Here is a 533,883-nt window from a genome sequence, read left to right as displayed (position 1 = left end):
TTGAGGGAAGGTCTCCCATCCTTTGATTAAAAGGGCGCTGGTCTCTTAATGCGCACAGTGGGTAATCCCCCACGAATGCTGGAGAAATCAGCATTGTTTGATGAACTAGCTTCTTCAGGGTTTGGCAGGGGGTCCTTTGCTGATTTCTTCTTTCTCTGTGCTAAAAAGACGTTTGGAAAGGCTCTTGACATGTTTGTCTTGCCTCTCTCAATGAATCTCTCCTTATTGCCCTCACACTGTGAAATTGGAGAAATTCCAAGAGAAAAGCCCATGGGTGACCTCCCTGATTCCTTCTCTGCTGACAAGAAGATGAGCATCTGCAGAGGGGGAAGGAGAGAGCCAGAGATAAGGATTGTAAGAGACAGAGCTTTAGGAATTTGGGGAGAATTCTGGGGATGGTTGTAAAAGGTCATGACCTGGTAACTTCTGTCTGATTCTGGTTTTGTGTCTTTCCCATTGTTGGGCCCAAATGTTGAGATCCTAGAGTCACTTCTGGTTAATACATAGTCATTTGATAAAAATTTTTTGCTTATTGCTTAACCACTGGCCACCATTCTTGGCTTACTAGAAATATTTGAACCAAATCCCACCCTTTCTGCTCTCAAAAATGGCCACAGGCATTTGATAAAAGAGTGTTCCCTAAAGTATGCAGCATGTTACCATCTCCAGGAAAAACAAATAAACACTTGCGAAAAGCTCTGCCTATTCAATCCCTACTCTCCCTCACACGCAGCTTAGGGTTTCACAGAACACACTAACACATTAAGGCTCTGAGAAGTCCTGCAATCTTTTTCCTTTCATAGAATACATATTAAATAAAATTTGTTTTGGTAGATACTGCTTAAAGAATGCTCCCTGTCCTCTCCTCAACACCATTGCTCTATGTCGCGTTGCCTCAAAAACTCTTTCCAGAACCATCCTTCTGTTTTTGGTCTGGAATTTGTTTTTTCTATCTCAACCATCTTTCGTTGCAGACACCGTGTTCCAGATCTGGTTCATGCCCTGATTCCTTCCTTTATTATTTGATGCTTTGGCAAAGTCTGCTGCCCAGAGGGACTCTGGGTCACTTTCATCCAGGGAGATTGTCTTCATTCCTCTTTGCTACCCCTCTACCCCACGATTCCATTACCATCATTTTCATTTACTTTCTCAGTGGAAAAAGCAGTCTCGGTGTAGTGCCCCAGTAATTCCATGTCCACCTTCTAGCCTTATACCCACCATCTAGTCAGCTCTACCGCCATGTCACGGGCTAGAAGAGAGGGAGAGAGAGAAAGACACTCTCAAAACGATCAGAAGTGATATAAGGCACTTCTCCATTCCAGCTCCTAACCCCTACCTTTATTAGCTTCATCCCTTGCCCTGAACAATTCTCATCTTCTGGTCTTGATATTATCCTTGCAATCTTAAAACAACCCTTCTCCCTTCTTCCCCAGTCCATCTTGAGGTTGGCAGATTTCTAAGATGCCAATTAATGATTCCTGTCTCCTGGTATTCATGTCCTCTTGAGTGTGAGCTGAATGCAGTGACTAGATTCTAACCTACAGAATAGGGCAAAAGTGATAGAATGTCACTTCCATGATTAAGTTACAAAAGATTGTGACTTCCTTGTGTTAGCAGCCTCTCTCTGTTGCCCTTGTGGCTTGCACCCTGTGAAGAAGGAAACTGCCATATTGGAGAGGCCCACAGGATAAGGAACTGAGGGCAGCTTCTGGCCAACAGTCAGTAAGAACTGAGGCCCTCAGTCCGTCAGCCAGGGAGGAACTGCGTCCTGCCAACGACCATGTAAACTTGGAATCAAATCCTTGCTCAGGTGAGCCTTGAGATGACTATACCTCAGGGAAGACCCCGGCTGAGAGACCTTGAAGCCAAGGACCCAGCTAAGCCGTGCTCAGATTCCTGACCCACAGAAACTGTGAGATAATAAGAGTATGTTGTTTTAAGCTGCTAAGCTTTGTGGCAATTTGTTAGGCAGCAATGGATAACTAAGACAGTTCTTCAGGACCTAGAAATGAGGGGAGACAATCGTGTTAAGAGTTTACCCAGTACCTGGTGCATAGAAAGTGCCCTAGCCAAGTTAAATATAATCATCTTCATCATTACTGTTATTATCATCACTGCTGGGAAAGACCCAACATTCCCAACTGAAAGGTCTGCACTAGGAATTGGGTCCCAAGAACAGGTAAATGGTAGAGCCCCAGAGCCGCTATTAAGCATTAGAATAAGGAGGGATGGCACTCTTGATGGAACTGCCCACCTATGGGGTCGGGCTTCTTTGTTATAAGCCAAGGCTGGAAGATGAATCTGACTGGGCATTACGACAGATCAGGCCTATTTCCTGCGATCACACGAATATATGAGCAAATGAGTCTCTCTATGCTTTCCCTCCTCCAGTCCCAAGAACGGATGGCCAGTGCCTTATAGTTTGTCAGACAGGTTCCTCCTCTCCAAAAGCCTTTAAGGAGGCTCCTGTCATGAGAGCAGTGTCTCATTGTTGTTGTTTTGTTTATTTGTTTGGTGAGGAATTGAGTAGGAAAGAGCAAGATCCAAGAGGTGGCAGGAGGATGCAAGGAGGTAGTTACTTGACCTAAAATGTATGTGAAATAAAGAGCAAGTCCCTGGCATCGGAGCATTTGAGGAGTTCACCTGGGGTGATGTGGGGCATCCAGGAGAAAGTATAGGAGAATCTGCATATTTGAAGGGAGTAGATGAGAAAAGGAGAAAAACAAGATGCAAAGATGGAGTATTGCTGGGGACCATGTATCTTTGTCATGGTAATTGTGACATACTAGTGAAGGATTTATGTAGAAGTTATTTTTGCATGTTTGTGTTTATTATTATTATTAAATAATCATAATTTTCTTTTTTTTTTTTTTACTGTGATTCTGCTTCCATTCTGAACTACATACATCACCGCTCTGGGAGCATTATTCCCCTTTGATGCCTCAAAAATGACAAAGCATAACTAAAACCAATGACTTGGAATTTTACAAAGGTCTTATTGCTCTGGTTTGCCTGTTATTTATGCTGTGGTATGCCCTGTTTTCCCACAATCACTAGCAGCGAAATGTTTTTGAAAAGTAAAAATGAAAGTCGATGTGTGTTTGCTTCAGTGATGGTGAGGTAGCACAAACTGAGAGAAAGCATCCTGGTCTTCATCAGTCCTGAAGGGGCAGGGACCCCAAAAGAAGAGCAGTTGTAATGACAGGAGGAAAAAGCAGGCCAAATCTTCAGGGCTGGGGAAAAAGAAAAAGAATCCAATAAAGAGCCAGTCAAACACCAAAAAATCACCCTAAAGAGTCAGCATGAGGACACCTTTGGCCTTTGGCTGGGCTTCCTTAGGTCCTGCTGTGTCTTCTGGGTCTGCCTTCACACCCAGGCCAACTTTCCTGTCATCCACCTCTCCTGCCACTTACCCAGCAGTGAGTGTGAGTAACAGGCCAATAATACTGACTCCATTTAGAGACGGAGAAACTGGAAGAGAAAGATGATTCATCCAGTTCATGGAGACCACACGGAGCTGATGGGAAGATGGGTACTCTGGGAGAAATATGGACAGAGGCCCACCGTCTACAAAGAAACATTGTGGGACCAGTGGAAGCCAAACCAAAGTCCTCTGATCCCAATTCCCATCCCCTCCACAAGAGATCCACCTGGGAAATGAGGTCTTGCTTTTATACCAATTTATTTATTTATTATTATCATTCTCCAAAAGAGCCTGACTTGGCAGTAGGTAATAACATGTTTGGCAACCAAACAATCTTAAGACATAATCCCTCTTTCAACACTCTGTTCCTTTGAGCATGACTGACCCAAGGGCACTGTTCTGAACACTGAGTGCAGCTGAGTTCCAAGCACTGTTCTGCCTTCTACGTCAGAGGCCCCCGAAACCCACCCTTCTTTCAAACTGGCCTGTGTAATACCTAAATGCCTGGGAACGTAGCCCTCTGGACTCCAGTCTTTGTTTACTGGGCACATGGGCCAATCCCCTTCTCTTGAAAACAGGAAGAACATATTGCTCTGGATGAGGAGTAGATGGGGACTTGGGAAGAAAGTTAAGGGTGTGTAGATGCCGTTGCATAGGAGAGGCACGGGGCCAAGAGCAGAGGCAGGATGGCTGGGTTTCAGAAGGTCACTTTGGTTTAGGAAGTGAGGCTTTGTGGGAGGTGAGGAAGGTGAGCATGTGCGTAACGAGCGATGTCACCTGGATCTGATTTCATGGTAGTGATTTAATGAGTGGTTTTGGATTAGCCTTTCACACATTCAGGTTCACTGAGCACCGGCCACTTCCTCCTCCTCTCCCTGTTTTCTTTGCTTTTGAATCTTCTTCCCTACCCCTTTTTTCCCCCTCACTCCCTCAGGAAGATTTAGATGAAGGCATTCTTAGGTTGGCAGAGGACAAACAGCTTCTCAGAAAACGTGTGGCATTGTGAGGTAAGATGATATTGGACCAGCACGTAAGGTTCACACTCACCCTGGAATGAACCTAGCGAGTCTCTAGAACAGAGGACTCGGAGCAAGGCCAGAACTGGGTGAGGCCCATGAGGTACTCTCCTAGAGTGCGAGACTAATGGGGGTGCCAAAAAACTTAGGAATCATAATAAATCATTTTTTCAAACAATGTTTTAAAAAATTAAGTTGGATCATGGGCTGGCTGCCTGTTTCTGTAAACAAAAATTTTGGTTGGGAGATTGGGTCATGTCTGTGGACCAAACAAGAAGACAAATTCTGTTCTAGAGAGAGCTCAGCTTCCAACTTAATCCACAAATAAACCAGGAGAGATTTAATTGCTTTGTGGATCCTCAGAAAACTAAAAGGAGACCATACTTCTGTGGCCTCTTTGGATCAGAGCAGAAGCCTCGAGACAGGGCGGAATTTGATGGCCTGAGTTTACACCAGTTGACATGATGGTCAGTGACTTGTAAATATGATGTGGGTTCTGTGTCCCACCTCATGAAATTCTAAGATTGATCTTCTATTTCCTACCTCCCTAGTTTCTAATACTCTTGAAGAGCTTAAATGATAGCAAAATTATTGTTCCTCAAAGATTTGGTAGAACTCACTCATAAAACCATTGGGTCCAAGACCTTTTTTTCCTCACTTTTTTGTATCTTGTAATTTTTTAATTGAATTCCAGGTACTGTATGTAGGACAGTAGAGACTAGGATAAGGCGTATTTGTGTCATTCCTGGAAACGGGCACATCTCTTCCTATGCTCACCTATCAGTGTAGGAGGTTGAGTGAATCTAGTCAAGATTTGAGCTGAGTTTGGGTTTTGCTGTCCCTGTGGTTACCTTCAGTGCTACTGGTTTCAAATTCCTCTTGTGTTAACTGGTGCTTGGGGTGAGGGTTGCATTGCTGGAAATTTTCTTCTCAATGTTCCTCTCCCGCTCTCGAGTTCAGACCTTCACTGTGTGCCTGCAAGGGGGCTTCACACTCGCCATTCCCTCAGCTGTAGTCTGCTGTTGCTTGTTATCAGTGCTTGCTGGCTGGGTGGTGGGGTCAGGGGGTTCCCTGTTTTCCTGGCCCACCTCAGTCTTAGGTAGGCTCTGTGGTCCTGGATCTTTGGGGTGGGGGCTTTCTCGGTGGTCCTAAACTTTCTCTAGCACTAGTCTCCTCCAATGACCTGGCCTCAGGATGGTTTCCTGACCCTCCCTAGATGTAGAGGGTTTTTTCTTTTCTCTTACCCCAGACCCATGGGTTTTCACCTCTGCCCTGGAGGAAAGAGGGTTTGCTGTCCTTCTCTCCCCAACCTGCAGCTTAATGGAGTTCTGGTGGGGTTTTGACTTTCATGCAGCAAATTGGTAAAAGTCCATGAAGAATAGTCTAGAAGTGGGTGCAAACTCCTTGTGTCTACACTCTCAAGTTAGCCCACATTTGGTGTTTAACAATTCACTAAAAATTTCAGCTGAATTCTTCTTACCAGCTTGTATGACACTCCATATCTCTTCTTCCTGTCTCTATTCTCTGTGACTGACCACAGGTGAGCCAGGACTTATGTCCCAGCTTTCCTTGGAGGTTCATGTCTTTCCTTAGATTTCCGGATATTTGTTTTCCCTGTAACCTCTGCTCTCTGCTGGATTAAAAAAATATATGATTTTTCAGATTATCAGATGTTTTCTTGTTGTTAGAGTGAGATCAAAGCTCTTTCCAGCTTTCTATATCCTAGGCAGAAACAGAACATCCTTGGCACCATTTTTTTTTTTTTTCTGGGAAGATTAGCCCTAAGTTAACTGCTGCCAATCCTCCTTTTTTGCTGAGGAAGACTGGCCCTGAGCTAACATCCATTCCTATCTTCCTCTACTTTTTTTTTTATATGTGGGATGCCTACCACAGCATGGCATGCCAAGTGGTGCCATGTCTGCATCTGGGATCTGAACTGGTGAACCCCAGGCCGCCGAGCGGAACATGTGAACTTAACTGCTGTGCCACTGGGCTGGCCACCCGCACCATTTTTTTCAAATTGGTAAATTTTGGTCGCTTTTTCAAAATTGTCTAGGAATTAATTTAAGGTTATCTCTTTTTCTTGGATCAATTTTTATAATTTATAGTTTCCTAGAAAACATTCCATTTATGTACTTACCAATTATATATATGATATATATGGCCTAAATCACTGGACGCAGCTGAAGAACGGATCTCTGAGCTAGAGGCCATATCCATAGAATCCTCAAAAATAAAAAGGAGAACCAAAACTGAAAAAAATAATCACAGTAATATGTATCATGTATATATGATATAAGTGGTAAGTACATATATGTATGTATGTATGTATGTATGTATATGTATAAAACTCATAATTCTAAAATCTCCTCTGACTCTATAGGCATGTCACCTTTCCAGTTCTTAACGTTATTTGCGTCTTTCCTCTTCCTCCTTGATGAGACCAAAGTTATTTTTCTAGTTTTTTCAAGCTGCTTGTTCATAGATTGATCTTTTCCAAAAGTCAGCACATTTGGTTTTACTATTCAGGCCTTTTTCAAAAGGACTTTGTTTTGTTTTATGTTTTATATTTCATAGTTTTCTGCTTGCATCATTAGATCTTTAGTTTACTTTTAAAGTTTTCTTTGTTATTCTTTCAGTTGTATCTTCAGTAAATTAGGCCTCTACTGGTTTATTAGTTTTATGGTTTATGGCTTTTTTTTAATGTTTATTAGGTTTTTTTGGTTTATGGTTTATTAGGTCTTTTTGGTTTATGGTTTATTAGTTTTTATGGTTTATTAGTTTTATATTTCATAAATTTCTGCTTTTTATCTTTAAGTTCTTTAGTCTACTTTTAATGGTTGTTTTGTCATTCTTTTGTAGTATCTTCCATAGAATGCTAATTTAATTTATTGGCAATCAATTGTTTTCTAGTAAATATATTAAGGCTATACATTTTCTCCTGTGTGTCACTTTGGCCTAAGTCACACAAGATTTTATGTTCTATGCTCTTATTGTCATTCATTTCCAAAGAATAATTAATTGCACCCAATATAAAAATGAGCAAAATATGTAAACATATAAGTGATAGAAAAAGAAATGAAAATAGTCCTTAAATAATGAAAAGATGTTCAACCTTATTTATAATCAGAGAAACACTAAAACACCATTTCTCACCTATCAGATTGGTAAAAATTTCAAAGTTGACAGCACATTGTATTGATATCGAGGCTGTAGGATAAAGGTAGGTCCCTGCAGTGTTGTGAGATGTACCTCCAGGAGCCCAACCAAGTTCCCACAGTAAACACTGGGGAAAAATCCCCTCGTGCTTCCGGCAGGGGGAGGGGGAAAAGAACCGTTTTGAAATAGTCCAGAGCACTCTGTTCTTCTTAACAAAGTCTACCCTCAGGAGAAACTAGTCAATGGGAGCCTAGCCTGCTGGGCTTTTTCTGAGCCTACCCAATGTAGGAAAGTGGAAATACTCAACTTTAACTGACTCCGGCCTTTGATATGGGAGAAGGGAAATACCCAAATCCAGCCTTCTAGCCATCCTCTCCCAACCAATTGCAGGAGGAAAAGAGAGCTGAGAAACATTTGTGAAGCTAACAGCCCAGAAGCACAAGCTCACAAAAAGCCTGAGACCTAATCACTCTCATACTATAGGACTACAGGACACTTCTCCTCCCCCGACCTCACCACCATTACTAGAGGCCAATTTACTGCAGTTTCTTTTACCTGGTCCATCATACCCAGTTATCAAGAAAAAATTACAAGGAATAATAAAAGGCAAAAAACCTACCACTTGAAGCATCAAACTAGACATGGTAAGGATGTTGGAATTATCAGACCAGAATTTAAAACAACTATGATTAATATGCTCAGGGCTCTAATGGATAAAGTAGACAGCATGTAACAACAGCAGGCAATGTAAGCAGAGACACAGAAATCCTAAGGAAGAACCAAAAAGAAATGCTAGAGATAAAAAACACTGTAACGGATATGAAGAATGCCTTTGATGGTTTATTAGTGGACTGGACACAGGTGAAGAAAGGATCTCTGAGCTTGAGGACATATCAATAGAATCCTCAAAAATGAAAAAGAGAACGAAAACTGGGGGGGAAAAAAAAGACAGAATAGAACATCCAAGGACCGTGGGACAGCTACAAAAGGTGTAAAATATGTGTAATAGGACTACCTAAAGGAGAAGGACAGAAGGGAACAGAAGGAACATTTGGAATAACACGGACTGAGAACTTCCCCAAATTAGCATCAAACACCAAACCACAGATTCAGGAAGCTCAGAGAACACCAAGCAGGAAAATGCCAAAAAACTACACCTAGACATATTTTCAAACTACAGAAAAACCAAAGATGAAAAAAAAAAGAAGAAAACAAACCACGCTCCTTATCAGGTTGATTAAGTAAATTTAAAGTTCAGTATTTTCACTTAGTGGGAAAGACTCTAATGTAAAACAAAACCTACAAATAAATTCTAATAAACATTCAGTAGCCTTATTTTTAGTGAGAATATATTGTTTTAAAATTTTTATATGTATGCTGTATGATAAACCAAATAAGTTAATGTTAGTATGGACCAAAATTTTTAGCATAAGATGCAAATAAAAGTCAAAGAAGTGAAGTAAGATCTGCACAATCTTAAATTTTAGCTTAGAAAAGCAGTGTGTATTTATGGCTTATTTTGCTGTTTCTGATAATTGGCATATAATCCAGCACTGAAAAGACTTTTAGAAGCGATGACAACCCAGCTGAATGAGCATCCATAGCGCTCAGATTGTGGTCTCAACCTAGCATTTCCCACCAAAAAAAACCCAAGCATCTTTGTAAAAATGGCTGCTTCTAGGTCTCAGGCAGAAGACCTAGGAGACGTAGTCTTGAACCAGAAAGCAAGGAAGCTAACAAAAACTCCAGGATTCATGCCTAAGAGGTGCAAGAGCCCAAACAAAAGGGCCCCCACAAGCCCAGGGTTTCTCATCCTCAACACCATTGACATTTTGAGCTACATAATCCTTTGCAGGAGGGACTGTCCTGTGCATTGTGCCCTGTTTAGTACCAATCTTGTCCTCTACCAGCTAGATACCCAATCATAGCACCCCAAAATGTCTCCAGACATTAATAAATGTCTATGGGGATCAAATTTGCCCGTGGTTGAGAACCAGTATACTAGCCCCACATGGGACAATACGAGCACCAAAGTTTCAGAAACTGAAATGAATTGAAGCAAATAAGAAACATAAAAATTCATGGGTGTCTGGTGTTTCTTCAGCACTGAAAAGCAGTCCTCTCTGACTTCTGAATGCCCTTCCATCTATTCCCTCTCTTCCCTCCATTAGAAACTCTTCAAGTGGATGTAGGAGCCTCTAGAAATCTCTTTCTCTCTTTTGCACTTTGTTCTGGAAGAGTCCCTTGGTGCAATGTTCCAGCTCATTAATTTAATATTCATCTGTGCCTGTTTGTATATGCAAGCCAATTTTTAAGTAACAGTGACTAGATTTTCAGTAATCCAGAAGTCTGATTCTTTCTTCCACGTGGCTGCTGTTCTGTTTCTTGGCTGCAATAATCATCCCAGTGTATGAAGCTTCTGACTGCAGGAGCCAGCTTCCAGGGTGTGTACAGTAGAATCTTGCGGATGTGTAGGGAGATGATCTTGGTGTGGGAGGTTCCCCCTCTCCGGCATGCGGGGTGTAGGAACCTCTCATATCAGAAGCATTTCATTGTTTCCTTTTCTTGGTGCCTCTTCCCATCCCATCTCTTATTGCTGTCCTTGTAGAGCTACCATATTCTGCTCTCCTTTGTCCAGAGTCAGCACTTCTGAAAGGAGATCACCCATGTTCACTGTTTAAAGCAGTTACTGAGGCTTTAACGTGGGAGCAAACACCACTGTTGCCAGAACTTCAGCATACGAAGGACATGGGTGGATCATGACAGGCCCAGCAGTTCATAATGCAATCTTTTAATGGATTGGCCAGATAATTATTGGCAAGTCTTCTCCCAACATCGTACTACTGGTTAACTCTGAGCTTGACGTTCCTCTGGAAGACCAGTGTACAAAATATCTTCTCCTTTTGCACTAGCCTTCTGGCTTTTCTTCTGCTTTTATTGTTGTGTCCATCCAATTCTATCTTTGTTCTGTTTTCCAGGAAATCTTCATATTTTCTGATCTTTGATTGTACCTTTTCTTGTTTGGGATTTCAGTGGAATTTGGGGAGGGAGGAAAAGTAGACAGATGCACTCAGCCTGCCAACTTGATCCCCCAAATTTTTCTGAGTGTATGAGGACATGAGAGAGTGTTATTTACAAAATTAGGATCCCATTGTGTATGTAATTTTGTATTTTGCTTTTTTTCACTAGAACAACATGTATTTTTGAAAACGTTATATTTAATGATTGCATGTTTTGAATGAGCCTTCCTAGTTCATCATACTGGAGTATAATTACTAATTTTCTTTTATTTCTTCAGTACTAAATAATAAGGTCCTTGAGGACAGAGAAAAATGTAATAGATCCTTAAGACCAGTTGAAATGTCTGGCATGTAGTAGCCAGATTTAATCTGATTTAATCCGATTTTTTTTTTCAGTTGAATAGATGAGGACCAAGGCAGAATCTTGGGGTAGGGGGTGAGGCGGAAGCAGGGAGGGAGGTTGGTTTGGGGAGTAGAGAACACTAACTGTGTGCATTCCTGTCATTTGATTTGATTCCTTCTCTCCTAAATTTTTGCTGCTATAACAGAAGTTGACCCTTGGTTGGATTAGGAAATATGGAAGTCGCGATTTTCCTCCCTCTTCTTAAAGCCCTAGAAACAGAAAGCTATTTTTGGAACGCAGTGTTTCTTTCAGCACATTTCACAATGTGTTTAAAATATTTCAGCCGGGGTGTGTTTCTAAGTTACAGGTGTACTGAGAAGGATAAAGATGGTGTTGATCTACCCAAGTTGCTATTTACTGCCTCAGAAGGATGAGTCATTCTCCGTTTATGTTGAGGGACTGAAGTTATGTCTCCTCACAGCCAGGAGCGTAATCAAGTTGTGAAAATGCCAGGACAGTAACTGTAAACTATCATGGGACTGTGACATTCAGATTGTTAGAAACCTTCGTTTAAGCCCTATTGGGACGAATAGTTCACTACGCTTGAACAAGCGTTAGAAATCAAACCGAGACGGCAAAAGACATCATACTCACAGAGAAGATTTATCTTCAAACCCAGGATTATATTTTCATATTTTATAAATATAATTGAGAGCCTCAAAAGCAGGTGATTCCCATTTTCTATCCACAAAAACTGGAAAACAAATTGAGAATCTTATTTTTTCCTCTTTCCTTTTTTCAATGCATTTGTTTATTTAATGAGTCACCAGTGTCTAGCATGGAGGGAAATTGAATAATTCATTAAAAATATTCCTCTCTCTGAATGAGAATGTGAGATTTAGACACAAATTATTATATCTTCACATAGAGTGGTCTCACAGATCTTTTAAAAAAAACAATATGGACACAAATTTATTTATTCTGTGAAAGATGAGTGAAAGAAGAGTGGAGAGGACAACTTGCCACTGCTGTGTAGGAAGGAGTAGCAGCGAATACCTTGTTTAAATTGAAATACATATAGTTTTCCACACTTGGCATGGTCCAATGTGAAAAATACATCTAAAACAATTGTCATAATAATTTGAGTATCATCATTTAGATACAGTGTGCAAACCCACATGTAACTGGTTCTATATCATACGCTCTTCATCATACATACGGTGCCTCTCTTGACAGCTGAGTTTAAGGCTGGAAATTTTACTTGATTAATTTAAAATTGATAAAATGATTAATTGTGCTTCTAATGGATTTTTTTAAAATTGTGGACTCATGATATTTACTGCACACCCACCATTTACAAGTCTATCCGTCAGGATGGACTAGGCTTTGCTTTGTAGCAAACAACCCAGTTCTCGGTGACTTTAAATCCCAAAAGCTTATTTCTTGCTCAGTCACCATGTCCATCATGGGTCAGCTGGGGCTCTGCTCTAAGTTGACGTCATCCCAGCTGAGGGAGGAGCTATGCTCCAGAACATTAATAGTCACAATAGCCAAGAAAAAAGATGACACTGAAGGGTCTTGCATTGGTAATTAAAATTTTGGCCCAGAGGTGTCACACCCCACTTTTCTTACAACTCGTTGACAATAATTGGCCACCTGTCCCTATCTAACCACAGGGGACCAAGAAGTGCAAACCTACCAGAGACCCAGAAGACTCTATTGGCCAGAAATACTTGGTGAGCAGCATTAACTCTACCTCGCCAGGCATGCCCCAGGGTGCTGAGGAGACACAAAGAATAAGACATGGTCTTTGTCCTTAGGAAGCTTACTGTGAGACATGCAAATAAGCAACCACAGCACAAAGGAGAGTAAGTGCCAAACCGTGGTCTGAGCACTTGTCAGAGGAACACAGAGGCAAGAATGATGAATTTTAAATGGTAAGAGTACAGAAGCCTTTCCAGGGGAGAACACAGATGAGCTTTAAAAGCTTGAAGGGTTTCAAAACATTGAAGGCTATTTCAGGGAGAAAAGTCTTCCAACTAAGAGAAGTGCATGAAAGGGTTTGGCATGTCCAGGCAAAGATGGGTAGACCGATGGGACAGGAGAGGCAGTGGGTGAGAGGAGCAATGAAGTAAGAGATGGAAAAAGTCATTTGGGCACAGACCACGGAAGTTTCAAGGCCACATAAGGAAATAGTGTCTGTATATTGAGGTTGCTGCATTTTATCAAAACCACATCAGAGATGTTGTCTCAAATGAATTAATGTTGTTTCAAATGAATTACCAACTTGACATGTTTGTGATTCTTAGAAGGATATGTTCTCACACTAAGTAAAACAACAAGATCGTCAGAGCGGAGTGTCTGGTACATAATAGGTGATCAATAAATAAGAATGAATGAACAGGAAGAAAGTTGAGAAAGTCATTACATGTTAATCCTTTGACAATCTGTCAAATTACTGAAAAGAACTGCTGGGTGAAGCCTCAGCAAAACGTCACTCCATTCTACACGTTTAATGACCTTTCATTCCTCCTTTCTTCAGCCTAAGGTATGTTCACTTGTTTAACATTTCCTCTTAGGTTTGATCCTACAATTATTTAACCAAATTTGTTTTTCTTTGAAATTTTTTTAGGCCCTCTATGTGTCTCTAAAAGTCTCACAGCCTCAAATGCTGGACAGGACTTGCTAAATGAAGAGTTTGCCCTAGTACTCAATATTCTCTGAGATCTCCGGGAGAGATCCACACTGCCTGCGTGTAGAAGTTCTCATGCCGAATATGCAACCCTGTGGTGTCAGTGAAAGGGGCTCTGCCAAAAAATTTAAAAACCAAACAAAACCCTCAAGTCCTGCCATTGTTATCAAAGAATACAGAACTTTCCAGCAGCCAAGTGACATTGTCAGTCCCGGGCTAGGATTTCACACCTCATAGGAATAGGGTGATGGTTTGGGGTGGTCACAGCTGGAAGGTTGCTGTGTTTATACTAAAACTCTGCTCTGCTTCCTCACGCAGAAAGTGACAAGAGGACCTGTGAGAGTAAATTAAGCAAAACCGTGGAAAGCACGTGTGGCACTCAGAGATTTGTGATGGAAGAACGAGTGAGAAAAGGAATAGACAAAGAGCAGGGCAGCAGGAGGCAATATGGCAGACTGCCATGGGAGTCTCGGCGGGCGCTTCTCACATCGCAAGTCCACGTGAATCACCTGAGGATTCTGAGAATAAGCAGATTCTGATTCAGCAGGCCTGGGGTGGGGCTTGGAATTCTACAGCTTTAACAAGCTCCAGGTGATGCCAATGCTACTGGTCCCTGGGCCACACTTTAAGTAACAAGTAGTCCAGGTAACTGCTTTTCCTAGCCCCTTCTTTGTTAGAGCCCTAAGGGGCAGGTATTCACTCTCTCCTGTGCTCAGAGAGAGTGACCCCTCCCTAGCCCCATGGAGAGAGAATGTTAATCAGCCTGAGCCGATCACGGAAATTCTACTCCCTTTGCCAGTGATTGGCTTGGGCCTAAGTCATGTGACCAATCCAGGTCAATGAGATAAAAGGGAAGGCTAGTTGGCGCTTCTGGGAAGCATTTCCTTGCTTTAATAGTGGGGCTAAAGGTAGAGACTTGCCACTTCCTGGCTTCGGAGGTTGCCTCCTGAGGCTGTGATCCTTGGAGCTGCTGTATCCATCTCACAAATGTGAGGAGAGACCTCACTGGCCCCTGGGTCTTTTCCACCCACCTCTCTATGGGGTCCTCTCTATCTTCTTTGTAGGTACCACCTTCTCTAGTTGAGTCCTAAACACCGCAATCCCTCGGGGGTCTATTTTGGGCCCTCTTTTCTTCTCATCATGCATTCTCTAAATTAGACTTTTCAAACTGTGGGTAGCAACTCACTGTCAGGCCACTAAATCAGCATAGAAGGTTATGACCAGCACTGGAGAAAGAGCAAAGGTGGGGATTGTTTGGGGTAATTTGTTTCTGGTGTGTATGTGATGTAAAATACATTTCTTATGGTAAATCCTCACAAAAAAGTTTGAGAGCCACAGGTTTATGTAGTCTCATTTATTTCCATGACTCTCAAACCTCTGTCTCTACCTTTATCCCTACCTGCATATCCGTATCAGTTCCAGACCTGTATCTTCAGCTGCCTGCTCAACATGTGCACTCAGAAAGCTCAGAGAAATTCGCAAGCACAGCTCCACTCATCATCCTCCCTTTCAGGCCTGACCCCACTGCCCCCACCCACCCTCACCCCACTGTCTACTCCAGACTTGCTTTTCCTCCTGTTTTTTGCATTAGGAAAAGACACTACCATGTCCCCATCTAGGCAAACTAGAACCGTAGGAGTCAGTCTTGGCCCTTCACACCCAACGTTCTCTCCAAATTTTATTTCACCTTTATATGTTTTTCAAAAAGGTATCTTTGAAATATCTTTCACCCCTGTCCATTAGACGCTACCATCCCAATCCAAACCATTGTCATCTCGCTGCAGGACAAGAGCATTTTCTCCCTGACTTCCCTCTCCACGTCATCTGTTATCCCTTTCCAATTCATTTTTCACTCTACAGACAGAGAAGTCTACTAGCCATGTCATTTCCCCACTTAAATTGAAGGGGAAAGCCACAGTCAACAACTGGGCGTGGAAGGCGCTCCATAACTGGTCCCTGACCATCTGCTCTGCCTAGCCCTCATCACTTCCCACCTGGGGCCACTCTCTGCTTTTTCATACGTGCCATACTGTCTCATGTTTGGGCATCTTGGAGATGCTTTTCTCTCCTTATCTCTTAATGTATCGAACCATCCTTTACTAATTGAAATCTCAGAAGGCTGTTACCTCCTTAGAGAGGCCTCCCTTGGCTCCTGAATAAGATTAAGGCCTTCCAACATAACACACAGCACAATTGTAATTATTTTCTTGGCCGAAGGTCTGTATTCCCTATGAGACTATGAGCTCCATTAGGGTATCTGCCTTGCCTCTTCTGCCTTGGTACTACAGCGCCAAGCCCAGGGTCTGGTACACAGCAATGGCTCAATCATTCTCTGCAGAATAGATAAAAAATGAGGCCATGTTAAAGACATTTCTTTAAATAACTATGGTGGCCAATTGTGATGTTACATCTTTAAAAGAACACCTGATTGCCTGAAAGTGGAATGTTGCCATTTGAAATATTCTGGGAGGTTTGGGCCTGTTTAATATTCCAAAGAAGAACTGTCAACTCTGGCTGAACTTCACCTAACAGAAGCGTGTATGTTCACCAGGAGTCTGATTTTGCCACTCATCTGAGAGTAAGATGCTGGCTAATCAGATTCCTACAATGGTTCACTTCCAGTCTGACTTCTCTGTAGCTCTGTTAATCAGAACACACATTAAAAGATGTGACTTAGTGACATCTGAAGTAGCGTGATTCTCTCATACTTCTGCCAATTGTTATTTTTCTGTCTCTTCTGCTTCCCTGCCCGTGCCAGGGCTACAGACAGCCAGGAGCCAGCAAGGCCACTGACTCATGATAATAGAGAGGCCCCACCTATTTTATTTTTCATGCCCTTTAACACGTTACACCTCCATATGTCCCCAGGGGATACGACAATAATCCCCTTGGCCTTGGCCTCTCTTTGAAGTTGAAAATTAAAATGAGTTTTCTCCAGTTGCTTTTAAGTAACAGAGTTAAATATTACAGTGTGGTTGACCCCTGCCTCCCCACGTCTCCCCTTTGACGTGATCCTGACTTGTGCTGACCAGCCTGCTGATCAGACAAACGTGGGTGAGCTGCAGAAAGGTAGAGGGAAAGGGACGTGTTATACTTTAATGAAAAAGCAACTTCCTGTTCCCCAAAGAGTTATCTTAGGACAGGCCACGGAGGCTCATGGACCGGATCCTGTAGAAACTACAAAGGCCAAACCTCGCCCGGGATCCATCTTCTCTTCTGCACCAACCAGTGCAGTAGACAGTGGAAGTATAGACTCCTGCTGGGGCAGCTGAAGAGCCTAAACAATTGGTTCTCTTTCTTAGCTAAGCTAGGCTGGCAAGGTGTCAGCAGGGGCTGAAGTCTGGCATCCTCCTTCCGCTGCCCCCGTGAGCTGGGACTCTGTCAGCATCTCCATCACTTGGAGCCCCAGCACTGATCATCAGGGAGGAAGCACAGGCTGTTTTGCTGCTATTCCATGCCACTGGCCAGATGTGAAGGCAGAACAGGTGCTCATTCCCCCATTAGCCACAGGGAGGCCTCTGCTGATGGAGCAAGTTCAAGTTGCATTCAGATAAAGTCCCTGGCGCTATTTCCCTTGCCCTGTCCTTTCAGGTTTGGGGAGACAGAAAAGGCTGAGGCAGCTGCTATGTCTTCTTGGTCTTAGGGAATGACATCTGCTGTGGGTCATGGAGAAGCAGCAGGGAAGTCACTATGCTCTTAATGACCACTTTGCTTCTGGTACCATTCGCTTCACCTCCACTTAGTATTTCATGGATACCCTCCCAGTGATTCTCCCTCTCTTTAATTTGCTCTTACTCTTTCACTCTCATTTCTTTCCTCTCTCCTCCAGGTGAATTTTTTTGGGGTTGGGGTGGGGGGCGGTGAGAAAGATTGGCTCTGAGCTAACACCTGTTGCCAATCCTCCTCTTTTCACTTGAGGAAGATTGTCGCTGGGCCAGCATCTGTACCAGTCTTTCTCTATTTTGTATGTGGGATGCCACCATAGGATGGCTTGATGAGCAGTGTATAGGTCCCTGCCGAGGACTGGAATCTGTGAACCCCGGGCCGCCGAAGTGGTGTGCATGAACTTTACTACTACACCACCGGGCAGCCCCCAGGTGAATATTTTTTGGCGAGGTTGGCAGTCTTTCTATTTCTTCCCATGCTTCCTGTATGAGTGTAACGCTCTATACACCAAACTAAAGCAGGCTTGGCTTAGATTGGATCCCCTGGAAACAGACTCTGAGATGAAGGACTGCATGCAGGGTTATTGGGGGGTGCTCTAGGGGGCTCCCTGGTAAGGAAGTGAAGAAGGCTGCTTTGGGCAAGGGGACGAGATGACTCACAAAGGGGTTGCAACCCAGAGGCCTTAGCCAGTCCTGCAGGGAGCTCTGGAGCTGCTGGCCCTCCGGAGCTGTCCCAAAAGGAAGCTAGGGGTCCGGCCTCTGTTTCCCTGCTCAGCCAGTCATTGGCCATAGGCTGTCCCTTGAGAAGAGGCTTATTCTTGGATCAGCTGGTTCCCTTCAGGGGAGTGGAGATCCGGGGCTGGCTGCAGTGTGAGCCGCCCATGGGTGACGTTCCCAGCGCCTGGAGAGGGGTGCCTCAGCCCTCACCTCGGGGAGTTCCACTGCATCTGCTACAAGGCTGAGTCTGGTCTTCAATATACATATTGTTCTTTTCACAATGTCTAAAAAGTGCGTGATTCCACAAAATAGATATTCGGTTTCTCTTAAAATCAGAAGAATTAGGGGCTGGCCCCGTTTCCGAGTGGTTAAGTTCGCGCGCTCTGCTGCAGGCGGCCCAGTGTTTCGTTGGTTCGAATCCTGGGCGCGGACATGGCACTGCTCATCAGACCACGCTGAGGCAGCGTCCCACATGCCACAACTAGAAGAACCCACAACGAAGAATACACAACTATGTACCGGGGGGCTTTGGGGAGAAAAAGGAAAAAATAAAATCTTTAAAAAAAAAAAAAATCAGAAGAATTAATGGATCAGTCAGAGTCCAGTCAAGTAAAGAAAACCCACACAGGGCATTTCAGAGATTTAATAGAGGGGATTCATCAAACACGTCTTGAGGCCTAAAAGTAAAAACAGGGGACACTGAGCTAACCCATATGTAGTAAGTGCAGGAAGGAGCCTCCATGCTAGGTTGAGGAATGAAGGGGATGAATGCGTGATCAAGACCCAGACGCCCAAAGAAGGGGCGTCTGTGGAGCTGAGGCCTCTGAGGACGGGGAGCCACCTGGCAGCTGCTGGTGCTTCTGTGGGGGCACAGTCAAGCTGGTTCTGGGAATGGGAAGGCAAGCTGGAATCCGAAACCAGCTGTTGCTGCGGGGTGAAGGTAATTGCCACGGTGAGGCAGGTGGTTCCAGCAGACAAATAGGAGGGAGCAAGTCCCTTGTGCCCATCTCGTGCCTTCCAGGCTCCCTCTAGTGCCCCCTTCTGGCGGTACCTAAGAGGAAGGCGGTTGACAAAGGAGAGAGGCCCCAGCATCACTCCGCAGAATACAGGAAAGTAGATAATAGCTTAACAACCAGCAGACCTGGCAATTCTGCATCCACGGTCCTGCCTGGGAACAACTAAGGAGATGCACCTCTGCTACTTTTTCAAAAAGAGACAGGTGCGTTCCGTGCCCTCCATCCCTCCCCGGCCAGGGGCTCACTCACTCACCCTCCCAGCTGAGCCCTTTGTGGGCCTTGTTTGCTACTTGTATGAAAAAACTGTTTCCCCAAAATTATCCAAATCGTATTCTGAGAAGCATTCCCGGAATAAGCATGGGCATGGGGTTTGGGGCCCAACACTTTACTCACAGCTGGTACCACTTCACGATGCTGTTTCTCCTGGGACTAAATTCCTCCCGGGTCTTCTCGCCCAATCCACAGGCACGTACCCCCCCGCCCCCTGGCCCCTCTTGCTGAGAAAAGTCTGGGGCTTCCCATTCTTGATTTATCTGCAGCTTAGTTGCACCCCTCAGTGCGGGTTTTAACCTGTCACCTGAGCTCCTGTTTTGTTTTCCCATCGTTATCTTTCTCCTCGGGAGAGGAGGCTGGAAAGGCCAGGCCCTTTTCCACAGCATGCAGCCTAGCAAGTGCTGTCTGAAGGGAATCAAAATTCCCTTGAGACAGACCAGAGCCCTGAGTAGAACTATTTCCCCTTAGTACGGGTTTGTTTTTTTAGAGAATTGATGTAATCAGAGCTTGGCAAGAAAGTCACATTTTTCTGGTTTTCTAAGAAAGGCCACAAACGTTTTAGCGAATTAGTAGATAGCATTGAAGCCAACGATCGTTTTGGAAATTAAGATCCTGAGGCTTAGAGCATGGAAATAGGGGTTTTATGTCTTCAGGGCCTTCCAACTCTCAGAGCCTGGAGCTGGCCCTTTCAGGAGAAGGAGGCTGATGGAGCACCAGAAGAGCACAGTGTGGTTGGAGGGGCCTGTCTGGCTGACTCTCACTGCTAGTCGGCCACACTCAGGGTCCTGCGCCTAAAGGCTCAGAGTCCTGACCTATGACCTGAGGAGGACTGGATTCTGTGATTTCCTTTGTTTTCCCACAGTTTTAAGATATTTAAATTTGAAGTTTCCTGTCTCTCCTTACCACCTACTTAGGACCCAAGCAGAGGAGCAATTTCCTGGGATCAACAGCCCTCCAGACATCACTACCTTGTCACCGCTGCATGTGAATTGTCACACTCACCCCACCCCTAGCCTGGCTCTGCCCCACTGAAGCAAGAAGATGCGAGAGAGCTCCTGTCTGTGCTTTATATCAAGCACAGGATGAAGACATGTGGCGTGTCTTTGACCCAAGAAGTGACCACAGATGATAATGATTTTTTGGTACCTACTGTGTACCAGGCTGCGTGTATATGTTGTGTCTGAGGTTGTTCTCATTTTCAGATGGAAAACTGTGGCTCAGGACAGTGAAGTGACACAGGGCGAGGAAGGGACAAAATCGGATTTGGAATCCAGAGCACACAATAAGAAAATTGTTGATAAGTCTTTCATTCATTATGACTATATCAAGGAGAAAGTCTCACTCTGGCATTAATAGGTATTTTAAATTTTATTTTTATTTGTTTTGTTTTGTCTCTATATTTTGGCTTGAATATATTTTTAACACCTCTATGGCACTTGCTTCTCTCCACTCCCCCCTTCCTCCTCAGAAAGAGAGAGCAAATCTGTGACTTTGGCTAGCAAGACAATCAAGCTAGAAGTTAATAACATTGTTTTGCATTTGTTGTACCCATTTTCATAGTTACCCCCTATTTACGGCAAGTGACACTGACTTTCCATTTGGAGTTAGAGACATGAAGATTCCTTTTGAAATAAACTTAAGTTTAAAAAGAAAACTACCTCAAGTTAAAAAAATAATTCAATACCTAATAGCAGAGGTAGTATGTGGCTGTAGCAAATAGCATGAAGGGATGACTTTGTATAATGTGGGTCTCCGTGCCTCAGTTTCCCCAGGACAAGAATAGTACTTAGCTCCCAAGGTTGTTGTGAGGGTTAAATGTGCTACCCTGTGTCGAGGGCATAAAGTGGTAACTGGGACACAGTAAGCACTATACAAATGCTAGAGAGCGTTATTATTAAGCAAATGTGTGACGTTTAGAGAAGATGGTCATTTGGTTCTTGGTTCTTGTGTGTCACCTGAGGAAAGCAGGCTGGTAATGCAATGACAATGAGGGTCAATCTAACTTTTAAACATAGATTCATTGGTAAAAGCTATACCTAGTTTCACATTGGTCCGTAAAATTGCGGAGTTTGGGGGAAATCTTACTGTGATTTATGGTCATTAGCACGCATTTTTTTCATTTTTAATATTAGAATTGTGTTTATTACTCTATTGCTTTATTTTTAACACTCTTCCCCAGCCACCTCTCCTCCTCATACCCACGGGAAATTGAGAACAGTAGTCAAATTATGGAGACTGCTTGAATAATCATTTACCAAGTACAAAGCTTAGCAAGAAGTCCAGAGACTTTCAGAGCACATATTTTATTCACATGGGGCATAATTATGAGGAGGGAAAACTTTAATGACGTCTTCGAAAACACGCAAGTGTCTGTAAATACATAGTGAAATCTATGCGTAGAAGTGAACCTTTAAAAGAGCTTCTGGGACATATTTTAGTGTTATCACAGAGTTCCAGGAGGAATTAACTTTCAACAACCCGCCATGTCATTTTGGAGGGTGAAGGCTGGTATGGGATGTTGGCCTGGAGGCTGAAATGAAGCTTACCAGGGCTCTCGGGTGTGAGCTATTTGGTAGTCAAAGCAACAATTAAGTTCTCAACATAGAAAGTAAAGAGCATACTCCATGATATTTGAGGTATAAGGATCTGAAAGGACACAAAAGGAAAGGCATACAAAGACTGCTCAGGATTATTTTGAGGGCAGGTACCAAATCTTGCTTATCTGTAAACAGATCTCTGGCATCCATCAATATCTGATGCATCTGTACTGAAAGAAGAGACAAATGAATTCAGAATGTGAACAGGCATACAGATGAGTAGCATGTCCATCCTAGACCACGCCAGAGCATAAAGCCACTTGCACTCACAGTTGTGCCAGCCTCCATCCTGCTTCCTATCAGGAGATCTGGCCTTTTGTCGTGCACACCTTTCCACATATTTCTCGGGCTGCGCCTGGTGAGTGCTGCTCTGGAGGGAGAGTAAAGAACAGTGGTTAAGGGCCCAGCCTCGGGAGCCAAGCTGCCTAGTTCAGTTTCTGGCACTGCCACTTATTAGCTGTCTGATACTGAGCAAGTTATTTAACCTCCCGATGCCTCAGTTTGCCCATCTGTAAAATGGGATAATAGTGCATTATAGGGTGATTAGGAGGTTTGAATGTGTTAATAAAGACAAAGTGCTTAGAACAGTCTCTGACATATAGCAGGTGCTATGTAATGGACTGATCTCACTCTCTTCTGCAAATCTGTGCGAGCTGTCCTTTGCCTGCTCAGTGGTCCCCAGACTGTTCTTCCCTTCCGAAGGTCGCCATCTTCTACCCCCACATCATCTTCCTTTACGTTGATGCTGATATCTCTTCTACCTGGTCTCACCTTCATATTTCCCTACAGGCCTGAAGAACCAAGCCATCCATTACACTTGGAGATATGGGTGAGAGAGAATGCAGAGCATACCTTCTCTCTCTGGCACGCGCTCACACTCATTTTAGGGTTGATTCCTGAGCTGGCTCACTACTTGGTTCTGGCCTGTTCATGTGCCCAGAGATAGTTCTGCCCAACCACCCACTTGAAGCCTCCCCACAACTCAGAATCAGCTCCAGAGAAAAAGGACCATGTTTTTCTTCACCCTAGGCTAGGGTCCACCACTGGAGTGCTCGTGTCGTGCTCCTGGATTGGCTCCTCCTTAGGATGGCTGAGAGTTGAAGCATCTCTTCCCTTCAGGGCAAGTATTACCCTACCCACAGAGATGAGGGACAGCCCCCAAAGCCCAACAAGACAATTCCATTGGGGTCTGACGTAGAGGTTGTCTGGAAGTACAGTCATAATTGCATATGGCCCCCATCAGCCACACCATGCTCCATTGAGCTCCAATTCAGCCAGCTCCTCCTCACCAAGGTTTCCAAAAGTCTTGGGTCCAGCCTCACCCAGGGTTGCCCTGAGCTGAAAGAGCTCGGGATTCCAAGAGGCCCGAGTACTGTTCTAGGATTCAGAGTTCCCTGTTCTATCCAGGACTGTTTCAGCTATATGACAGTTTAGGAAGAATTTGAGCATCCCTCTGGGAACCTCACTCTATTTATAACACTGTTTCCACGGAAAAATGCGTTCCAAGTGACAATCGATTTAAAACAGAATGCTTAGAACACAGCCTTTTTGTTGCTGGAGGACTGCTGGTAATTGTTTCTTCACACGTAGAGATTAAGTTGAAGTCTTTTAAAAATGCATCTAGTATAAAGAACGGGAACAAGGAAAAAGCAGGTGGTGTTTCTTGCATTTTTGGGGTGAGTTTTAAAAAGTGATTGTTTTAAGAAACAAAGTTTATTTCAAAAGGTAACATTTACTGAGTATTTACTGTTTGCTGGCCCCTGTGTTAAAGGCTGTTTGGGGGCAATCTCATTTAACCCTCACAACAACCCTCTACACTAGTAAATAGAGAATCTGACCCCAGGTCTGATGCGTAGCTTCTGACACCTTTCAAGCCCTACCAGGCCTCTTGTCCTTCTGCCCCACAAGCTTATAAAAAAGCCCAGGTGTTCCCTCCTTTGGCACCGGTGGGAAGTTCAAACCATAGAAACCCCAGCTGGAAGGGGGCACCCCCATCCCAGCCCCTCACTACCATAAACCCCAAAGCCAGTCTCCTTTCCCTGAAACCCTGAGCCATCCTTGGACCTGCTTGGGAACCCACCTTGCTCTCTCCCAGAAAGCCTCATTCTATGAGTTATAAGCCTTTTCAAGCCTTCTTGGTGTCTGTGTGGCATCATCAGTCTTAACATTCAAACCAAATTTGCAGGCAGGAGTCCATCTTATCTCTGCGAGGTGGCCCCAACAGGTGGATACAGCATCCTCTATTTTACAGATGAGGAAACTGATGGCTCAGAGAGATTAGGTTGTGTGCCCAAGGTCATAGAGCTGGATAACAGTATCATCTTAGCCCCTCCGCTCTTTTTCTACTTCAGGTCACATGAGTTTCACCATTTGAAAATTAGTAAATTTGCAATGAGGGTTCACATGTATTTCACTCAATACTGTAAACTTCTAAAAAGAAAAGCCAATTAGTAGTTGTCTTTGACATTCCTCCCCACAATAACTAAGAGATTGCGTTTTAGACAATGGGGTCTCAACACCTGCCATCTGAATAGCTTAAGATGAGTGGGTGTTACAGAACGAGCAATTCCACCTTTGCCCTAGATACTGCACTACACATCATTACAAACAGGCCAAGACTCCAGCAATTACCATGGAAACTCTCTGGAATTCTTGTTCTCCGTCTTGTGCCATCTGTCTGACTAAAGGTGTAACAGAAAACAATGATCTGTAATTTCTCATAGGAAAATACCCCAAATTCACCAGGAAAGAATATTTTTTTAAGCCATCTGCTTTCCCTCTAAGCTTTTCAGTAACTTCTCAACAGCTAATAAATAGAATTGTATGAAGTTTTTCATGACTGATTCACCATACATGGCAACTGGTGCTAGAAACCCAGTTATTTGGAAGGTTAGGATTGAATGGAAAACTGTGAATTAAGTAAAATCAGCATGAATTACAGTACCCACAGTTGGAACAAGCATTAAAACTAGTCTCTTATTTCTGTCTGTGAACCGGAGGCAAGGCTTGCTGCCTTTAAATCTTGGCCCTGACATCATCTTTCTCAAAAGCCTTGGGCAAATAGATTTACAATTTGCCCATGAACAGAGCTAGCTAGATAATGGCTTCCATGTGGAACTGTCAGAAGATAAAGGAAACCATGAAGGAGTTTGAGGATGAAAGCTTTACGTAATTATGTGTCAAATATGGTCATTCCTCTGAGGAAATAGATCAAAGCTAGGAGGTGAAGTGGAGTTGGAAGGCACCTCATTCAGTTCACAGGTTTTCAATCTGTTTTGAGGAATCCCTGCATTCTCTCCAATTTCCTTCCACTGCTACCAGAGGTAAGAGGTGAGCATAGTCACCTCTGGACTCACCTACCCAATTTCCCCAGAGCACCTCTACCTTTATCTGATTTTCATCAGGATTCCCATAAAACTCATTTCAACAAAGGACTTCATGGCTTAAAAATAATTTGAGAAACCCCTGCTATAATCCAGCGCCTTCATTTTATAAATGAGATGAGAAGGTTAAGTGATTTACCAAGTCCTCAGAGATACCCGGAGATGTAGCTGGGACCAGAACAGTTCTGATTTCTCCTCCTTTTCTTCTCCAGTAGAAAACTGTCTCTTCCCTGAGGCCTCTAAAACCTTTTTGATGAGTCTAGGCCACGTAGTTCCCTGACGGCAATCTAGTCTCCTCTCAGGGGTCTTTTGGGCTGGAAATATAATGCTAGTGTACATCTGTCACTCAAAGATGGAGTTCTGGACTCTTCTTCCCAACCCTCATCCTGAACTTCATTCTTTTGTCTACTAACTTCTTCTCTGATTTTATTTTCATCTGGGCAATTGGGTTTGCTGCCTAGCATGGCTTTTTCCAACAACAACCTATTTGCTCTTCAGGTAAATAACTAACTAAATGTTTATTTCCTAAAAATTCCCAATGCACTATGACCTAGAAGGAATAAAGCCTGCAGAGGCATATCAGTGAGGTTCTGGGTCTTGATATCTCTAAGAAACGGTCCTGCATGTGACCCACTTCAAAGAAAATGCTATTTTTATTTGTAGAGTGGGAAAATCACAAACTTCTCTCTTTAGCATAAGTTAAATAACTAACATTATGACATTTCATCAAAGTCTCTTAGGAGAAAAATTATAATAATAAAAAAGACAAGTCAATGTTGTTTTTGTTAAATGGAACAGTCTCTAGATCATAGAATTGGAACTGGAAGGGACCATGGAGATCATTCCTCCTTCAGGAGAATCAATGGTTCCCAGTAGTGATCATTTTTACCATCTTCAATACTGCTGCCTTTTCTCGAGCACTTATTATGGACCAGGCAACTGAGCTAAGCTCTTTACAAGCTTTGTCATCTAATCTCCATAACCACCCTGGGATGATTATTTTCCTCATTCTTCAGATATGGAAAGCGAGGTTCAGAATAGTTGAATCAGGGCCACAGCCTTGCACTGTGCATCATTCACTTTGTCTTCAGTGTAAATTACACCTCCTGGAGCACCACGTGGTAGCCTTGGGTTAAATGACTCCCAGCTTCACAGAGCTGGTAACTGGCAGATTCAAGAATCACATCAGGACCGTCAGGATCCAAAGCCCATGTTCTAACCACTTATACAAGTGTCTGCTTCAGAAATCCATGTGTGTTCAGACTCTACAAGTCTTCTATTGATAATTATTATTACTATTGATAATGATGAGTCAAGAAGAAAGTAAATTGGCTGTTAAATATTGAGCATGACTCAAACACAAGACAAGTGCCCAAGGAGACTTTATTCATACTGGTTTTCCTCCTTTTGTTTTTCCCCATATGTTGAATAGTTTTTGTTTCATGTTATAATTTTTTTTTCTATTGAGGTAACATTGGTTTATACCATCGTGTAAATTTCAGATGTACGTCACTCTCTTTTGGCTTCTGTGTCGGTTGCATCTTGTTCACCACCAAAAGTCTACTTGCCATCCATCACCATATATATGTGCCCCTTTACCCCTTTCACCCTACCCCAATCCTCTTCTCCTCTGGTAACCACCAATCTGTTCTCTGTATCTATGTATTTCTTTGTTTGTCTTCCACATATGAGTGAAATCATATGGTATTTGTCTTTCTCTGTCTGACTTATTTCACTTAGCATAATACCCTCAAGGTTCATCCTTGTTGATGCAAATGGCACGATTTTGTCTTTTTTATGGCTGAGTGAGATATATATATATATATAAAACCACATCTTTCTTTTCCATTTATCCGTTGATAGGCACTTATGTTGCTTCTGAGTCTTGACTATTGTGAATAACGCTGTGATGAACGTAGGGGTGCATATATCTTTTCAAATTAGTGTTTTCATGTTCTTTGGATAAATACCTAGAAGTGGAATAGCTGGATAAGATGGTATTTCTCTGTTTGATTTTTTGAGAAATCTCCATACTGCTTTCCATAGTGGCTGCACAAGTTTGCATTCCCATCAGCAGTATATGAGGGTCCCTTTTCTCTACATCCTCTTCAACACTTGTTATTTCTTGTATTTTTTAATAGCCGTTCTGATGGGTGTGGTGATATCTCATTGTAGTTTTGATTTGCATTTCCCTAATAATTAGTGATGTTGAACATCTGTTTATGTGCCTGTTGGCCATCTGTAAATCATCTTTGAAAAAATGTCTCCTCATATCCTCTGCCCATTTTTTTATTGAGTTGTTTGTTTTTTTGTTGTTGAGTTGTATGAGTTCTTTATGTATTTTGGAAAGTTATTTTTTTATTTTTATTTTGAAAGAATTTCAAACTTAGAGAAAAGTTGCATTAAGGGTAAAGAACTCCCAAATACTTGTTACTCAGCTTCACCAATTATTAACATTTTGCTACATTTGCTTTAGCATTCTCTCCCTTTCTGGGTACTTGCTAGAAATGCAAATTCCTGGGCCCCACCCCAGAATTACTAAATCAGAAATTCTGGGGGTGGCACCCCACAATCTGTCTTAACAGCCTTCCAGGGGATTCTGAGGTTCGCCCACATTTGAGAGCTACTGTCCTTTGGAAGAAAACTTGGGAAATTATTCTAAGCACTTGCTGTTTTTCTCATAAAAGGAGAGAAGTTGGGAAAAGTTGGAAAGTGTAGCTTAGTTTTTCTAAGATTGACCACGACATGAAGAAGCATTGTTGAATTTTTCTCCACCCCACTGAATTGATTCTCATAAAGGGTCTCTACAGGCTAAGGTAAGTTCTGGGACTTAGTGTTCTAATTAAGAATCAAAAAGGACTTTCTGATTTATTGCCTGGAATGGATTCATTTCTGTGTACTTAACTCCCCTGAAACTGTTCTAACTTTATTGCTCACACTCACACAAAAAAATCTTACAGAAATACAAATATACGCGTTATAGAGAAGCTTAATGATTATATAGAAGACTATGTTCACCAAAGTGGCTTATTGTAATTTTCAGAGGATGAGAGTTTGAATGAATCTACCCCTTCTAAGAAGCAGTTTAAAAAGGTTGTTAAACATTGGAGTAACAAATGAAATCATCAACCATGTAAAATTTCATTAGTCTTTACAATCACAAAATCATATTTCTCCCTTTAAATAAGTAATTCAGAGTTTTACAACCTGCAAAGTGAAGATTCCCAGCTTCAAAGCGCCCCCGCGCGCGTGCACGTGTGTGTGTGTGCGTGTATTTGCAAGTGGAGCCTGACAGGTTGACATGGTTACAATAATTGTTTCTGTAGCCTGGGTCGGTTACCAGCCATCATAAAACAGGCTGATCATGATTGTGTATACAGAGCAAGAGATAAACTTCCAAAGAAGGAACACTGAAAAGCATTTCTTTGTGCTGTTAAAGTCTGAGTCCATCTCTGTGAAGCAGTCCTTTTACGGAGATTTCTTCTTAGCTAACATGACAACTAAGTCCCATTACAATAAATTGCTTAAATTTCAAAGCCTACATGATGATCCATTTATTTCAGAGAAGTCAATAAAGAAGAAGAGGAGGAGAGGAGGAATTGGGGGCAGTTTCTTAGACTGTTTTAAAATGGAATTTGACCCGTATTTAGAATTTGTATGGGGGGGCGGTGTTAAATGATCATTTCCCGGGACTTACAAGCTGTGGAATTTTCATAGTGTTTGTGTATGTTTATTCTGAAACTTAGAGACCCCCATTCACAACATCTCAGACAATAGAGATGGAAGAACAGATAAACAAAGGACATACCCTAATATATTGTGGGATTTTTTACTCCTTTCCTACAGGCAAGTCAATCTTTTGGAAAGTAACCATTCCAAGAATCTCCTTGTAATTTTGATGCTGTGCCTCCTCCTCCCAGCAATCTTAGCCATCAGTTGTGTTTATAAGTCTTCCGACCTCCTCTTCAGATGACCCCATTTGGCTCTCTCCCCTTAGGATTCTCTTTGACATTTGGCAACCCCTTTCTCTTTTCTCCTGACTTCAAGCCAAGATCCAGCATGTGAAATCCTGCCTCACGTATCACATTTCTGAGAAGCGATCAATGAAAATTTAACAGTATAACTTTTATGGCAATGTAACTGCAAGGGCTCTGAGCTTGGGATCCAGAAACCTGAATTTGGGTTTGGGTTTGGCTACTAACTAGTTTATAAGCTTGAGCTCATGCGAAAGCTCACTGTGCACAAGCAGAACGGCCTACAGCTAGGATTTACAACTCTGTACTGGGGGGCTTTGGGGACAAGAAGAAGAAGAAAAAAGATTGGCAACAGATGTTAGCTCAGGTGCCAGTCTTTACAAAAAAAAAAAGAAAGAAAGAAAGAAAGCTCATTGTCCTCATCTGAGAAATGAGGTGGTTGGAGTAGATGAACTAGAAAATGCCCTGCCCACTCAACTTCTATGATAACCTTTTCCCCCCTCCAGCTTTATTGAGATACAATTGACATACAGCACTGTGTAAGTTTAAGGTGTACAGTAAAATGACTTGACTTACCTACATTGTGAAATGATTTACCACAATAAGTTTAGTTAACATCCATCATTTCTTTAGATACAAAAAGAATAAAAGTGGTTTTTTCCTTATGATGAGAGCTCTTAGGATTTACCCTCATAACAACTTTCAAACATACCGTATAGCAGTGTTAACTATAGTCATCACGTTGTAAATTATTTCCTCAGTACTTACTTATCTTATAACTGGGAGTTTGTACCTTTCTACCAGCTTCATTCAATTCCCCCACCCTCCACCTCTGGTAACCACAAATCTGATCTCCTTTTCTATAGGTTTGATTTCTTTCTTTCTTTCTTTCTTTTTTTTGATATAAGTGAAATCATATGGTGTTTGTCCCTCTCTGACTTATTTCACTTAGCATAATGCCCTCAAGGTCCATCCATGTTGCAAACAGCAGGATTTCCTCCTTTTTATGGCTGACTAATATTCCATTGTATGTATGTGTGTGTATATATATAAAACTCACAATTTCTTTATTCTTTCATCCATCATTGGATACTTAGGTTGTTTCCATGTCTTGGCCATTGGATATAATGCTTAATGCTACTGTGAACATGGGTATGCAGATATTTCTTCCACATAGTGTTTTCATTTCCTTCTGATAGATTCCCAGAAGTGGAATTGCTGGATCACATGATAGTTCTATTTTTAATTTTTTGAGGAACCTCCATGCTGTTTTGCATGGTAGCTGCACCAATTTAGATTCCCACCAACAGTAATATAATATTGAATTTGTATCCTGCAACTTTACTAAATTCATTTTTTAGTTCTAATGGTTTTTGGTGGAGTCTCTAGGGTTTTATATATATAATATCATGTTTGTCTGTGAATATAGTCATGAGCTGCATAATTATATTTCGGTCAAGGACAGACTGCGTATATGATGGTGGTCCCTAAGATCAGTACCACATAGCCTAGGTGTGTAGCAGGCTGTACCAACTAGGTTTGTGTAAGAACACTCTATGATGTTCACACGATGACGAAATTGCCTAACAACACATTTCTCAGAACGGATCCCCATTGTTAAGCAATGCCTGCCTGTATATACTTCTCTATTACTTAAAGACAGTTTAGAAAGTAGGGCCAAGTGTCACAACCATTTTAGAGAGTGAGAAACTTGACACAGAAGAAATAACTAACTTTCTCAAGGATTAGTTTTCTGATAGTAGAATTGTGAAGGAAGGGATTTTTCATGGAGCTATCCTGGAGTTTCAGAAGAAGTCAAAGATTCTACAGCGGGCGTTGTAGAAACTACTTGGCTACACGCAGTCTTCTGGGGCGAATTGCAAAATGTACACTCTGAGTTAAGCTTTTAAAACTTCGAGTCCTTATTTAATAAGTTTCAAATGTTTGTTTGGTGTCATATGAGAGACATCCCTCGACGGATGTGGGGCTGGCTCACCTGCCTGCGAGCTCTCACAGCTGTGCGCACGCACCAGGCTGTGTGGTCTGGGGCATTTACTCCCTAAGCAGTGCATAGCAAGGCTAACTACTTCCTTCATGAAACAGATCATTCATTTAAAGAAAGTGGAAGTCCTCTTTTTCCTAACACTGGCAAAAAGTTGTGCAAACCCATTCTGCGAACAGAAGGTGTCACCAAAAAAGACAGCGTCAAAAGAAATGCTTCTAATAGAATACCAATCAATAAAACTGGCCTGCCCTTTTCCCCTAGACGCTGGTCTTTGCTAGGAGATGGGCGTTTCCAGGTTGGTTAATCAAGTAAACAACCCCATGCTACTGAGTTAACCAGTCAGTATTCTATGTCTATAGACAACAAACATCCTGGGTAAAATGCCCAGATCTAATGACTCATAGGCATTCAGATTATTGAATTATTACTGTTTGCAGAGATTTAAAGAATAATAGCTGCTCATTCCAACAGCTTTAGGGCTCTGTAACAAACCAGTGGGGGTGATTTTCACAATTGTACTCATTAGAGCTGATTCATTGCTCATCTGCCCCAGCAGTCTAGAGGCTATCTGTGGTAAATCACCAAGAAGCACCAAATAAACATATTTTCAAAATCAATGTTAACTTTGGGTTCTTTGAGTCCTTGTTTTTGGCCTAAGCAGAAGGGAGAAACCGTTGTGCAAAACTGTGTTTTGAAATGTTTCTTTTCTAATTGTGCCTTTATGCACACAGTTGGACAAAATGTCTGGTTCCCTTAAAGAAAAAACCAACAGCCATCACCCTTAGAGAAAGAACCAAAGACAGGAAAACAGCTTCTTTCATTTTTGTCTTTATTTCCTTCATTTAATGTTTAATGACTCATTGACCACATAATATACTGGATGCAAGAAAGTACAAAATGACATAAACATAGTTTCTGTTCTCAGAAAATACAAATTTGGCTGGGAAAGACAGATGGATAAATAAATAATCACTAAAATATATGACAGAGAAATTTATTTGAGGAAAAAATGATTCTGAGGAAATGAAGCCTTGATCCAAAGGAATGGGAACAGAGAGAGACAAGGGAGTCATCATAGCAGGGGGGCTGCTGGGATCCGCCAAGCAGAGACTGGGAAGAGGGGGCGGGAACAGAGAATATTCTCCTGGGAATGGCGATCCTATCTAGAGCCCCCAGGTTTTCTGTTTCCCACAGACTAGGAAGGATCTACAGGAGAAAGAAGAGACGAACCACTGCTAAGCCTGAGGGTCAATGTCATGTCCAAGCTGAGGGGAGAGAGAGAGAGAGAGAGAGTGAGAAAGGGAAGCCTTTGGTGAAAGGCCAAAACCCCAGTTGGGTAATAAAGAGGTTAGGAATTGGGAATGAGCTTCTAGAAATATTAAGAAGGAACTAAAATGCCTTCAACTCTTTTTTATCTTGATTTTTAATGATGACCTGGCATGGGAATGGCAGTTTTTGTCCTTTCATAATAGCAATTGGAAATGGAAGTTGGGTTATCATGTTTTTCAGGCTTACATTCAAATTCAAGATTCTGAGGGGACTTTTTCTATTAAAGATTCATTTCTAAGTTACTTCTTGTGGAGCCCACCAAAAGAGGACCCTGGATACACCATTTTAAGAACTCGGTTTAACCCTTAAGCTGAGAGCAGGTTTTATTTTGATAACGTGGCGTTAATAGTTTGACACTAATACACAATTCACTGTGACCATGTTTGGACATAAACATGTAGGACTTTTATGGTCCGACTGGAAGTTGCCATTGGGCTAAGCCCTTACCTGCCACTTAGCCAACGTATTGCCCTTTTACTCTGTCCTAAACATCTTGTCCTTTATTCTGTCGTTCCTTCTGGATCTGTTCTCTTCTTTTGCTCTACTCAACCACCTTTGTTTTTAGCCACATCCCCTAAAGTCATAGGGGGTTGGATTCCTGCCTTGCTGGAAGTCAAGGTCTAACTCTCATCAACTGGGTTTGGTGGTAGATAGAGTTGTTGGAGGGTGGGTAGTTGGAGGGGAAACATTATAGAGAGGGAAATGTCTAGATAGAGTTCTCAAGGCTGAGTCAGTCACTCTAGGCACCAGTCAGGTCTAGGAAAATAAGCCAGGCCTGTAACAGTCTGAAGGAACTGCCAGGCCCACTAGCAACACCCCTGAATGTGTCTTCTCCAGATTGGGCCTCACCCAAAGGGTACTGGGGACACTTCCTATGGCTCGTTTCTTAGTGCTGCCTCTGCTTATATGGGTTTGGGAGAGCAGCAGCAAGGCAGCCTGCAGACAGCGGTCCTCAACCCGACTGCACAGTAGAGTCTTAGAGAAGCTTTTGAAAGATGCTGATGCCCAGACACCACCTTCAGAGACTCTCAATGAATTGGTCCAGAGAAGAATTAAGAACTCATTTATGGGTATACTTTAAAAACACCCCAGGTGATTCAAATGTGCAAGTAAGGTTGAGAAGCCCTCCTCTGGGACACCAACACTACAAATTTACTTTAAAAGCCGTCCATGACAGAAAGGGTGGTCTATATCAGAGGTTACACACTGGTGGCCTGTGGTTAGAATTTGGACTGCAGATGTGGTTTTTCCGACCAGCACAATATTAAAACAAAAAACAAGTAAGCAAATGAACAGAAAACTCTGAATTTCAATGCCTTTTCAGGAGGCCTGACACTCACCAGACTTTTGGAATTTCCGTTACCCGAGTGACTTGTAGGTATTTGATTATGCAGCTCCTAGTCTGCTGAGACAAATGGACGCACAGTCAGCTGTTTTCCACTCATAATGAAGAACACTGGTGGTGATGGTAATGGAGGATGGTAAAGGGGTCATCAGAAGTGTGTAGATAATCTACCCCAAATTATGACTCCTTCCTCCCTGGAACTCCCAGTCCCTAGTGGAATAGCCCACACTATTTTTGTGGCTAGAATGGGGCTCCAGCTCCAACTACATAGCAGGGTAACCGCAAGGAAAAAAGAGTTCTCATAGGATGGGTCAATTTTAAGGACATTAACTGGACCACGGTGCTAGGAGATGATGAAGGGGAGGAGCAGAGTTCTGAGTCCACTCCAAGGAAGTCTCTCTTTGGACCCTTGGTTGATGAGTTGAGTCTGGGCAGGGCCTCCAAAAACGTTGCTGCAGGCTTCCACTAGCAGCATTTGTTGGCAATGGGGAATATTCCCCAAGGCCGGGGGCAGGGATATTGCTTACATGCAGCTAACAAGACAGCATGGATGGACTCAAATGCTTGTGGCTTTCCTGCCCACTGCAATATTTCTGAAGGTGTAGAAAATCTCTTTCTCGAAAACTACTAACACCTTTTATCTCAAGCTTTCAACACAAATAATGCTACTGATTCATTACTAGCCCATCATTTCTATCAGAGATGTTTGCTTTCATTTTCTTGAGACTAGAGATTCTGTCACACTCTTTTCAATCTGCTGCCCCTGCCCCCACACCACTCTCTCCAAATGCAGAGCAAGGCATATCAAAGGTGTCCATGCATGATTGACAGGTTGAGTTTATTTTCAGTTCCATTTTTTATACTTACAGGTTGGGCTATAAAAATCTCAAAATTCCATTACTACTTAGTGGTTAATGCTCAGAAGTAATAATAGCGTGGATTAGCTGTACATTTTCAGACTGCAAACGTCAGCCCAAGTTTGTGGTCAGAGCTTCTATTTCTGCTTCCTTGAAAGGGTGTTACAAGGGTCAGCTCAGTTCTTGTCCTAATCCTTTAAATCAATGTCCACCTGTGCACAGAGGAAAGGACACATGAAGCAGACAGACCTTCTGGATTCCAACATGGTGGGAAGGAAATGGCCTGGGTTCCCAGGCACGGTAACACCTCACTCTTCCTGAGGTCACTTATCCTGTACCCTCAACTGCTGGGAACATAGTAAGAATCAAGATGCACTGTTTTTTGTTTCCTTGTTTGTTTCTAAGACTAAAACACACAAGACTTTTACTACAAAATCTGTATATCAGGATCTTATTTTGGGTATGATTCCTATGGCTATTTCTGCCCGATCTTCTAGACCGGATGACCCAGGACCTATATGTGATCATGCCTCAAATATACACATTTCTACTCCAGCACCACCCATGCTTGGGGTTCCTTAATAGGACATAAGAAAGAAAAGTATCTTTATTTGAACATCACCACCTCACCATAGGCAAACGTAGTACTTCTACTAAATAACTACACATTTCAACTAAAATAAACATCATGAATGAAGGTCATTTGGGTTCTAATCTTTCCTCCTTCCCCTGGGATAGTGGGTAGTGGCGTAATTCTCAGTTTATGAGCAGTGAGGACAGAGCCACCATCTTTGAGTTTTGGGGCTTTCATATGTCCATATGTTCTCTTCATCATCGTGTAAGAGATCTACTGCCATAAAAATTATTTCGTAGACTTTGTATTACTGCTGCTGACATACCTGCTCCTCCCAGGGATAATCACATTGATCTCTTCTTTCTCCCTCCTCATGTCGTCTTCACAATCACCTTGCCACGCTGCCTTCATTATGGACCTCCAGGGTCTCTCTTTCTCTTTGGTCAGCTATTTATTAGTGGCAGACCTGGGTCATGTTAGACCCCTTCCTATCCATTTTATGCTAGGTCCATGACCTCCTTGGTCACATCTTTCTCTCAGGTGACACTTGTCATGCACTGGTTATTCCGGTTCTTTAGAAGGTCTGACTCTGGCAATGGACTCAGTCCTGCTGTCTCAGTTACGAGAAGTTCTATGGCCCAGTGTCATGGACAAGGAAAAATCAGCTCTCTAGCTAAACTTTGGTGAAGATTTTCTTCACCAAAATCGAATCCATAGAACTCTAGGAAATGGGATGTAAATATAAATTTACATTATAAATTTAAATAAGTTGTATATAAATTTATAACATGGATACAAATTTATATTACATTTTTTTGTAATATAAAACAAAAAATGATGCCCCACCTATCTATACAGAGGAATTTGAGGGGCTTAAACTCATTCATTGATTCACTTATTTACCACACATTTAATGAGAATGCTAGGGATCAGATAACCTTCCCAGATCCCCACAGATCCCTTGGTTCTGTGTGCCCAGACCCCGCTTCTGTGGGCTTCCCTGCCAGCTACTCACAGCTTTGCCCTTCCTCAAAGCTTTGACCGTGACTCCTGAAGTTGCCCGTTTAGGGAGTTGAAGTGCCTGGGAGTTTATGACCCGCCGTGCCCTCAGTGGCCCCTGCTACCCAATGACTGACCGTGCTGTGGGAGGGAACGTGCAAAGCTTGCCTCAAGAGGAAGCAAACTCCGAGGTGCAATTTATGCTCCAGTGCTCCCCACGGGATCCGGCAGAGCCCGGGACTTTCTCCTGACATTGCACCATTGCTTGACTTCTTCCCTGCCCCCCACTCCCTTAGCAATTTCTCCCAGGGACACATCCTTAATAAATCATGTGCTCTCACATTTCTGGTTCAGGGTCTGCTTCTAAGAAAACCCCGTCTAAGACAAGCACCTTCTGGGTGCCAGACACTGTGATTACGTGCGAACCGAACAGACCACAGTGAAGAAATGAACAAAATAAATAGGCTTTAAAATGGCATTAGCATCATGGTTCTCTAATGAAATATATGGTGTGTCAGTCAGGATCCTGAAAGGAAAGAGAGGGCATATTCAATCTGAGTAATTTAAGGACAGTTTTATAAAAGGACTGTTTATAAAGGTGTGGGCAGGGTATAGGGATATCACAAGGAACAGCACAATATCCCAGAGCTGTACCAAGAGGGTACCCTTATCCCTGCCAGAGACAGAAGGCCTCTTGACCAAAGCTGTGGCCTTGGTCAAGGGACAGAAGCAGTCCAAAGGGACCATGCCAGGAGCCCAGGGAGAAGGGCAGTGTGGTCTGGATGGGTTGACAAGCTTTTCAGCACTTATGGTGTGTAATTGTCAAAAATTACTTGACTCTAGGAAACCATATTTATGGACCAGCTAATGACAACTCATGGAACACTGTTGTTTTGTGGGACGCAGTTTGGGAAACACGATAGGGGAGCACTGTTTGAAGATAATCCCCTTAAGAAACACATCTGTTTATCTAGGGAATTTGCCTGTTTCAAATAACCCCTCCCGGCCCTTCCCTGCCCCCCACCTCTGTCCAAGTTATCAAAGTCATTAGGTCTATTCTCATGCAACAAAACCAGCGTCACATCTAATATGACCACTATATCGAGCTAGCATCCACCACCCTCATCCAGAAATCCAGAATTACCTGGTTTGAACCTCTCCAGGTACCAGACCCTCACTTCTGACCTTGTTGTGTGTGCTCTGGATTACAGACCCAGCTTGCCTATCCTCGCTGTGATCTTTGTTCCCATCTTGACTCTGGTTCCGATTCTCCTCCACTTATGCTCCTCTGGGCATTCCCTGCTTACCCTCCTTTTATCCTTTCATCTCCTCAGGGCTGGTCTGACATCAGCAGATAACTTTGTGGGAAGCCCCAGGTAGAACTAACCTAATAGAAAAGGCATTTTCTACGGCTCAGTCTACTCATAATATTTTCCAGGATATATTAAAAAACCGTTTTCTGTGAAACGGCGACCACGTGCAGTACCCTGCCCTCCCCACCACTAGAGGGCAGTGTTTCCAGCCCAGGGAGCAGAAGCCAGGCACCTGTGAGGAGGCAAAAATCAAAACGGCTGCTTCCAAAACTCCCAGCTCCCAGGATCAGCTGCCCATCCCAAGACGTCTTTTACGATTTCAGTTCTTTTAACACCTTCCTACCCCCTGGGGATGGATTACAGAGGCACTAAAAGATATGCGTGTATTCAGAGAGGAGATTATGTGTTTTGCAAAAGAGGGAACAGTTCAGGTGTTGGACTGGCGTCTATTTAATCTATTGCATAAAGCAGAGTTCTAATGAGCTATGTTACTTCGTTTCTGATTCCGCTGCAGATTAGGCAGAAGGATGGGTCAGCAGTGGCGTTGGAGACAGGCAGCAAGATGGTGAGGGAACTGGTAAAAATGGGAATAGAAATAAGACCTCAGAAAGCACTGCAGTCTGCGGGCAGTTCACATGCAGACCATCAGCTTTGTAGGGGAAAAAAGTAGAATCATAGCCAGATTTCAGCCACTTCCCACTTTATTGCTCTTATTCAGGAGCACAGAGTCGATTTTTACAGGGAAAAAATCTCAGTCCCAGAGAAAACAGTTAATGTAGTCATTGTACTCTGTTTAAGAAGGCAGCGAACACGTAATGCACTTTTTGAAAATGTTCATCTTCCCGGTTAAATAGTCATAGTTAACATTTGCTAAGGACAATGAGCTGAGCGCTGTCTACACACCTCACTATTCTCCTTAGATCGTCACAATAACTGTGCAAAGTAGCAACTATGGTTATCCTCACTTTACCAGAAAGGAAAGTGGGGTTTCGAGAACTTAAGTCGGAGGCCTGTCTGCCACAAAGCATGTGGCAGAATCAGGACGGGAACTAGCTTTGTCTGATCAGATCCCAAGCCTTTAATCACTGTTTTCTCTCTGCCAAACCTGACAAAGGTTTTAATGGGTCAGGAGTTAAACCATCAACTCTCTGGAGGGTTCCCTGCAGTCACAGACCGTGTCTGATAAACAGGGCAACACTGTCCTTAAACTGGCTAATTCCGAAAGGATGGTCCAACATAACAGAATAAATAGAACAATAACAAAAGGTTTTTAATCAAAAAGCATGCAATCCAATCATCCTAAAGGAATGAGAACTGATTCTATTCTGCTTTTAAGAAATCTCTGAGGGAGAAGAAATCCAGAAGCTCTAGCGGAGGTGACTCCGTGGTTTTCAATCCGTCAGGTCCAGTTTTTCCTTGCTGGTCCGCTGGCTTCGCCCCTGCATCCTGTGTGTCTCTGCCATCTCGAAAGTGTGGAGGCCGCCTCCTCCCCTGCACAAGAGGGCGCTGGGTTTCCTGGGACCGGACGCAACTAGCGCTGAGGGACCCGACGAAACACGACATGACCACTAGAGGGAAGCAGTGAGCTCCTTATGCTTCATTCTTCGTGAGATTCAAATTTGTGTTTGTTTATAATGTCATCATTTTAAAGATGCCTTTACCTAAAAGACGTACTTGATCGTGCATATGGTCCCAGAGAAGATGTGCTGTGCAAACCATGGGGCCACACTTCTGCTCAGCATTTTCATCTCCTCAGGGCTGGTCTGACATCAGCAGGTGGCTTTGCGGGAAGCCTCAGGTACAGCTGACCTGGTAGAAAAGGCATTTTCTACGGCTCAGTCTACCCATAATATTTTCCAGGATGTATTAAAGCCATTGAAATTTCCCCTGTTTCAAGAATTCATGTCGATCACAAACAGCTGCAAAATATCTGATTCATGTCATTTCTTTTTTGAGGAAGCTGGAGTTAAATACAGAATATAGAAAGGCAAGAGGAGGGCACAAGTCTCAAGTACCCTCTTTTGTACACGGGGCTAAGAACGCATTGCTTGAATGGATACACTTAGGTTTTCATACAAATAGTAGTGGAGAGGTTCAAGATGTTCTTCAATATGGAATAATAAACAGTATTTTAAAAAATGATGCCGAGGGCTATATTTATTGATATGGAAAGATAGTCACAGTAGATTGCATTTTCTAAACAGGTTCTAAAACAGTATGAGCCCATCTCTGTAATGTATATTTATATACATACATTGAAAAAAGTCTGAATGATATATTACCCCTGGATGGTAGAATTATGTGATATTTCTTTTATTTTTTCCTCCTGTTTTTAATCTGTATTTTCAAGTTTTTCTACTTGACCATATATTATAAGTATAATTTTTTTAAGTTTGCCAGAATATAACCTTTTATATCCTTTGCATTTACGAGTTTGTTTGGGGAGAGCCTTCCAATTGTTATACGCAGGATGTTCTCACAGTGGCCCATTTTTCGTCCACCTGTTCTTACCCGAGAGCCACAGGGCTGAAGCAAGCACCGGCCCAGTAGAATTGCTGCTTTCATGTGATGCTGTCCTTGTTGTCTCTTGCTTTCAGAATGAAATGCTGTGTCTCCAAACTGTGCATGCTCCAGGCTCTGGCTCCCCACCCACACCCAGTCATCTTACCCTCCCTGTCTTATTTACTCCCCAAGCTCCATCCTCAGACCAGACCTTCTCTTCCCTGACCCTCCCCTGCATGTGTGTAGCTCCAGGCTTTGCTCAGTTTACCCCACCACCTGGTCCACCTTCTCCTCTGGCCTCGGATGTCAAAATCATCTCCATCCTTCAGGGCCCATTTCAGATGCCTCTTCACTCAGAGCCTTTCCTGAAGCCCTGGGGTGGGGGCGGGAGGGGGGACGGGGGGGGGGGGGGTGCGTGGCAGGGAGCTCTCCAGGGTCTCAGGGAGGGAGCAGACAGTGCGCTTGTGGTCTCTGGCTTTTCCCAGGATGCTACTGAGTCCTCCTCACGAACAGTAACCACACCTGCAAACAACCCACCCCCACCCCACTGGTTCAGTGGGTGTTCATAAGGTCAAGTGACATATTTTGGCCAAAGGTACAAACAGCAAACCAAACTAACACGTTCCATTATAATCCAGAGATTGCTTAGGAGTGAGAATTTCAAAAGTGTGTCTGAGTATGCCTTTCCCTCTGGAGTGATAGGCAAGGTTTTCCTGGAAATGGCTCTTGGCTGCTGCTACTGCTGCTGGTGTAGGACAGCAGGAAAAGACGGACTGTCACATACATACCAGGAGGAGCACCAACGCCCTACAAGCCACTGTGGAAATGGGGCTGGTCTCGGGCCTGGCACACCTGCCCTGCACTGGCTCTGTGCTGTCCTGGCTGAGGGACATGGCTCCACGGGCAGCTGGAAGACAGCTCCTGCTAGCTTCCTGCACCTGCCCCACCCCAGCTGACGGGGAGAATTTCAAGTGGCCCTGGGGCCCTCCCATCCCTGTTTTCTGGCTCTGTCCCACAGCCAACCAGTGATACCGCCCTTTTCTCCCATTGTCCAAGCTCCTCCCAGCCCTCCTCTCCTGGGCCTCCTCTCAGCCAGGCAGTGGGGGGTCTCACTGGGACGTGAGCAGCCAGGAAGGGCATCACCAGCACCCTGGGTTTGAGGGAGGCGGGTCCTGATCCAAATGGACGCTGTTGCCGTGGTTCCTCAGACACTGCCCTGCTTTCCCTCTCCTTCCCACAGTGTTCATGCCATAACCCCTGCCTGGAACCTCTGCCTTGATTCCATTCCAACACCTCCCCATCTCCCAAGGCTGGCCAAGGCCTCTTCCCTCTTCTTGACAATTCCTGCCCTGAGAGCATCAATCCCCTGGTACTCAGCACTGCCTCTTGCTAGCGTTCATTTAGTCCAGGGCTCACCATGTGAGTACCGTGAGCCTACCAGGTCCCAGGCCTGGCTCGACCACTTGTTGGCTGTGTGACTCTGGCACCTTACTTACCACAGCTTCCCCAGTTTCCTCATCTGTAAAATGGGAATAATCGTCATACCTACCTCATAGGGTTGTCATAAGAATTAAATGACCTAGGCCATAATTCCTGCTACATAGTAAGAACTTCGTAAATGTTCACTTTTCTCTGGATAGCATGTATTTCTCAATCTAGTATATGTTTATTTAACTTTCTATAGTTTATGTCTTGTCTTCTTGATGATATTACAGGTCCTTTAAGTGTTATAACTGAGCTGTCTATCTACGTGCCTTTTTGTAGTCTTCATAGCACCTAGCCAGTAACCTACACACTGTAGATGCTTAATAATTACTTACTGTTTGACATAGAATACAGTAGGTGATAGTGGTGTCTTGTGGTCTGCGAGATAGACTATACCAAACGGGAAATCAGGGAGGTCAGTGTACCTAACTCTCAAAGGCATCCTGTTTCAGGCAGACCATGCTATAGTACAAACCACCCTAAAACACGGTGGCCCCAAACCAATGATGATTCATTGTTTCTCATGATGCTGTGGGTAGACTGGGGGTTCTGTTGGTCTACAGCATTCCAATGGAGGGTCAGTGGGGCTGGAAGGTCCAAGATGGCCTCACTCATGTCTAGCAGTTGGTGCTGGCTGTTGGCTGGGCATCTTGGTTCTTCTCAATTCAACTTCACATCCTCCAATAGGCTAGATCAAGCTCCCTCACAGCGTGGGTGGGGGGGGGGGTCTCAGGAATCTGAGAGTGTTACAGTGAAAGATATATTACCCTCAAGGACTAGGCTCTGGAACTTGCGGTGTCACTTTCACCATATTATTTATCAAAGTAAGTCACAAGCCCATCCCAGATCCAAGGAGTGGAGAAATAGTCTCCACCATTTGATGGTAGGAGTAGCAGAGTCATGTTGCAGAAGAGGTATAGACACAGGGAGGCCTGATCCATCGGGGGCCACTATTGTAACCATCTACCACACATCCTTAGTAAGAGGTTTGGTAAACTTATGAGATGACAGTCTCAACAACCTTTCTCCATTGTGCTTTATAGTTAACAAAAGTATTCACGGCATGTGCTATTTTGACCTTCATAACAACCCAAAATTCCTCTGAAGCAGGAAGAAGAGGCATCACCATCTTTACAACATAGAACAAAAAGCTGAAGTGACAGGGGCTCTCTCAACTCACACAGCCAATAAGTAACAGAATTGTACTAGTATGACAGTTTCCTTTGTTAGGAGTTATGAAATATTGGCCATACAGAAAGTGTGGAGAATAATACAAACACCCACTTGTGTAACTACCACCTAGCTTAACGACTAGAATGTTAGCAGCTCATTTGAAGCTCCTTGTGCGTCAGTGCCTAATCATATCCCCTCTGTTTCCATATAATCACTCCCTCTGGGGTAACAGCCATCTTGAATTTGGTGTTTATCATTTCCGTGCATAGTTTTTACACCTTATAAATATATATTTTTTCATAAATAATATGTATCATATTTCACTGGTTCTAAGGCATACATTTTTTCCCACATTTTAGTATCTGATTTAGATTTATCACATTTAGTATCTGATTTAGAAATCAGGATGCTCTTACGATTGATGACATCTTACAACAGCTGTCAGCCAGGTGGCAATTGTGCCATGGCTGTACTACCTGCATATCCTCCAACAGGAAAAAGTAGTAGGAACAAACTTGTACAAAACTATGGAGGCAAGAGTGGGGCGCTCTTTTTACCCTCGGGAGCCAAACGGTCATGAGGAGAGAGTTGAGGATGTGGTCAATCAGAAATGTTTAGCAATGTTCCAGGAGCAGGACTCTAAAGGAGGTTAGCTAGACCTAATTCCAAAAATCACTTAAGATCCCAATGCCAATGACTTACAGTTTTCTAATGGATTCTTTTCAGAAATGCTATGTCACCAATCCTCTAGTTGAATAGAGGATTTATTGTGTGGGAAAACACAGACATCAGTGACTTTGAGTCAAAAGGATTCAGCAGAGCCAGTCTTTAGATGTGGAAAAGTTTGGGGAACACTTGAACTGATTTATTTCACTTATATTTTCCTTTTAAGAGTCATATGTGGTTTAAAGAAAACTCTACCTAATCAAGTGTAAAGTATCAAATTATAAGTGAGAAGAAAGCATTTTGTCAGAGTTTAATTCTCAACATTTTTTCTCTTAATGGTGCACAAAATAATGGTGTATCTTGGGTCCAGCCCTATGACATAGTGGTTAAGTTCAGTGCCCTCTGCTTCAGTGGTCCAGGTTCACGGATTCAGATCCTGGGTGCGGACCTATATCACTTGTCAGCCATGCTGTGGCGGCAACCCATATGTAAAGTGGAAGAAGATTGGCACAGATGTTAGCTCAGAGCTAATCTTCCTCAAGCGAAAAAAAAAAAAGGAATAGTGGAACAGATGTTAGCTCAGGGCTAATCTTCCTCAGCAAAAGAAAAAAAAAATAATGGTGTATCTTATAAACTTTAGGTACAGGGTGTCAGGTTGTACCTGTATTTCTACAAACTATGCTTGTTTACTCAACATTATGTTGTTGAAATTTTTCAATTTGATAAATCTAGCCCCCAGTACATCCATCTTAACTACTATATAAAATTCCATTGTATAATTATAGCATGTTTCATGTATTCATTCTCCTCTTGATGGGCATTTAGATTGCTTCCAATTTTTTCTTTCAAAGAATGCAGTAATGAGATCTTGTACATATCTTCTTGTGAACAGAATTTCTGGATCACAGAGCACACACATCTTTGACTTTCCTAGACATTTCCAAATTGCTCTGCAAGTGTTTGTCTAATTGACGTTCCTCCTAGCCATGCAGGAGAGGGCCCAGTCCAAGAGTCCATTAACTGGATTCCTCAACTCCTCTCTGACTCCCTCCAACTCACTCTCCCTACATAGTCCAAGTGACCACTAAAACCCGCAGCAGATCAAATCTCAACTTGGCTTAAAACCCTCAGTGGATTTCCACTGGGCTTCCTGACAAGGCAGCATGGCTTACCTGGCCATGACTCAGGGTCGCAACAGAAGAGGCTGCAGACCTATCTCCTGCCAGGCCCACCTCCAGCATTACAATCCAGCAACTTCACAATTCTTTTGGTTTCTAGCATGAGACACGTTCTTTCTCTCACCCCTACCTCTGTACATGCCATTTTCTCTCTCTGGAATGCCCCTTCCATTAAAACCACCCCTGCCCCATCCAACACCCAACCTTCCTAACTAATTCTACTTATCCTTCATGTCTAAACGTAGCCATCTCTTTCTCCCTGAAGCCTTTTTTGACACCACCACCACCACAACCACCACCACAACCACCACTGGAGTAAGTGCCTCCCCAGGATACTCTGTAGCATATTTTACAGGAACTCCCCCATTGTAGCATTCTCACATCGTGCTGAAATGGCCTCTTTGCTTATTCAGATCTCCCCCTAGACTTTATGCTCCCCAAAATAGGGGTGGAGAGGTCAGTGTCTATGTTGTTCACTGCTGTCTTCTCACCAATAGATAGTTTAGATAGTGCTCAATAAATACTGTATTTGTTGAATGAATGAGGGAATGAATCCAGTCAGCACTTGAACCCAGGTCATTTGACACCTAGTTTCTTGCATTTTCTATGATGGGTTCCCATGCCATCCAAGACAATTCTTCCTAAATCAGCAAATTACCAGCAGAGGGCCAGGTGGACTGCACAAGGCATTTCCTCCATGGATTTCCCACCACAAGTGGGAAATAGAAGAAATTTGGAATTTGGGTGTCAAATTATAGAAATTCCTTTAGGTTCATTGCAACTGAAAGTCTTGGGTCTAGGCACAGCACAGTGTGTTTGCAGGACAAATCTGTACTGCGTAACGGGGGAGGGAAGGAAGGAGCGAGTGCAGACAGACCTGTTTGCAGGCACCCACAATGTACAGCTTGGGTAACGGAAGGCACATCTGGAGATGTTTGGGAAGCAATTAGCGATTCCATAAATAGGATGGAAACAAAATGGAAAAGGTTGAAGCTAACATTGAGAGATTAAAAACAGTTTGGGATTATTTTGAAAGAATGTGCTCTAGTTTTTTGATATGTTTTTTAAGACAAGAAATGAATTTGCCAGATCCTGACAGCCCTCTCCTGCAACTCAAGAACACACAAAAACATTTTGTTTTTAAAACATCTGTACCAACTCTGGGTTTGGGGCAGTACAACAAAATTCTGAATTTAGGAACCCAGTAACTTCCTTCTGGGTTAAACGGCATGGAGTGATAGCTCCTAAACCAGTGGTTTTTAAAGTCCAGGGTGCATCTGAATAACCAAAAGTCTTGTGAAAACACAAGTTGCTGGCCCCATCCTCAGAGTTTCTGACTCACTAGATCAAGGGGAGGCAGGAAATTTGCATTTCTAAAAGATTCCTAGAACCTGCGGAAAGAAATACAGTCATGCGCTATATAACAACATTTTGGTCAATGACGGGACTGCATATACGATGGTGGTAGGTGGTACATAAGATTAGTATATAGTATAAGATTACCATATAGCCTAGGTATGTAATAGGCTGTGTCATCTAGGTTTGTGTAAGAACACTGTGATGTTTGCACAATGACGACATTGCCTAACAACACATTTCTAAGAACACATCCCCATTATTAAGTGACATATGACTGTACTGATAAATGCTACAACCTGGATGAACTTAAAAAACATTATGCTAAGTGAAAGAAGCCAGACACAAAAGGTCACGTATTGTATGATTCCATTATATGAAATGTCCAGAATAGGCAAATCCATAGAGACGGAAAGCAGATTAGTGTGTGCCATGGGCTGGGGGGAAGGGAAGCAAGGAGGTGACTGCTTAATGGGTACAGGCTTTCCTTTCGGAGAGATGAAATGATCTGGAACTAGATAGAGGAAATAGTTGCACGACACTAAGAATGTCCTAGATGAGAATGAACTGTACACTTTAAAACGGTGAATTTGATGTTATGTGAATTTTGCCTCGATTAAAGAAAAAGTTCCTAGGTGATGCTAATACTGCTGGTCCGGGGACCACACTTTGAGAGCCACTGGCCTCAGATACAGGCACAGAGAAGGGAAGAGACTGAAGAAAGGCTTCCGAAGTGGATGGACGCTTCTATGTAATCTACCAAGTAGGTCTACGGCTGAGAACTCCGGAAGTCTGAAACAGGTCATTATATTGAAATCTTTGCTCTCCATTTGGGCTGAGACCCAACAACTGGCAGCCAATTCCACGTTCCAGACTGAAGCCTGGACCACCTAAGCAAAGGAGGCAGCTGAAAACCAGTTTTGCCCTTCTCAGCTGATCACTCACCTCTGGCTTATAAAGAAGGTTTTATAGGGTGAGGGGAAGCTGCCAAATGGAGAGAGAATTTCTTTGGACGTAGGCATTGGTGTTCTGTGCAACTGCATGCGCTGGGGAGGGGGTGAGAATTCTTCCCTTTCACTTCACATCTGCTCTGTCTCCAGATAGTTTGCCATCCTAGGGCCGCTAATCTTGTCAAAGAACTTGAGAAGGTAGAGACCATTTCATCCCAACTGCAATATGTAAGAAGAGGGTTGAAACCGGAGCCAGAAGAACTAGGTTTTGCTCTCAGTTCTGCCTCTGGTTAGTTGACTGCCTTGTCCAATTATTTACTTTTTCTGTGCTTATTTCCCCATCTGGAAAATGAGCATAAGAATAACCCCTTCACAGGGCTCTTGGGAGCACCAAACAAGATAACTTTTCCTTATCACTGTTATTATTTCCCACAGTTACAATGTCGCTCTGCTCTTGTCCTCATTGATGCAGTCCCTTTGTCTCACATCCTCTGAGTGATGCCTCTCCTCACGTGGAGGGCCAGTTCTTGATCTTTTATAGCTACACATGAAAGATGGCATTAATGTGTGCCACAACAAAATGTGTATTTGTGTATTCGAGAAAAATCAATGCTGCCTTAGAAGCCATAAATGGGAAGTATGGATACGTAGGTTGGTCACCGAGGGGACATGATAGTTTGTAGAACATGTAGATGCTGAACGTAGAGAGGAAAGAATGAAAGGACCAAGAGGCACCTAATATTCATGATATAATCAATATTCATGAAGCCTTAAATTGACCCCATATATCATGATTGTCATGATAGTTTCACGATTGTATACATTGGCCAAAATTCCCAAAACTGTCCACCGAAAAGGATGAATTTCATTGCATGTAAATTATACCTTAATTACAATATAAATACTTCTAAGCCCTTCCCCCAAATATTATAATTCATTTGTTCTGGTGTGGAGCCCAAAGATTGTTTTATAAAAGCTCCGCATGTGGAGAATATCTGCTGCTGCCCGAAATGGAGTAACAAGAAGGGGATCTTCCCTCCCACGTGAGACAACTCAAAAAACAGACAAAATATAGGAAACAGTTTTTAAGGCACTGGACATTCAGGCAACAAAGGACAGTGACCCCTGTAATTTAGGGGTGATAAATATGTTTATTATCTTGATTTCGGTGATGGTTCCATATATACATATATTAAAACATTAAACGGTTCACTTTTTATCTGAGTAGTTTATTGTGCATCAACTATACTTCAGCAACGTCTTTTGTTTGTTTGAAGTTCCCCAGGGTGATGTCAAGTTTATAGCCAGAGTTGAGAGCCATCAGCCCAAACATGTGCACTTACTTGGCCCTGGGATCTAATGACATCATGTGATTCTAATAATTTGAATTCAGTATAAGCTGATTGAAGGACATAAAGTATTAAAGTTTATTAGAAAAAGCACTTTGCTGAAATGGAGCTCATTTTGGATAATAAGTTTGCACGGGCAGGAATGATAGTTTTTGATAATGATTCTTTTGATAGCTCACTGTGAAGAAAGAGAAGCTAGAGCTTCATGAAGAATGTTGAAAGATTAGTACAAAACACGTCAATAACGACTCCTAGGCAATTTGGAATAGGTATTAAAAGCCTTAAAATTGTTCATAATATTTAACCCAGAATTTAAGCTAAGAAATTCCTGCAGCAAGGCTGTAATAGCAAAACATGGGAATGAACTCGGTGTCCAAAAAAAGAGAAGGAGTCGCATGAATTGTGGCATGCCAGGAAAAAGAATAGTATAGGTCCATTTCAAATAATGTCGTAGAATATCTGATGACAACAAAAAGTCTGTCTGATAGAATGCTTTTGGTCACAAGTAACAAAAGATTCAAAATAGCATAAACAACAAAGCTATTTATCTCATCATCTAACAAGATGCCCAGTTTGGGGATGGTTGCAAGGTTGGTTAATTCAGAAGCTTAACAGGGAGCAACAGTGCTGGTTCTGACGATCTTTCTTTAATTGGCTGATTCCCTCAGGCTGGCTCCCTCACTCGAGTTTGCAAAATGGCTGCCGTTGTTCCAGACACATCCTGGGTTTGAAAATGGAAAGTTTGTTTTTGCAAGTCGGTTTTCTTGTTTTTTAAGAGCAAAGAAACTTTTTCCAGAAGCTCCCTACAGGCTTCCGCCATGTCTCTTTGGCCAAAATAATGTCACACGCTTTTTCCCAAGCCAATCTCTGGCAAGATGAGTGGAATTATCAAGAATGGCCTAGACCAATTAAGTTTCATTCCCTCAGGTTGGAGAAGGTCCCAGCCTTCCCTCAGGCACATGGCTGTCCTATATCTGAACAAAATCAGGGTTGGTTGGCAAAGCAGAAAGGAGAGAAATGACTGCTGGCTAGGGTAACCTCAGGTAACACAAACAGCGACTGTGACATAATTCTATTTTTAGAAATAAAAATGAATATAGATAGGCCCAGAAAAAAAAGAATGCAATGCTCTACATTTTTAAATGTTATCTCCAGTTGGTGGGATTACAGAGAATATTTATTTTTCTTATTTCTGCTTCAAAAAAAATTTTTTGTAATTCATATGTAATACATTTGACCAAAAAAAAAGGCCCCAAGAAATATTATTTTAAAATAAAACATTTATAGCCCTCACTATGGCTTTTTGAAAAGCAAATAATAAGAGCCATTATGTAAGATCTAACCCAGGGCGTTCAGCTGAGGTTGGCATCTGTCTGACGCAGCCTCCATGACGTGGGCCTCTTGCACCACAGGAATATCACCAGGACCCAGAGGTGGTTTCTGGGAGATTTCAGCAACTCCCCCTGGGGGCCTAACCCTGCTGCTTGGAAGACTGTGCCCAGTCAGTTCTCTTCGCAAACCAGAGGGGAGGGCAGCACAAACCAGCATCTAAGTCAGTCCTCAGAGCCTGGGGACCAAGAAGGTACCATAGACCAGACTAAGGACCAGGGTTAGCAGAGAGCCTGCGCCACAAGCAGGGAGACAGGCATGGAGGAATGGAAATGGAAGGTGTGAAAAAGAAGACCAAGAGCAGTAAGGCCACTCTACGCCCCTAGACTGCATGTCCGGTAACTTGGCATATAAGCACATACATGCTGTGGCCAAGACAGACTGGAACTCTCTCCTGGTGTACTATTCTAAGTGTCACCTATAGTCACTTCTCAGTCCATACCTGGGATTCAGAGGGATGAAGGAGACCAAGAATGGCCAAAGTTGACCAAAACCAAGGAAAGACATTCAACAAACAGCCAAGATGTCTCACGACAATCTGCATTCAGTCACCAAAGCTCTGAGCTTCCCTCAAACCCAGCCAAACCTGGCCTTCCCCACACAGCCCGATCTCCACCTCCAGCCCAGTCTTGGGCACACAGAGCAGGCAGTGACCTTGGGGAGATGAGAGAGGCAGCCCAAGCAGACCAGCTTTAGAGTAACACGGACCTCCGTGCATATCTGACTCCACCAACTCCTAGTTGTGCAGATTTGGATGAGCTCCTTCACCTCCCTGTGCCTCAGTTTCTTCACCTGTAAGTTGGGGGGGGATAAGGCTGTTTAGGGCATTAAATGAGCTAGTTCATGCAAAGTGCAACAAACCTCAGCTCTGCGTAATCAGTGAAGAGGCTGGAAGAGCAGCAGTTCCCTGCACGTGCACCTCCAACAGCTGCCCAGGAAATCCTTCCCTCCTGCTCGCCTTGGACTCTGAGCACCGAAGTCAATCGAGCGCTCTGAGGCAGGAGTCTGGGGGATCAGATTCACGTTTCTGAGTGGAAGTTTCAAGGGAGGCAGATCACAGGGCCTTGCTCTTGCCAGAACACAGAATAATTCTTTGAAAATTATACCCAGCTACCTTCACCTGCTCACAGCTGGACTACCTGGAGTCAGGGAAGTGAGCTCCGACCCTGGAGAAGAACAAATTGTGCCTCAGGGGCCGAAGGGAGACAGTAAGTTGAAATCACTGATCCAGGCATCCATCTTGACGGATTGTGTGGGTGGCGGTGCATGGAAAGGAGTGGAGAAGGAAGAAAGAAAAAGCAGCCAGAGGCAGACAGTGGGGCGAATCCTCTGTCTAGGTATAGCTTCGACTTTGGTTTATCTTTTCTTCACCTCATGAGAGCTTGAGGTGAGGTGGAGAATAAACTCTCTATAATGAAAATTTCTGAACCATCGAAGTGCTTCATTAGTTCCACGCCAGACCTCCTATGCCTGCGCTGGACACACACGGATCTCTCCAGTGGGAAGATTATTCTTGATTGCTTGTCTGGACACTGAGTTCCGGTTCAATAACTATTGAAACTGTCCTGAAGGGAAAAAAAAAAAATGGGGAGTGTGAAAATGAGAACACTAAATGTTGTATTTATTTATCCACATTGCATGCACTGAAAGAAGATCTCTTACCAAGCTTGCCAGGCTGTAAAAATGCTCCATGATAAAGCATGGCCAATATGTCAGAGCCTTTGTACGCCCTTTTTTCAACGTAAAATGTTTTGGTGTGTTTTAGCATGTTATCTGAGAAAAATGATGCGTTTCTAAAAATGAGCTGTCTTTTTCAAGGTATTTTACAAGTTTTCTTTTTTTGGTGGGTGAGGGGAGGAAGATTGTTGTTGAGCTAAAATCTGTGCCGATCTTCCTCTATTTTTTATGTGGGATGCCACCACAGCATGGCTTGATGAGGAATGCTAGGTGCATGCCCGGGATCCAGGCCTGTGAAGCCCAGGCTGCCCAAGAGGAGCACGAGGACTTAACCGCTCCACCACCCGGTGGGCCCCACAAGTTTGCACTTGATAATAGTGCCTTTGAGATTTCAGAGATCATACAGCTAGCGAGCTCAACCATCCACCTACAGATGGGGAAACTGAGACTCAGGGAGGACTTACCCAGGGTCACAAAACTTGCTAGTGGCTGACTCAGGACTGAAACCCAGGGCTTTATGTAAATATTTATGGATTTAGGTATATATTTATTAGGTTTTAAATCGTAACTAATCTTTATTTTAGAGTAATACATGTCTATATTTTAAAGAGTCAAATAGCACTACCCAATTTATCATGGAAACAGCCTTCTCCTGACTGTAGCTTCTCAGAAGTAACCACTTCTGACCTGTGCCTCTGTGTTTTAAATACTCTGCTCATAGTGCATTTCTTTCTTTCTTTTTTTTTTTAAACACTGGCACCTGAGCTAACATCTGTTGCCAATCTTTTCGTTTTCTTCTTCACCCCAAAGCCCCCTGGTACTTAGTTGTGTATTTTTAGTTGTGGGTCCTTCTAGTTGTGCCATGTGGGATGCCACCTCAGCATGGCTTGATGAGCAGTGCTAGGTCAGCACCCAGGATCCGAACTGGCAAAATCCTGGGCCTCGGAAGCAGAGCCCATGAATTTAACCACTCGGCCACGGGGCCGACCCCAGTGAATTTCTTGATTTACCAACTTTAGGTATAATCTATTGATTTCCTAATTTGCAAGATGAAGATTTACCACTTCCCTGACTTCTGCTCCCCTGTCCCATCTATATTTGGCAGTTATTTTTAAGTTTCTGATTAAATCAACAATCAGCAAACAAATTATTACAACCATGTAAATATTCTTTGCTGCTGAGTCAAGTCATATATTATGATTTCATTTCCTTTCTTTTTCAGAATTTTCTTGTTCTGGAAGTTAAAGATTGCCCTATATTTTTTTATTTCCTTGGTTATCCAGATACTGTCATAAATTCTTTTCAAATTCACCAACAGAATGTACTCTCCCTCCAGCACCGTTTTCCACATATAGCAGCTTTCCTACGAGTTTAATATCATTCCTGGTTAGGTCTCCTGGAGCCTCACCCTCGTGCTCCAGGCTGGCCAGTTGCTCGCCAGGCTCTGCCCAGACATCAAAGTGGGGATGCTCTCCACAGGATGCCCTCCATCTTGGATTGGGTCCCCCTGTTTCCTAACTCCATGGATCTTCTTGGATGAATAACTCACTCATTTTGGTGGAGTACTTTCTGAGAAAGGGTGCATGGGATGTAAAAAATGTTGTGAAAATGGCTGTATTCTACCTTCATACTTAGCTGATGGTTTGTCTGGGTATAGACTTTTCCTTCAGAATTTTGTAGGCATCGCTCCTTTGACATCTAGCTGCCAATGTTGCATTTGGGAAGTCTGATACCACTCTGACTTCTATTTTTTTTTTATATAATCTATTTCTGGGATGTTCTCTTTATCCCTTTGCAGGGGAAGAATATTTTGAGCATCTACTGCATATTAAACATTGTATTTGAAGCTTTACCTGCACTTATTTTGCGTTGTCCTTACCAAAAACAAAAAACAGAAAAACAAACCTGATGTAGAAATTACTTTTTCTCTTTTCAAATACGGGAATTGAGACTCAGAGAAGATAAGTAATTTCCCCGACACCTGGGGGCCTGGCACTGTAGGTTATGCTGTAGTGACAGCCCCAAAATCTCACGGAAGTTTCTCGTGTGTGTCGCATGTCCTACGTGAGTTGTCTGTGGCTCTGCTTACCATAGGCACTGAGGGACCCTGGTTCTGGAGGTTCTAACTCAACATGCGCTTCCAGGATTAGAGCAGCAGGGGAAGGGGAACATGGCCAATATCATAATGGTTCTCACAGTTTCTGCCTGGAAGTAACGTGTTCCGTTGGCCTCTCACATGCTATACCTCCCTCTTAAAGGCAGTGGTCATATGTCTGTGAGGGAACGTCACTGTGACATTTTTCCAGAAATGTATGTTTTCCAAATCCCAAGTCCCAGTAAAATTCAGTCAAGCAATTGGGAAAGCAGGAAAAGATTATGATTCTCCTGCAAGAATTAAACCATAAAGATCAACAGAGAGCCGTTCCTGGTTTGAAGGACTCACTCTTGTCAAGTTGAAAGCAAGGCCAAGAAACACTGATGCGCAGGATCAAAGGTTGTGGCCGACATTCTCAGGAACCGGGACAGGAACACCCTAGATGCCAAAACCATCTAATTAGTCTGTCTTGCTAGCAGCTGTTGCCATGTTATAAGTGTGTGTTCACGGCCCTGCTGGGTGAGCCATTCTTGGAAATAAAATAAATATCAGTAAGCTTGTACACATAGTACACTTCATACAGATCCTGTGAGCGATGTTGTAAGAAATAAGTTTTGGAAACAAGATAAATCCTTACATTGGCAATGTCAACACATGCTTCTATTTAGTGCTATGAACTTGGCTAGGAGATCTGAATGTTACTTTATCTGAACACAACCCAGTAACATTCACTGGTGTTTTCCTGTGTTTGAATATTCTCACTAGGCTACAGTTCTTTCTAAATGCTTTGACTGAAGAAATGCAAGAAACAGATGATGTGAATATTGTTGTGATTTTCGACAGGATCAAAAATTGAACAAAAATCTGAACTAGCAAAAGCGATATCAATTTCAGCGGCACAATCAAAGCCATGGCAAGCAGACAAGAAAAATAAATATTTTTAAATTTCATCATTAAAAAAGAAATGAGCTGGGGCCAGCCCAGTGGCACAGCAGTTAAGTTCGCACGTTCCGATTCAGAGCCCCGGGGTTCACCACTTTGATCCCGGGTGTGGACCTACACACGGCTTGTCAGGCCATGCTGTGGTAGGCGTCCCATATATATATATATGTAAAAAAAAGGGACACGAGCTTATATGAAGCAATATATACTCTAACGCTCAACTGAAAGATGCTCTTGGATGCACTCCTGACAATTGAATAAACATCAAAGCAAAAAAGGAAATTGCTTAGGCAATTAATGCTTTGTGGGATCTAAGTTTTCTAAAATGTAATGGTAACATAGAAATATTTGTAGTATATTCAATTTTGATAACTTTTATTTGGTATTTATCTTGAGTTACTGTCCCCTTCTTTTAATATTTTCTATCAAATGTCTATATAAGGAAGAGATTATTTTTACATGTTATTGAAATATAAAATCTTGTCACATCAATTCATAATAATGACAAACCAGGCTTTCATTATTATATCATTTTTTACAGAAAACTTCTGACAGTATAACCCTATCACAGAAAAATGATTGTGTTCATTATTATGGTCACTCATTATTATTTAGATATTTGTAAATAAAATGTCATGAAAAATACAGAATAATTTATGGCTTCAGAATTCCTGGGAATTCTGATTTCTTATTCCCATATCCCAAAGACTAATGCCTCTTGGGAATTTAGAAACACTAAGCAATGGGAGATATAGAACTACCAAGTGCCTGAAATGACCATAGCCAGAAATATTTGGTGAGTAATATTAAGTACCCCCCAAATGGTAGAGCCAGAATCCAACTCTAACTTTCTTGTTCCAGAACTCATGTTCTGTCCTCTACCTGACACTTCCTCTATTGTCACTGACTGCATATTAGTATTCATTTGTTCATTCATCCATCCACCCATCCGTCCATCCATCCCACAAGCATTTACTGAACCCCGTGTGTGTGGGAATCATATTGGCCTAGCACAGAGATGTTCAATAGGTATTTGTTGACCACCTGACTACCATGCACTAAAAGGTACTCTACCGTGAAACAGTGGTCGTCCTAAAGGAATGAGACACGAGACAGTCCACTTTTTATTGGGCAGAAAAGGTAAATAAATTATAGAAAACAATGGGACTATTTGGATCTAGAGTATGGCAGATGGCTGCTGGAGTCATACCCAGTACTGTAAGTGTGTTCATGGGAGGAAGGGAGAAAAAGGGGAAAGTCCTGAAATGGAGACAATGGGCTTCTAAGAGAAAGATGAGAGGTTGCCAAGATACGTAGCACACTGAGTAGGAAAGTGGACTTTGATATCTGATAGTCCTATAAGATGTCCCATTCAAATCCTGATTTTCTGATCTTAGTCAAGTTGCTGAAGTGCTCTGGGCCTCGATTTTCTCATTTGTAAAATGAGAACAATAATATTTAATTTCAAAGCTGATTATATGAGTTAAGTATATTTATATTTACTTATAGTACATATCAAACTCTTAGCATAGTATCCATGACCTAGTAAAATTCTCAATAAGAGGTAGCTATTAATCATATTTTATCATTTTGCCTGATCCTCAATATTCTTGAGAATTTTCTAATACTTATGAGTAATGTGCCATACAGAGTTTTAGAAGTTTCTTCAATGAATCAAGAGTTCTTTCCTAAAGGGAAACCATTTAAAATATGGTCTGACTTTTGGGGGAAAAAAATAGCAGGAGCTCTCATATTTCGTTTTTCAGTCAGTGATGGGAAAGGTTTTTCTTAGCATGTTTGTCCTGAAACCATGGATACGGCATAAAAATAAAAGAACGTGTGGCTGCCCTGGGATTTGGGATGCACGTGGTAGTCAGAAAGCATAAATAAATGTATCTCATATGTTTCCAATATCTTTTCTTTCTAGATAAGATAAATGTGGAACCCATGCCTGCTCAAGCCTGTTGTGGGGTCATGGTGCGCCCTCTGGTGGTCCACCTTTTTCAATGGCTGCACCTGCCCAGATGAGCAAACTAAGGGACTAACTCCTGGTGAGTACTTCTCTCTTGAATTAAGAAGGAGGATCTACAATTTGGGGGCAGCTTTCTATTGTCAGGGTCAAAGGTGCTCCCATAATTTCCTAAGGGAAGATTGCTTTGCATGTGCACATTGAGGAGTTGCATGTGTTTTTTCAAGAACACACGCCATATGTATGTCACCTTGTGCCTGTCTTGATCCGTCTTGCCAGATGTGAGGCCAGTAAGTAAGAGGTGGTGCCATGATGAAAAATATCACAGTTGAAGTGGACCAGCTCTAAGCTGCAGGGGCCTTGTATACCATGTTAGGGAGTTGAGACTTATCACTTTAACTACACGATCCTTATAGCAATGGGGAGTTACTGAAGGGAGACACATGATAAGATTTATACTGCAGAAAGGTCGCTCTGGTGGAAGTGAGAAGAATGCATTGTAGTACACAAGATCTTGGAGGCAGGAGGACTGTCAGCAGACGATTGCTGAAGAGCAGGTGAAAGATGATGGTAGTCTGGACCAGGTGGTACAATAAGGCTGGAGAGAAGAGGGTGAATTATTGGAGATGTTCAGAAGTTATCATCATACAAGTCTTGGTTGGTTAATTAGAGGTGAAGAGTAGAGAAGAGTCAGGAGTAGAGAATGCTGCCCAGATTTTTGGCTTAGGCATCTGGGTAGATGGTGGTGGCATTCACTGAAATTGGAACTCTGGAGGAGGCATAGCTTTGAGGGAGTGACGTCCTCAGAGGAGTTCAGTTAGGGACATGTTCATTTAGAGGAACCTGTAGAATCTCCAAGTAGAGATGCCAGGTTCTCTGCTCATCTGACGCTCAAACCAAAGCTCTTTCTGCTGCACCATGGCTGTCTCATCCTCCCGGCATAGCTCAAACTTTAGATGGCGGAAAGAAGGTGCTGTCAGGGAGCTTTAGTCATATTAGCCCAAGTAGTTTGCCTGGAGTATCCCTAGGGGAACACAATTGTTCAGCCTACAGCAATTCCTGACAATAATATTAATATGTATATATGTAGAGAGAGAGAGAAAGTAAATTTGGTAAAATGTCAATTAGGAGAGGAATGACAGAGAGGGATGCAGGGAAGAAACTTCAATATTACAACATTCCCTTTTCCAAAAGCATCTACCACCATAGTGATATCGTAATTGATTCAGGCAAGGACCATCAATGGATGCTAAAACCAGTTTGTTTGTAAATGACCTATCTACATGGTCTAAAGGATCTCTCCATAGATAACAACAAAGGGAAAAAGTTACCTGTACAGTGAAGAAATTTAGGTGACATCATCAATGTCTACTCGTAGATTATTTATTAGTTATAAAAATGGAAAGATTCCCCTAAAGTGGAGAGATCACCTGGATACCACTTTAACCACATGATCAAAGTTACTATCACCAAGAATGGGACAAACTGACAGCAGGTGCCTCCTAATGTGATGTCCTGAGAAGGACACAGCATGTGCATAATTTTAATTTCCTCACAAGGAAACACCAGAAAAACTCAAATCGAAGGACACGATAGGAAACCACTGGCCTGTAGCCTTCATGAATATCAATATCGCAAAAGACGAAGGTCAAGGGACTACCCTGAAATAAAAGAGAGTAAAGAAACGTGACAACTAAGTACAAATATGCAATCTTGGATTGGGAAAATGTTATAAAGGACAATATTGGAAAGAATGGCAAAATGTGAATATGATTGAGTTCAGTAAGTTCAGTAAGAGTATTACCTGCATGTTAAATGTCCTAAATTTGGTCATTAGACTCTGCTCGTCTTCTTAGGAGACGCTTGTTCTTAGGAGAGACACGTTTAGGTGGGAAGTGTCGTGATGTCTACAACTACCTCCAATATTCCCTCTCTTAGTGCCTGCAGGCTACTATAACAGAATACCATAGCCCGGGTGACTTACAAACAACAGAAATTTATTTCTCATAGGTCTGGAGGTTGGAAGTCCAAGATCATTGCTCCAGCATGATTGGGTGAGGGCCCTCTTCCAGGTGGCAAACTTCTCTTTGAATGCTCACATCAGGGAAGGGTCAAGGGAGCTCTCTGGGGTCTCTTTTAGAAGGGCCCTACTCCTAATCATCAGGGATCTGCACTCATGACCTAATCACCTCCCAAAGGCCTCACCTCCTAGCACCATCACACTGTGGGTAAGGATTTCAACATAAGAATTTGGGGGGACGCAAACATTCAGCCTATAGCCACTCCTGACAATAATATCAATATGTATATATGTACATAGAGAGATAAAGTAAATATTGTTAAAATGTCAATAATTGGTGAATCTGGGTAAGAGAATACAGATCTTCGATGTGCTCTTTTTGCAATGTTTCTGGGTTGGTTTCTTTTTTCAAGATAAAAAGAAAAGAAATACATCTATCCAACCCATACACAGTAGGGGATTCTGAACACCGAAAAATCTAACCAACGTCTCTTTTTTTAAGGTCAAACATAATACTGTTGTCTTTCATAGCCACTAAATTCCATCTTGATGAAATATCAAAATAGGAAATGGGTGAAGAAGTAATTTCCTGCCCTGCCAGGCTCTTAAGAATGTACAGTATTTGCTGTCAATGTAGAACCTGCAGTGTTTAGAGAAGGATTTGTTTTCTTTTAAATTGTGGTACCTAAGCTGAAAGCGCCCAAGGTCCAAAGGGCAGTTGGAACATGCATTGCTGCCTGCAGGCATTCCTGTCCACCAGCCACGTGTCCAGTGGGTGTCCTCGGGAACCAGCCAGGCTGCGTGTTCACTGGCTGTTCCCGGTGGGGGTGGGGGTGGGAGTCCGGGGGCCATTTGGATGCTCCTATTCACAGGGCTCCCTCTGGATCTTGCTCGCTGCCCAGCTGAGCATGCGCAGGAAGTCAGGCAATCAGAGCGCTGAACTGGATCTTGGAAGCGTACAAGTCCGACTCTCGCCCCTTTTCCATCTGTAGCCTTAATCTCATCTACAACATCCTAACGAAGTGGTTAACCAACCTCTGGTGGAATGTAATCAGTGACTAAAACTCCTGGACAGCCCCTCCAGTTTTGAACAGCTAAACTCATTTGAACATCCTTTCTCTTAAGAACAGGTATCAGAACAAAATGTCCACCTCCGTTTTTCAAGGCGCCTAAAAATGAAAAAAATGTCAAAGCACGTTGACTAAAACGGTGGGACACTTCAAATATTTACAGTCAATAATTAAAATTATATATGACTATTTCAGATCCTTTAGCAAGGCAGCTCTGTGTAACATCATTCAAAATAACAGAAATTTACATTTGAGGGCTCTTCATCACCTCCTGAGATATGCCCATTTTATGGCTATATTTTTGAGAATACAACAAAAATAGAGAAAAATATATGTACACATATAGTATGCATATGTACATGTACAGATGGTGTGTTTGCACGTGCATAGATGGGGCCGTGGGAGGATAGATATCTCGGGTTGTTCTGAGGAGTGGCATTGGGCGGGGAGACTGGGACAGGAGAAAACGAGGAGGCCTTTTACTTTCCACCTTATATGTTTTGCTATTGTTTGAATAATTTTTTTTTTACAAAAGAATGTGCTATTTTTCTCTTTAAAACATTTCTCTCAAATTTTAAAAAACAGCAGACAAGAGAAATCATTTAAATTGAGCTGCAATCTGATTGCCTGGAGTTTCCATTTTATACTGCCCTTGTGGCGACTCAAAATAAGCCTGTTCCTTCTTGCACGTGGCAGCGAGTCAGTTATCTGATGCCACCCCTTGGGGCCCCCAGTTTTCTCTTCTCCAAGCTAAATGTTCCTGTTTCCTTCAGCTGTCACTCACTTGACAGGGTTTCAAGTCTCCTTGACATCCTGTCACCCTCCACTGAGCTGGAGCATATCAAGTGGGCTCAGAGAAAAATCCATTTGGAAGTTCCGATTGCAGTTGGTCATCTGTTGAAAATCAGCAAGTCCGTGGTTCCCTGGGTTGTGCACTAACTTGGCCTAATTCTGTGGGGTCTCAGGTGCTCTGTTAAGTGACCATATCAGTGATGGACAAAGGCAGGTCTGTAGGGCCCCATACAGTTCTTATCAGAAACCACCACAGGCTCTCCCAGCACTTCCAAAGCCTGGCTGACATATCAATGACAACGGCGGACAGGAACAGCAAGGGTGTCGCATGATATCCTAGTTGCGCTTGCCCAGAATAAAATCTCTGTCATAGCTTGAAGATGCTAGTTCTATGTTCACTCATCATGACAGTGACCACACCTTCTGTTTGCCCAGTTGAATCTTGGTTTAATGCCAATTTGCCCTTGCATAAATTTTAATAATGCCTCCTTTTAGTCTTAAACTTGTTGCAATTTGGATGATGAGCTATATGGTCACCCCACTTACATCATATATTTGATAATAATATTTCCTTCACACAGAAATTTTCTTAACATTAGAAAAGGAATTTATCCCTGGCTTCAGCTAAATCCAAAGCATTTCTGAACGTTTCAGATGCATAGACGCCAAGTTTCAAGAAGAGAGACAGCTGCTAAGATAGTTTTTCCTCTCTGAAGTTACATAACCATCTTTGAAATGGCGGTCCCCAAACTTCATACTGGGAAGCCAAGAACCAGATTCCTTGAGACAACTGATTTAACTTGTCCTAAGGTTAACAGAGAAGCCATGGTACATTTTATCTTTCCCCTCCTACTTAGCAATATGCATCCCCTTGAAACTCCATCCTCACCTCGCCCACCCAGGAAAATTTAGTCCTCCAGGAATCAGGAGAATTAACAATGGTATAGCCAAGAGGTGCACATTATGTCAGCATGTACCAAAGATGAGTACACATGACAAAAGTGGTCAAGAGTATTGACTCTGCCACTTACTTGGGCAGGTTTCTTAACCACTCTCTGCCTCAGTTTCCCCAGTTGTAAAATGAAGATGATGGTGGTACCTACCTTATACAGCTGACAGGAGGTTCAAATGAGTTATTATTTTAATACAGTACCTGGCATGTAACATGTGCTACTTAAGCATTTGGAAAATAAAAAGTAAATGAAGCAACTTGACCTTGATTCCATGGTTTCAAACTGGAGTGGTCAGAGGAAAAAATATAAACATGAGGTGTGTGAAAGGATCTGCCGGCGAATTTGAGAATTAAACTGGGCTCTGTTTAGGAAACATAACCGAAGAATAGAGTTTTATCAGCTGAAGCATCCCACCCATTGGAAACATGGAGGAAATTGTCCTTTCATAGGTTAGTGGTCTGGACACCTGCCTGCCTGCCATTTCCTCCTTGTCAATAAAGGCTAAAGTAGATCAACCTCATTAGTGCCAGGAGACACAAACAAATTAAATGGTTGCTACACCAAATCCTGTTCGAAGGTACAATGACTGAGGGGGAAACAACTGCCATTCCTAGTTATTGCCACTCCTTCTGTTTTCATGAAACCCCAAAGAGTTTTTTCGGGGCACAAAATTGGAGGGCATTTCTCTATGATTTTCACCTATAATCGATCATCAAGGTTTGTACATGAGCAAGGTTGGATATTTCAAGGAGCCAGAGTTCTCACTGTGCTCAACATATCAACAGCATACAAGGTACACTTGAACCGAGTTTTTTCTGAGTCTGAGTTCTTCTTCCATTCTCTTTGGCTTTCCATCACATCAGCTGGTGTTTCCCCCCTTGGCAGTGGGAGCCAGGCACTGCCAAAACCTTCCTCTCCAGATCTGCCTTTCCCATGCTCAGTAGTTAATTTGTCTTCCTTTCTCATCATACCTTCCTTGTATGTATTTGCTAATTCACAGATTTTCCTACAGTCATATGGCTGTTCTGGGAGGTTTCAAGGATATTATGAGTCAGTTTCATTAACTGAACTCTCAACGTTGAAGTAGTCGATCTTACTTCCCCTTTTCAGGTATATCTCTCATGTACTGCCTATGGTTTATTATAGATTTTCTTCTTATTTTTTTTAATACATTGTACTTTTGTGAACGAAAAATAAAAACAAGAAAAAAGAACTACTTTTGCCTTCGATTTAGAACCAGACTCTAATTTTTGTTCCAGACTGTCATGACCACAAGGAAATGAGGAATATCCTCTTATAAAATGTTTCCCCTCATGATTTCTTTCAGATGCTTCAAAATAGTCAGACGTTTTAAGTCTTTCTCTGACCAAAGTCTGGTTCAGGTTGTATATTTTCTCCATGCCTGAGGGTGGGGTGGGGTAGGAGGAACAAATAACATTAGGAATCTATTCTAACTGGGGTTGCCAGACTTGGCAAATAATATTTGAATTTCAGATAAAAATAAATATATTTTTAGTATAAGTCTGTCCCATTCAAATTGGCAGTATCTGTAATATATACTAACAAGTTATTTCTTGTTTGTCTGAAATTCTGGTTAACTGAATGTCCTGTGCTTTTTTTTTTTTTTTTTTTTTACTATCCTAACTCCAACCCGCCAGGTCAAAGGCACTTGTCAGTGGCCCCTTCAAGTGTATCCGGAGAGAGAACGCTCTCGTTAGGGTCTGGCAGTTGTGGAGGGTGAGGAGGAATACTTTCCGCACAGACTGATTTGTGATTTGTAAGCCTTGAGCCTTGAGCATTCCCCAGGGATGGAGCGACATCTGTTAGATCTCTATGATCTTCCAGCCGACTGTCCTATCAGCATCTGGGGATAGGGATCAAAGAGGGGGAAGCTGAAGGAAACCCTTCGCTGCCATGTGCTTTCAGAACAGGTCTGAGGTTTTAGAGCTAAAATATAGTATGTTGGGACAAAGAGTGTCAAACAGGAGATAAAATAGTGTATCTGGTAAATTGGAATTATGTACATATCCATTAGACATAAATGGACAATCTCCTCTCCACCTGTCATTTTACAGATGGGAAAACAGAGACCCAAAGCAGTTTCCTTTTCTCTCTCTCTCTCTTTTTTTTTTTTTTCCTGAGGAAGATCTGCTCTGAGCTAATATCCATTGCCAATCCTCCTCTTTTTGCTTAAGGAAGATTCGCCCTGAGCTAACATCTGTGCCAGTCTTCCTCTTTTTGTATGTGGGATGCCACCACAGCATGGCCGCTGACGAGTGGTGGAGGTCCACGCCTGGGAGCCAAAGCCAGGCTGCTGAAGTGGAGCACGCTGAACTTAACCACCAGGCCATGGGGCAGGCCCCTCAAAGAAGTTTCCTTTTTGGAATGAGATGGAAGGGGTGTGTGTCTGTGTGCATGCGTGGACGCATACGTGTGTGTGTGTGTGTGTAATAGTAGTGGTAGGGGGAGGAGGAGGGGAGGGAGAGGGAAGGGAGGGAGCGGAGAGCTGAGGCAAGAATACCTGAAGTCCAGATAACTTTCAGTTCCATCTCTCCTGCCGCAAGTTTGCATGTTTCTATAACTTTTAACACCCCTGTTTTGCCCTGGGGATGGACCCTCAATCAACGGACTCTCATTTCTAGTGGGACTGCCAATCCAGATGTCATATTCTTTGCTGGCAAAGCAGTAGGCAGGTGACCACTCTGAGATTTCAGTCTTCCTCTAAGTGAGCCTCTAGGACTGAAAATGCTCTAGTTCCTTTGTCCTGAGAGGAGAACCCTAAGGAGATCACCCGTTAGTTCCCATTGCCCAGACAGCTGGAGCAGCCGTGGGTCCTGGGCCTTCTGAGAATTAGTTCTTCAGATTTTCCCTCAATTCATTATGGTAAATCAATTGCATTGATGGTCCCAATTAGTGGCCTCCATACCCAAGCCCCTTGCAGGAGGCTAAGTCCTATGAAGCAGTGGAGTCTAGTTCTGGATCTGGAATGCCTTCTGATTGCTTTGGCCAGTGGAAGGCAGAGGAAGTGAGGGTGTGCCAGCTCAGAGCCTAGGCTTCAAGAGACCTGTGTGCTTCCCCTCTCCTGGAACCTTGACTCCACTATAGGAACAAGATTGGCTGCTGGAAGATGAGAAACCATTTGGAGGAGAGACCAGGGGCCTCAGCCAACTTGTAGAATTAGAACCCCCTACTGGACATGCAGCTGCCCTCAGATACATGGGGAAGACCGGCCTACATTACTGAGCTAAATAAATTGATTTTGTTAAGCCACTAAGTTTGAAGGGGTTTGCTATGCAGCAAGAGCTAACCAATACTGCTGTAAACTTCCACATCCTTCCAATAAATTCCTTTTCTTGTGAGCCAGAGTGAATTTCTGTGGCTGCAAACAAAGAACTCTAATGGACATTCTCCATTCTTTTACCAGAATAAGATCATACCACATATCCTCTTTTCTAATCTACCTTATTTCGCCTAGTAACTGATTTTGAACATCTTTTCTTAATAATAAATTGGGCACAGTAAGGAAGGAAAATCTACCAAATGCCACTTCTAAGCCTCAGCCTAAATCAGTTTCCATCGTGACATCATGGCCATTGGCCAAAATGCCATTCTTAGATAGGCCTACCATGATCTGTTCCATTCAGCAGCAAGTGCCTTTAGCCTATTTCTCAGCGAGATAATTGGGCAGCACGACGATTTTTCACAGCTTGATGACCAGGAGAAGGACAGAGTCGTGCCTCAGAGGTGCTGGAGAACATTGACATTTCCAGTCACTGTTTACCTCTTTGGAAAAAGAAGGCAGTAATTTCACTCAAAATGTTCTATTCTTTTCAAGTATATAAGACTGGATGGAGAAGACAGAAAAAGAGATAGATATTCCCTATAATGACTTTATTTTCTGAACAAAAACTGAGTCATTGAAGCTCTCCAGGCCTTTTCTTGCTGGTCATCCTATCTCCATCATCTTCTTGTTTTTTTGACCAAATGGTAGCTTTAACTCGAGTTATTATTTGTTTGGAAGAGTAGGACAAGCGGAAGGCACAATGCTTACCTAGTAATCCCAGTCTTTATGCTAATGGAAATACATTAACATTTTCCAAGGAAAGCAAGTGTTTGTCAAAAAGGATCCCCGTAACTCTGCAAATGTTTCTCTGGGAGGGAATTCTCTGAATGCTTTTCTACTTTGGTTCTTTCCAGCACGGTGCACACCTGGAAGTCTATTCTTGTCTTGATGACTTTGTCTTTGAATTTGATTTTCTGCTGCTAGTAATAATAGCTAGCATTTATAACACTTCCTATGGCATTTACCTCATTTAATCCTCACAAAACTCCGGGAGGTAAATATCATTATTCCCCTAAGGCCTAGAGAAGGTAGATAAATAGTGCAAGAGCCCATGGGTCATAGGTATCTGGGCTGGGATTTCAGCCCCCGTTTGTCAGACTCCCAAGTCAGAGGACTTGAACTTGATGTTATGCTGCCTCAATCACTATGGAGTTTTAAATAAGGACATAAAAAAACCATATTAAATCATCAAAGTATGGGTTACATACTTTGATGCCTGTTTAAGTGGGAAGCAGTAAGTAGTCTTAATGAGTTGCCTTCCAATCCTAAACGGGTATGATGTTGAAATCGTACCTGATCGTCCCTGTCTCTTTCTACCCTAAGCAATTTCCTCAGGCTTCCACACAAGCCTGAGGGGGCAGGAGAACACACTGTCTCTCTGAATGAGACCACAGGGGACCCTGGTACAGAACCTCATGTGGGAACTTAAGAAATGTCCACAATACTATTGCAGGCAATTTGCTTAGGTACTCGATGGTGAGGAAAAATACACAATATATAGAATAAACTCTCTCATTTTTGGAGTGGAATTGACCTTAACGGGTAAATGCTTATGGAAAACACAAGAGCACCTACAAGAAAAACCAGAACTAAGAATTATAGCACATTCTGTACATCAGTGCTGTCCAACAGAACTTTCTGTAATGATGGAAACGTATTGTATCTGTGCTGTTCATGATGATCGCCACTGACCTCATATGGCTATTGAGCACTTGTAATGTGGCTGATGTGATGGAGGGACTGGATTTTTATTTTAATCAATCTTAGTTAATTTTAATTAACTGACACTTAAATGGAAATAGCTACATGTGGCCAGTGGCTACCATATGGGACAGTACAGCTCCAGATGACCATGGGCATGTGGTCAATGAGATAGGTGAGGGTGGTTGGAGAAGGTTTCACCAAGATGTATTTTTGGCAGTTTCAGAGTAGAGTAGGGAAGAAAGAAAATGCAATTGAATGGAAATGGAAAAAACGAAAGGGAGAAAACAAAAGCTGTTTCCTAGTAGAACACCAGGGTTACAAATTCAAGCGCCTACCTCATGGACCATGAAAGTAACCTAACCAAGGGAAATAGGTTGGGACTAAGAAACAGTAGGATGCGGTGGGAACTATGGAGAATTAGAGACCCTACCCCCATCCTAAGCGGCAGTCACTAGTCAGCTCCAGCCAGGTATTGCCAAACAGAAATGCAGACCCAGTGTTAACTATCTTCTTAATTTTTGAGAAGTCAGAAATTCAGATTTTTAAGTTAAGTCATCTAATTTTAAACGTTGGCTGTGTAGTCTAAATGTAGTCAGTGTAGGCTAAATGTTTTTAGCAGAAGCTGTTGGTGCCCCACTCATGTCCTCTCAGCACTTGTCTCTGCGCGCCAGGCTGCCTGCTGTATACGGTTTTAACTCTCTCTGAAGACGTTGTGTACACAATTGGCTTTCTTGCAGGGCAGGCCCAGAATGCTGAAGAGGTAGTGGTCTTGGAAGCAGCTCTCTACCAATGACAGACGTGGAGGGAGTGCATAAATATCCCAATCTCCTCACCTCTCAGTTGGGATAGATCTGAGGCATTTCCTGTATTGTCTCCCAGAGTTCCCATGTGAGACCAAGCTCCAGCTGCCCACAGCAGAAACTGATGGAGACTGTACATTCCTTGGTTTCCATTCCTTCCTCCTCTCTCTTGCCCACTCCTCTATTATTTTTCCAGGGATCACTTTCAAATAAACAACTTGCACCAATCTGTAAACTATGGATACCAATCTGTATCACAGAACTGATTATGGAGGGACCTAAATAAAGACACCATTGTAACAAATTCAAAATCTCAGTGGTGAAGTCAATGAAGTTTTAATTTTCACTCCCGTTACAGCCAATGTGGGTCATGGTGGAGACTGTCCAATTATTCAGAGACCCAGGCTCCTTTGCTCATGTGGCTCTGCATCTTCTATAACTTTTCTTTTCTGCATTCAGCTACAGATGGAGAAAGAGAGAGAGCACTGGGAGAAGAATTTTCACTGGCAAGGCGCAGAAGTGCTGACGAGAACTTTTGCTCACATTCCATTGGCAGAACTCAGTCATGTGGTTCCTCCTACATGCAGGGGAAGCTGGGAAATCTAGTACAACCATGCAACAATTACAAAAGGAAATAGCAGTCTCTGCCACTGCAACTTATTTAGATTTTGCAGAACACTGTTCAGGTCAAAGAAACCATGTCTGTGGACCAAGGTCAGCAAAGTCGGCCACCAGTTTGGAATTTCTTGCCCACAGATTATTCCCTAAAATTTAAAAAAATTGCTAGAAAGTCACCCAACAAGTTCTTAACTTACACAGAAACAAATGTGGCACATTTTATCCAGTTGTATGATAAAATAAGTATATGGAAATCCAGTCAGTTCTTCATTGACTAATTTTATAATTCCAGGGAGAAAATTCTAATTTCATTTCTGAAACTTCTTACATAAACAGTGGTTCTCAACAAGATAGCTTTCTCTACTTCCTGCATTTTTTGTGAAGTGATTATCTATCTGTAAATAAAAGATCATTTAAACATAGTCTTACTCCCACTTCATCTTTGACCACTCTCCCCCTTGCTGTTTACACTCCAGTCATGCTGCTTGTTTCTCAAACTTGCCAGACTTTTTCCTACCTCCAAGTCTTTGCAGATGCTCTTCCCTAATCCAAGAGTGTGTTCCTCCTCTTTCCTCTTCTCCTTTCCTCATGCATTTTTTTTGCTAATGAAGATTTGCCCTGAACTAACATCTGTTGCCAATCCTCCTCTTTTTGCTTGAGGAAGATTCACCCTGAGCCAACGTCCATGCCAGTCTTCCTCCACTTTGCACATGGGTCACTGCCACAGCATGGCCAGTGACCAGCAGTGCAGGTCTGCACCCAGGAATTAAACCCAGGCCACCAAAGTGGAGTGCACTGAACTCAGCCACTAGGCCACTGGGGCTGGCTCCGTCCTTTCCTCATTCTTTACCTAGCTGGCCCCTCTGTATCAATCAAGTTGCAGTATAAATGTTCTTTCCTCAGAGAAGCTTTCACTGGCCACCCAAAATCAAGTCAATTTCCTCTGCCCACTGTTGTTCCTGCTCATTCCATTTGTGACAATTCGGAGCCATGTCTGCATATTTCACATATGTCTTCTCCAGAGACTGCTTACTTCAGCACCATACCCACAACACTTAGCACAGTGGCTGGCACATGGTTGGTGCTCAAAATAGATTCGTTGAATAGATAAATGAATACCGAGAAAAGTTCATTGCTTTAAAGAATTTTGTAAGGATACCTTTTATAATTAAAATAACATCTCCCAATCTGTTTTGAAAATTTAGTTTAACTTTATTGGGATTGAAGAAAGAAGAATATTTAGACAACAAATGCTACCTGAAACAATGAAATAAAATAAAAATTCTTTCTTTATCCCAGAAATACTTGAACCAGTCTCTTCTAAAACTAGCCTCAAGAAAACTCAGTGGGATCGTTGATGTCAACAGGAATGGAGGGATGAAAGCTCTTTGAAAAAGTGGAAGAGGCATTGCAATGTGAAGGGCTATTTCCTAAAAGCATAATTGGCCTAAATAATCCACCGAGTTGCTAGGGAGAAAAAAAAAAGTAGGAATTAACCTCGCTTCTTCCCTTTTCTTTACCCTGTGTGTTCCAATCCATCTGCCATCATCCTGAGTTGTACTCAAATGTAGCCCCTTCTCCCCGCAGAGATCATGGTCTGTATGGAAGTCAAGGAAGGGAATTATGTTAAAAGATGGTGGAGTTTCTTAGCAAGAGCGTTTTCTTCTCCATGCCTACACTAAATTTTGTCTTCCATTGTTCTAAAATGGCCCCAGGGGGAATAACACAGAGATTAGGAGTCAGCTAGTCAGACCACTCAATTCCAGGTCTAGCACTTGCCACTCATGATGTGGGGCAAGTCGCTTAATCGGGTATCCACCCTAATCCCTCTTGTGTAAAAGCAGGATATTGTCACTTCCTTCATAAGGTGGTGATAGCCGTGAGTGAGTATTGCAACATGTGGACACTTTAAAAAAAGAAAGAAAGAAAAAGAAAGGAAACCTTACCTTGAATCTACTATGAACTAGTTATATATTTAGGGATCTTAAACTCTCTGGGACTCACCTATTTTTTCTAAAAAATCAGATGAAGGGGTGCTGGATTGTAGGACTCCTATTGTGCTTTAGCGTTGTTGACATTCTACAGTTCACGGTAAGTGAGAAAAGATCTGGGGGTTCTGCTTTTGTCCAAGATTGTGTCACCCCAAGCCTCCAAATGCATAAAAAAGACTTCTATCTAAGAAGCACAGTAACTTGTTTAGTTAGGAAGGTGATTTTAGTTTCTGGTTTTGTTTGGGAGGGATTCGTTGCCAACTGGTGGGATTTGAAAGTGTTTTCCCAGTAGGAGGCAGATTCGGAAGTCTGGCCTGCTAAGACTCTTTTGGAAGCTGAAACTAATTAAAATATTTAGTTTAGCTCCCGTAGCTAAGACACAGCAGGGGAGAGAGGCCAGCATTCATTTTTATGAAGGTGTAATTATATATACTAGCCACTTGTGTGCCCCATTCAGCACCTGCCCCAGGGCCACCCCACCTGCTCAAACACCTGCCCAGTCTGTGAGTATTCAGTAGAACAGTACTTAATGCCTGACCTAAGGGCACCTTGGGTTCTCCACCCCCACCCAAGACAATAGAGCCTTATTCCACCTTTCATTACCTATAGACTCTCCTCTGAGTGAAGCACTTCCTAGTTTCACCTTCAACGACATCTGTAAAGCTGCGCAAAAGAGAAAGAGAGAAGAAAGAGAAAAGCTAAAAGATAAAGTAATTGAGCATCAATTCTTTGTGTGGTATCACAGGGGTTGAAAAAATACAAGAACACTGAAGAAGTGTAAAGTCACAATACAAGACAAAACTAATGTAAACCTTCACTGTTTTTGAATGGTGAAAACCAATGATGATTGAACTTTACCTGAAAACAAGTGTATCGGGATGAGGCTGGGAGAAGATCAGGAACTACGAACGCCCACTTTGTCCACACATGGGCAGATGCTTCACTTGCATTACCACATGACTCCTCCCTACCCTCCACCAGAGGTGTTTTTACGAGTGTTTTACCAATGAGGAAACTGGGACTCCAAGAAGGTCAGTGACTTAGGAAGTTCTTAGCGGCTCAGAACATAGACGTAGTGGTCACATGGACCTCCAAAGTTGGTGTCCCAGCTCCGCTAATGACCAGCTGCATGACTTTGGGCAAGTTACTTAATCTCACTAAACCTCTGTTTTGTCATCTGTAAAAGGGATGTGATAACAGTTAGTCAACTGTCTTTCTTGTGAAGATCCAGTGAGTTAACACATGTACGTGCCCTGAACACCACCTGTCACAGGAGACATGCTGACTCAAGGTTCTCCATCATCATCCTCAATGACCACACACGCCTGGTGGGTGGCAGAGCCAGGATGCCAACTTGGACTGTTTTGTTCCATTCATAAAGCTTCTGTATGTTCAGTTTTGTAGGGCAGGAAGACATTTCCTCTACCTGCTCTGGGTCCTTCTGTCCACACAACGAATCAAATTCACATGAGACAGAATAACAGGAGAAAATTAAACAACTCTTTATAACATGTATACATGGGAGAGACTCAGGCAAACTGAGCAACTTGCCCAAATGGTGGAAGTTCTCATCTTAAATACCACCCTCAGCTAAAGACAAAGGAGAATGTTGGGGGCGGGGGGAGTAAGTTATAGGAGATTACCAGAAAAAGCGCAGTAAACAAATGTAAGGTTATTATGCAGATTTAAGTCCTTGCCTTCTGTTTTGATAAGAGTTTCTAGAAATAAGGTCATCCCCCTTCTTCCTGGTACAGAGAGGGAGACACGTTTACAGATAAGAGATTTCCTTTACAAACGTAAATGTCTCTTACAAAGTGTAACTTCTGCTTTTGAGAGTTTCTCTCATATCTGCAGTTTTTAAAAGTAACTAGACCCAAATAATCCTCATGCCAAAGAGACATATCTTGGGGTGGCAAATTCCAGTCCCACACAGTTTTTAAAAACTAAGTTCAGATAAAATAATCAGAAGTAGAAGAGGATAGACAGGGAGAACAGGAAAACTGGAAAGAAATAGACCAGTCCTCTTACCTCCAGAACATACCCTATGTGGGTCCTTTGACTCCCATCCCAGGTTTTAGAGAAAAGTCTGTTTGATGAGCTAAGATGTATTTTGTTTTTATCAAGAGACTGTAAGCCTTCTAGAATTCCCAGGCTTGATGGTGAAGAGAAATTACAATGTACGTATTATACTGTTGCAAGTCTCCAAGACACTTCTCACACCCCTTCCCCTCTCTCTCCTTCTCCACCTCTTGACATTGGCCTCATTCTTCAAGGGTCAGTTCAAACACCACCACCTCTCCATGATACTGGTCTCCCCTTTCCCTGGATGCTGAAACATTTATTTTTAGTTACATTTAATTGATTTTGTATTTCATATGGACTAATCTCCCTCAAATAGACTGTGTACTTCCTTTGTCTACCCCATAGGGTTTGATACTAAGTTGAAAACCTACAAGGCTCTAAACAGAGATGCACTTTGTTGTAAATTCTTGTTGCGGGGGCTGGCCCTGTGGCCGAGTGATTAAGTTAGCGCGCTCCACTTCGGCGGTCCAGAGTTTCACCACTTCGGGTCCTGGGCGTGGACATGGCACTGCTCATCAAGCATGCTGAGGCAGCATCCCACATACCACAACTAGAAGGACCCACAACTAAAAATACGCAACTATGTACCAGGGAGCTTTGGGGAGAAAAAGGAAAAATAAAATCTGAAAAAAAAAATTCTTGTTGAGAAATAGACTGATTACAGCATGTGAAACACCCACTAGCAGTGAGGACCGAACTGTGAACTTGGCACAGAACTTTAAGACTTGATCCCCATCCTCAAGATACTTCATCCCTAAAGAGAACAAAACTCCCAGCATTTTATAACTGGGAGACACTGTGGCAAAGAGGTTAGCAACAAGGGTTCTAGAGCTACTTAATTTCCCTTGCTTTCCTTAACAGTAAAATGGACGTAATAGCAGTCCTTGCTCCATGGGGTCTTTGTTGGGTTTAAACAAGATAAAGCGAGTTAACCTCTGTGCAGAGTCTAGCATGTTCTGAGAGCTCAAAAATAGCTATAGGTAGGTTCAGGAATGAGAAAAGCAATTGTTCGAATGCCAGGGTAGAGCAACAAACATCTCATGCTCAAGAGGCTCCGTGGATATATTCCAGGGACAGCCCGAGCTGCCGTTAAATTATTTTTAAGGCTTTTTATGCTAAGTACATAGCTCACAGTAGGAACAGACACTTCTTCCCATGCCAAGTTTCTATGCAGCAGGGCAGGGGAGAGGGAAAAAGAGCTGAAGAACTGGAGGGAGCTCGCTTCTGGGCTTGGGACGTCCCAGATGGGAGGTGACTCTGGAACTCAAGGCCATTTATTGTCCTCTCCTACCTGCAGTACAGAGATGGGTAAATGGGAGACACATGAAGCGATGGAGTTCCAGATAGTGGACATGAAGGAGTTGTGTTGCTGTGTGCTCCATCATAAGGGGAATGGAGAGCTGAGTACACTGAGCTGCAGTGGAACTGTGTTTTACTTTTTCCAACAGTGGTCCCATTTCAACACAGGAAACGTTTCCCTTTTCTAAGACTGCTTTGAGGAAAACAAGCAGGCAGATTTGATATTACCGAGCCAGAATCATCTGGCCTCCGACGCATCTTGTGGAACAGCAGCCTGGTTCTGGTAGCAGTTGTGTCCAACGTTGACACAGAGGAGGGGAGAAACCAGCTCTTTGGGAAATGGCTTTGGTCCACATTATTGTGCTCTACTAAGGGGGCTCTGGGAGTCCTTCGAATAGGTATTGACTTGGCTTCTGGCAGTTGCTCGTCCTGTTGGAAATACTTACAAGCTCCCTCAGCAATTGCATTTAGCAAAGGGTGCCACAAATAGCTGAAAGGGGGTTCTGGTTTGAAGACCCTTGTTCCAAATTTAACCTGTGTTTTTGGTGAACTTGGGGGGTGGCGGGGTGGACACCTGCCAGGAGGGTCTCAGGTTGATCCTATTACTATGCATCCTGCAGCTGAGGAGGTTACAGTGCTCAGTTGCACGTGGTTGAACTACGGTTTTGAATGTGATCGTCCTCCTCCCCTGAATGAAGATGAAAGAGAACCGCCTGTGATGACAGATTCAACAGATGCGTGTGCTGAAATACCGAGAGGAAGCTTTGCAGGCTCAACAAGGATGAGCTGAAACTCTTTTAAGAAGGTGATAAGGTAGATGTCCTAATAACCACTACAGAGAGCATCTCCTGCTTGCTTCCTCTGTGCGCTGTGCTCCAGACCGTAGCTGCATTACCTCAGCATTCTGGCCGGCATCCTAGGACGTAGGGACTATGATCTTCCTTTTAGGTTGAGGCGCCCGAGGCATTGAGAGGCCAGGCGCCTGCCTAGAGTCACACAACCGGAAAGTGCAGGGGCAGGACTTGGGCACAACTGGGCCTGTTTCCAAAGTCTCCGCTCTTTCCTCCAGGCTGCCACGCCCAGTCAAGAATCTAGGCTTCATTGACACCAAGACACATTGAGCACCTACTGGGCGTAGAGCAGGACACAAAATCCCCAGTGGGGACAGAAAGGAGTATAAACCCAACTGAGCCTGCAAAATAGTTTTTAAAAAAACAAGGAACTGTTTGTGTGGTTACTAATTGGATGAGAATGAGGCCATCTCCCAAAGAAAATAGTAATCCTTCCTAGGGTGGAGACCACCTCTGCTTCCCACCCAGAGTGCTCCACTCAAAAGCCTATGCCTAGAAGGCACTGTGAACACCTCCTGATGCTGAAGGGAGGGGCAGGGTGTCAGGGAACCAGTCAGGTCTCGGGGCTGAAGGTCCTGACGTTAAGGTCCCAGCCCTACCCTGAACTAGCTCAGAACCCTGCACAGGTTACCTCACCTCTTTGAGACTCAATTTCCTAGTTTATAAAAAGGGAATAATAAAAATGAAAATGCAATGTATGCCCTGGCCTACTTCACAAGGTTCAGTGGAGATCAAATGAAGTAACTATATAAACATTTAATAAAACACTGTAAGACATTTCTTAACTGAGCTTGGTTCCTTGGAAGTGTTGCAGGAAATCAGGGAGGAGAGATCACTGAGGGCTGAGTGCTTGGAGGTGACCTCATAGATGAAGAGGACAAAGGAAGCTATAGAGTATTCTGGATTCAAAAGCCTTAAACGGGTCAGCTCTCATTTTATGGTAGATCGTAATCAGGTTTAATGCCAGGAGGGTGAAGGATGGGATCCAGAATTCTGTCCAGCTCTGAATTCAGTGTAAGTAGCCTCGTCACCTCTCCTCCCTGTGAGCTTTGCTGGCTTCCTCCTCTGCATGGCTCTCCGCACCTAAGGAGTGACATTTCCTGGAGGCAAGGTAGCATAGTGGTCAAGACCCAGGGTCTGGACTGGAGTTCTGATTACAACAGATTTCTTCACCACTCTAAACCTGTTTCCTCAGCAGAAAGGAAAAAAAAAAAAAGGAAAAGAAAGATGATACTAGTACCAACTTTATAAGGTTATTGTAAATATTTAAATAAAGTAATTCCTATGAAATACTCAGCCTAGTACATGGGAAATAAATATAGGTTATTGTTAATATTATTATTACATTTATAATTATAACTACTCTGTAGTTCCTGGTCTTCTTCTGCCAGCCTCATCCCCTAATACACTTGTTTTCAGTTAAATTTCAATATCCTTCAAAGAGATTTTGAGGCCTTGGGAAAGGTTAGTAAGATCGGTGAACCCAAAGTCACTCAAAAGTTCTAAGTCAAGAAGGCAGAAGCATCACATTCCCCAGGTCCAGGATTTTCCCCAATAATTTAAATTGAAAAACATAAATTAAGGCAGAGATAACCTGCCTCGAAAGATTATGAAGAAGTGACATCAAAGGAATTTTATATTCTATAGCCCCTGAGTTGAGAGCATTGGAAAGAGGAAATTTTCTTGTGAGGCAATCACTCATGTGCCTTAAATTTTCAGGCTTGTATAACCCCAAAGTCAGCCCCCTGGCACCCCTGGACAAAAGCACCCTGAATAATTATATGTCTTCTCAAGTTTCCTGATTCAACCTCTGCAGAACATGAATTCCTTCTGACAGAAAAGCTGAAGTGAAAGAAGAAGGAATTACAACAAAAAATGTCTATTTGTGTTATCTCTAACTTTCTTTAGGGTTTATAGGTTTGGGGAAGTTTTTCTTTTTTGGGTAGAGTGGAAGGAGGGAAGAAGAGAGGCTGAAAAGCATTTCTTAGATTTCCAGAAATAGTGATAGAGAATCCCCACCCTGGAGGCTTCGTTTCTTTCTAGAAAAACAACACTCCTGGTGTTTCCCAGGAGAACCCAGAGACAGACGTCAATTATTCCATCCTCCATTTTGCTGGTGGAGTCACTGGAGCTTAAAAAAAGAGGAAGTAAATTCATGCGCATATCCTCTAGCTACGGGTCAAATTTCCCTGAGGTCTATTGAAAATGACTGAACACCTGCCCTTCGGAGAAACTCTGGGCAGCCATTTTGTCTCAAGGAAGCTGCCCAGATCTAACGTGCTGGATGTCTTGGATGTGTATGGCATTTCCTTGAAATAAGCAAACCTTTCTGGAAAAGATCCATAGGTCAGAAGGAAGAGAAGTGCTCTGTGGTGAAGTAGAAACAGACATTGCCTTTCAGTCCTGGCAGATATTTGCCCTCAGGCTGCACAGTAAAGGCCTGGAAATCCCAGAATAGCAATTGGAAGTCCCACCTGGTATGTATTTGCCCGACCATTTTTATGGTAATATTGACACTTGTCCTTCTGTTTATGTAGATTAACCTTAAATAAACTTGTTCCCTTTTTGGGTGGCATTTCTGGTTTCATTTCTCTTGATTTTTCTTGCCTTTCCATTTCATAATCATTTCCATTCCGTCTATGGCACTTCAAGAAGAGAAAACCTTTAACTAAGGGATAATGCTATGATCGCCTTCAAGCCACACACACAGGTGTTAATCTTGGGTGGAAGGATGCCTGGCTCCCTGCTCAGACTGGTTATGTCTGAATTGACTTGTCAATCAGCATCTTTTCTGGTAAGGCTTGTAGCCCAGCATGGTAGTAAGAATCCCGCAGCAGGCCGAGATAACACTCTGAATCCTGTCATTACCACTGAATAGTGCATGATCTCAGACCAGTTACTCAGCTCCTCTAAACCTCAGCTTCCTGATCTCTAAAACTGAGACTACAATAGCATCCGCTCCACGGGGGTGTTATAAGGATTACATGATTTTACGAAGGTTCAGTAAACCCTAACTCCAGCTACAACATTTTATCGAGGTCTTGTTGAACTAGATGCCTGAGAGAGAGAAGATGAAATGGAAGTGCTTAACATTTTATGACAACTTTAATGTGATCTGCACTTTTCCCAAGGATTATAATGCTTTTGTGACTTCAGTTTCCCTAAGACAATCTACTTTGGAGAGAAGAAGGGCAAGATATTGTGCATCCTGAACTGCAATATCTTACTATTTGACCCCAAATCCTTGTCTGTCCTCCAATTTTAGTTACACCTTCTCTTCAACCTCTTTAGGGTCACCCCATGACCTGTGCTTTGGATCCCATACTCTCCCACCTTTTTTAGGAGGAAACTTTAGATGTATCCATTATCCCTTCTCTCCTCTCAGCTAGGTCTTTCCCATTAGTATTTAACTCCTTTTAGGCCCCTCCATATTAGAAAATAATCTCCCTGGGCCATATTCCCACTCCTGCTACTCTATTTCTCTCTTTCCCTTCAGAATCAACCTTTTAACAAATTGTATATTTATTGCTACCATTTTTCATACCTGATTCACTCCTTAGCCCATTATAACTGGTTTCTAGCCCAAACATTCCTCCAAGAGTCCTCACTAAGATCCCCAATGGTCTCCATGTTGTGAAATCCAGGACATTTTCAGTCTTCATCCCACTAACCACGCATGGGCATTGGACATGGTCTCTCTTGCTTGGACTTTCTTGGCTCTAGGACATCACCTCTTTGTGTTCCTTCCACCTCTCTGGCTTCTCCTACTTTGTCTCTGTTTTTGGCTCATTGTCCTTCACTTTTCATTAAATGTCAGATTTCCCCACGTCTCCATCCTAGACCCTCTTCTCGCTTTGTGCACTCTCTCAGGGAAACCATTATCAATTATGGTTTCGATTATCCTCTACATATCAGTGGGCACCAACTTATATCTCCGGCACAGACTGCTTCTCTGTGATCTGAGACCTACATGCCCAACTACCTATGACATCTCCATTTGGAAGGAGTTCCTCCTCAACACATCCAAGACCAAGTTCATGATCTATCCCAACAAATCTGCTCCTCTTACTTTGTCCCCTATCTCAGTGAATGGCACCATTTTCCATCCAGCTCGTATCATCCTTGATGCCTTCTTCTCCCTCACTTACCACACCTAATTTATCACAAAGGCCTACTATCTCTTTCACTTCCAAAATATCTCTGAAAACAATCCCAATTCCAGTATTTCCATAGCTATCACCCAAATCAATGCTGCTGTCACATTCTCTCTGTTTTACTGGAATTCTTCCCCATGCGCTCTGCTTTCCCAGCCCCATTTCTTTCACTACACTGCAGCCAATCCTGTCATGTCCTTCCATAGAACTTGTCACTGACCTCCTATTGATCATAGGAAAATAACCAAAGCCCTAATATGGTGTGGCAAAGACTGCCTGTCCACAATATCCATTTTCCCCTTCTTCCTGGCAACAATCTTATATTATCAGGGTAGCAATGTATCTCACATACACACACAAAAAGACATTTCCTAACCTCCCATACAGAGAGGTTTAACCTATAAGATGTAAGCAGAAATGGAGTGACTAGGAAAGTCTTTTTAACCTTGTCCTTTTAATTCTTCATGCCTGAAATGTGGATGTGATGACTGGAATGCCAGCAACCTTCTTGAGAACTTGAAGATGGAAGCTAGAACTAGAGATGGTAAGGTAGAAAGATGAAAGAAGCCTGCATCCTGATAACTCTGTGGAAACACCATATGAGACCTGACTGTCTACTTCTAGGCTTCTTGTATATGAGAGAACAAAACCCTTATTGGTTTAAACTCACTATCATTGGATTTCTGGCTCAAGGAGTTGAACTCAATCTCTGCTTGATACACACAGGATTTACAAGGCCCTACATGGCCTGGTCTCTGCTTGACCTCATCAGCTTCTTTTTGCCCCACTCTTACCCTTATGTTCTTCAGTACACACTGGCCTGAATTCAGTTGTTTAAATACACCATGTGGGCCTTCCTGCACGGGGCCTTTGTATACTGTTCTTTCTGTCTGTAGGACTTTCCTTCTTGACCCTTTATCCTCCCGCCTGACCTAATTTACCTCTTCTCCTCCTTCAGATCTCAGTTGCACCAGAACTTTCTTAGGGAAGTCCTCCCTGAACATCCCTCTTTCCCTCTTCACTCCCTCCCTCCACCAATCTAGAAGAGGTTCCTTGGTTATGTGCTGTCATAGAACTATATTCTTTTGCTTCAGAATACTTTTCTTAGATTTATTTATTATCCATTCATTTATGTAGTTATTTGATAAATATCTGTCTCCCCTGTTAGATTTAAACTTCATTAAAGCAAGGGCCATGTCTGTTTTTGTTCAACATTTTATTCCCAGCATCTGGCATAGTCCTTAGAGTGTGTGTGTGTGTGTGTTTGTGTGTTTGTGTTTGTGTGTATTTGGTGCCTAATAAATAATAAGGTGAGTGAAAGAACAAAGACCCCAAGTCCCTTTTTCATAATCTGTATCAGGCCCCCTCATTCCCTCTTGCCTCAACCACTCTCTTGCCCAAACTCTCAACCACCTTACACTAACATTTTCATAAGTTTTATGGCTTCAAAACACCTTTATACAAATTATCTCATCCTCAGTCTCTCCAACAGCTCTATAAGATACTTAAAAAGTGGCAAGTCTTTTTCCAAACAAGACTTTCAACATAAAGTCAATCCTTACTAATCCGTTTAAATGGTTACCTGAGTGTGTGACCTCATTCCCTTTCATTTAAATCTTAAGCCTCCACAGTAAATTGCAATTTTGAGAATTTTTCCACTGGTCTGTGGCCATCCAAAATAAATATTTAAACTAAAATAAAAAAACCAGCTAGGGAAGAATCTCTTAACATTACCTCCCAGTCCTTTCAACATTGTTTTCTGTATCCAATTCAATTCTCCTGGCCTGAGAGATCCCGGGTGATGCTGGTGCTGGTGCTCTGCTTCAGGCGTGCCTTGAGAACCACCGCTTTAGTGGCTCCTCAGGGAAGGAAGATGTGTTTCTTTAAAGGAGCCAGGAGTGGATAAAGCTGCTGCTCTGCATTTTTAACAACAGCCTACAGAGCATGCCAACTTGGGTATAATTTCTAGCTCGCCCAGGACAAAACAGTAGAGTTGTGATGATCCTGAGAACCACTGAGCCCTTGTATATCACGCAGTGGGTAAGGAGGAAGAGATGCCATCAAACCCCAGTGGGGAAGCCCTGAGTTGGTGGGTGGCTTGCCTGGACTCCTAAACCTACCTTTCTCCCCAGACTACGGGTCTTAGGAGAGCACAGCAGGATCTCTGTGTGCTGATGGGCAGCCTGTGCCTCAGTCTCCATTTCAGCAGCTCCCTAGCGCAGGCCAACAAGAACTGCTCCTCGAAACACAACTAGTGTGAAGGAAGCAGGATGGCGTCTCTGACTCCACTTTAACCCTACGCATAAAGTGGAATTGTTTCCTCTGTGATCCTAGCCATCCACCCTAGCCTGATACCCTTGACAATCTTAATATCTGCGCATTCTACAATTTTTCCCCACCAAGAGGCTCATGTTGTTTCACACTTTTAACCTCCATTTTCTTCCTAAAATGGTCTGGGGAAACTGGTTTGTTCCTAAAGTATGGTTGTGTCTACTTTCGTAATTGATTTTCAAAACTTGTTTTGGGTGTAAGGCCCGGACCAAAATAAAGACTAGTAAGGTTTAGCTGTTTCTTTCATTCATTCAACAAATCTTTGTTAAGTTCCAGGCTACGAAACCATATATCTGATAAGGGATTAATATCCAAATATACAAAGAACTCATACATCTCAACAACAAAAAAACTAACAACCCAATTAAAAGATGGGCAAAAGATCTGAACAGACATTTCTTCAAAGAAGATATGCAAATAGCCAACAGGCACACAAAAAGATGTTCAACATCATTAACTATCAGGGAAATGCAAATCAAAACTACAATGAGATATCACCTCACCCCTATCTGAGTGGCTACAATTAACAAGACAGGAACAATAAGTATTGGAGAGGATGTGGAGAGAAGGGAACTCTCATACATTGTTGGTGGGAATGCAAACTGATGCAGCCACTATGGAAAACAGTATGGAGATCCCTCAAAAAATTAAGAATAGAAATACCATATGATCCAGCTGTTCCACTGCTAGGTATTTATCCAAAGAACACGAAAACACGAATACATAAAGATACCTGCACCACTATGTTCATCACAGCATTATTCACCATAGCCAAGACTTGGAACCAACCTAGGTGCCCATCAAGGGACGAATGGATAAAGAAGATGTGGTATATATACACAATGGAATTCTACTCAGCCATAAGAAACGATGAAATCCAGCCATCATGACAACAAGGATGGACACTGAGGGTGTTATGCTAAGCAAAATAAGTCAGAGGGAGAAAGTCAAATACCATATGATCTCACTCATAGGTAGAAGATAAAAACAATGAGAAACAAACACATAGCAACAGAGATTGGATTGGTGGTTACCAGAGGGGAAGCGGGGAGGAGGGAAGGAAAAACGGGTGATTAGTCATGGTGTATGGTGATGGATTGTAGTTAGTCTTCAGGTGGTGAGCATGATGTAATCTACACAGAATTTGAAATATAATGATGTATACCTGAAATTTATATAATGTTATAAACCAATGTTACCGCAAAAAAAAGTTCCAAGCTATGGGAGGTTCCACGCTAGACAATAGACACACAAAGAAAGAAAAATGCCTCCAGTGCTCTTAAGAAACCTCTCTGCAGCCTCAGTTTCCTCACCTAAAAAATGAAGATGATAATAACTCTTATCTTACACAGTTGTTGTAGTGCTTAAATTAGATAATATACATTAAAATTTTAGTAGAGTGCCCAGTGCATTGTAAACATTCAATACAAGCTGGATGTTATTAAATTAGGTAGAAAAATAACACCAATGTTTCAACTGATAGATAAAAGTATATTATGTCGTTGTCATGGTTTGAATAAAAAAGTACTTAAAAAGGAAAGTGTAAGATTGTATTACATCTCCCATCGCCAACATTACCATTCTAATGTTTACTTATGTTATTACCCCTGACTTTTGCTTAAGGTGGCTTGCATATTGCCTATAAACCAGCATAAGTTGTATCTTTACAGCATTACTGTTGCTACATATGTGATTACTACTACTATCAAGTAATAATAACTACTGACATTTTTCTTTTAGGAAGATTAGCCCTGAGCTAACTGCTGCCAATCCTCCTTTTTTAGCTGAGGAAGACCGGCCCTGAGCTAACATCCATGCCCATCTTCCTCTACTTTATATGTGGGATGTCTACCACAGCATGGCTTTCGCCAAGCGGTGCCATGTCAGCACCTGGGAACCGAACCGGCAAACCCCGGGCTGCCGAAGCGGACTGTGTGAATTTAACTGCTGCACCACCAGGCTGGCCCCTACTAACACTTTTTGAACACTTACCATGTACCACGCACTATTCCTAAATGCTTTGCAAGTATGATCTCATTTAACCCTCAAGACCACATTAGGAAAGAGATAGTATTTTCCATTGCCCTTTTGCAGATGAGAAAAATGATACCCAGAGAATTTAATTAACACAAATACCTCACACATGGTATGGCTCTTACTAGACACATGTATAATACTCTTCAGATACGTGCATGCATGTGTGTCAGGAGGAAAATTATCAAGCACGTAAGTGTTCCAAGGCTCATAGTGAAGAAGACTCTGGTTCTATCTGCTTCATTTCTTCTCCTCCCCCCGCTGAGGTAGGTCCCAGCTTGCCAGATGGCCCAATATGTTGGGCTTTTGTACTACAAAATGGGTAAGACAGATGGGGTGAGAAAAGAATAAGAGAAACTTGAGTTAGAGTTGTGGAGGAGTTTGAAGAGTGTTGAGAAAAGAAACACGGGTGTTGCTACAGTGTATGTCTGAAATGGATGAGAGATAAAAGAGGAATTCTGAGAGGTATGCACTCTAATGTGTTCTCAAAAGACAGGTAAATATCTCGAGTTATTTTTGAATGATCTTTTTGGATGCCAGTCTGGGTTTCTTTGAGAGACCGCTTTGAAATTCGACGACGCGTATGAGCAGCTTTTAAACATTATCGGTGTATGTTTAGAACATTATAACTTTCTCAAAATTCTCCTGATTTTGTGTGTTTGTTTGCAATATAACACTGCTAGTGACAACAAGTTTTGAAAAACTTTGTTCTGCGGTAGTGTTTCTTGTATTTCTCATGGGTCAGAACACCTAGAAATTACAGTGCCCTTTGCAGAATGCTATGAAATATCGATATGTCTAATTCCCTCATAGAATGACTTTAACAAAGTAATCAGCTGGGCTGAAAATAGAGTAATGAAATTTGAGAACTGGAAAGTACCTTAAAGGGTTGGCAACTCTCAGGTTCGTAGAAAGGTTTACTTCTGGCAACAGAGAGTTTATTACATAAACTGTGTAGGTCTCTGCTCCTTCGCAGATAAGAGTAGATACGATATCCTTAACAAATCAAGTTGAGTTTTTCTGTTACTAGAAGTTTCCTACCAATTCATCCTTTTTTAAGTAGTAACTAACAAGTAATTCTGGGTCCACAAATATTAGAAAAACACCACAAGGAAATTTTTTAAATTGAGAAAAATTGATATTCATTAGCTATGAGTTCTCTGCAATTTGTGGATCCATTATTTCATATTGGTGGTAGAACATTTTGGTTCAGATCACTGAAAACTAGTGTTCTGTGGGAACAACTTATGAGAACCACTGAACTAAAAACAAAGATAGTTACAAAGAGATCAATTTGAGAGTTATGCCTTTCGAAGTCAGGAAATAATGTACCTAGAATGCTGTTTAATCATATACATGTTTTGAGAGTGGACATCTAACTGTGAAATGTAGTTAAGAAACAATATTTCCACTCTCAAGAATCCCTTTAATTATTTTCCCCACAGGAACCAGAATGTCTAATGACACTATCAACTGTCAATCAGAATACCTGATCCACACGATACACCAATATTTTTCCAATTAAAGGTTGATGTTTTGACTAGCTTATGGATTTAGATATTTAAATTAATATGGACTTAGATGAAGTTTTTGGAAAAAGTAGAATTAGACCAGGGGTTTCTGTCTCTGGCATTCTGCCAAACTGCATAGCCAGAAAACCCTTTTAATACAGACCAGATAGAAATCTCAGATAAACTACAAAAACGTTCTCTGAAATGGATAGTGCTTGCAAAAAAACTATGTAAATAAAAATAAACAAGGAAATTATCAGTGGTCCAAAATGAAGAGGAAATTGACAACTAGACTGACAAGCGGATAGACCAACACCATGGAAGCTTGGGAAAGAAGGGTCCTGGGAACTTAGGGTCTTACGTTTTCATGGCTTTGGACTCCTGCAAAGTGGGGAGTTGAAAATGAAATTCCTACGTAAAGCCAAGACCCCTGAGGGGCCACAACTCTGCCCACTGGTACGAGGCCACAACAACCAGGAAACTTCTTGGTTTCAGTCTAGGTATTGGCAGGAAAAAATATATCTCTATATATCTCCCCTAAGAATTTTTAATCACAGGAATGTCCTCACATGGAGTAGGCATGGGCTGCGATTTCGAATTTACATGACACACGACTCAGGGAGCCTTAAACTGAGAAATAAAGATCAAAGAGGTCTCTGGTGGGTCACAGTACTGTGTGCACGCGCAGATCTTCTCTAGAGGGACACAGAAGGTGAGACTCCCAGAGTTTCAGAAAATGCAATTGTCTGTTAGTGACTATAAAATAAATTTTTAAAATAATTAAGACTTAAAGGTAAGAAAAACATATGAAAAGAACAACTATGAAAAATGAACAAGCTGGATTGAAAATTGACCAAAAAAATTTCTAAAAACGTAAACGTAGTCAACGAAATTGAAAACTTAAGGGAACAACAATATAAGTAAAATGCAGAGGAGAAGAATATAACAAACTGGAACGAGGATCAGAAGAAATTACTTAGACTGTAGCACAGAGAAAGAGGTGAAAAGTATTAAAGTGAGGATAAGAAATAGTGTTTCCAGAATAAGAAGGTCTAATATACATCTAACAGGTGTTTCAGAGGGACTGAATAGGGAGTAAAGAGAAGCAATGGTCAAAGCAAGACACTTAGATACAACATAGTATAACTGTGGAATACGAAAGGCAAAAATAAAGAAACCAGAGATGCTCTATTAACTGAAGATGCCAAGAAATAATGACGAAATTCCATCACAGTAAGCACCCCTAGCATCCATTTTTCTTGATGCAAAAATACCAGTTTGCACCAAAATTAACCAGGCTTCCTTGGAGACATAGCTAATTCCAGATCTGTCCAATAAATATCCAAAATGAACCTGGAATATCTTGTCATACAGACCACAGGAACTGTCAGGTTACAATGACTTAAGAGCCAACCTGAATAAGCTACCATTGACCAAGATGGGACAATTTAAGCAAGAATAAGGATAATAACTAAAATGAGGTAAAATAAATTAAATGTGGTAAAATCCATTGCTTCATAACTAGTACTTCAATGATCACCTTGGAGGATGCCAGGGTATGATGATAGATATACAGATCAACCACGTTATTTTGAAAACCGGTAAAACAAAGAGAAAGAATCCATCATTTACCGTAACTTTCCTGTGTGAACTGAAACTCAGGGTAACCAAAAGTATTTACAAGAGAATTTATAGAAGAATTTAGCTGATAACTGAAAAAAGAGTAATAGCATTAGGATATCATTATTTTACACACTTTAAGGAAATAATGGATCTAGACAATGCTCACCCAAAACTGCTAATATCACAAAAAGAGAGACAACTAGACATTACGTACCTCCTCACAGAAACACACAACACCAACCATGGAGGGGTCTTGTAAAACAAAACAAAGCAAAACAAAACAAAATAAAACAAAAACATGATCTGATCAACCTCTAGATTAACTACCAACTTATAGGAAATAGAAGGGAGTAGGGAAACTTAATACCTTGTGAGTGCAATCAGCAAAATCCAGATTGTGGGAAATTCTACAAAACAAACAAACCATGTTCTTCAACAAAAAAGTTTCAAAAAAAGAAGAAAAAAGGAGGAATCCATAGATTAAAAGAAATTTATGAGACCTATGAACCAACTGCAAAGAATGCGTCTTACTTGGTTCCTGAATCGAAGTCTGAGAAACATATATAATACAGTCAGAAAAATGTGAACACGGACAGGATAGTTAATGATATCAAGGTATTATTACTAGCTTTAGGTATGTTAATTATCTTGGTTATGTTAAAATGTACACACACACACACACACACAAGGAATCGTTACAGTTTCCAGCAGAACACAGTTTGTTGCCTTTTTACTTAAGAAATCAAAGACACCTAGGAAATCCAGAACAAGGTAGTCAGAATTGATGGGTACTAATTTGGTGGAACAATGTATGATAACCAGTGAAAGTAGTTATTGCTTATGTTCAGGAACAGCAATGAAGAGCTGATTTCTATGCTACTTGGGAACATGATTACTGGGGGGAAATCTCCATTTAGAATAGGTCTCTCTCTTGAACATCAAAACACACTTCAAGTGGGTTTTAACAAAACTGTGCTTTTTAAAAATGATAGTACATGGGAAGAAAGTGAACCATTTGACATTCAACTTGATATCCTTTCAAATAATGCTCAGGAAAGCTATGAAGGCGTAATAATAAACCTCTGGATGAATCTTTCGCAGGAAAAAAAGAGTATAAATTATGTTTTCACACATTGAAGGAGATGTCCACTTTAGGTCCATTTTATTTCCAACATCGTATAAAGTACCAACTTTAAGAAACTAGAATGATTGAAAATATTACATTAGGGATATCACGATGGGAAAAAACCATTTAAAAAGTATTCACGTAAGTGCCTGCAAATTGCAGAAATTATGGGACTTAAAGGGTGGAATTCAGAGTTAGAAAAATATTGAGATTGACTCTTCAAATTATTTTGGGTTGATTTATTAACAGTCAGATGTTTAAGTTGTTTTCTTGATTTTTCCTTAAATGCTCATGTCTTATAAAGATCTCTTTTCTTTTGGAATTGAAGTGCTTTTTATAGTCATCAGAATGCACATACACATGATGTGCTATTGTTCAGAAATCAAAAAATAATCTTTAAAAAACAGATCTGTAATTACTCCTGGGTCAAAGAAGAAATCATAATGGAAATTAGAATTGCTTAGAATTAAACGTAGGCAATGAAATTAAAAGCTCAAGGGAATAGTACTACAACTAAATGCAGCTGAAAGGAACATGAAGTAATCCAAAGGAAAAGGGGACCACATAATCAAAAAGAGCACAAATTAGTAAAATTAAAAACAGAAATATTGCTGGAGTTTGAGAGAGCCAAATAAATGACTTTGCTGTTCTCTCACTAACTCTGAATCCATGAGACATCAACAACGAGTCATAGGTATGAAGATTGTGATAAACTTTATTGATGATAAACACTTGGAGGGTGTGACTTTGAGCAAGAGTCAAATGGGTCTACCAGTACTCCCTGCCCAGGCTCCATTTGTAGAACTTGGAACTACACACTAGAGAGAGTGAGATGCACTCACCCAGGACTGTTATCTTGCACTAGTCTGGAGAGTGGAAAGAGATCCAATTCCTAGTGCTTAGTATGTTTGCTGGTCTACACTCACCCAATCAAGAAATGAGAACCAATGCTATCACCCAACAACAGATACCGAAGTTCACCTTCATGCATAGGCGTAAGGAACTGGGTGGGGGGGAAAGAAGTCAGGATTATTTAGGGAAATCTGTTCATACATAAACCACAGGAGTGAGGAACAAGTATTTCCTCCTGTTAAACGTAATAGAGAGGATCAACCAAATCAAATATTTTAAGTTTAAGAAAGTAGACATATTTGGGGAAAAATTGAAAAAGTATGAAAAGGAGAGAGATGGAGCACAAATAAATATATTAAGATGAAACAGGGAATATAAACTAAGATAAAGCAGACATTAAAATAATAAAAGAATAACATGAAGTTTACACAAATAAATTTAAAAATTTAGACAAAATGCATAATTTCCCAGGAAAATATAATTTTGCATAACTGAGTCAGAAAGAAATAGAAAACCAAACAGACATAACCATTAAAGAAATTGAATCTATAATTACATTAAAAAATCTACCCCAACTTCCCAAAACAGAAGAGAAAGCAGAGGAGGAGAAAAAGGAGAGAGGAGGAGGCAAAGAACCATAGCCAGGTTAAAATTATTTTAGTGGTGAGTTTGACCAATTATTGGAACAGGTAAATCCAATCTTGTACACACGGTTCCAGACAATTGGGACCACCCAAATTTTTCTCAAGGATAGCTTATATTTCTTCTCTAAGGAGGAACAATTCCGTTTTCCTTTAATTTCTTGATTGTGCTTTGATAACTTTTACTTTCTTTTTGTAAAATATTCGAAGAGAGGAGAAGAGGCTGTAAAAATATTGTTCTTTCATTTAATGGAAAAGTGGCCATTGTGAAATGGGAGATTGAATACACATGTTATATATATATGGGAGTAGTCAATATTAATTTTAAAAAAGGTAGGAGTGGACCACTACACATCTATTAGAATGGCCAAAATCCAGAACACTGACAATACCAAATGTTGGTGAGGATGAGGAACACCAGGAATTGTCGTCCATTGCTGGTGGGAATACAAAATGGTACAGCCCCTTTGGAAGACAGCTTAGCAGTGTCTTACAAAAGTAAACATACTCTTACCTACAATCCAACAATTGTGCTCCTTTAAACTTAAAACTTATTTCTACACAAAAACCTACACAGAGATGTTTATAACAGCTTTATTCGTAATTGCCAAAATGTGGATGCAGCCAAGATATGCTTCAGTAGGAGAATGGATAAATAAACTGTGGTATATCCAGATAGTGGAATATTATTCAGCACTAAAAAAGAAATGAACTATTAAGCCATGAAAAGATATAGAGGAAACTTAAGTGCATATTAGTAAGTGAAAGAAGCCAATCTGAGAAGGCTACATATGGTATGATTCTAACTATATGGCAATCCAGAAAAGAGAAAACTATGGAGACAGTAAAAAGATCAGTAGTTGCCAGAGGCTGGGGGGAGGGAGAGATGAATTAGCAAAGCACAGAGGATATTTAGGGCCATAAAAATCTTTTTTTTTTTTTGAGGAAGATTAGCCCTGAGCTAACTACTGCCAATCCTCCTCTTTTTACTGAGGAAGACTGGCCCTGAGCTAACATCCATGCCGATCTTCCTCTACTTTATACATGGGACACCTACCACAGCATGGCTTTTGCCAAGCGGTACCATGTCCACCCACCCAGGATCCAAACCGGTGAAGCCCGGGCCGCCGAGAAGCGGAACACGCAAACTTAACAGCTGCGCCACTGGGCCGGCCCCCAAGGGCCATGAAAATCTTTGTGTGATACCATAATGATGGATACATGTCATTATACATTTGTGCAAACCCATAGAATGTACAACCTCAAGAGTAAACCCTAAGGCAAACTATGGACTTTGGGTGATAATGATGTCTCCATCCAGGTTCATCAGTTGTAAGAAATGTACCACTCTGGTGGGGGATGTTGATAAGGGAGGAGGCTGTGGATGTGTGGGGGCAGGGGGAGATATGGGAAATCTTTGTACCTTTCATTCAATTTTGCTGTAAACCTAAAAATGCTCTTAAAAAATAAAGTCTATTAAATTTTTTGAAAAGAGGAGACAATGCACCCATAATTAAGGTCAATTCATTTGAGTACCTGTTTGAGGCAAAGTTCGTGGGAGGAACGGGTGGAAATTCTATGTTACCCCGTCAACCAAGAAAAGCCAAGGAGTCCCATTCTAAGCTCACTGACATAAATGATCACATTTTTTTTCAAGAGGAGAAGATGACCCTTTATAGATGTTAAATCTGAATTGCCATCCTGCCCGCAGTTTCTTTTCCAGCCCGTATTGTCTTCTGCTTGGGAATTTTGCTGCTTGAGAAGTCCTAAAGATTCCTAAAACATTGTCCATGAGCAGCCTTACCCAGATCCATCCTATTTACTATTGGCCTGATTGTGGTGTCATTATGAATTCTCATCAGTGTCCCTTTCCTTTTAATTCCCCAAAGTCATGAACTATGGGATAAAGCGTGTGTAGCAAAAAGTCACTGATTAAGAACAGTGGTCTTGATCTCGCTCTTGGCCACCTGTTTATTTGCTTCCAGACAGCCTGTGACCCGTCACTGTGAGGGGGGCCACTTGCCTGGGTTGCCCGCTCTGGGCACCAGCAGAGATGGGCTTGCTATGTGACTCTGAAGACCTTATGTCTGTTTAATGGGATTTCTTTTCCTGCTTTCTGTCTAGAACTCATCTCTGCAAAGAGTTCCATTTTTTGGTTAAAGGCCTCCTCCCCTATTATATGTCATCATTCCTGGGCAGGGAGTAACACCATAAACCATACAACTGAGTGGCAGACTAGGATGAGCTTAATTTAAGATGGCACTTTGCAAGGGGTGGAGTTGGGGGGCTGAATGTCACCTGGGACCAGCCACCGCTTCCTTCCCCACAAGGTGCTCAAAGGAGATTGATACAAACAGTAGGCAGAGCAAGAAAAAGTGATGCTTTCGTTTAACTTCCTCAGTGACGACGTGCTGGGCTGGGCATCAGGGACGGCTTCATCTGAGACCCACCCAACATGTCTAAATATGAACATCAGAACCTATCATTCCAATTAAAAGCCGTACACCTCCAACGTCAGAGGAAAGGGAATTCAGGAACGCTTAGAGCTGGCTCCCTCTTCCTCACTCCACTCTTCTCCCCAGCCCTCTCAGGTCTGCCTGCTGCACAAGAGAGAGAACGTCTAAAGAGAGAAGAAAAGGCTGATGCTGTCCCAAGAAGCCCCATGTAATCTTACCATTCCACCTGGAAGGAAATTCGTAAAGAGAGACACACACCGTTCCGTGGACTGTCCTAGAAGCCCTCCAGGGTCCCCTAGAATTTCACCCCGCTGTTGTCGGGGATGCTGATCAAAGCAGGCTAGCACATCCTCTCTTCAGTGTAGAATAAAAGTGGGGAGAGAAGAAGGGAATAAAGATCTTCTTTTCCTAAAGGTCAGAATTTACCTCCTATGTCATTTACACATTAATATGAATTAATTATTTAGAGGAAGTTGGCAAATAAACATACACTAGGAAAGGGTGAGAGGAAAGAGCGCACCCAGGGTGAGGTGAAGGAACGTGTGGAGGTTCTGCTGTGCTGACCTGTGCGAAGTCCCAAAGCTGGTGGTTGGCAGAGGAGGGATTTCTATCAAGTCCCTTTAGATTTCAAAGATTATGCCCTTCCTACCACCCTGTATAGCAAAAAAATGTCTAAGGAAGGCTTGAATGCACCTCAGCTATCTAAAAAGTTATCACACTAGGAAGTACTTGAAAATAAATTCCTGTGTTTGGATCTAACTTAATTCTTTCAGGGTACCCATTCTTGAGAACTGCCAGAAGAGGATGAATACATCACTTTATTTGATTAAAATAAACATGTTAAAATAAACATGTCAGAAAAATTCTTGAAAGAGCTATTTTCTAATCCTTCACACCTATTTTCTCTTAAAACACAGGATTAAAAGAATGGAATGCGTTGTCACACATTACAGTTCAGCACAGCATATTTCAAATGCCTGTTCATGATACAAGTTGTTCTGTGTTGTCAGCTGACACCTCAAAGAGATCTCAAATGGCTACATTGAGTTCTGAAGAAGCTGATAACTCTTCAAGGAGTTTTGAGCCTCTCCACAAGGCAAGCCACTCATATTATTGAAAAAAAAGTTTCTAGCCAGCCCTGATGGCCTGGCGTTTAAAGTTTGGCATGCTCTGCTTCCACGGCTCTGTTCACGTGGAACCACACCTCTCATCTGTCAGAAGCCATGTTGTTGCCACGGCTCACATAGAAGAACTAGACGGACTTACAACTAGAGTATACAACTATGTGCTGGGGCTTTGGGGAGGGGAAAAATAGTTATATCATGTGATGCCAGCAGTGTGTAGAGAACAGTCAAACGGCATACCATGTCATTTATTTTCAAGAGAAAGAAGGACTGACATAGAGTTTATTATGGAAAGGAGCCACTGTGCTGTCCTATTGTCAACTGAGAAATATGTTTCTCAGAATCACCTCCCCTGTAATGACTCGGAGAGCTAGCCAAAAGTGACATTGTCCAAGATTTGGGAGGTGAAAATAAAGCAGCTGCCATTACTCTGAAAGTAGTTGTTGACTAGAGGTGACAAGCGACAGCTTGAAAAGGCCATTGTTAGAGGTCTGATTGCTTCCAAGAGAAGTTAGTACCATCCTACTCTGACGGGGACTCAGATTCCAAAATGTCATTTCAAAGATGGCATAGATTCTTCAAAATCACACTGGTGGAAGAGTCAGAAGCTTGTCCTGGTACAGTTAGTAATAGTGCACATTTATCGTTTGCTATGTGCCATCCTGCTCTGAGCTTCATATTAAATACCTCATTTAGTCTTCACAACAACCCTATGAGGTAGGCACCGTAATTGACCTCATTTTACGGATGAGAAAACAGAGGCACTGAGAAGTAAGCAACTTGCTCACGGTTGTACAGCCTGTCAGAGGAAGGCCCAGGCTGTTAAGTTTCACTGAAACTCCACATTTCTAGATATGTGATTGTGGTCCAGTCACTCCACACAGTGAATCTCATTTTCTTCACATGTTAAATGAGAGAATTGTACTGCATGGCCTTTAAGGTCCCTTCCAGGCCAGCTGTTCTATTATTCTACTTCCTTCCTATTAGAGAGTGACATTCTCCCCAGGAAGAATTTGATGCCATCCACTTAAAATTCCTTCATCAAAATCACCTCTTAGCTACCAGCCCAGGAAACTCGTTCCAGCTGATTTAATCTTGCCTTCACCTTTCCGTCTTTTCATACGGCATCAAAATGCAATGGAAGTCAATGAGAAAGAGTGATTCTATACACCAGTACTTTTTTTACGCAGATCTTCTCAGAAAATTATTTAAAGTGAGTGTCTGAATTTTCTTACAACCTTGGCATGCCTTTGCTCTTCCACATTCTGGAATATAACAAAATTCGTAGATTAACTCCATGTCCTGTCACTAAGTACCCATTGTGTGACTTGTTTTCAGAGATTCAATACCTCTAATATTCCTGATTTTCATTTTGATGCAAAGAAGGAGTTGTGAAACTGTGCTGAGAACGAGGAACAAAAGGAGAACAGCGGGCGTTCCGTATCACCCTTGGAAATACTAACAAGGCATACAACTTGGGAAATACTTGGCATCTTTCAAGTTCAGCAGGTTTCACAACACTTAAGTGGGCTCAAGGATGACAACTGCTTAGTGAACACTTTTCTATACACTTGTCAGTAAAGACCATCAGAAGCTATTTGCTTTCAGCTGGCAGGCTCAGCAATATGCCTTCACTGTCCTACCTCAAGGCTCTATCAACTTTCCAGTCCTCCGTCAAAATCTGGTCTGTTTGGGTTTAGATTGTCTCTGCATTCCACAGGACATGACACTGGTCCACCACGTTGATGATATCATGCTGTTTGGACCTGGAGAGTAGGAAGTAGCAATTACCCTAGACAACGTGGTATGACATGTTCAGGCCAGAGGGTGGGAAATAAATCAGACAAAAAATCAGGGGTCTGCCACCCAGGTGAAATTCCCAAGAGTCTGGACCATGTCGAGATATTATTCCCAAGGTAAAGGGCAAGTTGCTACATGTGGACCCTCCTACTACTAAGAAATAGGCATAATGGGCCTCTTTGAATTCTGGAGGCTACATATATCTTATTAGGGAGTGCTACTTTGACCCATTTACCAAATAACCCAAAGGTTGTCAGTTTTGGTGGATGTCTAGGCAGCCACACAAGCTACTCTGCCACTTGAGCCATATGGCCCAACAAATCCATTGGTGCTTGAAGCATCTGTGGCAAAAAGGGATGTTGTATGGAGCCTTTGGAAAGGCCCCTATACATGGATTACAGTGCATATCTTTAGAATATGGGAGTAAATCTGCACCATCCTCTTCAGGTAATTATTCTTTTTTATCGTTTTTTTCTTTTTGCTGGGAAAGATTTGTCCTGGGCTAACATCTGTTATCAATCTTCCTCTCTTGTTTTTACTCTCCAAAGCCCCAGTACATAGTTGTATATTCTAGTTTTAGGTCCTTTAGTTCTTCTATGTGAGCCACTGCCACAGCACAGCTACTAACAGACGAGTGGTGTGGTTCCATGCCCAGGAACCAAACCCAGGCCACCAAAGTGGAGCATGCCAAACTTCAACCACTAGGCCATCAGGGCTGGCTCAACTATTCTCTTTTTGAGAAATAGTTTCTATCTTGCAACTAAGTCCTAGTATAGACTGAACACTTGACCATGGGCCACCAAGTTGGCATGTGACCTGAGTTGCCTGTCACTAATTGGGTATTGCCTGACCCATGAGTCATAAAGTTGAGCATGCAGAGCAGTACTCCATCAAGTGAAAGTGACTCATGCGTGTCCTGAAGGCAGAAGCAAGTTGTCTAAACAAGCAGTTTAGAATGGCTCCTGCCCTTGCTATCTCCTTCTTTTACTGACCTGCATCCACATCCTCATGATCTATTCCTTAAGACCAGTTTATTTGGAAAGAATTATTTAGGCTTAGTTTCAAATTATCTTGCCCAATATTCTAGCATTATCTGAAAGTGGACAGCTAGCTGAGCACTACACCCCTATGCAAAGGCAGTCCTTAAGGACAGAGGTGACAAGAAATCCTCCCAGTGGCAGAACTTTAAGCAATGTGTTTAGTTTATCTTTTTCTGGAAGGAAAGATAATCAGGAGTATGAATCACCAATTCATGGACAGGAGCTAAACAGTTAGAAATTTGGAAGGAACACGGTTGGAAAATTGGTGACAAGGAGGTCTGAGGAAGGGTTATGTAGATAGATTTCTCCAAACGGGCACAGAGTATGAAGATACTTGTCTTCATATAACGTTCTTCATGTAAACGTTCACGAAAAAACAACCTCAGCAGAGGAAGATCTTAATAACCAAGTACACAAGGCAACCTATTCTGTGTATATCACCTTCTCCTCCAACAACTCCTGTCTGCTTAATGGGCTGATCAACAATGTGGCTTTGGTGGCAGGGAAGGTTATCCACGGGCTCAGCAACTTGACTTACATTCACTGAAGACAACATAGCTACAGCTGGGTACCAAATGTGCCAACAGCAGAAATCAACACTGAGCCCTGATTTGGTACCATTTCCCAGAGATCCAACAAGTTATCTATTGGTAGGTTGACCAAATGCCTTCCATCATAGCTATGGATTTACTATTCCTATTCACAATTCTGCCAAAAGCACTACTCTTGGAATTACAGAATGCCTCATCCACTGTCCTAGTACCCTACACAGGATTTTCTCTGACCATAGACCTCATTTTATAACAATTCAGCTGTGGTGATGGGCTTATGCTCATTTAATTCACTGATCTTACCAGGTTCCTGAAGCAGCTGGCCTGATAGAATGGTGGGCTGGCCTTTGAAGACTCTGTTATGGGGGTGACATCAGCAAGATGGCAGAGTAGGAGATCTTAGCTTTCCTCCACCCGCCCCCCGCCGCCACCCTCGCCAACACACATAACAGTTAGACAGCTATCCATTAATGAAAAAAGCTTTGGGAGAGCTGAGGAATCCAGTTAGGAAGCAGCAGCAACACAGTGAAGAAAAAAAAAGAGAGAGAAATAAAATAACCATATGAAAAGGATAATAAGAATAGTTATATTTTGCCTGTGTCACCCCATCCCCCAGGCCAGCACAGCTCAGTGCCAAGAGAGAACTCCCCAGACCATGAGTTTCTCATGTAAGGGAATTGAGAGTAGTGTGAGTAGCCAACTTCTTTGACAAGAGTGCCAAGAATACACAATGTGGAAAGGTAGTCTCTTTGACAAACGGTGTTGGGAAAACTGGATATTCACATGTAGAAGAATGAAATTAGACCCTTATCTCATACCATACACAAAAATCAAATCAAAATGGATTATAGGCTTAAAGATAAGACCCGAAAGCATAAAACTGCTAGAAGAATACATGGGGGAAAAGCTTCTTGACATTCTGGGCAACAATTTTTTGGATATGACCCCAAAAGCGTATGCAACAAAAACCAAATTAGACAAATGGGATTGCATCAAAGTAAAAAGCTTCTGCACAAGAAAGGAAGTAATTAACAGAGTGAAAAGACAATCTATGGAATGGTAGAAAATAATTGCAAACTATATGCTAATGAGGGGTTAATAACCAAAATATACAAGGAACACAAATAACTCAATAGCAAGAAAACAAATAACCCAACTAAAAAATGGGTAAAGAACCTAAGTAAACGTTCTCAAAAGAAGGCATACAAATGGCCAACTGGTGCGTGAAAAGGTGCTCAACTTCCTTAATCATCGGGGAAATGCAAATCAAAACCACAATGAGATACCACCTCATACCTGTCAAAATGGCTATTATCAGAAAGTCAAAAGATAACAAGTTTTGGCAGGGATGTGGAGAAAAGAGAACCCTTGTGCACTGTTGGTAGGGATGTAAATTGGCACAGTCATGGAAAATGGTATGGAGGTTCCTCAAAAAATTAAAAGTAGAACTATCTTATGATCCAGCAGCCCCACTTCTGGGTATACATCCAAAGGAAAGGAAGTCAGTATCTCAAAGAGATATCTGTACTTCCATGTTTGTTTAATCATTATTTACAATAGCCAAGATAGGGACATAACTCATATGTTCATTGACAGATGAATGGATAAAGAAAATGTTATAGATCGTGGAATATTATTCACCCTTTAAAAAGACGGGAATTCTGCCATTTGCAACAACAGGATGGATGGGTGAAATTGAAGGATGTTATGCTAAGTAAAACAAACCAGATGGAGAAACACAAATACTGCAGATCTCACTTATATGTGGAATCTAAAAATGTCAAACTCATAGGAAAAAAGAATAATGGTTACCAAAGGTTGTGGGGAGGAGATTATGGGGAGACATTGGTTGAGGGACACAAAGTTTCAGTTATGTAAGATAAACTAGTCTTGGAGATTTAATGTACAATGATGTGACTATAGTTAACAATATTGTATTGTATATTTGAAATTTGCTAAGAGAGTAGATCTCAAGTGTTCTCACCACACACTCAAAAATGGTAACTATGTAAGGTGACGGCTACGTTAATTAGCTTGATTGTGGTGAATTTTTCACAAAGTATACATATTTCAAATAATCAAGTTGTACACATTAAATATATACAGAAAAAAATAGATTCAGTTATAGTACTATCTATGTGGCAACACTTTTCAGAGGCAGGGTAATATCCACCAGGATGCAATATGTGTTTGAATTATCAACCAATGGATGGAAATGTTTCTCCCATAGCCAGGATTTATGTGTACTGGAATCAAGGGGTGGAAATGGGAGTGGCTTGTCCCTAGAGATCCGTTAGCAAAATGTTTGCTTTTTGGCCCCATAACTTTCAGCCCTGTTGGTTTAGAGGTCTTAAATCCCAAGAGAGAAATGCTTTCACTGTGAGACACAACAAAGGGTTTTTTTTTAATGTAATTTATTTTCATCATTGTTGGGAAACAGATCTGTTTCTCCATTGTTAAGGACTTTACATAAGAAGATCTTCAGTGAGCATTCTGGGGGTTTTGTTTTGTTTTGTTTTGGTGAGGAAGATTGGCCCTGAGCTAACATCCATTGCCAATCTTCCTCTTTTTGCTTGAGGAAGATTGTCCCTAAGCCAACATGTCTACCAATATTCTTCCATTTTGTATATGGGATGCTGCCAAGACATGGCTTGATGAGCAGCGTGCAGGTCTGCGGCTGGGATCCAAACCCGCAAACTCAGGGCCGCCAAAGTGGAGTGTACATAGTCAACCACTATGCCACCAGGCCAGCCCACAACAGTGGGTTTTTAACTAGAATCTGAGATGCTCTTCTGATCATTTTACACAACTCATGCCAAAGGACAAATACCTGTCTCCCCTCGCCCCCCCCCCCCCCCGCCAAAGTCTTGATTTTACTGGCTGGGGTGGTTGATCCTGATCACCAAGGAGAATTGGAGGCAGGGAAGAGCATGTCTGGATCACAGAGGATCCTCTAGGCTGCCTCTTAGCCATCCTGTGTCCTGTGACAAAAGTTAATGGAAAACTACAACATCTAATATAACCAGGATTGCTAACGGCTCAGACCTTTCTGGAATGAAGGCTTGGCTCACCCCATCATGCCAGATGATGACCTGCTTACTGAGGGAAGAGGAAGTATGGACTATGTCAGTGAAAGAGAGAAATAATAAATATCGACTATCACCACATGATCAGCTGTAGAAATGAGGAGGGTAGTACTTATGCCTGTTTCTTCCTTGCTTTGATATGAACATATTTGTAATATATATTAACCAGCAGATTTTTATTTTTCCCTCTCCAATTCTCCTACTGTCTAACTTAGGTTGTTTTAGTAGCAGTTGACTTTATATCTCAGTATTTAAATTAATCAGATGGAGTGTGACTCAGCTAGAAGAGGATTGAACATCATCCAGTGATGGACAAAAGTGACACACGAGCCTCTGTGCATCCTCTTTCAGCAAAAGGGTTTGCAGTTTTCCACTGTATGAGGGACAGCTGCATCATGTTATATGGAAGCATGATTTCACTGCTGTCTTTATTTGAAAATGTAGTTAAAAAAAAAAAGATGTGTATATGCATGCCAGGCTGATGAAGAGTGCATTGTGGTGGTTTGTGCTGGATCAGCTTGATTAAACTTGGAGCTACGTTTCCCAGAATAACATTTTGGGTATGGTTCCAGGTTATGGTTGGCCAAAAAAGGAACTTGTATGAAATTTAGGCAGCAGAAGTGAGGCAGTAGCCCTTAATCTCTAATGGTCATTTTGTTGTCCAGTATGATAACCGATGGGGGATGCAGAGGTGCCCAACAGTTTCCAGCTGGAACTCACTCTCTTTCGTTGCATGTCCAGTTCTCCTTCCCAACCTCTGGCCCTGCTGACCCACCTTCAGATGCTTGGCTGAGGACTCCCAGAGGTGGTGCAGCTTCCTATAGATCTCTCCACTCTCCCCCTTCAGTAGCTGAATGTACTTAGCTTTTCAAAATGACCAGATGTCAGTGCTTTTTCTGACCCTCCAACTTTTCACGGCTCCTCCAAGAGTGTAAGGTCTATTTTTCCACAATAAATCCTTTATTCTCTAACACTCACAATAACTTGGCTCCCCACCTCAACTCTGATACAAATGAAAAAGAAGCATCATGTGCAACTTCTGGAAAGTATTTGTAAAGGGAAGAGACTTTCCCTTCTTTATCTACTCCTTCTTCCTGCAGCCTAGATTACAGAGGTGATGGCTGGAGCTCTAGTAGCTTCTCTTGGACCAGTTACAATCTAAGAATGGAGAAATAGCAAGAGAAGGAAACTAAGTTGATGATTGTGGAGCCACCATCTCAATCTGCTTGCCTGTGGCCTTTGTTTACATGAAAAGAAATACATTTCTGTTCAGGATATTCTAATTTCAGGTTTTATATCAGTCATAGCCACTCTAATTTCAAATTATCTACCACTCATAGCTTAAACTTAAAAAGTCTACCTGAAATAGTACTTGATGATCTTCTTTATTCATTTTTATTTGCTGCATGGTGTTCCATCAGATTAATATACCATATTATATTTAACCATTTATCCCCGTAGATGGGCAGTGAGGTTTTCTCCAATGTTCTGATATTATAAAGAATGATGCAGCAAATATCTTTGGGAATGCACTTTTGCCCTTCCTTATTTACAAGTCTCTTTTTTCTACCAATCTACACAGCTCCTCAAGGAATTTTACTGTCCCCATCTTAGTACCCCTAGGTGCCTGGAACACTATAGCCCTTCAAGTATGTTTGGGCACAAATGGATAAATGAATACAATGGATAAATAAAAACAAACGGATAAAGTCTGCATGGCTCTAGTCACAGTGTTGCAATGCTCAACCAGTCATAGCCCTTCCCAACTGCTGGTCCTGCTGACCAAGTTCTTACCTAGGAAGCCACAACCTACAATCACCTCCAGCCCAGGAAATACTTACACAACCCCAAGAGGCAAGCTAATTTTTGTCTTAACATCAAGTCCATGCCTTTTATGCTTTTATCCATCCACCCATTTATTCATTCATTTCTTCAACAAACATTTATTGAGCCTCCCTATAATGTATCAGGGATAGTCTCTGATGCTGAGGATGCAATAATGAAAAAAATAATGGAAAAGTCCTTGCACTCAGAGAGGTCACAGCCTAGTGAGAAGATCATCAGGGAGGCTACTAAAATGCGGAGGGACAAATACTCTGATGGGATAAGGTTCAGGTTGTGGGTAGATAGGAGGCCCTTCAACACACTCAGGGCAAGGGAGAGGAGGATGTAGAATTCTTCAAGGGCTCAGCTCCCCAAAGTGGTGGAGGAAGATGGAGGGTATTCCCAGGAAAAGAGATAGCATGTCCCCCAATTGCCTGCACCTAGACTTTGCTTTCTTGAGTCGTGTTCCTGATCCATGGTAACTCAGAGACACACAAGGTGATGGTTCACACTCCCAACCTCACTTCCTGCTGTTTTTTACCTGTATTGTGTTCTTTACTCCCTCTTACTGCCCCATCCCTCTCCCTATGCTTCAAGTCACTTTGTCTCCTAACTTAGAGCCTGTGTTGGTTTCCTAGGGCTGCTGTAAAAAGTACCATGAACTAGGTGGCTTAAATGACAGAAATTTGTCGTCTCACAGTTCTGGAGACCAGAAGTCTGTGATCAAGGTGTCAGCAGGGTTCGTTCCTTCTGAGGGAGAACCTGTTCTCCGGCTTTCTTTGGCTGGTGGATGGCATTCTCTCTGTGTCTTCACATCGTCTTCTTTCTGTGCATCTCTGTGTCTAAATTTCCCCTCTTTATAGTGACATCGTCATATTGGTTTAGGGACCACCCTAAGGACCCCACCTTAACTTGATCGTCCGCAAAGACTCTATTTCCAAATAAGGTCACGTTGAGCGGTACCGGGTGTTAGGACTTCACCATCTTTTTAGGGGGACATAATTCAACCCTTAACCTAAGCTCTCGGCTCCTGTCTAATTGTTCTTGCTCTGCTCCCACCTCCTGCAATGTGACAATTAGGAAAGCCATCACTCAAAAGTCCTGATGTTCATGCTTAGGACTTTTTAAAAATTGCATCTCGTCATTAAGGTCCTCACATTGTTGCTGGTTTATTCTTAATGAAATTGACTGCCTCCTCTGCGGGCCTTAATTATAAGGCAGAGGAAATGAATAACAGAGAATCCAATCTGAGGAGGCAGGGAGGCCATCTCCATTTAACTTCTTGCAGATCCCCATCGTGTGCTTCAGTCTCATAAACCATGGAATCAAGCACATGAGGCCACCGGGTCAGGCCTTACTGCTCACTGCTGTCAGAAGGAACGTCTGGAGTAAATAATGATAGCTGGATCATGTGCACAGATGGCGCCGTGGTAAGCTGTGCAGGCTGGGTGCAATCTCAGCGTGGAGGTCTGCTACAGGCTGCCTGGGAGCAGGCCCACTTCAGTATCTGCTCAGAACTTTAGGCCTGAGAGCACAAGCAAGCTGCCCACTGCTTAAACAGAGCAGCAGGCTATTGCAGCTGGAAGGGATGTTAATAGACCTCTTCCAAAGGCTCTTAGCTTGCATGCGTGGATGAGTTTCTCAGGATCTATAGCAATGTAAATGCCCCACCCACATCCCCTCGGCCCATCCAGAGATTACCTTCAGCTTCAGGGAACAATTCCTGTAAATCTGGAAGCCTTATGCTCAAACATCTGTCTCTTCTGCCTGAGAGCTTTCTGTGGCTACAGGAGCACACTTGCCCATGGCCATAGCAGGGTGGGACCCCTGGAAAGTTCACACCACGGTTCTAAAGGATGTTCTGCACATTGTGATCGAGGACCTCCAGCAAAACGGAGCCTCTGTTACCCACCCACGGTGGTACCTGCTAATTAGCACGTCCTTTATTGGGTTTCCCCCTTCTCTGTTTTACTTCCTCATCCTGTTCCCTGGGATTGCCTCCCAAGTAAACTGCTCATACCCAAATCCTTATCTCAGGGTCTACTTTTGAGAGAACTCAAATTAAACCAGGGTTTATAAACCCCCAAAACTATGTGCAAAAGTATGCATGCCTGTGCATTTTTCTGGGAAAGGGTACATACCTTTCATCAGACCCTCAAAAGTTCTTACTCAAAACCCCAAAAAGGGTAAGAACCACTGCTCCTCATTTCATGGATAAGAAGAGTTATTTCTTTCAGGTCTAATCTAATCGCTTTCAGTCTGGGAAACCAAAGGCAATGGAATCAACATTTCACCTTGTTGACAGATCAGCGTGATGGGAACCAGGATGGCAAAGAAAACAGCAACCGCGTGTGGGAGTTCAGAACAGGAAAGATCTTTACATACAGCCTCAACTGCTGTTTCCAAGGTCGGTGATTGCCTAAGGCTAACCTGATGCGCGCATGTGTGTGTGTGTGTGTTTTATTTTATGTCCAAGGTAGAAGGGCCAATCACAAAAAGTCAAAAACTGTATGATTCCACTTATATATAGTACCTACAGTAGTCAAATTCAAATTCCTATACTAATGCCATCAATAATTAGATTAGAGAAACATATTTAGTCCAGATTTTGGTAATTCAGCAGAACTAACAAATTTGAAGAGACTATGATAACTTTTCAGAGTATATAAAGCAATATAATATTAAAGTTGCCTTTTACTTTTGGTTAAATATAAGGTATGATTACCCTGAATTAGCAAACAAAACTTTATTGTTATTGACATAATTTTGTACAAAATACTTTACAAATAGGCATTTTTCACATTGATATTTATAGAAATCAAAAAACAAGAGTGCGATAAATGTAGATCTGGACTTGTTGACTTTTTTTTACATTTACCAGTTTATTATAACGGATACAGAGGAACAGCCCGATGAAGAGGTACATAGGGTGAGGTCTGTAAGGGTCTGGAGCACTCCTATGGAACTGGACTGCACCCAGCCTTCCGGCACGTGGATGCCTTCGCCAACTTGGAAGCTCTCTGAACCCCGGCCTTTTGTGTTTTTATGGACACGATTGATTAAATCATTGGCCATTGGCAATTGATTCAACCTCTAGCCTCTCACCTCTCCCCAGAAGTCAGGGAGTAGGGCTGAAAGTTGTTTGTCTTTTTGCTACTGAACCCGACATCGACAATTCAGTTTTGGCTAAACAATAACTTCTATAACATTAATTTAATATTATAAATATGAAGTCGATTGGTTTCTTGTCTTGGTTTGCATTTAACATATATTTTTCCCCCTTTGTCCAGTGTGTGAGAGATACTAGCACAATGAGAATATACCTAGGTTTACTTGTAATTAAATAATATTATAATAGAAGTGCTTAAATGAAGCCTAGGGAGTCTATGAGACTTCGTTTTATTAGAAGGGCTTTGTACTTCACTCAGGCTAGAGAAATACTGTATTAGAGACTCAGTGGAAGGTGATATCAATGTAGTCTCGGTTATCAGCTTGGGAGACCATTCTCTGCGGGACTCTCATATTTCTTCACATCTTGTGAGCAGAGGCACTGACAGCCTTTGTTCTGCACAATATCTCCAAGGATGTTTGTATAGTGAACACTGTTGGCAAATAGAGCAATGTCTCTATGAAGCAAAGTGCAGATTTGCTCACAGCATTGGAAGATAGAGATGGTAAAAGGGAGATGTGCTTACTGTCCGTTATAAAAGATTCAGATTTTCTAAGCTCTGTGTTCCTCTCCTGTAGTGCAGCCTGCTGTGTATGCAGGTGTCACCTGGCCCTTTTCACATTACCCTGTAGGCATCAGGGTAATTGGGAATTGGCACAAAAACGCTGGTACTCTGGCTACTACTATTGCTGTCAGTAAAAAACTATCCTTTGTCTCTGATCTAGGAGTTTCATGTCTTCTGCCACATCCATGAAACTGTAGCTGGTTAAATTGTTGGCTTGCAAGTTGGGCAAAACCTCAGGCCCTTCAAGAGTTCCAGACAATCAGATACAATTAGCTTGTGTCTCTAATACAATCAGTTTGGCCCTATGGAGGAAATGGAGTTTGAGCAGGACCTGAAGGGTGAGTACGATTTAGCTAGGTGGATGTGAGACTGGCATTCCAGCTGAGTGAATGTCACAAAAATTTAGAATGGGAATTGGCTGTGGTCTGTGGTAAGGAGGTGAGTTGATTAGCCTGACTAGAATAGAAGGCTGTGGCTAAGAAGTACAGAAAATTAGATTAGAAAATTAATTTGGGGCTGTATTGTCATGTGTTTAAATGTTAGGTTAAAACAAATCCTATATGTAATAGAAAACTTTGAAAGTTTCTAGCTCTCTTTCCCCTAAGTCACTGATTTATCTATTTATTTACTTAAGTTCCAAGCAGGGAGATGACATATTGAATGTCAAATATGATGCTATAAAAGAGTACAGTAGGATGTAATAAAGGTCACAGATTTCTTATCCTGACTCTGCCACTTACCAGCTGTGAGACCTTGAATAAGTTGCTTCTCTGAGTCCAGTGTTTCCACCTGTAAAAGGAGGAATAATACTCACGTTAGCTTAGGGAGGAATTAGAAAGGTTGTAGATAATGTCTCTAAAATGCTAGTGCAGTGCTAGCACATAGGGGGTCAATAAATGTTGAAGATGTTCAACTAGCTATGTGCAGAACGCCGAAGCAGCGAGGGCGCAGGTCTCCTCTGTTGTGAAGCTATTACAGTTCTATAAGGATAAGATCATGAGGACCCCACCTAAGACAGTGATGGTGGTAACAGAAAAGACCCTGAATAAATGAAAAAGAACTTGGGGATCAATTGGACGTAATGAGAGCTAACATTTATTGAGTGCCTAGTACCTGCCAAGTGCTATTCAAAGCACTTCAACATAGGAACAGTTCTCCTAAAAATGCTAGAAGGAGATACTGTTATTGTCGCCATCTCACAGTTGAGAAAGCTGAAACTCACTGAGATGAAATAACTTGCCTGAAATCAAAAAACTAAGAAAAAGACAGCAGAGACTCAAACCCAGAAGGCACAGTACCAAGGCCTGTGGGCTGAACTATCATTCTACACTGTCCCTGGCCGTGAGAAGCAGCAAGGGGACAGTCAGGGAGGACTCTGCTCTGTAATCCCAGCATCCCTGCCACATCTGGTTCTGATTCTTGCTGTGTTTCTTCAAATGGTGTTTTTTGCCTTTTAGTAGGCCTTGTAATTTTTTCTTGATAGCCGGACAGGATGTACTGGGTAAAAGGAACTAACGTAAATAGGCCTTTAGTAACATGGTGGTAAGATGTTGAGGAATGGGAAGCATTCTATAATCCTATGATTAAGTCTCAGTCCTTTAGTATAGACTGGACTGCGAACTTCACAAGTGTTTTGCAGTTTTTTTTCTCTCCCCTTAGGTGGGACATGATGGCTAGAATGGGCTGGAGTTGGGTATTTCCCTTCTCCCAGGACAGTTAGGCTCTGATAACACCCCAGCAGGTTAGGCTCCAGTTAACTAGTTTGCCCTGAGGGCAGGCCTTGTTAAGAAGAGAGTGCTCTGGTGTATTTCAAAATGGTTCCTTTTTCTCTCCTGCTGGTGGGAGACAGAGGGGATTTTTCTGAAATTTACTATAGGAACCTGATTGAGGTCCTGGAGGTAAATCTCACAATGTTGCTGGGGCCCCAAGTGGGTTCCCCCAGAGTTTTTAACTCTCAGAGTTGTCTGCACTGAGTCTCCAGCAATTCATCGATTACAGTTCAGGTTTTCCTCCCCAGCAATGTGTCCTGTGAGGGCTTCTGTTCCTGAGTCTTGGCTCCCTCTATTCACCTGTCCCTCCGATCTTGGGGGCAGTGGTTTGCCTTGTGTTCCCCCTCTGTTATGGATCCAAGAAGAGTTGGTTTTTCAGTCTGTTAGCTTTTTACTTGTTGTTGGGTGGAGTGGTGATTTCCAAGCTCCTTACAAGCAGAACTAGAAATCAGAAGTCTTGCTTACCTGTCTGGGAACTGAGGGGGGAAGGAGGAGTGGAAGTTTACACTGAGAAATGGTGCTGTGTGTCCTGACACATTGAGGCTGTGGTGGGGGAACATAGAAGTGGAGGTGGCCTATAGTGCCCATGCGAGAGGTTGGGTCTCAAGGCAGAGATGTGAGAACCAGTTACCACACAGGAAATGCTTGAGCTCTTCCATCAATAGCATCCTCTTTAACGTCAAAGGAGCATGACCTTGCTCAGAGACTGCCTAGCATAGCTGACGTAGGAATTGGAGAAGAGATTGGAGAACACCTGGCACCTCTCAGACTGGGGTTGCAGGAGGTGGTGTTGCCAGCACATACTGTCTTCTCCGAAGGCCACTCAGGCCCCTCCTGCCACCACTGACTCTATATCTCAAGAGCAAGAAGGTAAGACCATGGTCTTTTCCCTTTAGCCCTTTAAGCCCCATCACTGCACTGTCTGCCATGTTGACTGCTCTTCGTTTCTCTATGATAGACATCATGGTATAATGAAAAAGCTCCAGAGTTGGAATTAGATGGATCTGGCTTGAAATTGCAAGTCTGTAACTCACTAGCTCAGACATTTTGTGTAAGTTAATTATAAGTCATTTAATCTTGGACATGACTTTTTTAAGCTGTAAAATGGGAATAATAATACCTTGCTCACAAGGTTGTGGTGAAATAACTATGAAAAGCCTTTAGTAAGTGTTGGTTCTCTGCCCCTAACTACTCTATCCTCTTCTTCACCCTCCCACCCCACCCCATTCCCCACCGCCGGGCTAATTTTAAGCCATGGCCACAAATTCATTGACACCCTTCCCATGGAAAGGTGGGGTCTATGTCCTCTCTCCTTGAAGCTGGGCAGGCTCATGACTACTTCAACCCATAGAAAAGGGTCAAAGTGTCATTATGTGACTTCTGTGGCTAGGTCATAAAAGACGACACAGCTTTTGCCTTATTCTCTAGAATACTTGCTCTCAGAGCCCTGAGCTGCCAGGTAAGGAGTCTGACTACACTGAAGCTGGCATGCTGGAAAGCCACATGTAGATGCTCTGGTGGACAGCCACAGCTGAGCCCAGCCTTGCAACCACTCCTATCTAAGTACCAGGCAAGTGGGAAACCTGAATTGGACCTTTGGAACCAGCCCAACTGCCAGCTAAATACTACTGAGTGACATCCATTGATGCTGCGTGGAACAGAAGAATTACCCAGCCAAGCCCAAATTTCCAACCCACAAAATTGTGAGACAGAATAAAATGGTCCTTTTAAGCCATTAAGTTTGGGGGTAGTTTATAACCCAGCAATAGTTAACTAGAACAAACTCTTTTATTTCAAACCCTCCAATCCCCCAGCCTCCTTACCTGAAACTGCCAACTCTGAGTATATTCTGATTTGAATCCCCTTCTTACTCACATCTCATTCTGTAACGTGTGATCTGGGGGCAATTCATTTTGTCTCCCTGTGCCTCCTTCTGTCCTTCCCTCAGTAAGAGTTTCCTGAGTGTTTCCACTGCGTTGGATTGGGCATGATCCCCTTCCTCTAGGTCATGGATCAGCAAATTTGTTGAAAAGACCGGTGAGTATACAATTTAGGCTTTGCAGGCAACTACCAAACTGCTGTTGAACCACAAAAGCAGCCACAGATGTAAACACAGATATGACTGTATTCCAATAAAACTTCACTTACAAAAGTAAGTGGCAGGTAGATTTGGTCCACAAGGCCATAGTTTGCTGACCCCTTCTCTAGGTGCTTAACACCTGGCTGGGAACATGTTATCTCTGCAGATGTCTTGCTGGACGACATGATGTACGTGCCAGCACTATCTAGAGGCCAGAGAAAGAACCTCCCGCCACCCCAGCTCAAATGGGACCTGGGATAAGCGGAGTCTTGGCTGACAGAAGGATGGATGTTCAGATGCAGAGATCAAGGCATGAAAGCATGTGGCCCAAAAGCACAAACAAGGATGTCAAAGAGGCTGATTGAGCAGGAGATGAGAATGGGCCTGGAAGCAAAATGAGAGATAAGGTAGGAATGCTCGAGGAACTCATTTTCTAAAATTGAAAGAATGCTTCTTCAGCTCACTCATTTTTCTCTCCAAGGAGTTGTAGGACAAATCAGATAAGGTAAATGGCTGTGAGCTCTGCAGATGCCTGCCAGGTGTTATTGAGGTTATCATCTTTCCTTTTCAGAAAAATAGCTCCTTAAAGTAGACGTCTTTGGAAGAGGGTATAAAACCTCTTCCCCTCCCTCCAACAGAGCTGGCATTCACTGGAGGGAACCAGAATAGCATGTAATGTTCTAACAGCTCTTCCAGCAGTGAGACTGAATACACATAAACTAGTCCAAATTTGTAACTGCTGCGAACATGAACAATGACACAATGTCGTTCTGCTATGAGGTTCATCTGGACAAATTATATGCAAAGAAGGGATATGCATACTCCATCACTTTCCTGATTTTTCCAACTTCGACATTATACCTTCATGACCAAAAGAATAACTCTGGCTTCACTTTTATTCTTCTTTATTTGGTAGCTTTGTTATAAAGATAGTGAATCCAGATTGAGATGGAAATGGAAAATGTAGAGGAGATACAATACAGGTTTTTCTGGCTATCTCAGCTTTGTATCTTTAATCAGCTCAGTTTATCTCAGTTAAAGGGGTTATTGGGAGGTGACATAGGGAAGTGAAGAGGGCAAGTTATCTTCTCAGAGCTGCAAAGCCAGGTGGTGGCATGAAGAGCCAATGAAGTGTGGGGTCAGCAGTAGCAATATTCCTCCATCCTAAGGTCGGGGGAACCCAAGAGCAAATGAGCTGTGCTTCTGACTCGGCTCCACCTACTGCCTATCATTACTCTTCTCCCTGCATCTTTTGCCTGGGGCCTTTGTCTTATAGTTTTCTTACTGTCTTCTTCCTCAGTGTCTTTTGGCTTATACTTCTGTTGCCAACTGCTGACTGTCTCTTTCTAGGTCTCTCATTAAATCTCCATATGAGAAAGGGTGTGATTAGGGCAGTCAGTCCTATTAAGAGTAGAACACATCTGTGGGAAGAACAATGAAGGACTACCAGACAGCCTGTAAGTGATAGCTTAGGGTCCATTACTCATCCTCGGTTCCATGAGGTGGGGCTGGGAGGTGGGGGTCAGGTGGTACAAAGCCTGATAACTCAGCTTTCCTCACAGACTCCTCTCCTGACCCGGTTCAACACACCCAAGCTCCAGTGTCAAGCCACGGCACCAAGAGGCAATGCTCCAGGACCTACCTACGTTGCTCCCACTCTCGTCCTGTGTCCATCAGTCTTCTGACTCTGAATCCTCTCTTAATTGTGATTCCACACCTGGCCACTCGTGTTTGTATCTGTGTTCTCTGGCTTTTGACTCTTCAATACCCTTCAAAAGCCTTGACTCAGCCTTATTCTGCCAACTCTCTCCATTTCACATTTCTTCTGAAATAAATCCAGAGCCAGTGGGTCCGTTGGCAGTGAAGGGTACAGGCTAAGCTGCTGTAACAAAAGACCCAAAAAGTATGGAGGCTTAAATAAATATGAGCTTACGTCTCCCATGTGACAGTCCAGAGGTATGTGGTCTATCATTACCGGCTATCATTAACACCTAGCTTCCTTCTCTGGGTCCAAGGTGGCTGCTCCCATTAATGCCTTTTGTCAGCTGGCAGAAAAGGGGGAAAGAGAAAAAAGAAAGCGCACACTCTTAGAAATTGCTCACATGAGTCGTGCTCCCATCCCACTGACAAAATCCTAGTCACATGGCCCCACCTTGCTTCTAAAGAGGCTGGGAAATATAGTCTCTCGATGGGCAATCGTGCCCCGCTAAAACCTGGAGTGGGAGTGGGTGCTTGAGTCATTGACAGGAATGAGGGAGAATGGATCCTGAAGGACCAGTGGGCCCGGCCACAGGGAACAGCTTTTGGCCCACGCTTGGGGGCAGATCCAGATTTTATGGGGCCTGAAGCTTATGCAACTCTTCGGGCCCTTTTTAAAATAAAACAAAGGAAACTGATAATCACAAAATTATGAATACAGGACCTTGGAAGAAGCCCAAGCTAGGGAGGGGCCAGAAGGCTTAAGCTTCATCAGTTTCGTGGTAAACCTGGCCCTGCTCAGGTCCATTAATACATGTCCCAATCAAGCTCTCCCCACTCCTACAAAGGGTGGTTTAGCCCATTTCTATAGGATGGATTTTGTACACTTTCAACACCTGTGCCAAAGAAGGTGGCAGCATTTTGCTAATTGATAAGAAAACAAAACAAAACGTCTTAAATTTGTTCTTCCTGATGCTTTCCCTGTAGTCGCTACCTATAAAATGCAGTATGCTGGTGGGCGGTCCCAGCAAGGGTTGAAAAATGCTCTGCCGCTAATGGTGTAACTGGGTTACAGTCGTAAAACCTGCTGCTGTGATTTCTCCTCGGGTGCAGTCTATCTCCTAGCCCCTGATTGGTGGAGAGACCTCCTTATTTATGGGCAATTATTCTGTGCGAACAGGATACCATAAGAAGCCCGTTTGGCAGCTACTCATGGAAACTCTTACTGTGGCTTCATTTTCATATCAGTAAGTACGCTGTAGGAGATGAAGAACAGACTGAGGACTATGGCATTATCCTGCACACAGTCGATCAAGACCAGGCTAATTAGATTTTCCAGGTGCTTGGATACTGTGGGACTGCATTTATTACATAGATAAACATTTCCAGCCATGAGGACGCAAGAATTGCTACAGAAGGCTGCAAAATAAGTCTTTAGAAAAGGCTTCGATCCTCTTGTTTTCACAGTCTCACTCTCTTTCTCTTTTAGGAAACATAATGAAACTTCAAGACAAGTGAAATGCTCGACTTGTGTATTATTAATGAGTTTCACAGGGTACAGCAGCAGTGTTCCCCAAAACATGAAAATATACATGCTGGAGGTTAGATGAAATCAAATATATAAATACTAGCACATTAGGGAAAATATTCAAGAACAGTTAGCTGTCAGGGATAATGATTGTTATTCATATCTGTATTCGTATCATCCCTCAACTACATTCTATCTTCCTGACTTTATGTCAGAGACTTTTTTTTTTAAAGATTTTATTTTTTCCTTTCTCTCCCCAAAGCCCCCCCGGTACATAGTTGTGTATTCTTCGTTGTAGGTTCTTCTAGTTGTGGCATGTGGGACGCTGCCTCAGCGTGGTCCGATGAGCAGTGCCATATCCGCGCCCAGGATTCGAACTAACGAAACACTGGGCCGCCTGCAGCGGAGCGCGCGAACCCAACCACTCGGCCACGGGGCCAGCCCCTGTCAGAGACTTTTTTTTTAAAATCGAGTTCTTCATTCATTAAAGCTACAGCTGCTTTTGGCTATTGAGAAGCCATGGGTCTAGTGGTAGGCGAAGGGCTCACACACAGGCAACCTACTCTTCAACAGCCTTAGCATAGCCTACCCACCACCCCCGAATACAAACACCGGTATCTGTGTATCTGAGAGCAGTGTGACTTTGTGACTTCTTCTCTGTGAATATGGGCATCTGGGTGTTTGCCTGGTCGGTTCACCAGCATTTCCTCTTACGTCTTGCGTGGCTTTTCCTCCAAGGTCCATCCTTAGTCCTTCCCCCCTTCTTTAATTTAACATTCCTATGTTGTTTTTTCATGCTTTATCTTCAACTCAAGACTCTTTTTCCTCCCTGAACTTTGAATAGATTCTATGGGATATCTCCACTTGGATGTAACACCAGCGCTGCAATCTCAAACATTTCCAAATAAGAACTCATTTTCCCCCCAACCAATCGGCCCTCGTCTCATACTCCATATCTCCATGAATGGCTTTGCCATCCCACCCGTCTGGGAGCCACACTTGCCTCCTCCCTCTCATTTCTCTCACTCTCCAAGCTCAGTCACCAGGCTGTGTTGATTCTACCTCACTAATTTATTTCACATCTGCCTACTGCGCATGCTCCCCTGTGGAACCTTCAGCCAGAGTCTCCCTGTCTCTTACCTAGATTACTGAGCAGCTTCTTGTCTCCCTGCTTCCCACTGCCAGGGTGATTTTTCTAAAGACACATATCAGTTATACTACTGCCTGGTCTAACATCCTTCACAAGTCCCCAAAATTTTTAGGCTAAAGCCAAAGGTCCTTAGCGTGGCATTCAAAGCTCTTCATCTTCTGTCGCTTGCTTACCTATTTGGCAAAATCAAGTTACATCAGAGCTCAGGAAAGTCAGTGCTTCTTTGTTCTCTGGAATTTTAGCACCCTACCCTCTTCCCTTGGAGGTTTCACCACCTGCAGGAAGCTTCCTTTCACCCACTGCCCTGGTTTGGTGTCTCTTCCCTGTGCTCTCATAACCCACTGTGTCTCCCTGGCCCATGGTTCCTGCCACACTGCATGGGTACTGCCCGTGCTTTTTTGAGTACCCTACGCTTAGACTAAGCCCTTGAAAGGACTCATTCTTATCAGAAATAGACACTGTGTCTTGTTCTCTGCGGTGTCCGCATCTTTGCATGGTATGACTCATAATAGGCACTCAAGAAATATCTACTAAATGAGTGAATTTGGTAGAAGAGAATCAAGTATTAGGTGGATGTTTGGACTCAACTGGAAATTTCTAGAAATTATGCATATAAAATTCACTGGGTGGATTCTACTCTACCGTCTAAGCTATCACTTTTCCCTACTTGCAGGTCCAAGTTACTTATCCCTTAAACAATAACTAAGTGTTTGATGAGCACCTACTGTGTGTCAGAAACTGCAAAGTGCACCAAGTATGTCTAGGATGTTGTCTGTGGCATTCTCTCTCCCTCAAGAATCCCACAGTGCGGGTTAGAGACATGGCTAATAACAATTACATTGCAATGAGACAATTACTATTAATATAATACAGTTGATATGGGAAGTCAAAGGAAGCAATGCTTTGTTTTTCAGAGAAGAAAATAAGGAAGAGGTTAATTTGAATCTTGAAGACTGAGTTGGTGTTTATCAGGATAATAAAGGGTTGGGCATGTGCCTGGGGAGTATGTTACAGAGGGAAAGATAGCCCCTAGGTTGAGTGTATGACTGAATCCAGGGGTGGGGGTTGGAGAGCTCAGCTGGACAAAATCATGAAGAGCAAGGCAGATCATGCCAGGAAGTTTAGACTTTGCCTTATTGAGGACAAGGAACCACTGAAAGGTTGTAAACAAGTTTAATCCAATGTGCATTACTGAGGGATCATTTGGGTGGCTATAGGGAAGGTTCCAGAAAAAGAAGAAAGAAGAGGCAGCAAGAACAGCTAGAGACCACTGTAGTATTCCAGGCTAGATTTCCACAATGGAGGCAGCATAACCTCGTGGTTATGCATGTAGACTCCTGCGTTCGAATCCCAGCACTGTTGACTACTAGCTCAGGCAAGTTACTCAGCTTCTCTGTGCTCATCTGAAAATGGTGTTTGTAATAATAACTGATGAGATAGCTGTGCAGGGTTAAATGGACATTTTTACAAAGTGCTTAGAACAGTGCCCACCTAAAAGTATTCTATGAGGGCCTGAACCAAAGAAGTGAACATATAACAGAGGAGAAAAGTCCAAGAATTACTTAGCAAGTAAAATCAAAAGCATTTGGAGTATGATAATATGTGGGGGTGAAGAACACGGATAAGTCAAGGATGATCCCCAGGTTTCGGGCCTGAGCAAGGAAGTGGGAGATGGTAACTTTCACAGGAGGAAAGGCAGGGATCTTTTCTTTTTTTGAAGATCAAGAGTTGTTAGTGCATTTGATTTTATAAATGTCAAGTCTGAGTTTCTTGCAGTCCATTCAGTAGGCTATTGGGAATACAGATCTGGGCTCAGCGGAGAGATCCCCAGGCTGAAGATGGAGATTTGGGATCTGTCAGCTTCCAGGTGGGGATTGAAGCCAGGAAACTGTGTGGCCAGATGGCCTAAGGAGACAGTGCAGACTGAGAAGGGAGTTGAGGGCAGAGCTGTGGGGGACACTGACACCAAAGCAGTAGCTGGAGGAAAAGGTCCTAGAGAAGGAGTCTGAGCAAGACAAAAGAGAGGAACAAGAAGAGACTCAGAGCGCGATAAATCAAAGAACGGATAAGGCCACCTGTTGCTTAGCAATAACACGAACAGTAGGTGCCTGATCACACACGGTACTAGAGCAGCGGCTCCAAATTCCAAATTTTGTGAAAATTCTTGTTTGTCTGTAGCCTGGTCTATTGAGTCCAGCCTCACATCTTTGAAGCTGCAGATTTGTACCAATTTACTTGGGTAGTTTGTATCCCAGAAGCAAAGCAAGACTGTGATATTGTTGCCGCAATCCTTTGATTTTCCCTTTCGGGAAGCAGGCTGTAGGTAATTCCATTTTCTAACAAACACTCGTTGTTTGCTAAATCAAGAGCTTAAACACCTACGAGGATTAAATCTTTGACAGAGCAATTATACAAGCGATGGGGAAGGGGCCGTGTGATTCTTTGGTTTGCCCTTTTGGTAGTTCAAGAATTCAGAATCAAATTCCCCGGGGTGACTCATTTGAACCAACATTTAGTCTGTCACCCGTGAAAAAAAATGATCAGTAGGTGATACTTGCTCATGAGGAAATCAGTGAACACTATCCAATAGAATTCTCATAATTGGAAATTGTCCTACTGAGGATCTAACAGAAGCCACAATAAAAAATCCTCCACATGGAAATGCATCTACTGAGAATTTTAAGATTCTTCTAAAGATTCGGGGTTAGAACATGCAGTGTCAGCCTGTGTGTGTCCTTTTGACTTTCGTTTACTCATCATATGCATATATCAAACTGCCACTTTTGCCAGGCACTGTGCAGAGTGCAGGGCACACGCTGTACTCAAGGCAGCTAGCCCCAAGCCTTCATGGAGCTCATGCTAATGCAAGGACAACTCAAAAAAATAAGCAGAAAAATAAAAATTGTTTTAATTTGTAATAAATGCTGTGATGGGCAGAAGGGGCTGAGCAGAAGGATTTCAGAGAGACTCTACTTTAGTTAGGATCCTTGACCTAGGGTCTCTCTTAGGAGGTGACATTCAAACTGAGCATAAAGACAAGACAGAGCTAACCCTGCAAAGAGTGAGGGGAAAGCATTCCAGAAAGCGGTAATAGCACATGCAAAATTCTGCTTGGCGATTCAAGCAAGAGACCGGCGTGGCTGTGTTTAGCAAACAGGATTGGTGGGTGAGAGCTTCGAGAAGGATCGTGGTAAAGATTTGAATGTTTCTCTGAATGCCTCGGGGAGGGTTTACACGGCTTAGTGTTTTAGGTAGTTTAGCTTCTTAATGTTTAAGAAGTTTCACCCAGGACTTGGGTAAAATGTTGCAGCCATCCATATCCCACAATGCAGCAGAGGCCATTAAAAGGGCCGAGAATCTTTCTTGGCATTTCCCACACTGGCAACAGGTGGTTATGAATCTAAATACCAGCGAAGGGCACTGAGCACTCCTTTGGAGCCCTGGAACGCTTCCTACCTTATGTTGGGGAGATGTTCACTCTGGCTCTTGACAGGTTTGGGTGGCAGGTTCTATGGCCCTGAAGGAAAGCTTCCCTGACCTCTCTTGTGAACTGGTGTTCAAGTCAGGATGGCTGCCCTCTATCAACCCACCTGAGAAAGGCTCACATTCAAAGGAAGCATCGAGGAACTGGGGTGGTGCTAGCAGTCCTATCGACAAGATTTTGAGAAAGTAAATGAATTTTAAAAGGGTGTAGGGTGCTCTGCCACTTGGTGACAAATATTTTTGTTGTTTTCAGCATACAGCTTAGCGGTTGGTAGGTACAAGCTGGCTGGCTGGCTGGCTGAGTGAGTGAATGAACTTGGCATGACTTGGGAGGCAGCCTGGTGTAAAAGAAGGCAGCTTGACTCTAGAGGCAGCCAGACCTTGCCACGCTGGGTTTTGGGGACCCTCTGCTTTTGCACCTGTAGTGTGGGGACGATGGTGCCTTTCTGGAAGGTTGGATGAAGACTGGAGATAATGTATTGAAGCATCTGGTGTACTAACTAGCATTGATAATTTGGTTGCTGTTTTTATTATCATCATCTCAGGCTCCTTACTTATTGCCTTTAGTTCTTATGCCTCTCCTAAATCACCCAATTGGGGTTTCGTCCTGCCCTCTCTGGTTGCCAGCTTATCTCCTGAGCTGGGTTGTTTCACTCATCTTTTGTCAATCCCTAGTTACCCTTCACCCCAGCCCACAAACCCACCCTCATCCTTAAGATCCTCCAACTTCACTGCCATTCTTCCAAATAAACCAGATTACTTGATAATTCCTTCTTGTCTAGATCCCTCTTTCCCTCTTTCCCCACCTTCTCATCCTTCAAGACTGGGTGACATCCCTGAGGCAGTAAGTTGGGGCCTAACATTTAAGTCTCAAATGAAAACAAGGAAGCAAACGCACGGCAGCCCCGTTCCTCGTCCTGTTTACCAAAGGTGCTACTGGAGACCTCCGGTGACCTAAGATATTTTCATGGTTAGTGACTCTCTGCATAGAATCATATTAGGTTTGGTTATTTTTCATATCCTTCCTCATAAAGCTGTGTTTCACAGCCCAGGGTTACAGGGGGAGAAAAATACCGCTTCTCTTCCCAGAAAGAGGGATTCCCGGTTTGCACTGGGGAAACATGACTCTGTGAGTCATACCCTTTGTTAATCTGAGACACATCAATAGTAAATCGTTGGGTGCACCTCACCTGCTCACAATAAACAACTGGGTGTGAAGCTTTAAGAGCCTAAGAAATGCACTTATAGTTGGTAAAAACTGAAGAGCTAGTCAAATAAGAAACCTCTTACATTGGATTATTAAGCTTATGAATGAAGCCAAAGAGAGGTGGTCCAGGAAAGGGGTCCACTAGACAGCAGTGTAACCAGAAAGCCATCTTTCCTCTTTATCTCAGCATCCCTGGCTCTACAAAAGTGGTTCTGTATGAGTTATCTCTTCGTGAAGAAAGATTTGTAACTCATCCAGTAAACAAATTCCTTTCATCTTTAAAATAGGAATGGGAACCATGCTAATAACAGAGAAATTAAGTGACAGTAAGTGTACTGAGTACTTAATAGAGACCTCAAGCCCTCTTGTCCCATTGGTCTTCTAGAACATTGGTGGCCAACCATTGACCCTGCAGACAGGAGATTTTAAGCCTCTTCTCCAAAGGGAATCTGGCCAGGCCAGGAGGAATGACTCTAAGATGCTGGCATCAAAGTGCCCCCAGAAAGCCTAGCCAGATCACCCTAGAGGGATGCTCAGAGTTACCAGTGCTACCCAGGCCCTCAGAGATTCCAGTCAGCATATTAGTACCCCCATTCTTCATCAGGATCAGACAACCAAGATCACCAGACAACTTAGGAAAGCTTCCAATGATCAAAAGGAACAAATGAAAACATAACTAGGAAGAAACAGGCTATTCAGGGAGAAGAAAACTTCATCTCCATAAACCACAATAAATATCCCCAGAGAGACAGAAGATACTGCATCCATAAAATCAGAACAGGATGCTATGATAAAGGAAAATTTATAAAACAAAAAGAGCTTTTGGAAAAAGAGCTTTTAATGGCAGAAACGAAAGTAATTCAAAAGAAGGAATAGAAGATAAAGTTGAGAGAATCTCCCAGACAATAGAGCCAAGTGACAAAGAAAGAAAAAGATAAGAAAATAGAAGAGCAGCCCAGAAAGTTCAACAATTACATGACAGGACTTTGTGAATGAGGGGATAGAAAAAACAGAGGGGATAAAATCATTGATGAAATAATTCAATAAAATTGTCCAGAACTGAAGGAGATGCTTTCTAGATTCAAAGGACTCACAGTGTAGTGAGCGAGAATAGACTCACACTGATGGACATCATTATAAGTTTCCAAAAACACTGGAGACAAACATAAGATCATAAAAGCATCCAGAGAGGGAAAAAATAGGTCACCCACAGAGGAGCAGCAGTAAGAATAGGTTTAGACTTCTCAACAGTAACCCTGGAACCAAGAAGGTATGGAGCCACACCTCCAAAATTCTGAAGAAAAATGATTCCACCCCAGAATTCCATACTCAGCCAAACTATCTTTGTGAGTGAGGGTAGAATAAGGATGTTTTCTGGAATGCACAGTCTTAAGAAATTTACCTCCCATGCACACCCCACCAAAAAAGGGGGTACACCAAGAACAAAGGAACAGAAAAGATGGGATACAGAAAACAGGAGGTCCAACAGCAAATGGGTGAAAACACCTCCTGGAGAGCGGCAGAGAGAGAGCTCAGGGTGACAGCTCTGCAGCAGAGAGGGCAACCAGTTCAGATGGAGCAATGTGACATGAAATGAGAGCTATCATCCTCACGATGCTTGCTGCCACTGTCCTCTCTCTAACTAAAGGCAACATGTCTGGGTGAAACTAACCTAGAGTCTTATCTGCACTTGGCCTGTCTCCCTTCCATGCCCTGCTCCCTGGATAAGCAGGGACACCTGTCACACTCCCGCAGATGTGTTCTGCTTTGCCCTGTTCCTTTTTTTTTCATTGTGGTGAAGTACACATAACATTAAATTTACCTATTATTAAAAATTTAACTATTTTAAGTGTACAGTTTAGTAATGTTAAGTCCATTTTCAGTTTTGTATGACCAATCTCCAGAACTCTTTTCATCTTACAAAATTGAAACTCTATACCCATTAAACAACTCCCTGTCCCCCCTTCCCTAGTCCCGGGAACTGTCCTTCCACTTTCTATCTCCATGAATTTGATTGCTCTACATACCTCATATAAGTAGAATTATACAATATTTGTCTTTTATGACTGGCTTATTTCACTTAGCGCAATGTCCTTAGGGTTCAACCATGTTGTAGCCTGTGTCAGAATTTCCTTCCTTTTTAAGGCTGAATAATATTCCACTGTATGTTCATACCATATTTTGTTTCTTCATTCATCCATCAATGGACACTTAGGTTGCTTCCAACTTTTGGCTGTTGTGAACAATGCTGCTGTGAATATGTGTACAATAGCTCTGTGAGACCCTGCTTTCAATTCTTTTGAGTATGTACCCAGAAGTGGAATTGCTGAATCATACGGTAATTCTATTTTTTCCAGCTTTATTGAGATATAATTGGCATATAACTTGGGTAAGTTTAAGGTGTACGATGTATTGATTTGTTACACTTATATGTTGCAAAATGATTAACACCATAGCGTTAGCTAACACCTATATCATGTCACATAATTATCATTTCTTTTTTGTGGTAAGAATCTCTAAGATCTACTCTCTTAGCAACTTTCAAGTATAAAATACAGTATTATTAACTGTCATCCTATGCTATACATTAGATGCCCAGAACTTATTCATCTTATAACTGGAAGTTGGCACCCTTTGACCAACATCTTCCGTTTTCTCTCACCCTTGTCCCAGCCCCTGGTTACCACCATTCTAGTCTACATTTCTAATGAGTTTGGCCTTTCTAGATTCCACATATAAGTGAGATCATACAGTATTCGTCTTTCTCTGGCGCATTTCACTTAGCACTCAAGGTCCATCCACGCACTCAATAATATTCCATTGTATATTTGGTCCACATCTACATTATCCATTCTTCTTTCAATGGGCTTTTAAGTTCTTTCCATATCTTGTTTATTGTAAATAATTCTGCAGCGAATATGGAAGTACAGATATCTATTTTCATTTCCTTTGGATATATACTCAGAAGTTGGATCACTGGATCATATGGTAGTTCTATTTTTAATTTTTTGAGGAGCCTCCACACTATTTTCCATAGTGGCTGCACAAGTTTACATTCCCACCAACAGTGCACAAGGCTTCCAGCTTCTCCACATCCTCATCAACACTTATTTTCTGGTTTTTTGATAGAAGCCATCCTAATGTATGTGAGGTGGCATCTTATCTTGGTTTGCCCTGTTCTTGAGAGCTGGGGGAATCCATGGTGAACTCAGGAGACACAGATTGGAGACCACACTCCCTTGACCACAATTCTGTTAGACATCTAGCGTCTAGGCCATTCTCCAATACTGCCAGATGCCCGCACCATGATCTGTATTGAGTTCACGCAAAATGTTGATTTGTCTAATGGGACTATGAGAATCCTAGATCTTACTCAATATCAAACTTTACCAATGATTCAAAGCATCTAGACAAGCAACAGGCACAAACAGAACATTCTTTTCCTGGAGGGTGAAAAACCACTAGCTTCCAAAAGCTGTCCTTTTCTCCTGCATTAGGACACGTTTTGGCATCAGATCAACAGATGAGTTTTGAACAATGGATGCAATTACTCTCAAAGGAAGTTATATCTCTTTTGGAGCCTCTTGGTTTTGTAATTCATTAATTATACGGATAGGAAGTGCTTACCTGACTACCATGCCCCCTCCCCATTCTCCAGCCAGCCATGCTCCTTAATCCATAAATTCTATGTTTCTTTACAATGACCAATCTAAACAGAGCGGATAATTTCTGTTGAAAACATTTTACAGGTAGAGTCTCCCCATATCTTTCTCCTCCTAAATACCATTGCCCGGATTACGGGGAGGTCTGGCTGAGGCACCCCCAGTAGGGAAGGGGTGAGTCACAGGCCTGTGTTAACCCTTTTTCTCCCACCTTATTCCCCAGGACTCAGATATGACCTTGCCTGCTGACTTGCCTAGAAAACACTCCCATACACCCCCAGGGAACGTGATGGCAGACTCTGGTTCCCGGACTCTTCAGCTTATCTTTTCCTGGGAGTCTTCATCTAATAGAGGTAAGATCGCCCTGTCTTTACACAGCTGGGTTTGTGCTTGCTACTCTGTGTTTTACAACTAAAACGTATTTTGTTCAGATACATACATATAAGTAGGGAATCTGTAAAGAACAGCAAGGGACTGATTAACCCAAAAGCAAGGTAAATGTTTACTTCAAAGTGGGAGGGAGGGGATGTGGTTAGGGATGGTTGCACACGAGGCTTCTAAAGTGCTGGCAATGATCTACTTCTTAAGGAAGATGTTGCATACATAGTTTTCAAACTGTGCAATTTTATACTCTTCTGGATGTATTATTCATTTTACAATAAAAAATAATTAAATAAATTTTAATATCCTGGAGATATCTTAGTAGCTAGAGACATACACCGGTGAATTAGTATGGAAGCAAGCCCATCTTTGTGACCTGCCTGTTCCGTGGTGTATTCCCAAAAGTCAGCATAGGATAGGGGGGTAAGAAAGAAAAAAAACCTAACCCAAGAAAAGGCAGGGCCCCTGGGATCCTGACAGGCTGCCCTACAACCACAGCTATGCTTCGTTGGACAAGTTGCTTACTCTCTCTGATCATCAGTTTGCTCATCTGTAGAATGGAATACTAACGCCTGCCCTCCCGGTGTTGTGGTGAGAAGCAAATGAAGTAAAATATGAGTGTGCTTTAGACTCAGAGTTTTGTTCTCTTATCCTGAGCACTCAGAATGTCCTGGGTCCTGTGGCAGGCGTTGGGGATACAATGGGGGATAAGGCTCGGGTGCTGCCATCATGGAACTTAGAGACTGGTGGGGCAGAGAGGCCGGGAAATGCAGGCTCTGCGGGTGCTACAATGGGGGAAAGCAGAGGGTACAATGGGAGCGCAGAGAATGGATCTCTACCTATTAATCGCAATTTGAAAATAAAACGGTACCCTATACTAAATATATGTAATATATATTATTTTTAAGGGAATTTTTATACATTAGGGTTTAAATAGAAGCTTCTTTATCTTGCAAAATATGGATAAAGGATCACCCTTGCCTCTCTCTCGCCTCCTACCTCCATACCTCCTGCTTACCCACCTCAATTACGATACTTTTCACGTTGTAGTACAATTGTTCATGTGTTTGTCCCTGTCACCAGATCATGGCCTCCTGAGGGCAGGGCTTGGTCTTATTCATCTTTATGTCAGAGACACTTGGCACATGCACTGCTGTTTCCCACGGACTGAGAATCAAGTCTCACCCTTCATCATGGCCTCTCCCTACCCGCAGCCCCTCTCTGCCTCTTTAGTCTCTTCTTGTACCACCCTCCCTTGCTCAGTGAAACTCCAGACACTCTGGCCCTCTTCCTGTTCCTCAGTCATGCACTTGGGGCCTCTGCACTTGCTGCTGACTCTCCCTGGAGTGCTCTTGTCTCAGTTTGTTCTTGTCACTCAGGTCTCAGCTTCCCTGCTGCCTCTTAAGAGAGGTATTCACAATCACTGTGTCTAATGCCACCCTCTCCTCTGACTTCTGGCCTGTCCCTCTGTCCTGTAACCTTCGTTTATTCCCTCCAAAGCACTTTCACTACCTGAAATTAGCTTATTTACTTGTTTGTTTGTTGTCTCCTCCATTAGAGTAGGGATCTTCTTTTTTTGTTTTTTCTGCTACATCTCCTTTAGCTAAAGTATTGCCTGGCATATAGTAGATACTCAATAGATTTTTTGAATAAGTGGATTAGTGTATGGGTACTCTATATTTCTATAACTGAGGTGAATAACTGCTTCCTGAAGAATTTTGCAATGAACAAAATGGACTCCAGATTAGTATACTAATCTGACACATTATACACATTCATCCAAAGAATGACTATACAGGGGCTGGCCCCGTGGCCGAGTGGTTAAGTTTGCGCGCTCCGCTGCAGGCGGCCCAGTGTTTCGTTGGTTCGAATCCTGGGCGCGGACATGGCACTGCTCATCAAACCACACTGAGGCAGCGTCCCACATGCCACAACTAGAAGGACCCACAACGAAGAATATACAACTACGTACCGGGGGGCTTTGGGGAGAAAAAGGAAAAAATAAAATCTTTTAAAAAAAACAAAGAATGAATATACAGAATATATAAAGAACTCTTGTGAATCAATAAAAAAAACCCCCAAACCAATATATAAATTGACAAAGGAAAAATTTTTAGAATTAACGGGTTTAGCAAGGTTGTGGGATTCAAGGTCAAAATACAAAAATTAATTGTATTTCTATATACTAGCAAGGAAAAATTGGAAAGCAACATTTTCAAAAGTACCACTTACAAGTTACACCAAAAAAAATACTTAGGTATAAATCTAACAAAATATGTACAGGATCTGTGGTGAAAACTGGAAAACACTGATGAAAGAAACAATGATCTAAATATATCAAGACACATACTATGTTCATTGTTAAAATGTCAGCTGTCTCCAAATTGATCTACAGACTTAACACAACACTAATAAAAATCTTAGCTGGATTCTTTTGTAGCTATCAACAAGCTGATTCTAAAACTTATATAGGAAGACAAAGGAATTAGAATAGTCAACATAATTTTGAAAAAGAGGAACAAATTTGAAGAGTCATGCCACCTGATTTCAAGAATTACTATAAAGCTCTAGTAATCAAAACAGTGTGATATTGGCAAAAGGATAGACATATAGGCCAATGAAACAGAACAGAAAGCCCAGACATTGACCCACATATATATGGTCAATTGATTTTTGACAAAGATGCGAAGACAATAAAGATAGTTTTTTCAACAAATAATGCTAGAAGAACTGGACATCCATGTGCAAAAAAAATGAACCTTGACCAATATCCTGTATTCTGTACAAAAATTAACTAAAAATGCATCATAGACCTAACCGTAAAACTTAAAAATATAAAACTTCTAGAAGACAATGTAGGAAAAAAATTCTTGTGGCCTGAGGTTAAGGAAAAATTTCTTAGCTATGTCACCAGAAACACGAACTGATGAAATTGGCTTCATCAAAATTAAAAACCTCTGCTCTGCAAATGACACTTCAGAGAGTGAAAAGACAAGCTACAGACAGGGAGAAAACATTTTCAAATCACATATCCAACAAAGGACTTATATCCATGATATATAAAGAGCTCACAAAACTCAATAAAAAGAGAACAAAACCCTATTTTTAAAAAGGCCAAAAGATTTGGACAGACACTTTATCAAAGAGGTTATATGGATGGAAAATAATCCCGTGAAAAGATGCATCTCACCATTATTCATTGGGGAAATGTAAATTAAAACTAAAATGAACTCCAACTTTATGTCTACTAGATTGTAAATGTAAGTTTGACAATTCCAAGTGGTATGGAAGATATGGAGAAACTGGAACTCTGGTGCCCGAATGGTAGAACTGTAAACTGGAACAATTTCTTTAGCACACAATTTGGCGCTATCAGTTAGGTTGAAGACTCACATACCCCATGATCAGTAATTCCTCTCTGAGATAGATTGAGAAAAACTCTTGAACGTGTTCACAAAGAAAGAAATATGTACAAGAATGTTAAGTACATGGAATGGTTTCCAAGGCCTTCCTGGGTTATAATCCTCACTCTGGCTCAAGTAAAATTCACCTATTTCTCTTATCTGTAGAATGGTTATTAGCTATTTTGTGTCAACATTTCTTGGTGTAGCTGTGGCAGGATTTCAGAGAAACCCACCAGAAACCAACTGGAATCTACACTGAACGGGCATTCAGGCCCAATGAGCCACCCCCTCTCCCCCTAGGATCACTGCATTCTTCAGGTGACCTTGATGTGTTCTCAACCAGTCTACCTAGGACCTCTGATGGCTATAATGCCCCCACAGGTGAACCATCTGATGTGTTTTGAACTCCTTCAGCATCTGAGCCTGGTTGATCCTTGAGGAGAAAGTACTCACCTTAACGTACCCTGGGTGCACATCTACCTTGATACCAACAGAAACATTCAGAAGGATATATACAGTGAAAAGTAAGTCTTTCTGGAAAACAATGGAGCAAAGATAGTCTCTTCAACAAATGGTGCTGGAACAACTGGACATCCACATGCAAAAAAGATGGATCCAGACACAGACATTACACCCTTCAGAAAAAGTGACTCAAAAATGCAACACAGACCCAAATGTAAAAACACAAAACTACAAACCTCCTGAAGATAACACAGGAGAAAATCTAGATGACCTGGGGTTTGGTGATGACTTTTTAGATGTGACACCAAAGGCACAGTCCATGAAAGGAAGAATTGATAAGATGGACTTCTTTAAAAGTAATATTTCTGCTCTGTGAAAGACAACGTCAAGAGAATAAAAAGATAATCTTCAGGCTAGGAGAAAATATTTGCCAAAGACACATCTGACAAAGGCTATTATCCACAATATACAAAGAACTCTTAAAATTAAACAATAAGAAAACAACCCAGAGATACAGAAAAATACAAAGAACAGATTGGTGGTTGCCAGATGTGGGGTGGGTAGGAGGTGGGCAAAATGAGTGAAGGTGGTCAAAAGGTATGAACTTTCAGTTATAAAATAAATAAGTCCTGGGGATGTCATGTAGAACATGGTCACTATGGTTAATGATACTGTATTGTATATTTGAAAGTTGATAGAGTAGATCTTCAAAGTTCTCTCATCACGAGAAAAGAAAAAAATTTTTATAACTGTTAACTAGACATTGTGGTGATCATTTTACAACGTATAAAATATCGAATCATTATATTGTACACCTGAAATTAATATAATGTTATATGTCAATTATAGCTCAATAAAAAAGAAAACAAATAACTGGGTTAAAAAATGGGCCAAAGACTTTAACAGATACCTCACGAAAAAAGATATATAGATGGTAAATAAGCATATGAAAAGATGCTCCACATCATATGTCATCAGGGAAATACAAATTAAAACAACAATGAGATACCATTACACACCGATTAAAGTGACCAAAGTCCAGAACACTGACAACACCAAGGGCTGACAAGGATGTGGAGAAACAGGAATTCTCATTCATTGTTGGTGGGAATGCAAAATGGTACAGCCACTTTGGGAGACAGTTTGGAGGTTTCTCGTACAGCTACACATATTCTTACTATATGATCCAGTAAATGCGATCCTTGGTATTTACCCAAAGCAAGTGAAAATATGTCCACAAAAAACCTGCACATGGATGTTTACAGCAGCTTTATTCATAATTGCCAAAACGTGGAAGCAACCAAGATGTCCTTCAGTAGGTGAATGGAGAAACAAACTGGGGTGCATCCAGACAATGGAATATTACTCAGTGCAAACAAAACAAATGAGCTATCAGCCATGAAAGGACATTGAAGAATCTTAAGTGCATATTACTAAGTGAAAGCAGTCAATCTGAAAAAGTCACATACTGAATGATTCCAACTATATGACATTCTAGAAAAGGCACAACTATAGAGACAATCAAAAGATCAGTGGTTGCCAGGGGTGGGGTGGGGGGAGGGATAAATAAGAGGAGCACAGAGGAATTTTAGGGCAGTGACACTACTCTGGATGACACTACAACGGTGGACATGTGTCATTATACATTTGTCCAACCCATAGAATGTACAACACCAAGAGTGAACCCAATGTCAACTGTGGACTCTGGGTGATAATGATGTGTCAATGTAGTTCATTAGTTGTGACAAATGCACCATTCTGTTGGGAGATATGGATAATGGAGGAGGCCGTGCGTGGGTGCAGGCAGGGCCTATGTGGAAAATATCTGTACCTTCCACTCAATTTTGCTGAAAACCTAAAACTGCTCTAAAACATAAAATCTGTTTTAAAAATGAAAAAAAAAAAGAACGTTAGCTACAGCATTATGTAGCAATGGGGGAAATATAGAAAAAATGTCCATCAACAGGAGAATAGATAAATTGTGGCTTATTCATTCAATGGCATACAGTATAGTAGTGGTTAGCAAACTATAGCCCATGGGTCAAGCCCAGCCCAAGCCCATTTGTGTAAATAAACCCTTGTTGAAACAGCCACCCTCATTCTTTGACATAACGTCTATGGCTGATTTCATGCTACAATAGCATCATTGAGCAGCTGCAACGGAGACTCTGTGGCCCACAAAACCTAAAATATTGACTGTCTGGCCTTTATAAGCAAAGTTTGCTGACACTTGCTATACAGCAATGCAAATAAATGAATCAGGGGTACATAGATGAGTCAGGGTTCAACCAGAGAAACAGAACCAGAGGAAGATATATAGTAAGAGGTTTATTGCAAGAAATTGGCTTATATGCTTGTGGGCCTAGCTAGGCAAGTCCAAAATCCCTAGGGCAGGTCATCAGGAAGGGCAGGCTGGAACTGTCAAGTATGAGCTGAAGCTGCTGTCCACACACGGAATTTCTTCTTCTTCAGAGAAGCCTCAGCTCCGCTCTTAATGCCTTTCAACTGATAGAATCGGGTCCATCCAAATTACCTAGGATAATCATCTTTACTTAAAGTCAACTGATTAGGGATTTTAATCACATCTACAAAATACCTTCAGAGCAACACCTAGATCAGTGTTTCATTAAATAACTGGGGACTGTAGCCTAGCCAAGTTGACACATAAAACTGATCATCGCATGTGTCTATAAAGACAAATCTTGTAAATATAATGCTAAACAACAACAACAACAAGTTGCAAAATGAGGGGCTGGCCCAGTGGCATAGTGGTTAAGTTCACACGCTCCACTCTGGCAGCCCACGGTTCATTGGTTCGCATCCCAAGACAGACCTACATACCCTCATCAAACCAGGCTGTGGCAGTGTCCCACATACAAAGTAGAGGAAGACTGGCACAGATGTTAGCACAGCTACAATCTTCGTCAAGCAAAAAAGAGGAAAATTGGCAACAGATGATATCTCAGGGCCAGTTGTCTTCACCAAAAAAAAAAAAGTTGCAAAATAATACGTGAGGTATGGGTAACCTTTATGTAAAGGCTTAAAACAAGCAAAACAATTTAACAAAGTTGATGGATACATGGATATATAAAACCATGTGGAAGAATGAAAAATGGCTACTTTTTGATACTGATTGCCACAGAGGAGGAAGGAAAGGAACGGGACTGGGGATGGGCAAAAATCTTATTAAGCTTGACCATGGTTTACTGCATGAAACAAACAATTTCAATTGTTTATTGTATTATTTTTAGTACTTGTATGTATGTTTGCAATCTTTCACAATAATTGTTTTTTTAATCATAACGATATAACCTAGAATAAATGGATGAATTCCTAGACTCATACAATCTCCCAAAACTGAATCAAGAAGAAATAGAGAATCTGAATAGACCAATCACAAGTACAGAGATTGAAACAGTAATAAAAAACCTCTCAAAAAACAAAAGTCCAAGATGAGATGGCTTCTCTTGAGAATTCGACCAAACATTCAAAGAAGATTTAATACCTATCCTTCTCAAACTATTCCAAAAAATTGAAGAAGATGGAATGCTTCCTAACACATCCTATGATGCCAACAGTACTCTGATACCAAAACCAGACAAGGACAACACGAAGAAGGAAAACTACAGGCCAATGTTGGTGATGAATTTAGATGCAAAAATCCTCAACAAAATTTTGGCAAACCAAATACAGCAATACATTAAAAGAATTGTACAACATAATCAAGTGGGATTCATTCCAGGGACACAGGGGTGGTTCAACACCTGCAAATCAATCAATGTGATACACCACATAAACAAAATGAGGAACAAAAACCACATGATCATCTCAATAGACGCAGAGAAAGCATTTGACAAGATCCAACACCCATTTAAGATAAAACTTTCAATAAAATGGGTATAGAAGGAAAGCACCTCAACATAATAAAGGCCATATATGACAAACCCATAGCAAATATCATACTCAATGGGGAAAAACTGAAAGTCATCCCTCTGAGAACAGGAACAAGACAAGAGTGCTGACTTTTGCCTCTCCTACTCAACATAGTACTTGAGGTATTAGCCAGAGAAATTAGGCAAGAAAAAGAAATAAAAAGAATACAAATTGGGAAGGAAGAACTGAAACTTTCACTATTTGCAGATGATATGATTCTATACATAGAAAACCTTAAAGGATCCACTGGAAAACTATTAGAAATAATCAACAATTACAGCAAAATTGCAGGGTACAAAATCAATTTTAAAAAATCAGTTGCATTTCTATACACTAACAATGAACTAGCAGAAAGAGAAACCAAGAATGTAATCCCATTTACAATTGCAACAAAAAGAATAAAATACCTAGGAATAAACTTAACCAAAGAGGTGAAAGACCTGTACACTGAAAACTACCAGACATTATTGAAAGAAATTGAAGAAGCTGTAAAGAAATGGAAAGATACTCCATGTTCACGGGTGAGAAGAATAAACATAGTTAAAATGTCCATACTACCTAGAGCAATTTACAGATTCAGTGCAATCCCAATAAGAATCCCAATGACATTCTTCACAGAAATAGAACAAAGAATCCAAAAATGTATATGGAACAATAAAAGACCCCAAATAGCCAAAGCAATCCTGATAAAAAAGAACAAAGCTGGAGGCATCACAATCCCTGACTTCAAAACATACTACAAAGCTATAGTAATCAAAACAGCATGGTACTGGCACACAAATAAAGAAACAGATCAAAGGATCAGAATTGAAACCCCAGAAATAAAACCACACATCTACGGACAGTTAATCTTTGACAAAGAACATACAATGGAGAAAGGAAAGTCTCTTCAAAAAATGGTGGTGGGAAAACTGGACAGCCACACGCAAAACAATGAAAGCAGATGATTATCTTGCACCATACACAAAAATTAACTCTAAATGGGTTAAAGATTTGAATGTAAGACCTGAAACCATAAAACTCCTAGAAGAAAATATAGGCAGTACACTCTTTGACATTGGTCTTAGCCACATCTTTTCTAATTCCATGTCCACTCAGGCAAGGGAAACAAAAGAAAGAGTTAACAAATGGGACTACATCAGACTAAAAAATCTTCTGCTAAGCAAAGGGAACCATGAACAAAATGGAAAAACAACCCACCAACTGGGAGAAAATATTTGCAAACCATTTATCAGACAAGGGGTTGATCTCCAAAATATATAAAGAACTCATACAGCTCAACAACAACAACAACAAAACAACCTAATCAAAAAATGGGCAAAGGATATGCACAGACATTTTTCCAAGGAAGATATACAGATGGCCAACAGACACATGAAACGATGCTCAACATCACTAATTATTAGGGAGATGCAAATCAACTACAATGAAGTATCACCTTACACCGATCAGAACAGCTATAATCACCAAGACAAAAAACAACAAATGTTGGAGAGGATGTGGAGAAAAGGGAACTCTCATACACCGCTGGTGGGAGTACAAACTGCTACAGCCACTATGGAAAACAGTATGAAGATTTCTCAAAAAATTAAAAATGGAGCTGGCCCCATGGCCAAGTGGTTAAGTTTGTGTGCCCTGCTTCGGTGGCCCAGGGTTTCACCAGTTCAGATCCTGGGTGCAGACCTAGCACTGCTCGTCAGGCCATGGTGGCATCCCACATAGCAGAGCCAGAAGTATCTACAACTAGAATATACAACTATGTACGGAGGGGGTTCAGGGAGAAGGAAAAAAAAAAAAAGATTGACAACAGATGATAGCTCAGGTTGCCAATCTTTAAAAAAAATAAAAAATAGAAATACCATACAATCCAGCTATCCCACTACTGGGTATTTATCCAAAGAACTTGAAATCAATGATCCAAAGAGACTTATGCACCGCTATGTTCATTGCAGCATTATTCACAACAGCCAAAATGTGAAAGCAACCCAAGTGCCCTTCTACAGATGAATGGATAAAGAAGATGCGGTGTATATATACAATGGAATACTACTCAGCCATAAAAAAAGACAAAATCATCCCATTTGCAACAATATGGATGGATGTTGAGGGTATGACGTTAAGTGAAATAAGCCAGACAGAGAAAGACAAACACCGAATGATTTCACTCATATGTGGAAGATAACAAATACATGGACAAAGAGAACAGATTAGTGGTTACCAGAGGGGAGGGGGGTTGGGAGGTGGGTGAAAGGGATAAAGGGGCACATATATATAGTGACAGACAAAAACTAAACTACTGGTGGTGAGCATGATGAAGTGTATTCAGAAATTGATAAATAATAATGTACGCCTGAAACTACACAACCTTATAAACCATTATAATCCCAGTAAAATTACTTGGTGTAAAAAAAAAAAAACTACTTAAAAAATTTTTTTAAAGTACTTAAAATTAAAAAAAAAAATCATAATGATTGCTCTCCTCTGGACAAGCCTGAAAAGCCCGTTCACACTGGGCAGTCAACTTTAAATCAAAACCACACTGGATAGCACCAGAGAGTAGAAGATTCTTTTTTTCCTAAATGCCAAACACCCCTTTGGTGACTGCTTCAGGGTTTTTTTCATGGATCAATGTGTCAGAGAATGAGCCTTACGTCCTGGGAGCCGAGCCTGGAAAATCACAGTGTTCATTGTACTCCAGCCTGTGCCCAGAGGAGAGCACGGAGCAAGGGGTGAGTCATTCTTACTGGTGCCCTGACCTTGGCTGACCTCCATAGTGTCGAGGTCTGTAGCCAAATGGAACTCCTGACTTAAGGAGTTAGAGATAAAGAGGCGGGTGGCCGGTCACATGACATGTGGCTGCTGATGGAATGAGACTTGTCAGCCCCCCCAGGGGGCTTTCACCAGGACCAGCCTATGCGTCCACCCACTAAGGATCAGGGAACTAAGAGTTCTTCCTGAAGAACGTCAGATGCCTTCTGATTTAAGAGGTGCTTATACCCAGATCCAGAGATTACAATGTGCCACATGCCTGCAGAAATTGATTGACATTTCATACAGCATGTTAACATAAGTTGTTTTGCAAAAATTAACTCCTTCTTTTACAATTATTAAGAATGCGTGAACTTTGTAAAAATTTGAAATATCAGAAAAGCTGGAGAAAAGAAAACAAAAGTCTCCCGAGAATCCCACTACCCAGTGTCATTGGTGGATACCTTCTAGTCTTTTTTTTTTCTTTTTTGGTGAGGAAGATCATCCCTGAGCTAATATCTATTGCCAATCTTCCTCTATTTTTTTTTTTCCTCCTGAAAGCCCAGGACATAGTTGTGTATCCTAGTTGTAGGTCATTCTAATTCTCCTGTGGGATGCTGCCACAGCATGGGTTGATGAACAGTGTGTAGGTCTGCGCCTAGGATCTGAACCAACGAACCCTGAGCTGCCGAAGCAGAGCATGTGAACTTAATCACTCAGCCACAGGGCCAGCCCCCATCTTATTTCTTTGTCATATATATATATATTTTTTTTCCTACAGTCAATTCATCCTTCCAACAGTGATTATTGAGCACCTACCATGTGCCAGGCTTTATCGTAGGTGTTAGAGATATCTAAATGAACAAAACAAAGTCCTTACCCTTATGGAGCTAAGAATGAGGAAGGGTAGACCAACCACAGAAAAGCAAATATATAAATACGCAAGACAAATTTAGATAATATGTGGTATAATGGAAAAATAATACCTAAAGATACTGAAGACTTATAACGTGCTATTCTAAGCTCTTTACTTCATATATATTAATACATTGAGTAAGGTTGGGGGGTGTGTGTGTGTGTGTTAGATGGAAGGTGGTTACCACAAATCTTTCAGTACCATGGTCAGGAAAAGTCTCATGGGGGAGATGACATAGGAATCAAGGTCTACATGGAGGGAAGAGGGAAGAAGACAGTCAGGGGAAGATTCAGGTTAAGAGCCTTCTTGGCAGAGAGAATAGCAAGTTTAAATTCCCTGAGCGTAAAGTATTTCAGTGTGTTGATAAAACAGAAAGAAAAAGACAAGTACGGCTGGAACTTTGGGGGACAAGGGGCAGAGTGGTCTGCAATGACACCAAAGAGGTATATTTTGTGATCAGATCCTGTAGGGCCTTCTAACACATTGGAAAGCCTTTGGAAGATCTTAAGCAGTGGAGTGACAAGATCTGATGTCCATTGTTTAAAAGATCACACTGCATAGTGTTTGGCAAATGGATTTTAAGGAGGCAAGAGCTGAAGCAAGGAGACCAGTTAAAAAGGTTCCTGTGGTCATCCGAGCAAGGGATGATGGCCCTGTGGGCCAGGGTGATGGCAGAATATATGAACAGAAGTGGAGAGAATTAGGATTTTATTGAAGTGATACTGTTTTTGTAGTTCTACGTATACCCTGCTTATTTTGCTTAATTTTATTTTTAAAAAGGATTTGAAAAATTCTTTTAAAACATAATTTAAAAATATATCAGCCACAATTCAGGATACCCAAATTGGAGAACAAGCAGGGAAGCCTAAGAATGATAAATCCTAAGAAGATGGAAGGGTGACCCCAGGACTGTCGTTCTCAGGGGCTCCAAGGAACCCTTGAGAGCAGCAGAACTAGGCCATTTTTTCCAGTGGTTTCATTCTCTCCCCATCCCAATACCTGCCTTCCCACTCTCATTTCTTTTCTTTTTCCTTTTTTTTTTTTTCGGCAAGGAAGATTGGTCCTGAGGTAGCATCTGTTGCCAATCTTCCTTTTTTTTCTTTTTCTCCCCAAAGCCCCAGTGCACAGTTATATATCCTAGTTGTAAGTCATTCTAGTTCTTCTATGTGGTACACCGCCACAGCGTGGCTTGATGAACAGTATGTAGGTCCATGCCCGGGGTCCAAACCAGCGAGCCCCATGCCACCGAAGCAAAGCGCACCAACTTAACCACTTGGCCACAGGGCGGGCCCCTCCACTCTCATTTGTGTGTGAGTAAAGGACTGAGGTTTTGTTGGAAGCTGTAACTCATGGAACAGTTGAGACTGTTAACTGACACATCTCCTGTACCTTTCATGCCAACATCCTATTTGAATTTGAAGCTCCGGGGCCCTCTTTTCTACAGCTCTGCCTACCCTTAAGTCCATGCAAAGCTGAAGGCAGCTGCAATTGGGGTTTTACCAAAGGCCATAGAGGCCACATTATTGATTGCTACACAGAAGCCATTCTCCAATACTTCCTCACCTGAGAGCCTGCCCCTTACTATGAAGAGTCACAATGCCAGGTATTTTTCCTAGCCTCTCTGGCAGCCAGATCACCAATGTCAGAGTATTTTCCTGGTCCTTAGATTTGCTCCCTAATGACCACAGGTTGGCTGCCTCTGTTTCATGACAGAGCTTCTTACAGTCTGGATTTTGCAGACTTTCTCTTCATGATACAACTTCACATGGTCTTCTGTTCCCTATATTTCCTATAAAATGGTAATCGTAAACCTCAACACATATAATCCTTACAACAACTCAGTGAGCCAGGGCTATTAATGTCCCTAATTTACAATGGAAGCACAAACTGTAAACTCAGTTTACCATCTGAGGCACAGAAAGATAGTATACTAGAGGTCGTGTACCAGAAAATATAGGAGCCAGAGTTTGAATCCAGGCAGGAGCTTCTAACATCTATGCTGCACACAAAGAAATATATCAGAAAGACATTTATGCGACTCCCTTTGGTTGGACATTCTCCAGGAGTAGATGACTGGTTGGCTTGTAAGCCCGCAAATCAATTAACTCAATTAACAACAGTTACTGAGCATCTACAGCATGTGCTGGGCTAAGCTGTGGGAGACCAAGATGGGCAGGATGATGCTGGAGATGATGATAGCTGCCACACTGAGAGCTTCCTGTCTCCCAGATCCGGCGCTAGGTGCTGTCATACAGTGGTGACCACCACAGTCAAAGGGAATTTCATTATGGAACTCAGTCTTGGGAAGGCTAAACAACAGTGTGTGACGTGCTATAATGGGGATTCTTCAGAGCTGTGTGGTGCAATCCAGCAGTCGTTAGTCACGTGTAGCTATTTAAATTGAAGTTAATTACAATTAAATAAAATGTAAAATTCAGTCCCTCAGTCACACTAGCCACTTTTCAAGTGCTCAATAGCCACAGCTGGCTGGTGGCTACCTTTGGATAGCACAGATCAAAGAATAGCGTCGTGGCACGAAGTTCTATCAGACAGCACCGGCTTAGAGTGTTGGAAAGCTCAGAGAAGAGACCCTCTGCCCCCCGATCTGGACCTGGAGGGGAGGAGGGGTGTCTGGAAAGGGATTGGAGCAAAGTAATATTTAAGGTGAGACTTGAAGAATGAGTGGTTTTAATCCTTACTGTATTCCTTTGAGATGTTTTCTATCCCTATTTAGTGAACGAAAAAATGGACTCAGGAAAATTAAAAAACTTGCCCAAAGTCACAAGAAAAATGTGAGAGGGTACATTTGATCCCAACTCCATCCACCTGCTGAAAACACTAATGCTTGAAACACTAATACTATAATGAAAGGAACCACCGGCAAAAGAGACCTCTTTTGGAAGACATGGGTGACAGATTCACAAATACTGATTGAACGCTTTGTGCTGTATTTCAAAGCGTTTGGTTCCACACTGATGTAGTATGGGCAGTTTCCACAAACGGGGACCTCTCGCCACACAGAGTTTGCCATCTCACTGCGAAATGGGGGCAGAACACATGAATGTATTCTAAACGCTACAGGAATCCCAAGAGATGGTGATGGCTTGCTGTGAAGGCTCCTCAGAAAGAGGAGGAGTTAAGTGGGTCTTGAAAGACGTGTAGGCTGTGACTATAAGCAGTATTGTAGGCTGGAGGAAAGGCTTGCAGGAAGTCTTTGTGGGGGGCATGCAAGGCCAATGCCAAGGTGACAGGTGATACCTCTATCAGGTTGGGGATTTATGAAGATGAGATGACTCATCTCTTCTGCAGGCGTGGACTTTCAATGCAAATTCTTCTTGAATGGCATTTATGAGTGCGTCTATAAAAGAGATCCTTTCAAGGGCAGGGCAAAGTCATTGCTGATTTCCCCCTGATCTCAGAGAATTACTCATTTAACAGCAGAGTTTGTCTCTTTGCAAAAGGAATGTCTTCAGGAACACCAAGAGAAGTTTCTGGGGCCACACTTCTTTGTTTTCACAGTGCACCATAGTGCTTCCCCTTTCTTCACACCTCTCTTCAAGTCCTCGAATGGAACCCAGCTCTAGAGAGCAAAGGATATTTAATCAGAGAGTGCAAACATTAGTTTTTGGGATTTTAAATCAATATACTGTACTACATTTTGTTTATCTACTCATCAGTTGATGGAGATTAGGTTGTTTTCACTTTTTGGCTATCGTGAATAATGCTACTATGAAAACATTTGTGTACAGATTTTCACGTGGATGTATGTTTTCATTCCTCCTGGGTGTATACCTAGCAGTGAAATTGCTGGGTCATAGGTAACTCTGTGTTTAATCTTTCGAGAAACTGTCAGTCTGTTTCCTTTTTATATTCCCAGCAGCAATGTATAAGGGTTCTAGTGTCTCCATATGCTCAGTAGCACCCATTCTTCTGTTTTTCTGACGCTAGCCATCCTAGAGGGTGTGAAGTGGTAGCTCATTGTGGTTTTGACTTATGTTTCCCTAATGGCTAATAATGCTGAGTATCCTTTCATGTGCTTATTGACCATCTGTATATCTTCTTTGGAGAAATATCTATTCAGATCCTTTGCCCTGTGCATGTGCTATGTTAACATTATAAAATGTTTGAAAGCATAGTAAGCAAATACCAAGTGTTGGAGATGGTAGTCTCTGGGTGAAGAAAATTAGGTGATTTCTTTTTTGCTTTTCTAAATTTTTCAAACATATGTAACTTTTTGTCATTGTCAAATATTAACATTTTCCCTCAATTATTTATCTTTTTCTGATTTAAAAAGGTGGCACAAGAAATTTTTTAGAAAGTAGACACAATACTAACCTGAAGGCAACAGCAGCCAACATTTTAGCAGATTTCCCTCCAGGACATTTTTCTAAACTTTCTATACTATTCTGAGGTTGTGGTATATGTGCAAGTTCAAATTGTGCCTTTTATTCTTATCATGATATCATAAATAAGCCCCTGTATATTAAGTAACCGTCTTTAACCATTTCTTCTGCAAGTCGCTAGAGGCAATGCTACTGTATCTCTTGGTGTGCAGAATGGTCATGAGAGAGGACTTCATTCTTACAGTCATTATTTTAAAATTAAGGAAAAAAAATTGTCACATACGTACACACACTGTCCCCAACCCATGGAAAGTGTAAGTAAACCCAGTAGAACTTGGAGAGGATGCAGCCAGGTCCTTTGCTGCCATCTTACTCTCTCTCTCTATTTCACGTAGTATGAAGAAGCTGGGCAACTCTCCAAACTTTTCTACTTATATCTTCATAGTATGGCTTTGCCTTTTGGTTGAAAGTATTTGTAAATTCCCACAGTCTCGCCAACTCCCATATTTTTCTTTAAAGGGCATTTGTGCTAGAAAAACTACATCCCTCTGCTTGCCCCATCCTCTTTCTCTTCCCCTCATTATAATCCTTTCTCCTGAGATCACCCGTGCCATCAGGACAAGCTGACTGCACATAGAGCTATGACTTATGTTTCTTTTCATCTTTTTTTTTCCTCCCAAAGGCTCCAGAGTTTCCAGTTGCAGCAACTTCAAAAGCTGATTGCACAGATTCCACTTTCTCTCGTGATAATGGAATCAATAGCACTCTCCTCACAGTAAGAGCTCCAGAAGAGACTTCTTTTTACACTTGCTTCAAGTGTTCAATTTTCTGTAACAATATAGGCTGTTGACTCTTTATGTTCCCATGTATGTCCACAAACACTTCCAAGACAGCAATGCCATCCAAAACTACACACATACAACAGGTAGCTTCCAATCCAAAACACCAGGAAAAACACCAGGATACAAGCACGGGAGAATAAATCTGACTACTGAAGATTCTCCCTCCTAAGTGTCCAATCATAGCTGTGCAAGAATAAACTTAAGAGGAATGATTTGCCTTTAATTCAGCACACTGAGGAGAGCATATAGTGCTCACTGACACCCATGCTCTCTCTTCTTCCTGGGCACAGCACTTAGACATATTTTTCCAGACTTCTTGCTGGTAGATGAGACCATAGACTGAGTTCTGGCAGTGGAATGGGGGTGAATGTGATGTTCGTCACTTCCATACCTGGCATCTTAAATCCTTTACTCTCTCTTCCAGTTCAGCAGGGATTTTGGAGGGCACTTATTGAAGATAATGGTGCCACAAGATGGAAGGACACAGGGTCCCTAAGTGACTGCATGAGGCCAACCCCACCACCAAACCATCCTGAACAGAGACACGAGCCAGAAATGAACCTTTATTGTATTAATCCACATTAATTGAGGATTGAAGGTTATATCTTACAGCAGCTTGCATACCCTGATTAATACATTTCCTTTTTCTGTCTCCCACTGCAGCAAAATATTCTAGGTTGCTGTGACAGCTTGCAGACAGTGTCTTTAAAAGGGCATCAGAATAAGAGCTCCATTACGCTAGCAAAGCATTCAAATTCAAATACCACCAAGAGGAGAGCCTTGCTAGTAAGGTTCTGCCTAAATGGTTGCAAGTCTAGGAAAGTCCCTAAGTTTTTTGAGAAATAAAAGCAAAAATCAACACTGTCTTCCCGGTGCTTTCACATAGTGACATGTCACAGAAGACTTGTGAAATCTTAATGCAGGCTTCATTGGTGACTAAAGTTAACATTCACTTCTCTTCAGCAAGTATTTATTGCGTCATTAGCATCATGCGTATCACCTCCCTTCAGAAGGCAAAGCTGGAAAACTGCAAGTCTTGGCCCTGGAAGCTGCCCCTCCAGACAAGGTAGGAGCTCGTCTCACTCACTGTAAGCGCTCAAGCCCTTCCCAAGGTGGCTTCAGGAAGGTTTCAGCTATGCTGATGTCTTGAGTGGCCAACTATTGCTTCTACTTAGGAAGCTCGGGTGTCTTTGTTGAATTCATTACTTTCCTTCTTTTTCAGCTTTCCCAGTAGACTCCGTTGTTTCTTGGTATCCTTTTATTGTGACCCGTTTGACATCAAACGTGTTCACTATTGATGAGAAATTTTTTTAATGTTTCAAAGAGGTAGAATACAGAGTATTTCACATATTAAAACAAAGAAGGTTTGGGCACGAGAAACCTGTGCTCAGTCATGAAGAATCCAGGGCCCATTCTGCAGATCACCTCCTGTTCGAGGATAAGAGGGCAACTCTGGGTTTTATTCCTGGTTCTACCTCTGGATTTTGTGACTTTAGGTAAATTGTTTCAACACCCTGTTCCAACAGATTTTGTGACGTTTGGAGGAACACTGCTGACTCATTTCTGCCTCCTTCCCCTATGTCAAGCTTTTAAACCAGCCTCTTCAACCAAATGGGGGTTTCTTTCTCTTTTATGAAGAGCTTGACTTTCAGGTTCGTTAAAACCCAAGTTCAGACTTGATATATAAAATGTGTTATAAATTTTACACGCCTTTAGGATGCTTTCTGAAACGCAGCTTGGTTCTCTATGCTATTCTGCCAGTTCTCTATTTCTTTTCCTTCTTTCTCCCCTCCATTCTGAAATTCTCACTTCTTGTTCACTCTTCAAATCAAACACTGTTACGTTCATGTTGTTTTTGTATCTTCCGGGAAAGGTGAAAGTTCACCTAGAAAAGGCATGCATGTGAGTCTGTTTGTGACAAGAAAAAGATAAGGAAGAGAAAAGGAGTAACTGAACTCAACAGAGAGCAGACTGTACAGGAAATCAGACTAGAAGTTTTAATGGTGTATGCATTATTTTTTTAAATGTGGAAACAACATAACATCAAAAAGTTTTTAAATCTTTGAATTCTCCCACCCTAGCACAAAACTTTAATTGTTCTCTTTCAAGTGTTATTCGTGTACATGTTTTTTCACATAATTATAATCTCAATGCATATAATTTTGTATTTTGGTGTAAATTTGTTAGGGAAACCTTTCTTAGCTCTTTTTCATATTTCGTAGATGAGTTACCAGGTATTTTGGAGAACTTTTTTAGGGTCAGACCTGTATGCCTGCTAACATTGGGCTTCCAGTTTTCATGTTGTTTCTGGCTGAAGAATAGAAACATCATCTAGTTTTGAGGACAGTTAGGATGATGCTAACTTCTGGGCAAAGAATAATGAGTTCAATAGGGCTTCTGGCTGGTAGAGTTGCATGTTTTCTAATTAAAACAAAAACTTGGGAAAAAAGTACTGAGGTATTGGGAATCACTTGAGAAGGGTTGAGATACACGGGCACCTCTTGTAAAGGGTTCTGGGGCCGTAATATTCAACCCCCTTGAAGCCTTTCCACTGAATGTGTTGCAGAAGGTGTGTAAGGATTGTAGACTGTTAGGCTTGTAAGTGACCTTTCAGAGCATCTCGTCCAACACTCTCAAGATACAGACAAGAATCTGAATCCAAGGAATCCAAAGCAAAGAGAGAAAGCAGACTTCACTGTCGCAGGGACATAGCTGGGATGAGAAAGCAGGAGGAGGAAACAGGTGATAGATATGATTAAGGAAGAAAAGATGCAGCAGGAAAAGAAAGCAAAGCTAGGGAAAAGAGAAGATGGCACAAAAGAGAAGGAAGGGAATTGGGGGTGAGGTACTCAAGCCTTTGCTAAACTTAAGAGCAAACTTGAACTTAGAGCACGTAGTGCCCCAGGGTAAACTGGTCCTCTGAGATTAGCATCTCAAGTTATATACGATAGCCAGCTAAGCATTCAGCTTTTCTTGTCTGCTTAGAAATGAAGTTTATAGAAAGAGAAGGTGATGTGATGAACGATGATCCTTCAGGAGTTATGAAGGATGCAGACCCTACTTTTCTACTGTGTGATGTCCATGGAGGCAATGCATGCGTTTCACGTGGATTCTTGGAGTTTTTCTAGTGGAAGAATAAATGGCAGATGAACTTCTAGAAGCTCCCGTAGCTGACCAACGCTCCACAAATTCCTTCAGGAAATCCCTTTCTGGATATTTATTGGACTTCAGTTTGCCCTTGAGATACCACTAAAGAAAAGTTAAATATGCAGTAGCGACATAGAGAATCTCCATCTCCCTCATTTTGTAGAAAGGTCCAGAAAGGATGTATAACTAGCCCAAAGTCCCATAGCTTAGAAGAATATATCTACTATGGAATAACAACCACCCCAAATCTAATCAGGTGAGGCGATCTCCCAAAATGGCTGCTATCAGGCCCTTTTCTTCCTGTATATACATGCTGCCCCTCAAATCAAAAGGTAGAGTCTATTTCCCCTCCTTTTGAATCTGGTTGGTCTTCTGACTTGCTTTAACCAATAGAATGAAGCAGAAGTAATGTTCTAGAACTTCCAAGCTCAGTCCTTAAGAGAACTGGCAGCTTCTAGTTCCTCCCTCCTGGAAGCCAGCTGCCATGTAAGAAGTCTGACCCCCCTGCTGAGAGGACCACATGCTGTGAGAAAGCCCAAGCTAGCCATGTGGACAGAGAGAGGTCATGTGGAGGCAGACTGAGATACCTGATGTGTGAGTAAAACCTCTCAGAACTTCCAGTTCAGCTGAGCTGCCAGGGGCCACCTGAATGCAGCCCAGTGAGTGACCCTAGCCAGTGCCTAGCTGAGCCCAGTTGACCCACAGAATTATGAGAATCAGTAAATGGTGGTAGTTTTTGCTGCTAGTTTTGGGGTGGCTTGTTATACAAGAACAGATAACTGAAGCAGTAACTTAAAACAGCAACCATATATTATTAATTCTCATGAAGCTATGAGTTGGGTGGTGGTGCTGTTGATCTGGACCAAGCTTGGCTGATCTCATTTGGACTTGCGTGTACCTCTGCAGTCAACTGAGGGCTGGCTGGTCAAGGATGGCCTCAGCTGTGATGACTCAGCTCTGTTCCACAGGGTCTTTCATCCTCCATTGGGCTTCTTCTCCAGGGGATGGCAGAACTCCAAGAATGGAAGCAGAAGTACACAAACTTTTTTAAAAAATAGACTTTATTTTTTAGAGTAGTTTCAGGTTCACAGCAAAATTGAGAGGAAGGTACAGAGATTTCCCATATATGCCCTGCCCCCACATATGCACAGCCTCCCCCATTATCAATATTCCCCACCAGGGTGGGGCATACATTTGCTACAACTGATGAACCTACACTGACACATCATTATCACCCAAAGACGATAGTTTACATTGGAGTTCACTCTTGGTGTTGCACATTTTATGGTTTTGGACAAATGTATAATAACATATATCCACCATTATAGTATCACACTATACTAAAATTGTCTCACTGCCCTAGAAATGCTCTGGGCTCTGCCTGTTCATCCCTCCCTCCCCCAACCTCTGGCAACCACTGATCTTTTACTGCCTCTGTAGTTTTGCCTTTTCCAGAATGCTATATAGTTGGAATCCTACAGTACGTAGCCTGTTCAGATTGACTTCTTTCACTTAGTAATATGCATTTAAGTTTCCTCCATGACTTTTCATGGCTCGATAGCTCGTTTCTTTCAGTGCTGAATAATATTGGATGTGGATAAACCACAGTTTATTTATCCATTCACCTACTGAAGGGCATCTCGGTTGCTTCCAAGATTTGGCAGTTATGAATAAACCGCTATAAACACCCATGTACAAGTTTTTGTATGGACCCAAGTTTTAAAGTTCTTTGGTAATTACCAAGGAGCACAACTGCCAGATCATCTAGTAAGAGCATGTTCAGTTTTGTAAGAAACTTCCAAACTGTCTTCCAAAGTGGCTGTACCATTTTGCACTCCCACTGGCAATAAATGACAGTCCCTATTGTTCAACATCCTCCACAGCATTTGGTGTTGCCTGTATTCTGGATTTTGGAAACTTGAATAGGTGCATAGTGGTGTTTCATTCTTGCACAAAGATTTTTCAAACTTTCATTTACATCAAGTCTGCTATTGTTCCACTGGCCGAAGTAAATCATATGGATGAGCCCAGAGTGGGAGGGAAAAGACTTGGATAAAGGGAGGTCATTATGTGGGGCCATTAAGGCTATCAAATCTACTATAAGGAATCTATGCATGTTTCTCATAGAGGAGTATTAAATAGCATTATTAAGATTCTGAACTAAGATCTGGAATCAACTGGAGAAATAATGTTTGAAATTAAGTAAAACAATTAGATGAGTATTTTTTGATTTTTAAGTGTTTCCAGATTTTCTGGCCAAGTCACTATTGCTAGTGATATTGAGGTTGTTTTATCTCTAAGAGAGGGTAACTTTCCCAAATTCTTGTTGATAGATTTAGACATAGAATCAGGAAGAAATATCAGGTCTCATACTATATGGTCCCTCGTTCCATTAATTAATTCACAGTAATGATCTTAAGGCTCTTGTAGGAGTTCCTTGGAATCCTATTTAACAAAGTAATAGAGTTAGCTCTCTAAATAGCCAGTGGGCAGTCTGTTTGTGACTTCTCTCCGGAAACCTAAGGCTGTTAGCATTTGTGCTTTACAGAAAGGAGTCAATCAGGCTCTTAATAGGGAAGGACAGCTGTGTGCATTTGTATGCGTGGATTTGTATGTAACGTGTTTGACCACCTCTGATCCACTTTGATTTAAGTTGGGTTTTACCTGTTTTCACCTCCTCTGCCTTCCCAGGAAATATTGACAACTGACTTTGCATTTTCACTTATCACTCCCTTCTGAGAAGCAGATTTGATTTCCACTCCTTGGACTTCAGAGCAGACATCTGAGGAGCAGAGAGGGGAGACAGGGACCACCATTCCCCTATCCCAGCCAGCCTGCTCCTTAGAGCAGTGTGGTGCTGCCCCCTACACAGTGACTCACACCAGGCGCATGAAGGGTTCTTTGATCTGTTCCGCTTTCTTCCATTGTCCCCTCTATCGACCCCATCTTGAACCTTGTTAATCCAACATTTCTGTTACTTATCGTTCAGTAATTGGGAGTCAAGGAACCTGTGTTCTGGCCCTTGGGTCACTTAATGTCTTTGGGTCTTAGTTTTCTTATCTGTAAAGTGAGCAAGCTGGGCTAAGACGTGTGTTTCCGCTCTGAGCTTTGAAGAGTCTAGGATGCCAGGATAAAACCAGACACCAGTCACAAGGTCCTAAACAAGTGAAGACCTAAAACTCCCAGTGATGGCCAGACACATCTGGGAGTAGTCTGGAAAAAACGGGCCTAAGAATAATAGATATTTGCATTACCAAGGAATTACTGCATTCCATTCTAAACTGATATTAAACCACAACAGACCTACCCAAAGTGCAGGGTGGGAGGTACAAAAAGACTTCAAAACTGAAACGTTTCATTTGCCGAGAACTAAGAGAATATCCTTTCAACGGCAATTCATTTTGGCTCACCAAGCCAGGGATATCTGAGGATAAGGACCATGAAATGTTGGTCGGTCTTCCTCAGACAGAATGTACCCCACGTTCTCCATCAGTGTGTTTGATTTTTAAAGAAGGGTAAGGTGGAAGGAAGCGATGAGGGTGAGAAATACCACTTGCTTCGATTCAGCTGGAAGAGATCCTCTACCTTTCGGTTCCTACTAAGAAAATTTTGCTACAGCTTCCAAAACAGTATTTTTCCAAGAGATTCCTATAGATCTAGCCCCTACCGTCTCTTCTCTCCACTGACATCAGGTGAGATACAATTTGTAAATGCCCCCAGGCCCACTCAGCACTATCAGTAAAATTTAGTTCCCACCCCATCACAGTCCATTCGCTCTTGACGTGCCTCCTCCAGCCTTCTCTCTCCTACGACCCCCTCGCCAACCTACCCTGCCTGTTGGGTAGGTCTTACTTCCGGGGCACACCTGCTCTCCTAGGGGAGACACCATCGCCTTGGTAATCCTCGCCTGTCCCTTCCTGGTGGAGGTGGCACCTGTGCTTAAGTGCGGGCTTCGCCGCAAGTAGAGTCCAGCGGGCAGGCAACCAGGCTTTGCCGAGTTCCGTGCCCTGAGGAACGGGGAAGCTCTATCCCAAACACAGCCCTAGGTATCGGGGCTGCAAGACTTTGAGAACCGCCGGGAAGCCCTCGGCGAGCCTTGGAGGAACCGACCGAATCTGAGGCGCCGGCCCCACCCGCGCTATCCGTTCTGGGCACCCTGGGGCATGACGGAGCACAGTGTCCCCATGCCCCGACTCGGGCGCCCAATCCGACTGCGGCGGAGACTCCCGCCGCCGCTGCTGCAAACCGGTCTGGCTTCTCTGCAGGGCGTGCGGGGATGGAGCAAGGGGGTGGAGAGAAAAGGGGAAGAGCCTGGCGGCCGGCAGGCGGGGCCTGCAGCCTCCCCGAGCCGCGGCAGCCGCCGCGCAGACTGCTCTCTCAGCGCCTCGCTCAGCCTCGGGCGCGCACTGCGCCGGGACCCGCGCCCGCGCCGAGCCCGGGGCGCCGCTGCTCCCTGGCCCCCAGCCCCCGACCGCGCCGCGCCGAGCCGTAGAGCCGCTGCGAGCTGTCGGGGCTTGGGCGGCCGCTCGCTGCCCAGTCTGGCCGAAGGACGGGCGGAGAAGGAAGGGGAAAGCGGGGACACACACACTCGCCGCGGCGCGCGCGCGTTACATACTCGCAGCCGCGCGCCCCCGCCGAGGCGCGTCCGGGCCGAGTTTGGCCCCAAGGCTCGGGCCCGGCACCTGCCGGCTCCCGGCGCTGCGCCCCGCCCTCGCCCTCGCCCCCGCCCCGCCGACCCTCCCGCCCCTGGCCTGCCCCGCTCTCCCTTCGCGGAGGGGAGGCAACAACATCCCTATAACTTGCAGACTGTGGCGCAACTGGTCTCGACAGCGGAGGCGCCCGAATGCTGCCCGGGTGAGGTAAGTTTCCTGCGCGTCCCCGGCCCCTCCTACCTAAACCCTCCTCTGGCCTCAGGCTTGGGGGCTCTGGGTCTCTCATGAATCCTGGCGGGCTCGCTACGCTCCCACTTTGTCCGTCTTGTGCTAGGGGTAGGGTAGAGGGGGTGCGCGTGGCCATGGAAGCGGGATCATCATTCCGCGGGGGCCACGGCTGCGCCCTCTCCGCGGGCAGCCACCCGATCCCCGGGGCCGCAGTGACACTCGGGGATCACTCTGGGCTCACTTAAGCAGGAGCCCCCTCCCTTTTAAGGGGAACCAGCTGAGTTTGGCAGCAGCAGGCGGGCTCTCCCACCACCCTCCCCGGGAATTAAACAGCGGCGAACTTGTTAGGCGCCCTTGGGATCTCCAGAGGGGCTTGCGAGTCTGTGTTCTGGTCATTTCTGGCGCTGGAGCCGGATTGAACAGGTGCGGTAAGCTTCCAGCCTAAATGCAGCAACAGACTTCTGCGTCTCCTCTGCTTCTCTCCCCCAGCCCCGTCAACGTGACGCTTCAACAGCTGGGTCGGGGGGTGGGCGTGGGGGGGGGGGGAACGGAGAGGGAGAATGCCAGGGTTTGATTTGCCAGGCCAGTGCCAGGAGTCGCCAAAACAGAAGACGACAAATGTCTGCTTATCTCTCATCTATGCAGATGAGCCTGTTGTCATTTTATCCCCCCGGCTTACTTGTCTCTGGTGCCCAGCGTGGTTGGGTAGAAACCTGTTCCAGAGAAGTTGTTTGGATAGGCTGATGAATTCATTCATCTGATCTGCGGAAATCAGGGCTCTCAACAAGGAAATGCTAGTTACTCTGATGCTTTTGAAAGGCAGAGTGTTGCAGACCAAAAATACCACTCCCTCCCCCCCCCCCCCCAACTATCTTTCTATGACATTCTCATCCTGCTGGAGACTCCAGCTCTAAGGTGAATGGCCGTTAAGGGACCAGTTGTGTCAGTCTCCTGCGAAGAAGTGGTCCTCTCATCGGTACTCCTGCGCGCCCATGTGGGAACCCCTATTGCCCGTCTGGTGAAGAACATCCACCAGACTTCTCTCTTGTTCTGTGGAAAGGCAGAATGTTCTGCAGTTGTCGGAAGGGAGAAAAGCCGAAGGGTTGGTTTCATTACCGCTCTAATGTGAAGCAGAATAGTGTTCATGGAAGCTTTTGTCAGAACATTTCCAGCTGAAAGGAGGCCCTGGAAAAAAACCCTTCTCAGCCAAGTCCATGCCAGTGGGAAGTTGAGTAAGCATCATGCATGATCTCTGAGCTGAGGGAAGCGGTGCGTTCTGTGTCTGGTAATGTGAGTGGAGAGGTATGAGGACCCTTGAGAAAGCTGATCAGTCTGAGACTGATACAGACGGCTTAGTTGAGAAGGAAAACAGTTAAGAACTGAATGATAACCATGTTACATTTTTGACCAAATTAAGACTAAAGAGATTTAGTAGTAATACCTTACATTTGCATCAATGCCTTGCTATTTGTAAATGCTTTCCAGTGTTCTCGTTTAATTCTAACTGTTTCCGAGGGAGGCAGGGCAGAGATTATTAATCAGGTTCACAGGAAGAGCGTCAGGCCACAGGTTCAGGGACTTAGCGAGGTAACAAATGGCTGGAATTAGAGTCACAGCCACGTTCTCTGAAATCCCGCACACCCCCACTGTCACCACCGGATGCTGGTTCTGTACTTGCATATGGTTTTTACGGTGGCCACAGTGCTTCTGCGTTTATTGTGGTCTGCGCAGTCTCGCTGTTCACATTTGAGGAAACTGAGGTTTAGACAAGTGATGGGAGTTTTCCATGGTATCGTATCTAACCTGGTGGAGTTTACAAGCCTAGAATGCAGAGCTCCTGTTGTCTGGTCCATTGCTTTGTGGAGTATGCCATTGTTCCATTTCTGATAGCAATGAGGACACATTCTGGATACTGCAGTACACTAGGGACTGTTAGCATGCCTGCTGGTGACCTGGGTTCTGGTCCTGGCACTGTATTTGGCTCTATGACCTGAGCCAAATCATGTCACCTCTGAGCCTCAAGTCTTCCACATATAAAACAAGAGGTTCATACTGAATTATCTTTCTCTTTCTTGTTTTAGCATTCTATAATGCTTATCATTATCTTTGTAATCCAATGTTATTTCCTTAGAGGAAGAAAGCTTTTTACCCTGTATTAACTGATTTAGCTAATTATCTATTCCACCTGTAATTTACGCCCTCCTCCCCTTGACCACATTCCACTTGATGAAGGGAAAGAAAATTCCAAGTACATTTTGCTTAGCATCTATATTTTTTAGGATTACTATTTGACTTGGAAATATTTTGAGGGGCTGAACTACTATAAAATACATGTCAGGGATTACTTGAATATTCCAGAGAGTCAGCTCATACTTATTTTTAGCTTTAGGGTTTGAATACAGTAAGTACTGAATACATAGCTGTTGAATGAATGAAGGATGTAAATGAAATGACTAAAAAAAAACATTCTGTAAAACATAGAAAGCATCTCATCCTGTAAATTCCCAACAGCTGCTGACCCATACGATCATTTACCTGTAAGAGGTGTGCCTCCCGAAGCTGGCAGGTCCAGGTGCCCGTTGTTGCTCTCCTTCCTGAATATATCATATAAAGAAGAGGTTTTCTTTCTCGGAGTAGACAGTGGGCTCACATCAGCTATATCATACTCTTTTGCTTGCCTCCCCCTTTAAGTTGTTAGTAATGTGTAGCTGGCTGAAAGATACATCCCTAGAAATTGACTTGTACCGTTTTATGAAAAAGTATGTCTTAAGATCGACAAACCAACCACTCTCTTTTTTGATATTTGAGTAAATTTCTGCAGATGCTAATACTAGCTCGAGGTTTCAGAGGGGGAACCTAATTAACAAAACCAACCTATTTCTCTTCCCTTTAAGAATCCTCTTCTTTCCCCTCCTTCTTCCTATATACACAAAAGTAGTTAGTTTATGTTTAAAAGAGGGATGACAAATAATTAGAATGTGTCTTAAATATTATTAACAGATCCATCCATTGGGGATTGAGGTATATTTCTTTCTGGTAAAGAATTCAAATATTAACTAGTTCAGAGACTCGCACCTTTTGTAGGTGAGACAGGTGAGGCTTACAGAGGTGAATTGGCTTGTTCACGGTCACACAGATGTTTATCAGGAGGACCAGAGCTAATGTGGAAGTCTTAAGGTTCATATTCAAGGTTGTGCCAGGGTTTCTATGGTGAAGGTGCATTTTCTGACTTTTAGAAATCATAGGGGTCAAGAGAAAACTTCTGTTTATTAGTGATTATTTGTGAGGCATCACATTTTTAAATGGTTTAGTATTTATTTATAAATTTTCCTGTCCAAACAGATACCATTAAGGAGAAAATGTTTGTTCATTTTCGTCTATTCACTATACTTCTCTTGACTTATATATACATCGCCAGACTCAGAATTAATACTTTGCTCCAACCACTGCTTGGAGAGGGGAAGCTATTTGAATAGAAATTCAAACGTATGCTGCTTTTGCAGGCTTCTCTTCCTGGTAAATAAAGCCAGAAGCCAAAGGTGGCCCTGTTATACAGCAGGTAAAGTCATAAATATGTATACATTTAATTTGCATTTTCATTTTGCTTGTACTTCTGTTGAATGGTGAGTCAGAACATTTAATATCCTGGAAAAGTATTTTTTTCCTATGGCTAGAGCCTTCGTTAGTTACTCTGTTAAACATCAAGTCCTAAATGTGTTTGTTGCAGAAACATGTTCTCTTTGTGTAAGGTATGTTGACTGGAGTTGGAAACAGTCCTTTTATTTTTTAGATGCTGCCCGGTTAGAACACTACATTATGTAGCTCAGCTGTTCATTTGTGCGCTTATCTAAGGCAGTTCTTCTAAATGCCAGGGAAATTGGGGTGGGGGGGGGAAACCTAGCCTTTGTTTTATTTAGTTTTTTCCTTTTGAAAATAAACAATCTATTGATGACACTTTTGAAGTACTGTATATAGTAAACAATTGGCTGCCATTGATGAAGTATTTTATTCTACCAGGTTCCTTTCAGCATAAAAGAGTAGGCCGGGGAAAACAGGCTTGATTTTTGTGTTTTGCACTCACCATTGTATCTACTTCCATCTAGCTTCATCAGTGGCGTATAAAGGAGACGATGATGAAGGAGAAATACAGGAATCCTACCCAAACTAGGTTACTCTTGGGAAGATTTGAAATGTAGATAATAGTGGGGCTATGGCTACATGATTAATCAGCTGGAAGTGCCTTGGGATTCTCATTTTAAGTTAAAACAAGCTGGTCTTTGAATGGACAGCTGCGTGAAGTGTGTCCTTGTAGGAAGTCTTCGGTGTTGTTTAGGGAGCTGGATAAACAACGGGCGAGCAGTTTGTTTTGAGGAGTTTACATAATCGGTGAGTAGTAAGTTGTTGACGCTTGTTTTCTCTAAGAAGTTTAGAAAGTCAGTTGTGAAATTGTAATGAAATAGAAGGTACTGAGCATGCAGTATTGCCCCCACGAGAAATGGGCATGTGTGTCTTTCGATTGAGGTTCCGGCAAGGGTTGGAATTGCAAGCACTGGGGGCCTAGGGAGTGTAATTACCTTGAATTGAGATGCAAGACAGCACCGTGGAAAGTCCATCCCTTTTGTAAGAACTAGGTGATGTTTAAGTCTTTGCCGTCCGGTAGCGCTGAGCAAGAGGTTTGGCAGGAGGATAGTTACAGCTAGCCATAAAAATGTGTTTCTTTGCTTCATAGACTGGCAAAAGAAACGCAGTAGATTCAACCTGTTGGGTAGTGGGTTTCAACATTCAATAGCCATTTTTTTCCTTTTTTAAACGGTGCTCACCATCATGATCTCTGCATCGTTCAGTCGTAACATCTGTTGATAAAGGAAGGAAACAAAATAGCAGCAATGAAAAGCAGCAATGCTGTGCCCTGCATGAGGGACTGGTAAGCACATCAGAGGTGTTAAGCTAATGTTTGTCAGTTGAAAAGGTTAGGCATCATATTTTACTTATCTTCTTGGAACTTAGCACTATGCCTGGCAAATGGCAAGGATTTAATAGTTATGCATCCAGATGAATATTACTCTTCAAAACCTTGGGACGTTTCATAATTCTAATAATTCTATTTTCTAGACTATTTTAGAACTTCGGGCAGTCTGATAGACACTAGTTTCAATAGTTCATAGTAGTTCTTCATTTTTTATCATAAATGATATTTATTCACCAGACCGCCAACCTTCTTTTAGGCAACATGCCTAGGAATGATTCTTTTATTTTTCTTCCTTAGCAGAAAAAATAATCTAAATATGAAATGTGATATTCTTTTTATTGTAAGTGCCAGCTAAACATTTTTAAAGCACCAAGGGTGGCTTAATAGTGAGTTTGGCTCAGACTACACAGACAAGAAGGGACTTTAAGCTGCTCTAAGTTAATCAGTTTAAATGTCACCTCCTCTTGGGGCCCTCTCTGATCATCTGACCTAAAGGGGACCTTCTTCATATGTTTTCTTATCACAGTGGATACTTATTTGTTTGTGTATTTTGCTTGTTTTTCTGTCACCTCTGCCCAAACTCGCACTCAACCCAAGATTGTAAACTTTTGGAGGGTACAGGTCATGGTTTTTGAACATTGTTTTGCTAGTGCTTGATGCATAGCAGGTACCCCGTAAATATTTAAATGAGTGGATGAATAGTCCCATCTATCCTGTCAAGGTGAACTGGGCCACCAGTGAGGTCACTCAAGCTGACCTCAGGTTCACCTGTGAAGACAGTTCTTGAAGGCCAGCTGTGGCAACTCCATGAGCATGACAAGCAGGTCTTCTCAAAGGAGGAAGCATTGCTCGTTGAGGTGAATAAATTCTGGCTTGTGTATGAAGCGGTGTCTCAATTTAAAGAGTTCTTCCTTTTCATTGACTCAAAAATGACTAGTAGAGAACAGATAAGCAGAAATTATCACGCATAAAACAAAACGTTGAGAACTGTTAAAATGGGATCTAAAATACCTAAATCAGAAACATATGCAATTCTTAATTAAGGCACCTTGGTGTTAACATGAAAAGCAAATCCTGTGACACTTCAGGTCAAAACTTCCCAACCTCAGCCGGTTTTTCTTTAAAAGTGAGGTACATCGATAGCCTGATACCAGGGAAGAGGCCAGGGCGGTGGTTCTCAGGTGTGGCCCCTGGACCACCAGCAGCAGCATCACCTGAGAACTTGTGAGAAAAGCGAGTTCTCATACGGTACCCCAGCCAGGTGAATCAGACTCGGGGGATGGGGTTCAGCAAGCTAAATGTCAACAGGCCTCCAGGTGATTCTGATACACGCTCAATATTGGCAGGAAATGTTGACTATGTTGCTCCAAGTATAAGCCTCCTGAAGTGCTCAGTATTCCCGGGTGAATCCTGGGGTGTGTGAAGAGCACCGCCATCTGCCTGCTCCACCAGAAATACCAGGGGAGAAATAAAACCAGTCTTGGCTTTTCTCAGAGCTGAGGGGATCACAAGAGAACAAATTCATATGACTGGATTGGTCATCTAGGACTTTAGATGATACAGAAAAGCTCTTGATGGTCACTGGCCCTGCCAAGTGGTTGGTACTCCCAGGAATGGGAGATGGATGAGGGCGTGTGGGTGATGAGGGATAAGATACTCTCCATGCATAACTTGTGTTTGCACAAGTTCAGTAAGATGCCAGGTGGGGAAATGATTTCGAGAGCTAGTGGTTGTCTAGGAAGAGGAAACAGTGGTTTTCTGACAATTCTTAGAATATTGCAGGTCAGTTCAACATACTAGATATTGATGGACCTTTTGGCCAGGATAGTACCAGGTGCTATGGGATATACAAACAAGGATGAACATGGCTGAGAACTTACTCTATTCCAAGCACTTCTCAACTGCTGTTTCTTTTCATCTTCACCATGCTCCTGACGGTGGGCCATAGCATCCTCACTGATAGAGGAGGAAATGGAAATCTAGGCAGGATAGGTATGTGTTCATGAGCACAGAGCTAGTAAGAGATGGTTCCAGCCCTGGCTTTTTTGATTTTTGAAGGCCACATTCTTTACTCTGCTTCGTTCAGTTGCACCTCAAAATGTAGTTTTGGAACAAGAGTTTAAAAAAGGAAAACATAAGTGAATCTAAAATTTATATTTCCAACCCAGGCCTCTCTATGAGCTCTAGATTACATAATTGACATTACACTTGGGTATCTCAGAGGCACCTTAAATTTTACATGTCTAGGGCCAGAATTGTGATCTTTTCTCTCCATCTCTGGTCCCCCTATAGGGTTGCCTAGCTCTGTGATGGGCACCACTAGCCACCTCCTCTCACTAGGCAGAAACTTGGGAGTCATCCTTGACCGTATCCTTTTCATCCACCGCATCTAGTCTTTTACCCATTTTTATTGATTTTGCTTCCTGAATATCTCCCCATCCCTCTGCTTCTCATTGTTTCTGCTGGTTCTGTCCAGTCCAGCTTCTCATCTCTTTGCTGGATTCTAACCATAGCCTCCCTTGGCTCCTGAGTCCACTCTGGCCTTCCTTTAATCCATTGTCTGGACTGCAGCCAGGGGAATTGAGATCGCTGGAGAGGACCCTAGACTCTCCTGGCCAGATCCTCAACTTCCACACCAAGCCAAGCCCTCATAGAAGCAGATCTTTCTGGTCCCCAGGTCTCTCCAGGTTGGTGGCCTTTTGAACCCTTACACAGCCTCTGAGGACTTGCTTTTCCAAACTGCGTCCTACTCTGATGTTCTTGCTCTCCTGGAGTGCGGTCAGTCCCGTGTTGATAACTCAAGTCAGCTGCTCTTGCAGGCACAGGATGAAGACTCCAGTGTGGTCCTAGGGACCTGCCCAACCCACTCCGAATACCAAGTTTTTAGTGTGCTCTGGGAATCCCCGAGGTGCACGCACTCATTTTAAGAGGAACTCAAGACTGCTAATTAGATGAGAGGAAAGCAGTTGTTGTGGAAGTAGTTAGTTGGAGGCTAAAAGCATTATCTTTGATGTTCTAGGCATCTTGGGATAGAATAAGAGGCAAGATTATAGGATCCTGTAGAAACTAGTTAATATAAATTAGCCTAAGCTCAGCTCGCATTTAATCTTTGCACGTGGCCTTTTTAGTTACTCAGTGTCACTTAAACTATAAGGAGAAGTACCAAAGTACCACAGATTGGGTGGCCTGTAAACAAGAGAAATTTATTTCTCATGAGTCTAGAGGCTGGAAGTTCGAGACCATGGTGCCAGCGTGGTTGGTTCTGGTGAGAACCCTCTTCCAGGTTATAGACTGCCAACTTCCCATTGTATCCTCACATGGCAGAAAGAGGGCAAGAGAGTTCTCTGCGGTCCCTTTCATAAGGGCGTTAATCTCATTCATAAGGGCCCCCCATCTCATGACCTAATTACCTCCCAAAGGCCTCACCTCCTTATACCATCACACTGGCAGTTAGGATTTCAACATATGAATTTTGGGCGCATAAGCATTCAGTCCATTGCACAATCCTTTATGGCTAAGACAGTGCCCTTTAAGAAGCACATTCTATGTTGAAACCTAGTTTAGACATGAATATATAAATAATAAATATATTCAAAATGAAGGTTTTATGGAACAGTGCTTAGCTATACTACCTGAGAGATGCTCTGGTGTTTCCTGATGCGTTCCCTCCCACCTCCAACCTCTACCAAACACTAGTCATGATCCACCAAGTTAATTTTACTCCCCAGTGATGAGCTGAGACCTGCAGTTTGGAAAACACAAATCTATCTGTTGTCCCCTCCAGTGCTGCCTGTGCAGAAGCTCAGGCCAGAGTCCTGCATTTATGGAGGAGCTGACCACGACTCCTCATGCAGTGCTCTTTCCTCTCCTATGGGTTCATGGTGGGTTGTGAGTTAACTCCACAAGGTTCCCCCTCAAAGTTTTAATTTCTATCAAAAAGGCATATTGAAATTTGGAGATAGAACTTGGAGTTGAGGAAAAGTAACTCATAAGACCGACCGCCTTGTCTGTTATACAGGATAAATAAGCTACGATTATGAAACATGGCCTTTAAACTGGGGCATGTGTATATTTTTTCATATAATGCTCACCCTAAAGTTCATGCTAATTTATTTTAACAAGAACTTAAATGCTGTAAGAAAAAAAAAACCTTACTTTAAAAATATATCAAGAACAATTTGACATCATATTTTTTTCTTTTTTTGCCTGAAATTCATTAAGACATCATGCTCACCCATTTTAATTGACCATTCAAGCACGAAAGGAAAGGAGCTTAAAACGGGGAACTCTTGGCTGCTTAGAACTTTCGGACAGGCTGTCTTACTTCTAGAGTAAATTTCCTGATTGCTAAGGGTTTGCTTGCTCCTTTAAGTGTCAAAATTTATCAAAGCCAATTTTTGTATAGAAAATTTCCCTGAAGTTATCACTCTCGTGATTCTTTAATAGCTTATATCGAATAGACTATGAGGCTGTGCCTTTTATGCTGTAATAAGGTGATGGCTTTTGGCTCCATTCAGGGGTGCAGGGCTCCTTGTCCCTATACCAAATGGCCCCACTTTGCTATTTTTGAAAATCTTATCTGCCTTTTATTGATTTTTTTTTTTGGCCCTGTGGCTTTTAGCAGTGATAGCCCCTTCACTCATTTTTTGCTGTTGAAAATCTCTTGTGATCTTGGGAGCCAGATAACACCCATATTGTGTGAATTGTGTTTCACAAAGAGACTCATATGATGCATTGAAATTGAAATTCTTTTAAAAAAGGAAAAAAGCAGTTTTTGAAGGAGGGCCCCGAGTTCTATTTGTAAAGCAAGCAAGCTTAGTTCTTTTTCGTTCACTTAATTCGTTAGCCAATAAGGAGCATGTTTTTCTTATGTCCTGTTTTTAGGCTATTCAGATAAATAAAGTGCTACCTTTTAGGCTGAAATAGTCGTGATTTCTTTTTTCTTTTTATAAAGTATTTATGTGTTTACTACATTGTGGTCTAAAGCACACTTTCCTATACTTTTTCATTTAACTTAAACAGAGTGGTAATTTATGGGTGTTTTGGTGTTGGTCTCATTTTTAATGTTTCCTGCCTTTAGAGGTTATAGATTGCCAGAGGTATTTCTCTTTTCCATTGAAGAAATTCCATAGAAAATTTCCTCAAGTTTCCTGGTATTCATCTTCCATTGGAAAACAAACTTTAATACCTACAATAATGCAAATAAGGTGAATATGAAAAATTTAACTTATTTTTAAGGAGTGATGTGAACCAGACTGTTCTTAGACTTGTGGATTCATAATATGGAAACAGAAAAACAGTGGTGTCATTGCTTTGGCAAGCTCTATTGAAATGTTTCCCTTTTATTGTTTTTTCCTAAGACATGGTTTAGACAGAGTGGTCAAGATTTATGGAAAGTGGAGTAAATGGGAAATCAGTCTTTGATACTAAGGGTTAAGAGAGAACATGACTTTAGTTTGTTTGTTTATAGAAAACAATGGAAATTCAGCTTTTAGGATTTGTGTACAGTTGGGCTTCGTTGTTTAGTTTGGCAGTTTCTCAAACTCCCTCTCCTACGTGGCAATTTATAATGTCAACGTGATGCATCATTCCATTTTGTGCAAAGTTTGTATAAGGAATAGTCATTTTCCACATATGTCAAAAGACTTCTGGAAGCGTTTTAGAACTGAGTGTTAAGTATCCTTACATGTGCGCCTAACAGCTTTGGAGATGATGGTCAACACGTCCTGATGTTACATTTTGATTGGCTTCTTCACGGTCTGCCTCCTTTACTGGAAAGTTCTTCCAGGGGTGGGACTGTGTTCTGTTCATCCTGTATTCCTAGCACCCAGAAAAGTCTCCAGCGCAAAGTTGGCTCTCAATTAACATTTGTCGAAAAAATGAGTAAATGATTTCTTAGGCTACAATCGTCTTCAACTTCCTAGTTTCCCTTTGCTTCTTAAAATGTCAACAGTCTAGCTTCTAGCCTGGCCACTACCTCAAGTTCCTTTGAGCCATAACCCAATGAGCAGCCTTGTTCATGGCCAAATTTTAGGTTTTTTTCCACCTCTTGCTTTTTGGCCTGTAGCATTTAGAGCAGTTTAACAACCCACACCTGACTCTCTTGTCGCCACTCATCTGTTCTTGTGATTCCAAGTCTTACCTCTATGAAAAGTACCTCTCTTGTGAAGTCTGTACTTGTAGCTGTCACCTTTTAAAAACCTGAATTTATCTCCTTCCCTAATTCTAAATTTTTATTAAAGATGCCCTCATTTTTTTTAACCTACTTTTGAAATTTGAGGAGTCTTTTTATTTTGTTCATTCTTGTTTCTGTGCAGTTGCCAAGTTCCGAGGAATTAAAAAAACATATTCTCCGCTCCCCTCACTTATATTTCCTATATTAATGCCTCTTCCTTGGACTTGTGGAGCAGCTTCCCAAACAGCTTCTGTACCTCCCTCTCTACCCCCTTTGAATCAGTTGTAATACCTGCTACCAAGATTATAATTTTGTCACTGCCATGTCCCAAAATCTTTAGATGCTTTACCATGCCCGAAATCTGAATGCCTTGGTTGGTCTGTAAGACCAGCCACAGTCTAGCCCTAGCTGACTGTTCATCATTGTCATCGTCATTGTTGTCCTTTGATAGTATAGAAGTGACAGTAACTACCATTTCCTGACCTCTTAGTTCCGGGCGCAATGTGTAAGAAGACATGAAGTCATAAAGGTTGTCAGTGTGTTTTGGAGCTGTGTAATCTGATGATGGGTAGAATGGAGGCAGGGGGAAGGAGATAGGGCTGGAGGGGTGTGTTGGGGCCAGAACATGGACATCTTGTTAGATATGCTCAGGAGTTTGAACTTTTCTTCTATAGGCAGTGAGGCAACAACTAGAAGATTTTCATGGACAAATCATGAGCTCATGTTTTATTTTAGATCAGCAACATGGGCTATAGTTTGGGAGATGAATGAGCCGGGAAAGGGACTAGATACAGGGAGACTAGTCACAGGAGATGATGAGGACCTGAATTAAGGTCATGAGGATGGGGCAGAGGGAGCAGATTTGAGATTTAGGAGGGAGAAGTTGGAGGGCTTGGTGACCACTTACATATGAATTTTGAGGGAAGGGGAGGAGTAAAAGAAGATGACTCTCTGGCTTTTGGCTTGAGTAGGTGGAGAGATTGGAGAATGATGATCAACTGAGAGAGAGCACCAAGAAGAGGCAGCATATATGTGGTGGCAGAGGTGGGAGGGCTGTGATGGTGAGTCCAATCCTGAACATGCATCTGCGATACTTGTGGGATATCTCGGTGGAGTGTGGCTGTAAGGAGAGCAGTCTGTGATGGAGACACTGGCTGTGTTATGGTCACTGGTCTCTGGGCGGTGATTCAAGCCATAGGAGTGGATAAGATTGAGATACCTACAGAACATCCAGGTGGAAGATCTAGAAGGAAGCTGTATGAATGTGGATGCAAGGAGAGAGGCCCATGATGGAGACAGTGTTGTGATCTCTCACCAGTGATTAAATCCATGGGATTAAACGAGACTTCACTGAAAGAGTCTGTAGACTAAGAAGAGAAAATGTCTGAGAACCAACATCATTCCTTCATCTTCATTTGATCTCATTTGCATGTCCATTTCTCCATACTTTTGCTCATTCCATCTTTTCTTACTAAATCTGTTTTCTTCTCTGTTTAAGGAAATGGCATCAGATTTTCATGACACTGCACATATCCCACTCTTCTGGAAGGCTTCTCTGATCCCCACACTCACTCAGAAGTGATTTCTCATGCACACCTTCCCTTTGGCATTCTTGCTCTTACCCTTCCTTTGGAACTTTCCCTCGAGGGTGACTTTTCATTTGTTCTCAGCTTACTTCTCCAAGCCGACTCAGTCAAGACAGCTGGGACCACGTCTTCTCCCATGTGTTTCCCACCCAGCCAAACAGCCCCAGTGCCTTCTACACACTAGCTGCTCCTACTACTTTTTGATTATTTTTTTTCTCCTTTAGGATAATGAGTAGAAAGGTGAACAATTCAAAGTTCTATAAGGATTTCTATCAGTTGATGTACCTTGACCAAAATAGCAAGTGCCTGCTTACAATGTGTTTGTAGCCCGTGTTCTATTTCTCACTGAAAAAAATTTACTTAGCAGAAATGTCTACAAAACTAGTGCAGAATTCTTGTCCTTTATCATTCTCACTATTTTAAACTTTCAGAGGAAGAGAATACATCTTTTGGCTGCCTCCCCCACCAATACCTACTATTGCTTATTGTGAGCAGAGTTTATCACCTAGTTTCATTGAGTTGGACTTCCTGTGTTTTTGAGTGACATTTTGCATACATTTGCACAGGCTGAATTTGGATGCAGCAAGAGCTCTGGTCAGAGAAGCAGAGATTCTGGCTCATCCTGCATCTCCTGACACTTTGATGACCTCTGGTCAAGTGGCCTGATCTCTGTTGTGCCTTTTTTTTTCTTTTTTCCCCCCTATCTGTGGAATGAGAATCTATACACTGCCTCCTGGCCTCTATCAAAGGCACCTTGTGAGACCAAATGGAATGATGACCTTTGAGTTCCTTAGAACAAAAGCATCATGCACATTAGAGAATTTGTCATAAGAATTACAGAAGGAACTCAGGCTCCAGAGCCACCTTTATAGCGCATGGGCAAGCAGATCTGAAGCAAAGAGTGTAGCATCTGCTATGATAAGGTTCCCGTAAGAGAAGAATTCTCCTCCCCTATCCCCAGAGGCCAAGGGTGCAAGTGGGATGCTTTGCTAACATCTGTCTGATCAGAGTTCCAGAATTTAAACATACGCTCAACGTGGATGAGGAGAGCAATGTGCTTTTATCTTTAAGAAGGGATGAATCTTGGATATGGAGGTTTGTTGAAGAAAGTGAAAAAACTCATGTTTACTTGTTAAAGAGAAGGAATGCTGGTGGGCAGCAAATAATTTATATGATAGAGTCTAAACTAGGACGTGCTGCTCAATGTAGTAAACAAGTTCATTGCTTATTTAGTTTAGATTGTATGATATGTGGTTGTCGTTATCACACCTCCCACAGTACCTAAAGCCATGCCTCACATCCAGAGGTGGTCACTGTTTCAGTAGCGCCTATTTAGATGGAGTAGGAGAAGCTCCTAGAAGTCATCCAGAAAGCACTTTTAACACTTGTGAAATCTTGAAGGCTATTTGAGGGTAACTGGACATTCCTCCAATGCTAATGAAAACTTCAGTTATATAATAGAAATATTTATAGTTTGATGACCTGTATCACATGGCAGAGGGGTTTGGCTGCAGTTACTGACATAGGTAATACCTGATCAAAAATGAGGGGAACTCATAGAGTTTAACATCATTGGCATAGGAGTCACAACACTGGGTCTGTAGTCATGACATTGGATCTATAATAAGAGACAAGTCTTAATTCCTTACTTAGTCTGGCAAAGGGCATAGTGGCATAATCATAACCACACAGGTGTTGTTTCTGAGTCTTCTTCCCTTAGAGTCAGACTGGACTAAGCATGGCCGATTTGGTTATGCTTGCAGGCCAGATTGCAAATGGTAGCAACTTCAAAAGAGTAAAAGTGTAGCTGACAGAAGCTGGGATATGAAAGCAGAGAAGAGATGATAAACATGCTAATATTCTCATCTCCTAAAATGGGAGAGTAAGATATAGTGGTTAAAAGTTGATGGAATTCTGGAGTTGTCGTGCCATCTTGCATTCCCACTGGTGGCATGTGAGAGTTCTAGTTGTTCCACATCTTCATCAACACTTGGTATGATTAGTCTTTTTGATTTTAGATATTCTGCTCTGTATAGTGGTGGCTCACTGTGGTTTTAAATTGTATTTCCCTAGCGGCTAATGGTGTTGAGCATCTTCTCATGTGTTTATCTACCATCCTTATATGTTCCTTGGTTAGGCGTTAAACTCATGTGTTATTAATTCTGGTAACTTTTTTGTAGCATGCATAGAATTTTACAAAGACAATCATGTCTGTGATTAAAGACAGTTTTACTTCAAAAAAAAAGTTAGTGGAAACACAGATGAAGACTTGAGTACTTAAAATTACAAAGGTAATGAACAAGGGAATTGAAACAATAATGTATCAAACTTCGGGTGGAGGCCAGGGCAGTCTGAGGAAAGTCCCTGATATGAATCAAGAACAAGAGATTTAAGCAAGTTATCAAGAGTGATGGAGATAACCACCAAGAGACCAAAAGAAAATTTTAGGAATGGTTGTCTTGGGAGAATGGAACTAGCGGCAGGAACAGGAAAATCATCAAGTCCTCGTACATCATTTGGTATATTACCTTGTTTGTACATGCGTTTCTTTGATAAAAATAAATCATCAGTATATTGGTAATTAGAACATAAAGATAAAAAGCAGCTTGAGGTAACTAAAATGGGTAGAGGGTAAAAGCTGATATTATAAGAAATAGTGGGAAATAGTCTAGGTTTAGAAAGTTGTATAAAGGAAGGAGGGCCCTAAAATGACAGTCATTGCTAATGAGTACCCAATACTGACTTGGGCGCTTATGACATTCCAGGTACTTTCTAAGCAATAAGTAGGCATTAAACTTGTTACGTATTCACAGCAACCCATGAGGTAGGTATATAGTCATCATTTTATAAGCGAGGAAACGGTGGAGCAGAGATAGTAAGAGAGAGTCACACGGCCAGGTTTCAAAGCCAGGTGGTCCAGCTCCAGAACCATCTCGCTTAGCCATGATACTGTGTTGTGTCTCTGTGTTATGATACTGTGTTATGTCTCCATGTTATTATACTGTTTTATGATGGTGGGTGTGACATGCCACAGTACGTGCAGTGCATGCTCCTTGATCCTAAGATGACTTGTTCTCCAAGGCTATCTCCTAAAGAGGTCCTTTACTTGAGTTTATTCATAATTCAACAAATATTGGAGTGCCTGTTAACACCATTCCAGGTACTAAGATTATTCCTTTCTAGTGGGGAAGGCCAATGATAAAGAAAAATACCTGTCATTTAATGCAAGATGCTGTGGAGAAAAAATAAAGCAGGATAAGGAGTAGAGTGAGGGTAGTGGTGGTGAAAGAGTGTTATTTTAAAAAGCGAGGACAGAGAAGCCCTCTCTGAGGGCAATATACGTGAACATCGCAGCTCGGGCTGCTCTAAATATACCACAGGCTGGGTGGCTGAAACTGCAAACATTTGTGAAAGTGCCGACAGTGTGGTGTCTGATGCGGGCCCGCTTCCTGGTTTGCAAATGGCCACCTTCTCGTTGTGTCCTCACGTTGGGGAGAGCACAGGGAGAGGAAGCAAGCCCTCTCAAGTCTCTTTGATAAGGGCACCAATCTCATTCATGAGGGCTCCACTTTCATGGCCTAGTTATCTCCCAAAGACCCTGCCTCCTAATACCATCCCATGGGGGTTAGAATTTCAACGTAGGAATTTTGGAGGGATGCAAACATTCAATCTATCACAAACATAGATCTAAATAAAGTGGAGAAACGACTATTCAATATTTGTTGAATTATGCTGGGAAAAGCATTCCAGGCAGAAGGAATAGTAAATACAAAGCCCCGAGGCAGAGCTCCTTAGCCCGTTTGAGGTACTGGGTAAACGGCTGGTACTGAGGGAGTGGAGGGGAGTAGTTGGGGTCAAGGCAGGTAGAGCCTTATAAACCTGATGGTAACTTTGGGTTTTATTTTTAGAGTGATGAGAAGCCAGTAGAGGGTTGAGAGAAAGGAAAGGACATCAACAAGAACCTCTCGTGTTGTATCTCATGAAGAGGCAGGACTTCAAGAAGAGTTTTAAAGCTGGGAACATTTTGCTGGAAAGTTTGAATGAAAGAACTGCTAGGGAGTCAGGTCCTCTGTGAAAAAGGGAAGGTGTATGCAGTCACTACACTGACGTGTGCCTTCCTGAAGGCTACCGATATTTAACAAAAGCCATTATACCGAATATACCTTTTGATCTAGTAACTTCTCTTTTCAGGGGAAAAAAATTAAAGGAGAAACAAAATCTTTGTTAGAACAATGTTAATTTTAATAGTGAAAGACTAAAAATAACATTAGCATTTGGGGAAAGGATTAAACTATAATAGCTCTTAACAATATATGATTATTTGCAGATAAAATACTATGGGAAAGCCTATGTAAAAATAACTGGAAAGAAAAAGATACAAATTAATGAAAGTATTTATAATCAAGTATGCTGATTAGGATGAGAAAGCATAGAGTACTTTTGTACCATTTGCTTTGATGATTTTGTTTACCTTTTTGTGTATTTGGTTGAGAGGAATATGATATGCAGAATATAAGAGAATATAACTCACATAAGAAAGGCTATCATATGATGTAGAAAGTAATATTCAGGGTCAGCAAGATTTGGAGCACCTGATACCAATAGCCAGGAACTGGGCACCGGTGACAGTCCCTCTATGCTTCCGATAAAGCTGAGGATAGGACAGTGGAAGAAATATTCCTCAAGACTAATTGGAACTAACATCAGTTCCCAAAAAGTGAGCCATATCAGCAGATGAGATTTATTTTGGGATTAAAAAATTGCTTCAAAGAAGGTGGTTTTAGATCTATTATGATAACTCATACCCAATGACAACGTTTTTAAAAATTCCATAAATAAAAACACATCTCTCAATTATTAACCAATATCACACTTTAAGTACTGTCATATACAACTAAATCCCAGAAAAGCAGAGAATTTCAGTAATCCCACAGGAGTCATTATAATGGAATTTGACCTGGGCGATGTTGAGAAATAAAACTCTTGAGCTTGTCACATCAGATTGTATTGGAACTGGACAATAAATTCCGACGATGTCATTGGGGCCTTAAAATGGGTCCCACCCATTTTATGTATACATTAAGTACAAATACAAATCAAATAGAATGGAAACAGGAAAAAGAATAATAGATTTCTTGATTGTTTTGAATGTTTAGGACGTTGCTCCAGTATATTTCCTTTCTTCATGAGAAAGAGCTGTCCCTTAGATGGGGCCAGACTAGGGCAATTTTCTTGTAGTCTTAGTTGAAAGTTGCTCTTTCTTACTCATTCTTCAATCATTAACAAGTCGCCAGCTATGACCTCCGTGGTCATCACTGCTAAGGAAAGTTACCTTTAGCACAGAATTATGGATCCTTTTGATAGGTGTGATAATTTAGTTTCAAGGGTCATGTGTCATGTTCAAACGTTGCTTTAGAGTCTTTGAGGTTGTTACAGAACTCTTGATGTCTAAAAGTTGTATTTCAATTTAACCTCAGTTTATGAATATCTCTTCTACACATATGATTTCTGATCCTCCTCGTGTCCGGATGGAATGTGTATGTTTTGCAGAGGAAAGTGAGGAGAGACGAACTTGACATTGCATTGTGTATGATGGACAGGATCTAAGGTGATCCAATCCCTTTGTCTTCCCAGCAAAGAACAGCCTCTCAAATGAGGCTGACGTTTCCCACTTCAATGGATTGTGAGAGGATTTAAGGAATATGGGTAGTAAGAACTAAGTAAATGCTACTTCCTTTCACTTTTTATGTGCAAAGCTTTTTGTAAGGTGCTGAGGACAAAAGGAATAGCATTGAGACTGAAGGCGTAGGGTGGGGAGGCAGTTGCAAAAACAAATGAGTGGTCCTTGCCCTCGAGGAATTTACCATAGATTAAGGGAACCAGGCCTCTTTTTCACTGTATTTCAGGAAGGATTTTATAATAAGCAAGTTGCAACCCTTTTGATAATGTGGATGAAAGGAGGTGAGGAAGTGAGTGAGATGACTTCCAGCTCTTCCCAGCTCATCTTCATCTTACGAGGACTCCCGTGCTTCCACCACAGCGTCTGTTAGCGGGGCTCCCATGAACTAGTCCCAAGGTAGAAGTGCTTCTAGAAGCTTCTGAAATCTTTCCTGTGACGCTGGAATAGTGAGGTGGCTGAGATTAGCATTTTTTTAATACCTCTCTTATGGGACTTATCAATTTTCCGTGTGTATTCTCAGTTATTTGCAGGCATATCTTATCTTCCCTGCTGAATTATAATTCCTTGAGGGGAAAAAGGGTCTCTTGTTTATTCTTTAATAAATAAAACTTTGTCCAAAGCAATTTCCTTTACCCCAAAGTCTTGTGGACTGATTGAATTACATGGATCACTTTTGTTTGTTTAATAGTGCGGTTCAAGAAGTATCTGAAACGGTGTATTCATGTGGTTTTTGGCATATTTGGGATTCTAACTTATGCTCTGCTGGCATTTTCCCTTCAGTCCGCCTAGGGATCAGCCACCATATGTTTTAGTCTTCATTCATATTGCTTTGGAAACTCAGAGCTGCGGCCACCTACTGTTTGTGAAAAGGACATGAGAAGAAGAGGCGCTGGTCCTGAATCCGACAGCTAAACCAGCTTCTGGTAGACAGAAGCTAGTGGGACCCCAAAGAAAAGTAATTAACACATCTAACAGATGTAGGAAGGCCAGTGTTTTCCAAGGCAAGGCTTTCTGGGAGTGCTCAGAGTTAAGTAGCAGCTAACATGAGAGACACGGCAAGAACACAGCAGAGTAGAGAAGTCTGCTTGTCCCTTAGGCAAAGTCTGGTAATTCTTGTTTGGATGGAGTGGGCATTATAATCTATTGCTGGCACAATTTGCAGGCATTCTTTAAAAGCTCATTGTCTGGTGATGCTGCTGGTGGTGATGATGGTGAGAAATTGGAGTGTTATAACTTAGATGCTTTGCACCTGCTGAGGAGTTCAGCACCTTCTTTTCTGTAATAGAAAGGAAGATTGTTTAATTTAGGTGTGGGCCACAGGGTGACTGTAAATACTCATGTACTTGTGTAATTGAATTGATGGTAACTTATTTTTAGAAGCCTCCTAAGAAGCTGATCATCCAACCACAAAATTGCCAGTGGGAAATGAGGAGCAGATGGCTGAAGAGAACCTCACTGTATGTTGTATGTGCTCACGCAGAATGGTGCTGGGTGCCTCTTACTCCTCCAGCATGGTGCCTTGTCTCTGCCCAATTTCCTCAAAGAGCGTGCCAGCCTGGCATTGCAGTTCAAACTGTGCAGACGTGCATTATTTGTTTTTCTCTGTTCATTCTGTGTCCATCAGTCCTTCTAACGGGTTGATGTGTGAAGAATGATGGGTGACCACAATGCATCCGAAGGAATTTTTTTAAAGTACTGCCTCCCTTCAATCCTATTGTCTGTGCTGTATACAAACTGTGTCTGACTTTTAGGTTTGGGGGAGGAATAATTGAATAAAAATTTTGCAGTTTGGGGCCCACAGATCAAGGGTTTTTAGTTTTCCTTCTGAGATCACCACTTATTAAGATACCTAGACTCTGTAAGGGATCATTTAACTAGTAAGTATTTCTTAGGAGGCAGTGGAATGTACTGTGGTGATTAAGAACTTGAATTTGGGTTCACATTCTGGCTTTGCCACTTCCATGTGACCCAGGGAAAGTCACTCAACTCCTTTATTCCTCAGTGTTTTCAGCTATGAAACGGGAGTAATTATGTGCCTACCTCATTGAGTTGTGAGATAAACACTCAATGGCAAGCGCTCAGGTATTTGCTAAAGTTGACTGAACAATTTGATTGATCAGTGCACAAAGTTTATACAGAAAAGTAGATGAAGTTCGCCCCAATGAGGAGTCTGCAGTGCAGTTGAGAAGATGTGCTCATGAAACACAAGCAGCAGTGCTGGGAGGGCAAAGTAAGATGGGGCTTATGAGAGTTCAGAGAAGGGAAGGATCCCCCTGTGTGGAAGGCCACAGGATTAATCTAGAAGAAAACAAGAGAATGGGGACATGTCCTAAATGGAAGGAAGGACAAGAAGAAGAAAGGCTCAAAGCTACACCCAACATATCTCTACTTCTTGGTTAAGAACTCGGCCAGTGAGGACTGGTGGTAGTAGGCAGTGAGTTCAGAATGTGTCAAGAGGAGCAGATATAGAATGTCCTGCTCCTTTTCCCGTATACCATACTTCTTTTCTTTAATGTGGTCACTCACACTTCTTCCCCTGGCTTCTTGCTCAGGTGGTCCTGAGACTCACAGGACTGGGAATTTCTTTCCAGAATATGGAAAAGAGGAGAAACAGGATTGATAAAGAAGGGAGAATGTGCTTATCTGTAAATCTGCAAACTGATGAGGAACAATTCTGCATAGCATTTGGTGAGGTTAAAAGGACTAGAAAGCCTATCAGTTTGATTGTTGTGGGGACCTTCTGCTAACCAGACAGATGGAGGCTGAGGCTGATAATACCTTGTTGACACAAACTACAAAACTAGAAGAGGCAATAGGAGATGACCATCTCAGCTTCTGCTGGGTGGATAATTGGGCTAAAAAAAAAATCTAGTACCTTTTGGCCTTTTTTGGGTCACTCATCAGAGTACAACAAAGGAAGTTGCTATATTGAACTTAACACTGACCACTAAGGAAAAAAGACTTTATCATGTGGAAGATGGAGGAGCCTTTGAAGACAGTGATCATGATCTCTTGGAATTATTTTAAACAAACTTTTTTTTTTTTTAAGAAATGAATGTTCTTTTTTTTTTTTTAAAGATTTTATTTTATTTTATTTTTCCTTTTTCTCCCCAAAGCCCCCCAGTACGCAGTTGTATATTCTTCGTTGTGGGTCCTTCTAGTTGTGGCATGTGGGACGCTGCCTCAGCGTGGTTTGATGAGCAGTGCCATGTCCGCGCCCAGGATCCGAACCAATGAAACACCGGGCCACCTGCCGCAGAGCCCGCGAACTTAACCACTCGGCCACAGTGCCAGCCCTGAACAAACTTTTTATTTTAGAACATTTTTAGATTTAGAGAACTCCTGAGAATATAGCACAAAGGATTCTTGTATGCCTCACACCCAGTTTCCTATCATTGTCATACATTAGTATGGTACGGTTGTCCCAATTCATGAACCAGTATTGATACATTATTATTAACTGAAGTCCATGGTTTATTCAGATTTACTGTTTTTCCCTACTACCCTTCTTTTTGTTCCAGGATCCCATCTGGGATGTCACATTATATTTAGTCATGTCTCCTTAGGCTCCTCTTGGTTGTGACAGTTTCTCAGATTTTCCTTGTTTCTGGTGACCTTGACAATTTTGAGAATTACTGTCAGGTGGCTTATAGAATGTCCCCTAATTGAGAGGTGTGTGATTGTTTTTCTCGTGATTAGATTGGGGTAATGTGTTTGGGGAGATAAAGTGCCGTTCCCCTCACACCTTATCAAAGGTATGCATACTACTAATATGACATCAGCTGGGTAGTCAAGATCAACATCAACAGTGAAGTAATGTTTGTCGGGTTTCTCTACTGTAAAGTCATTCTTTCTTCCTCCTCCCTTTCCATTGTGTACTCTTTGGTAGGAAGTCACTATGTGCAGCCCACACTTAAGGAGTGGGGAGTTATGTTCCTCTTCTTTTAAGGAGGAGTATCTATAAAAATGAGGTGGAATTCTTCTGCATGGGAGATTTGCCTGTTCTCCCTTATTTGTTTATTTGCTCAATCACTTATTTACATCATTGTGGACTCATGTTTATGTTATACTTGGAGTTACAATCCCATGCTACTTTATTTTCTCACTCATGTACTTCCAGCTGTGACTCCTTTTTGGTTTCCTCTTTCGGTTGGCTCCTGCATCCCTTGATATCTCCCCGTCACCATGGAGTTTTGCTTGTTTGTTCTTGCACCCCCTTATTTTCTGACACTACAAGATGCTCCTGGCTCATTGGGTATATTTCCTGTCTTAGATCTCTTGGAATTTTTAACCATAGAGAAAACTCTGGCCGTAAGACATGATACCAGGGCTTTAGGAGAGCAGATTTTAAAACATTCAGTGGAAATACCTTGGATCTCGTGGCTTTTAAGGGATATATGACCTAAAAGGGATGAGAGTTTCTGAAAAATGAAGTTCTGATGACACAAATATGATGAAACTTCATGAGAGAGATGAGGAGACAGCATCTAAAGGAACTAGTGTGGCTTCAGAGGACACTTTCTGATTAACTTGGATTTTAAAAGGCATACACAGAAGACTTGTGATTGAACTGAGAGTTTCTAAAAATAGCATCAAAAGTTACTTGCTGGTTTGTTAAAATAATTTTGTGACTATACTAAATGAGGTTGTGTGGTTCACATTTAAACCAACTATATGAAAATGGGAGCACTTTTCACTTCTCTGAAGTCACCTCTAATCTTAATTCATTCACTCAACAAGTATTTATTGAACACCCACCATGTGAACTCATTTAGGCACTGGGGACACATCAATGAACAAAGCTGCCAAAGTCTGTACTCTCGTGGAGTTTACATTCTAATTCAGGGAGATGGATAATAAATAGGTATCTTTTAGTGTGAGGGATTTCCATCTATACCATGAAGGATTACATGCGAGAGAGAAGAGTAAAGCAGGGTTGGGGGATGGGGAGTTCTCGAGTGGGACAAAGGAATTGTTATTTAAGATGGCCAAAGAAAACCTCTTCATAAGGTGGTGACATTTAAGCAGAGATTGGAAGAAGCGAGGTAATGAATCCTAGAAATACAAATGACATACAAAATGATTCAACCGGGCCAGTAAAGAAATTTAACATAACAATATAACGTCATGTTGTAACATGCTCATATATTCATGCTCATATACTTACCGATAAGGTAACTATGTATTTGGAGAATAAATACATAAGATGTTCATGCCCTTTGTTCCAGGAAGCCTACACCTGCACATTTAGTACTTCAGGCAGAGGGAACAGTGAGTGCAAAAAGTGTGAAGGAGTGTTCTTGATGTGTTCCAGGAATAGCAAGTTGGCCAGTGAGGCTGGAGTGGAGTCAGCAAGACAGAAAGTGGGAGGCGGAAAGGCCAGAGAGAGGGGGCGAGTGAGGGCGCATACCTGCCCCGGTAGGGGTGTCCTGCACACTTTTAGGGATGTCAGTCATGTGAAGTATGTATGAGTGGCTCTCCCCACAGCTATGCCCTGCTGTGGACCTGGGCTTTGTAAGTCCTTCTCTGGCCTTGGGCTTTTTCTTTGAGATGACAGAAGCCATTGGAGGGTTTTGAGCAGTTGAGTAAAGTAATCTGATTTCATATTTGAGAAGGACCACTCTGGCTGCTCTGGGTGCTAGGGGCTCAAGGGCAGAAGTGGGGAGACCAGTTAAGAGATCTTTTAATCTATTTGTACATTTCAATCTTAATCTATTAATCTTGATCTATTTGTATGTATGTTTTACATAGTAGTGATTGTGTATATAAGTTCTCCCATCTGCATATGTTAATATTTTTCTTCCCTGGCTATATAGTCCTCAGGTTAATAATTTTTAGTGGCTGCATAATAGTTTGTATATAATTTTCCAATTGCTGCTGTAAAAAGTTACCACAAATTCAGTGGCTTAAAAGGACACAAATTTATTACCTTACAGTTCTGGAGGTGAGAATTTCTAAAATTGAAGTGTCGGCAGGGCTGTGTTCCTCCTGGAGGCTCTGAGAAAATCTGCTTCCTTGCCTTTTTCTAGCCTCCAGAGGCAACTGTATACTTTGAATCATGGCCCCTGCCAATATCCTTAAAGCCAGTAGTGTAGCATCTTTAAATCTCTCTCTCTCCATCTCTCGCTTCTGACCTCTGCTTTTGTCGTCGTGTCTCCTTCTCTGACCCTCCTGCCTCCCTTTTATACAGAACTTCGTGATGGCATTGGGCCCCCCTGGATAGTCCAGCATAAGCTTTCCATCTCAAAATCCTTAATTTAATCACACCTGCTAAGTTCCTTTTGCCATGTCAGGTAGCATATTCACAGGTCCTGAGGATTAGGGCTTGAACATTTTGGGAGGGGCCATCATTTGGCCTACCCCAGTTGGTGTTTTGTAGTTCATTTAACCATTCCCATTCTTGAATACTTAGACTGTGTCCAGTATGGGGCTATTATGTTATTCCCAAAAGACATATTTATATACTTGGAGCTTCTTTTATTTTGGAATGTGTCCCTTAAGATCAGTGTTCAGGTGTAGGTTTTCTAGAACAAAGGGCATGAACATCTTATGTATTTGCTTTCCAAATACATAGTTCCATTATCAGCAAATATGAGTATGTCTGTTTCGTCACAACATCACCAGCATTGCTTTCTTGTCACTTAAAGGTGTGTTTCCATGGTTTGCCACAAGATGATATTTCGTTATTGTGTTAATTTAATTTCTTTACTAGCTAGGTTGAACCTTTATGGTGTGTGTGAGTGTGTGGTGTGTCATTTCTATTTCAAAAATAGTGTCTTAGTTTGTTTTACTTTTTTAGTTGTATCTGGAGCTAGAAGAAGGGAGACAGAGGTAGCCCATTGTGTGAGAAGGCGATAAGGCTGGCGTTAATCAAGGACATTTTTAGAGTTATTTTGCTTTCACTTCTCCAGTAAAGAGAATGATCTTCAAAATGAAAAAGGATTCATTAACAGGGATTTAGAAGATGGTGAAAGAGCATCTAGGTAATTTGAATGAGTTCACATCTCTAGGGCATACTTGATCATATCTCAGGGTGTTGAAGGCCTTAGCAGATAGCATCTCTGAGCCACTGCCAGTGATTGTTGAGAAAATCTTGGAGAGTGGGAGAGGTTCCAGAAGACCAGAGGCATGCAGATGTTCGGTGTAGCTTTTGAAAAAGTTGAATTCCTAAAACTATCAATGTAGAAATGCTCCCTTGCAAAAATTCTGAATTACCGTCATATAAATGATTTATGAGCCCATAGAAGAGATTGCATTGATCCCTAGGAAGCAGCATAAATTTACTAATGTGTAGTGACCAGATCATCATATTTCCTTCTTAGGTAAGGATTTTAGATAGGTAGAGGAAGAGAATGCCATAGACATAGAAGCATTTGACGAAAATCTCTCACAGGTCTCCTTATGTACATGATAGAGAAAAGTTGGAGGATGATGGAATAATTAAATAAATTCACAGATGATTCTGTTCATATGGCATAGCACAGTTAATGACTGAATGTCAGTCACTCTGGGAAGAAGTTTCCAATGGCAGGCCGTCAGGTTTTTCTTTGGCCCCCACTTAAGAAAGATCCTTAGAACTTGTATGGAAATCTAAAAAAGTCATATCTTTTCTGTGGCTGATGACACAAAATTCAATGGCTTAGCTAAACATGTAGAATAAATATTCACACTATGAAATAAATATTCACCAACTATGAAAATGGAAAAAACCAATTAGATAAATTTAACAGAAATACTGAGAATTTTTAAAAACTGAGGTTTGAAACTGAAGTTGATTTTCCTCCTTTTTTGGCTTTCCTGAATTTCCTCCAGTTAACCATAAAAACAATAGTACTTACAGAGTGAAAACGATCATTTGAGTTTAATTCATATATGATGGGAGAATGCTGGGTCCACCTACATGTGGTTGATATGAGAACATGGTATAATGTAAAAATTGCTGGAATGAGAAGAAAAGATCTGAGTACTAACCCTGGCACTGCCACAAACTAGTTGTCATTTTGGGCAAGCAGTTGGCATCGCCTTTCTGGGTCTGAGTTTTCTTATCTGAAAGTTGGGGGCGGCAAGGGGTGGGGCGCACCTAATCACTTTGCCCCATTCCCGCTCTCGTGTTCTATCAGGCAGTTACAAGTTCATCCTCATGTTCCTCACTGAGTTTGGCCAAATTTCTAGACTAAATGGAATGTTGCAGATTTTTCTGAATTAAACAGACTTTTTCAGGCCCTCTCTCAGAAGGCTTCCATTTTCTTTTAATCTGCAAGTTCCTTCAGATCTCCCTCCTTCAGGGTCCTATTAGACCGCCCTTGTTTTCAACCCTTTGATCCAAGATTCATTAAGCCCTGCACTTGAGCCCCTTCTGATCTTAGGAAGACCCCACATCTTTTCTTGTTTAGGGCCCAGGCCTGCCCTTTGGGGTTTCTGGATGAGACTGGAGCCTTTCCTTCACCAGCCCAAAAACTTCTCCATGGCTTTCCCCAAGGGGCCCTTGTCTTCAGCATCTCCATTCGCCATCAGCGTACCCCGGATCATCCTGGCAACCATCAGCTCCTGAGTCCTGACTCTTCTGCTAGTTTTCTCTCAAGCATCATTATTTTGATTTAGTTATAACCATGGTGAACATTTAATTTTGAATTTTAAACTTCATATTTCTCCCAATTTGTATCTTCATGTTAGCACTTCTAGAGGGGTTGGAAATGTTTCATGTGCTTTAATTTACTCTTGCCTAGTCTACTTTTCCCCATCGTCAGTCATTGAATATAATCTCGTGTTTTTATTTTTGCTCTTATAGAACACAATGTATTATACGTCTCCATACAATCTAGCCTTTTGCTTCTTTTGTCTCATTCACTTAGATTACATTCTCAGAATTGAGAGTCTCTGAATGAGGGGTATGTTGGTATAGTCCTTGTTCCATTTGGGGTGCCTTTATTTTGAGAGAACAAAGAAGAGAGATCACTTTCTCACATTACCTTCTTTCCTTAAAACTTTAAAATATTTAAGAAGTCAGCATTTATGTTTAAACATTTGAACTTCAGTCTCCTTCTAGGCCTTCCCTCCATACCCTGTTCCCCTCCTCGCACTTCCGGGAGCGGTGTTTGGCAACCCAGGATATCTCCGGTTGCAGGACTTTCCAGCCTACTCTTACTAAATTTCTCCTTGGCCTGTTTCTACTGTGAAATTGTCCCAGTATCAGCATTTTCACAGCTCATTCCAGGCACTCCCTGCTCTGCTGTGCCTATGCAGGCTCTAGGCTTTGCCTTATCTCCATGTGACACGTAGGGCTAACTTCAGGTTCTAAGTCTAAGTTAATTACTGCTTAACTCAGGTAACCGATGTATTGTCCAGACTCCTGCACACTCTCTGCCTGCCATAAATAGATCTTGGGTTCATGTATTATGTTTCTGGTTGGCGCATTAAGTAGGAAATGAGCTACCTGCTGCGGCTGTCACCGGGGGTAGAGTCCTCTTTGCTTATCTGTAAAACTGTTCTTTGACTTGCCACCTGTGGCCACTCCTTCTCTGCTACTGTGTCCTTGGAGGCCACCTCCCACCCCTTGCCTGGAATGCTTTCCCAGCCCAACCAGCTCAAGATAAGCGGGTCAAAATAGGAAGCCACTTCGGTGTGGCCCAAGGCGCTCTCTGTGCATATGTTTGCACTAAATGTCTGAATTTTCTCCCTTAAGAAATGAAATATCTTAGAACTGATCTTTTTGTCAGATTTAGATGATGCTTTGTTCCTAACCAGGCTTCGCATTTATAAATAGGAAATACTTAAAGTCTTTAGGATATTGGTACTTTTGAAGAACGTTTTCAGTCTGTCTGCTTTCTGTACGTGTTTGGGGCTGGAGAAATGTTAAGTAGTTCTAATACAGCATGATACGATGGAATGGAAGCTAAGTGGCTGATATATGTGTAATTAGCAACAGTAGAAGATGGAAGTAACCCATTTCTTCTCTATAGTCACAGAGATGCCCAGCATAAGGACAGCGGTGCCTTCTGATTTATTTTTTATCTTGAAAGTCTGTAAAAGTGGGCTTCTATGCAATGTGAGAGTAAAAACTATGTAACTAGGACTCCGGTTCAGTAGTCTGATGAACTAACCCAATCTCTTTTAGCAACGGAGTTGTTTGCATGTCATAAAACTATGATACGACCGTAGGCAAATATTTATTTAGTGAGAAGTGTAGGCGTGTACAGTAAGATTTGCTCCTTCCTTATGGAGTATTTCCTTATGGAGTTCATTAGTCCCTGACTCTAGGACACCATGATATCATGGGAGCGGAACAGACCATAAATGTCACAAGATCTGAGTTCAAGCCGTCTGTGTTCAAATTCTGTCTGGCTAGTTGTCTACTAGTTGTAAGATGTCAGGCTCATAAGTTACCTGAGGGGCCAGAGGTGTTTTCCCTACAAAATTAAGAGGCACTGGAGGAAACGTTGAATTAAGTCATTTCTAAGGATTCTTTTAGATTTAAAATCTCTAGTTAGTGTTTCTAAATGCCGTTTTACCTCTTTTTATATAATTATTAATTCAACCAAACTTAGAAAATACAGAAATTATAAAGAAAAAAATATATACCTTGTATTTCCGTAACACCGAAAAAATAATTGTTCATATTTTGGAGTATTTCCTTCCAGTCTTTTTTCTAAAGAGATCTATGTAAGAATATGTAAAACATAGGGTATGCGTATATTTCAAAATCAGAATCATGCTGTATATACTCTTTTGTAAAATGACTTGTTTCATTTACCATTGTATCATGAGTATTATCCCACGTGATCTGCGTAGTGCTTAGAGCTTCTATGCAAACTAGATTCCCTTGGTCATTTCTGCAGTTTCTTCTGAATTTTCCATGTTGGAGACAGCATTAAAGGCACTTGCCAAGCTGAATACACTGGCTTGTGGACATTCTGTAAGTATAAACAGCAGCTTATGCCGTTCCAAAGAATTAGCAGGAAGGAGCAGCCCAGAGCACTGTGTGCCTTCTTATTGTCCACTGCATAGGCAGAGGCTGGCACAGCCAGGGGTCAGCGAGAGGGTCGAGGATGACCCCTACAAAGTCGCATATGCATGTGACCCCTCAGTGTCTCAAATGACCTCCACGAATAGTTTTAATTTGTGCACAGCCAGGTGAAATGGGGCTGACCCTGGGCCAGGTGGTAAGAGGGAACCTTGGTAACCAAGGCTTTCCTTTCTGTGCTCTGCTCCACCCCACATCTTGCCCCCTTGACCAGAGATAACGGGGAGCAGAGTTATCTCCCTGGTATCTCTTTTTCCTCCAGGGGCCGTTGCATTTTGCTCATGCTGCTGATAAAGTTCTCTTCCCATATTAACTGGAGGTTTTTGGTGGCAGTTGTTGGGTGTGGGGAGGGGGAGGGTGGGTGCTGAGAAATTTCTCTCTCTCCACTTGCTACATCAGTGAATTTCAGAATTGGAAGGTAATCTTAGTTAAGGTTAGAAGAACATGTGAAGATGAAATATTATTGAACATGTAAAAATCATTTGTGCTATTTTTTGTTTGCTGGTGTGTAGTATTTCAACTATGTTATAAGTTATATTAGTTTTGCTGGGCTTGCCTGGAACTTAAACCCCAGAGAGCCTATATTAGGAAATGCTACCTTTAGTGGATCACTTGATGCACTTTGAGGTGCCTTCTAATTCTAAAGTTCTATGATTTATAGCATTGTTCCTATGGGAAAATGCATTCCAAGTTCCAAACAGCTGAGTTTTGGATTTCAACTCCTTTCAGAGTTGCAGACTTACCTATATCTAAAATCATCTTTAAATATGCAGGTAGGTGGATGTAATTCACTTTATGTGTAGATAACGGTAATAACAGTACTGTTGAGCCCTTTTTGTGTGTAATCAGAGCCTCCATACATTCCTGCGTTCTCCCACAGTGTTTCTTTGAGGTATCTCCATTTTTTTCTGCTGAGGAAGATTCACCCTGAGCTAACGTCTGCTGCCAATCTTCCTCTTTCTTTTTAATGTGAGCCGCCACTACAGTGTGGCCACTGACAGATGAGTGGTTGGCGCCCCCGAACTGAACCAGGGCTGCCAAAGTGAAGCGTGCTGAACTTTACCACTAGGCCACCAGGGCTGGCCCAGAGGTATCTCCATTTTACAGATGAGGGAACTGAGGACCAGCAGAGCCAAGACGTGACTGCGAATCTGTGCAAGTCCTAATCTTGTGACCTTTCTTCTTTGGTGCCTGATGCTGCTCAGCCCTGTGCTAGTGAGCCTTTCCTCTTTCTGCTTTGCCCCCCAAGGTCCTTCCACAAGAGATGTGAAAGTGAATTCTTTTAAATGTATCTATTTTATAGCAATATTATTCCCTTTGGGAAACTTGAAACATCAATCCCTTAGGTAGGGTCACACACCATGAGGGATCTTTACTGTTTCTCAGTGAGGGTGAATGGGCAGTTGGCATGGTCTCTGGCCTGTAGAAAGAGTAGCCTTAGAAAAATCTTTTATACAAAATAACGTTAAGGTATCTAATTATAGGAGTCAAATACACATACTAAAAATCTTCTGTAGAGAATACAATGAAGTAGTCAACGATGATAGTCTCTCCCATTTTTTTAAACATATTCACAGTATTTACATAAATCTGAGTTAAAGTCTATGCCAGGATATTCTTTCTTTGTTCATTGACTTATCAGCGTAGGACTTCATTGAACCCTCTTATGTACCAGATTCTTTGCTAGACCCCAAAGGATGCAAAAGTAGTTGAGAAACAGTTTCTGCCTTCATGGAGCTCAAAACGTAGTGGGCGGCTGGCACAGAAATATCTCTTAAAATTATCTAGATTTTAAATGAGCTCTCCCAAGAGTAGGACATATGTGTGAGGAGAAATCTATTTTATATAGTATAGATTTGATAAGCTGTATTTTCAATAATATAAGAATTTGGCCAATGTGGGCTGATTTGCTAAAACCCACTGACATATAATGATGCTGAAACCGTTGACTTCTGCACATTTGCTTGACCAAAGTACCTGTTTATTGAAGAGGAATTCTGTTTCATTTTACCACTCTCCATTCTAAGATGTGCTTCTCATGACGCTTAAGACAAAGGGAGAATGAATGGAGGTGGTGGTTGATGTCCTTGGGTTTACTGCTCGGTATGAGTTGAGGCTCTGGGCTTCTCAGCTGGGTCTGGGTGAAAGGAATTCTATTAGGGTGACATCTAAGGAGAAGACTCATGAGGCTTGAAGTTGGAAATTCAGTCAGAGCCTGTTTCACACAGATCAGAGCTGAACATGGTGGTGGTTCCTGGAGGCAGGGATCCCTACCTGAACCGTCTTTGTGTTTCTGGAAGAGGAGGAGCATGTAGGGGACAGGAACTTCTGCCATGGGCAAGAGCTCAATATCCTCAGTTGCTACAGCTGCTGAAGACTCTGCATGGCCCTGCAAAGGATGGAGGGTGTTGCAAGGTGAACCCTGAAACCACCTTGATCTTGGTGTTCAAGCTGGGGCATGGTGGACCTCATTTTTGGAAAGTACATTTTCCATGAGATGTGCTGCCACAAAGAGGTTCCATGCGTAATCTGCCTCGAACAAGAAGATTCCATGGGATACCGTCAAAAAACAATCTTATCTAGTCTCCCACTCTCCCTTTAAAATTTATTCAGCAGAAAGCATTTCCCCTGTTTCTGGATGAAAACATATTACATGACTATTCTGATTCCTCTTACATAACAAAAAGTCCCACTTTAATTTGCCAGATGCTGAAAATGTCTAGTATCATGTACTAGTCAAAGCTTCCAACCTCATTCCTATTTACAACTGCTCCCCTTCCTCCAGCCGGGGCCTGCTACGGGGAGGAGGAGCTCTGGTTAGGCACTTGCTCACTTGCTTACTCAGTAGCTGTTGCTTCCGGCTTGGAGTGGGCTGGGGAGGACAGGAAGAGGCGCAGGAAAGTTTTTATTGGCAGGTGGTATCACAGGAGAGCTGTCTGTGTGTTGCAAGTATTTAGAATCAGTTCTTTATCTGGTGGGACCTTTTGGTGTGTTCTTTGGAGATATCCCCTCATCCTGTCTCTGGGGACCTCTCACCTCCAGTGTCCTTGGGATGACTGTGGTGCTCTCTCTTTTCTCCGTCTCTGGAAAGTCCACGATCCATTTGTACTCCTGTCTACTGGATTCCATTGCTGTCCTGGTGGCTCTTGTTGGGCAGAACTGGATACAGCCCTCTGCATCTGCTCATGGTGTCATCAGTGTCCGGTCCATGGGAAATACACATCCTTTGCTCCCACAAACTTGGGGCAAGCAGGCTGATCCCAATGCAGCTGTTATTTCCTTTGGCTTCTCCATCAGCATCCAGCCAGCCTACCTCTGTTCCTTCAGATTTCTCAGGCAAAAGTTGCCAGCAGGGTCACGGTGTCTCTCATGTTGCAGGAGTCTCATGCTCTCCAGCTGGTCCTGTTGAGGCCCCTTGCTAGGCTAGAAGGGGGAGGACAGGTACTCCCACGTCTTCCCTTAGTCCTTTCCACTACAACCGGAAGTGCTGCCTACTTGCTTCCATCATTCCCTCCTTTTAGCCGCCAGCAGCCTGACCTGGGCCACCCTCGTTCTAGGTGAAGAGTTCAAGATCAGTGAAGATGGTTTGGGCTATGTCCTTTGAAGACCTGCATCGAGGCCTCGCGCTTCCCTTTGGTGTCTGGTGTCTCGTCTATCTTAGTGGCTGAGGGGTTGACACATTCATTTAGCATCCTCTAAATGAATTACATCCTTGGGAAGCAGTGCTTACCACATCCGCCACTCTTAGAGATTCACGAGACCCACGGCGTAGAGATCCAGGCCCCCTGCCCACTTGGCCCCAGCCTCCCCCCCTCACCTCCCCACTCCAGGGCCTGTGTTCAAGCTGTGTCTTCCCCCACACGCTCCCCTCCCTGCTCCCGCTTCCTTCTGTGCCCTGCCTGTGGGCTCCTGCTGAGCCTTCAAGATTCCCGAATGTTGCTGCCCCTGAAAAGACTTCCCTACCGCCCTCCAGCTGAGTAGATCTCTCTCTAATTTTCTGCCACTGCATTCTCTTCATTTCCTTCACAGCACATATTACAGATGGTAATTTTTCCAGATAAATTATACAGACTCTTCAGTATCTTTGTCTCCCATCAAATCATAAGCCCTATGAAGGAAAAGTCCATGTCTGTTTTATTCAGTAGTGTATGCCTAATTGGCGCGCACTACATATTTGCTGGATTGATGAATGAAGGCATGAATAAAAAAGTCAACTTTAGGTCATCGTTTCCCAAATGGATCTCTTCTTTTGTGTTGATTCTTAACATCTGGGGTCTTGGTTACATGGGAGCCATGGGTAGGGGTTAGGAAGTGCTGATAAGACAACTTTTGGTGTACTTTTCTATTCATTATCCCCCCCCCCCCCCATCCTTCACTCTTACTTTAGCTCATTCTCTCTTCTAAAAAGAACTTTGTTTGAGGCAGGCAGACGGGGTGGGGCGGGGTGGGGCTGTCACTTTACAGATAACCACACCGAGGAGTAGAAGTCTGGTGGGAGATCACTGAAGGTGTTCATGGGCTGCATGGCCCACAGCTCAGCACTCCCAGCTGTCTCCTGGGCTTGTCCTCTTCTGCCTCCCCTGCTGTCCCTCTTGTCACAGCTTGCAGCAAGGCTGTGGCCTGGCCCACCACTTCCGAATCCCACAGAGATGGACACCGGCCCGGCCTCAGTTTAGATGGAAAGACTAGTTCCCAGCCCAGAATCCATCTTGCATGGTGTTGGGCAGCAGAATTTCTCTGGAGATTCAGCCCTATGCAAGCAGTGCATTGACAGGTGGCAGATCCCCTCCCTGTCCTGGCTCGTACAGCTGGAGGTTCATGGCGGGTGGGAAGGTCCTCCTCCCCAGGGAGAAGTAGCAGCTGGATTCTGAAGGACAGTGCTGGGCTTGAACTAGGCTTTGGCGATGGTCTCACCTTTCATTCTTCCCCTGACTGATCAACAGACTGTCCTGACCCTGGATATGAGTCAGAGAACTTCACGTTCTTTCTTTAACTGGTTTTACTCCACGTGGAGCCTCTGGGACAGTCCAGACTCCCTGAGGCGACAACGTTGGTGGACTGGCCTCAGGAGGAGGGAAGCTTATCTCCAAGTGCACATTCTTCTGGTCTGTCCTATCTGCCTGTTATCAAATCGAAACTGCAGCTGTTGACGTGTTTTGCTTAATTACTGTCTGTCGATTGTACAGTAATAGCCCACCAATTTCTTTGATTAGTTACTACTCCCATGTTGTTTTAAAGTGCCCACTGCAACATGGCAGCGTTTTACTTTGTGCCGTCTTGTCGGTGATATTATCATTGTTTACACTAATAATAATGCCTTACATTTGAAATGTGCTTCAGAGTTAACAGAGCCCTTTCATTTTATTATCTCCTCTGGCTCTTTTATAGGAAATCCAAGTAGGTAGCTTATTTTCAGAGAGTGGGAGGTAAAGCATTTATGCTAGGTATGAGTTGACTATACCTTTTGGCATAATATAGTTATTTTTTACAGCAAGTATTTCTTTAGTAGCAAAAATTAAAAAGGGAATTTAAAATTTTTATGACTTCCGGTTCTTTAAACTTTCTTGTCAAAGTCTAGAAAGCAGAGGAGTAGGAGGTGGATTCTGTCTAGGGTCATATAAAATAAATCATAATTTCTTAGCTAGGTGCCACTCCTCTAGGATTTGAACCAGAATATGATTTAACACTACATTGTAAAGAAATGGGTTGTCTACCTGAGAGTTTGCTTAGCATAGAGGCCTCCATTTATTTATTTTTATTTATGCTGAGGTGAAATTCACGACTTTTTTTTGTTTTGAGGAAGATTAGCTCTGAGCTAGCATCTGCCACCAATCCTCCTCTTTCTTGCTGAGGAAGATTGGCTCTGACATCTGTGCCCATCTCTCTCTATTTTGTACGTGTGACATCTGCCACAGCATGGCTCAGTAAGCAGTGCGTAGGTTCGTGCCCAGGATCTGAACCGGCAAACCCTGGGCTGCTGAAGCGGACCACATGAACTTAACCACTATGCCACCCGACCAGCCCCTAAAATTAACCATTTTGAAGTGAAGAACAGAGGCAACCGCCACCTCTAACTAATTCTAAAACATTTTTGTCACTCCAAAATAAAATCTCATTCCTCCAAGCAGTCACTCCCCATCCCCACTCCCTGTAGCCCTAGGCAACCACTGATCTGCCTTCTGTTTCTATGGATTTAACTATTCTGGATAGTTCATATAAATGGAATCAAACAACATGTGTCCTTTTGTGTCTGGCTTCTTTCACTTAGCATCATGTTTTCAAGGTTCATCCACGTTGCAGCATCTCTCAGCGCTTCATTCCTTTTTATGGCTGCATCCCCAGTATTTTTAATATTTCTTGGGTTATGACAGCCCCAGCCCCCACCCGCACATAGACCCACCTTATCCTTCCCTCCATTGGCAATAGCTTCTTCTCACAGTAGGCTTGGGGTTTTAGTCCATAATAACGTACAAATCCTAAAGGAGCAGGTGCAGTTAAAGCTGTAATTTGTTGCATGTTATTTAGGACTCAGGAAGACGGTTGTAGGCCTTTCTCTGCAAGGATTATAGGTGATTCTCTGTATGATACGACACCTGCTAGGGGACAAATGTTCACTAAATTATGTAGAGAAAATAGTCAGTGCAGATTTTCTCAGTGCTTTCAGTGCACCCAGCCGAGGCGGGGCAATGCTGCAGCACCAGGAGTAGGAGAAGCCGGGGACAGTTCTCCTCTAGGGCCTCCCGAGGGAGTGCAGCTCTGCCAGCACTTGGTTTCAGCCCAGGAACGCTGGCTGTGGACTTCTGGTCACAGGACTGTAAAGGAATGGCTTTCTGAAGTGTTAAGTCACCAAGTTTGTTGTGATTTGTTGCAACATTATCAGGAAACAAATGTACTTCTTTATCAGGCAGTTTATAAACTGCCTACGACTGGCGTGTTATAGTTAATTTTCCTCCCTTCTGTGTTTTGATCCAAGGTGGTGTTTCTCAAACTTGGAGTACTGTGGTTTTAGCTCTAGAGCAACGTTTCTCAGCTTTGTCACTGTTGACATTTTGGGCCAGATGGTTCTTTGTTGTGGGGCCGCTGTCCTCTGCATTGTCGGATGCTTTGCAGCATTCCTACCCATCAGATCCTAGTAGCACCTTCCCTCCAGTTGTGACCACAACAAAAAAAAAATCTCCAGACATTGCCTGATATCACCTGGGGAACAAAATCACTCCTTGTGGAAAACCACTAACCTGGAGTATGACTCCTGGGTTTGATCCCAGCTCCATCACTAAGGAGCTGTGTGGGCCTGAGCAGGTTACCCAACCTGTCTGAGCCTCAGTTTCATTGTGTATAAAATAGTAATATCACCTACATCACAGGGTGGTTGTGAAGATAGTGGAAGTGATGTAATATACTTACAGGCCTCAGAACAGTGCCTGGTACCTAGTAAAGTGTTTAATAAATGAAAACTATTATTAACCCATGTTCTACCACACTAGTTTATCACACTGTATTCTGTAGTTTCTATTATAGAAATAATGGGCGTTTAAAACCTTTTCCAAATAGTAACTTCTATTATAAAGACCCCTGTTTGAAATTCAACATCCTTCTTTCATTGCCCTCCTCTCGCACCGGCGGCTCCCCAACACTGTGCCTAAGAGTTGGGGAATCATGGCTTGATTTGTCTGCTTGGCTTGCCTGTCAGTCGTGCTAACTCACTGAACTCTTCATATAATTCCCTGGGGAAGCTGTCACAACAGGAAAACTCCCTTCCATCTGTCAGTGATATTTCAATTATTCCATAATTACGGCTTTCTCCTCAGTGACGTAGCTGTTGAATTCACTTATGGATGTGTCAATGTCTCCATTCAAATGTGTGAAATATTTAGCAGCATTTAGCAGTTTTTGGTGAAACGTTAGAAAGTGTTTTGAATAGATACCATCATCTACTTTTGTAAGGACGAGTAATGTGCTCCAGCTGTGGTTTAGGCCGTTGTGTTTCTAAGCACTGGGGACACAGAACTGAATAAAACAAAGATTCCCTGTTCTCAGTGAGCTTATTCTTTTCCAGCACAGAATAATAACAATATGCACTATGAATAAGTCAGTGGTATATAGGATAGTAGATGGTAATAAAACCTATGGGAAAACCCATAGTCTAGGGTAGGGGGGATTGGGAGTGCTGGGGATGGCAGTGGGGACAAGGTGCGGGCTTGAATAGGGTGGGAACGTTGTGACTATTTGCACAGGGATGGAGGAGAGTGTCTTTGACGTGGATTGAAACCAGCGTTTGCTAATGTACTTCTGCTCATGACAAGCAGTTGGAGTACCTGAGTCTTTCAAAGGTGCCGCGCCTCTGCTCCTCCTCCACGGTACGGCCTGGAAGTGTCTTTCAGAGTTAAGCTGTGTGGCTTTGGTTTATCCCAGCTGCCGTGGGAATTCTTTATAGAAATGGTTCAGGGATAATTATTGGTGGTGCAGTCTCAGGGAAGGAGCATGCCTGGCAGATCAGAGTGTTGTTTTTTTTTACATCAAATAGATCATCTTTTTAATTCTGGCTCTGCACATATAGAGGGGATGACTTTGGGCAAGTCATTTAACCTCTCCATGCCCCAGTGTCCTTATAACCTTTGTCAGGATTAAATGAAATAACGTATTGAAAGTATAGACCTGTGTCAAGAGCATCAGAAACCCTCAGAAGGTGCCGGTATTTGTAATTTTACGATTAGCACAATAGAATATTTCTAAGGTAGCATGTAAATAGTCCTGGTAATTGTAAAGCATATCGTAATGGTCAGTTTCAAATATAAGCAAACATTTCTCTAATAAACCCTGCCTGCAAAACGGGAGGTCTACATGGAGAGCCTATGACCTGGCCTCTTGTGAGCTTGGGCCCCAGACACAGTTTGAGAACTCTGTGCAAACTTTCACAAAGGCAGATTGAAATGAGAGAATAGAGGCAGTGAATAATTCAGGTAATAAAAGTCCACGTGTTAAAAAATGTGATTAATTAGTTACCATGATAGTTCCATTGATTGACTTTTTTAGGTAATTGCATAGCTATTCACTTTGCTGATGGACACTTAGACATTTGTTAAATGATTCTGGAATAGAATGAGTTGGCCAGTTATGCCGAATGGCTTCCAAAGTTCTTCAAGGAGTCAAAGGCTTCGTGGAGAAATCGGTCAGGATTGGGAACGGAGCATATCTGGGGTGTATTGCCGCTGGCAGGAAGAGTTTTGGAACTAGTGGGAGTGGCACTACCACAACATCATGAAGGTACTAGATGCCGCTGAATTGTTCATTTTAAAATGGTTAGTTTTTTTTTTTTTTTTAAAGATTTTATTTTTTCCTTTTTCTCCCCAAAGCCCCCCAGTACATAGTTGTATATTCTTTGTTGTGGGTCCTTCTAGTTGTAGCATGTGGGACGCTGCCTCAGCGTGGTTTGATGAGCAGTGCCATGTCCGTGCCCAGGATTCGAACCAATGAAACACTGGGCCGCCTGCAGCGGAGCGCATGGACTTAACCACTCGGCCACGGGGCCAGCCCCCTAAAATGGTTAGTTTTATGTTATGTGAATTTCACTTCACTAAGTTTTTAAAAAATAAATTTCAACCTTGTCAGAACTAAAGGCCAGATTCCCCATCTGCCTGTCTATTCTTCTGAAGAGTTTTTAAAGAATATGATAGTCTTGCATTTTTATCTATGGAATCACTTTTCTTTACCTTACAAATGTGCTAAAAGTTCGATGTTTTGGTATATCCAACACTTTGTGCCTGTTTGCTTGTTTATCAAATTCAGTCCTCTCAGCTCTAAAATGTTGTGGTTCTATATCGGTTACATAGATAGAGGCCAAAGTTTTATCCCTACAGTACCTGTCATGGAATCTTGCCCATAGTAGCTGCTCAATAAATGTTCATTGAGTTGAATGAATATTGTTTCCCCTTCAATGGAAGTGGAGTTGAACTGTACAATAGTAGAAATCTTCAAGTTCAACTTGCTCTAATATGAGTATCCTAGTTCCTGAGAGGTTAGGTCGATCATAATGTTATGGGCAAGGCCAGGATGTTGTGTTCTCCCACCCCCCCCCCCCCGACCCCAATTTTATTGAGATATAATTGACATATAGCACTGGATAAGTTTAAGCATACAACATAATAGTTTGACTTATGTATATTGTGCTATGATTAGCAATAAGTTTAGCTAACATCTGTCATATCATATAGATACAAAAGAAAAAGAAAAGTGCTTTTCTCCTTATGATAAGAACTCTTAGGATCTACTCTCTTAACAACTTTCGAATATACCGTATAGCAGTGTTAACTATAGTCATCTTGCTGTACATTACATCCTTAGTACTTATCTTGTAACTGGAAGTGTGTGCCTTTTAACCACCTTCCTGCAATCCCTCTCTCCCATCCCTCGCCTCTGGTAATAACAAATCTGATCTCTTTTTCTATGAATTTGGTTTTTCCTTTTTTTTTTTTTTTTTTTAAAGATTCCACATATAAATGAGGTCATACAGTATTTATCTTTCTCTATCTGACTTATTTCACTTAGCATAATACCCTCAAGGTCTATCCATGTTGTTGCAAATGGCAGGATTTCCTCCTTTTTTATGGCTATATAATATAATATATAAATATATAATTTATATATATATCACATCTTCTTTATCCGATCATCCGTTGATGGACATTTAGGTAGTTTCTTTGTCTTGGCTATTGTAAGTAATGCTGCTGTGAACATGGGGGTACAGATATCTCTTTGACATAGTGTTTTCATTCCTTTTGGATATATTCTCAGAGGTGGAATTGCTGGGTGATATGGTAGTTCTATTTTTAATTTTTTAAGAACTCTCCGTACTGTTTTCCATAGTGGCTGCACCAATTTACATTCCCGCCAACACTGCACAGGGTCTCCTTTTCTCCCAGGATATTGTTTTTAACTTAATATTTGTGAAAACGTGTAGGTAGGTCATTCAACCATAGCGATTGACATATGATTTGGCACCCTTTTTTCTTTCCCTTTCTTTTTTAGAGATTCAGGTAACCTGATCCTGTAGAAAAATCACATTTCTAGGAACGTAAGACCAGGATTTCATTCCTCCTTTTGCAACTAGTTACCAATGTATGTTTTAGCTGGTTCTTCTCCGAGTTTCTCTTACCTCACCTGTCAAGAGGGAAGGGTTGTGCTTTCCCTGCCCGAAGGGCCGGGACAGGACTAGATTTCCTTTTGAGTCCACATCCCAATTTAGTGATTACTTGGTGGGTTTGTTTCGAGCTGACTTAAAGATGAGGGAGTATTGCAGCTTCTGTTTATAAATCTTGACTATTCTTCATATTGTTTTCATGATAGTGGTTGAGAAAGGATATAGGAGGAATGGATATTGCTGTGGAAGAGGTTGAAAAGGGTCATTATCTAGCGTACAGACAAGGATTCTATTGCATTTTAAGTTCAATATAACAAAACGTGGTTGGTTGAGAAGAGAAAGTTTGAAGGGGGGTTGTAAGAAGCAGGATCATTAGCAGTGGGACATAAAATGAGGGCAGCAACTGTGTCCTAAACAAACAAGGTAGGGTTTTTTGTTTTGTTTTTTAGTGGAGGAAACATATTTTTTTAAAAGGGAAATAACCTAGAGACAGCAGGCAGGAGGAGAAAATGTAGAAGAGGAAATGGGCAGGAAAGATTCAGTAAAAATGAACTCCAGTGCCTCAGCTTCCTGGCTGGTGTGTCCCAGGTGACTCTTGCAGTCCGCAAGTTCCATTCCGTCCCTTCGTAAGTTTTCCCCCAGGGAGATCTGCTGTAAATCTACTTTGCCTAAAAAATTATGTATTTGTTAGTATAAGAGAAATACACTGCTCGTGTAGACAATTGAGAAAACAGAAGTGGTGGAAGATAAAAACCTCTTATAACCTTACAATTCAGGGTAACCAATTTCCTAATTTTACTACCCTTTGATCTTTTCTATTTGCATTCACTTGCAGATCTTTTTAAAAACAGAATCATAGAGGACATACTGCTTTAGAATCTGCTTTTTAAAAACTTCAGATGGCATGAGTATATTTCCTGTCATTAAATAATCTTCTGTAATATTTTTAGTGGTTGCATTTTTAATGGACATAGCATAATGTATACAGATTACTAGTGTTGGAAATTTATTTTAATCATTAAATATTTTGAATATGCTTTAGACATCTGTGGTCATTTCCATGGGATAAATTCCTGGAAATGCAATTACTGGATCAGTGGGGGTTGCAAAACAATGTTTTTTTATGTGCATTGCCAAATTTCTCTGTAGAAAAATGATACCTGTCTAGAATTAGACCAGCAGTTGGAATGGCCAATTCCCTCTTTGCTTGGAAACACTGGATGTAATCACTTTTTAAAAATCTTTGACACAGTGTTGAAATCATTGTATCGTGTTTTAATTTCCAAGTATTTGATTTTAGGTATGTTTGGATATTTTTGGACATTTGTATGATTTCTTTTGTAAATTTTCTTATGTCACTTGCCTATTTTTAAAAGCAAAATTTTAAATTAATTGACAAGAGCTCTTTACTGGTTAAGGTTATTAACTCTCTTTCTGCCATATATTGCAAATATTTTCAATTTGCCTGCCTTTTGGTTTTGTGTTGGGTAGTTTTATTTTTCTCAAAGATTCACCTCTTTATGCTATCAAATCTAATAATATTTTTCTCAGTGATTTTGGCCTTTGTCATGCTTAGACAGTCTTTTCCACCCCGTTGTTATATAACTATTTACCTTAATTTTCTTCTAGTACTTTTTCTTTTGTGAGGAAGATTGGCTCTGAGCTAACATCTGTTGCCAATCTTCTTTTTTTGCTTGAGGACGTTTGTTGCTGAGCTAACGTCTATGCCGACATTCTTCTATTTTGTATGTGGGATGCTGCCACAGCATGGCTTGATGAACGGTGTGTAAGTCTGTGCCTGGGATCTGAACCCACAAACCCCAGGCCAGTGAAGCAGAGTGTGTGAACTTAACCACTATACCACCAGGCCAGCCCCTATTCTAGTAGTTTTGTGGGTTTGTTTTTAAATTTTATTGCATCTGAAATTCATTTTTGTGTAAAGTGAGAGATGAGGATCAAACTTTACCTTTTCCAAAATGAATACCCAGTTGACCTCCTCATTTAATAACCCATCCTTTTTGCATTAATTTGAAATGTCGTGTTAATTGTATGCTGCTTTCTAGACTATTCTTGAATGCTCTTAACTGGTAAGAACAGAACAAGTTTCAATTCCTATAGCTTTATCATACATTTTGATGACATGTTTTGATATCTGGTAGTGCTGTCTCTGGCTAATTACTACTTTTTTCCCCAGATTTTCTTGAGTACTCTTGATGATTTATTCTTCTAAAGGAACTTGAGTAGTTTTGTCACGTTCTAAAGAAACTTCTTATGAGATATTAATTGTAACTGCATTAAATTTCTAAATGTATTTGGTGAAAATTGTAATCTTTGCAATTAAGCTTTCGCATTCATCACAATGGTACATTATGTCATTAAGTCTTCAGTGTGTCTCACACTAAAGTTTTATGATTTCCTTTATGTTGGTTCTGTGTGCCTCTCTTTAAATATATTTCTGTTTTAGTATCTTTTTTTTCCTTTATGAATGTGAATTTTACCTCCATTGTATTTCTAGCTGGTTGTCTCTAGATATTAGGGAAACTATTGACTTTTGTGTATTGGCTGATTTTTTTTTCAGGTGGTTCTACTGGGTTTGATTAGTGGATTATCATATTTCCAAATAATGTTAATTATATCTTCCAGTTTCCATTATTTATAATTTTTACTGCTTTGGTTAACACTTGTAGAAAAATGCTAAAATAACAGAGGTGATAGAAAGCATCCTTGGCCAGTTTCTGACTTTAAAGGAATTGTCACTAGTGTTTCACCATCATACATGGTTTGTGGTTCTCTACTTGCGGTACTTAGGCAATGCCAGTGTCTTTCTTCTCCAAATAAGATATACTTACTAATATGTTATTTGTGTGTGGGCTTCTTGATGAATAGCAGTTCAACTCTGAAAATAACTACATTTACCTAGAGCTCTATGACTGAAAGGTGACATATCAATCTAATAAATAAATACCTTCTATTTTAGATTCTAGGTGATTCATACCTCTCTCTCTGCCCTGCTGAACTTTTAAAAATCTGTAAGAAATGATTTGAAATATATCATACTCAAGTTAGAAAAGTGGGTCAAAAATTCATGTAATGTAAAGCATTAATGTTTCTTGCGGTATTGTCAAGACCTTAGATGTACAGTGTAATTAAGTGGGAGAAGTTGACACTCAGACTTCAAAGAAGTAAGTTTTAGTTTTATTTTGTCTTACTTTGGAGACTGTTCTCCCAAAGAATCCATTTTTGGTTTCAGTACTGATCCTATTTTTTGGATTGGCAGTGTGGCACTTTTGAAGGCACGTTTATGAGTACACCTCTGTTTCATGATGTCGCAAGCAGTTTACAGAATGTGTTAGGTGCTACTGTCAAAGAAGTGTGCTAATTCAAAATATATTCAGGTACCTTTACGTGGACCCTTTTTGTTTTTTAACACTTTACCCTCATACCAAAAAAAAGGAAAATTGGCCTGTATAAGTAATACAAGTTTTTCTCCCCAAAAGTGTGGGAAATATTGAAAAGTCTAAGGAATATACTCCTACCAGTAGAGATAACCACCATTGGCATTTATGGTACCTTCCCATGTATCTGTATCATTGCTCTTATGCTGCATAGATAGGTTTGCATGTTGTCCTTTATCTAAACATTATAATCACATGTGTTTTTCCTCAGTTGGGAGCATTAAATAGGAAAACTGGATTGTTGGGCTGTGGAAATCTGGAGTGAGGGTGATCCCCGCCGCCTTACAGGTGGCTGGAGTCCTGAGGATGAATCCCAGGATGGCCTCAGCATGCTGCACCATGGTCCTCAAACATCCCTGACCCAGGTGTCCTCAGAGGGCCTGGACAGCAAAGCTGAGATTATTCTGCATGACCTCTGGGAGGCTTCGGGTCACCTGAATACAACACTCCTTTTCTCTGAGTAACCGGCTGGCCTCTGAAAGCTGACCTCACTCTCTGAGCCACAGTGTAGACTTTGCTTTGACATCTATGATCAGTCATCTGACACACAGGGGTGTTACTGGTATAGACTCACTCCTGTTGTGCATAAAGAATAGTGTGAAGAAGGATGTTGGATAAATTGTCTTACTCCAAAGGCCAAATTCCAAGAATTTTTTAGGGCCTTTGGCCATGTGACATTTTATGTAAATATTTTTAAGACCCCTGTTTGACAGATCAGCACGCCTCCCTCCGTGGTGTTGTGTTAGTTCTAAAAACTTATAGCTGATCCATTACTGAACTCAAAAAATGGGAGAGCTTGAATTAGAAATTTAATGTGAAGAATTTGTGAATTGCTTGTATTCTCATTTTGTCAGCTTGACACATTTGTGGAAAAAACAGATTTCTAAAAATGTATAGTGGCTGTTGTGTGGTCTGTGTCCTCATCCTTCGTTTACAGATTTTGTTTTACAAGGTCGTTTGTAAATTAAGGGCCAACCAACAAACAAGGGAAGTTTTCAGAAGAGTAATTTTTTGCTGTCTTTTGTCCTAATCATCCTTGTATTCTAATTTCTTCTTTGCATCAAACAAATATCTTCTATTTTTGCCTCTGTTTCCATTTTCTAGAATTTCAGGTTAAAATACATGTGTATCTCAATCTATTCCTTTAGAACAGCATTGTCTGATAGAAATATAATGAGAGCCACACAGAGAACTTTAAATTTAATTTAATTAATTAGTTAATTTGAGGAAGATTAGCCCTGAGCTAACTACTGCCAATCCTCCTCTTTTTGCTGAGGAAGACTGGCCCTGAGCTAACATCTGTGCCCATCTTCCTGTACTTTATATGTGAGATGCCTGCCACAGCATGGCTTGCCAAGCAGTGCCATGTCTGCACCCGGGATCCGAACCAGCGAACCCCGGGCTGCTGAGAAGTGGAACGTGCGCACTTAACTGCTGCGCCACCAGGCTGGCCTGGAACTTTAAATTTTATAGTAGCCACATTTAAAAAGTAAAAAGAAACAGGTAAGACTAATCTTAGTGAAGTATTTTATTTAACCTAATGTATCAAAAAATATTATCATCTCAACATTTAATCATATGAAAAATCCATGATACATTTTATGTTTTTTCTTCAGACTATATCTTCTAAATCCAGTGTGTATTTTACACTTCCAGCACATTCAAACACTGGATTTTCATCAGAAATACTTGATCTATATTTAGATTTCATAAGCTTTACAGTTGAAAAACTAGACCCAGGTTGTTCCAAATATGCTTAAAAATTTCCCAATAATGGAAATGAGCATACATTTCAGTTACATACATTTCAAGTGCAGTTTTAGTTTTAGGCACAGCATTTAATCCTAGTTACCAGTAGCAGAGGGAATTGGAAGATAATTGGCTTGAGAGGGAGAGAGAGAAAAAGGATTTGTATTGGCTCTGTGATTGATTAGCTGTGCAACCTGGAGTAGTGTACTCCCAAGGCCTTCTGGCCTGGATGTCTTCATTTATAAATTAATTATAGGGAGTGGACCAGATGCTCTTCTCTGAGGTCCCTTGGCGCTGGTAAAATGTTGTATGCACAAAGCCTCAAAATGCCACACCAGTTTGAGAGTATTTGAGACCATTTCTGTGAAATAGATAGTTGAGAAGTATTAGGTTGCATGATGTCTGGCTTAGGTGGGGGTGGAGAAGGGAATGACCACGTCAGAGATGTTAATCTGCAGGAGCTCTTGGCGCTCCTTTTGGGGGACTAAATGTTCCCACGCTTTAGAAGTCATAGAAATAATTGATCTCTTCTCTCAGGTGAAATTGCCTGTGTGCATTTCCTATTGCTGCTGTAACAAATTCCTGCAGACTTAAACAGTTGATAATTTATCTCCTAGTTCCGGAGGTCAGAAGCCCCAAATTGGTCTCACGGGGCTAAAGTTAAGGGGTCCACAGGGCTGCCTGCCTTCTGGAGGCTCTAGAGGGCAATCTGTCATCTCCCATTTTTCAGATTCTGGAGGCCAGCAGCATTCTTTGGCTCCTGGCTGCTTTCCATCTTCAAAGCCAGTAATAGCTGGTTGAGTCTTTCTCCCATCACATCACTCAGACATCACCTTTTCTGCCTCCCTCTTCTGTTTAAAGGACCTTTATTATTCCATTGGGCCCACCAGATAATCCGGGATAATCTTATTGTAAGGTCAACTGATTAGCAACCTTAATTCCATCTGCAACCTTAATTCCCCTTGCCGTAGTCACAACACAGTCACAAGTTCAGGGGATAAGGACATGGACATCTCTGGGGGACCATTTTTCTGCCTCCCCCATTGCCACGTCTCTGAGGTTTCATTGTTCTTACCAGTAATTGCAGAGCTAGCCATTTTTTGTCTCTCTGCTCCTTTTTCCCCAGTCCAGGTTAGGCAGCAGTCAGTTAATAGAAGGCAGGAGGCAACTGAAGAAATTAGGTCTATGTAGCAACTTCAAATGAACTGAAACATTTCAGTGAAGCCTGCCTCAATCTCTAGCTGTTTCTTAAAGGTAGTTATGTGTAGAAGGTTCTTTTACCTAGGGCCATGTTCCCATCCATTGAAGGAAAGAAACTGTGTCCTTCTAAAGAAAATAGGAATGTCTTGCCTAAGCTTGATTTTTTTTTTTTAAATCTAATCAAAGATATCATAAATGTTTGCCAAAGTTCAGTGTGCAGGTTTTTTTCCGCTGAGCAGGTGGTTGAAAGTTGTGGAATGTTGTTTTTCTGAATATAGAATTATAAAGTCCTTGTGAACATGCTCATTAAAATAGAAAAATTGGACTGTATTAATTTGCATTTCAGTCCACTCTTTTGGGTAGATTTTTATATCTGGCTCTCACTATAATCATTTGCATCTCTGGTGAAAATGCCACATCCATTTGCAGATTAATTATGCCATTATCAAAGGCTTAGAGGAAAATCTAAATTCACCGTTAGCATGTAGAGAAAATGTACAGGAGGCTGATGTAGAGGAGATGAGGCAGAGATTTTCTGAGGGTCTGAATACTGAGTGGGAAAACTAGCACTTATCTTTAGGTTGACAGTGTTGTTTATGCTTTATGAAGTATTGGTTTGGAGAGTAATGAACTGGTTGGGAGGCCTCAGTGGCTAAGCTCCATCTCACATTTGTTGTGGGATCTGTCTCAGCCGTTAGTCACTTAGAAATGTTTATGAGTGCATGCTCTGTGCCAGATTCTTTGAAGGGCAGTGGGAGTACTGTCCTTAGAGCTGCCATACTGCACAACTCTAGGAGTCACCATTTACGTCACTCCTTAGTCTATGTGAATGGCACCCCCTGGAGTTGTACAGTGAAACACTGTGAGGCCTTATGCCATGCCCCTGACATTGCCCAGGAGAGAGCCTGCAGCCCAGTGGGGGACAGATGTACACACAAACTCTTACAATTCTCATGTTATGTGTGAGTGGCTACATGTGGTAATAGGAGCACAGAAGAGAGAGCAAATAACTTTTCTTAGGAGAGTTAGGGTATCTGAAAACGTTTCTCAGAGGAGGCCCTACCTAAACTGAGTCTTGAAGAATCAGTACAAGATGGTCAGATAAGAAAAAGTCAGACAGTTTTCCGGGCAAAGCCAACAGTGTGCAAAAGCCTAAGGCATTTGCAAGACCCGCAAATATTTCAGTATGAGTGAAGTATGAGGTTCGTGTGGGAATGTGATGAGGAAAGCATTGAGCGTTTCCGTGCCTCAGGGTCCCCGTTTAGTAAAACAAAACAACACTAGCTGTTTTGTGAGTTTTAAATAAGCCATCATAAGTAACATGCTTAGGACAGGGCCTTAGTTATAAAAAGCACTTAACAAATGTCAGCTGTTGATGATGATCGCAATGATGTTACATGAGGTTGAAAAAGTAGGCGAGGTCTGCAAAGCCCATGCCAAGGAGTTTTGGCGTAACACTGTTGGCATGGGGAAATTGTTGAAGGATATTTTTTTAAAATATGATTTGCAGCTTTCTAGATTTATAAACTCCGTGTTGTCATTTTGCAAGGCTGATTAGACCCTGGTAAAATGATTCATACTACTCAAACTCATCAGAGAGACTGATGAAGAAAAATGCCATTTTATCAATTTACGCTCAAAATGGAAACCACTCAGCGTGCTGTGATAATTATGGCAATGAGGCTGTGTATTTTCTTCCCATGAATTAACAAACCTTCTTGAGTTCCTGTGTTAACATCAAATGGTCCTGTAAGTGAGGATGAGGAGGCAGAGCAGATGCAGATGAATGCTTTGAACAGATGAATGTTTCAACAGATGATGCCAACCCAGTGATCAGACTCGCTAACTGCATGTCTGCCAGACAGAGGAGAGTTCTCAGTGCACTTGGTTCAGGGCACCAGCCTCTGCGGAAGTGCTGGAGACACTCTGATTTTCTCTTCTCTATCCTTTTACAGATACCCTTTTTTGACATACCCCCGGCCCCCTTTTTTTTAAATCATCACCTTTGTTTCAGCATGCTTTCAGGAGATGTCACTGTTTTCCACTTTATCTTGATTCTCCTTAAGTTGGCTACTCTTTGATGATATTTTGGGGTTTACCTTAATGTCAACAATAAACCTTCTCCGTAGTGGTTATTTTTTCTCTGCATGCAGGAGCTAAGTGCTCAGTTACTTTTGAGAATACTCAGTTAAGCCCATACATTGTGGGCGAATGCAGAGTACTATTAATTAAATAAGGTGGCCTTTCCATTTCTAAGTGTCATCTTATTTTCTTAACCTGTTGTTTTAATCATCTCTTACCCTAGATTTTGGAATCCATTATATTTGAGGACCTGTAGTTCAGTGAATGAGTTGGGAAGATAAGCTTTTTCTCTTGAAGTTGCTGTGTTTGTATAGTAATAAATTCTTTTATCAAAGTACTTTTGTAGGACTTCAGAATTTTAGTATCTTTCTACTGAATACTTTAGGAATATAAACATTTATTTCACTGGATTTTCATACTATCATTTAATGCTATAATGTTACTTTATACATTCTATCAAGCATTGCAAAATTAAGCAGAGTAGGCAATAATTTATCAAAACAAAAAGTAAGGGACCAGCCCATTGGTGTAGTGGTTAAGTTCATGCGCTCCTCTTGGGTGGCACGGACTTCTCCGGTTCAGATGCTGGGTGTGGACCTACGCACCACTTATCAAGCCATGCTGTGGCAGGCATCCCACATATAAAACAGAGGAAGATGGGCACACATGTTAGCTGAGGGCCAATCTCCCTCAGCAAAAAGAGGAGGATTGGTGGCAGATGTTTGCTCAGGACAAATCTTCCTCTAAATAAATAAAAGTAATACTACTAACAGAATGTATTTTGGTTATGCTTGATAAAGTAATTCTTTTCTTGCTCTCACCTTTCTTATATGATCTCTTAGTACCACCTCTTAAGCATAAATATCAAAGTATCCCAAAAAATTGATTTTATGTTTCAAATTGTAATTAATTACCTTGACTTCTTTTATGATAGTTATTAAATACAGTGAAGCATTTCACACATGGTTGATGTGTGCCTTTTTTTTTTTTTTTTGAGGGAGACTGGCCCTGAGCCAACATCCGTGCCCATCTTCCTCTACTTTATATGTGAGACGCCTACCACAGCATGGCTTGCCAAGTGGTGCCATGTCCGCACCCGGGATCTGAACTGGAGAACCCCGGACTGCTGAAGCGGAACGTGCAAACTTAACTCCTGGGCCACTGGGCCGGCTGGTCCCATGACATGTGCATTTTTAAATAAAACTAGAGTTTAAAAAAAAAAACAAACAGAGTAGAGGGGCCAGCCCTGTGGCCAAGTGGTTAAGTTCACCTCCTCCGCTTGAGTGGCCCAGGGTTTCACAGGTTCAGATCCTGGGCACAGACATGGCACTGCTCATCATGCCTGAGGCGGCGTCCCACATATCACAGCCAGAAGGACCTACAACTAGAACATACAACTATGTACTTGGGGGCTTTGGGGAGAAGAAGAAGAAAATAAAGAAGAAGATTGGTAACAGATGTTAGCTGAGGTGCCAACCTTTAAAAGAAGAGAAGGCCCATATAAATTTGCCTTTGGAATATGTATTCTGATATTGTTTTTAAACATTTAAACAAAATGCTTTGATGGAATGCTACAATCACTGCTCGTTATCTTGAATGCACTTGCAGGTCATTTGTTCTTAACTGTTAAAAAAAAAAAAAAAGTTCACCGTGTTTCTGCTCCAAAGGAAATCAGTCACAATTGTTCATAATGGGTGCTTATTTCAAAATGAAAAGGCTGAAAAAAATAAAAATGAAAGCTCTGAGAAAGATTGCACTCCTAATTTTTAATGCTTCATATATTACAGATGTTGACATTTTGGTGAAACAGAGCTTGCCTCTAGTGTTATTTTAGTGGTCCGTTCCATGGGGCAGTTACAGATGAGACTGTATGGTAATGAAATGTTTATTAAAATGCTTATACTGTACTGAAAAGTTGGGTGTGTAGCTGTGCTGTACTGAATTCTGTGCTCTAGGAAAACTTTTTTTTTTTTTGAGGAAAATTGGCTCTGAGCTAACATCTGTGTCCATCTTCCTCTACTTTCTTGTGGGACATCTGCCACAGCATGGCTTGACAAGTGGTGCGTAAGTCCGCACAACCAGGATTCGAACTGGTGAACCCCGGGCCGCTGAAGCGGAACGTGTGAACTTAACTGCTGTGCCACTGGGCTGGCCCCTAGGAAAACATTTTATAATGATGTTCTGGTACATATTTATGTAAATACAACATAGAGAAAATGTTTGTTCTCCCTTACTTGGAATAAACTTGAAGGAAAATTCCAGCAAGAGCACCAGAGCTATTTCTAAAAATGCAAGGCATGTTTTTCTTTTTGTTTTTTTAATTCTCTGGCAAAATACATTTTAAGAAATAAAAATAATTTATTATGGCTATTTTGTCTATCTGCAGGTAATAGATCGTATAAAGTGAATTGCTGACTTATTGTGAAGGGCCAAGGAGCACATGAAAAAAATGACCAATTTGTTAACTTTTAAAATGCAAAAAAATAAAAACCCCAAAAAGTACCCCTTGTTCTCTAAGTTTAAGAAGAGTGATAATACCAAGGTTGGGCCGCTATGGAGAGCAAGCCCTCAGACTCTGTTAGGAATGTCGATTGATGTACACGTTCCCAGGGTGGTGTGTTCATCAGAAGCCTTCAAGGAGGGATCCTCTGATCTAGCCATTGCATTTCTGGGAATTTAGCCTAAGGAAATAATTGAACAATGGGGCAAAAAAATAATGACAATGATATTCATTGTAGCATTGTTTATAATAGCAAAAATTGGAAACATCTCAAATTTCCATCAGTAGATAATCAAATTATGGTTCTTTTATCCATTGAATACCTTATAGCTATCTAGAATGATTCTGTGCAGGAAAAGATGGCATAATATGGTATATAAGTTAAAAACTTGTTTGTATAATATGGTCTCATTTATGGTTGAAAAAAAAGTGTGCACTAAGACTTGGTGGCTATATATCTAACAAAATGTTAAAAGCTATCACTGGATAGTGGATTTCAGGAAATCTTTGCTCTTTGCTGATTTTTTTTCTTTGCTGATTTTTTAATATAACAAATATAGACATTTTTTCAAGCAAAAAAATATTTTTAAAATGTATCTATCTTTGGCACTTCTACTTTTAATAATCTGTCCTACATTGTGGTATAACTGGATGAGCATGCAAAGATCTTAAATAATACTCAACACAGCATTGTTAAAAACAGTTTTAAAAAAATTAACCTATCTACCTATCCCTTATTGTCAGGAATTTAAGTAAGTCATGGTTAAACCATGCCTCACAACCATTAAAATTGAAGATATAAATCTGGATTTATGGATACAGAAAAGGCAGATTAGTAAACATTGTGTGAAGGTAGGAAGGTGGGTATATAGACAGGTAAAAGTCTAAAATGTTATATGACAGTGTCAATGATCATTATTTCTGGGTGATGGGATTATGGATAATTTTCGACTTTTTATTTCTATGTGTCTTTATTGTTTTAATTTTGTACAATGAACAAATATTTTTTATTACAAGAGAAAGTAAAAACCAACAAAATTAGAGACCCAAAAGGAGAAATAACCAAAAAATATCATGAGGTATTATGTGAAATTCTCTGGAGATAGCTGAAGTGGGTGGCATTTTGAGGAAAATTTACTTTATCAGGGTGGCTGCCGGGAGAGAGAGCCTAAATCAATAACCATGGAAGAAATGAAAAAGTTACTGTAAGATGCTCTCTAAATTCACAATTCAAGCCGTAGATGACCTCAGTAAATTCTTCCAACATTCAAGGATATTAATATTATTAAGTAGGGTGACCATATAATTTATTGAAAGGGGTTTTAATTGGGACAATCAGTGTAAACCAGAACTGTCCCATGTAAACCTAGATGAATGTTCACATTACTGTTGCAGCTTTTTCTAAGTATAGAGCCAAAGGCAACCTTCGAAGTTTTTTTAAGATGCCAAAATGATCTTCATACCAGAACTTCAAGAAGATAGTGTGGGGGCCGACCCCATGGCCCAGTGGTTAAGTTCATGAGCTCCACTTCGACAGCCCAGGGTTTCCCTGTTTGGATCCTGGGCGCAGACACGGCACTGCTCATCAGGTCATGTTGAGGTGGCGTCCCGCATAGCACAACCAGAGGCACTCACAGCTAGACTATACAACTATGTACTGGGTGGCGCTTTGGGGAGAAGAAGAAGAAAAAGAAAAAAAAAACAAAGATTGGCAATAGATAGTAGCTCAGGTGCTAATCTTTAAAAAAAAAAAATGTGAATGCACATACACTGCAGATCAGTCTTATGAATATTGGTGCAAAATCCTTGAATAAAATACCATCAAATAGAATTTAGCAGTGCGTTAAATAAATACCATGATCAAGTGGGGTACATCACAGGAATGCAAGCTTGGTTCAAAATAGGAGAAGCTAATCTCCATAAGAGATGGGTCAAAAAAGAAAAATTATATGGTCATCTTAATAGGTGCCAAAAATGTTTTGCTAAAATTCAACATCCAATGATAGATTGATTGTGGCAGTGCTTACATGATTGTATACATTTGTCAAAACTCATTTAACTGTATTCTTTAAAAGGTTGAATTTTATTTCGTATAAATTATGTCAATAAACTTAACTTTTATAAGAATAAAATCAGTCTGTGGTAACAGAAAAATATATCCAACACACATTCCTGATTAAAATGAAAAAAAAATTTAAAACTTAGTACAACTAGACTAAGTAGAGTTTGTTACTTTTGTTGCTTTATTTTAAATATATAGTCTCACACCAAACCAGCATCATATTTTATGAAACAGAAGAAGCATTCACATTTAAATCAAATGCGTGATAAGAATGCTCACTTTCACTGAAATTATTAAACCTGACTCAGAAAGTACCAGCCAGGAGATAAGAGAAAGAAATAATAGATATAAAGATTGGGATGGAAGTTGCAAACTTAGTATTTGTAGATATTTGAAGTGCATACCTCGAAAGTAGAGAATCAACTGAAAAATTACTAGAAACAAAAAAAGAAGTCAGTAAGATATGTAGCTAGTTAGGACTGGTGCTGTTGGGGATAGAAGTGGGAAGAAGAAAACTGGATGTATGCATCATGCACTAGGAGGTTTCAAAGGTGTCACCTACTGCCATTCATTGGCACGTGACAGGCACCAGGCCCTATGCTAAGCACTGCAGGGCATTCTTGCACCTGTAAGACATGGCTGCTGCCCTCTCTTAGCGTGTGGCCGGAGACAGGGGTTCAGTATAAATAAAAATGACAGAGGACATTATGGAAGGACTAGAGGAATGACAGTCCTGGGGAAAGAGGGCCAAGACTAAAGTAAGGAGAGAAAATAATGGGTTTTCAGAGATCATGAGCTTGTACCTCAGTCTATGCCAGCCTTTATACCCTTTTGATCAGTCCCACCCAATATGTTAGCTTTCTAATTTTTAAAAAATTTAACATCTACAAATTACAAGAGTTCACATTTTTAAAAATCTGGACTTTCAACCTCTCCTGAAAAATTAGAAGCTCTGGCAATGCTTGACACCCTTTTCTGCCAGGGCAACAGTTGGCTGGAAGTGAGCAGTGTCTGCCGCCTCCTTAAGATGCCCAAGGGCTCTCTGGTCTAAGTGCAAATGCTCCTTCTCTAGTGCTCTCTCTCCTTCGATCTGCCTGCCCTTGGAAGCATTTCAATTGTTGACAAAAAACCAAAGAGAGATACTGGGCAAACTTGCTGGACTCTTAGTCGTAAAGCAGTGGTCTTTCTAGGGGTTGACTGAGTCACCCTGTTGGGAAGAGTGATGGAAACATTTGAAAAATTTATGAAACATTTGCTTCATTAAATGTACAACTTATTCATACCCAATAATACAGCCAAATTTCCCTCATCTTACTTTAAAATTGAAAATCTGTTATTTTTCAAATTCAGAGAGCCCGTCTTTGCTGGGAACTGGCCGTTGTCTCCGTCTTCCTCAGTGCATTCTTCCTTCTGAATTCTGCAGTGTGTGCAGAATTCTTTTTAGCCCAGAGAAATCTTGCTGCTCTTTAACACAGCATTAAGATTAATTGGGCCTTTAGGTTTTACACATTCCAAAAGCAAATTAAGTGGGAAAAATGGCACAGGCTTTCACTGTCACTTATGCTGTGGGGGTTTTCTCCCCTAGCTTATATTCTATGTCTGGCTACCAGATCTGTTAGGTGTTCTAGAAGCAATAGCATTAATTGCATTTTCCCTTCATTTTTGCAGAAGAAAGGTGGAAGTTGTTATGTTGTCAGTGATGGAGCAGATTAAATGTCAGAGGCACTCTGAATCTCAACTAGCTATTATTTATGAAGAAAGGAACAAGGTAGTTTTCCCAGATTCGACTGATCTAAAGCTAAAGGTTATTTGATAGACTTTAAATGAGTACTTATAATCTATTCCTTGTGCCCTCAATTCCCTCTCCTTGATGCACTCCAGGGCTTTTCATCTCAATTTTCCTTATATCACCTGTATTTCTCTTACCACTAGTCACTGCTTAGGATATAAAAAATATTTAAGAAATCCTGTCCTTAAGAGCCCTTCCATGACCCGTCACTGGTGACATTTTATTGCTTGCTTTCCTCTAAGTCTACGCAAAAGCACCTGGCACCCAGTCAGAACTTGAAAAATGTTTTCTTAATCAGCTGAATCTTTCAAAGCATAGTCTATCTGGCTGCCTCGTTTCTTACTATCTACTTAGGGTGCCCCTCCTTCACTCTGATTTTTTTGTACATTCTCTCCCTTTGCCTCTACTAGAGTCCTCTCTCCAAGATCACCAGGTGTCTTCCAGACACTAAAAATACCCCACAATCCTTATATTCTTAAGCGTGTCTGCCACATTTGACAAGTGTCCGATATCCTATGTGTAACAAGCAGGACTCATGGGATGTAATTGGAACTCCTCTGTATTTTTGCCTCTCTCTGGATATTTATTCAATGGCGAAAGGTCTGCTCTCACTTCTTAGTGTAAAGCTCAGGAACCTGGCTGCTCGCTCTTAAGCAATAAAATGTTCTACTGTCATTTTATTTATTTACTTTTTTGGTGAAGAAGATTGGCTCTGAGCTAATGTCTGTGCCAGTCTTCCTCTATTTTTTGTGTGTAGGACGCTGCCATAGCATGGCCTGATGAGCAGTGTGTAGGTCCATGCCCATGATCCGAACCACGAACCCCAGGCTGTCAAAGCAGAATGCACAAACTTAACCAGTATGCCACTGGGCAAGCCCCTCTACTGTCACTTTATGTCACTGTTTCAAGCTGGTATCTTAGATGTCAGATGCCATACAATTGGCGAAGCCTCCAACTTCATTTCAGCTCCTCTCTCTCCTTGGTAAGGGTCTGCTGCAGGCAAACATCTCAGCTGCTAAGGAGGGATGCCCTTCTCCTCCTCTCTCTCCCTGCCTTACACATCTTGTTGAGATTCTGACCTCTCCAGGTCAAAACAGGGATAGAAAGGAGCCCAGATAATAGAAGAACAAAAATTCTCAGTTGAAAGTCTTACTTAATTAGTACTATTGTAGGATGGCTTCTCATGCTCCAAATTGGCAGGTTAAAGTGGACTCTCTTGGGGTGATTTTTTTAAGAATTCTTCATAGACCTTCTCCTCTTCCCTGCACTTAGCTAAGAGCAATCTCCTTATCTTCTAAACTATTCATACTTCAATAAGTACTTGTGAGCAGTAGAGATGTTGTTTACTGCAGTAGTTTCCAACTTTGGGAGCATATCCGATCACTTGGAGAATTTTTTTTTTTCTTAATAAAAATGCCACTACCCTGCCCCAGGCCTGTTGAGTTGGAATCTCCATATTGGGACTCTTTTGTGTTTGTTTTTAAAAATTCCACAGATGCCTCTGATGCTCACTAAAGGCTGAGGGCACAAGATCTAGCCTATATTATAGTTAATAATGTGCAGCTTATCTCTTTCCTGGACTCTCAACTCCCCTCAGGTCTTTTTCATCTTTATAATACCCTGTAAGAGCCTTGGTCCTAACAGATTTAGAGTGTGGCATGAAGGAATTTGAAATCTCAGGGTTCTAGTTGAGCAGCTTTGTTACCTGTATTTGTTCAGTCTTCAAAGTGAGCTGCATATAGTTCCAGTGCTCAATAAATATTGGATGAGGAGCTGGCTAGGTGGGCTGGTGCCTAGGAAGGAGAAGTGAGACAACAGTCTAGTTACATAAGATGTACTGCTTATGGTTCCAGGATCTGTTTTGAGGAATCTCATGTCTGGCTGTGTTCTAAGAGCTTCATGCATATTACTTCAATTAATGTTCACGACAGCCATTTGATAGATGGACCATTATCCTCATTATTTAGATGAGGAACTGAGTCTCAGAGAGAGTAAGTAACTTAACGCCCACGGTCACACATGTGTAAGTTACAGTCAGCAGGTAAACCCAGGTTCTCTGACTTCAGAGCCCAAGTTCTTAAATACTGTTGTACTTTTCATTCAAAGGGAGTAGAGCTTGAGAGAAATGTGGGGAGATAGTAGGGTTAGGTACTTCCTCTCTTCCTCCCTCCCTCCTTTTCAGTCTGCTTTCCTCTCTGTAGTCTGCCCGCCTGCCCTCCTGCCCTCCAGAGAGACCTTAATGGAAGAATTTTAGCAAAAGGAAGGGAGTGTACCTTGATGAGATTATTTCAAGAAATTCACTCTGGCAGCATTATTGTAAATTGGGTAAGGTTGGAGCCATCCTAACATGAGCAAGACTCAATTGAAGCTATTGCAGTGGTCAGGAGTGGGGACAGAATGCTTTAGTAATAGAGGCGGAAAGGAAGGGAAAGATCCCAGATGTTAGGCAGGTAAAATTGAAGAGATTTAGTGATGGATTAGGTGGGAGACATGAAGGAGAGGAGAGATCTAGAATATGTTGAGTTTTGATGTGGTTGTCTGGAGAGAGAGTTGTGTAATTCATTCTCAGGAGAAGTAACAGATTTGGGGTAGGAAGAAGTGAGTTCATTTGTGGATAAGTCTGAAGGACCTGTGGAACATACGGTGGAAACGTCCAGTAAGTAGTTATATATTACAGTCTATAGATAGGTCTGCCTTTTCTAGGGATATAAATCTGAGAGATATCGGCACATTGGTCATACTTAAAACCATGGAAGTGAATACTATTGCTTAGAGAAAGAGTTTAAAGTGAAAGGGGAAACCAGTGAGCAAATGTTAGGAGGCAATCCCTACAAATTTAATAAAGTATTCTGACTCTGTCCTGGATGCCTTTTTGACCTTGAAGAAATCGTTAGCTGTCTTTGAACCTCAGTTTCCATGCTGATAAAGGTTGCTGTAGGGGATTTCTAAAGCCCCTTTCAGGTTGAACATTCTGTAGTTCTAATCTTTTGCATTAGTTTTCATGACTGCTTTGGGACAAATAGGGCGTTTATTAATTGCTTCATTTTGTAACCTCTGTAAGCCCATGCAATTACGTGAACCCTTCATCTGCTTTCTGATAAGCAGAATGATTATCTTGTCCATGTCAACTCCACCAACGTTCTTCGAAGATAACCTGGAGCACCATGAATGTGGCAGGTCAGAGGCATCCAAGAGTATTTCATGAGAGGCAGTGGGGATGGTGGTTAGAGTTCAGCCTCTGAAGCCAGACCCCTGGGCTCCAATTCCTCTACCATAACTGGTTATGTCATCTCAGGCAACTTAGCCTCTCTGTTCCTTGTTCATCTATAAAATGAGGATACTAATCCCAGAGATGGTATAGGGACTAAATGAGTTAAATATACACACAGTACTTAGATGGGTACCTGGCACATATGCCCTCGGTAAATGCAAGCTACTATTGTATGATGATGCTAATGACAATAACATTGTCTGGTGAAAAGTGTCTTAATTGTAAGGGCTGAAGGAGTCCATCTCTGACTTTTAATTTTGAAAAGGAGAGTAAAGAAGAAAACTCTGCACCACTTCCTAATAAGTGGAAACTCACAGATTTCTGAACTCCGTGGGTGGTAAAAATTCATTTCCTACTAACAAATCGAGCTGCAGGTGGAAAAGGCATACTGATGCTGAATTACAGTAGCACTCAGTCCATGAATGAGTCGGTTTGGGGGCGGAGGAATTAGAGCGCCCTTGTCTTTAATACTCTTGGTTGCATTTACTTGTCATTGTTAGCCTAAGGTAAAGCCGGGTGAAAGAAGAATAAATTGTGAACTGCTGTCTTTCTCAGTAATAAACCTTGCCATCTTAAAGTGTCTTAGAGGTTATGTGGCTTTTGGCTGTGCAGTTGCCACCCTCTAAAGCAAAAAAAAAAATTTCCCTACAGCATGTAGCTTATGAATCTTTAGGTCTGGGGACAGCAGCTGCAAACTTCTTTGGAACATATGACCTGCTCCTCAGAGCATCCCTACAAGGTATCAGCTACATGGAGGGAAAGACACGTCTTGAGGACTGGTAACATTGAAACTCTGTCCACTTTCTTCCCTTTTACTCTTCTCATTTTGTCTGAGAGAAGCCGAGTTCAACTTGTTTGTCAGGCAAAGGCAAATGAGTGTCCCTGTGCAGTTTATCATATGCCAGGAAGGACAGTAGCAGACAGCAGTAATTCAAAGCAGGGTTTAAAGTGAATAAGAATAAGCCTGTGGGATTAGTCCCAATTGAAAAGTTTCACGTGACCAGGGAGGGGAGCTGCTGCCATCGGGATTAACAAATGGCTTGCTGCGGGAATAGTATTCACTGATCCAGTCCCATTGTTAGTTACTGTTGGCCTCCCTACCCCATGGCTCCATCTCTTCTCAGACAGACTCAGAGAGGGAAATTCTTCGAAATGTGGCATTTCTTATTTCTTCTTCTCAGAAGCTGTCTACCTGATTGCAAAGCAGCCCTTCAATTCATATCTTTTGGACCACAGAAATGTATGCCTCTAAAAATGACCACGATGTCAGGAAAGAAGATGAGAGAATTTTGTTCCACAGAATCAAACTGAAAGCAAGAAAGCAAGGGAAGCCCTCTGGTGAGAGTAGTGGACAAGTGGGCAGGCTCATTTTGTGATCATTGCACTGAGGATTTTAATAGAAACCAGTTTGTATAGGTCTTTGCTGTTTGCGAGGCCTATTATGGACATTGTGTCATTTGGTCCTTACAAAGAGGTGGTGTCCCTACTTCATAAATGAGAAAAGTGAAGCCCAGAGAGGTTGACAGACTTGTTCAAGGTCACAGTGCCAGCAGTCTGATGGTCTGACTCCAGGTTTTGAACTTTTTTTTGCTGTCATCCTGTTGTGCCCTAATGTGTGGAGCCCTTATCGAAGTCTCCCAGACACTCAACTGGAACACACAGCTAGGTTTGCAGCTTTTGCATGTTTTAAAGTTAACTTTATACATTATCCATAAAGCCATCAGTTCTTTTTTCCTTCTTGTCAGATGGATTAATCCTTCAAGGGAAAGACAGCAGACAGGCAGAGAGAAGCATATAGCCACAGAAAAGGACACCAATCATAACCCTGGTTTTTTGCCAAAGGGAAGCACTAAAAATGGACACTGCCTAAAATGTATAAAATCAGCGAGGAACAAAGAGTGATACCAACTCATCTTTCTATTCTATTCAAAAGACTTAAGAGAGCAGAGTGGGGGCTGGCTGGCTGTTTTTAATATCTTCCCTGATATTCTCCTTGAAAAAAACTGAAGAAAGTCAGTACAATCACGTTTATTTGTTTAGTTGAACTTTGCTGAGAGTGTAGGCCGTAAGCTTCTTCCAACCAGGCCTTTGAGGCCCTATCTACGTTTTCACTTCCTCTATCCGGTGGGCGTGGGTCCAAGCAAGTGGTGTGATGGCTTTTAGCTGTTACCAAACATGAAAGGTGAGAGGGGTCAAAAGCCCCTTGGTAAACTTCTGCTTTGATTTTCAAATCCTTGTTGCTTTAAAGTTCTAAGGATTAGATGAAGCAACCTCGAGGGTAAATACCATGCACATATCTGCACTTAGCTGGCTCTCAGTCATTGGAAAGTGAATGGTCCATAAGTTTCTGAGATCATCTACTATTTTTCTTTCATCATGATAACAAAATAAGTTCCTTGTGGCCAAAATTGTGTCTTTAAACACAATTCTCATTCTTCCCATGTGTAATAACAGCCCCTGCTGAGTTCTTTTGATGTTAGTTTAACTCTGGTCCATTTCATGGATTATGCTAGGAGGATATTGCAGAGCCAACTTTGAACAGAGTACACAAAGATTGCAGTTGAGAAAGTCAAAGGCTATAAAATAGGCTTCATGTCCCCCTTCATAGAAATAACTTTGAGGGCACCGTGGGAACAGGACTAAGGGTTGCCACTGGTTCTGTTGGTGATCTGTAACAGGTCTCAGACAAGTATCCAGTGTTTATGTGAGGCTGCTGGAGTCTATTGGTGTTTAGAGCCCCAGGAAAATGTAACTTGAGGTGTGCGTCTGTCTCCATCCTTTCTCTTGTCAAGGCCAGCCAGCTGGTCTTCCCCTGATGCTGCTGTGCATCAGAGAGATTTGGAAACTCAACATCCCGGTTTAGAGTTAGACTTGTGGTTAATGTTTGAACAAAATATCTTCCTTCCAATTGAACCACATTCTTATTCTATTCTGTCCTCCATTTACATTCTGAGTTCCCATTCTCTTTTTCTATATTGATAGCATTTTGAGGTCTGACTTCATATAAAGTGTATACATTTCAACTATTTAGCTTAATAAATTTAAATACATGTACACCTGTGTAACCAGCACTCAGATCAGAATATGGAACATTTCCTTGTGCCCCTCCCAGTCATAGTCCTAAGGGTAACCACTGTTTTGACTTCTACCACCATAGATTGGTTTTGACTATTCTTGAACTTCATAAAAATGGAGTCATAGAGTATGTACTCTTTTGTGTTTGATTTCTTTCATTCAATATTATATTGTAACTCATTCATGTTGTTGAGTAAAGAATTCTATTGTATAATTTATTCACCCATTCAACTGTTTATGAACATTTGAGTTGTTTCCATTTTGGGGCTATTATAAATAATAATGCAAGGAACATTCTTGTACATGTCTTTTAGTAGACATAAGCATGCATTTCTCTTGGGTATATATCCGGGAGTCATAGCACATGCATATATTTTCTTTTGGTGAGTACTGTCAAAATATTTTTCCTAAGTAGTTGCACCAGTTAACACTTCTAAGTTCCTATACTTTGAAAGTACAGTTTTCCTCTGCAATATTTTTATTCTAGGTTGGTGACACTGGATGACGTGGGATGTTGAGGTATTTGCCAGTCCATCTCAGATTATACGTGTAAATATACACGTCCATATTTGACATTTGTGGATCCAGAGGTGGATATTTGCCTTGCCATATGCTTAGAGATTTAATAATGAGAAGTTGCCCATAGAAATTAAAAGGAAATTGTTAAAGAAAATATAGTATTAATCACAATAAAGTTTAACTATTGAATAGATGTCAGATTTTATGATTTAGGAATGAGCATGAATTTCAACTAACTGTGGTATTTAATTCATACCCGGAGTGAAACCAGGATGAATTCACTCAGAGACAATTTCCTGAATCCTGCCTCTGGCGTTATTCATTTGCAACAGGCTGCATTGCATTTTACGGCTGCTGTTTTTTCTCATTGCTCTTTTATTCCTTTGAGAGGAAGCAGTAACTAAATATACTAAACACTGCTTAGAATCCTCAGCATCAGGCGTTTTAATTCTATCAAGTGTGTATCAGCATATGATTGAAAAAGAATGGAAATTTAGGGTTCACATAATGGTTAGTTCAAGTAATCTACCTGTGTGGGCTGGAGGGCACTATAATAATAATAATCTCCACATAAGAAAAAGAATTGTCCAAGTAGGGAGTACTTAAGAATCGGTCTAGAATAGCCTGTTAAGCTGGATTTTGAAATAATGGAGTTCTCTTCCCTTTTGCACAAAGCTACGTTAGTCCATTCATTCATTCACACAATGATGCAGCCACTACTGATTGACTGCTATGTATCAGGCCCTGTTCTAGATACTAGTGTATGGCAGGAAACAACACAAAGGCCCTGCTCTGCTGGAGCTGACCTTCTCAAGGATCAGAGGCAAGAAAACGATACGTACATATGTGCCATGTGGTGCTCTGGAGGAAAATAAAAACAGTAAGGGGCGTGGGAGTGAGTGTAGGCTTGGTCTTGGGAACTGCTGATGCTTTTTATAAGGTAAGGTCAGAGAAAGCCTGTCAGTCAATGACATTTATGCAGAGACCTGAAGGGATGAGGCAGTGTGAACATCCACTGGAAGAAGAGTAAGCCAAGTGGAGTCGGGAGGTGCCTGGTGGGCTGAAGGACAGTAAGGAGGCCTCGGCAGTTGGAGGGGAGGCAGTGAGGGAGAGAATAGTTGGAGGTGAGGTCAAAGGGACAGCAGGGACCCAGAACAGATAAGGCTCTACAGACCATTACAATGACCATGACTTTTTCTCTGAGTGGGAATTCACTGAAGGGTTTTGAACAGAGAAGTGAGTATTCCAGTCTTTTTTTAAGGATTGCCTTGAACATTGGGTGGAGAACTGACTGTAGAGGCAAGGGTAGAAACAAGGAAAGAGTGAAGATCTCTAATAGGTGTGTTCAGGCAAGAACCAAATGGCATAGATGTTTGATTTGGAGGACTTATCACCATCTCTGTGCTTTATTACTAAAGATGATCATTGTTTATCCAGACACGGATGAATAGTGTCAGCACAGTTGAGCCACATTAGTAATAATTTAGTAATACGCAAATTAGAAATATGCTATGGATATTATAAAGTAAGTTCTAGAGTTAATGCTTTTTCCTCTTTAATATTAATTTTCTTCTGGACGCTCTTACTCCTCTCTTCCCTGTTTTTATTTAATAATGTTGTACCATTCTTTCAGCTGCTCATACTTGAACTCTAGTCATTTGTGACTCCTCTCTCTTCATCCTCTGTACATCCAGGCAGTCAGGTGCTGTGGTTAGTCCTGTCTCCCAAATCCATCTCCTTTTTCTGCCATTCCCAACTTTAGATTCTCCTTTTATCCCAGAGTTAGCGATCAGATTCTCCTTCTCTAATCCATGGGAAATGCAGCAAAAAGAATATAGGTTTTGAAGTGAGACCTTGATTCAGATTGGTTTAGATCTTTGTTCTTCCATGTCACTGTAGCGCCTTTTTCACTTTTGAACTTCAGTTGTTCCTCTATAAAATGAGCATAACAATATCTAATTTATAGGATCGCAATGAGGATTAAGTGGGACTATGGAGGGTTTAAAGTGCCTGGCAGGTTGTAGGCGCTTAGAAAATGTTGGTTCTTTCTACCTTCTGTTCTTCCGCTTGACTCCATCCCTGATCTGTCTGACAGGTCCTTAAGTGTAGCTCTCATCGTGTCATTCCTCTGGTCAAGAACCTTCAGTGGTTCCCTACTGTCTCACATGTTAAATATAGGCACTTTTGCCTGGCATTCAGAGCTCCAATTCTCTCATTCCAACTTCCATTTCCAGCTTTTTGCCCATTAATGTTGTTCTCCATGTACTTCATGTATTAGCCAAATTCACTATTTTCTTATCATGCTGCCACTTCTACATAAAATGTCATTTCTCTGTTAAAATCATACCTACCCTTCAAATCCTGTCTCAAACACTGTTGCCTTCACAAAGCTGCAAACAATCTGGAAGTGGTTTATCCCAGTCCTGAAACGTCATTATACTTGGAGGAAGCAACATTGTGCCCAGTCTCTGGAGCCAGAAAGCCCAGATCCTGCTACTTACTGTCATCCTGGGACATAATCTCTGCATCTCAGTTTCCTCTGTAAAATGAGGACAATAATACTTACCTCTTGGGTTGTTGTGAGGATTAAATGAGATACTACATGTGAAGCACCTTGAATAGTGACTGGCACTTGAAAAGCTTAAATCAGTTTCTAATTAATTATAGGAGTGAATGATCAACATTATTTTATCATCAGGACCTGTATTTTACAGGGACCTCAAATTAAAAACTGTTTGAGATGCAGTGGAAAGAGACATGGAGTAGGAAGCAAGAGACTTGGATTCTAGTACTGGTTCCCACCACTAAATAAGCTGTGTGATGCTGAATATGTCACTTAGCCTCTCTGAATCTTAACGTGAGCTGAAAAATGAGAGGAGGAACAAAAATCACTAAGCTCTCTTTCAGTTTGGATCGCCACATGGATATCTAACAGCCACCTCCAACTCAAATTGACCAAAGAACTCTTAATTTCCACTTCTCCAAACACACTCCTTCCCTATCTCAGTAAATGATACTACCATCTACCCAGTTTAAGTAAAAAAAACCTATGAGTTGCCTTTGAATTATGTTTCTTTCACCATCTAAATCTAAGCCATCTGCTAATCCTATTGGTGATACAACCCTAGTCCAGTAATCTCTTCTTTGTACCACTGCCATAGGTTCCTAATCTGTCTTTCTGCCTCCCCTCTTGCCCTCTTTCAGTCTATTTTCCACAGAGCTAAAGTGATATTTAAAACCTAAACCAGATAATATCACTCTCCTACTTGAAACTCCCCAGTGGCTTTTCATCATACTTAGAATGTGATCCAAACTCATGTACCCCTGCATACCCCTCTCCCCCTTATGCTTCAGCTGCACAGCCCTTTTTTGTTTCACTGCCAGTTCACCAAACTCATTTATTGATCTCTTTTCCCCCGGTAGAAATTAATCTCCTCATATTAGGGCCCATTTCCTAGCACAGTGCCTGGTGCATAGAAGGTATGCAGAAAAATCTTGACTGACTGAATACATTAAGAAATAAATATAGACCCATTTTAATGAGATGTCAAAGTGTCTATTAATTACATGAGCCAAGTATTGTGTTTTTATTTTTAAAATGTGAGGACCTATTCATTTTGTCTTCCTTTAATCCTTCATACTGAATGAACATTATTGAGCACGTATGCTTATGCTGAAAATATAACTGGAAATAAAATAATAGTAAAACATTTATAGGTTGGTTTTTTCCCCCTAACCCAAATAGTTCTTAAATTTAGCATTCTCTCCATCTCCTCTCCCACAGTACCACCTTAGTGCCAATCATCATCCTCTCTGGTCTTTTTCCTGGAGGTTCTAGTCTCCCAGTAATGTATTCTCCAGACTGCAGCCAGCGAGCTTTTCAGTCGCTATTATAATCATGCTTGAAAACCTTCAGAGTTTTCATTGTTCTCAGAATATATGAAGACCAGAATGTGGACCACCTCACATCTTGTCAGCCCTCACTCTCCACTCCAGGCCACACTCCCTCACTTCCCTCCGTTCCTCCCGTCCCTCCTGGTTTCTGCCTGCCACCTGGCTGGGAGCCCTAGCTTCCCGCTTCCCGGACAGTTGCACATCACACCTGTTTCGCCTACTTCTTCGGATCTCAGGAGATTGTCCCTTCCTCGGGGAAGCCCTCTCTGGTTAGGCCAAGCCCCATTCCCCATTATACAGCTCCACATCACCTCTCTTTCAGAGCTCTTGTTTTTTAAATGTATACTTCCGAGTATAGCAACCTCATTAACACGCGTTAATGCGACGTGCGCGCAACAGCTATTTGCGGAAGAAAAGCATACAGACTAGCCGCCCAACCACTCCTCGCCCCTCCCCCTAGGGCTCCGGCGCAGCTGTTACGTATTAAGCAGGCGCCGCGAGGAGGGAGATCGCAGGGCGCCTGCGCAATGGGGCACGCATGCGCAGAGGGCCGAGTCCGCTGACAGATTCCCGGTGGCGGCGGCAGCAGCGGCGGCCCTGGACTGCGGGGAATGGGAGTTCTAGGTCTCTGACTGAGCACCGCCCCCGCCTCCCTGCCTCCGACATGGCTCAGGAGAAGATGGAGCTAGACCTGGAGCTGCCTCCGGGGACGGGCGGGAGCCCGGCGGAGGGCGGCGGCAATAGCGGCGGCGGGGGCCTCAGGAGGTCTAACAGCGCCCCCCTGATCCACGGCCTCAGTGACACTTCGCCGGTGTTCCAGGCCGAGGCGCCGAGCGCCAGGCGGAACAGCACGACGTTCCCGAACCGCCACGGCCTGCTGCTACCGGCCTCCCCCGTCCGCATGCACAGCAGCCGCTTGCACCAGATCAAACAGGAGGAGGGCATGGACTTGATCAACCGAGAGACGGTCCACGAGCGCGAGGTGCAGAACGCAATGCAGATAAGCCACTCCTGGGAGGAAAGTTTCAGCCTGAGTGACAACGATGTGGAGAAATCCGCCTCCCCGAAGCGCATCGATTTCATTCCGGTGTCACCAGCGCCGTCACCCACCCGGGGAATTGGGAAGCAGTGTTTTTCACCATCCTTGCAAAGTTTTGTGAGTAGCAATGGATTGCCTCCAAGTCCTATTCCCAGCCCAACGACCCGATTTTCTACCCGGAGAAGCCAGAGTCCCATTAATTGCATTAGACCAAGTGTTCTTGGACCATTGAAAAGAAAATGTGAAATGGAAACTGAGTATCAGCCAAAGAGATTTTTCCAGGGCATCACCACCATGCTTTCTTCTGACGTTGCACAGCTGTCAGATCCTGGTGTGTGTGTGTCTTCAGATACCCTTGATGGAAACAGCAGCAGTGCCGGATCTTCTTGTAACTCACCAGCGAAAGTCAGCACTACCACCGACTCTCCTGTGTCGCCTGCCCAAGCGGCCTCTCCGTTTATTCCCGTAGATGAACTTTCATCTAAGTGATTCGCCCACCCATCCTGAGACTCGGTTTTTTTGCAATAGAGAGAAAAATCAAGTTGGAGCAAGCACTGAACTTTGTCGATTAATTTGAGGCTATTTCCTATTTGACCCTTTTCCTTTTTTGGAATTTCCTGAATTGTCGTTATTCTAGAGAACTTTTATGTCAGGTTCCTGCGGATGCCCTTGAATTCAGTGTAGTAATATTTTCAGACGTTTTCCCAATAAGTGTGTTGAAGCATACATCTTTACGCTGCTAATGTGTCTAAATACATATGTTATCCCTTGATTTTTTAAAATAATTGAGAGCTCTATTTATTTATGGGATTATTAAGTTCTGATGCAAATATAAATGTTGAATTAATCAGCATAGTAAACTGATGTTTTAAAATTCCATACTTCATGCCCACACTAATTTTTAATGGTATTTTCAGTGATTGCTAATTTCTATTTGATAAAGAACAACAAGTTACCTATTTACAGCCATTTTTAAAATGTTAGTTATGTCAATCCAGTGGTTGTCTGTTTTACCCAGGAATCCTTGGATATTTAATTTTCTGGGCACAGAAGTGGATGGGAGGGGGAATGATAAAAGAACAAAATATAAGAGTTTGCAACAAATCTTTTAAAATATATAAAAGTAAACGTATTTAAGAAAAAGATTTTCTAATGAAATTTTTAATAATAATTCTAGTAAGTCCTACAAATATAACTACTATACAGAAAATGAATTTTTTTTTTTGGCCAGAAAGTGCATTCTCTTGGGTATAATCCTAAAGTGAAATGGGACAGTGCCTTGCAGTCTTAGCCCACTGTACTTAGGCTGAGGCCAGGTTCTCTCTACCACTGCAAACTTAAAAGTTTTTCAAGTGTAGAAAATGCGTGGGAAGCCCTGTTAAACTTCAGCAGAGCACCCAGGCAGGTAAAACCCTCTCAGTCTTTGATATGCTTTAAAATATCCAATTGTGCCTCAGTGAAAATCCTTGCCAACCAGGAGCCAGAGCAACTTTTGGCTGCTTTTCTGCTCTGCCCATCTGTCAGCTTCCGGGTTTTCCTTGGCTCAGGAAGGAAGCAGCTGTTTCCTTGCCAACAGGTCCTTCCTCTCCACCTCCAACCAAACTAGGGCATCATCAGTTAGACAAAGGTACAGTGTGATTTGGATCTCTGACGGTGAGCAGCAACAGGACTGGATTTGTTTCAGGCACCTCTGTGGTTAAAGCTACAGCTGGAGTTGACTGCCTTGAGGCCATCAGTTAATTAAGGGTCAATAACTTCCAAGAGAGAATCAGTGGAGAGTCACATAGGTAAATCATTATTTAACTTAGGTTTTATTAAAGGTAGAATTGTGAAATGTTCTTCTCTTTGCCTTTTACAATTAAGACAAAAATATGAAAATATTTAATAACAAAGGGTTTTTTTATGTTATACTTCCAATATCTTCCTTAACTTGATAGATAGAAAGAGGGAAAGAATAGTAGACAAAAGGGGAAGGAGAAAAAAAATAAAAGACTAAGAGAGACCAAGACAAAAAGCTCTGGCTTACTTTTTTAAGTTGTTGCCTACAGAGACTTTAACGATTCTGTGGAACTTTTACAACTATGAGAATAAATGGAACTGGTCAACTTTTGACAGTTGCCTCAAGAATTCAGTGAAATTACATCAAGGGTAAGATCGTATCCACAGGATTAAAATTCTCTGTTCTGGTTAATAGTATTCATGTGCTCCAGTCCTGACCTTGTTCCTCAAATTCAAAGCTATATATCCATCTTCCTGTTGGGCACCTGGACCTGCTTCCAGAGGTACTTTGACCTCAGCATCTCCAAAACAAAATTTATTATCTTTTCATTTAACCTGTTCTTGAATTACCTAAATCGATGCCATCGCTATCTAATTTCCTAAACTAGAAGCCATGGGAAGCATCTTTGACTTTCCCTTTTCCCTATCTGTCACATTCAGCTTAATCCACCAAGTCCTGTCTTCTGAAATGAATCTCAAATCTCTCCCCTTCACACTCTCAGTTGCCCCTGATTTAGCTTAAGTTCTGGCCGAAGTGATCTCCCAGCCTATTTTCTTACCTCCCTTTTGGCCCAGACTTCACACTGCCTCTAAAGTGATCTTTCTGAAATGTAGACTTGATTTTTTTACCCTCTTGCTTAAAACTTTATATGCTTCCCTATTTCTTACAGTTTAGGGAACGCTTTCTTTAGCCTGGCGTTTAGTAAGTTCCTCTGTGAACTATTCTCTAACACAGCTTTAATCCTCTCCTCATCCTCTGCCAATACACATCCTTCTTGCTCTGCAAACACTGGACTGCTTGATATTCTATAAATATGCCATGTACTTTCACGTGTTTGTACCTTTGTATAGATTGTTCCTTCTCCCTAATATGCCATTCATATGCTTTTCAGCCAGGCAGATACTTTATTTCTTTATATTGAGTGTGAATTTAACTATGAAATAATGTATACTTGCTGATTATAAAAAAATTTAAACAATGCAGATATCTATATAGAAAAAAATCAAAGTCTGCCTTTTACTATGTAAAATTTGTCTTCCATTCCCATGGGTAATTTCTTTTAATAATTTGGTATATATTGTATAAGTTGTGTTACTCCGCATTTGATGTATATACGTATATAAATTCAGGAAACCAACATGTCATTGACATCTCTCTTCTTTTCTTTCCCCCATGTCTAATCATTCACCAAGTCTTACTGATTTTATCTTCCAGAGTTTTTCTCCTTATTTTCATCTCTACTGCCACCCTGCTCCAGGCTACCATCATTTCCCTCTTAGGCTTCTGAAACAGCCTTCTAAGCCCCATTTGTCCCCATCACATTGACTCTGGTTGGCTACCCATTCATTCTCCGTATAGCAACTAGAGTAATCCTTTTAAAATTGCAGGTCTGATCCTTCCATCATCCAGCTTAAAGCTTTTCATTTGCTTCCTGTTGTTCTTATGGTGTACCAAAATGTATTCATTCTGGCCATGAGGCCCTGTGGGATCTGGCCTTTGCCTTGCCCTCCCCTTGTTTTCTGTGCTCCACCCTACACTGGCTTGCTTGCTTCTTTTTAAATACATCATGTTCTCTCCTATTTTAGGTCCTTTTGCCAGATCCTTTTCCCTGAAGGTATAGAGAAACCTTTATTTCTGTAAGCTTATTTTTCTGTATAGGCCTTAAGTTTTAAATCAGATGAGGCTCTGCAAGTTTAAATAGACAATTTACATTATCACATTCTTGTTCATAACTTCAGTCATTACTATGTAGAATGTAAGGGCTTAGCTCATGTAAGAATTATCCTTCAAAATACATTTTTTTAAAGTGTTAGTATTACTAATCTATAAACTTTCTGCTAGAAGTCCCAAAGCACATATCAACATTTAAAGTACCATTTGTCGCGTGTAGCAAACCTCTATGGTACATTTTCCTTTATTGTGTTTGTTAAAAATACAACGTAAATGGAAAACATAATTAATGGTCACCAAATCTGTAGCTGCTGGATGTCGGAACCTTTAAGCATACGTAAAAGGTTGATGGAATCAAGAATAACCGGGATCAGGTTGTCTTCCAGTGGTCCACATCTATTAGTTCAGTGGGTTACATAGCTACAGCAAAAGACCACTCTTAGATATTTGGCAGTAAGATGGGGAAAGGATCAAGGTTTCTGAGGGAAACAGGACTGCGTATTTTTTCATGTGGACATGTTTATAGACGAGTAGAGAAAGTATGAAGGTCCAACAGAGACGTGGAAGATGGAGGGATAGTTGCTGGAACGACAAACCAAGAAGATTATGTAACCTGCATTTCCTGGGTAGCATCAGAGAATAGAAGAAAGAGTTGACCTTGGAAAGGAGGTGTGGAAGCATTTTTTTTCCTTTTGAAACAGGAAGGAGAGTGAAAGCCTAGGCAGAGATAATCGGTAAATGTTGACTTGATTTGCTGTTGCAGCAGTTTAGGGGTGTGGAGGAAGGTATATGAAAAGTGGAAAGGATTTATATCCAATTGCTTCTGTTTTCCAGTTATTGAGGAGTCTAGGATATTTGAGGATGGGGCAGGAGTAGATTTGGAAGCTTGAGTGAAATAAAGGTTTAATATTGCCTCTATGAGAATCTGTAAAGGAGTGACTTAAGGGTGAATAGAAGGTTTATATGTTGGATGCCAGGTTGCAGTTCGATGGCAGGTACAAAAGACATGGATTGGATTGACCTCGGTTGGGGTATTGGTTTAGTAGGTACTAGGTAAAGTCCAACTTGAAGCAATTAAGGATTCTGCTGAAAGTGCGGTTGAGTGACTGGCCAAGGCCTTGAGGATGGTAAGAGACGTCAGTAGTGGGTGATGGACTAGGCCACTTCAACGTCTTACATCACAATCAGTCATGACCAACGGTAGGGGGAATTTAATCTCATACTGACCTCTCACTTTAGCAGTTTTGACCATATTTTTCATGGCTAATTTTGTTCAGTTAGAGAATCAATCCTAAATCAGCAAGCCTTGAGTTCCACTTACTCACTGTAGCCAAGACCGTTCTTTATGCCTTCCCTAACTTGCCATCCAAGTGAAAAATTTTCTTAAAAATGGAAACAACCTTTATATAAAAAATTATAAATACTTGCTACATGTTAGGCACTGATCTAGGTGCTAAACAAATGTGTTATTTCATTTAATATTTATCACTGTTATCTGAGATGAGTGCTATTATTATCTTCATTTTATAAATGAGGAAATGGAGGCACAGAGAGGTTAAGTAACTTGCTCAGGATTCTGAAAGTGGGAGGTAGGCAGCGTATGGTAGTGGTTCACACACAGACTATGGAGCCAGGTGGCTGTGGTAAGGATTAAGTGGGTCACTATGTGTGAAGTCCTTACAAAAATGCTGGACAATTTCTGAAGAACTGTCACCTTATCATTGTTATTGTGGCGGTGGTGGTTCTCATTGTTGTCGTCTGGCGTGAACTTGCTAAGGAACCTTGTCTTTATCATCCTTGACTGATGAAACTCCTGCTTTCACACTCAGTAACAGGCTAACAGTATATTCTCTACCCTTCGAGGTAGGCTGCCCTTTTCTAAGGTGAGTGTTCTCAGCGTTGGAGAATCTTCCCCTGAGCGGACACTTCCCTCTGTAACTTCCACCATTTAATTCAAGCCCAGCTCTCTGGAAAATGCAGAACAAGCCTTATCTCTCTTTTTTAGATGATAGCCCTCCCTTCACAAGTCAGAAACACTGATCTCTCTGTAATTACCTCTTCTTGCTTCTGGGTTTGAGAAATCTCGAGCAGTTTTTTCAGTGTACTTCCTCTGTGAGATAGGGCTATGGTTGCTTGGCAGCAAAGACTTTCACCAGATTGTGATCCCTTTAAGACTGTTTGCTTTCCCTAGTGGGAAGGCAAGAGATAGCCTAGTAACATGAGCCATTACCAACAACAATAACAATGATGATAATAATAATAATAAGCGCTCATATTTATTGAGCTCTCAATATGGGCCTAGACACTGCGTGCAGTGCCCTGCATGTGTGAGTTCACTTAATCCTCCTGACAGCCCTGTGAGGCAGATGCTATGATTGTTCCCGTTTAACCGATGGGAAAACCAAGTACCTTTTCTTAAGTCTCTATTACTTTCTATTTTTTTTCCTTTTGAATTTAAGTCTTTTTTGTCTTTTCCTTATGAACAGACTTTTGTTCTTATTTGAGATAAAGCCTATTTTCCAGCATGCTAGTTCTGCCACTTCTATGTTAAGTCAAATGATATGTTTATTAAAAACGATGGCTTTAGACATTATAATCATATTAGAAGAAGCTCTCAGGATTTTCTTTTGTAAGAGGTAAAACAAAGTGGTATAGAAGGAAATCATGGTTTATGTATATTTAAACATTTGCTATTTGAAATAAGAAATCCCCAAACCACAAACAAATTTTAGATTATAGTTTATTTCATTTTAAATATATATACATATATATGCTATGTTGTATTTGAGTTACACAGTATCTTTGGTTGTCCTTAGATTATCGTTCCTAGGGAAATGTAAACAGGAACCATTTTGACCCTCTTCTCCCCTGCCCAAAAACCCTGTAAGTTAAAAATATGTCATTTTTAAGAGGAAAAATAACAGCAGGATTTAAAGAATTGAGCCAAAATCTTTTATTATCTAAATAATAACAAGCTTGCTTTCTTTCTCTACAAATGTACACGCACACAGCTGACTGTATTAGCCTTGCTCTGTGTGCTTGGAGCCATCTTTAGCTTTCCTCCCATTTTAGATTTCCTTTTCTCCTCCTCGGGTTTCTTAGGTAGGTAGATTGGACTTTGTAAATTACGTACACACACATGAACAAGTACTATTGGTGAGAGTGTTTCGTGCTTTTATTTTCCATCAACTTTCCAAATTCCAAGTGTTGTCCTAAAAGAGAAATAGGTGTTTGATTCTTGTACCTAAGATCTCTTTGTACCTGATTTCTCTTTGAACTTCTGGAATAAATACTTGGGGAGCTGTGAAAATCACTCATTAACAAGTTCTAAGGTAGTATGACTGAAACTAGAGAACAGAGAACCTACTGCTTTTATTTACCTGCGAAAGTTCAGTTCTCTGTCAGTGCCAGGGACAGTTCTGGTTCTTTTCCAGTTGCCTACAATGGTCTTCCAAAGCAAACGAACATCTAAGGCTTGGCCAGCGAGGCATGTTGTGAAAGAAGATGATTGAGAAAGATCTTTTGTGCCCTCGCAAAGTAAAATGGTTGCTTGAAGTATCCGTTCCTGTGATTCAGGCAATCCCACCCCCTCTCTTTAAGGACAAAGAAGGATTTTACTGTTACAATGCCAAGAGGATTACCGGAACTCCAGAGCAACAAGTAGCTATTGAGTGTTGGTATCTTTTAGAAAGAAAAATATGAGATGTTCAGGAGGGAAGGGGAGTGGGGAGATGATGGATGGATTGGGTATTTCCTTTGTCAGGTGAGCCCTTTCTTGAACTAGAATCGTGAGCTCCCTGTTGAGGAGAGAGTGACACTGGTGGGGGCTTTCTTCATGAACATTTCTTAACCCTTTGTTCCACTTCATTTGGGATTTGGAGTTGAATCCAAATGTGTTTAAGAGTTTCTCTGAGCATCTTTGCCTTACTTAATGTTCTCTTCTTTTGAGTCTTCTGAAAAAATTGTAAATAATGATAATTATCAGGTTGCTTTGAGTCACGAATTAAAATTCTTGGCGCACTTTACCTTACCAATTTATACTAGGTTTCTAACTCTGAATTAAAATTTTATACCTATCTATATAGTCTTTCTCAAGGCCCCCTTTTACCATACTTCTTGCTGCCAGATATTTTTAAAATGCAAACCTGAAATAGAACTTTAATGGCTACCCCTTAACTTCAAGATTAAGTCAAACGTGCAGTATGAGTGAAAGAAGACCTCTCTACCTCCACATATCCGCTGAACTCCAGGACTCAAGCCCCTCTGAGCTGCCTGAGGTTCCCCAAGGCTTCATGCTCCCGTGTACTGGCTGTGCTTTGACAAGCTGTGTCCTCTGCTTAGAATGGCTCTTCCTCTCTTCTTTGTCTACAGTCCCTACCAACTCTTTCCGTAACTACTACTTAAAAACCTAGCCCAAGGGGCACAGCTTCTGGAAAGTCTTTCCTGATGGCCCCTCCTCTCCAGCCTTGGTCAATTAGATGGCCTTCTTCTGTGATCCTTTGTACCCAGAGCTTCCTTCTATAGAGGCAATTAATGGGCTGAATTGTACTTGAGTTACACACAGTATCCTTGGTTGTCCTTAGATTATCGTTCCTAGGATTACAAACCATTTGTCTGGTTTCTTCTCTTTGCCCTGTGCAAAAACAAAGCTTTAGCCTTTTACTTATGTCCCTACTGCTTGTGCTAGCCCAGTATAGTTACTCAAATTTGTACTGAGTGGATGATTAATGGATGGATATATGGATGAACAAATGGCACAGATTTTTTTTTTTTTTTGAGGAAGATTAGCCCTGAGCTAACTGCTGCCAATCCTCCTCTTTTTACTGAGGAAGACTGGCCCTGAGCTAACATCCATGCCCACCTTCCTCTGCTTTATATGTGAGATGCCTGCCACAGCATGGCTTGCCAAGTGGTGCCATGTCTGCACCCGGGATCCGAACCGGCGAACCCCTGGCCGCCGAAGCAGAACGTGCACACTTAACCGCTGTGCCACTGGGCCGGCCCCTGGCACAGATTTTTTAAGAGAAAGGAATGTAGTAAGATTCTTAGTGGAACAAGTCTATCACATGACCAGGCTCTTTATAGTTTGCTAAGAGACTGGAAATTCATTCACTAAGCAATTTCAATTAGAGTACCTGTTATGTGCCTCACACTGGCTGGTCTCATAGGATACATCAGTGTACAAAACAAAGACTCTTGCCCTGTGGAGCACACATTCTGCTTATATTGTAACAGGGCAGAGGGAGGGGTGACAAACGTAATAAGTAAATTACGTGATATATATAGTGAGCAACAGCAAGGAGGTCAGGGTGGCTGGAGCCGAGTTCTTGAAGGGAAAAATAGTTGGAGGGGGCTTAGAGAGGTGGGTGGGGGTGGGGATTGTTGCAAACACAGATGGCATAGGGTCTTGTGAGCCACTGAAGGACCTTGGCTTTGATTATAAGAGATGGAGAGCCATTGCAGGAGTTTGAGCATAGATGTGGCATGATCTGTCTTAGGTTTTAAAAGGAACACTCTTGCTGTGTTGACAGTAGACAATGAGGGGCAGTGGTAGAAGCGGGGGCACCCATTAGGAGGCTTTCCAGGAATCTAGGTAAGAGGTGATGGCGGCTTGATGAGGGTCATAGTGGAGGTGAGGAGAAGTGGTTAAATTCCAGATGTATTTTGAAGGTAGAGCCAACAGATTTTCCTGACAAATTTAAGGTGGGAGTGAGAAAGAGAAATGTTAAGGATAATACCAAAGTTCAGGGCCTGAGGAACGGGAAGGATGGAGTTGCCATCAACTGAGCTGTGGAAATCTGTGAATGAAGTAGGATTTGTCTTTTCTGGGTGTGTGAGAGTCCGGGCATCAGAAGCTCAGTTGGGGATATGTTAAGTAAATGATCCTCATTGGACATTCAAGTAGAGATGCCAAGTAGGCAGTTAGATCTCTCAGTCTGGAGTTCAGGAAAGAGAGCTGGGCTGGAAGTACACAATTGGAAGCCACCTGCCTGTGATCATATTTAAAGTCAGGAATACGTGACATCACTAAGGGTCACGTGAATGTGTGTCAAGAAGAGAAGAATAAAGGGCTGCCCCTGTGGCGTAGTGGTTAAGCTCATGCCCTCCGCTTTGGCGGCCCGGAGTTTGCAGGTTCAAATCCTGGGCGCAGACCTAGCACCATTAGTCAAGCTACACTCTGGTGGCATCCCACCTAAAATAGAAGAAGATTGGCACAGATGTTAGCTCAGGGCCACTCTTCCTCAAGCAAAAAGAGGAAGATTGGCAACAAGTGTTAGCTCAGGTCCAATCTTCCTCACACACACACACACAAAGAATAGAAGAATAAGAACTGAGACTTGGAGCATCCTGGGACATTAAGAGGTCAGGAAAAGGACACTGAGAAGGAGCAACCAGGAGGTAGGAAACCAAGAGAGCGGGTTGTCCTAGAAACTCTGTAAAGAGAATGTGTGAAAGAGGATAGAGCGATCAAGTGTGTCAGTTGCAGTTGATCTGACAAGGAAGGTGAGGACTGACCATTGAGCACTGGATTTAGCAACGTGTAAGTTACAGGTCACCTTGGTAAGAGTCATTTCATTGGAGTGGTGGGCTGGAAGCCTGATTAGAGTAGGTTTAAGAGAGAATAGGATGAGCAGAATTGGAGAGAGCCAGATGGCTGAAGAAAAAGATTGAGGTCTTTTAGATCCTTGAGGATAAAGAGAAACGGAAGTAAGAAGTCATGCCCCTCCCTTTCTTATTGGTAAATTGTTATTAAGGGTTTCATAAGAAATATCCCTTTGCATATATATGATTATAATTTCGGATAAAACTTAGGCCAAATGAAACAATTTTCTTTTCTTTTTCTTGGCATTATTGCGGCGGGAAAAATCTGTAAGTAACTATTTTTATTCCAAACAGGAGTAAACTCTTCAAGCAAAAGGCTTTCTGATTCACTTCCTTCATGAATTTGTCTGGTTCATCTTATTCCCTTGTCACCTATTTCTCTTGATGGCTTTTTTCCACTTATAAATTGAAATTTAGTTCCCCAACTGTGACACAATTATTTCTTTAAGTTTGGCCCAGTTTCTTAACCCAGAGACATTTTCCTCTTCAGTGAGTGCTGTGAATTTTTTTTTAAAGTAGTTCATTGTCCTCTTAGGTTTTATTTAGAGATAGATCTTTCTGTCCTTATTCCTTTTCAAAATTATTGCTGAACGGTGAGAGAGGAGAGAAGCGGTAATGATAAGAAAGCAAGCAAGCTTTCTTTGCCTTGAATTGCTCCGATTTCATTCCAATCATAAAATATGGTCAAGTTCATTTTTGTGGGTTGGGCCATCTGTCCCAGTCCTTTATAGAAGAGGACTGAGGGACATCCAAGCCATATTTGTACCAAGAGGGAAGAATGCCTTCTCCTGGAACGACTTCTCTCTCCTGATACTGCATTTCTGCCTTCCAAGACTCCAGTCAAGTACTCCTCACTCCGTGGAGCCCCCTCTGCTTCTCCTGGCTCCAGGTAGCGCTGGTTTCCTCTGAGTCACTGCACTGCCTGCTGCTATAGCCCTTCCTTTGTTGGGGGGCGGGGGGCCGGTGGCGGGATGCAACGTAATGGTTAAAGGCACAGCCTCTGCAGACTGGTAGAACTGCATTCCAACCTAGCCTCCCCACTTCCCAGCTTTGTGATTTTAAGCAAATTGCTTAATCTTTGTGTGCCTTGATCTTTTCACCTGTTAAATGGGGAGTAGTTCCTACCTCAAAAGTATTAAGGATTAGAGGGGATAAGTCACGTAAAATTATTTACTATCAGAAAACTGATAACTTGAAACAATGGAGACCTGAAGAATCTATACACGTAATGTATGCAATAATCCCCTATCTTTATGGCAGATTTCCTAAAAGAAAGGGACAATGGCTTTCATATCTTTCCTAATACCAATTCTTATCTGTAGAAAGAGCTCAGCCAGTGTTATTAATGGTGATAGATGGTGCTTGGGAAACGTGGAATGTTTGCTCATGGAAAACGGTGATATGCGTGTCATAATGGATTCATTGTTGCACATTAGTGAGTGTGTTAAGCTTTAGGAAATCTTACAGATGAAAACTCTTAGAATACACAGTCTAGGGAAGTGATGTCGCAATTTTGATGGTATATGATGTCAGTAAGCTTTCCTTTTAGTTTTCCTAACACTCATGAAAATTTCTGGGTTTTTTCCTTCTTATTCACATTTCACATTCCAGAATACAGAAATTTGCTTAAACTTGAACACAGTCCATTAAATTCTGTATATTTAGGAAAGAAACTTAGGTGACATTTACTTTTAAGCAACTTTTCATAAGTCATGTATTTTAATAATGTGAAAAAAAGATTAGATAGAAGGAAAGAACCAAATAGGTTAAAACAAACAAATTACACCTTCTAATGATAAAAGCAATACAGGTTAATTTTAGAAACTTTAGAAAATTCCAGTAAGCAAAAAGAAGTACACTTCACTGAGATGCCACTGTTTACACTCCCATGTGTGTTTGTTCCAGGCTTTTTATGTGATTAAATATGCCTATGTAATTTTCACACAAAAATGGCATCATACTGTATGGTTAGCTCCGTCAACTACTTTTTCCATGTAGTATAAAGTGAATGTTTTCAATATCCTTCTGCATCATTTTACCCTCTCTGGCTGTACTGTAGTATAGTTAACCAACTGTTTTTGGCTGTTTAGGGCATTTTTAGTTTTTTCTCATTTACAAACAATGTTCTGATGTATATTTAAACATCTAAAATTTAAAGACGACAAAGTTTGCTTGGACTTGCCAATATAAAATAGCTGGCATGTTAACTTCAATTCAATTGTGCCCATTTTTAAAACATTCTTTTCCAAGTCAGTATTGGGTGATTTATTTGATGGTCATGTTTGGAGCTCCTGTGTGTGACTGAAAAAAAAAAAAAGTATAGTTCTCTGAAAATAATGTGAATTTCAGATCTTTTTCATGAATCTAAGACAAACTTTTCCTCATTTGCTCCAAACTAGAGAGTTCTGATAATATCATCAGGAAAATGTTGCTCTGGAGTCTTTATCTCCTAAACTAGACCTGTCTGTAATTCAGCGTTAGTGAGGTCGCCAGTAGCTCAGTTATACTGTTCTGTCGTTTCAGTGGAAGAAAATGTGGAGCATGTGGGTGCGTAGGTGGGTGGTGATGGAGGAGGAGGCCAGAGTTAGATAGATATCTTCCCCTCCTGACTGAAGGTCACCACCGTTTCCATCTTTCATAGCTAACAACTTGAGATCCCACATTTTCTAAGTTAGTCAAGATATCAAATACTGCCTCCAGCTGCCCATTGCAACATCTCAGAAATCTTGACATTAAAATTAGCATATTTCTGTTTCATGCATCTAGAAATGACCCGAAAATCCTTAATGACATCGTGTTTGTCAATCTTAGCGTTATAAAATATGGGCACCAAATTTATAGATCCTAGGAGAAGGCATGATAGAGATGATTTAATCATTCATTTTTGAAATAAATGTCCCATGAATACCTACTAGTGCCAGGCACTGTGCTTAGGGCTGGTGTTACAGACAGGAGTGAGCACGTCCTTAGGCTGCTCTAGGTGGGGTACACACACATACAAATAAAAAAACCAACAGTGCTTTGTCATACTTTATTGCAGTATATAACAGACTTATTTTCCAAGATGCTACAGGAATCCAGAGGAAAGAAAGAACAAAGGTGTTTACAAAAGAAGCAACTCTTTAGCAGGTTGATAAGTGGCTAGGCATTCTCCATGGAGACAAGGGGAATGTGGAAAGTGTCCTGCAATGTGTGCAAGGGACGGAGTATAGTCTAGGAATTTCCAGCAAACAAGAATTGCAATGTTCATTTAAAACAAATAATTAATTCTTGAGTTAAGTTAAAAAAATTTTTTACTAACAATGTTTTCTTATTTCTCTATATTTCTGTTTGATTAAAAAACCTAATTGTTTGTTTATTCCTTTTTAGGAAATTATTCAATCATTTGATCATAGGAGTAAATGAAATGGACTTGGCTTAATAAGGTGTTCTTGTAACTACTTGCTTATCTCAGTGACATACTGTTTTCCTGCCTTGGATTTAATAGCTTAGAAATTATAGCTGCAGATTCACAAAGAGATAGAATAGACAAAGAATATGTAGTTTGAATTATCTGCTAAATTTTTCATGCCCTTAGTGATACTCCAAAGCATGATCAAGATCACTGTACACATCTGTTCGTCTCAGCATTGGAAAAGCCTTGGGCTGTACATTCTGAGATTTCAAACAAAGTAGATTTATAGTGGAAAGGAACCAGAGGTTTAGACTAAATAGATATGTTGTAAGAGAGCCATAATGATCTTATTTAAATATTTTCCACATTAAATAAGGCATGTAGTACTGTTATGTTACCGACATGATTTTTTTTAATAAACGAATTTGCATCCATGATAGCTTTTCAAAATTTCTCCATGGAGTTCTCCATAACAGCCAATGTGAATACTTGAAGAAAATAATCTATTGGAGCCCAGATTAAAATTAAACTTCCTCAAAGTGTAATAATTCCTTCATTAATTTTAAGCTTGTTTCATAAGCAAGGATTTTTTTTTTTTTTAATTTTAGGAAGCCTAATTAACAAAAGTCTGGAGAGTGAGAGGGGTGAATATCTAGTATGGGTGTCCATTGTTCACTTGGTGAATAGTTCGTGAGTACCTACTAAGGTCCACACACTGAGCCTTCATTAACAATTTTATCTCTAGTTTCAAACAGCCATGTTATTCCCCCGGCTTCCTGGAGTTTATATTATAGCCAGGGAAGATAGACCAAAAATAAATAAACAGAGAGAGAGACAAATAATGAAATCATTGCCAGTTACAATGAAGGTTAGGCAGGAAATACACAACGGGCTGAGACAAGCCCCTACTTTGGATGGGGTGGTCGGGGAGAAGCATCACAGGCTGGGAGTAGCATGTGCAGAGTCCTTGAGCAAGAAAGACCTGGTGTGTTTGAGGAATGGACATCAGGCTCTAGGGAGGCTGGAGCCCAGAGAGTTGGGGAAGAACAGTGTAAGATGACAATGAAGGGCAAGTTGGGCAGCGGATCATGCAGCATCTTACAGGCTGTAGTAAGGAGTTTGTATTTTATTCTAAATGCAATGGGAAGACATTAAAGGATTTTACACGAGGGACTAAGCTGAACAGATTTCCTTTTTATGATCATTCATGCCTTGTAGAGAATGGAAGCAAGGAGACCAGTTAGGAGGCTGTTGTATTAGTCCAGGCAAAAGATGCTGGTAACGGGGCTGAGAGCGAGCGAGGATGGCGAGGAGAAGGTGGTTATGAGAAATCAGCAGGACTTAAGGAAGGGCATGGTGAGGGGGAGAGAGGGAAATCAAGGATGACTCCTAGTTTACTGACTTGAGTAGGAAGGGGAATGGAGTGATATTGAATGAGATGGGGATGTCAGAAGGGGCAGGAGTAGAAGTGTTTGGCGTCTGTCTATGTCATATTATGGGTCTAACATGCTTGTGAGAAACCCAAGGGGAGATGTCAGCTGTGCATGTGAGTCCAAAGCTAAGGAAAGATCTGGGCTCTGGCTAAAGTTATATTTGAGGTGACCACACTGCCCATCAGTATGTTGGCTTTAATAGATTTTTCCAGAAAGCATTAAGAGTGTAATTGATAACGCTGAAACTCGCTGTGTGTAGTACACACCCTCTCTTCATCAGGGGCTCAATTAGGGCACTTGTCAGTCATGAAGATGAATGAAGTCCTCTTTGGTGACCCTTCTGTTATTCCAAATACCTTACTTAGCATGGCATACAAGGCCTTCCCTGCAGAACCTTCCAGATTCATGCCAGGCCCCTCCCCAACACATACCCCTTTATTTCCACCATGACAAATCACTAGTAATTTCCAGAAGACACCATGTTGTCCCACCTCCATGCCTTTGCAAATGCTGCTCCTGTGCCCTGGAAACACTCATTCCAGCTTTTTCTACCTTGCTCTCTGCAAGTCATTTAAGATACATCTCAGGTATGTTATCACCTTCTGAAATGAGCCTTTCCAGAGTCCAGACCGCGTGCCCCTTCCGTGTGCTCCCCTGAGCAAGCTGTATCCACCCTATCTGAGCACTGATTACACTGTTTTATGACTGCCAGTTGACCCTTCTGTCTCTTAGGCAGTACTGCTCTTAAACCCAGGCCAGAGGGGCCCTGCCCTGCACCATCTAATCTGGGTCTTATACTTGAAAGGGTCCCACTGTGGCCCTCCGGTGGCTGTACCTCTTCTCTATGGAGCAACAAGTCTGAGAAGCCAAGGAGATGTGCCTAGCTTGAGCCCATGTACTCCTTTCTGTGCTACACCCCATGGAACCAGGCCCCCAAATCCCGAATTCTTTGGCCCAATGACCCTAAGCTTGCTTCGAGAGCCTGGGGCCTCTTTCCCAAGTCCATCCTCCTGAGGGAGAGCCGGGCCCCAGTGAATATGCCCTTGGGTGTGAAAGATGATTAGCAGTGTCTGCGGGGTTGTCTACACACATGTGCACAAAGCCCTTTGAGATGTGGGACAGGACTGCAGGGGGAAAGAGAAGGCAGCATGCTAGAGACCGAGGGCTAGCCCATTCTGGCCCAAAACGCTCAGGAGTCTGAGAATTCTAAATCCAAAGCCCAGCCTTCCTGCATCAGGTTCCTTTGAGGATTTGAGATCAGTGATGTTGATGGGGGTGGAAGTCCATGTGGGCAGCAGGGGCCCAGTTTAGGCTGGTGAGTGACGAGAAGCCTCACAGCATATGGTATGTGGGCCTCCATTTGTTCTCTTGCCTGGACCCTGCAAATGTTGGGAGTGGGCCTTTCCTTAGACTGCCAGCGTTTGAGGTTTGGCCCAAGCCTTGCCCCCGGCACCTAGCACGGGCCTGCCCATGCACGAATGTTTGATAAATGAAGGAATAATCCCACCCTCCATGGATTCTCTGGCCTCAGGATGAAGCAGGGGGAGCTTGAACCTCCACCACTCCTTTCTTACTGGTGGAGCGCTGACCTTGAAGACCCATCCCACCCTACCATCCGTGGTAGGTAGTCCATGTCGAGAGGGTGCAGGCTGCTCTGTGTGGTTCTACGAAGGTACTCTGCTGAATGGCAGATGAAGGCTGCCTTCCAGCCCACACTTAGCTGCCAAGCCCTGAACCTGCTCATGAAAAAGGACCTTTTTCTTTGCAAGGTTGAATCTGCCCAGAAGAGAGATCTTTTTCTCATTTCCTAGAGGCAGGTGGGCTTTTGCTAAATCAGAAGAGGTGCTTTTTTGTCATTCAAACAAAGGTATCCTAAGCTTTCCAGGGTTGTGGGAGGGTAGGAAATTTGGGTACCCCACTCCAAATTCTCCATTACTGTTAAATTCTTGAGGTGCTTGCGCTGTAAGTTTTCCATATGTCAGAATGTTTTGAGCTATTTTCTCTGTACCTGCCTCTCCTCCCCCTAAATCCCAGACAGGATACTGTTGATCTAAGTGATGGGTTTCCATGCCCCTTCCCAGTGCTCCCAGGCCTCTCTCAGTCAGCACCTGCTGCTACCACGTAGATAGATTGATCCCTAGGTATCTGAAGCCATCACTGTTCCCAGACTCCTCTGCCTGCCTTCTGATAAGGTGAATTGAAATTGTGTGTATGGCGGAGAGGAGGAGCTGGGTGCTTTCTGTGAGTCAAGACGGAGTCCTGGGTATTCTATTGAAAACTGCCAAGGGGGGCTCCCCAAGGAGGAACAACATGCCTGAACAGGAGAGAACCTGGAATTCCCGGGAGACTTAGTGGTATTAGCACCAGGAAAGGGCACATATTTTTCCTGTGGATTTTGCTAATAATCACCATAATCCTAAATCCTTCCTGGATTTCTCTCAGTTGGGCTGAATTTAAGAGTCATAGGTTTACCCTGTTCCTTAATGCTAAGAAAAGGGGGCGTGTTTAGTACGAAGCCGGCAGCATGTTGGTGAGCGTTGAGGCAGCCTGCCAGGTGTGTGAGATTTGAAATATATCCTAAAGCTGAAGATTTGGGATGTTTTTTCCCCAACTTTCAAAACAATAGGAATTGAAATAGTTTAATAATAAGATTGAGTTAACTCCTGCGTACTTAATACACCACTTGACAAGAAGTCTTTGCCAGAGTAGACTAAGCTTCATCCAACAGGTAAGTGAAAATCCAGAATTATGTTTTCGCTTAAAGGTAACGTTACTTTACAGACTGCAGTGCCATAGATGCCCCCAAGTAGGGTCTGAAGAGGAGGAACCACAGCTTGCTCCCAGAGAGGCCGAAGCTCAGGGTGGAGTCTTCACTGTTTAGAGCAGCTGCTACACTGGGCCTTCTTGTTTTGTTTTGTGACTAATGCTGTGTTGAATTCTGATGGAAAGAATGACGTCGGTTTGCCCCAGCGTGTTACGGCCCATTTCAGCCTCCTGTGCCGTTCTAGAAGCAGTGAGGAGATGGAGAGCAAAGTCAGTGTGTGAGCATTGCAGAAAACCAATTACTAGGAGATACGCCAAGGCATGAACTCTGGGCATCTCTGGATGGTGAAATGGTTGGCCGCTTTTATTTTCTTTGTGACTTTCTGTGTTTACCCAATATTTCTATAACAGATATGAGTTACATTTATAATCATATTTTTAAAAATATTCAAAAAGAGAATCCATTTGAAGAAAGTGAGAGAAACTTGTGTGAAATGAATCTAAAACAGGAAAGAAAGGAAGGAAGGCAAGGATCTCTCGTGGAAGTATTTGGGATGCTAAATCGATCACCAGCCTAGTGTTTCATCTTGTTTTGTCATTCTTAAAACTGAACATTCATTTATTATCCACTGCTAAAAGGGAGGAAGAAAAGAACATTAAGCCTTGACTTAATGTGTCAGGACTGAAAATAAGACCTTTTCTTGGGGCTGGCCCCGTGGCCGAGTGGTTAAGTTTGTGCACTCCACTTCAGCGGCCCAGGGTTTCACTGGTTCCAGTCCTGGGCGTGGATGTGGCACCACTCATCAGGCCATGCTGAGGTGGCGTCCCACATAACAGAGCCAGAAGGACCTACAACTAGAATATACAACTATGTACTGGGGGGCTTTGGGGAGAAGAAGAAGACAAGAAAAAGATTGGCAACAGATGTTAGCTCAGGTGCCAATCTTTAAGGAAAAAAAAGACATTCTTTCGCACTCAAGGTGGCTTATCTAAGAAATGTGGCAGACATACTCACACATACATTCATTAAACTTTCAATTTTAGAGTCTGTCCATGTGCTAGGTTGTGTGATTTACAGATTTACATAATGTAGTGGAAAGAAATAAAAGTTAAACTGATGATTACAATATAGTCAGTAAGTGTCACCATAGGGGCAGGCCCAAGCCACCTGGGGAGCACAGAGGAGAGGCACTGAACCCTGACTTTGGAGGAGTAGGGGTGGATTCATAGAAGGAAGTGATGTCTGAGTTGCATCTTGAGGGACAAGGAGCACCCAGTGGGGAGAGAGGGCTCTGGAGTGAATACAAAGGCAGGAGGCAGGAAAGAGTGATGGCTTCTGGGAGCTGCAAGTCATCCCATATGGCTGCAACTGTGTCCAGACGGGCAACGAGGAGAGAAGAGTTACAGAGGCCAGGTCACGGGACTTCATGTGCTGTACTAAAGACTGAGTTCCACCCTGAAGCAGTGGGAAGCCACTGCAGGATTTTAAAAGAGAGAGGCATAGGCAGATTTGCGTTAGAGAACCATCCCTTTAGCGATGTTGTGTCCCAGTGAGGCAGACTAATTAGGAGGCTGAGGCAGTAATCTGTGCAAGAAATGATGAAGTCTCAATTAAGATAGTAACAGGGAAAATGAAGAGGAAGAATCAGAACCAAAGAACGTGAGGGAGATTGACTGGAAAGAACTTGATTGATGGCCTGGGGGCTAAAGAGGAGTCAGGATGGCCCGTTGATTTCTGGTTGGGACAGCTAGGTGGATAATGGTAGGACTCTCCTAGCCGGGTAGTGGGAGATAAACTGCAAATGGAGCATATAGAATTTGTAGTGCCTGTAAGACACTTAAGAGCCCTAGGAATGACTGAAAATGGAGATCTGAGCTCAAGAAAGAGATCTCAGCTCAAGAGTTATTTGGAGTCATCACAAATAGGTTGCAGTTAAACCTGTTGGTAATAGAAGAGATTATTCAGAAGGAGTGAGAGAAAAAGAATACGGAAGACCACGAGGAACATGAATATTTAAGAAGCAGGCAAAGAAGAGGGAGCCTGCCAAAGACACTGAGACATGTTCAGAGAGGTAGGGGGAAAGCCAGGTATATGTGGGATCCTCCTCATGCTTGCTCTCAAGTCTGCCATCTGTGGGAGAAAGGGCAAAGAGCAAGTGACGAGAGGCAGAAATGCCCATGCTACCTGAGTTTGCCACTTTAACAAGTCTCCCTGGACATAAACATCTCGTGGCATCTCATTTCCAGAATGTCTGGGAATACAAGTTTTTGTTTAACTAAGCGCATTGCCTCTCCAAACAAAATCAGGGTTCTCTTAGTAAAGAACATGGGGAAAGGGATTTGGGGTGGTGCGTGACAGTGTTGGCCATGTAGGGTAGCCAAGGGAGGAAGGACTCATAGTGAAAGAGGACTGGTCATTCATCAGTTCAACAAAGATTTCAGAGCCTACTGTGTGCAGGGCACTCACAGGTCAACGCTTCAGAGAAGTCCAGGAAGATAATCAATGGAAAGACTGCGTGGGTGAAGCAGTAAGGAGTCCGCCTGTGAGCTTGGGGTAGTTGTGGAGAGGCCAGATTGCTGTGCGTCAGAAGTGAATGGGGGAGAAGGAAGTGAAGGCAGCGAATCTTTGGAGGATTCACGTTGAGTGTCAGGGGAGTGAGACAAGGTTGCATCCAGAGGAGTGCCTCAGGGTGAAGGAGAGGTGCCAGGAGACAGGGTCTCGAGAAAGAGTTAACGTGCTCATATTCCTAAGGTAGAGACCCGGATGAGCGAAAGAGGGTGAAGATCCAGGACAGAGGATAATTGACGGAGAGAGGGCTCTAGACAGATGTATGCTGGAGGGAACACAGAACACACTTCAGCTGTGCATTAGAGAGAAAGAGAGATCCCCAGACCAGAAAGAAGGATGGGAATTGGTGCTCATGAGTTCACAGGTGGAAAAGGCAGCATATAAGGGGACCACTCACGCCTCTGTGTTCTTCTAGAGTAGAAGGAATCAAGGAAGTCCTCAGAGAAGAGAGACACTTGACTGATACCTAGGGTCCCGGAGGGGCTACTTCAAGGAGACCAAACACTGTGGGCAGGAGTGCGCTCTCTTAGACTTGAGAGGGAGCATGTGAGGTGCAGGGAGCAGTGTGTATAAAGGCTCCTGCCACCTCGTGTGAGGGAGGAGCGGCTGCAGCGGAGCAGTGAGCACCAGACTTTGCAGGGCCTCGAATGCTCAGTCTTCTTTCTAGCCACAAGCAGTTTGGAAGCAGAGCAGTGACAGGATCCACTCTGTCTCTCTGTGCTCTTCTGGTGAGAGCGGCTCACAGCGATGGTGACAATGATGATGAGGGTAACAACAATACTAAATTTCTGGAGTGTGTACTGTGTGCCCAGGATACTGTAAGTGCTCTACATGGGGGGTCACTCTTCACAACTGCCCTGTGAGACAGGTACTGTTATTTTCCCTATTTCTTAGATGAGGAAGCTGAGACACCCAGATTAAGTGACTTGAGGAGGCCATACAGCTGGTGAAGCTGGGCAGTGTGATTCTGGAGCCTGTTCCCATACACCACATTGTCCCCGCCTGTCCCAGTTAGGGTGTGGCTCAGAGGAGAGGATGACAGAGGATGGGTGATGACCTTGGCTAAGCCTATGGCAGCTTATTGATAGCATATTTTTTGTCTTAGTCAAGAGAGTTTGGCTGTAAGGATTAGAACCCCCTCTGCAAAGAGCTCCATGAACGGCGGATGTATTATGAAGATACAGGGGCCCTCCCGGAACCCAGCAGCTGGCTGGCGAGTATGGCTAGATTCACGGGGCTGGAAAGTTGTCAGGCAGTAGCACTATCTCTGTCTGTCTGTCTGTCTGTCTATCGGTCTGGACACACAGGGTCTTGTCTATGCGTCTTTCTGCTGATTAAACTGAAGAGTTCTTAGTTTCACTCTCCTATGACTTTGGCTGGCGCGGGCTCTATCTGACCTGACAAGGCCAAGACCAACACTACTTGACCCACTCCGTCCCTGTGTTGGAGAACAGTTCTCAATCTGGATCATTCAATGGTTTAGCCTGGGTCAGGCGTGCCTCCTCAGTTCATTCTACAGCTGGGCTGGAGATGGGGAGGTACCACCAGGGCAGAGAGACAGCTGCTCTTAGAAAGATTGAAACGTAGTCATCTTTGACTTAATGCCCTTCTCCTTGGACCCAGTCAGTGCCCACGTTCTAAGGATGTTTTCACTGTCAGCACCACACACGGCTCCTTCCTCTCAGTCTCCAGCTCGGCCCTGGTCTTCTAGGTTCGCAGCACCATGACCACTGCAGCAGCTGCTAGATTCACTCTTTAAGTCTGGTCTTCCCTTCCCCTTTCATCTTGTCTCCTCTTGAGCAGTATTATTTTTTAAAATCTTATTGGCCTCCTGCTCAAAAGCTTTCAGCAGATGTTCCCTAATTTGTCATGTCTGTGGTTGGCTCCCAAGGCCGTCTAACCTGGTACTAATTACTGTCTCCAACGTGATTCCCCACTCTTAGGTCAGGAAAATCGTCCTCTCACCGGGCCTGTCTTTCCCAGACACACAACACTCGTCTCCTTCTACACTCTCGCTCTTCCCTCATGCCCTGACATCTCACCCATCATTAGAACTGCTTCCTTGAGACCCCTGTCACCTCCCTCTCCTCTGAACAACCCCTTTCAGCCTTGATTTTCCTGTTAAACTATTGGTTTGTTGAAAGCAGCTCTCTGCCCAGCGTGTCTTAAACTTGTACACAGCCAAGCACATGTCAAACACTTGGGAAATGTAATATTCAGTGATTAAAAGCTGATTTATGATCTCTTGGCCTTGGCTTTTTTGCTTTTTAATTGCATTTTTAGAACATTCCATATAAGCTCTCTGTGATAATTGAATACTTTTAGAGGCAAAGCCAAGTAAAATGTATTAATTCCTAATCCTGTGAAAGCCTTTCCCATTATTCCGTGTGCTTGCATTTTGGCTTCTCTTTTAAATGCCTTGACAGTGGCACCATCTTATTCAGTGTCGTATCCCCCAAAGGACCTTACCTAGATGAGTGCTGGAGTAAATGTTTGAGGAAATGAATACCCTCTGGGTGAGGAATATAAGTAATCATCTCATTACTGTTTTCCCTTGATCTAGACATTTATATTTGTGCCTAGGGTGAAACCCCTTTTCTGTTGACAATGAGGGTTATTAGCCCAGAACTATAGATAATTTTTGATTGGACAGGATTTTTCTCCTGCACAGGGGCTTTCTACTGTGAGCAGCATCATCCCTCCTCTCTAGCCAATGCCTTTCTTCTGGGATCCTACCTACCCCCTCTATGCTCATTCAGAATTCTCCACAGTCACACAGCCCCCTCCACACCTGTTCAGAGGAAGTTCTTGGGGTAAACTCGAGCTGTCCTTTGTATTTGGGGCACATCGGAGATCTGTATTGCTTTGGCTTTCTCAATAGAAGACAGAATAGGCCCAGAAACACTCTGCCAACTGCTGCAGGAGCAAAACCAAATAGATTTCGGTTATTTACTTCTGAGTCAAACAGCTTTCCACCAGTCATAACTGGTTAATTCATGTATGGTTTACACAGTTATTGTTATTGTTATAATTGGATAATTCCTAAAGCATATGCTCTTAGGGAAAAAAAGGAAAATAACTTAGAAATAAAACATGGATAGAAAGCATAATCTGGTAAATTAAAAAAGAAACTTTACAAAGTAATAAAAATACGATGTTGTGACATCTATCTGATATCAAATATCTAGCAAAAACTGGGGAAAGAAAAATGTAAGCATTATATACAGAGGCAAAAGTCCAGCTATGTAAGATTCTTAGTGATTATTCCAGATGTCTCTGGGAAGAGAGAAAAAAGTAACAATGTTAATTAAGGCTTCATGGATTCTTTTTCCACACGCCAAACGGAAGCCCAGGTATCTTGACTATATATGTATTTACTCTCCTGGCTCTCAGCCTTTCCCCCACCTTCCAACACTGCCACCAAACACACACAAAGGCATACTTTTCCTTTGTGTATTTAAAATGAAAATCGGGGCAGGAGAAGATTGGGCAATCATGGTGTTTTCATGAAAGCCTGTGGGTTACACAGGCCTGAAAGCAACACGTCCCTCACAGTTATTTTCATGGGCTACTTTCTTCTGCCTAATGTTTGCAGTGAAGGTTGCTTTGAAAAGGCATATGGATTCTTTGAGCACAACCTTTGTTGGGAAAATGAATTACGAGTGGTTCATTTTATGCTGAGCCTTTGTCATCGCCATTTATAGCTATTCTGTTTATTCACTTTGCGAGAGCCATTCTGCGAGTTGATGAGTGTGTTTCATGAGAGAATATAAGAGCCCTACAATTTGTTTTGATTGGTCTCCATTTGGATTCCTAGCGAGCAGGTGCCATCATTTGGAATTGGTTTTGGTGCTGGCTTGGTTATATAAATATTAGATACATGTAATGAAACCTCATTTAAATTATTTTCATCGGTAAGAAGAGGGAGCTTTATATTGAATGTAAGAACACCATGGTTCTATTTTCATAGCTTCTGAGCATACAAATGTGTAACCGACCATATGTCTGAACATATGTGTGTATAGGTGGCCTCCATTGTGCAAATATTTACCATACAGATTTTTCTGCATTTCTTTGAGAGTTTATGCAAATATCCTAAGGGAAAAAAAGCTTAGCCTATGATTTATTAATGTGACAAATTTTTCCTGGTCTGAAAAATATAGGCATTTCTACTTTGGAAACTACATTAAGGATTGTTTTTAGTTTGGTGTATTTTTGTTGCTTGTATTTATGCCTTAGAAAATAATCCATTGCATTTTTAAGCCTGTGATTGTTCCTGTGTATTTTATTATTGTTGTGTATTGCCAAAACCACATTAAAAGAGTATCAAACCTCTTCTTAAGTGCACTGGAAGAAGGGCTGCCATACTCCCCAGCAAAACTATTTACAAGGCTGACATTTTCCTCAGAATGACTTTCTAGGTTTTCATGAAAACATGTAAATTTTCACAAATGTGTTTTTATTCAGACAAAGGATTTATTCAGGCACTTATGATTATAGATGGAACGAGCCATCCGGAAGTCTGTTTTTAACCCTTAGGATTAAGTAACATCCTAAACCTTGAGCTGCTTTTGGATAAATTCTTAAAATGCGGGATTTATGAGCTCAGAATACACCCATGAAAATATGTTAAATATGCTCCTTCATGCTGCTGGGTTTTTCTTTACCCAAGATACCATGGTGCCTGGCATCTTCCTCATGCTCTCTCCCTCAACCTCGTGTCCTGGGAAAACTGCTCCAAGTCCATTTTCAGTGCTCCTCATAAATGAAGCTTTCCATGATCCCCGCAGGCCGAGTTGAGCCGTTCCTCCTCCAAGAACCCAGAGTAAGGCGTATGTCACGTTGTGTCGTAGCTGTCCCCATGTCTGTCTCTCCTGTGGATGTGACTTCTTCGAAGACTAGGATCTGTCTTTGTCTTTGTGGCTCCAGGGCGAAGCTCACTGCCTGACATGGAATGCTCAGTAATTGTTTGTTGAGTGAATGAAAGAGTGAATTAATCTGCTGGCAGATAATGAAAATGAATTAAGAAGAGCATAGTTTAAACAAAGATGATTAACATGCAGGCATGACCAAGACCCAAATTATTTTTTAATTCCTTTCTTTATTGGAAACATTCTAGGAAATGTTAACGTCCGTAGCCTGAAAGGCATGAAAACATTTGAATATGGCTGTCTTGTAGACGATCACTTCCCATAGGGCAAATTGCACTCTATAATAATCAGATAATTAATGAGACGCCTCCTCATTCCAAGGAGAATCTGAGGTGAGGCTCTACCTAAGAAACTTGGCAATGGCACCAAACCAGAAGCACTATCGAATAGAGTCAGCAAAATTCGTGGTAGAAGAGAATTGGACGAGGCCTCAAGGTCACCGAGAGTTAATAGCAGAAATGGACATAAGACCCAGACCTTCAGAGTCCTCCGCCAGTGTTCTTCCCGTTTAGTCCTAGTGGCTTTGCTTCATCAATGTTTGTTTTTATGGGAAGACCAGTAAGGACTCATGGCTGGTGTCCCTCACCTCTTGTGTCTACCGGTTGCCCTATCTAGTTGGGTAATGAAATAATTAGCTGTTTTCCCCCCTCATTTGACCTTGCATGAGCAGCCAGCTCATCTGTGGCAAATTAAAAACACCAACTTCTGTGGCCCTAGCTGGAAAATTAGAGGTTGAAACGATTGCTTACAGGTAACTCAAATATGGCCCCCAAGTGTAATATATCTAAAACTTTATATAAGTATAAAGTGTTAAAAAGTGCCCTTACCACCTTGGAAATTCAGAAGTGCGCTCTAGGTTGAGACTCACTGATATGGAACAAGTTTTACAGGAAATAATTATGTAAATTAATATTGTTGGCTAACCTTTTGATTATATTTACAAGTTGAAAAAGGCAGTGCAATATTTATTAGATAATCTTCTAATTGTTTTGTCAAATAACTAGGAGAGAGTGTGATGTGGTGGAAGGAGCAGCAGATTTGAAGTGAGACAACTCTGGCTCAAATTTCAGCCCTACTGTCTCTTCACATGACCCAAGGCAAATTGTCCCAGTCAAGCCTCACTCCTACACTTAATAAAGAGGCTGCAGTAGACCCTGGCGACTTCCTAGCCATCTATTTAAGCCCTTTGCAAATCCCCAGAGTCATAAAAATAGAAATATTTGTACCAGCTCCTAGCCTATCTCCCAGTCCACATTACTTTGAAAACCATGCTTCTTATGCATGTCATTAACTTGTAACTGCTTTCCCACTTTCATTACAGTTTTATATTTCATTCTGTGGCCCATCCTTGGCTCATTTGTCCTCAGAGCCACTCCTTACTCTTCCCCTGCTCTGTTTCGTCCCCTATAGGATGCATTTCTCAGGCTCCCCTTGCTAGATGGTTTTCAGTGGGCTGGCCAGTGGAAGCCACAGACAGGGATTGGCAGGTGGAGGGGGAAGGGAGAATCCAGGATGTTTTCCCCCCTCTCTCTGTCTTGGGTGATGTTTGCAACAGTGACTGTCTTCTCCATGCCTCCAAACATACCATTCCTTCTGTAGTTCCAACTTCTGCCAGTCAAGCCTCACCATGATGTTCTGGCCCTAACTTTTGAGGTCTGTTAACACTCCCTCCTTATGGTGTGCCTCTAGCCCTAAAAGCATTAATGGCTTCCTGCTGATGTTAATCTCTGTGTTTCATCACCGTATTTGCTTAGCTTTCAGCTCACCCCATCACTTTTATAACTAATTCCATGTATTAAATTCCCTCTCTGTAATACACCCAGAATGGTTTCTGTTTTCTCTACTGGACCCTGACAACTCTCTTGAAGTAATAAATCATCTTTATTGCCTTTACTAGTCAGAGCAGCTTAGATGACCTCAAGCCTGTGAAGTGTGCTGGAAATACTGATTCCCCAGACCTACAAAGCAGAGGTAGCAAGTTAGTTGTTTGGGTGCAAGGCTCAAGAATCTGAATTTTCAGAAAGTTCCCAGGTGGTTCTGATGCCCAGCAGTGGAATAGAGAACAACAAAGCTAGGCTGTGATGGAGGTGCTCGGGGGTCTCACTCTGTTCATTCATCCACTAAGGGCTTCACTTCTACAGCCCAGCCTTGCAGCAAGAGAGCCTGCCTTGGCAAAATTAAAACTGACTACATCCCATGGATGTTAGAGGATGATCAATTACAAGTGTTAAAACAGCACAAGCTAATTGGAGAATGCCAAGGGATTCTTTGCCGGATTAAATGAGATCGTGTATGTGACAGCATTTTGCACATAATTGTCGCTCAATAAATGATAGTACCTTTCCTTCCCTCAAATTGAATGAAAGCATAGAAATGTAGAAAGCTATAAAATAGTGCAAATTATTTATTCCTTAAGCTAACAGAATCCAGATACTAAATACCAGAAAGGGTAGATAAGCAATCAAATAGTCAAAAAAAATTTCATTGCTTGGCATGTATTATTGTTAGCTGAGCTGGTGTCTCGATGATCTAATCATAAGACACCATAAGTTGGCTCTGTTTAATGTCAGCAATCATTTAAGAAAATAAGTTCTAACTGGGAGTCTCGTGTCAGATTACATATTAATGCACTTCCTAAGGAGACCTGGGTCTTATGATTATGCCCTTACTTGGCCACTAGTTTCTACATTCCAGGCTCTTGCCAGAGACTATAACTTTAAGTGCTCCACTGTTCAATTTTTATCAAAAGATTGGTTATTCATGGAGGACTGCCTGAAGGATATGCAGTCCCTTCATTTCTCATCTAGAGAGCCTAAATATTATTCATGGTTTAAGTCAAGTCATCAGATTTCCATGTAATAACTTCTTGTCAGTTTCCCTTTACTGGACAAGATTAATGAAAAAAGATACATCTATCCTTATGGGCTTGTTGAACTGTGTGTTAACAGAGAAAACTCTCATAGGTTTCTAGACAGAGAAAACCAGTAAATTACCAAGACAGGAGCATCAGACAAGCATGACACTACTCATCTGTAAGCCAGGAAGCAAGAAGACAGCAATACCATATTTACAGAGAAATGAAAGAAAAGGACTATGAGCCAAGAATCCTGTGCCAGCCAATAGGTCTTGTCATGTATGAGGACAAAAGAAAGACATTTTTGCATGGAGTGACTCAAAGTGGACCATCAATGTGCCACTTCTTGATGACTTTAGGAGTGTTCCAACCAAATGAAAATTGAATCAGAACAAAGGTGTCAGGATAGGAGAAAATGAAGAACCAAAGAAACAATGATAAGCAACAAACCTTGTAAAACTTATGATCGAGACTAAATAAATGATGACAATATGACTGTGGAACTATAAATTGTTAATTAAGATTTCTTAAGACGGAAGTGCCGTGTCAACTAAGGAGATATTTAGTAGTGTAGAATGGAGCAGTCAGGGAGAGAGTAAAAATATTCCAAATATCTCCTCTTGTAGACAAGGTAGAGAGAAGAGATGTCATGGGTTGGGCTCTTTGGAAGCAGTCACTGGGACAGTGTTTTGGGTACAAGATGCTGGTTGGGGTCAACACCTGTGTTATGAGTTGAATTGTGTCTGGCAAAAAGATATGTTGAAGTCCTTAACCCCCCAATATCTGTGAATGTGACCTTATTTGAAAGTAGTCTTTGCAGATGTAATTAAGTTAAGATGAGGTCATTAGGGTGGGCCCTAATCCAATATGACTGATGTCCTTATAAGAAGAAGAAAATGCCACGTGAAGACAGAGACACATGGGCAGAACTCTGTGTGATGACAGAGGCAGAGATAGGAGTGATGCATCTGCAAGCCAAGGGAACGCCAAGGATCAACGGCCACCCGCAGAAGCAAGAAGAGACAAGGAAAGATTTTCTCCAGAGCCTCTGGTGGAACATGGCCCTGCTGACACCTTGATTTTGGGCTTCTAGCTTCCAGAACTGTGAGAGAAGAAATTTCTGTCGTTTTAAGCCTCACAGTTTGGAGACTAATACAACTGTGAAAGGAGGAGGGAGCAAGCACGGTTGGGGAAGCAGAAGGAGAAGTCAAACTCCCATGCAGGACCCACAAAACCAGAGGCCAAACTGGTCATTCAGTCACAGGATGTGGGCAGCCCCAGGGAGGCCATGACCCACGGTGAGGTGGCTCTCAGCAGAGGCAGACCCCGAAAGGGCTGACAGCTGGAGGTGTGTGCTGACTACACTGTCAGTGGTGAGCAAGCTTCCCTCCTCGAAGAGAGATCTGGGTGTGCAGCTCCGTGTCCACCACAGTAGGCCAAGGGGAAAATGTCTGGGCAGTGGGGGTGGCATAAAGTCATTTTATTTAATAGAAAAATATAGATTTTTTTAATGATTTAAAAATAGATAACTGACAAATGTATGTGGAATAAAATTTTTTAATTAGTAGGAGGAAAAAATGGAATTATAAACTTGATTAATCCAGCATAGAAGGAATGCATAAAAATAAATGTAGTAACAGTAAATGTCATTAATAGTAAACAAGTATGATGGAAGCAAACCAAATATAATCTTATCACAATAGATGTGAATTTGTTGAAGTCCCCTTTCAAAAGACAAAGACTCCTAGATTGGCAAAAACAAAACAAAAATTCAGTTTTAAGCTATTTGTGAACTTAACCACTCGGCCACGGGGCTGGCCCCAAGCTATTTGTGAAGAAGACAGCTAAAACAAAATGACAACTAAAAATGTTGAAGATAAAGAAATGGACAAAGGATATGCAAGCATATACAAATAAAAGGAAAGCAGAAGTGGGGATATTAGCATCACCTAATGGAACCCAAGACCAAAATTATTAAATAAGTAAAGATACTTTAAAATTAAAGAGTACAAGTCACAAGGACACTATTATACGCATTTCCTTTGTATACTGGCCGGCATAATTACGGACATTTTAAGGCAAAAAAACACAAAGTGAAAATACAGGGGAATATACTGAAACTATAATTAGAGAATTTAAAATTATTTCTTTTATAATTTGACAAAGTAGAGAATGATATAGGGTGGTACTAACGTAGTGATTTTTGTACCCTGTAAACAGAAAATGTGCATTTTCCTCTTGTGCATGGAATATTCACAAAAAAATCTGTTTCGATGGCTATAGGAAAAAGCTTAATAAATTTGGTGAGAAAAAGATATTTTACTCATCCCATTTTGTGACCCCAGTGTGATAAAATAAGAAATTGACAATGAAAGAATAATAATCAAAATGTAAATTCTTGAAATTAAGAAAGCCTATTATAGATGGTTCCTGGATCAAGTTGAAAATCAAGTCCAAACAAATTATCTGGAAATAAATTAAACAGAGCACTTCACATCAAAACTTATGGAGAAATTATTAATATATTCAGGAATACTATATAGCCTAAATGCTTTTGATACTGTCTTGAAAAAAGAATGAAAAATAAACTGTGTTGCATCTAGGAAATTTTTAAAAAGCCAGAAGAAAGAAGATATTATTAATAGTAAAAGCTAAAATTAATGGAACTGGCACAAAACAAATAATAGAAAGGGAAAATATGACTCGTGAAAAAATATATACAACGTTAAGAATATATGTATAACATATATAATCCACATACATACACTATCCACACACACACACATCAGGAATAAGGAAAAAGACATTGCCTGGATCCCAAAAGGGTTAGAGGAATTCAGTAAGAGAATATTATGTGCAACTTTATGGCAACAAATTTAAAAATCTAAAGGAATTGATGGTTTTCTAATAAAATATGTTACAAAAATTTGATCCAAAGAGAGGTTATAAATTCTAAGAAATTAATAATTATAGAAAAAATCTGAGTGTATATAGAGAATGCCTCCCAATTTCATGAAAAGTATCGATTTCTTAATACCAAAACCCAGTAAAGATGGGACAGCAGTCATCCAATTTTACCCATGAAAATATCCTTTCAAGAATGATAACTCAAATCCAAGTTAGAGTTCATTCTAGAAATATAAGAATGATTTTGCATAATGAAATCTCTCAACATTATATATTGACACAGCAGAATAAAAGAGAACAATTGTATGATTATATCAACTCATGCTGAAAATGCATTTGATACAGACGTTTCTAATAAGAAAGAAAATAAAATTAGCAGAGCTGGCCCTGTGATGTAGTGGTTAAGTTCACATGTTCCGCTTTGGTGGCCTGAGTTCACTGGTTCAGATCCTGGGCACAGACCTACACCACTGGTCAGCCATGCAGTGATGGCAACTCCCATTCAAAATAGAGCAAGACTGACACAGAGTCAGCTCGAGGCAAATCTTCCTTTAGCAAAAAGAGGAAGATTGGCAATGGATATTAGCTTAGGGTGAATCTTCCTCAATAAAAAATAAATAATGAATTAATTGATTAATTAAAATTAGGATATAGCAGAGAGAACTAACTATGCTACCAAAGAAACAAAAGTGTTGTGTTGGGTGGTGACTACTGTAGGCTTATGTTGTTAATCCTGGCACTACTGCTATTACTCGAGCTATCATTCAGCACAACATTGTTTTAGAAGTTCAGTAATATAATAAGAGAAGAAATAGAAAGAAGCTGTATAAATATTACAAGTGATGTGATTGAGCCTTTAAATCTTTTAAAATTCTATAAGAGGATTTGGTAAAATGACTGGGTAAAAGATAATAGATGAAACCCTATCATTTTTCTTTGTATGAATTAATAACCAGTTAGAAATGCAAATAGAAAAATCCCAGTTTAAAAGAGTGACAAACTAAAATATCGAGGAATGAATTTAGTAAGACAAACACAAAAAATATATAATATTGTGGTAAAAGACGTAAAATAACATTCGAAAAAATAGAGAACTATACTTGTTTTTGCATGAGAAAACTCAAAATTCCAAAGATATCAATCCTTCCCAAATTCATCTATAAATTTACTATAATTCCAGTCAGTATCCCAACTTGGAACGGGGACATGGTGGATCAATCAATTTGGTTTTCTAAAAATATATAAATGCGAGAAAATTGCTAAACATGAAAGAAAAATAGTTGGTAAGGGGAACTTGTACCAGCAGATATCAAAGCATACTGTCATATTACTGTATTTAGGACAATATAATATTGGCTCAGGAATCAACAAGTAGATCTTTGGGATATGGTAGAGAGTCCAGAAATAGATTGAGTTATATAGGAAAATTAATGTATGCTAAAGCTGGTATATCTTTCCAGTAAGGAAAAGATAGATTATAAAGTCAATGGTGTTGGGGCAATTAGCTGTCCATGTAGGGGAGCATGAGGTTAGATTCCATTTGGAGTAAAGATCCAATGTTAAAAATGGAACCGTAAAAGTATTAGAAGAAAATATGGGAGAATACGTGTATAACATCAGGTTGGTTATCTTACCAAGTAGGACAGTAAATCCATAAAGGAAAAATTAGCAGATTTGACTTTATAAGAATTTAAAATGTCTGCATGACTAGATACCATGAACAAAACCAAAAAGTGAACAATAGCTTGCAACTCGTGACAGAGTTAATGTTTATAATATACTAGGAGATCTTACAAATTGATTATAAAAGAAAAAAGATAAATAGTTCTGTATAAAAGTAACCAAAGGGCATGAACTGGAATATAAATCACCAAAAACCTGTGAAAAGGATAAGCTCCATTAGTGGTGAGAGAATGTGAATTAAAACAACTGAGAGGCCGTTATCTGCCCATCAAGTTGGCAAACATTTAAAGATGGCAAGCATCCAGTGCTGATAAGTATGTCAATAAATAGGTACTCTTCATGCCCCGTTGGACTAATTGCTTCAACGTTTTTGCAGAAAGGAATGTAGCAGTGGCTTTTCAAATGGTTAATATGCTTATCAAGTTTGGCCCAACTTCTAGGATTCTTTCCACAGAAATAAAAGTGCTATTATTATAAAGATGTTTGAATAAGGCTGTTTATTCCTGCTCTAGTCATGGTAGCCAAACCTGGAAACAGTCTGAATGTTCATCGACAAGTGAGTGGTTGATTTAATGATAGTAAATCCATCTTGTGGAATGTGATAGTTATTTAAAAATGAGTTAGATATATATATTTGAAAAAACATAAGATATACTGGTAAGTGGCAGAAATAAACATGCGTGTGTGTATACATGAACAAGCATAGGGAAGATTTGGGGAGGGCATACAATAAACTGTTAACATTGGTTATCTTGGGGAGATACGATAGGACCTTATTTGTTTTTACTTCACACCTCTCTGTATTTTTAAAATTAGTTACCGTGAGCAAGCATCTCTTCTGTATAAAAACATAATTATAGCAAAAGAGGTTTGTTGAACTGTTCTTTAAGATTGTGTCATCTAAACAACCTTCATGAAAATCAAAGTTGATTTGTCACAGGGTTAATATTGGAAAATTGCCCACACATCTCATGGAGTCTCCTTTATGAAGACCCCCAGGAGAAATTTCCACTCCAGCCTTAATCCCCCATACCTGTGGTTCATTTGAACAACTGATTTGCTTTTTTCTCATGGACATTGGGCATTTAGGTAACTGATCATTTCTTCCTTTGCTGTGGCCACTAGGAATCTCCGAGTCGAACTGGAGACTGCAGGGTATTCAACTGTACAGGGTCACATGGCTTACATTCTATGCATACCCTATATTGCCGGCGTCATCTCATTCTCCACCTTTATTTTTCCGTCACACACATTCCTTCCTTTATTTTAGTTTTAACTGGTTACATTGTATGTATCCCTATAGCCACTCTGATCCTTTCTGGGAGATGAGGTGGAGATAGGTGTAAATAATAACCAGTGATTTTTATTTTAACAGGAACCTGAGAAGGAAGACAGTCTCAACAATGAATAGGCCACCCGTCGTGACCAACTACAGATGACTTGCCATTTCATTTACAAAGGTAAGAAAATGCAGTCTATGGTGACAGTTAATTCCAACTGACTCATTATAGAGCTCTTACCTCTTTCATATTTATTTACACATGTTCTAAATCATATATCTAGTTCATGACCTTTAACTTTGACGTTATCAAATTTAAAACAAACAACAAGCAAATAGAAACATGGGAAACTCTGTGAATGTCAGCATGCCTAAAGGGACAGAACCCAGGAGATGTGATCTCTGCTATTAATTACTGTGTGTAGTTAAACTCTTTAATAGCATTAGTGTTCTCTTGATTTTTAAATGCTGCAGTGCTCGCTGCAGAATGCTTGGAGAATATAGCAAAATATAAAAGTGAAAACGCAAAGCATTCATAATCCCATCATCCGTGGATCATCACCAGTACTTCTGTGAATTTCTTTCGTCCTTTTTTGTGTATGTAGAAATGTATATGATTATAATGTTTTTAAAAACAATGTTTTTAGTCCATACTTACCTTGGCTTCCATAGTTATGAATGGTGCCCCTTAACTGGTGCAGGAACATAGCAAGTCTAGGAACAAATAGTAATGACCACTGTGACCTCTGTGATAGCCATTTGCAGTTTACCAGAAGATCCCCAAGCATCTCATTTTCGCCATATACAAAACACCTATAAATCCAGGTGACTTTTCATGCCCTCCCTTTGTCGTTATGGCCTATTTTGTGCTGCTTAAAGGGAATTGGTTTTTTAAAAATAGAAGTTTACCTCCTTCTTTCCTCCTCTTCCCTACTGTCCAGAGGTAATTTACAAAGCAATAAAAAAGACCATCTCATCATCTGACCTTCATTCATGCCAATTAGTCAACCCCTCATTAAGGCTGTTTTTTCAAACAGCCTTCAGAGTTGCTCTTGAAGTTTTTCAGTTTTAAAAGCTGCAAAGTCTTCGCGGTGATATTACTGAAATGGCATTCTTCAGCTAGGTCTTCATTCTCTTGTCTCTGTTAAACAGTTGAAGGCTAAGGAAAATCTTCCTCTTACCTGTTATCATTAGTACATGCTAAATTGGAGACACAAACATACCCAATATAGAAATGGGGTGAAGCTTTGTACAGACAATTCACTAACGAAATACAAAGAACCAAATAAACGTGACAAAAACGTTCATCCTTACTGTTAATCATGAAGTGCAAAATAAAATGATATTTTTGCCAGAAGTTAAATTGGCAAATATTTTGTGTTTGATTTTAATTGAAAATACTGCTATAAAGTAGATATGCTATTTTACCCAATAGTCACTGTTCTAGGACTCTATGGCAGCTCGGTTCGACATGCTGCTGGAAATATAAGAATACAGAGTACAGTTTTATTTGTAACAGAAAAATAGGAAGCATCTTGAATGTCTGTTAATAAACATTGAACTGTGATGCGTTTGTTTGTTTTTTGAAGATTTTATTTTTCCTTTTTCTCCCCAAAGCCCCCTGGTATAGTTGTATGTTTTTATTTGTGAGTCCTTCTAGTTGTGCTGTGTGGGATGCCGCCTCAGCATGGCTTGATGAGCGGTGCCATGTCTGCACCCAGGACCCAAACTGGCGAAACCCTGGGCCACCAAAGCGGAGTGCGTGAACCCAACCACTTGGCCACAGGACCAGTCCCTGCAATGCATTTTTATAATAGAATTATTCAGACGTTAGACATTGTTTCTGGGGGCCAACTCTGTGGCCAAGTGGTTAAGTTCATGTGCTCCGCTTTGGCGGCCTGGGGTACACTGGTTTGGATCCTGGGTGCAGAGCTACATATGGCTCATCAAGCCATGCTGTGGTGGCATCCCACATAGGAGAACTAGAGTATACAACTATGTACTGGGGCTTTGGGGAGGGGGAAAAAAAGGGGAAGATTGGCAACAGATGTTAGCGCAGAGCCAATCTTAAAAAAAAAATTGTTTCTAATTAGTGTTTAGTGATGCAGAAAATATTTCTGATATAAATTTAAGTGAAAAGGGCAAAATGGTATAGAATGTATGGTCCCAGTTGTGCTTAAAAAAATTGCATTTGGAGACGATCAAATGGTAAAATAGCCACATATTAACAATTATTATTTCTGGGTAGTTGGATTAAAGGTAATAGTTTTATTTTCTTCTTTGTATATTTTTTTCAAATATCTGTTTTTCTTTTCTTAGGGAGAAAACCCAATATTTTAAAATTCTAAATTTAAAATTAGTTTTAAATTTTAAAGTGATTGAAAAATAATGAATAATTATACATTTGATTAAAATAACCAGGAAGCCTTCCTCATATTTTTTGAAACTTGATTTCATTCCAAATGAGTTCACAGATAGTTTTGAAAGCTGGTTATGTCAGGAAAATGAAAATGTGGCATATTCAGTAGCATTTTACATTTTAAAAAATGGCTTCACTCCTACATGGAGGTTATTTCTACTGAAATACTTCCAGCCTAAGTCTTTTTCGTTGGTGGAGGAAGTTATAAGGAGTTGGTGATACTGCCATTTATTCCATGACAGCTATCTAAAGTTCCCAAGCTACTGGCACCTTCTAAAGAATCTATGTGATTGATGGTGTCAGACGCCTAAGTTATGTCTTTATCGCCCTCCTTCAGGGGGTCAGCTCTCTTCCCCAGCACCAAACACCCAGGCAGACGGAATCAGATGCTGCCTACATTGATCTAATGGCATCTTTTTATCTTCCTTATCAATTTATTTATTCATTCATTCTACAAATATTTATTAAGCACCTACTATGTGCCAGGTACAGTTAAGTGTTTGAGGTACATCAGTGAACTAAAGTCTCTGCCTCTGTGGAGTTTAAATTCAGGAGGAGACAGACCAAAAGAACAAAAATTCACTATAATCAATAAGGAAACTCTGTAGTATGTTGGTCTCTGGTGAGCGCTACAGAAAAAAAAAGAAAAAAAGAAGACAAGTTAAGGGAGATGACGAGCACCGGGGCAGGGAGGAGCTGAACAGGTTGCAGTTGAAAATAGGCTGGTCAAGCTAAGCATCAAAGAGAAGTTGACATTTGAGCAAAGACCTGAAGGCGATAAGCAGGTGTCTGGGGAGATGGTCTGGGCGGAGGGAGGAGCTGCAACAGAGCTCTTGTGTGTTTGAGGAAGACTGGGAGTGTCTGAAGCCCAGTGAATGAGGGGGAGCCAGGGGAGGACTCGGAGGAGCTGAGGTCAGGGAAGGAATGGCAAGAGGGTGGGTAAGTCACCTGGGGCCTTACAGGCCATTGCAAGGACTTGGGCTTTTACTCTGAGTGAAATGGAAAACCATTGCAGGGTCTTAAGGGAAGAGTGGCATGATCTCATTAGGTTTAGAGACAGATCACTCTGGCTACTATGGTGAGAGTAGACTGCAGGAGGACAGGGTGGCATCAGGAAGCCCTGGTGGGAGGCCGTGAAAGTCATCCCTGCATAAGAAGATGATGGCTCTGTCCAGGAATGTGCAGCAGGAGTGGTGAGAGGTGACCGGATTCTGGATGTCTTTCAGAGGCTTTGCTGCCACATTGACTGTGGTATAAAAGAAGGAGGACTCTGAGATTTGGAGCCTGAACAGCAAAAGGTTGGAGAGGCCATTAACTGAGATGAGGAAAGTATAAGTGAAGGAAGTTTGGGAGAGAATATCAGGAATTCAGTTTCAGATTTGCAAAATTTTAGGCGTCTGTTTGAGATCCAAGTGGAGATATCAAGAAGACAATTGGATATGCAAGTCTGGAGTTCGAAGAGAGATTTAGAGATCCCCAAAAAAGCGAGTATGGATAGAGAAGAGACCCAAGGATTCAGTCCTGGACACTCCAACCCTAAGAGGTTAGGCAGAGAGAAGGAGGAACCAACTAAAGAGACTGGAATGTTACCAAGAAGATAGGGGGAAAAAAATAAAACCAGGAGAGTATGGTGCTCTAGAAGCCAAGTGAAGAAAATCAATCGAGGAGGACATGACATGTGTGTCAGTAATCTGATAGATCAGGCAAAATGGGGGCTTAGAATTAGCTCTTGGTTTTGGCAATGTGGAGGTCATTGGTGACCTTGATGAAGACGTTCTCAGGGCAGTGGTGGGAACAAAACCTTGATTGGAGTGTGTTAAAGAGAGAAGATAAGAAAAGGAATCAGGGATTGAGAGTAGGGACATCTTTTTCAAGGAGTTTTGCCACAAGTGTGAATAAGGAAGTGAGGGGGAAGTGGAATCAAGAGAAGGGTTTTTATTTTTTAAGATGGAAGAAATGACAGAATGCTGATGGGAATGAACTAGAGTGAAAAATTGACGATGAGGAGAGAAAGGGGAGAATTGCAAGAGTAATGTCTGGAATGGGTGAGAGGGGATGGAATATGCACAATTTAAATAAGCTTTTTATGTTTGGGAATTTTTCACGTTTGTCACATTCTTTGCCATGTTTTCCAACTTGTTGCTTGCCTTATGATCTATTTTGGCAGTAAGAATTTGATAATTTTGGATAGTCAAATCAATTAATTTTTTTTCACTTGTGATTCCTCTGCAACTTTTTTTTTTTTTTTTTTTTGGTGAGGAAGATTCTCCCTGAGCTAACATCCGTTGGCAATCTTTCTCTTTTTTGGCTTGAGGAAGATTATCCCTTAGCTAACATCTCTGCCAATCTTCCTCTATTTTGTATGTGGGTTGCCTCCACAGCATGGCTGATGAGTAGAGTGGGTCCACACCCAGGATCTGAACCCACGAACCTGGGCCACTGAAGCAGAGCACATGAAACTTTAACCACTCGGCCATGGGGCTGGCCCCCCTCTACAACTCTTAAGCTTATAAAAATCTTTGCCAATTCAGGGATCAAATATCAGATAAATACCTATATATTCTTAAAGTAATTGTATAATTTAAGTTTTTTTGGAGGGAGATGATAGAGGGTTTGGGTTTTTTTATTTTTTTTTTTTACCCTGAGCCTGATATTACAAAACTTTTCAGACATTTTAATTCCACTTACATATATTCAAAATTCACCAAAATATTATGAAGACACTAGAAAGACCAATTATTCTTTAAACGAATTAAGCAGATACAGCATGGGCAGCAGTAGGGTATGAAACATCTGTCTTTGAAAACTCCGTATTCTGATATGGACAAATTGAATGGACACGAATGGAATTGAAAATTGATCTAAGGGGATGGTTTGAGTGGTGGGCAGTAATAGGTATGGTGAGGCTGGCTCGGTGTGGTCCATTCTTTCATCTTCCTGGATGGTTTTTAGTCACATCAGCTTCATGGCAGTGGGGGTAAAATCAGTCATTTAGTTCCAGTGCAGAGAAATGGCTGGCAAATTCTAAGGTTTGGCACACACTTTGTTTATTAAAGGTCCAAAATTTAAAATGTGCTTCAAAGGCTTGTGAGAAAGTCAGAAGTTTTGTCCCTCTGTGGTGTCTAGAACTTTCTAGCCCTTCATGCAGTTTAACATAAGACCCTTAAATATGGTTCCCTGATTGTGTAGCTATGCTTGTTTACCACAGAAGTAACTGGCTTTAAAAATTCACATGAATTAAAAGTTAAATGCAAAAATCTTATCATTAAAAAGTGACTGGAACCCATGTTTAAACATCTGATAATCTCCAAATGAAAAAATATTTATCTAAAAGCATTGGGAAGAAATCACAAAAGTATTCAATGGTTTTGAGTATGAAAAATACGAAATTTCTTCATGTCATAATTATAAAACAAAAGACAGCAGCATGGAAAATAATAATGCACTTGGAAACAGATTAATAACCTTAATACATAAAAATCAATAAGGAAACCACTAATATCAATAACCATAATAGGTAAAAATCAATAACTAAAACACCAAGACCCCAACAGATAAATGGACAAAACAGTAAAAAACTCAAAAGAAGAAATACAAACAGCTAAAAAAAGATATGCAAACAATGTTAACCTTCACTGCTAGTTTTCAAAGATGCAAATTAAAATCAAGAGCTGCTTTCTTTCACCTGTCAAATTAGCAAAGATATTTAAAATGATAATACTCACTGCTAAGCCTGTCATGAAACCAGTTCCCACTTGCTGCTGATGGTGTGAATGGGTATGTTCTTCTTGGCAAGAAATTTAGCAATATGTTGTAAGAGCTTTCAATTTTTCAATGACCTAGTGATTCTAGGAATCTAATCCCAGAAAACACTGAAGTTGGACAAAGAAAGAAGCATGAAATAATTATTGTTATATTACTTCTAGAAGCAAAACCCATGGACCACCTCAACTATCCTTCCATGTTAGCATTATTAACTAAAGTATTAACACACAATTGTGTTCACACAGTGGTGTAGCTTACAACTAGAAAAAATTATTCTTACGATGAGATTTTTATAATCAAATGGGAAAATGCTTATTACATAAACGTTAAGTGAAAAATGCTGGGTAAGATGGTATCGTATTTTTAGTGTGAAAGTGCATGGAACAAAAGGGGGAAACAAATATACAAAAATCTGAATAATGGAGTTGCCTGAGGGCAGCAGAATTGAGTAATTTTTTCTGTCCTCATTCATGTTTTTTGGTACTTTCCAGATACTTTTAGAGGAATCATCTATAACCAGAAAATAAGGGTTATTTTTTTTAAAAAAAAAAAAAGCTTTGTAGAAAGCAACTTATCCACATGATATGGGCTTGAACTTACATAACATCTTTCTTATAGCATATGGAGTAAAGCATACTACCAAAATGATCTGGAAGCAAAAATTTACTTTTGAAAGATTGGGAAACAAAGATTTGTTTTTAGTATTGTGAGCAATCACGTCCTTTCTTGGCGACAACAACAATAACAACAAAACCGTGATTAACCAAAATAGATCCTCTAGTTGGCAATATTATTAGCATATTGTATTTCAGAGTAGAGCTGTAAATTCAAATAGGTATGTTTTTCTCTTGTAGATGTCTTCTGCTGCTGAAAATGGAGATGCAGCACCTGGGAAACAAAATGAAGAAAAAACCTATAAAAAGGTGAGTGAGTGTTTTATTCTCTTTCTTCAGCTCAGAAAGAACACTTTTACTGTTTGGAATGTTAAGATCGTCATAGGCCTTTCTTTCCTCCAAAGCAGTCTATGTAAGTTACTGCCTTAGTTTCTATTGCTGCTGCAACTAATTACCATGAACTGAGTGACTTAAACAACACAAATGTATTATCTTATGGTTCTGTCGGTCACAGGTCCGGCATGGGTCTCACTGGGCCAAGATCTAGGTGTCTACATGGCTGCGTTCCTTTCTGGAGGCTCCAGGGGAGAGGCCATCTCCTCCTCTTTTCCAGCATCTCAGGCCACCTGCATTTTCTGCATCGTGCTCCCTTCCACTTTCAAAGCCAGTCAAGACTGGTCTTTCTCAGGCTGTTCACTCTGACACTTCAAAGGACCCTTGTGATTACACTGAGCCTTCCTGGATAATCCAGGATAATCTCTTTATTTTAAAGTCAGCTGATTAGCAACTTTAATTTCCTCTGCAACCTTAACTCCTAATTGCCATATAACATAACACAAAAATCTCTTTCCAGACTTCCCAGCGTGTCTTACCTTACCATTCTTTGACTTTGAATTCTTGTCTGCCAGCAACCAATCTAATGTTCAGGAACATGACTGGGTACTATATGCCCCCAGGCACCATTACTTCTGATTTTAGATTGACCACACATTTTAGCTTTTAAAAAGTTCTTGCCCTCTTTTCCTCTTAGGAGTAGGAGGTTTGTGTATTGAAGGTTTATTATATCTTAACTTTTCCTTTTGTCTTTTACTCTTGAATGAATAGCTAGCAAGAAGTTTTGTCATAAAGTACATGAGCCATCTGATCTGTCCACATATTCAGGTCATGGAACTAACATGATGTATTTCCTGTTCAATTTTCATGCGGGAAAATATGCCCCTTTTCCTGGTGTATCTTTTCTTCTGACTTTCCTACTCAGCCAAACCTAGAAATATAAACAGAGAGGTTGCCACTCAAAGTGATGATGTGTTTGGGGAACAGGAGGGTGAAGACTCAAGAGCTTGGAAGTCGTGTTATATATCTTACAGAATTTGTGCATCTGACTAAACGCAGAAATACACTATTCAGAGCCAGCCCTGATGGCCTAGTGGTTGAAGTTTGGCCCTCTCACCGCTTCAGCAGCCCAGATTCATTTCCTGGTTGCAGAACCAAACCACCCGTCTGTCAGTTGCCATGCTGTGGTGGCAGCTCACGTAGAAGAACTAGAAGGACATACAACTAGGATGTACAACCATGCACTGGGGCTTTGGGGAGGAAAAAAAAAGAAAAAAGGAAAATTGGTAACAGATGTTAGCTCAGGGCAAATCTTTAAAAAAAAATGATTTCTACTTAAAAAAAATATATACTATTTATTTTTAGACACAGGTGGAAAACCAAATCTTATCTCTTTTACCCAAAACTCCTTGTAAATTCAGTCAAGTATGAGACCAATGTAGAGATGGTCACATTGCCAGCCTGTTATTACTTCAGATGAGTTTCAGGCAATTTTCTCTATCAGCAGCGAGACACTAAATTCTTGACTGAATTCTGACCTATAGGAGTTCTTTATTGATATAAAAGTAATAGAAAGAATATCTTGGAGTTTGGTAAGTGTGCCCTGCCCAAGAATTTGGTAAAGTAGGTTTTCAACCATATTATAGATATGATTCTATGATTAATGTCTCTAACAGAATATTGAAATCAGCGATGTTGGGAAGGTTATAGAAACTAAAAGTCACATTCTAAGATAGCAAATAATTCTGAAAAATAAGAGAAGATGCAGGAAACTTAAGAGGAAAAAAAAACACAAATGATTTTTTTTAAATGTGTGATGACATAGGGATCTTTTTGATGATCTGATTTTAAAAGAAAGGTAAGTAGTGGAGGAGGAGGTATTTACCTTCTCTGTAAGACAAGCACCGAGAAGAGAGCACAGTGCCTAGACCTGCGCCCTCAGTAAACATGCTGTTGACAGGCACAGCAAGAAGGAATCACTAAGGGAAGGTGGTGCTTTAGTAGGTAAAAGCCAAGCTGAACTATTCAATTTAATTCTTCTCAATGAAGGCAAAAGATCTTCAAACTGGAGGTGTTAATGGTGGAGTTAGGAGAGATGATAATAACTGTTACATTAGCTATTGCAAATCTATTTGCCTCTAGGCCCAGGTGAACCATTTCCCAGATGAAAGAACTCAGAGCTGGAGTAGGGAAACTACTGAGTGTGAGCTTAGAAAAATCAGGAGAATGGGAGAGTTTCAAAAGGCAGGAAATAAGCAAATATCATCCTTATTTTCAAAAATGAGGAAAAGATACATTCTGGAAACCAGATGTAAGTGAGACCATTGCTCAGCATAACTTGAGCATAGGTTAGTAAAGATATGGCTTATGTACATTTGGAGAAGACACATGTGTTTCACAAACCTGCAGAACTTCGCAAAGATATAGTTTATGTCAAATTAACTACATTTCCTATTAAGAAGGAGTCATTAAATTAGTCGCAGATAAGGAGAATGCTCAAGTTTGATGAATCTTGAATTAAAGGCACCTGGAAGATTCTTGCAGCATCCTTTCAGACAAGGTGGAGAAGTAGGGATTAAATATTATGGTTAGTGTGTTTGTACCCAGTTGGACAGAATGGCAGTTTTGCTCCCTATTCACTTAGTCTCTACAGTATGGTACAGAAGTTGGCCCTGTATAGCTTAACGTTTTTTACCCATGACCTTAATGAAAACATGAAACTTGTGCTTTGGAAATGTGCAGCTGCCAAAACACTGAGAATGATAACTAACAGACTAGAGGAATGTCACCAGGGCCACCAGGCATTTCGTTAACTATTGTGCCTTTTACAAATACCTTAAAGTTAATTTTCTTCCCAGTCCTGAAGCACTGACCATGGGTATGCCCCTTTTTTATAAGGAGCTTTGATAACCCGTTAGTGTTTGCCTGTGACTGAAGCCAATCCATGGACCCCAGGTTAAGAGCTCCCTGATGTGCTGTGCTAGCCATGAGAAGGATAGCAAAGAGTGTATAAGGAACTTAATGGTTGAGTGGGAGAGACAAGACACGAAGACAGTTTGACAACACAGCAGTCTATAATGAAGTGTTCAAAAGAGGAGAAATCGATATGGGTTAGAGTGAACAAGTTTAGCCTTTCTGTGTGAAGCCGCAGATTCACTGGGCAGCTGCCAGCAACACTCAGCATCATGAGTGCTGTGATTTCCATGCATTTGGGGGAAGCATTCTGTGTTCATGGAACAATGTTCTACTCTGAGTCGCAATTGTTTGCGTGTGATTATTTAGGCTGGCTGCCTTCTGTTCTTCCAGTTGGCCATTTCCCTAATCCATTATCAGTTCTTGTGGAGCCCAGGAAGAATAGCTAAAATCAGCGGGTGAGGTCATGGTCTTCAGCTAATGGCTAAAATAAGAGTTTTGTTTTTAGCTGCTTAAAACAAACATGTCGCCCATTGAGACAGGCAGTAAGGGCCTCCTGGCTGTGTTTACAGAGTGTAGTTTTTCCATTCTCAGTTCATTTATCGTCTTCCACAAGAGTTGTAAACGCAGAAGCCTGCAGGGGCCAGGCAGGAAATGAGGGAGTGAAATAACCAGAGGGAAAGTGATAAACAGGAGAATACGTGCCGTCTTAAAAGGGGGTAGGTGGCACTCAGCTCCAGCTAATAGAGCTATGCAGGAGTGCTCACCCAGGGTTGCTAGAGTTACTGATTTTTCAAGAAACCAAAAATGTGGATTCTGATGTGAAATCTCCCAACTTTTAAAGGTTGACAAGTGATCCAAAATTTTTCAAAAATATACTCTGGACAAAGCAACATGCTATTGATCATATCCGGCCCTCACACAGTGACCAATTTGCACCCTCTGCTCTGTTTGGGTAGAGAAGTGAGATAGGAGAGGAAGATGCAGAAGAAATGCATGCAAGACCTGCTCCCTGCTCCCTATGTCCATACAGTATATTTAAGAGGAAAAAGGATAGGCCCCTGTGAAAAAATTAAACAACTCAGATTGGTACTGAGTGCCAAGAGAAGTGGCATTTCACTTAATCCTCTAGCAAGTCCTGACGAGCCTGAAGCTCATTACAGTCTTATGAGGAAGAGTCCTTTTTTTGGAGTTGTTCGTTAGCAGAACATTTTGCTGGGATAAAAATTTCATAGATGCATCATTGCCTTTTGTCATGGCAGAAAATGCCGCTCCTTAGGCGACTTGACATTGATTTCTCTACTCATCTGTGTCAGTGATGAGGAACCTGGTGAGCAGAGGCACAGAATCAGGGGTGAACATGATTTGTCGGAGGTATGGGAGAGCCTGGCCTAGACAGAGCTCAGTGTCAGTGTTTGGGGAAAGTAGCCGGCAATTTTGGAAGTATGGGCTGGCTCTAAATGACAGCCAGCCTTGGTTGCTGGTTTGAGGAGTTTGGATTTTAGGTTCTAGGCCAGCCCTGTCCATTAGAACTTTCTGCGATGATGGAAATGTTCTATAATCTGCGCTAATACGGTAGCTACAGGCTGTGTGTGGCTATTAAGCATTTAAAATGTGGCCAATGTATCTATGGAGGAATTTTTCTTTTTAAGTTAAATTTAAATTTAAATAAGCACATCTGGCTAATGGCTACCATGTTAGATAGCGCAATTCTAGGCAGTATGGTACCACGACATTGGTTTGGAGATTAGCGACATGGTGAAATGACAGTACAAATCGCAGTTACGCCTGACCTGAATGATTCCAATCAGAGTAACTACTAGAAATTTTCTGCCATTGATGGAACCGGAGAAGTTTGAAGAAGAGGAGTTTTTTTTTAAGAAAGTGATAAACTTAGCAGAAAGCAGGGCATCATTTCACTTTAAGAATGGTTTAACTCAGGTAAATTACCGATGCCAGAGACCTGAGTTTTCTCTATTTTCTATGTGAAGAAATTGCCCACCCCAGCCCCACCCTTATAGAACAAACAGATGTCACTGTGGTTCAGTGGTTTATCCCAGGTCACCTAGCAGTTCTTTGTCAGGGAGATGATTAAAATCTCCAGCCATATGATGTCCTGATTTTGTGACTTGTCCATCAGAATTTATCTGTGTGTCCCTATCACCTGGGCTTGGGCTGACACAGGAAATTTTTACTGCCACTGTTTGTTTTTCTTCGTCTCTCCACTTTCCACCCAAAAGTTGTCATTCCAGGCCTGTCGCCCCTCCTCTCTGTACTTTTCCTTCCTTCCTGAGCCTGCCCACAATAGGCCCCCACTGGGAGATTCTGGTTTTGATAACTGCTGCAGGCTGCCATGGCTGTGGAGATCACCCGCCTTTGGTACTAGCACCCCAGCTTTGGGTGTGCCGTGAATCTCTAACTGATTTCCACCGTAACAGGCCCACTTGATGACAGCACTCAGAATGCCCTAGCAGAAACCTGACCAGACTAAGACACAAACAGGGTTCTTGATCAAAGTTCCCCATTTTTTTCCATTTTCTTTTGTTTTATTTTTCAAGACCTTGGCTGTCATTTAATTCCAGTGTCTACGCCAGTTTCCCCACCAGGGGAGGCAGGCAGTGATGATGTGGGAAGAACAATGCCTGCCCCTTGCCACGCTGCAGGGAAAGGTGTCTTTTATGACTTCTCAAACACGAGTGAGGTAATGACTCAGAGACACTTTCCTCTAAGAGGAAGCATTCATTTAAATACATGCTCTTTTATAATATACTCTGGGAAGATCCATAGGCAGCTGGTAACGTTGGCTGCCGCTGCGAAGACCCAGGTGGTGGGAATCATGAGTTGGGGGAACTTTTCTGTACGTACCTTGTATGTGTTTTTAATTTCGAATCATGTGAATGTTTCAGAAATGAAATGGGTAACATTTTAAGATTAGTGGGGAAGGGCTGTCTAGTGTCCCGTGCCCTGACCACTCTTCCTTTCCTTCAGATTCTACAAAGCCACCACTTCTGTAAAACAAGGCACTTGCTTTCTGCACTGATGGAGGTACACTCTGTAGCTTAACAGAGACATCCGTGTCTTTGCATTGAGCAGCAGTTGTCGTGAATAGCAACCGCACTGGTCTGTAGGAAGAGTGATCCTTTGGCATTCCAAGTGTTATTCTTAATTCACCTTAATCCAAAACACTGACCAAGTTGTTCGCAACCAGCACCCAGGGAACATTTGGTGATGTCTGGATACGTTTTGGTTGTCACAGTTGTGAGGCTGGTGCTATTGGCATCTGGGAGGTAGAGGCCAGCAGTGCTGCACCCTACAATGCACAGGACAGAGCTCAACAAAGAATTATCCAAATCTTAGTAGCAACAAGGCTGAAAACCCTCGCCCAGACCAAACTGCCCTTTTAAGTAGAGGGTGGATGTGAGTCCAGCTCTTTTAGATACTAGTTATGCAACCGTAGGCATTCTCCCTAATTGATCTGAATCTTAATTTTTCTTATTGACGAAATGTAATTAATACCTACCTTGACCGGCTCATAGTGCTGTGAGGATCAAAAGATTTAACAGATGTGAGCACATCATCCTGGGAAAAGTAGAACACCAATGAGTGATGTCACTGTTTCTGTTCGCAAAAGCAAGATCCCTCAGCCTCTGATTGCCAGTTGGGTTAGTTCTGTTAGAACTGAGCTTGGCTTCCAGTGTGACTACCTCTCCCGGCACTGGGTTCCTGAGGAGAGCAGTCACTTAGCATCCTGGTGCCGACTCCGGTCTGTCCTGGGCGTGGGAGAGTACACAGTGAGTGCTGGAGCAAGACACTGTTTCCTTCCCAATGGCAGTAGCTTCGGAAATAAGAGAGAAAGATGTGCTCCTGATGATGGGCTGCTGTAGTGTTTTTAAAATTACGCAGCAAGATGAGCTGCATCGTTCAGAGAGGGAGAATTTTTAAATAATCTCGCTCGATTTAGAAGTGTGTATAATCATGTACCATTACCATCCACGCCGCTGTGCACATCTTCCCTCCAAATCCCTCAGCTTCTGTGTGGGATCCCTTGTGCTTCTGTCTTCTTCCTCGCTAAGTCCTAAAGCAAGCGATTTCAAATCTGCCTTTATGACTTTTAAGCAAGATGTTGCAGATAATTAAGCAGAAACAATTGGCAGCTTCAGATAGGAGGAGAAGCCAACCCTCCTATTGGGTTGTTTCCCTGAATTGTTTGTTTCGAAGTGACCTGTTCTAGCATTCACTTTGGAGGGAGTATCTGTATTAAGCCACGCAGGTTTGCTGCACTTCTGCATTCTGGATAACCATGGAAACTCCATCTTTTGGTCCCTGATTCCAATAAACATCACATTGGTGTTCCAAAAGCACCGACTCTAGGAGATAATATCCTACCCCAAGCTTGCTGCACAGCTTCCTTCAGGGGCAACAACCACCACTGCATTGTTGAGTTTGGTGTTAATGGGACGCTGCGAGGCTGGAGTTTTCAGTGTTTCTGCAGCCAGTTGGGCCATCTGAGCTGGAGTGCCTGCTCTCAGGGCACAACGTTGCTTTTATTTTCAAGTTTAAAGGCTTCATATGTGCAGACGATCCTTGTGCCTTCCTACACAGCTTGGCCAGCAGGGTTCTGGTGTGGCCAGCAGGCTCCTTGTCGCAAAGCCTGTGGCTGATCCCTCTTTATCACTCTTCCCTTGCCTGGAAACTTAACGGAGATTTCTAAAGATGGTTCTTAAGAAGTTGTTTAAGAACAGAGAAATTTAAAATTCTGGAATTCTTTATTCTGGATTCCAGAAAAGAAAACCAACGTTGTAGCTTAGCTTCTAGTCTTCTCTCTCCTTAACAAACAGTAATGGGACGTATGCCATGCGCTTATTCAGAAATTGTGCACTTTTATGGAGTTACACTCATTGGTTGCTGGGAGAATCTTATTTATCAAATTGCATTGAGTTTATTCTAGCCAGAAACCTATTAATTCAGCAAATTAAAGCATAATAATTACCAATCAGAAGCAATTTTAAAAGCCGTGTTAATAATACGAGCTAACAGTTATTAAGTGCTTGGCACATGCCAGCCACCATTCTAAGTTCTTTAGAATCGTCAACTCATTTAATCTCAGAGCAGCCCTGTGAGGTAGTACGATTATTTCCATTTCACAGATGAGAAAACTGAGGGACAGAGAGGTTTAGTAACCTGCTCCAGGGAACATAGCAAGTAAGTAGCAGAATAAGGCTGGGATTTTAACCCATTATTAATCTCTCGCGCGGGTCTGTTGGACCCTAACCACTGCAGTATTGTCTGAACGCTGTCATGCCTATGACATTAAAATGGAAAATAGTGGGGGCCAGTGACACAGATAAACCCAGCCATCTTTGGGATGGGAAAAAAATGAATAGAACTGAACAATTTGAAAACGTTCCCCCTCATTCACTGGTTCAAAAGCCAACTTTCCTCTACCAAAGTGTGTCTCACCTCTGAAAACGAAATCTGAGCTATAGCCTCAAGAATACCTTTTTCTAGAAAGTACATAGTAATTTTGAAATGGGAAACAAATCAATCTCTTGGGCACTGTGTGAAACCCTGGAAATAAAATGACGAGTAAAGTAATCATTTCAAAACTTATTCTTAAGTACAGAACTCAAAATTGACAGTAAGAGATGTAGGATCCACTTGGAGAGAGTGACATATTTTGAACTGTCAAATTAGGAGAAGAACACGTTTCAAACCTAACTGTTCTGTAGGCTGTCACAGAAGGAGGAATAACTCACTAATAATCTGCTCAATAGCAATAAAGCTCTGATAAAGTATCGGGCAGGAGGGTGAATATTTTGAAAGTTATTTTCCCCTGTGGGAATTAAGTTCCTTCAGACGGTACTCCCCTATTTTCTGGTGAGTTCAGTTGACTGTCTGTGGATCGTGTGTCTGTGACTTTTATCATATGAGAGGAAGATTGGGCAGCTCAGCCCTCTGCATGGAAGCTGTTGTCCCAGAGACATTCAAGGCCTCATTAAGGAGAGAACAAAAAGGTGGTTGTGGTCTCTGGGGACTGTAACATTAAGTTTCTCAGTCTTCCTGTATCTTTTTTGCCTAACTCCCGATACATATGTACACCCAGAAACCCAGAGACACAATTGGGTTCAGTTATAAGGAAATTTTTTAACTGTTCACAGGGTCTAACTGTACTTTTTCGCCAGCGGAGAGAAGATGACCTGCTGTTACTTTTATGTCAGTGCTTTCTACTCATCCAAGATGTGCTGCTGTCTACACTGCATTATGGATCAGGGAGCATCTGGTTATTGAGTGCAGAGCTGAAATATAGGCTGTCTAGGTGACCTTCTAATTCTCCTGAGCTAATTTTTCATATTGTGGCTTTGTCCTTTTGTTAAGGGTATGGTTAGTGCTTAGGATAGAAGACATACATTTGATTGTCCATGCATTCATTCATTTATTCAGTTGGCAAATATTTATTTAGCTTGGCACTGTGCTAGGCCTTGGGGGTATGCCAAGACTGAGAAAGTCCCTGCCCTAATAATGCTTTCATTGTCTTCATAGAGACAGACCAAAAAAAGTAAACATAATAAAATAATTACTAACTTTACAAGTGCTATGAAGAAAATAAACAAGGGCGGGGGTGCTGCCTTTTAATAATGTATTCAGGGGGGCCTAAGGAGGCAACACGGGAGGCTGGGATCGCAAGCATGAAGGAGCCAGCCAACAGAAAAGTGAAAGCAAGAGCATTCTTGGCAGAGGGAGCAGCATTTGCCAAGCCCTGGAGGCAGGAAGGAACTTGGTGGATTCAAGGAACTGAAGGAGAGGCCTGTGGGATGGAGGGTACTGAGCAAGGAAGAGTGAGGCAAGGTGGGGTGAGAGCAGTGGCTTTCAACTGGGGCTGATTTTTTCCCCCAGGGGGCCTTAGACAATGCTGTCACAACTGGGGGAGGAAAGTGCTACTGGTATCTTGTGGCTAGAGCCCAGGGATGTTGCTATACTCCTACAGTGAACAGGACAGTCCCCCACAACAAAGAACTATCCAGCCCCAAACATCTTTAGTGCTAATTTGAGAAAGCCTGAGTTAGAGAAATAGGTGGTGACCTAAGCTAAGGTGGTAGACTAGGAAGAGGAAGAGAGGAGGGAACAAGTTCGAGATAGATTTCAGAGTTACTGTCGACTGGACTGGCTTATGGTTGCCTGAGGGGGTGAGGGCATGATAGGAATAATTGACGGTCCCAGGATTCTAACTCGAGCACCTGGGTAGAAGATGTGGCCATTTATCAAGGATGACAGGGATGGTGTGGGGGAAAGGTTTGTGAGGGAAAATCAAGTCTTCTAATTTGGACATGTTAGTTTGGGGATATCAGTGAGCCACTGAAGGGGAGAGTCAAGTAGGCAGTTGGACGTGTGGATTTGCAACTCGGTGGAGAGGGCCAGGGCTCTGGTTTAGTTTGTCGAGCCATAGATCCACAGGAATTAGTGGGATGGATGGAGGAGAGGACTGGGTAACATCTCCATTTTGATGTTACCTTCTTTTTTTTTTTTTTTTAAAGATTTTATTTTTTTTCCTTTTACCCCCAAAGCCCCCGGTACATAGTTGTATATTCTTCGTTGTGGGTCCTTCTAGTTGTGGCTTGTGGGACATTGCCTCAGCGTGGTTTGTTGAGCAGTGCCATGTCTGCACCCAGGATTCGAACCAACGAAACACTGGGCTGCCCGCAGCGGAGCGCACCAACTTAACCACTCGGCCACAGGGCCAGCCCCTGATGTTACCTTCTGATACCCTCCTCCAGAGAGTTATATTCCTAAAATAAACAAAGCTGACCAAGTTATCCTTTATAATCTTCCATTGGCCTTCTGTTACTTCAACACATGGGTAACTCCAGCCACTCTGAACGTGTCCATCTCTGTTCCATTCTGTACATGTGGATCACTCTAGAATGTCTTCTTTCCAGAAACACCTCTATCATCCCCCTTCTCCACCCTCCCAAGCAGAGATGGTCAGCCACTCCTCCCAGGCCTCCCTCAGCGCTCTGCACATACCTCTGTTATATCATAGATGACTTTGTTTTGTCATAATTGTTTGCGGTTATGTCCTGCCAACTGCACCCTGAGCAGCTGGAGAGGAGGGGGCTTGCCCAATCAGCTTGACATCCATAGGGTCCCACACACTGCCTGGCACATAGTGTTCAAGAGATGTATCGCTTTTTTCTTCTTAATTCTAAAATTCTTATAGACTTTCCAGAGAGAGATGTTCTTGAGCCTACTGTTCCAGATCTGCAGTTAGAGGTGAGATATGTTGGGGAGAGGGAGTTGGGGAGGAAGGGGGTGAAATTTTGCTTTGAATATTTGAATCGTAGGAAGATTTTGAAAGAGCTCAGTTCAGTTCTTTTGGCTTATTCTGTTTCAAAGATAATATTGATTATCTGTGTCATCGGTATGGGTATTGGAAAGTTGGCTATTAATGATGTGGCATCCTTAAGTCCCCTTGTCTATGGTCTACAGACTGCTTATGACCAGCCATTCATAGAAGAGCTTTAACAATGAATTTTAAAAGGCAATCTTTTCCCAACTCTGTTCCTGATAGGTTCTATTCTTGACAGATGTTAGGCCAATTAAAGGCTGTCCCTAGAAAGATGCCAGTAATTGCCGGGGGGGGGGGGGGGGGCGGGAATCAGGATTTGGGATTGATTGGCAGAACAATTTCTCTAGCACAGCAGCATAGTAAACATACTTTTCTTTGTAATGTGGAGAAAAAAACAGGATCAATGATTTTTCAGATTTGCTGTTTCAAAGGGAGTAAGAGGAAATAATAACCTAGCAGTTTTAAAAGCAGCTACATCCCTCACAAAATTGTGGAAGAGTGTAGACTTTAAAGCTGCGTTCAGGACCCAAAGACAGGCAGTGATAGAGCAGACAGGACACTGGCCCTTTTGCTCTTCCTTCCTTCCTCACCAGCGATGGGCTGAGAAGGGAGTCTGGGCGAGGCAGTCAGGCTGGCTCTGCCATTTATGACCTCAGCCTCGTGCAAGACACTTAATGTCTGAGCATAGCAATACCACTGGATGGTTTGAGTATTAAATCTGAGGATGTATGAGAAGGCACTTGGAAGACGGTAGTTGGCTATACAAATATTAAATTGCTACTAATTTTGCTGGATCCCCACTCCCCCTCAATGAACTTGAGCCCCATGAGAACAAGGACTTGGCAGACAGGGTAGAACTCAGTACTTAGTCAAGGAACAACTGCTACTTCCACCCTTTTCCATACTGGGACACTGCTCAAATTTGGAATTCCAAATGGCTTAGGACCCTGTTCTCTCTTGATGGTAGTCCCTACTATTGATTATTAAGGTGACAACTTATTTTCAAAAAGCAGTGGGATTCTGTGGCAAAAGGAAATCTAACTGTTGTTCGTTGTAGACACCATTAAAAAAAAAAAAAAAACACTATGTCCATAAAGGGAAAATTTTTCTTTGCTTTCCAGCATATTAAATAAAAATGTGAAATTTTCTACTGTAGCTTTACCATCTCCCAGTGTCTGATTTAGTTTGAGAAAACTGTAGTGGGTTTCAAGAGCCCTTTCCCCTCCTCTGTCTCTGCCTTCACACATTTCTAGCGTCTCTTCCGGGCCAGTGGAATCCTCCTGGGGAAAACACAGTGTGGTTTTCGCTAAGGAGAATGAGTGAGGGTGTGTCATTGAAGACAGCAGGAAAGGGGAAGATGGGGGTGGGCAGGGAAGGTCCAGCTTTGCTTTGCATGCATTTTAAAGAAAATCACGGAAGGACTAAGCACAGTCAACACCATCCTCCCCCAAGATAATTTCCTTATTTTAACTTAATTATTCTAAAGTTGGAGACAAATCTGTTTCACCATTCCTTCTCCTCCTATGTTCTGTGGAAGCTTTAATTTGAATGTAACTGTAATATTATAACTTAGGGGTATCTTAAAGTTGTGAGTACAAAAGAGATTTTGAAGCAGTGAAGTTGCATTTGTGAACAAAATCTGAGATTCTGCTTGGTAAGATGAAATCTTGTCTTTCAAGGAAGTACTCAACGTAAGAAAAACGTTCTAAGTTTCCCTTTCCTTCGGAATTTGGAGGATGCCAGCTTAAGCTGCCTTTGTGTTTAACTCCACATTTTTTATTCATGTATTTATTTATTTTTAAGCAAGTTTTTTTAAGCATATTGGACACTTCCATTGACATATATCTTCCATTGACATATTCGTATTTTTTCGGATTATGGAGTTCCTGAATTGTTTCAAGTGAGTTTACAGATGGGTAGGAAGAAGCCACACAGTATGATCAGGCTCTTGATTGACCTAGCCAAGGGAAAAGGTATCTTGCCAGAAGCCAGGTGGCTGCACAGAGCAGAAGCAGATGTGGCACTTCTAGTGGGGCATCCCTTGGCCCTCAGAATCCCTTCGGGGACACACATAGTGGCTGATGCACAAGGCAGAGTCTGGCCGAATCTAGGGTACCAGGCCATAGCCCTTTACCCTCAAGCTCCCATCCTCATGAAGGAAGAATTTAACAATCTACTTTTGAAGAGGAAACATTGCAACCACCCTCATCCTTCCTGCTTAGTGACCCAAACTCATCCTCAGCAAGGTCACCTGGACCAGAGAAGTCAGCACCCAGTGGTCTGGTACAGCATCTTTGTTCTCAGCTTTCCAAGGCCCCAGAATGCCTATTTCCCCACATCTTCTCGCTCACTAAATACATCTGAGCTCCTACTTGTGTTAGGCAGCAGGGATACAGAGTGAAGACAAGGCCTGTGACCTCGTGGAACCAAGTTAAAGGATCTGGATATTTTAGCACTATTACTGAATTACCTTCAAAAAGATTATCCCAGCTGAGCCTCCCTCCAGCTGATTTAGGGGAGGGTCTGTTTTCCCAGGTCCTCACTAATGCTGAGCACTGTTCTTTTTAAGATTCTTTGCCAGCTGGACAGGTGAAAATGCCTTAATTTTCATTAGCATCCATTTTTATCACTAATAAGTTTGACCATTTTTTTCCAGATGATTTTTATTCATTTGTATGTCGTCTTTTGAGAATTGTGTCTTATTCATAAGAGCTACTTATATACTAAGGGCTTGTATTTTTGTTGCAAATGTTTTTCTGGTTTTAAATTAGTCTTTCAATCTTGCTTGTTTTTTCGTTTTTGACCCAAGCTTTTATAAAATCAAATTTGTTAATATTTCCCTTAAGGCTTTTGTCTTTGCTCTCATTTTTTTATTTTGTGCTCGTAGTGCTTTGTCTGAATTGTAATATTTGTAATGCAAGACTTCCCATGGTATTCTTAACTTTCAAAAATTTTCTGATGATGTTTTACATTTATTCCTCTAATTGAACTTCAGAATTATAAGATCATTACCTCTAAAAAGATTTATATTGTGGTTTTTGTTGAAATTTTAAAAATTTTTTTAATGAATTGAGAGAGAAGTAGCATCTTTCACTATTGAGTCTTCCCATCCAATAATGAAATGTCTATATATTTATTTTTATGTTCCTCAGTAAATTTTTATTTTATTCCGAGATTCTATACCTATTTTTAGTTAAATATACTTCTGAGTAACTTTTGTGGGGTTCTTTGTTATTATTATTGTGGGGGGGTCCCTATTGTGAGTAGGATTCGTTGTTTTTCTAATTACATTTTCTAGCTGGGAATAGATAAGATCTTGATTTGTGTGAGTTTATTTTGTAAACTGCCAACTTGATTTTTTTATATTATTCTACTAGGTTCTTGATTGATTCTTGGCAACAGTGATATCATCTGTAAATTGTAACTTTTCTCCTTCTAACTAACGTTTTGTATTTGGTTTTCTTGTCTTATTTTATTAGCTTGATCTTCCAAAATAGTATCAAAGAATCTCTGTGATAAAAGGGCAGCCTTGTCTTGTTCATGATTTTAAAAGACAAATGGCTCTTCTGCTGTTTCCTGGAGTGCATTTTTTGGCACACACAGGTTATTAATAGATACATAAATGAAAATCCCTTGGTCGCAAACGTTTGGGAAGTGTCCTTCTAGTGTTTCCAATAGTATAATGTTGTCACTTAGCACAAGAATTGTTTTCCATATTAAGAAAGTTTCTTTCTGATCCTAGTTTCACTAAAAGTTTCTCAAATTTTTCATTGGATATTGACTTTTTTATGTAATTGATTTAAGCAGACCACAGAAAGGCAGTCATTGGAAACACAGTTAGCTTTTTCAGATACTCCAAGTATTTGAAAATAATAAAGCCATGTTTCTCATAAAATATTATTTAATTTAGATTTTGTATCAGTCCAGATGGACAGGGTAATTGTATTATTTCCTTATAGTTTGGGGCAATTTGTAGAGTTTTTTCCTATAAGCCTGCTGATCTTTCCTCCATAACAGAGTAATCTGTGTGGAAATTATCCTAAGGTTTAATGCTTTTCACAAGCTATTCTGGCATTAGGCAAGTTGTTGAAACCATTCTGCCTGAGAAATATTGTTTGGGATAAGAAACAAACAAAGGTGGGTTTTTTGTTTAGCCTAAGATTGTTTCTTTATTCATCTCAGTTTTACTTCTGAATCTAATTTCATGGTATATTTGAGCTTCCGTTTCGCCATTTGTAAAATTGAGGGTGTGGATGACCACTAAATGCCCTTGAAGTTTCTTGGGTTTTTCATGTTTATTTTGTGTTTTGTTTGTTTGTTTTTATTCTGTGATCTTCCCCTGCAGCAATTGCTTTGTTCAGGCCATGCAGGATGCCATGGAAAAGTGAGAGAGACAGAGGTGAAGGGTCGTGGAGAGGTTACACTTTATTTCTCATCAGTTTCAAGAAAGTCTGAGTTGGTTTTGCTTTGGTGCAAATAACATCTTGCCTATTTTCCCACCCTTCCTTAAACACCCTGTCGATTAGAAACTCAAATGACTCTATGAGCTTAAAAAGATTAATTCTCTATGGGAAAAAGTGGAGATTTCCTCTCTCTTCTATGTTGCAGGGAAGTGAACACACCAGAAAATTATCACAAGTCTGTCATGAGAGTCTCAATCTTATAGGAATATAAACTGAAGTGTGCATAAAGCTTGGTACTGTGTCCCCCACCCCTCTTGCTCCTCAAGCCTAGAGGAGTCCTGCCATAACCAGAGCCTAAGATGTAGAAGAGGTCCTGTGGGAAGAAGAGGAGGAAACCCAGAGGACTGGATTCTTGTTGGGTCCAACCTTGGGCATCTCTAGTCCAAAGAGCTCCTGTAGAGACCTTCTCCCATCCAGAAGCCTCAAGTCCATTCTTCCATTGCAAAGTCATCACCTGTCTGCTCATTCATTCAAGAAATGATCAGCTAAGGCTTTTGTACCATGCACTGGGACCACAGACATGCAAACCCATCTCCTTAATTTAGCCCAGTGCAAATTAGCTGTGAAGAGTACCTTGGAAATAATTATTTGTAAACATTGAGTTTAAAGAAAGAGATACTCATCCGACAGTCAGTCCCTTTGGTCTGACTTGACTGTGTTTAAACACACTGTGTACTAATGGGCACATGTGACTTTTGTCTTAAAGACAAAAACTGATTCCAAACCACTCTAGACAGGTCCCAGTAGAATATCTTGTCTATAAATAGATCCACCTTTTGGGGCTAGTGGAGAAAAGAGTGGAAGGGTTGGGATGCCTTGTATAAATAGGACCTAAAAGTATTAAGAGTATTTTAAAATGGATATATGCATTAATCTTTTTTTGCTGTTGTAACGAATTACTGTAATCTTAGTGGCTTAAAACAATGCAAACTTATTATCATACAGTTTTATAAGATAGACATTCAACATATGTCTCACCAAGCTAAAAGCAAGGTGTTGACAGAGCTGTGTTCCTTTCTGGAAGCTCAAGAAGAGAATCCATTTCCTTGCCTTTTCCAGCTTCTAGGGGCCACTTGCGTTCCTTGGCTCGTGGTCCCATCCTCCATCTTCAAGGCCAGCAATGGCAAGTTGAGTCCTTTTCACACTGTATTTCACACACCCTCTCTTTTGCCTCCTCTTTTTTCACTTTTAAAGACCCATGTTATTACATAGGGCCCATCTGGATAATCCAGGACAATCTCCCCATCTCAAGATCAGCTGATTAGCGATCTTCATTGCATCTGCAACCTTGTAAGGTAACATTTTCCCTTCTAAGGTAACGTACTCTTAGGTTTCACAGATTCTAGGGATCAGGACATGCACATATTTGGGGCGATTGTGCTGCGTACCACAATATAATTTAACGATGTTCTCCTCTGCACACCTGGAGCCCTCTGTCATCCCTATATCATATACAGTCAGTCTGTCCGGGACTTCCAGTAGTCATTGACTGAGGTCCTGAAGTGTGGAGACTGTCTCATGTCTGTATTTCCTTCTCCTCTTTCCCATCCCTCTTCTGTTTAACTCCCTCTCTTTTTTTTTTTTTTTAAAGATTTTATTTTTTCCTTTTTCTCCCCAAAGCCCCCCGGTACATAGTTGTGTATTCTTCGTTGTGGGTTCTTCTAGTTGTGGCATGTGGGACGCTGCCTCAGCGTGGTCTGATGAGCAGTGCCATGTCCGCGCCCAGGATTCGAACTAACGAAACACTGGGCCGCCTGCAGCGGAGCGCGCGAACTTAACCACTCAGCCACGGGGCCAGCCCCATTAACTCCCTCTCTTAAATCAGTAAGCATAATAAACACACCTCCAGGACCTAAATCTCCCTGTAATAAATTTGCATAGATAATAGATCATTTTACAAGGTGTAAGCGTGAAACTGGGCTTCTGATGCTACTCCATGTGATTGAAAAGCAAACATGGTTCATGTTACTACTGTGACATGAAGCAGCCAATCTTTGAAGATAGTTTTGAAAATCAAATTTTGAGCTCACTGCTGGAGATAATACGGACGGTCTCCTTCATTTCCTGTATTATTATGCATCTCCCACAGTACCATTTGCCGTGTTATTTCTTTGGTGTTTACTGAAGCACTTCATGTTTATGAAGCATGTGCAGAAGAAGGAAATGATACATGGAAAATTCTGCATAGGGTATAGAGTCAGGTGGTCCCTTGGTTGGAGTCAAGAGCTATAAATATTCCGATGACTTCATAGGTACCATGGGACTGGTATTTTCCATTTTTTCAGCACACAGTTCAGATAGACTTGGATGGATCTTTTTAATAGTTCTTTGAAAATGGAACATTAGCTATCCACAGAGATTTAATCTTGGGTAAAAAATAGGAATAAGGTCATCACCTCTGATGACAGGATTGGTCCTTTTTCTTGAAAGTAATTGGATATCCTGTGTGTTTTTGCAGTTTCTGTTGAATTGAGAATAGTCACCATCCCTTGAGGTGGAAATAGCAGAAATGATTAATTTAGAAAGGAGAAGGATTGTAGGGTGGGTGGAAGTGACATTTGTCTGCATTATATTCTTAGAAACGTAGACTGTTAGAGTTGGAAAGGCCTCTGATAGAAGTGTTCATTAGCATGTGAGGAAATAGAAGCCCAAATACTTAGATCCCCGACCAAGAGTGTGCTGAGTGCAGAAGCAGTGCTGGAGCTCAGTTGCAAGTCTCTGCATCCTCTGCCTTGCTCAGCGTGCTGCACTCATCCCTAGCGCCTTTGAGGCCCGTGCTGGGTGACCAGACCAAGCCATCTGCCCCAGAAATGCCCTTTGTATCAATTTCCACTTGGGCATTTCTCATGCGCAGATGGCAAAAATACTCCCTGTGTAGTTTACTCTTGAGAACTAGAGTGTCATCTGCCATGGGACCCAGTAGCCCCTGTGTTTGTGTGTCCGTGCATATGTATGCGTGGAAGGTAGGAGGGTGGGCAGGCTTGTTTGTGTACACAACGCTGGCTGCATTTTAAAGGACCAGATCAATACAAAGGTGAACAGTATGTACTTTCCTGTCCTGCTTCCCTATTGTTGGTTTTTTTGTCTTTAAATCACTTCAGTACTTGTGTTTTGCACTTGGCCTGATGAAACAAAATGTGAGTGAAAACAACTGTGAAATTTTAACACATCGTTCTTGATAAACCAAAAATACGAGGCATTCCATTGACATGAACGGCATATATGCAGACCACAAAACAAGCTTTGGGGTGGAACATTCACCTGCGGGTAGAAGGGTGACTCATCTTGGTGTATATGATGAGAGTGTTGCCCTTAGATGAAGCTGTGGTTCTCAGTCTGGGCTAATTTTGCCCCCTTCCCCTCAGGGAGCATTTGGCAATGTATCAAGATACTTTTGGTTGTCACGTTTGGAGGAAGTTACTATTGGCATCTAGTGGGTAGAGGCCAGGGCTGCTGCTGAACATCAGACAAGGCACAGGATAGTCCCCCATATACAGAACAAAGAATTATCCAGTCTAAAGTGTCAGTGGGGCCAAGGTTCAGAAACCCTGGCTTAAGGGAATCTATGACTTACCTGATACTTGGCTTTAGAAGACTATGTAGAGAGTAGATTAATTTAGAAACAGCTCAGCTTATGGAATAAACATACCAGCACAGTATGTGCCTTAGGGAAATTTCTGTAGTCCAGTGGGTAAGGGAATGAGTTTGCCCAGCAGTCCCAGAACTGCTCCTGTGCACTCTCTCAGGTCTCAGTTCTCACGGACCGGAATTGAAAATTAGCTTCCCTCTGCTCTTCACATCTGGATTCTGTAGTTGAGGATTTAGATGTATGTTTTTGTTTGGGGATCGTGATATAGTTTGGATAACCAAACACAGAAGTAAAGAAGATGATTAAGAATATAAAGAACTAAGAAATGCCTTACCCTTGTCCATTCTTTACAAAAATATCCCCAATCATGGAACCCTCTGGCAGGTGAGGACTCGGGCCTCAGCATGGTCAAGTCTTGGCAAAGACTACCGTGGCAGCAGTAGTTGAAAAGGAGAGCAGTCCCGGAGGGAGGAAATGGTTAGGAGTCTGTGAGAGCCCTGCCTGTGTACTGTGTTCTGCTCAGGGACTTAGTGTTATAAGAATTGTTTATTTCCTTGTTCCTTTTTTTTTTCTTCTCTCCAAAGCCCCCCAGTACATAGTTGTACATTCTAGTTGTGAGTGCTTCTGGTTGTGCCGTATGGGACACCACCTCAGCATGGCTTGCTGAACAGTGCCACATCCGCGCCCAGGATCCGAACATGCAAAACCCTGGGCCGCCGAAGCAGAGTGCGCAAATTTAACCACTTGGCCACGGGGCCGGCCCCTCCTTGTTCCTTTTTGAATCTTTGGAAAAAAATTTCCGTATTGTTTGGGTTTTTCCTCCATTGGCAGGTGGTTAAATTCCAAACAAATTAAATCATGGGATAGAGACACAGGTATTTCCAATCATGCTCATTTTGTAGGGCTGATAGCAAGTGGTTCCCCTCTCATGAAAATAACACCCCTTGACCACACAAACCTGTAAATATGAGCAGCTGTGGTGCTTGGCATCAAGACCACCTGTGCTGTATTCCAGCCGTCCTGGTTGGTGGTGGTTGAGCAGAGAGACTGGGACCGCTTTCCCTCACTTCAGTTCCCAGTGAGACACTGCTCCTCTTGGGAAAAGCTATTCTCTTACCCAGCTGGACTGTAGAAATTTCCCCCAAGCTGTATACTATATCAGGTACGTCTATTTCACAAGCCAAGCTGTTTCTAATCAACCCTCCACGTAGCCACCTAAAGTCAACTGTCAGACACAAGGGTAGAAGGACTATGCACAGGAACAGGCTGTATCAAAGGGGCCTGGAAGAGCAGAAGTTGAAGGTGTGGATCAGAAGAGGGGTTATCAGAGGCTGTTGGAGGTCAAGACAAGGTCGGGAATCAGCCAGTCCTTTTGTACAGCAGACTCAAGGAACATGCGAGAGAAAATAACACAGAAATTTCTAGACAGAGAACCGCTTGCTTATATGCATCATGAAAGTTTGGCTGCTGCAGGGCCTAAAGAATGTGATCCTCCACATTAGGGGTGATATGTCCATAGCCTCATAGACTCTTAGGGTTGAGATGGTCTTTCTCCGTCTCATATCATCTACTCAGGCATTCAGCCAACACCGAGTTGAGCACTGAGCAAGGCACTGTAGTTAGATGGCACATAGGTTAGTGTAGTTGGAGAGAGAGTGTGGGGTCAGAGGTCTGGGCTGCAGAAACCCACCACAGATTCCTCCCGCTGTTAGCAGGGAAGGGAGAAGGAAGCACCGCTCTGCTGAGCAGAGGACTATATAGGTCCTATATATAGGGCTATAGGTCAGGCACCTTCACTTGTGCTATAATAGCAGGTCATCCATCAGCTGGGACCATCAGTGCTCCATTTTGGGCTGGGCCACTGGAAGACGGGTTTGTTGGGGTCAAGTCAAGAGGTTCTAAGAAACCTGCTGGGAGCAGTCACATAACCTGACAGTCCAGAAAGGTGGTGGTGAGCTCTGGTGGGAAGAATCCTGAACTAGGTGTTTACCTGTTGGTAGCTCTGATACCAATTATTTTATTTCTGGTGCGGAAGATTGGCCCTGAGCTAACTTCTGTTGCCAGTCGTCGTCTTTTGCTTGAGAAAGATCGTCACTGAGCTAACGTCTGTGCTAGTCTTCCTCTATTTTGTATATGGCATGCCACCACAGCATGGCTTGATGAGCAGTGTGTAGGTGTGCACCTGGAATCTGAACCTGCCAACCCTGGACTGTTGAAGCAGAGCACGCCAACTTAACTACTATGCCACTGGGCCGGCCCCTGACACCAACTTTTATGCCCTTAGGCAGAATCAAAATCAATTTAATAATGCTCTGAGTTCGAGAGAAAAGGACTAAACAGAAATAAGCAGCACTCTTAGCCTCTACCCAGCTGGCACTTGTGGAATTTGCACGTGGGGGATGCATATGGGTGAAGGGAGGTTGCTTCCTCCTGCTTCATCTGTGGGAAATGACTCCCCTGTTCTCCTTTCTTGGTATCAGTCTTTCTTGCCTTAAGAGTTGTCATCCAAAATAGGCAACATGCAGTTCCTTTCTGTTATATTTTTTAATGGAGCGACTGTAACTGAAAAAAAAGCAGAAAATGTTGGAATGAGATATGTGAAACCTTACAAAACAAGTGCCTTCTGGTTGGTGACTGTATATACTGAAAAATAAATTAGGAAGTAGACTAATAGAATTTTAGATGTGGAAGAAATTTTGGCAATCGTTTTTGTTAAACGCCTTTATTTTATAGATGGGGAAGCTGAGGCCCAGTGATGGCCTGTGATTTTCTTAGAGTGTCACAAGTCCCTGGTAACAGAAGGGGCCCCAGACAGATTTTTCTGCCTATTGCTGATCCCAAGTGTCTATCCATGTTTGCAAATTAGTATAGTAGGCCTTATGAAATGAGCGTAATAGTCGTTGCTTGGGAAAGCTTTTGCTCCTCTCTTTCTGCATTTGGTCAAGAAGCTGGTTGGTGGGGGCTGGCCCCGTGGCCGAGTGGTTAAGTTCGCGCGCTCCGCTGCAGGCGGCCCAGTGTTTCGTTGGTTCGAATCCTGGGCGTGGACATGGCACTGCTCATCAGACCACGCTGAGGCAGCGTCCCACATGCCACAACTAAAAGGACCCACAACAAAGAATATACAACTATGTTCCATGGGGCTTTGGGGAGAAAAAGGGGAAAAAAATAAAATCTTTAAAAAAAAAAAAAAAAAGCTGGTTGGTGGTGGAGCTACAAGTGTCTTTTCACTTGTTTCTGGGCCTCATCACCTATCCTGTGCCCCCAACCTCCAGCTCGAGTGACAAAAAGAGAGAGCGAGCCTGGGACAGTAGGATGGTGACACGGTGCCATGGAAGGAATCTGGGAGAAGCTTCTCTGATGAGCCAGAGCATGGCGAATGCAGAAGCATCTTAGGCACACAGGACCCCATAGTAGAGCTTCTCAGGGACACAGGGGAACATACTGGCCCCTGCCAGTCCATCACATTCGTCTCAGTGCCCGGAAGCCCCCTGGTCAAGGACTCTTCTCTTTCATCCCTATTTGCAGCCTGGGTGCCCAGCTGGGTTTTGATAGTGCTTCTATCGCAAAGACGTAAGGAGCTTTCCTGGCAGAAGTGCTGATCCCAGCTTCTGGGACCAGGAAAACCACATGATTTGAAAGGCTATGATAGAGAGATCTGGAAGGCAAGGGAGGAAAATTCATCAGACATGGGGTGAGGGAGCTGCAGGCACATAGAAGAGTCTTGAGCACCTCAAATGGCTGAGTTTTTGTTTAAATATAGGATTCTAAGAGGATTTTAGAAACAACATTCCTGGGTTCTAAAAGAGAAAGTGTGTAGAGAGAAAATCACATCTTTAATGCAATGTAATCCTAGATCTTGAAAGATAGGGGTTACGTGGGCAAAGAAAGCTTAATCCAAACTTGAGAGTGTGGGTAATATTTAAAATTATCCTCTAAATTGGACACTTTAAGCTGATTATAGAGATTCTTGAAAAATATGTAAATACCCTCTGATTTATCAGCCTATATACTTTAAATCGTCTTTTTGTGAAAAATGACTTAGGATTTATCTTTCAGGGGTGCAATCTTTCTGAACTTGAGTTTATTCTTCTGTAAAATGGAGGTAATAGGGTTATGGTGAGAAGTCAACAATACAAATAACTTGACCTGGCACGTAATAAGCACTTAAAACAATTACAGCAGAATTTAAGGCAATATTACATAAATAAGTGCATAAATATATCCCACAAAAGAAATTATTATATCAGACCCTTTGAATACTTAAAACCAATCTTTTTATATTAAGGAAACACCAAAATTCCAAATTTTTAAAGCCCATTCAGATAAATACTGGTATTAACGTTTCAGATCTTTTTGTTTAAAACTCTCTTGGCATTGTTTTTAATGGCTTTCCAGAAAGATGAGCAGAATTACCAAGCGAGCAGTAATGATACTGGTAACAATTACTATTACAATCATTTAAAATAATTTAATTGTGAAAGGAGGGATAGCTTCGCTCCCCATTCTTTCAGAAAAGACGGCTTGATCATGGGAGTTGGAAGAGAAGCCATTTTTTCCATCCCTTATCAACCCCCATCATTCCTTAGCCCTTACATCTGCTGGTCCCATTCTATAAGGAGCGTTGAGGGCCTACAGATAAAAAAGTGGTTAAAGACTGGCAAACAGCACATGGCTAGCAAGTGATGCTTTTCATTGTCAGCCCGTAAAAATCACTGTATTTTCAGTTTGTAAAGTTATGTTTGTTTTATGTATGATTGTCTCATTTTAGCAATCATAGCCCTTGCCCTTTCTTCCTTCTGAATCTTGGATCCCTGAGCTTTGCCTTTCTATTCCATAAATATTATTTATTCCTATAAAAATATATATGCATAGATGTGTATATTTTTCCATAAACATTATTCGTTTCTATAACATATATGTATATGTTATATAGATCATGTGATATCATATATATGAGATATATTTATAAAATTTCCTCTGACCCACTTATAGAATTTATCATGAAAATTAAACTAAGGGGAAAAAAATTGGAGAGATTTGAAAGGAGAAGCCAAGATATTTTTATTTCTTCTAGCCTGCGTCTATACCATTTATTATTTTCCTTATTTTATCTATTTTCTACAGATCAAGAAACTTAGTTATTAAAAAAGTTAAGTGACTAAAATAAATCAAGGCACGAGTGAAAAAAAACATTCCAATGATTCCTGTCCCTGTAAGAAGTTTCATTTCTGTTTTTGTTGTCTTTATTTAGGTAAATGGATAGCCATTAAGCAATTAAGCCCTTCCGTTTTATGAAGTCAGAGAATTTACCTTCTGAATTAATTAACTGCAAAACAGTGGCCAGTGGCCCTGCCAACACTATCAGAGCACTGAGAGGTGAGGGCTATTTCCCGTCCTTGGCTAATCCGTTCTTCTTTTAAAAACGGAAGAAGTCAGTCAGTGGAATGAAAAGGAAAAGTCTCTTGGAGTAGGTGATAAAAGATGTGACAACAAGATCTTGCATGCCACTGGTATTCCAGAAGTAGATGAAATTTCCCTGCAGGTCTGAGCTTCCTGGAAGGAGTGGTGATTATCCCCTCCCCTTCCCTAAAACAGCGACAACAGCCGTGTGTGTCTGTGTGTGTGTGTGCGCGTATGCAGCAAGAGCTTGGGGATGCAGGAGGTGTAGGGGCAGGGCTAGGCCTTAGTCTGCTCTCAAAGCGTGTGGGGACAATATAAGGCCAGGAACGATGGATGAGAAAGTGGAGATGGCTGAAGGGTTTCTTTTGGGGAGGTGGGGTTGGTTGTTTGTCCTAGATCCATCCTATGGAAAACCAGTACACAAGCCTGGATTCTAATTCCTTTTCTAAAGCTTCCAAAATGCCAACATTGCAGTGAAACCTTTCCACTTTGGCCCCATCTAGGATGCCTTTCAAATTAGTGCTCATGTCTCCATGAACTTGAACTGACTGAGTTCTGTGAAAACGTCTCCTGGAAACTCTACAGGAATGAGGCTTGGCTTTGGCCCTGACCCACCTCCACACCTGTGAGCAAAGAGAGTTAACCATGGACTTGCTGGTCAATGGAGAATACAAAAAGAGGAAGAGAAGCTGGCTTGGTATTGCCTGGAAATAGGCCCACCCAGCCAAGGAACAAGTTGTTCGGCTAGCCCTAGAATTTATCTGGGCCTGTGCTGAATTGAAATGCGCAGTTGGCAAAGCTGGTATCTCTGTATCTGTGTCCAGTTAGGATGTTGGATGTGATGATGATGAGGATGGACTCCGGGTTAACAGATCTGGGTTTAAGGACCAGCTTTGTCACCGCCTCACTGTGGCTTTGTCTTTCTGAACCAGTTTCATCTTAAGTAAATGAGGAGTAATAGTCTTACCTTCTTGTCAGTTGTTGTGAGGATAAATGCACATGAAGGAGAAAATGCCCCTAAGGCACTTAATACAATGCCTGGGTCACAGTAAGCTAATAGATGGTGAAATGGTGTCAAGGTGCTCCATTCATTACCCCCAAAAAGGAATGAAGCAGGGGTGTGACAAGAAAGATGCTACCATATTGTGAAACAGTCCTGGCTAAAGCGACCTGATTGCTTCTCAGGACAGGGCACAAGGCCAGTCCTGAAGGTCCTTTCCAGGCCTCCGTGTAAGACTCCTAAGGACAGGTCCTCAAGCACGTTTACAGTCGCTCTCTAGCTCTCTCTGCCCAGGTGTGTGTCTCAACCCCATACCTCACCCCCAGGCTGTTGTTAGGTGTCTCTCCAAGACAGTCCCTTTCCCAGTGAGCCAATTATGGTGTACATTTCTTATTTGTTATTGCATAAAGAAAAATTTAACTGTGAATATGAATATAAATTTTTCTAAAGTACTATTTCAGATTTTAAAAACTCTCTGGAGAAGTGCAAAATTTTATTATGGTTAAAACGAATGAAGAAGAACTATTTGGTGATAAAGAATACCTATAGTTTCCGCCCGGTGAGAGCTTACAATTTCAATAATTAAAACTCCTATGAGCAGGATGGAATCTTATTGTTTTGGAGCTTCCAGGAGGATTATTGTGTAAGTGCAGTTTAACTGTAATTAGCATAAAATACTTGAGCTTGGTTATTAGTGTATAACCATAAAAAAAAATTATGAAGTTAAAGTCACATAATACACTGAACACCCAGAAGGTCTCCCTCCCTAGTGATCAGGAGAACGAGAACTAAAACAGCAAGATGAGCAAAAATTGACAATATTAGTGATACCAGTGTTGGTGAGTGTTTGGTGACAAGCGCAGTCTTGTCACTCTTTGGTGAATGTATAAATTGATGAAATCTCTTTTAGAAGACATTTTGTCAGTACCTACCAAAAGTATAAATGTGCATATCCTTTAGCTTAGCAATTCATTTTCTAGGAATCTATGCTGCAGAAATACTCAAGAAAGAAGTATGCAAGGATATATGAGCAAGGATGTTCATTACAGCATTATTTGCTATTAAAAAGAGAATAAGAACCCTAATGTCTATCAATAGAAGAGTAGTTGGAACAGTTGTGTTATATTCAAACTATGAAAATCTATATAACCATTTAAAATAATGAGATCTGTATAGATGGACATGGAAGGGTATTGTGTGAAAAAAACAAACCATGATAAAGCGTTAATAGTAAAATCCCATTTTTATTTTTTAATGTATATACATGTGCATATATTTTCAATGTGTAGAGAAAAAAGTCTAGAAGGACAGACACCAAAGAAGTGACAGTAGTTAACTATGAAGAGCAAGACTGAGAAAGGCACATTCGTATTTTACTTTCTGTAGTTGAGTTGTTTTACTTTTTCTCAATGAGCATAATTACAATTTAATTTTTTTTTCTTAAAGATTGGCACCTGAGCTAACAACTGTTGCCAATCTTTTTTTTTTTTTCTGCTTTTTCCCTCCAAATCCCCCCAGTATATGGTTGTATATTTTAGTTGTGGTAAATTTAATTTTTTTTAATTAAGCATTGCTACCTATGTAGACACTTTTCTTTCAGTTTAAGATGTTTTTGAGTCTGCATCACTTTTCAGGTAAAGAACATTTGGTCATAAGTTCATAGGTTGTAAGTTGAAGTTTGTGTCTCTTTCGTATAACAGTGCAGAGGTAATTTACTTCCTCTGCAGAGTCATCAGGGGCCCAGGTTTCTATCTTGTTTTTCTGTCGTTCTCAATGTACAGCTTCTAAATATGCTCAAGGAAGGCTGTTTCATCTCCAGCGATCACATCGGCTGAGAAGACTCCCCCTCCTGTGAACAGTGACCTAGAAATTGGACACATCATTTCCTCTCACGTTAGTTACATGACTACCCCTGGCTGCAAGAGAACCAGGCAAAACACCCAATTAAAACTTCTGTTACTGTACAATAGGGTTTCTTAACCTTGGCACGGTTGACATTTTGGGCTGGATAGTTCTTTCTTGTGGGGTCTGTCCTGTGCATTATAGGATGCTTAGCAGCATCCCAATAGATGTCAGTAGCACTCCCCAGTTGTGACAACCAAAATTGTCTCCAGACACTACTAAATGTCCCCTGGGGGACAAAATCAACACTCATTGAGAACAACTGCTAAATAAGGGCAAATAGATACTAGGGACAACTAGCAACATCTGCCATAAGCATTGTGGTGTTCCCCCAAAACAGTACTTAGCACCAATGTAATATTTCATCATTAAAATTGACAACTCCCTTACCAGAAAATGTAACACTCTAAGACAAGGTGAAATTTGGTTTTGTTGATTCTAGAAGGATGACAATCAATCCTTTCTTGTCTTTACCTATCAAATCTAAACTTATACTTGTATCAGATAAATGCTATTTTTATTTGAAAATACAAACAAATAGAACTTTCTTACCTAGTGTGTAGCAATAGGATTAAGGATGTCATACTGTGCCACATTTATGATGAATGTCTCAGTCTACACTCTAATATTCTGAAACAGTAATATAGCAGCATTCCTAATGCTGTTCTATCCTAAATCAAAAATTTCATCTGCAGTTGTTGGCATATCTCTTTTAAGGGCAATTAAGTGTGCTTAATTTGCCACTGCTGAATACCTTAAGAGTACAGTATTTTTCTGTTGATGAGAAGTGTTTGCTTAATATGCTTTTCCATTCCGATGAGAGTATGTGCTTCACTGCCAATCCTATCAATAAGGCGGAGAGAATTTAAAAGAGCCATGAAACACCTTTTCTTTGTTCTGCCTTTTCTATCACATTTAGAGAATTAAATCTTCCTTTAAACAAGTGGATACACTGGGATCTTATTAAATGGCTGCTTAGTAATAAAGGAAAATATAAAGTGACTTTGTCTTGGGCTTCTTCCAAGGTTGTTTAGTCCTATTGTGTCAGAATGACGTTGTCATGAGGCAGATTCACCATGTGGATGGTCTGTGCAGGCACAGGGGAGGACATTATTATAATGGTATGCCAGTATTCTTATTTTGGAAAACGTAGATGGCTTCAGAAATTGTGTCAGAAAAGTAGTTGCCGGCCATGAAAGAAATGGAATACCCCGAAAGGCATTTATGAAGCCACTCATACTGGAGAAGGGAGGAATCGTGTCTGGCTGCCATGTGAACAAAGGCTGTCTGGAGAGACTGGTGGTAGACCTGCAGCTAGAAAAACAGGTGGGAGACCAAAGGGAGAATGGGCAAGGACAAGACTGAAAGCATGGACAACGATGTGTGCCGAGCCCAGGAACCACAGGCAAGTTTAAGTGGGATACTTCAGCTAAAGTTGTGGGTTTGTGTAGAGGCAATAGGATCTGTGGTGTGGCTAAGACAGCAAACTGTCCAGCAGAATTTGCGGTCCCTCTTCCATAGCAAAGCTGGAGCTGGAAAGCAGCTGCAAAGCCAGCCCTCCTTGTGTCTTGATGGGGCAGTGTGACTCATCCTTGCTAATGGACTATGAGTGGGTCATTGTCTGGATGGTCTGGACAATAAATGGATGGCACACTCAAATTGCATAATTTGAAGAGAGTTTAAGAAAGGCACTGTTTGCAAAGATGTAGGAAGAGTATAAGGAAACTACAAAGGATACTATAGTGTCTTGAGGCCAGAACCTACCTTGTTACCTCTATTAGACCTGAAATATAAAAGAATGGTACAATTTCTGGAATGGAAAATAGGAGTTATCTGGAGAGGCCCACAAGAAAGGGGCTGTAGCCTTCAGAAGGACACACCAGTCTGAGTCAAACCTGTGGGAAGGGAAGGAAGGGCATAAACACCCTGCTGTCATTCTCAAACCTCCCTTCAGTCTGTGGAGGTGTCCCACAATTGGAAGCCAGAGGGCTGGGAAGCCCTTTAATGCAGCCGCACAGGGAATGTCCTGGGACACACAGTAGTGTGGAGAAGGGTTGAGGAGCAGTCCTGGGGTAGATAGCCTGCACTGTCTTCCCAAAAAGATAGTAAGAAGTGGGAAGTGGGTGTTTCTTCACCATTCCTGTTCTCCTATCAGCCGGCTGGATTTGCAGGATTTTGAGACCCTAGGGGATGTCAGAGCCACGAGGATGCAGGATACCACCCAACAGAGGAAAGCAGAACACCAATCAGGGACACCCAAAGTGGACAATTCCTGTTTAAGAAATAAACTTGTGTTAAATTAGGATACCAAATTTCAGGGGTGTGGTTTTGTTACAGAAGTTAACATTTGGGGGACTTAGTTATTACTGCAGTTAACATTAGCAGGAATTAGATAGTAGAAAATCTTGAACACCAAGCAAAGAATTTAGATTCATTTCTACAGATAGTGAAAAAAACAGTGAAGATTTTTGTGCTGGGAGGTGGTATTAAAAAAAAACCCTGAGAATGATGAGTCTGGCAGTCATGTGGCAGGTGGAATGGAACACAGTGAGCAATCGGCTGATGCAGCTGACCAAAACCCCATATTATTAGCAAGACCCATGAATCATTGTAGGTCAGCACAAGCTGAAAGAAGAGTAGAAGCATTTTAATCACATTCCAAGGTCAAGTGCCAGCCCACCATGGAGACCTTGGGGAAGGAGATGGTCTAAGTCCAGTTTAGTGATCATCCTGGGCCTATGAAAGAGCTTGGCTGGCCCTCTGTGAGATGTGGAGACTAGAAAAGGAATTCTGGAGAGAACTGTTAGTATGTCATAAGTAACTCCCACAGGGGGAGTGCTAGGAGAGCGTCTGCCCATCATCTCAAGCCTAGAGAACTGGGCTTTGATAAGACCAGTGAAGAGTGTCAAATGTGTTCCCTGGAGCCTTAGGCTTATAATAGACCTTAGTATTTTCTGGGAAATTGAAAGAACAAGAGAATTGCTCTGATGGTGGCAAAGCTAAGAGAGGGTTCTTGGGGAGGGCAGAGGGACTGCTTATCAGCTCCCAGAGTTTCAGGATAAATGGTATGTGGCCAGTTAAGGGCATTGACCTGGAGATTAAACTGATATGTGGTCATCTCTGAGCCTGTGCAAGTGAAGACCTGGAAGGACAATATGGAACTACCAGCCAGAGATGTGTTCTTCCCCTAAAGGTGGGAACACAGCCACCATTTAGAGGGGATAACTGCAGATCCTATGAAAGCATCCCACGAGAGAGAGATGTATACACCTGGCAAGGCTTTTGAGTGCCTGGGACATCTTAACTGTACTCCTTAAGTAAGAACTTGCCTGCTCCCTCCAGCAATCAGTGGGAAAAGAGAAAAGAAGCCCCCAACTCTTCCCACTGCTGGTGGCCAGCTTGTGCCAGACCAGCTGGGTGAAGGGGAGATGGCTACTGAAAGGATGTTTAAAGTTTTTATTATTAAGTGGACTGGACATACCAAATCCCTACATGAGACCACTTTTTATGATCTGTGACTAGAAATGAGCAGAAGACCTTTTATTCTAGGAGTCACCAGAAGGGTCATAGACCTGCCCTAAATTTCATCCTGGGACTGGGGAAGACCTAACCCCAGAATAAATTTAGAGAGACAGTGGGAGACAAAAACTGAAGTTTATTATGGGGCTGGCCCAGTGGCTTAGTGGTTATGTTCACGTGCTTCCCTTCAGCGGCCCGGGGTTCACAGGTTCAGATCCCGGGCACAGACCTACCTACCGCTCATCAAGCTTTGCTGTGGTGGCATCCCATATACAAAATAGAGGAAGATTGCCACAGATGTTATCTCAGGGACAATCTTCCTCACCAAAAAAATAAAATAAAAAAGTTGATTATGATTACACTTCATAAGCATATAGAATTTGCATCAGTTTCTAGCATGGAGCCTTGACCTAAAAGAAAACGAGATTAAAAAATGAGCAAATCCCAAACATGCCTTTGTCATCCTTCAAAATGTATTTCTAAGCATAGTAAGAGTACCTTCGTTGGAGGACATTTCCTTTCCTATACATAACACAAAATTTATAAAACCTGAGAAGTAGAAGGCTTGAAAGTAAAAATCACCCAACATCTCACAAGCCAGAGATGATCGTACGGCTTGATATACAGTCATATGTCACTTAACAACGGGGATATGTTCTGAGAAATGCGTCGTCAGGCGATGTCGTTGTTGTGTGAACATCGTAAAGTGTACTTACATACACCTAGATGATTAAACCTACTATGTGCCCAGCTCTGTGGTACTAATCTCATGGGATCACTGTTGTCCATGTGGTCCCGTCATTGACTGAAACATTGTTATGCAGCGTGTAACTGTGTTTCTTTCCTGTCTTGTTTTCCTCTGTGGATGTATACAAATACATTTGTGGGGTTTTTCTTTTTCAAATTGTATTTCGTGTATTTTGTGTTCTTTTTTAATTTAATATTTTTAAAGTTATAGAACATTGTAAAAATATGGTTTAAATGATGGCATAATTTGGAGTTTATCAAATAATTTTGTCAAATATTCTAGATCTAGACTTGATTATGAATCAGTGATACAAAAAAGAAAGGAATATAGAATTTAACCTGTAACTCTTGATATTCCACCAAATGGTAGCATTCATGTTATCAAGTGAAAGAGCCACTTGTTGAAATTTGTCACTCCTTTCTTCAAGTTCTCTTTTCTTGGTTTCTCTGAAGCCATATTTCCCTGATTTTCTTCTCACTCTGGCAGTCGTTCCTAAATCTCCTCCAAAGGTTCTCCCTCCTCTAATTCCTAAATGTTGACCATGCTCAGGGCCTTCTAGAGTGCTACCCTCTCTCCCTAGCTTACTCACCTAGTCCCTTGGTTCTTAATACCATTTATGTGCTGAAAACACTCAAATTCAAATTTTCTAGCCAAATTTCCATTCTACGCTCCAGACTTGGATCTTGACATCTCCAGTTGGATGTCTCATTGACACCTCAAATGGGACTCTCAATCTGCCCCCCAAAACCTGTTCTTCCCTTCCATCTCCCTCAGTAGAGTGACTGAGTCCTCTCAATTGCTCAAGGAAAACGCCAGGAGGCATTTCAGTAGTTTTGTCTCCCTCATTTCTAGCTCATAGCAAGTCCTGTTTCTCTCCTTCCAAAATATATCTGAAATTCAGCTCTGCTGTCCATCTTCTTGTTCATCACCCTACCCTAAGCCATCCACATCTCAGTGTGAAACCTACAACTACCTCCTGGTCACTTTCCCTCATATATTTCCTCCAGTCTATTCTCCACAGGGAAGCCAAAGTGATCCTTCTCAAGTTAGAATGCTGTTCCCTTATTAAAACACGTCAAACCCTTAGCATGCTGTATAAGGCCCACATCTAGATCCATCTCATCTTTCCAGCCTCCAATTCTGACGCTTTCCCTGTTGCCCACTATAGTTTACCCGTAATGATTTGCTTTCAGGTCCCTGAATTGCTTCTTGTCTATGCCTGGAAATTGATCCCCCCAACCTCCTAATGTGACTCTCAATTCCTCGAGGGCAGGGACTCTGGCTAGGTCACTTCTGTATGCCCAATTTGTAGAAGAGTGTCTACAAATGTGGTGGGCACACAGACAGCCTTTATTGATATGACTTGCAGATGGCTCAGTCTCACCTCTCAAGTCTCAGCCTGCATATCATTCCTCAGGTAGACCTCTCCTAACTCCACCACGCTAAAGAGGATCTCCACCCTTTTGGCTTCAGTCGCATCACCCTGTTGTTTATATCACGGACTACAATTGTCCTTATGTATATCTTTGTTTAGTATCTCTTTCCCCCACTAGGCTAGAAACTCCCATAAGGGCAAGAACCATGCCCTTTTTTTGATTCATGCTTTCCCCAACACCTAGAACAATGCCTAGCTCACAGAAAATTCTCAAATCTTTGTCAAACGAATGAACAGCATCTGACTGAGTGAAGTTCTGAGGGGAGCTCTTCTCTTTGCCTGGGCAACACTGGAAAAAATGCCAGAGTTAATCCTGAAATAGAGGAGTATGGTGCACAGAATGAAAGGGCTTCCAAAGCTGTCCACGTCCTAATCCTTAGAGCCTATGAGTATGTTACCCTGCATGGCAAAAGGGACTTCGCAGGTGTGATTAAGTTCAAGATCTTGAGAGGGGGAGATGATCCAGGTGGGCCCGATGGAATCACCAGGGTCCACATAAGAGGCATTCGGGAGGGCCAGAGTCAGAGAGGAGATGTGGTGACAGAAGCAGAAGTGAGAGAGAAACAGAGATTTGAAGATGATGCTGGCTTTTAAGATGGGGGAAGGAGCCACAAGTCAAGGGACTCAGGTGGCCTCTAGAAGCTTGCAAAGGCAAGGAACCAGATTCTCCCCCAGAGCCTGAAGAAAGGAATGCAGCCCTGCTGACACCTTGATTTTAGGACTTCTGACCTCAGAACTGTAAGATAATAAATTTGTGCTATTTGAAGACACTAAGTTTGTGGTGATTTGTTATAGAAACGATAGAAAACTAATACAAGGAGAGACTGGCCTGGAGAATGGTTTGAAGAAGCTGAAGGCGAGAGGTGGTCCCACTTCCTTTCAGGAGGCATTAGGCTTGCCTACCCACACACACCCCATTTCCATAGTCCTGCAACCAGTTTCATGCAATCTATGCCTCTTTCTTTTTCCTTAATTCCATCGTTGGGACAAGTAGGAAGTCTGTGCCTTCTGTCTTGAGTATAAGTCCACAGGCAGGAGGGAGAACTTGGATCTGGACTTGAGCTGTGGAAATGGGTGATGGGGTAAGGGTCTCCCTGGCTGGACAAGGATTGCCTCCTCGTGCTGTTAAGAGGTGTTACTGAGCCATTTTTCCTTTTTGTGGCCTAGTCTAAGGTGCCTTGTCAATGAACATCTCTAATTTGGAATCAGGCTCTCTAGATCTGTGGTTTTGGGAAAACAGACCCTCTGAGAAAAAGAGAAAGCGCTGGACCCCCTCCTTGGGGAAAATACACACAAGCAGAAAATTTCTCATGCATTTGTTAGGGGTTCACGTACCTGTCAGGTCAACTTGCTCAAAGGATAGAGTATGTGTGTTCGAGATCTTTTTATATTGGGATGCAGGAGTCAGTGGGAGGTGGGGGGCAGTAATATTACAGGGTGTGCTTCCCCTTCTTGGCAAGCTAAGGGATTTGGACTTTATCCTGTGGTGAGGGCACTAGGGACCATTAGAGCTTTCAAGCAAGGCAGTGTAACACGATTAGATCCGTACCTTTGAAAAAAGTCTCTCTGGCACGTATATATTGGCTGTAATCCAATAATTAGTTCATCAGAGTACCTTAGGAGGAAAAATGCTACTGATGTGAAATGTTTTAATCCTTCCTTTAAAGCCAGTGATATCAGATGGCCTATTAAGTGATCTAATTTCGTAGACAATGTGCTGTAGAAAGCAGTTTCCTGTAGCCAATGTAAGATCGGTAAAATCTTATTGTTGTCAGGATCATTGCTCCCCTAATGGCGGGTTTACATAGACATTTAGTCTGATTGTTACTATCATCATTATTATCTCATTGTGCAAGCAGTTCTCAGCTTCAATTAGATCCATCGCCAGCAGAGAAAGTTCAGGGAAGTAAAGCAGTGTGCAATGGCAGAGCGCCGAACTGGGGGCCTTCCAGAGCAGGGTGTCCTTCCTCGCTCTACCACACACTAACCAAGGGATTTAGATCAAGTTACTCTCCCAGAGCCACAGTTTCTTTATCTATAAGATGGGCATTATAAACCCTACCTACCTGCGTCACAGCTGTGATGATCAAATGCAATTACTAAAAGATAGTGCTTTGAAAAATGTAACGTATTACACAAATGCAAGCTGACACTCATTTTCTTCTTAGTATTGCCGTCATCTCCAAACAAGTTTGAGTTAGTAGAGAGGAGCTATGAAAGTGTTTGTGGTTTGCTTTTGTGATATTATATGGTTCTTTCTCCAAGTAGCAAACGCTTTAGAGGTTTTTCTAGTATCTAAGCAACATGTTGTCTCCATTTAGCCCTGAAAAGTCCTGAATTGAAAATAGACTCTGTTTTGCCATGTTCTGAAATCTAGAGCTACTATATGTTTTAAAGGCGTCAAAGGTCCCCCTTGGAGCTAGAAGGGATGGTGATCATCACGTCCAGCACTTTTAGAGCACATCTGAAAAGCCATGCGGAGAAAATTGCAGGGGCTGAGTGCGTGCGTTGAAGGTGCGGCCTCACTGCAGACTCGCTGGTCTGGTGGTGGCATCCCTGAGGAAGGAGGAGGGGCTGGTGGCTCCACGTTTGCAGGGAACGAACTGCTGGTTCTAGAAGAGCAGCCGCCAGCACTACACACAGAAGTTTCTTTGTCGTCATCATGATTTACTAATCTTGTCAGACGCTCCAGGTAGCGTTGCAGTTTTACAGTTTTACAGCACATCTTGCTCAAGAGGGGTTTTGTTGAAAATGCTATGGCACCACCCATCTGCCTGTGTGCCTAATGTCCAATGGGAAAGTGTCAGGTGATGGTGACTTGAGAAACCACGTAACACAGTGAATACAATCAGATGTTTCCATGAAGTAGACTAGATGCTTTTGAATCATACTCTAATGCATCAATGCTGAAGTGTTTAATAGCACGTGGAGATGGGGAGGAGGAAAACTTGTGGCATCATTCCTCCAGTGGCAGCAAAGTATCTCCTGTTTATACCTCCCCATGTTACTAATAGGGACGTTAATGATGGTGATTATACTGGTTTACTAAGTGGCTTACAAGTTTTCTTTAGGCTTACCCATCGTTGGGTATGATTAGAAGCAAATAAAATATTTTATTCCTATTTCATCAAAAGGAATGGCTCCCACAGACCTGCTTCCTTTGCTGAGGTCAAACTGCCAGACTTAAAAGAGAACTTCTGACCTTGATTCTAGGCTCCTTTTGGGAAAACAGACATGGAAGCAGCAAGGGCTTTGCAGCCAGACTCTGCCACATGCTAGCAATGTGACTGGGGCAAGTCACTTCACCTTGCTGAGCCTTAAATCCCCACCGGTAAAGTGGGTGCGATTGTCACTATTCTTGAGGGTCCTTGAAAAGGTTAAATGAGTTCAGAGATTCTGACATTAGAGGCAGCAGTGTACTTGTTTATAACTTGCCCTCTGGAGCCAAACTCCCCAGCTATGAGTCCCAGCTCCACCTCTTCACTAGCTGTGTGACCTAGTATAAGTCACAAACCTTCCTGAGTCAGTAAAATGGAAATAATGACAGTACGTACCTCATAGGGTCATTGTGAGGATAAAAGAGTTAATATAACCAAAGCCTTAGAACAGCGCCTGCCAGTTAGTCAACACTCTTTAAGTATATGCTATGATTATGACGGATTGTGATCATAATCATCCATGTATCAAGTGCCTGGCACAGATAGTTGATCAAAAAAGATTGACTGTTACTACAATTTCTATTATTTCTCCCATTGGAGCCCTTGAATTTTAAGGAGGCTGAAAGGAAAGTAATACTATTACAAGTCTGTTTTTTGGTTTAACTAAACAGATGTCAGCGGAGTCCTTTCCAAAATCTTGTTCCTTCAGGAACTCAAAATTTAATTTTATGCCATAACAGAAAGATTTTTTTTCGGTGTTCCTAAGAGCAAGACCAAATTCTTGAGCCTCACCCCAGACCTTCTGAATCAGAAACTGTGGGGATGCAACCCATCAGTCTGTTTTTGCTTTTGTTTTTCAATGCTCATTGACTTTTTTTTAGAGTAGTTGTAGGTTAACAGAAAAATTGAGAGGCATGTATGAGATTGCCCATATAACCCCCTGCCCCCACACATGCACAGCCTCCCCCGTTATCAACATCCCCCACCAGAGCGGTGCATTTGTTGCAGTTGATGAACCTGCATTGACTCATCATAATCACCCAAAGTCTATAGTTTACATTAGGTTCACTCTTGGGTTTAGACAAATGTTTAATGACATGTCTCCTTCATTGTAGTATCATACAGCGTGCTTTCCCTGCCCTGAAAGAGCTGTGCTCTCCCTCTTCATCCCTTCCCTCCTTCAACCCCTAGAAACCACTGATCTTTTTACTGTTTCCATAGTTTTGCTTGAAGTCTATTTTAACAAGTGTCCCAGTGATTCTCATGCTTTCTCAAGTTTAAAAACAACAGATACAGACTCCTACAACTTTGACCTCCTTCTGTCGCTGGGGGTGGGGGGTCAACAAAGAATTGGCACTCTATCTGGAACGTTGACAGGTGTTCCAGCCCAAGAAGTGTTAAATTACTGAATTAAGCAGAAACACAGGTAGGTCTGGAAAGCAGACTCAGGGTAGGATCTGGAGGGGGAAAAGCGCTTTGAGAGCCTGTGAATCTGTTGATAAGTCTGGAACAGAACGTTCTGGGGTGTTGGGTCTTCTGCAAAGTCCTGGTGTCATATCTTGTGCCATACTGCTCTGAGTGATGGATAGGAAAAGAGATGGCTTTTGAATTTTTATGTGAGGTTAAAATGAGAAAAATCCATTTCAGCCTTCAGAAGTCAAAGCTATTGGTACAAAAGGTCATTGGTGCCAACTGGCGGCATCGCAGAGCTCAGAGAGGGAGTATTAAAATAGCAAACTTGTTTTTTAAGCACTAGTTGCACTATGGGCTTGAGTCTCAGTCTTTTGCCATCTTGCTGCCCTGGAATCTTAAGTAAAAAGGCATGTGAAAAAAGAAAAGCACTAAGATGTTTTCCCACCTCCTGCAGGGAGGGGGTGGGTAGTTGTCCTCAGACTAAGGGTGACGTAATATTTGCAGTAGAGCAAGCAAAGTGATTGAGTGACTCCATGGGAAAGCGACTGTTACTAGTTGTATAGTGGAGGTCACTGAGCAATACTGATTGACCTTGCCCATTTCGGGTGAAGTCAACATGGGTTTATTGGGGACCTAGCCCTGTGCTAGATGTGGTTTGTTTGGGGTTCAATCTTGAGTGACAGAGGATTACAGTGCCTTGGGAAAGAAAACCAGTCCTGGGGGTGGAGTGGAAAGGTTGTAAGATATTAAGTTTGGTTCGGTATGTACTATGTTTGTGAGGATAGAAAAGCATTGAAATAGGTTTAAAAGGTCTAAGAGTCATCCATGTAGAGGCAATATTGGAAGCCATTAAGAGTGGATTGATTATCTACATAATTGAGGATCTGAGGAAATTAGGGAAATCTGAAGATCAAGGATCAAGCATTCAGGGCCCCTGCAATCATAGCAAATAGAATATGAGAAGTCAGTGAATAAATGAAAGGAGACACCATCAGAAAAGGTAGAAGTGGCCCCGGGACCATGTTCTATCATAGAAATGAAGAGGATAAATTCTTTCAAGAAGAGAGATGTATCCTTTGATGTTACAAAGCGTGAAGAAATAAAAAAGAATAAAGTATGTGGGGAGGTGGGGATGGGTCTTGGACTTGCTAAGTGAAAATGTTAACTGAAAAAGAAAGTATTTTTTCTATAAAACAGATGATCTTTTACATTCATTTAAGTGAGGATTTCTCCACCTCACCACTATTGATATTTTGGGCTGGATAATTCTTTGTATGAGAAGCTGTCCTGTGCATTGTAGGATGTTTAACAGCATCCCTGGCCTCTACCCACTAGATGCCAGCAGTGACACCACCACCACCAGTTATGACAACCAAAAAATGTCTTCAGACAACGCCAAACATCCCTGGTTGAGAACCACTGATTTAAGTGTTTATTTAGCTCCCACTGTGTACGTGGTACTACATTAGGCACTGTAAGGCATAAAAATATGATACCCTTTCATCATTAAGAAGAATGCATTCTAATTGTCCTAAATTGAGTTATTCTATTTCTCCTATTGTGTTGCTTAAAATTATACACACACGTACATATATATATATATACATATACACATATATGTGGCAGTCCCCAAGTTAACATTTTGTCAATTTAATTATGGAATGAAATGAAGAAAGGTAGTAAATTGGAAATATTGCCGTTCCAGTGCTATGTCTTTGATCACAGATCAGTGTAGGAAATTAGGATTATGGATCCATGCCAAACTAGCAAGCAGTTTCCAAATTAAATTTTGTATATTTCAAAGATTCAAATTATTTTTTGCTTTCTCATCCCTTATGAAGATAAAATACTCTTCCTGATCCATAGGTATGTTATAGAACTTCTGATTTTTAAAAACATGTGACTGTACCATTTATCTTTTTTGGGGTTTTTTTTGGTAGAGAAAGATTCACCCTGAGCTAACATCTGTTGCCAGTCTTCCTCTTCTTTTTCTCTCTCTTCTCCCCAAAGCCCCAGTGCATGGTTGTATATCCTAGTTGTAAGTCCTTCTAGTTCTTCTTTGTGAGCCACCACCACAGCATGGCTGCTGACAGACAAGTGGTGTGGTTCCACAACCAGGAAATGAACCCAGGCCGCCAAGGTGGAGAGCGTGGAACTTTAACCACTAGACCATCAGAATTGGCTCTCTACCATTTATCTTTTGGTCATAATTTTGGTGCAGTATATTGAAAGTGTTCTACCAAGTTTCTAAGTTCTTAATGAAATAAAGACGGAGATTTTTTAGACTGTAATTTGACCTTAGAAGCATTTGTAGGAAGATTACCACAAAAATAATTTCATGACAAGAAGGGTCTTTAATATTTGGAATAGACTGTCCATCAAAAGAAGCAACCTATTTTCCTTCCAAACCTAGTTTCCTCGTTGCTTAGGAACAAGAAAGAAAATCTAATCTCCCTCTCCTGTTTTTGCTGCTTGTGACATTGAACAAGGCCCTGACTGTTGAGGCTGACGCTGAGACCCTTGTTTTCTTTGCAGACGGCATCATCTGCCATTAAAGGTGCTATTCAGCTGGGAATAGGATACACCGTGGGCAATCTCACCTCCAAGCCAGATCGAGATGTTCTCATGCAAGATTTTTATGTGGTGGAAAGTGTGTTCCTACCTAGGTAAGAACATTTTTATTTGTGATGGTTTTATTGTGACATCCTCGTATTGAAGACTTTTCTACCACTGTGTGTACATGTACTGATGTTCATGTTGGAGCCGGGGCAGGGCCAAAAGCGGTCCAAACCATTGTTACTTTCTGTTGCATCAGGTGGCTTGCGTTTTTTATATGGAGATAGTCAATAGGTTTCATCCTATGGGGGCCAGTTGTTATCAGTTGTGATAATGCCTGGAAGACCGTATGGAGAAGAGAAAGAATGCAGTAATCACAGAGTAACGTCTGCACAGGTTAAGAAAAAGAGGACACCTAAGAAGTAGCAGCTGGTGCCAGGTTTTCGCTACTCCTAATTTAAAAGATGGGGTGGGGGGCCCCCAGTTGGGCCTCATTTTTGAGTTCAGTCGTATAGCTCCTCTTTTGTGATGGCTTTAACTTAAATTTCCTCTAGAAAACTTTATGAGAATCTTGCTGTTTTGACACCATATTTGCAAAAACCCCAAAGTTACCCACACATATCATCTCTAACTTTATCGTATTTTGGGGAAAAAATCAATTCAACAAATAAATCTAGAGACATATGGTGGTGATGGTTGCACAACAATGTGAATGTACTTAATGCGACAGAACTGTACACTTAAAAATAGTTAAAATAGTAAGTTTTATATTATGTATATTTTACAACAATAAAAAAATTTAAAAGTCTATTACTACCTTACTATAGGAAGAGAAGTAATCATTGTTAAATTGGAAATGTCACCACTTCTGCCAGGATTTTTCAAAGAAAGTGGTCTAGCAAATAAAGGTATTCAATTTAGGGAGTTGAGGGGAAATATTTTGTCTTTGGGCTATGAAGATTGACTTACAAGACACATTTATATTTAAAATAAATATTTCTCTCCCAAATAAGCCATTTTTGTTACCATTAATTACTGAGCTTGGATGAGAATGGCTATGGTGACAGATTTACCCTCAGTGTCTTCATTGCTTTATTAAAAAAAAAAAATCTTCAGAGAAATGATACATTTATCTCTATGTCCATGTGCCAACTACCTAGAAATAAAATCTTAGGTGAGTGTGGCCATATAATCACAAAGGAGCCCAAATATATAGAAAAAAGTCAGCTATGAACCCAGATAGCCTAGTTTTGCTTTAAATGCTCTTGGCTGAAAAGTGAAGTTGATCTATCAGAAGTTTTGAAATTGGCTTCTCTGGGGCCCTCTAGTAGCCACCAGAATGAGTTTCCAAACAGAAAAAGGACAACCCCAAGGCCTAGGATATAATCCTGTTTGCTCGTGGCACTGTTCTCCTTTCTATAGTTGGAAATTGTCCTGTATATATGTTTGTTTTTAGCAGTCTATCATTCCAAAAAAGTGTGATTGACTACATTTTTCTCTTAAAGTCAGGAGGTCACGAGTTTATCTTAATGTTTCGGTATGATCTGTTAGGTTCATAATTCCGGTAAATGTGCTTGCAGGATGTTGTAGCTTTCATGGTCTTCTAGGGGCTCTACTTAGACGTTTCAACCTTATTTTTACTTTGGCTACAAAGAACAAGAGGAATAGAGGTCTTTTGTGGGAGGGGGCCTGGCAGTGGGTTCAGACACTGGGAGCAGTTACAACTGAAGATGAGTGTATAAAGAAGAGCAGGGTGCTCCATCCTTGCCGATTTCTTCTACTCGCATTGTCCAGTCAACAGAGCTAACCACTGATGGGCACTGGGGGAAAGCATGGCCCAAACATATGGTCCCCAGACCCACAGCATCAGCATCACCTGGAACTTGTTAGAAATGCAGATCTATGGGCCCCACCCCAGATCAACTGAATCAGACACTCTGGGGGTGGGCCCCAGGAATCTGTTTTAACAAGCCTTCTGGGTGATTCTCAGCACATAAAACTGAGAACCACTGGCCTAGCACCTGACTTTCCATTTTAGACTGACAATCTTTCCAGTGGATACCAAATTTTGTTCTTGGAGTTATTACATGATTCTTGCAACTAATAAAACTCCAAATGGTTTTTAAATTAATTTTATTTTGATATTTAAGATATCTGTTTAGCAACTAAAGTATACATGACACTGTACGAGATACTTTACAACATAGAATGCGTAACTAAGGTCCTCATAAGCACTTTTAGGCACTTTCTCAGTGCCGTGAATCCTTTTTTCATGGACTATTTATGATAAGCATACTGCATCTTTATCATGAAGACAAAATGAGATCTTTTTTCACCTTTTTCTTCAGGAGCAGGAAGGTAAAGTTGTAAATATCTGGAATTTGTGTCTTTGACCTTCACTCTACCCCAAGGTGGTAGCAGCAGCAGCAGCGGAATGGGATGGGGACCAGCTAGCTAACGTACCCTATTCAGAGGAATGCACTGTCACATTTAAACTATATCATCTTAGGGTATTTATAGCTTTTAAATGTCATAGGACATTAAACATTTGATTCAGACCAAGAATTTCTTTCAGCAAATACTATATTTTTTGTTTAAATAACATATGTTCTCCATATGTATTTACATAAAAACAGAGGAAACTTATGTGGGTCTTGCCTCAGTTTCCTCATCTGGGCTAAGTTTCTTCAGTGGTTGAGCAAAGGGATTGGGCCCAGTGTTTCTCAATGGAGGTGCTATTGGCTTTTTTTGGATGAGACAACTCCATGTATAGCACTGCATGGTTCAGAATATTTATGAGCCCCAGGCCATGCCAGTAGTACTGTTGAAAGTGATAGATAAATTCAATATCTTGATTGTGGTGATGGTTTCATGGGTATATATACATGTGGAAATTAACAAACTGTACTCTTTATTGTATGTCAGTTATACCTCAATAAATCTGTCAAATAATTCTCCCTCCCTATCCGCCCATTCTTCTAAACCTGCCTGGGGGTGAGAGTAGGGGACGAGGGCAGGTCTGGCCCTGGTTGTAGGCAACTAGAACATTCTAAAGTCTTTGGTGGCTCTAAAATTCAATGAATCTATCTGGGTCATAGAACAATTGCTTAGGCTGCCTGGAGATGTTTTACTTTACTACTGCTGTGAAGCTGCAGAGTCTATTTCCCTTAGCAACAAAATGCATTGTGTTATGTTGTATTTATTTATTTTAAAGTGGCTCAAAGTTATTTTTAGATATTATGTATTTGTTCTATGGATTATTTCATTTTGTGGATGGAAAAAGCTCTGGACCTGTTTAAGATTTGAAGGATGATATAAAATTCCTTCCACCGATCTGGCTCCATGATCTTCCAGAAACACAAAAAGAGAACCATGACCATACCTTAATCATTTCACCCCAAATTCTCTGCTGCAATCATAAACTCAAGGTTGTAGATAAATTTTCATGTATAAATGAGATTAGGAAGAAAGAGGATGTTTTATAATGTTTGTACCATGTAAACAAGAACCTGACGTGGCAAAGGGAGACCAAATTCATAAGTACCAACTATGAACCAAGCATAGTTTTACTGATACAAATTTATATGATATATAATAAATTATTACCTTTCATCTTTATAAGAAAATTTGCATATGAAGTAACTAAGGCCCTGAGATATTAATTGGCTTAACCCAAAGCTATAGAACCAATAAATGGTAAAGCCAGACTTGAACTCAGAGTTGACTGGCTCCAAAGTTTTGTTTTTCCCTACAGTATAGTGATAAAGCACAGGAACAGTATTTCTGCTTTTTTGAATCAGAAGAAGTGTCCAGCTATTACTTTATAATTATAAACATAAATCTTCCTCTCTGGTCCCTTGACAACCAGCTCTCATCCTTTCCTCTGCTCCCCTCCAGGAGACACCATCACTGCCTTCTCTGGGATGGAAACTATGGTTTGAAAGCTGGCAGTAAAAGTTTATATGTCTTTCCATAACCAAGAATAATTATCTAACTGAAGAATTTATGAAAGCCGCCTGCATTTTAATCTCCTCACTTATAAAATCAAGCTAAGCTTGGTGTGAGGATCATTGCAGAAAACAGCCCTTAGACGAGACAGATGTGTTCTTTGGGATTTATTTGAATTGCCAGGGAATGCCCTCATTAGGGGAGAGAATTCCACAGAATTGCTGTAAGGGTAAAACATGATTCTAAATGACAAGCAAACAAATCTATCAAATGTTCATGTCAGCCTTCCCAGATATCAGCACTAAATGTTAGGTTTTGCCAGACAAGCCATCTACCTGCATTTCAAGTGACATGAACTCATCCAAGAATCTGTCTGTACTGTGAATCAGCACACTGCAGCCTCTTGGACAAATCCAGCTCCCTACCTCTTTTTGTAAATCAAGTTTAATTGTAAAACAGCCATGTCCATTCATTTACGTGTTGTCTGTGGCTGCTTTTCCTGTATAACAGCAGAGTATAGTAGTTGCAACAGACACTCTAAAAAGATTGCCCACCCTTGATCTATACAGACATTCTGTGCTAGGTTTTATGTATACGTGGGTAGAACTCAAAGCTGCCAGAATATTCTTCTCAGGGTTAAATGAGATATGTGGCTGTTGTTGGGCAAGCCAATGATATGATGCCCCTTCAAGTCAAAATTCTTTAAATATGTGTTCAACATTTATGTGGTGGGCATGGGAAGAAACTGATTTCTCTTAATAAAAGTTACATACCCCTTCCTTTAGTTCAAAATAAAAGATGTATTACACACAGTGAATATTATATAACATTTTGACTTACTTGAAATTGCCTTCAAAACACAATTTCCAAGTGTAGAAATAACTACTTGGTAGGTTTAACATTTAGATAATCGATGATGTCACATGTTCCCAGTAAATGACACCCCAGAATGCATTCTTTGGTTTTCAAATTTAATCTTCCACTGACTTTTAAAGACTGGCTGTCAGCTGGTTGGCCTCAAAAGATGGCTCAGCCTCCTGTTGCACAAGGCATCTCATATGTACCCGTCGCAAAAGTGCTCAGTGGAGGGAGGTTGGCACCAGCAAGGAGTGTGTCTTTTGTTCTGTTTTCCTTTGAAGACCACTATCTAATTTGGCAAGAGAGAGAACCAACTTGTATTTCACTGCTTAAATAAAGAGTCATATGTGGAAACTAAGACGTCTCCACTTGCCTGAAAAGACAGAGGCAATTAATAATGCCTAAGGCTGCTCCTATGCACCCTGACTTGCAAAGGTCAGGTTTGAAGACTGGGTGTCACCACTAGTTTGTTACTGGCCTGTAGTGTCACTCATCCAACTGTATTGCGACTTAAATTTTCTTTGTATCACTGTCTATGCATTAGCACGAAGGACCTTTCACTCATCCTGCTTCTTGGTGGGGGAGGTCATGCTTGCAGTGATGGTTAATTTTATGTGTCATCTTGACTGGGCTAAAGGATGCCTGATACCTAGTAAAACATTATTTCTGGGTCTGTCTGTGAGGGTTTTTCCAGAGGAAATGAGCATTTGAATCGGTAGACTGACTCAGAAGATCACTTCACCAGTTTGGGTAGGTGTCATCCAATCTGTTGAAGACCTGAATAGAGCAAAAAGGTGGAGGAAGGGCTAATTTGCTCTCTGCTTGAGCTGGACATCCATCTTCTCCTGCCCTCTGACGTTAGTGCTCCTGGTTCCTGGGCCATCAGACTCAGACCAGGATTTACGCCATTGACTGCTCTGGTTCTCAGACCTTTGAGTTTGGACCGGAACTACATTACCAGTTTTCCTGGGCCTCTAGCTTACAGATGGCAGATCATGGGACTTCTCAGCCTTCATAATCACATGAGCTAATTCCTCATAATGAATCTATCATCCAGGAGTTGTTGACCCACTTGTTTTGTCAAGAGGCTGGAAACATGACTGACTGTTACAATTTGAAATCAAGGAAACTCAGCAAATATAAAATTCTGTCTCTAAACCATCCAGGTTCTGGCTCTCAGCTCCAAAACTGGACCCCTTAGGTGTCCTGGAGATGCTAAATTAGTTTCCTCTCATTCTTTAGCACCAAATCTCTCCTCCCAGAGTCACCAAAAATAGCACGTGGTTATCAGACTCTGAAACCACATACACAAAGCTGAGATGTTCACAGTACGTAACAGATGAGAATGCCTGTGTGGCTTATCAAGCTTCTAGAAGCTGAACTCTGCCCACCTGACCCTGTGGTGTAAGGCCCTTGTGGAGAAGTAACTGGGCTATTTGGGCAGAGAGTACCCTGAAGCCTGTAACTGAATCCCGAAAAGGAAGACTAACCTAGGAACGTCAGGTTCAAGTTAAGGCGTACCTGTCTGCTTATGACTTTCCCAGTGCTCTGGTGTGGATCTAAGCTCCCAGTCTTATTTGTGTCTGACCAGTTTAAGCCATTACTTTCCCTCCCTGAACTCTGATTCTTTATGGCTAAATGGGAAATTCCAGATGGTGGCTAATGCTTCGTCAAGCTTTAACATTATATCATTCTAAACATCCATTGCCATTAAGAAGTATGTATTTTTGGATTTAAGACAAGCAGCGGTTTTGGTCTTAAAAATTGAACTCTACTCAGAAGAGATGAATGTCAAAATGCCAGAGCTAGTCCTTGATCAAACTTTGACTGCTTCCTAGTGAAATAAGGGAGAAAAGGACAAGACAGAGAAAGTACTGTTCTTTATTCGAAGTTTCCTCCTCCTTTAATGAAGTTAATATACCATTTCTTTTATAACTTGATAGAGATGGTACCGTGTGTTTGCTTAATTGTTTAAGTTCGTACTTAGAAAAATAAGGTTGGAAATCCCACGTTGGCCTCCAAATTTTTATTGTTGAAATGTTACTGCCTAGGGGACCAAGCCTCTAGAACAACTACTTGAAACTTCACATTTGAAATTTCCAAAGCCTCAATTTTATGCCAAAACAGGAAAGTGAGGTTTTTCCCCCTGAACACTACATAAATCCGTTGAAGGAATATGATATAAATCTTAAATTGTGAAGAAATATTTTTGCTGACTTGGTCTAGGTGCTGGGTGGTGATGGAAACCACCCAGGCTCAGGCAAGGAGAGCCCGCAGGAATCTTTGGTGGGACTCTTGCACTGGCTGGCAGACTAATGCTGATTGCAGTTGTGTTTAACTGCCTTAGCTAAGCATCTCATACATGCGCTGAGGAGCTTCTGTGCTGGACGTCTTTGGGCCAGCAGCCACACCCACACCTCTACCCAGTAGGTCTGCCAATGCACGACCTTAGAAAACTCTGGTTGGTATCGCTGGCTGACCCACACTGGGCCTGCTGTTTGGTTCTGCTCTTGTGTAGTCTTAACTCCTGACGAACTCCAGCCAGGCCGACAGTCCCATTGATTTGCCTTTCCTTCACTAGAGCTTCATTCAGGTCAAGCTGATGATTGTCCTTCACTGGTGCAGCTTAACATGCAGAAGCAAACTCTCCTGCTGTGGTTCTGAGCACTCAGAGCTCTGTTTTGGGATGTGTGTATGTGAGGTTATAGCTTTTAACCCTAACTTTCAAAACTTATTTTATGTCTTGAATGGTAATACATAGAAGAGATCATCCTTTTGGTGCTTTAAGAGGGATGCTGTGAAAAGTGTCCCTTTTGTCCCTGTGCCTTTTTTACCCAGTGTCCAGTTCCAATGATCATTGTTCAAGGCTTTTCTTAGGCATATACAAGCCAAAAAAATTTTTTTCCTTTTGTATACAAATGATAGACGCCATACACAGGATTTTGCATCATGCTTCTTTCACTTAATTTATCCCAAAGATCTTGCCATGTCAATACATAATAAGCCCCCTCATTCTTTTTTTTTAAAAGCTGCATACTGTTCCAGTATGTGGCAGAACCATAATTAATTTGATCAGCCGTCTGCTGAGAGACATCTAGGTTGCCTCCAGTCCTTTGTCCTTACAAACAATGCTAAACCGAATAACCAAGTACACAAAAGTCATCTTGTACATATGCTAGTTTATAGGATAAATTGTAGGCATGCATTTGCTGGATCAAAGAGTTAAATATATTTGTAATTTTGACAGAAGTTGTAGAAATGTTGTCCATAAGAAAAGTATCAGTGTACTTTCCCACTAATAATGCTTCAGGGTGCCAGTTTCCCTTGAGCTATATCAAAGCTTTGGATTTTTGCCAATCTCATAGGTAAAAGAGTCCCTCGGTGACATTTAATTTGCATTTCTTTTGTTATGGGTGAGGTTGAACATCTTTTCATATGTTTAAATCAATTATACTTCCATTTCTGTGAAGTACCTGATCATATCTTTGGCTATTTTTTAAAAAGTTAACTTTTTGGCCTTTTTCTTTACTGTTTATTGGAGTTCTTTATGTTGGGAGATTAGCCCTTTGTCTGTAATATGATTGCAAATATTTTCCCATCTTGTCATTTTCTTTTTCTCCTTTTTTTTTTTTAACTACGTGGTCAACTCATTCTTCGTGAGAAGTGTTCAAGTCTGGGTTGTTTCCCATCGTTGTACAGCTTCAGTCATCCAGACATACTGAGAGCTCCCCACATGCCAAGCACATTGCCGTTCATGTTTCCATTGACTTTGTTGTTTCATTTCTAGAGGTTCAGTACCAGGCCTCAGGAAACACAGCTTGTAAATGGCAGAGATGGAACTTGAACCAGGGTCTCCCTCGACTACAGGGAGTTAAGAGCATCTTAATTACCATACAGCAGATCCAGTATGATTTAAGAGAATGCGAACTAGTCTTAATACTAGTCAAAGGACAGCAGAATTCATTTCCTCAAATAAAAAGAGGAAGATTGCCAACAGATATTAGCTCAGGGCCAATCTTCCTCACACACACACACACAAAATAGTAATAATAAATACTGTATGCTCTCTGATAAATCTTGAGTAAAGATTCCCAACTGCATAAGAATAATGCAAATATAGGTGAGAATAATGCAAATAATGTAAGTGGAACACGGTGTTTCATCTTCCTCTTTGCATGTTGAAGGTAATCTGCTCTAATGGAATGAATTACTTTGATTGCATGAGATAGAAAGGAGGAAAGAGAGTGGAAGAAATAAGAAATTGGCCACAGTCTTAGCCCACTGCAAGCACCCTGCTTCAGAACCCAAGGCATTGTGATTGCTTTCACTTGCTTATAAAAATGAGGAAGGATGTCAGAGGTCACTTTCAGCCTCTTTGATTTTACCCCTTATTTCTATGTAGTTCACATTTTCAAATCATTGCATGTTATATAAGTTCCAGAATTATTCCTTTTGACAAACTCATAGGATCTATAACTGAGTGTATGTCCCCTTATAAATCCAAAATATGGAATGAGGAAATGTTTGGATATAATACCTGGCCATCATACGTACATTACGAATATTGAACTATATACTTGCTTAGAAAAACAATAACCATTTAAAAGAGTAGGTGATTTGGGGGCCATTCCATCCAGTGTGGCTCAGCTGGCGAGGACCACTCTTCTCCCTGTGTCACTCCGCTCTTAGCTCCTATGTCACTCTCCTGAAGTGCATGCCTTACTGCTGCCTGAGTATACTCCCAACCTTTAAAGGTAAGATTTATTATATGATGATGGCCCCTAACAACACAAGCCAACTACTTCCTCTGGAACTCACCAAAAGAAGCAGTCACCTGTAACTGTGCGGGAAGAAGGACTGGCTCACTGGATATATTGAGTAGATAATTTCCTAAATGGTTTTCAAGGATAATTTTTGACTATGGTGGTTTTTTACCTTATGTGTTGACTTTCGAACCTAAGCTTCGTGTAAGAATCAACTTTACTGTATTAGCGTTATCTTGAAAATGAATTCTTTTATTTAACAAATACTTATTGAATGTCTGTGTATGCTGGATACTGATATAAAAATCTGACTGACCTCAACAAACTTAAAGTGTAGTAGATTCCAAGTGTTCGTTGTGTGCTGAAAGCCTTTTTATTTGCAGTCCTATTTGTCTGTGTGGTATCCTGAAAACCAGACCAAAATAAACTTGCACAGAGCCCCGGTGTCCCAACTAAGAGTGTGGTAAAAATAGATCTTGAACCTCTATGTAAAATTATATTATTCTACTGCACTAATTTTTCACAATGAAAAATTTAAGTACAAGTCGATTAAATGACTTGTCTGATGTCATGTGAAGTGTATTATATGTAGTCAAAGAATGAAATGAATAATAAACATCAAAATTCAGGCTATTGGATGTATCTAAGGAGAAGGAAGGCTATGTGATCAGTAAAAAGTACAGAAGGTGATTCAACTATATGGATAGCTTTTTATTTCTTCAGCATTTTGAATTCATGAGTATTCACTGGTCTATTTCTATATACCTTTTATATATCATAAATATTGCAGAACAGTTTTCAAAGATGAATTCATAAGAGGACAGAAAAAAAGGTAATGATATATTTGAGGATGGAAATCAAGTTTTTAAATCCCTAAAATGTTTAAGGTCTCTTTTCCTGTAAATATGGATGTAGGAAAGAGTTCAGATTCAGGACTCATCTATTTCCAGTGGAATGATTCTCCCTGTTGGTGTGAGATACCTTAAAAATTGTTTTACTGGGGCCAGCCCAGTGGCATAGTGGTTAAGTTCACACACTCTGCTTCTGCAGCCTGGGGTTTGCAGGTTCAGATCCTGGGCGTGGACCTCTGCACCACCCATCAAGCCATGCTGTGGCCGTGTCCCACATACAAAATAGAGGAAGATTGACACAGATGTTAGCTCAGGGACAATCTTCCTCAAGCAACAAGAGGAAGATTGGCAACAGATGTTAGCTCAGGGCTAGTCTTCCTCACACACACACACACACAATTATTTTACTTATTTCTAGTTTAAAATGTTTATCCAATATTCAAAATTCAGGGCCAAAAAAACATACATTTTTGAAATTGTCCCACATACTAAGCCATAGATCTTATACCTAACACATTACAACTGTGATTTCACTGGGAAAGATGGAGTGATATTCCCAGGAAGGAGGCACAGGAGGGATGATAAAGAATTTTCAGACTAAAGCCACACTGTGAATGTCAGGGAACGCCTCCTGGGAGTAGCCCTCGCTGAGTTAGCATCTGTGTTTACTTGATGGCCATTGGCCTTTGTGATGTGAGCTTAGAGAGCCCCACTATCAGAGGATGTTTTTCCAGAGGGGAAATTGGCCCAGGACTAGTAGAGCTAGAATTTGAAGTCAAAATTGTCTTTGCTAATGTTCTCTCTCTCTCTCTTTTTTTTTAAAAAATACTTTAACTGCAGCGAAGGGAGCAATCTGACCCCAGCACATCACTACCCAGACTTCAGATTTAAGACATATGCTCCACTAGCATTTCGATATTTCAGAGAACTTTTTGGTATCAAGCCTGATGATTACTTGGTAAGAACCTGTAATTTTCCTTCCTTCTCCAGAAATGTGTGATGTAAACATTTGTCTCATAGCAACAGCGACAAGCGGCTTGTGTCTCTTATTTTATAAAGCTCTGGAGCATAGGAAAAGTTCCAAGTTTTATAATGATTATAAATTTAACTGCAGGAAATGTGATTTGACTCTGCAACTTTTACCTGATAACTACAAAATCTGTTCCGGTGATTGATATTTAAATAACTGTGATATTGGTTGCTACTTCAGATAATTATTCTAACAGATCCATTAAAATTAGTTCTAAATACTCCTGTGAATTTTGCTGATTGGATTCTGTTTGAAGGCCTTCCTATTTTAATTGCCTTGTTTATACCATTCATTGCAAACCTGCCTTGGCCCACAACTATTTTCCCCTTGACCTACAATTTGAATACCATTTTAAAGAAGCTGGATTGTTTTGTTCTCAGCGTCTCTTCATGCAGGCTCTTTTTAAATGTATTTTTATTGGGTACAAGGACGTGTTTTATGCTTAGACTTATCTCTTCTCCCTGTCTTCCTTCTGGCATGCAGCAGATACAAACACAACAGCCTTATTGTCAGGTAATCCGATGTGACCTCAGAGTTTTACGTTATTCCTCTTCAAGGAGCCAGGAACTTCCTTTCTGTTTCAAGAGAAAAATGGTTTATTTCATAATTTGATCACTGTTAACACCCTGGGGCTCTTCCAGATTGGTTTTCAAGAAGCTGTAGGAAGGATGCCATCAAATATTTATTGTTCATCCCATTCGGGATGATCTTAATAAGACTTGAACCAGATCCTGGCATAATGCTTTGCAGAGGAAGTATAGCAACATTTGTCACTTGTAACAGAGTATTTAAACTGCGTCTTATAATTTGGGTAAGATGTAAATGATTAACTTCAAAGCTGATTCTGTTCTGTGCTGATGAAAACCCATGAATGACCCTCTTCTTAGTTGGGCCCTAGAGAATCATATGACTTCTGCCGGATGAGATAATACTGCTTCCTTGAGGCACATTAATAAGTCTTCATAGAGCAGTGGGAACCTAGTAGAAAATTCCTGGGCATCTGCTGCCCTTGTATGGTTACGTGCCTGTAGCTCTCTGCCTTACTGCGCCCCTTAATTGAGATGTCAGGTGCCTCTACCCAGCATTGCCAACCCTGCCCTCCCAACCACTCAAGTACACAAACACACACATTGTGTGTGTGTGGGGGGGGGGGTGGGTTAGGGAAGATTCTTTGGTTTCTGTCCATTCTGTGATTACTGAGGGTCACTGTCATTCGGGAAACGTGTTTGGGAAACCCACTGGGGTCTCGATATTGTAATACTGAAAACAGCATCCATCCCTCATCTTCTGCTACACACAAGAAATTAATGGATTCTCCTTCTGAATTTCCTTGAGCTTCTGCCAGCCAAGGAGATGCCACAGGCTCACACTTCACCACACAGAAGCAGTCAGTATGATGACATGGCTGCCTGTCTACCTTCACCTGAGTAGGTCTCTCTTTAGCCCTCCCACGGCCATTGACCTGCAGGCTGGGAAGCCCATTCTTTCACTCGTCCTGTCTCACAAAGTTGCTGTCTTTGGCAAGGGCCTTTTTCTGAACAACTTCTCACACGGCTTACACAGTTTCCTAGTGAGTCTTTAAGCTGGAAAACTTACTTTCATGATGAGGTTATAGCATTTCTAAAGGAGCACAGGAGACTAAATGATGTCTTCTTAGAGCCAAAGTCCTCCTCCATGTACCTGGCAAAAGGTAAACTAATCAATCACCGGGTATTTTCAGCACCTATTGTAACTAAAATACTCTGCTAATAATTACAGGGAAATTTTTTTTAAAACTATGAGTCATGACACTTAGAGAGCTTAGAATCTAATTGGAATGGTGATTTGCTTATGTGGGCAAACAACCAACTCTACCAGGCAGTAAATCAAGAGACTGAAATGAAACGTTAAATGCTGCGGGATTTCAGAGGAGGGAGGGGTCTCTCTCTGTTAAAGTAATGATTAGGAAGACTTCTTGTGGGTGTGGTGTGATTTGAACTGTGCTTTAAAAATTACAAGGAGTTTGAGTGGGTGGGAAAGAAGAGAAGGATTTTCGGCGAGGGGGGAGCTTGTTAGGGATGTGCGACCAGAGATGCAAATGCCTTAAACGTTTAGAAAAACTTTGAACGGACCAGTATGGCTGGAGGGGTAGGATTTGATCAGAAATATTAGAAAGATAGGGCCAGATAATTCGAGTAAAGTTTTTTTTTTTTTTTTAAATTATAGGAAATTAGAGAAATGTAAAGACTCACTAGATATTTGATGATGTTGACGAATTATTTTCTTGGTGGGGTGATATTGTGGTTCCATTATAAAGAGGGAGTCCCTATCTTTTGGAGACATATACTGAAATATCTATAGATGAAATGATTTGATGTTTGGGATTTGCTTTGAAAGAATCTTAGGGGAGTGGTTGGGGGTGTAGAGGAAACAAGATTGGCCATGAGTTGATAACTGTTGAAGCTGGAAGACAGACACATGGATGTTAATTACACAATTCTCATTTCCTTTATTTGTGTTTGAAATTTCCCATAATACAAAGTTAGGGTTGGGGCTGGCCCAGTGGCACAGCAGTTAAGTCTTCACATTCTGCTTTGGCAGCCCAGGGTTCACAGGTTCGGATCCTGGGTGTGGACCTACACACCACTCGTCAAGCCATGCTATGGCAGGCGTCCCACATAAAATAGAGGAAGATGGCCAGGGGTGTTAGCTCAGGGCCAGTCTTCCTCAGCAAAAAGAGGAGGATTGGTGGCAGATGTTAGCTCAGGGCTAATCTTCCTCAAAAAAAAAAAAAAAAAAATATATATATATATATAAAAAGGGTGACAGGGAAAGATAGGGCCTGGCAGCTAAAAGTTGTGCTTTTGTTTGATTCCAGTTTTCCACCTCCCTTATTAATGGTACACACAGTTCAATATCAGGTCACATCTCTGGGACCTGCAAGAAACAGAACAAGGGCAGTGGCCCTCTACCTAAACATGGCTGCCTGGTCCCCAATGGCTACAGCCACCTGCCTGCCCTATATTGGGGACACGCACAGCCCAGGACTAAGGCAGCTCCCCCTACAGGTCTTGGAGCTTCTGGAAGCTCATCTCCAAACTGTTGGATCTGGGGACCCCACCCAGTGATCTGGAGTGTGGTAGATGAGGAAAGAGTCTTTTGCATGACACAGCTTGCTTCGGAGAGTTGGGTTTAACCCTGAGAGACTTTTTAGCCCAACCCTTCATTGTAGATGAGGAATCTGAAACTGGGGTCAGGGAAGGGATGGTCCCTAAGGTTACCCACGTTGGTGGGGGCAGAGCCCAGACCAGAACAGTGGTCTCCCATCCTCCCCTTGGTGCTCTTTTCCCTTCCCAGCTGGCTTCATGCTTCCCAACCCACCAAGTCTCAGACCTCTCGTTAAATGTGGTCTAAAGGTAGCCACTCCCTTAGCGCATCTAACTGTGAGCTGTGATTAACCATCCTGAAAAATACAGCCAAAAGAGGTCAAACAACCCTACCAAAGCACATTTCAGAAGAGTTAAGGCCAAATAAAGCACAGAAAAATGAAATAAGATGTCCCTTGAAAAACTGTGTGATGAAGAAAAGGATACAGTGCAAATCACAAAGTACATCCTGGCATCTGTCAAACTAAGGCTATTCAAGCCCAAATTTGTAAAGATATCCTGATCTACATGGGGGGGGAGGGGTTAACATTATGCAACGGTTGGTAACTTTTTAGATAGATTTGATACTGGATCCCATGATATGTGTGTATTTCTACTTAGTTTTGTGCTGTTGCATCTGGATTTCAGCCTGAATTATTGTGTTTATGTTCTTAGTTCCCTTAAAATCCACCATGTGCATGCTGATTACAAGTTCATGTTGAAACGTGCATAATTTGGATTGTGAGACAGCATGATGAAGCAGCAGTGGGGACACATTCTTTCTTCCTTATTTGTTCCTAAATAAATGCCTCCCAAGGGAAGGCAAAGGGACCCCAGAGCGTTTTTTCCCATCTCTGCTTTTGAGCAACAGGCCCTTGGTTCATTTCCCCCTCCACCAGGTGCCCTGGTATTCCAAAATCCAGGGTGATTTATCTGATGTCTTTTCAGGCTCACTGGCAACACTAAGAAAGAGAACAGGGTGAATATTTAGCACTATCAAGGGGAAGAAATGGCAGGAAAAATTATCTCCACCACACTGCACAAGTTGACATTGTTAATTTGCCTTGGCAGGGCCCAGCTGGCTTGTACTTTGCATTCTTTCCAGTGGGTATAGTAGGGAGGGCCTGCAGGAAATAGAAGCGAGAGATTGAATGCGTTGGAACAGCTTGCACAGATGAAAGCGCCTGGAAGGTGCCTGAAACCCAGGAGCACACAAGGGGGCTTGTTGATCATGGCTAATTAAAATGTTCCCATCTCTCCTCTTTATTTGCTCTGAAAAGGCAACATTTCAGAGAAGGTAGCTTGGAAAAGAGCATGATAACCAAGTTGCAGGGTGAGAAACCAAAGAATTATAGATGGCAATGGTAATATTCCTGTTCAGTATCATAATGCTGGTTTATTGCACACTGATGCTGTGCTATGAGTGACCCCCAAAGGGTTATGAAAATGCATCAAAACAATTTATTTTCTTATTCATATTAATTTATAAATTACATAGTAAAGGAGTATTTTACAATTAAGTAACCCATGAAATAGTCTCCATATTATGTCACTGCTTATAGAAGAATTTGAGACTTTAATTGGAAGCAGATGTTCAGGTCTGAATCCAGTTTTCTCTAGACAGCTCTTCCTGAATCACCCCCTAATTTCTCTATTTGCAGCCTCTAATTTCCGCGTTCTTTGTTGTTTCTGTACTTTCATAACATTACTCCTATCCATAAGAAGCTTCTGTACCAGGAATTCAAACCCCATGGAACAAAGAATCAGAATTTCTAAAGAGAGAGTGGGGTCTGCTCTCACTCTTTGTGAGAGCTTGGGGTCTGCGCTTTTATTTTCCAAGATCTCAAATTCGTGATTATGTAAAAGACCCACCTTTTTTCCTGCTTATCTGAGAATGTCTCAGTGTACCCTTGGGTCGCTGTCTTGTCATTGGAGTTAGGCTGGAACCCTCAGGACAGCCTCAAGCTCCTCAGCTCTTCCTCACCTGCCTGTGGAATGTGCGTGACGCAGGTTGTGTGGCCCTCTCCCCTGCATGTGATCATGTAATAAAAAATAGCAACAGCAATAACTAAGTGGTCCCTCTTTGCCAGGGGTTTCAAAAGTGCCCACTTTTTAAACTTTCAGCTGCTTTCAGATATATATTATCATCTTTATTTTAGAGATGAGGTTCCTAAGATTCCAAGATGCTAAGTTACTCACCCAAGGTGACACAACTAGCCACTGGCACAGCCACCATTTTACAAACATCAGTTGATTCCAAGTCCCATACCCTTCCCACTAGTCACCTTTTCCCGTGGACTCTGTATACACGGCAGGATAAGTGCCCTCTGCTTCCTCTTGGCTTTTATGCCATCCTGTTTGCAGTCTGATGGCTATTTTTGTTTTCCTGCCTTATCCTCAACTCGTCCATAAGTGCTGAGGCTCAAATGCTGCTGAGCAAGAGAGCGTCAAGAAGCAAGGCTAGAGAGAGGAGGAGGTAGAAGATGGAAGTTGCCAGTGACTTTTAGGAAGCCAGCAAACACTTGTTTCTTTTCTTGGGCAATTTTGTTTCCTTTATCCACAGTGCTGCCAAAGCAAGATAATTTAAAAGGTGACATCTAGAAACTGCCTTTTAATCATTTTTCTCCCAGTTTCCCTCTCCCATCTCCTCCCACCATCACTTCCTCCTCATCTTCCACCCCTCCTCTCAGATTTTTCTATCATAAGGATTTAAATATTCACAAGCCCAGATAAAAAGCTTTGGGAGATGTTCAGCCCAGGTGTTTTCAGATGCCTCCATCCTCAGAATATGGTTCTTTAAATCCCTATTTTTGCCACTCACAGCATGAATACTACACATTGTCTCCTTACCTTTTTCTCTGCCCACAATGTCTCTAGTAAATAATGTAGATTATTAGTTAATAAACACTGAGCTAATAATCAAAAATTGACTTCTCTGCCAGGTTTTGGCATTTTCGTGAGATTTACAGCCTTTCAGTTGTTAGAGGAGTTCATCGTTTATTTGACAGAAATTTATTGAATGCCTACTGCGTGCAAGGCGCAGGTCCTGAACTGTATCACAGTATAAGATATTCATAGTTTCTGCCCGCATAGAGTTTCACTGTCTAATGGGGACTCAGCATAGTAAATAGGCAATTAAGATATTTTGTGGTAACTTCTGTGATGAGAATGTGCAGTGCAAGGAAGCAGTTGATCTAGACTCAGGGAAGCAGGAAGAGTCTTCCAGAGCAAGGACTGTCCAGGAGGTACTGAAGGCCAAAGCTGCTGTGACAGCCTCCTCACTGTGCTCCCTGTGTCTTTCTTTTGTCCACCTGCGGTGGGTTCTCAGCACAGCAAACAGAGTGGTCCTCTGCTCCAGACCCTCCAGTGGCTTTCAGCTCCCTTAGAAGCCCAGTGTCCTTACAGTGGCCTCTGGCACCCTACGGGGTCTGGCCCACTCCACCCTTCTGGCTTCATCCTTTCAACTGTCCTCATGGCTTACTCTGCTCCGGCCTCTGGCCTCCTTGCTGTGCCTTGAACTCTCCAGGTCTCAAGACCTCTGCATTCGTCCTTCCCTCTGCCTGGAATGCCATTTCCCCAGATCTCCACAGGCCTCTGCTCCAATGCCACCTTCCCAATGAGGCTTTCAGTGACCACCCTACTTGAAATTTATTGGAACCCACTCCTCAGTCATTGTTAATATTCTCTGCCCGCCTTTCCATACTTCATTTTGCTCCACAGCACTTACCACATTCTGATGTATAATGTACTTGTTTGTTTACTGTCTCTTTCCTCCTGTTAGGATATAAGCTTCATGAGTGCCTGAGATATTATAGATATTTTTTAAATGTTGAATGAACGCATGAATGAGTGGTAGTCAACAAGCTGAAGGTGGAATGCAGTTGTTTCTGGTAGAGGAAAATTGGAAAGCCCGGTAGTAAAGAGTGTGTGGTACATTTGAGAAAATGAAAAGTAGCTTCCTATGTCTACACCTAAAGTTTAAGGAGGGAATTGATCAGAGAGAAGGCTGGAGGGCAGGGCTGGGCCATTCATGGCCTTGAAATTTCTGTTACAAAACTTGGGTATTACCTCCTATCTAGACAATGGAAACCATTGAAAGGTGTGAAGGCATGGAAGGACATGATCAGACTTGCATTTTAAGAAAGATCCCTGGTTTCCTGGTGGAGAATGCACTGGAGGGGTCAAGAGCGGATAGTGGACACCAGGGGGAGCTTACCATAGTAATAAAGGCATGAAATGATGAAATCATCTAACTCAGGGTATTGACAAAAGAGATGGCATGAAGGGAGCAGATATAATCAATAGCCTCGTTATGCTAGGTGAGAAAATGTGAAGAGTCAAGGATGATGCCCAAGTTTCTGATTTGGGGAACAAAGTGAATAATGTTTGTGTTCTCTAAGATAGAGAAAAGAGAGGGAAGATAGATGGTAGGGGCAGATGATCTAGAGCAACCATGTATGATTGTGCAGGGTTTGCACTGCCCAAGAATACCTGGCTAAGGTGTAGAAGTGGGCACTGGCATCCACCCCTTTGTCTACTGACCGACCTTGTATCTGGCCCAGAGCTGCATCTGCCAGGAGAAAGAGGCACCTCTTTCTAACTACCACAAAGGCACCATATGGGCTAACCACAGCCCTGGGATTAATTTGATTTTGAACTTGTTACATGTGATGTGTTTGTGGTATAACCAAATAGAAATGTCTATTAAAAAGTTAGATGTACAGGTCTGGAGCCCTAGAGAAAGATCTGAGCTAGAGATACCAATGTTAGAGTCACCTTATTGTTGAAACCATGAGTAGATGACATCCCTTGGGGGAATAAATAGTGAGAAGAGAATAAGTCTTGATGTTCACGTGACAAATCCACAGTGTGAGTCACACCTTCACTTTTTCTTCTCTGGGCACCTGCTAGAAACAAAGGACCGTAGTTAACACTGCAGTTTGAGTTATTTCACTGGACAGATATGATGATTCACGGTTATCAGATGACAGTGGGGCGGGAGGGCATTCTATATTTCCCTTCATAGGATTATTAAGATGAACAGATCAATCAAATTTTTAGAAATCTCTCAAAGGCCCTTCTTAGTATTCCTGGAGCCTCCTTTTAAAGCTCAGAGAGAGGACTTCCTGTTTCAAAATGGTCAAGATATGTGGTACTGTCAAGATATGTCATACTGTGGTTTTCCTCCTTGGAAGCATCGCGTACCTTTCCTGTGTTTGTAAAAGTTAATTTATTTTCCCTTGTAGTATTCCATATGCAGTGAGCCTCTCATAGAGCTGTCCAACCCCGGAGCCAGTGGATCCTTGTTTTTTGTGACCAGTGATGATGAATTTATCATCAAAACAGTTCAGCATAAAGAAGCTGAGTTCCTTCAGAAACTACTGCCAGGCTATTACATGGTAAGTGACTGCACATGGTTAAAGGTTCTACTTGAGGTTTAATCACTTTCCTCAACAGTTTTTCTCTGTATTTTTTTAGTGATTCTGACACATTTCTTTCCCTTTGGTGAACTTTATTTTGCATTTAGATTATACTATGACGTTCATCACATAGATTTTTTTTTTTAAAGTAAACTGGAGTTGAGTTGTAGAGCATAGTTGTTGCCTCACTCAGTCCTGGGTTCAAATCCCAGCTCAGCCATCAACTATGTGTGTGACTGTGAGTAAGCAACATAACCTCTGAGCCTGAGTCCCCTCAGCATTTAAGAGCTGGGAAACACCTATCTTCTGAGGGACTTGTGGTAAAGAAAGGATACAGGATGTAGGATAAAGGAAGCAAGGCATTGCAAAGCTCTTTGCACCCACCTCATAGTAGTAGTAATATGAATGGTTAACATTCATTGAGTGCTAAGATGTGCGTTAAACACAACTCTAAGTGCTTTGCATGCATTAACTCATTAATCTCCACAGCAACCTTAGATACTTCAGTCATTGCTGTTCTATAGATGAGGTAATTGAGACAGATAAATGGAGTGACTTGCCAAGGGTTATTCAGCCAGTGAGCTACAGAGGTGGGACTTGAACTCAAGTAGTAGGATTCCAGAGGCTGCATCTTTATCTCCTGCACTGTGTACCAGCATGTATTCAATATTAGCTGTTCCTAGCACTACACTTCAGAGTTTAGGATTTCATAGGTTCATTCTGATAACCTGAAAATCATCTTTTATGTAATGCTTTAGAGACAAAGAAACAGTAACCTAGCCCAGCCCAGGTGGATTTACTAGACATTTAGTCCAATTTTCACAAAATGAATACTTTTCCTTAAGCAGTCTTATCATTTTCATAGCTCCAGTTTCTTTGTACTTTCATAACAGTTATTAATTTTCTGTGATTGGAGTGGCTACAGGAACAAGTTTGGATTTCAAAAGCCCCAGTTCTGCCGTTCGTTTGCTATGAGAGGTGATAATTGACATCTTTGTTTCAAAACAAAATTGATGAGATGTCACACAGCTCATTTGTATGTACAAGTATTATCTAATTCCAGAATCTACTAGAGACAATATTAAATGCTATAAATGTCTCACATATAAATATAGGTATCAAAAATCTAAATAAAAATCTTAGTGGACCAGCATGCACAGATTTAAAAGGTTTTGATCTTGAAGAAGTAGTTTGCTTTTTCTTTATTTTTTAGAGCAAATTGTCTACTTTATATTACAGAAAATAGAAAATATGGAAAAGAAGAAAAAATGCAACCAACTATAATTCCTTTCCCAGAGATACGTATTACTATTATTTGATGGTGTATATCTGTTCAGATGTATTCTATTCATATATACATTTTTAAATAATCTAAAATTGGGATCAAACTGACATTGCTCTTGATATCAAACCTGAAGTGAGTTGGCTCATCCGTTGTACCCAAGCCAATCACTGACACTGGGTATAGTGAAAGAAAGTAGGAATTTTATTATTGCACAGTGCTGAGCAAGGAGAAAGAGCAGCTAATGCTGAAATCCCAAACTCCTTGAAAAACTAAAAGTAAGGGTTTTTCTTTGGGTTTTAGGTAGGGGAGGGGGAGCATATGGCCTTGCCAGGGGGAGCTTTCCCACCAGCCTGGGGAGGCTGCTTGTAGTGGGGAGGAGGAGGAGATAAAGAATCCAGGTGGCTGTCCTTGGCCATTTGTCTCCATGGTGGATAGTGGATTCTGGAGCCAGGAAGCCAGGGAGTGAGCAGGGAATGAGTGCTTTGGTTTTAACCCCATATATGCTGGGTTCAACGGATATCAGGGCTGGTATCACTCTCTTTGCTAATCTGCTAAGTGAGTAAATCTTAAACTTCTATGGTTCTAGGAATAGACTAGTCTCTTCTTCTAGAACTGCATTGTCCAATGTAGTAGCCATAGCCATTTGTGACTATTAAATTTAAATTGATTAAATAAAATTTTAAAATTTAGCTGAAGAAGTGGTTTTATCCCAATTATATGAACTAGTATAGCAAAGAATATAATTCATCACATTAAGAAGAAAACATGTGAACATCATGTGGTTATCCAAACAGATGTTGAGGAGAAACTAAGGCAATCAAAATTCAACATCTTCTCTTAATTAAAAATTGGCAGGGAACTTTTTTAACATAAGTAAATGAACACAAACATATTCTACATTTATCAGTCTCCAAGAGCTCGCATAATAGCTCATGGGGAAGAACAAGAGCCCCTTCCCTAGAAATAATAGAAAAAGACAAGGATGCCTTCCATCAATGGTTCTTTCTGATATATTTGCTAGAATCCTTAGGAATAACTTTTTGAGTATGAAAATAAATAGAAGAAAAGTATAAACACTGTTCTCTGCAAATGGTACAATTGAAAACGAGCAAAGCTTGAGGAAAATAAACCAACAGTTTCTAGAGGCAATGAGAGTCCAGCAGATTTGCAGGATGTAAGATAAGCCCTCAAAATCCATTGTATTCCATTAGGTAGATCATATAGAGTTGAAGAATATAAGGGAAAAAAGAGATCTCATTCATGATGACAATAATTTATAATGAACTTTATTGAAAAAATAAAGATATAAATAAATGAAGACATACTATAATTCTGATTGGGAAAGCAAGTTATAGTAAATATAACACGTGAACAATAATCCAAAAGGAATTGTTATAATAAGAACTCTAAAATACTTGGGTCTATAAAAACACTTATATAAGACCAATGTGAATGAAACTACAAAGTGTTATTGAAGGACATCAAAACTATATGAAATAATGAAGACATATGCATCATTCCTGAACTCAGTTTTGTAAAGATTTCATTTACTCCCAAATCAACTTATAAATCCATCTAATTCAATGAAAATGACAATAGGATTTTCCCCTGAAGTTGACAGAGTTGATTCATTTGAAAATGAAAACAAATAGCATGTTAAGAGCATTTCAAAAAATAAACATTGGAAGAGAAATGTTGTAAGAATGGACAAAACATTTTTTTGTGTGTGTGAGGAAGATTGGCCCTGAGCTAACATCTGTTGCCAATCTTCCTCTTTTTACTTGAGGAGGATTGTCACTGAGCTAACAACTGTGTCAGTCTTCCTCTAGTTTATGTGGGATGCTGCCACAACATGGCTTGTTGACTGGTGCTAGGTCCACTCCCAGGATCCAAACCTGTGAACCTGGGGCCACTGAAGCAGAGTGCACAAACTTAACCACTATGCCACCGGGCCAGCCCCTGGACAAAACATTTTTGATGAAGAAGAAAAATGGTGGGCCTGCCATAATATATACTAAAAATCTATAAACCTATACCATTATTAAAGATGTGGTATTAGTACAGTTCTAGACAAATAGATCAATGTTCAACTAAAGCGTCCAGAAATAGACCCATGTCTTTTGGACAGCTTATTGTATGATGTAGGAGGGACTTAATTAGGAAAGGACAGACTGTTCAATAAATGGTTATGCATTTGAGAAAACAAATTAAATTCCGTATTTCAGATCTTCCACACATGAAAAATAATTTCATGTAGAGTAAAAACCAAATGTAATGACCAAAGCTATTAAAAGTTTGGAAGGAAAGAAAAGAAATTTATAACCTTTCGGTATAAAAAGCTTTCTCAAACAAGAAGCAAAAAAAAAACACAGGAAACAAGTACGTAAATGTAACTACAACAAAAGGCATAAAAAAATGTGTATAACAAAAAAAATACCAGACAAAATTAATATAAGTAAAATTAATATAAGTAAATCAAATATTTCTAGAATAATAGAAAGTGGAATTAGTAGTTTCCTCAGAAGTTGGGGATTAGAGGAAGGCTCAGGGTTAGGAGATTTTTCATTTACAGATAGATAGATATGCCCTTTAGTAAACTATTTTTAATTTCTTTCCTACTTTTGAAGTGGAACAAAAACAGACATGTATTCCTTATTTTTATAATAAAAAAGACAACATACTGGGAGAAAATACTCCACGTAGAATAGGAAAATGGTAAATATCCAGAATATATCAAGAACTCCAACAATGACAAAAATCTATAGAAAAATGAGCAAAGGATATTAACTTAAAATTATCTCTGAGGTGGCTAGAAATAAGTTAAAGAATAGTGAATTTATCTAATAATCAGTGGTATTCAGATTTTGAAAACAAGTTTCTGCTTTTCACCAACCATGCTTACAATGATCTTAAAGGTTGGTGATCTTCAGCCCTGGTAAGAGTGATGAGACATATGGGATCTTACAAAATGTGATTGTAAATTGGTCTAGCCATTTTGGAAGACAGTTTTTCGGGAGCTATTAAAATTTAAAATGTTCATTCCTTATACGCCAGCAATTAATTTTCGCTTTAGCTATCTTAGAGAATAGTCACACAGGGCACTAATCAATTCTCTGTTTTTAGTTAGAGCTAATTTGGGAGATTCTGTCCATTTTCAGTTCAGTCGCTTTTAATGCCCTTAGTAGAAAGATAAAGTTGATGTTTTAATAAGCCGACTTAAGAACTAGATTAGAAACAGCAAAATTTTAGCAATGGCTATTAATAAAGATAATCACATTCCATTTTTAATTATCATATTAGATGAAAACACATTTTTAATGGAGCATTATTTTGTAAAAACAGGAGATTTTAAACATTTTTTTCCTTTTTCTCTTTGTAGAATTTAAACCAGAATCCACGGACTCTTTTGCCAAAATTTTATGGCCTGTATTGCATGCAATCAGGGGGCATCAACATCAGGATTGTGGTGATGAACAACGTCTTGCCACGTTTCATGAGAATGCACTTTACTTATGACTTGAAAGGCTCAACTTACAAGCGAAGAGCATCCCGAAAAGAGAGAGAGAAATCCAACCCCACGTTTAAGGATTTAGATTTCCTGCAAGACATGCACGAAGGGCTGTATTTTGATACTGAAACATACAATGCACTCATGAAAACACTTCAGAGAGACTGCCGGGTAAGGAAGTGTCGTTGCTTGATTTCCTTTGAAAAGTCATCTGTGATAATGTAACCTTTGTAAGGAATGTCCAACATGGACAAGGAGAATCCCATTGTTCCCAATCCTGGTGCTGATCCTTGCTTCCTTGATGCTAAAGGAATTGTTGGATGATACAGGAATTGTCTGGAGTCTCTGTTGATTTTACTAATAAGTTAAGTCAGCTTTCTTTCATAAAATGAAACAAGAATTTTTTTTTCTTTTCACCTTCTGTGGGAAAGGTAGTTAAACTGGAGGGGAAAGAAATTTAGGTTTAATGCAGTAATTTGCAAGAAAAACCATATACAAATCTTGGAAGAGGTAAGATTCCGACCAGGGAGAGAAGTTTAGAGAAAATGCTCTTGGTGGAATTGATAAGTGGATCCCTGGATATTTGGTGTGGATGCGGCACCAGGAGGTAAGCAGTACCGTTGCTGGAATTGTCTTATGTGATCTGAGTAAGAGGCGATGAGGAGTGAGGCTCGACAGTTGGAGCAAAGACCATTACTACAAACTTAGCCAGAGTGATTGTCAAAAGTAAGGAAGAATTCCTACTTCGAAGTCCCCCAGCCTGCAGTACTTAGAAAAAACAAAAGGAAAGCCAAAACCTGGGAAAGATTTTTCTGACTTGGTGAATTTACAGAAAGTAGGTAAAAGTTCTTTTGGAGAAAAAGATAAAAATGCAACTCTCATGGCTTCTGAAGGATGATGATCATTTGAGTAACAATTCTCAGAAACATCATTTCCTGTCCCAGATGAACTTGGGAGAACCGTCTAGATTCTCAGCTAAGTTGGGCATAGTAGAGGTGGGCAGAAGGCATGACGGTGCAGGGTTGGGCCCTGGCCTGACCAGGGCTTTCTGGAAGAGCAGATAGGACTCACAGGGCCTGGTCACTGGGAAATACGAGGTATGCCTTCCAGGCTGTGGCTTCCTGGGCCTTCTGTGGGCCTGGACAGATGACCTGTGCTGCTTCAGGGGAGGGGGTCCCTTCTCTGCCAGACTCAAGCTCACCTGAAGGTGAGGAAGGCAGTATAACTGCCCCATGTGACCTATAAAGTGAGGAATCCTCACTGAGAAGCAGTCCTACTATTTATGGGTCTTTCTTTCTACATATTATAACGTGTATGAGAATGCACAAGGGTGTGTCCTTGAAATCTTTTGTTTTATTGATAGAGATATAACTCCACAGCTCCTATTCTTTGGCTATCATTTATTGGGTGCTTAGAGTATGCTAGGCTAGTCTACGATTTTTTTAAAAATTATTTTATTGAGGTCATATTGACTTATAACATTGTGTAATTTCAGGTGTACATCATTATATGTCAGTTTCTGTATAGACTGCATTGTGCTCACCACCAACAGTCTAATTTTTATCCATCACCGTATATATGTGCCCCTTTACCCCTTTCACCCTCCCCTCCACCCTCTTCCCGTCTGGTAACCACTAATCAGTTCTGCTTATCCATGTATTTGTTTATCTTCCACATTTGAGTGAAATCACACAGTGTTTGTCTTTCTTGGTCTGGCTTATTTCACTTAACATAATACCCTCAAGGGCCATCCATGTTGTTGCAAATCAGATGGTTTTGTCTTTTTTATGACAGAGTAGTATTCCATTGTATATATATATACCATATCTTCTTTATCCATTCATCTGTTGATGGGCACTTGGGTTTCTTCCATGTCTTGGCTATTGTGAATAATGCTGCAGTGAACATAGGAGTGCATAGATCTCTTTGAATTGTTGATCTCAGGTTCTTTGGATAAATACCCAGTAGTGGAATAGCTGGATCATATGGTGTTTCTGTTTTTAATTTTTTGAGAAATCTCCATACTGTTTTCCATAGCAGCTGCACCAGGTCACATTCCCACCAGCAGTGTGTGAGGGTTCACTTTTCTCCACATCCTCTCCAGTATTTGTTATTTTTGGCCTTGTTCGTTATAGCCGTTCTGATGGTTGTAAGGTGGTATCTCATTATAGTTTTGATTTGCATTTCCCTAATGATTAGTGATGTTGAACATCTTTCATGTGCCTATTGGCCATCTGTATATCTTCTTTGGAAAAATTTCTGTTCATATCCTCTGCCCACCTTTTGATCGAGTTGTTTGGGTTTTTTTGTTTTTGAGTTGTACGAGTTCTTTATATATTTTGGAAATTAACCCTTGTCAGATATGATTTGCAAATATTTTCTCCCAGTTGATGGGTTGTCTTTTCGTTTTGTTCATGGTCTCCTTTGCCTTGCAAAAGATCTTTAGTCTGATGTAGTCCCATTTGTTTGTTTTTCTTTTGTTTCCCTTGCCTCAGTAGACATGGTATAGTCTATGATTTTTTAATGCATCGTTTCATTTAATTCTCTCAGCAACCATTTGAAGTCAGTATTATTCATACTCACATTTTAATTGATCGATAATTAGGCTCTGAAAGAGGTTAAGGAACCTGTCCAGCATTACTTAGCACGTCAATGGCAGAGCCCACACCTGTTTGGGTACAAACTGCATGCTCTTAACAATGGAAATTTAAAGATTTACTGTAAGCACTTTTTAAAATTATCTTTTCAGAAGTCGGGGGAAGAACAGTGGGAACCAAGCAAACAAAAAAGTGTCCAGCTGAGCTGTTCAGATATCAGAGTGGATATGAGTGATTCATGTTTTTCTTTAAAAAAGAAAAAACAAAACACACATATTTTAGTAGAAACCTTTTCCGGTGCTTTTTCTGCCCTTACAGGATGTGGGTGAAAAGTAACTCTCGATTCCCCAGAGTTTAGTACAAGCCTCTCCAGTTTTAGATTTGCTTTCTTTTTGTGTGTGCGCGCGTGCACGTCTTGCCTCTTTAATATGGAAAGCCTTTTTCCTGCTGTCTTCCAAAACCACAGGCTTCTACGCCAGAAAAAAAGGAAAGGTGAAATGTAAAGGAGTCGTTGCACAGGATTTGTCTGTTTATTAGTATTTCCTGAGCCCATTACTGATAGAACGAGGTCAAACATGACTCTTCATCAGGAATGAGACCCTGGAGATTTGCCTTTTTATTTTTCATTTTTTGGAAGATTTGTTGTCCTAAGGAAGGTCAATGGCGAGGTATTCTAAGGCTGACTCCCTCTCACTGATTGCATTTGATCTTGTACAAGATGCAGATCTCAGAACTTCCTTAAATTACGCGCAATGTTTATCTTCAGAAAGTCTTTTCTCAGGGTGGGAGGGAGTGTGTACATGCCTCGCTGTGGGGGAACCTGAGTCCCTTCCATGATCTGCCTCGACTGTGACCAAGGCGTCTGTGATCTGGAGTCAGCAGCTGGTTCTGTGAGCAGAGCTGCCTTGAGGAAGGCACGTTTCTGGAATGATAGGTCTTAATATTTAATAGTCATGGACCTCTTTGCAAAATTGATGAAAGCTGGGAGCCATCTCCCCAGAAAAATGTCTATCCACACAACAGTTCATGAATATCTTAGAGCCCATCGTCCCCTGACACCTCCGCACCCCAGGCTGAGAACCCCCTTCCTGGAGCCGTGCAGTAGTCATCTCCCTTTCTTCAGGCCGTCCTCTGAAGGGCCAACACCCTGGATGGCTGGAATGGAGTGTCTGCTTGACATTGCCAGGAGCATCTCTTGCCTTGACATCTCCCTCACTTGCAGAACTGAGCTTTAGTGCTAGCTGAGGTGCTGGGAGATCCAGGGAGGACGTGAGGTCACCCCAGGGCTTGTGCCAGCGCCAGATGATTGGGATTCTTTGCTGTTAACATTCCTCTGTCTAAGTGAGGCAGTACTGCTAAGGCTCTAGAAACAAACCAGTCAGGGGACTGCATTACTGTGTCAGCGCCCAGCCAGAGAAAGGTGAACTAGACCCATATTAGGATACATCCTTTCACTCACTTATCAGATATATATTGCAGGCCTACTATGTGCCAGCATAAGGTGAATGACCTCCATTTTTAATCAATTGCCAGACAGTGTATTAAGTACAATGATAATGTTCTCAGACCTGGGCAGGATCAGAGTAGCTGACAGCATACCTTGGTTTTGAGAGAGAAGAGTTCTCCAGGTAGGCAAAGCAGTAGAAGTGTATTTTGAGGAAGAGAAAACAATATAAGCTAGGCGTGAAAAAGCATGACGTGTTCCAAGAACTAGAGTTGTTTGGTGGTGCAGCAGTTAATAGTAAGGGAGAGCATGTAAGGTGGGAGAGGAAAGCAGTCAGGAGCCAAATAATGTCAAAGACCCTTTCTGGTGGTGCCAGGGACCTCTTAAGGGCTTAGAAGTAGCAAATCTGAGAATTCCAGACCTTTGGACCCCAGCTTTTCTGTCATTCCCAGGCAGTACCATAAGCCTCCTGACCTCTTGCTGACCTGCTCTTGCTTCCTGCCCTGCTCTTCTTTCATATTTTTGCCTGACATCTCGGGCCCCAGGGTTCCATTGCTCTTGCATAACTGCTGGCCAGAAGATACCTGCATGACTTATGACCCAGCTTGACCTCTGAACGTTGTTGCCTGCTCCCCGCAGACTACTTCCCTGATTCCCAGTCAGAGCTGCTGCTTCTGGGCTCGGCATCTGAAATGCCCTGAACCGCCTCATCCCACAAGGAGCCCTCTTGACAAATGCCATCTTCCCCCACATCCCTGTCCTGGCTTCCTCAGCGTGGCCTTGGGCCCTTGTCTATAAGCCTGCCGCCTATGATGGTCCATCCCTAACTCCTCCACATAGCATAGTCACCACTCAGAACTCTTCTAGAAAACTGGACTCACTTTATTCTTCAATCCTGCTGAGCCCACTTCGCCAAGGGATTCAAACAAAGGGCTCTTTCCAAAAGCAGGGATCCAGATCTTGGGTTCTCTCTGACCCCTACATTGCTGTTCCCTGTCAGCCGTGTCTGGGGAAAATGGACATGTAAATAATTGGGTTCCCTTTCTCGGAGCATTTCCTCTCCTTTGGCCTCATCCTCTACCTGCTGTGACAGCCGTCTACACCTGTAAGTGAACTTGGCCCAGGGAAAGAGTTGTGATGGCAAGGAAGAAGTACTGCCAGGACATCACAGGTCACTTGCTATCAAAAACAGGAAGTAGGATTTACTCAAACCACGCCCTATGGTGGTCCCCATGTGACAAACAAGCTGAGATGCATGTTCTGTTTGAAAACTGCTCTTCCCAGGTAGTCCATCATCTAACCCCAAGGCCACTCCTCATCCGGTTGTCCCTGGCCTGGGGAACATGGTCATCATGCAGCCAGTTACCTACATCAGTACCCTGAAGCTACCCTTTCCTTCCTTCTTTCTTCTTCTCTTTCTCCACACTCAGTAAATCCCCGTGTCCCATCCAGTCTGCCTCCTAAATAACTCTTGGATCTGCCCTCTCCTCTCCATATGCATGGCCATGGACTTGATTGAGACCCTGATTATTCATCACCTGGAGTTTTGCGGTAGCCTCTTAAGTAGTTTTCGGTATCATTGCCTTCCAACACATCTGCAACTGCCAAAGTGATCCTCAGATCACAAGACCACCACCTCCTAATGATCCTCTAGCTGAGGTTCCCCACTGCCTTTGGGCCACAGCCCATAGTTCCTAGCTTGGAACAGTCAGATCCTTCCTGATCTGGGCCCTGTCACCTTCTCCAGATGCTCCTTCAGCTTCCTTCTTCAGCTTCTTGCTCCCTTCTCCAGCCATTCTGCTCTACTGGACACATTGTCTAAAGGTTTTGGTCTTTTCGTGCATACCTCACTCTGCTGGGTCATTCCTCTTCACTCTTCTCCCCCTGGCCCTCATCTGCTCATCTCAGGACTACCCAGGCATCACTTCCCTGAAGCCCACCATGCTGTGGGTCCCCAGACATCCTGGGTTTACCTCTTGAGTGAGATTTAACACACTATTTCACTTATTCACATGTAGGTCCTTAAGCCTGAGGATCAAACCATAATCTGTTTTCAATCTGCATGGCCTGGTGCTTAGTAAATGTTTATTGAAATATGCATTTGAACAAAGGAATAAATGCAGTAAACTATCTGATAATAAAGAGAGACAGGTTTAGGTGCACTTCCAAGAAGATCTATCTTTAGTGACTTTTATGTAGCCAGCTGTTTTTTAGGTTCTGCCTATTTTGGAGGAAGTATCCAGTATGGTTACAATGCCTGCCAAACATGGCATTGAGAATTCCATAAAGCAGATGATCTCCATTTTGAATCACTTGGGATTATTTGAAAAACTGTACTATTGTCTCCATATTGTACATCATTTGTGTAACAGAAGTGTATTATATTTCAGTTATTTTTCCATAAGAAGCAATGTTGTAAATAGTCATTAGACTTTATTTTATTCAGTGCTGACCCCTGTCTCCTTTGGGTATATTTACTCTCTCCTCAGCTAGACTGTAAATATCCCAAAGCCAAAGCTCAGTCCTTCTATCTGTCTACACCTACAACACCTGCTTATTGCATACACTTAGTACATGTTTCAAGATTATGATAAAAACTCTTTTGAATTGGAAATTTATGTATTAATTTTGGAAAAACAGTTAGGAACTATTTTCATATTCATTTTTGACTTGCTATAATTATTTCTTCTCTGACATAACTTATCTATCTAAAGAGTCCCATGTCATTTAATTAATTTGACAAATTATTTCATCCTGCAATATTTATTGATAACCCTGGGAAAATGACATTGACACAAAGCATATTAGTGAGAACTTGTGTTTATAATCCAAATATTTCTTATTCCTTCAAGTGGGAGTCATATCAGACAGTCTGGATAATTAATGACCTAAATGACTTATTTTACATTTATTATCATTTTTTGTTGAGCAGCAAAGTTATTAATTTTTAAATAGTGTGGAACCAATTTTCTTTTTTTCACACAAATGTCTGTCACCATAAATATTAATAGGTCCTCAGAATTTAATGAAACCAGTCTTAAGAATACTGAGACTTTTTGATGTGGAAACTAGGATCTTCCTTTCTAACTATGTTTGGCAAGATCTAAATTTGTAGATCAGTTTCCTCTCAGCTATGGGCATGTTTGTATGGGTTACAATGTGAGTTCTTTTCTAGAATACTTAATGTAGCATTATGACTAGTGTTTACCCCTCAGCTGTAATTTCATTTAGCACTAATTTTTTTGCATTTAGTTTTGACAGTTCTTTTCTTTTAATATTGGTTGCCTTCCCAGTTATCATTAAAGAGCAAAAAGTGCTTTAGACTTACTAGAGAAAAGACGTACAGCTCTTCCTGATGACAATGCTTACGTTTAAGCTATTTGCTTTCTTGGTAAGGAATTGGATTTTGTTTTTAGACTTCAGCTAAAACCTGAGCATGGGATAGGAGTATCATCGGCTCCCATCTCTGTACCATACCTTGAAAGATTACCTACCAAATAGTTATAGATAAATTCACTGTCTTTCAAATTATGTTTTATAAACCCTGTAATCCCATGATATATTTGATTTGTTCCATTGTTTTAAATTATGAGTTTTGCAATCTGTAATAGTTACTTTGATACCATTGCAATATAAACATAAAGCTAAGGTAAAGTTGGTGAACAAATAAATAAATTAAAGCCATTCATAGAATCAAAGATTGTTTGAGCTGGAGAGAATCACAGAGTTCTGTGAAACAGTGGAACAATGCCTTCCACACTCTATCCTGAGAGAAAATGATTTGGGACATAGATGTCTATGCCTAGCCAAGCCAGATTTCCTTGTGAGAACAGAAATAAAGACATCGTCATGTATGCAAGAACTTTAAAAAGTTTTCTACCTACAAGTTCTCTTCTATGAATGTTACTTTGAGATGATTATAGATTCACATGCAGTTGGAAGAAATAATACAGAGAGATCTCATATATACTTCACCTGGTTTCCCTACTGGTGACATCTTGTATGACCTTTGTACAGGAAAGGTCATACATCTTGTATAACCTTTGCAACCAGGAAAATGACATTGGTACAATCCACTGACTCTTTTCAGATTTCGTCAGTTTTACATGCACTCATTTGTGTGTGCACTCATGCGTGCGCATGTGTATACTTCTCTACAACTTTATACACATGTAGATTTATGCAACCACCACCACAGTCAGATACAGAAGAGTTCCTCCACAAAGATCCCTCAAGCTACGCTTTTATATATAGCCACAGCCACCTCCCTCCCTCCCTCAAGACCTCTCCCTAATCCCTCATAACCACCAATCTGTTTTCCATCTCTATAATTTTGTCATTTTAGGAATTCCATATAGATGGAATCATACAGTATGTGACCTCTGAGACTAGCTTTTTTCACGCGGCATAATACCCTGGAGGTGCATCCGAGTTATTGCGTGTATCAATAGTCTGCCCCTTTTTATTGCTGAGTGATATTTCATGGTAGGGATGTACCACAGTGTAGCCATTCACCTACTGAAGAACATGTGGATTTTTTCTAGTTTTTGGCTATACAAATAAGGCTGCTATGAACATTTGCATTCAGGTTTTTGCATAAGCATAGTTTTCATTTCTCTAGTATAAATGCCGATTGCAATTGCTATGCCATGTGGTAAGCACACGTTCGGTTTTGTATGAAACAACCATACTCTTTTCTGGAATGGCTGTGCCATTTTACATTCCCACCAGAAATGTGTGAGTGATCTAGCTTCTTCTCATCTTCACCAGCATTTGCTTTTGTCACTATTTTATTTTAGCCATTCTGATAGGTGTATATTTAAGTCTTTTGTTAAAAAATTACTTGAGTATATACTCCAGCAGAACAAAAGATAAATCCAATAAAGAATTAGTATGGGGGTATATGAAACAGTGGTGAAAAATGAAACAGAAAAACATAGTTAAGTCTAATGGCTGATTATGTGTCTGTGGGACTTAATGTGATTGATAGGGATTCCTAAGAAGGAGGCCTAAGGCATAGGACTTCACCATGTGTGCTTCTAATAATAAGCGTTTCTATGAGACTTTAAATACTCACAGCCCTTCATCTAATTCTACTTTATAGCCATCGGTATTTATATATTATATTGTAATTACTTGGATACATATTTAATGTTTGCCTTCTAAAGTCTGCCCTCCAGGAAAACAGGAACTATGTGACTTCATTTTCCTACCCTCCAAAGCACAGAACACTACCATACTAGCCACGGTTTGGTATGAAATAGAGTCAGAGCAAATCATCACATCAACGTTGTGGATAGTTGTCTGAAGTACATTTATATTGCTCATTTGGCCACTGTCTGTTAATGACAGTAAATTGGTAAATTGCAACTATGTTGACCTCTTAGTCTACTCAGTTGTTTATTTAGGTGCTGACTGGTGTCCCCATTTAAGACTGTCTGTACAACACAGATGTTCATCCGTCCTGGAAAGAGGCTGATGTTTGTCCAGGCTTTTGCCAGTTGTTGCAGTTCAGCTCTAATGCAGGAGGGTGATGGAGAGGAGCTCCTCATGGCAGTAACAGAAGGACAAGATAGTCAGTACAAGAGAGTTTCAGGGTAGCTACAAAAATCAAAACACTCTTCTATGTTGTTTATGCCTGACTTTCTACTCAGTAACAGATACCTCAATTTGAGCCAGACAGGTAATTCTCAGTATTTCAAAACCAGCTATTCCAGTTTTGGGTGGAGGGAGGGTTCCATATTAGATATAGCCTAGAGATATCAAAGTAACTTAATATTTAGCATGCATTATACATAATAAATAGTCACAAAATACATATGTACCATACAGTTCTTAATACATGATTTCATGGACGGAAAAGACACATTTCCAAGGCTCAGTTCATCCCTAGGTTGATTCAGTTAACATTTCTGTGGACTTTCGCTGAGCCAGGCAGTACTTGACATTATAGATAGATTTTCTCATTAGTCTTCACAACAACTCTGCAAAATGGAGACTCGGGAGAGGTTAAGCTTTACAGAGTCTGCTGAGCTTACAGTGCTGGATCCAGGATTTATACCCAGGCCTCTGTGACTCCAGAGCCCAGGTTCTTTCATCAGTACACTCTCCTTAAGGGGCTTGCAAGTGTAATCAGGGAAAACCTCTGAAATGAAAGTGTTAAGTCTTAACATAGACAGATACAGACAGGATGGGCTGGAAGTGCCCACTGACTGCTTTTCTAACCCTGACAAGGAGCTCTTGGAGAAGGTGCCGTTAGGAAAGGACTCTATCAAAGTAGAGAACTTGGTTTGACAGGGCAATAAGTTAGTAAAACCTTGCAACCTACTTCGAGAAAGGAGGGAAAGAAGAAAATAGTGCCAAGTGACTGAGGGACACAAAGTAAAATTAGTAATCCGAACATTTAATTTTGAAAATTTAATGAAAAGCATAATCAAGTCCATTGACACTTGCCACCTGTTACCAACATGTGTGCGCATAAAATCCTATTAAAGGTAAAACTTCTTTCTGAGAAATGTGATGGTTACAGTGGAGGTGATTGTTTTTCGAATCTTGTGGAAAGGGAGATTGGGGACTAAATGTATGCCATTGACTCCTGTGTGAGCAGCTTTTGAGAATTCTCATTAACTACGGAAACTGAAGGATTATTGAGCCAGTAGTTGTTTTTTTAATCCCTCACTTCAAACCAAATGGAGTATTATAAAAATTTCTACAGAACAAATGGAAATAGAATACTGAAAATATCTTCTTCAGCCCTAAAAAGTAAACTCCTTTTTCTTTTCTTTCTAAAAGAAATATTACCTAGAGATTAGGAAATTCAAATATTTCCTGAGGTGGTAGTTGTTATCTGCCTAGCTAGCTTTCATTTTAAATAACTTATCACACAGAAGTATAAATATGCAATAATTCAGCTTAATGGAAGCTAAAGTCTTTGGATTTATGAAATAGAATGATGATAGATCTAGTATATGAGGGTTCCCTGCTTTTGTGTGAAAAGAATCTACCTGTCTTTGATTTTGTGGATGACCTAAAGTCTAGAGGTAAGATCAATGTAGGTCCCAAATGGAAGGACTCACAAAGTACCTGAGTGGAGGGAGAAAAAGGAAGAAAATGTCCCCATAGGCCGTATCCTCTTCACTATTGGAAATCCTGGGAAACCAGAGAAGAGAGCTGTAACAGGAAGGGGAAGTGACAACAGGGGGCATAATGGTAGCAACCTTGGCTTTGAGGATGTGTCTGGAAAAGCTTTGAGGTTGGCTAGTGCAGATCCGGTTATGGATGCTGGTGTCAGTCACACACAGGTCACCATGTGAAATAGCGCAGGGTTGTAAATACCCAGACCAAAGGAGACAGAAGAGTGGCAAACCCTAGCAACTTACAAAATGGACATAAGCCTCCATAGCTTAGAAGAAACTTCTGGAATCTGGTGAGGGAACTGAGTTACAGAGGCTTAAGGAGTATTTGAGAGTTTCTAGGGTCTGGAAAAATGCTACAAAATTTAGGAAATGGTTCAGAAACATGCCCTGTGGTATGTTACCTAGCTTGCTGTGCATTTGTCAAACATGGTCTTATGTTCCTCCCAGAAGCTTTCAACGTAGGCAACTGGGAACATTTTTGAAGAGGAAAATTGGTTTGATTTTAACAGGGCTTTATTTTATTCATTCAACACCTAGTGTCCATTTACTGAGTCCCACAGTGCTGTAGGAATGGGGCCTGTGTGACTGCCTTGTGAAAGGCAAGGTATTTCTTTGGCCACATACTGGTTCTAGTTCTTTCCAAAAAGATCAGCACATACTGGCTTCTGAGAAGCTTTCGCTCACAAAAATGGCTCTTCTTCCCTGTCAGAATCAGTCAGCATTTTTTATATTTCCCCCTTCCTCTGCAAGTAAATTTCCCTTTGATGTCACCAGTGTTAACCCTTCAAAGACATTTTTAAATTTAGTATTTTGATCAAGCAAGTGTGACTCTTCTCTCCTCACTTTTGTCCCCTGAAATTCTACACCTCTGTAGCTGAGGAAGGAAATCTTCATGGAGGAATTTCTGCTCCCCTCATAACAGTGATGGCTAAGAACAACCTGTTATTAATGAATGTATATATTAAATTTCAACTTTTTATTGAAAAGAATACATCTGTGCACTTTTCTACATGTATACTTCAAAAAAGTTTTTAAAAAGGGATAAGTAGTCCACTGGATAGCATCAGTTGTCCATAGCAATTAGAGATGCAGGGAAGTTAAAACCTAATGTTTATTTACAGTATCCTCATCCAGCCTGAATGAGAGCCCGGCTGGTGTTCACATCTCGTTAACTTCTCTTCGTTTCTCCACACGAAGACCTCATTTGTAAACTTTGCCTGGATTCAGCTAAGTCCAGCTGTTCCAAACTGTTCCAGACGCAACTCAGCATTTGCTACATTTTCACAAGCACCTGGTAATCTGGCTGCAGATGATGACAGATGTTCTCTGGAGGTGAAGATTTGCCATCCTCTTTCTAAAAGAGCTATCCAACTTTTTTCTAAGTTATTAGCAATTTCAGAAAAAATGTCAATGACCTAATTTTAAAGGAACAGAGAAAGCACTGATTCCAGGTTGCAAATTTAATTTCTCTATACTCAGCTGTGTAGGGAAGATAGTTTCTTAATTTTCCACAACTAATCTTACTTACTAAAATCCACTTCCCCAAACTTGAACTTACCAATTTCAGTCTCTTCTGGTTTAAACAGTTGCCTCTCAATTTAAATATTCTCCTTATTCAAAGTTGAATTCCTTCTCAAGGCTGGTATAAATTGTCTCTCTTTTATCACTCCATCTTTTTAGGTAAACACCCTTGGAAATGTAGGGTCTTGATCACATGGTAACACATGGACACAAGAACATTGCCACAGGCCCCTCCCTTACTATATTCTATTTCCACCTCAAACCATGACCCTCAAGCTATGTGGGATGTGGCCTTGTGCTATCTGGCATTGAGCCACTTTCATATACTTTCTTTAATTTTGACCACTTACATTTATTATTATTTTAAAAATAAAATACCTCAAGACCCCAAAGAATTCATTTCTAGTGACACCTCTCATATTCCTGGTTTTCTATCACTTCTTAAAACTCACCCCATAGGTAGATCCTTGCTGTTCTTCTTAAATTGTAAGCTTTTCAATACCAGTGGTGATTTTCCCAGACCAGAGATTCTTCCTGCCCTGTGGAACCTTTTATGATCTCAGGGCATGGACCAGCTTGATTTCTCTGCCTTCAAACCACCACAGGAATCTCAGTTGACAAATCCTGCCTTACCTTCCTACTGAATTAACTACATGTCATTTAGCAAATAGTTTTGAATTCTTGCGCTATGTAAGGCTCCATGCTAAGTCTGTGGGAGGTACAAAAACTGAATAGGCTATGGTCCTTTCTACTAAGACGCTTAGAGTTTAAAGTTTAAGTCCAAACCATCAAGGTCTTATTTATCATGGACAGATTCTCCCATTCTTCTTCCCTCTCTTTGTCCATTAAAGTGGAGAGAGGAAGAGAGAATCCTTTTTGCTCTTTACCCAGGGAGGCAGTTTACCAGACAGGGTGGATTACAATAGACAGTGATGCAGATTCAGGAGTTTCACCTTATGCGTTGAAGTGGATGTGGAAACTTGGACCAAGCGTAGCCTCTGAGTCTCATTGAGCAGCTGGCCAACCCCTGGGCTCTCAGCCATCCCACCAGCGAAGCCACAGTGAAGCAAATCATGGTGGAGCCAACTAGGAGATATATACTAATCAGAAGGACTTGGCAATTTTAATATAACATATTACTTTTAAATATGTCTATTAAATAATTTAATGAGACATCTGTATTTGTAGAAACATGTCTACAAAACTCATCCAATGTAAAAGCTGATGAATATAGTGTATATATATATTCATATATAATCGTTTAAAATGATAGATGGCTATTTCTAATACCTATAAGGTATACTTCTATTATTTAAAGCTTTTTAAGTGAGCAAAAATGGCATTGGTACAGGTTAATCCATCACAGCTCAGAATTCTAAATCATTGCATTAGACACAGAGAAAAACACATTATTGCTACAAGTAAGCTAAGGACTGGATATTTATTTCAGTCTGCTTTACCAGCAAAAATTGTCTGGCTTGTCACAGCCTGTTTTTCCTCTTTATTATATTAGCAAAGAACACTCGGAGCTTTATTGAGGAAATTAAATTAAATTTAAAAGGCAGCAGTCAGCTTTAACTAGACTTGTACATGCAAGTAATTCTGGAACTGTACTCCAAAGGATCTACTTTGGGAGGAATGGCATACTCTTGGATTTATTTTTCACTAAACTAATGTGTCCAGGAATGTCTATTTCCATATAATCTCCAGGATACTCTTTTGAATTATCTTATCTTGTTGAATTAACACAAGTATTTTTGCCAATCATTTGAATACTCTTTATTCAGGACTAGACTATAGGCCAGTTGGAAAAATTACTCAGGGCTCTTATTCATCTTCCTGTCAGCTCCACATTTTGTTTATTTTATTATTCTTTAGATCTTCCATCAAAAAATGATGAGGTGAGGGTGGGCCCAGTGGTGTAGTGGTTAGGTTCACACACTCTGCTTCAGTGGCCTGGGTTTCATGGGTTCAGATCTCGAGTGCAGACCTATGCACTGCTCATCAAGCCGTGCTGTGGTGGCCTCCCACATACAAAGTGGAGGAAGGTTGGCGCAGATGTTATCTCAGTGACAATCTTCCTCAAGTAAAAAGAGAAAGATTGGCAACAGATGTTAGCTCAGGGCTAATCTTCCTCACCAAAAAAAAAAAAAAATTAGGTGAGGTAAGTGTAGAACATAGCAAATTTTGTGCTTTAACCACTTTAGTTGTGATCCCAAATTTTCATTTTTATTTGTACCATCTCTAGCCTGTCATCAGCAGAGATAGTGGTCAGTTTACTCTGAAGAGATACGTAAATGCATTTCATCTAAGCATTTCAAAGCAGTGTATTAAACTTTACTTTTGAAAAGTTCAAACGTATACAAAAGTAGAGGGAATACTACAGTGAACCCCCATGTACTCTGTACCCAGCTTCAACAACTCTGTCTTGCATAAGGCATCATTTACAGATTACTTGCTTTGCATTGTCTTTGCCGCTCTTAATATCTTCTGGTGCTGGGTACCAGTTTTTTTTAATTTATTTTTTAAATTTTTTTTTGGATGTACATCATAATATATTTTGAATTCTGTGTAGATTACATCATGTTCACCACCCAAAAACTAATTATAGTCCATCCCCTCACATGTGAGCCAAATCACTCCTTTTGCCCTCCCCCCTTTCCCCTTCTCCTATGGTAACCACCAATCCAATCTCCAATGCTATGTGTTTGTTTGTCGTTGTTTTTAACTTCTACTTATGAGTGAGATCATATGGTATTTGACTTTCTCCCTCTAACTTATTTCACTCAGCATAATACCCTCAAGGTCCATCCATGTTGTCACAAATGACTGAATGTCATCATTTGTTATGGCTGAGTAATATTCCATCATGTATAAATACCACATCATCTTTATCCATTCGTCCCTTGATGGGCACCTAGGTTGCTTCCAAGTCTTGGCTATTGTGTATAATGCTGCAATGAACATAGGGGTGCAAGTATCTTTATGCCTTTGCGTTTTCAAGTTCTTTGGATAAATAGCCAGCAGTGGGACAGCTAGATCATATGGTAGATCTATCCTTAATTTTCTGAGGATACTCCATACTGCTTTCCATAGTGGCTGCACCAGTTTGCACTCCCACCAGCAGTGAACAAGTGTTCCCATCGCTCTACATCCACTCCAACATTTGTTGTTTCCTGTCTTGTTAATTATAGCCATTCTGACTGGAGTGAGGTGATACCTCACTGTAGTTTTGATTTGCATTTCCCTGATAGCTAATGATGTGGAGCATCTTTTCATATGCCTGTTGGCCATCCATATATCTTCTTTGGAGAAATCTCTGTTCAGATCCTTTGCCCATTTTTTAATTGTATTGTTGGGTTTTTATTGTTGAGCTGTGTAAGTTCTTTGTATATTTTGGATATTAACCCCTTATCTGATATATGGTTTGCAAATATCTTCTCCTAGTTGTTAGGTTGTCTTTTCGTTTTGTTGATGGTTTCCTTTGCTGCACAGAAGCTTTTTAGTTTGATGTAGTCCCATTTGTTCATTTTTTCTTTTGTTTCCCTTGCCCAGTCAGACATGGTACTTGAAAATATGCTGCTAAGACCGATGTCAAAGAGCATACTGCCTATGTTTTCTTCTAGAAGTTTCATGATTTGGGGTCTTACATTCAAGTCTGTAATGCATTTTGAGTTGATTTTCGTGCATGGTGTAAGGGAATGGTCTACTTTCATTCTTTTGCATGTGGCTGTCCAATTTTCCCAACACCATTTATTGAAGAGACTCTCCTTTCTCCATCCTATGCTCTTGGCTTCCTTGTCGAATATTAGCTGTCCATAAACGTGTGGGTTTACTTCTGGGCTCTTGATTCTGTTCCATTGATCTGTGTGTCTGTTTTTGTGCCAGTACCATGCTGTTTTGGTTACAGTGCCTTTGTAGTATATTTTGAAATCAGGGAGTGTGATACCTCCAGCTTTGTTCTTTTTTTTCAGGAATCCTTTGGCTATTCGGGGTCTTTTATTGTTCCATATGAATTTTAGGATTCTTTGTTCTATTTCTGTGAAAAATGTTGTTGGAACTTTGATAGGGATTGCGTTGAATCTATAGATTGCTTTAGGAAGTGTGGACATTTTAACGACATTAATTCTTACAATCCAAGAGCACAGAATATCTTTCCATTTCTTTGTGTCGTCTTTGATTTCTTTCAACAATGTTTTATAATTTTCAGTGTACAGATCTTTCACCTCTTTGGTTAAGTTTATTCCTAGGTATTTTATTCTTTTTGTTGCAATTGTAAAGGGGATTGTATTCTTAATTTCTCTTTCTGATACTTCGTTGTTAGTGGTTTGAAATGCAACTAATTTTTGTACGTTGATTTTGTATCCCACGACTTGACTGTATTCCTTTATTGTTTCTAAAAGTTTTTTAGTGGATTCTTTAGGGTTTTCTAGATATAAAATCATGTCATCTACAAAGAGTAACAGTTTCACTTCTTCTTTTCCAGTGTGGATCCCTTTTATTTCTTTTTCTTGCCTGATTGCTCTGGCTAGGACTTCCAATACTATGTTAAATAAGAGTGGTGACAGTGGGCATCCTTGTCTGGTTCCTGTTCTTAGAGGGATAGCTTTCAGTTTCTCTCCACTGAGAATGATATTTGCTGTGGGTTTGTCATATATGACCTTTATTATGTTGAGGCATTTTCCTTCTATACCCATTTTCTTTAGAGTTTTTATCATAAATGGATGCTGTATCTTGTCAAATGCTGTCTCTGCATCTATTGAGATGATCATGTGATTTTTATTCTTCATTTTGTTAATGTGGTGTATCGCATTGCTAGATTAGCAGATGCTGAACCATCCCTGCATCACTGGAGTGAAACCCACTTGATCATGATGTATGATCTTTTTAATGTATTGTTGTATTCGATTTGCTAGTATTTTGTTGAGGATTTTTGCATCGATGTTCATCAGTGATATTTGCCTGTAATTTTCTTTTTTTGTGTTGTCCTTGTCTGGTTTCAGTATCAGATAATGTTGGCTTCGTGGAATGAGTTAGGAAGCCTCCCCTCCTCTTCAATTTTTTGGAAGAGTTTGAGAAGGATAGGTATTAAGTCTTCTTTGAATGTTTGGTAGAATTCACCAGGGAAGACATCTGGTCCTGGACTTTTATTTTTTGGGAGGTTTTTGATTGCTGTTTCGATCTCCTTACTGGGGATTGATTGGTCTATTCAAATTTTCTACTTCTTCTTGGTCCAGTTTTAGAAGGTTGTGTGTTTCTAAGAATTTATCCATTTCTTCTAGATTATCCAATTTGTTGGCATCTAGCTTTTCATAGTATTCTCTTATTATCTTTTGTATTTCTGAGGTGTCCATTGTAATCTCTTCTCTTTCATTTCTGATTTTATTTGAGCCTTCCCTCTTTTTTCTTGGTGAGTCTAGCTAAGGGTTTGTCAGTTTTGTTTCTGTTTTCAAAGAACCAGCTCTTGGTTTCATTAATTTTTTCTATTGTTTTTTTAGTCTCTGTATCATTTATTTCTGCTCTGATTTTTATTATTTCCTTCCTTCTGCTGAGTTTTGGCTTTGTTTGTTGTTCTTTTTCCAGTACCTTTAGATGCGCTTTTAGATTATCTGTTTGGGATTTTTCTTCTTTGTTGAAGTAGGCCTGAATTGCTATAAACTTCTCTCTTAGAACCGCTTTTGCTGTATCCCACAGAGCCGCCATCTTAGGGCCAACACCAAGCATTCTTGGATGGTGACCCAGCCTGTGATGTGCGCTCCTTACAAAGGTTTCCTAAAAAGAAATGTCATCTTCTTACCAGACTCCAAGCTCAACCTAGTTTATAGCAAAACAAGCTTGCCTTTTATCTGCCATTTAGTTGTGTGCCTACTAAACAGCAAATTAAAAGACTCTGTAAATTACAGCTTGATTTTTGCCCTCGACACAGTGTGTATAAATACCTCTGGTGTGGGTAGGTTTGAAAACACTGTAGACTTTTATCTTTATTTTTCTGACAACATAGAGTGCCTAATCACAGTCAATATTTTCAGTGCTGAAGATTTTTCACACACATTGTAATCATGAAGCTCAAGATCAATGAAGTCATGGAGCCTGAAATCCACATTAGAATGGTTTCAAATCAAAGAAGTGAGGAGAAAGTAATGCTTTGGGGGAAGTAAGAATTTAGGGTTCCAGCAAGACGGCGTATAGAAATTTAGAAATGTCCAGAAGGCCATTGGAAATAGATAGGGCTGGAGCTTAGGAGTGAGTTCAGACTAAAGGTAACGTTATAGGAATTGTCTGTAGAGAGATGATAGTTGGAATCTACCACTAAGAGATTCTCGAATCTCTCCACATCTCCTTCAAGCTCCCCTGCTGCCACCTCCTTCAAGTGTCATCATATCTTACCTGCACTATTGAAATAGTAGGTATCCATTATGTGGGGTATCTCCATGGCACCCTGATTTTTCCTTCCAGGCCTTATTCTTTTTTTTTTCCCCTGCTTTTTCTCCCCAAATTCCCCCCGTACATAGTTGTATATTCTAGTTGTGGGTCCTTCTAGTTGTGGCATGTGGCACGCCGCCTCAACATGACCTGATGAGCGGTGCCATGTCCACGCCCAGGACCCGAACCGGCGAAACCCCGGGCCACCGAAGCACAACTTGCCAACTTAACCACTCGGTCATGGGGCCGGCCCCAGGCTCATGTAACTTTGAGGACGGCATTCTTGTCTGTTTTACTTCCCTCTGATGATCTGGAGCAGACTAGGCACTCGATTTTCTTTTCCCCAACAAGGATAGTTAATGAATGTCACTATTGGGAAGAAAGAAAAGAGTTGAAGAGAGAACTTTGGTGAACATCTTTAGGGCACAGAAGGAAAAACAAATAGGAAGGCAAAGAACCAAGAGGAGGCAGGACACAGTAGCTGAGGGCGGGTGGAGATTCCGGGGGGTGGTAAGCAGTGACTGATTCTACAGGTGGGGGAGTGTCAACAACAGTAAGAATAGCTAACATTTATTGGGTGCTTTCTGTATGCCAGTTACTGTCTGTCCTAAGACTTGATGTGGATTAACTCAATCTTCTTAGTAACTCTGTGAGATAGGTGTCCCTATTATCTCTATTTTACAGATAGGAGTACAGGGCCCAGAAAGGTTACATACTCTGCCCAAGGACAAACAAATGGGGGAGCCGTGAGTTAAACCAGGCCACCTGGCGCCAGAGCATGGAGTCATAACCACCATGCAGCCACTCCATCTCCTTCTAGCAGTGGGGCAGAAAACAGTGTGCACTGGGATAAGGAGTATGGAGAGAAAATAGAAAAGGAAAAGGAGGACTGGCCACTCATTATGACCCTTGGCCATGAAGAGAGGGTATCAGTGCCTATCATTCTGAGTTGGGATATCTCCCAGGTTAGGTCACCAAATCTGCAGAAAGGGTATGGAATAAGTGCTTTCCTGATGCATCATGGCCATGCGAGCCTGCAGAATATGCTTTCATTTCAGGAACAGATAGTTTTGATCCTGTCTTCAAGATATTGTCCCAGCTGCTTTGACATTGACTTTTTTACTACATTCCAATATTATTATTGACTAAATATAGTCCTTGAGAGAGAAGAGAAAAAATAATCTGGCTTTGACAGGAAAAAGCGTTGTGGTATTCCTACTTGCTTTCAGTTTTACATATGTCTGTGAATCATTCCTGCTTTCTTTTTTTACAAGTGGGAAAATGAAGTCTTGCCCAGCTAGATAGAAAAGCACCTGTGTTTGCATTGCAGCGTGCGTTTTGCATAGCAAATGCACAGATACAGGATCCACCAGCAACAGCCGGGTCAGGCAGACATTCTGGAAAAAAATGTGTGCCCGAGTGACAGGCTAGACTGATTGGTGTCTGTTATGTTGCAGAATGTTGCACACTCTCAGTGCTCACACGTGTTAAGATTTTAGCAGATTTATTGATTCCTTTAAAGAACTGGGAGGATATGAATAGCCGAATTATTTTGTTCCTAATTGATGCAGATCTGCAATGCACATGACTAAAATCTGTTCCCAGAATTTTTCATGACAGAAGTTTTGGAATTTGGTTTAAAATGTATGCCTATATATTTATCTTTTCCTTCCTTGACATTTTTTTATGGATGGTGACTTTCCCTAACCCACATTCCAACTATCATGCTCAACTTTCCATACAATGGGAATAGAATTTATCTTTTTTAAGCCTTTCATTCTGAAAGTAGGAGCCTAGGCTCCTGAGGACAATCCAGCATCATTCAGGGATGCTGACAATCCAATTTAAAAATACAGAGAAAATGAATCTCTTTTTAAGATTTATTTGTAGATTTTTCTTTATTCTCTCTTGAGGTTGTTGGCTTTAAGTAAACAAGGACTAATATTTGACCACTTAAAGCATTGAGATAGTTTCTCACTTTATCTAACAGTTAAAGTTGGACCACAGCCTGACCTCCTATCACTTATGAAATACATGTGCTCTCCTTGGCCTGTCCTTGAGCAGGAAAAGACTTTGCATCTACAAATGGAACAGTTTAGGTTGAATAGTGCATTAAAAATATAATAAAAATTGTTTTACAAAGAAAGCTTTTTAACAAGCAGAATTAATTGGTGGAAACTTTGCAGAGAAATGTGAACTAAATATGATGGTATCCAGGAGTGCCTTTCAATCTTTACCACTCTCCATGCCCATTAGGAACAGTCACAACGTTGTCACAGGGTCTGATTAGAATTTGCTTTGGAAGCCACTTCACTGTTTGGAGGGAACATTTACCAGTGGGTAGTCTGGGCTGTGCAGAGCACGAGGCTGTGATTTTTGCCCAGTGGAAATGGGACTGTTCCCACAGACAGATCATGGGGCCATCATTTGATAGCCCATTGACCAGAATTGCTGTGTCAGCCAACATTTTCCTGTTGAACATCCAAGCAATACTACTGGGTACCCACCAACCCAGAACTTTTAAAGGAGTCAGGACTTGCCAAAAGGGCACTGATAAGCAGGCTAGAAATGCAGTCATATTTTTGTTGGCTTTTTATGAATTTTTATTTTCAGAAGTGTAACTCTACAGGTGGTTACTTCAAGCTGACTCCTATAGTCTCTCGCACACATGTGAGCAATGAGTCACCATGAATTATAATCACGATGATGATAGCTGGCAAGTAATTGAACACTTTCTCTGCACCAGGAATTTTTCTAGGCAATTCACCTGCATTACTGTATTTAATTTTCATGAGCTCCCTATGCAGCAGGTAATATTATTGTCACCATTTTATTGAGAAGGAAAGTGAGATATCGGGAGGTGATATGACCTGCCTAAGGTCACGGAGTCGGTGCTCTATCCTGCACGTCCCCAGCTAAGAGTCTCTCTAAGAAAGGAAGCACTAGCACAGGTAAATGTGAGTAGGAAAACTGGCATCTGCAGATGCAGATCACTGTGCTGGGTTCATGAAGCTCGCTGGTGGCCACTACTTCCAAGCCGTCCTTTGTGTGTGATAGAGAATTAGACAGGCTGAGATCCTTCTATCTCTGTTTCTGTCTGAAGAAAGCATCCAGTATCTGTTAGTGTTTTCTTTTAAGAGGCTGGGTCCGTGGCGACCCTGACACAGAACTGTCTTGTTTTCTTCCACGTTGGAAGTAAGGCGTTGATACACCTCCATGGAGAACCAACCAGTGGGTCTGGTGCTGGAGCATTGGGTCAGTGGTGAGGAGCTTTTCTTATCACCCTTCCTTCCTCCTCCAATCTTGGCTTCCCTCCTTAGGTTAGGGAAGCTGGCTCCCTGTTGCTATCGAGCCACTCTCTGACCTCTTGAGGTAGAAAGTTCCATTGCCTAAACTTCTTAAATAATAATTCCACTCTCCTTTCTTGCCTGCCTCCTTTCTGGAAGTACTCAGCTTCGTATGTTGAAAGATGAACATGAACACTCTGGAATAACTGATACTTATCTGCAGCCCACTCTCACTTTTCCTCATCTATGCAAATGTGCATAATGTAGACACGGGTGGAAACATATTTTCAAAGGCTACGTATGCCGTCCTTCCCAAAGCCTGCTGTCAAAGGACGTCCATGAAGCGGCAGCCACAGATACTTGAATCCTCAGGCCTGACCTCTCTTTAGTACATCATAAGTGTCTGATCAAAAAGCAGTTGGCTCAGGGAGAATGAGAAGCATACGAAATTCTGGATATTCAATCCCTGATGAAACAATTATCTATAGACTCTGATCCTCAAAGGCATTTCCTAACTAGGGTATAGTAACAGATTATCATGTTGTTTCAGAAGCAGCTGTCTGCCGTGCAGGATTGTCTTACTTTCTGGGCTGCGCTGTTTTGATTTCCTGAGCAGCTTTGTGTGAGAAATGCCAGGCATTAAAATATCTGTTGTAGAGGAGAATATATACAAACTACTAGGAAAAGAGCTTTATCATAGAGGAAAATACCCCATTTTCAAGCACTCTTCCTCCATCAAAGAAGGGTCCTGAGTGTCAAAGTCCCTCCTCCACTGGGAACCCATGTCGACTGCCTCTTATCTTGACCTTATCTCCTGTTATTTTCTTGTCAGAGCGTCGCTAACTTCTTTGGCTACATCCAGCTGCTTTTAATGCCTTCTCTTTCCTACTGTTTGATGAGTCGACAATTAAGCATTAAGCCCTGCTCTCTGTCAAGATCATAATTTTTAAAAAGACTTGCTACAGAGAACAAAATAGCAACTTTGAAAGACAAACTTTGAATAGGAGATCCCTGAACTCCAACAAGATTAAGATTTTGAGAACAGAATCCAGACAGAAACACATTCCAGCTGAGTCTTTGTGCTGAAGAAGGTACAAGCTTGTAGAGATCATTGGTTTGTTGGTTTCTCTCTTCCAGTGCTTAAGGGCGTGGATGCTGGAGTTGACTACCTGGGTTCAAATCCCAGCAATGCCACTTACAAGCTGTGTGATATTGAGTAAATTGCTTTATCTCTCTGTGTCTCAATTTTGTTCATCTATAATATAGGGACAACAATAGTACCTAGCTCAAAGAGTTGTGAGGCTTGAATCCAAGTGAGCCACTAAGCACTTGGAAAGTGTTCAATAAATACTATTAGTGAAACTGTCATGGAGGGTTAAGAAAAGATATGCTTACATTAAATTTGCATAAAATATCATCTTGGAGCCATTGTGGTAATCCTTACTGCACATGACCTAATAATAACCTCAGATGTTTTTATTTTGACTTTTCCTCTATCAGCTACCCTCTGGGAAAGGCGCAGGAAGCGTGTCTGCAAATCTAGAGCTCTCTGATTCTGTGCAAATGAGACTTACAAGCCATTTGAGTTGACCGGCCTCCTGGTTCTTTTGCTTACTCAGGTCCTGGAAAGCTTCAAGATCATGGACTATAGCCTTTTGCTGGGAATCCACATCTTGGACCATTCCCTTAAAGACAAAGAAGAGGAAACCTCACAAAATGTGCCTGATGCTAAGCGGCCTGGGATGCAGAAGGTCCTCTACTCAACAGCAATGGAATCTATCCAGGGTCCAGGGAAATCTGGAGATGGGATCATCACAGAGAACCCGGAAACGTAAGTGCAGCCACCTGCTCGCTTCATCCTCTTGATTCTGGCAGCCGATATCATTGGGTAATTAAACACAATCATGTTCCCCTCATAGTGGCTCTTTAGGAATAGATTCCTACCTGGTGCTAAAATTCATTAAGCCAGCCTTCATTTCTATACAAAAAACACGTAAGCATTGACGTTGAGGAAATGTTCATCATTTAGCGAGTGAAAAATTCAGGTTATGAAACATAAATAATCACTTTTGTGGATTAGTGAATATATGCACATGCACACGCATGCACACACAGACACACACACACACATACTGGAAAGGTGTACCAAATTTTAGTATAGTATTTGTCTTTGCATCCTAGGAATGGATTCTTTATATATTTTTTCTTTGTGCTTTTCTATACTTTAAAATCTCATAGTGAATATATAAAAGTGTTGCATTTTTTTAAAAAACAGTATTTAAAATACTTTAAAAATTCTTGCTCATCGTTTCAAAATAGGAATAATTTTTTAATCGGCTTCTTCCCATCCAACTCTTCACAGTTGACAGCTATGGTATTATACTCCTTTGTGGGAAGTACATCATTTGGATTTCCAGGGAGACTTTAACTGAGGCCAAAAAAAAAAGTGATGGAGAGATAGTCCAGAATTCTTAAAGATTGTCTATTTTCACTTATAGTCCATTTATTAGAAATGACTTTTAACTTCCTTTTCTTATAAAATATTTTTGCTTTTTCTCTATCAACAGAATGGGAGGTATTCCAGCTAAAAGCCATAAGGGAGAAAAACTACTTTTATTTATGGGCATTATTGACATTCTGCAATCATATAGGTAAGAAATTTGGGGAAACAATTTTTTGTTATTTCAAAATAAATCAACAAAGGGTTTGGAAAATTCACCAAATGGGGGTGATTTTACATTCTAATTTTTATTTTTCTGTCTATATTTAGATTAATGAAGAAGTTAGAACATTCCTGGAAAGCACTGGTTTATGATGGGGTAAGTGACTTATGTTCCTTGTTAAGCTGTATATATTTCTCATTTCTAAGAGACTTCAGAGGGTGTCTGAGAAGCTGTGTCACTAGATTTGAAGAGGCGAAGAAGTATAGATCTTTATAACCTTAGAATCTTAGCCTAGCAGATTGGTTCCAATCTAAGAACAAGGACAGCATAAACTTGAATAGCTATTCAAATAGAGAACATCCAGCCTGGTGGCTAGATAGAGGCCAGGAAAACAAGATGAGGTCTTGTTTCTGCATGACATCTGAAGAGCCAAGTTATGAGAGGATGATGAGAAAAATGAGGAGACTCTTTTGATAGGCGCTGGAAAGATCAGAGGACAGCTGAAATAAAGTTATCATTAGACCAAGCTGCAGAGGGGTTTGAACCAGACTTGACGGCAGACAGCCCTGGATTTGAATCCTCATCACTACTTTACTAGCCATGTGACCTGCACACATTGCTTGTTATTTGACCTCTCTCAGCCTGGTTTCCCATTTGTACCGGGGGTATAGTAATAGTTCCTAGTACCTGCCTCATAGGGCTGATGTGAGGATTGAATAAAATAATGCACATTATTGTTCTACGCCATGCCTTACATATAACAGCATGTAGGAAGCAGAAACTTTCTTGTTACAGATTTATACATGACTAATGCTGACTGATATGAGGGATGTCTTTTGGACCCAGAATCAGCATAACAGAAGAAAAAAGTCAGTTACAAAGAGCAGTCTCTCTTTGTCTCTCTCTATCTCTATCTCTCTCTGTCTACCACACACACACACACGCACGCACGCACACGCACACACGCATGCGCATGTACGCATTCCCATGTAGATGTTAGACGTAAACCTCCTGCTGCTGACAGAACGTTTACTGGCCTCAGCCTCCCTCAATTAACAACTTGAAGTGACACTTCCAAAGAATATATTGGTCAAAGATTTGCTTACACGTCTTTTTAAGATGTTAGCAGAAGCTTTCCTTTGAAAGAGGATAAATTATAGATGCTACTTTCTCAGTTCTGTGGAAGAACGGTCATAACCTTTCAGCGATAAAAGATCTGCATTTGGTCCACAGGCTAAGGAATGACCTCTGTCAAAATGCTCTTTTAAACAAGAGGTTCACAAATTTTTTCCTAAGAAGTAAACTTAGGCTTATTTTTCAGATTAAAGATTCCTTCTATGAAAGGCCAAGATGGTGGTTAATTTTTTCCCTTCCTGCTAAGAAAAGTTAGGGACTACGTAATGCCTTGAACATGGAAGGGAGAGAGAGTAAACACTTTGTTGTGTTCCCCTCCTGTTTTCTGAGACAACTTCAATTCCCTGTTACCAGATAAGGTTTCTGATCTGAATGGCCTAGTGTTCTATTGATCAGATGCTTCTAAGGGGCCCCTACTTTTCTCTAGTTAAAACATATCTTCTGTTTTTTGGTGTTGGTTTTTTTTAGGAAAATCTCTGTGCAGATTATGTATTTGTGAAATTGTAAGCAATAATTCTTATTTTTGTTTGTTTTCTAATGTGCCTCTTATTTAAACAATGTTTATTCATACTGAAGAGAACCATAATCTAACTTCTCTTGGAAGGCAAGAGCTGAGTCTTAATCATCTTGCATCCTATGATATTTCTAAATTACTGTACTTGCTGTGAATATGTGTCCGCTTCAGACAGGAGCTGCCAGGATACTGGGGAGAGTGCATGTCAAACCAGTGGGAAATCTCCCACCCATCTACAGCATCACTGGTAGTCTAGAGGACCATTGTAACGTGGCTAAGGAGGGTCTTCCGTAGTGTGTCCTTCATAACATGCTGATTACAGAATCACCTTATGCCTCGTGTAACACCGTGTTTCATCGGTGAAAACACTGAGGCAACGAGACACTGTCTCTTCCCTGGGATCACACAGCTTTTTAAAGTCAGAACTAACACCAGAACCAGGTCTCCAGACCTCTGGTCAAAGGCGTGTTTTTTCTTCCAAACCCACTATAGACACTTTATAGTATCTAATATAGTATCTAATTAATAATAATTCAGCATAACAGGGGTCATCAGTCAACCTTGTCTGCTAGAATCTTCCCAGTGTCAAGGCACCTTGTTACTGGGAGATGAAACCAGCACACTTCTTTTTTTGACCTAGATGTCACTCTCACATTAGTGTTGTTTTGCTTGTTCATGCCCCCAATTTTTGGTTATGACTAAAAGTGTCCTCCTTCCTTCCTGATGACACTCGGGGCACTGGTTGCCTGTCTGTAAAAATGATGTGTGTGTGCCTCATGGCACACAGTGGACTAAGGATCCACTGTTCTGATTGATAAAGCAGAGTCTTTTTGCTGTCTCTCCCCTGCCCCTTTTAATATTCTATTTCATTCTGAGTGTCTAGAATCTTTGCTCCGATTGAGTCTTTTGCCCTCCTCCCCTAACCCGACTCCTGGGCCCTGTGAGACCCTGGGTGTTGCTCTTTTCCAGCTCTCGACATCCACGCCCTCTAGTTAAGGACATTGGCCAAGAGAGAACCAATTGAGTGGATCTTTCTTCTAGCTCGAAATGAAATATCTGAGAGGTAAACCCATGACACTTGATTTGTCTTTTCAGGACACTGTTTCGGTTCATAGACCAAGCTTCTATGCAGACAGATTTCTAAAGTTTATGAATTCCAGAGTTTTCAAGAAAATTCAAGGTAAGATTCTTATGAAAGTTTTTTACTTTTAGCGCTTGCTCACTGACTTCACTATGTGTATTTTTGCAAGATTTTTATTGGAAGAGTTGGAGCTCTTTATCTCCCTGTAACAGTAATCACTTAGTAATTATGGTTACATATCTCAGTCAGGTATTTATGGATGCCATAATCATTAGAGTCCTATTTTGTGGTGAAAAACATTGGAAACTGCTAAATGTCCAATCATATAATCTATTGACGTATCATGATACTATCAAATAACGGAATAGTATGCAACCAATAAAAATGGTGTGTTGAAGGTACGTTTAGTCCTTATAGATTTATTCACATATATATATAGTTATTGGTTTGCATACCTAGTTGCAGGACAAATTTTAATGGGACATGTGAAACTGTGAAGAGTGGTTTTTCTCCAGGATAGACCATATGTTAGGCCACAAAACAGGTCTCAATAAATTTTAAAAGACTGAAATCATACAAAGCATCTTTTTCAATCACAGTGGAATGAATCAATGAAGAGTGAACACTGAAAATTCACAAATATGTGAAAATTTAACAGCACACTCTTAAACTACCAATGGGTCAAAGAAGAAAGCACAGGAAAATTAGATAAAACTTGGAGATGAGTGAAAACAAAAAGGCATGTGCCAAAAACTTATGGGATGCTGAGAAAGCAGTGGTCAGAGGGAAATTTATAGTTGTAAACACCTTCATTTAAAAAGAAGAAAGATCTCAAATCAATTCCTAACTTTAAACTTTGAGGAACTAGAAAAATAAGAGGAAACTAAAACCCAAGCTAACAATGGTTCTTCTGAATCAGGAGATTATGTGGGATTTTATTTTCCTTTACATCAATATTTATTAGATTTTCTATAATAAATATGTATTATGTAGTAAACTGTGAAAAGGAGAAAATAACCCTATTGTTACATATGTTATCATTTAGCTACTCTGTGGTCCAATTTCATCACCCAAAAAATGACATTAGCCACACAAAAAAAAACCCTGAAAAAGTAGAATGTTTGTATTTTATATTTATATGAGACAAATTTTTCTTGTAATATTTATTGAAGTTTTCTGTTAATGAAAGTAAAACACTTTCTTTTTTTAAGGGTTTTTATTTTAGTTTTTCCAACTTTATTGAGATATAATTGACATATAACTGCGTAAGTTCACGGTGTATAATGTGTTGATTTGATGCATGTATATATTGTGAAATGATTATCACAGTTAGGTTACTTAACACATCCATCACTTAATGTAATTACAGATATTGTGTGTGTGTGTGTGTGTGTGCGCGTGGTGAGAACATTTAAGATCTACTCTCTTAGCGCTTTCCAGTATGTAATACAGTATTGTTAACTACAGTCACCATGTTGTATAGCATGAGATCCCCAGAACTTATTCATCTTACAACTGGAAGTTTGTACCCTTTGACCAACATCTCCCCATTTCCCCCAGCCCCTAGCCCCCAGTAACCCCTCTTCTACTCTCTGTTTCTATGAATTCGACTTTTTTAGGTTCCACCTGTGAGATCGTATAGTAGTCGTCTTTCTCCATCGGTCTTATTTCACTTAGCATAATGCCCTCAAGGTTCATCCATGTTGTTGCAAATGGCAGGATTTCCCTTTTTGAATGGCTAAATAATATTTCATTGTGTGTGTGTGTGTGTGTGTGTATACCACACACTACCTTCTCCTTATCCATTCGTCTATCAGGGGACATTTGGTAGTTTCCGTGCCTTGGCTATTGTGAATAATGCTGCAGTGAGCATGGGGATGCAGGTATCTCTTTGAAGTAGTGATTTCATTTCCTTCAGATATGTACTCAGAAGTGGGATTGCTAGATCATGTGGTAGTTCTATTTTTAATTTTTTGAGGAACCTCCATACTGTTTTCCATGGTGGCTGCACCAATTTACACTCCCACTAACAGTGCACAAGGGTTCCCTTTTCTCCACATCCTCACCCACATTTATCTCTTATCTACTTGATAATACGCATTCTGACAGGTGTGAAGTGATACCTAATTGTAGTTTTGATTTGCATTTCCCTGATGATTAGTGATGTTGAGCATCTTTTCCTGTACCTGTTGACCATTTGTATGTCTTCTTTGGAAAAATGTCTGTTCAGGTTCTTTGCCTATTTTTTAATCATATTGTTTTTTGTCATTGAGTTGTAGGAGTTCCTTATATATTTTGGATATTAACCCCTTAAGGAATATATGGTTTGCAAATATTTTCTCCCATTCAGTAGGTTGCCTCTTCATTTGGTTGATTGTTTCTTTTGTGCAGAAGCTTTTGAGTTCGATAGAGTCCCACTTGTTTGTTTTTGCTTTTGTTGCTTGTGATTTTGGTGTCATATCCAAAAAATCATTGCCAAGACCAATGTCAAGGAAATTTTTCCCTGTTTTCTCCTAGGAGTTTTATGGTTTCAGGTCTTAAATTTAAGTCTTGACTCTATTTGAGTTAGTTTTTCTGAGAGTAAAACACTTTCAATGTAAAAATTTTAGAAAATACAGAGAGATGCAAAGAAAAAAACGAAAATTACTTGAAATCCCACAACCCAGAGATATCCACGACTACTATTTGATATACTTCTGACTAGTCTTTATCTCTGTGCTTTGTGTATTTGTATGAAACTGGTAGCATAATGGTGTACAATCCTATGTATATGTCCTCTACTTTTTGCATAATATTATAACATGAATAGTTTCCTAGATCATTGTGTATTCTACAAAGACATCATTTAAAATTGCAATACAACATTAAAATTATATGGATGTGCCATAATCTATTTATTCTTTCAGTATTGGGCATTTATATTGCTTCTCCTTTTTCTAACTAATGTTTTTATGAACATCATTTCAGATAAAGTTGTGTCCAAACTTATGATTATTTTTTAGGAGAGATTCCAAGAAGGAGTACTATGGGCTGAAAATGCCCATAGCTTCACAGGAAGATTGTTGTTGTAGACTTCCACGAGAGTCTATATTCTTCTAGCTCTTAGCCATTATTCTTCTAAAATTATGCTACTCTGATAAGTAAAAAATGTTATCTGACTGTTTTATTTTGCATTTCTTGAGTACTGGTGAGGTTCAACCATTATTCATTTTTATTACCCATTTCTAATTCCTTTGAGAATTGAGCTTCATAATATTTGCCCTTTTATTTTGGGTGTTTATTATTCTTCCAAATGATTTATATGAAGACTACATATTAAAGGTGTCAGTACCTTTTCAACTTTATTTCATTCTAAGCAAAACTTTTATTTTACATTTTGCTTTCTCAGTAGTATCTTAAAATCACTCTCCACTTGAGACCACTATAAACTAAATTCTCTAAGGATTCTTTTTGGCTAAGATGAGCCATAAGATAATATTTATTCAAACTGCAAGCCAGTGTGAATACCAACTTGTGGTTTAAATTTTCAGGGAAGATTTTTCTGCCTGCCTTCACCCTGTGCCAAGGTTGAAAAACATGAATTTTCCACTTTTCCTTCCAGCCCCTAGTAGGTTTAGGGAGGATGTAGCCCTTGGTGTCCCAGCTTTCGTGAGGCTCCTCCAGGAGGCTCCCCATCTTGGGGATTTTTTCTTTCTTAGTAGCTTATAAATTAATGGTACAATCAGCGGCATCTTTAATTCCGTGAAATATGGTGTGTGTTGCAAATCTTCCCCGTTCATATAGTTTATCATGTTTTTAATGTAACAAGTCTTTTACTTCTCAAGTAATCACATCTATTGACTTCTTCCCAGTTTGATTTCTTAGTCTACTTTTTATAAATCTTTATTGAGGTATAATTCACATACCAGGAAATTCACCCTTTTAAAGCATACAATTCTGTGATTCTTAGTACATTCACAAAGTTGTGCAACCATCACCACTATCTAATTTTAGAACATTTTCATGACCCCAAAAAGAAACCCTATGCCCATTAGCAGTCACTTTCCATTCCTTTCTTTTCCCTGCCCTTGGCAACTACTAATTTATTTTCTGTCTCTATGGATTTGCCTGTTCTGGACTTTTTATATAAATAGGATCATACAATATGTGGCCTTTTGTATTTGTCTTTTTTTCACTTAACAGTGTTTTCAAGGTTTATGCATCTTGTAGCATAGATCAGTACTTTATTCTTTTTCATTGCTGACTAATATTCCATTGTATGGGTATACCACATTTTGTTTATCCATTCAATAGTTGATGGATATTTGCATTGTTTCCATTTTGGAACTATTATGAATAATGCTACTATGAACATTCACATACAACGTTTTGTGTGGATATATCTTTTCCTTTCTCTTGGGCATATACCTAGAAGTGGAATTGCTAGGTCAGATGGTGACTCTGTTTAACATTTTGAGGAGCTACCAAACTCTTTTCCAAAGCTGCTGTACCATTTTACAATCCCACCAGCAGTGTATGAGGTTTCTAATTTCTCTATATCCTCACCAACAAATGTTATTGTCTGTCTTTTTTATTTTAGACATCCTAGTGAGTATGAAGTGATATCTCAGTGTGGTTTTGATTTGCATTTCTCTAATGATTAATGATGTTGAACACCTTGTTATGTGCTTTATTGACCATTTGTATGTTTATTCAGATCCTTTCCTCATTTTAAATTGGGTTATTTGTGTTTTTGTTGGTGAGTTGTAAGATTTCTTTGTATATTCTGGACACAAGTTTCTGTTATTAGATACAGTCATGTGTCACTTAACGACAGGGATACCTAAGAAATGTGTCATTATGCAAATTAGTTGTTGGGCAAACATCATAGATTGTCCATACACAAACCTGGATGGTATAGCCTACTACACACCTAGGCTATATGGTACTAATTTTATGGGACCACCATTGTATATGTGGTTCATCATTGACTGAAATGTCTTTAAGTGGAACATGATTTACATATGTATATGATTTACATATATTTTCTTCCATTCTGGGGATTGTCTGTTTACTTTTTTCATAGTGTTCCTTGAAGCACAAAAATTTTTAATTTTGATGAAGTCCAGTTTTTTTCTTTTGTCACATGTACTTTGGGTGTGGTCTAAGAAACCGTTGCCTAACCCACAGTCATGAAGATTTACTCCCGTGTTCTAAGAGTTTTATAGTTTTAGCCCGCCTATTTAGATCTATGCTCACTTTTAAGTTAAAAATTTTAGTATATAGTGTGAATTAGGGTCCAACTTCATTCTTTCGCATGAGTGTATCCAGTTTTCCCAGCAACGTTTGTTGAAAAATCTGTTCTTTCTCCCATTGAATTATCTTGGTACCCTTGATGAAAATCAGTTGTCCACAAGTGTTAGGATCATTTCTGGACTCTCAGTTCTATTCCATGGACCGATATGCCTGCCCTTATGGCAGTACCATAGTGTCTTGATTACTTAAATGTTGTAAGTTTTGAAATTGGGAAGTGTAAGTCCTTCTACTATTCTTTTTCAAAATTGTTTTGGCTATTCAGAGTCCCTTGCATTTCTGTATGAATTTTGGAATCAACTTGTCAACTTCTACCAAAAAAAAAAAGCAGCTGGTATTTTGACAAGGCATGTGTTGAATCTATAGATCAGTTGAGGTGTCTTTCCATCTTAGCAATATTAAATCTTCCATTCTAGGAACATGAGATGTCTTTCTTTTTATTTAGGAGTTCATTAACTTCTTTCAACAGTGTTTTTGTAGTTTTCAGTGTACAAGTCTTACACTTTTGTTAAATTTATTCCTAGGTATTTTTTAATGTTGTTGTAAATGGAATTCTCTTAATCATTCTCATGTTTATGAAGGACTTCACCATGGAGGAGTCAGATAAATGGTCACCCAAATTTTTCTTTTACTCTGCATGGATTGGTTTTTATGTTACGTTTTCTCTAATCTATGTCGTATTATTTTGATGTATGAAACGATGTAGATCAAACCTTGTTTTCTCCCAAGTAGTTAACCATTGTCCCAGTACCATTTATTGAATAAAGTCTTTTCCACTTCTAAGCACATTCAAATATTATATCGCTTTTTCTTATTGCACAGACAGTAATGATAATGCTTGTAGTCCTGCCACCATATGAGGGGGATCCCCATCCACTTACCCTGCTGTATTTTTTCCTTAACACTTATCTCTATCTAACATACTGTAGATTTTACTTATTTATCTTGCTTAATGCCTGTCTTCTTCATTCGAATGTACATTCACTGCCATATCCCAGCACCTAATACAGGCAAGTGGGTTTTGGCAGGTGCACATAGTGTTCATATTTGTTGAATGAATGAGTAAATGCCATGACATGTGTGCTGAGTCTGATCTTCTCCTTAATGTCCAGAACAGATCCTCTAGAAGTTAACTCCACTTCAGGGTATAACCATTCATTTAACCATTCATTCTCTCTTCTGGTTCCATGCCTTAGCCTTCAAACTGTTTATGCTCTTACGTGTTTAAAACAAATCTCCTCAACTCTACATCTTTCTCCGGCTCCTGGTGTATCTTTCTCCCCGTCATAGTCACTCTGTTTGAGAGTTGAACCCACTTGCTGTCTCACTTCCTTATTTCTTGTCACTCTTCAGGGCACTTCAGTTGGCTTTTGACCCCACCACCTCACTGAAATGTTCAAGATCGTCAGCAATCATCACTCAAGCCATTGACCAACTTTGTTTTCTTAAAACTACAATATTTAGACCACTGATGTCAGTTCTCTGTGCAATGTTCTCTTCACTTGTCTTTCATAATTCAGGACTCTCCTGGTTCCCTTCCAGCCTCTCATGCTTCTCGTTGTCCTTTGGCAGTTCCTTATCTCTGCCCTACCCTTATATGTGGGAGTTCGTAAGGGGCCAGGCTCCAACTTTGTGCCTTCCCCTTGGACGACTCTCTCTGGGTGATTTCTCCATCTCCCAAGACCTCAGTTACTGTCCACATACTGACAGCTCGCTCCCACACTGCCAACAAAGCCTTTTGCCTATCCAGCCTCTCCAAGTAAGTGTCCACCAGATTTTACAAGCTCAGCATGCTCAAATTTGAATTTGGCTGCTCCTCCATCCCAGAACCTGCTTCTTGTCTTGCGTCCACACCTCATTGAAGGCCACCGCCATCCATGCAACTATCCTCAGAAATGCTGGCGTCATGCTTTGACTCCTTCCTTTTACTTGCCACTCACCTGCAGTCACTCACCAACACCTGTTCTCACTCTGAAATATCGGGAGTCCGTCCCCTCTTTCACAGTGTGTCTCCTAATTCAACCACTGTGTTTTTTGTGATTTTGCTTTTGAGTTTCTTTTTGCCTAAAGTTGTGACCCCTATGCTGGTCTCTTGCCTCTCATCGTGTCCCCATCCAGTCCAGTCTCCCCACACTGCAGCTGGAGACATCAGTTTAAGATACAAATCTGTTCCTGCTAATTTCCTGTTAAACACTTCCATGCTAAAGAAGAAAAGTTTTTTTAAAAAAAAAACTTCCATGGATTCCCTAGTCCACAAAATCCTGAACTTGGCTTTTAAGTCTCTCTGTGATGTGGTCTCTTTCCCTTCCCCGTGACTTCTCCCATGCCACATTCCACACCATACCCTATCCTGTAGGCTCCAGTAGCTCTTAACTCCTTGCAGTTGCCCTAGACATTCAGGCTGCCTGCGCATCTCTACATATTCTTGTCCCTTTGCCTGCAACGCTCTTTCCATCTTTCCCCAGGTCTTCCTTCAGGTCTAAGCTGAGATGGTGCTTCCTCCATGGTACTTACCGTAGTGAATAACTGAGCCGATTTTCTGTTTCCCCCACTACACTTGAGTTCCTTAAAAGTAGCAACTGTGTTTGGTTCACTCATATCTATTCCAAGCACCTAGCCACATTCCCTGGCACGTTGTAGGCGCTCAGTCATTATTTGATGAATAATTGAACAAATGAATGAAATGTTCGTCTAATACAGCGTTTCAAAGGATAGCAATTTAATTAGTAAAGTTGACACTTTAAATCACAACTTCAAGATGCTTTATCAACTCTGATCAATTTAAAGCCCTTAATGCCTAAAGGAATACTTTCTTTGTAGGTAAAAATCTCTCTCCCTACGCTCACTCCGAAGGAGACTGAAGCTGGTCTTCAAGTTTCTTTTTTCAAATGAGCTTTTTTAACCATGTTGAATCCATTCATCCCGCCGTAAAATTGAGTCATGGTGCCAGTGTAATAATGTCTACAAAATCCTATACATATTAGTCACCATGATGTTGAAACCTCACTGAAATTCTCTACCCAGATAATGTGTCTCAAGTACTAAAACTTGGTTTCCCAAAAGGAATATAATAGTACATTAATTTGTTAAAAATCAACTGTCCTAAGATTTCAGAACAGTAATACAGTCATTCAACCAACATTTGAGCAGCTATTATGTACCTAGAGCTATGCTAAGCATTCATAATATAGAAAGCTTTTTTAAAAAAAAAAATTAATTCATTCTTTCTCAGTAATTTCATAGTCTGTTTTGGGTCAGGGATTGGAACATGTAACAGATTTGACCAATTCTTCCAAAAGAGAGCTTCACGGAAGAATATTTAAACTAAGTTCTGAAAATATAAACCAGCATTTATTAGGAAAGGAGGAAGAAGGGCATCTCAAGTAGAAGGAACAGCATGTACAAAGGCCCAGGGGTAGGAATGAACATGGTACGTTCAGGGAATGGCAGATAGGTGAGCTGAAAAGCGGTAAGGTCTTAGAGGCAGTTGAGTGGCAGTACATAGGGCTGGAAATGAACACAGTATACCTACCGCCAGACATGGTTTTGCCAACGACAAATCCAGGAGTTTCTGTGGCATAAAAGAAGGTAACCCGCAACCCAACCCATCTTTTGAGATATCAGTCAAAACAAGTCCCTGAGGCATTCAATTTCTGCAATATTCAAGTCCTTATCTCCTGAGTGAGACTCAGATAATTCCTTTAAGGAAGATTCACCGTTTAAGACAGAAGTACAATTGGCCCTCTGTATGCGCGGATTCAGTCAACCATGGATGGAAAGGCCTCCCATGGTTGCATCTGTACAGAACATGTACAGATTATTTTCTTGTTATGAGTCCCTAAACAGTACAATATAGCAACTATTTACATAGCATCTACATTGTATCAGGCACTATAAGTAATCTAAGTATGATGTGCATAGGTTATATGCAAATATTACAGCATTTTATATAAGGGACTTGAGCGTCCAGCAATTTTGGTATCTGCAGGGGGTCCTGGAACCAATCCCCTCTGGATACTGAGGGGCAACTGTAAATGCTTTCTTAGGTGCTCTGTGGTCCTGTCAGGTCCTCTCTGCTCCTTGTTGTATGTGATGCTGATAATGAACAAAGAAGCTGTTCCTTTTTCTGGGCTCTTGGCTTTGGCTCCATTATATAAGCCATAAGTACAGACAGTTCTCTGAGTGTCTTTCCTCATCTACGTTTTTTGGTGCTGGCAGCATTCTTTGATCCTAGCTGTTTCTCAGTTTAGAGAATTAGCGTTGACCTAAGAACTGTCCAATTCTCAAACCTTTTGGTCTCGGGGCCACTTTATACTCTTAAAAGTGACCGGACACCCCCAGAGCTTTTGTAGATGTGGGTTCTATATATCTATATTTAACATTCTAGAATTTAAAATTGAGAAAATTTTAAAATATTCATTAATTCTTACAAAGTAAGAATTTAAAAACCATTGCATGTTAACATAAGTCAACTTTAACATAAAGTAAAAAACTTTAACATAAAAAGTAATTATTAAAAATAATTATACTTTCCAAAATAAATAATTCAGTGACAAAAGTGGCATTATTTTATATTTTTTCAGATCCCTAATTCTGGCTTATCCCTAAATCTCAACATCTAGATTCTTATATCTGCTTCTGAATTCAATCTGTGCTGCTGTCACAGGTCATGTAGGATCCAGAAAACTCTATACTCATGAGAGAATGAGAATGGAAAAGGCACATAATGTATTAATGTTATTATAAAAATAGTTTTAACCTCGCTGACCTTCTAAGAGTGTCTCAGGGACCCCTAGTGGTCCCTGAACCACATTTGAGATCCTCTGAGTTAAAAGTTTTAAAATACTGTATTAAAAGATGGGAGTGGGGTTTATAGAAGTTAGCAGATAGACTGTTAGAGCTGAAGTCAGCGTGTGCCCAATTACTTCAAACCTGTAGAGTAGGTGCGACCACTGTTTGATAGGATGGGAGTTAAGGGGAACATGACTTATTTGGTTCACTTATTTAAATCAATTTAAGCCATTTTTTAAACATTCAAAATATCCTCCTCTCAAAGAAAAACTCTAATTTTACCTCGCCCCCCCCCCCACACACACACACACTTTAACCAGAAAACAGAATGCCTAAGAGCTAGGGAATGAACCATCGGTTAGACAACTTAAGAGAAAATGAAAGACACCTGGGGTTTCATGCTTTCTAGCTCTCTGACCTTCAGCGGGTCACAACTTTCAACTCTCCGTTTCTGGACTTATAAAAGGGGCCTGCCTCCCTCAGATGACCGTGTGGATAATTTGAGATATGGAGTGGGGATGTTAGCTTCCAAACTCTAAAGCCCTCTGCAAAAGTTATTTATGATGATGAAGGTACCATTATAAGACCACTCATGGGACACACAATTCTTCCCTTCTTTTTAAGTGGAGAGACTGCCCTCCTCTCTTCCCTCATTTGTGTGTCCCAAAGTCCTTCTCCAATTAAGTTCTTGCAAGCTGCCTCTGGGAAGGCCCCAGATGAGCAGTGCAATCTAAGCTCTGAGGTTCCCAAAGCCAAATACAATTACTCGAACGCATCTGCTGTCAGCTTACCCCCTTACACAAACCTCCCAAGGAGAAGAGACACTGCCAAAATCAAGTTCAGGGGGAAGCACAAACAAGCCTCCACTTCCCTCTCACCCTGCTTTCCAGGGAAATTCTCTAACAGTGTTAAGCCAAGAAGAATGACTGCAGCCAAGAGAGAATATCAATAGGGATGGTCCAGCTGCAGCCAAAGCAGCTCCCACTGCCGTGTCCTAAGTAAAGTCACAGCATCCAGTGAGCATGATTGATGGTGAAGTACACTTGCCGTGGTTCAGATTCCCAGCACACATCTGAAGTTGTAGAATGCTGTTTGGACAAAGATCGGGAGTGAATTATACGTCTGACGTAACCATGACCTAGAAAAGACCCAAAGGACAGGAAATTTCAGTGGAAAGTCACTGAAAGAAAAAAGCAAGCAGAAGTTGCTTGGCTAAATTGGGCAACATGAGTATAAGATTAAACACGGGCATGTTTAGAAATTCCCAGTCCCAAGTTAATAAAACTAGGGTCATGAGAATTCTCCGTACTTTACCATCTGCGTTGACCAACCCACCCGACCTCCTCCCAGCGCCGGAAAAGCATGGCTTGGAGGAGGAAAAATCCTTCTTCAGCAACAAAACATTTGAATCGCGCCTCAGATCAGACTTGACTTCAAAATCTGGAGAGGCATTTCAGCTCAAATTTATTCTAGAATATTCTGATTTAAGTCAAGTCATTCTGGACTGATAAAATCGCCAACGCACAATTTCGTCTCCCTTTCCTCATGTCTATAAAACAAAGCTTCTTGCATTCTACTCAAATAATGACTAAAATTTTAATAAGTAATAAATAAAATCTTAATAAATAAAATGTTAATGTGGTTTTACAATATGTGTCTTCGTCTCTCCTTTTTCCTTCCTATCTAGCTTTGAAGGCCTCGCCTTCAAAGAAGCGTTGCAATTCCATCGCCGCCCTGAAGGCCACTTCACAGGAGATCGTGTCCTCCATCAGCCAGGAATGGAAGGAGGAGAAGCACGATTTGCTGACCGAAGGGCAGAGTTTTAGCAGCCTTGATGAAGAAGGTAAGGACATGTAACTTTAAAAAAAAACAAAAAGTTCTGTGATTTTATTTACACAAGTGAGGTAAACTTGTAGTAGAAAAATTAGAAAACTACCTGCTCTAAGAAACCATCTCTGTTAATTTTTAAAAGGATATTTACAGTATGACACAGTTAATGTAAAGTTTTTAAAACAGGTAAACAATGCAATATATGATTCATGGTAAAAAAAAATAAAATTAGAAGATGCTAAAAATATTCAAAAACAAGCATCTATCTTCCCACTACTGAAAGGTAACAAATCTGAACATTTTGGTGTTTTTACTGCTAGAGTTTATTCTGTGCATGTATATCTGTATATATATATATATATATATATATATATATTTCAAACATCTGTACATATATGCACATACTTATACATGCATGCACACACAATGTAACAATGAATTATCAATTTATTTAGGTTCTCTTTAGTGAATTTAATAAAGGTTTTATAATTTTCTCCTTGCATGTCATATATACCTACCTTTTGTTAGATTTTTTCCTCAGATGAACATAGAGATATAGATATATATTTTCTGTCTTTTCAAATAGTATCTTTTTAAGATCTGGATTTTCTGGCTGGCTGTTGCTACTGCATAGCCCTCACAGCTTTTTTTTTTTTTCTTTTTTCTTACTTGCTGGCTAGGACTTCTGGTACAGCGATGACTAGAAGAGGTGACAGCCTTGCCTTGTCCTTATTTTAAAGGGGATGTTTCTAATATTTGCTGTTGACAAAGAAGTTTGCTGTATTCGATACCCATAATCAAGTCAAGAAAGCTCCTTTTTATGCCTGGTTGGCTAAAAGTTTTTATCAAGTATGAGTGCTGAATTTTATCAAATACTTTTCTCTATTGAGTTGATCATATGGTTTTTCTCTTCTAATCCTATAGAAAGAAAGTGACATTTTAGATTTTTTTATTGGTATAATCTTTTGGGAATCCCAACATTTCCTGAAAATTTCTTCTCCTTCCTATGGAAGATTAGGTCTCTTCTCGGAGTTTTCTTTTCCTGAGTTGGTGGAATTAGGTGTTATTTCTGTTCACTTCTGCATCACTTATCCATCTGTTCCATGTTGGGTTTCTTTCTTTCTCATCTTCCTGTAAACCACCTTTTTTTTTTTTTTCTGGATTTAGCTGTGCTTTATTGACTATGACGCCAAAGCATGTAAAACAATAAAAATATAGATAAACTGGACTTCATCAAAATAGAAAATTCCTGTGCATCTAAGAATTTTATCAGCAGAGTGAATCAGCAACCCACAGATGGAAAAATATTTGCAAAATATACATCTGATAAGGGATTGATACAGGGAATATGTAAAGAACTCCTACAACTCAACAACAGAAAATTAATTTTTTTTATTAAGATTATGATAGATTACAACCTTGTGAGATTTCAGTTGTATATTATTGTTAGTAATGTTGTGGGTATACCACTTCCCCCTTTGTGCCCTCCCCCCACCCCCCCTTTTCCCTGGTAACCACCGATCGGTTCTCCTTGTCTATATGTTAACTTCCACCTATAAGTGGGGTCATATAGAGTTCGTCTTTCTCTGTCTGGCTTATTTCGCTTAACATAGTACCCTCAAGGTCCATCCATGTTGATGCGAATGGAACAATTTGGTCCTTTTTTATGGCTGAGTAGTATTCCATTGTGTATATATACCATATCTTCTTTATCTAGTCGTCAGTTTCTGGGCATGTAGGTTGGTTCCACGTCTTGGCTATTGTAAATAATGCTGCGATGAACATAGGGGTGCATGGGACTCTTGGGATTGCTGATTTCAGGTTCTTAGGATGGATACCCAGTAGTGGGATAGCTGGGTCATAGGATATTTCTATTTTTAACTTTTTGAGGAATCTCCATACTGTTTTCCATAGTGGCTGCACTAGTTTGCATTCCCACCAACAGTGTGTGAGGGTTCCTTTTTCTCCACAACCTCTCCAACATTTTCCACTTTTGGTTTTGGATATTTTTGCCAATCTAACGGGTGTAAGGTGATATCTTAGTGTAGCTTTGATTTGCATTTCCCTGATGATTAGTGATGATGAGCATCTTTTCATGTGTCTATTGGCCATACTTATCTTCTTTGGAGAAATGTCTCTTCATGTCCTCTGCCCATTTTTTGATCGGGTTGTTTGTTTTTTTGTTGTTAAGCTGTGTGAGTTCTTTGTATATTATGGAGATTAATCCTTTGTCGGATAAGTAGCTTGTAAATATTTTTTCCCAATTAGTGGGCTGTTTTTTTGTTTCAATCCTGTTTTCCCTTGCCTTGAAGAAACTCGTTAGTCTGATGAAGTCCCATTTTGTAAACCAACTTTTATCCAAATTTAGTGATTTCCACAAGACTTAATGAATTGCCCTTCCTCCTCTCTCTGAGTTGATGGCTCCAGTTCCTGGCAGGCATCCACCCTCTTTCCCTGAGCATTGGCATCTCTCCTGCCACCCTGCCTGGTCTTCTTATAGCAGACATAAAACTGCAAGGTGTCTGCTGTCGGAAAATCGGATAAACTCATTTCCAGACTGTTAGTTAGACTTTCAAATAGCATGCTCGATATGACTCCTAAAGTTAAAGCAGTGAGTCCACTTGTTAACCTGGGGGGAAAAATTATACTAAATACTACGTAGCATCCAGAAATCCTGGAAACATGGAAGGTAGTACACATATTGTGCTTTTTTTGAGAGGAACCGTTGGGCCCATTGCTTCAAATATAAAGGTACTTCACCTAGTCTCTCAAGATTGAAGGAAAACCTACTGAGCATATTCTTTGAAAATGTTAAATACTTTTTTAAAATGAGTTTATCTTGAAAATTCACTGCATCTACGAAGTTTCCTACAAGCTTCGGCCTTTTCATAATGCTCTGGACTTGGGGACTTCCCTTTTCGTAGTACACCAAGTCGTCACCACATTTCCCTCTAGTTTTTAGTCATTTGTTTTCTGTCCTTCTCAGTATGTCTGGGTTGTGTTCGTTTTCTATTGCCATGTGACAAATTACCAGAAAGTGAGCAGCTCCATTTATTAGCTCACGGTTCTGTAAGTGAGAAAACTGGCAAGGCTTGCCTGGTTCCCCAGCCACAGTTTATGGGGGTCTCAAAAACTGGGCTCAAGGTCTCGGCTGGGTTCTCATCTGGAGGTGCAGAGAGGAATCACCAAGCTCATGGTGGTGTTGGCAGAACTTACTTCTTTGCAGTTGTGGGGTGAGGACCTGTCTCTGTGCTGTCTGACAGCTGTGGGCTACGCTCAGTCCCTAGGGCCCATCCAGCCCCTCCATCTCCAAACGGAGAATTTCTCACAAGTGAAGCCCCTTCACACTTCAAATCTCTGACGTCACCATCTCTGACCTCTAGACTCAGATTTAAAGGGCTCATGTGATTAGGCTAGGCCCACCTGAATAATCTCCCCTTTGACTAACTCAGAGTTAACTGATTAGTAACCTTAATTACATCTGCGAAATTCCTTTTGCTGTATAACATAAAATAATCACAAGAGTAGTATCTCATCGTATTCACAGGTTCTACCCGCACTCAAAGGGAGATTTTACAAGGGTGCAGGTCATTGAGGATCATCCTGGAATTCTCCCTACCACACTAGTTTTTAAAAAACTGAAGGATATAGGAGCATGAGTAAACGGTTCTGTGTTTCAAAGAGCTGCTCCTAGGGGGTTGAGGGGTCAGCCGTCCAGCGTTTGGGTGATGTATGACCCGGCCCAGTCATTGCACAGTCACCGTTTTTCTCTTTCGTATCACTCAGGTAGCCTCTGGTTTATAAAGTCAAGCTGGGGATGCCCAAGGCCTGAGTCTGTATTAGTTATTCCAAGTCTAGCTCCATCAGCCTTACATTTCGCGGCAAGTCATTAAAATGTGATGTGAGATTATTTTTCAGACCCAGTTTTCAGTGTTATTGAGAGTTTTCATATGTTTCTCTGTATTTAATGAGAAAGTGGGAAAGATAGATCTGTTCAAGTATGTTGAAGATTTCTAGCCAGCCGTCCTATTAAATTGAAGCCTTTCTAATCTTTGCATGTTGGGCACTTCTGTTACTCATGCTTTTGTATGATTATCCTCAGTTATTCATCACGGCGGTTCTTTGTTTGATGTGAATCGAGGCAAAGCTGCACCATCTCATACATTTTAGTGTGTGTCCCATCTCCTAGTCCGGAGTCCAGCCCTCCTGTGTGGCCCTCTTTTCCCTCTCTGCCTCGCTCCACATCCCCATCTATCCCCCTCCAAATCTGAAATCCAAACCCTCAAACGCACATGATAGTGCCTGTTAGGATCATTTTCCATTCACACACTTCCTGAAAACGTGATTTTTGAGCCCGTTGTGTCTGTAAAGGAATACCAGAAAGACCTAAGGTTATATTGTATTTATCATCATCTGTTTTAGTTTGGTTTCGGGGAATGATGAAAAAGAATCCCCAGTACAGCATGGTAGCTGTAGGTAACAATGTTGTATTGTATAGTTGAAAGTTGCTAAGAGAGTAGATCTTAAAAGTTCTCATAACAAGAAAAAAAAATGTAACTATGTGTGGTGATCATTTCGCAGTACGTATGTATATCCAATCATTGTGTTGTACACCTAAAATGAATACAGTGTTACACGTCAATTGAAATGTTATACATCAATAAAAATTTAAACAAATAAAAGATCTCGCTAGGTAAAGAAAAAAAGAAAAAAGAAGAAAAAATCAGCATGTGCCCAACTACAGAACTTTAAAGAAAGGATTCGCCCACACCTGTTATAGCCACAGTGTCCTCTCTCTAGGGAACCGCGTGTCTCTTTTTAAAGAAGCTTTATTCTGTGCAATTGGACTTTTAATTAAAACATTATCTCTAACGGGCTGGCCAATAATGGATATAAATTTGTCCAAAGTTTAGGGTAGCATGATTAAAAATGATCCAGATTCAACTCTTAAAAAAAAAAAAAAAAAAGAATCCCCATAGACTCAGAGAGAGTGGGCGTGGGTGCCCGCTCAGCCTTGAATATTCCGCTTTCCTGATGAGAGAGAGCTACTGCATAAGTATTTTCGTGGGCATTTTAAGAAGAAATAAGAGTTTTCTCATTTTTAAAAAGGCAGACTTGCTGTTAAGATATAATGTCAAGAAGGGCTGTGGCTAACATTCAGAGATATGTGTGGGCTCCAGCGGGGTTAAGGTATAGCTGGCTGTTGGTTGGTGGAACGTTTGTCTCCTGGCTCTTAAAAAGTCTACGTTCTTAGATGCGAATTGAGAATCATAGATACGTGCGTGTCCTCGGGAGGAGAAACAGGTTCCCTGTCTGTTTATACGCTTGCCAATCATCCTTTTAATCTCTGTCGAATTATCTCCTTAAGCTTCTAGGAGCTTTTATGTCATCTTCTGAAAGAGTAAATCACTTTATTAGGGTTTTAAAAAAACATTCATAATGTCGTTTCCATAAGCCATTTTGTAAATTAATGCAGTTTCGTTTCTGTCTAACCTGTTTGCAAGAAGCTCTTTTGCATTTCTGCTGCAGTTCAGAAGAACACAGTTGGTTCCTAATTTGATTTTCAGCCTGATATGTAAAATGAATGCTTTTGACTCATTTAAATTATTACAGATACGAAAGCAGCATTTATTACTGAGATTCACGAGTGTGTTTTGCTTTCGTTCCCCAGCACTGGGATCCCGACACAGGCCGGACCTGGTGCCTAGCACTGCATCACTCTTTGAAGCTGCTTCCTTGGCAACCACAATTTCATCTTCTTCCTTATATGTTAATGAACATTATCCACACGACAGGACTACGCTTTATTCAAACAGGTAATACTTCGCGTGATCCAACTACCAATGTGGCTATTAGCACATCAGCATCACAACTAGCTAGACCAGTGTCTCTGAATGAGATCGTGTTGTCCCTAACAACCTGGATCTGACCATCACCTGCCCTGTAAGTAAGAGAAAGAAAGAACATGTTGATTTTCATTATGGCAAGAAGTACATCTGAGGGAAAACTCTCCTGACTTTTCTTTACAGTTAATCGTTATGTCCTGTAGAAATTATATACTTGCTTCTCTGGAAGAAGACAAATCTTTCATCGCATTTGTTTTAATAATCTCTTAATGAATGGATTCTTTTAAGCAAGCACTCTTGGTTAATATCGCACACGTAGCTGCAAAGATATTTGCATGTTCTTTTTGTATGAGCGGGCTTAGTCGCTGCTGTAGACAGAATAACAGCCCCCCAAAGTTGTCCATGTCCTGATGCCTGGAACCTGTGACTATGTTGCCTTGTAGAGCAAAAGGGACTTTGCCAATGTGATTAAGTTAAAGATCCTGAGATGGGAAGAGTAGCCTGAATTATCCAGATAGCCCCATGTAATCACACGGTCCTTCTCAGAGGAAGAGAGCAAGACTTGAGTCAGAGAAGAGATGAGATGCCAGAAGCACAAGTCAGGGAGAGAGAAATGTTTGAAGATGCTAAGCTGATGTCTTTGAAGGTGGAGGAAGGGGCCATGAGCCAAGGAATATAGGCAGACTCTAGAAGCCAAAAAAAGGCAAGGAAATGGATTCTGCCTGAGAGCCTCCGCAAAGGAATACAGCTCTCCCAACACCTTGAATTTTACGACTTCTGACAGCCGGAGCTGTAAGATAAATTTGTGTTGTCCTAAACCACTAAGTTTATGATAATTTGTAAAGAATAGCCATAGGAAACTAATATAGTGACTCTCAAACGTTTAATGTGAATTTGAGTATTGAGATGGGTTACTGAAATTTCATAGATAGAAAGTTAATTTGTTATTAGATGCTTCTCCTTTTCTTTTGAGGACGATTAGCGCAGAGCTAACATCTGCCACCAATCCTCTTCTTTTTTGCTGAGGAAGATTTGCCCTGAGCTAACATCTGTGCCCATCTTCCTCTATTTTGTATGTGGGACACCTGCCACAGAATGGCTTGTTAAGAGGTGCGTAGGTCCACGCCTGGGATCCGAACCGGCAAACCCCAGGCTGCTGAAGTGGAGTGCAAAAAACTTAACTGCTGCACCACTGGGCCAGCCCCAATATTTCTCCTTTTTAAACAAAATGTCCTTAAACGTCAGTTCTAATAATAGAAAATAATATCCCTACAAAGAGATCACAACATGGTGGAATTAGCTGTTTTATTTTTTCCATTTTTATATATACAATTTTGTAAGTAGCCTCAATTCTAGGATGGGGACGATTATGCATACATTCTTAATAATTCTCTGTTAAATGTTGAACTAGTTCTTGTTGAAATCTAGCTCTCGGGAGTCAAGTTCAAATTTGTGCAGGTAGAGTGCTTCTGATAGTCAGTCATTCCCACCTCCAGGCTAGCAGCTTGGTTCACTTCCAGAAAGTGGACTCCAGATGGTAGATTCAGTTTTACTATCTGCCTAGTTGTAAACTCTAGCTCGGCCTTTTGGCAAGTTAAGGTTTGGTAGTTGGAGCTTCTGTAGAAACGCTTTTTTTGTTGCTGTTCCCTTCTCGCTCGGCTAGGTACAGGTTAGGTGGTAGCAGGTGAGGCTGCCAGCCCAGGTCTGGGGAAGTGGAACAAATGCCAAGGTGAGCCACAGATCTTAACTGAACTTTTGTGGATAGCTCTGCTGCAAGGACCAACAAATAAGGCTCCATTATAAATTATTCAACTCACGTGAACTGTAAAAGTAATTTGGTTATCTTCCTTGGATTAGAAAAATTTAAAGTGACTTATACCTAACATTACTGTGTTCCTAGAGTGTTCAAATTTGTTACGTAAATTAGCCAAGCAACAGTTTTTCCTATCTGTATGGTACAGCTTTTTTTTTTTTTTTTTTTTGCTGAGGAAGATTTGCCCTGAGCTAACATCTGTTGCCAATCTTCCTCTTTTTTTTGCTTGATGAAGATTTGCCCTGAGCTAACATCTGTGCCAATCTTCCTCTATTTTGGATGTGAGTCACCACCACAGCATGGCTGCCAACAAGTGGTGTAGGTCCACACCAGGGATCCAAACCTGGGTTGCCAAGTGGAGTGCGCCAAGCTTAACCACTAGGCCACAGAGCTGGCTCCCTGAACACCATTCTTTTGCTCTCAAATATAAATAGCAGCTCCAAAGATGGCTGGGAAGTCTCAAGAAGGTCTTTGCAAGGTCAAAACAATTCTCATGTGAAGCCATGGTGGTTTCTTACCATTTGCTACTGTTCTCATTATTAAGGGCATATAATTGAATATGCTATCAAATTATTTACTAGAATTTTCATCACACAAATAAAAGTTGTTTTTTTTTTGGTTTGCTATTGTGGTGATAGAGTTTGTGGTTAAGTATCCAGTCTCTTGGCCAGAAGTATTCAACTCTTGGATATTCGTGAGCTTCCCCCAGAGTCTGGCACTGCCTCCCACTGACACCTAATCCTTCCTGGCCAGCTTGGGAGCTACCTCTGTGTACCCCACCTCTACACACTCCAGGGCTGTGGTAGAATTCTTGATACTTTTATTTATACCGATACTGGTTATCATATATGTATTTGGATGGGAAAAATGTCAAGATTATTTATGATATTTTTCCTTGTCTTTTTTTGAAGTGAATTGTTTGAAATAAATCTTCTCTGGCATTGTATCTCCACGTTGCAGTTTAATATCACATTTAGCTATCAGTCTGGGTTCAGTAGCAAGAACAAGAAACCACTCCATCTTAAGCAGAAAGGGATATGGTGTGGGGAATTGGGTGCTTACGAAGTCTCTGAAAAGGCTGGGAGAGTGTGCTCGGGCTGGGCGTCAGGAAATCGGTCCTGAAACACACCATGGAACTGGCCCACCAGCAGCCCCACAGCCTCTGTCACAGTCAAGTGGATGCCCTGCCAGTGGAATGCAAGCCGGAGGAAAAGCATTTTGGTGAACCCAGAATATTTTCTAAATAAGCTAACATTTAAAGATCAAGCAGTTTCACTAAAATACCCAGATTCTTTTGAAAAATCACTAACTTTGATTTGATTTTGAGAAATCACTAGCTTTGGCACCGCTTGGCTCCATTTCCTCCTAGTGCTTCTAGGCCAAAGGGGAGAAGCCTGAACCCTCCAGGTCACCGCTTTCTGCTTCATTCATGTCTGCTGTCGCCTGCCTGCTCCTGTGGGTGTTTCTGCTTTTAGCCTTGATGCTTAAGAGATGCCAAAGATGGGCTGCCTCGAACTTATCACCGCCTTAGGGAAATCATAAGGAAAAGGTGCGAAAAAAGCACAAAGGTGCTGAAGAGAGATAATGGCATGCAAACTCCTGCGAGTCAGTGTCCCTATTTCCCCACCCACCATGCCCAACCCTAAGCATCCAACAGGGAGACCTTACCCCCAAACTGGAAAGAAACTGTCATACTCGGTTTCTATCATCTTTTCCTTTAAAACCCTCCTTGTCCTTTGTGGTATCTCTTGCAGCAATAGAGCGTATTCTAAGCCTCATCTGGCCTACTAAGTTTTAAAACCTAATCCAGATAGCCTGGGAAGAAAATGAGTTGAATATTGATGTTATAATGCACGTGTTAGGATTTTCTCTTTCTTTTCTAGGAATCATTTTTCTGTTAAGACAAAGTGGTCGGTTTTCCTATTTCGACATCGTGTGATACACATCTACGCTTACGCTGATATGTATAACAGCAGCTATGTAACTTTCAACTAGCAGTTGTCATTCTGTCAGTCTTTTTAGAATCCTTAACTTTGAAAGGTGTCAGTTAGTGCCTGGATGTCTCCACTCCTAACTTATATGCTGCAGTGGGAAACTGCTGTCTTTTAGAATTGTTCCTTTTTTAAAGGATTATTCCTTGTAACTTCAAAAACTCCAAGAATGGGGCTGGCCATGTGGCCGAGTGGTTAAGTTCACACACTCCACTTCAGCGGCCCAGGCTTTCACTGGTTCGGATCCTGAACAGGGACGCGGCACCGCTCATCAGGCCACGCTGAGGCAGCGTCCGACATATCACAGAGACACATCACAACTAGAACATACAACTATGTACTGGGGAGCTTTGGGAAGAAAAAAAGAAAGAATATTGACAACAGTTGTTAGCTCAGGTGCTAATCTTTAAAAAGAAAAAAAGAATCTCTAATAACAATCCTTTTTTTTTTTTTTAAGTGTACTCCAAAAATTGACTAGGAAGCAAAGAAAAAAATTGTCATTTTTAAAGTATATATTTACCTGATGATTAGGAGTACATGTTTTCAAGTTCCACCGTAGAGGCCTGTATTAGAGCGTGCAGTTCGCAGGAATAAAGAGAAACCGTTGTGGGTACATGCTTCCCAGCCAAACAGTGGGATTTAAATTCTGAATTTTGAATCCTTAAATTTTTCTTTCCTAGTAGTAACTCTGTTCTTTTAAAGGAGGTATAAATTGAGCACTAAGAAATGCAGAGGCAAATGTTTTTACTCTCAAAGTTAATAACAATTTGATGTTGTGGAAAATGGTTACATGCATGAATATTCTTTTCATGATTTCCTGCACGGTTGGTAACAAAGCTGAAGGTCTGATTATGTGGAAGGATCCAAAGCTCGGCTGCATCCCAGTGAGTCTATACTGTCCCTATCTAAGATGCCTTCACCAACATCACACTCTGTCCGTTCTCGTGACTTGATAGTGGCTATTTCTAATAGTTGGCTCACCCTAGAGACATCTGCAGTATTGTGAGAAGGGGAAATACGTGAGAGGAAAAGCCACTGGTCATTTGCACGTAGAAGGACAGCTGGCAAAGTCTCCCTAAATGAAGAGTCCAACATCTCAGAGCCTGATCTAGTGGATAAGACCGCAGTTCTGTGCCCCTTTCTTCCTGCCAGTAGAGTACCATAAACCTAGGAGAGGGGTGGAAGAGTGGCCCCAGCCACAAGCCCCTCCCCATAAATTGCTTACCACTCAAATTTAAAGACATGCAAGTAAAGCCACCCCTAACAAAGCTAGACACCCATTATCCTACAGGTTTGTCTAAAAGATAAGCTAAGAGAAGTGCAGAGACATATGCATTATGTGACACATCCAGGGTCACACAATGGGCTGGTAGGATTTAAGCTCGAACCCAGGTCTCTGGGGTCCAAGCCTCCTGTTCTTTCCACCGCACCATCTTTTCATCACGGCCTCCAAATACTTCCATTCTTATCGTTGCCGTATGTGCTACACACGGAAGGTTGATTGGCTGTTTTTTCCTAACGTGAGTTCTGGCCCTGTGTTTGTGCCATTTTTTGCTGCTTGATAACTAACGTATTTCTAGTTGGCAAAGTGGGGGGCTTAGGTTAATATCTTCCTTGGTGTTTTTTCTAGAAGTCCTTGGCTAAGTTTGCTTATTAAAAACATCATGGCTCTGGGAATTTTCTATCATAATACTAGTCATACTTCAAACTGTCAATAATAATCTAATAATAATAATAACTACAATAATAACTAATTTTTGGACCTTATTAAGGGTCTGTGTTAAGTTCTTTACATGCATCAAGTCACTTAATTCTCATAGCAATCCGTAAGGTCAGTATATTTATTATCTCCAGTTTACAGATGAAGGATGCTTCACAACATTAGCTAACTTTCCCGAGGTCAAATGGCTAAAAAGTAGAGCCATGGGGCCAGCCCGGTGGCCCAGTGGTTAAGTTTGCACGTTCCGCTTCTCGGTGGCCCCGGGGGTTGCCGGTTCGGATCCCGGACATGGCACCGCTTGGCAAAAGCCATGCTGTGGTAGGCGTCCCATGTATAAAGTATAGGAAGATGGGCATGGATGTTAGCTCAGGGCCAGTCTTCCTCAGCAAAAAGAGGAGGATTGGCAGTAGTTAGCTCAGGGCTAATCTTCCTCAAAAAATTTAAAAAAAAAAAAGTAGATCCATGATTTCCACCCACATCACTGACAGAGAATATAAGGCACGAGCCCCAGCTATTCAACAGCTGCCGTCATCCATATTGTCACAGCTCAGACAAGATGACTTTTAGATGACGCCTTTAATGGAAATTCAGTAACATCTGCACGAGCTCTCTTCCTATCTGTTTTGCATTTTCTGTTTCCACTGATTTTGAATGAGGCTTTTCACTTCCCAAGATGTTGGAGACTGAGTGTTCAAATGCTAAAACTATGGCATATTAATTTAAATTCCCAGGAGACCTGAGATAGCTGTTTCCTCACGTTTTTATTTCCAGTTCTCCAGGTAGACTCCCAGTCATTATGTGATCGAGAAGGGGCTTGTGTTAGGTATGTTTCTGCCTGATTAGAAAATCCTGTATCTTCTGCTGACATAGTAAGTTTAGCAGGAACCTTTATTACTTACAAAATGAGGGGAGAAGAACGTTGGTTGCAAGAACTTCCCAGTAATTCCAGTTTTCTAACCATAATCTCAAGGGAGGGCCAGCTCACGCCTGCAGTGCCTGCCCTGGACTGGGCAGCTACCTGCTGTACCTAGATGCCAACCCAGGGCTGCACCAGCCCCTCAGGAGGTCTCTGCAGCTCTCCTGTTGATGCTGAATATTGAATCTGAGCTCTCCAGACCCTCTGTGCTTTTATGCTTCTTAATCTGGTTACTCCTACCTTGCAGACAGACCTTCTCCCAGCATCACCACCACCACACTACCCTTGGCCAGGTCTTTCTCTTGCACTTTCATCATTATAAATCATCTATTAGGGCATTAGCCCTCAAACTGCCACTTCTAGCCATCTAACATTGGGCAAGTTACTTTACCTTTATGTGCCTCAGTTTCCTCATTTGTAAAATATGAATTATTGTACTACTGCCTCAAAGGGTTCTTATAAAGATTAACTGATATAATAATTGGAAAGCATTTTTATTATAATACCCCCTGGCACATAGTAAGCACCATCAAAGTATTTGTTAAAATAACCAAGAGATTCCAGACCCTAACATCTTGCAGCTTTCCGGTAAGTTTCCCGGGAAGGGACAAGATGTCATTGTTCTTGGCAAAAAGCCATCATAGAGTACTTTATTAGTTCTGACTAATAAAGTTCCAGTCAAGGGAACAGAAAACACGCTTGGAATTTCAAAGAAAATTTAGTACAGGGAGTTGGTTACAGAGTGTGGGGAGGCTGCAAGAGTGACAAGGACAAGCTGCAGAGACCCCAGTAAACACGTGCAGGAAGCAGCTCCCGGCATTAGCCCTGCCACCTTACCAGAACCTAGACCCATGAAGGAGGGCCCGGCCTGGGGACCCCCTGCCACCTTAGGAGCAGGGACAATGGAGAAGGATGTCTCCTAAAGAGCTGGGAGAGGCGGCTGCCTCCAGAGACACCACCCAAAGAAGGACGAAAGAAAAATGAGAGAGAAGAGACCCAAAGGTTTCTCTCCCTCCCACCTCTCATCTCTGGCCAGTGTCCTCCACTGGTGGAACCTGGCAAAGGAGCCTGAGAAACGTAGTTTGCCAGCTCCTGGCCCCAGCATTGCAAAGTAGAGTTGCGACGGGATATAAATAACAGCCACAATACACAGAGCAAACACTAGATAGATGTAAGATCTTTTACGAAAAAGAATTGCAGAGATCAGAGCTTTACAAAGGTAGAGTGTGTGTGCAAGAATAGGAATCAATTTAGACTCTCACAAAAGGAATCAAAGGACAGTGATTACCATGCCAATGTAATCGTGGTATGTAAAGTAGCTGTTATTTTTTTTTGGTTTTTTTTTGTTTGTTTGTTTTTTTAAAGATTTTATTATTTCCTTTTTCTCCCCAACACCCCCCGGTACATAGTTGTATATTCTTCGTTGTGGATTCTTCTAGTTGTGGTATGTGGGACGCTGCCTCAGCGTGGTTTGATGAGCAGTGCCATGTCCGCGCCCAGGATTCGAACCAACGAAACACTGGGCCGCCTGCAGCGGAGCGCGCGAACTTAGCCACTCGGCCACAGGGCCAGCCCCACTGTCATTTTTTTTTTAATGATCTGTGCAATTAGAGACGCCAGTGTTTACCAACAAGTCTGTCTGACAGTCAATAATGCTCTCCCTGGTACTGTGCTGGAGTAAATACTGGTCATAAATACTCACAGAAATGTCTTAGCAGGTTCTAGCACAGGGACTAGCTAAAAGGATTCTTCAACTCAAGAATTCTGCGGAGATTTGTAAGCCTGGGGCCCCCAGGTGAAACCACCTCTGAGACAGCAGCAGATACAGTTTGGTGGCAGGATAGCTGTTACCTGTGCCCTGGCAAAACACTTTATTGCCAATATACCACCCCATCTCATCAACTGGATATAACTCGAATATGACTCAGTCTGGTGCAAACACACATCGAGGGTTGAGGGGATGAGGTGTGGCTGCCATTCTTCTTATGGTAAAGAGAAGTCCACTTTCCCCAGTATGAGGAAACTAGGTCACCGAGCAAATGATGACACGTTTGGGGGAGAATAACGCTCCTCAAAATCGTGAAGCAGAAACTTGCTTTGTTACTGGCCTCCTAAGAGAAGAATGTCTCATTTTAGGAAGTAGGATCATTTTAGCATGCTGGGATTACAGGCAAACTGAAGAGTTGTGTCACATCTCTCTCCAGCTGTCACTGGGGCACCTGCAGAGAAAATTGAAGCCCGATAGACACTGTAATATCCCTGTTAGCTTAGCTTCCCCTCCCTGACCCCCCCCAAAAAACACTGGATTTTACTAGATGCTTTTTTGTGTGTGTGACAAATTATAGAATTACTTCTGAAGTGATTAGCTTTTCAAATGATCCCTCATATATTTCTGCATGGGCAGGAAATTGAAGTGAATTTTTCAGATATTAATTCAGTATTAATTCAAAGAACACTCACACTTTTTGATGAATTGGTGCATGATATTATTTCTAGGTGCTTTTTGTGCATTACTAGGATTTTTTAATGGATCCAATTTATGGATAAGTCATATTGCCAAAAGAAGGTGGCAAAATGTTAGCCAGCCTTTGGCTATCCTAACATATTATAAATAGCTTCTTTTATCCATTTTCTGCCTCTTAGTTCTGGGACCAAAAAACTACGTCTCTATTTCCCTTGACTTCAGCCACTCGTTCCACATCTCTGAAAGAATGGTTTGCTAATGGTGGATGTATCTCTGTAAACCCTCCCCTCTCCTCTGCCCTCCTTCATTGACCTTCTAGAGAAATGCTTCTCAAAGTATGATTGGTTCCTACATCTGGGTTTTTAGCGTGCTGCTCAAGGAATTCTTAGGAACACTAGAGTTTAAGAAAAAAGTTCTTTGGAGATATTCCTCTCCTTCTCTATCCTTACTGAGGAGTGAAACAATTTCTGTCTTGTCGTTCAACCGAAGCACAGTTGGACTCATTCAAGGAATTAAGAGGACATAACACGTAATGCCGGAATTAGGAAACCACAGCAAAGTGGACGGGCGTTCAGATTATAGTGAGGAGACAGGACCTCCATTCCTTTCTCTTACATCAAACCTATCTGGACATATCCTAAAGGTAGGTTAGCAACACCTCTGGGGAATACTCCAGCCTACCCCAAACCAGCTTCCCAGCTCAGCCCCTGTGACCGTAGGCCAAACTACATTTCTGCTCAGTGATTCTCACTAACTATTCTTGACCTCTCTGACTCTACAGAGATCCTTGACTCCGTGGCCAAGCAAAGTCATTCTCTTCAAGGTCTCATGGGCTTCATGACTCTCCCACTCTGCTTAGAGTTCAGTGTGGTCCCTCTGGGGCTCTCTCAGTCCTGACCATTTCCCTCTGTCTGATTTGTCCACATCACACTCCAGTTCTGTCCTTTGGTTAAGTTAGTCTTACGCAAGGTGGTGTCTTGCCCTAAGCAGCTCCTGCCCAGGCAGCCCCACGCAGGACGGTACCACGGGCTTGTCCACATCACTTCAGCTGCCATGGCCTCTTTTTGAGATGCCCCGTTTTGGCCCACCCATGGCATTCCCACTTGCCATTGTCTCTTGTCCAGCTCTGATATCCCATACAAAGTAGTGGTGACTGACAGGGCCTGAGATCTGTGATGGGTGAACTTCTTCCAGGCTCACTTTACCAACTCCTGCCATTCCTGCAGCCAGGGACCCTCTCTGGTGCCAGACTCTGCCAGAATCCCCAACTTAATTTTGCTTCTCTAATACACTTCATTTCTACAGAAAGAGTAACAAACACAATTTATTCCAAGGCAAGAAGAAAGTCGATCCCAACATCCCCTCTTTAATCCTTCTGTTATATGTGGAATTATCTTGACAGTAGCCGGCTTTATCTCCTGTAATTTAGATGACTGGTTGATCTTTAGGGGAGAGAATTTCACAGTGGAAGTCCACAAACATAACCGGCCACTGAGAACTCATTAATTAGAGAAACTAACAGACCGACCCCCCACAGACAGACAATGCATCTACACAACAAGCCTTTTGCTTTTAGCTCCCGATGGCCTGCCTGAGCGTCAGGAGAATTAGGTAAGGATAATGAGGGAATTAGGAGGCAATGATAAAAATCTCAAGTCAGAATAATATTAATCCAAAATGTAATCATTTATTAGCCTGCTTTCAAGGATAAAGTAATAAAGATGAAATAATTAATGACGTAAAAGAGCTCGTTATTTTTCTGGCCAACCATATTAAAAATTAGTGTTTGGGAAAGTTACAAAAGAACTTAAAAACCACCAGACTTGTTTTCTCGACAGAGGATTTGGCTAAAATGAAAATGTCATTGTGGTGGCTACTTGGAGAAAATACATGTTAGAGTTTCTCTCTCTTTTCTTTCATTGTTTCTCGCCGCGCCGGAAGACTGCTTCTGAGAGTTTAGGCACTTAGTCTGGGAAAGGTTTTTTCTCTTATATTTTTGTGTGTGATGCATCTGGATTGGTGCCCTAGTATTTCTGACTGCCATTTTCTTTGTCGTCACTGCGTTGTGACAGGAGAGGAGGCAGGCGGTGCCCAGGCCAGGGCGGAGCCGATCTGTGAAATGGATCACGTTTTTACTCCTTTGACTTCTCCCTGCCTACCCTCTGACGCTGGGCCAGTCCCAGGCAGCAAAACTCGCCCTAAAAGAAGCACGGAGCTTTGGAAATGGAGAAGGGTCCTTTTGACATCTTATCATCCAGCCCTTTTATTTTCAATTTTTGTATCAAAATTACATGCAGCAAGTTTAACAAACAGTTGTATCAAGTTTGTTAGGAAAAGGAGCAGATCTTCGTTCACTGCGCCTGCGCTTTACTGTCCCCAGATGCAGCCGCTTTTAACTCTTTTAGCCGAGGGCCCAAAGGCCCCAGAGCTCCATGGCACATGGGGAGAGCACCCTCACTTGTTAGAGGGGCCCCAAAGCAATACTACTTGAGCGCAATGTTTTACAGACTTTTAGTAAAATAGCTCTTCGTGGTTTTTCCTTAAAGCTCTCTTGCCTGCTGGCGCTCTCTGCCTCCCTCTCTCCCTCTCCTTCCCCCGACTCCGTCTCTCTCTGTGTGTTTCTCACCCCAGGAGTCAAACATGAGTCCTTGGGGTGAGCCTACCACACCCATCTGGACATACCCTCTGATAACCAAGACGTGATACAATTCGGGTGCTTTCATGGACCTTCCTCAACCCGCAGAAGATAGACTTGCACTGGGCCTGCCCAGCAGACGGATCTAAATCCTGCAAGTGAACGTTGCTTCCTCTCAGTATCTCAGGCCGGGATCCTGACCACATCTGTTAGTACAGATAATTCACATACTTTAATTCAATATCCCCAAACGTTTGTCTAGTCACAGGACCTTATATAAGATGCTAGAGAGGATGGAAAAGATGGAAATTCTTTGCTCTTGAGAAACTGTAATATTTGTATAAATAGATGCAACAGAAGGAGGGTGGTATTCAGCTCAGTGAAAAATCTTTGCAAAGTGAGTTAGGAGAACAGAGTTAGGAAAGATGACTTCCCAGAGCTGTCTGCGATGCCCGCAGCAAACGAGGAGTGCTGAAGGGCTGAAACACCAGATCTCTGATAGTACTGTCCATTGTCTTTGGAATAATATTTGCTCACAAAATGTTTCTTTGTTATCCAAATGCAATATTTCAGATGCTTTTGCTTGGTTGAACTAAGAAGGGAACCTTAAAAAGGGAAAGTTAGTTTATTAAAAACTTTAATTCCAGGAAGGTGTGTACTGATCACTTGCTTCTAGCCAGGCATGTGACAATAATGAATACATCTAACTTTTGACGTGCAGACATGCATTTGGCTCATCACCCCAGGCACTGGGAGATAACAGAGTTCCCCAGTTTGCTCTTGCTCGTCCTTCAATCCCAAGTGTCATTCTGTGGTTGAGACAGATTCCAAATTCATTTCCTTGCCTCAGTGACATAGAAACAATTCTTAATAAACAAGAGGTTCCCACATAAAGCCCTCTCAGTGTGATCTTTGGAGAACTAGGCAGCTGGATATTTTTGTTGAAGAACACCCAGCTCTTGGACGTCACCGGAACATGGCACCTCTTTGCCAAGACAGGAAGGCAGGTCACCTGGGAACTGGCCTCAGGCTGAAATAATTACATGAATTCCGGGGGATGGTGAGAGCTCCAGATTCTAATAGCACTTATCTAATAATATTTACAAAGTATTTTACTAAATCTAGAAGATAATTTTTTTGAAAACTGATGAATTATGGCTACCATTACAGCACAATTTTTACATTTTTCATTTATTATAATAATCCTGAGAACATGTTTTGGATGGCTGCTCCTTACCACGTAGTCTGCCAAGCACTCTACAGATACTATTTTATTTAATGCACTGTCAACCCTGTAAGGTAAGCACTGGTGGAGCTAGTAAAAGGGACTGACTTAGAAACGTACATGACGGTAACATAGAAAAGACAATTATTACCAAGGGCATTCTATACCCAAATCTAAGACTATATAAAAAACATAATAACTTGACCCATAAAATAAACTTCAGATACTAATGAAATTTTTTTCCTCTAAAATCTATAATTCTTCAACCATTATGAATATATTCTCAAGTGCATCATTTGAAAGTTTTCCTATTTTTGGATCTCATGAAATGTGACCATAGTCAGTTAAGAAGTGGCCCCATAACTAACAAAAAAGAACACAAGTTAAATAGCAAATGGTCCAGTCAGTGGAATCATATGATGTGATTTGGCTTAGATCAGTGTTTCTTGTGTATTAATACATTACTAGAGAATATGTATCTTATGAAATCTCATCACTTTGCACTGAGAAATGGAAGTGGGCCCAATATTAGTTAAAAATGCTAATTTTCAACCAATCAGGGGCCAGCCCCAGTGGCCTAGTGGTTAAGTTTGATGTGGTCCACTTCAGCGGCCCAGGTTCAGTTCCCAGGCATGGACCAACACCACTCACCTGTTAGTGGCCATGCTGTAGCAGCAGTTCCCATACAAAAAAAAGAGGAAGATTGGCAGCAGATGTTAGCTCAGGGCATATCTTCCTCAGCCAAAAAAAAAAGAAAAGGAAAAAGCTTTCACTCCAAGCAACAGAAAACCTATTGGTAAGCATGGATTAAACTAGAACATTCCAACCTCTACAGTGAGGCCCACTGGTAAGCCACAAAAAGATGAGCAGAGGTATTCTCTCAGTCTTCAGGGTGGTGAGGGGGGCCTAGGGCAGCCAAAGCCCCTAGGGTTATCCACCTCAGGTGCCATCAGTCTGTTCCATGTTCCCCAGAGAGTGGCACCAATATTATCATGTCCTATGAATGTCATGAAAAAAGGGTTGGGCAGTACAAGCTTAAAATATAATAAAAGATATGTCATTTATTTGATTTAAAGTCTGGAATTATGCAGTCCAGGATGGGTGCAGCTACCCAGTAACATTCGCAGGGATCCAGGCTCCTTCCATCTTTCTGTTCTGCCACCCTCTACTTTTTCTTTTTGCTTCACTTATTTGTTGCCCCATGGTCACAAGGTGGCTGCCACAGCCTCAAACATCATGTCTTCACTCCAGGGATTCATGCAGGAAGGAAACAAAAAGGAAGCAAAGGGGAAAAGGGGAGGGTATTTCTCATTGCAAGCCTCTGTTCTTTTATCCAGTGGGTAGGGAAACTGGGGGGAGCTTTCCCCGTCATGCCTCCAGCAGCATCCTCTTAACAGCTCATGGCCAGAAGTAGATCACATGACCACCTCTTGCTGCAAAGGAAGCTGGGAAGAGATCAGGTTGCCCTAATCAAACTCAAAATTTGGGGTTCTGTTAGCAAAGACAGGGAGCTGTGGCAGTTGTGTGGGCACCAGCGGTAATGCCAAACACAGCCTGTGAGGGAAAAACCAACATTTCTTTTTTTCTTTTTAATGAGACAGATTTTCAGCTTCTTAAATAATTGTTTAGACTATTTCAGCTAAAATGCCACCCACAGAGTGATTTACCCCTGAAACTAAAAGTCTCTGTGGAAGTGGGTTTGAAACAGAGCATCCTCCAGATGAGAGAAAGGTTTGTACAAATATTAGTCAAAAAAATTTAAGTTTTCTTAGTATCCATTTTCGTTCGGAGACATCCAAGCAGTATTTATGATTCTGTAGCTTTGAGATGTAGAACTAGGTATGATTTTTTGCGTTTTTTTCTTCTGTTTGACATTTTACTAATCTTTTCATTGTGTATTTCATTTGCAATGAAAAGGCATTAAGATTTTAAATTATTTTTTAAATCTGATGGGCTCTTTGGAATGTCGTGTCAGATGTCTCAAGAATTGGGCCACAGAGCTGGTTTGGTTTCATTTCTTAAACATTAAAATGAAAGTCATTGTAATACAAATGTCTCAAAACGCAAATTTTAAAAGATTAACTTTTCTTTGTTCAAGCAGTATTAACATTGGATAGTTGGAGATATTTTTTCTCATTTCCTTGACAAAGCAGTTATTTTTATTGTGGTGCAAGGACTGTATGTGAGATTCATGGCACTGAGTGGAGAAACTAAATGTAATCAATACCTTTGATTAATTGATCATTTTTAGGAGGTTGGTTCATGATACTCCCAATGTTGACTTGGAAGGAAGAAAGAAAGAAAACGTCAACCACCCAGGATCTTTCCTTGATAACTTAAAATCTTAGATTTGAAAAATAAAAATAATTCTGAGCCAATTTGCAGTCTATGAAAACGAATAAACTTTTTCACCCTTTTAAATTCATTTTCTGATTATGATAGTTACGTACGAACTTTATAGTATAGAGAATTTGGAAAAGAAAACCATGTTCTTGATGCTCCCACCTTGATAACAACTGTTGATGGCTTTGTGAACCTCAGTAAAGCTCATTTCAGATATGTGTGTGCTTCATTGTATGCTTGTAATCGTAGCGTAAATACTGTTTGGTATCATACGTATTTCTTTGGCACTAAATATTCTCTTCATATTTCTTTTCGTGTTTTCCTAGGTTTTATTTTTATCAAAGACACACTTTAAAGTCAAAAACCACCAACCCATCCACTCCCCATCCCCATTTCCTCCTCACCAAAGGCAGTCACTTTCACCTTTTTTATCTGATTTTGGGAGGTTTTTTTGTTTGGTTTGGGTTTTTTTGCTTTTTGGGTTTTTTTTTTTTTTTTTTTTTGGCTATTTCTCTCCATCTCTCTAAACAAAGTGGTTTTTGTTTTTTTTTAAAAAGATTGGTACCTGAGCTAACATCTGTTGCCAATCTTCTTTTTTTTTCCCTTCTTCTTCTCCCCAAAGCCCCCCAGTACATAGTTGTGTATTCTAGTTGTAGGTCCTTCTGGTTGTGCTCTGTGGGACGCCACCTGAGCATGGCTTGATGAGTGGTGCTAGGTCCGTGCCCAGGATCCGAGCCAGCAAAACCCTGAGCCACCAAAGTAGAGCACGTGAACTTAACCACTCAGCCACAGGGCTGGCCCCCAACTAAACGAAATGTTGATGTTGCAGCTTCATGTTCTCACTTTAAAAGAGGGTACTCTAGCTCCCTTTTGTCACCCCTACCCCCAATCCTTCTCCACCCTCCTCTCCTCCTAGTAAAGTTGCACCATAGTTTTGGTTAGATTGTTATTTATTTATCTTATGATGTCATAAACACTCTTCACAGCTGGGCCCTATTATAAAATCTCATTACTTTCCCTTGTATTAATTATTCCCCAAAATGAATGATGTCCTGTTCGGTTTTGTTTTGTTTACTTAGTTGTCTAGTACTTCTTCCTAATTGAATCTCACGCTCTTCACCACGTCTGGTCGGTCCAAATACATCAGACATTGCGTCACTGTCATCCACCTGAAGTGTGTCTCCCTGAGCCTTCTGATCTGACCCAGTCTGCTCTCTCTGCCTGGTGCACACCTGTCATCCTGGGAACTTCCTCCAGCTTTGCTCTGGGGATTTCCTGTGTCTCTGACGTTGGTTCCCCTGCTTCATAGTTCTCATGTCTTCCTCTTTGTGCTCTCTTGTTTTTGTGGAGCACATCCTCAAGTATCTTTTCGAGAAAAGCCCTTTGAGAAGTTCGTCTTTTGAGATCTTGCATGTCTGAAAATGTCTTTATGCTAAGCCCACTCCTAAGCAATAGTTTGGCAGGATATAGAATTTTAGTTTGGAAATAGTTTTCCTTTAGGCTTTTAAAAGTATTATGCCATTGTCCTCAGGCTCTCCAGGTTGCTGTTGAGAACTTCAAAGTCATTCTGCTTCCTCATCCTTTGCATATGACCCACTTTTCCCCTTCTCTGAAAGTTGTAAGAGCCCTTTTTCCTGATAAAGTGCCTTGGAGTGGGTCTTATTTTCATCCGTTGTAAAATATACTCAATGGACCTTTTCAGTCTGCACACTCATGTCCTTCAGGTCTAGGAAATTTTCTCTTTTTTTTTTTCTTTTGTTTTTCCTTTTTGGTTTGAGGTCTAGGACATTTTCTTGATGATTTCTTTGCCCCTGTTTTCTTCTCTCTTTCTGTATCTCATTTGAAAATTGGAACTGCTGGACTGGTCTTTCATGTTTCTCTTGTTTTTTCTGTCTTTCACCTCTTTGTCTTTTTGCTCTTTTTTTGGTGAGATTTCCTCAAATTTTCATACAACTCTGTTATTGCATCATTTCTGCTATTACATTTTTACTTTCCAAGACCTCCTTCTTGTCCTATTTCTCTAAGTATCGTATTCTTTTATTTCATAGTTACAGTAATTTATCTGAGGATATAATTGATAATTGGGTTATGGGTTTCTGGCATCTTCTTCTCCCTACATAATCTGTTTCCCTCCAATTAGCTTTTTTCTGTATTTTCCATCTCTACCTTTTACAATAGTGACTTTTCTCAGATTTCTGGGAACCCTGGGTGTTCTACTCATACCTAGAAGTGTGCCACACAAATCTATAGAGACAGAAAGTGCCTTAGTAGTAACCTAGTGCTGAAGGGGCTGGGGAAAATGGGGAGCAAGTGCTTATGAGTACAGTTCTCTTTTTGGGGTGATGAATATGTTCTACAATTGTTTGTGGTAATAGTTGCACAACTCTGAATGTACCAAAAACCATTGAATTGTACTTTAAATGGATCAAGTGTGTGGTGTATGTATACTCTCTCAATAAAACAATCTCAAACAAAACTGGGACACTAACAAGATGATGAAAAGCTCAAAGTGCATGGCTGGGGGTTGTCATCTGTGGGTTTCATTGTAGGGTGATCTGGCTGAGCTGTTTAGTTGGGGGAACCTCTGATATCAGAATCTTTGTCTTTCTTCTTGGGTCGATTAGATTCCCCAGGAAAGACTCAACCAATCTCTCCAGCCTGGAGGATAAAGGCTGGCTGCCAGCATTCTAGGAGCTGAGTGAAGGAAGAAGACCGTCTCTGAATGCAGCAGGCTAACATCCACCTGATCTCCCTATTCTCAGTATTGTCCCTTAGCCCTCCACTGTGCTTGGAGACCCCCCAATCCAGAGACCGTATGTTCTACCCACTATAGAGAATAAATCTCCAAATATTTTTTTGGTCAGGATTGAGAAAGGGCAGTTGCCCTATGGTAGGGAGTCAGGGAGATGACCTGCCTGCTTCTTTATCAGACTTGCAACCAAAAATACTTATCTTAGCTGTCCCCCCAGCTAAGATACATACAGACATCTACATACTAGGATACATACACACTTTCAGAGTTACCTGGTGCCTGTAATTCCTGAGGTTTTTTTTTTTTTTTTTTGAGGGGTCTGTGAATCAGATTGGTTCCAGGCTTTTTCTTCAGTTTTGAGAGTTTTGGGGTAGGAAGCAAAAGTAGAAGCGTGTGTTCACACCGTCTTTGCCTGAACACAAATATGCATTTTGCCTTCTCAGTTATTCAGGATGATAATAATATATATTATTAAGATTAATTTTTAAAATTTAAAATTCTGATTTTAAAAAAAACTGCATAGAATAAACATTTGCCTCTGGACAAAATACTCCTGTTTTATGCAGAATCCAAAGATTGGGGGATATTTCTCCACTATCAAAGGAGGAGAGATTATTTTTCATATGCAAATAAAAAAATCAATACTCCCCGAATTCAGGGAAGCAGTTAAGTGTTCAGAATCATAAGGCTTGTGATGAACTGACAAGATAAATCGACGAAATAAGCTTCTGCTCAAGTCATGAAGCATTTCTTGACCTTAGCAAGTGATTAAAGTTCTCAAATTCTGACTGCCTCATAAAGATTAGATAGATTTTATTGTTAATTTTCCAGAAGTAAAATTAGATGTTTAGTACTTGCCTTAAATATTCTCCTCATGTGGCTATTTGATTTGAAGGGAGTCATTTAGTTGCTCTAGACTGAATCTGGAGCTCAGGGTATTAAAATGGCTAGGAGGTGAGAGGGGCAGTCCATGGTGTTGCTGTTAAGTTCACAGGCTCTGCTTCGGCAGCCAGGGGTTCATGGATTCGGATCCTGAGCATGGACCTATGCACTGCTCATCAAGCCATGCTGTGGTGGCATCCCACATACAAAAATAGAGGAAGATTGTCAACAGGTGTTAGCTCAGCAATAATCTTCCTCAAGCCAAAAAGAGGGAGATTGGCAACAGACGACAGCTCTGGGCCAGTCCTCCTCACCAAAAAACAAAAATAAAAATAAAATGATGAGGAGGACAGTGGCCAAGCTTACCACCCTCTGTGATACTGGACTTTGAGGCCAGGGGCTGACTTAATTCCTCTTTGCATTTCTGGTGCCTAGAATTGCACCTCGTATCCAGTTAACGTTTCTTAAATGCTTATCAAGTGAATAGCTAAGAGAGGAAACCATTTGTAGTCAGCAGCACAATTGTTGTCATAAATATCGACAACTTCCAGACGATTCTAAATTGTCTCCATCTCCAACTAAACATTTCAATATGATACAACCTTGGGCCAAATTCTGCGTGTTAATAACTGTGCTCTCTAAGATTACCACAGCCTATAAAACCTTGTGATTCTGTTTCTCAGCCTAAAATGCCACCCTTCTTTTACTTTTAAAAAGAACCTTTATCTCACTGTATTAATAAAAGAAATATATTTGATTTAGATCATTATGCATAATCACTTGACCTTTCCAAAGCATCGCAACCATTCAGGACTGGCTGCATAATTTGCAGGATCCCACGCAAGATAAAAATGTGGGGGCCCGCCCAGCGGCATAGTGGTTAAGTTCGCGTGCTCCACCTCGGACATTCACTATACAGCCTTCCCCTAAAACCCTGCATGTCAGGCATATCCTGGAGTCAGAATCACGCAGCTGTTACACTTCAGACAATAGCTCCTTATACTGCCTGCTTCCCACCCTTGGCGTTCAGTGTTTGATGGTGGTCATTTTCAGGTGCTTTCTTCCTGCTCTGACAGTAGCTTTCAATGGGTCAACTTCTTCAAGCCAAATTAAATTAAAAGTCGAGATCTGATCCCCAAAGGAAAAGGAACTTGAATGAAAACGTGTCTCCTATTTGTCAGCTCCTGGCAGTTGGTAGAGCTCCTCATTTTCCCCCATCTCGTTTGTTTTTCGCCTCCGTGCGTCTGAGCACCTGCTATTCACATCAGAAGGAAATGAAATCAGTAGCATTTTTCTTCCCCAGTGGCAGTCTTTAAACTTCCTTCTCTTTTGCCAGTAAGTCATCATTCTTCTTCGAGACTGCTTTTATATTCAGGCATGTCCAAGATTTCCTTGACCTGTTTGTTTTGAACTTAGAATCTGATAGACACCTAGAAATTTATGTGGTTCCACCCTCATCCATAGAGGCACTTTACATGAACACAGTGGACTGAAATGTCTCTTAAGGGTTTACAAAAGGGTGATTAAGATGCCATTAAGAGAAGTAAAGGCCCTGAGAGAAGGAAAGAGCTAAGATTTATTCATCACAAGTAAACATCCGATCTTTGCTATCTCAGAACAGGCACATGTATTAATACCCTGAACTTTGAATGAATTGGTGTCTCAATTCTGTGGTTGACTTGCTGTAAAGAGTTCCCCTCTGGATCTGCCACAAAGTAAGCAGTTCCTGACCCAGGGCTGGCCTGACTCCCCGTGGAGTCCGGAAGCTGGTGGGGCTGGCGCGTGGAAGCAGGCGGAGAGCTCTTCTTCCCGAGGGGGAGAGTCAAAACCCCTGCCTGCAAGTTACAAAGACATGATTGTTCTATAGAAGGAAGAGTTTAATAATGTGGTTAAAGAAGAAATAGGCTACCTCTGAAAATGCTCTGCCTCTCACTGGAGCCAAATGACCATCTGGGAGAAGTCCTGCAGAGGGGAAAGAAACATCACGTGGCTTTTTAAACTAGAATGCCTGTAGTTTTCCTTGTAACCCAGCAATTCTGGGTTTCTCTTAAGTTAACTCCCAAAGAGAAGAGAACTTGATCACAAAAAGTACAGAGCCTCATGGGAGGCGAAAGAAGTCTGTTACACACGTAGAACCCCTCTGTTCCCTTCCTTATGAATGGAGTGAAACCAAACCTGCAGGTGTGTGACCTTAAATAGACCTGAGGCTTACACTGCCCACACTTGGCACAGTATGCTTCCTTTGAGGAAAGCGTAAGATTATATGGCTGTAATTTCCAGCTTGGACAGGTAAGCTAGCACTGGGGCCTTTGAATTAGAACGCTGCTCTGGGGGCCAGCCCAGTGGCGTCAGGGTTAAGTTTGCACACTCCACTTTGGCAGCCCAGGGTTCACAGGTTTGGATCCCAGGCATGAACCTACGCACTGCACATCAAGCCATGCTGTGGCGGCATCCCACATATGAAATAGAGGGAGATTGGCGCAGACATTAGCTCAGGGACAATTTTCCTCAAGCAAAGAAAAAGAAGGAGAGGCACTGGCCCAGTGGCATAGTGGTTAAGTTCACACACTCTGCTTTGGCGGCCCAGGGTTCACAGGTTCAGATCCTGGGCATGGACCTATACACCACTCATCAAGCCATGTTGTGGAATAGAGGAAGACTGGCATAGATGTTAGCTCAGGGCCACTCTTCCCCAAACAAAAAGAGGGAGATTGGCAACAGATGTTAGCTCAGGGTCAATCTTCCTCACCACAAAAAAGGAGGAGAAGAAAGAATGCCACTCTGCCATTCACCATTAACTATGTGACTTAACCTCCCAGGCCTCAAACTCCTCACCTGTAACAAGAGAATAATGATAGCTACTCACAAGATTGTTGTAAGGATAAGATGAGAAGATGTATATGACTATGCAGTACAGTGCCTAGAATGTAATGTATACTCAAATATCCATTTTTTCTAATAAGATAGCCCTTCAAATATTTTTGTAGACATGCTATGTGCTGAGCACTGTGCTCAACTAGCAGGATCAGAGGATACCTAGAACTCTCCTGGGTCCCCAAGGGTGAATAATTCCGTATTCTGTCTACATTGGCCCTGGACCTCCAACCTGGAAGCTGGTGCCAACCAGTGACTATGAAGCTGTGATTTAACTTGAAAGTACCAGGTGAAGTATAAGGGGGCATAAATAACTATGAGTCAATACTGATATTAATATATGATCGAACAAATAAATCAGTGGAGGAAGAGGGCTGGCCCTGTGGCCGAGTGGTTAAGTTCACGTGCTCCGCTGCAGGCGGCCCAGTGTTTCGTTGGTTCAAATCCTGGGCGCAGACGTGGCACTGCTCGTCAAGCCATACTGAGGCAGCGTCCCACATGCCACAACTAGAAGAGCCCACAATGAAGAATATACAACTATGTACTGGGGGGCTTTGGGGAGAAAAAGGAAAAATAAAATCTTAAAAAAAAAAAAGGAAACTTGGAAATTAAAAAAAAAAAAAGTTAGTGGAGAAGAAGAGACAGATCTTTCATATGGAAGAATTCCAAATAACTTGTGTAACTGCTCTGCCCTCAAAGAGGTGGAAGGGCTACACTTAGTGGCTTGCTTCCAAAGACTACAGTGTGGAAAGGGAAGTGGGGGTAACTTTCCAGTGGAGAAACCTGCTAAACACCATCTTGGCCAGGTAATCAAGGTTAACCTCATCAGTGATAAGTTATGTTAATAGTATATACCCTTGATATGATCTGATGAGAAAAGTACTTTGCCTCTGTGATTGTCCTCCCCAAAACCTATAAATGCTGTCTAACCATGAGAAAAACATCAGCCAAACGCAAATCATGGAACATTGTACAGAATACCTGATAAGTACTCCTCAAAACTGTCAAGGTCATCAAAAACAAGGAGAGTCTAAAAAACCATCACAGTCTATAGGAGCTCAGGGAGATATGATGACTAAATGTGTTGTGATATCCTGATGGGACCCTGGCATGGAAAAAGAACATTAGGGAAAACTTACAAAATCCGAATATAGTATGGAGTTTAGCTTTAAAAAAAAAAAAATAGGGCTAGTCCTTGTGGCCTAGTGGTTAAGTTCAGTGCGCTCCACTTCAGCAGCCCAGGTTCAGTTCCCAGGCGCAGACCTACACTGCTGGTCAGTGGTCATGCTGTGGCAGTGGCCTGCATACAAAATAGAGGGAGATTTGCAACAGATGTTAGCTCAGGGCAAATCTTCCTCAGGGAAAAAAAAGAAAGTAGTTGATGCGTCTTCCCTCAAAGTGACATCACTGAAACTTACACCACAATCATGTATTACAGTAGCATTTAGTAATATGTGAGTGTTGGAATCATGTTTTAAAACCTCCTCTTGGGGCTTTCCTTGAAATGAGGTATACTCAATATACCAGTTGTGTACACAAGGATCAGTAATCTGTCAAATAGTATAGGCCTTTTTGCAGCTGAGCTTAACTGTGATTAATGTATCATGCAGTTTATATTTTAACCTGGCACAGACTCTCAATCCATACAAGGCTGGATATGGATAATTTTGGCTCTTCTAGGTCAGACTTCCCACTGTGCAGAATTTAGGGTTGGATCAAAGGAGTTTTTCATGCATGTGTGCCAAGGGTAAGGAAAAGTTTCTTGCTTATGTTTAGCTGTCCATATTGGACATACAGACAGCTGTAAATTCTTTCTGTCCCAAATATAGAAAACCAGTCTGTGTCTCTCCTGAGGGGGAAAGGTCCATGTTGTCAGCTCCTGTCCCAGATGCTGCAGGCTTATGAAGCTTAGGAGACTGTTGACTTGGAAATGCTTGTCATCAACATTCCTCTCATGTGCTCTTTTTACATCAAGTCCAGCCTTTTCCACCCTCAAGGAGATGAAAGTCAAAGCAAGAAGGCATATGATTTCTCTGAGATTGGCTCTGTGCACATGATTGATTTTTATATCTTACTACATTTCCTCAGAAACAGCTCATCTGCTCCTGAGAAAATGTTCACGCTTCCTGTGAACTCGTGTGCTGTTCCTATTGTTTCGCTGGCGTGACTGTCCCTGGATAAACCTGTGGAAGTTAGTCTGACAGGATGAATCAAGTACAGTGTAGAAATAAACTACTTTCCCACACACGTTAGGTGGGTTTTTTCCTTGAGAACCTGTCTGCCACTTAATAAATTATCTCTCCTAAGAGGTTATTTAGTTCCTTGATGCTCCAACTGATGCATTTTCATCAGCTTCCTTCTTTGGGGTGAGAATAGTGGGTAAAATACATTGCTTTGGAATGCATTTGGAAAATAGAACTCCCTAAGGCTGTGTCCTCAAATATTATGGCACATGTAACAATTCTGTGGAAATAATAGGTATCAGATAGTGTTCTTTGCTTGCAAGCAAGAGAAACTGGCATTGCAAAGAAAATCACTGGAAAATCTTTAAAAAAAAAAAAAGGGGCTGGCCCCGTGGCCGAGCGGTTAAGTTCGCGCGCTCCGCTGCAGGCGGCCCAGTGTTTCGTTGGTTCGAATCCTGGGCGCGGACATGGCACTGCTCACCAAACCACGCTGAGGCAGCGTCCCACATGCCACAACTAGAAGGACCCACAACGAAGAATATACAACTATGTACCGGGGGGCTTTGGGGAGAAAAAGGAAAAAATAAAATCTTTAAAAAAAAAAAAAAAAATCACTGGGAAAGTAACAATTAGTTCACATAATTTAAAGAAAAAGCTAAGTAAACTATCCAGCCAAGGGAAGAATATAAAACGCGCTAGCTCAGAGGATTCCTTCATTCACTGAGCAGTATTAGTGAACCTCTGCCATGTCCCAGGCACTCCAGGGTGAGGATCTAGCCACGTGGGGAGTCTATCATGTGTTCCCTTCCATTGAGCTTGCTTCCAGAGGATCTCAGACTCACGGACAGCTTCACAGGTGGCTGCTGCTGATTACTGAGCTCCTACACTTTTCATCCGTCATTCATCACACAACACAAGATTCAGATTCCTCAGAGTTCAGTGAGCATAGGTTGGGTCAAAGGGTCACCCTCATGGAGTGAGATGCTGTGATGTGCATTCCCAACAGGACCACGTGGAGTGAAGGAAGCTTCGCTCCCTACAGGCTGAGTGGGCTGCTCTTACAACAGAGGAAAGGAGTGCTGGGTGGGCAAAAAGAGAAGTCCACTATACTTAATATTAATAGTGTGAAGAAAGGAATGAGAAGACTAAGATCTGGGTTAGAATGCTGGTTAAAGCCACTTACGTGTAAATAAGGATAACTTTGGATGTGTTTCTCTAACATCTCTAAGGGTCCCTTTCCTCATCTATATAAAGTCAGAATAATAACCCCTACCTCATAGAATTGTGTGTATTGTTGTTTTTCTCAGAAGCCCTCTCAAGGCCCTTTGCAATCACTGTCCCCTTCCCCCTTCCCAAACGTCACCACCCTCCTGATGTTAGTTTTGCCTCATTTTGAACATGGTATAAACAGAATTATACAGTGTGTTCTCTTTTGTATCTAGTGTCTTTGCTCAGTATGGTGTTTGTGAGTTTCATCCACGTTGTTTGGAGTGGCTATATTTATTAATTCTCATTGCTGAACACTATCCATGCACCAGTATACCAGTATTTGTTTATCTATTCTGTTGATAATGGACATTTGAGTTGTTTCTGGTTCAGGGCTACTATATAAAGCTCCTAAAGACATTCTCATATGTGACTTTTTGTATCATGTTCTATGGGTTATATACCTAGGATTGGAATTGCTGAGTCAAAAGGTATATGCATGTGTTCATCTAGTTTGCAGCTTACATTGCCCCCACAATGTATAACAATGTCATTGCGTCACATCCTTGCCAGCGCTTGGCATTATCATAGTTGTTTAGATGTTTAAATCTGGATCACACGCAATGGCCAGTTGAGAGCTTGTTCTGATAATTGCTTAATAAAAGTTAGTTGTATTTTCACAGTTGTAAAATCTACATGGCATCTACAGATATTTTCCATGCTTTCTAACAAATGGTATTTCAGTGCATTCTGCTGGTATAGTTTGTATCTTAGCATGGAAATCCTTAATGGGTTGGACAATGTGTTTGACAATCTTTACTGGGTTGGATTCTTTTTTGCTTGTGTTGATGAAGCTTTGCTTAGAAGTGTCACATTGGCCACTTCAAAATGGGCATCCTATCTCAGCTCCCCACTGTGTCTCATGAAAGATGTCAGTAGAGACATCTCCAGGCGCCGCATCTCTCCAAGCCGTTCCACTGCTCTCTTCCCCATTCAAAACCAAGACGGGCATCAGCCTTTCTTGGGTCGCACTGGCAATTTTATTTCTAGTGGCAGGCAGTGTAAGGAGGGTTACGTACTTACTAGCATGCCAAACCTGGGTCTTTGGGCATAGTACTTAGCTTCTCAGAACCTCATTTGCTTCATGTATGAAACCGTGATGATAATATGTATCTCAGTGGGATGCTAAAATTGCAAATGAGATAATAGATGTAAAGTGTGAAGCTCAGTGCCTCAATAAGGGCAGCTATTACTGTTATTAGAAGTGGTGATTATTATTGTTTGATCTCAGGCACGGTATGCTTAAAACTATACAATTTTTAAATTCTATAGTGTTTTAATAAAGACCACAGACTCAGAATTTTAAAACAAGACTTAGCCATTTATAAGAACTGCATTGCCGGAAGGCAGAAGAAAAGCGCTCACCACACCCTGTTTTCTTAACACGTGAACGTTATAAAATATCTTTTGTACCTGAGCCTATCCTGCACCTCCCACTCCAGCCTCTTCCAGGAATTGCTTTTTGATCCACCAGAAAAGAGAGCCTTGTTCTCCCAAGTAAACAAACTTCAATAGCAGAGACTGATGATACACATTTGAAAGAAGGTCAAATGTACATTTGGAAACTAGAGGAATCAGTGTTGTTCAGAAGAACAAAGAGGAGTGTGACATTGAAAATCTGTAAGAGGGTCTTAATGGTAGTTCAGGGGAGTAACATTGAGGATATATTTGTTGAGTTTTTAATTTGTTGTGGGACATGAAATTCTTTTGATTATGGAGATTGATTTCCTCCTTTTAAAAAAACTGGCCCTTGTTTAGCCCAACGCTAGGAAACAAAGGTGCATAGCGGTGACATTATTTGTTCAACATCACTCAGGTAGTAGCAGAATGGAGACCAGAATCAAGGTCCTTCATCTCTGAAGCCAGTGACCTTTTCATTGATCTTTTCTTAAATATTGTAAGAGATGATGCCAACTTTCTGAAATCATTGACTGCTGAAGTCTAAAATTGCTTAAAGGAGCATTTGTTTTCCCTTAAATTGTTTTTCACTGAACCTCTGAGCCATCTAGAATTATAGCTAGGGTTAATTATTGGTTGTCAAGACCAGGCATTATGCCAAGTCTTTTAGATGCTTATTCATTATGTACTTGTAACAGGACTGGCCTAAGCTTTATGATTACCGTGAGTGTTTGGTCGTTCCTGGCAATTAGAAGGAAATTGTCCTGCACAAGCAATGTGGCATAGAGTGGGTTGTCTGAGATCATCTTTCCCGCAAAGTGAGGGAAAATGTTGGTAAGACAAAGTAGGTCATTAATACCAAGATAGATGAACTTTGTTCATCCAAATGTTGTTGATTTTATTCCCTTTGTATATGTTATCTTCCGTACATGAAGGTGTACACGCTTTTTTAGTGTTCAGTTTTTAGAACTGAAAGAAGTGGGCTCTAACTCTTCAAAGTCAAAATGTTCATGTAATTATGTTTTTAATGTCTGTTGATTAAGAAATTACACATGGACATATGGATTTGAATGCCCCTTGCAATTATTCTGGAGTCCCACCTGGCTCTGTGCTTCACGGACTGGTAACATTTTTCCAGCCGCCATACTGATTCCAGTGGAAGCAGCAACTTCAATAGATGGTGCTAGAAATGGCTCTGAGGTTTTCCTTTTGCCTGTGTGAAGTGGTGTGCTGGAGCCTGCTCCTTCTGGCTCATAGGACTCAACTGTCAAATTTTGCAGGCCATTTATTAAGCACAGCCATTATTAGAAATTAAACTACATAAACTTACAACTAAATGGGTTTAATTTTTTCAAAGGTAATACTCAAAAGTCATCCCTTCCTAATTATTTTACAACATATCTACTATCCCATGCTCTTGAGGTTATTTGTGTATCCTATCTGTATAGTGCAAATACTATATAATGACAAACTGCTGTACATTTCTTTCCAGCTCCTCACTCAGTGACATCACATTGGTCGATTGAAATAGAAGTATTTGTTCCAAAGTAGTTGTCAAGCGCTGTAAGTCAGGGTTTTGTTTTGTTAATTGTCTACTTTTTAAACTTGAAAATGTGTTGATATCTATAGCTTCTACATTGTCAATAGCACAAAAAATTGAGAGAATATTCTTCCAGTATTTGAAATCTATTTTCAAATTCAGCAGAGAAGCAGCTCATATCCTTGACAAGTGAGTGACGTTCTGACAGATGTCTTTATTTTATTTTTGTCTTATTAATGTAAGGGAAAATATCAACCAGCATCATGTTGGAACTACACATTCACTAATTGCAATCATAGGTCGGCTATCGATGCAGAAGTTGTACAAAAATCAACAAAGGCGTTCTTTGACGATCAGTTATGTGGAAGTTACAGTAAAGACTATTGCGTGTTTTGTTATTTGTAAATTGTGTGCTATACATTCTTTGTCAGTAAAATTTATAATAAACTTACATATAATTTTTTTCCCAGATTGCTGGTTGTTAAACATTTACCAGTACACCGCTCCTTTTTTGCCACTGAAGTCCATAAAATGTCTGTTTCTTTGTTATAATAATCTTCAATGATAATACTAATGACAGTTAAAATGCATTAAACACAAGTGACAGACTTTCTAAGAGTCACCTCACTGAATCCTCACAAATGCTATCATGTTGCCAGAGACAAGGAGAGAGTAAAGAAGGTAAATTCAGGCACCTCCAGCTTTAGTGGAAGAGGACATTTAATAGGTGCCTTCCAAGGGCAAGGAGCATGGTAGACATTGCATATGAATTATTCACGTCAACCTTGTGGTAAATAAGGAAAGTGATTTTTATCACTATTGTGTGGATAGTGGATATGCATAAAGAACAAGCTCAGAGAGATGGAATAACTGCCCGGGTCGCAGCTAAGTAAAACTGGTTAGAAATGGAAACCATGAGGGGAGAACCAAAGCTCTCAGGTGCCTCCTCCTAAATCAGCTCAGATGCAGTGGAACAACTTCGTCTGGTGAAATGCTGTGGAGGGCTCTCACTGGCAGATGCTTTGAGATCATTTTTGCTAATAGCTATTGAGAAATTTCATGTAAATAGGACTTAGACGTGCATGTGAAAGATAGACATTATCCAAAACATCTAGAGCTTAAATCAGACTTCAAAAACTGGATAATTTAGATTTCTTGGGAGTAGGTAAAATAAATGGGAAAGGGTATAATTTCAGTGACAGGTTTTAAACATTGATATTTATATTTACAGATTGCTAAGCGCTTAACACATAAAAAGATATATCAACAGTGTGAAATAACGGGTAGCGTGTTTCATCGTGTTTTACAAAACACTTAACCATTTATTAGTTTACTTAAGTGTGCTTCCTGGAAGGTGGAATTTATAGAGTGTGACACATACATACCTGACCCCAGGGAAGTCATTGTATTCAGAGCTCCTCAACACCAGCCAGGTCCAGGCTGTGGAGCCAACTGCCAACCTCACAGGCGCTCTCAACACCAGCCGCAGAGCAGAGCCAGCACTGGACCTCGGCAGTGACCAACATCCTCCTCATTCTTTGCCAGACTCCCCAGGATGGGTCATTCTGGTCCTCAGTCATTCATAGAGGCATACCACACCTGCACATCTTCTAAACTGCACATCTTACTGCCTTAGCATTCTTTTAAGCCAGTATTCTTTTTTTGTTTAGCTTTTAGTGTTTATTTATGACCACCTGATACATTAATTTTGAATGCCTATGACAGATTTCTCCAAAGTACTATTTTCAAAAAAGTTACATGGGAAATAGTACATAGGCAACTCATCTAAGTTTTATCATGCTAAATATATTTGGAACTCATTATATTTCCTGTTCTTATTTTGCATGAGTGATTGCGAACAGTTCACCCTCAGAACTCTTTTTGTACAGTATATGTTTTTAAATAAAATTATACTTAAGATGTACAACATGATGTGATATACATATACATAGTGAAATGATTACTACGGTCAAGCTAATTAACATCTCCCATCTCCTCACACAGTTACCTTTGTGTGTGGAGGTGGGGGGGGGGGGGGGCAGGTGAGAGCCCCTGAAATTGACTCTCAGCAAGTGTCCAGGATGCAGGCCAGTAGTGTTAACTGTAGTCACCGTGCTGCACATTATAGCTCTAGACGTCTTCATCCTGCGTAATTGCCACTCGGTACCTTCTGACCAAAATCTCCGCAGCTCCTCACTCCTGGTAACCACCATTTTACCCTCTGCTTTTGGGTAGTCAACTTTTTTAGATTCCACATATAAGTGAGATCATGCAGTATTTTTCCTTCTGTGTCTGTAAGTCAGTATTTCTTAAAGTATGGGTTCTAGAACCACATGCTTCAGAAACAGCACGTTGTTAAAAATGCCGCTTCCTGGGCCTGTTGGCAATTCTAATGCACGTTCAGGTTTGAGAGCCACTATTTAAGCAAATGGGGTATATTGACTTTTGATTCTGAAGCACCTGGTTTTGTTCCTTAACTTATAGGACGGGTTTTCGTGTATAAAAGGGCCATTGCCAGAGATTATTAAAGCTGAGCTGTGAGTTGAAAACCAGAATCAGTCCCAGTTCTCCTCAGAGATGCCAATACCCTATACCTCCCAAATGATCTCAGCCAGGGACCTCCCAGTCTTTGCCTCCGGGAGCTCTGTTCGATTTCTCTCTCCCTAAACTGCTTATGTTCCTAATGACTCAGGACAAGGCGTTGACCTCCAGCAGAGACGTAGTTTCTGTGACATTTTCCGATTATTCAAGTCAGAGCTTATAATTAGTTTGGCATTGGCCAAGCCACGTATGAGAAACCTTCCTGTCACTCTGCACCTCTTTGAAGCTAGCAAGCACACTAAAAATCAATTCTGCCTATGGTTTTCCAATAGCCCTGAACAGTTATAATTATACTGTGCTTCTGTGATAGCAAAGCTGCCTTGTAATCTGTTCTCATCTTATTTTTTTCCGGCAGCTTCTGCAGACTTGATGGTAATTTGGATGTTGACTAAATGATGCCACTTATATACTGAGGGTGGTCCTTTCAACCCTGTGTGTTTTTAGCACGTTGATATGAGGAGTACCCTAGTGAAGTGTGAAAGCTAAGGCACAAACACTGCCTAAAGATTCCTGATAAATAATAAAGGCTCACCCAGTGTTTGGTGGATTTTACTGAAGAAGGGCTTACTTTTTAAAGACAGGAAATGTGGTGTTTAGCAAAGACAGGAATGATACTTTTTTCAGCTACCCAAAATATAAGTTTCCTGAAGGTTGCAGTTACTGGTGTTATGGACTAAAGAAAGGAGGGGAAATTAGTGAGCCAGCCTGCTGGCCAAGGCAAGGTTTTCCTTTAAAGCATTTGTACCACCCAGATTCATTCGCTGGAGCTGCCATAACAAAGTGCCACACACTGGGGGCTTAAACAACAGAAATGTGTTGCCTCACAGCTCTGGAGGCTGCAAGTCTGAGATGTTAACAGTGTTGCTTCCTTCTGAACGCTGTGAAGGAGAATCTGTACCATGCTTGTTGCCTGGCTTCTGGTGGTTTTCTGGCAGTCTTTGGCACTCCTTGACTTTTAGAAGAATCACCCCACTCTGCCTTCATCTTTACATGGCGTTCTCCCCGTGTGCATGTCTGTGTTCAGATTTCCCCTTTTCATAACAGACACCCGTCCTACTGGATTAGGGCCCCCCTATTCCAATGTGACCTCATCGTAACTAGTTAAATCTGCAACAACCCTATTCCCAGATAAGGTCACTTCTGAGGTACTGGGGGCTAGGACATCAACATATGAATTTTAGGAGGACACAATTCAACCTATAGCACCATCTGTCGGAATAAAGCTTTCTTTTTCTGGATTTTTTTTTTTTTCTAATCTTGAGAGGAAGTGAGTGTAAGGAGATTGCAGGACTGCAAACCACTCTCCGTGGGAGTTATGTCGCTGAGGGGCCGTATGGGGATAATGGTGCTGTGGTTGAGAAGTATTTGTCACTTTATCTTAAAGCTTTATCGGTCCCATTAGCTCACACAGCAGAAGGAGTTTCCATTTTAGCAAACTGTATTTCTGCTTTGTTACTCTGACCTCAAACTTCGGTTTTCTGGGGAAGTTGAGACAGGGCCAATCAAGAATCAAAGCTTTTGGAAGGTCAAAGAGCCTCATCAAATCCAAAGTCCTGATTTTTACAGGGGAGCAAGTGGGGGCCCAGGGAGGTTAAATGGCTTGGCTTACCCAAATACCACACACACAGCTACTTAGCACCAGGTTAGTCCCAGACTCAGCTACCCTGCCCTTGCTCTAGCACGTGCTTCCACGTACCATGCTGCTCCTCCCAGCCATGGAGGCTGTGGGTCACCTGTGATAAAAAGGTCCCCAATCCCTGGTGCCTTTGTGAGGCTTTTCTCCAGCCAGAGAGTACAGTCAACTCTGTTTTCAGTACATGCCACTCTCTGGGGATGTTCTGTGGACCGCTCATACTCCAGTTTTCTTTATCCCCCTAAGCCTTACCTCTGGGACCTGCTTAAATATATTGTCTCTCTACTCTATGGATAGGAGCTCTGGGAAGCAAACTAATTCTTTTTTTTTTTTTTTTTTGAGGAAGATTAGTCCTGTGTTAACTACTGCCAATCCTCCTCTTTTTGCTGAGGAAGACTGGCCCTGAGCTAACATCCCTGACCATCTCCCTCTATTTTTTTTATATGTGGGACGCCTACCACAGCATGGCTTTTTGCCAAGTGATGCCATGCCCGCACCCGGGATCCGAACCCAAGAACCCTGGGCCGCAGAGAAGCAGAACGTGTGAAATTAACTGCTGCGCCACTAGGCCGGCCCTGCAAACTAATTCTGATATTAGGCTTTGCCATATATGAACAAGAAAACATGTTTTCCAAGAGAGCAGAAGCCATTCAGGATTGTGAAGTCCACTAGAAATGACTTTGATTGTCAAGGTTTTTTTTTTTTTTCCCCTAGGTGTGGGTTTTTTGCATTTTTATATTTTATAATAATGATATATGTAGCTATTTGCTTCTTTTTAACATTTATTATCTATCTCCCCAACGTTTTTTTAAAAGCTCCTTAAGTCAGTGACCCAGCCATGTCTGAACTATTTCCCAACTTATTTTTCACTTTTAACACAGTCCCTGGGACAAAGTGAGCGCTCAGGATACATTTGAATGGATGATTTATAGTTTTGTGAGTGGAAAAGCAGAGACTGTTTTTGATGCTGACAGTTCATTACTGAAATACAATTTTTATATAGTAAATTGCACAAATCTTCAGTGTATAGTTCCATGAATTTTGACGATTGTGTGCACTCCAGCAACCATCACCCACATCAAGATAAAGAACATTCCCATCACACCAGAAGGTTCCCTTCTGCCCCTTCCGTGGTCGTGGAGACATTCTCCTTTGTTTTCTGCTAGAAGCTTAATAGTTTCAGCTTTCATGTTTTGTGTGTGATCTATCTTGAATTAATTTTTGCGTATGGGGGTGTCAGAGTTCCTCTCGCTGTTCTTTAATATCTATTGCTGTTCTTCTTGATTAAATCAGATAGTCAAGACTTGCTTATAGTAATAGATCTATTCTTTGGAAATGGATCTATATATCTACTTTCTTTTATAATCGAACCATTGTTTCTGGGGATATCTTAGAAACACAGCAAGGGCTAATTCTGCGCAGTGGTCGATAGCCTGAGGCAGTATGTATAGGACATGGCTCCACACTCAGGCCTGGGGTCAAATCCAGGTGCCACCATTTATTAACTGTGGTTAGACAAGTTAGCCTTAATACTCACGTGTACAAAATAAATGGGAAGAGACCCAAGCTAACAGGGTTATCTTTAATGATTAAATGAAAGAATGTCTGTAATACAATCATCACAGTATAAACATCACAGTCGATGACTACTACCCTTAAACATGTTGGAGGATGTCAGAAAGAAAAATAAATCTCAGAGGTGTATGGTAAAAAAAAAAACAAAGAAAAGGTGCCTTTTTGAAAAGGTTTGTCCCTCCAGTCTACACCCACACACATACACACATTCTGCTCAAAGAGAGAGAGAGCCCTCATCTCGCTTCTCTGCTTGGTTCTAAGGCTGCTGGTGGCGGGAGCTCAGTTGCTGCCACCTCTCTGAGCAACTGTGGCTTCCTGTCCCCAGAACGAATAGACCTGGCAGCACACTGTTCGCTTCTCTCTCTGCCGGCTGGTTCAAAGTGCTGCTCTTTGTGCTGTGTCTGCAGCAGGCCTCATGCCTTGGGCGTTGACTTACTCGGGGAGAGAGGAAAGTTAAACCCAGGCACTAGACTCACGTGGCAGCCATCGGTCTCTTCCAACGAGAGAGGCTGCTGCTCTGCCTAGCTTCGTTAGAAACAGGCAGCTTCCTCATCTAAAAATAGCAAAAGCGGGAGAGCACGGAAGAGCAGCAACTGTGCCCGTGGCTGAAAAAAAGGAAAGACAGAAAGAAAGCCGCACATCCTCTTCAAGCCCCCTGTTTGGCAGGACAGGTTAGGAAGATGGGTGGGGAACAGTCTGGACACAGTGACCATGGCCAGGGACTCCGCACTTCTCTGGTCCATGCTGGGGAGTCGGGAAGTCTTGCCTGCACACTCAGCAAGGAGCTCAGCATGAAGGAGATCTGTCCTGGCAGGTGCATGAGATTTTCTGCACAGTGACACTGTCCAGGCTGCACTTAGGAACCCCAGTGCCAGTGCTTCAGAATTCCATACCCTACAGCAGCCTCTCCCCACCAACCCACCCTCACCAGAGGTGGGCTCTTCCAAGAGGGGCACGTGGTGTTGGCTGGACCATCACATCAGAAGTGCCTGAGCCATGTTGGAACAGGCCCTCCCTTAAGTAGAACATGACTCTAGGACTGAACAAGTACCTGCAGCCTTTAAGTGAGACCAGGCTGCGTTTGTGGGTTTTCTCTGCAAGTAGAAGCCTTCCTGTCCACATTGGTTATCAGTTAATGTTCCGGTAGTTAAACTTAGAACAGCAGAAAAGGAATTCTTTCCGAAGTGTTATGATAGATCTGTCTATGCAAGCAGACCTCATCATACCCTGCCTCCCCCCAGGAAATAGGCAGAGTCCCAGAGGTAAAAGTAATAGTGACTCTCCTGTTCGATTATACAGAAGAGGCTGTGTGTTTATACAGAAGAGTGTTACCCTCTGTCGGCCTTTCTTTCACTTGCATTATCTGGCTTGGTCCTCTTGATGGCCCTGTGTGATGGGCTAGGCAGGAACTGTCATTCCCATATTTAGAGGAGGAACCAGGATTCAGCGTCAAGACTTGCCCGGCATTATAACTAATCATTGGAGAAGCGGGGCTTGTTTCTAGGCCTCCGCCTTAGTCCAGATGCTCTCTGGGTTCTCCCCCCATGGCATCAGTCCATGTCTAAAGGGCAAAAACCTTCTAACCTGAAGCAGACTTATGTTTGGCATGAATTTAAGCAAAAGTTAAGAAAAAAATAGAGACTCCATTTAACCTTGATGCTGGGAACATTTTTCTTTGCATGGCTCAGCAATCATGACTTTGAACCCAGAGAGGGAAATATAACCCTAACTCACTCTTGGCCAGGCATTAACAGTATCTACATAGTCATATAATGTAAAATGTATATATCAATTTTCTAATTTTAGAGCCAATCCATGGACAAAGCAGGAAAAATTTGGTTATCATTTCAAAATAGAATATAAATAGTAACAGCCATGACAAAGTAGAGATTTAAAAAAAAAATTTTTTAAGTGTATCTAATACAAAGTAAGAGGGGAAAATAGGGACGAAGAGGAAATAATGTGGGACATTAAAGGATGCATGGTTGATGGAATAAAAAAAGTTATTAACTATATTATTCACAGTAACGAAATAAATAAAATATAAATAGCAAATGTTGGAAGGAAACACAGAGCAGAGGAGGATAAATGCCCTTCTTATTGAATCAATAGATGCTGCCTTAGGTTGAGATTGTCTTTTATTCCCTGATTCATCTAAAGATATGAAGGAAACCGCCAGAAGAGCTCCAAAGAGAAATTGTAAAAGGAGCTGACCCTGGAGGGATGACGATGGGGGTGGAGGCAGGAGGTTGTTTATTTCCTCATAAGTCATCTTACTTTGATTAGAAAAAATTAAGGCAGTGAGAGGATGACTTTTAAAAGACAAAAACTGTGGATCGTACCATATGTTCTCTGAGCAAACGCCCTCCTGAGAATTAGCTATAAAATACTCTGTAGGTCTGCAAACAGAAGTCAGAGTGTTCCAGGCTGTAAAATTATCCATGACTTTTTCAACAGTCCCGCCACACTAATGCTCTCTGATGAAGCCAAACTAACATTGCTGGTAACAGAAAGGGTCATTTTTGTAAACGACGAGGGGCCTGCGTGGCGGAGAACCACTAATGTCTGCTCCCAGAGGGAGCGCGAGGACGTGACATTCCCCCTCCTATGCTGCTCTTACCTGTGACAAGTTTGCTACGTGTGCAGAGAGCAGAGCACGGAGCAGCTGAGGAGTATTGGCAGCTCCACTGCTGTTACTAGGGGAGAATAGAACTGGATACATTAACAGTTTCCTGAGCACCTTGTTGCAAATCAGGCACAGTCAGTCCTCAGACAGTCTGAATTGAGGGAATTGTGGCAAAACTTGATGGTGCAGAACCCAGGCAGGCAGCCAGACTCTTAAACTCGGTCACGTAACGTTGCTCCTAGAAATGGATCTTCCCAGGCTGTGAGGCTCAGGAATGGCTGGCCCTCTGACTTGACCGCTGGGTTTTGAGGGCATTCCTCCCAAGAGAGGTGCTCTCACTTATAAGTGAACCCTAAGACAGAATCTGGGAAGCTCTCAGCCAGAGAAATTAGAAATTGATTCGAAATAGGGTGTGCCCAGGAAATCAACAGTACAGTAAGGAGACAGAGCAATAGCAAGAATATTTCCCAGTGTCAGAACTGAAGAGAAACAAACATGAGATAGGTCAATGGCACAGACATTTAAGTGAAAAATCCTTTTGAAAAGACCTCTTACCTTTACTACTTGGGGCATCTTCAAGGAGGAATTTGCTGTAGGCTCTAGATGAATTTATTCGGGTTGGATGGTTTATTCTTGGATTATCTCCCTACTCTTTTAATGATTACGTTTCATTAATTTTTATTTTGTTTTTTCTTTTTGGTGAGGAAGATTGGCCCTGAGCTAACATCCATGCCAATCTCCCTCTATGTTGTATGAGGGACACCACCATAGCATGGCCTGATGAGCAGTGTGTAGGTCCATACCTGGGATCCAAACCTGTGAACCCCAGGCCACCAAAGCAGAGTGCACAAACTTCACCACCACACCACCAGGCTGGCCCCCTCATTAATTTTTTTTTTTTAGATGCAATGGACATATATATACACGTTCAAGTAGATAATATAAAGGTTCTTAAGCCCAAATAACACTTTATGTCCTGTGTAAAGCATTTCTTGATTAGGAAAGATACCCCTTTAGCTTCAATAACGTGATAACCTTTACTAATCACTTTGCTAAAAATACCATAACAGAACATTGAAATGGAATATTTTTACTATCAGTTTCAGCTGAGGCCCAAAACAAAAACAAGGTGTGTGTGAGATTGCCAGTCTTGCAAAGGAAGTGGTCAAAAGACAGTTTTGCAACTGTTAACTGACCACTCCCCTCCAGCCTTTAAAAGAAGTCAGAGAGGCCAAGGAAAGGTTGGCAGTCGGAATGTGATCTTTGGAGAGCTGTCAGGGAGTGGAGATGCCTGTCCCGGCCCAGGGGGAGGGGCTGTAGTCAGATACTTTGGAGAGCTTGATATGTGTCACATGGAGTATAGGGGACATCTGTGTGTCCCCCAGTGTCTGATTCATGTCCGGGATCCTAAAAACTCTGAGGGAAGAACAAGGAGAGTCTGCTGATGGGGATGGCCTGCATCCCTCACTCACTCCCTTCTATCCCTTCATGTGCTTTATTTTTCTCCTTAGTGCTTTGGACTAACATAATATATATTTTAAATATTTATCTCATTGTCTGTCTTCCTCAATACTCTGTAAATCCTGTGAGGCAGAGATTCTTATTTGTTTTGCTCTCTGCTACCTCCTAGCACCTAGGACACAATGTGCTTCAGTTGGTGTTCATGGCGTACGTTCATTATCACCAATCGCTCCGCAGCCCTGCATGTTTGCTATTCTTATTCTCATTTTACATGTGGGAAGAGGGGTTAAGAAATTCATCCAGTATCATACACAGCTAAGTGGGAGAGCCAGAATTCAAAGCTAAATCATCTGATTCCAAAGTTCATGCTCGGCCTGTAATGCTTCATCAGCTCAGGTGTCTCCCTAAAATATATTCTCATCCTTTCTCGGGTAGTGGATAGTACCTAATCTAAGATTTTTAGGGAAGTAACATGCCAGTTCTGTACTCTGGTCTCACTCAGTACATACTGAATAATGAACATAACAAATATAAAGATTAATGAGCTGGTTATGTAGCTTTCACTCAATGCCAAGATGTATTAATGTCAGATTATTCAGAATACACTTAATGGGACTTTACTATACAAATGCCTGATTATTTATATAGGGCAATATGTTTTACAGAGTTCTTTCGTATATGTCATTCTGTATTAAAGTGTTGGAAGCTTAAATATCTTTATTGTTCTTGTTAAATATTAGTCGTTGTTTTTTAAAATGTTGCTTTTTTAAATTGTGCAAAATATACATAGCAGAAAATTTACCATCTTAATCCTTTTTAAGTGTACAATTCAGCAGTGTCAAATACATTCAGATTCTTGTGCAACTAGCTGCCAGAACTCTTTTCATCTTGCAAAACAGAAACTCATTACCCATTAAACAGCTCTCCATCCGGGCCCCCAGCCCCTGGCAGCCACCCTTCTACTTTCTAACTTGATGAGTTTAACTATTCTGGGTACCACATGTAAATAGAATTATACAGTATTTGTCTTTTTATGACTGGCTTATTTCACTTAACATAATGTCCTCAAAGTTCATTCACATTGTAGCATGTGTCAGAATTTGCCTCCTTTTTAAGGCTGAATAATATTCCATTTCGTGCATCTACCACATTTGGTTTATCCATTCATCCCACCATGGACACTTCAGTTGTTTCCTCCTATTGGCTACTCTGAGTAACGCTGCTGCAAACATGGGTGGATTAGTTTCCTCAGGCTGCCATAACAAAGTACCACAGACTAAGGGACCTAAACAACAGATATGTATTTTCTCAGTTCTGGAGGCTGGAAGTCCGAGAGGAAGGTGTTGGCAGGGTTGGCTGCTTCTGAGGCCTCTCTCCTTGGCTTGTAGATGGTCATCTTCTCCCTCTGTCTTCACGCATCTTTTCTCTGTGTATGTCTGTGTCCTAATCTCTTCTTATGACACCATTCATGTCGGATGAGAGCCCACCCCAACGATCTCATTTAACCTTAATCACCTCTCTAAAGACTGTGTCTCCAAATACAGACACAGTGTGGAGTACTGGAGGTTAGGGCTTCAGTATGAATTGGGGAGGTAGGGGGCACATGGTGCAGCCCATAACACTGAGTGAACAAATATCTGAGAGTCTCCTTTCAATTCTTTGCAGTACATACCCAGAAATGGGATGCTGGATCATATGGTAATTCTATTTTTAATTTTGTGAGAATCAAAAATATATTGCTTTGTACAGCATATTTTGCCTACTTACTTTTCCTCAAACCTTTCTGGCCATCATTACTCTTCTCAAAGATCTCCCCAGCTCACATCAGGCACCACACACTGCATTTGTTTTCACTGATTTACATGATTATTTTTCAAGCTCCTAGGCACATTTGCCTTAGTTACTCTGGTTTCTACAATGGCGAATTTCTAAAATTTCAGCAGAGATGACCATAGAAAAGGTGCTTAACTGGAAACAAAGTTCAGGTCCTAATGCTGTTCAACTGCGGTGTGACCTTGGGCAAGTCACTGTGCCTCCCTGAACCTCAGCTTCCTAGTCTGTGAAGTAGAGGTGTTGGGCTGACAGATCACAGAGGGACCAGGCAGGGATGATGCAAATGAATAGAACAGGCCAGATGAGGTGCAGAAGAGGGTGGTGGGGAGCCCGGAGAACTGAAGAGGACATGCCCAGTTTAAATGGGCAGCCACAAACTCCTTGCCACTCATAAACGCGGGCTCGGAGTTGCCAGCTCTTCTGGTTTCTCATAAGAAGCGGTGGAAAACTGGGTTTTTGTGGGAATTTCCTATTTCTTAATTTAGCATTAATTCAAACTAAGAAAATCTCTTTGGGCCCAAAACACACTTCTCCCAGCCAGATTGGATCTGTGGGCCAGCAGTTTGCAACCTCTAGGCTGGGCATCCTCCAGGATGAAGGTCCCCTTCCCATGTTCTATGCCACACCAGCACTGGCCCCATGACGTTGTGGATGGTCTCTCACCTCAGGACTTGAAATCTCAGAGCCCAACACTCATGTTGTCAGGTCGACTAGAAATTTTTAATTATACAAAAAGTGAACCAAAAAAAAAAGTCAAAAGTCATGCCACAATTTTGTATTTTCTGACCACCTTGTTTCTTGCTTTGATGTTTAAGTAGAGAATTCGTCTTTCTCATAAGGCTTACCTAGGCAGGATCGTTTTTCCACCCATAGGAATAGTGAGTGGCGTCTTAACAGTTGAAAACCAAAAGCCAATTAAAGTCCATCACTGCATCCTTGGTTTTGATCCAGAAAATAACCTGAGCATCAAGGTTTATTGCCAAACAGTACCTCTCAAAGCAGCATCCCGTGAACTGATGGTTTCTTTAACCCAGGAAATCTGTGATGGTTTACAATATAGAGCAATGCTTGATGGAAAGAGGCCACGTTCACCCTGCTCTTTAAAATCAATTGGAACATTCTCTGTTTCCCATATTGTATCCCCATTTAGATTTTTGAAAAGCAAGAGACCTTTTTTTTTTACTGTATCCAGAATTTAAAAGAAAATGTATCAAGCCAAAAGTAAAGCGGCTTTAATCCCACGTTCTCAAATATCACCAAATGGAAGGCCAGTGGGAGATTCCTCCATAACCTTTCCTCCCACCACCAGTCTGTATTTTTACTATTTTTTCATTATATCATTTATGATCAGAAAAAATACAAATGCACCTGATCTGTTAAGATCCAAAACATTCTTTTGACAAGTGTTTTTTTTTTAAATATTGAAAAAGTCGGGATTTCTAACTATTTAAGGTGTCTTCAATTAATGGGTAAATATGTCCAGAAATAGAGTTATATGTACTTCGCGGACCAGGGGAGCACAGAGGATTGGAACGTCCTCAGCAGTCTCTCGTCCAGCTGGGAGGCTCAGACAGGAAGCTTGGAGGGTGATTTTAGATGGCAGTTTCCAGAAGGGGTGGCAGCCATGGTAGCGGGGAAGGTGAGGAGGAAGCCCGTCTCCTGCCCGCAGCCCTACGGCCCAGGGAAGGCCACTGCCCACTGCACGGGCTTTGTTTGTTCCATGTGGCCCATGGCCACCCGCTTCGCCCAGCTCTTCTAACACCAATATCACACTCTTCCACCATTGTTTGCGAATATTTTGTTCCTGCAAAACCTTCAGATGGCAGAATGCCACAGGTTAAAACATAACTTTTCAGTGGGGAAAAAATGGTGCATCCCTGAGCCCCTAAATTAATTCCCAATTTAAATCCTATCAAAATGGACCAATTACTTCAATAGTTGACAGTGGTTATCGTATCATGACAAAACAAGGTGGTTTCCCTTCATAAATGACTCTCTAATAGGACCGTCTACCTGCATTCCTTTGGCTTTGTTGTTGTCATTGTTACTAAGGGCGCACCTAGGCTAACCTCACAAAGCACATAATAAAGTGCCCTGTATTTATGTCATTCATTGTTACTCAAAGTATAGGCCTTGATTGGCAGCAGGAACATTACCTGGGAGCTGGTTAGAAATGCGAACTCATAGGCTCCAATGTCAGACCAACCGAATTGGAAACTTGGGCAATGGGGCCAGGAAAATGGATTTTACCAGCCCTCCAGGGGATTCTGATGCACATTTAAGTCTGCCAACCACGGATGTAATTGAACTTTTCTTGCCAAGAAGACAAAGGGGAAAAAAAACAATAGAAAGAAATCATCAATGCTAATGATGCACAAGGTTGTCTTTATAAACTAGCAAAGCATGAATACTGTGTGAGGAGAGCTTAAGCATCAAGAACCAACTATTCGAGGTAAAGGTGACTGGTGGGCCTCTAGATTCACAGCTCTCCACCCTCACAAGGCATGGGACCCACAGATCACCTCTCAGAAATGTAAAGAAGTGTCTCATGCACTGAAATAGACTGAGAAAATACTAGTGAAACCAAATTCTTTAAACTCAAGTGAGAATATCACCCCATAAGACCATATGTCCTTGGAACTCTCAAAAGAATTTTTCATCCCCAAAAGTTTTCCCGCCTCAGCCTCTTCGGCCACGACTTTAGAGGTGTCCTTGGATTTCGCTCTGGAGGCCACATGCTCATTCTTCTTCTTTATTTTTCCAGTAAAGGGTTACCTTCCAGTTCAACATTAACCTTGGAAGAAGGGACCATCTACTTGACTTCTGAGCCCAATGCTCTGGAAATGCAGGACGATAATGCCTCCGTGCTTGATGTCTATTTAGTAAGTAATTTTTAGTTTCTTTTCCTTCCCTTCTGGCTTACAAAGGGACCCAGGCCATGGCTTACACAAGAACGAGTTCTGTATGACCAGGCATGCTTGGGTTTTAAAAGAAACAGTGGCACCCTGTCACTGCTACAAATGGTGTGTCTTCTCACGAGCCACGTTCTCCCACCGTTCATATAGAACATTACACAAAAGAACATGTAAGGTAAGAGCCTAAGCCACTACGTAATAAGCAAACAGATCCCCGATGGATGAGGCAGAGTGGGGCTCCTGGGCGTCATTCCCAACAGCGTCATGTCGTCTTTGACTCGGCTGTATCCGCTCGTGTGTGAGTCTTCATTTTGGGGTTACTGCCTTGATAATTGGTAGCTTAAGAGGCACAGAACCAGGTTGTGGGAAGAACCTAAATTCAGCACCAGAGAATCTTGGCTCAGTCTTTCCGTCCATTGTCACAGCCAGCTGGGCAGAAACCTCTCCAACTGTGTGTCCTTATCTGCCAAAGGAGGCAAATAATGCCCACCTCCCAAGGCTGCGTGGAGGATCGCGAGCGACCACGTGTGTGAACACCCCTTTGTGCCTGTCAGGTTGTCTGTAGAGGCTTAACTGAATTGTTAGATGTGGTCTAGAAAGATACCCTGATGGGCTACACAGTCAAAGAGCAGACTGAGTGTCTTCCCGGCAGGGTACATCTCACGCATTCTCTACATCCTTGTACGCCTGCACCAAATCACATGAAAGAGGTGAAGTGCTGATTTGGAATTTTCTACTTTTTAGTTTGCCAAGTCTGAGCCAATATTCTCCATCACTCTTAGTAGGCAAGCTGGACGTCGGGAATCGGTGCCACTTGATGCATGTCCCAGAGCAGCACATCTCCACACCCCATTTTATGCTTCTCCAGATCCCCCCACCTAGCACTGTGTTCCCTCAAGTGTCCTCTGCAGGACGGCAGTCACCCAGAATGTGATTCCTCAGCCTGAGGCCCTCTCATATCCTCCCACCTCTCCTGGAGTAAAATCCAGAGTCCGCAAGGCCCTAGGACGGTCTGGTCCTCCCACCTCTCTGACCTCGTCCCCTGCCTCTACCCTCCTTGCCAATGCCGTTCCAGCCACACTGGCCTCCTCAGGGTTCCTCCCGCAGACTGGGCACATTCCTGCCCCTGGATCTTTCCATTTGCTGCTCCTGTCTGGTCACTTTTTTTCAGCTGTGCCGTGCTCCCTCACGTCCTTCATGTCTCAGCCCAAACATCTCCTCCTCAGATAGGCTTTCCTTGACCCCCTATGTAAAATAGCAGCACCCTCCCAACCATTGTGAACAGATTTTTATTTTTCAGCCCCTGAATATCCTGGTTGTGGCGCACAGAATTTTTTTCCATTGAGCAATGCTCCTCTCTACACTGCCCTCACTTTTTAAAAAAAGTGAGTTATAGTAGATTGCAAAATCTTTTCAAAAGAGTTGGTTCCTCTCCATAACCAAAAAGATAGGGAATTAAATAGGAAACAAAATTATACTACTTTTTTGGTCCCATGGTAAAGTTTGGTTTCGTCTAGTAGAAATCAGGAAAGCTGAAATGTGAGAGGCCAAGTGAAACCTCATCTTCAGGAGCGCAGAATTCCTCCCACGTATGTCTTTACCAAAGCCGGACCTGCACCCACCAGGGGCATGAGACGCTCCCGAGGGGGATGCAGAATCACAGGTGCTTCAGTGGCCTTGCTGGTGCCGCTTCCTTATCCGCTGTCCCCTGTTCCTTTGGCGGGAAGGGTATCTTAGTCATTTTGATTGTTCCTCCGTGGTCCTATCAGTTTCATTTATAAGAATACTGCTATTTATTTGGTTTCGTTAGTGTCTAACTTGATTGCTTTTTTATGTCTGTATTTGACTTGCCTCAGAAGCCAAAGGGAAAAGCCACGGTATTAATTGTTGGTTGTGTTGAGGGCACCTGAGGACCAATTAGAAATAGAGGAATCATGGGAGGTTAGAATTGAAGGAGATAATGATGGCGTTGAGCCGGCTGGCGTGGTCCGCTTCCAGGCTTCCCAGCATGGCATTTGGCGTGGTTCAGAAGCATTGGAGGACAGGAGAGGAAAGGGAGAGGGTAACAAGACAGACATTTTTCTCACCAAGCTTGGAGAAAAACTGATCTAACCTAATCTTATTTTGTAGCTAATAACAATAAGCTATGAAACACTTTTGAGTATTTCCTACATGCCTGACATTGTCCTAAATACTTTATCTGTATTAACTCGTTTACTTCTCACTGCAACCCCATGAGACTGATGTGGTTACTAGCTCCACTTTACAGATAAGAAAATCGAGGCACGCGGAGATTATGCAGCGTGGCCCCGGTTATGCAGCCGGTCATCCATAAGAGCCGGGATTCAAACCAGTGGAGACTAGCCCAGAACCACACCCTTCATTGCTGAGCTGTGCTGCCTGGATGAGGAATTATGCTGCCTTTGCAATACTCAGATTAAACCCAGAGAGGTTAAATGACTTGTCCAAAATCAGACAAGGTAAGGCAGCATGAAAAATTTAGAGGAAAAAGGATACAGACACAAATTTGGGTTAATAAGCTTTCATTCTTCCTGGAGTCAATACGGAAGGTGAAACTTCAAGAAGAATAGTGGAAAGGAAACAGTTGGGTATTGTGGAAAGAGCGCAGGATTTTGAACAATAACAATAATGACCCAACGGAGCACATAGCGTGAGCCAGGCACTGTCCCAGTCTCTTCTTCCGCCAGCTCTTTCCTGAGGGCAGGTGCTCGCTCTGTCTCCATTCGTACAGATAAGGATGCTGAGGCTTAACTGACCAGTTCTCAGAGCTGGGAAATGGCAGAGCCAAAATCAACCCAGGCTCCTGCCTGAACCCGAAACCATGAAGCACCGGTCACTGTAGTCATTACTGATTATTGTTCCAAGTCTCACATCGTCTTGTTGGAATCATGCTCCTTATGAAGGTGAGAGATGTATTCAACAAGGAAGGAGTGGGGGTTTTTCTGTTGTGAATAGTTTTTGTAAAATTCTGCTTTCATCGTTTTTTCCTTTCTGGATGTTTTTTGATGTTCTACTTCAGCAGTTCTTAAACCTTTTGATCTCAGGACCCCTTTATACTCTTAAAAATTACTGAAGATCCCAAAGAGCTTTCATGTATGTCGGTTTTATCTATCAATATCTCATATTTTAAAAATAAAAAATAGTTTATATTTATTCATTAATTCATTTAAAATAATAACTCTATTATCTTCAATACACTTTTTTTTTGAGGAAGCCTGGCCCTGAGCTGACATCCATGCCCATCTTCCTCTACTTTATATATGATACGCCTGCCACAGCATGGCTTCATGAGTGGTGCATAGGTCCATGCCCGGGATCCAAACTGGCAAACCCTGGGCCACTGAAGTGGAACATGTGAACTTAACCACTGCGCCACTGGGCCTGCCCCATCTTAAATATATTTTTATGAAAATAACTATTTTTCCAGAACAAAAATCAAATTAGTGAGGAGAGTGGCATTATTGTACCTTTTTGAAATCCCTGATGTCTGGCATCATGGAAGAGGCTGGATTCTCGTGCCTGGTTCTGCAATCATCTGTTGTGATGTGGCACGTCATTGTACTCCTCTGTGTACCCACAAGAGGGAATGAGAAGGAAGAGGCAAATAACAGCTTGGTATTATTAGGAAAGACCTGATGGATCCCTGGAAATGGTCCCTCAGACAATTGTTCTAGTACTTTAAATTAGTCCCTTCATCTGTGGCATAACCAAATGGGACAAATTAATTAGAGAGAAATAGGCTCCCAGATTTTGTGCTTATCTCTGCCTCTCATTAATCACTGACCTTGAATTAATCGCTCTTCTGGGGCCTCAGTTTTCTCATCTATAAAATGGATCATTAAAGCACCTCTAAGACCCCTTCCAGCTCTGACCGACTGTGACTCCTTGTAAATTACAAGGAGTTGCAGAAATAAGGCTTTTCCAGAGGAGCGACAGTGTTTCTCCAAATGTCACTGTTTCATCACATATTCTACCATAACCTTTCACAATATTTAAATTTAAATTTTATGGCAATATAGCCAGAAAGTTCTGCACCATTGACTTGTAATTCCAGGCGTGTTTTCATGCTGGAGATTTTTATTTTTGATTTTGCGTGATCTTCCAGATCTGAAAGGATACAGCTCATTGGCCTCCCTTCTCTGTTTTCATTTGCTTCTACCCTGTGAAAGAGGGAATGGAAAAGAAAAGGGCCAGAAGGGAAAACCAATCTTGTCTACACCTTCATCTCTCCTTCCTCTTGGCCTGATTAGAATCCTCTTAATCATAGCCATCCTTATTTGAAGGACAGTGGGGGGCTTCTGTGATGACATTGTGTTCAGTGTTGTAGCCACACACAGTCAGATTTCTCTTGTAACCTTTCTCCTCCTTTAAGATACTGCGTGTCTCTCTTGGCAGTTGCAACCTAATCCCCTGGTGCTATTACTTGTATACTGATGGACAGAACTGTTTATATCCCTTTAAAAATATGATTTAAATCCAAATGATGTATGCACACTAGATAACATATGAAATTTCCTTTTTAAGGATGCACCCACGTTAGGTGCATGTAAATTAGGCCAGTTATCCTGATTTTTCCTGTGATTGGACATGAAATTAAAAGGATAGCTTCCCTTAAAAGGCAGCTAATTGTTCCATCGTCCTTATTAAGCATTTGTTCAGGCTTCCTGCTCCTAGCTATCCTGCGCGGCTTTGAAAAGGCCATTCACCGTCATGCTGTAGAGTTCCAGGCTATCTGATTCATTTGCAAATATTCAAATCAAGGGAGGTGTTTTTGAGGATGATTTTCTCCAATAACCAAAGATGTGCTTTCCATTGAATTTTGAGTTGATGACACAGATTAGGGTATTTAAAAGAATACAACAGAGATGAGCAAGCTCTATTGATTTAAAATGGGCAATCATGCCGTCTTCATAATAGAGCTAGATTCCACTTTTTGAATTGTCCCAGATATTCTAAGGACTGACGTTGTCACGGTAGCTGTTATTTCAGTTCCTAAGGCAGCTTCCTTGCCTGATGTAGAAGGCAATTTGGTGTTAATGGGAAGAGGAACAACCAGCAAAGCCACTGCCACTGAAAAATGTCGTGGGTGAGAGTATCCTTTTATGACTAGCTGGGAATGGATGGGTAAGTGGGAAATAATGGGATTGCTTTTTTAATAATAGAGAAAGTTGAAAGATGGCTGCCACAGAACAATGACTTTCTTCTACTATTTAGTCCTGACGTTATGCTCTTTGCTTTTTTACACTTTCCATATGAACATCCTCTCCATAATATCTACTTTCATCCACATATGTGTCTCTGCAGAATGGCTGTTTGAAATGCAAAAAAAAGCTGTGGGCAAAGGCGAAGAAACAGTTACTCTGTTTTTTTAGCCATGCCAGTTCTGGAGATTACTGCCCTGACGTGTGGCGTTTGGACAGCTTGATTATTTAATGTGTCTCTGGGGTGGTTAATAATACTCTTTGATTACAGGATGAAGGGTGGCAGAGAAGTGAAAATGATTGAATTAACGGCTTATCATGCTATTATGTATGAGAAAAGCCTGAGAAAAAAGAAGAAAAACACTTTAAATTAGGTCACGGGGGTCTTAGAAAATTCGTGGAACTTTTTGGCAACACAAAGTGCATTTCTGGGTTTGACTCCGCTGGCACTGAGGTTAATGACTTTCATGGGAAGTAGTGGGTCTCTTCAGTCACTCATTGTTTGAGCCAGTGTTGGCTGCTGCAAGGGGTGTTTATTTGAAACAGTGGCAATTCTATTGCTTCTCAGCAGAGTTAGGTTCCCCACCAACCAAAGATGCTGCTCGAGTTGGTAGATTTTTGTGAAAGCAAAGTAGGAAGAGAAAAGGCCAACGCTGCCTTTGGCTCATAAGGCATTGAGCCAGGATGGCACCATCCTCCTACCATATGACCATGTTGTGGAGAAGGAAGAGATTTCAGAAAGGGCAAAATGGGGCCCTTTCTCTCCAGAAATGCTTGGCCCCCTTAGTTATTGACCAAATAATATTTCCAAGATACGTGGAGGAGCTGAAAAAATGGATCCCACTCCTTGAGTCCCAGAGCACCTACAAGGGATTTCTGTACTGAAACAAGAGTGGCGCAAGCTTCAAATTAATGAGGCAACCCATTGGTCTGGATTAGGAGGTCACCCGTAGGTTTTGAATTTTTTGTTGAGGAGGAGGATTAGCCCTGAGCTAACATCCTCTGCCAATCTTTCTCCTCCTGCTGAGGAAGATTGGCCCTGAGCTAACTGTGCTATCTGTGCCCACCTTCCTCTTTTCTATGTGGGTCACCTGCCACAGCATGGCCTGATGAGTGGTGGTGTGTAGGTCCACGCCTGGGATCCAAAATGGCAAACCCCGGGCCACCTAAGCAGAGCATGCGAACCTAACTGCCACGCCACTCAGCTGGCCCCAGTTTTAATGTTTTTAACTATGTGTGAGGATTCGTTTAGGAAATTGGAGTTATACTGGCTTTTCAGTTAAATTAGGCCCAGATAGCAAGCAAAAGCACAGTTTGCAGGGCTATCGTAGCAGGTTATTTTTCTGTTATGTCCTAGCTTTACAGTGCATCGTGGCCTCACAGGCCAGCTTCATTTCTGCCTTCTTCAAGGCCAGTTCTGCTCTTCAGCCTGCCTGCGCCTCCTAGTACATCCAGGCCCTCCACCGCAGCCCATCATTTCTCCTCCTTTGCCTCTTCCCTTGCCCACTCCCTGCAGACTCTCCCTGCTGCTTCTGTTTCTGCTTTCTCTTTCTGTCTTCTCCCTTGTCACAGGAAGCCAGGCTGGTCTCCTGAGCCTTTCTAACTCTTGGGAAAAGTGTGTTTGAGGAAGAACAGTCTCTAATGGTATGAACTTGGGGTCTACCAGGCCCTGAGTCTGCAGGAAACAAATAGCAAACTCAAAAGGAACCAGATTAGGCACATATGAGAATTGTAGAGGAAGCAACTTTAAATCATACCTGTGGACCTAGTGAACAGGGCCAGCCTCATCCATACCATTCGCTCTTCTGGGATCTGAGGAGGAATGGGAAAATGTGCGGAAGGGAGGATGTGTGAGTACTGTCCACTTGACACAAAATAAGGCCCCTTCAGTATGATGAATGGTGGGAAGATGGCTCAGAAGTGGGGATCTGAGGACTTGGCTTCCTTTTGCTTGGTCTCTGCCTGTGTTAGTTGCCTAGGGCTGCCCTAAAGCAAAGTACCCCAATCTAGGTGGCTTGAACAACAGAAATTTATCAGGTGTCAGTAGGACTGTATTCCCTCTGAAGGCTTTAGGAGAGGACCCTCCCTGCCTCCTCCAGCTTCCAGTGGCTCCATGTGGTTTTGGCATTCTTTGATTTGCATCACTCTCATCTCTGCCTCTGTCTCCACATGGCCTTCTTCCCAGGGCCTCTATCTCTCTGTGTCCTTTCTTCTTCTTGTGGGGACACCAGCCATTGGATTTAGGGCCCATCCTCATCCACTGTGACCTCATCTTAACTAATTACATCTGCAAAGATCATATTTCCAAATAAGGTCACATTCCGAAGTTCCAGATAGACGTGAATTTGGGGGGGACACTAGTCAACCCCCTGTGCTGCCTTACTGAGGGGCCTGTGGATTGTCCCTTACCCTGCCTGCTCCTGTTTTCCCGTTCACGTCTCCTCTCCCTGGCTAAATCCCTGTGAGGTTGGGTAGATGTTTCCAAATTACTCTGGACTCCTCACAAAAAGATGTCAGGTAAATGAATGCATTAACAGGCACAGTCACACAGTCTCCTGTTAGGCACATACTGTGTGTTAGAAATAAAATCCCTGAGGGTGGACCACGGCTTTGGTATTTTTAAAAGCTCCCTGTACACCAAGCGCTGAGATCCATTGAGCTTGTTGACAGGGTTCTTGGACTCCGAGCATCCTATAATTCTTCTGGACTAGATGTAAGGGAGAACTTTGTCACTCTCCCAGGGCCCCTTCTAAGATGTTTGGCTAGTTAGAATCAAGTATATTTTTACTTTAACATAAAGCAAAGCTGAGCTGAACCCCGGAGGCTCCTGCCATGCTCGGCTATAAATTGGCCTCGTGATTGTGTTCCTGCTTTCAGCAAACTCTGCTGCCACCTTCTGGTGGAAAGCACCTCTGAGCAAGAAGGATGAGGAGCCATTGAAGTGCTTGAACTGAAACCTAAATAGGAGCGAGAGTGCCGCTCAGAGGACTGTTTCCCCTCCATGTAACAGCACTTCATCACAGCCTCTCAGTGCGGTGTGCGCACGCTCGGCAGGGGCCCATCTTCAGACGTTAAGGGCAGCTCCCTCTGAAGGCTCAGCACCTACAACCTTCCAGGTAGGAACAGAGGCCACAATGGCAATCAGGCACAAAAATGAAGGTGCTGGTCTTCCCTGGGATCCCAGTGTGCCCTTCTCATCCATCACGGCCGTTCCACCTGAGCCTCTTTGGAAGGGCCCCTTGGCAGTTGGGGGATTCAACAAGAAAATGCTTCTTTCTACTGCTTAGGCAGCAACTTTAACAAAGTATCAACAAATATGGGGTGGAAAAAGCCTTTTCTTCACTTTCCATCTTTGACAGGTCGTCCCTCACAGCCGCTCAACTCCCCAGTGGCTGTAGCTTTCGAAGTAACCCCCAACAGGTTATAGGATTAAGTATAATAAAATTCAAATACAGATTCTTATTCAAAAAAGAAAACTTTCTAAATCTCTGTAAAGGCTACCATATTAATTTCCTGGTGTTCCCACAACAAAGTACCACAGACTGGGTGGCTCCAAGAACGGAACCACAGTTCTGGAGGCCGGAAGTACGAGATCAAGGTGTCAGCAGGGTTGGCTCCTTCTGAGGGCTGTGAGGGAATCGTTCTAGGTGCCCCCCCCCCCCTTAGCTTGTAGATGGCTGTCTTCTCCCTGTGTCTTCACACCATCTTCCCTCTATGTATCTGTCTCTGTGTCCAAATTTCCCCTTGTTATAAGGACATCAGTCATATTGGATTAGGGCCCACCCTAAGGACCTTATCTTGATTGCCTCTGTAAAGACCCTATATCCAAATAAGGTCATATTCTGGGGTATTAGGGGTTAGGACTTCAACATGTGGATTTTGAGGAGATGGAATTCAGCTCATAATGGCTATTGTGTGCTTTTATAAAGAAAAATGGTACCTATAAAAAAGAAGGTAGCTGAGGGGAAAGGCTTCATGGGGGTGCAGCTTCTGTTTCCTCCCCTCTGGACCGTGGCCCGGGGCCTCTGGCATCTTATGCTTTCCTTCTGCATAGGTGAGAGAAAAGCCCGAGGCCTCATCCAAAGGCAGTGCTCCTTTTCAAATGAAATCAGGACCATGTTCGACCCCACAGCGTTTTCCAAATGTGACAGAAGCAGAGATCAGAGTGAATTTGGTTGTGGCCCCGGGGCTATATGATAGATAATCAGGTAACCGTTGGGTTTACAGTTAGCAGAAGTCACTCAAGTGCTGGAAAGTCCGCTGTAGAATTGTCAGCCCGTGTATATCATTGATGCCCTCAGGCTTCTCTTGGGTCTTTGGAAAACGAATTAATCAGGCAGGGAACTGTGTTGAAATATTGCTGCTGCACTAACAGTTTTCAAATGAGAGGCCATAATCCTAAATCCACCCCGTGAGACATCCCAGATGAGTGCCAGCTTTTTCCTTGGGTCTGTTCTCCTCTTATCAGTGACCTATCTGCTGGTCGGTAGGGAATCCTTTGAATAGGGCTTTGGGGGGTTGGCAGAAGACCTGGCATCCATGTGTTGCCAAAACTTCAGACTTCAACATAGTAGATTTCATCTGAATTTTACACACCCTTCAAGGACACTCCAATTCCCCCCTTCTACTCAAGGCTTCCTGCTTAAAGCCCTGTGGTCCCTGGTCATTGAGAAAGAGTAATGTAACCTCTGATTCTGAATCTAAATTTTTTTTAAGTGCGAAGGTAGGAAGCTTAGAGAAGCTTGGGTCCAAGGCTCCTTGCCTCTATAAAATCCCACAGCAGTCTGACGTGACGCAGTCCAGCCACTCTGTCCTGATTCCTGTAGCACTAGCATCTGTAGCCCTCTCGGCTCCTAAGAAAAGGGTGAGCTTTTGGATTCCTGCTGCTGTCGGACAAAGAGACCTCCCACTTCAATCCACCCCCAAGTGATTGTGCTTTGTGCGGTAACCCCCACTGTGAGGTAGATACGAATATAATAAAATGTAAATATAGAACTTGAGGTTAAAAAAAAGATTCAAGACTTCCCAGAGCCCAGTGGTGGCTGCTTGGTGTTTGAAATTCAGGGATCTCTGAGAAAGCGGTCTGGTGAACCCAGAGATGGAGGGGACTCCAGAGCCAAGGGGATGATGTTAGGTTGAGGCACCGAGAAGCCTGTGTATGCATTTGTGGTGATGCTGTGGGTTTAGACGAAAATGAGTGCAGCGAGGCAGGACGAGTTCCTGTGCTCTCATGGCAACGGGAGGAACATCGGCCAAAAGATAAGAACAACAGAAAACAGAAAAAAACAGAGCGAGGCTGGGGAAAATAGAATCCAGGAATTGCTGACAGAAACAGGGGCTTGGTCTAGGAAAAGGAAATAAGGGACGTACAGCCCACGGTAGCCTGGAGAGAAATCCATGCTTTCCCGGGAGGTATTTTGGCAAAGAATTTCCACTTGAAACCACGGTGAGGGTTTGGACCCAGAAAGGGGAGGATCCTGCTTCCGTGGGGCCCTGGGACTGACCCCTGAAGTGGTTGTAGTTAAAAAGAGCCTCGCCCCTGAGGGTTAAGAGCTCGCAGAGTGTGGAGGCCCCATGGACTCGGCCTATCCCGCTGTCATGAAGCTCTGCCTTTCGTCTCAGCTCTGCCCTAACATTTCCTCACACCGCATTCCTGATCTTATGAGAGTCTATTGGGTCACTGTCTTTTAAACAGTAGGCTGAAGGTACGTATGTGTTTCAGGGAAAAGGTTGAACAAAAGGGAGGGTTGGAAATGAACCTAGAAATGAGAACTCAGAAACTTCTCACCTTTGATGCCCTACCCTGGCTCTGAGAAGTGAACTTAGACCTCCCTAGGTTAGGAAGCCCTACTTTTGGGGTCCCCCTGAGGGTATCTGGCTTCCCTGCGATGCAGTCCGCCCTCGTAAAGGGCTTCTTCTTGGTTAGTGAGTGAACAGACTGTGTTTAATTTGCTCTTTTCCTTTATTTCTCTGTGTTTTAAATAATTTTAATATTGAAAAAGCTTTGCAGTCTTTGACCACGTGTGTGTATTAGAGTCTAGGTGGAAATAAAAATACACTCTCTCACACACACACCCCCACACATAAACACACATATGTGGAATAAACAACAGTAGGGCTTAAGGCCACAGAAATACCTAAATACTCTCCTTTTGTTTACTTGTCATACCAACTGTTATCACGCCTTTACCTTCAGGTCTCAGAATTTAAAATATATCTTGGATTCTCAGAGCACTACGTGCACAGGAAGAAACTCTGGCATCTCTGTGGACAAATAATTGTGTGTGCACATCCACACAGCAGTTCAGCAGATGACAGAGCTGAAGTGTCGTTCTGTCTGTCATCCCATCTCTGAGATCTGGCTGTGTTCTCTTGCCAAAGCACCAGATCCCATTTCTGTTTCTGAAGCCACCAGGTCAGGAGCAGGTTGGATCCCTGAGGAGCCCATCTTCGTGCTGGGAGCTGGAGGGACTTACACGTGCCACATTTTTGAGAATAAAGTCATGTTATCATTTTCTTCTAAGATAGACAGCTGGTACTTGTGTCTCTTCAGTGATGGGCTATGTAGGACTTGAGGGTTATAATTTGAAGAAAGGAAAATTATAGCATACACGTATATACACACATATACACACTGTATCTCTCCTTAGAAAACTTTATCCCTTACAGCTACCCTATAAAGTAGGGTTTATTACCCCCATTTTACAGATAAAACAAATAAGGATCAAAGAAGGTTGAGTTACTTGCGTGATGTCCTATAGCTGTACTAATCAGGAAATCAGTGGGTTTAACCCACTGTGTCTGTCTCTAAAGTCTGAACGTGGTCCCATTTCCCCATGTGTATCTTAGCACAACTAGCACAGGTCGGATTAGCTGCCTCTGACCTTAAATGGTTACCATTTTAGGTTAAACATTTGCTGGACATACTTTCACTCCCCAGCCGCAGGGATCGCGTTTGAAAACGAATACAGCGTTCGTGAGTTCAAGACCATGTTCAGGTTCTCCTTATTGGCCTCAGGCCTGTGATATACCACAGCACATTCCCAAAGCGCTGCACTTAGAGGGCAGGGATGTGTCTTAGCCAGCATTGTTGTTTTCTGCGTCCCTAGTACGGTGCTGTGATTTAGTGAGGACTTAAACCTTGGTGTAATGAACACGTCGGTCCACCAGAGAAGCGTATGCTATGCTAATCCTTGCGGAAGCATCCCCAGCCTAACGCACCCCACTTCTACCTGCACGTTTCCCAGGCACAAGTCATTGGGAAGAATCATGAACATGTGTTCCTACTCATGAGGAGCAGTTATAAATTGATGCCAAAACTTAGTCTTACGGCCGCTTGCTTTCTTTTTCTCCCCCCAGTAAGCGACAGTGGAGACCACCTAAGCCAGTGAATGAGACATGAACACAGTCGTGGGAGAGAAGTTTCTCCACTCCAGAATCACTCAAAGGAACTTGGCTGAGCCCCACGATACACAGAGTAATGATCAACTGGATTTAGGAGTTCGAGACGTCAGGGGAACCTTGGACCATAGGCTGACCAGCAGATGTGATGTGAAAAATACCACACTACTCTGTCCTTTGCTGTTGCTTGCTGAACTGTGGAGAACTGCATGAACTATATTTAAGCTGCTTCCTATACCATTGCCGATCACCTTTTTGGACTTGGAAGTGCTATTTTCCTATTGACACTTGCATTATGTCATTTTGCATGCATCCAGTCATTATACATAAGCAACATATGTAACCTGCTTATATATTTTTTAAAATCCATCCATGCAAAATGGTAAATAAAGTATAAATTCTCTTTTTTGCAAAATTATAATCATAGCCCATGTCATTAAAAGTTTAAATTGGTTTCATATGAAGATCAGTGTAATAGGTCTGCATATACTTTATAGAAAACTAGCTTCTATAAAGATTTTTTCACTGTTTACTAGTGAAATGAGAAAAGCAAAGCTATTTATAAAAGGCCTTATGTTGTGTACATACATTGTCTTTGAAATATTTGTGATTTAGTTTATTGCTTGTAAAAGAGAAATTATATAATTTATTTAGTAAATACTATTGTAAACTATAGTTTTATTGAGAGAAATAAAATATTTTGTTCTCAGTTGTGGTAGTACATTAATTCCAATGATTTATGGTCTTTACATTTCTTTATTAATTAAAAATAACCTAGGCACTCTTCATTTTTAGATATTCAGGAAGCCTATATAAAGTGACTCTCATGACAGATGAAAATGGAGAGAAAATTCTCAGGGCCTTGAGAAAAGACTCAATAGCAGATTCTGCTCAACTCATCCAAGAGACTTTCTCAGATGTCCTGGTGTATTAGTCAGCTTTCACTATGTTATGCTGTGATAGAAAAGCAAACATAAATCTCTGGATCCCCTAAATCTCTGGATAGGGGGTCCAGAGCAGCCCCTATCTAAGACATGCCACTTGAAGGCACAAGAAAAAAAAAGTGATAGTGGAACCAAGCAATGGGAACTCATAAAGCTGCTGCTTAAAGGCAGCTTCCAGTACTTCTTGCATTGCACTGGCCAAAGCAAATGACATTGACAAGTTTGACATCAAAGGGGTGGGAAGTATACATCTCACATAGGAATGGACTCAGCAGAGAGAGGCCGTGAAGAATTTTAAGCAATTAATGCATCTACACCATCTCATGAGTGTCCCAAGCAGCAGATGCTTAAGAGGTTGCACAATCCTACACTGGGGGGAAAATTATTAGAAAGCAAAATGACCAAGGCTGCAGAAAGACATTCCTGATGAGTAAGATGCTCAGTGTAAAATACTACAGGTTAAAGCAAGCTGATTCTTGTAAGCAAACATGGTATTAACTTTTGTAAGTAGAGCCTAGAGCCACGGTTACTCGGTATAAGCAGTAATTTTACCTGCAGACTTGCTGCTGAGAATCTGTCCTGGGTGGGGATGTCAACGGGAAATTCTACTGAAGCGGATTACTGAGGATTCTTTGCCTCTCTCTCCCTCGTATTCTTATGTGCTAGCAGATACTCTCCCTCACTACAGGGGTTTACCTAGCTGGAATTCCACTCTTGCCCCTCCCATTTGTAAACCTACCCATTGATCTGGGAAGGAGTCCTTAGCCCAGGACCCATTGATTCCCAAGAAAGTCATAGAAGGATATTAATAGGGCCATGAAATAATTACACAAGTTGGGTATGCCTTTGTGTATCCAAGGGGCTTTTAATGAAGGCTATAGTTTCCATCAATTCAGTGACCTAGACCTGAGAAATGTTAAGAACCATTATTTTAAAGCCTAGCTCAAATACTATTTCAATGCCATAGAGCTATGATCCTCAATCCTCTACCCCTACCACCATCACCCTTGGTCGGCCTGTAGTCATCTCACTTGTCTCATAAAACCTCAACATTTTGCTTAATAATTGAGATCATTTACATACAGTAGAGTGCACAACTGTGTAGTTCAATGAATATTTACACATGTATACACGCATGTAACCAGCACCCAAAAGAAGATATAGAATATTTCCAGCTAACCTACAGGCTCTTTCATGCCCCTTCCCCATCAATGCCATTGGTAAGATTGATGCCTCCCCATGAATGCCCCAAAGGTAGCCATTACTATGGCTTCTATCATCATGGATTCATTTTGTCAGTTCTTGAACTTTATATAACTGGAATCATACAGTAAGTAACCTTTATTTGGCTTTTTGTTATTGTTGCTCAACACTATATGAGGTTCGTTCATTTTGTTGTATGTAGTGAAAGCACATTCTTTTTCATTAGTAGTCTATTGTATGACTATTCCACAATTTTCTACTCTATTGCTGGTTGACATGTGGGTAGCTTCCAATTTGAGGCTGTAAGCATGCACTTTGAAAGATGAACGATGAGACTCCCAGACCTCTTCCTCCACACAGTTCCTAGTTGCAGACAACTTGACTTCTAGTATCCATACTGGATGTGGAAGAATTTTCTCTGATAAATATCACTACCAGGAAGTGGGTGACTATTCTCTAATTTGCCTAGGATAGTCTGAGTTTATGCCTGACAATCAGGCATAGTAACAGCACATACTTTCACTCTCAGAAATATTCCATTTTGGACCACAAATTATAAGGTTAACTTACTAAGAGGGAAAGTTTAAAGGTAATAACATTGGAACTTCCCCCAACAATTGACTCAACCAGGGCACCCTACAGAGAAATTCAGCTACAAGACACCCCCCTCAAGACACCCAGTGCTCACAGCATTTAGTCCCTGTTTATTTTATTTTATTTTATTTTTTGCTGAGGAATATTGGCCCTGAGCTAACATCTGTGCCCATCTTCCTCTGTTTTATATATGGGACACCTGCCAAAGCATGGCTTGATGAGCCGTGCATAGGTCTGTGCCCAGGATCTGAACTCGTGAACCCCAAGGCCACCAAAGTGGAGCACGTGAACTCAACCACTACACCACTGGGCTGGCCCCCAATTAGTCCCCATTGTTACTGAGCAGCCAACCAAGGATCACAAGACATTTAAAGAAATTCTCTAAAATAAGACTGCAAAACACAAACAGAAAATTGCCGCTGGGGGAACCAGGGCCTACAATAAGTAAACTTCAAAACAAGCAAATTACCATTACATCTTCACAGATAATAAATTACGTGGCATCCACGAAACAAGATCAAAATGCTTTATAGAAATGAACGTTCAGAAAACACAAAAGAGCTCTTGGAAATTAAAAGCATGATATTAGAATCTAAGAGAGTGCTTGGAAGATAAGGTTGAGGAAATATCCCAAAGAAGTTAAAAATAGGGAAAAAGGAAGAAGAAGACTTGTAGACCATTGCACTAGATCCAATATCCAAATAATAGGATTTCCAGAAAGAGAAAACGGAGATAATGGAGGTAAGGAAAACTTCAAACAAATAATTCAAGAAAATTTCCCAGAACTAAAGGGCTATGAGTTTCTAGATTGAAAGGGACTCTGAGAACCCAGCACAATGGATGAAAATAAACCTGACCATGCACTTTCAGACCACCATGGGTGATGAGAAGATTCTACAAGCTTTGAGAGAGTAAAAATTAATTTTATATAAAGCCTCAAGGGTCAGAATTGTATCAAATTTCTCAACAGCATCACTGGAAGCTAGAAACCAATGGAGCTATGCCTTCAAAATTCTAAGAGAAATGTATTTCTAATCTATAATTCTATACCCTGTGTATTAGGGTTCTCCAGAGAAATAGGAGAGACATAGACATAGATAATTAAGAGATTTCTTTTTAAAAAATTGGCTCACACGTTTTTAGGAGAAAGCAAGTCTGAAGTTTATAGGGCAGGTTGCCAGACTGGAAACTCAGGCATGAGTTGATAGGGCAGTCTTTAAGCAGAATTTCTTCTTTTTCAGGAAGCTTCAGTTTTTTGCTCTTAAGGCCTTCACTAGATTGGATGAAGCCCATCCACATTATCAAGGGTAAGCTCCTCTACTTAAAAGTTACCTGATTATAAACCTTAAACAATCTATTTTTACAGCAATACCTAATGTTTGATTAAATAACTGGATACTCTACCCTAGCCTAGATACCCTACCCTAATAAAATTAATCACACCCAGGAAAACTAATTAAATTTGAGGGTAGAATAAAGTTATCTATACAAAAATGATTTTCTATCTTCCTTTTATCTGGAAGTTCCAAAAAAGATGTATTTTACCAAAATGAGATAGTAAACCATGAAAGAGAAAGCCATGGGATCCAGAAAACAAGAGATTCACCCCAAGAAAGAGGTGAAGGGAATACCCAGGATGAAGGTAAAGGGAGAGTCCAAGATGGCAACTATGGGGGAGCTCTAGAAACCAATCAGTCCAGATTGGAGCAGGTCAGATGGCTCTGGGTACAACTTCTCCAAGAAGATGAAGATACCCAAGTGATTAATACAATGAGAGAAGAAAATTTCAAATCTAGGCCCTCTGGATTTTGTCCTGGAGCAAAAAAAAAAAAGACTATTAGCAGAAAAAACGGTGAAATCTGAATAAGGTATGAAATATAGTTAATAGTGTAGTACAAAGGTAAATCTCTTTTGACAAATATACCATGATTATATAAGACTTAAACATTAGGAGAAACTGGGTAAAAAGTATACAGGAACTATGTTCTATTTTTGCAAATTTTCTATAAATCCAAAATTATCCCCCAAAATTTCATTAAAACTGAAAAGAAATGGCAAAAGACTTAAACAGACAATTCAAAGAAAATGTATGGATGGCAAATAAGCACAAGAAAAGATACTCAACATCATTAGTCATTAGGGAAATGCAAAGTAAAACCATAATGACATACAACTACATAGATATTAAAATGGCTAAATTTTTTTAAATTCATAATACCAAGTGCTGGTGAGAAGGTAAAGCAACTCTAACTCTCATACTTCACCAGTGAGAAGGCAAAATGGTATAACCACTCTGGAAAAATTTGTCAGTTTCTTGTAAAGTTAAACATACTTTTACTATATGACCCAGAAATTCCACTCCTGGTATTTACCCTAGAGAAATGAAAACCTATGTTCACATATAAACTTGTATATGGATGCTTATAGCAGCTTAACTAACAATCACCAAAAATTAAAAACAACCAATGTCCCATAATGGGTGAATGGATAACCAGACTGTGGCCCATTCATACAATGGAATGATATGCAACAAAAAAATAAGGAAAGAACTACTGATACACTCAAAAATGTGTATGAATCCAAAGGGCGTTACACTGAGTTAAAGAAGCCAGACTCTACAGGTCACTTACTGTGTGAATCCATTTATACGACACTCTGGAAAAGGTAAAAGGATAGTGTTGGAGAACAGGTCAGTGATTGCCAAGGGTTAGGGTTGAGGGAGGGTTTGACTACAAAGGGGCAACATGAGGGAATTTGGGGGGTGATTCAATTATTCTAATTCTATACTAATTGTGGTGGTGGTTACACAAAACTACACAGATGTTAAAACTCATAGAACTGTTCACCAAAAGAAAAAAAATTCCATTTTACTGTATGTAAATTTTTTTCTTAATTTTTAACTAGTTAATTTTAAAACATACAGCTTAAAATAGACTATTATAACTCTAAGATGTGTTATGTAAGCCTTACAGTAACCACAAAGCAAAAACCTACAGTAGATACACAAAAGATAAAAAGAATCTAAGCATACCACTACAGAAAATCATCAAATCACAAAGGAAGAGAGCAAGAAAAGAACAAAGGAACAAAGGAAAAACAAAACAGCAGAAAACAATTAACAAAATCACAATATGCCCATATCTATCAATAATTACTTTAAATGTAAAAGACCTAATTTCTTCATTCAAAAGACACAGAGTGGCTGAGTAGATTAAAAAAAAACAAAACAAAAACCAAAAAACAAGACCCAACTATATGCTGCCTACAAGAGACTCACTTCAACTTTATGGACACACTGACTGAAAGTGAAGGGATAGAAAAAGATATGCAAATAGAAACCAAAAGAAAGCTGGGTAGCTATATTTATATCACACAAAATAGACTTTAATACAAAGACTGTAATATGAATCAAAGGTCATTATATAATAATAAAGTCATCAATCCAACAAGAGGATATAATGTTTGTAATTATGTATGCACCCCACATAGAGCGCCTAAATATATAAAGCAAATATTAACAGACGTAAAGGGAGAAATAGACAGCAGTACAATATTAGTAAGGGACTTCAACACCCTACTTTCATCAATGGATAGATCATCCAGTCAGAAAAATCAACAAGGAAACACTGGATTTAAACTACACATTAGACCAGGTAAACTTAACAGACATTTACAGATCATTCCATCCAAAAGCAGCAAAGTACACATTTCTCTCATGTACACATGGAACACACTCTGGGATAGATTATCTGTTAGGCCACAAAACAAGTGTTAATCACTTTAAGAGGATTGAAATCATATCAAGCATCTTTTCCAACCACAATGATATGAAACTAGAAATCAACTGCAAGAAAAAAACTGGAAAATTCACAAACAAGTGGAGATTAAACAACATGCACCTGAACAGCCAATGTGTCAAAGAAGAAATCAAAAGAAATCAAAAAATATCTTGAGACAAACAAAACACAACATACCAAAACTTATCAGATGCAGCAAAAGTGGTTCTAAGAGGGAAATTCATAGCAATAAATGCCTACATTAAGAAACAAGAAAGATCTCAAATAACAACACTATGCCTTAAAGAACTAGAAAAAGAAGAACAAACTGAGCCCAAAGTGAGCAGAAGGAAGGAAATATAAAGATTAGAGCATAAATAAATAAAATAGAGAACATGAAAACAATAGAAAAGTTTAACCAAACTTAGAGTTGGTTCTTTGAAAAGATAAACAAAAGTGACAAACCTTTAGGTAGAGTAAGTAAGAAAAAAGAAAAAGATTCAAATAAATAAAATAATAAATGAAAGAGGAGATATAACTGATAACACAGAAATACCATGGATTATAAGAAACTATTATGATACATTATAAATCAACAAATTAGATAAACTAAAAGAAATGGATAAATTCCTAGAAACGTACAACATACCAAGACTGAATCAAGAATAAACAGAAAATCTGAACAGACCAATTATTAGTAAGAATATTGAATCAGTAATCAAAAACCTTCCAATGAAGAAAATCCCAAGACCAGATGGCTTCACTGGTGAATTTTACCAAATAATTAATGCCGATACTTCTCAAACTCTTCCCAAAAATTGAAGAAGAGGAAACACTCCCAAACTGATTTTACAAGGTCAGCATCACCCTGATACCAAAGCGAGAAAAAGACACTACCAGAAAAGAAGACTACAGGTCAATATTCCTGATGAATATAGATGCAAAAATTCTCACCAAAATACTAGCAAAAGGATCATTCACCATGATCAGGTGGGATTTATCCTTGGGAAGCAAGGATGGTTCAATACACACAAATCAATCAATGTGACACATTAATAGAATGAAAGAAAAAAATTATCTCAATAGATGCAAAATAAGCATTTAGCAAAATTCAACATCCATTCATGATAAAAACTCTTAACAAATTAGGTATGAAGGAATGTAAGTCAACATAATAAAGGCCAAGTATGACAAGCCCACAGCTAACATCATGTTCAATGGTAAAATGTTGAAAGCTTTTTCTCTAAGATGAGGAAAAAGACCAGGATCCACACTCTCCCCACTCTTATTCAGCCTAGTACTGGAAATCCAATCAGCCAGACCAATCATGCTGTAAAATGAAATAAAAGCATCAGAATTGGAAAAGAAGAAATAAAATTGTCTCTATTTGCAGATGACATGATTTTATATATAGAAAATCTTAAAAACTCCACCAAAAAACTGTTAGAACTAATAAATTCAGTAAAGTTACAGGATACAAAATAAATATACAAAAATCTGTTGGATTTCTAGACACTAAAAATGAACTCTTAGAAGAAGAAATTAAGAAAAAATCCCATTTACAATTACATCAAAAAGAATAAAATACCTAGGAATAAATTTGAGAAACAAAGTTAAAGATGTCTACTCTGAAAAGTACAAGACATTAATGAAATAAATCAAAGAAGTCACAAATAAATGGAAAGATATCCCATGTTCATGGATGGGAAAAATGAATATTGTTAAAATGTCCATACTACCCAAAGCCATCTATAGATTCAACGCACTCCCTATCAAAACATCAATGGCATTTTTCACTGAAATAGAAAAAACAATCCTAAAATTTGTATGAAACCACATAAGATTCTGAATAGCCAAAGCAATACTGAGGAAGAAGAATAAAATAGAAGGCATCACACTTCCTGATTTCAAACTACACTACAAAGCAATAGTAATTAAAACAGTATGATAATGGCATAAAAACAGACACATAGACCAATGGAACAGAATTGAAAGCCCAGAACTAAACTCACACATACACCATCAACTAATATTTGACAAGCATGCCTAGAACACCCAATGAGGAATAGATAGTCTCTTCAATAAATGGTGGTGGGAAAACTGGATAACCAGAAGCAGAAAAATGAAATTGGACCCCTATCTTACACCACTCACAAAAATTAACTCAAAAACTTAAACATAAGACCTAGTACCATAAAACTCCTAGGGAAAAAAAGATGGGAAATAAGCTCCTCAAAATTAGTCTTGGCAATGATTTTCTGGATACAACACGAAAAGCACAAACAGCAAAAGCAAAAAAAATGTAATTAGATCAAACTTAAAAGCTTTGCACAGTGAAAGAAACAATCAACAGGGCCAGCCTGGTGGCAAGGTGGTCAGGTTCACATGCTCTACTTCAGCAGCCTGTGGTTGGCGGGTTCGGATTCCAGGCACAGATGTGCACACTGTTTGTCAGGCCATGCTGTGGCAGGTGTCCCACATATAAAATAGAGGAGGATGGGAGCAGTTGCTGGCTCAGGGGCAATCTTCCTTAGCAAAACGAGGCAGATTGGTGGTAGATGTTGGCTCAGGGCTAATCTTCCTCAAAAAAAAAAAAAAAGAAAGAAAGAATCAACAAAATGAAAAGACAACCTACAGACTAAGAGAAAATAGCAAACCATATATCAAATAAGGGGTTATGATCCAAAATATATAAAGAACTCATACAACTAAATAACAAAAAAAAAACAATTCATTGAAAAAATGGGCAGAGAAACTAAGTGGACGTTTTTCCAAAGCAGACATCCAGATGGCCAACAGGTACATGAAAAGGTGCTCAGCATCACTAATCATCAGGGAAATACAAATCCAAACCACTATGAGATATCCCCTCACACCTATTAAAATAGCTATCATCAAGAAGACAATAGATAAAAAGTGTTGGTGAGGATGTGAAGAGAAGGGAACCCTTGTGCATTGTTGGCGGGAATGTAAATTAGTTCAGCCACTATGGAAAAACAGCATGGAGTTTCCTCAAAAAATTAAAAATGCAACAACCATAAGATCCAGCAATTCCACTTCTGGGTATATAGCCAAAGGAAATGAAAACAGGATATCAAAGAGATAGATGCATTCCCATGTTTATTGCAGTGTTATTCTCAATAGCCAAGATATGGAAACAACCTAAGTGTCCATTAATAGATGAATGGATTAAGAAGATGTGGTATATATACATATCCAGTGGAATATTATTCAGCCATGAAAAAGAATGAAATCCATTTGCAACAATATTGATGGGCCTTGAGGACATTATGCTAAGAGAGATAAGTCAGACAAAGAAAGATAAATACCGTATGATCTTACTTAGACAAGAAATCTAAAAAAGCTGAACTCCTAGAAATAGAGAATAGAATGGTGGTTACCAGGGACTGGGGATGGGGCAATAGGAGAGATGTTGTTTAGGGGTACAAGCTTGCAACTTGCAGATAAATAAATGCCAGAGATCTAATGCACAATATACCAATTATAGACAATAATATTATATAAATCAAACTTGCTAAGAGATTAGATCTTAATTATTCCCACCACAAAAGCAAAATGATAATTATGTGATATGATAGAGGTGCTAGCTAACGCTCCAATGGCAATCATACTGCAGTATATAAATATATCAAATCAACATGTCGTGCACTTTAAACTTTTACAACGTTACATATCAATTATATCTCAATTAAAAAATAAAAATAGGGGCCGAGCCAGTGGTGTAGTGGTTAAGTTCGTGCACTCCACTTTGGCAGCCCAGGGTTTGCGGGTTTGGATGCAGAGTGCAGACCTACACACTGCTCATCAAGCCATACTGTGGCGGCATCCCACATACAAAATAGAGGAATTCTGGCACAGGTGTTAGCTCAGCAACAAGCTTCCTCAAGCAAAAAGAGGAAGATTGGCAACGGATGTTAGCTCAGGGCCAGTCTTCCTCACCAAAAAAATAAAAAATAAAATAAAAAGCTTCTGTACAGTAAAGGAAACTATCAACAAAGTAAAAAGGCAACCTATGGAATGGGAGACAATATTTGCAAATCATATATCTGATAAGGAGTTAACATCCAAAAGATATAAGGAACTCATACAACTCAATAACAAAAAAAAATCTAATTTTTAAAATGGGCAGAGGAACCAAATAGACATTTTTCCAAAGAAGACATACAAATGGCCAACAGGTAAGTGAACAGATGCTCAACATCACTAATCTTCAGGGAACTGCAAATCAAAACCACAATGAGATATCACCTCAACCTGTTAGATTGGTTATCATCAAAAAGGTAAGAAATAACAACTGCTGGTGAGGACGTGAGAAAAGGAAACCCGTGTGCACTGTCAGTGGGAATGTAAATTGGTTAAGCCTTTATGGAGTTTCCTCAAAAAGTTGAAAATAAAAATACTGTACGATCCAGCTATCCCACTTCTGGGTATTTATCCAAAGGAAATGAAATCACTATTTTGAAAAGATACGTGCACCCCCACAGGTTTTGCAGCGTTATTTACAACAGACCAAACATAGAAACAACCTAAGTGTCCATTGGCAGATGAATGGATAAAGAAAATATGGTATATACATACAATGGAATATTATTCAGCCATAGAAAAGAAGGAAATCCTGCAATTTGCAACAACACAGGTGAACCTCGAGGGCATTATGCTAAGTGAAATAAACCAGATGGAGAAAGGCAAATACTGTCTGACCTCACTTCGAGGTCAGGTCTAAGAAATCGAACTCATAGATTCAAAGAACAGTTTTGTGCTTGCCAGAGGTGGGGTGTGGGGTGGGGGGAATGGGTGGGGGTCAAAAGTTATAAATGTCCAGTTATAAGACATGTAAGTCCTGGGTGTGTAATTTATAGCATGGTGATTAGTTAACAATACTGTAGTGTATATTTGAAAGTTGCCGGGCTGGCCCCGTGGCCGAGTGGTTAAGTTTGCGCACTCTGATTCAGCGGCCTGGGGTTTTGCCGGTTCGGATCCTGGGCACGGACATGGCACTGCTCGTCAAGCCACGCTGAGGCAGGATCCCACATGCCACAACTAGAAGGACCCAGAACTCAAAATACAAAACTATGTACTGGGGGGCCTTGGGAAAAAAAGGAAAAATAAAATCTTTAAAAAAAAAAAAAGAAAGTTGCTAAGAGAGTAAATCTTAAAAGTTCTCATGATAAGAAAAAAACTATAACTATATGGAGGTGATGGATATTAACTAAATTTATAGTGGTGATCATTTCATAACATTTACATATATCAAGTCATTATGCTGTATACCTAAAACTACCACCATGCTATACGTCAATTATATCTCAATAAAAAATAAAAACATGCACATTATTTCCTTTCTTCTGCTTAATTTGGGCTTAAGGTGCTCTTCTTTTAGTTTCTCAAGGTGGAAACTAAGGTCATTGATTTGAAATTTTTCATCTTTTCTAAATCAGACACTTAGTGCTGTAAATTTCCTAAGTATTGTTTTAGTGGCATCCCACAAATTTTGATGTGTTGTGTTTTCATTTTCACTCAGTTCAAAATATTTTCTAAGTTTCTCTTTTGATTTCTTCTTTGATCCATGGGCAATTTAAAAAATGTATTATTTAGTTTCCAAATATTTGGAGATTTTTCAAGAATTGTCCAGTTATTGATTTCTAATTTAATTCCATTGTGATCAGAGAACACACTTTGTGTGACTTCAATCCTTTTAAATGTATTGGGACTGGTTTTATGGCCCAGAATATGGTCTATCTTGATTTTCTGTCTATTTGTACTATTAATTATTAAAACATACCTCAGGAATTTATGAGAAGTCAGAGTGTATAAATGTGGGCCCTCCTTCACTCCCTCAGGCCTCCGTGTAAGCCCCACAACACCCACCAAGAGAAGAGAGCCACATGCGCTCGGCGCTCACAGTGGGAGTTCTGAACTGCCCTCCCTAATCAAGTCTACACGATAGATTATGTCCTACACTGCAACCCCCAAGCCACAGACATACCCACGTATCCTCCCATTTTCTCTTCCTCTTGCCCTTTGAGTTTGACAGTCAGCTCTGCGTACCTTGGTTCTGATCTCCCACCCTGGCTACATCTCTTCTGTCCATTTCAAGTAAACACAACAGCCTTTCACCCACCCCTGCAGGCTGGAACCAAACACACTGGAGAGGCATTGCTGATGCTTTGACCCCAAGTAGAAGGTTCCTACTATGGTTGTGAATTCTTCATAGTCAATTCAGCAAATGTCGGTCAAGCCGGTGTCTCCTGTGTGCAAGGCCTAGTTCTGAGCTTACCGTTAATCTTGGGCCAGTAAGCAGGGATTTATAGATTCAGAGAGGGTCAGACTGGAGGAGAAGAGGAAGAAGAAAAGACCTAGTGTTGATGGCAAGAGGAGCCCAACTTCCACAAAAGGGAGACCCACATTCCCTCAAGAAGAACACAGCAGGTGGGTCGAGCGCCTCTTTGCGTTTTGGGTCAAGGCAGTTCCCAGACAGATGGGAATTCTAAGTCTTCCCCGCAGAGATCCCCTCTTTGCTCTCATCACAGTAAATCAGCTAAAACTCTGCCCATTTCTGACTTATCTCCAGATTATTCAACAGAATTGATACACAAACAGCAATACTGCTAAGTTAACCTCTTAGCAGTGGTCCCATCCTTGAAAGTGGGACAGTTTGTTTAGAAGCAGCCGTGTGCCATTCCTTGACAAGTTCATATGGCATTAGTCCCTGAAGTCCCATTAGAAAACACAGGGGTCTAGAGTCAGCATAGGCTGCATACTGGAGACATCTCCATGCTGTGTTTGCAGGTGAGAACATCAAGTACTTAGCCGTCCCAGAACCAGCACAGAATAGTAACACTACTTCTACCATTTCCCTTATGCTTTTCTTCAGGGTCTGGGGAGCAGGGGAGTCCTTATCATGCCCGAGAGAATGGGGATTCCTTTACATTCCGATAAGCCTTTCATCTGATTGGACAAGATTAGAGTAGCAGGACCAAATGTGTCCACAATGTCCCCTTGGAGCTTGGCTATGGAGCCAGACGAGGAGGTGAAAGCCAGAGCTGCTTCCTTTGTCCCCAGTAGATGGCAATCCAGACAGTCCTTCTCCCCGAAAACTGCTCATCAGCAGTCACACCAGCTGATCCTCTTCTTTACTGTTTACATGGCTGTTTCCAAATGGCTAATAGTATAAGAAGGTTTGTATTATTCAATTCTAACTTCCTTTCTATCTACAAAATATTTTATGGGAAGAAAAGAACTCCCCCTGAATTCAAACAAGAAAAAAAAACCTGCCCATGTCTATCTCCCTGGAAATTATTTATGTAATACTGCACATTCTGGTCCAGGGAGAGAGACTTATCATGACTGGATTTTGACAAGCCAGCTTCTAGTTTATTTCCTTCCTATCAGCAGAATAGTGTGGAACATCTTTAAACAGCAGGTTTCTATGTCAGATTCATAAACAGCAAGGATATCTATAAGAGGTCGATTTAAAAACTGGCATGCATTTGTGACAACATGGATGGACCTTGAGGGTGTTATGCTAAGCAATCTTAGAAAGAGAAGGACAATTACCGTATGACTTCACTCATACGTGGAAGATAAACAAACACATAGATACGGAGACCAGATTAGTGGTTACGGGGCGGGTAGGGAGAAGGGAGTAAAGGGGCATATACGTATGGTGACAGATATCTACTAGACTTTTGGTGGTGAACACAATGCAGTCTGTACAGAAGTCGAAATATAATGATATACACCTGAAATTCATATAATGTTATAAACCAATGTGACTTCAATAAAAAGAAATTGACATGGACTCTGTTATATGAAAGATGAAAAAATTATATTATTGGAGTCAGGAAGTTTAGAAGATGGAAAAAGAGTGTACTGACAGGAACTTACGTAGTACCACATTTCTTTTTTGAAGAAGAAGAAGAAGATTAGCCCTGAGCTAACATCTGCTGCCAATCCTCCTCTTTTTGCTGAGGAAGACTGTCCCTGAGCTCACGTCCATGTCCATCTTCCTCTACTTTATTTGTGGGATGCCTGCCACAGCATGGCTTGCCAAGCAGCACCATGTCTGCACCCAGGATCCAAACCGGTGAACCTGGTTCCCCCCGGGGCCACTGAAGCGGAACATGCACACTTAACCGCTGCGCCACTGGACCGGCCCTGTAGTACCACGTTTCTTAACAAAAATCTTGCCAATCATCCATCCATTGTTTTCACTGATTTTGCTATAATATTTTAGGAATGGGTTAACACGTGAGATAAACAGCCTTGTAATATTGTCAGGGTATAGGAAGGAAGCAGAAATAGGCCCGCTTACTTGTTTACCTAAAAGTATTTTTTCTGTTACATAGAAACTGTTAACAGTGGTTGCCTCTACGGAAGAACTCCAGGAGTTTAGGGGAATGTGGATTAGAGGGAGGGAAATTTTTACTTTTCATCTTAGAAATTTCTGAACTGCTTAAATTAATGTTGACCATGAATTACATATTAAAACAGAAATGAGGTAGAGCTATAAGTTTTGAATAGTGAAGACCTAGAAATTAAGTGAAGGCAGTAAATCACACTAATGTGAAAAGAAAAAGTGTTATATTAATGTGTATATACATATATTTCTACATATATATTTACATATATCTAAGTGCACAAAAAAGATCTGCAAAGATACACCATAACTAGGTGGTCCTTAGCTCTGGGGATGAGAGGAGGAAGAGGAATAAAGTACTATTCTACATTCTTCATCATTTGGTTTCTCACAAATGCATTTACTTATGCATTACTTGTGCAATGCTTGAATCAAGAAAATGGAGACATTTTTATAAAATCCTTTTCCCCCTATTTTGGAAGTTCTCCCCCTTCTGTTGGTAACAGCATGCTAGGGGACTGCTCCTGTTGCATTTTATCTGATTTCTGGTGGGGTATCCAATCACAGGACGCACCAGAGTCAAAGCCAGGGTAGGCACATGACCCAAGAGAGGCCAATTAGTTTCTCTCTCAGGAATTTGAATCTTGAGCAGAAACACACAGGGACTGGAGGTATTCGTAAATGAATCACCCAAGGACAGCATCTTAAAGGCTGCCCATGAGTTTCTGGGGCTGTCAACCAAGCTTCCCCAGCTCCTTCTTAGCCCTGGTTTTTCAGTTCTTTTATATGTCCTTTTGGTAAATTCCTTTTTTTTTTTTTTAACAAAGCAAAGGGAGACAGCGAGAGAATAACAAATTTATTGAAAACAATAATGAATACAGGATTCATCACATTGAGTCCATGGTTCCTATAAGACATTCAGGTGGAAATGTCTAATAGACTGTTAGAAATATGGGTGTGGAACTCAGCAGAGAATAAGAATTGGTGGTACAGATTTAAGAGTTATGAGAGTGCTAGCCAAAGTATGTGAGTGAGGATGGGACTGTGGGAAAGACCACCATTTGAGGATGGGGGAAGGAATATCAGACACTGCCATTTGCCCACCATGGTTGTATCTGGTGAGGCCTGCCATACTCAGTCCTTCTGAGACCTTGAAGATAAATTCTTGTGCAGTATCTACCAACTGGGCCTTGTAGAATGGTTGCAATGTGACTGCACATGTATGATGCCTGGTCATTATCATAGAACATACAGACAGCGTAGCTAGGTGACTGAACAAGAAATTGTACCCAGGGCAAGATGTTAGACCCAGATAGCATGGACTATCAAAGGAGTTTTTGCAACCATTTAAGGTAAAACAGGCTATGAGTTTCTCAGTGACCTCTTCTGCCATCCCCACAACAACCCACATTTCATGACAAAGAAATTAGGGCCCTCAAGGGAAACAGAACAGGAGAGCACTTGGTGTTTTCCTTTGGAGGTTCCACCCAGAGCACTGGACATCTGTGATACAGCATACCTGTCAGTTAACACGAGTGAAGGCCCCAGGTGGAACTGAGCACTCACCTTATCCTCTGCCAAAATATGCCAAATAAATCCGAGGTCTCAAACCGATGTTCATCGAGCTCAGTAGTTCTCAACCTTAACTACATATTGGAATCACCTGGGACATTAGACAGTCCTGATCATTCATCCCGCCTCCCGAGATTCTGATTTAATTGGCCAGGGGTGTGACTTGGGCATCAGGACTTTTAAAAGCTCCCCAGGTCATTCTAATTGGAATAAGCCCATAAATGTGTTTTGTTTGACCTGCATTACCCTGACCTGTACAGTATATTTAAATTTTAAAAATTATTTTCCAATAATTAAAAATTGGTCAATTTTGCATACTCCAAATCCTCCAGGTTTTGGTCTCCTGTTGGAATATCTGTATACAGGAGGCCTACATTCCCACAGGATGCTATTCAACTGTGCTGAGTGGCAGCCACACCTTATAGCAGCATTTCTCTGCACTCCATAATCCTCCCTAGGCCTCCCCACTATCACTACAGCCCAGGGCCAATGACAGTTGCTGCTTATCATCCTGCTTATGCTGTGGGTTTCCATACATCTGTGTTAAGAGAAGTGCTTATCCCTGTGTCACCAGCGGAAGCAAGAAAGGGAAAGGCAGTCCAAGGCAGCCAGGTGTTCCACAGGGCCTGCCACTCATTCCTAGCCCCTGTCTGGCCCCTACAGCATTTGGGTAGCATTAAACCTTTGATTGAAATCTGTTTTCCCAGCAGGAGTACCAGAATGCCTCATACCCTATAGAGCAGAGAGCTGAGAAGTGAGAGATCCCAACGCTAATATCTTAATAATTAGACAGCTCTCATACAAAAGAAAGCTACATAAAAACAGCAAGAAAAAAGGGGCGCACGACGGCACCAGAGGGCAAGCTCCAGATTTAAAGAGACCCAGGAATTTTGAGAAGTTTGTATCCATTATAAGGAAGAGAGGGAGCTGAAGCCAAACCTGGACCTGTGGGGTATAGAAATGCCTAACCTGGAGAGTCAAAAAAGAAGATTGCAACCAACCTTAGGGGCAGATTGTAGCCTTGCTCCCCAGGGAGTTGGGGTCCAGTGCACCCAAGCTTGATTCTATCTGAGAACCGCCCTCTTTTCAAGCCTGCTCAGCATTACTACATTCCTCATCTAGCCTCTGGGTCTGTGCATACTGTCCCCTCTGCATGCTATACCCTTTCTTCCCTGCTCTCCTTGGTGTGGCCAACTCCTCATGTCTCAGGTCTCAGGGACTCATGCCCTCACTAGCCCCGAGTAGAGGCTGGGCCACTCCTATGTGCTCTGACAGCACTGTATAATATCTCATTAGAACACTGTGGCTTTGTAAACACTTTAAAATTATCTCTCTTCTCACAAAACTCAGCTCAAAACAGATTAAAGACTTAAATGTAAGACCTGAAACTAAAACTCCTAGAAGAAAACAGTGGAGAAAAGTTTCATGATATTGGTCTCGGCAATGATTTCTTAAATATGACACCAAAAAGCACAACCAACAAAAGCAAAAACAGACAAGTGGGACTACATCAAACTAAAATAGTGCACAGCAAAAGAAATAATCAACAGAGTGAAAAGGCAATCTAGGTATGGGAGAAATATTTGCAAACCATATGTCTGCTAAGGGGTTAACATCCAAAATATATAAGAAACTCCTACAACTCAATAGCAAAAACCAAATAACTCAATTAAAAAATAGGTAAAGGATTTGAAGAGACATTTCTCCAAAGACAACATATAACAGTAGTCAACACTACATGAAAAGATGTTCAACATCACTAATCATCAGGGAAATGCAAATCCAAACCACAATGAGCTATCACCTCACATCTGTTAGGATGCTATCATCAAAAAGTCAAAAGATAATAAGTGTTGGTGAGGATGTAGAGAAAAGGGAACCCTTGTACACTGTTGGTAAGTATGTAAAATTGTATACCTCTATGGAAAACAGTAGGGCTATTCTTCAAAAAATTAAAAATAGAATTATCATATAATCCAGCAATTCTACTCTGGATATATATCCAAAAAATTGAAATCAGGATCTTGGAGAGATACCTGCACTTCCATGTTCACTGCAGCATTAGTCACAGTAACAAAGATATGGAAACAATCTAAACATGCATCAACAGATGAATGAAGAAAATGTGGTGAATACATACAATGGAATACCATTCAGCCTTAAAAAAAGAAAAAAATCCTGCCATATGTGACAACATGGATGAACCTGGAGGACACTATGCTAAGTGAAATAAACCAGTCACAGAAGGGCAAATACTGTGTGACTCCATTTATATGAAGTATCTAACATAGTCAAATTCATAGAAATGAAGAGCAGAGTGGTGGTTGCCAGGCTCTGGGGGAGGGTAAATGGGGAGTTGCTATTCAACAGGTGTATAGTTTCAGTTATGCAAGATAAATAAGTTCTAGAGACCTGCTGTACAACATTGTGCCTATAGTTAACAATACTGTATTGTGCACTTAGAACCTGGCAGAAGGGTAGATCTCATATTAAATGTTCTTACAATTAAAAAAAGTTCTCTGTCTCCTGCACAAGACTATGAGCTCCATGAGAACATGTTCCTTATCAATGTTGTTCACCACTACATCATCAGCAACCACAGTGCCTGGATCTGTAGAAACTCAGTAAATAATGATAGATGGATGGATGGATGGATAAATGGATGGATGGATGGATGGATGGATAAATGGGGCAAACACAGAAATGGAAAAAAGAACATAAGTAAGATGGAAAACTTGGAGGCTGTAATCAGAAAGTAGGATCCTGTAGTTGAAGACATTTGAAGAAAAACATTTAAGGACAACATAGTCCAGAGTATAAACATAGGTATCAGTTGGAGCACAGCCTGGAAAAAAAAAAATCTAGGCCAGGCAATTCAGAGAGAAAATTTAATACAAGGAATTCATTGCAAAGATCAGAGAAGAGCTGAAAGAGGTACCGGGGGAAATAAGACAACCTCAAGAGTAGGAAATGCAGAAAATTGTGTTGCCACAACTACAACTAGGTGGACAAAAGGAGAAAAGATGTTTCCAGAGCCCAGGAGCAGGGGCTGAAACCATGGTGGCCTGGACAGCAAGCACTGGAACCACGGAGGAAGCCTAATCACTACTAGAGATGCTGCCTGAAGGGCCGAAGCGAGGGGATGCGGAAGGAGGACAGGAGCTCCCCAGCTCCTCTCTTCCACTCACCCTCCGGTCTCCCACAAGTGCTCTCATTGGCTGAACCCATTATGAAGCTAATTGGCAACCAAGTTTGGGAAATGTGATTTGCGGGCATCCTCTTTCCTACAATACAGAGAAAAATAGGTGAGGAATGGAGGATGGTTCTAAGAGCAAATAGGCAAATAAGCAGCCCAACATGGGAATGGCTTGCTGAAGCTGTATGAGAAGGGTGGCAGAAAGAGGATTCCAGGAACTGTGAAACTGGAGTGTGCGATGGATAGACCATCCCTGTGAATACTAGAGTCACCGTTTGACTCTCCAGAGGTGAAACAGAGGGAGGACTGTGACGGGGGGCCGAACAGCTCAATGAATGTCAATGTTTAGGAATGACTGGGAGGACAAGAGATAAACTGAGGAAGAGAAGGGTGTTAATGTTATGTTGAAAGCCCAGTCTGGAGAGAGCAAAGGAAAGGTAGAACAGCACCACAGCTGCAAGACCCAAGGGCAAGTCCACCCTCAGACACCTACTAGCTGGAGGATTTGCACAAGTGAATCAGCCTCTGAGCTTTGATAATAATAGCACCCTCAGTACTGTTAGGAGAATTGAATGACACAGTATACGTGAATCACTCAGCACAGCGCCTAGTGATGGTAGTCACAGCAGAGAGCACATTCAGTCTACAGTCTCAACTCTAGAGCATTGAAGAATAGGCGTTCTCCGAGATTCTGGCTCAGAGTCTCTCGCGAGGTTGTAGTCTGTTGGCAAGCCTCATTTCTCACTGGCTTTTGACTGGATCCCTCAGCTCCTCGCCATGTGGGCCTCTCCATAGGCTGCCCGAGTGTCCTCCCAGCATGGCAACCAGCTTCCCCCAGGGTGAGCCCAAGAAGGACGCCAGTCTCCTGGAACCTAATCTCAGACGTGACATATCATCACCTCTGCCACATTCTGTTGGGCACACCAACCAACTCTAGTACAGGGTGGGAGGCAACCACACAAGGGTGTGAATGCCACGGGTGTGGGCCCTTTGGGGCTGGCTACGACCCTTCCTCTGTCTCTTCCTTGCTTTATTTTTCTCCACACCACCTATCCCCATTACTTAACTTACTTATATTCTTTATCCTCAGTCTCCCATAATCGAATGTAAGAAGGAAGGGAATTTTGCCTGTTTTGCTCACTGTTGTGTATCATCAGCACCTCAAGCAGTGCCTGGCACACAGTAGGGGTTCATTAAATATTTGTTAAATGGTGAATGAGCCACGCAGCTGCCCCTTTTCTGCAAGAAATGTGCCCGAGCTCCCACCCAGAATAGCATAGCTATTAAGTCCTGCCTCTGCTTTTTTAAAAAAATTCTTGTGCTTGATCTCACAATCTATGAGAATGGGACAGCGTTTTTATCCCCTATTTTGTTCATGAGGAAACTGAAATCCAGGGAGATGAAGGGTCTTCTGGCTCAGGGTCAGCAAATGGTGCCAGAGTGTCTAGGATGGTTGCCCTGCCCTTGCCCCGTTGCCCCCCTCTCCCAGGGCCCCATACTGCACGTGCAGCACAGAGGATTCCTGACAAGTCACAATGCACACGGACTGGCTCGCTAATACTGCATGTCGCGTCGTAGAATTCATAATTCATTTTAGTTCACATGGCTTTCACTCAGATGAGCCAGGCCCTGCTGGAATGAAAGGGGAGCTGAGAAGCCTGGAGAGGAAGCCCCACACGGAAGCTGTGACGCAGCTCTCCATCGTCTGGAGACAGTTCTCACTCTGCCGCGGGGTCCAGTCCAGAGCCTCAAGCCCAGGCTGCCTCGGTTAGTGTTCTGCAAGCAGGGAATGGGGAGCGACTGACCCCACAGACAGGAGAGGGCTCTACCACCTTAAGTTGAATCAGATCTGAAACCTTCCCCCCACAATAAAAAACAAATTACCACAAATTTAACAGCTTAACAAACAAAAAACCCAATATAACCCCTTCCCAAGCCCCAGCACCCAAGACGCGGGTGCCCCCTGCTGGACAATGTTATCCCATGGTGGAATCCTAGACAATCCAGTGTCTCCTCCCTCTGAGAAGGGACCTGGGACCACAAAAGCAGCTTTCCCCTCAACTCCTACCAAGGCATAAAGTATTTTAACAATAGACACTTAAATTTAAATCAGCTGATCAACAAGCCACCTCTGAAAATCAGAAGTAGAAGGAGAGCAACCAAGACGTCAGTTTCACTTCCATATGGAATTCTTGCCCCTAAGCTGTGGTACCCTCGATTCCCTAAGGCAGAGGAGAGAGAACAAGAGGTCCTCATCCAGTGAGGAGCAGGGGGACCCTGAGTGCTGGCAGAAGGCAGTGGAGGGGTTGACCATTGCAGCAGGGGAGGGGGAGAGGAGAGAGCTGGCACGCCGTGATGGCCAAGGGTAAAGGAAGGATAGGCACCCTCCCCCCTCACCTAACTCTTGTCAAGACCATGTGCTCCTCTGCCCTGCCCAGAGCAAGCGGAGGAGCCAGACCAGATGCAGGGCCCTGGCTTCTCAACGATCCACACCAGCCTGCAGTCCCCTGACACACGGACCCGGATGTCTGTGCTCGGCCAGCCAAAGTGGTCCCAGGGGTGCTTTCTGTCCTCTTGGGGCCACAGGTGTACAAACAAGCCTCTTAAAAGGCAGCACGGCCAACCATGAGGCCATGAGGTGTGACCAGGATTTGCACATGTCTGTGTTTTACACGTATAGTTTCACTTAATCCTCACAACAGATCTCTGAGGTAAAGGCGTATTTGCTCAGTTTTGCAGATGAACAAACCGAAACTCAGAGAGGTTAAAAAATAGACCAAGGATATCCAGATAGCAAAGGGCAGAGTAGGGACTTGAACGCTGTTAATGACATATATCTAAAACTTGGAAGTAAGGCAGAAAGATAGCTGTGGGTCTTTAACTCAAGGTTATACTAGAACAGTGGTTCTTGATTGGGGACATTTGGCAATGTCTGGAAACATTTTGATTGTCACAAGTGGATGGGGAGCAGATATGACTGCCATCTAGTGGGTAGAGGTCAGGGATGCTGCTAAACACCTTATCATGCACAGGACAGACCCTACAACAAAGCATTGTCCAGTCCAAAATGTCAAGAGTACCACTGTTGAGAAGCTCTGCCCTGGTGCAATGTGACTATGTTTGACTTATTACTTGCTATTAATTAGGTCTCAAGAATGTCAACTTGTAGAAAACTGATAAGATGCAAATGATTGTTGTCTAGGAAGGTAACTGCGAAGGTCGTAGTTTTATAGTCCTGAAGGACACTAACCAGTTGTGTGTTTAACTTGTGTGTTTGACCACATGGATCAGCCTCTTCCATCCTCTTTGAAACTGGCTTTGCCTTTCTCTGGTTCCCTCGTACATTTCCCTGGGGCTACCATAACGAAATACCACGGACTGCATGGCTTAAACAACAGAAATTGATTTTCCCACAGTTCTGGGGGCTGGAAGTCTAAGATCAAGGTAGCAGCGGGTTGGTTTCCTCTGAGGCCTGTCTCCTTGGCTTGCAGGTGGCCGCCCTCTTGCTGCCACTTCACATGGTCTTTTCTCTGTAAGCGTGCGTCCCTGGTGTCTCTTCCTCTTCTTATAAAGACACCAGTGACACTGGATTAGGGGCCCACCTTGATGACCTAATTTAACCTAAGTTGTCTCTTTAAAAGCTCTGTCTCCAAATACAATTACATTTTGAAGCCCCAGAGGCTAAAATTTCATCCTATGAATTTCGGGGGAGCACAATTCGTCCATAGCACCTCTCTAATTAATTAATCTTCGACAACATGCTCAGGAGATAGTCGTATGAGAATCATGTTTTTAGCTGTTTGAAAATTATGCTTTGCAAATACATCTGTCTGAGTCCACAAAGTCTACGTTTTCACTACACCAGGCTGCTTCTTTTATTAACGTATATTATGCAAATTCAACAAGAAGAATGACTCTCTAATGTGGTATTTCAGATATGTCACATGCTTCTTTCCACGTGTCCTCTCCGCCAGTCTCCATTAAGAGCTCTATGTACAGGGGGAGGCCTCTGCCTGAAGCTGTCTTAATCTGTCAGATCAAGGATCAAACACAGTCACATGTGGCCCCAGGGAACCCTACTGGAAGCTTTCTCAGCAAATCAATCCAAGCCTCCTTTTTTCTGGCCACTGAAAATTTCAATAATCAGCACATTATTTAAATCATTCACATGTCATATTTTTATCGATCGATTAATTTGCTTACTATCTTATGAACTCAATCTATATTAAACTCAAGGTCATGTATCAAATGCATTCCAGAGCTTGGATTCAGATTAGGGTCCCATAATCAGTCTCCCGGGACACACTGCTATTTCTCATCCCTCATTACAGAAAAATTTGCCCTCTGGCAAATGTCAGAGGAGAACATTCTCAGCAATTTCTCTTATCAATCAATCCAAGCAAATGCAATGGACTGGCTTTCCCTGGAGCTGAAGTCACCTCCTGGCAGGAAATTAAGCATTAGGCTCTGAGTCAGAGCCCTGAGCTGAAGCCCAAGGCCAAGCAAGAATGAGCATTTGGAGACTTAAGTTTTCTTCATCTATGGTGAACTGGGGCAGCGCTGGGTTTTGGAACCCTGGAAAGCTCTCCCATCCCCCTTCATCTGGTAATATGCCCTGCCCTCTGGCCTGACCAATCACATCACCCCATCCCCTTAGCAACAGAGATTGCTCCAAGGGGCAGGCACATGATCCCAGCAGAGCCAATCAGAGCCCTTCCCTGGGACTGATATACTGAAACCAGGGAAACTACTGTTGTCCAAGATGGTGGGGCAAGAGCACTGGACTAGAAATCAGGAGGCCTGGGTTCTAGTCCCATTTTGATCATGGCCACGTCACTTGAACTCTTTGGGCCTCCATTTCTTCATCTGAAAGTAGGTGCTTGTCAGAAAGAATTGTATTAGCACTTGCCACCCACATGTACACTGTGCTTTCCTTTGGCCCAAGAAGAATGCATTTCTGTAAGAACTCTGGCTTTATTTTCCAGCAAGAGCGATACAGGAAGGCTTGCTGTGGGAAATCAGAAGAAATGCCATCCCAGGGCCGGTGGGGCCCCTTGGATGCTGTCACGACCTGTGCTGTTCCCTCCCCAAACCCTTCTCTAAGACCCCCTGGGCAGAGGGCTCACCTAACTCCTCCAATTCTCATGTGCCCTGAGAGAGAAAAACTGCAGTTACACCACCAGACATTGTGCCATGGCAAGCAAACTCACTTTCCTGCACAATGGGAGGAGACCTGCCAAACAATTGTAGAAACCTGCTGAAGCTAGATGAAATTAAGCTGATGACCAGACCCAATCATCGGGCAAGGCCATTCCTCATTCCCTCTCTAATCAAAACCCAGCCAGATAATTTCAATTCCTAAATGATACAATATAAGAGAAAGTATCTAGGCCATGGGAGATCTTAGACTGTAAGTTCCATGAGAGCAAGGATTTTTATTTATTTTGTTCATCACCATGTCTCCAGCACTAGAATAGTATATAGCTACACCAAAATACTTGACTGAATAAACTCTGACAGCCCAGGAGGTTCAGTGATGAGCCCAAGTTTGCCCAAGTAGTGTCAGGATAGAGCCTGAAACTCAAGGACAGAGAAAGAGAAGAGAATAATAATTGCTGAGATCTTACCCGGATCCAGATTTCATTACCAAAAAAAAATTATACATTACTAAGTCACAAGGATGTACAGCATCGTGACTACAGTTAGTAAAACTGTATTGTGTATTTGAAAGTTTCTAACAGAGTAAATCTTAAAAGTTTTCCTCAGGGGCCAGCCCCATGGCAGAGTGGTTAAGTTCGTGCACTCCGCTTCAGTGGCCCAGGGTTTCACAGGTTTGGATCCTGGGTGCGGACATGGCACCACTCATCAAGCCATGCTGAGGCAAGGGTCCCACATAGCACAACCAGAAGGACCTACAGCTAGAATATACAACTATGTATCGAGGAGCTTTGGGGAGAAGAAGAAAAAAAATTTTGTAACTACGTATGGTGATGGAGAGTCATTAGATTATTGCAGTGATCATTTCACAGTGCACACAAATATCAAATCCCATGTACACCTGAAACTAACAATGACATATGTCAATTATATCTCAATTTTTTTAAATTATACATTATTTCATTTAATTTTTACAATGCTCCATGGCAGATGCCGCTATTATCCCCATTCTACAGATAAAGCTTACCTCACAGGTCACAGAGCAGGACTATCCATCCATTCATTCATCTGGCAAATAGTCACTGAGCACCTCCTATTCACCCAGCACCAGGCCTGGGACTGGGATACAGTGGTGACGAGGACAGACATGGAGATTATACTGTAGTGTGGGAGACATCCCGTTAGCAAGCAAAACACAAACAAACAATACACTTGCCGGCTGGAATACATGCTATGAAGGGAATCAATGGAGAGAGGTGATAGAGGGAAGGAGGAGAGGAGGGAGAAGTCTCCTTGAGGTCCAGGGGGCAGGGAAGGGCTCTTGAAGGAGGGAACGTGCAGACTGAGGCCTGAAGGATGAGAAGACCCCCAGCCCCACCATGACGAGCTGGAGGAAGAGTGTCCTAGGAAGACAGCAAGTGCAAGGGCCTGGGAAGAGCAGGGCATGGCAAGTTGACGGACTAGGATGTGCAGCCAGAGCAGAGGGCACAATAGGGAGAGGGTACAGGACGAGTCAGAGGGGTAAGAAGAGGTCAGATCTCTTTCCCCAAGACAATATATATTTCTATATTTATACTATATATATTGATATTTATATATAGTTTTCTTAGAGAAAGAGATAATATATATATGAGGTAATTATATAATATATATGAGACAAATGTATGTATAAATGATATAAATATATATTCTTGGGGAAACAGATAATTCTGGGAACAGAAGATAACATTTTTTTAACTCAAATTTTTAGAAAGAGTACAAAACAAAAACAAAATGCTATGAAAAAGAAACAGAGAAACAATCACAGAAAAAACTTTTGAAAATTAAAAATATGATTGGTAAAATTTTAAAAGAATCCGATAAAAGGATTGGTATATAAATCAGTGAAATCTCCCAGAAAGAAGAATTAAAAATGAAAAAAAAATTTGTAATGTGAAAGAAAAGGTCTACTTTCTGACTAAAAGTGGTTCCAAATGAGGATATGGTGCAAGGGGAGGTGGGGGAACAGAGGTAGGAAATTATACATGATAAAAATATGAAAGGATTTTCCGGAGCCAATGGACATACATCTTTAGATTGAAAGGATTTACCTTGTGCTCAGCAAAATTAATTTTACCAGACTCACACCTGGAAACATTATTGTGAGATTTCAGACCACCAAGTATAAAGGAAAGATCCTAAAATCTTTCAGAGGTGGATGCAAAATGTTTGCCCACAAAAGAATTAGGATCAGACTGGCATCAGACTTCTTCTTTACAACACTGGATGCTAGAAGGCAAGGAGACAAACTTTCAGTTCCAGGATGAAATCTATGCCCTGTGCCTACAGAGAATCATTCCAAATTGGAGCAAGAGGAAGGAGCATCCAAGAGAGGGATCTCTATGGGACAGGAGATTCCAGAGATTTCATACAATCCTGGGGAAGTTGAAGAATTTAAGGATACAATTAAGGCAGATAACAAAAGTGAGGGGAAGGCAATTAAAAATTCCATGAAAAACACTTAACTGTCTAAAATAGGAAATGCATCAAATATAAAAATTGGTTGTACAGTGGATGATATTTTCAAAGTAATAATTTATTTATTCAACATATATTTTTTGGGGGGCCTTCTATATGCCAGCCACTTCTCTGGCCCTGGGGACGTATCAGGGAACAGACAAGGACAGACAAGCTCCTTCTTCTCACAAACTTGTATTCAAGTTGGGTAGAGTCACAAATTTAAAAAAGAGTAAGACTGGTTTTGCCTTGCATCCTTCTGAGACCAGCTTGTTCAACAGACCAAATAAATGCACTGCTGAATTGTCTGGAAGGATGGTCATCACATGTTTACCATGGTTATTTCTGAGGGGGGCTTTCTTGCTTTCTTTTGAATACATTTCCTTTATTTCCTGAATTTTTATCAAGCATAGATCATCTGTGCAAAACACTAAATCATTGCTTTGGGAGAAGAAATTGCACTGGCTTCTGTGAGAAGAAAGGACTGGCTAGGGGTGGGGGTGGCAGTGATCAGAAAGACCAGTTATGAGGTTATTGCCGTTATCTACATGAGAGAGAATGGCCTTGGACTGGGACAATGAAACAGGACAGATTCAGTATATATTTTGGAGGTAGAATTGACAAAACTCATTGGTGGGTTGGGTGTAAAGGAAAGGAAAGCGGAGAGGGCAACACCCAGGGTACTAGCAAGAACCCCTTGATGTCTGAAGGGGTAAGATTTTAAAAATCCATTCATTGGGTCTTGAAAGTTTTGAGACTCCAAGTAAAATGCAAATAAATCTCAAGGGGGACATTACTCTGTAAAGCTTTATCAGCCAATGTCTGTTACTTCCACACTATTCCTTGGCAGTGAGCCACAAGACAAGAAAGTCACTATGAAGTAAGAAACCAACAAAGAAGAACACCATTCGTCTTCTCTTTTGTTCATTCACTCATCAGTAGAGTGTCTATTATGTGTCAGAGATACTAGCTAATAAGAAAACTCACGCTTACGTTGCAGGCTGTGGGAACACATACCGGGGCGCCTAAGACACACTTGTGGGGATAGAGAGGTTGGTTTCAGAAAAGACTCTGGAGGAGGTCACATCTGACAGCTGAGTTGAGTCCCAGAGGATGAAGAGGAGATGACCATGTGTTCCAGTTATTATGCCTGGGTAACAAATTACTCCAAAACATACTGGCTTAAACCTATACCAACATCTCTTGCGCTCACAGATTCTTTGGTTCTGGAATTTCAGACAGGGCACAACAGGGACAGTTTATCTCTGTTCCATGGTGTCTGGGGTCTCAGCTGGAAGACTCTAAGACTAGGGGCTGGAATCATCTGAAGACTAGTTCACTTACGTGTCCAGTGGTTGCTGTTGGCTGTCAGCTGGGAGCCTTAGTTCCTCTCTTTGTGGTCCCTCTGCTTGGGATAATTTGGATTTCCTTAAAATATGATGGTTGGTCCTCAGAGCAAGAATCCCAAAAAGAGGGAGTTAGGAGAAAGCTATATCGTTTTCACGACCTGGACTTGGAAGTCACACAGCATCACTTCTGAGGAGTGTCAAAGTCCCGAAGAGCATGTGAGATGGGATAAATATTGGTGTGGGCCTCTTTGGAACCAACCTTGCATAACAGGCCAAGAGATGGAGCACGAGGGAAGAACATAAGGGATACCTAGGGGGGAAAGAAAGCATCGCTGGTGCTGGGAACTATGAGTCGTTTGGAAAGCAAAGATGTCAGGATGCCTCTCAATATCCATTCTCCCCTTTTTTAATAACAGCATTTCCAAATTTTAGTTGAACGCATTGATTACTCAGCTAAACGACTGTATTTCCCGGCCTTCCTTTGCAGCTGGGTAAGGTCACGTGATTAAGTTCTGGCCTATGAGATGCAAGTGAAAGTACTAGGTGGAAATTCCAGAATGTGTCTTTTAAAGAGAAAGATGTCCTTCCCTCCATCCTGCTGCCTAGAATACACATGTGATGGCTGAAGTACTAGCAACTATGTTGGGCCATGAGGACCAGGGCTATACCCCAGTTAGTAGAGCAGTGAGCTGGAAGGAGCCTGGACCCCTGATAACTTTGTTGAACTGTTCAAGAACCCTGGACTGCCAATTTCTAGACATCTTTGGATGTAAAAGAAAAATAAACTTCCACATTGTTTAAAACATAATTTTCTTGTTGTCTGTTTTAATCAGCAAAACCTAATCCTAATTGGTGAACTCAGATGAGCTGGAGAGTAGAGTGCACAGAAGGGAGTGGAAAGAGCACTTATCTTGATGGTGGTGAAAGGGAACTGATGGGAGTACTGTGGTCAGATTCACATTTTAGATTTAGGTTTTTAGATTTAGAAAGATCACCGTAGAGACCCTGGCTTAATTCACAATTTCACCTGAGACGTACCCCACTGCAGTGGTTTTCAAACTTTAGGGCATAACAGATTTCCCTGGAGGGCTTGTGACAACACAGATGGCTGGCCCCACCCCCAGAGTTTCTGATTCAGTAGGTCTGGATAGGGCCTGAGAATTTGCATTTCTAACAAGCTCCCAGGTGATGCTGAAGCTGCTGGTCTGCACATTTTGAGAATTAAGATTAAATTAAATTGTGGAACAATCCACAGCTCTGTGCAAAGTAGAAAACACCTCTCTCCTGCCCTTACAGCACAAAGCACCATGTCGATTATAAAAGCTGACAGTCTCCTCGGTGGCAAGAAGAATATTGTGGATGTGTCTTCTTCCGCTGGATTTTTAGCTCTCGGAGAGCAGAACAGGATCTTATTCATCTGCATATCGTTTATTCATTGAACATCCGTGTATTGAAGTAAAGGAAGGCACTAACTGTATGCACACTCACTTCCCCGCCCGCCGTGTCCTGCTGGGGCTGTAGGATAAAGCTGAGACACTGTGAGTACGTGGGTTTCCCTGTAACAGTCGGCTTGCCTGGTGTCCATCATTCTAACGAAAGGAGGTCATTGCTCAGGTGAAACCCGTGAAAGCTGAGAGCAGGGCTGGGCTGGCCTGGAGGGAACCGCTGAGTCTCTGAGGCTCACCCTCTTGGGCTTTGGCTGAGGAGGTTAGATACCCTGGGGGTGCCTGCTTAGACATGTCCACACGGAGCAGAAGATGACAGCGTCCCATAAGTGAAGCATGAATTAGCCACGCCACATGGCACGCTGGTTTCATGTTAACCCACCTGTCCCTTTGTACAGACTTGGCCTTCTCTATTCTAGGCTTTGGGATATTCTGGAAGGATTGCTCTGGACTCTGCTGTCCCCTCCCCACCCTTGTGCTAGAGTGTTACTGGATGAAGTCACCTTGCAGGCCAGCTGTAGTGACAATGGCATAGGAGCTAAAGAAATATTTTGAGGGGAAGGTAAATCTTGCCTCTTCCCCAAGGAGATTCTTCCTGCAATGAAAATCTTGGAACATGTTGTTTAATTTGATTTAGGAAAGTAATCTTATAATGCATTATGTTTAAGACCTAGAACAAGAGGAACGTGAGCTCCTTTTAAACTGTGGTTTGTGTTTTTATCATGGAAACAAAAGTACGAACCCAAAATATCTTCTGCAAATACACGAAGAATCTGCATGCCGGTCAGAACCAGAAAAAAAGCAATTGCAATTTGTTTTCGCCATCTTTTGCTAATCCAGATGACCTTTTTAACTAAGGGACAAAAATAATACTTTTAAATTCCTTGAGTAAAGCATCGTGAAGGCAAATAGGCTGTGAAAACCCTCATAATGCATTATGAAATTAAATTAATAAATTTTATTAATTCGATGTTTGAAGCTAAGCCTGTCACTTCTTTCCGTTACACTAAACATGTTTCCTCCATCCTCACTGGACCAGTTTTTTCTTACTGGGCTTTTGTCAAGGATATTTTAAGGTTGTTTTTAATCGGTAGTAGTTAGTATGCCTGTCAGAATACTCTTTAATTTCCAAACGGATGATCAAATTTGCTTGCTTTTGAGTTATCTATTCATATCATTATATCTTAAAAAAAGAAAAGAAAATGGATGTATATTACGACCCAACAAAGCTAGACTTTGACATATACTCAACAGTGGTATGTCTAATGTGGTAGCCACCAGCCACATGTGGCTATTGAGCCAGTGAAATGTGTCTACACTCCATTGAAATGTGTGTTGTGTAAAACACACATATTTTGAAGATTTAGAATGAAAAAAGTTTTAAATATCTCATTTAAATTTAATTTTGATTATTGGTTATATGTTGAAATGATAATATTTTGGATTACAGATTTAGATAATATTATCAAAATTTAAAAAAATAAGAGTGTGAATAAAATTGTTACTAACATAATAGTTGGAACTTTGAATATATGTTGCCAAAGCAATGCTAATTCTGTTCCCCATCACAATTTGCACAACATTGTACTTCAGGTATGTTATGAATGTTGATAGATTGATCTATTGTCTAACTTTAATGTGTAATATTGTTTTGCTAGGAGAATTAATTTCAAGATTCAAACAATGGATTTATAAATTAACTTTTAGAATATATCTTTTTTATCAGTCGTGTACTACGTATATCCCATAAATATAATCTACTTATTTTTAATTACCACAATAAGATATATGTATCATAGATCTACATGAGTAGTTCAGAAGGTATTTCTGGATCTCTTAGGGCTGTGTCTGTCAGAGTCCAGTTAGGAAACAGAAATCACAGCAGTTAGTTTTACAGAGAATTTAAAGAATTGGTTAAACAGATAACGGAGGGTTGATAAGGCACAAGGGAAACCTTGTGATAACAGAGAGATAGAAACTGCAGGAAGCAGCTGCCACGGGGAGAGCTGAAGAGAGGAAAAGTCGGGGGTACCAGAAACCAGGAGCCGGGAGAGGGCCCCTGGGGGCGGGGACTCAGACCTCCAAGGACAGCAGTGCCCAGTGATGGTGCTATTTCTGACGGTAAATGATGAGGCTGGATCTGAGAGGGTGGATTAAACACCAGAAATTGGAGCCAACTGCTGCCGCCAGGGAAAAAGCCATCGCTTGGTGACAGTGGCAGGGACAGCAAGCAAATATCAAAAAGCAGGTCCCTTCTCTCTCCTCCAGCCTTCCAGGCTCCTCAAGTGCTCACTATTGGCACCACCTTACAGGAAACGTGGTCTGCTCTGTCACAGCCACAGCATCACTGAGCAGAGGGTGCAAGGATGGGTTTGAGCTGCAAGATATACCTTAGTAACCAGCACGAGGAGTGAACTCATGATTACAAATATCCGCTGTCCTAACATTTACAGATGCGGGGAAGTGCTGACAAATACCACTGTTATAGCGATAATTAATCCACTTGTCATACATTCTTTAAATATTATAATGAAACCGTGGTTAAAAGTACAATAAGGGCACAAATGTCAAATAAGGGGACAATGTCGAACTTGACCCAAACCCTGTGCTCCCAGGAGTGAGTGATGGTTAAAGACAGCCCCACACCCACAGCCTTTTATGTTCCGGGAAACGGCTTCCTGCGAAGAACCACCACGTTTCCCCAAATGACTTAGCTGAGACTCACAGAGAGCGCCCTTGTTTTTCTAGACAAGGCCGGACACAGACCCTCCAAATCCCCTGCTCTGTCTCATAAATAGTTAGGTGGCTGTTTGACCCCACTGACCAATCTGCACAAAACGCCTGCTCACTGGACTTGATCAAACTTTGTCAGGCTTCCCTCCTGCCTGGGCCTTTGACCTTCACCCACCTTCAACCTAAGCCAGCACTGCCATACAGAATAAACCCCTTAGTGGCCCCTCCCAAGAAGCCCCTTCCCAGCTGACCTCAAAGTAAACCTTTCCTGATCAGTGGTTCAGTCAGCCACCTGCTCATCCTGATAACAGTTCTTCATAGCTTTGTTCACTCTTCCTTGTAAAAGAAAAGCCCTTCCTGCATGGCCTTTCAAAAGCTCATAGATCTTACAATTGAAGCTCGCTCTCTATTATGATCTCTTCTCCCCGTAGTGCAACAAGCTCCTTCTCCTAATTGCGATAATCCTTTTGAATAAAGTCTCCCCTTTACCTCAGTCCAGGTTTGGGTTTTATTTGACAGTTTTCTGGTGCTGTGACTCAACTTAAGATTGGACCTCACCTACGGACCTCCACCATCCCCACCCAGGGAATGGTGCCATATTTGGCAATTAGAGGATCTTTGGTGAGTTCAGTTCTTGAGCCAGTGCTCTGGATGTCTTGTCCGTTGAAGCACAGCGAACAGTTACTTTAGTTCTCTCCAGCAGAAGGGAACCTGCATACACTGCTGGTGGGAGTGCAAACTGGAGCAGCCACTATGGAAAACAGTATGGAGATTGCTCAAAAAATTAAGAATAGATCTACCATACAATCCCACTATCCCACTGCTGGGTATTTATCCAAAGAACATGAAAACACGAATGCATAAAGATACATGCACCCCTATGTTCATCGCAGCATTATACACAATAGCCAAGACTTGGAAGCAACCTAGGTGCCCATCAAGGGATGAATGGATAAAGAAGATGTGGTATATATACACAATGGAGTGCTACTCAGCCATAAGAAATGATGAAATCCGGCCACTTGTGACAACATGGATGGACCTTGAGGGTATTATGCTAAGCTAAATAAGTCAGAGGGAGAAAGTCAAATACCATATGATTTCACTCATAAGTAGAAGATAAAAACAATGAGAAAGAATCACATGGAGACAGACGTTGGATTGGTGATTAGCAGAGGGAAAGGGGGAGGGAGGAGGGCAAAGGGGCAACTGGGCACATGTGTGTGGTGATGATTGTAATTAGTCTTTGGGTGATGAACGTGATGTAATCTACACAGAAATCAGAATATAATGACGTATACCTGAAAATAAATAAATAAATAAAAATAAATATTTAATAATGGATGAACAAGAAGCGTGAGTCAATGACCTCATCACATAGCTCATTTAATTAAAAGGTTTAAGATATTAATGATATGTAAAAATACTTCATAAATCATGAAACACTATACAAATATAATAAATCCTTATCAGGAGAAAAAAAATTCTCTCCAGCAAAGAGAGAATCTTTTCCAGCAGAGATCCTGTCTCTGGCCCTGCTGGGAGGCCTCCCCTGCTTTTCCTCAGTTGCCCAGCCCAGAGATTGTGCAGCGAGAGGGATTAATCAAGTGGGCTTCTTTCTCGGCTGCTTTAAAGTTTCATTCTTTGGGTTAACTTTCTGTTAATCTCACGGGCAACTTACTCTATCAGGCATCCTCGTGCCTCTTCTCCCACTGACTACATGCCATTATGGCACTAATTCAGTTTAATATCTTCAAGAATTGGCAAAATTTACTAAAGGCAATTTAGCGCTTCAAAGGCCTCTTTGGGAAACTTGGGATCTCCCCAGACTGGCTCATCTGAGGCTCTTCCCTTCCCATCATCCCCACTCCTCCCTCTTTTGATCACCTTACCCTTCTCTTCAGCTGCCTTGAATCCTTTGATCTGTCCCCCTTCAAGACCCCCACCTCCCCCACCCCCTATCTATCCCTGTCAGACCCTTCCCTACCCCTCCAGCCCCTCAAGGCACAGTCAGTCAAGATTTAGGACCCCTCTGTTCTGCTCGCCTCCTCTTCACCCCGCTTAAGAAGGAAGGATCCCCCACCCTAAACAGTACGAGATGGCCAAACACTCGACACCAATACTGGACAGATGAGACTGAGAGAAGTTCATTAGCCACCTAGACTCACAGCCTGGGGGAGGAGGACCCTGCAAGCCATTCAGGGCCATGTGGGGGTTACACTCAAGAGCAGAGTCAATCAGCAGGGGCTGTGGGAGGCAGGCTTTGTAGTAGTGACACGAGGGATGAGTGGCCCTGGGCTCCCATGGGAATTTATGATGGCTTGTTTAAATAACGGGGCTGACAGGGAGGTAGAGCTCCTTAAATTGAGGATAAAGAGGGATGCATCTGATCTGGCTGCCATGGGAACTAGCTGAGTTGGGAGCCATTCCCTGTGGGTGGAGGCATATCTGGCAAGAGCAGGTAAACTCACAGTTAGGCCTTTGGGACCCTCCAAGGATCAAAGATGTTAAGTCAGGGGCTGGCCCAGTGGTACATGTGTTCCGCTTCGGCGGCCTGGGGTTCATCAGTTCAGATCCCGGGTGCAGACATGGCACTGCTTGGAAAGCCATGCTGTGGTAGGTGTCCTACATATAAAGTAGAGGAAGATGGGCATGGATGTTAGTTCAGGGCCAGTCTTCCTCAGCAAAAAGAGGAGGATTGGCAGCAGATGTTAGCTTAGGGCTAAACTTCCTCAAAAAAAAAAATGATGTTAAGTCAGCACATGAAATTTCAGGCCTTACAATACTCTTGAAAAGCTTGGGGACCCCAGCAACAACCGCTTGAGCCTGAAAAAGGTCATTGGAGACAGACTGGATGTTTTATCCATTCACACAGGCTTTGTAGACACACCTGTGGCCACTTGATCTTTCCTCAGTCTCTTGCCTGAAATTTCGTCCACAGGCTCCATAAGATTACAAGTCAGGGAAGAGGAAATCCTAAAGTTCTGCTCCACATATACTGATGAAGATGCTTAAACCTCATATTGAGCAGTAACCATTTGCCAGAAACACAATCCTGGTAAAAATGTAAAGGTGGGAAAAGGATAAGATGGTTTTATATAAACCAACGAGTTGAAATTTTATTGAAGAAGAAACACATTCAAACTCATTTTACAAGGCCAGCATTACCCTGATGTCAAAACCAGACATACACTACAAAAACAGAAAATTATAGGCCAATATCCCTGATGAACATAGATGCAAAAATGTTCAACAAAATATTAGCCAACTGAATCCAATAATACATTTAAAAGATCATATACCATGATCAAGTGGAATTTATTCCAGGGATGTAAGGATGGTACAATATCCACTAATCAATCAACGTGATACACTACATTAACACAACAAAGGTAAAATTCATATGATCATCTCGATAGGTACAGAAAAAGCATTTGACAAAATTTAACATCCATTTATGATAAAAACTCTCAACAAAGTGGGTCTAGAGGGAACATACCTCAACATAATAAAGGCCGTATATGACAAACCCACAGCTAACATCATTCTCAATGGGGAAAAGCTGAAAGCTTTTGCTCAAGATCAGGAACAAGACAAGCAGGCCCACTCTCACCACTTTTATTCAACATAGTATTGGAAGTCCTAGCCACAGGAGTTAGGCAAGAAAAAGAAAAAAAAGGCATCCAAATTGGAAAGGAAGAAATAAAACTGTCACTATTTACAGATGACATGAGACTATGTAGAGAGTTGAAATGTTAAAATTAAAGTTATAAACTCTATATTTGTGCCTGTCTATACGTTTATGTATATATGTTTATATGTATCTACATATATTTATAGACATATATATGCATATAGGTATTATGTATGTAATATTTCCCTACCTCTGGATGGTATTATAAATTAGATATAAAATCCCTTAAAGGCCCTCAATTCTGATTGACTTGAAGATAAGTAAGTGCTAATGTAAATTAAATATTCCTAAAATGCCCAGAAATTAAGGATACTGAGCTTCTAAATACTTTCAAAATTATTCTTTTTTTTTTTAAGATTGGCACCAGGGCTAACAACTGTTGCCAATCTTTTTTTTTTTTTTCTGCTTTATCTCCCCAACCCCCCCTGTACACAGTTGTATATCTTAGTTGCATGTCCTTCTAGTTGTGGGATGTGGGACGCCACCTCAACGTGGCCTGACGAGTGGTGCCATGTCCGCGCCCAGGATCCGAACCCTGGGCCCCCGCAGCAGAGCACGCAAACTTAACCACTCGGCCACGGGGCCGGCCCCCTCAAAACTATTCTTATAGAAACTATCCCAAATATTTTTAAAATTCAAGTTCACAGAATTTAGGTAAATCTTTGGCAAGTGAGACTAGTCTAATATTGTTGGTTTCATAAAAGCAGTTATGTCTTCTGAACTATTAGCATTAACTTTAAAACAAGCATGCTTTTTTATTGTTTGGGTATGTTCTTCCTAAACTTATACAGGTTTACTAATCAGCAAGCTAGTGCTACACCCACTACATGTTTCAGGTTATTTAAAAAAAAAGTACATTTGTATTTAACCAAATTGAATCATTATTCTGACAATAATTTCAATAATAACTATGTCTTTTAACGTGTCCTCTTGAAGGTAGTTTCCAAGATCTTTTGGGTATCTTAAAACCTCAGACTTATGCTAAATTAAATTAATTGATGGATATTCATTAAACAGCTAGATCATTTCTAAGTAAGATAGAATACTGGAACATAATTTTAAGTTTATGTAAAATTAAATTTTTTGCCTCTTATTTTTATGGTACAGAAAGGCTAAACATATTTTAATCTATTAATGAACATGTTCATTTCTGCCACATTGAGTAGTCGTATAAGGACGTGTACAACTATTTAAAATGCCATGTGATGTATATTCTCAGGCTTGGCTAGTCTGCTACAGTGTGCCGATGTATGACAGACAGTTCACAATTATCTGCCTCAAAGTCTTCTCTGTGAGTGTATTGGTTTGCTCCACCTACCATAGCAAAGTAGCACAGACGGGGTGGCTTACACAACAGAATTTTATTTTCTCACAATTCCGGAGGCTAGAAGTCCAAGACGAAAGTGTCAGCAGGACTGGTTTCTTCTGGGACCTCTCTCCCTGACTCGTAGGGGACCATCTTCTCCCTATGCCTTCACGTGGTTTGCGTTTGTGTGTGTCTGTGCCCCAATCTCCTCTTCTTATAAGGACACTAGTCATCTTGGATCAGGGCCCACCCTAATGACCTCGTTTAACTCAGTCACCTTTTTAAAGACTCTATCTCCATGGGCTGGCCCCGTGGCCGAGTGGTTCAGTTAGCACGCTCCGCTGCAGGCTGCCCAGTGTTTCGTTGGTTCGAATCCTAGGCAAACCTGGGCACGGACATGGCACTGCTCATCAAGCCACGCTGAGGCAGCATCCCACATGCCACAACTAGAAGGACCCACAACTAAGAATATACAACAATGTACCGGGGGGCTTTGGGGAGAAAAAGGAAAAAAATAAAAAAATCTTTAAAGACTCTATCTCCAAATACAGTCACATTCTGAGGGGGTTAGGACTTCCACATGTGAATTTTAGAACACAATTCAGCCCATAACAGTGGGCAAGACTCTACTTGGAGAAATAATGCCAGAAAGGAACAACTTCATAAGCAAGCTATGCAGGATATATTTTTTTAAGAAAGGAAGAGTAATTTTGTCCTAAAGGAAACGACCGATTGTTTCAGGATGAGAAAGAGGAAAGCATAGGAAAAACGAGAAGAGGTGTAGAAAGCTGTAGAGGGTTCTCAGAGAGGAAATTTTGTTTGTCCTTGTCAAAGATGGCTAAGCTTTGATGGCTTCATTTATATGATTTTTTTTAAAGCATTAGTATGAAATAATTATACTGATACAAAACCACAATTTGGTTTTCTCTCTTTTAAAATGACAAAATTTTCTTGGCTTGTTGGTCTGTTCTTAATAAGAGGTTGTAAAGAGGTTTTTCTTTACTTTCTGAGTAATCTTCCCAGAAGTCAAAAATTCTCTGTCCTATCAGAACAATTTCCTGTACCTTATGTTGACTTTATCATGTTCTTTACTATTTTAAAAAAAAACAAAACACAAAGTCTTCTCATTTTTGAAAGAGCTATGGTCCTTTACCATCTTGTTCTCTCCTATGTTTGCTTTTAAAACCTTCTGTTGCCACTTGGATTTTGGATTGACTCCATTCTGCAAGCCACATCAACAAACAAATTTTCTTGCTACTTGCATTATTTTTGGAGTGAATTCTCATTAGACCTTTCACTTTTGAAAAGTATCAGTAATAAGTTAACCAGGGCCATTCAAGGTGTTTCATCATCTATGGATAGTTTTCTCTTTTACTCTGATGTTTCCTTGGAAGTGCTTGCAAAGCAGCTACAGGCCAGATGCTGCGTCCTGTAGGGGAGAAGGACATTTCCTCTCCCCAAAAGAGGGTTCGTCTGGCCGGAGAACGAATTAAATTCACATGAGACAGAATAGCAAGAGAAAATTAAACAAAGCTTTATGAGGAACCATGGCTCGGGGGCTTTCTTCCCGAAGGAAGAAAGGGCACCGAAGAAGTGGGGTGCACATAATGGTTATATACCCCCAAACAGGGTGTTTCACATGTGATTGAAATGTCCCTCCCACAATAGTCACAAGATTGCCCTGTCGGCACAGTGCTTGATGGACACAGCAGGTAGTGGTCTGCTGTCTCAGAGGGCGTAGCCGGAGGCAAGTCTATTGTCTCGAGCTGGGTGGTCACAGGTGAGCTCAGCAATCAGTTCCTAGCCTAAGGAAAGATGCTTAATCCTTAAAAAAATGCCAACGTTGGGAGGGGGAGGGAAGTCAGTTACAGGAGGTTACCAGACAGGCACAATAAGATGCAGATTTTAAGTCCTTGCCTTTGGTATTGATTAAGAGTTTCTAGAGAGAAGGTTATCTCCTTTCTTCTTCCTGGTACAGAGAGGGAGGCAACTTTTACAGATAGAGATTTACCTTACAAATATAAACGTGTCCTAACAAAGGGCGAGTTCCATTCCTCAGAGCCTCCTTCCCTGTCCCAGTTTATCAAAAGCAATCAGCCTCAAATAATCCTCATGCCAAAGAGACATATCTTGGGGTGGCCAATTCCAGGTCCCCACAGTCCTCAAAAAGGACTGTCTGAGAGACCCATGGAAAAGGACTCTGCCCACCAAGTGCTCTGGGACCCACACTTCTGATGGCGTCACTCACGTAACTTTGAGAACATACCAGTAGCGAGTCGAGACTTCCAGAACCCTAGTAGAGAAGCAGATATGTTCATGAGACTGCCAACCAAGATCAATCAGAACATGAATTACTGAGGACTGAATGAAGAGCTGATGAAGGACAGTTATGAGTTTTGTCTGGAATATAATAACATTATATTACAACATATATATAACATATACAGAATATATAATAAATGTTGTATTATAAAATAATAATTCTATTTTTTCTGGACATACAGAACCACTTTCTCTTTTCCCTTAAGCTATCTGCAACTCACAATTTACTAGACTATGCTTTTGTAAACAAAAACGGACTTTATCTTTCTTTTCCCTGCTTTCCCTTTAGAATTAAGAATCTCTTATTGAATATTCGTATTTTCACGGCAATATAGTTATTTGCACAGGTTCAGTAAGAATCTATCCTCCTTGTTAACAGGATATAATTGGAAACGTTGGTTGGTTGTAAAACCAAGGCTTTGGCTGGAATATTATGTTTGAGAATTGATGAGGATTTTTAGGCTGCTTAATTTTAAAATGGCTTATGATGAGGATTTTTAGGCTGGTTAGTTTTAAAACTACAGATGAGATTCAGGCTCCAAGGAGTGGAATTTGTTTGCCCCTTTGTTGGGAAACATTTACATTTCTAAGGGAAACCTCTATCTGTGAAGATGCCTCCCTCTCTGTGCCAGGAAGAGGGGGGGATGGTCTTATCTCTAGAGGCTCTTGGTCAATGCCAGAGGCAAGAACTTAAGTTGGTTACTGTCTGGCAACCTCATGTAACTGACCCTCCCCGCCACAAATCCTCCTTTGTCTTTAGCCGAGGATAAAATTCAAGCAGTGACTTCTGCCATTTACTCAATCCGGTTTGATTCTTATCTAAAAGTTGTGGGACCGCCAAATGGCCAGACCATAAATGGCCAGACCATACGGGCACTGATACCATTTTAACTTTTTTACATATTCTTTGTCTTGTAAAGAGATGACTCACATACCTATGCCTTAAATTTAGTCCTAACCCTCAACTCCGGGCAGCAGCAGGAGCTCTGACTGCCCGTGGGTCCTGTCCCCACACACCAGCTCTGCCTGCCCATGGGTCCTGTCCCCATGTCAGCGGGGGCAGCAGCAGCTGCTCTGCCTGCCCGTGGGTCCTGTCCCCATGCCAGCGGGGGCAGCAGAAGCAGCGGCAGCAGAAGCTCTGACTGCCCATGGGTCCTGTCCCCATGCTATTCCACACTATTCTCTAAATAAAAGAGCACTACTGCCAGATCTTGAGAGTCTAAGAAATCTTTCTTTCGACTCCTCGGCTCATCGACCCCGCATCAAGAATGATGCTCATTTTAAGAAATTAATACTGACTTTATTACGGCGCTGATGTTTACAAAGCCCTCTTAGGAAAACTGGCCTGGTACCTGGCTTACAGAGTTCCCAGCCTTACAGGTGAGTACGGAAGATCACTTCCTGGCAGGCCCAGGAAACTTAGAATAATTTGAGGACACTGAGAAGAGGGGGATTTACCCAACTATAGGTACTACAGGGGAAAAGTGCTGGCAAGTTCATGGTTTGGCTTCCTAGCCTTAAGAGGTTTGTACAAGTCCAACCTGAGATTTATTCCTTAAGAAAAATTCCAGCAATGCAAACTTTAAAAGGCTTATATGCTAAATTACCATTCTTGCTGCAAGTGTGTAAATAATCAATCAAGTCTCCCCAAGCAGGCCCGTCTTATTTTGTGATCAAGAATAATCTCTCTTTAAGGTTACCTTTGATCAAACGGGGCATGAATACAGAGAGAAATTTTTGTTTCAATAGAAAACTATAGCACATCCTGCTGGGTGATCAGATTCTGGTTCTAGTCATTGTCTTTGAGCTATTTTGCATGTCTTTGTAAATTGCAGGTCACTGATGGATGTGCAAACTCTGTTGTCAGATAGAGATTTAATTGGTTTCTTCATTGCTATGGAAAAACCAGTTTTGTTACCTATCTGTAAATTGGACTCATCCTGTCACCTTGCACAAATTGTCAACACTTACAAATTTTCAATTCTTTCAGTTTCCTGTAATATTTGGTTACAACCTCCAAATTAATGTTTCCATTTTTTTCTCCCTCCCTCTTGACCAAGAACAAAAACCTGACTGCCCAGATTGTCCTGAGGACTCTAGGTTGCTTCATAGCTGACCTTTTCCTCCAGGATCTGAAGAAGCACTTGGACCTGAACCCCAACAACTCGTATAGTATACCTTGAAGGACTCATAGACCATGCTGGCATGCACTGGATTCTTCCCCACACAAGCCACAGTCTGAGAAACTGGGAAGTCTCCCAAAATGCTCAGGTCATACACACCCTTATATGAGAGGCAATCAAGATTGTGAATACGGGGTCAGCCCGGTGGCATAGTGGTTAAGTTCACGTGCTCCACTTTGGTGGCCCAGGAGTTTGTGGGTTCAGATTCCAGGTATAGACCTACATACTGCTCATCAAGTCAAGCTGTGGCAGCAAACAACTGAGTCCAGTTAAAGCAAGTTGGCCCCTAGTTTCACCATGATCAAAAATATAGAGAAAAAGTGCATATGCAGTCATTTCCAGGGATTTTTACATTATACTACTTAAATGCTAGCATAAAAAATATACATATAAACATTTTTTATCAATATTATAGCTTGAAAAAGATATTTCCATTTGGGAAAAAAATAATATAAAACATATGACTAAATAAACTAGTCAGTAGTAAATTCAACATTTCTGTCAAAAAGAAAAAAACCTATAGTGAGCAGATGCCTATCAAGATGCTTACCAGAAAAAAAAATTCTTAAAAGAAGTACCTGTCTAAATGGATAAACAAACTGTAGCATGTCCATACAATGGAACACTACTTGGTTTAAAAAAAACTGATTCACACAAAAATAGGGATGAATCTCACAGATGTTATGCTGGGATAAAGACACAAAACATAGCCCAGCCCTGGTGGCCTAGTGGTTAAGTTTGCTGCAGTCCACTTCAGCAGCCCCGGTTCAGTTCTTGGGCACAGAATTACAGTTCTGTTAGCAGCTATGCTGTGCTGGTGGCCCACATACTAAAAAATAGAGGAAGATTGGCACAGATGTTAGCTCAGGGCGAATATTCCTCAGAAAAAAAAAAAAGCCAAACACAAAAGAGCACATACTGTTTGATTTATATTTATATATTTGAAATTCTGAACAGGTAAATCTAATCCATAGTGACAGAAAGGAGAGTAGTTGTCACCTGGGGCTGAGTAGCTGAGGCTTACTTTTAGGGATGACAGAAATGTTCTTTATCTTGATTGTGGTAGTCATTACCTGGATACATGCATTTCTCAAAACTCATGGAAGTGTATACACTTCATAATAAATATACACTTAAAATGGATATATTTTATTGTGTGTGTAGGGGAGAAGAATAATTTTCCTCTCCCCTTCTGGATTCTTGGTTGAGACTCCCCTGTAATAAAAGACAGATTAACAGGAGAAAAACAAACAGAAGTTTCATAACACGTATACCTCCTGTATGTATACAAGATCCCCAGGAAAACTGAGTAACTCCCAGAAACTCCCAAGCCACCACCTTATACAGCATCTCCAGCTGAAGATGAGAGATGTTGATGGGATGGGGAGCCAGTTATGGGAGGTTACCAGGCAAAGCACAGTAAACATGATATGGCTGTTATGCAGATTTCAGTCCACGCCTTCCCCACTGATAACATTCTAGAGATGCAGTCATCCTGGTACCGAGAGGAAGACACCCTTACAAATGGAGATTTCCCTTGTAAATGTAAACGTCTCTTACAAAAATGTGACTTCTACTCGTTTTCAGAGCTTCTCTTGTGTTTGCTGTTTCTTAAAAATAACCAGCTCAGGATAATCCTTGTGCCAAGAGGTATATTTTGGGGTGGCATAGTCTGCTCCCCTTCATATGTAAACTATAACTCAATAAAATTGATTTTTTTAAACACCTGTTTAAAAAGACTAGGAAGCGTAAACAGAAAGGAGAGAGCATTTGTTGGGCATTTGTTGGGATGTGGACACACTAAGTTTGCAATAATGACTAGTTCTCAAGGAGCAGAGGATCTCTAGGGCTCTGGAAATATGCTTGGACTCCAGCATTTCCCATATAGAAGCCACCTGCAGAGGGATGGCTGGTGCGGCCATGACACTAACTGCGCTCTTTTGAGGGTGAGAATGCCCAGGAGAAGCTGGGGGAGATTTTACAATTTCGAGGCACTGGCGCAGCAAAGGAAGGGGAAAGGGTTGGAGGCAGTGGAGGAGAAACAAATGAACACTGAGTCCCGGACACCAGGGAACGTGGACTCACACGTGAAAGGAGACAGTATTCAAGTAGGCTCACAGAGCATTTTAAACTGAACACTAGACTTCTCATGCTAAATGAACTAGAACGTTCCAGATATGAAATTGTTTAATACTGACTTTCAAGTGGTGGTTGAAACATGGCAGAGGTGCCCTCTGGTGGTACTATCCAAAACCAAATGGGTAAACATAAAATAGTTGAGAAATGGGATGAAAATCAGCTCTAGCTTTGATATATATTAGATGTTAGAGGTAAATATAATTAATTTGTACCACAAGAAAATCCACTACATTTAGCCAGTATTATCTAAAATAAAGAGCTTGACAGACTTCCATTTTCAGTCAAAAGGGAGTAACTGGGATCAGATTTACCTTTCGTGAAAAACACGACAACAAGCCAAAATGGAATTGTTTATGTTAAGCCCCATGTCACCAATTATGGTTTCGGCTCTCCCAGAAATGGAATCTTAAACAGTCAATCAGGAATCGCCTGATTAGCACTAGTTAGGTCATCTGTCTGATAGACCCCTGCCATCACCTAAAGGAAGGTGACCTCATCCCCGTTTTGTCTAGTATAACTTCCCTGTTTCCTCTCCTTTCTGCCTATAAAAGTCTTTCATTTTGTCCAGCTCCTCAGAGCTCCTTTCTATCTGCTAGATTGGATCCTGCCCGATTCATGAATCATTGACTAAAGCCAATAAGATCTTTAAATTTTACTCCATTGAATTTTGTGCTTTAACACTTCTCCATCTGAAACAAATGAAAACTCATACAAAATGTGTTAAAATTATTTCTGAAATAATGGTTTTCAGAAATTAGACATCAGGCAGCACAGGGCAGTGATCTCTGAAAAATGGGAAGCAAATGAGGTGAGCCCCATGATTGCCCTGGAGAACATTTCCAGAACGTTCTCAGGGAGGGGCAACTCAGGCAGAGCTCAGCAGCCTTCCTGAGATACAGAACCAGAATGGGGGGTCAGCGAGGCCAACGTAGCTGGACTCTGCAGGGCGAAATACTAGAAAGGAGGGAACAACATGGGGAGAGAGCTCCAAAGACTGTAGAGGGAGCTCTTCAACCTTCAGCTGAGAATGGTGTTTATGAGGAAACTGCCTGAGGCCAGGAAAGAACCACCTGGAAGGAGCGAGGGAACAATGCCACAGTTCACGAAGAGCTGAGAACAGCGCCTGTTCCCACCAGCCTTGTAATTGGAGACACATCAGATGAAGCACACAGTAGTGGGCAAAACCATTCCTGGACCCAAGGTTGCTCTGGTCCGAATAGCAAAGCTCACAAGCACACCTCAAAAGGATCCAACTCTTCCAAGTCACTTACCTGGGTCCCAAAAAAGGTCAAGAATATTTATAGAAATAAAATATAAGCAGCACCGAACAAGGCAAAGTTCACAAAGTCTGGCATCCAATCAAAATTTCCCAGGCATGCAGAGAAGCTGGAAGATATGACCCATTATAAAGGGGGCGGGGGGGGGGGAGGGGATGACAATCAATAACAATAGATCTTTTAAAATGATGATAGGACATTAAAACATTAACATAAACATAAAACATAACTGCATTCCACATGCTCAAGAAGGTAGAAGAAAGACTGAGCATGTTAAGTAGCAATATGGACAATCTAAAATCCAGCTTCTAGAGATGAAAAATATACTGAAAGGAAAAAGTACATTCACTGGGATTAACAGCAGACTAGAGAGGGAAGAATAAAAGATTAGTGTGCTTGAAGTTACAGCAATAGAAACTATAACAGTAATAGAAAATTAATCACAGAGAGAAAAGAGACCGAAAAAATGAACAAAGCAGTGGTCGGCTGTAGAACCACCTAGAAGGGGCACACTGTATGTATAATTGGAGTCTTTGCTCTCCTTTCTATTAAACACCCTATTTCCAAATTATTTTTCTAGTGTGTCCACTTCAACCATTTACTTCTCATCCCTCAAACTTCCACCCAGAAACTATTAAAACTGCTCTTAGAGTCTGCGATAACTCAACTCAGTGAAGACTTTGTATAACTCCATCCTTCTGTTAAATCCAATGGTTTTTATGATTTCTCAGCAACATATAACACTATTTGCTACCTAATCTTTGAATCCTAATCCTTGTTTGCTGCTCTTATTCTTTGAAGTGGATAAATCTCCTGCCTTCCTCAAAATTTGTCACTCATCTGACTCCTCCCTCCTCTGTCCCTGAATTTAAGGTGTCCCTAAGGTTTTGTCATAAAGTCACAAGATTTCAGGGTTGGCAGAGATCTCAGACAATATCCAGTCTGACCTACTCATTGATGAGGACTTGCTTTATGCTCACAGCATTGTTATCATATTGGTGACCAGCTTTTGTGCGAACACCATCCATGATGGGGACGCCTACCTCTATATTCCACCACCAGCAGCTCAAACCTGTAGACTCTTCTTTCTCATATTAAGCGGAAACAGGTCTCTGTAACTTCTGACAAGCGGTCTGGTCTGAGGCTCTTGGCTTTGTTTCCACTCTGGTCTAGACCTATTGACACCTCAAGCATGGACTACATCAAGTTTGACGACCTCCATTGTAATTCTTCTCTCTTTCAATTAACTTGATGTGTAACAATTCTTACCTGATTAATCTTAAAACATAGTTGTGATCCTGTTATGTTCTCTCTTGCTTAAGATCTTATAAGGGTTCCCCTAATTCTTGATTTCCCATCAAGAAATGTATTATTCTTCACTGTATTCTTTTCTTGAATGTCATTCAAAATCTGTGCAAATACAGACTTCAAAATATACAAAAGGGTATAGCCTCTATTCCTCCATGTTTCCTTTAGAGACAAGCACTGTGAAAGCTTTTTGGGAGTTGGTTTGTCTTTTTTCCCTCTTTCCAGAGATGTTCTGGACCTTTTATTAAAAGAACATGTATCCTTTGCTTGCCTCTGATGATAGCTTTCACCCGTCACCTTCACTCTTGAACTACACAGAGGCAATTCAGCAATACCTATCCAGCACATCTGTTCATTGCCTTGCTGTTTTTCACTTAACACATTTTGGAAACAACCCCTCATCAGTTTATAGAAAGCCTCTTTGTTTTTTTCAATGTGTGCACAGCAGACCCCACAGACTCGCCAGCAGAGCAAATATCAGAGTTCTTACCTCTGCCAATTTTCATAGGTAAAAACTGAAATCTGTGGTGTAACTTTCACACTTCTCTCATGTGTGAGGTTGCACATCTTTTCACAGAATAGTAACAACAGACATACGTCTCTACTCCTAGCAAGGCCAACTCCTCCACATGAGCACTTTATCCCCACCTTCCGTCTCAGCCGAGAACATCACCCAGCAGTTCTCTCTTCTGCAACATGAATTTTTATTCTCTCTACTGAATCTGTCTTAGCAGCATGCAAAAATGGTACTTCTCTCTTCTTTAAAAACCTTTTCTTGAGCACCTTCCTCCTGTAGCCACTGCCCTAATTCATTCATTCTCTCTCTCTCTTACAGCAAAGCTCAGGAAACTTTTTCTGGAAAGAGCCAGATAGTAAATTTTTTTTTTTTTTTTAGGACTTCATTTTTCCTTTTTCTCCCCAAAGCCCTTCGGTACATAGTTGCATATTTTTAGTTGTGGGTTCTTCTAGTTGTGGCATGTGGGATGCCACCTCAGCATGGCTTCATGAGCAGTGCCGTGTCCATGCCCAGAATCTGAACCAGCGAAACCCTGGGCCCCCGAAGTGGAGCACGCGAACTTAACCATCTGGCCACGGGGCCGAGTAAATATTTTCAGCCTTGTGGGCTTTATGGTCTCCATCACACTACTTACCTCTGCCCTTGAAGGGCGACATTAGCCACAGACCACACAGGAATGAACGGGCGTGGCTGTCGTTTGCCTTAGTTTCTGACCCTGCTGTACAGAAAGCGGCCCCGCAGCATCCCCTGGCACTGAGCCGGCAGGAAGGAGCTGCCGCTGGGCCTGCGCCCTGCACTCAGCAGGCTTCTGGCTGGGATCTCCAGACAGTGCAGGGGCTCCCAGGGTGCATGAGCCTCCGGGTGAGCACAGCTAAGGGAGTTTCTGGAAGAACCTGATTGTATGTGTCTGCTGTCTCCAGATTCTGTTAAACCCTCTCTAACACAGTGTCTACTCCCGTGGAAGTAAAGTTTCTTTTTTAAAGATTTTATTTTTCCTTTTTCTCCCCAAAGCCCCCCAGTACGTAGTTGTGTATTTTTTTAGTTATGGGTCCTTCTAGTTGTGGCATGTGGGATGCCGCCTCAGGGTGGCCTGATGAGCAGTGCCGTGTCCATGCACAGGATCCGAACTGGCAAAACACTGGGCCGCCGAAGCAGAGCGCAGGAACCTAACCACTCGGCCATGGGGCAGCCCCTTATTTGTCTTTTAAAGCAGTAAAATGAGTGGTTTTTGAATCTGTAAGTCTCATTTTTGTTGTATAACAGTTCTCTCTTCTTTTTAAGAGTAGACATTCTTCTTCAACATTTTTCTTGACTTTGGTTCTTTTTTCCTTTAAACAGTTGTCAGAGTCAGGGCCTTTTTTTTCATTTAGAATATCCTACAACTGTGCATTTAGAAAAGATTGCATTTGTCTCTACCATTCCATCCCTTCAATATATGAATAGTGATTAAGTGCATATCTGTATTGCATTTTGGAAGAAAAAACCAAAAACTTCATCTTTAGGGTCCCTCAAAGTTTAAATGAACACACAGCAGCTCATTTATATATACTAGCTTCTTAGAGAACACAAAATACTTTTCTTTCCCCAGGGAAACTATTTAAGAACCTAATAAACTAGGAAGTAGAAAGTTATTTATTTTTAATGTCATCATATGTTCCTGAGAAAATGTAAACTGTTGGATACACACAATGTAATTTAATGCTAAATAGTGCTTATAGCTCGGGGAAAAGGCATAAATAATAAAGTTTTAGTTAAACAATCTTCATACTATGGGTTTTTCCCTCCTCCTAACTACTAAGAAGTGATCTGTGGCTGCTTGAGACTTTTGTTTTTACTGGCAGAAAGTTGAAATCTTTGGACATTTAGGAAGTTAAGATTGCAGACTGTTTGGGCCCCTGAAACAAGACATTGCATTATTATTTACCTTTGCACCAGATTTGGTGCGGGGATGGGGGAAGAAATATATAGAAGGAAATTTTAACAGATAACTCATTATAAATCATTTTTCCCTAATCTGCATAAATGAAAGAGAGAATTGATTTTAACAAAAATATTTATAAAGTATTTAGAAAAATATCTACAGCTCATGTTGGACAGGGAAAGCATGGGTAAATTCTGGTGGATTGTGTTTTACTTTTTGGTGTATGAATTTATGGCAAACAATGTAGTGTGAGTCTTTTCCGTTTCTTCCTTATAAAAATCCTTAGAAAATGTAATTTAATGCTAGAAATCCTATACGTGAAAGAAGCCGCAATTGTCAGTGGCTCGATGAAGCAAAGTTAAAAACAAGCATGGGAAGTGCAGAAACAGATGTGTGTGTTTGAATAGCCTGCTGCTAATTGTGTCCTCATTAAGCGTGTGAAAGTTCTGTGATACTGTCACCTTACATTTTGTTACAGAGCCATCGCTTTTGAAAATTGTACAGTATGCGGTTTAGGAGTTAACAGTGTCTACATTTTTTGAAGTTTTATATTAAGTGTTTATACATTATAAGAAACTACAATAGTACCATTTTTGATTAGTCTGTTTTCAGGCCTTGAAATCAGTCTTGACTAAGCGATGTTTCCTCCATCCCTGGGTCAGCCGGCATCTTTGCCTTATCACATAAGATCCTAATTTGTTGGCTGATGCTTCCCTTCAGGTTAGAGGCCCGACTAGCAGGTCACGGGTGGCAGCTGCAGGGAGAACCTGGAATGCAGTGATGGGTCTGCAGCCAAGGGCCTTACCTAAGAGCCTCTGCTTTTTATGCCTGTGGCACAGTGACAGGACTATTTGGAGAGCATTCATAGGCAACAGGACTCTCAAAAGTCCACTCTCTGAGAGTGAGGGTCCCCACGCCATTTTGGAGTTAGAAGAGCCAGAGGAGTGTAAGTGGGTCTGAGTCAAGGCTCTGTAACCTTTGTGACTTGTACCCCGTGGCACAACCCCATGGCAGTGACCTGGCACTCTGGCCTGGCTCTGCTGTAAGCAGGAACGCACAGTTGCTCTTTCAACCCTCATCTCCAGTGCTCTCAGCCACGGAGGCCTAAAAGCCTGCAGTCAGGGCTGGCATGTGACACGGTTCTGACCAGGGAGATGGAAGCAAAATCCACTTGGAATGTATGAGGACCGTTTCGCTTTCCTGGCGAAAGTGCCAGCCTGTTCCTATTCCCTCTTACCTGGAAAGTAGATGTGAGGCTTATAGAGGAGAACCAACCTGACCATCAGAGACTGAGCTGGGAAATAAACCCACCCTGTAAAGAGATGTGATCGTAAGCAAGGGTTAGAGAAACAAATTATAGAATAAGCCCAAGGAAGATGACATGTAGGGATTATCAGATACAGAATCTGAAATGACTGTTGCATATGTTTAAAGAAATGAAAGAGTGTCAAAAGTGGTAAAATAACAAGGTTCTATAAAAATTGGACAGGGGCCAGCCTGGTGGCACACCAGTTAAGTTCACACACTCCGCTTCAGCCACCTGGGGTTCACTGGTTCAGATCCCGGGTGTGGACATATACACTGCTCATTGGGCCATGCTATGGCAGGCGTCCCACACATAAAATAGAGGAAGATGGGCATAGATGTTAGCTCAGGGCCAATCTTCCTGAACAAAAAAGAGGATTGGAGGTGGGTGTTAGCTCAGGGTTAATCTTCCTCAAAAAAAAAAAATTGGTCAGATTGAAGAATTGTTGAAATAGAGTTTATAACGATGAAAAAGTAATTGAGGGGCCGGCCGGGTGCTTAAGTGCACACGTTCCGCTTCTTGGAGGCCCCGGGTTCACCAGTTTGGATCCCGGGTGTGGACATGGCACTGTTTGGCAGGCCATGCTATGGTAGGTGTCCCACATATAAAGTAGAGGAAGATGGGCATGGATGTTAGCTCAGGGCCAGGCTTCCTCAGCAAAAAGAGGAGGACTGGCAGTAGTTAGCTCAGGGCTAATCTTCCTCAAAAAAAAAAAAAAGTAATTGAAACTGAAAACTCAAAGGACCAATTAAGTACGGTTCAGACACAGAACTGGTGAACTCTGAGATCTGACAAAGGCTAGGACTGTGCTGTCGTGTGCCTATTATCTGTCACTCCAGATTCACCTTCCGTACTCTGTGATGTGGCTGTGACTTGACATTTCTTTGACAGTTGACTTCCTTTTGGGTCAGGTCATACATGGAGTCTGAGCCCCAGCTTGTGTCCAGGCAGCTCAGTTCGTCCGTGGACCTCCTCTGTGCTAATTTCCCCTGTTCCTGAGTGTATTTAGAGTACACATACTTGACAACTGACTGAATCCCCACTTTAGTTCCCGAACCGTAACGAGGGCTAAGTAGAAGCCAGAACAGTAAACCAAATCAATGCGACATCTCAGGAAATTGCAGGGAGCCATCGTCAAGAATCCTGAAAGATTCAGGGTATAGGCTCCCCTCCTATGTGTTCAGACCAGACAGAAATTTGATGGATCTTGGAGAGTGACTGTATTATCATAAACTAATCAGGTAGTGACCTTTACTGCAGCTATTGTCCAGGATACAGAAAACATCTCAACAGATTTCCAAGGATTGGTATAAAGAATACATTGATCACAACACCATGGGGAAAAATCAGTACTTTACAAAAATATCCCAATGGAAAGCTACATTGAAATGAACGATAATATGCAACATGCAAAAAATGTATGAGATGCTGCTAATGCTTCCCTCAAAAGATTATAACTTTAAATACATTTATTAGACAAGAAAGATCAGTAATCTAAGCTTTGATCTCAAGCTAGAAAAAGAACAGCCAAAGAAACCAGACAAGAAAGAGTACATACTGCATGATTTTATATAAATTTTAAGAACAGGCAAAACTGTAGCAAAAAGGTCTGAGTGGTTCCTGAGGACAGAGATGACTTAGGAGGATCATGAAGGCTGTTGGGTGCTTCTGTCTTACTGTCCTGTTTCTAGAGCTGGGGGATGGCTGCATTGTGTGCTCACTTTCTGAAAATTCATCAAGCTTTGTACTTATGCACAGACAAATAAGACAAATACTGTTCTGTATAGCTCAGCTGCGAGTGTCATTTACATGGTCATAATTACAGCATTGAATTTTTATAAAATGAAATAGATCTATTGGAAGGATGAGGAGATGGGAAGTGTGCAGGGGCACCAATAGGAAGCATTTGGAAAAGAAATGCTCATCTTCCATTAGTGGGAAGTGAGTAAGTAGATACCCAACCTGAAAACATAAGCAGCAGCAGTGTGAGCATCTCCCTTAGAGACAGGGAGACACACATTACATCGTGGAAAGGGGGAGAGTGCTTCTAAGACGTGGGAGATGAGGTGATGGGGGCAAACAAATCAATATTTATTTTTTTTACTATGCCTTGTTGAATAATTTGATTCCTTAAACTATGTGCAGGTATTTCTTGATGAAAAAAATCAGCCTGGGGCCGGCCCCGTGGCCCAGTGGTTAAGTTTGTGTGCTCCACTGCAGGCGGCCCAGTGTTTCGTCGGTTCGAATCCTGGGCACGGACATGGCACCACTCATCGAGCCACACTGAGGCAGCGTCCCACATGCCACAATAGAAGGACCCACAACTAAGAATATACAACTATGTACCAGGGGGCGTTGGGGAGAAAAAGGAAAAAAATAAAGTCTTAAAAAGCAAAAAGAAAAAAAATCAGCATTTAAAAAGTTAATTATGCAATTAGAGTGTTCAAAAAGTTGGGAAACCTAGACAAACTTATTTTTAAAGAGTATATTATATTTTCTAATTACATCATCACTATGTTTTTGTTCAATTTCCAGACACCTTTTCAAGGAAAGTACCTCTAAATTTATTGAGTCCGACTAGTAATCAGAAAAAAAAAAAAAAGGCACACAGTATGAAGCAGCGCTGTTGTATAGATCTTTCTGCTATGAGGATAACGTTCCATTTCTTCACTCTCTAATAATTACCGTAACTAGCTACGTGTGCCTAGTGACTACTGTATTAGACAATTCAACTACAGAGGATCTAAAAAGCCTGGAAACACAGGGGAAGTGGTATGTCTACTGTACTTTTTTCAGATGAACAATTGGACCCATTGCTTTAATTTTGAGGTACTTTGAAAATGCATTGAGCATATTTCTTGAAAACAGAACTAACATACTAAGTTGATTTTTTCCCAACTTTTTGAAAGCTATTTTTTTTGACACTCTTTCCTCCTACTTAGTATACTATTCTTTTAATAATTGCTCATTGATTTTCAGCCATTATTTCTCACATGAGCATTTAAGTCTAAGAACACCGCCCCCCCCCCCGCCCCCGCCCCAACTACAGGTTGACCCGCTGGCGTGTGGAATCAGCCACTTGTAAAGGGAGTGAGCTGCCCGGCATTTGTGTCTCAGCCTGGCTTTCCTGATGGCATTCCTGTACACAGTCACCTTGTCTTAAAGGTCTCAGCGCATTGCATTAGTAAGTTAGGTTGAAAGGCATTTAACAGAAGGGAGACGGATATACTCGAGCGGCACTCATGAATACGTGAGTTCACGTACCAGCCCCACCGTAGTCTCTTCACAGCAGCCCCCCACAGGCTCCGGTGTCTCACATTTTTATAATCGCCTTAGCTCTTTGACCCAGAGTGAACGCTTCTAGCAGCCCTAGACTGTATTTTCATTCTCCCAGCCCCTGTGTACAGAAAGTGCTCTGTATGCAATTGTATGTTAATTAGAAATAAATGTATCTCTGATATTGCGGCCTTAATACAGCAACAGAATTAGAGCGAGCTTCACTGGGAGCCCAGTTTGTGGGACAAATAATTTTTTTTTAATTAAGGTTATGATAGTTAACAACCTTGTGAAATTACAGTTGTGCATCATTATTAGGCATGTTGTAGGTACACCACCTCACCCCTAGTGCCATCCCCCCACCCCCCTTTCCCCTGGCAACAACCAATCAGTTTTCTTTGTCCATATGTTAACTACCACCTATGAGTGGAGTCATACAGAGTTTGTCTTTCTCTGTCTGGCTTATTTCACTCAACATAATACTCTCAAGGTCTATCCATGTTGTTGTGAATGGGACAACTTTGTCCTTTTTATGGCTGAGTAGTATTCCATTGTATACATCTACCATGTCTTCTTTATCCAATCATCAGTTGCTGGGCACTTAGGTTGGTTCCATGACTTGGCTATTGTGAATAATGCTGCAATGAAGATAGGGGTGCATGGAGCTTCTGAAATTGCTGATTTCAGGTTCTTAGGATATATACCCAGTAGTGGGATGGCTGGGTCATAAGGTATTTCTATTCTTAACTTTTTGAGGAATCTCCATACTGTTTTCCATAGTGGCTGCACCAGTTTGCATTCCCACCAACAGTGTATGAGGGTTCCCTTTTCTCCACAGCCTCTCCAACATTTGTCACTCTTGGTTTTGGATATTTTTGCCATTCTAACAGGTGTAAGGTGATATCTTAGTGTAGTTTTGATTTGTATTTCCCTGATGATTAGTGATGATGAGCACCTTTTCATGTGTCTATTGGCCATCCGTATATCTTCTTTGGAGAAATGTCTGTTCATGTCCCCTGCCCATTTTGTTATTGGGTTATTTGATTTTTTATTGTTGAGTTGTGTGAGTTCTTTGTATATTATGGAGATTAACCCTTTGTCAGATAAATAACTTGTGAATATTTTTTCCCACTTAGTGGGCTGTTTTTTTGTTTCAATCCTGTTTTCCCTTGCCTTGAAGAAGCTCTTTAGCCTCATGAAGTCCCATTTGTTTATTCTTTCTATTGTTTCCCTCATGTGAGGGGTTATGGTGTCCGAAAAGATTCTTTTGAAGCTGATGTCAAAGAGTGTACTGCCGATATTCTCTTCTAGAAGACTTATTGTTTCAGGCCTAATCTTTAGGTCTTTGATCCATTTTGAGTTTATTTTAGTAAATGGTGAAAAAGAATGGTTGATTTTCATTCTTTTACATGTGGCTGTCCAGTTTTCCCAGCACCATTTGTTGAAGAGACTTTCTTTCCTCCATTGTAGGCCCTCAGCTCCTTTGTCAAAGATTAGCTGTCCATAGATGTGTGGTTTTATTTCTGGGCTTTCAATTCTGTTCCATTGATCTGTGCACCTGCTTTTGTACCAGTACCATGCTGTTTTGATTACTGTGGCTTTGTAGTATGTTTTGAAGTCAGGGATTGTGATGCCTCCAGCTTTGTTCTTCTTTCTCAGGATTGCTTTAGCAATTCGGGGTCTTTTGTTGCCCCATATGAATTTTTGGATTCTTTGTTCAATTTCTGTAAAGAATGACATTGGAATTCTGATTGGGATAGCGTTGAATCTGTAGATTGCTTTAGGTAGTATGGACATTTTAACTATGTTTATTCTTCCAATCCATGTGCATGGAATGTCTTTCCATCTCTTTATGTCATCGTCGATTTCTTTCAAGAAGGTCTTGTAGTTTTCGTTGTATAGATCTTTCACTTCCTTGGTTAAATTTATCCCAAGGTATTTTATTCTTTTTGTTGCGATCGGGAATGAGATTGAGTTCTTGAGATCTTTTTCTGTTAGTTCATTGTTAGCATATAGAAATGCTACTGATTTATGTATGTTGATTTTATACCCTACAACTTTGCTGTAGTTGTTGATTGTTTCTAATAGTTTTTCTATGGATTCTTTGGGGTTTTCTATGTATAAGATCATGTCGTCTGCAAACAGCGAGAGTTTTACTTCTTCGTTGCCTATTTGGATTCCTTTTATTTCTTTTTCTTGCCGAATCACTCTGGCCAAAACCTCTAGTACTATGTTGAATAAGACTAGTGAAAGTGGGCACCCTTGTCTTGTTCCTGTTCTGAGAGGGATGGGTTTCAGTTTTTGTCCGTTGAGTATGATGTTGGCTGTGGGTTTGTCATATACGGCCTTTATTATGTTGAGGTACTTTCCTTCTATACCTATTTTATTGAGGGTTTTTATCATAAATGGATGTTGGATCTTGTCAAATGCTTTCCCTGCATCTATTGAGATGATCATGTGGTTTTTGTTTCTCATTTTGTTAACGTGTGAATCACATTGATTGACTTGCGGATGTTGAACCGTCCCTGTGTCCCTGGTATAAATCCCACTTGATCATGGTGTATAATCTTTTTGATGTATTGCTGTATTCGGTTTGCCAAAATTTTGTTGAGGAGGGACAAATAATTTTTAAACCTGGCTCTGCCTCCCCCGGCTCCAAAATCTGTGCTACGGATGAAACCTCTAGGGCTGAATTTTGTTATCTATTAAGGCCGAGTTAATGTCATTACGATGAGTATTAAATTATCTCTTGTATTTTTCTTATAGAAAATTTGTGACTAGAATTTTTTGTTATTTCTAATCTTTCATGAACTAATACTTTTAAAAACACAGTAAAAATTAATTACAAGAAAAACAGTCACAAACTTGGGTGTCATGACAATGTCAACATGCTGTAGAAGATTCGAAACACTTTCAATGTCGGTAACAGGCATTCATAGGCCAGGAGCAGTTGCAGACCACACTTCGGGTGGCCCTGGTCTAGGTGTCTTTGGCTTTCCCTGTGAGCTAAAAGCAGGGCTGACAAATCTTTTTGTAAATGGCTGGACAGTGAATTCTTTAGGTTTTGCCAAAGTGAAAAGCGACCATAGATGTCATGTAAATGAATGGGCGTGGCTACGTCAAACCTCCCTTTACTGAGGCAGCAGAAGGGTTGGGCTCACAGGCCCACCGTTTGCCACCTCCTGAGTGAGAAGGCTTTTTTCCAACCTTTATTAGGGCACAGAGAGAAAGTAAGCCTCTTTTTCCAATTACTATGTGGGTTTCATGTAATTCATGTGCACATTTAATTTTGAGGTAAAATTGGAGGAGGATAGGTATGGCTGTAAAGTGGTTCTGCCATCTTCAAATCTGAGTGTCCAGGTGGATTGAAAATGTTTACTGTTCTAGCTGGAGCTGTAGATGCGCACAGGACGCCAGCGCTGGAAGGGATCTGAAAGTGTACATCCTCCCCAGATTCATATGTTGAAATCCTAACCCCCACTGTGATGATATTAGGAGGCGGGGCCTTGGGGAGGAGATTAGGTCATGAGAGTGGGCCCCGTGAGTGGGATTAGTGCCCTTATAAAAGAGCCCCAGAAAGCTCTCTTTTCGGCAAATGAGGATACAATGAGAAGTTGGCATTGCAACCCAGAAGCTGACCATGCTGGCACCCTGATCTTGGGCTTCCAGCCTCCAGAACTGTGAGAAATAAACTTCTGTCATCTAAAAGTCACCCAGCCTCTGGCGTTTTGTTAGTAGCCTGAACAGACTAAGACTGGAACCTGGATGTGAGACTTCAGATAGACGACCTCTTCCCTCCCCTCCTCTGCCTTTCCCTCCCCTCCCCGCCCCGTCTCCTCCCTCTCTTCTCCTCTCTTCTCTCTAAACAGGTGTGAGCAGTTGAATTGGGAGTGAAGAAGATAGGAACAAAGGAGTCATCTATAAAATATTTTCTCTTGGGAACTGGATTTGAGATGTCAAATTGCCAGACTCCAGGATACTGGTCTTGATAGAGTGTCTTGAGATTAATGCTCTAAACCAGTTCTAGTTCCCTGGGTTACCCAGGACAGCGGGGAGGGCAGAGCTGCGGAGGGGTGTGCGGGGAAGTAGGGGTGCCAGTCCCTGCACAGTTAGGAGTCTTGAGGGCTCACTATTGCTGTCTATATGGAGCCTCATTTTAGGCGGGGGTTCATTGTAAAGTCAGCAAGCATGGCCAAAAGCAGATACAGAAGTCAAAACTACCCATGAAAACTTCTAACTTGTCTTTAAATTGCTAAAATCTGAGTCTTTCGAGGCTCAAACCTAAGGTTTAATTCTTTTGTGTCTCCTCACTTTGGCCAAGGCCTCCCCGTTCTGGGGCAGTACAGGCCTTGGTTGAGTTTGAACAGGCGAGGATAACTGAGCTAATAAAAGAATCTTACTTTCTTCTCTCAAGTTCTTGTCCAACAAGCCCGTATAGTTGAGTTCTCTTCATTTAATATGAGACTTACACAACTGCACTGGATTGTCTTTGTATTTCCCACAGCAGACCTAAGCCTCATGCGTTACCATTTTGGTTGGTAATCTAACTGGTTGCGAGTAACAGAAATGGATTCTTGCTGATTTAATCAGGAAAGGGATTTACTGGGAGAAGGATGAGTAGCTCAGAGAATGGGTGGGAAAGCTGAGAACTGGGTGAGAAAGGGGACCCCTGAACTAGGGTCAGAACCAGAGCCAAAGTCACCCCACACCCAGTTCATCAAGGACAGGCCCACTACTGCTGAGCCAGGATAGCACAGCTTCCCACCGGACCCCACCAGAACCGGTCTCGGCACCGCTGGCTGGCCCTGTTGCCTGGAGAACTAGTGTTTGCATGATTAGCATCTGATTGGCTGAGCTTGTCATGTGCCCAGGGGTCAGCTGCAAGGGGAGCTGAGAGATGGAGTTCCTGGCTGTTTCAGCTTCTATAGAGACACACTTTCAACCAAGGTTCATGCAGTGGGAAATAAATTTCCTAAAGATAAGGGCGAGGGCAAGGGCGAGGGCCAGGGCAGGGGCCGGCAGTAAAAGAAAAAAAGGACAAATATCTACTACTGTTATTTAACTCTGAAGGAAATGATGACCTGAGTACATGCCATCCATCCAGTCCTTCAGCCATTCCAAAAAGCATTCCTTATGTGGATTAGGTTAGAATGTTCCAGAAAGCCTGACAAAACCTTTTTTCTTTTATCTAAGAAATAAAAAAACCTAATCCATAGTGTTTCCCTTTTTATCCTGATTTGCAGGAAGCTCAGAGCTAATGTTCAATCACAGGCGCTATAATCACCTGGAACCCTGATTCTCAACATGTTCCCCAGAGAGCCGGAGGGCCTTGTGGAAGTGCCCACACGATGGGCAAGCCAGGGGCCTCTGCTCCTTCCCGGCCTGCTGGCTCGAAGGCAGGAATCCTGACTATCTACATCAGGGTTCTCCCGAGGACCACATCTGATTAAAGGGCCCTATGGCTCAGAAATGCTTACACTTCTGCTCCCATTGATGAGCCCACCGGCCTCCTCCTCCCTCAAGGTCCACATTCTCTACTTCCGTGTCAAGAATTTCACTTTGTACACGTGATAGACAGCACCACAAGCACTTTTCTGGAATTGGGTGGGTCTAAATCCTGGAGGAGTCGCTCCCTCTGGGGACTGAGAGGACTCCCTGGGGCGGGTTCTGCTGGGAGCCGTGTAAACAAGCACCCGCGCTGATTAAGTCCCTCCAGCAGGGCCAGGTCCACCCAGGGCCCTTCAGGCCTCTCTGCGCCTTCACGATATTTCCTGCGGCTGCCCAGGGAGTTCTTCCGCTTACAGATCTGCTGGTGTTTCTCATTTATTAAAGGCTGCCCATCCAGCACAGTGTTTCTGACAAATGACGTTTTTCGTTTTGTTTTCAAATCTATCTCCTGAACCCAACAAAGCCTAATACTAATATTCTGAGATTTCCACCATATTTCAAAACCAGGATTTTCCCCTGGCCCTTCGCCTGACCAGCTAGACCAGTTCTCTATTGTTTCCTGTAGATCTGGTTTGACTACTTTTTTTAAGTTTTAGAAGATGGAGAAAGTGTTATCTTGGATTCTCCGCCTTTTTTGAAAGTTTATTTTCTTCATCCCTTTGTAGTTGGTCTTGCAATGGGACGGATAGTATGAAATGTCTATTACTGCCTCGTTGAAGGTACCATGTCCTCTGTAAGAACACAGTTTTGAAAGTCAAACACAGATGACGAGGTGCACACTGACAATTCAGAAGCAGAGTCGGTCCCGTGTTTCACTGCAGCAACTCAGGGTGTGAGTGAGGACATTCTCTCCCTTTCATCCACTGACCAGGGGTAAAAGTCAGCGGTTGCAGCAACAGGAGCTTCAAGGTGCTTTTATTGACATCACCTCATTGTTCCTCACAACAGGTCTGAAACGTCTAGCTAGATGTTATTGTTACCTCACTTCAGGTGAAGACGCTGAAAGTCAAAGATAAACTCACACCAACTCAGACTGTGGAAGTAGAAAATGTCAGAGCTGAGCATGGAACCCAGGTCTTCAACCTGTTTCAGGAGGGAAAAAATCTTAGACTCATGTGCAGCTGCCTGGCCCTGGAGGAGTCATGTACATGGGACCCTGGGAGCTATGGATGGTGGAGTAGTGAGCGAGAACTATCCCCAGGCCAGACAGCTAGCAGCTTTTGCAGGACATGGGGGCTCACCCTTTGCCTGGCTCTTGATTCTACTGCTAGAGTGTTTCAAGCGCAAGGATAGTTAGTAAAGCTGAGCTCAGACTTTTAGTTGAGGCAGCAAAAAGGCAGAAAGTTTGCAAACACAGAAGCCTTAATCAAACTGAGACGTTGTGGGCAAGAACCAGGTCTCTGAGTCTGGAGGAATACGGATGTGCCAAGGATCCAGGTCACAGACTGGAGCAGGACCGTCAACTAAAGTCAGGGAGAGCCCCTGGCAGGCTGGGCTGCCTGTTGTTATTCCACTGACCTCCATCCTTGTTCCCTGTAGAGTTCCATCATACACGACTCTCCACGGGAAGCTCATGTTCCCCAGTAATCCCCAAACTCGGATGGCTTATTCCAGACTCCAAGCCCTTGCTCATTCTCTTCCCATTCCCTCCACTTACCCAGAGCCCACCCATCGACGAAATGATGTGAATATAGAACTCTTCTTTCCTTTGTGCTTTTGGAAGAGTCTGCCAAGGGTAAAATCTTTGTAATAGGTGATGCTGAATCCCCCATATTCCAATACCAGGTCCCAGAAAATCCAGGTCGTGCTAAGAGAATGTGAAACCTGTCCTGCCCGTCACCCTTCTACCTAGAGAGGAGCAGAGTTGAGGAGGGGAGGAGGGAGAATTCCTTGGAAGATAAGTATCAGCATGCTCTGTATCCTCCCCAAGTGTATCAGTCAGAGAGCTGTGTCCCCTCCGTTGGGAGGTTGACGTAAGAATTGTGTGAGAAACTGTGGCTAGATTGGCCTGAGACCACAGAGCCAGAGGGAGAGAAGGCGGGACTTTCACCCTGGATGAAGGGGGAGGGGGCTAAGGTGTGTGCTGCCCAGGGACCAGATATGCAGAGATGACTGGAGCCGTATCTGACAGAGACTCCACCCCAGACGGCAGCCTGGAGCAGGGAAGGGACCCAGAAGAGGGCAGAGGAAGGACTTCCAGAAGCCCAGGGTCTGAAGGCCCTAAAGGGGGCTTTGGACGCACCACAGATACTGCAGTTGAATTGCCCGAGGAGGGAAAATTCAGAGAACCCACCCACTCTAGGTGCAGCGAGCTCAGGGTCAGCAGGCAGGGCTGGGCTCCTCCCCCAACCCAGGGTGCTTTAAGCCATGGGCTGTGAAATCAAATGAGTGGGATGTGATCGCTTCAAAAATGGTAATAATAATAAATTCAAATATGATGGAAAATATCATGCGATTTGGATAAGTATTGTTTCCTGAAACTTTTGCTTCAGGTTGATAAATAGATGTTGGTGAAAATTTTGTTTTTTTAATGGTGAATCGCAGTCCAGAAACGTTTGAAAGCCCCTGTTTTAATTTGCTCTCCTTGTGCCTTGTTGTTCTGGAGGAACTGGGCAGTGCAATCTGGGAGATTAGGAACAGGCCTCTGGAGCCAGTTTCTATGCAAACTGGGACCAGCGACTACCTCTCTGTGGCCTGGTGTCTTCTCCGTAAGACACGGGTAGCGATGGCGCCCACCTCACAGCGCTGTTATGACGGTTAAGAGGACTAAGCAAGTCGATCAATGCCAAGTGCTTCTAACAGAACCTGAAGAACAGTATGGACTTGATAAATGCTAATCACTGTGATAACAGGGGTTATTTCTTCCCCTGGCCAGAGATGACATTGTGACTTTAAGGACACAGCATATTCTTCCCTAGATTATGTGTAGAGAGCCCAGTTTTGTTCAGCTATAGACAATGATTTCTGTGAGCAAATAGGCATGCCACGAACATTTACAGAGCAGCTATTGTACGTTAGCACTCTGCTCTGCACCAGGGGTACAGAGTGGAATAAGAAAATGTCCCTGACTTTGAGGAGCACACAGTCTCTCAGAGAAATTCCAATTTATTTGACTTTATCTCGGTCACCCCCAGGTGGTGCCCGGTATATTTTAGGTCTCCAGGAGATATGTGTTGAACTCATTTCTGTGGAAGGAATCATGAACTCTCTTTACCTCTACCAGATGCAGTAAATAAGGGAGCATAACGTCCCCTCATTTTTTCCAGTACCTTCCAGATGTGGAGGAAAGGACAGCAGCACAGGGGACTTTTCTGCAAATGCCAAAGGTCTCCCAAAGCCTACATTTGAGGAAAGATGAATTTGCTCTTGTAGACATCCTCTGGTGTCTTTTGTATAGTGTTTATTGAAAAAAGTTTTCGAGAAGGAAATGAGAAAGGAAACAGATGGCGCCAAAAGACGGAGAAGAACCTTACAGATTTCTTCTCTCTTTGCTGCTTCGAGCAGCTGACAAGCCAGCAGGAAAAATGGAGCAGGGGATGAGGTGCAGCCTCCTGGACCATCCGTGTGGTCCCCACCTCCGTTCCAGCACTCCCAGCCCTTCAGCTACGTAAACAGAGCTCTGATGTCACAACCCGAGGGAGGTCAGGCTGGGTGAGGGTGGTCTCCCCCACCCTGCTCCATCCTTCAAAGCACGGCGGAGACCTCCAGGTAGATTACATATGACAGTAACAAACTGACAGGGCAGTTTGTTTATTGTTTTGGTTCTAGGCCACAGAGAGTAGAAACCTGGGGGAAAAAAAGACTGATTTGTAACAATCCCCACCTATTGCCTCGAGAGGAACAGAGAGCTACGGATAGGTGAGGCTCACTGTCAGAATGTGTATGAGCATATCTTGTCTTTTTAAATATGGCAACAGTGAAAGTTGACACTTCAATGTTGTACACTTTACAAGTTTACAATACACAAGGCACAGCCACATCTATTATCTCAAATGCCTTGGCCAGCGGCCCACAGAGCTGACATGAAAATGAAGAGATCCTGGACTGGAAAACCAGCTCTCTTTCAATTAAGCTTTTTATTCTGAAAAGAAATTCTTCCTCTTCCAGATCAAGCATCTTCCTCAGTGTTTTCCTTGTATCTATGTGTTTGTAGATCTTAAAGAGCTCTTCATCCCTTTCCCCCAAAGCTACCACCTTTGGTATGTAAATTCTTTGACCCACTTGGGGGTGGAGGTAGAGAAGTTTAATCATCATAGACCAATCTGTACTGGCCCTATTATATCAATAACAAAATGTCAAAGGGGTAACAAGCAAATCCTGCATGTCATGTAGGTGGAGCATGCTCAGAAGATGGAAACCTTGTGCTCAGATGAGCTCGAGCCTCTAGCAACCAAAAGTTCCCTAACTACAGAACTCAATGTGAAGAGAAAGTGGCGCAGGGAACCTAATAAGAAGTGAGGGGTCCCTTGATTTTTAGCACACGGGACTTATAAGCCTGTTACACTCCCACCCTCCAATCAGATTCCACCAAGCTAGTATTTTGCATAGCTATTTCCAATCCCAACTCCATCCCTGCCTCAGCTCAGGGAGACAGATTTCAGCCTTGCTTCCTGTCTGTTTGCTGGTCGATCTTGCTATGAAGCTTTCTTCTCTCAAAAGCCAATACCAAAGGATTGGCTTTTATGTGACTCAGGTAGTGAGCCCTTGCTTGGTAACAGCAGAGTCTGATGCATTTTGCAAGCCTCATGTTGCTCTGAATGTATTGATGTCACAGTCAGCTTCATGGGCATGCCACATGTCGCGCAGGGCCTGATGCTTAGAAAGGCCCCATGCTCAGTTTCAAAGCTCTGCTGCTGCCATCTTGAGATTCTTAATAATTTTTACACTGAGCCCCACAAATTATGTGGATGCCTCTGATTGGCCCAATTCATTTTCTGAGAAACCACATCCAGATGGTTGGCTTGAGAACATTGTCTGATTATCTCTCAGGTTCCACAGTATAATGGTTGCCTGCCCAGGATAGACGATAGGGAAATAATAACACTGGGGTAGCACCTTACAACTTACAGCAGACTTTCACATGCATGATCTCCTTTAATCCTCACAAGCAAATGTCAGGAGGTGAGCTGACTCAAGGTCATCAGAAATCCACCCACAGGGGGCAAAATTGATTTGGCAGGCAAACAGCAAACAGCTCTTTAAAAGTGAAAATCAACAGAAAAGCAGGACAGAGAAATTATCCAGATGTTATACAGCTGTGCTGCAAAGGAAGTTACAAAGGCAATAAAGGACTCAGCATGGAGTTTGGCTAAAGGTATCACAGCAAATAAGAATTCCAATCCCAGGCAGAGAGAGAGGGAGAGACATTGCTCCTGGAGCATCCTGGAGCATCAGCCACAAAGACCCTTCATGATCCCCCACAGCCCAGGGATGCGTCTCACAAAATCCAGCTGAAAACTCCTTTGTCAAAGACTCTATCTTTGCCCCGTCACTTCTTGGTTAGCAATTCGATTTGGTTTCTGTGTCCCTTTGTTCCAGGAACAGATCAATACTGAAAGCACTGCTCAAGTTACCTCTATGAGCTTGCTGGCCTGAGACCTGTAATCTGGAACTTAGATCCAGTACAAACTTTTGACAGTCCCGCAGCCCCCAGACTGTGGGTTTTCACTTGCCTCCACCCAGTTATCTGACTTTCCGACCTCCTTCCTCTGCCGGCCTCGTTTGCACAGCTCCAGTTCCACCCTGATGTCTGAAGTCCAGGCCACTGCTGCTTGCTGCCTGCTGTTGGCTGGCTGGATCCGAGCGGAGGAGCACGATGAACAGCAATGTGGTCCTCAACACCCAGCCATTTGGAGGCTGAAGGAGGCCGAGGAGGATGCCTTCCTGAGTTTTCACCTCCACACGTCAGACAGGTCCATTTCCCCGACTCTTGTCCTCAGGGCTCTTTCAAATCCTGTATCCCAAGGGTTTTTCTACAGGATTCAAAGTAAAAGTGACCTAGAGAAAGACAGGATTGCTGTCCTCCTTCCTTCTCCAATGTTCTCAGCACATCACACCTAAGTTTATCTGTGGCTTCGTAGCCAAACTCCAACATTTGAGTTTTTCAAGGCTTGAGGAGAAAGGAGGGGTTTATTGTAGAGCATGGATTGTCTTAGACAATCAGGTATAAATAGGATTTCTATTGAGAAGCTATTCTGCTGGGGTAGAACTATGGCTGCTCTTTAGAGAGTGAAAAGCTGTGGGGAGATAAACAGATTTTGTTAGAGCTCAGGCGCTTAGCCAGTGTGTTTATTGAATTTCTGGCCCTTTAACCGAAACTTATGACTTCAGCAAAGAATGAATTTTATTTTCTCCTGGTTTTGGAACAAATCACTGTGGCGATTTCTGAAAAAACAATCTCCTGTCTCTCTATCTGCTGAGAAATCAAGCAAGAAAATCCAGTCAATGATCAGGTTACATAAACCAACTCATTCGTGTGCATTTGCTCAGCTGAGAAGAAGGCTCTGTTAGTAAGTGCTCAGTGACACGGTGTGTCTTTGCTTCCAGATTAAGTGTAGAGAACAAGTGAAGTCTACACTTCTCTCCCTCACGTGATCTTACTTCACAAATCCTTTCAAAATAGCAGGTTCATGGGAGAGAGACTAGCAATGAGCTTTCACTGCTACTAAAATGATATGGGAGCAAGCCAGGGGTGGGGGCGGGGGCGGGAATATTAGCACTTATAGAACCCCTTCTGTATACCAGGCCCATTGCGCATATAATCTCATTCGTTCCTCACGGCAACCTTGGGAGGTCTGGAGTTCCAGTTTCCCACACGTAGCAGAGAACCAGAGAAATTCAGTAACTTGCCCAAGATTCCACGCAAGGAAGAGTCAGAACTGGAATTCCATGCCAGGAATCTTTAACCCTCAAACTCAGGAGATTGATGTTATGCCAAACCATCTTTATGTGAATACGGGAATGGCGAATCTAATCAGGGCACCGCCTACCAAGGTTACAAAAAAAAAAAAGCAGAGCTTCATACTGAGGAATAGTCTGTGAATGGACGGAATGAAAGTTAATTACTGAAACTGAAGTGAGGGCACAGTTCTCAAGCTGGCGCTGAGCCAATGTCTTTTGACGTTTGTGGAACTTTTCCATCTCTCAGGCTCACTGGTGCCTTGAGAAACAGGAGCACAGAAGGGGAAGTGACGTAGGCAGAGAAGCTAGGGCCCACCAAACACAATCTGCCTGCTACGCTTGTCTTGCTTCTAGGAGCTTCAAGGGCCCAGGCTGGCCCGAGGACTAATGTCTTTTATCACATTTAGTGGAAATTGACCTGTGACTTCAAGTTCATATGAAAGGGGCTCGTCATTTTACAGACCACGGGAGAGTCGGGATAGAGACTCGCCGTCCACGCTCACTGAGCTCTGCGGATCCAGTTTCCTCCTAAACTCGGCCCTCAACTCTTCTCCCAAAAGAGTGTGTAGATACATCAATTTGCTTTCTCTAACAGCCTCTGTGTTCCAATGGTTTTATTGGTTTTTTCCTTGAATGTTTGCACTGCTTGCATTCTCCCTCATTTTGTGGTTATTTGTACATATACCTGGTTTTCCACCTTAATATTAAGTTCTTTGGGGGCAGATCCCATCTTGTTGATCTTTGCTTTCTGCACTTCAGCTTGCATGATCCACATAGGTTTTTAATTTCAGAAATACCCTTGAAATGGTAGTGTACATAAACATTTATATCTTGCTTATTATATTTAACTTTTATAGCATATTTTGTGTAGTCTTTATAAACTTTTAAAGTAGTTTTAAATTATAAACAAAAATGAACTTTTTTGTGAACACCTTGGTTCTGTTTATAATGTTTCCCAGCAAGGAATTGGTGAATTCAACTAGAACAAACATTGAAAGGCCTCGACATATTTTGCTAACTTGATTTCCAAAAGAGTTTCACTGGCTCTGGCAGGCAGAACCCTAAAATAGCCCCTCCAGATCTCCACTCTGATCCCCAGGACTGTGAATGTGGTGAGACTTCATGCCTGTGATTCTGTCACAGTACAGCCAAACGGAGATTCTCCGCCTGGGCCTAATCAAATCACAGGAGCCTTTTAAAAGTGGAGTTTTCTCCAGCTGGTAGCAAGAGGGAGAGTCAGAAGTGTCAGAGCATGAGAAGGATGCAATGCATGGATGTTGACTTGGAAGGCAGGGGGTGAGGGGGCATCCACAAGACCAGAGAATGGCCTGTAGGAGCTGAGAGTGACCCCTGGCCGACAGCCACAGAGAAAGCAGGGACCTAAATCCTAGAGACACAGGAAGCTGAATTCTGCCAGCGGGTGAATACTCTGGGAAACAATTCTTCTCCAGAGCCTGCAGGTCCGAGCCGGCCAGGCTGACACCTTGATTTTGGCCTTGTGAGACCCTAAGCAGAGACCCCGGTCAAGCCCACCAGGACTTCTGACCTATAAAACTGTGCGATCATAATCGGATGTTATTTAAGCTGCTAAACGTGTGGTAGTTTGTTATGAGGTAATAGAAAATGAATACACTGGCTTACTCTATGCCAAGTAATACATGAAATTGTCCATGTCGCTACAGGTAGCAGGGGACAGAACTCCAGAATTGTGTGCTATAATTAAAACAGTCTTGCTAAGACACTATTATTGATTAAATTTGTTTCTCTTTGATTGCTGGTGGAAATGAGCAAAAACAATTTTGGTGCCTTCTGATAGCATTGGAGTAGGGGAACTAATGGAAAAAACCCCAGGAAATTCTAGACGAGATTTGATATTGAGAGAAAAAAACAATCACAGAGAAAAAGACTCGACCTAAAAAAGAGTGTGTTGGAGCTGGCTTGTCCCAGCATATGAAAGCCAGTTGTTAATTTTTCAGGAATCTTGCAAGTCCTTTGTTAGACACAGCTATTAGTAAAAATTAAGTTATGAAACTTTCATTAAAGAAGTTATATTAAAAACATAGGTAACAAGTACCTAAAACTCATCACTTCCTAATTATTTTACATTTTACTATCAGCAACGCTCTCGAGGTTATTTACATCTAATGCATCTGTATGGTAGAAATACAATGTAATGGTTCACTTCTTTACATTTCTTCCCAACTCCACATTGTGACATCATTTTTGAAGCTTAAAATTGGCCATGGTGGGAGTATTTACAGCATGGAAATTGGCATATGTCTTTTCTGAGCCAATGAAATACCACAGATGTTTTTCTGAAACTTGGACCAGAGGTAGGGCCTTTTTCTATTGGACATGGACCCAAGAGAATGTGAAGTCTGGCACCGCCAGCAACCATCCTGCCAGTGTGGGGGAGACCTCCAGTGAGGATGGAGCCAACACAGCAGAAGACAGAGGCGAGAGACAGAGATAAACTAGTACCCGATGCCATGGTGTGAGCCCCTTTTCCAGCAGTACAGACCCCACTCCCAGCCCTAGACTTTTCCATTAAGTGAACCAATAAACTCCTTTTGGATTTAAGCCAGTTTGGGTTGACTTTTCTATCATTTATAACTAAAAGCAGCCTAAAGGATGAAGCAGAATTTGTAACAGGTCCAGAATCACACTCCTAGTCACCATAGAGACTCCACTGATGACAATCGCTTAGTCAGAGAGGGGGTGATCCTCCTGACCTCAGCCTTATTCTGCCCTTGTGTTGGTTATAGTTCTCCATTTTACAAGCACAAGTTTGTGCCATGTAACAGTTGAATAAGCCTTATATTTCCCTCGCAGGCTGGGACCAGTTCTTATCAATGAACACTTTTGTCAGAGTGAGGGGTATTCTTATCAGACTATCTAACGGCTACCCTGCCCTACCTTCCTCTTCCTTGATAATGGAAAACTTTTATTCTGGCTGGCAAAGCCCCAGAAGATGAGTCATGGTTGTTCTAACCCCTCACAGTAATTTCATTACCCTTTACCAGATATTTGCTTTCAAGCCTTTCTTACAATACTGTGTGGCCTTGGAGCCTGGTTCTGGCTTCCACTCTTAGCTCAGAAGGTACACGTATGCAATGATTTTCATTCCTGTAATCACCCAACAGACCTTTCCCTTTGTACCATGTAGTGTGTTGGTCGCTAGGGCCACACAAGTAAACAAAACAGACTTCATCTTTCTTCTCTTTCTTCACCCATGTGAAATTAACAAGGGAAACTTCAACTAAATTGGAGCCAGGGAGGCCTATAGGGGGAGCTCTCCCTCGATCATACAACGTCAATTACTCCAAACTGGAAGAGACTATGCTTGCATCTACAACAAGGAGGTGTTTTCTTCTTTTTTTTTTTTTAAGATTTTATTTTTCCTTTTTTCTCCCCAAAGTCCCCGGTACATAGTTGTGTATTTTTAGTTGTGAGTCCTTCTAGTTGTGGCATGCAGGACGCCACCTCAGCATGACCTGATGAGCAGTGCCATGTCCATGTCCAGGATCCGAACTGGCAAAACCCTGGGCCTCCAAAGGGGAGCGTGGGAACTCAACCACTTGGCCACAGGCCGCCCCAGGGAGGTGTTTTCTACTTTACTACCCAGCAGGAGGAAGGATGATTTCTCTCCCCACCTGGCAACCGCCCAACCAATGAGAGACTGTAGCAACCCAACCAATGGGAAGCCCCTACACTTTGGATGTCCAGTTTCCTCCAATGGATTTTTTTGTTTATTACAGCCCCTCCCAACTCCCCCTTTTCCTCTATAAAAGCAAGCCACTTCCTTTGTTTCTCCAGATTTGCCTGTGGTCCACCATAGCCTGCATGTCCTGAATTTGCAATTCTTTTGGTTGTCCCCAAATAAACTCATTTTGAGGGTAAAGCAACTGGCCAATTACTTTATAAGTTGACACCTTCATGACCTTTTTTTTTTTTTGCCTATGTCTGAGAGCAATGCAAGGTAGACATAGGTGGCTTTAAACGTGAAACTCTAAATACATCCTCAAATTTTGATTTTGCTCTCATTTATTCATTATCAGATGTTGTTGATGTGTGTTGATCAGCTAGATCCAAAGTCTGTGCCAAGCATGCATTGATGGAGTTCATTTATTTCTCTTTTGAAACACAATCTATTTACACTTCCTACATTTCAGTGTTAAATGTGGACTGCTATTTATCTCAGTTGATGGCATCTAAACTTGCGCCTTCAGCTGGGGAGTGCACTGAGCAGTGTCCTTTTTCATGAACGCTAAAGTAAACCTCCTTAACTCTGAACAGATGTTGAAAGGTCTGTTCCAACATCAAATGTAGGTAACAAGAACCTAAAGTCTTCATCTTCAGCTTTTCTAAGTTGCAGTCTTTTATCCTCATTTGATGCCACTTCTGAATCCGTATTTGGAAATTCTTAATTCTTGAGCTTTTTTCTTCTTTATGGTAGAATCTCTCATGAATACATTTTGTTGTTGTTGTTTCTTTTTTTTCTTTTTGAGGAAGATTAGCCCTGAGCTAACATCTGCTGCCAATCCTCCTCTTTTTGCTGAGGAAGGCTGGCCCTGAGCTAACCTCCGCACCCATTTTCCTCTACTTTATATGTGGGACGCCTACCACAGCATGGCTTTTGCGAAGTGGTGCCATGTCCGTACCCGGGATCCAAACCAGTGAACCCCGGGCCGCCAAAGCAGGTGGTGCACACTTAACTGCTGCACCACCAGTCCGGCCCCCCTTTTTTTTTAAGGTTGGCACCTGAGCTAACAACTGTTGCCAGTCTTCTTTTTTTCTTTTTTTTTTTTGCTTTTTCTCCCGAAATCCCCCCAGTACCTAGTTGTATATTTTTAGCTGTGGGTCCTTCTTGTTGTGGCATGTGGGACGCCACCTCAACATGGCCTGATGAGTGGTGCCAGGTCTGCACCCAGGATCCAAACCAGCGAAACCCTGGGCCACCTAAGCGGAGTTCTTGAACTTAACCACTCGGCCACGGGGCTGGCCCCTCATGAATACTTTTTCATGGGATGACTTATAGTTACATATAGTCACTGTTCACAATTACCTGAAATTACTTTTCATCGTTGACCCTCAGCTCTCTGGCTCCAGGTGAGATTATACACCTGAACTGCAGGTGCTGCAGGGGCTTCATTGGCGTCACCTCGTGCTTCATCGTTCTGGCAAATTCCATATGGCTAAAATCAACCCCCAAAGGAGGTCCGGGGATTACTGATAGTGGCTAGGTTCCTTCTTTGGCTAGAAGTAGAGTGGTTGGGCAGAAAGACTATGGACTAGAGAGTCCCAGATTCCAATCCCAGCTGGACCACTCACAGATACTCTGACCGACAGCACTTTGAGCATCCTCACTGAGCCTCCGTTTCCTCATTTGTAAAGAGGGATCATGTTACCTACTCCATAGCATCTGTGTTGTAGGGATTAAATGAGATCACATGAAAAGTGCCTCAGACTGTGTCTGGCACACAGAAGGCATCAAATATGGCAGTTGAGTTGTCCTTATTTTTTTTTTTTTCTCCCCAACTAGATTGCAAGTTCCTTAAGGCCCAAGATCTGATTGGTTCCACTCACTGTTGTTTCCCCAGTATCTAGAACAGTTCCAGGACATGGTAAGTTCTTCATACAAACTTGGTGAATTAATATTATTACTATTTTTATCATAAAAGTCGGGTCAACTCCAGTGACTTCCTCAAGGAATACCGTCATCTCTTTTCTTTTTCAGATCACGTCCAAGCACAAATCTTTTTCCTATGAAACCACCCCCTACATGCTCTCATTTTCAGTTATCTCATACTTAACTGACACCGTCTCCTCCCCCTTCCCACTTACCATTCACACTCAGGACCAAACAGGAATGGACTGCATAATACAACATATGGTCTCTATCATTGTCTAATTGTCTCATATATGTGAGTCCTGTCTTCTTACAATTCAGTTCCACCAATAGTCCTTGAGTGTTCACCAAGTGCTGGGCACTGTGCTAGATTCTGGAAAGGAAATGGTAGCTGCCTCCAGGAGTACCCAGGCTTTTCATGGATATAGAAATATGATCAATCAATTCCAACACGATGTCATGTGAAAAACTACATGCACAGAGCTTCTAGGTAGCAGAGAGGTGACAAAGTGACTAACCTTCTCCAAGAAGATCAGGAAAGACTTCCCAAGAGAGGTTATAAAGGAACATGATTTTAACGGATGATCAGGGCCTGGCCCCATGGCCGAGGGGTTAAGTATGGCATGCTCTGCTTCAGCAGCCTGGGTTCGATTCCTGGGTGCAGACCTACACCACTCATCAGCAACCATGCTGCAGCAGCAACCCACATACAAAATAGAGAAAGGTTGGCACAGATGTTAGCTCAGCGCAAATCTTCCTCAGCAAAACAAGGAAGATTGGCAACAGGTGTTGGCTCAGGGTGAATCTTCCTCGGCAAAAAAAGTATAATAAAATGTGTCAATATTTAGAAAATCTTTTAAAAATAAAAAGGATGGTCAGAAATGTTCCAAATTGTCAATGTGGGGAAGAATATTCCAAGGAGAGTGAACAATGTGTGCATGAGGACATGAGATAAGAGGATGTTATCCTAGAGAACTTAGAAGCAATTCAGTCCTATTAGAGTATAAATGGGAGGCTGGGATGTGAGGAGGGGCCAGGAACTCGTGGTGATGAGATTGGGGACAGATGCAGTGGCCATATTGTGCAAAGTTTTGAATGTCATAATCATTGTGGGTGATGGGGAGTCTGCCATGTGATGATCTGACAGACCTTAGAAATGACCTTTGCTAGCAGGGTAGGGGATAAATTGGGAGAAACATAGACTGAAGTTCCGCAATAATTCAGGAGGAAGTAGGAAAGGTGCAGTGAGAGAGACTGAGGGCCTCACTGAGTCAGTGATGGTGGGGCTGAAAGACAACTGGATTGATTTTTAGGAGGGAAAAGTCATAATTGATATGACTAGCTTAGTCATTGGAGGTAAAAAAGCTAAAAAGGAGAAAAACAGAAAAAACAGCACACTTTTGGCATCTCTTACCTGGTAAAGCCTAACTTGTTGTGAGTGCTGTCAAGTCAATTCCGACTCCTAGTGCTGTATCGGACAATGCTCTGCTGCTATCCAGAGGGTTTTGCAGCCAATCATTTCAGAAGTGGGGGTCCAGGTCCTCAGAAGACTCCCCTGAAACCTGTCCACCATGGGTGACCCTGCTGGTGTTTGAAGGTGGCATTGCTTTCAGCATCATGCAGCCACCACAGTATGACTGACAGAGAGATGGTGTGGTTCCCTGACCAGGAAACAAACTGGGGCTATGGTAGTGAAAGCCCTGAATCTTAACCACTAAACCACCAGGGCTGGCTTTTCCCCTGGTTTACAGGTGAGGAAACAGAGGCACAGGAAGGTTGTGTAAATTACTCAGGGATGCAGAGCTAATAAAAGCTGAAGAACAAGGATTCCAAGCCAGGTGGTCCATCTCCAGAACCAATGCTTTGAGCCACTGTGCTGCCATGTCCCCCATCACAGGGAGCAAATTTACATGACGTTACAAGAGAGAAGCAGCAAACTGATGAAATGAATATGACGTACTGGAAAGGAAGACGGAGGAAAAGCAGTGGGAATTTATCCTCCCCTCTCACGTTAGGTGGTAAAAATGTTGTCTAAATGGATCTGTCATGGGGCCGACCCTGTGGCCACGTCGTTAAGTTCACGTGCTCCACTTCGGCGGCCCAGGGTTTCTCTGGTCCAGATCCTGGGTGCGGACATGGCACTGCTCATCAGGCCATGCTGAGGCAGCATCCCACATGCCACAACTGGAAGGACCCACAACTAAAAATATACAGCTATGTACGGGGGGCTTTGGGGAGAAAAAGGAAAAATAAAATGTTAAAAAATAAATAAATAAAATAAAATAAAATGGATCTGTCGTGATGCAGCAGGATCAGCATAGTGTTTAGGATGATGCGGTAACATCAAAGTAGCGAGAAACTATCTTTGGAGAGGGGAATGGGGGTAAGAAGTGTTGAATTTCAATCTCATTCGAGTTGCTATCGTGTTCATGTATTATTTTCATAAAAAATAAAAGAATATTTCCATTTATTTAGAAGCAGCTTCAACTGTGTAACTGCAGCAAAACATAAAATTTGAAAGCATCTTTACATCTCACACATTTGTTAAACATTTGCTTTATCAGGATCATTATTTTTGGCTTGAAGTCCTTTATTAAAAAAAAAAGTCAAGAAGCATGAATTTTTAAAATGTGCCGCTGGTAATATTGCAGGCTTGGCAGAGAGGGGGTGTGGGTATTAGAATTAAACTGGATTTCAGCCCCGGGTCTGAGAGGCGGCTCGACTTCACAAGGCAGGCGATGCTCTGAAGCCAGGGAGCAGGGGCTTTGATCTCTGGACTGTGATTCACAACTTAGAGTAGGCGACTGGGCGGCAGGGGCCGGGAGGGGTCCAGCGGCCTCTCTGATGATGCTCTTTGTTTTACAGGGCTGCTCTCATCAGTGTGGCACTGGGCTCAGTGCTGTGCATTTTTAGCCTCAGTTATCACATTTTTCCGATGAAAAATGGAAAGTCATAAAAGTGAGCACTTTTATGCTCCTTTTAAAATGAGGATCTTCTATTTGAATTGCCTAATGAAGACAATCGCACTATTGCTTCAGGAACTCATTAAGCACATATATATATATATATGCTCTATCTCCATCTATCATCTGTGTAGCAATCATCTCTCTATCTAAACATCTATCTATCTCCCTCCCTCCCTACCTGTCTGTATTAGTCTGCTCAGGCTGCCATAACAAAATATCATAGATTGGGAGGCTTAAACAACAGACATTTATTTCTCACAGCTCTGAGACTGGGAAGTTCAAGATGAAGGCAGACAGTTCCTGGTGAGAGCCCTTTTCCTGGCTTGCGTATGGGCACCTTCCTGCTGTGTCCTCACCTGGCAGAGAGAGAGAGAGCTCTGGTGTCTCTTCCTCTCCTTTTAACAGCACTCATCTCATCACAGCAGCTCACCTCATGACCTCTTAAAAATTTAATTACCACCCAAAGACCCCACCTCCAATGCCATCACATTGGGGGTTAGAGCTTCAACACAGGAATTTTGAGGGGATGTAAAAATTTAGTCCCTAACACTCAATCTATCTATCATCTATCTGTCTGTCTATCCATCTATCCTTATGTATAGAACAATAAGAACATGGCTTATAAGTCACTTCCCTATATTATTTTATTTTATCCTTCCAAAAGCCTTACAAAGTAAACAGACCTTAGATAGAGCACCAAGTTCACTGAGACACTTGAAGGTTGAGTCAACTGTTTCTGATCAAGCAACCAATAAATGGTGGTGCAGGGAATTCAACCCACATCCTCTCTGTCCTCCTCTCCTCTGTCCCTCCCACTTGTGACTCTCTCCCAGCCACCCAAGTTTACTGACTCTCCCTGAGGACACCGGGCGTCCTTCCTCTGGGTCTTTGCAGTGATCAGTCCCATGATCTGGGATGCTTTTCCCTCAGTCATCTGACTAAGTCGCCTCCCTCTAGACTGTTCAAGTCCCATCTTCCCAGTGAGGCTCGTCCTGTCCACTGTTTAACTCAAAAGCCCTGCCTCTCTTCCCACAGTCTCAGTCCTCCATCTCTTGCCTCATTGTCCAGAGCATCTCTTCCTGGCTCACCTACCAGATCATATACATATGCTTGTTGTTTCTTTTCTCACCTCCAACCAGAATGTAGGCTCCACAGGGTCAGGAATTTTGCCTTTATTAAGGCTAGTGGAGACCTAGCAAAATTCTAGGGTCGTCTCTTTGTGTTGTACATTCTATGGGTTGGGACAAATGTATAATGACATATATCCATCTTTATAGTACCATACAGAATATTTTCACTGCCCTAAAAATCCTCCGTGCTAGTCATCTCTCCCCACCCCCCACCCCTGGCAACCATTCATCTTTTTATTGTCTCCATAATTTTGCCTTTTCCAGAATGTCATATAGTTGGAATCATACAGTATGCAACCTTTCTAGATTGGCTCCCTTCACTTAGTAATATGCGCTTAAGTCTCCTCCATGTCTTTTCATGTCTCGATAGCTCAGATCTCTTTAGCGCTGCATAGTATTCCATTGTCCGGGTGTTCTGATGAACTTTTGCAACTGGGAATGCTCAAAACCATGACCCTTAACCCACCTAGGAAATCTCAAACCCAATTAAAGAATTTATAGTTTTTCAAACTGTGCTCACAACATCACTAGTAACTTCTCCAATCCCCACAAAAGTCTTAAAAAGCTAGTGTTGTCCTGGGGCTGGCCCTGTGGCCGAGTGGTTAAGTTTGCGTGCTCCGCTGCAGGCGGCCCAGTGTTTCGTTGGTTCGAATCCTGGGCGCGGACATGGCACTGCTCATCAGACCATGCTGAGGCAGCGTCCCACATGCCACAACTAGAAGGACCCACAATGAAGAATATACAACTATGTACCGGGGGGCTTTGGGGAGAAAAAGGAAAAAATAAAATCTTAAAAAAAAAAAAATAGCTTTAAAAAAAAAAAAAAAAAGCTAGTGTTGTCCTGTACTCATTGACTGATGTTAAGAGACACTAACTTACCTAATGATGGTTACCTGGTCTTGCTCAGAAACCAAGGGCCCCTCTCCCCTGCTAGCCCACTGCACTGCAGTAGGGGGTTGAGACTAGGGTTTTCATGTAGCAAATTGAAATACAGTATTTCATCTGGCAATCATAGTTGGAATAAAGGCCCCACACATCTAATAAGGGTGGTATCAGAGATACCTTCAACTTTTCAAGAAACCTAATAGAAAGTCAATATTTACCACAATATGGCCAATGACAATGCAGGCTTCCCACCATTCTCCCATGCCACCCTCAATTCAATGTATTCTCTCATCTATTTTACTCTGATTAGAAGTTTTGAGTGGCAATTATAGGTACCCCTGGAATGAATTAAAGAGGACACAAATTAATGATTACTTAAATGCAGTTGGTTTGAAAGGCTAAGTCTTTTAAAGATGAGAGTTAATAGCAGATGGGCAAAGAGTAGGACTCACTGTGCGCTAGAGTTTGCAAGCACTGCCTGGAAGTGGTGGGAGGGGCAAAGGAGGGAGCCTCAGGTGGGGCTCCAAGATCCCTCCTCTGCTCCCACCTGAGCAACTCTGCCCTGATCCATTTACATAACAGGATTCAGCCTGAGAGTGCACCTGAAGAAAATGGCCTCCCGAAAAGATACCATCTGGAACCATTGTTCTACATTAGCAATGTGCTGCCCAAGACAGTAGCCACCAGCCACAAGTGGCTATTGAGCACCTGAAATGTGGCTGGTCCAACCTGAGTTGTGCTGTAAACACAGGATAAACATCGGATTTCAAAGACTTAGTACAAAAAAAGGATCGATAATATCTCAGTAATTTTTATATTGATTACATGTTCAAATGATAATATTTTGGATATATTAGTTAAATAAATATATTATTAAAATTAATTTGACCTGTTAATTTAATTTTTTTTTTAATTTTTCCTTCTTCTCCCCAAAGGCCCCCAGTACACAGTTGTATACTGTAGTTATAGGTCCTTCTAGTTGTGCCATGTGAGATGCCGCCTCAGCATGGCCTGACAAACAGTGCCAGGTCCACGCCCAGGATGCAAACCAGCGAACCCAGGGCCACTAAAGCAGAGCATGAAAATTTAACCACTTGGCCACAGGGTGGCCCCTAATTTCATTTTTCTAAATGTGACTACTAAAAAATTTAAGACTATATTACGGCTTGGATTATATTTCTGTTGGATAGTGCTGATACATCATGCCGTGAGGAACATAAGAGAAATTCTTGGACTGGCATGAACAGCACTCGCAAGTTAGTTTAGATCGTCCACTAGTCTGAGCACTTTCCAGCTAAGAGCAATTTCATGTTTACGTTACCAAGAGTCACTCTAAAACATTAAAAAATTGTTATTGTGCACTCTCTGCAAGTTGGTTTTTTTTCAGTGTATATTTTTTCTCAGTATGACGACATTTCTTTGATTTGGGTTGCATCCAGCTGAGGAAAGGCAGAGCCGTGATACAGGCTCCCATTTCCAGAGAAATGCATGGATCGCAGCCCAGAGCAGGAAGAGGCAGCTCTGTGCTGAGTATGAGACCAGCCCGGCCTGCCCAGCGGGGTCCTGGGCTCAGCCCAGCAGCTCCCCAGTCAGCCGGATGGCCCCCAGGTGCCTCTGTGCCAGCAGCAGCTTCCACTCTTCCAGTTTTACTTTTTTCTTGTAGCTTTTTCTGCTCCTCAGTTTGCAGCTTCTCGAGCTTTTTCTGATTCCGACGGAATTCACAGGCCTTCTAGTTTTGTTCCCTCTTGAGAAGCTTCTCTCTTTCTTTCTCTCTCCAATTCTTCTAGCTCTTTCTGTTTCCTTTCCTCTGCGCTCTGCTTCTCCTCTGCCTCTTTCTCCTAGAGGTTTTGTTCTTCTCGTCGCTGTCATTTCTTCATTGAGGCATCACTTAGGTGGTGTGGTTGAATCCAAAGAAACCTTGATGTGGGGGCTGTGGCCTTGCTGTCCTCACCCGTGTACATGAGCTTCACCCTGTGCAAGGCGCTCTGGGCTTGGATGAAGCCCACGTACCCGCGGGACTGGACATACGCCTTGATCTTCAAGTGCCCTGCAAGCTGAAGGTGTGGAAGTTCTGGCTCGCCATCTCCTCTCGGTAGGGGTCCATTGTGGGCATGTCTCTCTTCTGTATCTCCCTAAACTTCTCAAAAGCCTTGACCAGAACCTCCTCGCTGGGCTTCTCTGAACCTGACTCCTTCAGGGTGAGCCATGTGCAGGACAGCCCCTCCAGACGAATCGCATTCGGCTTCTCGGCCTGCAGCATTTAGTTCATATCCTTTGAGTCGCCAAGAATGAGTTGTGGCAGGTGGGAAAGTCAGTTTTGAACTTGATGGCACACACATTGAGCATGTTGGAGAAGCCACTGAGCTGTGTGGTCTTGCGCTGGAGGGAGGCCAAGAAAGACTTCACCAGGCTCTTTTTTTTAAAAAAGATTTTATTTTTCCTTTATTTCCCCAAAGCCCCCCGGGGTACATAGTTGTGTATTTTTAGTTGTGGGTCCTCCTGGTTTTGCTATTTGGGATGCCGCCTCACCATGGCTTGATGAGCAGTGCCATGTCCGCACCCAGGATTCGAACCGGCGAAACCCTGGGCTGCCGAAGCGGAGTGCGCGAACTTAACCATTCTGCCACAAGGCCAGCCCCATCATTTTTTTTTTTTTTAGATTTTAGGTGTACATCATTATAGTCCAGTTTCTGTGTAGACTTCATCATGTTCACCACCCATAGGCTAATTACCATCTATCAACATACATACACGTGTCGTTTTACACCTTTCACCCTCCTCCCTCTCCCCTTCCCCTCTAGTAACCACCAATCTAATTTCTGGATCTATGTGTTTGTTGTTATTATTGTTGTTTTCTTCCACTTATGAGTGAAATCATGTGGTATTTGACTTTCTCTATCTGACATTTCATTTAGCATAATACCCTCAAGATCCATCCAGGTTGTCACAAATGACAAGATTTCATCCTTTTTTATGGCTGAATAGTATTCCATGGTGTATATATACTACATCTTCTTTAGCCATTCATCCATTGATGGGTACTTAGGTCATTTACACGTCTTGCCTATTGTGAATAATGACAAAATGAACATAGGGGTGCAAATATCTTTTTGCATTCATGTTTTCATGTTCTTTGGATAAATACCCAGCAGTGGAATAGCTGGATCAATATGGTAGTTCTATTCTCAATTTTTTGAGGAATCTCCATACTGTTTTCCATAGTGGCTGCACCAGTTTGCACTCTCACCAGCAGTGTATGAGGGTTCCGTTTCTCCACATCCTCTCCAACATTTGTAATTTCTTGTTTTGTTAATTACAGCCATTCTGACAGGCATCAGGTGATATCTCACTGTAGTTTTGATTTGCATTTCCCTAATAATTAGTGATGTTGAACATCTTTTCATGTGCCTGTTGGCCATCTGTATGTCTTCTTTGGAAAAATGTCTGTTCAGATCCTTTATCCATTTTTTAATTGGGTTATAAGTCTGTTTGTTGTTCAGTTGTATGAATCCTTTATGTATTTTGGATATTAACCCCTTATCAAATATATGATTTACAAATTCTCCTCCCAATTGTTAGATTGTCATTTCATTTTGTTGATCCTTTGCTGTGCAGAAGTTTTTAGTTTGATATAACCCCATTTGTTTATGTTTTCTTTTGTTTCCTTTGCCAGGTGAGACATGGTGTTCAGAAAGATGCTGCTAAGACCAGTGTCAAAGAGTGCACTGCCTACGTTTTCTTCTAGAAGTTTTACGGCTTCAGGTCTTACATTCAAGTCTTTAATCCATTTCAGCTGATTTTTGTGCATGGTGTAAGGGAATGGTCTACTTTCATTCTTTTGCATGTGGCTGTCCAGTTTTCCCAACACCATTTATTGAAGAGACTTTCCTTTCTCCACTGTATGTTCTTGGCTGCCTTTTCAAAAATTAGCTCTCCATAAATGTGTAGGTTTATTTATGGGCTCTCAACTCTGTTCCACTGATTGGTGTATCTGTTTTTGTACTAGTACCATGATGTTTTGATTACTACAGTTTTATAGTATATTTTGAAATCAGGGAGTGTGAAAACCTCCAGCCTTGTTCTTTTTTCTCAAGATTCCTTTGGTTATTCAGGGTCTTTCGTTGTTCCATATAAATTTTCGGTTCTTTGTTCTATTTCGTGAAAATGTTGTTGGAACTTTGATCGGGATTGCATTGAATCTGTAGATTGCTTTAGGAAGTACCGACATTTTAACTATGTTAATTCTTCTAATCCATGAACATGAAATATCTTTCCATTTCTTTGTGTCTTCTTCAGTTTCTTTCAACAATGTTTTATAGTTTTCAGTGCACAGGTCTTTTACCTCTTGGGTTAAATTTTTCCTAGGTATTTTATTCTTTTTGTTAAACTTGTAGATGAGATTGCATTCTTAATTTCTCTTTCGGCTATTTTGTTGTTAGTGTATACAAATGCAACTGATTTTTGTATGTTGATTTTGTACCCTGCAACTTTACTGTATTTGTTAATAATTTCTAACAGTTTTTTGGTGGATTCTTTAGAGTTTTCTACATATAAAATCATGTCATCTGTAAATAGTGACAGTTTTACTTCTTCCTTTCCAATTTGGATCTTTTTTTTCTTCTATTTCTTGCCTGATTGCTCTGGCTATGACTTCCAATACTACGTTAAATAAGAGTGGTGACAGTGGGCATCCTTGCCTGGTTCCCGTTCCTAAAGGGATAGCTTTCAGTTATTCACTGTTGAGTACAATGTCAGCTGTGGGTTTGTCATATATGGCCTTTATTATTTTGAAGTACTTTCCTTCTATACCCATTTTATTCAGAATTGTTATCATAAATGGATGCTGTATCTTGAATGGTTTCTGTGCATCGATTGGAATGATCATGTGTTTTATCCTTCACTTTGTTAACGTGGTGTGCCAGACTCTTGTTCTCCACTTTGCTCTTGAAGCAGATGAGGTCCACGGTGCTCTTGGAAATCTACAGGGTAGAGAACTGGTCATTGTGCACCGTGCCCTTCGGCCTTTCCATCACCTCCCAGTTGGAGATGGACATCCCGGCTGCCTCAGCTGCAGGAAGGCTGGGCTGATGGTCGTCTTTGCGATGGGCTTGAGGTAGAGGCAGCACGGAGGCAGAGCTCCACCGCCTCAGACATGTTGTGGACCATGGTAGCTGCTGCCACAGCGGGGGCACTGGGCCTGTGGAACGCTCCACCTGCGTCCCAGGCCGCTGCCACTCTGACCCAAGCTTGCCGCCATCCCTCCCGCCACGGCCCCAGCTGGTGCAGCCTCCCTGCCAGGCATCACCACTGTCAGCAGGAGGCTCCCCTGAAGCAACCCGTGCCTGTGCTGCCCGCCCTGTGACGGTGCTAAGTGCTGGAGATACAAAGGTGAGGAAGACACATTAATCTGTGCCTTCGAGGACCTCAGTCTAGAGAGAGAGACAAAGGATAAGTAAATGGTTACAAATATGCCCTCTGTTCTGCAGGGACCTTGACTGTCTTGTTCACAGTGCATCGACATTGTCTGGCCATCCTGCTGGATAAAGATTTGATGACTAAATAAATAGGTGAATGAATGCAGAATACTAAGGAAACACAGAATGGAGAGGGGTGGGAAGGCTTTCCAGAGGAAATGCTGATTCCAACAGATCAGAAAGAGGTAGCCAGGCAAAAGGGAATAATGCATTTACATTTCAAGTCTCAGTCGTCTGCTGAACATCCAATTAGAGATATTAACAGGAAACTGGATGTACAGGAAGCTCAGGAAAACTTTGGGAAAGAGAAGTAGATTTGGGGGCATCAAGACACAGGTGATCCTGGAAGCCACCTTGAATCTGGAGATGGCTATGTTCATACCTACTTGGGGAGCACTTGGGAAGAAGTTATTTTAAAATATTATCAAGATAGTGCTCAGGAAGGTCAGCTCAGTGGCTAGACAGCAAGGGTGGTTGATGGTCTTCTCCCAGAAGGAGGAAGGAGCTGATTTCTCATCTTGTCATCCTCACTCACTGACATTTTTATGTAGTCAACCTACTGCCCCAAGATGAATGATTTTGGAAGGGAAAGGACGCAAGATTAGTAGCAGGCTCTAACAGATTGGCCTTTGCTTGTTTCATCTAAAAGTCTTAAGTACCAAAAAACAAACCAAAACAAAAAACCCACTCTAAAATACTCACCCCCCCCCCAACCCCCAGGCATTTGGATTAGCAGAATGAGGCTGGGCAAGAATTTAGGGCATGATGCTCTTTAAGAATCTGATTATCCATTGGTAACACGTACACCTCAAAAAATCACATGTAAGTTCAGGTTCTGACATGACCCCTTCACTCCAAACACACTGAAATGGTAGAATAAACATAAACAGAGAGAACCCAAAAAGGAGCTGGGTAGGCTCAAAAATAAGATGAAAGCTCTTCGGACCAGAAAGAGAACATAAATGCAAAATAGTAGTCAGATTCAAGCCACCCACTTCTTTTGTTCTGGGCCTAGATGTAAGCAGTGGTGGCTGTGAGTTCAATTTTCTACCATAATAGGAACTAAAAGTGTTTCATATGAGACCAGGACCAAAATCCAGGCTTAGCGTTTAAAACAGGAGTCAGGGTGGACTCTCTGCCCTCATTGACATCGCCTCTGACCAGGAACTCCCCTGAGCTGTGCATGGGATTGCTCATGGGATCTCTGTTGTCAATATCACCTCCGGGGATGCTGGAACCCAAAGGCTCCCACTCAAAATGAGCGTGGGACCAAAATTCCAAAGTATATGGATAAAATGAGTGCTAAGAAAAACAACAAACACAGTCAAGAATTAGAACATGAATTTACTTCAGATAATATTCATTTTATAGAAAAGTGTGACAAAGTTTTTAAAATTGACCTAAGTGCTCAAAAAATAAGTAAAGACATTAATATCCATAAAAAATAATAAATTATGAAACACAAACAGGAAGATATGAAACAAAAATGGAGATGAAAAAGAAACAATTAAAAATCTTAAAAATAGGTCATTTAAATAAATTAAAATAATATACGGGCTGAACTTTAGATTAAACATTCAGAGAACAAATTAGGGAAATGGAATAGAGTACTGAAGAATTAACCTAGTATAAACCATAGAGAATCAAAGAGATAAAAATATAAAAGAGGAGGTAGGAGAGACATAGAGATTAAGATCAAGATCACAGATCAACGGTGGTTACCAGGGAAAAGGCGGGGTGGGGGGAGGGCACAAAGGGTGAAGTGGTGTACCCACAACATTACTAACAATAATGTACAACTGAAATCTCACAAGGTTGTAATCTATCATAATCTTAATTAAAAAAAAAAAAATCACAGATCAAGAAACTCTAGGGCCAGCCCCGTGGCTGAGTGGTTAAGTTCATGCGCTGTGCTTCGGTGGCCCCGGGTTTCGCCAGTTCGAATCCCGGGCGTGGACATTATTGAACAAGATGATCTGGGTTGGTGGGGTAAGGGGAGGGAGGTAGCAAGACCAGAGTTGGAGTGAGGTACTGGCTACTTCGGAAAGTCTGCTAAGAGATGCTGAGATGGAAAATAAGGACTGTGAGGATGGAGAAAGAGATTGAGTGGAGAAACGTTTAGGAGAGAGAATCCACAGACCTGGAGTTTTCCTTTGTTGGAGGTAGGTGGGTTGGGCTGGAGGCAAGGGAAAGAGAAGCGATAAGGAGAACTTCAAGGCACCTAAGCTCAGTAATTGATTGGATGGTGTGCCATGAACAGAAAGAGTGACTATCAGAGGAAAACAAAGATTGTGGTGACTCTGGGGTACCTTGATTTAAGGATCTCTGGACAGACAAGCAGGCATCTGGAAAATAAGAACGGGGCTTGGCAGAGTTTGAGGCAGACGTCTTAAGTAGTTGCTGAAGTAATGAAGATAAATTTCGTTAGGCAGATTCCAAGTTCAACAGGCACAGAAGGAAGACAGAATATGTGGAAAACACTTCCTGGAGGAGATGATGCTGTATCTAGGCCTTCAAGGATGGGAGGATCTGAAGTGGCAGCAGTGAGCGGAGGAGAAGCCAAGGTTAGAGAGCAGATCGAGAAGCTGAGAGAGAACCGAGGGAGCTGGAGAGAACCGGTTATGAGGTTGGCAAGTGAGAGGAAGCTCCAAAGATGGTGAAAAGGAGAGAAGGGCTAAGCAGTAAGGAAAACTTTCACTTTTCCATTCACACATGCAAAACGATAGAGATGCCCTCACCTTTGCATTTATTGCAAGTTGGATGGCACCTCTGACAGGTCTGTGTGCTTTGCTCTGCGTAGTAGTGCTGCAGGCAGGGGCGATGACACTCTCCCTTGGAGCAGAGCAGAAAGAAGAATGGATCCCAAGACAGGCAGTCTGTGGGCCGCGGGCCCCAGCAGGCTTTGCAGCTCCTGTTGCACCTCTCACACCGTCCAGTGGCATTTCCTGCATAGTATCCGCAACCAAGGCGGAAGCGAAGACTGAATACCAAGCTTGACTCCTAAGTTGAGTGTGGTGGGAAAAACAGAGTCAGGCAGGGCTCATTTACAGGCCAGGTGACTTTAGACTTTTCACTCATTAGATTCATTGCTAATTATACTAATAAATCTAATGATTCTCAGTTTTCTTATTTGTAATTTGAGCATGACAACCCCTCCCCTGCTGTTTGTGAGGATTAAGTTAGATGACATACGTGAAAGGATCTAGTCCTGACCTCACGTAGTAGCACCACGATAATCGCTCACTACCTTTGCCTTCTGTACACCCAAGTGCTTCTCCACTGTTACATGAGCTTTAAGTTGTGTGGAGCCGGGTCAGGGTATAGAGGACATTTTAAATGCACCTCTGACTGGTTCTTCTAATTTCTCAATTTAAAAAAGTCAAAATAGGAGGTGATGTGAGTGATGTTGACGTTTACATAATAGATGTAACCTCTTTTGAAAAGATTTTTGGAGGCTAAATATAACAATAATCACTCTTCATTAAGTTTCTACTATATACCTGATAGTCCCCTAGGGACTTCATACATATTATTTCACCTTATTGAACCTAAAAATGAGACACTAGAGCATGGCGGTTAGGAGCTTTCCCTCTGGAACAAGACTGCATGGGGTCAAAGCCCAGCCACATCACTGATGAGCTGTGTGATCTTGGGCAAGTCACATAGCATCTCTGTGTCTCAAGTCTGTGACATGGGGCTAATGTTACTAGCTAAAATTAAACAAGTTATTACTGAGGAAGTTGTTAGAATGGTGCCTGGTACATTATAAATAACTAATGTATATTAGTGATTATTACAAATTGTATGATTAATCCTAATGACAAACTTTATGATTTAGATATTATTATCATTATCCTAGAATGCAAAAACTGAGGCTTAGAGAATTTAGACAACTTGCTTAAGGTCAAACAGCTAGTGAAGTGGGGTGATAGGATCTGAACTTCTCTCTTAAATACCACTATAACAAAGCAGTGCATTATCTGGAGGTAGACAAAAATGTTTCAAGTAAGACAGAAAAGAGAAAAGGAATCCCTGTCAAAGATGACCTCCCAGCGGTCATCTGACCCACCTCGGCATCTCTGGACATCGCACACTAAAGCCTTCCTAGAAACCCGAAGGCTCACCCTTGCACTCTCTGGTGCAAAACTATCGGCCCCATTACATTTTTAAAAATTTTTTATTTTAGCTCCACTAACCTGTTGAAAACTAAAACCAGGGCTACATAATGCTGAGCCTGCTCCACCTGGCCACCTGTCAGTGGTCTGAGTGAGGACACTCGTGCCCCAGTGGCCCAGCTTGCAGCAAGTCAAGCCTCGTCTCGCCTTCGGCAGTCAGGTGAGGAACAACGTCTACTCCAGGTCAGTCAGGAAGACTCGGAGGTGTGTGCGAGACGGGCTGAAAGGAGAACAAAAGCGTCAACGTGAACTGATCGTTGATAAAGATCACGTAAGACTCAAAAGGGAAAGCAAGAGGGAAAAGTGAAAACCGCACTTTCCACAGAGGGAACACACCAGACGGAAGTCAGAAGATCTGCTTTTTAGTCTTGGCTCCACCGTGTATTAGTAGCCACACATGGCAGCTTTGGGCAAGTCGCTTAACCTCTCTGAGCCTCAGTTTCCTCATCTGTAAAATGGAGAGAACGATATCACTCTCACAGGATTGTGGTAGAGTCAAATCCTAATGTAAAGATACACTGAGAGGGGAAACACTCTGTAAACTCCAAAGCAGCATAAACACTCTTTACTGATGTTGTTGTCACAGACTGTTATTAAGATGAAAGGCGTCAATAGGAACCATCGGGAAGGAAGCTGATCAATATCGAATAGGCTCTAAAAGTTCTCAAAGCTAATACGCAAAGAAAGACAGCGGAGAGTTTAGCGGATCAGATCACAAGAAGAGTCCAACGCCACTGCTTACTCTGACGACTCTTGTGCATGACGCGACTGTGAAATCTCTGAGCCTCATGGCCTTGAAGAGGACCTCGCGCATAAGGACAAACGGTACCTGGGGCCTTAAAGAACCTGCTCTGAAGTTACCCCAAAATAATTATGAGCATTGGGACAGGGTGCAGAGGATCACATCCCTGCCTTTCCAAGGCAAAGAGACTTAACATAGGAAGCTCTTGCTATGCGTGTGGAACGCTGATTCTGCAAAAGGAACTAGTTCAGTTAAATATCTCCACTTATACCTCGTTTATACCCCATTTATTCTCCATCAGAGATTTATGGTAACCACGCCTCTCCTCCCAGTGGGTAACTTCACACCCCATGGAACAAGTGTCTTAATTCCACGTCTGCAATCTATTGAGATCACAGGATTGTGCCCTTTTGTGTGCATGAGAGTATGTAATGACTTGATCTGAGGAAGATGGAGATTCTTTCTATGGGATCCAGGTCTTTTCAGGCACTTACTGGGAGGAGGATGAATGGCTAAGCTGCATAGCCCCATCCCCTCTCCTGTCTGGCATGGTCCTTTCTTCACTGACCTGTATGCCTGGCGTTTTTGAGGGCTGCTAATGTGTGTGGCTCTGTGCTGAGCGTTGTAGCACACACACCCCCTACCCCCGCCAAGTTGTGACAATCAAAAGTCTCTCCAGACACTTTACAGGAGGAAAATGGTTTCCCCATGCCTGGCATATACAGAACAGGTGCTCAACGGCTGCTTAGAACTAACTGAATGCAGGAGAGGGTCTCTCATCCAAAAGATAGCCCTGCCCTGGACTACCTCTCTGATAGCCATTCAGATCCCACCTCCTCTACCCTATTTCAGGGCCCTGTGCAAAGGCCACCTCCTCCATGAAGACTTCCTCGATTGCCCCAGTTGTATACACTCTCCCACTCAACACTGACATATGTTAGTTTGTGTTCCTCTTTAACGCTTGTCATCTGGTGTCCTAAGTATTTATACATGTGTCTTATCTCCACTATTCACAAAGTACCAAAGTGGCTTTGGAAGAATTTTAACACCTTCTATCTTCTCTGCCCACTCTCTCCCCATAAAAATGATACTCTCCAGTAAGCATATTTGACAATTTCTAAAGCATATATAAAATACGAAATTTTCACTCCTTTTTTTTTTTTTGCAATATACAACCTAACTAAAATTTTCTTTTAAAATGTATTAACAACTTAATATTTATTGTGCACTTAATAGGGTCCAGGGCCTGTCGAAAAAAACTTTACATACATTAACTCATTTTATCCTTACAACAACCCTATGAAGTAGAAACTTTTATAAACCCCATTTTGCAGATGAGGCACAGAGAGGTTAATTAACTTGCCCACTGGTCACCCAGATAGGAAGTGGGCAGAGTTCGGATTTAAACCAGGCAGTCTGTCTCCTGTCTGCAGGCTCCTAACTGCTGTAACCTAGACTGGCGGCCAAGTAGCTTCAAGAACCTGCAGCCCCTCCGGTTCACAGCAAGACTGCAGCTCCCACTCCTGCCCGTGGAGAACTCCGCACCAGCGGGGCACTAGGCTGGTCGAGGACCTCGCTTACTCCTTCAATAGGGCGCGCAAGGGGTCAGCCCCGGGCTTTGCACGAAGCAGGCTCTCTAGTTTTGTTAAACGCAGAGACAGTGCAATGCTGGGAAGTTCTTCCTGAGCTCTAACCCGCGGCCGCTTCCCACAGCCGGCCGACGAGGGGACCCGAGCGCGGCGCCTGCGACCCCCGGCCACCAGGGGTCGCCGCGGCGTCCCCCGAGCGGGAGGGCGGAGCGGCGGCGGATCGCGAGCAGCATGTGGACGCTCAGGCGCCGCGCGGCCGCCGGCCTGCTGTCCCGCTCGGCGCTCCGGGGCCCGGCCCAGGCCCACGCCCGGGCCCAGCGGCCACCCGAGGACGCCCCGCTCCCCGGCCGCCGGGGCCTGCACGTCGGGACCGCCGCGGCCCGCAGGCCCGCCAGCGCCGTGAGTATCGGCGCCCGCGGCGCCAGGCCGCTCGCCCGGGACGCACCGCTGCAGCTCGGGCGGGCCGCGGCGCGGGGACGCGCTCTGCGGGGGCGGGGAGGGGGCACGCGCGCGCTGCTGCAGCTCCGGCGGGACCGCAGCACGGGGGCGCGCTCTGCGGGGGCGGGGAGGGGCCACGCGCGCGCTGGTGCTGCTCCGGCGGGACCGCGGCACGGGGACGCGCTCTGCGGGGGCTGGGGAGTACGAGTGGGCCGGCTGCAGCTCCAACAGGGACGCCTTCTGCTGGGGGCGGGGACGCGCTCTCTGGCTGCAGCTCTGGAGGGGCCGCGGCACGGGGACGCGCTTTGCGGGGCAGGGGAGGGCACGCGCGCTCCCGCTGCAGCTCTGGCGGGGCTGGGGGAGCGGGTGGACGTGTGGCGGGAGCGCGCTGCCCCCTGCCTAGCGCGCGGCCGTGCCATCCCCTCTGTTTCTCGGCTTCTGCCTTCTCCGGGAAAGAGAGGGATTGTATCCCGCAGCGCATCTGCGGGGAAGGGCACGGGCAAGGGCAGGGAGGGTGGCCAGGTCAGGTCTGAGGGGTCAGGGGTTGTCTCCCAGCTTGTCCTTTCTCTTAGCTAGAACTTACATTTAAGTAATGATATATACATATGTATGTAAGTGTATGTAATATTATATAACGTTATAATATGTAAAGATATATACATATAATAAAATAGTTGTAGTATAATAGTATTTTATGTAAGTATATATACATGATATTGAGCCATGTTTTCATGCATAGGCTTTTATGAACGAAAGGCCTTCTTGGAGCGAGGTGGAAATGTCAGGGCTGCCGAGTACAGTAGCTTGAGCAGCAGGGTTTTGGAAAATGACGGGGCCTGGGTGCCAAATTCTGGCTCCGTGACTCAGCAGAGCTGTGTGACCTCGGGGGAGCCCCAGAACCTCTCTGAGGCGTGGCTGCTTTTTCTGTAAAGAGGAGATAAAGGGTAACACCCATTTTGCGAAGCTGGCCTGAGAATTAAATGGGATCAACATATAAGGTCTTCAGCGCTTAAAGTTAATTCCACTTTCTTCCCTTGGAGATGCAAAGAAATGTCTGGCCCAGTTACTCTGTGACTTGAAAGGAGGAAACCCAGAGAATGGAGTTGAGGAAGACCACACAGGAGTATGGCGGTGACTTTTAATCAGGGTCTTGAACATGGAGAGTGCGAAGGGCATTCCAGGAGAGAAGGGCCTGGGCAAAGGCTGGGAAGGCAGATGGGGCTCCGTTCCGAGTGGCTGGTACCCTGGATGTGCTGTGGGTGATGAAGGAGACAGGTGAAACCCAACCCAAATTGTGGTCGGAGCTCCGGAATTTGGACCTGAGGCTTAAACTTCCCAGTGACACGTGTTATTTGGCCCACAACATGCATGAAGAAACTTTGGGATTGGTTGCCAGCGCGCAAAATTGGGACCTAGACAATGGATTTCCCCGCTTCTCAGGGAAAATAGGCAGGTCCAGCCATGCTGGTCCCATGATCCTCCCCTGCAGAACATTTAGTGCTCTGCTCCTGTGCTGCTCCCACCTGGGGCGACCCCCACTTGCACTTCAACCCCTGCCTGTGAGGGCAGCATGGGTTGTCAGCAGTTTTTAATTAGAGGACTGACGAGATATGGTGTGGCCTTTTGGATGGTACCTTGTGGCTATTAAGGGCTGTTGGCTCGGAAGCACACCCAGCTCAGGGCTGGCCCCCCAGGAAGTGTCCACTGGGCACACACTGGGATTAGGGGTCATGGGAGGTTGCGGGTGGTTAGCACCCTAGGTGACCCTAGTGAATTAATCACGTTCATTTTACCTGTCTACTGCACAGTTCCCTTGCACATATCTGGTACTTGTGGAGTTGAGTGGATGACAGTGGCAAGTGGGTCCCCCATCCTGTTTAATTTTTTAAGGCCTTAACTGCCCTCAGGTTGATCCCCAAGGTCCCTTGTACTCCAAAATTCATCAGGACCTGAGTTGATCTGGGAACCTCTTCCTCGTCCTTATTTCTCATCCTCCTCGTTCCGCTTCTCCAGCAGCGTCCCACAGAAATAGAGTGGGGTTTCTAAATTTTCTAGTAGCTAAAAGGAACAGTAAAAGGAAAAAGGAACAGGTGAAATCAATTTCAACAGTACATTTGTGTAACCTTCTACATCCAAAATATTTTCCTTTCATACTGAAAAACCATTAATGCGGTATTTTTACATTCTTTTTTCGTACTCTTTTTGCATTCTTTTTTTGTGCTCATGCTTCCGAATCCAGTGTGTATTTCATACTTCCGGCACACGTCAATTTAGATTTTAGACAATTCACAATTGAAAAGGTAAATTCACACACTCGAGTTGTTCCAAACATACTTAAAATTTTCCAGTGACTTTATTGAGTATCATTTTTAGATTAAAATTAAGGACAGGGCTGGCCCCGTGGCCGAGTGGTTAAGTTCGCGCGCTCCGCTGCAGGCAGCCCAGTGTTTCGTTGGTTCGACTCCTGGGCGCGGACATGGCACTGCCCATCAAACCACGCTGAGGCAGCGTCCCACATGCCACAACTAGAAGGACCCACAACTAGGAATATACAACTATGTACTGGGGGGCTTTAGGGAGAAAAAGGAAAAAAAAATTAAAATTAAAATTAAATAAAATTAAGGACAGTTTAAAATCCAGTTCCTTGATCACACACGTGGCTGGTGGCTACCACATGACTGCTCTGGAGTAGAGCATATTTAGCTTCTGATCATTGTTTCTTGGCTCTAGCTGCTCATCAGAACCCAGAATCCACAGAAACGGCTTATAAAAGCGCAGCTCCCGGGGCCGGCTCGGTGGCGCAGCAGTTAGGTGCACGCGTTCCTGTTTGGCAGCACGGGGTTCAGTGGTCTGGATCCCCGGATCCCAGGTGCAGACATGGCACCGCTTGGCAAGCCATGCTGTGGTAGGCGTCCCACATATAAAGTAGAGGAAGATGGGCACGGGTGTTAGCTCAGGGCCAGTCTTCCTCAGCAAAAAGAGGAAGATTGGCGACAAATGTTAGCTCAGGGCTAATCTTCCTCAAAAAAAGAAAGTGCAGCTCCTCGGCCCTCCACTTCCACCTTCCTCACTCAGAGGCTCGGGGAGGACCTGGTTCTATCAGGCAGCCTCTGACCCCCCGGAGAGCGTGACAGTGGCTGGGGCTCTAACCTTCCCCTTTAATGCTGGAGGGTGCTCCAAGGAGGAGCTAACTTGATGTCACGGCCTCTGATATAACTTCATAGACTTCTTCTGCAGACCTCAGAAGACTTTTAGACGTCCGTTCATTTCCCCAGAGGGACGAGACCTATAACTTTTTGTCCGTGAGCCCAGCAAGCAGGCTATGCCCTAATTCACTTTAAATTCATTTTTATTGTCTTCCACAGACCATATCCATGAGTTTATACACACAAAAGTGTATATGAAACATCTGTATCATTTAAAGATTAATAGCAAATGCTCATGTTCCCACCGCCAGGCTAGGCAATGAACATTGCTTGTTCCTCAGAAGGCCCGAGTGCTCTCCCATGACAGCCGGGTCCTCCCGGAGAGGAGTCTGCCGTGCTGAAGTCTGTCAGTCATCCCTGCTTTTCTTAGGGTTTCGCCTCCTGTATGTGTCTCCCTAAACCCTGGGCTGTTTATATCAAGAACGTTTTGCTGTGTTGATTCTGCTGTGACTGGCGCCTTGTGTTCCGGGTTGTTCTGAGACTCGTGGACACTGATGCACCCGGTTGTCATTTATTTGTTTTCTCTGCTGAATGGCGTCCCGTTGGGTGAGTGTGTCACACTCTATCCTGCCTCCTCCTGGTGACCTCCGGTTGATTCCAGTGTGCTGCTGTTACCTGGGGCTGCTGTGGGCGTTCCTGTGCGTGGAGAGAAGCTCCTTTCGGGCGAATTTCTCAGAATGGCACTGCTGGGTGAGGGGCCAGCAAATACTCAGCTCCTTTGATGCCGAGAGTGGTGGTACCAGTTCATGCTTCCCGGCAACGGATGACAACTGATCGACTCTTCAAGCGTTGTGGTCTGACAGGGCCCAGGGTGACGAGGGGACCTCCGGGGTGAAGGCTGGCCTCCCTGCTGGCCACCCAGGCCCGGCCTCGCCAGCGGGGGGCCTTACTTGGGTCCTGTGGTTCCAAGCCTGACCTGGGACCGTGGCCTGGGGACTAGGACCTGGTTTTTCTTCACATGCCTCCCGTGAGCCGGCCCTTTGCTGAGCTCTCGGATTGACTGAACCCTGGAGACTCAAGCGAGGCACACCTCCCAGGGATGGGTAGTCCGAGGGCTCCAGGTGACCTGGAAGCAGGAGGGTGGCTGCTGGGTGGCTGGGGGGGAGCACCTGTCACACAGCCCTCACCCCGAGAATTCCATCCGCCTCCCCGAGCACGGCGGGGCAGCTCCTTCCTTGGGTGGGAGCCGAGTTTTGCCTCTGACCTCCTGCCTCTCCGTACTTTTGTTGACATGCTTCAAAACAGACATTTGCTGAACCCCCTCCGGCCCTGTGTTTGGGGTGTTCACGTCCTCTTGTTTGATCCTCAGAACCTGTCTGCACGGCAGGTGCCATGATCCCTGCCTTTAGAGAAACGGAGGCTCCGGAAGGTCCAGCAGTGCCCCAGGGCATGTAGATCGGGGAGCAGAGGGGAGCAGAGTGGGAAGACAAGGCCGGGAGTCCTTGCGACAGTTCCTTTATGTTGCAAAAGCTGAATAAAGACTTCTTCTGGCAGGAAATGAGTAACTTGCATTAGATCAAGCCTCCCACCAAGAACAACCATCAAAGATACAAAATGAAAAAACAAAAACAAAAGAGAAAAACAGCCCCATGAATGTCTCAGAGAGACCAAAACAGCGAAGACTGGAGGGGTCAGGATCATGGAAAAAAGGGACACTCCCTGAGCTGAACCCCGCGTTCTCAAACACTCCACGTCTGGAGCCTCCATGTCTGGAACCCTCTATAGTGAAATATAGGTTTCTTACCTTTGTGGCCAGTACCCCGGGACCAGACAGCTTGGGTTCAAATCCCAGCTCCACCACTTTGTGTATCCGTGTGACTTTGGGCAAGTTACCCTTGTGTGCCTCAGTTTCCTCATCTGGAAAATACAGATACAGTCAGTCCTCATTATTCGTGGATCCTGTACTTGTGATTTCACCTACTCACTAAAATTTATTTGTAACCCTAAAATTGATACTCAGGGTGGTTTCGTGGTCATTCTTGGACATGCACAGAGCGGCAAAAACTCGGAGTCACCCCTGCTCTGCTGTTCCCAGCTGAGGTCGAACAAGGCGGGACTCTACCTTTCTGCTCCAGCTCTCAGATTCTCATTTGTAAACAAGGGTCCTTTTCACGGGCTATTTAGTGGCGTGCTATTTCACATTTCTTTGGTGTTTGTTGGTGACTTACTGTTTAAAGTGACCCCCAGCCGTGGAGCTGCAGTGCTGTGCAGCGTGCCGAAGCATGAGAAGGCCGCGATGTGTGTCACGGAGAAAATACATGGGTTAGAGACGCTGCCTTCAGGCGGGGTTTACAGTGCTACTGGCCTTGACTTCAGTGTTAGTGAGGCGACAGGACGTGTTAAACAAGGTGTCTTTAATCAGAAACACACGTAAAACAAGGTTATGCACTGATCAATGGGTGAAAATGTGACCAGAGGCTCACGGAACCTCACGCCCCATTTCCCTCAGGAGCAATTCGTTAATTGAGTGTTTGTGGCAACTTTATAGAACATAACTGTCACGAATAACGACTGTAATAATGGACTTCCCTCACAGGATTGCAATGAGGACTAAAGGAGTCCATTTCTAGAAAGACTGAGAACAATACGCAGCGGACAGTGAACATTCTAGAATGTGCTGTAGTGGTAAACTGCCTCGGCTCTCTCACTTCAGCTTCAGGGCCAAGCTGGCTGTCCAGGCTCTGCACCCCCATTTCGTCCTTCTCTGCTCGCCTCTCAGCCCTGTGCCTTCGGCCTTCTCCTTTCTGAGTTTGCCAGGGGCACTGGTGGCTCAAAAGTAACCAGAGGGACCTTTGGAGAATGTAAATCTTACCACCAACCTCCTAAAGCCCTTTGGTGCTTCCCAGGATGAAGTCCGCTGTGTGCCTTCACAAGGCCGGGTGGCTGCCCACCTCTCTCCATCACTTCCCTTGCCCCCTCCACTCAGGCTGGACCACTTTTCTCCTTTTACAGGCTCCATCCCCTCCCGCACTGGGGTAGGTCCCTCTGCAGGAGCCCCTCTCTCCTTCTCCCCCGGTTATTTCATCCTTCCCTCCAGCTGGCCAGTAGGGCTGGTGGTCACCAGCTCAGACCCCACCTCAGAGCCGGGCACCTGGACACTCAGCAGTTAGGTATTGAAAGAAGTCAACAGGTCACGTTATCTCCTGCAGATCAAGTTAATAAGATGTCAGACAGCTGCCCGCAGTCAGAGCTTCTCCCCTGGACACCAGCAGACCCCTGCCTCTTGCTATTTGTTGTTGCTTGTTTTGGTCAAATCCTAGGAGCGTTGCTCATGCCTCCCCGCCTAGCCTGTGCATCGCATAACCTGAATAGCCTACAACAGCTCTGCCCCTAGCACTTCCTGTGATGACAGCCTCATTCTGTGTCTGTGTCATTAGCCACATGAGGGCACAGGACACTCAAAACACACCTGGTACAACTGAGGAACGGACTTCTTAAATTTTATTTCAATAAATTTCAGTTTAAATAGCTGCACGTGGCTTGTGGCTACCACATTGAACAGCACAGGCTTAGAGAGAGACTGGGGGAACTCACTGTAGTGCATTAAAAGAAGGTGAATGGGGCTGGCCCGGTGGGGTAGTGGTTAGGTTTGTGTACTCCAATTCAGCAGGCCAGGGTTCATGGGTTTGGATCCCAGGTGCTGACCTACACATCACTCAACAAGCCATGTTGTGGTGGCATCCAACATACAAAATAGAGGAAGACAGACACAGATGTTAGCTCAGGGCCAATGGTCCTCAAGCAAAATGAGGAAGATTGGCAACAGATGTTAGCTCAGGGCCAATCTTCCTCACCAAAAACAAAGAAGGTGAAAAAAATTCCTAAGAAATACTCCTAGGGGCTGGCCCAGTAGCACAGCAGTTAAGTTCGCACGTTCCACTTCTTGGTGGTCCAGGGTTCACTGGTTCAGATCCCGGGTGCGGACATGGCACCACTTGGAAAAAAAAAAAGTCATGCTGTGGTAGGCGTCCCATGTATAAAGTAAAGGAAGATGGGCATGGATGTTAGCTCAGGTCCAGTCTTCCTCAAGAAAAAAAAAGAAAAGAAATACTCCTAAAAATTTGAACTTAGTTACTTATGAATGTAGAAATGGCCATATTTAAACCATGCATTAATGGACTCTAAATATACTACAAAATGGTAATGTTTTTCTTAACTTTGGCTTTTAGAGTTCGAGCCTCCACTTCCTCAGCCAGATTCTGAATGTCAAAAAGCAGAGTGTCTGTGTGATGCATTTGAGGACAACGGGGACTTTGGGTGACCCGGGGTAAGATAAAACACCTTCTACATCAGAGATCTCTCCCTTCCTCTCTCTCTCTTTCTCTCCCTCTCTCACAATACACAACATACACACACATAAATATACTTCTCTCTATTTTCTTTTTTTTATTTTTTCCTTTTATCTTTTTTTTACCAAAAATAAAATCCATCCCATACAAAACCTGTTTTTTCCTTTAGCAGCAACACCCATAAGCATCTTTCCATATCACTAACTCTCCACCACGTTATTCTTAATGAAATAGTATTACATTTTATGGATGTACCATAATTTATTTAACCCATCCCCTCTTGTTGGACATTTAGGTTGTTTCCAGAGTTTTGTTATTATTTTCTTTGATATCTTGGTAGTTAGGGTAGGCCAAGTTTCTGTAACAAATAGACCCCAAACTGTAAGGGCTCAAACCAGGAGTGGTTTGTGTCCCCCTGCTCAGGACAGTCTGGGGGGGCCTGGCTCCTTCCACCTTCCTATCTCCTGTCAGTACCTTACTGTCCTCTGCATGGTCGAGGCCGGGTCACCCTGTCCAGGCTCCATTCCATAGAAGGGGACAAGAGCATGGAAGGCCTGGAAGTGGCACTTCTCCCTCACTGGCCTTTCAGTGGGAAGGACTTCGTCACAGGGCCCCAGCTGACTGCAGGGAGGCTGGGAAATGTCGCCTTCTGGGTGCCCTGGAAGGAGGAGGCGAGGGGTGCTGGTGGAGAGCTGCCAGCACTGCTGCCCTCTGCCCCTCTGCCACACACGCACCTTGACCCCCAGCCCAAGGCTGCGACCACAGGCCCACGTGGTCACTCATGCACCTAAAGGACCAAGATTTCCAGGTGACACGCAGTCGTCTGTCTCAGGTCTAGGAATGGCTTCTCTGACCTGCACACACATACGATGATGGACAGGGACGCCCGTGGCCCAGGGCAGCCATGGAGGCCTCCTGGGCAGCACTGGGACGAGCTCTGCCCTGGCAGAGGGCGACAGTCCTCCATGAAAGCCTGGCTGAGGCTCCTCCTTGTCCGCTATTCCCCTTGGCCACAGGAAGTGTGCCCTCCTTGGGGGCGGGCAGCCTTCGCAGCCCCCTCCCTGCTGATGCCAGTTCGGGCTTCCAAAGGCTATCTTAAGGCTCTGGTACGCTCTTGTAAGCCAGACTCGTTTTTCTTGGATAACAGGATTTTCTCAAAAACCTAGAAGGCTTCTGATCTCTCTACCCACAGTCAGTCCCAGTGCCGGTAACCACATCCCCATTTCTTGCCTGGATGGGAGCCTCAGACTGCCTTATCTTTTGCATCCTCGCCCCCATGCCCAGCTCTCAGCCTAAGGGCAGGTTCTAGAAGTCTTATGAAAAGATAAGATTGGGGACCAGCAACGCCCTCAACCTGGTTTTTGCAGCAGGATTGGACCCTCTTTTTGGCTGAATGAGAGGCCTTTGTCCAAAGCCATAGCTTGTCCCGTTTGGTTTCTCCATCTCTGTACAGCCTTTCATCCCCCAACGCTCCATTTCCTTCCATTCCACTGCAGACGTGCCAGTTCTCTCCTGGCTCACCGTTCTCGTGTCCCATCTGCTGACAGCAGCGAGGAGCCACCCAGACGCAGGGACATTCTGAATGTCCCCAGAACTACAGGCTCGGTCAGCACGCTGTTGGCCGTCCAGTTTTTCACAGGCAGCAGGTTGACAGAGGGCCTTGCGAGCCCCCGGCCTGGGTGTCCGTGTCGTTGGCCCCCCACGCAGTCTCTGAGCCAGTGCTGCGTCTGCACGTGTTAGGTTTGGCTTTGGTGGCACCATGTCCAGCTCCTCTGCACGCAGACTCTGCTGCTGTCCCCTCGGCCCAGCAGGCAGTCCTCTGAGGTTGGGTGGGGCCCGTGCAGGATACCCCAAGTCCAACTCCCTTCTTGAGGGTCTACTTCTGGCCTCTGGGATGCACACCTTTGTCCCGCATGCATAGAAGGACAGCCCACTTCTGCCACGGCCCGGCTGGCTCCTGTCAGGGAGCACCAGCCGAGCTCAACTTTGGACTTTATACCTGAGTCAGGTGTGTCTTTATGTTCCCCACACTCAAGACACATGTCAGCCTCTCCTCCAACATCCCCTCCGGCAGCTGTGACTGAGGAGAGAGAGGGAGAAATGGCCAGCACACCCAACCAGGCCCACCCCTCTCTTGAAAGAACAGCCTCTCACCCCACCACATTGTGCCCTGGAGGTAGGTGATGGGCGGTTGCGGGGTGGTCGCATGGCAAATCCTGCATGAACTGTCCAGCAGCCCCTCATGTCTTACTTCAGGCCTCTGAGAAGCTCTCCAAGGACAGAGGTGTCTGGTATACATCTTGTAACCCACAGATACAGCCTCACAGCGGCACAAAACTTCAGACAAGGATGCTTACATAGCAAGATTTTTATTGTTATAATTCACCTACTGTAAAATTCAGCATTTAAAATGTACCATTCAGTGGTTTTCAGTGTATTCACAAGATTGTGCAACTTTCACCAGTGTCTCATTCCAGAACATTTTCGTCGCTCCAATAAGAAACCCCGTGCCCGCTCCACAGCCCTCCCTTCTCCGAACCCTTGGCAACCACTATCTACTTTCTGTCTCTATGGATTTTAGCAATTTTTAAAAATTGAAAAATAGTGTATATATACAGGAGTGTCTCCAAGTCATACATAGACAGCTTGATAAATTTTCAAAAAGTGAACCTACCATGTAACTCCAGAAATAGAATGCTACCAGCCCCCAAAAGCAAGCCTCCTGCTCATTCTAGTTATTAACCCCTCGCTGCCCCAGAGGAACCACCATCGTTCTGATTTCTAATAGCGTGGGGTCATTTTGCCTGTTTTTTCACTTTATATAAACTGTATCATGGAATATAAGTATGTTTGTGTGGCTTCTTTCAGTCCCCATTATGTTTGTGAGCATCTGGTTATATGGTTATATTTAAGGAAGCTCTATTTTGCTGTGTAGTGTTCCACTGTATGGATAAACCACAATTCATTTAGCTGTTGTGTTACCTGTGGGCACTTGGGCAGTTTCCAGTTTGGGGCTCTCCGGTACTTCTGCTATGAACATTCTAGGATGGTGCGTGTCTTTTGGTGAACCTGGGCCTGCGTTCCTGTTGGGAGCATACGCAATCGTGGAATTCAACTCTAATGGCATATAAATATATTCAACCACAGTAGCTACCACCCGACAGTTTTCCAGACTGATTGCCCCATCTCCTAGCCCATCAGCAAGATCTGGAAGCCCTGGTTGCCTCCCTTTGGGCAAACTCTTGATATTATCCGTCTTGTTCATTTTAACCATTCTGGTAGTATCTCATTGTGATTTTTTAATTTGTGTTTTCTTGAAGATTAAGAAAGTTGTGCACTTTGTCCTATGTTCATGGGTCATTTGGCTATCTTCCTTTTAATGAAATCTGTTGAAGTATTTTACCTAATTTTCTATTGGGTTTTCCTTTTCTTATTGATTTGTAGGAGCTCTTTATATATTCTGGAAATAAGTCCTTTTTCAGATATATGTAATGCAAATATTTTCTCCCACTTTGTGGCTTGCCCAACATAAATTTTCAGAACAGAAGCAATGGAAACAATCTCAGTGTCCAACCAGAGGAGATGGGTTGACTAAATAATGTAAAATAAAATACTGTGAAAATCCATATGTGCTAATATAGAACAATCTCCAAGACATATTAAATGAAAACTGTAAGGTGCTTCATTTGCATATTAAAAAGAACATAAAAATCTGGAAGGATACAGAAGGGGCTCTCCATCGACATTGACTCAGGGGATGGGAGCTGCCCGTTTGGAAAGAAAGGCTCACGTCTCTGTCAACCCTTGGATGCTGTTTAAATTTTACTCTGTACATGTTAGCTATTTTCCATTAATTTTTAACATTTCAATAAATGTGTTAATTTGATTGTTCATCAAGTGCAGCAGTTGGTCATGGGACGTGGTGGCTGTTTTTGTGTTTCCCCTGCAGTTCTCTGGATGAGACCACCTACGAAAGACTGGCAGAGGAGACGCTGGACTCCTTAGCAGAGTTTTTTGAAGACCTTGCAGATAAACCTTACACGTTTGAAGACTATGATGTCTCCTTTGGGGTACTTCTTTGCTTATTTTCCTTTTCTCTTTCCTCCATAAGAATTTTAGCTCACCAAAATAGAGAATTCCTCTCCTGTAGCGTTAAGCATCCAGCTGCATGTGGCTATGGATGGAACCAAAAGACTGAGGTTCATATCCCAACCCTGCTGTACCAGGCTTGTGACCTTGGGCAAGTCACTCAGCCTCTTTGGGCCCTTTTTTTTTTTTTTTTTTTTTTTTGGTGAGGAAGATTGGCCCTGAGCAAACATCAATCTTCCTCTGGTTTTTTCTTTTTTTAAGGTGGGATGCCACCACGGCATGGCTTGACAACCAGTGCTAGATCCATACCCGGGATTCGAACCAGCAAACCCCTGGCTGCCAAAGCAGAGCGCACGAACTCAACCACTACACTACCAGGCTGGCCGCCATCTATGAGTCTCATGTTTGCTTAAAAATAAAGATTCCAAAGCTTCTCTCAATACCCATGATGGTAAATCAGGGAGGGACCCAGGCCTGAGTTGGTCTATCAGGAGGCCTCTCATTACGCAGGCCTGGGGAACCCTGAAGTAGACTGCTAGCATTTCAGCAGGGTAAGATATCACCCAGGAGGCGTTCAGGCTCCACAGACGTGGCCCCACTCCTGGGAGATTTGGATGTGAAGGTCAGAGTGCATTCCCAGGAAGAGTGTTTTTGAAAAGCTCACTCGGGATTCTAATGTGCACCCTAGGTCCTACCCCTAGAGATTTGATTTCATTGGTCTGAGGTGCGGCCCAGGCAGGGCACTGGGGTTTTAAAAGTTCACTCCCAGGGTGATTCGAATATGCAGCTGGGGCCAGAACCTCTGGGCAGGATGAAACTGGAGCCCCACCCAGATCCTGGAAGCTGAGGGAGTGCTGTTCTTTATTGAATGGCCACCAGGTGGCAGTCGTGAGCAAGAGTCACCTTTGGATTTAGAATTCTGTATTGCCTGGGCCTTGGGGAGCAGCCCGTTTTTGCCAGGGGGAGAAAATCCCCCACAGAGGTTAATCCTCCCGACAGCAATTAATTAATACCATGAAATGTGCATTTCGGATTAAATCATGGCATCATTGAGGGCAACCAGCTGTCAGGCTAACGTGATAGAAATAGTGTTGGATGTTGCCATGGGAGCGCTAGATGGAGAAGGGGCTGCATCAGATGGAGCACGAGCAAAGTCTTGCAGGAGGTGTCAAGCCCGGTTATAAGGACAGTGAGGGACTTGGTGGTAAAAACAAAGGCAATAGGGCAAGAAAGGGTTGACTGCCTTCTGGGTGGATTCAGAGATTTCTGTCCACAGCAGAAATGCGCAGGCAGGGCTGTAGAAGGTCTCATGCAGATGGCCCTGGAGGCAGAGCCACTTGGGAACGTTACACACTGGGCTTGCCAACTTGTCCATTACTGGGATGATTAGAGCTGAGGAAGTCACAGCTCTCTGCCACAGTGGCTGTAACTGCTGTAGGGAGAGTACACCTCAAGCTAAACTCTGCCACATATGAAACATTTATAACCAGGCCACAGAAACAGTCTCACCTCTCATTCTTGTAGGATTAGTGAAGCCCCGGCTTGACTCATGTACTTTGCATGAATGTTTCATTAGAAGCCAGTGTGCCAGGATTCTGGCAGCTGGATTCTGTCTACCTCATTGAATCAGGCAGCAAAAGCTTCGGCTCAGTGGTGGGTCACAGGACCTTGCCCACATCCGACCCCAGAGTGTCTCTCTGAAGAGTGACTCAGCTGCTGGGCTGTCCAGATTCTGTAACCCATTCCTGCAAGGGAAGAGGCACCTGTGTTTTTCTAGCCAATCCGTATACCTTGAGTATCATTCTACTCACCAGGAAAAAATTATTTCTAAGAAATCATTTGCTGATTAGGAAATTCTCTAGTACAGATGTAGAAATTAAAAGCATACAGTTGCTGCCTCTGTAGTTTGGATTTCTGATTAAGTAACTTGAAAAGCTATCTATCTGCCCTGGGGTGTGAATTCCTGATTAGAGTCCTTCAGGTGCTAACTAACATATATTTCACATATAAGATAAATCAATTGAAAGTACATTATAGACAGTAGAACACCTGTAACACTATTACTTGAGCTTTGTTGGAGTGCAATCTCTCCCCGCCCTCAGGGTCCAGTTGGATGTCACCCCCTCTGTGAAGCCCTCCTAGATGCTACAGGCAGACGCCACCCTTCCTTCCTTGCCCAGCGCCCTGGAGCACTTACCACTGTTGTACCTGTCTACATGCACATCACTCCCATGGCTAGACTGAGCTCCTTGGCAGCCGGGACACGGTCCCTTCTTGGTATCCCAATGCCTGGAACATTGCCAAGTACATAGAAGGGACTTAGATGTGGATTCACTATGTAAATGAATAGGGCCTGCATACTTTCCCAAAACATGCCTTCACTGATGCCCCTCAGCATCACAGATGTTTACCAGCTTGCTACTGGCCAAATAGACAGATGAAAGCAGTAATCCAGATATGCCCAAGAAGGATTTGTTCTATTTCCTCCCTGTGCAGTGGGAGAGAGGAGCAGCTTCTTGGCTGGTGTGTCCTCCAGTCAATCGGGGTGGGTAGTGTTGGATGTCAGTGTCTGGGTCCAAGCCTCACCCCTCACTGGCACTGGCCATTAGAGGGAAGTGTCCACGAGGACAGAAAGCACCTCCCGTCACTAGGCAACCACAGAGTCTGCTGCACTGAACACAGCAAAATCTGACGGGAGACTGAGAAGCGCCTGCTATCTGAAGGGTCACCTCCAGGCCACATCCCTTTTTTCCCAGGTGGAGCCCTGGCCTCTTAGACGTTTTAATGAGAATTTCGTTGCTGCCATGTTCTTTATTCACTAAGTTGTTGGCATATTACTGCCATAGAGCAGAGGTTTCTTAACCTTTTTTGGGCCAGGACCCCCTGTGAGAATCTGACTGCTCTGGATCCTCTCCGGAGAAAAACTTCCCCACACACCTGTGAGTGCAGCTTCAGCGTCAGGGCGGGGCCTCTTTGTAGACCCCTGAGGACCCCCTCTGGGGCCCAGGGGATGCACACTTGCTCAGAGGCAGCGTTTCACTGGATATGGAGACAAAGGATCTGGCTTAGCATCCTGGATTTGTGTTTTCTTTCCAAGAGTCCTTAAATGAATTGTCCAACTTCTGTGAGCAGCAGGGTCTTCAGCAGTGAAGTGGATGACATTCCGCTACTTCTATGAGTTTATATTAGGATTAAATTTTTTAAAGTGCTTCACATTCATTATTCCTTAAGGGGAAGTCGGTGTCTATTTTTTGGAGCGTGAGGAGCCACATAAACGTGAAACCCCGGGACTCAACGTGCCCTCCCATATGGGTCTATTTCTACAAATGAGCTGGTGACAACAGACACTGCTCTCTCCGCTGCCATTTGTGCAGGGCTGATATTGACTGGCGAGGGTTAATAAGCCTCACCAGCTGTGGCAGGGTCTGTTCTGACTGGTGAGTGACCCGTCTCAGCAGCTGCTGGATATTTTGACTCTCTCCCCGCCCTGCCCCTCCCCTCTCCTGCACTTGAGTCTGCCCACGCGCCCAGAACAGTCTCGGCTTGCCCCTTAAGGAACAATACTGATGAACCCAAAGCCGTCTTTGTCTGGTCATACCTGCATTAGGAGATGCTGGTGAACAAGGAAGGCAGCTAATTTCCTTTCTCTTGCCGCTCTCCTGCGGAAACAGCTTCTGGCTCCATTGGGGGAAAAGTCTCATTACGCACGATGAACAGGAGGGGGCGTGGTTGAGTGCTGAGTCTGTCCAGCGTAACCTTTCCCTTAACTTTGGCGCATGTTATCACAGTGCCTACTCATTGTCCGCTTTGTTCATTCTGCCACAAACGTATTTTGTTGCACAAAGAATGGATGTGCTAGGCACTGAAGATGCTAGGGTGAGAAGACGAATCAGCTCTCAAGGCGCTTAAGGTAGTGGAGGGAAGGGGCCGGTGACCAGCGCACAGCCGGCAGCTCAGATGCAGTGAGGAAGGCACAGAGAGGCTGTGGGGACACGCACAGGCCCTGGTCCCAGCCGAGGGGCATCAGGGTAACCTTCCCAGAGGCACCCCAGCCGAGACCTGCCGTGGAAGGAGAGTGCGGGGAGGGCGTGGACCTCAGGGAAGGTGCCTGGTGGGGCAAACATGAGACCTGCGCGCGTCTAGGAGGATTCGCATGGTGGTTTTATTAACAGGCTCTTTGTGAACCAGTGGCCTTTTTCCTGAGTCTCTCAGAGGATTTGGGGGGGTTGGAAAGAGTTATTTTGGCTTTCAGGGATTGTATCCGGCGCCCCCGCTTTAGTGTCCTGTTCTAAAGCGTGATGGTGATCAGGCGCCCGTGGGGAACCGGTGAACACCCATCGGCCCCTCCATCCTTACTGACGAAGGCTGGAAGAGTGTTGTCCCAAGGGAACAGTTGAGCCTGAGACCCCGCCCGCCCGCTGCCTCTGCACAATGGGGCAGGTAAGGGCACGAATAGGTCAAGTCAGAAACAATTACGGCTTGATCTCCTGAGCCTGCTATCTCAGGGAACAATAAGCCCTGCAAGCCTGTATGGGGGCAGGAAGGAATGGGGCGTGACTGCTGTTGGGTGTGGGGTTTCTTTTCAAAAGGATGAAAACAGTGTAGATTAGATAGTGACAATGTTTGCACACTTTGAGAAATACTAAAAACTACTAAACTGTACAGTTTGAAGAAATTTTTATGTAAATGAAATGTAGTCCTACCAAAAGAGTAAAGGTGGGTTTCAGGAAGAAAAATTGTTTAAAAACAAACTTACGTGCACTGTGATCCCGGCCCTTGTAAGAAATGCACTTAAAAGCTGGCAGGCCATACCTGAGCGTAGGGAGCTCGCATCGCTGGTTAATGGGGTTGAGAGATGCTTCGGGTTATGGAAAGAACGGCGTGTTTTAGACCCAAACAGACCTGGGTCTAAGATCAGCTCTGCCGATTACTAAGTGTTCTTATTACTCTGTCCCTCTCTTGTCCTCATCTGTAAAATTGGGGTAATGATTCCCACTTACAATGGTTATGGTCACAGTGGAAACAATTTTACGCAAAATGCCAGACACAGTGCCTGGCACAGAGTAGGCACTGAATAATAGTAGTTAATGTTTTTATTTATAAAATAATCATTCATTTTATTTATACTATTTATTCTTTTATACTATCTGTATTCCCAACGTCTCTCTAATTTCTGTTTCTTTTTTAATGAGAAAAAAGTGTTATTAAAAAAATAACCCAATAGAGTCCTCCCCATCCCAGGCCTATATTATTATTGGTACTTTCTCCACCTTTTCAATAGCTCTTTGTGTTTGCAAACCAGACACAAGTGTTCTAAGAACCCTGCAGGACCCCCCACTAGACAGGGCTCTAGAAGGCATGGGGAAAGGCCGGTGCCTCTGCGGGTTGTACACGGGATGGGGAACAGTGAGAGGCCCCCCTGCTCACCAGCTCCAATAAAGGGGACTGAGCTGTGTGGCTGTTTCTTTCGAATCCTGCGCATTCTAAAGAGACCTCAGACCTGGGGAGTAAAGGGCTGCTTTGTTGAAAGGATGTTTTCAAATTTAAATGAGCATTTATTGGACAAGGATGGACCAATGGTCTTTTGAAGAATTCAAGACTCTTATAGAAAATAAATAGGAAAATAAAGCTGGAGAGGAGTGTCTGGGAAGCTTGTGAGCTGCGAGGGAAGGGTCTGGAAATCCGAGCCCCGGTCGGGAGTATCGGCCACTTCTCACAGAGCTGAGGCTGTTGCTCTTCTAAGACAAGCCAAGCAGGCGGTTTCTTACTTTCTTCTTCCTTGCTTTTTCCTTTTTTCGGGAATGAGCTTGTCCTGTCCGATGTTTGGGCTGACGAGGTTCTCCAGTGGAGTTGGTGTCTGCATTGGCGAACGTCCTCTAGGGTGTTCTGGCTGAGAGTTGAGGAACCGAGGCGGCAGTCAGGCTGTCGATGCGCCCATCTGCCAGCTGTAATGCCTCAGACGGGCCGCTCAACACCCCAGCTTCCGTTTACTCCCCTCGAAAGGGATACTGGTAATTCTGGCCTTGCCGACCTCAGAGAGAGAGGGAAGAAGGCACTGTGAGATACAAGTACTGTTGTGATGAATCTTAGTCTGACTCTGCGAGCAGTGTTCCTTCTGCATGAGCTCCTAATTCTAAACACTAAATTAAAGCCGTTTCTTTATGGCGTGTATCGTGTACTTGTTTAAATGGAGAGTGTTGAGATATAACAAAAAATGAAGCAATTATGACAAAGTGATAACTTTGCCTTGTTTTATTTTCCTCTTTCCTATTTATTTTCCTTTTTCTACCCGACCCACTAGAGTGGTGTTTTAACAATTAAAATGGGTGGAGATCTGGGAACCTACGTGATCAACAAGCAGACCCCAAACAAGCAAATCTGGTTATCTTCACCATCCAGGTACGTTCAGAAGTCAAAATCTCTCATCGTTCAGCTTGTTTGAAACATGACCTTGCGGACCATTTAAGAAGGGTCACCCTCCTGGGTTAGCATCTGTGTAAGCGGACCTTGCCTGATGTCTGACAGCGTGCCTCGTCCTCAGTAGGGAGGTTCGCTCTGGTTATATAACTTCTGTCTGGTGATGTGGCTACTGTAAGCAGATATTGGATACTAACCTGATCTGAAGTGAAAACTTTTCAGAACCCGGCCTAGACAGTTTTTCTCTATTAAATCACTGCCCTGCCTTTAAAAAAGCCACTTCTGGTATTGCAACATCTGAATAAGTTGCCCTTTGTCTTCAAAGCAAGTTAAAGTTTGACCTCTAATTTGTTTGGAGCATCTGAGCTAAAGGTCAGTTGAATTCCATTTGCCCCATTGGCTGTGTGCTCTGTGGAGGCGAAGAGCCAGTGGTTCAGCCCTCCAGGGCATTTAATCCCTCCTGCCTTTTCCATTGATGTGCTTTCCATCAGTGGAATAAAAGGTCGAGTTGGAGACCGCCAGCGCTGCATCTCGAGGCCTGAGAACGTGCCAGGAGAGAGGGTCCCTCATCTCTCTGGCTGCTGGTGAAGTGGTTCTAAGAAACTAAAAGAGAGACGCCCACAAAAAGCTCTCAGACCAACCTGCCCGGTCACTCATTAGCGCTTGCAAAGAGAGCATATTGACTGTGACTTGGGAAAGGCACAGAGAGAACCAGCGTGGAATTCTTTGAAAGCCCAGTGGTATTTGCATTAAAGAAAAACAGTAATTATAACTCTTTCCCTGCCCCAATGTTGACATCATTTTTAGGCAGTTTATGTATAATTATTTGTTCACAATAAATAAAGCATTATGCTCCCTTCACCCCAACCTCATCTAGGATGTACGTTACAATTCAACACAAACAATTCCAGAAATCACTGTCATTTCTAGTCAGGCCCTCATTCACGTATTGTACTGTGTCGCTTTTTAGATCCAGTTAATTTACTTGAAGTTGGGACGTTTTCCCTTCTGTCGCGCAGTTAGCCTATTCTCCTTGCCCTCAAACAGTCGTCCTAACCCTAACCCTGGCCGTGCACGAGGACCGTACATTCCTATCCTCCATCTCCAGAGGAACCAGTACGAGACATTGAGTGGGCCAGCACAAATCCAGCCATCAGCTTTGGGGATCGGTAGTTTTGTCCATACCGGGCAGGACCCCAGAACCAACTGGGATGGCTCCACTAGAAGAATTCTTTTTTTTTTTTAAGGTTTTATTTTTCCTTTTTCTCCCCAAAGCCCCCCCCGTACATAGTTGTGTATTTTTAGTTGTGGGTCCATCTAGTTGTGGCATGTGGGACACCACCTCACCGTGGCCTGATGAGCAGTGCCATGTCCAGGCCCAGGATCCAAACCAGCGAAACACTGGGCCACTGAAGCGGAGCACACAAACGTACTCGGCCACAGGGTCGGCCCCAACACTACAAGAATTCTTTGTTGTGTCTGGAGACTGAAAAAGTCCCTGTCGTATTTGGACACACCTACCAGCAACATGATCCTCCCCCAGGCATGTTTAGAAGCACATACTTCTGGATAATAATAAATCCCTGGAAATTTCAAGGTTTCCTTTTTTTATATGGTAATTCATGATGAGAATCTGGAAGGAAAATCTGCCGAGCAGCCATTTACTGTCATGGAGACTATGTTCCTCAAAAAAAAAATTTACTTTCCACTCAATTTTTCACATTGGCCCAAAATAATCTTTCCTGGGGCTACATTTCTGATCCTTGGGCGTTTTTTAGTGACAGCTTTTCAGGCCCTGTGGAAACAGGGGCCTTTCCTGGCCACCTTGCCCACCCCAAGGAGGTTGTAGGATAGAATTAAGGAGAGGTCTGGGTGGACACCTGGACCCCAGTGCCAGTGCTCAGAGCCCCTGGGACCGTGTGGAGGGGCCTGGAGGTTTCCCAGCCTCTGTCCGGCACCCGGGCAGCAAATCAGAGTACGAGGCTAAAGGAATGTTCTCCAGACGCGGTCCACATATTAGGCCTTTATGTGTTTGGCTGTTTGTGTGTATTGAACAAAGGCCCCAGTCCTTTTGGTTTGTCCCTTTTATCTCCATTATTGGGAAAGTATTCAAACCCCAACATGTGGTTGATGGTACAGAAATGTTTGATGTTTTTATAGCCCCAAGAGATGCTTCCCTTCTAAGCTTTCCTCCTCCCTGGCAAACTCCTCTTAGTCTTGGATTTTGGAAAAGCTCTCCTGAGTGCCCAGGTAGACTCAGGTGCCTCTTCTCACGGGGTCCCAGGTTACTCCGCTCCTACCTCCATCGAGGGGTCCTCACGTGCTATCGTCATCTGCTGGCATGTCTGCTCCCCTCCACTAGGCTGAGAGGAGGTGGCATTAGCAAGCACAAGTTGTGTACGTCTGGAATAACAAGTCGTGGCAAAACCCACTACACCTGGATCCACACCAATCCAGCATCCCCAGCATGAATTGCGTGTACTGTTGCTGTTCACTAGATGAGCTTGAGGTGGATGAACTAACCCATCAAATTCAGTTTCATGGATTTAAAATTGAATTAAGAAAAATATTTTTTAAAATAATAGTATAGGTGGTTGCCAAGGGCCAGGGAAGGGAGGGTATGGGGAGTAACTGCTTAATGGGTATGGAGTTTCCTTTTGGGGTGAAAATGTTTTGGAACTAGATAGGGGCAGTGGTTGCACAGTGTTGTAAACGTACTAAAATGATAAATAATAATAATAGAGGTAGGGCACAAATCATGTCAGTGGCACACAAATGGCCATAATTTTAAAAACACTGCTCTGACGTAGCAGGTATCACAGTATACGAGTTAGGAAAAGCAAAAGATCAGAACGTGGTACATAGTGACTCATCAGTAGGGTTCACATGTTTTCAGGTCTTGAGAATCATTCTGTGAATTGTGCCAGAGGATAAATCGTGTAATTATTCTTACATAGAAAGACCCTAAGACAAGAAACCAAATATATGCCTTGTTGGGTATTACTTTCTAGAGCTTCACTTCATTCAGTTTCTTGGTGGCGGCGTTGGTGGAATCGTGATTCTTATAAAGGGCTGTCCTTGTGGACTGACTGTGTGTTTGTCATGTCTTCCAGTGGACCCAAGCGTTACGACTGGACGGGGAAAAACTGGGTGTACTCCCACGACGGCGTGTCTCTCCACGAACTACTGGCCGCGGAGCTGACTAAGGCCTTAAAAACCAAGTTGGACTTGTCTTCCCTGGCCTATTCTGGAAAAGGCACCTGACGCCCAGCCCAAAAGACATTAAAAGCTATAAAGCCAAGACTCCAGCTTCGTTCTGCAGCTGAGTGTCTGGTGTTTTCCATTCCTGCTTTCGAGGACAGTTGCATTGTGTGTAACAGCTCTGTGAAAAGAACGCGTTGCCTCCCACTCTACCCCCAAATTCGGATTTTTAATTTCTATAGTTTTTTTGGATTTATTGTCTGATTTCCTCCCTCACTGACATCCCTTCTCTTTTATGACGTCTGTATGCCTATACCCTTATAAATAACCTTACAACAAAGAAAATAAGGAAAAATTCTAGGAGGCGAAATGAATTGGTTTCACTATTCATTCTTTGAAGGACTTATTACAAATCTCCGTGAAGAGTGGATGGCCGACCTCACCATTCTGTCTCAAATGAGACTCGTTACAGGGTAGCCTATAAGTGCTCCCACGCCTCTTGAAAATGTGAACACTTCTAAGCCCTTCAGTATTGAAGTGTGGATGGCGACTCAGGAATTCTCAAATCGAAGACTCTTTCTGTGCTTTGTGTCTGCAGGGTGTGGCCTGCACCGGGTGACTCAGGGACGTGTGGTGCCACTTCTTCAGTATATGCACATATATGCACACACACGCACATTTACATGTATGTGTGCGTGTGTGTGTGTGTGTGTATATATATATATTTTTTAAGGGTTGATATAGAATTGGCTGCTGCAACACTGGTCTGAGAATGCAGACAGTCTCACAAAGACAAGAGGGGAGTAAAGCCATCTCCATAAGCTCGTGGGTGTAGTAGAATACGCGGGGTGTTGGAGCTGAGGAGGTGCTTTGTAAATTGGGAAGGGCCACATGAATGCAGAGGTGTTCATGTTGATGATAAGAACCCTGGTCCTATGCTGTGCTCAGCACAAAGTAGTTGTCAGTCTCTGGGCAAGTTTCATGCACTCCCCCGACCTGTTTTCCCGTGTGTGAAATGAGAGGGTTGGCTGGATAGAATGTCCTTGGTTCCCAGTTCAGACATGCAGGGCTTCCATCAGGCAGCGTGACAGGCTGGCTTTAATTCCCTCCGGTAGATGGGGGACAACAATGAACACTTTTTTAAGCTATAGAGGAAATATATGGTTATTGGTATTGCTCTACTTGAATTTCAGTTGAATTCACATTCAAATAACATCCTTTCTTGTGCCCTTACCGTGCTAAGCCTGTGCCGTAGACTGCACATTATGTTACTCATTACTTATGTTCCCCCCAAATTCCTGTGTTGAATCCTAACCCCCAAAGTCATGGTGTTAGGGGGTGTGGCCTTTGCGAGGTGATTAGGTCCTGAGGGCAGAGCCCTCATCGATGGGATTAGTGTTCTTATAAAAGAGGCCCCAGAGAGCTCCCTTGCCCCTTCCTCCACGCGAGGACACAAGGAGCCTGCCGTCTATGAACCAAGAAGCTGCCTTTACCAGACACTGAATCTGGGGGCCTTGATCTCGGACATCCCAGCCTCCAGAACTGCGAGAAATAAATTTCTGCTTTTAAGCCACCCAGCCTGTGGTGTTGTTACAGCAGCCTGAAGGAACCAAGACAGCCCGCTACACAGATGACCTCATTTTAATCTCTCGTGACCTGCCTTTTACACATGAAGAAAGCAGGGCTCAGGAACATTCAAACTCATCCACAGTTCTCCTCTGTCCAAACTTATCCTTCTGTTCTATTACTTTCTCACTAAAGAAAGATTTCTTTGGAGGGGGATTTTGGGGTTTTTTTTTTTTGGAGACGATTAGCCCTGAGCCAGCTACTGCCAATCCTCCTCTTTTTGCTGAAGAAGACTGGCCCTGAGCTAACATCCATGCCCATTTTCCTCCACTTTATATGTGGGACGCCTACCACAGCATGGCTTGCCAAGCGGGGCCATGTCCGCACCCGGAATCCAAACTGGCGAACCCCAGGCCACCGAAGCAGAATGTGCGCACTTAACTGCTGCGCCACCGGGCCAACCCCTAAAGGAAAGATTTATTAGTGATAAGTCTATGAAAATATATAGCAAAGACTTTTGCAGAGGGTGAACCAAAACCACATTCCATTATAGAAAAAGACTCAACAATGGGACAGTATAAACAAATGCTACATGGATATTTAAAACATTTCCTTTCTTCAGAAATAAAATTACTTTTTAGTCTGGTGGAAATTTATTAAGTGTAGTAGGGCAGCAATACCAATGAGAAATAAAGTAGGGTAGGGGTGTGTGTGTGTGTATGTATCTCTTGCTTCTAATGAAAGTTTCATTATACGTCACTCAGCGGGAACTCAGTTAAATGGTGCACTCACCTAGCTGGGACACAACATAAAACTTAAGAGGTATTTAATCAGGCTGCAGGAGCATAAAATGGAAGTTAGAGAGTCTGTGCTCTTACAGCTTTCCTTGTGGGCCAGCCTGTCAGGCCTGTTTACTTTTACTTTACATACAGTTCTAACTGATTTAATTATTTAGTTTCTAAGGCCCTGGGAAATTCTCACTTAAGGCAGCAAAAGGACTGCTGGGGCCGGCCCCATGGCCAAGTGTTAAGTTCGAGCGCTCCACTTTGGTGGCCCAGGGTTGGGCCACCAGTTGGGATCCAGGGTGCAGACATGGCACTGCTCATCAAGCCACGCTGAGGCAGCATCCCACATGCCACAGCTAGAAGGACCCACAGCTAAGAATACACAACTGTGTACCAGGGGGCTTTGGAGAAAAAGGAAAAATAAAATCTTTAAAAAAAAAAAGAGACTGCAGGCACAAGACCAGCAGCGGGGGGAGTGCACTCTGACACCGCTCTGACACGCAAACAGGAAAAGCTCCACAATGTGGGGCCAGTAGCCCCCCACACCTCAGACCTCAGGACCATGATCACATTGATGGCATCAGCCATGTGAAGGATGCGTTTTCAGAAAGACATTGTAAACAGTCAGTGTAGCATGTTAAAGGAGCCAAGAAAACATGTAAGAGAATTTTAGAAAGCTTTCTACTTAGCTTCCTGAGTGCATAGACCCACAGCCAGGGAAAATAAAACTACGCAGAAGGACTTATTTACCGCTCTCTGAAGATAGAGAGCAGCACTGGGGTGTGTCAAAGAGAATCTGAGTTTTTTAATCAGAATTTTTAAAATTTAATCCAAACTCTGCCACTTACTCACTTGTTGACGCTAACCTCAGTTTTCTTACCTGTAAAATGGAGACATCAGACCTGTGGCA

The 533,883-nt window shown here is 42.0% G+C and overlaps 3 protein-coding genes, 1 long non-coding RNA gene and 1 pseudogene across 12 annotated transcripts; 3 read left to right on the top strand and 2 right to left on the bottom strand.

Annotated features, from left to right (window-relative positions):
- Window positions 1-21,609: 21,609 nt before the first annotated feature.
- Window positions 21,610-23,410, bottom strand: LOC139078692 (uncharacterized). 2 transcript variants are annotated; one of them, XR_011531717.1, is made up of 3 exons: window positions 22,947-23,410; window positions 22,193-22,292; window positions 21,610-22,087 (listed from the first exon to the last, which is right to left on the bottom strand). It is a non-coding gene; the product is annotated as an uncharacterized lncRNA (long non-coding RNA). The 2 variants fall into 2 exon arrangements; XR_011531716.1 differs by having other exon boundaries at window positions 21,610-22,092; window positions 22,947-23,338.
- Window positions 23,411-141,005: 117,595 nt separating this feature from the next.
- PIP5K1B (phosphatidylinositol-4-phosphate 5-kinase type 1 beta) lies at window positions 141,006-420,659 on the top strand. Of its 8 annotated transcripts, none has more exons than XM_070590460.1 (15): window positions 141,006-141,189; window positions 246,860-246,944; window positions 253,802-253,870; window positions 294,314-294,444; window positions 305,595-305,712; window positions 314,156-314,308; window positions 318,994-319,293; window positions 343,150-343,361; window positions 344,098-344,181; window positions 344,301-344,349; window positions 346,937-347,021; window positions 358,693-358,848; window positions 364,507-364,651; window positions 407,177-407,294; window positions 419,909-420,659. In XM_070590460.1, exons 3-15 carry the CDS (start codon window positions 253,802-253,804, stop codon window positions 419,909-419,911), a joined length of 1,623 nt encoding a protein of 540 aa, XP_070446561.1. In that variant the 5' UTR covers window positions 141,006-141,189; window positions 246,860-246,944; the 3' UTR covers window positions 419,912-420,659. The 8 variants fall into 8 exon arrangements, with proteins under 8 accessions (XP_070446561.1, XP_070446559.1, XP_070446565.1 ...); XM_070590458.1 differs by lacking the exon at window positions 141,006-141,189 and adding an exon at window positions 144,780-145,454; XM_070590462.1 differs by lacking the exon at window positions 141,006-141,189 and adding an exon at window positions 145,591-145,898.
- PABIR1 (PP2A Aalpha (PPP2R1A) and B55A (PPP2R2A) interacting phosphatase regulator 1) lies at window positions 211,054-214,787 on the top strand. The gene has a single exon (XM_008512766.2). The coding sequence runs from the start codon at window positions 212,177-212,179 to the stop codon at window positions 213,164-213,166; it is 990 nt and encodes a 329-aa protein (XP_008510988.1). The 5' UTR covers window positions 211,054-212,176; the 3' UTR covers window positions 213,167-214,787.
- A 77,912-nt stretch (window positions 420,660-498,571) lies between the features above and the next one.
- LOC103567557 (A-kinase anchor protein 17A pseudogene) lies at window positions 498,572-507,412 on the bottom strand (annotated as a pseudogene).
- A 1,634-nt stretch (window positions 507,413-509,046) lies between these two features.
- On the top strand, window positions 509,047-532,195 carry FXN (frataxin). Its single transcript, XM_070590518.1, has 5 exons — window positions 509,047-509,381; window positions 516,796-516,893; window positions 520,865-520,985; window positions 527,306-527,403; window positions 530,535-532,195. The coding sequence occupies exons 1-5, from the start codon at window positions 509,214-509,216 to the stop codon at window positions 530,683-530,685; spliced, it is 636 nt and encodes a 211-aa protein (XP_070446619.1). The 5' UTR covers window positions 509,047-509,213; the 3' UTR covers window positions 530,686-532,195.
- Window positions 532,196-533,883: the final 1,688 nt, after the last annotated feature.

Source organism: Equus przewalskii, chromosome 22 (genome assembly GCF_037783145.1).
Source record: "Equus przewalskii isolate Varuska chromosome 22, EquPr2, whole genome shotgun sequence".
NCBI lineage: Eukaryota > Metazoa > Chordata > Mammalia > Perissodactyla > Equidae > Equus > Equus przewalskii.
Note: the sequence above shows the minus strand (reverse complement) of the source record. Positions and strands in the feature narration are given on the sequence as shown.

Excerpts from the sequence above, each read along its gene's own strand:
- PIP5K1B (XM_070590457.1), top strand. The coding sequence starts at position 264,983 with ATGTATCGCTTTTTTCTTCTTAATTCTAAAATTCTTATAGACTTTCCA. Across the intron at positions 314,309-318,993 it reads TACTGCCAGGCTATTACATG|AATTTAAACCAGAATCCACG; the intron begins GTAAGTGACTGC and ends TTCTCTTTGTAG. Across the intron at positions 319,294-343,149 it reads CACTTCAGAGAGACTGCCGG|GTCCTGGAAAGCTTCAAGAT; the intron begins GTAAGGAAGTGT and ends TTGCTTACTCAG.
- FXN (XM_070590518.1), top strand. The coding sequence starts at position 509,214 with ATGTGGACGCTCAGGCGCCGCGCGGCCGCCGGCCTGCTGTCCCGCTCG. Across the intron at positions 520,986-527,305 it reads ACTATGATGTCTCCTTTGGG|AGTGGTGTTTTAACAATTAA; the intron begins GTACTTCTTTGC and ends CCGACCCACTAG. Across the intron at positions 527,404-530,534 it reads TGGTTATCTTCACCATCCAG|TGGACCCAAGCGTTACGACT; the intron begins GTACGTTCAGAA and ends CATGTCTTCCAG.
- PABIR1 (XM_008512766.2), top strand. The coding sequence starts at position 212,177 with ATGCGCAGAGGGCCGAGTCCGCTGACAGATTCCCGGTGGCGGCGGCAG.